We start from the raw sequence: 576716 nt of genomic DNA, 5'->3' as shown, positions 1-576716 counted from the left end.
GGATTCCATGAGAGAACAGGTAGGTGCTACACTCGTGGTGTGACTAAATACGAGGGCGAGGGCGGCTGCAGAGGTGTGAGGAATGGTCTTGGGAAGTTGGGAGAGCCTCCAGGCAGGACGTGATCACTGTGGTGCGATCTTGAATGAACCGCAGGTGGAGAAGGGAGCAGGGCAAGCATCTGGCAGAGGAAACAGCCAGGCCATAGGCAAGAAGATGGAGAGCGTGTTTGGGAGGGAAGAGTAGTTTAATGGCTAGGGGTGCCCCTGGACTGCCGGGTGAGGCTCAGCTCATGGATGGCCTTGAACATCAACCGGAACTTGGTCCTGGGGGCCTCGGGAAGCTGTGTCTGACTCCCCTGTCCTTTCTGAGGCTGCAGGCTCCCTTCTCCACCATGTAGTCAGCTTCCTGGTTTGCTGCTGTGGCCTGTGTGTTCTGCTGGCAAGAGTGGTCACCTCTAGGCTTTATCTGCCAGTCGAATCCCCAGGGAGGGCTAACCTGGCCCCTCTGGCCCCTGGAGACTTTAGGAGTGCCAGCAGATCTTCATAACTTCCTTTCCTCCTCTCCCCCTTTGTCTCTCCCTTTCTCCTTGGTTCTGTGCTGGGCACTGGGGACTGGGGATATGGAGATGTTTTGGCCAACAACCTGTGCCTCTGGCTCCTGGGCTCTACGCGACACAGATACATCAGTAGCCAGCCACTGTCCAGCATGAGGGAAGCCTGGGGTTACGGGAGCCCCAAGGAAGGAGAGTCTGGTAAGAGTCCCACACAACTTGCAATGCCTTTGAGGTGGTGATCTCATTGCGTCCTTCCCACAGCTCTCTGGGGCACGGATTGTCATTCCATTTCACAGAGAAGGAGGCCAAGAGGTCATTTACCCAAGACCACACAGCTTGGGGGCCACGAAGATATTTTCATTTCCATTTAATCCAATGCAGCTGGCATGTTCCAATCCCTCCGCCATGCCGGGCACTGCGGCTCGGGGCACCTGGGTCATTCAGGCTCATCCTGGGTGGGGTCTTGCGGGAGCAGACCCGGTGGAAGTGAAACTGGGACGGGGGGTTTGGGAGGCTGGAGAAGCCCCGAAGAGGCTGCTACCAGGAGATGGTGTTTTGGGGAGGGGGGGACTTTTTGAGTTAGGCGAATGACCTGGAAGTGCTCGAGGCTGCAGGGGGTTAAGGGAGAGGGCAGAGCAAATGTTCAGGCTGTGGTATTTTTCCACCGGCAAGCGGCACCCACGTGGGCAGGGGAGAATCGCTGCGAATCTGGGGAGCTGGAAGCAGCCTCGAAAAGCCTCAGAAGCACTGCAGCAGCTCTCCCAAATGCCCTCCCGGGCTCCCCACCACTCACTGGGGAGGGGCCCGGGCTGGGGCAGCTTTTCAAAACATTTTTATTATGGAAAATTTCCAACATATACAAAGCAAACAGAAGTGTATAATGAACTCCCAAGTACTCATTGGCCGGCTTCCACTGTTACCAACGCTCACTCATTCCTATAACATCTCTACCTCTACCCACTCCCCGCTCCCAGTCTGGTGATGATGATGATGACCTGTGTGTCTTTTAAAAGTCCCTCGGGGGTTCCGATAGGCAGTCCGAGTTGGGGACTGTCCATCTGACCTCTTCGTTTTAGGTATAAGCAATGTAAGCTCAGAGAGGGGAAGAGACTTACCTAAGGGTACCCAGCCCAGAAGCAGCAGAGCTGGGTCCATCTTGCTCAGGGACCCTTATTGAGTACCAGGCCCTGCGCTGGTCACTGGAGATAGCAGTGGATAAGTGAGCGCCTGCCTTCATGGAACTTCAGAGTCTAGTGGGGGATACAAATGTCGAACAGCCTCACAAGGAACTACCTAACGATGTCTGTGATGAGACATATGTGGAACCTGGAGAGCATCGGCACAGGCGAGGGACAGGATGGCTTCCTGGAAGAGGAGGTCACTGAGAGATCAGATAAGTGAGTGGGAATTAACTCAGCGAGTGGAAGGGGAGGCAGGGAAAAGGTGTAAGAGCAAGTGGAAGGGCACTAAAAGGTGACCAGTGGGGCTGGAGCTCTCAGAGCCAGAACCAGAATGGTGGGGGGTGGGGTGGGGCTGGAGTCTTCATTCCCAGAGCACCAGAAAGCTAGGGATGCCGAGTCAGGGCAGGAGGGGACAGGCTGCACGTGAGGAGGCCCTTGAGGTCAGCCGTGATGGGGCATCTGACTGGGCGGAGGCAGGGGCGATGGACTGGCTACTTGGGAAGGGAGAGCAAAGACGGGGCAGAGCCACGCCTGGTGGATGGTGGGGCCCTCCGCTGCCATGGGGAAAAGTCGTCAGGAAGAGGTTGTGGGGTGGGGGTGGGGAGACGATCAGGGATTTGGGGTTTGGACTTGTTAAGTCTTTGATGCTTTGAAGACATCAAAGTTCTGGCCCGTCCTTCCTAGCAGGGGCCTCCGAGTCACATGAGGGAGACATGAAAGGGACCTGAGATGTTTACCCATCGCTTCTCTTCTTTGAGTTTCCCAGCTCTCCTGAGCAAGTTGGTCCTTGAACTGGTGGTATCTGAGACTTGGTCACACGCTGGTCCCTAGCCACCTCTTTGGTGTAGCTCTTAGGAGGACAGTGCTGGGCACAGGGTTCTTAGTAACACATCTTCCGCGAGTGAGTGAACTGGTGGCGAATCTGCAGGCGCATGTTGGGGACTATTTTCCTCGTTACCCGCTACTTTAAGCTTCACACTGGGCGTCTCTCTCTTCATCTTTACACCCAGCACAGTGCCTGGCAGGTGGTGGGTCTCTAATTAAAACTTCCTCAGTCCTGGAGAGAATAAATATCAGCGTGGGCATTCCCTGTGGTCGAGGATCTAGCTCTTGGAGCTTTGGCCCTAGACTCTGTCCTGACACTTACTGTTGCTGGATCCTGGACAAATGACTTAGCCCCTCTGAGCTTCCAGCGTTTTAAATCTGTAAACCGGAAGTGGTGAGGGGCGGAGGGGTGGCGGTAGCACCTACTTCATTGAGTTCTGCGAACACTGAATGCTGTAACTCGTGCAGCCATAGCACTAAGCAAAGTGCCTGGCACCCAGGAGTGCTTCGCTCCTGGGAGCTGTTGTGATTTATTCAAGTCAGTCTCTCACCCAGGCATCTCATTTATAAATCTTTGCTCCAGAAGAGGCGAGTGATGGGGCTCCACTGTGGGAAGGACTCAGAGGCTCTCAGACTGAGACTGGGGTGGGGGTGGGCTTCGGGGCGGTTCCGGGCAGAGGGGGTGGCTGCAAGCCTAGAGATGTCAGAGGAGGCCCCGGGGGACTATGGAGGGGGCGGAAGCCGGAGCCGAGGTCGGATCCGGAGGGGTGAGGAGCTGAGAGACATCCTGCGGGGGCGCCCGCTCGCCCCGCCTGGACCTAGAGAAGCTCCCCGGGGAGCCGGCCGGGCACCGAGGTGACTGAAGGAGGAACGCGAGGTGTGGGACGACTGAGCCCCGGCAGGGGCCAGGCGGAGGGCGCCCCCTGGCGGTGCACCGCGGCATTGTCCCGGGCTTTCCCAGCCCTCTTGTCTCACCCATCTGGGGTCTGCGCTGATGAAATTCTCTGGAGAGAGATCAGAGAGAGGGGACCTATTCCGGGCTCTGGACGCTATTCTCAGCTTCAGTATGGGAGTGATAATTCTGAGTCCCTAATGTGTACCAGGTACTGCGTTAGGCTGAGCTGAGCGGCTGCGACAGCATGGAAACACACAGCGCAGAGACTGGCACACAGTAGGTCTCCCCACATGCCCTCCTTTCCTTTAGGCGCATTCCTGCGGGCCTCTGGGCAGGGCACAAGAGAGCTAAAGCTTGAGGGGCTCCCCAGGTATGGGAAGGGATGAGGAGGTGCAGTTCCAGGCACCTGGCCTGGGCTCCCCGAGGGGCTCACTCGCCCCCCAGCGGCCTCCACGAGAACTGGAGCCTGTCTTTGCGGTGTGCGATGAGGAGCGCGGGCTGTGCGTGTGCATTGAGGTGTGGAGGTTGTAGGTCAGGGGGTGTGATCTGGTGCCGGTGTACCCGTGAGTGTGGTCTCGTTGGTGTGGGTGTTAACGTGGGGGTGTCTGTATCTGCAATCAGGGGTGCAGGTACATCTATGTGCTCATGCAGGGTTAACTGTTCTGTTGTGCACAGGTGTTCAGATGGCGTCTGCTTGCGAGCCATAGGTTGGGGGACTTACTGGGGCTGAAGGGTAATATGGACCTGTCCGAGGAGGGGATAAAAAGCCCTAGGCATGTTTCTACAGAACAGAGAGGTGACCAGGCCCCTGCCCCATCCCCTCAGGAGCACGGTCCTCACAGGACCACTATTTTCCTTTCCTCCTCCTCTAACCCAGACCTGTACCTGGGCCCAGTTCTCTATGCCTCACTTTGGAGATGAAGAAACCAGGCCTTGGGCCGGGAGGGACTGGCCCAATGACATTTGGCCAGAAAGCTCTGGAGCCAGGGTTCTGGCTGGACTCCCAACTCCAGCCTGAATTCTTTCCTCTCCCAGGAGGGCATTGTGCACCCTGGGGCTGGGGTGGGGACAGGTTTCTGGGCTGGGCTGTGTGGGGAGCAGGGCACAAAAGGCCCAGTGTCTGCCCCTGCCTCCTCCTCCTGGCCCTGCCCTGCTCCGGGAGCCGGGTGGGTGTCCGGCACCAGACTGGGCAAAGAGGGCCACCTGTGACATCTGTGCTCACCTGAGGGCCCAGCCCCATTGCTGGACCCACCTGCCCTGCTACCTCACAAGCTGATGAGGAAACAAAGCTTTGCCCACATTTGGGGCTCCCGGCGCCAGCTCTCAGCTGGCACACGCCCAGGCCCAAAGCGCTCCAGCTTGTCCTGCTCTGAGAAGGGATTGATGGGTAATTAAGATCATGAGATAGCAACACAATGTATTAATAAAATCACAAGAACGGCTACTGTTTGCTGAGGCCTGACTGTGTGCCGTCGCTAAGCCCTTTACGCAGGGGAGGTGGCGATGCCAGATGGTTAGACCCTGAGCCCCAGCAACCACCGAGATTATTTCCCAGCAAATACTTCCCAACCACGTGACCTTGGGTGAGTCGCTGAAAAATCTCTCCGCCTCAATTTACCCAGCTGTAAAATGACCGGAGATGAGTTAATATATAAAAGTCAGTTTAAAACCCTGTCTGTCTGACATCGAGTGCGTGCAACAAGTATTAACTCCTATTATTGTGATCTCCTCGGCTCCTCGTGGGGACTTCAGGAGGTAGGTATTGTTATCCCTACTTCACAGAAGAGGGCACAGAAGCTGAGCCATTCGCCATAGGTCACAAAACAAGGGGACGTCCAGACTGGGTCTTGAGACCAGGCCTGACACCAAAGCTTATGTCTGAGGCTGCGTGGATAGGGTAGTTTGCAGCCGATGGGATTAACCCTCCGGTAGTTCAGGAAGCGCTCCCGTGTGTTTTGCTTTCACTGGAGCTTTAAGATGGGTATTTGATATGAGCATCTTCCTCGATGAATGGAGAAATCGAGGCCCAGAGGAAGACAGTGCCTTGCCCAAGTTAATGCAGCAAGTAAGTGGCAGAGTCAGCGTTTGATTCCAGATCTTTTTGCTATTAAACAGCATGACTTTATGCAATTATGATTTGGGGGTGTACCTACTGTACATCAGGCTGCATGCCAGCACTGTGCCCACACGGTCCTTTGTAATTCTCATAGCATTCTCGTAGTGATTCCCAAATCCACTGGGTTTCTTCGTTGATCCTTGCTTTGTACATAAACCTATCTCTGCACTTCCAGGCTGTGACTCCTTAGAGGACAGAGTCAGAATGTGATTTACTTCTGGACACCCGGGGCCAGCACGGAGCTTGGCACACAGTGCACGGTCTGATGGGGAAGACAGTCTGTGGCGGTTACATGGGTGGGGAGGGCTTCCAGGAGGAGTGGACAAAGGGGGACCTGTGAGGGAATGGGGCACCTGACCCAGGGTGGGGGTCAGGAAACGTCACCCTGAGAGGCAGATGTCACGCTGAGATGTAAAGGGAGGCTGGCATGATATATTCACATCCATAGTGACATGTTCCTGGGTGATACTTTGTCCTGGACATTATGATATGTATGATTTAAGGGTTTTCTATTCATTATCACATTTAGCCCTCAAAATGTCTCACTGACTTCTCAAAACATGAGGTTGATACAAGTATTGGCCCCGTTTTAAAGATAAAGCGCCTTGGGCATAAGGTGCTGAGGTCACACACCTGGCAGACCTGAGATTTGAACCCTGGTCTCTACTTCTCTCCAAGGAAAGATAGGCATGGGGTGGGGGTGAGGGTGAGAGTCACCCGTAGTCGTTTTATTTCATGCTTCCAACAGCTTGGTGAAGGTCTGCCTTAGTTCTCCTTTAGTTTTAGAAGCAAGAGAGGAGTCTTCACATGTAGATGAGAGTTCCCCACGATTTCCTAGCACATGCCCACTCTCAGTTCTTTCCTGATTCTCATACCTCCATCGCCCCCACTGCCCCAGAGCAGGGCCAGGCATGCAGCAAGCACTCAATGGACTGGTGCTGATGGATGATGCCTGGATCCCAGCCTTTTGGGCTCCAGGCAGACGGGGATGAGGCCTGAGCTGGTTCCCCTGGAGGCTCAGGCTGGTGCTAGGGCCAGTAGGAGAGAGGTTAAGAACAAGCATTAATTAAATTCCTCTTGCATGCTGGGTTCAGCTGCAGGGTGGCCCTCTGAGAGAGGGTCTTCCAGCACATGGGACCCCCAGAGTTTCAACCGAGGCCCCGAGGGAGCTGTCAGGACGAAGCCTCTCTGGGGTGAGCCAGCGTCTGGGGCCTGCGGCTCTGAGCAGGCCAGGAAACGCCTGCTGGTGCATTTGTTTTTCCATCAACAACAGGCTTACGTAAACTCCTCGCCGTCCGGCTCGAGGGCTGCCAGCGCCGGGGAGGCAGCCTTATCTGATGGGGGCTCGGCCAGAGCCAGGGCTCCCTGCGTGCCCCAGCACAGGCCACAAAGAGAGAGCTCTGGCGGTGGGTGGGGGGTGGAGTTTGGCACCGCAGGCTCTGCTCCTTTCCCTCAATCCTAAGGCGAGAAAATGCAGGGCCCTTTATTTACCCCTGAGATAACCAGGGGGAGCGTCTCTCTCCCCTGGACCCCCATTCCTGTTTCCCTGTCCTGAACAAGCCCACCAGGAAGCGAGCCCTCTTTACCTGTGCCCCACGGAGGGAGGGAAGCACCGTGCGGTGAGATGTTGGGCTGGCCCAGCCACCAGAGTCACCCAAGCTTTGCGGTGGTACAGTGCTTGCTGCTCAGAGTTCAGTGTGCTTGGGAGAAAAGCGGGGTTCACCAGCCTCTCCTCCAGAGATTCTGATTTAATAGGGCTGGGATGGGGTCCAGGAATCAGCAATTAAAAAAAATTTGTTTGGGAAAAAAAAATCAAAATTCCAGCAGACAAGGTGCAGAAATACAATGACCTCCCATACACTCCTCCTAGATTCAGCACTTAACACCGAACTCGGATCTCAGATGCAAATTTTTTTTTTTTTTTTTTTGCTTTCTTCGTGACCTTTTTTTGGTTTAATATATTTGGGTTTGGGGGGAACGATTACCACGTGCTCACGAAGTATCTGAAGGCATTAAGCGTGCAGCTCGCTGGCCCCAGCACCCTCGTTCCTTACTGATCGGCGGCCTCTGTGGTTTGTTTCTTGTGCGTCTCCGCGGACACATTCTATGCCTATGCAAACATGTTAATAAAATGTTTGCGATACAAGTGGCATTGACCATGCTGTTCCTCTCTTTGCTTCCCGTCTGCCCTTAACTGTATCACAGAGTTTTTTTCGCACTGGAAATATAAAACGACTTGATTCTTTTAAAACAGTGCATGGTACTCCACGGAAGGGCTGTTCCCTAACGTATTTCACTACCAACAGGAAATGAAGCTGTTTCTAATCTATTGTTATTATAAGCAAAGCTGCAATAAACATCCACTTCCATACATTAATTTGCACACACACAAATATACTTGTATGGTAAATTCCTAGAAATGGAATGCTGGGTTAAAGGGTATGTAAATTTTTAATTTACTTAGATATTGCCAAATCGCTCTTCAGGGAGGTTGTACCAGTTTGCCCTCCCACTTGCAATGAATGAGAGTACTTGTTTCCCAAACCCTTGCCAACACAGCATGTTATCAAACTTTTTGATCTTTGTCAATCTGTTAGATATAAAATGATATCGCGTAGCTGTAATTTCATTTCTCCTGCTACAAGGGAGGTTGACCGTGTTTTCATGTGACTAAGAAGCATTTACATTTCCTTTCCTGGGAACTGTTTGTTTATATCCTTTGCCTGTCTTTAATTAGTTTTTTTTTTCCTTTTTTCTTTTTCTTAAAATAACTAAGATATCAGCCCTTTGTCAATAACATATGATATGTCTATAATCCATGTGTGTTTTGACTTTGTTTATATTATTTTGTTTACATTATTTTGACTTTGTTTATGTTATTTTCATGAAGTATTAAAAATAATTTTGCGTGGCCAACTTTATCAATCTTTTAATATATAGATTCATTAAAAAATTTTAACTGTAAAAGACTTCCTTGCTCTAAGAATGATTTAGAAATCACTCCCAAAGTAAATTATTCTAGAATTTACTTTGGTCTAAGGTGTGAGGTAGGGGTTCAGGGTTTCTCTGGGTGACTATCTAGTTATCCTAACACTATTTATTGAATAATCCATCTTTTTGCTATCTATGAGCAATGTCACTTTTGTCCTAGGCATTTAGCAACTGTATTAGTTCCTCAGGGCTGCTGTAACAAATGAGCACGAACTAGGAGGCTAGAAGTCTGAAGTCAAGATGTCGGCAGGGCCAGGCTCCCTCAGGTGACTCTGGTGGGACAAACCATTCGATTTGTCTGTCCTAGCTTCTGGTGCTTGCCAGCAACCCTTGACATTCCTTGGGTGGTGGCAGTATAATTTCAATCTCTGCCCCAGGTTTCAGGTGGCCTCTCCTCCCAGTGTTTATGTCTCTGTCCAAATTTCTCTCTTGTGAAGACAGCAGTCATTGGATTAGAGTCTAATCCAATACGATCCTAGTCCAGTATGACCTCATCTTCATTTGATTACATCTGTAAAGACCCTATTTCTAATAAGGCTATTTTCACAGTACTAGAGGTCAGGACTTGAACATATCTTTTTGGGGGACACAATTCTACCCATTACAAATTAGATGTTTTCAAATTTTCTATTCTGTTCTACTAATCCTCCAGTCTAAAATACACCAATAACACACTATTTAAAACAATGTATCTTTCTTTATATTATATTCTAATATCTGTTAAGACTAGTCCCTACTCATTACTCTTCTTTCTCAGAATTTTCAGAATTTCTTTACTTATATTGCCAAATGGACTTTAGAATCAGCTTGCTTATTTGAAAAGTTCCTATTGGTATATACACTTAATGTGCTTAAATTTTACATATATAGATAGGAGAGAATTGGCATATTAATGTTGAGTCATGTTATCCAAAACCATTGTATATATTTACGTCTTCTTTTGTACTCTTTGGCAATTTATTCAAGTACATTTCCAATAAATAAATCTCGTACCTTTTACATTTGTTAAATTAGTTTCTAAAGATTTTATTTTATTTTTGCTGCTATTGTAAACAGGGACCTCTCTTTCATTATCTCTTTCAATTTGTTATTTGTATTTATGAAGACTATTAATTTTAGTGTATATTAACTTGCACCCAGCCACCTTAGTGAGTTCTCTCATTATTTATAATGGTTTTTCAGTTGATTTTATAAGTATGATCAATTTTCCTCCTCTTTCTGATTTTTATCCTGCTCATTTCTTTTTCTTGTCTAATTGTGTGGGCTGGTACTGCCAGAACTATGTTAAATATAGTGTTTTATCATAAGGGAAGTGCCTTTAGTGTTTTCCCTTAACGCATAATGCTGGCTTTTGTGTTGAAATAAATATACTCTGTTGCGTTTAAATATTTCCTATTTTATTAACAAAAAAAGTGTTCTTTCTCAACTGCCTCCTCTTCTGGCCTTCTCCACATACAGCCTAGACTCTGCAGGACGGAATTACTCATGGCTCCCTGAATGGATCTCGATGATTCATGTCTTCTAGTCCTTGCTCACGCTGGTCTCTCTGCAAGGAATGCCTTCTCTCAGGCAAGGCCCAGTTGACCTATGTGTCTTGTGGTCACCTCACAGCCCTTTTCATGCTAGACCACAAATGCCTGTGTCCTCCTCTGTTCCCCACACCAGTTTGTGAGCATTTTGGTGTGTGTGGGGGGTTGCATATCTGCATCATTTTTGTGTTCTCGGTGCCTAACCTAGGGCCTAAACTGAGTAAATGCATAATAAACGTTTTAAGGATGAATGAATAAAGAATAAAGGCTAACAATTACCAAGTACTTACTAGGTGCCAGGCCCTGTACTTTGTATTTTCCATTTATCATTTCATTTGCTAAGTACAAAAACCCTGTGAGGTAGATAATTGTTATGCCCCCTTTGAGAAACACAAACAGAAGCTCAGAGGCTAAGTAACATGTCCAAAGTCACACAGCCGAGATGGGAACCCAGGTGTTTCTGGCTCCAGGGCCCAGGCTTTAAGTCCCTGGGGCACCCTGAACGGGCTATAAAGAAATGTAGGCATGAAGAAATGCTACACCACCAGGCCTGGGGTGGTGGCTGGCCTTGGACATGGTACTTGCAGAGAGGACCCCTAAGACAATGTCTCTTAAATGACCCGGAGAGTGAAGCTAGGAATGGGGGGACAGGTAGGGTGACTAATTGTCCTGGTTTGCTCGAGATTGAGGGGTTACTCAGGATACTAGACTTTCGCTTCTAAAATCAGGAAAACTCTGGCCAAACTGGGACAAGTTGGTCACCTAGCGATGGAGCCATAAGCCACAAATTTCCCATCCATGTGAGCAAGGACTCAGTCAGTCAGGACCAATGAGGGAGGGGAGAGGCATCTCTGGGAGGCAGTGAGCTCCCCATCATGGGAGGTGTAAAAGCAAGATGTGGAGACACCTTTACTTTCCTCTTTCTATCCCCATCTCCTTGGGACTCCTGAATGATCTTAACTTGGAGGGGTAGGTGAAATCCTTGCTTTGTCGCAAGCCCTAAGGTCCCTGGAGAGGACAGAGACAGGCTGAAGTCTCCATTGCTCACTGTTTGGTGGCTATTGCTTCCCTTGGAGGAGTGTGAGCACAGAGCTGACTTATGTGTCATGTGGCTAATGAGTCTCCTGCCAAGGCCTGGAGCTCCCCCTTCTAACAGCTCTCCTGGACAAAGAGTTCTAGGAAGGGGGACAGCAATACAAGAAAACTCGAGAAAATTGGGACTCAGAGGAGTGAATGAGGATGTGGGCCTGGGGTGGGGAGCTGGAGCTTCTGTCTCCTGCCTCCGTGGAGTGAGTGGTAGGTGCCTGGGGGCAGGTGCCACTCAGAGGCAGGAGAGTCTACCTAGTCTATCTCCCTGTCTCTGGAGTGTTCCTCCACACAGACTCCAGGATCCGGAGTGGACTCTAAGGCTCAGCAGAGTCCCTAGTGGAGACTCCTTAGCTCCCTGCAGTCGGTAGGCAGGTCTCACAAGGGGGAGGGTTCTCTTGGCAGAGCCTGAAGTTTCTCCAGGTGGCAGCTGGGGATGGGCACATGGGCATAAAAGGAGAGAGTGTTTTGTGTTGGGGTCAGAGGGGAGAGCTGAAATTTCTTTAAAAACTTGTCAACTCCTAACAGTGACCATGTGCTTTTCTGGTTTTTAGCGTAAATGTCCTTTAAAATTTTTTTTTTGTTTTTGAATGTGCATAGCATACATACAGTAAAGTGTGTGTATAAGTCTGTGGCTTGACCAATTTTTTTACACAGGTATGTATAACCACACCCAGATCAACGTGTAGATTCTTCCCAGGAAGTTTCTTTTTGCCCTTCCCAGTCTCTATCTGCTCCCAGAGGTGACCACTACCCCGTCCTCCATTGTCTTGAATAGTTCAGCTTGTTTTTGAGCTTCGTACACATGGCATAGCACGGTAAGTCCTCTTTTGTATCTGGCTTCCTTGGCTCAGCATAATGAAGGAGTGATAATGAAAATATCATCCCTGTCGTTGTACACACTGCTAGTTCATTCCTTTCTTATTGCTGTGCAGCTCTCATTGTAGAAATACACTGCGACTCACTTATCCAGTCTCCCGTCGTTGGCATTTGCGTCGTTTCCAGTTTGAGGCCATTACAAACAAGACTGCTATGAACATGTACGTCGGGCCTGAGTACATATCCAGGAGTGAATTTGCTAGGTTATAGGGTAGGTATATTTTTAGCAAAGCACTTATTTGTGATAAGAGAAATCTGAAAATATCGACAGCGATTTATTAACACTTTGAAAGGAGTATGTATAGAGTGTGGTATGGTAGGTGAGGACAGAGCTCTCTGTGGCCCAGTTATAGCTTCTGGGGTGTGTGGCTTGGCTTTAAGGTCAAGCACAGGCATTGGGGGGTGGGGCTGGGAGGGTATGAGCAGTGCCAGGGCCCTTTGAGGCCCCCTCCCAGGGAAAGGAGAACAAGGTCTGCCGAGATATCATCTTTAAGGGCATTTCTGTAAAGAAGTTGATTTGGGGCCTTGCTCTCCCCATGCGTGCAATGGGCTGGGGAGTCGGGGACTCAGTGGCTTCTGAGGTCTTTGGGCATCTGCCTGGCATGGCAGCCTCCTCTTTAAGCTCATCTCCTCGGAGAGCCCCCCACACCCCCACAGGATAATGTCTGTGGCAATACTGGCTTTGGCAGATTTTAAGAGATGGGGGAAGGTCCCTGAGCCCTAAAGCTTTTGCCAAGATGACCTCTGTAATCAGGGCCCCAGAGGCCTCCTCCTATCCCCAGCCTGGCTCCAGCTGTGCCTCTGACTCCCTGGGAAGGGGTGGTGAGGGTGTGGAGGAGGGGTGAGATCTGCTAGTCTCAGCTATTTCCATGAATATGATCGAGGAACATACACACACAAAAGAAGAAATGAAGATGCATGTACCACATTCATGGAAAGGAAGACTTAATATCATAATTTTCCCCAAATTACTTCATAAAAGCAATGCAATCTCAATTAAAATTTCAATAGAATTTCTCATTAAACTTAATCTGATTCTAAAATTCACATAGAAAGGTAAACGTTTAAGAATAGCTAAGACAATTCTGAGATAGAACAAGGAAAGGGTCTTACCCTAACAAATATTCTGATGTATTACAAAAACTTCGATAATGAACATATCCTGGTTTTTAGCACAGGGGTGGACAAATAAATCAATGGAATGGAAAAGAGCCCAGAGATTGACTCAGGTTATATAGGATCTTGGTGTATGATCAAAAGGCATCATAAATCTGTAGGAAGAAAAGATGGACTATTCAAAAATGGGCTTTGGAGAAGCTTTCTATATGGAAAAAAATAATAAAATTAGACTTTATCTCACACCATACACAAAAATAAACTTGAGATGAATTAATGACTTAAGTGTGATAAGCAATCTTAAAAGTTTGTAGAAGAAAAGTGGGAGAATTTCTTTATGGTTTGGGACAGAGAAGGAGTTTTTAAGCAAGTTGCAAAATATTAGGAAAATATTAAGTTTAAGCTCAACCTGATAAAATACTTATATACAATCAAAGGCATTTGCAAAGTTAAAATTTGAGCAAGAATCTATGGGAAGACATTTGCATCATACGTAACAGACATAGGATTAATGTCCAAATATATAAAGAATTCCCATAAATCAATGTGGAAAAAGACAAACCACCCAACAGAAAAATGGGGACAGGATAGGAACAAAACCAAAAAAGCAAATGGAGAAACCGAAATGGTGAATAAGCATAAGAAAAGAGGCTTAACTTCATCACTTATCAAAGAAATGCAAATTAAACAACCTCAGAGATTCCATTTCACACCTAGAAGATTGACACAAGTTGGAAGGTTTGAAACTATTAAGTGTTGGTGAGGACGTTGGAAAATATGAACTCTCAGATATCACAATTTGGCAATATCTTCAAAAGCTGGAAATATGCATACTAAATGGCCAATAGTTTTGCTTCTAAGTATGACCCCTAGAGAAACCCTTGTATGATAATAATTCACATAGCTATCGGCAGAGTAATTAAACAGAACAGTGTTATACATATTTGTAAAGTAGAATGCCATATTGTGAACTAAATGACCTTGAGTTACATATAGGATATGTAAATATCGGTACAAAATAGTATAATTTTGATTTTTTAAAAGTGTCATAAGTTGAATTATGTCCCCAAAAATGATATATTGAAGTCTTAACCCCTGGTACTTGTGGATGTGGCCTCATTTGGAAATAAGGTCTTGTCAGATGCAGTCATGTTAAGGAGAGCTCACTAGGCTGGACCCTAATCCGATATGACTGGTGTCCTTCTAAGAGGGAAATTTGGACAGAGGCATACACAGAAAGGAGGATGCCATGTGAAGGCAGAGACACAGAGGGACAATGTCACCTGAGTGATGATAAAAGCAGAGATGGGAATGATGTAATTCTAAGCCAAGAAATGCCAAGGATTGACAGCCACCACTTGTGAACCCCTAGAAGAAACATTCTTTTGATGTGAACCCCAAGAAGGAATTTATCTGCTGAGATGGACTTCCCATGGTCAACTGAGGTCCCAAATTTCATGAATAATCAGTCTAGTGGCCATTTGCTGACAGGGGCTCCTCACCTACTCTGTGCCAGAAAGAACCTCGGACTGGACCCTGGGCTTCCCTCACTATGCCCTGCTGGTTTATGCCATCTGAGTCAACCAGTGCAGGGCAGCTGGAACCGAGACCTGCCCTGTTCAACCAGAACTGCGCAAAGTGTATCCTCATTTGCTTCTATACCAACCAATCAGAACTGCATGATTTGGACCAATCAGAAGTGCACGATTGGGAAAGCTCATTTGCATGAAGTTGAGAGCTGGGGAGGGAGCTTTCTCTACAAAAGACAATCTCTTCTTTTGTTTCGGTGGAGCACAATTTAGGTTGCTACCTGAATCTGTGTCGTCCAGGCTGCAGGTCCTTTTGCTCAAATAAATGCTTTTTTAAAATTCTTTATTACGGTCTAAAATTAATTTTAGTTTACACACTGGAAGTCAGAAGAGGCAAGAAAAGATTCTACTCAGGATCTCAGAGGGAGCCTGGCTCTACCAACACCTTGATTTCAGACTTCTAGCTTCCAAAATTGTGAAGAAATAAATTTCTGTTATTTTAAGCCACTTAGTTTGTGGTACTTTGTTATGGCTGCTCTAGGAAACTAATACATAAAGTTGAAAAATGATAAGCATAACAATTTATGTAAAAATTTTAAACACACTCAATAATACTATGTATTGTTTATGAATTTTTAAAAACAGGCTGGAGGATATATTACTAAATTCTTGATGGTAGTTGCTTCTGCATAAGAAAAAATGGAACTGGGGAAGGATATAAAAAGAACTTTAGTTTAAAAATCTTCAACATCTGTTTCTTTTATAAAAACCGTCTGAAGCAAAAAATGATATATCATCTATATTTGTTAACTTGGGGTGGTAGGTATGTCTGGATATGTGTGATGTCATAGTCACTGAGTTCTCTGTTACTGTTGAGTGTGCATCTGTGACCGTACACACGTCTGTGTGCCTTCGTGAATTTCGAGTATTCGCCCCGTGGGTGCATAGATATGCGTGTATTTCCTGTGCTCCTGCTTGCTCTAACTGCTTTGCCATCTTCTGCTGTGCAGTCTTGCATGGCATCCCCTGGCATGGTGGGAGCAGCCTTGTTGGGCCTGCACACAGTGACCCTGGGTGACAAGTACACCCAGGCATGTCAGACATGCATTCTTCCTGCCTCTCGCTGGGGCAGCTCTTGAATTTTCTAAATAACAAACAGCTCCAGAATGGGAGGCCACAGGGGCACGAAGCTCATTTAAACCTGGCAGAGGAAGTGGCAGGGGCAGGAGCTGCCTCCCACGGGCTCCCCAGTCCACACCGAATGACTCGATTCCTGGAAGCCAGGACCACAGATGGTAGAGGCACCAAATAAACGTCTCCCCAAGAAAGCAGACATGATCCAGTGCCAGGCAGGGGAAGGGCCTGGGCTGGGTGAGATCTGCCTCCTTTGAGACTATGGGCAAGAGGCTCCCATCTCTAGGCCAGACACCAAGAGAGGGGGACGGACGAGAACAGGTTGACCAGTGGCTTGCATTACCACGTCACACTCCTGCACGCATGGAAGACGTTGCATGTTTTCTGTCTGAGGTGAGCCCCAGCTGCATGGGAGACGAAACCACCACCTGGGGTGGATGAGCCCTCGGGGTCTTTCTGACTAGAACGTTCTGGGATCCCAACCTCGGGGTGGCAGTAAAACATCCTGGAAACTTCTTCGGTTACCTCATCTGGAAAGTGGGGATGCAAACCCTCTGAGTTCTGCCTTTAGACTAAGTGAGTAGGAGACAGGGAACGCACTCACAGCAGACAGTACTGAGCACACAGGGAGGACATTCATGCCCTGGAAAGAAGAGTAGAGGCGGGTACAGGAAGTGGGAGGCTCTCAGGCCCACCCTTCTGGGTCTTCTCCCTTCTTCTCCCCAGCTGGGAGGGGCAGCCAAGACATCCTGGGCTCCTATATTCAGGATGCATTCATTTCATACTCACCCAAACTCTGCAAGGACAAAAGTCATTAGGATGATGGTGATGATGATAACGGCAAACAGATATAGCTCTATATATCTTGAGTCCTTATTCTAAATTTTTACATGTATTAATTCATTTCATTTTCACAACTACCTTATCAGATAGGTAGTTGTTTCCTCATTTTAGAGACAAGCAAAACTAAGGCACAGGGTGCTTAAGCCATTCGCTCAAGCTCACGCAGCTACCAAGAGTGAGACATAGGTAGTCCTGAGTGTCAGTCATTCCTGCTCTTCATAAGGTGGGTGCTGACACTCCCATTTGACAGGTAGCGAGAGTAAGCCTGTCAGAGGACACGTGCCCAAGTTGCCCAGGCCTCCGAGTGAGACCGCCTGGCTTTTCTCCTGCATCATCTCAATTTTCCTGGGACCTGCACGCTCTCAAGAATAGCAGAAGATAGGGGCTCCAAATTGGGGTTCTTCGAGTCTGCAGGTATCCCATACAGGATCCAAGCCCATTACCCCCTGGGAAAAGGTGCAGCTGCCTCCTGGAATGCCGGGGGTCCCTGGTGGGCCCGTGTGGGCAGCCTCTTTGGGGCTGAGTAGGGGGCAGGCCTTGACCTTGCCAATGTGCCTTAGGGTGTAGGAGTCGGCAGAGCAGACCACTTTTTGACGTCTTGGGCCAGAAGGGCAGGCGAAGTAGTCATTCCTTGGCTGTGTCCTGATGATTTATGTGCAAGCCTTCTTCTCGGAGCCCAGATCCCAGGGGGGGGGGGGTCCTCCCACGGGGTTATTTAGACCTGTCTCTGTGGAGGGCGGACACCCCCATGAAGTCCATGCTGGTGGGACCAGGACTGGCTTCTGAGCACAGTTATCAGAAGAAACTTCAGGAGGTGGGCCAATCCGGCACTGAGCCCACGTCAGAACACGCGTGTGCACCTACGCACACATGCACATACACACGCACACTCTCGTGCCATCCCTCAGGCACTGTCCAACGCCACACAATCCCCTTCCCCCCTAAACACTCATTCTCATGTCCACACCCTCACACGCAGTCCCCAGCTCACTCTCAGTACGCCCGCCCACCCACCAGAGACCACGGGGCGAAAAGATCTTGGCTCGGGAGCCACTCAGGCCCTGTTTTCAATACTAGGACTTCTCGCCATGTGTCCTTTAAGCAAGGCACTTCACCTCTCCCGGCCTTTCTCTGCTCCTCTGTAAAATGGGCATAATAATGCTGTAGCGACCTCTCAGCTGACCCGACTGGTCCAAGTAGTCGATTAGGTAACCCAATGGCTGGCTGAGAAAGGCAATCGTTAAAAATGGCATCATAAATACCCTACACATTTTGTTTTAATATAAAACAGTCAGTGCAGGCCGAAGCCGCTGCTTTGAGTTCCAGTCCTGCGTTGTTTTGCCGGCACCCGCAGAACATGGCTAATGATTCCCAGTTTTTTTTTTCCCCTGCCTTAAACTGAACACAAGGACACTTGTGAAGCAATTTGAATTTGGAATTCTACATTTTTATTATCCCCTCCCACCCCAGTTCGCTCCCAAAATGAAATCAACAGATTTATTTTTAGCAATTCATGTTTATTACATATTTCCAAAGCATTAGACTTAGTTTTCCTCAAAACGTTCCTTTCCTTCCCTTTTCTTTTTTTTGCAGAGTTCATTATTTTTTGTTTTATTTAACTAAATTATATAATTACAACAATAAATACTTACAAGTTGGCCAAACCTTTTTGAGAGCAAACCTTCCTGATGTTGGTGGCTCACAGCTCAGTCAGTGGGAGCAGATCTTGGGCAAGTGGAGAATGTTCTAGAAGCTTAAGCCATCAGTGCCGGTGGGCAGCATCCATGTTTTTACCAGAGACTGGAGGGCAGCCATTAATTAATCCGATAAATTGATTAAACTCAGGTCAGCTGAAGTAATTTCTCCTGGACTCATGTCACAAGGCTATTGGGAGGATCGGAAACAATTTAGATCTCTCAGCCAGCACATGGGGTCACTCAGAGAACTGCAGCTCTGGCTGCTGCCTCGTACCACCAAGCCCTTCGCACATCCTGTCATAGCACTTGTCACCCCAGCTTGTGAGGGTCAGTGAGTGACTCCCGTACTGTGAGGGCTTCTTGAGGTCAGGGAGTCCTGCTTCCCTGTCTCTTCAGAGTCCAGGGCTGGAGTTCAACGTGGTGTCTGGCTCCAGAGCCCACGTCATTACAGCCGAACCATACGCCGCACACGCAGGTACAGGGGGAAGAGGACAGTGGCACTGTTCAGTGCCAGGGAAGAACCCTGCCTTTAACATCTCATTTCCAGGTCCCTCGTAAGTGCCCTGTGGAGTGTCCTGCAGCTCAGGCTGGGCCCAAGCACCTGTAGGCTGAGCTGACTCCTGTCCAGGGCTGTATTCTTGGCCCTGAGCGAGGAGAAGGAGGCAGGTGGGCAAAACTCTCCATCTGGGTGCCCCCATGGTAAGACCCTGCAACTTTCCAAGATATATGCCTTAGGCTGCCACTGGGTGACTCTGGGAAGGTGCCTAGTGGGAAGACATGGTCTGAAGCAGGTCAGAAAGTCCTATGATATTCAACAGCCCCAGCCTCCAGAATCTTTTTGCTGAGGAATGGATTCTGATACTGTCGGGTCTTCCCTGGCCTCCTCCCCCAGGCAGATGGGGGTGTGTTTGCCCATGTTGGGGTGGGACGAGGGATAGGGGAAGCAGAAAAAAGGTGGGGAGAACTTTCACTCACTAGAGAGACCACAACCACAAAACAAAAACTTTCATGACTTCAAACCATGCTAAGGACAATGAGTTTAAAAGTTCCACAACCAACCAGACTCTAATTTCTGGTTTGGGCTTAGCTGCTACATACTAATAGCAATAGCTATTCTTCTTCAGGAATTTCTGGGATGAAAAACCCTTTCCCAGCCATGATCTTCATTAATGTTCACAAACAGCCTCATGAGGTAGCTATTACCACCTCGTCTTGCATGAAACCTTTGACTTGGTCAATGTTCCAGGGATAAAGAATTCCCCCTTGACAACATCTCATTAGCCTAAGTATTAGGAAGCTATCAAACTCAGTTTTCACTTGAAACCTCAAATTTTGTCATTGGCAACAAACACCAACAGTTGTTTTCCTTGAAGTGACAGACTCACTTCTTTCGTTTTTGAAGAAATGTCTGCCAAATACCCAAATTTGATTAACCAAAAATTGACCCCCTCCACTTGAAAGAACTTTCAAGTAAAAATGGTGTTCTATGAAAAAAGTGGGCAGTTGAGCTGGCAACTCACACGATCCCACGAGACAACCATCATCGAAATATGCAGAAGGGCTTTCCGTGCACTTTGCATTTTCTCACACGGCATATTAAAAAAAAAAATGTGTACTCCAGGGTTGAGATTTAACCATATTCATAAATTTTACTGATTCATCAGGGACATTGTAAAAAACTTCCGTGGTGGTGAAGGACACAATGATTCTTAGCACAGATTGATGGCGCTGCCTTCATTCATTCAAACCACCTTTGCTTGTGCATCATCAGTGCAAATGTCAGACCACACACACACATAAAAAGGCAAATAACTTTCAACTGATCCTATGAAAATATTTGGCTTGCAAAGCCTCTGCAAAAGAGTCTTGGGAGATGTCTGGGGTCTGCAAATTACACCTTGAAAATCGCTGACCCTGTTTAGTGAGGTGTTGTAATGACTTAACTGTGATCATCTATTTAAATACCTGGAGCAGTCCTGGGCGTAATGTAGGTGATGAACTTGAGCTGTTTCCTTTTCTTCAGCTGTGCCCCAATGGCCCCTTCTTTAAGAAGGTTGTTAATCGACCCTTTCTTTCATTCCACTAGATAGAAACAAAAGGACCAGTCCTTCCCACCATCCACTTTCCTGCATTTGGGAGACCTAACATTATGACTATTTGACTCGCAGACTCCACAGAGAATTCATTGTTTACACCGTGAGCCACATTGTTGGAGCTGGCCAATGTTTGATTGCTAATCCGATGCTCAGAAAGATATTTTGACAAATATTTTGTAAGGCCCAATATTGCAATATATTCCTTAATCTTTCCCTAATTCTGCCTTCTTATCGCCATGATTATCCACATCAAAAGAAGCAGGAGAGATTCCTACTGCCGTCTTGTCTAAGGGCATTGATTAAGTTATGCTTTCAATAAGTTAAAAGTAAAATAACTAAGATAATATATTTTCGATAAGTTAAAAGTAAGCATTTTTGAAGATCCCAAAGATTTTCCAAACTTTACATATCAAAGAGGCTGGTTACTATTAGAAAGATGCCGATGACAGCAACATTCTAGAACAGTTAGACAGAATAATAAAAGAAAGAGCAAAGAACCCATAGGGAATCCGTTATGTACATCTCTGGCCATTCACAGCTTTTGTAAACACTTGGCAAGTACTTTTAGTTGGAGTTCACTTCCAGTTCTGTTTAACTGTTAACTATCATTGTTACTAATATTTCTCAACTCCTGTCTTCCTTCCTTCCTTCCTTCTCCATTCTCTAAGAAAGTCTGATCGATTCCTAGTCCTTCACATGTTATTATGACTCAGATTGCTTTCCCAACAACCAGGACGATCTGACTCCAGAGTAAAGAAGTTTTTCTGGAAGTTAAGGGAGAAATAAATTACTTTAGAGCCTTGGGCCACCAAGAGGGAGCAAGCCTGCTGGATGTTTTAGGTATCGGTGAGGTAGCAGGACAGAGTGTGAGAGCGGAATTGTCAGACAGTGGGAGGGTAGCCCAGAAAGTATGCAGGTAAGATCTGAAAGACACTCGTGGCTGAATTTTATGAATTGCTAGAGGTTGGGATCTTAATTTTACTCAGAACTCGATGCCACGCTGGTGCCATTTTTTCCTTTTGCTTCTCCAGGAACAGGCTGGACTTTTGGGCCAGGATTTGCACCATAGTCCATTAGTAAGTCACTCACTGTGCAGGATGTTCATTCAATAAATGTTTCTTCAGAACCTTTTCTGTTTCAGGCTCTGAGCTGAATGCTGGGGAGACAGACATTTTTCAACCTCTGTTCCTCCTTTGATGAGCTCTCGATGTCGTAGGAAAGTCAGATTATTCAATTTAACTCATTGTGGTAAGGTTTATGGCCCAGGGGTGTACAAAAGCTGTGAGCCGAGATCAGCTGCTCTGCCTGTTCCTCAGAGGCGATGATATTAGAGTAAGGTCCTGAAGGATGAGTAGGAATTTGACAGGCCGAGAAAAGTTATTCCAGGCAAAAGCACACGTGAAAGCATATGAAGGTGTGAAAGAACATAACTCACTTAAGGAGAATGAGAAATTGCAGGATCGCTGGTTAATGAAAGGAGATGGGAATGATCATGGGAAGGTGGAAAGAGGCCAGGTGGTGAAAAGCCTGAATGTCACTATGGACAGGGAGGAGACATCTGCCAGATAGTAGGGGTCAAACTCAACCCCGAGTTTGCCAAATACTCAAGGCACCAACTCGATAGAGTGAGAAGTCTCCAGCCCTGACCAGGAGCATTTCATATACTTCCTGCTGGAATAGAAACTAATTCCAGTATGTCAGAAGCCCCAGAACAGCTGGATGGGGCAGGCATTCCGTTTTCCTGGCCGTGAAGGGCAGGGATGAGAAAACAGTAACTCGATGTATTTCCAAGTCATCCAAAGCAATGCAGGTCATTTAGCAAATATTTGCTTAGCTCCTACTATATGCAAGACAGAGACTATCAGTGCGTTGAAGACAAAGGTCAAATACCCACACCTGAGACTTGGGTTCTAGTCCAAGCTCTGTCATCGATTTCCTTCATGGATTTGGGTAACTTGCTTTTCTTTTCTGGGCTAAATTTTCCCCATTGGTACAATGTGGGAGTTAGATTTGAAAATTTAGACCCCGACCTCCAGTTCTCATGCTCTGTAGTTCTGACTTGCTCTCTGTTCTTGGACAAGACCCTTCCCCTTTCTAGGCCTCGGTTTCCTCATCTGTAAAATGGGAGGTAAGGCTAGATTTAGCTCAAGGTCCATGGGCCCTGTGCGATGGATACCCAAACCTCCCCCTCCCCCCAACCCAGGGTCCCAAGCCACCCTTCCAGCACACTTTAGCTTCCTCTACATTTCTCATCAAGATGCAACATACTTTAAATAGCATCTGCATGACTGGCTGGTTTTTTTCTTCCTGGAGAAGCTCTCTACAAAGTGTGCCAAGTGGCAGCTGTCAGGGCCGAGGTGGCATTTCCCTCAGTGATGCTGACAGCAGCTGTCCCGGCGCAGGCTGAATGGAATGGAAATGACATCATGTTTATTCAGGAAAGACGTTCCCAGACCCAGATCAGTGTCAGCAAGATGCTGGGATGCTCAAGGAGGGAAAACACGCTCGAGACCCGTCGCTGGATCTCTTCTCCTAGGATACACACTGCGCCACCCACCACACCTCCCACTTACTCACACGCACAGCGCAAATCATGCTTCGCACACCCACAGCACTTCGCACACACAGGTCTCCACATATGCCACACCCTGTCACATGCATGCACGAACAGATACCAATGCGCATGCCACACACACGACGATATTCCTCCCAAACATATCACACAGACGCATATCGACACATGCCACAATGACAGCGCACACATACACCACAGGCTCAGAGTTACACAAATACCCAGAAACATACACAGACGTGTATAATCACTTCCTATCTCCATACAGATGGCCACATAGCACACGCACACTCAGGTAGGAGGAGAGCAGTTGGTGTGGGGAAGAAGCTACAGGTGTTGAAGTGTACAGTCTGGTCTTTATTCTTCTTCTCTAAAATGGGGGTTGTACTATCTAGTCCTAAGGCTGTTTCTGAACAGCAGAGTCAATATTTTGTGTTAGGAAGATCCCAGCTCTCGAGTTAGGAAGACTTCAAATTGAATCCAGACCACTAATTCTAGCTGTGACCCTGGGCATGTCACTAAACTACTTTGAGCCTCAGTTTCCACATCATTAAAATGGGATGTCTTGGAAAATGAGATGTATAGAAAGCCCTAAAGACTCTACCAAAAAACTGTTAGAACTAATCAACAAATTCAGTAGTGGCAGGATACAAAATCAATATATAAATATCAGCTGCATTTCTATACACAAACGATGAACTCTGAAAAAGAAGTAAGGGAAACAATCTCATTCACAATTGCATCAAAAGGATAAAATGCCTAGAAATAAATTTACTAAGGAGGTGAAAGATATGTACACTGAGGACTATGACATAGATAAAAGAAATTGAAGACGACACTAATATGTAGAAAGATATCTTGTGTTCATGGATTGGAAGAATTAATATTGTTGAAATTTACATATTATCCAAAGCAATCTATAGATTCAATGCAATTCCAATCGAAATTCCAATGGCATTTTTAACAGGAATAGAAGAAACGATCTTAAAATTAGTATGAAATCACAAAAGACCTGCATAGCCAAAGTAGTCTTGAGAAAGAGGAACAAAGCTGGAGGCATCACACTTCCTGATTTGAAGTATACTACAAAGCTATAGTGATCAAAACGGTATGGCACCAGCATGAAAATAGACATATAGACCAATGGAACAGAATCAAGAGCCAAGCAATACGTCCACACATATACGGTCAACTAATATTTGACAATGAAGCCAAAAGACTCAATGCATAAAAAAAATAGTCTCTTCAATAAATGGCGTTGGGAAAACTGGATATCCACATGCAAAAGAATGAACCTAGATCTGTTTTACACCATTCATAAAATCAACTTGAAATGGATTAGAGACTTAAAAGGAAGACCTACAACTGTAAAAATCCTTGAAAAAAACATAAAGAAAAAGCTCCTTGATGTTGGCCTTGGCAATGATTTTTTTGGATATGATGCTAAAAAGCACAAGCAAAAAATAAATAAATAAAATAAACAAGTGGGACCATATCAAACTAAAAAGCTTCTGTACGGTAAAAGGAATGATCAACAAAAGGAAAAGGGAACCTATAAAAGTGGAGAAAAATACTTGCAAATCATATATCTGATAAGGGGTCAATATCCAAAGTATATAAGGAGCTCATATAACTCAATAGCAAAATCATCATCATCGTCTAATTTAAAAATGGGCAAAGGACTCAAATAGACTTTTTTTTTTTTTTGCAAAGAAGACATACAAATGGCAAACAAGAATATGAAAAGCTGTTCAACATCACTAATCATCAGGGAAATGCAAATCAAAACACAATGAGACATAAACTCACTCCTGTTAGAAAGGCTATTCTCAAAAAGACAAGAAATGACAAGTGTTGACGAGAAAGTACAGTAAAGGGACCCTTAGTGCACTGCGGGTGGAAATGTAAATTGGTACAGCCACTATGGAAAACAGTATGACTGTTCCTCAAAAAATTAAAAATAGAACTACCATACAACTCACATTCCCAATTCTGGAAATATATCTGAAGGAAGTGAAATCACTATCTTGAAGAGATATCTACACTCCCATGTTCATTGCAGCATTATTCACAATAGCCACGGTATGGTGACAACCTAAGTGTCCACCAACTGATAAATGAATAAAGAAAATTATATTTATAATGGAATATTTTCATCCATAAAATGGAAGGAAACTCTGCCACTTGCAACAATATGGATGAGACTTTAAGGGTATATTATGCTAAGTGAAGTAAGTCTGAGAGAGAAAGATAAATACTGTATAATCTTACTTATACAGGGAGTCTAAAAAACCTGAACTAATAGAGACATAGAGTAGATTGGTAGTTGCCAGGGGCAAGAGTATAGGGGAAATAGGCGGGGGCGGTCGAAGTGTACAAACTTCCAGTTATAGGATGAATAAGTTCTGGAGATCTAATGTACAGCATGGTGACTATAGCTAATAATACTGTATTGTATACTTGAAAGTTGCTAAGAGAGTAGATCTTAAAAGTTTTGCCACATACTCAAAAAGGTAACTAGGTGAGGTGATGGGTGTGTCCACTAACTTAATTGTGCTGATCATTTTGTAATATATACTTATATCGAAACGGATTGTACAACTTAAACTTACACACTATTAATTATATCTCATTAAAGCTGGAAAAAATAAAACAAGATGTTTCGGATACCTATTGCTGCATAACAACTATCCCCAAAACTCTGTGGCTCAAAACAATGGCTATTTATTATGGCTCATGATACTGTATGTTGACCAGGCAGTAATTCTGCCCCCACATCATATTAGCCAAAGCTCTGGAAGGTGTAGAGATTCCAAAATTTCCTCATTGCCTCCCTCACAGAGCTGGCCGTGGATGCTGACTGGGCTCCTTGCCAGGACTGTTGGTCAGGGAGCTCAATTTTCTTCCACGTGGATGCCTCCATGTAGCTGCTTGGGCTTTCTCACAGCATGGCGGCTGGGTTCCAAAAAGGAATATTTCAAGGGGTGAAAGTAGAAGCTGCAGCCTCTCAAGGCTTAGCCTGGGAAATCACAGGTGTCACTTCTATCAATCAAAGGAAATCACAGGGCCAGTTCAGAGTCAAAGGGAGGGGAAAGGATGCCACGTCTTGATGGGTGGCTGACAAGAAAACATTTCAAAAGAGTGCGGGCGATGGGAGATATGATATTGGCCCTCTTTGGAGACATAACCTTCCACACGAGGATAACCATTTCTCGCACAAGATTGAATGTGTAGAGCGCTTAATGCCATCACCCAACATGAGTCTCCTTCCTCTGAGATCTGTGATAATCCTCACGTCCCTGTGGCAGGAGCTTCCCTTTAGTCACCAAGAGGTGGTGTGGTCAAGGATTTCAGAGCCAGGTATACCCAACATCTGCCTGTGGGAGCCTCTGACTTACTCTTCAAGTGGAAAGGGGTAGGAGCACATCCTGTCCTTTCTCTGAGCCTTGGTTTTCTCATCTATAACGGGGTCAGGCACATAGTAAAGGCTTAGTGAGAGTAGCTATTGTTTATAGTTATTGTAGTCATTATTATTCCAGTGCCAAGGCTAGAATAGTCTGCAACGAGCCACCCTGAGTTCCTAGCATTGAAGAGGGGGCAAGGTCTCTGGAGACCTACAGAGGCTTCACCCCTCAAACAGGGAAACCAAATAGAGCTTGCCTAGATCGGTTTGTCCCCCACCCCAGCTCCCCAGCTTAGATTAGCCTGCAAATTCCGCTGCTCACCATTTCAATATGACTTCCCTGTTGCTAAAAGAATAATTAATGGCTACCATTCATAGAGCACCTACTGTGTGCCAGGCCCTTTTATTATTCATGTCAAGTAAACCTAGAAATGATTCTATGAAGCAGGGAGTCTTGTTCCCATTCGACGTCCAAGGAACCTGAGAGAGACAACGACTTACCCGAGATCATGGAGTCAGCTATAGCAGAGCAACTGCTTCTGATTCTGCTTCTTCCGGTCCGGCACCGACAGTGCTGAGCCTCCTTGGCTCAACCCTCGCTCCAAGATGAGTCAGAGAGGGCAGGAAGCGGTGTTGTGATTGGGGGTGGCTGGCGAGAGAATGGGGACATCCTTCTCTACCTCTCTTTGGGACGTAACTGGGGAGAGTATGAAAACACCGGGCCTGGAATCGGACGGTCCTTGGTTCAAATTCCAGCAGCACTGCGACCTCCTTGAGCAAGTTATCGCACCTCTCTGAGCCTCAGTTTCCTCATCTGGAAAATGGGAATCATCAGAATACCTACCTCGAAAGCTTACCCCGAGAATTCAACAAGATAATAATAACATTAAGGACAGAGTTTAGCTTATGGTGGTGGTGAGGTGGACAAATGAAACAAGATCAGCGAAACATTGTTAGATATTGCAGCTAGCGCATGGGGACATGGGAGTTCATTATACCATCCTATTGTTCTGTACATTTAAAGTTTTCTATAACAAAAAAAAAATATTTTAAGAGTTTATCCCAGTTCCTGCCACTAATAACTGTTATTGTAAGTAGAGCCTGTTCTTGGAAGGCAGGGGTGGGGCGGGGGTGGGCGAAGGGGGTGGAGCTTTTCCAGGAGAGGACCACATCCTGCTCCAGCCTGGGGGTCGTTGGGGATGTCCCGATAATGTGGATTCCTGTCACTTTAAGACAGGTGCAGCCGCCCAGAGGGCTGGGGGTAACTATGGAAGGAATTCGCTGACTTGCCCTCTTGCGTAGTCAGTCCCTTCCTTGTCTGCCCGCCTTCCTACTCCTCACAAGGTCTCGTCCCCCACCCCCACGTCAGCCGGCCCAGGTCCTCCCTGCTTCGTCCCATCACCCCACTGAGAAGGAAACAATGATATTCCTGTTTCATTCTCTCTTTTCCTCGCCGTATGTGTTCCTTTTTTCTTTATTTACCAGCTCTGTTGAGACATAATTCACGCATTAGCCATTGTTGATCTTCATTGAAGAAATATCTTTTCAAATCCTTTGCTCAATTTTTATTTGGTGATTTGTCCTTTTGTTTTTTGAGTCGTAAGCATTCTTTGTATCTTCTGTGTATAAATCCCTTATCAGATATATGATTTGCGCGTAGTTCCGCTCATTTGTGGTTTCAATTGTCTCTTAAGTCGGAGGCTTTCCTTCCAGATTCCACCCCGCTCCCAGCCTTGCTAAATCCTGGGAGACATTACTCCTTGATTGCATGACCTTATACAAGTAGCTCAACCTCTCTGAGGTTCAGTTCCCTCATCTGCCAAGGATGGGCAATGATGCCTGCCTCACTGGGTCATTGTGAGAAACGGATGTGGTGAGGACAGAAAGCCATCTGGTCAATGTAGTTCCCAGTAGCCATTACAATTAGAATCTACCTTAACGCTATTACAAATGTATACAGGCATTACTGTTTAGTGGACTATCGTTTACTTCATGTAAATTGTACAATATTAAATTATATTGTTTTTTTTTAAAAAAATCACCTAATTTAATGTGAAGTCATTACTATTTAGAATCTGTAAAATGTGGTACCCACACCAGTCTCCCCTAGTAGTATCGCCGGCACTCGGCACTTCCAGTTCGAGATGGGCCACAGGGTTCGTGCCTTTGTCTCCTGTCTCCCATCCTGACACACCACCAGCATAAAAGGAGTTAAACGAAGACAATAGTCACAACAGCGAATGCGGGAAGCGGGCTGGTGGTTCACCATCTTTCTCTTGGAACAAGAGATTTCAGCAAATGTGTGAAAGGTAGATAACAGATGGGAGGGGCTGAGAGAGAGAATGGGCCCAGCCTGGAATACATTCCCAGGGGGTCTCCGAGGAGGACAGAGTGGAGACACGTGGAGAGATGGAGCAGCTAGAGTGGAGGGCGCACGGCAGAGGGGGCCGAAGGCTGTGCGTTACCCACCTGGGGTTACAGCTGTTTGTGTCCTTCCCCTGTGTAGAAAGCAGGCTGCAGCATTTACTCCAGGCCCAAAAGCAGAAGGCTCCTCTCTAAAGAGAATGAGCAAGTTGTCTGGGAAAGCTAAGACGCCTGGTAGGCATTTTGGTCACCTCGAATGAAGGTCTCCTCATTCTGACGTTTGAGGAGCCCTTTATACAGATGGCTCCTGATGTAATTGCCTCAGAACAAAGCCTGCCAGCCACACACCCCACCCTGCATCACACAGATCACACAGTCAAAATCGTCAGTTGTTCAGAGGCTTAGTAGAATATGAATCCTTACATAATGACAGAGGAAACCCACATGAGCTAACCCAGTCCTTTCATAAATATGAACAGACACCCAAGGAGCAGCAGGCATCTGAAGAGAACCAGACTCACTGAAGAGAAAGGTCAAGCTAAACAGAAAACTGACCCAGGAGGAAATAGAACTAATTTAGAAAGCAGAACTTTTAAAGATCCTCTTATTCATATACTCAGGTTAGAAAACATTATAGCCATAAAACCAGGACCGATGTCATGTAAAAGTATGCAATCAAAAGATAAGAAAAAGTCTGAAGGATTAAAATTATAATTGTAAAAAATTTCATCCTGAAAGCCTGAAGCATAGAGTTGAAGATGTCTTCCAGAATGTGGAATTTAAAAAATATATATATTTTAAAAAGATGGGCTCTATATGGACCATCTTGAACCCTAGAAAGAGTGAACAGAAAATGGGGGGGGGGGCAGCGGGAATACCCAGAGACAGCAGCAAAGAATTTCCCAGAGGTGAAGAAAGACAGAATCTTTACACTGAAAGGACAGACCAGATACTCAGCACAATGGATGAGAACACACCTGTACCTAGGCACATCTTGATGAAATATTAGGGTAAAGAAGAAATCTTAAAATTTTTCAGAGAGAAAGATTAGTCCACCGACAAAAGAATGGAATCAGACTAGCACTAGCCACCCCATCCACAAAACGGCTTCTAAAAGACAAAGGAGAAATACTTTTGACATCCTAAAGGGAAATGATTTTCAACTTAGATTCTGTACCAATCCTGAGAAGCAAGGAAAAGTCTCCTACCAGTGACCCAGGGGTCCTGACATTGGAATGTAAGAGAAGAAATGGAATCCCGAGATAGTACCCGACACACAGACCTAAGAATGTCACTGCTATTTGTTTGACTTTCAACTTTTAAAGTCAAACTATGGACAAAGCGTAGAGGTATTGGTTGTTGATGAAGATCAGACTGTAAATACTTGTGACCTTGACAATGTGAAAAATTAAAGTGTAGCTGGCAGAGAGGAGGAGCACAGGATAGGGGTGCAAAATCTTCACTTTCAGAGTGGGGAGTCAAGAAGTATTTTTTCAGAAATGATTTATATAGTAGTGAATGAGAAACAATGGCTTTAAGTGAATTATATACGTACTACTTACAGTTTCAAAGGTAACAAATAGAAGATTTAAAAATAATTATTCAGGTTTCACAGATTGGGAGGAAAAGAAACAAAGAAGATGGCCTAAGTGAGCTAAATTTCCATCTTTCAGATCATAAAGTTGATATTGTACAAAGATGATAGGCCAAGAAGAAGAAAGAAAAGAAAGTTAGCTGGTGATGCAGAGTTACCCACCAGAGAGTCAGAAAGACAAATTATTTAATTTAAAAAAATGTCATTTTTCCCAGGTGGGATGGGTGGCTGGGGTCGGGTGGGAAAGGGTGGAATACTTGCTTTTTATCGCAACCTCTTTTGTACCATTTGATTTGTTACTATATGTGCCTATAGCGCTATGATTCAAAAGGGATGGTTCAGTAGGAAAAAGGATTCCAGGTATTCTAAAAGTAAGTGCTCATGTAGGTACCACGTCTTCCTATCTGCCATATGGCTGCCATTTCAAACAATCGCCCCTCCTGTTGAAACTCCAGCTTTGCCTCCTCAGGCTCGTTGATTTGGGGGCATGTCACTGCTCTCAGGCTCCATTTCATCCCCTGTAAAAAAAAAAAAGGGAACGAGATGCTCACCTGGCCAGGTTGTCATTGTAGACTACGTAAACATCTCAGTGCCTCCCTGCCTCCCTCTCTCCATCCTGGAGGTAGGTGGGTGAGTGAGTCGGGGCGGGGAGGGGGCTGTTTGGAACCTGAGGTGTAAGACCGGCTTAAAAAATTCAATGGGAAAAAAAACCTCAGTCCCTAAGAAACCTTCTTTGCAGCACAGCGGTGAACGGATGTTTTGCCTCCCTGCTGCTCCTGCCTTCCCAGGAATGGTCTGGACCAGCTGGTGTGTGTACATGCCTCTGTGTGTGTGTGTGTGTGTGTGTGTGTGTGTGTGTGTGTGTGTGTGTGTGTGCGTGCGCATCACAGCCTACTGGTCCCTATTTAATACTCGGGAAGGGAGTGTCAGCTGGAGGCTGCCGTACTGCACGCTTCTCACTGAGAACGGAGGGCAAGGGGGTGACTGCTTAATGACTAGATGTTAAATGTTCCAAACAATTTATACATTTAGAATCCTAAGTTTTCAAAACTCAGCCCGCCGCGCTGTTCCGCAGATCTTGTTTATAACACATTCGGCTAAAATTATCTCAGTGCATACTGCACCTCCTATGGCACAGATGCTCCGGAACCTGCAGCAATGTTTTGATCCAGATATTCGTGTTGAAGCTATTTGTGTTCGCCGTAAATGAGACACGAAGCCGAGGGACAGTGGCGGTGGCGATTTTTATAAATATGAGCCTAATCTTTGCAGCGGGCACTGGGGTTCAAGTTTTATTTATGTGTGTTTTTGCCTCCTGGGGCCCCGAGGGGGCTTGTTCTCCCAGGCGCCCACAGCGACTGCTGCCCGCGCAAGGAGCAAGAGCCAGAACGGGGCCAAGTTTCATTCCTGAGGACTGTCCTTGTCCTTGTCCCTGTCCTTGTCCTGGGAGGCAGCCTTGGAGCAGGGCAGTGATGGTGGGCTTTGGTCTCTGCCACTAGTTTTTGGCACTTCTTCCCCCAAAACCTGAGCCTTACCTGCCTCATCTGTGAAATGGGGGTAGTATCAGTCCATGCCTCACAGAGTTGTTGTGAAGATTACATGAAATGCTCAATAAATGTTGGTTCTTTCATTCAAGGGGTATTTACTGAGCACTAGCCCAGGGCGTTTTAAGCTCTGCTGTACATTAGGATTACATGGGGAGCTTTAAACAATCTAGATGTGCAGGCCCCACCCAAAATCCAGTACATAAGAATCTCGGGGTTGGGCGCCTACCTCAAGGATGGAGAGAGGGAGGCAGGGAGGCACTGAGATGTTTACATAGTCTACAATGACAACCTGGCCAGGTGAGCATTAGAATTTTAAAATATTTCCAGATGATTCCAACATTTGAGAGCCAGTGACCTAGGTCTGGTCTTCTCAGAGTTTTTTGTGCACACGAGTTACCTGGGATTTGTTAAAATGCATATTATATGCTGGGTTGAGGGCAGGTTGAGGGCTGGGGGCAGTGACGCCAAAAAGCCACATTTCTAGCAAGTGCTTGGGTGCTGCCGATGTCGCCAGTCCACAGGCCGCCTTTTGAATAGCAAGGTGGGTCCTGTGGCTACCAAGTGCGGCTGGGCAGAGGTGGAGCTGCCTGCGTAGAGCTTACCAGGAGTACAGACAATGAGACAGGCGACGGCACTCACGCACGTTGTGACAAGAGATGCACAGGGCCCTGTGGTAGTGTGTTGGGGACTGTGGGACCAGGCTTTGGCCACGGGGGTGGGAGGGAATCAGGAGTGACTTCCTGGAGCAGGTTAAGCATTAGCCAGAAGAAAGAGGAGGGTTGCCACGGAGACTGATGCAGGCGGACGGAATAACCAGCGCAAAGGCCCGGGAGCAAGAGAGGGAAGCGAGGGGCCTGGAGTTTGCGGGTGAGGCTGGAGCCAGGCGCAGGGCTCAGCTCAGAAGGCACATTGGCAGCCCTGAAGGTTAAGGGGCTTGACCTTTATTGGAAAGGGTTAGGGAAAGCTGTGAAAAGCTTACACCGCCAGTGTGGGGCATGGCTGCTGGAGGTGGGGAATGCAATCAGCTTGCCTTATAAAATTATCAGTCATCCTAACTGCTCCTGCTTCTTACCAAGCCCCACCGGCAAAGCATATCTGTAGAATAAAACCGAATTGCCAGCGACTCATGAGAAGGGCACTTAAAGCCCTCGCTATGTGCCGAGCTTAGGTCTAGCCGTTGCTGGGTGACGTGAAGATAACTCTGACTCTGTCCCAGTCCCCTTAAAGCTCTCATCTGTGTCTGTTTGGGGGTCAGAGGTGGTGGCAGACAGACAGACAGAGAACATGGATACGAGGTGGATTCTAACAGGTCCCGGGAGAGCAGTGTGAAGGGCGATAGGAAGAAAAACGGCAGAGGAGGGAGGCCGCCCAGACGGGAGGTTCTGAGGAGAGAGGAGAAGGAATGTCGGAGGCTGTTATGACCTTCACTGGTCAGAGAAGGAAAGATGAGGCATTCCAGACGGAATGAAGACGCGGCCAGCAGGGCTCCGCCGAGGAGTCAGAGGGCCCAGTGCTGCCTTCAGCGCTACTGATCCCCGGCGTCCGGCACAGAGTGGGGCCTCCACGAATGTTTGTTGAATGACCGTGGAAGGCAGGGTAGTGCTGCAGGCAGAATATTTCATAGGCTGAAACCCTGACCCCTGACGTGAAAATATTTGGAGGTGGACCCTTCTTCGGGAGGCAATTCGGGTTAGAGGAGCTCATGAGGGTGGGGCCTCATGATGGGATTAACACCCTCATGAGAAGAAACCCCAGAGAGGGGCTCTCTCTCTTATTCTCTCTGTCCCTACCGCGTGAGGACACAGTGAGGAGGCCAGATATAAGCCAGGAACGGGGCCCTCACCCGGAACCAAATGGACTCACACCTTGACCTCGGACTTCCCAGGCTCCAGAATGTGAGAAAATAAATTTTTGTTGTTTAAGCCACTCAGTCTATTTTTTTTTTTTTTTTTTGTTATAGCCGCCTGAACCAGTTAAGACAGGTGAAGTCTGAGTACGAAGGGTCCGATTCGGTCAGTTCTGCTTATTTTCAGCTGGCGTCTTCTTAAGATTTTATAACCCTTCTGTCTGGCTGGTTAAAGAACTGCCATCCAAGTCCCTCGAGAGCCGACCACTGCCATGCTTGATGCCACCGTTGCTCTCCCCTGACCCTGCTGGCTCTCTCTGTTCTCAAGTGACTAACGGGTTAATATCCTGAATCCCAGGAGGCCTTTGAGACCAATGCCACTGATTGTCAGGGACACACGGCCCAATTATTAAATGTGTAGAATCTCACTCCTGGCCGCTGATAACAGAAGATACCTCTGGGAGACTCGAGTTGGAGACCGGCCTGGCTCGCTGAGGGCAAGGGCTGGGGGCAGGCAGAACCGGGGCCTGGACCCCCCAGAAAATGCTCTCCGTCTCAGGCCCTGCTTCTCTCCTCGCTTCCAGTCCACTCTCCTCCACCTCTGGTACCTGGCTCTTCCTTTGCCCGGGTCCGCGTGGCAGGGCATGGCTAACGAGACCTCGCAAGGTGACATGCCCTTCTCATTTCAGTTCCAGATCCAAAATTCCAGGGAAGGCCTCCGATCCATCCAGCTCGAGTCCTTTGCCCACCCCTGGACCAATCGACTGTGGCTTGGGTCACATCAACTAACGTGGCTGGTCACACCATAATCCTGTGGATGGTGTGTGTGTGTGTGTGTGTGTGTGTGTGTGTGTGTTGGGAGTGGGAGATTAAGTAGAAGTTTCCAGAAAGAGGACAAGAGTCCCAGAAATGGAAGGAGGCTGGACAGCCAAATCATAAGTAAGTGTCCACTACACTAATCTAAGGGATATCAGCTTTACAAATGCACCTTGGAAAGCCATGGAAGGCTTTGGAGCCAAAGCATGATCGGAATTAGCAAAGATCAATCTAACAGTGATGTAGAAGAAGAAGAATGGAGGAGGCAGGGAAACCAGTGGAGGCCACGGCAATGTCCAGGGGAAAGGTGAGGAGGACCTGCATTAAGGATAACCAAGCAGGAAGAAGAGGTGCCGGATGCAGGAAAATGATGGGCAGTGAGTAGCAGGAAGGAGGCAGGATGGACCCAGGTGTGGTCTTGGTGACTTGGGAGCCATTCATTGTTCGGGAGCCATTATGTAGAGGGCGATGGGAATGAACCCTGGAGAAGGCCAACATTTCACATTTGGAACCCACCTGAATCCTTTCCTGGGGTGGCCGAAGAGAAGAAGGGGTCTGAGATTCTCGTTACAAGGAGAGAGCAGTTGGCATGATTTTGTTAATCTCATGAAACGAAGCTGGGCCTAATGTCTTCACAGCTACCTTCGCCAAGAGGCTCAAAGAATCTCTCAAAGGCTGGGCTATCTTCCACGCCCAGGGTGGGCCAACTACGCCTATCTTGTAAAAATAGTCTTATGTGAACACAACCCTGCTCACGCATTAATGGATCATTTTGCCTGTAACGTCTAAAGTATTTGCTATCCGGCTCTCCACAGAGAAGGTTTTAAGACCCCTGTTCCGCATCGGTAGACTTACCTTCCTCTCATTGCCATTGTCACCAGCCCCTGAGACCAGGATCCACCTGTCATTCCTGAGTCATTACTAGGTTATATAGCCCAGGAGGCCCAGTGAGTCCTCATGGAGATAGGATGCCTGGGTGCGACCCCACTGTCCCGGCGTCAGCTCCTCCCTTGGCTTTCGTTTCTCTTAGAGGGTGCATATCGAAGAATTCACGGGAAGGCTGGTTATTAAGATGCAGGACGAGGGAGCAGAGAGGACATCCTGACAATCCAACCACGAGGGGTGGACAATGAAGAGAAGGCACCGGAGACATCAGTGCGGGCACCCCGGGCGCACTACCCAGCACAGCCAGGACCGACGGGGGCGCGGGAGAGGGTAGGGATGCAGGTTCGAGGGTGTGAAGGCTGGGGAAAGTCGAAGCTTGTGAAAAGTGCTTAGAACGAAACCGAAGTGCCTCAGGGCTGTGTTGGGGGAAAGAGACACAAGACAGAGAAGCCCTGCTTGGTTGAGCATGATGCTAACGGAAGACAGAACATTCTAGCTTCCTTCCTGACCTCTTGCGAAGGAGACCATTCTTCAGAAAGGAGAAGCAAGAGCTGGTCGTCTTAATGGGAGTTATTCTGATGTGCCAGGTGCAAATCAGGCACAAAGTAGCCTTCCGTTATGATTGATTTTTTTGGTTGAGGTTAGCACACCCATACAGAAAACTGCACAAGCAATAAGTGTACAGCTCAGTGACTCTCCGCAGACTGCACACGTCCGTGTAATCCGTACTCCTTGCATCCTCTTTCCAGTCACCATTCCCCCCAAGGGCAGCCACTGTCCTGGCTTCTAAAGCTACAGATTGGTTCTGCACGCTGTTGAACTTCCCATAAATGACGCCACAAAGCACGCTCACTTTTGGGTCAGTCTTTCGCTCAGTATTGCGGATTCCCACACGCCGGCGCCTGCAGCTGTGGTTCATCCCTTTTCGTTGCCGTATTGTGTGAACACACCACAGTGTGGACAACCATCTATTTTTTTAATCTACTCAACAGCCCATGTTCAATCAGGGTTAGATTTCTTGAGTAAGAAAAAGGTATGCAAGAGCATGTCTTTGTATTAGTTCAGAAAAAAGTGTGTGTGTGTCCATGTGTATGTGTGTGGAGAGAGAAAGAGAAAAATAAGAAGGAGAGAGAGAGGGAGAAAGAGAGAGAACCCCTTTTTATTCTGATGGACATTTGTGTGGATCTAGTTCGGGGCTGCTATAAATAGCTCTGCCGTGAACATTCTGTGATTGTGCTTTGATGGGCATATGTATGCATTTCAGTGGTATACACTTAGAAGTGGATTTGCTGGCCATTGGGTAGGCATAGGTTTAGCCGTAGTTGATACTGGTTAGGCAAAATACTCATTCATATTTCATGATCAAGGGGACCAAGGCTCAGATTGGATAAGTGATTTGCTCAAGGATATCCAGATTCCTGGGCTCCCAAACCTCCGCCATGTCCTCCTGCAGTGTCAGACTTTGGAGCGGTATATAGCGGTGTGCTACAGGGTTCTGCATTGTTAATCAGACAATTGAAGACACTTGTCGAAGACACACACAAAAACTGACTTGAAGCTGGAAGGAATGGCGCAAGTGCTAGGACTTTAAAAAGTGCCATGGATTTTACCTGAAAAAGAATTGACAATCACACCAAGCAGGGTTTAGGCTATGATAAAACCAAGGCCGGGGGAAGGGGACGTGAGATCCAGTCTAAGAGGCAAGGTTGGAGGCCAGGGACCAAGCCCATGCAGACGCAGGTGGAGAAGAGGTAGAATCAGGAGCTGGGAAACCAGAAAAGGCTACAAGAGGCAGTGACCTGAGGAGTGGGTGCTGGGAAGTGGGTGTGCACCCAGTGTTTGTGTGTGAGTGGGTGTGTGGCAGACAGATCTAAGGTGGCCCCTCATTCGCACTTGTATAATCTCCTCTCTTTGAGTGTGAGTAGGACCTGTGACTGACTCCTGACCAACAGAATCTGGCAAAGGTGATGGGGTGGCACCCCTGTGACTAGGTAAACACACACACACACACACACTCACTCACACACACACTCACACACAGAGATCTCCATCTTGCTAGCATTGGCTAGAGAAATTCTCCGTGCCAGCTCCGTGAGGTAAGTGGCCATGCTCAGGAAGCCCACAGGACAAGGACAGCCTTCATCTAACAGCCAGCAAAAAGCTGGGCCCTCAGTCATAGGCCACAAAGAAATGCATTCTGCCAACAACCTGAATGAGTGTGGAAGGGATTCCCCCCCCGCCCAGTCGAGCCGCCAGATGAGAATGCAGCCCAGCTGTTACCTTGACTGTAGCCTTCTAAGGCTCAGCTCAGCCATGCCTGGAATCCGGGCCCACAGAAACCATGTGATAATAAATATATGTTATTTTAAACCACTGAGCTTGTGGTGATTTATTTTACAGCAAGAAAACACCAATACAGCTGGGGTGCATGTGAGTGTGTGAGGTGTGAGTCACTGGGGGGCTATGTGAGAGGCGGTAGGGCTTGGGATGGCATGTGCTTGCGTGTTTGAGTGCATCTGGGTGTGTGGATCTTTGGGTCCGTGGGTTGGAGTGGCCAAGGGGCGTGCATGCGTGTGTTAGTGCATGTACGTATCTGCGAGAGGGCGAGCGTGTGTGAACACATGTGTGCAGTCCCCTCTCCCCCATCGTTTTTTTTATTGCTTCCTCCCTGGGTTTGATGTTGTGGGTGAATAAAATTTAAAGAGCTCTAAATTTTCTAAAAAGAGCCCTAAAGGGAGTGGAGCTTTCTGTGCATGAGTCATTACCAGGAACACCTGTGAACTGTTGCTTTTAATTGGGCCACAGCTGTCAGGTTGTAGAGTGGGAGGGGATCGGTCCCTTGGCTTGTCTGTCCCCAGCCCCCCACCTCCTGTTGGATTCTTGGGTAGGCAGCGGGGGTAGGAGGGTGGAATGGCCCCTTGAATCGCGGTCAGGCCCAGGCCCTCGGTGCACCCAGGGGCAGGGGAGGAGGCCTTTGGTAGAGGAGCTGGGCCTGAGTCTAGCCTCAGGCTGTGGCTTCGTGCCTCACCACAGGCCTCTGGGCTCCCATCCGTTACCTGAGATCCCCCTGTGCCACCTCTTCACAAAGGTGTGAGCGATCGCACAGATACACCCACACGCGGACACACGAATGCTCGTATATGCAAACTCACACGTTAGAAATAACAACAGCAAATATCGACCGAACACTCACCACGTGCCGGGCCTTCTTCTAAGGTTCTCTGTGCCTGATCTCATCAAGTCCTTGCAGATCTGTGAGGTGAGTGCTAATCACCTCAGTTTACCCACGAGGAAACCGAGGCACAGAGGAGGTTAAGTAGCTTGCCCAAGGTCTCACGGTGAGTAATGCACAGTCACCGGTACACTGACCTGCATGCATACAGACATGCACACGCCTGCCCCCTCCAGGGACACCCCACATGTCACGCACATTTGTCGAGAACTACCAAATGCTCACCTGTCCTCCCCATCATGCTCACGTGCTCTAGTACAGGGGTCCCCAACCTGCAGGCTGCAAACCGGTACTGGTCCACAGTCTGATAGGTGAGCAGCAGGAGAGCGAGCGAAGCTTCATCTGTATCTGCAGCCGCTCCCCAGCGCTAGCATCACCGCCTCAGCTCCACCTCAGATCACTGGGCATTAGATTCTCATAGGAGCACCGGTCCCTGGTGCCAAAAAGGCTGCTCAGGTAGACACTCTCACATGCACACACACGTAATTAACACGCAAATGTGTACCCTCAAGCACGCAGGTGTGTCCACCACCTATGTCTAGTCACCTTCAGACACAAACACGCCACATCCCCTCTTGAACAGCCTCACAATGCATACACCAGGCCACCTGCACTACCCTAAGGCCGAGAAGGCATCATCTCCTCCACAAACTCTCTCGTGGGTTCACGTGCTACGGTTCTTAACGCAGACCAGGCACAGTCCCTGAGGGTCTGCACCCTCCCACGGGTCCGCACCCCCAACACCCCTGAGGGAGGGGCTGTGTTTGCTCCCCTGAGGCCTGGCCCGCAGTGTGCAGGAGAGAGGAGAGGCCAGGAGAGCTTCTGTGGCCACACCTCTCAGGGCCCCAGCCACAGCCAAGCCCTCCGCCGTCCACCATCCACCATCAATCCAGACAGGCTATTACCTGCATTCACACCAGTGAGACGGGGCTTTTTCCCCAGGGAGTGGAAGCGATGTCATCATAAACCATCGGGCATGTGACTCATATCCGATGCTGCCTATGGACCTCCAAGGCCTTCACAGCCCAGGGTCACCTTCAACCTTAATTTCTAAACAAACGACCACCCCCATGCCATGAATAGCAGGACCTAGTCCCCCTCCTGCCTCCGCCCCCACATTAGTCCTGTTCAAGGTCACCCTGTCACTTTCCTTCACTCTCTTTGGGCCAGGGGTTTGTCTCAAGCCCACACTGTGACCTGCTCCTCCGACGGCTCCCTGTCTGTGCGCCCAGCCCCCTCACAGGCCACCCGGTGCTGCCATCCCTCGTTCCCCAAGAACGACCCACTCAGGGCTGTTAGTGCGATGGGAAGCGACTTTGCATGGAAGTGAGAAATGGTCCCTGCTGGTGGGCACTCGACTCTCCCACTATTGCTCCAGGCAGCCTTTGTCATAGTGGGGGGCCCCCTGTGGACCCTTCTCTTCCGGAGCCCCTCCTTCTCAGTGCCCACGGGCCACTCTGAACTTGCTCGATGGGCAGAGCCCTTTGACTCTTTGCTGCCTGACCCCGCTCCCCTGGGCCCTGCCCAGAGGCCTTGCTCGGCCAAACTGGCCCTAGAGGGTATATTCCTTAATAAAGGAGCAGCGCGCCCCTGAGAAGGGCTTTCCTCCCAGGAAAGCTGGCTCACCGCTGCTGCAATCTTTCACGAAAGCACAGCTCTCTGTCCCATTACATCAGTACTCCTGACTTGCCACACACCACACAATGACCACGATGTAAAGAAATGCTAATCTAAGTCACCTGCCTGAGGCCACGCCTCACCTGGTAGAGGCCGCACCATGAGTTGGAGAAGTAACTGGCGCACAACCCACACCCCTACCTGCAGGGAGGGCAAGCAGGTCTGTGCTCAGCGAGAGACCCACCTGATTGCCGAAGGAGCGTTCATGCTGGTGGGCGAGCCACACGAGGCCAGCCTCCATGCAGCGGGGGGGGGGGAGGGGACTGGGCGATGGGGATCCAGAGGAAGGAGTCTTCCCAGAGGAGTTCGGACTGAGCGGGAGGACTTAGGACGCGTTCCTGGCACTTGTCCTAAAGCATCTTCTTCCTCTTTCCCTCAGGAAATAACATGAGAAGGCAAATGAGAGGGACACTCAACATCCTGCGTACAAATGTCTCAGGGTCCCTTGCAAGTTCTGGACGGTGGCATCCAGTGGCAAAGTGGACCTCTCCGCTCGATGGTCGCATAACACCTGGGTCTTCCGCAGCCAACACCGAGTCTATGACCTTCCCCCGAGCCTGCTTGTCCGCCTGGCTGCCCCATTTCAGGGCAAGGTGTTTTGGAGTGATGGGCCGAGCTGCCTTCCAGGAGGCAGAGGCTGTGAGGGGAACCTCCCGCTCTCTCCTTCCCTCCCAATTCTGCCCCAGAGGAGGCAGAGTGACTTTCTGATTGTGAAATTTGGGAAGAATAAAGTGCACTCACGCTTCCCTTTTATCCCCGGGAGAGAGATGCTCTCTACGCCGTCTGAATTTCAGGGTCAGTTCCCCAGCTCCACACGTCCCAGGGGGCACGCGGGCCTTCTTCTGAGGTTCAGCTTACAGGCCTGTTTGCCTCTCACTCAGAGCTATGCCCCCTCGCCTGACCTTCATCAGGAACTAAAATGACATTTGGCCCTCATCGGCCCGGGTCTTACATCTTAAATTGATCAGGACTCAGGTGGGGAAGAGAGTGGTTCTTTAACGCAACGGGGGCCAATCTTTTCGGCATCAGGGCCTCGAGTTTAATCAGTGCCCACCAACACCTTCAGACCCAGCCACGGCACTCTGTGGCCGCACCCCTCCCCAGCCCAGGAGGCCCCCACCCCCACCCGACCACAGCCTCTCTCTGCCCCTTGTCCTTTCTTCTCCTGACCATGTGGCAGGGGCCCAGAGTCGGGCTCCCCCCAGGTCCTCACCCACCTCTTAAGGAAACATCCACATTCTATTTAGGGGTGACTATGCCTCATGTCTTCCCCCCGCTTTTTTTTTTCTCACTTTCCCCTCTGGACAGGGAGGCTATTTTTATTTTATTTCATGGAATTTGTCTTTTGAAATAATTAACCACCTTCTCGCAGCAATTTTTCTTCACCCAGGAATGCAAAACTCACATAACACATTGGAATATTTTTTTAACACCCACTTTGAATTATGCAGTTGCTGTATTGTGATAAATATGTAGATCAGGGGACGTGGTGGGTAATCAGTTTCCAGCTTGAAGCCGGACTCCATTCGTCCCAATCCACTGAGGAGGTCAGCTGGGGCGCGGGGGGTGCTCAGCCACCCTCCCCGAGAGGCCAGAAGCAAAAGCTGCCCTCAACTTTCCCTCGCTCTGCCAGCCCAAGACCCAGAATGCAACCCTCGCAGCCAGCCCACTGCCCCTTCTCTGGCCAGACACTCTATGTGCCCCTCTTCACGTCCTGCTCCCAACGACCTTGGAACCAGGACTCCCATTAACGGACATGTGAACGGGGGCTCAAAGCGGCCTCGTGAATCTCCCAGGGGAACGTGGCTGCCAAGTGGAGTCCAGAGTTTTCCTGGTCCAGAAGACTATTTTACGACTCCAGGATGACTGTCGTGCATCTTCATCTTTCTCAAATCTCTAACTCCCCTTCCCCCTCCTCGTGCCGAGCTCACCACCTCGCCTTCCTGTTTCACTGAGCCCCTGAAGCAATTGGAAGACAACCACCTCTTTGGACTGGATGCGTCGGAGGATGTTTAACAACTGGCTCCCTGCTAATTCCCATGGTGTAAATATTCCCACTATGGCCCATGTCAAACTGCCAATGGTTTAATAACTAACTCACAGAAATTCCTGAAGATGTAACCAGGTGCTCTCTGAGTCGGGCCCAGCACACCGCCAGGCCGACTCTACCTGTCCCCGGGCCTCCAGCCCTCATATGCCAGTGTATTCACATGTGCTCCACCTTGCGGGCCCTCTCGGAGGCGAACTGCCCCTCGGAGAGGCCGGTGCCCGCATCGGAAGCCCCAGAACCCTCCCCTCTCGCCAGCAAGGATTTGACACCTACAGTTACCACCTCTCCTTCTAGAACCATCCATTCTCTCCTCCACTCACCCCAAACATCACACAAACATGTCACAATGTCGCCTGGAAGAAAACCTTCCCATGACCCTACACCCCTCAGCACCAACCTATTTATCTGATCTCCTCTCAAGCAAAACTTCTTGCAAGAGTTGTCCAGAGCGGCCACGTCCACTCTTCCCGCTCTCGTTCACTCCTCAGCCTGCTCGGTCAGGCCCTTGTCCCCACCGCTCTTGAGGACACTGGTCAAGACACCGACGTCCAGGGACTGTGGTTTCTGGCTCGTTGGCCTCTGCCCTCCAGAGGGGATTGGAGAGCAGCTACGACCCCGTCCTTTAGACCCACCAAGACTTTACTCTGCTGTTCCCATCACCCGGGACAGTCCTGCCCCAGATCTTTTCGTGACTCGGTCCCTCGCTTTCTCTAGGTTTCCGCTTCAGTGTCATTTCCCTGACCACCTGACCACTCCCTCCTTTCCCTGCTTTATTTCTCTCCACAGCTCACAGAACCGCCCGACAGAGTATGTGTTTGTGGATGAATTTGCTGACTGTGTATGGAAGGACGTCACCTCCGGGAGAGCAAGGGCTTCGTATTTTGGTCACTGATGTATTTATTCCCAGTGCCCAGAGCACATAGTAGGTGTTCAGTAAGTGTATGTTAGCCGAATGAATCGGCGAATGCAGGAACAAAATGGTAGAGCTAAAATTCAGATCCGTTTGATCATAAAGCCTGTGTACTGTCCTCTGCCACACAGCTGGAGCCAGAGGCCTCAGGGGACCCACCACTCCTAAGATTTGTCTTGTTTTGTCATGATCTTTTTAGTCCATCCCCCCACCTCCCGCTTTGGGTACCCCTAGTTACACATTTGTTTCTCTCTTGCTTAAAATTTTTCATAGTACTGAATGACCTTTAAGAAAAATCTAAAATCTTGAGCCTGGCGTGCATAGTCCCCATCTTCTGATCCTGCATCCTTCTCTGGTCTTACCCCCTCCCTCCAGCAGGGGCGCCCCACAGCCAGCTCTGAGTACTTGCAACCCCCACCGCATGCGCCAGATTTTAGCCTCACGCTCCGGCCGCCTTACCAAAGCACCACAGACCAGGTGACTTAGTCAGCGGAGATTTCGTTTTCTCGGTTCTGGTGGCTCGAAGCCCAAGATCAAGGTGTGGCAGGGCCGGGGGAGGGATCCGTTCCACGCTCTCGTCTCTCTGCTTTGTAGACAGCTGTCTCCTCCCTGTGTCCTCGTATGGTCTTTTCTCTGCACGTTGCTTGTGTCTTCATTTCCTCTTCTTAAAAGTACGCCGGTCACATTGAATTCGGATCCGCCCATATGACCTCGTTTTACCATAACTACCTTTTCGAAGAACCTGTCTCGAAATATGGTTACATTTTGAGGTACTGAGGAGTCAGGACTTCAATATGAACTCCTGGGGGACACGATTCAGCCCATAGCACCTTGCCTGGCTAACTCAGCTCCGTGCTAACGCCCTTCCCTGCCTCCCCGTCCCACAGGGTGCATCGGTCAGCCTTTTCTGTGCTGCCGGAGCCCCTTGCACTGCCCACTCTGCCCCCACAGGTCATGCCAGGCTGGAATCATTGTTTTTTATACTTTCACCTCCCCTCATTAGACTGTGAGGTTCTTGAGCTCGGCTGACAGATCCGCTCGGGAGCCTGTCTTTGGCCCCAGCACAAGGCCCAGGTGTTTAGGATGTCCGAGGACAGGCAGAAGAGATGGAAGGAAGCAGGGAACGAACTTCTTGAGAAATTTCTTCCCATTGCTAAAATCTCTCTACTTCTCGCTATATCACAAACCAACACCCCGGAAGTGACAAAATGACAAACCGTTGAAAACTACATCTTCCACAGCCAATGGTGAAGGTTCCTTCTGGCTTTTTCTGGGGTCGACTCGGTGTGTTTTGAGAAACTGAGGCCACTGAGACCCCTGGACTGAATTCTGATGGCTTTCACTACTTGGCTCTGTGAGCCTGGCTTGCAGCTCACTTCGCCACTGTGAGCATCCATTTCCCTCTGAAAAACAGGCACTGCAACTCCTGACCTGCTCTGCGAATCATAGAAAACAATGGGCGGCTCAGTGCTTTGAAAAAAATCCAGCTCTGCCCAGATGAAGGGATCGTACAATGTTATGTTATTGTATTGAATTCTAAATGATGACATGAAAATTATTTCCCTTGAGTATCGTATGTATTGCTGTTAAATAATAGAACTTTCCTGATTTGGAATAATTGGGGGGATAGCGATAAGTCTGAATTATGGGATATTGCAAAAATTTTATTACTTTCAAATTAATGCAAATTAATGACCAACCCTGTATTGTCAAGGCATGGTCCCTTAGGAGAGTTGCTTTAATAAACAGATAAGAATCACGGGTAATTAAACACTCACTGTAAACAGGGGGTTCACACCAAGTGGTTTAAAAAGTACTGAGAAACTTTTACTTAAAAAAAAGCTAACCACCTTTTCAGTACCACTGGTGTGCTTGGCAAATCTCTTCATAATCCCCGCCTAGGTCAGACTCTGAAAAATTCTGAGCAAGCAGAACCGTGAGTCATTGAAGCGTGGCTATTCCCAAAATGACAGGCTGGGGACCCTGCTCAGAGTAGCAGGTGCCGGCAACCAGCAACCCTGTGAATTGCCCAGGACCCCTCAAGCCTGCAGATGGCTGAAGAGCTGGCATCGACTCCGGTAGCTGCACCCCCACCACACACATATGTGCAAACTTACACACATGATCATCTCTCTTTTGTGCATATTCTTACATACCCAATTACATGTGCAATCCACAAAAGTCACACACACTCAGATGACACACCTATTTCCACACTCACAGGTAGACACACATACACATGATCTTATGCACAGGCACACACACAGACACACATGCACGCACACACACACCCTATAACAATGACAACCATGAAGGCTGAGAATTCATCTTAAGATCTCAACTTGAGATAAGAGATAAAGGATCCCAGAAGATGGAGTGTGCTCCATGTATATCTTCCCCCCAGATAAGAGTACACTAGGAAGGCTCCAAATGCAGGTATTCACTCTGCTTCTGAAGAGGGGACAACAGAGAGGAGGGAGAGCATCCCTGGAAAAGAACGGCAGGAACAGAAATCAAGAAACCAAGAAAAACAATAATAATGGCGAATAGGTCTTGGGAACTTGCCATGTGCATCTGTACTAAGGCCTTTAATGCATTTTCTTCTTTGTTCTTTGCAACAGTGTCAGGAGGAAGGGGGGATTATCATTATCATTTTACAGATTAGGAAACTGAGGCTAGAGAGCCTAAGCGACTTGCCTAAAGTGCCACACCTTGCAATGCTGAGCCAGGATTCAAACCCAGGGTTGCCTGTCTGTCTCAAATAGACACTAACCAGACTTCATATGAGATTCAGAAGAGGTGGACTTGAACCAAACAAAAATTGATGAGGACAGGAAGAGGGGGGTGGATGTCCTATTAAAGAGGAGAAAAAAGAGGAGGAAGCTTTTTCTCTGGTAGGTACAACAGCCCATGGGGGAGGGAAGAAAGTCATGCCCCTGGGGGACCCACACATGAAAGAGTCTGCAGCTGACTCTCCAGTGAGGGACACATGCAGATTGGTGTTTCCTCTTTGAGAGACTCAGAGTCAGATGCCAGAAAGAACAATAGCTACCAATTTATGAAGCATTTACTGAGAGATCAGTAAACACTTTAGGAAAAACATCTCCTTTGGCTTTTCCAGTAACCCCGTGGAGGTGATGCAGTTGCTAACTTTGCAGAGGAGAATGCTGTGGCTCAGGGATATTGCTAAGATCATAGGGCCAGTGAGTATCAGAGCTTGGACTTGAACTCAGGTCTGGCTGACTCCAAATCCCATGCTCTTTTCCTGCTGTGTGTGTACTTAACTCGTCCTGCTGGAAGATGCGTGAAAAATCATCACGGCTTTGACCACATTCTGGCCTGAAATAATAATGAGTAGGAGCTGGAAGAATTGAGAGCCCTGGTGCTTCTTTCTACATATTATCAAGACTGGAAAGGAGTAAAAGGAGGCAGTAATTTTTCAGGTGTCGTTGGAAATATTTGGATTCTGGACAGTCTATGAGATTGGAGTGATTGGAAGGCTTGGTTAACAACAGGTGATCAATAAATATTATCGGGCTTCATTCTTATTTTTGTTATAACTCTACTTATTAAGCCGGGGTTCTTGGATCCAACATAGGAGAAGTTGGTGGAATATATTGGAGGAAAAAGAGACACACAGCTACCCACCATGAGAACAATAACCTTTCTTTTACAGCTGTAGTAAAAGCCTGGCTATGCAGTTCGAGAGAAAGTAATGCAAGCACAGTGCTCTCTCTTTGATCTCCAAGACCTCGGAGAATGTCACAGAGGTCAAGGATGTGGAGAAATGGGGAGAGAGTGAGAGAGACTGTAATCTTTTATCAGCACCGTGGACAGCAGCCAAACAGGCACGGATGGAGAGCTGTCCTGGGTACTAGCGCTAACAGCTGGGAGAAGAGGACATTTATCAAGTCGGCTATGTGCCAGATGCCATTCCAATGCTGTACATATGTCACCTCATTCATACATCCAATGCGTCTGCAATGTAGATGTCATTTCCTCCGTTTCACAGACACAGAGACCGAAGATCAGTGATGAAGAGCATCTTGTCCGTATGCTCACAGCGAGTAATAGAGCTGGGATTTGAATCTAGAATGATCTGGCTCGTGATCTAGTTCCCCTCTCATGCTACCTCCACGTATCCCAAAGACCTCCCAGTCCCTACTCTCGCAACAGTGGTGAGTCCACCCTCGATCTCTCTAGGGCGATGATCCCGCACAGGTGATCTTGGGCTAAGCCCAGTGAGGACCTGTTTTGTGGGTCCCTTAGTCCTGGGAGCAGGGCACCTGGGAAATGAAGTGTCCTACTCACTCCCAGTCACATGTCTGCTTTCAAGAAATGGCCAAGGCTCTGGTCAGGGGGATGTCGTGGCAGCCCTAGCTGATAAAGAGGAGGAGGTGTCGTACAGGCCGCCTAAGATGGAAGCACAGAGATCTCCACTCGCAAGCTCCGACCCCGCCCCCCCCCTCCAGAGCCCGTTCAGACTAGCAGGGGGTTATGACAACATCCACTGTCTCAGATCCCCGGCTCCAGTGGGTGCAGCCCAGTTGACATCTAGCACCACCTGCTCCCTGAGCCCCACTGTGGGGCCCATGGGAAAGACACCACTGAAGAGCTGGGATGAGGTATGATTTAGAAGAGCTTTGAATTCTGAGCTAAAAAAATTACATTCTTTCCCACAAAAATATGGAGCTCCCTAAAAATTATCCTCTATGTTTAGAGCCTTTACTAAGAGCTAGGTATGGCACTTGGCCATCTTCATACATTTCCCATGCAGCCTTCACTACAACCTCATAACGAACCCTCTCGAGGTAGTCACAACCACCTCCATTTTTACGAGTGATGAAAAACTGAGACCCAGAGAGGGAAGGGGGCTTTTCCAGGTCACAGAGCTTGTTCTAGGTCCGAATCAGGATGAAAACTCTAGACTGTGTAATTCCTAAAACCGCACTCACTGTGTCGTGTCTGGGGGTTGTGGGCCCCCTGAGGGACAAAGACCTAGGGCTCCAGAAGAGGCCACGTTGGAAGCTTGGCAGAGAGAGGGCTTCTGGGAGTTCTCTCTTTCTCACTGGGGCAGAGTCATCCCAGTTGCAGCCGTAAATCCACCTCACAGGGAACTGACTTGAGAACTGTACAAACTAATGGCATTTTCTAGAATTCTTAGAAAGATTTGAGAGGGCTGTCTACAAGGACATGGAGTGGGGTGGTTATGGGGGGGGGGAGCTGAAGGTGGGATTGGCATGAAGCAAAGCAAAAGAGTGCCTCGGAGGTCACTCCGAAGACCAGAGACACTCCCGTCTAAGGAAATCTGATCCCAGTTGTTGTGTCTTTTTTTCCGGGCCCCTTAGCCCCACTAATTCTTCCCTGCTCCTCCCAGATCCTCGCACAGTCCTCCCAGAGGGATCTTTCTGCTGTCTGGCTCTGGATCATGCTCTTGCTTTAAGAAGTCGCCTCTGCAAGACTCAGTTTCCTCACTTGTAAAATAGGAATAGTGACATCCCCACAACAGCATCACCAGCCTGGCTCAGAGGCCAGCCCTGGTCTGCCAGGTGGCCCCAGGACAATGAGCCAGCGCTCTGGGTCTGAGACAGCATCGGTGGCTGTGATCTGTGGTCTGGCGGCCATGGAAGCAAGGCCTGAATTAGTGGCCACTGTGGCAGCTGCCCTAGGCTTCTGTGGTTCTGAGCTCACCCCTGTCCCCCCAAGAAGGTCGAGTCTCACAAGGCACAAGGCACTCCCAACCAAGGCTTTGGGTCACACTGCCATTCCTTTTGTTCCCCTCCAGTCCTGATGAATCAATTGCAAGTCCCCAAAGGTGTTATTTTCTCTCACTAGTGAGACTTCGCACATGCCGCCCCCGGGCTAAAACTCTCCTTGGCTCTGACTCACCCCTCATTCCTATTCCACCTTCGGCTTAGACTCACTTCCTTCAGGAAGCCTTCCTTGGCCCCCAGCCCGGGAGGTATTGCTGCTCTCTGCTCCCCAGGGCCCCATGTGCCCTGGGGTGTGAGTTTCTTGGGTGGATGAATGAAAGGTGAAGCAGAAGAGGTGGGGGGGGGGCAATGTTTCTATAGTCGACACCTGTGGCTGGAGAGGAAGCTGTGAGCAGCAGGGGTTGTGGACCGGGGCTGGGGAGCACCGTTGTGGCGGCCACCTGGAGGTTTCCTGAGCTCAGCCTCTCCTGGGAGGGGCCCAGGTGTGGTGCTTTGTGATGCTGGCCCCCAGGGTGGCTCTGCTTACCTGGCGATGGGAGCAGAAGGCAGCAGCCCGTTCCCGGAGGATTTCAGCCATCAGCTGGCAGGACTCAACGCGACATTGCCCAGCCCTCGAGCTCGTACCTGCCAGAGGGGGCAAGGCAGGCAGGGAGGGGCGGGGAGTCTGTGCCAGGGCCCACATCTGAGTCTCAGACTTGGCCGTGCGTGTGCTCCGGCCAGCAGACTCGGTGCGTGCCACCGCACGTGGCCTACGCGAAAATGTGTGGCTGTGAGTCTGCTGGTGTCGACTCTGTGTTTATGGGTGTTTGTGCAGCTCTGTGCACCATTATGCCGTATGTGGGGGTCACATGCACGTGTGTACGCATCAGTGTGTCAGTGCATGTGATCTGTGTGTGAATTCATGAGTTTGTGATGTATACAGTTGTGCGTCAGCAAGTAGCCTAATGGTTATCCACTCTGGCCTTGGACTTTCACCCACTGGGGTTCAAATCCCAGCTCAGCCACTTCCCAGCTCTGTTACCTTGGCCAAATCACTTCATGTCTCAGAGCCTTCCTTATTTTCCTCATCTATAAAATGGGGTGATTTTTTTTTTTTTTTGCCAAGGGATTAAGTAAAGCAGTGTATGTAAAGTATTTAGCACAGTGCCTGGTCCATAGGAAACGCTTAATAAATATTTGCAATTATTACTTGCATCATGTGTATTGACGGGTATTTCTAAGCCTTGGTCTTAGCCATGTGTGTTTATGTGTAAGCACATGTGTCAGTGTGGGTATGTGTCTTGTTTCAGCTTCGTCTTCTTTATTTTTAAATTTTCCACGATCCCTTGGAAGCTCAGGTGCCAGAGTGACCACCAGGAGTGAGATTTAAGCTCCTCACACGCCTTAAAACCTCCTTCCCTTAGTCCCGGTCTTTGAAAAAGATGATCGTTCTTTTAAAAAATCAAAATTTGTGTTTTCAGACATGCACATATTGAACCCCTCTACCTGGGTAATATGTATGTGGTGCACGCATGTGCAGATGTCTGTGCACGTACCCGTTAGCATCCATGATCATTCAACGGTGCATCCCAGCCCGCAGACCAAAAGCCAACAACACAAGGTAGAAAACAGCTAATGCTTCTCGACTGAGTGACTCCATCTCGACCTTGGAAGGGAGTGGAAGTCTCTGTAAGCTGAGGGAATCCTGAGTGTGACAGCTGGCGAGGGGGCAGGTCTTGCTCAAATCCTGCCTCCACCTCAGGGCTATTGTTCCTGTGTGTACCTGACAGCAAAGAACCTGGACCTGGAGTCAGATGGATGTGTGTTCAAGTCCCTGCTCCCCCGTGGACCCCAGGCACAGGAGGATTGCACTTGGCTGTATTTTCTCTGAGCCCCTTACCTGGACCTGACCTAACCCCAGTGTTGTGGACAGAGGAGCCTCAGACCAAGTCCTACCTCAGGGAGCTCCAGATTGCAAACAAGTCAATGCAGTGGGTGTGATACACCCAGGGAATTGTGGGAGACAATTAGGACCTCTGAAAAGTAGAGTCCGCCAGCCCGGGGGCCAGGCTAGCTGTGCTCCCCAAAAGGCAGACAAGCGAGATGGATGACGAAGTTGAGAATAAGTGCTTAGCAAAGGGACAAAGTAATTTTTTTTTTGTCTGACGAACCTAATAATGTTTAAAACGAGGCTCATACCTTTACACTGATGTTCATAGCGGCATGATTCATAATAGCCAAATGGTGTATCCCTATAACAGAATATTATTCAGCCTGTACAATGAAGGAAATTCTGACGCATGTTACAGCATGGATGAACCTTGAGAACGTTATGCTGAGTGAAATATGCCAGACACAGAAAGCCCGATACTGGATGATTCCACCTAGACGAGTCGAATTCATAGAGGCAGAAAGTAGAGGCGTGGTTGCCAGGGGCTGGGAGGAGGGAAAATGGGGAGTTACAGTTTAATGGGTGCGGGTTCAGTTTTGCAAGACGAAAAGATTTTCTGGAGGCGGACGCGACAATGGGAAGGCACTTAGCGCCACTGACCCCCACGCTCGGAAAGGGTTAGAATGATAAACTTTATGTCGTGTGGATTTACTACACTTAAAAAAAAAAATGGAGTTTGTATTTTCATTTTTTAAAAGTCAGATTTAATACACACAGTGGAATCCGCCCCCTTGAGCCGTACACGTTTTGACCGACACATACGACCCTGTAACTCCAACCACGATCGGGACACAGGACAGCTCCGTCACCCCCACAAGTTCCTTCATACTCCTCCGTCATTAGTGCTGCCCTTCTGCCAAAAGCCGGCCCCCGAAAACCACCGATCCGTTTGGGGTCACTCCAGTTTCGTGTTGTTTTTTTTTCCAGAATGCCATTGAAACGGAATCATACGGCGTGCGGCCTTTTGAGTCTGACTCCTCTCACTTCGCATGATGCGCCATCCGAAACATCCCAGTCTGGTGCAGCTCAAGGCTTCTCTCCTTGCTGAGTAGTACCCCAATGTCTGGGTGGGCCGCAGATGGTCTATCCATGCACCATCGAAAGGACACTTGAGTTGTTTCCAGTTTGGGGCGATTATAAATAAAAGCACTGCAAACATTCTCCTGCAGGTTTTGGGTGGCCGTGTGTCTTCCTGTCTCTTGGGTATACGCCTAGGAGCGGGGTCGCCGGGTCCCATGGAAACTGAGTATTTAACTTGACAAGAAACAACTATTTTCCAAGATGGTCGTATCTCACTTTGTTTTGTCATTTTGCTTATTCCAGTAGCTCATTTTTATTATATTTTATAAAAGTATTTTTCCACAATGGGTTGGAAGGGGGAAAAAATACTCACTTGACTCTATCCCACAGTTCGAGAAACTCTAGTTTGGGAAGAGTCAGTAGACAGAGGATTGAGGTAAAGGCTTGTAAGCAGATAGAAGAGCATGTGCAAAGGCCCAGGGGAAGCAGAGAACTCGGCGCACCTGGGAGGGCTGTGGGAGGGGCCCCGCTAGCGAGCTCTGAAGCTGGGAATGGGGTCAGGGAGCAGATGGTGCAAGACAAGGCTGACTTGGGACTTGATCTGAAGATAGGTATGGAGAATCATTGAAGAACCTTAGGCAGGAAGGAAAATGATTTGATTTACATTTCAAACAAGTTCCTCTGGCTGGGAGTAGCAGCTCCCTGGACACGGGCTGCCCCCCGGCCGGTGTCCATGCCAAAGATGAGGAGACTGGGACTAGGGTGGAGGCAGCTGTGAGGATGAGAAGGTAGAATGGATAGGATTTGGGAGTGGGCTAGATGGGGATAAGGGGTAAGGCTTTGTGTGGAATGAGGGGGCCCCAGCTTCACTGGCTTGGACCAGGTGCCCCTGTAGGGGAGTCACTGGGATGGGGAGGGTGGGTGGGTGGGGGGTAGTCAAGCAGGGGCCTGGAGACCTCCTAGCTCTGTGGCTGCAGGGCCTGACTCCAGGAAGGCCTCCCTCTGTCCAATCTGGACTCGATTCAGCTGTCACTCAGGCAGGCCAGGCCTCTGAAAGGCCCCCAAAGAGCCCTTGATTTGTGCAGGCCTGGCCGGCCCATTATCCCGCTGAGATTCGGTCTTTGCCAAGAGTAACAAAGAGCTCAGCATAGAGCTGGCTCTAGGCTTGGGGTGGGGGCTGGGGAAGGAGCAGGGAGGGAGAGGAGAGAAGGGAGGGGCCGCTTAGGGCTCAGGCAGGGCTTTCAGCCTTCGCGTCAGGCATTTGTGGGTCTGTGGGTGTCTGAGCTTGTGCGGACGTAGCTCTGAGCTGTGTGTGGGCAGCTCTGTGTCCACGCGCACACGTGTGCACTGTGCCTCTCTCTGTGTGCATGCCTGCGAGTGCCCCTCTGATACTCTCTGTCTGCCCCTCCAGACCCTCTCTCCCCGCTGCTCTGTGCTCCGCAAGGAGACTGACCCTAGGAGCACATCGACGAGACTCTTGCTTGTCCTCTAGCTGGGTTTGGCCAATGCAAGGTCCAGCCAGAAGATCAGAAGGCGAGATGGACAGGTTGGGCAGTCCTCTGCGAAGCTACGGCTCTCACCAGTTTCCACAATTACTCCTTCACCTGAGCCTTCAGGCCCAGGGTTGGCATCCCGGATCCATGCTATTGCTAGCCAGCCCCTGGATGGATTACTCTTGCCTTTTAGCTTCCCTTCACCCTGCCCTCACCTTTGTAAATGGCCCCTTATTAACTTTTTCTCACCTTGTGTGAGTGCTGATTTCTTCTTGTCGGGATCCTGACTGAGCGACAGGTGCATACGTTTGGGTGTGTGTGCACACGCACATACCACATGTCTTGGCAGGGCTGTACCTGGATGGACCTGCATGTACATCTATGTGTATTTATGCACACATACGCATATGCTTTGCACATGTGGGCATCCTATGTGTGTACATGCGAGCAATTTGGAATAGGGGCACATGGCATGTACGCGCGTGTGGGCATGCACACGTGTGCATCTTTTATCGAGTTTCCTCGTGCCCATGAATGTCTATGTCAGCCGCGTTTGGTGTTTGGGGCCGGCAGTGATTGCGAGTGGCTGTGAGTGTGTGCCGGCAGAGCCGCAGGGAGGAAGAGGGCTGATAGCTGCAGGCTCAGGCTCCTCCTACAGGCTCCCAGGCAGCCACGCATGACAGAGTAGCTCCTCCCAGGCTCCCCCTAGGGGCCTCTTAAGAAGCTTTGCTCTTCCAAAGGGACCTGCTACCAGGAGTTCAGCTTGTTTTGTTCAACAAACATCACTGGGAGGGGGCCTTCCTGCCTCCATCGTTACCCTCTGGGATTCTCCCTACTCCTGTGCCAGGCTGGGGTTGGGGGGAGGCAACCTCCTTTGGCTGCAGGCTCAAGACCTCAAATTATATGCAGCATCAAACAATGTTCAGAAAGCAAGACCCATCCTTACTGAAAGGGTTAATATCTTTATTCCATAAAGGGCTTGTGCAAGAAAGACACAAAACCCAGAAGTTATAAAGGAAATGATAAACAGATCCAACTCTATAAAAATAACATATTTTGTGCAGTGAAAGGCATCAGGGAAGTTTAAAAGGTAAGTATCTATACTTATGGAAATAAATATCTATATTGTAGAAAAGGGTAATATCTATTACATATAAAAAGTTCCTGCAAACAAATAAGAAAATGACAGCATTTCAATAGTAAAAAGAGCTAGATATGTGGTCAAGTGTTTCAGAAAGAAATATAAATTTTATCAGGCTGAGCCTTGATTCAGTGTAGGGAGGATTGTCTGGAACTCTGCAGGATCTGAGATTTTACCGTCCTTGCAAGCTAGGAAATTAGCTTCTTCCACTTCTTGGATGCTGGCAGAAGACCCAAGATTCCTGGGTCAGAAACAGAGAGCAGTTCATTACTCACAGCAACAGCAGTAACTACAGTATCAGTATTGTCTTTTTCACCCAAGCTTCAATTTCCACAGATCAGCATGAAGAGACTTGGAAATTGCCCGCACGCACACAGTGGGTTGTGTTATGGGAGAGAAACTCTGAGCTCAGGGAACCCAAATCTGCAGCCAATGGAATACTGCAGAAGTGATGTCATGTGACTTCAAAGCTGAGTCATAAGAAGGATAATATGGCTTCTGCCTGGTTCTCCTGGTAACCATGCTGGGAGAAAGCCCAAGTTATCCTGTGGAGACACCCATGGAGGGGAACTGACAGCCTTGCCAGCTTCTTAGAAATGTGGGTGAGCCAGTCTGGGGGTGGATCCTCCAGTCCCAGTCGAACCTTCAGATAACTGTGGCCCTCCAACATCAGCCAGAGATGTCCAGCCAAGCCGCTCCAAAATTCCTGCTTCAGAGACACCATGAGAGACAGTGAATAATTATTGTGGGGTAGTTTGTTATGTGGCATAGATAACTAATCCATGGGACACAGGCCTCGTCCCTTAGTGGCAGGGTTACCAAGCAGAGGGAGACTTTGAGTTTTCCTGAGCTCCCATGGGGTGTGGAAGTTGAGGTGAGAGCTGGCAGACTTGCCAGAGAGCCTCTGGGCCTCAGTTTACCCACCTATTAAATGGAGAAGGGTAATAATACCTCCTTACTGGGATTGTGGTAATATGTGTGGTAAATCTATGTGGTAAATATTTATTTCCCATAAAGCACTCCTCACAACACCCGACTCGAAATCAATATTAACTTTTGTGAATAACAAACTCTATCATGCCCATATATTGCTTTGGTTTATTTTGAGAGATGAAAAAGTCGGGAAAATCAGAACAGCAATACTAATCACTCATAATCATGCCACCCAGATTAACAACACATAACTTTTTTTTGTCACATCTGCTTCGATTCTTTTTACAATCATGCAGTAATATAGGCACATGCAGTCTCTCTGAGAGATGAACCCAAAGCTTACAGAGGAAGCCGAGATCCCCTGACCATTCCCCGAGCCCCATTCTCGTCTCCTCCTTCCTGGACGGGTTCAGCAGGAGTGTGGTGTGTCTACTTCTGGGCCAGTGGTGTACAGCCGCATCTAGCGAACCCCCAAGAGTCCAAAACACCACAAACGGCACAGATGCAGAGAGATGCAGAGAGAAAGACAGCAGGAAGCGAGCAGAAGAGAAACCCGAGCCCTGGGGTGAGAGGAGCCCTAAGGAAGAGGCTCCATGAGCTGCCCAGCGAGACAGACCTGAAGTCGTGTCGGGCTTGCGAGGGGAGCTGCTACGGCTTCCCGACATGGGTTAGTCACCATCACCTGCATGCAGTCACAGAGTCACACGCAGCGTCGCCCGCAGAGTCAGCCCCATCACCCCATGTCAAACCAACATACACAGTGTCACCTGCACAGAGTGAGGCTCACTATGAACAGCCAACACGCACTCATGGTGTCTGTCACCTGCACACTGCTATACCGGGTCCCCAGCTCAGTCACACACGATCCCATAGTCACCCGCCTACAACTAGCCACGTACAGCGATTTGTCATCCCATACTCCATTAGTTGTGCGGTATGGTTTAACATCACACACGATGTCACTCAAACTTGCAGGCTCCACCCCCAACAGGCTCCGCCCACAGGCCCCACCGCACCCTGTGCGCTGTGTCGGTCCAGCCTGGGGCCTGGGTTGTCACGGCCCTGCCTCTGCCTGCAGGACCGCCATTCAGGCTCCACCTCAGAGAGTGGAGGAGGCCAGGGCGCTGTGGAAGCAGAGCGAACGCAGAGAAAACGCTTTGTTCTTTGTGGGCAGGTCATTAAAGGGAGCGGGCGCCCCTCTGCCAGCCCCTCCCCTCCAACGGAGGAACAAAACAGCAGCTATTTTTAGCTTCGTGTCAAACTCTCCCTTAGACCCTGGGGTGGGGAGTCCCGTGAGAGAGGCATTTGTGAGGGCTCTAATGAGCGGCAGCAGCCATGCGGCGGACTCTCCAGGCAGCTGGCCCCCATCCCCGCCAGGGCAGGAGCGAGCCCCGGATGCTGCTGAGACAAAGAGAAGGCTGAGACAATGGGAACAATGCCTGGGCTCCAGGGACGCCTGCTTCTTGGGGAGCATCCCCCACTCTTTGGAAGAAGGTCCCATTGGGCACAGGGCATGGGCATCAGGACACACCCAGACTTGTTGAACCCACAGGCACCTCACGGGCCCCCATTCCCCAAAGGAGGCTGCCTGGGCTGGGTGACTTGCCTGGGAGCTCATGGGCTCTTTCTATGGCACAGGTGTCATGTGATGGGCAGCTCTGGAATGATCTGGAGCTAAGAACGAACCCCAGTTCTGCTCCTTACAGCCACGGGGTCTTTGGCCTCAATGTCCTCACCTGTAAAACGGGGGTGATAATTCTCACCTCGCAGGATTGTTGTGAGAAGTCCTAGAGTTAAGAGCAGACATATAGTAGGTCCTCAGTCAGCCCTGGAGCCCAGACCTGGGCTTCTCTTGTTCAACACTGGGCGGGACAGCTCAACACGCTGCCTGGCACACAGTAGGTGCTCAATAAACCTTGTTGAAAAGGTTAATTAAAGATACTTACCAGTCTTCCACCATACAAGCTTGCCCCAACTTGAGTCATCCTCTTCCCAAGCCCTGCATCTTCTGGGAAAGAAATTTGCCCCGCTAAGACCAAGCTACCGGTTAGCAGGTGAGTCAACTTCCCCAGGCTGAGGCTGTGTTGCAATGACAAAGCCTGGCCACCAGGGGGCGCAGTCTCTTAAGATTTCTGCATCAGCTCGAGTCCCCGCCACTCAAGCGTTTGGAGGGCTGGAGACCATACCGCCCACCAGGTGGGGTACCTGTCCCTGTCCACCCCTTAGCTGGAGATGGGAGACTGTGGGGCGATTCTCCTACAACGCTGTGGAGGAGTAGCATCACAACCACGACTGTCATCGCATAGTGCTTAGAAAGCACCACTTCTTCAGGTCTGACTTCCCCCCATTTTTCAGCGCCCTGTCCTCACAGGATGTGGTGACTCATTGCTCCCCAATGCCCGCCCCACCAGACTTCAGGATTCCCTGTTCTGTCCTCCTCCCCACCCTAGCTACAGAAGCCCAGGCCTTCAGAACCAGAAGGCCCCCATGTTGATCTGAGCGTCTCCCATGCCATTTTACAGATGGGAAAGCGGAGGTCCACAGTGGTCTCCAGGGTACACAGTGAGGAGGCAGCTGGTCCAAGACCAAACTCCAGGTCTTCTTTTTCAACCAGTGCCATCTCATGCATGAACCGTCTCACTGTTGTTCCAGGGGAAAGAAAAACGGAGAAGGAGGATCTCTTATGCCTTCTGATGATTGCGTTTCAGATTTTTGGCCTTACTCTATACCTGCGTTATCCCACTGAATCCTCTACCGACCCCTTGCATAAGAAGTCATTAGCTCTATTTATGGGTGAGGAAAATGAGGCCTGGTGAGGTTCCCCGAAGTTTCACAGCTAAGAACTAGCGGCATTGGTATTTTTTCCTGGGATTGAGTCCCAAATCCACATTCTTTCTGTTGCATTAGGTAGAGCCACACAAAATTGCTATCCTCATAGGTCAGAGTTTTTCAAATATCTGGTGTGGTTTAGCTTAACACTCTGCCGAGGAGATGCCCTTTCCTGAATGAAGGAGCCGTTAATTGGAAGAGTTTGGTAGCAGCGGGAGAGGAGAGAAGGATTTCTTTGGGAGCACAACACTCCAAGGAGAGGGCCATTGCTGGAGATTGTCTCCTCCAACTTCGAAGCCCAGATCAGGATCCCGGAATGGCCAGGTGACTCTAGAGGTCCATGCTGAAAGACCTCTGACCACGAGAGGTCGTGCACCTTGGACAAAAAGAGATTTGAAGGAGGGTCTTCAGGGAGGGTATGGCTTCTTGGGCTGTCAGGGAGGCACCTTGTAAGAGGGACAAACCCACATGGTATAAATTTAGAATGTCACAGAATGCCACAGAATATCGTGGCTAGAATGCCATAGGGTGCTATTGAATGTCAAGGAATATTGTAAAATGCTCTGGAAAGTCGAAGAATGCCACAGGATACCGTGAATTCTTGTAAATGTCATAAATTGTTGTAAATGTCAAAAGATGTCATAGAGTGCTGTAGATAGCTGTAAATGTCATCAAGCGTGAAGGACTGCCTTCCGATGTCATCAGAGAATGCAGTAGATGGCTATAAATGTCATGGAATGACTTAGAACGTCATCTGAGACAGTTAGAGAATATCAGCATCACAGAATGTCATGTTAGAAGGACTTTGGGGATCGTTTAGGTTCACCTGCTCATTTTGCAGATGGGAAAACTGAGACTCAGAGAAGAGAAGAAGGGCCTCGTCTAATGAGGCTCACCCAGACAGGCGTTGGCTGATGTGGATTCAACATCTGGGCCTCTGGATTCCCAGCTCATGCAGGCTCCCTTGGCCAAGGCTCACGGGGACTAATTAACCCTGTGATGGAAATAGTGGTGCCCAGTGGGTATTCAACAAAACTCCGATCCTGGCTGGCACTGGCCCTATGTCAGAATGGGGAATTAACTCCACATGTGGGGCTTTCTGTTCTGGAAGGTGAAATAATGAGTTCTTTGCACTGAAATCAACAACATTCCTGCTCGGCAGCAGAGAGAGGGTGGGTGTGTTGGGGGACGCCCTCAGAGGCCTCTCCCAGGCCCTGAGCCAGAAGAGGTCCCTCCAGGCTGCCCCGGGAGCCGCTGCGTGCACGGCCAGGGACTCAGAGGTGCCCAGTCGTGTAGACGATCTTGACAGAGGTCCTGAGGCCTAGGAGACTGGCTGTGGGTCTGAGGGGTGGAATCCTGGGAGGATCTTTCCAGCAGATGTCAGGCAAACAGGAAAGATGTCACTTAGGCTAAACTGATTGCAGTGAGTGGGATGGAGGTTAGCAATAAGAATCCAAAAAGTCCCTCTACTGCCCTGACAGGTGTTTGGGGCCATGGAGGTGAAAGGTCATCTCTCCTGGCCTCTGCATCCAACAAGAGACTCTGCCCATGATAAGACATGCTCTACTTCCCTCCTTTTGTCCCCAAGCCCCAAGTTTCTCCCTCTTTCTCTCCCCTAATCTCTTCTTCTCTTGTGTAAGGATCCCGGCCCAGAGCTAGCTTGTCCCCTTCCAGCCTCCTGGGCAGGCCCTGCAGCTTCTCTGAGCCATATAAATGGGCAGAGGCCTGGAGCTCTGGCCCTGAAAAGGGAAGTGCAGCTCTGCCCACGCCCTCCTGGAGCAGAATCTCCATCCCCTGGCTGCTGGTCTAGGGACCTTTCTGGGGCGCAGAGACCAGAGTCAAACCAGGGTGTCCCCAGTCCTGAGGGAAGAGTTGGTGGTGGCACTGAGCCAGCTTGTCAGGGAAGGGCCCTCTGGCAGGTGCTGGGGCTGGTCCAGACTGACCACAGCCACCATCCCAGCCGAGTGGGGGAAAGTTTGCCCCCCGGGGCTGGGCTGGCCGTGGCTCAGAGTGTTAGGCACTAGCCTCTTAGCAAAGCCTTCCCTTCTCTCCGAGAATTTTCTCCCCGCAGCTGTAAAAATAACAAGGTCCCAGCAGAGCCTGGTGGCAGAACCCAGTTCAGGGGCACAAGGAAAGAATGCGTAGGAGGAAGAGGAGGTGAAGGTGGGCTCCAGCAGGGCAGGCCGTGGTCCTGGGGGGCTGAGGGTGGTCAGGAGCTGTATGGAACCAGAGAGGGAGCGGCGAGGCTGGCCTCGCTCTTGTCCAGGTCCACGAAGCTTTCCTCGTGGCGCACATACGCGTGTGTGGCTGGAGACGGTGCGTCCGTGTGGACACGTGTGCTGTGTGTGTGCGCGCCCTGTGGGGTGCTGTGTGTGCGCGTGCACCCAGGGGCATCTGCAGGTCATTCTGCGTGATGGAGTGCCTATATGTGTGCGGATCTTGTTGTGTTCCTATGTGGCAGGGTGCGATTGCGTGTGCACGTGTGTGCGTCGATATAAATACAGTGATTTCAGCATCGGCTGCAAGAGGGTTTAGTTTGAAAGACAGGAGAGAGTAGTGTTTCAGAGCTCTGCCCTTGACTCAGAAAGGTCTGGGTTCAAGTCCTGCCAGCAGCACTTAGGGAAGGTGGTTTAGCTTCTCTGAGTTTTAGTTTTTCCATCTGTAAAATGGGAGCAGTACTCGCAGCACCCTGGTGGGGGGGATCACGAAGTTCTAGTGAGTCAGCGAACTGGCTTTGTGAATTATAAACAGCTGACAAAGGGTGGGAAAAGACCTGAGAATAAGCAGGCGAATGATACGCAAATCGCGTCTGAGGCTTGTGCTGGGAGTAAGAGCACAGTCGAAGGAAGTGCCAGGCCCTAATGCGCCAGGTCCCCCGTGTACCATGTTAGGGCGCGTTCCTTACCCTCACCCCCCATCCACCATTTGCCACTGGTTCCCCAATGCGGAGTTGTGAAGAATGGGAAGAATGGGAAGAATGGGTATGCGGGACAGGAGCAGAGAAAAGGAAGGAAAGCGGGGAGGCGAGAGGCAGGAGGCTGAGATGGTCTACGGGATCAGGAGCGGGGAGGAGGGAGGACGAGGGATGAAAAACAGCAGGCGGGGGGCTGGGTGTGTGGAAGGCGGTGGAGCAGGTGCCAGGGCGAGAGTCGGCGGGGAAGAGAGGGTTTGGTGAGACGTGTTGCTCCGAGGTCTAACCTGTTCCCTTTCAATGGTCTTCTTGAAATTCAGCTAAAGGCTGGAATTCTTAATATGCCCTCTGATGGCTGTATGTTGTGTCTTTGAATGTGACCCTGTGCTGCAGCTGGACCTTTTGTGGTCCCTGTTTGCCATCTAATCAGCTTTGTTGGGGGAGCTGGTCTGTTTCTAGGCAGGAGAATGGTTTGGAGAGAAGAGAGTCATTGGGAACTAGGTAGATCCCTCCAAAGGCTTCTTCCAATGAAGAGGCACTCCCGGCCCTTGGTACCAGGACTTCTTCCCTGGGCAGGGGCTTCTCTGTCCCCCTAGGGAGGCAGATGGAAATTCTGGAGAGCATCTCGGGGCTCCAGGAGTAGGGCCTCTTGGGACTCCCAACCTCAAGCTGGACATGGCTCCTCTGCATGTGGTCTCTGCCCCAAAGAGCTTATATTCTGGTGGAGGAGACAGGAACCATAACTCCACAAGACGTGATTAGAGTAACAATAAAGTGTTACCAGGTAGGAGCAGAGAGGAAAATGTTGGCCAATCCACCTGAGCAGAGAAGGGGAGCCACAGAGCTGGTGACCTTCAACTTGAATCTTGAGGTCTGAGCCAAAGAGTGCCAAGTGGACATGGGGTAGAAATGTATTCTAGGAGACAGGAACAGCCCGGGCCAGGTGAAAGGGTGTGGGGAGCCTGGTACCTAAGGGACAAGGCAAGGGAATGAGGCATGGGACACAGGAGAAGCCAGGGGAGGGGATGACTGGGGGACAGAACACCAGAGGCCATATCAGGGAGCCTTCGAATTCCAGGGTAAAAAGCGGGGATTGTATCTTGAAGCAATGAGGAGGCTTGGCGAGATGTGGAAGGTTTTAATCAGGGCATAATGAGATCAGGACAGCATTGTAGAAAGATCCCTCGGCGGGCTGGGACACAGAGAGACGAGAGGTGCGAAGGAGAGTCAGCAGTGAACATCCGCTGAGCTGTGTGTGTGTTATTTCGTCGTACCTGCCCCACAACCCAAGGTACTTCAGCATCCCCATTATATAGATGAAGAAACTGGGACTTAAGAGATGGAGGCAATTTCTGAGGTCACACAGCTTGCAGCCCAGACCCATCCGTTGCCTGAGCCTTGGTTCTCAGTCTCCAAGCCTGGGGCGATGGCCCTGAATCCAGGCTGCCTGGGTTCGAACCCCATCGTCACTCCAGCACGTGGCGTCTGACATGAAATGGCAACTGACACAGGAGCTCTGGGCCTCAGCGCGCTCGTCTGTGACGTGGGGTTAATAACAGCATCTGCCTCACGGGGTCGTGAGGATCGAATTAGTCGATGTGTGCAAGTGTTTGGCACGTAGTGAGCACTCACCGTGTCTTCGGGGAGCACATGCTGCCCCATCCCGGAGCCACAGCAGCGAACCATCCACCGAGTAATGAGGCCCGGGCAGAGAAAGCAGCTCCGAGACAGGGTGACGTGGGAGGACTTGACAGTTGCGAGGGGTGTGGCGTGGTGGGGAGGACAGGGAGTAAGGAGTCCAGGAAGTGTCCTGGTTGTCCTGGGGAGATCTGGTGGGAGTGGCTGTGCTGTCCACTCATTCAGGGGTGACTGGAGGATGAGCAAGTTCGGGAGGGGATGAGTCTGCAGCTCCTACGAATACCCCCTACCCCAGACTCTGCGCTCAGTCTCCCAGGAGAGCCCCGTGGCCTTGGCAGAATCTAGGGACAGACTAGGTCTCACCAAGGCCACCCAGAGGCTGTGCCCCTCCTGGATCCCGGGTCCTTGATCCAGCCTCAGAGACACTCCCTGGCCCCTGCTGGACGCCCAGCAGCCATCCTTGCTGAGTGGGTCTTGAACCCCTGCAGGACCGGGCACACTTAGGGGACCAGGTGGGGTCTTTTCCATGTGTGGCTCCAGTGTTCTCCCCTGAGTCAACATGGATTCCATGACCTTCGGAAAAGCAAGATCTTTAAAAACACAGGGTTTTCTCCTAATATGTCATTTGGGGCGTACTTAGGATGCCAAAACCTTTCCACTGCTTTACAAAGAGTGAATACATTAATGAAAAAGACCAGCCATACGTATGCTTCTTTCTTCTGAGCACTGTATTATAAATACAATTTTTAAAAATTAAAAAAAAAAAGTAAGGCAAAAGGTACCAGACAGCAGTCTCTGTGGGTGGGGTTGTGTAACTTCCGGATTTAAGGACACACTTTTGAATTCCAACAGCCCCAACCGTGAATTCCTGCTTGGTCTTCCTGCATCCTGAACCGCAGGCAAGTTGTCTTCATCTGCCGGAGCATCAGTGTATTCATCCTCTAAATGGCCATGGAAATCCTGACAGTGTAGACACAAGTGAAGAAGCCAGTGCCAGAGGGTGAGGCCCCGAGCGAGTGCTCATTGCCCGCGGGCTGCCATGAAATGCTGGGGTAGGACAAGCCTGCCGGAACCACACAGTCAGCTGAGTTACGGGCAGGAAGGCGGGGCTGGTCCGCGACAGGTGGCATGGGGTTCGCCTGGTGACCGTCTGTGCCGTATTCTCTTTTTCCCCCTGAAATGAAATCATCTTTAAGTAAGCAAAAGTAACACTGATCTGAATGATTCATTGGAAACAGAAAGATTCAGTGTTCAAAATTCATACAGCACAAAAAGTGAAAGAAAAGTTAAACATTCAGACATTAACTACTACTAATATTTTGGTGTATTTTCCTCTATAATTATCTCTCTTATATTATCTCTGTCTGTCCATCTATCTATCATCTGTTTATCATCTATCTATATCTATTATCTATCTATCTATCATCATCATCATCATCATCATCATCATCATCATCTATCTGCTATGTATTCGCACAAAATGACATTATAATATATTGGATGGTTTTCAATCTGTCTTTTCACATAATATGTGTGAGTGCTTTCCATGTTATTTAACATTCTTTTGTAACACCTTTTCCTGTTTTATTTTTAGCCTTTTTATTATAAAGTGAAACACAGAGACAGAAGCCACACGACACAGTTGTAGAGCTTAATGAGTTATAATAATAAAACAGCACCCTTGTGACCGCCACCTGTTTCGAGAACGAGAACTTGGCCAGCCTCCCGGATGCCTCCCTGCACCCTGCCCAGTGGCAACTACTTCTTTCCCCACAAAATAACTACGCCCCGATTTTTATGTCAAATACTCCTTTGCATTTCTTCGTAGCTTTATAGCCCAAGAGGACATACTTAGACAGCATAGTTTGGTTAGCCATGAAAAATTTTTCAATACGTCACTTAGGTTCTTATAATCTACACATTCCCCCTCTACCTTGTTCTTTCCTTTAAAATCTCTCCGTTGAGGAATGCTGGCTGTTCGACCCGTAGAGTTTCCCATAGTGTGGATTGGGAAACTCGCCACATCTTCCGTCTTCTGTATTTCCTATAAATTGGCTTCATTTTTAACGGTCATACCATGATTTGTAACCAATGCTTTTTTTGATCGCTCAGCTTATTTTTTTTTTAATGGCTATAATAAACATCACCAAGACGAACATCCTCATACATTTCCCTTTCCGTGCTTCGTGGCCACCTTGTTCTGATGGGATATGTCGCCCTCCCTACCCCCACACCCCTCATTTGGGACACTGTGGTCTCACCTTCAGGTCAGTCTGTTCAGCCCTGAGTGCTGCATCAGCAGCCTTGGCCCGACTGCAGGGCTACGACCCATCAGGCTGCTGCCCAGAGCTCCATGACCTCACATTCTGTGTCCCGCCCCTAACCTCAGTTTGATTCACTCTCTGCCGCCTGGAGATCCTTCCCACGTGCTCCAACTTCTAGTCCTTCCCCACAGCCCATATGTCTGAGGTCCCAGCAGCTTTGGGAATGAGCCTACCTAGAATACAACATGTACATTTTTCATAGTATGTGGCTGAGAAATTTACATATTGAAAAAAATGCAACATAGCTAATGTTATTTGTGGCCCATACCACATCCGCTTGACTCACCTCTAATTTCAGCTTAGGGTTTTTCCAAGACAGCTGGAAGTATAGGGGGGTTGACAGGGCTGTGGTCAACTTTCAACCAATGGGGAGAGGGGGAGCCAGTGGACAAATGTCTCTGTCTACTGTCTTTTAGAGAGACGATTTTCAGGTGTATCTTACAGAGTTCTTTAGAGATTCCCCAGCAGACTGGCCCCCACTCACCCAGCCCAATGTGCACCTTCCCCGGCATTCCCCCTTCTCCCTTGCTCTTGTCTCCTGGGATTAACTCATGATCACATTCTCAGTCCTGAGTCCTTGTCTCGGGTTCTATTTTGGAAGGAACCCAAACTACGACATTAGGGTAGTGGTTTGTGAAGTCACAGCCTGGTGACGGGGCTGACCTAATTCTTCAAAAGTGGGCAGCTTGAGAACCTGCACCAAAAAGGACAACACTCACTGGACCTCTATAGTGATGAAAATCTCCAGTGTTTGGGAAACAGGCTGCACATCAAGTACCCACCTTCTGCCCAGCTGAATAGGAGTTTAAGCCTTCTAGAAGAGAAGACTTGTCATTTCTCTGAGAACATAGCAGTAGGTATAGTTTTCCTGCTCGCAGGCAATGGCACGTAAAATTGCCAGGTGGAGACCCGAACCAGAGCAGAGAGATCAAGGCAACATGCCTGTGAGTCCCCAGGAATAAGTGGCCAGAATAGAGATACCTTACAACTTGAAACCCAGTGAAGTCTGTCTTTTTAGTAGTGACTTTTATATTTACTTTCTTCATTTCATTTTTGAGCTGTTTTCTAAAAGTTCTTTTGACAGGAAAGAGTTATTATCTTTAAACCTAAAAAAAGCTCATTTGATCTATAAAACTCTCTAAAAAGTCAGTGGAAAAATGGACCCAAAGACCTGAAAAATAAATTCCAGTAAAATAGAGACAAATGGCCGATAAAAAATGAAAACATGTTCGTTCTTTCTAGTGAGCAGAAAAATGCAAATTAAAATGACAAAATACCATCTTTTGCCTATCAAGCTGGCAAAGATTTTAAGATGTTTAAAATGCCTAGACAGTGTGGCAGACTGCTATTTATTAGACGCATTTGTTCCTTCTTCCACTGCAGCAGACTTTTTAGGTGGGCACATGGATACCGTTAGAGACTATATTTCCCACACTCCTTTGCAGCTAGGCATGGCCATATGACTAAATTCTCACCAATGGAAGTGCTAGAGGTGATGTGCTTAATTTGTTGTAGCAAAGTCACAGCAGGAAAGAGATGGCACCATCAAATTGGGTAAATCGATGAGAGCTAAATATAGGGACAATTTATAAAGGTGTGGGGAGTGCATTATAGAGAATTTGGTTGGCTTGTGTCGCTGGTTCCTGGGAGGTAACTATCAAATCTTTTGACTTTTCTGAGTAATAAAAGTGTTTTTGTTATTCATGGTGGGTCCCTCAGACTATACCTGATTATTTGTGCTAACAAGGTGATTCAGGGTGCACCCATAGGTAGTTTATGTCATGAGATGATTCAGGATGGAGGTCGACTGTGACCATGTGATTAGAGAGTTGGTGCTTTGAACTACATGATTAAAAAAAGCATCTGTAAAGCATAAGTATCTATGAGCTAACAAGAGTCTGTCTCACTTACCTTTCCCAGAACCTGAATTTTGTTCTACTTTTCTGTCTCTGAGATTTGCCTTCTCTCAACTCTGCCTCAGGTGTGCTTTAGGTTGGTAACATTGGATTCCCACCCTTACTCACCCCGTAACCTTCCCTGATGATTTGCAGGATGCTCTAACGTTCACCACAGCTTCTCTGATTCTGACTCCCACAATTATGTGGGTTCTGGTCTTGTTAGATCCTACCTTCATAAACAAATCCTGACACTTCTCTTTCTGAATTATTTACTTCCAAACTGGTTTTGTTTGTTTGTTTGTTTGTTAATTCCTTAGCATAGTCTGTACCTTGTTTGTTTACAAGGCGCATCTCTGGAAGCTGTGGGAAACTTGGTCCCACAAACAATGGTGGCAGGGTGGAAAGTGGCCGAATCCAGGGACCCCTAATGAAGTGCAGGCTAATTTTCAGCACCAAGGAGAGCTCTGAGAAAACTGTGCTCCAGGGTGATCTCCTGCTGACAAAAGCCTTTTGTTCTGGGAAGCTCATTAATGCTCCTATCAGTCACATCCACAGAGAAGAATCGTATGTCCCTGGGGTGTCAAATGGGTTCATCTTTTATGCTAAGGAGAGTGGACTGGTAGTGGCTGACCAAAGTGCTCTATGAGAGATAACTGTAAAATCTTGTATAGGTTCAACAGGAAATTGTTTCGAGATTGATTAATGATGTCTGCCACAGGTGGAAAGTAAGTAAGCAATAGGATGTTTGTTCCGTATTTGACCATTTTGGTCTAGCCTTTAGTGTACATACACACATTTTATCCATGTTTTGCCACATTCATCTTTTCCTTTTAGGTTTACTATTTGCTTTTTTCTGGTAGAGGTTTTCCTGCCATGAGATTATGGAAATATTCCTTTACTTTTTCTTCTAAAACTTAGTAATTAGTTTTTTAAATCCCATGTGTTTCATCATTCTACTCATATCTTCCCTAATCAATACCATGCTATAATAACAATAACCTTGTGTTTGAATAGCTTACAAAGTCTCCATTGTTCTCTTTTTAAACTTTCTTGGCTATACTTGTATGTGTCCTCCTCTGATAAACTTTAGAATCAGTTTGAAAAATTCCATTAGAATTTTAATTGGGATCGCATTGAATTTATAAATTAATTTGGGAAAAGGGGATTTTTTTGTGTATGATGTAAAGTCCTCCCATTCAGAAACACTGTAAGTCTTTAAGTCTTCCTTTATTTATGTCGATAAAGTTACGTACTCTTTCTTATTGAGGCTGTACACATTTTCTGTTAAGTTCATTCCTGAGCACTTTATACTTTTTGATACTATTGTGATTGTGATTTTCCCTGTGAAGTAGTAAAATTAGTTGATACCAATGGCTAGGAAAGCCATTGATTTTTGCATGTTGTTCTTTTATCCAGTCTCTACTGAAATCTCTTATTGGTTCATAACAGTTTTTCATTATTTTCCTCTTAGATTTTCTACTTTGATTGTCTTTAAAGGATGATAGTTGGTCTTCCTTTTTCAATATTAATATCTAACCATCAACCTATCTTATACTTTAGGTAGGTTTTAGGCATCAGTACATTTCATCTTTAAGCACTCTAGCATACATCTTCTTAATTAGTATTTGATACTTGTTTATAATTGTTTTTTCTTTTGAATATTATACTGCTTTATTTGTAGTGTAAGGATCATACAACAGTATACTTCTAATTCCTCCTGCCCATCCATTGTGCTATTTTGTTATATATTTTACTTTTTTGTATGCCATAAGCACACAATACATTGAATTTTATATTTACTTTAATTTGTGCTGTTTTCAACACTTCATTTCTTAGTGTAGATCCAAGCTTAGTGTAGATTTTGTATCTCATTCCTTCTATCTAAAAAATTCTTTCAACATATCTTTAGTGTGGACCTGCTGGTAATAAGTTTTCTGGTTTTGTCTAAAACAAAATTAATTTCTCCTGAACTTCAGAAGATATTCTCACTAGATAAATAATTCCAAGTTGACAGGTTTTATTTTTTCTTTCAAAAATTTAAAGATGTTCTAAGAGATTTTAGCTTAGGTAGTTTCTGCAAGAAGTCTGCTATAATTCTCATCTTTGTTCTTCTGTTTGTAATGCAACTTTTATCTCTGACTGCCTATATGATTTAAGTGATTTAAGATTTTTATTCTCATATTTAGTTTTCAGCAATTTGAATATAATGTGACTCTCTCTTTTAAAAAGTGGATCCTCCTTGGTGGGCTCTGAGCTTCTTGTATTTGTGGTTTGGTGTCTTTCATTAATTTTCAGAAATCTTCAGTTGTTATCTCTTTAAATATTTCTTTTGACCTGATTTTTTTTCTCTTTTCTAATTCTGGGATTCCAGTCACATGTGTATTAGACTATTTGATATTGTCCCACAACTGCAGGTCTTACATTAGTCATTTTACTGTTTTCTGAAGAATGCAAAAAAAATAATTACAGCAGTTTAACTCTATTATTTACTGATTTTTGTGGTATCGTCATATGCTTTGCTTTTACATATTTTATAAGCTCCACTACACATTTGCATGATTGTTGTTCTAAACATTTTTTATCCCTATATTTATCTATTTTCTCTATTCTTCATTCTTTCCTGCTGGGCTCATTTTTCTAATAAGCTGGAAACAAATTTTTCAATCTTTGTTTATTTGAAATGTCATTATTTCATCTTCTGTTTTGAAGGATATTTTTGTTGTGCATAGCATTCTATATTGCTAGATTTTTTCTTTCTATACTTTTAAGATTCCATTGTCTTCTGGCTCCTGCTGTTTTTAATAAAAATCAGCTATAAGTCTTACTGTAATTCTTTGAAAGCAATGTGGAAATATGCCTTTTGTCTTTTTCCCCTTTTAAGGTGATCTCTATCTTTTGTTTTCAACACTTTGTCTTTAATGCCCTTAGATGTGTTTTTCGTTGTTCTTATCTACTTATAATTTGCTGAACTTCTTGTATTTTGAGGTTATTGTGTTTCCACAGTTTTTGAAGTTTGGCATTATTTCTCAAAATATATTTTCTGTTCCATTTCCTCTCCACTCTCATTCTTGAACTACAATTACAAAATTATAATAGAGCAAAGAGAAGAAATTCCTCTCTTTCATTGTGTCCCAAATATTTTTGTTTCTTTTCTGTATATTGCATTCTTCTGCCTCTCTCCATGCTTCTGACCTGTCTGAATATTTTCTTCTGACTTATTTTCCACTTTACTCATTACCTCTTCAGCTGTATCTAAATTATTGTTAAGCCCATTGAATAAGTTTTTAATTTCAGTTTTTATATTTTTATCTTAGAATGCACATTAGATTATTTTTATAAATTTCAAATATCCTAAAATTATCCACCTTTTTATTTATTTGGTTCATCTTTTTCATCATTTTATTTAACACATTTATCATAGTTATTAAGTCTTTATCTGGCAATTCCAATATTTGGTTCACTGTGGGTTTGTTTCTATTGCTTATTTTCTTTATCGATTGTTGATTACACTTCTCTGCCTCTATACGTGTCTAGCAATTTTTAAAAATTGTGTTACACATTGTGTGTAAAAGTATTGCAGATGCTCCAGATAAAAGTTTCCCCATTCCTCTCTTATGCAGATAAGATAGGGGAACTGATCACTTCAATACAATGAACTGAGCTGGGTTCGGACTGAATTGCACTTTTAGTAAGTCTTAGCCTATCTCTCTCTGATTCATTCCTGTTCTTTGGGTATGGCCCTCTGGGGCTTTTGACTGAGAAACTGGAAGGTCTTTGTCTCCTCAGCCCCAAATGACCATGAGAGGTTCAGTTCTTCCCTTTGGAGATTTAATCCTCTCAATGGGGAGAGGGCTAGTGTTTTGACGGTCTCCTCCCTTGGGTGGGACAGAGTGCTATAAAACCACAGATTTTACTCCACCTTTTAAAATTTTCTGCCCCAGCCACTCAGCCTTTCACACAGCCCTGGAACTCAAAAAAAACGTTTTGTGGAGAACACTGGCCATGCACTGGGAAATCCTATAGTATCCACCGCTATAGAAGCCCTACTACACCACCAAAAGGTTGGCTGTCTTCTCTTTCCTTCCGCAGAGCCTCTCTGCCTCAGTCAAACAAGATCTGCAGACCAAACCTAGAATCAGGAGACACTCCCAAGGAGGGAAAAGGTGCCGATTACCAACTCACCTAGGAAGGGGTCTTCCCTCCCTGGGTTCTAGTTCATCTAGTTCTCATTTCCACAGCTCTGTGATGTCTTCAATAATATAATTTTGCAATTTATCTCTTTATTTCCTAGTCAATGTAGTGAGAGGACTGACCTGACATAGCCTATTTTATCTTACTCAGGAAAAGAAATCTCTTTCCCTTAAATGTTTAACATATTTAAACTTGCATTTTTCAACATATGTCTAGAGTTCCTCAGTATCTACAGCCTCTCCTGGAACAAGTTAAGAAAACTTTCATTCTCAATCCCCACCCCTAATACATCCCACATTGATATCATCTGGGGGTTATTTCCTGGGTTATTGATATTGTGGCTGCAGCTGCTATATTATACATTAAAAATTAGACTTAACCACAGAGCGTTACTGTTTTTAAAAATCACTCTTTCCTGTATCTCATGACTTATTGGTCTTGTATTCATTTTTGTTTTTGTTTTGAATGGCGGTACATTCTTGAGTAGTTCTTTCAGAATCTGTGAATAATAAATTTTTTCCAAGTCTGTCCAAATCATCTTCATTTCCCCTCACTTTTAAAGGCTAATTGGGTTAAGAAGAGAATCTTAAGATCAAAACAGTTTTCTCCAGAAATTTGAAGCTCTTTTCAATTACTTTCCAATTGTTGTGGCGCGTTCAAATCTAAGACCCACGGAGCCAATTGAGATTAATTATGAGCCTTTATTAGCTGGCCAGTGACTGACTCTCCCCACTAGAGAGTCAGCCCCAAGCTTCCAGAGGGGATAGCTTAAAAAGCCCCAAAACCCCCTCCAGCAAGCAAGCAGGTTTACAGAAGCAGACGTTGGTGGTTAGTTTCACTATCTATACTCCGGCGGCAATATTGTTTTATTGTTGTTCTTGGGAGCCTTGGGAGCTATTTTCTCCTAGGCAGCTGGCACCTGGAGATAATCACTCTCTGCCCTGTCCTTGGGGCTGACTTACTGAGGAATTGATACCAATAACCATAACAACATATTTTCCAAAGTAGTCATGGCTGGAATAAAGAGGGGAGAGGTGAACAAGGAAGACGTTATTGAAATGCATTTTTACGCTGTTACACAATGTTGCCAAAGAGAAATTTTTACCAGTCTGTATCCCGAGGATGAATCTTCTTCCTTTCATTTCTTGTTTAGCTCTTGATTGATCTTCTGAACCTGAAGACTCTTACTTTTCTTCAGTTATGGAAAATATTCTCCTGTTGATTGATAACCTTCTTTTCTCCATCTCTGCTTATGGAGCTCCTACTAAGTTCTAGATAAATGTTGAAGCTTCTGAATGTAGTCTCTATGCCATTTAACTATATTTTTTTCATTCTCTTTATCTCTCAGTCATTTTGCATTACAGCCTGAGAGAGTCCCTCAGCTTATTGTTAACTCACTAATTCATTCTTTCAAAAAATTTTTGAACTATTTCACCAGTACAGGAAAGTAAAAGGATAAATAATGTAACAAACACACTTATATACACCACCTGGCTCTGTCAGTTATTAACATCATGCCATATTTGCTAAATATTTTTATTTTTAAAAAATTGGACGTGGTTCTACAGTGTAGCAGTTAGCACATCTGCTTTACACGTAGAAGGCCCTGGGTTCATGCCCCAGTAGAGCAATGCTCCATGGTCTACAGCCATGCCACCTTGAACAAGCCTAATGTCTGATTCTGGAAGCTAAGCAGGGTCAGGGGAGGAGGAGGAGGAGGAGGAGGAGGAGGAGGAGGAGGAGGAGGAGAAAAGAAGAAGAAGAAGAAGAAGAAAGAAGAAGAAGAAGAAGAAGCATAAGAAAAAGAAGAAGGAAGCTTAGGAGTAGTAAGTGGAATGAGAAAGGAGGAGGAAAGAGAAGAAAAAGAAGAAAGAAGGAAGAAATAAAACATCGCCAATTTGGTCTAAGTTCCTTGTGTTCTCTTAATTCCATTCCCCTCCCTCCCTCTTCGAGGGTATCAATTTTATTGGTCTTTATGATTTTTAAACTACTTTTTTTTATTACTAAGGTATCGTTTGTATACTATATAATTCACTTATTTTAAGTGTGCCATTCGATGGATGTTGGTATTTGTATAAAATTATATAACCACCATCACGATCAAGCTACAAAACAATTTTATCCTCCAGAAAAGTCTCCTTTTCATTTGTGTTTGCGCTCTTAAGTCTTTTCTCTGGGGTCCGAGGTCTTCCGTTTGTTAAGTTTGACGTCTCTCTTTCATAGTGTTGGTTTTCCTCAAATGCTTGGGAATCCCTATCTGCCAGACTCTAATGGCTGCTTTTGACCAAGGGCCTCTCTGTGATGATTACCATGTAGGAGTGCCGCCGGTGGGGTGTGATGGAAGCTGGTCTTCTTCCCACTTCCCAGGGTATGTCCCTAACTCTCAGACCCAGATGTGCCCACTCACTGCTCCGGCTTGTGGGTAAACTCCCCCATTCAGCATGAGGAATGGGAAGGAGGCGATTGGACGGGGATGGGCCAGGCCGGCTTCTCTAAATGCAGCTCCTCAGTTGCTCCCTGCCATGATCGCCCTTGGTCCCCCTGCTGCTCTGGGTATGACATGGTCCTGTTGGCTCTGAGCATGGTTCATTCCTGGAACCTGTCCCTGCTTGTGCAGTGATGTTCTCCTCGTGTGTTTTTGGCTATGGGCTCCTCTATCAATCCAAGCCTGTCTACTTTCCATCTCTTAAGAATTCCACAAAGTTTCCAGCCCACTAAGGATTCTCTTTCTTGTGTTCTATCATTGTTACAAATATCACACATTTACATCAATACGTACATTTTTTCCAGTTACAACTGATTCGGAGAGATAGGACCAGACCGGGTCTGCCATTTTTATCTAATCTCCGGTGCTTCTTCTTTAAAGTCTGTCTTATCTCTCTCTCCCTTTGTTCTCTCTGACCTTGTGTCTCTATGTCTCTCTCTGAGTCTCTATCTCTGGCCATGGTTTCGTTCCTATATCTCTCTGTGGCTCCATCTCATTCTGATGATCTCTATTCACGACTTTCTCTCTCCCTGGTTTCTCTCAGCCTCTCTGCCTCATCATGCCCTCATCTCAGTGGCTGCTCCCCATCAGTTGGAGGCTCTGGCCCCCATGGCTGGCTGGCTCTGGAGCAGTTTGTGGGTGGGGAGCCCCAGATTGCTGCAACGTGGAATAAGGATTTCCAACACATGCTCCCTCTGGCAGCCTGCCACCACAGCTCACTGCCTGCCAACATCACACTTCAACTTAAAGAGGGAAAACTGCCAGACCAATGTTTTAGCTACAGCCCCGTGTCAGGGTTTCATGGGGAATCTCACAGCAGCCCCTGCCAGAAGCTAGAGCTGTGAGGGGATTAGGAAGACTCGAGGCTGGTTGGTGTTGGTGTGGAGTCCGGGTTGCCACCCTCTCTGGCCTCACTGGTTCTGAGAACCAAAAAGGTTGCTTGGAAGAGCCACTCTGGGCTCTTCCTAGTCCACTCCTGGGCAGGTAGGTGGCCAGTGGTCCTGCTTCCTCTCTCCATGTCTCTCCCTACCCTGTACCACCCACAATGTGGCTGCCTCCATCGTGATCAGAGTAGCCCTATGCTGTGAGCTGAGACACCCTAAGCTCAGAGCATGGTCCGGGACTGAGGAAAAGTCAATGGAATTGCTCCGGTTTTTACTGATCGAGAATTTGAAATGCTCAGAGACTATTGTGAAAGCACTTATCCTCACTAGAGAAACAGCCATCTCTCCCAGCACAAAAGCTCCATTCCTTCCTAGAACTTAACCCTGTTAGCATAGAAGTGTCCATCCTTGTGAGTACAGACACTGCCATCCATAGAAACACTCATTCTAGCAAATGCAGGGATTCCTATTTATGTGAGTACGCAGGCGCCCATCTCAGCCTGTGTGAAGCACCCTTCCCTGCCCGTGTAGACTCACCAGTTCTTTCTTTTATGATAATCACACCTGTTCTTGTCCCTGGGGACAGTCCCAGCTCAACCACTGCAGATGCGTTTGTTCCATTCGCAGCTGTGAGCTCTATTCCCGTCAATACAGAAGGGCCCTCATGCTAACTCCCACCAGGGCTCAATTCAGTCGTCTCTTCTTCCAGGCAGCCTTCCCACTCTTCCGGTGAAAATGCACTGTCTGCTTGTGTAGAGGCCCCCATTCAGGGCAAAGAAGAAACGTGCTCATCCCTGCAGTACAGAAGTTCCTGGCATGCTCAGTGCACTATTTATTATACTTATTTAATATAGTTATTATATTTGTTATTTATTCCTCCCAGTGGGGATTTACCCAGTATTCCAGCATGAGCCCGCCCCAGACCTGGGGCAATGCCTCTTTTTAGGAGTACAGTGGACATATAAAATATAAAAACACACATGCATGTAAGTATAGAAGTATCCATTCTAACTAGTGTAGAAACAGCCATCCACGAGAAATACAGAGATTCCCAAGCCCACCAGTGTACAAGTGTCAATCAATAGAGAAGCATCTACCGGTGGGAGTGTAGGCTCCCAGCCCTGCCAACATGGACGCACCCATCTGCTACCAGGTCTCTCCCCGGAGACCCCTGGCAGACCCAGGAGGAGCATGTAGCAGTGAGGAAAGGCAGCATGGTGAGGCGGGGTGGGGAGATGGAGCCACTTGATCAAACTGACAGGCTGGCGGAAGTGCCGGCTGCCAATATAAAGAGATAAGCACTAATAATCACTCTTTCTTAAAAGCCCCACTTGCCTGTCCCATTTTCCTGAGGATGCCACCTGCACAGCTGCTCCTAATCAAGGACCATTTAATTCATTCCCAGATCATTGTCTGCACTAATTGTCTTAAACAAACCGAAGTTCAGTTCACCTTATTCCCCAAGGGCCTGGAGGGCTTCTAATTACCTGTAGGTGGTTCTCCACACAGCCCAGCTTCATTAAAGACCACAATATGTTCCTCTAATAGGTTTCCCATTAAAATCCAATGGGTTCCCATCAAAATGACTTATGTCCCAGAGAAAAAAAAATCCACTAAAATATATTTTAATTAAAGTGAATTAACTATTGCAAATGTCTGTTTCTGCCAACAGGTTGCACTTGAGACTCATGCTAGCAAAAATCGGAGGGGACAGGTGGGAGAGAGAGAGGGAGAGGGAGCGGGCAAGGTGGCTCAGTTGTGAGGTAAAGAGCTTTGGAATCATGGCAGTGTGACTTTAGGCAAGTCACGTCACCTCTTTGAGCTTCGGTTTCCTCATCTGTAAAGTGGAGATACTAATCCCTAGCATATAATTTATTTTTGTTAGGACGAGAGATAAAAATTATATATGTGTGTGTGTGTGTGTATATATATGTGTGTGTATATATATATAAAGTGCTTCACATATAAAAATAGTACTCAATAGATGTCACTATGATTATATGTTCAAATAAATATTGTATCGGTCAGCTGTGCTGTTTAACAAACAGCTCCCTTCCCCAGCCTCCCCCCAACCCCTCCAGTCTAGAAGGCTTACAACAACAGATCTTTATTCTCACAAGGACTGCATGCTAGCACTGGCCCATGTGACTTCTGGTTCTGGAACCCGGGTCAAAGGAACAGCTCCTCTCTGGGACACGTCATTCTCATGTCAGAGGGCGGAAGTATGAGAGCAAGCCAAATGGTGTTGCCCTACTCAGTGCTAATGCTCTCGACATTCTCATGTCTTGCTGAGACCTACTCTCCAGCCTACCAGGAGGCAGGGCAGGGGTGGGGGGCTGTATAATCCTCTTGCCGGGAAGGGAATGAATAATTATCAACAATAAAATAACACACCACGATCCCATCATTAGCTATTATAGCACTGTTTCCCAAGCTTTCCTGGTAATAAACATCTCCTGGAGATGAAAATCTAGAGACCTGAGTCCCAATGCAGAGCTACTAAATCAGATTCTTTAAGGGGAGGGTCCTAGGAATTTGCATTTTCAAAGGGGTGTCTCAGATCATCTTTATCACCAGGAACATTTGAGAAACACAGTTTTATGGAATAATGAATAAGAATGTGGGTTTTGACTCACACCCATCTGAGATTGCAAACTGTCCCTCTACGTAATAGCTATGTAATCGGGAAACTTTCTTAACCTCTCTGAACCTCAGTTTCTTCATTTGCGAAACAAGATAATGCATGCAAATTACATAGCACAGGGTCTGGCACAGGGCGAGCCTCGAATAAACATTAGCTCTTCCTGTTTTTAAAATAACCACGGTAATGACGATGATGAACGTCAAGTGCCCAACTCAACACGCTGCAATGAATGGTAACTCTAAGAACAATAATATTAAACAATGATAATGATAATCATCTATAATGTAAATATATAATACTAATTTGCAAGGAAGGGTTAAGCGAGAGAAGCTTTCTTAGCCACAAAGAAGCCCTGGCTTTTTCTCTGGACTCCGCAGTAATAGTCTTTGACCCCAGCTACCCATTAGAATCACCTGTGGAACTTTAAAAAAGTCCCCGTACCTTGGTCCCACCCCTAGAGACTCTGATTTAATTAGTTCGTGTGCTCCACGCTGGTCAGTCTCCCCAGGTGTTGCTACCATGCAGCCAAATTTGAAAACCACAGCCCTAGGGACTTGCTACTCAAAGTGTGTTCCATGGACCAGCAGCAAGGGCATCCCCTGGGAGCTTGTTACAAAAACGGAGTCTCAGGCACCTCCCTGGACCCGAGGAATCAGAATTCACAGCTTGACACGACCCCTAGGTGATTTTGTGCACACTAAAACTTGAGAAATTCTGCCCCCAAGGGCTTCATCCTCCCACCCCTGACCCCACCCCTCCACTTCTCAGCAGTTGCTGGAGGCTATTAAACAGTTCCGTCTTGAAAAACTCTCCTCCCGAGCCTTCCACCGGTCCATACACTTCTGCTTTTCTACATTTCTGGCTTCCTCTCATTTTTTTCCTTGATCCTGCTCCTCCATGGACCAGGGCTCAGTGTTGGGTCCCCTGTGGCTCTCTGTCCCTAGGTGTCCTCACTTGATGCCGTGGTTTTACATACCGTCTATTTAAATACCATCCAGAGGGTTCCTCGGCTGCAAGTGACCCTGGGAAAACGAGTGCCTCTGTTGAGGCCGACCTCAGGACATACACAGCCGCTTGTGTAGCCCAAACCTGGCTTAATGCTCTGCTCTTGCCATCTCGAAATTCGTAATAATCCCTGAACAGGGTCTCTGCATTCGCCTTTTGCAGTGGGCTCTGCAGATTATGTAGCTGGTCTCCCCATTACTCTTACCAGGACATGAAAAGGCCTGAAGTCAAAAGATGGTACAAACATCTCACAACGAGCTTCCCTCACCCCAACGTATTCCTCTCCCACGTTTCCCCCCTCGGTAAACAGCGCCACCATCACCCCGTTATTCAGACCAACAGTCTCGCCGGGATGCTTGATGACCCATTTGCTCGTCCCCCACAAACACCCACCAACCTCTGAAACAGGCTTTGACTCAGTGTCCCCTCTGCGCAGCTTGAGCCCTGCTTGGCTTTTGCTGGGACACTTGTAATTTGTCTCCCTGCCCCTCTTTTGTCTCCACAGCAGCCAGGATCATCTTGGGGGAGGGGGTATTGAGTCCCAGCACCCCTCACCTTGAAAGTCTCTGATTGCCTCTGATTACTCTGTGGCTCCTGTTGACTCTTCTTTCCTCCCTAGCCTCCCACCGGACTGAAATTCCTTGGTTCCCGGCACCTCTGGGGCCTCCCGCGGGCTGGTCCCTTGCCTGGAACACTCTCCCCTCCTCCCGCCCCACACCCCTTCCTCCACTCAGCTAACCGAGCGCGCCCCCATACGCCTCCCTCCCCACCTGGGGTGAGATGTTCCTTCCCCGAGCTCCCCAGGGCCCTGTGCATTCCATCCAGCACTTCCCACAATGCGCTTTCACTGCCTGTTTTCAGGCCCACATCCTCTCCCTGGGGGAAAGGAAGGGCAGTGACTGTCTTGTTCCCTGCTGTGACCCTGGTGCCTGGCACAGAGTCAGAGCTCATTAACTGCTTGTTGAATGAATGAATGAATGAATGAAAACTCCGCCACCCTTTGCGAATCCAGCCCAGCTCTCAGGCCAGAGTTCTGACAAGCGAGCTGTTACTACCTTGTTTCCCAGGCTGGGACCTCACATAATCATGGCCCAGGGACAGCTCAGAGACTCACGGTCTCTTCCAGTCTCCTTAGACGAAGCTGCCCACCCGTGCCGCGTCCCTCCAGCGATATCTCGGGGTGCCGTCTTGTCCCCGCAGGTCGCTCCAGGCTCCCGGCCTGTGTGTCCCTTTTTTACTTGGCCCCATTTCCCTGGGTGGCCGCGCTGGAGCCGCTCTCGTCCCGGCTCTGTGTTCAGTGACATCTTACTTGAAACTTGGCTTGAAACTTGTGGCCTTGGCGCGGATATTTACACCACGGACATCGGCAAACACTGCAAGTTAAGGAAGGCTTTGTCGATGATGTTCTGAGGCCCGGTCTACAGCGCCCGGCCAGATCCCACGCGGCCGGCGGTTTCGGTTTGATCCTTGAGCTTTGATGGCCAGACTCCGATGCCAGTCTCCTCTTTTCCAGGTGCCCCCATCCCCTCCTTTCTTCCTTCCCTCCCTCTCTCTGCACCTCTACGTCCTCTCTCCCTCTCCCATAAGCACATTTTGGCTTCTCTGTAATGGAGTCTTTTCTTTGTCATTTGATAAGCACATGGCCAAATACTGTCAACCTGGCCCAGGTGTATGCCTCATTTCAGGTAAGCTGAAAAAGGCAGCCCAGCACCTGTGAATCTCAGTGCCAAAGTCTCAAAAGAGAGGAAGTTGATTGGCCTGGTTCGGGTCAGAGTCCACTCCTGGTCCAGCCAGCCAGCTGCCCTCAGGGGAGCAGAGAGGTGGGTGCTAATAGGACCTGTCAGACTCTGCCCTGGGGGAGGGGCAGGTCTCAGAAAAAAGAGGTGGAGGGCCGGAGGAGCTCACAGGACGCCCAGCACACCTGCCTGCCCAGGCGGACCCTCTCAGAGCTTGGTTTTCACTCGAATCAGGCTCGGATCCCATTGTCCCTTTGGTCACTGTGGTCTGACGGTTGACTGATGCCCATTCTCTTCATCCCAGCACATGCCACTTCTCTCCCCAGAGCCACCGCGTCCTCATCTGTGACGCGAGGACAGCGACACCTCAAAGCAGACGGACGCGGGGTCCTGCATGAGACCAAATGCGCAGAGCGCCCCAGGCCCTGCCAGGGGCAGTGACTGTAACACCATTTCGGTTCCCCGAACTCACACCCCAGAAGTTCCCTTGGGCCTCGCCCACCGACCCCTGTCCTCCCTTCTTCTTCCCCCGCCGCCCCCACCCTCCCCCATTGCGAGCGTGGTCCCCGATGCCTTGCGGTCACAACCAGCGAGGCACACCACCCTCCAATCTCACCACGCACATCATTAATTTGGGACGCACATCAGGGTGCCAAACCGTAAACTCGGACCATCTTCTCTGTCACGGAGGCTTGTGGTCAGGTCCGGCTGAGCTCCTTGTGGACCGGCCATTGCTCTCCCCACCCCGGGAGGTGGGGGATACCAGACCGCACAGGGAGGAACGCAGAGAAACGCCGGCGTCTGTAGGACGTCGAATGTCCCAGGGGCGCCGAAGGGTCTCCCGGGGCACCCCTCGCATCCTGCGCACAGAAGCGGCTCCGCCGTTGTGTTTCTTGTTGTTATTCGTTCACACACTGAGCGAGCGTTTCCCGTTGTCTGCTCTCTTCTGGCCACAGCCCCATGCTTACGCTGGGGATCTGGAGACGTAGTAGACATGGGTACTGAACTTGAGAACCTCAGCCCATGACCTGAGGCTGTCCAGGTCTCAGCCGCCTACGGGTGCGAAAACGTCACACGAAGATGTCACCCAGTCCTCTAGCCTCAGGCCCTCGTCCCAGAACTCCAGTCCACCTCAAACCCCACACCTGCCACCCCCATTACATAGTTCCGGTTGGCCCCAAGTGGATTTTCCACGGGCCTGTGAATCCGACAGGGTCGTGTTTGCGTCTGTCAGCCTCTGCCCCTCTTATTGGGCTGTGGGCCTCTCGGGCCTGCCAGGCACCTTAGCTGGCCTCTGAGGCATACGGTCTGCAGCTCTAGTCTCTGCTCCATCCAGACCCGGCCTTGGCCTTGGCCCAAACTCAGACCCTTACTGAGGACTCCAGCTCCCGAGGTACAGACAGCTTCTGGGTCTGCGACAAAATGTTTTCTGCTCAGTCAGGAGGTTCCTATAGGCAAAGGTGCTTAAGCCCCAACGTGATGCAGAGGCTAACAAAGCTTCTCTTTTAATTGGAAACCACAGGACTCTCTCTCTTGGGTTCTTGTGCACACCTCAGCAGGTTAGCAGAATGCGGGGGCTTCAGGTTTCAACCACTGCCTCAGATCTGGAATGCGCCTCTGAGCTTACTCCAGAATCCACGTTTTCTGATGGTTAATTCTCTCTAGGAAGCCCTGCAGTCCCCTCGCTGGACCCCAGCTTCCACTGGCCATCCCCAGCTCTACTGGCAGAACTTTCCTGTCTCACAGATGAGGAAACTAAAGGTAGGCAGGGCTGTCCCCAGGTCCATGACTCTATGCCTGGCTGGAGTAGCGCTGGTCAGCAAACAGCCCCTGGCATCTCTACCCGCTACGTGGGTCTCTTTGGTCGTTGGAATGTGAGCAGGCCTGGCATGCGTCAAGGCTTTGAAAGTGCTTGTGCGAGTGGGTTTGTCCTCGAGCTCCTGTGATCTGGCCGAAAAGGAGCTCTCCTCTGGCCACTGTGGCCCCCTTCAGCCCAGGCCCCAGAGTAAACACAGGTGGAACAGACCGGAACCCAACCCACAGCCTGAAGCAAAGTGCTCAGCTCGGCCCAGCCCAGCCCAGCCTAGCCTAAATTAGCTGAACCGCAATCAACCTGCTGACCCATGACCTGCGAGCATGAGAAGAAATGACTACTGTCAGTCACGGAGTTTGGGGGATGGTGGTTTCGAGGCATTATTGTAATAGCTGCTGACTGGTGCAGGTGATCTTGAGGGGCTCGTCTGGTCCTCAGGCCTGGCCCCGCAGGTCTCAGGTGGCTGCTTCAGGGCCAGGAGTCACATCTATACACAAGCACACGGAGGGGCAGGAGGAAGGGCCTTTCTGCATGTGTCTTTTAGTTTTTAATCAAATAGGACATCTTTCCCCAGAAGCCTCTTCCCCTATGGATGTCTTCTCTTGTGTCGTGGGCGGAGTCACGTCCCACACGGGCCCGCCACCCCGTGCCCTATCCAACCACCGGCAGGCGGGATAGAATGCCTCTTGGTCGAACCATCCCTGCGATTGGTTCACATTAGTGAACATTTCCTGCCCCTTGGCGGTGGGGAAGGGGGCCCCGTGAGTCATAGGGATGTTCGGCGATCGACCGACATGAGGGTTCCATGAGCCAGAAAGGAAGTAGGCCACAGCAACTGAGTGGGAACCCGCAGGGGTGGCCACAGACGCCTGCTGCCCCAGGAAACCGACCGTCGAATGTAATATTTCTTAACGCAGATGTCAAATGCATACGTGTTAAAACAGAGCGTGGCTCTCGTTTCTCTGTGATTTCAGTAGGTCCTCTCCGAGTCTGTCACCTTAGGGCGGTGGTGGACTGCCAGATTTTTTCGTAGCAGAAACACTTTTTAAAACAAAATTTTATGCAGATATAAAACAGACGAAGGCGGAAAGAAACACTCTGGTTTATGGGGGATACGTGTGTGTAACCATGAGGGGCAGTGGAGAAGGAGGATGACGGGGACCTCCACACCCCATTTCCTTGGCCTCTTTTTATCCCCTCCCGCTCAGGACCCCTGAGATATTGTCAACAATTCTGCCAAGGATTCTGCCAAGGTCAATTGGTACATCATCGTATAGAGAAAACAGAACTCCGATTTACTGAGTATCTACTATGTTCCAGGCAACATCTATTGTACATACATTTGTGCCTTTAATTCAAAAATATCCTTTATGCCTCTTTTAAAGAGAAATGAAGTAATTGCCTAAGGTCGTATGGTACAATGAGGCCCAGGCTAGAATCCAGATGTCTACCTCCAAAACCAGTGTTTGGTCTGAGACACAGAGCAGCAAGCACCTCATTCCTTATGCCCAGCTGCAGCTGGGAGCTGGCCTCAGGACAGTGACCCAGGCTGGTAGGGCCCCGGGGGCATGCGAGGACAGAACACCACCCTGGAGTCATGTGGAGACTCTGGGAGACCTAAGTCTGAGTTCCAGCTGTGACTTTAACTTGCCGTGCGGCCTTGAGCAAGTCTCTTAATCTCTCCCAGTCTGTTTCTTCATTTGCAACAAGAGATGAGTCCTCACAGCTCTGACACCCCAGGACCTAAATTTAGCCCACTCCAGCTGGCTTGGATTGACATCTGCTGGGTGAGTCCTTCCCATCAATGAAGAACTGAAGGGCCCCGGCGTCCGAGGGAGGAAGTGGAACTGAGCCCTCTGCACCCCGCCCCTCCCACCCCCCACGCACTGCCACTGTCTGACCTGATTAAAACCCATCTGGAGGGCCCGCTGGTGACTCAACCCCTATGCGATTGTCAATTTCGATTCCTAGAAGTTGAAAGTTACTTCTTCTGCAGCCATCACCACCCCCTCCCACCATGAGAGGGATTCTAATTCTGTCCTACCACAGAGCCAGACAAAGGCCGTGACAGGGGGTTTCAGGGGAAAGTCTGGGTTGGAAGTCTGAAGGCCAGGCAATGCCAGCGCGGGTGAAAGAGGCAGAGGAGCAGCCCGCGTTCGGGGGAAATTGGATGTGTGAAGTGGGTCGGGAGGGACAAGGCCTCAGCATTGTCGCACATCAGCTGTGTGAACCTGGGCACATTATGTAATTTTTCTTTGTCTCAGCTATATGTAAAATAAATGGGAAAGCCCTCCTTTCCAGTTTCCCTCCTCAGAGATAACCATGGCTACTGGCTCAGAATGTGTCCTTCCAGACTCTTCTCTTTACAGATGCAAACCCAGAAGAGACAGAGATAAGATGGAAAGAGAGACAGAGAGGGAGAGATTAGAACGAAGCTGATCACTGCAACCAGTGGGATCATACTGTACCGGGAGGTGGTTTGGGACAGGGTTGAAAGTACAGTCTACATAGGAAGAACTGGTGTTTGAAGCATTTTCTATCCCTGTCTCTGACCTCCAATGTAAGGTCAACAGGAGCAGGAACTCGGCCTGTCTTGCCACAATCCCAGCACTGGAATAGTAGTGCCTGACACTTCGCCTCCAGAAGTGGCAGGAGGTGCAGAAGCTGCAGACCCAGCTGCTGCCTCATGACAAGGTGAGTCAGCGGCTGAGTGAGCGCATGCACGGGCTGCCACAGCACCTCACGCCGGGGCACCCGCCTCCGAGGTGTACGAGGAACATGTCTGCGGCTTTGCTTCCACCCTCCAAGTCTCCCGCAAAATGTCTTGTCTCCTGACCCAGACTACCCAAGAGCTATGCAGGGAAGGGGATTCTGGGAAGTGTAGTTTCTGCTTCGCTAAGTTGACAGGATGCAAAGCTACCCCAGTTCAGACCATCAAGATCTCTTCAGATTGTATTGTGACCAAGAAAGAGAGTTATCATCATCTGGAGAAAGTCATCTGCCTTCTTCCCCAAGTAAAAGTAAATTGCTTCTGACCCTCCTTTCTGTTGAGGATAGAAAATAACACATTCTACAGACCAGTAGGCACGTACCGAGTGCCAGAGGCTGCGGTGATCTGGCACAGCGGCTGTGGGTGGTCTACCTCTCAGGTGAGCCTGTGGTAATTCACCATCGGCGGCCACAATCCATCTGGTTTTTGCAGGGGCTCCACGGCTGCACGGAACGGGGATGTGGAGGGAGCATCCTGCATCCTTCGTGTCTCTGAGGATGGCTCTGCTCTGCTCGTCCTCCCGGCACGTGCTATGGCTCTGATTTACCGCCTTGGCCATAGTGGGGGCTGTCTCTGAGTCCACGCCGCCATTCTCCATATCTCTGAATCACTCCCCACCCCGAATCTCAATAACGCTGATCGCTTACCTATTCGAGTGGTGATTCTCTGCTCTTACCTGACACACCCATTCTCGCGTTTCCACCTCTGTGAACACCCGACACCAACGCCTGCCTCCTACCCATCCGGCCCCTTGTTCAAGTGCCACCACTGCTGTAATTCTCGGTCTCGTGGAGACTGCCCTGTTCCCGTCTCACTAACCATTGGCTCCCCCCGCCCCACAATGGTCCCCTTCTGGCTTCATTTCTCACCTTGATCAGCCCAATCATTGAGTCATCATATTCCTCTGGTGACCCTGGATACCCAGGCCGTGTCATGCACGTGAATATGACTGTAGATAATCACACGGCTGAGCTGCCAGGTTTCACTCAAAATTCGTGACCGCAGACCTCAAATGGGCGGTTCGTGGGCCCCATCCCACCCCCCACCCCCTACTCCCGTCTTCTCTAGAGAGTCTCTTCCTCCCCCTCACCTCCCTCATCCTCTCTGAGCCCAACCCAAATGCCTCTGTGTCTCTGAGCCCTAGGCCTCTGAGAAGGTGCTCCAGGGGTTGGGGCAGGAGGCCAAGGGCTCTGTCTGCAGCCTCAGCAGCAACGTGCTCATTTGTCCCAACTAGTCTGATCCAGCTTGCGCCACCCCGACTTCCTGTTTGATCACCCCCAAATGGCATCTCCGCTCCTCTTCCCTTTGGGGCTCTGTTTGGGGCACGCCCATTGACGCTAGGTTCGGGCCTAATTTCAGCCAATTAAATAGACAAATGCACCCAGCCAGTACCAGCTCCACATGGTCTGAATCGGCTGCAGCAGTTTATGCAGCTCAGACAAATTCTGCTGATCCAGCGTGGCTAAGGCAGGCCCGCCCGGGGAGCTGTGGACAGGTACGGTCAGGGAGCCCCAGACGACAGGCTGTATGTAGCCTGAGCCGGTTTAAACCCGTCTGCTGATCCCATCCAGTTGGCTCTGGTCATAATGAGCTTTTTAAGTGTACTGGGGGCCCTGTACGTTTTTTCCTTGGAAAACAAAGTGTTTAGAGAACGCAGGGTGGAATGATTGCTACGACGTCTTCCAGCCACGCTCTCTGCGGTGTCGCGTGCTGAGGACAAGGCCACTGTCCTCGACCTCTGTCCCATGTTTTTTTTTTTTTTTTTTTTACGATACATTTTCGGAGCTTTTGTTTTCATGTCTATTTTTAGGGGCTTTAATTCTCCGAGCAGCTTTAGGTTTAAAAAGGTGCGGTGAGTACACAGAGTTCTTATACAATCCCATTTCCCCTGTTATTTACCTCTTGCAACATCGTGGCGCATTTGTCACAACGGATGAGCCCATATCGACATGTTCCTGTTGTCCGTAGTTTGGATGAGGCTTCATTCTTTGGGTCGTGCATTCGAAGGGTTTCGGCAGAGGTACAGTGACAGGCATCCACCATTATGGCGCCAGGCAGAAGAGTTTCATTGTCCTAAAAATCCCTTGCTCCATCGGATCCATCCTACCCACCCTTCCCCCACTCTCTACCCCTGGCGACCTGATTTTTTTTTTTTTCACTGTCGCTGAAGTTTTTGCATTTTCCCTTATGTCCCATAGTCGGACTCATGCACTATGCGGCCTCTCAGACCGGCTTCTTTCGTTTATCCACATGCATTTACGTTTCCTCCATGACTTCTCGTGGCTTAAAAGCTCATTCCTTGCTTTCTTTTTTCTTTTCTTTTTCTTTTTTTTGTAGTAAAGTACACATAACAGAAAACTTCTCCATTTTAACCACTTTTAAGTTCAGTGGCCTTAAGGACATTCACATTGGTCGTGCAACCATCGCCGCCAACCCTCTCCAGAACTTTTTTAATTTTTAGTTTCCTGAACTGGAACTCCATACACATCACACAATACTTCCCATTCCTATAGCCCATCGCCTTTGATCACTGAATGGTATTCCGTCGTCTGGAGGTACCACAGTTCATTTATCCATCCACCTACCAAAGGCCATCTTGCTGGCTTCCGAGTTTTGGCAACCATGAACAAAGCTGCTGCAAACATTTGCGAGCTGGTTTTTGTGTGGACGTAACGTGTTCAACATTTGGGCAAGTGCCAAGGAGCACGATTGCTGGACCCCCGTCTGCCTTTATTTCTTCAGTAGTGCCGAGAACCTGGAGGGCAGCAAAGCCAGCCCCAATGCTCTCCATGTGTCATCGTATTCAATGGCCATAGTAATCCGGAAATCGGGCACTGTTCTACCCGATTTACAGATGAGCAAACTGAGGCTCGGGAAGTGGGGACAAAAACATGTCCTAGGTCACATATCTATGAACTGGCAGAGCTGGGACACCAACCCAAGCTTTCAGGTTTGGAGAAAACGGCAAGACTCCAGGAGAAGGGACAAAGCGATTATTTCCCGTTTGTTTTTGTTTTTGTTTTTTAGCTTTCCTTCCTTCCTTTTCTCCTTTTGACAAAACAAGCACATTTGTTTTCCGTTCTGATTGTTGTTGGAGTGTCCTTTCCTTCCCAGTTTCTATTTAACTGGAAAAGCTCTATGACTCAGGAACCAATGACCTGCTTTGGCTAATAAAGTCCCCCCACCACCACCTACAGCCCCCCGCCCCACACACACACTTTCCCTTGTGAACCCCCTTCCTCACCCAGCCATAGCTCTGGACTCTCTCGGAAGCAAAAACTCCCAGTCGTGGAAAAACAATCATCTTCAAGTGGATGACTCCTCTTCTCTTAGGGGACCCTACTCCCCCGGGTGTCCCACAATTGTGGAGTCCCTAGGGAGACCAGGAGGGGCTCAGGCATGTAGGGAGACATTGCAGGAAGCAACCCCTGTGGATGCCTTTCACTCTGGTTGGTGGGGGATGGGGGCCATAGAACCGAGGTTCACGGGGCCAAGTTGCTCTGGAGTCCAAGGGAGACTCAGCCAGAAAAAGGGCCGGGCTCACCCACGCCCACAGCTCAGCTTCGGGGCCCAGCCGGTACCTCCCCAATGGCCTCCCTTCCTTCCCCACCCCCTGCCCGTTCCCTCCATCCCCAAGCCCCCTTAAGTACCAATAATGGAAGTGCTTACTAGGCCCCGCAACAATTCACCCTTATCTTTTATTTATAGCTGACAAAGAGCTCCAAGCAGGAAAAATATAATCACACTTTAAATAATGGAAGTTGTAGGTATTAGAGCTACACGGGCAGTTACCGGAGGTGCAGAGATGTCTCCCCGCAGACCTGACAGGGCGCATGCCGACTGCATTTTTAATTTTTAAAACATATTTCTTCCCAAATTATTCCGTGTTTCGGAGGAGCCACATTTATGGGGGTGATAAATTACTGTAATAAAGTGCCTCTTCCTCAGATATATAGGACGCAGCCACGCCGAGCAGAGCCCAGCACGGGCGGCCCCGAGAGAGTGGCAGGGAGCCCCGCCGCCTCGCTCCTCGCTTTAATTATTTGGCCGATGTGTCCTACATTTTTAATACAGTCACAAGTTTTCTTTAAGCAAAGAATTCCAACCGGCCACTAGTGTGTACCCGTGTGTGCCGGTGTGCACGAAGGCACACGCACGTGAGTTCCCGTGTGCGTCCCCTACCGGCGACGAGGCAAGCGCGGGTGCCAACGAACGTGTGGTGTGCACGCGTGTGCGTCTGTCTGTGGGTGTGCGCGCACGCCGGTGCCCGTTCACACGTGCAGACGTGGGTGTGGGCGGCAGCCTGTGGCTGCCCTGACGCATACACACGCGTGTGAACGAGTCCCCGAGGGTGCAGGGCACGTGTGTGGGCACACTTAGGTGGGCATGTGTGCATGGGCTAAACACACATTTCCGCGTAGACACGTGCACACGTGGCGTGTGTGGATTCGTTCGCGTGGGAGCACACTGGCGTGGAACTGTGTGTTCCTCTGCCAATGCGCCTTTTCCCAGACCCTCAGTGCATCCGAATCCGTCCATCTGCACCGAACTGACTCCCCTCCTGCCTCTGCCCCTCCACGAACAGTGAGGTACAGGGGCTGAGCCACAGGCTCTGAGGTCAGACCGCCTGGATTCCAATCTCAACTCTGCCTCTTGGGCCTCTTGGGACCTCAGTTTCCCCATCCGTGAAATGGAGTTCAGATGAAGAGTTTCTGCCGCGCGGGGCTGCTGGAAAGATGAGTGCGTTTAACATGCGTAAAGCAGCTCACGTGCTGCGAGTACAAGTGCTGACTCTGTCCTCCCCTTCTCTTTCCTTCCCGCTGGACGCGGGACAGGCTGCTGCGAGCCTCCTTGGAGAGTCACCTGCAGGAGCGAGCCAAGGGTGGCGGAACCACAACTCACTCGGTCAGGAAGTGGCTTAGCTCAGCGCTTACCCTCCCCTGGCCCCGGCTCACCGGGTGGCGCTGGGGCTCAGCACCCGCCCGTCAGCCCACGTCCACCTATACGAGTCCGTGGGCCCTCGAGGGCAAGGCCGGGCCCGCGCCTCTTACACAGGACCTGGCAGAGTGGGCGGCATGAGCCTTCGCCGTCTGGACACACGCGCGGACAGATGAATGGAGGGGTCTGGGGTGGGTGATGGGCGCAGGTGGATGACCTCGGAAAGAGGTCAGCGGGGGGGTGAAGTGTGACAGGGAAGGGAGAAAGGCCAATGGGGTGTGCAAACGAGCAGCTTGCTCGGTGGGCCCCGGGACTCAGCCCCACCGGGAATCCACTGAGAGCGACCGTGCGCACTGCCCCTGGAGCTGTCCCCACAGCGACGGGCAAGCCACAGTGTTCCTCACCGTCCCCCGTGCCTCGCCGGCTGCGGGCTTCCTCCAGGGACGTTTCCGGTCCTGGCACTTCTGGGTGCCCTGTGAGAAGATGGACAAGTCCCTGTGGTACCATGGAAAGCTCGGGGCAGGGAAGTGGAGAAGTGCGAGCTGGGGTAGGAAGATGCCCTCTGGGGTGGGGACAGGCACTGCACAGCAGGGGACCTCAGAGGTGGGTGGGGAGGACGCGGGCGGGGCACGAGCGGGTTAAGTGCTGCACGTACGAACTCATTGATGGGCACGAGGGTGGACAGACATGTGGATGGACATGCGGAGGTCAGTGAGCTCTCCCTGGCAGGGGAGGACAGAGCTGGTCAGTGGGGTGACTCTGAGGCCCACCTCTTCCCTGCCCGGCTGGTGGAGACCTGAGTCGTCACAGCTGGAAGGCAGCAGAGGAGGCCGCACGGGGCCATTCTGGGGCCTTGCCAAGGGCTTCCCAGCGCGAAGGCCGGTGAGAGGGGCGAAGGCTGAGTCTCTGACGGAGGCCCCTGTGTCCTAACCTCGCCCGGGCACGCAAGCAGGCCCGCCCCTCGCAGACTCCTCCCCAGCAGGATCAAAGCTGCTGTTTGGGGTTTGAAACCCAGGAAGGAAAACAGAAAACAAGGAGCTTGTTCTTCAGCCTCGTGCATACGACTCCTGGCCACACACCCGGGACTCGCTAAGTCCTGGCTCCGTCTCCTTCCCACAAGCATCCTCCTGCCTCCGTGACTCTGTCCTTCCTCCCTCCTCCCCAATGCCCTCCTCACCCCGGAGGGGCTATGGAGACTGTCACAACAGTGTGTAAAGCATAGACATTGCCTTTTGACAAATCGGCGTTCAAACCCTAGCCTGCCACATGTCGGCTATGTGATTATGTTGGGCTGGTAGCATCTGCTCCCTGAGCCTCAGTTTCCCTACTATCTCCTGATGATTTCGGGGACCCCTCTCCAAAGGCAGATTTGTCATGATGATGAAGAAACTTAAGCCTCAGGCTCCTCATCTGCACATGCCCTTCCTAAAAAAAAAAAAATTCACTTTTATAAGTTAATTTGTATTTGTGATTCCTCTTTTCTAAAAGACGGGTCTCCAAAGTATAAGCTTCTAGCTGCCCCCCCACCCCCAAACTCGATCTGCTTGAGAGTCTCTCGGGTCTTTCTAGCCAGACTACCTCTACCCCGTCTCTAGCCAGAGGTTGGTTCCTGCCAGTCCCACAGCACAGACGGGGACCCGAGGCTTGAAAGGAGAAGGGACTCAAGGATCATACAGCGAGTTAGCGACAGAGCTGGGCTCGAACCCGTGTCTCCCAGCTCTGAGAGCCGGGCTCCTCGTCCTGCTGTCGGGAAGCAGGTGGGAACTGTTCTTCACCCTGAGTGCTTTAGGCTGTGGCTCGGAGGATGACTTGGTGCCTCTTCAGGGGCCGGGGCTCAGGAGCAGCTGTGGGTGGGGGTGTCCAGGGATCACTGCTAAAATAAGTAGCAGTTTCCTCCGAAACGCCTCTGTGGTCTGTGCAGAGGAAGGAAGTGGAGGCCCGGAAACAGGAGGGGGCAGAGGGGCAAGAGGCCCGAAACTGCTGCCGGCATCTCCGAGACCCAGCCGGGCAGCCCCCACCCACCCCGACGCGGCAGCGAGCCCCAGCCAGGGGCCCGGGGCGCTCAGGCCCAGCCCTCACGCGGCCGGCTCCCCAGAGGCTCGAGAACCCCTCCAGGTTGCTCCGACTCCCCACTCTGCAACCATGTCTGGCCTTTTCCCTTTGCCTGGAATGCTCTTCCCCACCTTCTCCTTTAGGATCCAACTCCAATGTCACCTCTTCTGGGAAGCCTTCCCCGATTACGCCCCCTAGAGACACACACGTGGGCAGGATCAGGTGCCCGCAGACCCCTTATCATGAATAGCATTATGCATTGTGACAGCTGGCCTGTATCAAGTACTTCATATTTAGAGAGCGCCAGGTGCTCTACATGAATGATCTCATCGAATTCTTATAAAAACACGATATTGTGGTTCTACTAATAGCTGCAGTTTACGGATGAGTAAGCCGCAGCTCAGAGAAGATAACCAACTTCCTCCGGGTCACGCCGTCAGAAAATGGCCGAGCCGGAAGTGTCACCCAGGCCTGGCCTCACAGCTGGATCATTTAACCAGGTGCCGTCCTCTTAGACTGAATGGAATGAATGGCGTCCCTTGAGTCGTACGGCACACCTGCACTGAGAAGCGGCGGCAGCGTAACCTTCGGCCTTGCTCTTGGCCTGTACCCCGTAGTAGCTGGGAGCTACGGAGTGCTCTAAGGAGAGAGAGGAAGTCAGGTCGTAAAGAGGAAGCATTTCTGTGTAAACATTTCTGATCGACTGTGGGAAGAGACCTCAGAAGCATTTCCAAATCTTCCGTTTGGTGTTGGGTGTTCTTTTCTCCTTCTTGGATTTTCTGTTTATGGGTCTGCCCCCCTTGACCCTGCCGACCATCCCTGTCGACTGCGAGACCCTCACGGGCCGAGAGCGAGCCTTGGTTTCTCGTTCCGCTAGGGACTGCTTGGTAGGTAAGGTGTCAGGACAGATTTGTCGAAGGAAGGAAAGGAGGAAGATGCATCCCTCCAATGTCATCAAGAAATATGAGAGGCACGGCTCCATCTTAAAAAATCCCAAGTCGGTCTCCCTGTGTGCCAGCCCGTATAGGTGCCGGGGGTGCCTGATCACGTGGACAGGGCTCGGCTCAGTCCAGTGTCTGGCAAGGAGGCCCAGAACTGCTCCTGGCACCCTGCTCTCCACAGAGGCAGTTCTCCAGCCCCACAGGCCTCAGCCCTGGGCCCCTAGTAGGGCCCACAACCACCCCTCACGGCCTTTCAAGCCCCCCAAGTAGGAGGCCGCCTCTCTGCAGCTGCAGCAGCTCAAAGCCTTCTCCAGAAAAGGAGGAAGCGAAAGTGTCCCGTGGGTGAGCCGTCGAGGGTCCTGGGAGGAGATTGGCGCCAGGGAGCGGCATGGGGGATGGAAGGTGGGAAGAGAGGCCAGGATGAGGAGCCTTCCCGGGACCCAGGGGAGGACCTGAGAGGACACCCGAATGGGGAGGACCTGGAATCGCCTCCTGGTCCCTCCTCAGACACTGGGGTCTTCCAGCTTGGAGAAGTGAACGTGTGGGAGACTCCAGACAGAGCCAGACGGAAGCCAGACAGGGAAGTCCAGGAGGCCACCGCCCCCTCCTGGGGCAGGGCTCTGGTGCTGTGGCTGCCATGAGGGCTAAGGGCGAGCGAGGCAGTGCGGTGCAGCGGTCAGGGGTCAGGGGTGGGCTCCGAATCGGAATCTCCCGCCTTGGAGCCTGGCTCTGCCCATCACTAGCTGAGCCACCTCAGGCAAGCGGCTTCCCCTCGACGGACCCCCTACTTCCTCTTCTATGAAGCGGGGTCGTGGTGCCTGGCCCGCAGGGTTAGTACGACCCAACTAAATGCATTAACCTAGGAGAGGGCCTCGTCTGAGGAAACCCCCAGTCGCTGGTGACGATTGTGCCGGGCGGGGTCTCGAAACACTCCAGGTTTCCACCGGAGGGGACGTGATCGCAGGGGCCGGTCACCCCAGGGCAGACGAGCCGAGAAACCGGAGCGAGGACGGTGCCGCCGCCCAGAGACCGGCGGCAGCGAGGAGGCCGGTGGCGCCAGGTCGGGAGGGCGACCGGAGGAGGCGGCTTCTCGGAGCGGAGCTGCCGAGGAGGAGAGAGAGTCCATGTGACAGTGGGGACGGGTCGTGCGGGCCAGGGAGGGAGGGGAAGGGTGCGGGGCGGGGGCGGGCGGGGAACGAGGGGTGCGGGAGAGGATACCGCGGACTCGGCACAGCCTTCTGGCGTGTTCTACTGCCATCGTCATTGCGGAGGTGCTTCGCCTCGGTTTCCTCACCGGTAGACTGGAAATCGAAATAACGCCTACGCGTAAGTAGCCAATGCGTAACTCTCATTTCTCACACCGGTCTCGCGAGGCGGGTGCTGCTCTCATAACGCCGCCCATTTTACAGATGAGGAAACCGAGGCACGGGGAGGTCGCGTCGCACACCTGGTGAGTGGCAGAGCGAATGTGGACCAGGCTGCTGGGCTGCAAGGTCCCGCTCGTAATCGTGACAGCACACAACGCCTCTGTCCCCGGCCAGCCTCACCCCATTCAACGCCACTCTCAGAATTTCACCCAGGGCCTCCAGCCCAGACTGATTATCGGCACCTGCTCCCAGCTATAGCACCTGACACCAGACTTACCACGTTCCTCCCAGGCTCGGGGGTCCTGGAGTCACACCAACGTGGACGTGAGCCCCGGCTCTGTCGTTGTCCAGCTGTGGGGCCTGAGAGAAGCCACTTCCTTTCCGAAACCTTGGTTTCCTCGCCTCGAGCACAGGAAGCCTTGTCCTGAGTTTGGCTGGCTGCGGTGGAGACGGCATGAAGCCTCTCGGGAAGCGCGGAGCACTGGGAAAGGTGTGTGCATGTGCGTGTGTGTGTGTGTGTGCGCGCGCGTGTGAGTGCGTGTGTGTACAGCCCATCAAACTCTTCCATCAAAAGTGAATCATACCCACAGTCCTGGGGACAGTGCCAAGTATTTCTTTGCTTTTCCCAACAAGTTTTTGGCCCCTGGGGAGTGCGCCATGGGAGAGGGCGCTGGACAGTTCGTTGCCTTAACTCCTGCAAACTTCTTCTCCCAGGCACCTCCGCTCACAGGGCTCCTGCTGGCTTGGGCCAATGGGAAGAGCTGGCGGGGGACTGGAGGGCAGGAGGAGGGGAGAAGCCGGGGTCTCTCTCTCTCTCTCTCTCTCTCTCTCTCTCTCTCTCTCTCTCTCCTTCTCTCTCTCTCTCTCCCCCCTTGCGGCTGGGGGTGTGTGTGTCATTTTTCCAGCACAGGTTGTCTTTTGTGTCTTTAACTCCTGTAGAACCACCCCGTTCCTCCACGGTTCCAGCCCTGAGGTGGCTCCTGCCAGGATTCGGCCACCCCTAGGCGGTATCGCCACCTCCCCCATCTGTCTCCCCATCCCAGGATGGGCAGCAGCTCCTGCCATCGCCCAAACCGGATTGCCTCACCGTTTGCTGTTTGGCCTTCCAGCTCTTCTGTCTCCAATTCCGGGTATTTAACTTCCTCTGTGTGAAATACCTAGAATGCCTTCTGTTTTTCTGACTGGCCCTGACTCTTAGAGTAGCCATGGAGGACTTTCCTCCCCCTAAAATGTCCTCCCTCTTCTCTGCACCCAGACCCTTTATCCCAGAGGGTCAAAGACAGTTCCCAGAGCACGTCACATGGGAACTGGATGGGGCTGTAGCTCCTTTTGCCTGTCTGCGGTGACCTGCTCCAGGTCAAAGCTTCCTCGTGCTAACGCAGTCTCTTGCGGCAGAGATGCTACGATGCTGTCTCTGCCTGGCCTCGTTTGCAACGAAGGCTGAGAGGAGAGAGGAGAGCAAGGAAAGGGGCAAAGAAAACCCCACCCCGCCACTCGCATAGGACCTAGGCAGAGTAGGCATTCAGGGAGGGCATCTCTTTTGCCTTGTTCCGCAGCGCACCTGACACTTGGCCTAAGCTTTGCATTTCGGAGGCAGCCCTAGGGGAATGAAGGCTCGTTCCATGCCAGCACAGCTGCCCCGGGGGTGCCTCGGAAGGAAAAGGAAGCCAGGGACAGACTCCTTTGAGTGAGCAGAGGGGTGTAGTCCTGTCTCCCACCCAGTGCCCCTGGGACGCCTATTGGGGGCTCTTCACAGATGTCCTTCTACCGTGGCCTCTCCACTCCCTTCTTCCCTTCTAGAGCCCTGGACAAAAGTCACTGCAGCCAGCCCCCTGCCTCCAGGCCACAGCAGAGGCTGGCTGGATGGGAGGCCCTGGCAGGTCTCTCCAGCCCTTCCTGGGTGTGCTCCCTCCCGGGCTCCGAGTCTCTGGCTTTGTCTATCACTTCGAAGCCTCCTGTCTCCTCTCCCCAGGCCCAAGGCAAATCCTAGGATTTCTAGGCTCTAATTTCCCCATGCTTGCAGGTGCTTTGGGCACTTACGCAGGCCCGAGAAGCCCCCCTAGTCCAACCTCACCCTCCAGTGCAAGCGGAGAAATCGGGGCTCAGCGTCGACTTGCAGGAAGCGTGTGGAATCGTCGGCAGGTTGGTGGAAATGACAGGGGTGACACATGTGACGAGGTGGACCCAGGACCCGGGGACGTGTATCCTCCCCTGCACACGCCTGAGCAGCCATACTTTATGTGCACTCACGTGTACGTCACACACGTCTGCACACCGTGATCCCCCCGAGGAGACCACGGGCTCAGCAGCGGGGGCTCACACAGGCATCATAAACACGCGCACTCCCGATGGCAGACCCGCCCGCCCACCAATGCACACACACTCACAGCTACATACCTACATGTGCCCCCATGGAGACACGCCCGTGTGCACAGTCTCATGTGTGCGATCTGCTACACGTCCCACGCACCCATGTAAACAGCGGACGCGCACACATGCACGCGCGTCGGCTCGCCAGGGTGGCCTCGCACATGCGGACACGGTTCACGGCCACGCAGACTGGTGTGTGTTTGCCCTCACACAGCCGCGTGGGGCCAGAGCAGCATCCAGACACCCCTCCAGCGTCGCTCCCGTGTGGGCGACCACGGGTCGGCCACAGCTATAGGTACAGCATCCCACACGACTCACACGCGCGGCCTCAGGCGCACACGCCGTCACACAGAGCCTCCCCCGTGGCCGTTCCCCTCCACCTCGCCTGCAGCAGCCATGTGCTCCGACCCCTCCTGGTGAGACCCCCCCTCAGGGGACCTGGAGCCATCTGGCGGCCCTCAGGACAAAGAAAGCACCCTGCCCACCCCCAACCCCGTCCCCTAAGCTGGGTCCCGGGGGAAGGATGAAGGCTGCCCAGAGTTCAGAGTCCTGGGGCCAAAGTCTTGTTTGCAGGCGCTTAGCGGAAGTTGCACAACCTGCCCTAGCTGGCTGGGGTGATTCCGATATATTGTCTCCGGCTTCCCCTTGGCTGCAGGCCCAGGCCGAGCCAGCGGACCTGTTTCTCTGGAAGAGGGAAGGGAAGGCGTCCCCTCTCTACCCTGGCCCAGGCACTGGTGGCCAAAGACAGCCCCACCGGTCCCCTGCTACGTGTGCAGTGTGCCCGAAGCGGAGATGCACAGAACTTAGCGCCCACCCCCTTCTCTCCCGGATGGGGAGCTGAAGCCCAGGGAGGGCGGGGGGCCTGGCCAGGCTCACGGAGCAAGTGGGAGGCGCAGCAGGGCCCGCACCCAGGCTCTACCTTTCTAAACATTTTGTCAAGAGAAAGACCACCCAGAAACCCAGTTGTTCTAATGCGGGTGAGCGGAGCTGCTCTGGATCGTAGAAGAGGGAACCCCAGAGTCTATGAGTTGGGACCACCCTTCACCCCCCACCTCCACCAGGGCTGAGTCAGTTCATCAGAGGATCAGTTTGCCAGATCACCACTTCACGAGCTCATAAAGTCTTTAACGGTGTGTATGAGACGAGTTGGCAAGGCCTTCGAGGGCCACAGGAAGCCAGAACTTGGGACCTTCAGACTCCTTTTCACCTCTGGGACCTGCAGCTCAGACTGACAGTCTCCTCTTGGGGGTCTTTATTCTGGTTCCCTCAAACGGCAGCATCAGGGAGGTGGGGTAGAGGCAGAGTAAACATTCCTGAAAACCCCAGAAATCTAAAGCTAACTCATCCCACGCCTGCCAGCCTATTTTCTCTCTCCGCTCCTCTCCCCCTCTCCTCTTACCTTTCTTTCTTCCTGCCTGCCTTCCTTTCTCAGTTCGCCCAGTTGAGAGTCACTGAGGCAGGACCGAGTGGGGCAGTAGGGTGGCCCTTGTGAGGTTGGAGTTAAAGCCGATAGGACTGAAGCCTGGTGGATCGGAAGCCGGGTCATATACACCGCAAATGGAGCGGATGAGTAATCTACTGTGGACGAACCTCATCAGGTTTCTCACTGATGAGGAAGGTACAAATATGGGAAGGAGGACGCTGAAGAAGCCTGAGGGGTGTGTGTGTGTGTGTGCGCGCGTGTGTGTGTGTGTGTGTTCTCCAGCTCTTTTCACCAAGGTCTGGGAGCAGCGATGCTTTGGTAGCAAGAAGCACACAGAGTGCCAAGATCCGGTTTTCGAAATGCCATTCTCCCCTAGACAGGAAGTCTTTGGAAGAATGGTTGATTCCCAGGCTGGGCCAGAGAAAGTATGAGGTGAGCCTGGAATGCCCTGGGTCGGAAAGTTAAGAAGCGATCAAAGACTGAGGGAGAAACAAGACCCAACTGGAAAGAGCTTCTTATGCCCGAATCTGGTGTAATCTGAACATCAAAATAAATAATGATAGCGATGGATCCTAGCTCACTGAATAAAATAGGAATCCATGAATCTACATTGCTATAAACAAATAAACGAATAAACAGACAGGGAGAATACATTTCCTTACAGTAGAACGCCAAATAATACACAAAGAGGGAAAATCACCTTTTGGCAACTGTTCCGGTAATAATTATTTTAGGTAGGAAACACCGATGAATGCTAAGACTAGGGGTATGAATGGTCTGAGGAGAGGGATATGTACAGAAGGCTATCTCCTCACGAGGTATTTATTACTTATAAAAGTCACAAAGTAACTCGACAATGGAGAAAGCCTATCAAACGGTGAACTGACCGACGTTAACAATACCAGCGTCCGCACATCGAGGTGGCGTGGCCCCCGAGCAGGGGAATGACGAAGCGCCACATCGTGCCTGCGTCATTCCCGCCCAAGGTCCGTCATCGGCGCTTCATCACGAGGACACAGGCAAACACAAATTGAGCAACATTTTTGCTAAACGACAGCCCTGGTATCTTCCAAACGTCAAGAGTGTGGAACTCAAGGCAAGAAAGGGGAACCGTTCTAGGCTGAAGGAGATTGGCGAGATGTAACACGGCGCTAGGTTGGGTCACTTTCTGGTGTAATTCACACCAAATTTACATCAAGTTACACGAGATTGAGGGTCATGGGCACAACTGGTGAAACTTGAGTGAGGTGTCTTGATGAAGGGACTATGGGGTTCTTTGTAATTCTCGAGTATTTTTCTTAATTTGAAATGTTTTAAAATAATATCGTTTAATCTCATGCAGCACAGTAATATAAAAGCGCAAAGAAAGCTCCTGGATAGATTTCTCTAAGAAAAATGAGGAAGCAGAAGGGTAGCCTGATGACCTCATCTCCTGGGGGAGTGTTCGTGTGAATTGGGGTGGACACCTAAGAACCAAAAAAGGAAAAAAAATATACAAGAAAATTAACAGTTCTGGAGAAAACAGCAAGACATCCAAGAAAATGAACGTAATCACAGTACTCTGCATGGCTGGTCTGTCAACAATGTTTACATTGTCACACAATAAACCCTGAACATTTATCAAACAAATAAATTATGATATGATCATATAAGTAAGATGGTTCTAGAAGAGGTGGGGAGGGAGGAAGGAGATGATATGGGAAGGAAATTCTTATCTTCCGAAATAGGAAGACGATAGATTGCATCTAAAGCTGAAAATCAATCAAGAAATAATGGTATAAGCATGTTATTTCGCAAAAGTAAATGAAAAAGAAACTGCTGTGTCTTCTTAAAAGCAGTGGCCTCTGGTGGCTGGGTGTTAGAGACAAAGAGAGATTAGGTAGGAGACTGCTGTTTTCATAATAAATCTTGAAGACCAAGTGCATGTGTCATTTTAATAAAACTTGAAGTCAAAATAGAAAAATGTAATTAAAATAAATACATTTTGAGCAAACGGTATGCTTGGACAAGTTGTGGAGTTTACTATTTAGCAAAATCTATAAAAGTATCTCCCAAATGCTGATAAAACAGAAAATTACAGTTTAAGGAATTTTAAAAATCAGTCTGAAAAGAAAATTCCTCGTGTGATATTATGAAGAAATAGTCATAGGATATTATTTAAGAAGAATAACAAACGCTTTAGAAGAGTGCGTCTCATGACCTTTACTTAGCTCTGGGCCAAACTGAAAAATGTACATGGAATATAATCAAAAAGACTATTTTTTAAATGAGTTTTTGGAAAATCAATCCATTTCGTAACACGGGGCAGTGGTCCTTCGATGAGCCTTTGGAGAACTAACTTTGGCCAAATTGGCCTTTGGAGGTTTAGCAGTCTCGCCAGCACCCACGGACCGTTGGCAGGTCCTCTCCAGGATGCCAACCGCTTCCACCCCGGTCCGGCACCCATCCCGTCGGCAGTCTCCCTGGGGGAGAGGACTCCCGCTCTTCAAGACGGTCCTGTGTGGTATGAACTTATAACCCATTTCACAGATGAGAAAATGAAGGCTTGGGGAAATGAATGGATTTGCTTAACGCCTCACAGTCAAGAAGCCGAATTAGACTTGGTGCACAGGTTGATGAACTCTAAGGTCAGGGTTCTCTCCTTGCTCCCTCAATCCTTGGCTCTCCCACCTGTTGGCTCCAGATCTAATTAAAGCCTCACCGGCCCCTGAGATGGGCTGGGAGGAGATGTGTCATTAGAGCACGAGATGCTGGAAGCTCTCACCATGTGTCATTATGTCTAATTACATGAGTTTGGGTTTCTGCGTGGGCTGGTGGAGCCAGAGTGTCTCCATTCCCAGGTGGCCAGGGAATTCCTGAGGCTGAGTACTGGGACAGCGGCTGCCGAAAGGTGCTAACGACAGCCCTGGGAACAAGGCCCGTGTTCCCTACATCTTCTGGGGAAACTGGAGCTCCAGGGTCCTCCCCGAGGCTGCGGGGAAGGTCTGAGGTGGGGATGCTATCTGTCCCGGCTTCTCCAGATCTTCTTAGCAGACTCCCACCTGGGCAAGATTGGAATAGAAGAAGACAGCTACACTAAAAGCACAGCTCCCAACGCCCCTCGTCCCACCCCCAGACAGATAGATGGACAGACTCAGGCACATGCATTCACACTGCACAGCGACATGGTTTTGGGGCTTATCTCTGAACTTTTACATAAAGGACTGCTTACACTTTCATCAACTTCATTGTGTGCACGCTTTGGGGGAAGGGCAAGTGAGCAGAAATGTGGAACAGGAAGAAGACGGGTCTCTGTCCACTCTGGGCAGAGACGGCCAGTGGAAAAAATCTTTTGCATGTGCTCATTTAATAAACAGGAATTGAGTTGCTTCTGCGTGCTGGGCATTGCCCTAGGCACCCATGTTATATAGTCCCTGATTTTAAGGAGTTTACTTTCTAAGGGGTGGAGGACGACAAACGTGCAAATAAATACCTAACGTACCAGATGGTGACAGTGGTGCAAAGAAGTAGGGTGAGGGTGAGGAGCGCCCGTCCATAGATGGTAATGTGGCTGGAGAAAGAGCCAAGCCACTCCCTCTCGACTTACCCAAATGCAAGGGATAGATGGAGAAACATTTCGGGGGTTGAAATGTATAGGAATTATAAAAAATTATATGATAAACACTTATATGCCAACTCCCCGTGTTTAAAAAGCTAACAAATAAATCTTTAGATTTGTGAAAAAAAAAAAAGAAACACAAAAAACAAATACAACCTTTATCAATCAGGAAAGGCTAGGTTATGCAGCAGTAACAAACAATCCCCAAATCTCGGTAGCTTTAAATAACGAAGGTCCACTTCTCTTTCATTCTCTGTACCCAGTATGAGTAACTGAAGAGAGCGGTGTTCATTGTAATCACTCTGGATGCCAGGCCAATGGATGCTCTACCGTTTTATGATGCCATGATCTCAACAATAGACTTTGGAGTTTACCATGAAGATGGCTCACACATTCACTCTTAGATGTTCCCATTAGGAAATGGTATGTGTTACATTTCATCGGCAAGTCATGTGGTCATGTCCAAGTTCAAAGGGGCAGTAGAATGACATCCTCTCATGAGCCCAAAAGAAGAGCTGAAATATTGGCGAGCATTGTTAATATCTGCCATTCTCCCTTCCCGTTTCCATTTATCCTTCACTCCCAGGGATTAATTTGTCCCATCTGCAAGTCGTTGTGTACCATTTTCTTCATTTGCAGATTTTGTTTTAACTCTTAATATATCTGTGTACATCACCAAGTAATAAGCAGAAGGAAATCACAAAGAAAATTAGAAAATATTTGAATTGAATGACAATGAAATCACGACATAACAATCTGATACACGTATTTGTTACCACAGTAAAGTTAGTTAACACCTCCATCGCCACACCTAGTTATCTTTTTTTTGGTGAAAAGAATGTGTGTGTGTATGCGTATGTGTGTGTGTGTGCGCGCGTGTGTGGTGAAAACTTTAAGATCTACCTTCTTAGCAACTTTTAAGTATACAGCACATGTATTATCTATAGTCATCATAGTGCGTATTAGACCCCCAGAACTTATTCATCTTACAACCAGGAATGTGTACACTTTGTACATCCACTTCGAATGGGTGAATTGTATGCTAGGTAGTCCCTATTTCAATAGCGCTGTTTAAAACAAATTGAACTTAGTGATTCTTCTCTTTCCTCTCCCTCTCCATTTCCTTTCTCTACAGTTTTTCTTCTTTCCCATGAGTAATGGCAATTTCCAAGCAACTCTTATTCCTTATTCCCCATCTCTACCTCTCCACCAAACGTCCTCGTTCTGCATCAGCCCATGACCTGAATTTCCAAAGAAGGGATTCTCTGGGGAAGCCGTGGGTGGAGGAGAAGTTACAGAGCAAACAGAATTCTCTTACCCGAGGGGAAAGCTGTGGACACAAGGACCAGGTTTAGGGCAAGACCAGTGCGTGCCCAGGGCACAAAATGTGAGACGGCACTCACCCTTGGGGCATGCAAGTGCAGGCTGGCCCAGAGAGTGAGTGCGTCCTTGCAGTGTGTGTGTGTGTGTGTGTGTGTGTGTGTGTGTGTGTGTGTGTGTATGTGGTAAAAGACATACAACATAAAATTTACCATTGAAAGCATTTTAAGATGTACAGTTCAGTGGGTTATAGTACATATATCATGTCATGGAACTATCTAGTTCCAAATATTTTCATCACCCCCAGAGGAACCCTGCTCCCCAATTTCCCCTCCCATAGCCCCTGGCAACCTCCAATCTGCTTCTGATCTCAATGGATTTGCCTATTCTCAACAATTTACAAAAATAAAATCATAGAAAATACGGCCATTCGTGTCCGGCTTCTTTCACTTAGCATCATGTTTTTAAGGTTCAGCCATGCTGTATCGTGAATCGGTGCTTCATTCCTTTTTATGGCCATATAATATTCTGTCGAATGGATGTACCCCATATTGCTTATCTCCTCATCTGTCGATGGACATTTTAATTATTTCTACCTGTTGCCTATTGTGAAGAGAGCCGCTGTGAACATTGTGTACAAGTTTTTTTTTTGTTTGTTTGAATACCTGTTTTCAATTATTCTGGGAATACACGTAGGAAAGGAGTTGGTGGGTCACGTGCTGATTCTGCGTTTAACCTGTTGAGGGCCATCTCCTTACATTTAGCACCTTGGGAGTCTAGCTTGCTCGATCCTAGCCAAGTCCTGATGTACGCTCACCTATTTATGACTTTTGTCCCCATGTCACCAGCATCCCCATCTACGTTAGTGGCTTCGAGGCGAAAGGCTGACATGGGCCGCAATTCGAAGTCGTATTCGGGGGCCAGGAGAGATGTCCTGTGAAGCTGGAACGGGAGGAGAATGCCAGCAGTGAGGCTGGAAAAGTTGGTAGATACCAGAACATACCAGGACACCAGCTTGTCATTCTCAGGAGCTGGGACTTCGCACTGTTGGTTGCAGGGAGCCAGAGAAGAGGAACTACCAGGGAACTCTTTCTGAGCTGTGAGAAAGGTCCCAAACCCTGCCTTAAGATTTGAGAGCACACAGGGACCCCAGAAGAGGTCACTCTAGATTCATTCTGTCCTAACTCCATGCAGGGGTTGAAGGTAGCCACTTCCATCATGTGTGCCTCAGTTTCTCTGGCTGGAAAATGGAGCTAAGCTGCTCCTGTCAGTCGTAGGTGAGATTCTGGCCATGAGCTAGCTTTGTAATCTGTGAAGGTCAGGATAGATGCTTTCACCTGAAATCTCTGCTCAGGTGGCTTCCAGAACATGGTAGGACTTCAGGTAGACCCTACTTTATTTGACTCTATGAAAGCGTCTGAAAAGTTGTACATAGCTTGAAATTCTGTAAAGGGAGACCCATTTACAATACACATGGGGAGCCAATTACTTAAATACACCCAGCAGGGAATCCTCAGGCGTGACATTTGTGCTCAATCAATCAGGATTTTCATATATTGGGTTCGCAGCTCAGCCAAGTTCTGAAAAGTTAGCGGAGGCAGGACTCCGGTTTCTACGGTTTTCAGAGAACTGGGACTTTCTCCCAAGCGATCATCTCATCCAGAAGAGGCCCAGGGCCTCCCACATGGGCTCGAAAGGAGAAAGCTCTGGACAGAAGAGGAAGGGGTGACTGTGCTTTCCCCGCCCACGGAGCCTGAAGGTCAAACCAGATTAAGTTAAGGCAAGGGGCGTGATCTTACTGGGGAATTTGTAGATCACCAAGATTTACAAGGAAGAGGACCAGGGACTTTCTCCTGTGGGATAAGGATATTTTAGACTTCGATCCTCATTTGTAGAGGGAACTTCGAACCCATGCCAGGTACTTGGTCCTTATTAACCCATTTCATTTCTTCAATGATCCTTTCATTTATAGACAAAGCCAGCAACTGTCAAAAAGGTAAAGAGGCTCGCCAAGGTCACAGGGCAAGGTCGGCACCGGGGTCAGAACTCGAACCCAGATCTCAGGAGTCAAGGCTTGGGACTGGTTCCACCAAGCCACCCTGAAGTTCCCTTAAGAGCAACAAAGAGCCCGACATGTTGGTGGTATCTGGGACAGAGACGACCTTCTAGGAGGTCAGTGGTAACGTGACCTCGTGAGAGGGTCTTCTCTTTTCGGTTTGTCCTGGAAAGTCCCATATCTTTTGCAGAGCTGTTTCCCAGTAACCTTGTGTGGAATTTATGCCAAGTGCAGCCAAAGGCCAATGCTTGACTTGGAGGCCAGACAAGAGGTGCTCAGGGTAAAGGGTCATTTCATCTTATGTGGCCCTCCTGGCCTGGAGCCCTTGCAGGTGTGTGGAGTTAGCCCGTGTTCATCGGGCCCACTATCCCGAGCAGGGGGCTGGCAGCGCGGGGGAGAGTCTCCCAGGCTGAGACTGCCCTCACCCAACAGGGCTTCCTGGGATGCAGAGACTACATGGAGAGTGAGGACTTTAGGTCGAGACCTGGACTCCATTCCCAATCTCATCACTTCCTTGGCCAAAGTTTCCTCACCTCTCTGTGCCTTAGTTTCTCCATCTGTAAAATGAGACCAATACTCGTGAGATGGAAGGGGCGAGCTGGCAGGAGAGCACGTACAATGGGGTAGCCCGCAGGAGCACCTCCCGTCGAGGAATGTACGAGCCGTATGAGGTTTCCTGGTGCTCCTCTGGCTCCTAGCAACAATCTCCAAGGAGCAGAACCTGTGCCCAAGGTGCTAGCATGCCTGCCTGCGCACAGGTGTGGTCCTGGGGCGGTATGGCAATGGGCCAGTCGTGGTCCTGGCCCGCTGGGCACTCACAGTTTAGAGGGGAGGCAGAACCACACCAGGCAGTGGGATAAAATCAGCAGCAGAGGGCACAAGGGGAGGGAAGGAGGACCCTGCTTAGGGTCAGGGAAGACTTCGCAGGGGGAGAGTCTGGAGGAGGGTCTAAATATTTAACAACCTGCTTGTCACAGTCACTGACCAATCAGAAAGGACATCAGCTATGAATAAGTCATAGGACTCACCAGTGTGATTATTAACGCCCCAGGAAGGGACATTTTATTTGGATCCTGACTAATGAATGTGCGTTTTACAGACAGATGAGAAAAAGGGCCTTCAAAGCAGAGAGAACAGTACGTGTTAGGTCCCGATGACTGGCGAAAGCAGGCTGTGCGCAGAACGACGTGGCTAGAGCATAGGGTGCTCGTGGGAAACGGGGAGGAGAAGAGAGGGCCTCGAACAGCAGGGTAAGTTTGGGTGACACGGCTAAGACACTTCCGACGTGGTATTCCACGCCGGGGACTCTGACCAGCAGACACTGCAGTGGGCATTTCCAAGGCCTGAACACACTTCTATTCCAGGCCCACAACGTGGGGTTGCGTGGGGTCCGGATCCAGGCTCCATTCTCCTGGGAGGGAGTCTGGCATGGGTGGTCCAGGAGGAGAGGCCCGGTCAAGGGCCCACAGACAGTCTGTTGGACGAGGAAACTGAGGCAAATAGCCAGTTGCCTGGGTGGGGCCAACACGAAGGGAGGCGGAGACACCGGCGGCCCAGGCTTCCTTGGCTCTCACTCCAACCTCCAAAAGGGCACCAAGGCTTTCTGTATGCTCAGGGAAACTTAGGGACGCTTTGGGACGAAGGAGCCGGGTTCTAACACGAACTCTCCTGCTTAAATGCTGTGTGACCTCGAGTAAGGCACAAACCCTCTCTGGGCCTCAGGGTCTCCATACATGAGGGAGCCTGTTAATGTCTCCTTTGGAAATTCAGGGTGTCCCAAGCGGGTCCTCTCCCGCCAGTCACCCTACCCGTCCTTGTGGGAACCGTGAGGGATTTGGACTCATGCTGAGCTGAGGGTGAGTCTTCACTTCGGGATGTACTGGGTGTTTGACTCTGAACACGTGTTAAGTGCTGGGCCTTCATCTCCTCATTTATCGAATGCAGACTCGATAGGAGAGATCGATCCTGATAGGAATCAATGAGAAAACTCTGGTGTGTTGAAGACAAGACAATGGACGTGGTAGCGAAAGAGCCTTTCCCCCTCCTTTGCCTTTCCGGGCAAGCCTGCTCAGCTGAGGGCCTCGCTGGCGCTCAGTGGGGCGTGGGGAGGAAGGCCATGGCGTCCTCTGGTCTCCCAGGACATTGTTTGAGCACAGATCCGGGTGATTAGTAATGAATGGCCATAAGCTAGGGCTGTCCTGAGGGATCAAGAGTCTCTGACCCCCTGGTAATGACTGGAGATGCAGAAATCAAGGTGGGACAGAGCCAAAGACGTGAGTAGGCGCCATGCAAAGCAACCTGTCGAGAGGGTGTGATGTCGAGAGCTGGCCCTGTGAAGTTTTTCTGCAGGATGTGCTGATTGGTTGAGTTCCCAGCTTCCCAGAACTTCGGTAGAGAGATGCTTAGCTCTGTGGCAGTCTGGGACCTGGATTTGAGTCAGATGGTTTTCTTTTAAATCTCATGCATTTGCTTGCTAGTTGGTAGCTTCATTTTTTTTTTTTTTCCTGGATGTGACTCCCTGCTGTGACCAGTCTGGGGCTGGGAGGAGGAAGGCCCTATTGTAGCTGGGCTATGCAGGTAAGGGGGCTTTCTGATGCTTAGAAAGCAATAGTCGCCCCTTCCATGTTCCCCAATCTGCGCCCTTGCCCTGCGACCCTGTCCACGGTTGTCTCAGGCTCCCAAACTAACCAACTCTTTCGTACTCTCCAAGTGGTCTGAGCCCCCGACTCAGCACGCCTCCCCACACAAGAATTCTTAACCTAGAGCGAGGAACTCCTCTGAGAGGCTGCTGGATTGGCCTCCTTTACGCTTCCTTTCTCTTTCCCTCCAGTGGGGGCTGGGATGCAGCTGGCGGGTGTAAAGGGGGGCTCTCCCCCAAACAGCTTCTCTGTGTAGCCCCCTCACCGGTCACACCCCACACCCAGGCTGCATTCCTCCATCCTTAATGCCTCCTCTGGGAACACAGGCTTTCAGAAACCTGAGAAGACCAACCAGCCGGTAAGGGGCTGAGGGCAGTGGGCCCAGAGAGGTGGGGGCCCAGGGGTGGGGCTTGGCTTCTGCCTTTGATGGAAACAGAACCCTTAGCCCTTCCCCTCCCTTTCAGCAGCTCTGGCCTCCCAGAGCATTGGCTTTTGCTAAATCCACTTGGGGCGATGGGGGCTGGAGAAGGAAAGGGGGTCGTGATAATTTGGAAAGGCAGAGGGCCTTCTGCCACGTCTACCTGGTGCAAAGGTTCCACACCGGGGACCCTTCACTGCTCCCTTAGGCTTCCAGACAATAGACAGACTGCAAGCAGGACCAGAAACACCCAGAGAGGTGAAGCTACTAGCCCAGGGTCACACAGCCAGGAAGTGGAGGGGCTAGAGTTCAAACCCAGGGTGGTTCCTCAGCACTGCACTGTCTCCAAGTACACGTGTCCCAGGTACAGTTGGAAATACACCCTTCTTGCCCACCTCACCCTAGTTAAGGTGTCAAATTCTTCCCCTCAGGGATTTATTCATTCCGTTGCTGGAAGCTCCCACCCCTACCCCACTATGCTTTCGGAATCTTAAAACTGTGACTCATTGAGACCTGAAAAGATGGTTGGAAATTGATTTGTTCCATTCCTTCTCTTTACAGATGGGGAAACTGAGGCCCAGAAAAGGACCATGACTTGCTGTTTCAGACCCAGACCCCCTGAGATGCAGCCTGCTTCAGCGCCAAGAGTGTAGTCAGGCAGACGGGGTTTGAGTCCTGGATCCCGTATACTGCTGGGTGACCTTGGCTGGCTGGTGGCTGTTACTCTTTTGTGCCTCAGTGTTCTCATCTATTAAATGGGGATCATAATACCTTCACCGAAGGGTTGTAAAGATTAAAGGAGGTCCTAGGTTTGGATGAAGAGGAATAGTTCCCGGCATGCCCTCGGCACTCAGTGTGGGCTGACTGCCTTCCTTCTTCCCTTGCAAAGGAAAATTGAATCTTCACGTGCTGAGACCAGGGCCACCCCTTTACCGGGCCTGGGGAGGAGGACTGGTGAGGCCAGTGAGTGATGTGTTCGAGCTGGTTTGCACTGGCAGGCGAGAGCTGATTGTTAAGAACTGGCTGTTAAATATTTGGGAATCGCGAGGCAGTTGTTGGTAGCTTTAAATCAGCCGTAGTGGGAGTACTTTACACCATGGAAATTAGCAACCGCCACGACGCGGGGATTTTTTTTTTTTTTTTAAATAAAGGCCAGTCGTGTGGGATTTGCCAGAAGTAGGAAGTGACTCATGGTATCATTATGCTTACTTTACAGATGAGGCTCTGGGGCTAGCCGTGCCAGCTCAGTGTATCCGCATATCTACTACAAATTGCAGCTTCACCACTTCCCAGCTGTGCGACCTTGGGCAAGTCTCTTTACTTCTCTGAGCCTTTACGCCAGGCAGGGAAACTGAGGCAAATACCCAGTAGTACGGGTATCGATAAAGGGAGACGACACTGGCACCCACCTCGTAGACATGTTGGGATGATTAAATGAAATGACACATGCCAGATGTAAAGTGCTAGGTTCTGAGGCTGATATACAGTCGATATTAATATCACTTTCAGCAGGCGCTGGCTTGGTATCTCCCGTAAGCCTAGTGAGAAGGCCGTTATTTCCTTCGATTGTCCAGTGAGGAAACCGAGGCTCTGGTTGGTGACGTGACTTGTTCAAGGCTACACTGTTAAAAGGTGGCAAACCGGCTTCGGAGCCTGGTCTGGTTGGCTCCGAGGCTGGCTTCCTGCCAAGCCCCTTGGCCCCAGCCCCGTGCTGGGGGGCCGACTGCTGAGTGTGGGTTGTGGTATTTGGCAACTGGCTTGAGGCAGAATGTGTGGGACAAGATGGCTGCCTTTGCCAGGGGCTGACTGAGCAGCTCGGCTCGGAGCCCAAGGCCTACGATTTTGAACCAAGCAGCACCCACACACGCCTCCTTCTTTAAGGGTTCTGGAACCCCCCACTCACCACCTCTACCCATACACCCCATCTCAGGTGAATCAACCCCAGAAAAGCAGGACCTGCAGAATATCGTTGAATGAGGTAAAATGGATTTTCTTTCCCGATTATGGGTTAGCCCCTTGCTGCTCCCACTCCTGGCATAGGGGCCTCGCTTGAGCCGCTGCGGGGGCAGTAGCAGTGCCCAGACCCTGGCAAACCCCCCCATGCCTCATTTTTCAATTACAGTTGATATTCACTTTTATATTAGTTCTGGCAAGTCCCTTCTCAAAGAAACCTAGTCAAACTTTTTTTCTGATCCCCCCCATCCTGCCTTCTTCCTCGTCATTCCTGTCACTCCCATTCCTGTTTAGTCAGTCTCCATCTGGTTCCTTCTCCCCTCACCCCCAAGACAAGCCTGGCATGTTCTGATGCCTGGAAAAATTACACCCATTCCCAGAAAACCAGGGCTGGAAACCCAGCAGCCGAATGCCCTCCTTCAGAACACTTCTCTCACGTTTGGGATCTGGGGTTAAAGGACGGATGGAGTCATCAGCCCTGAATCTAGAGGCTCCCTTGCCTCTACGTGCTCTGAGAACAGCCGGGCCCTCTGGTGTGCAGCAGAGGCCTCAGGCCCAGGGGAGACTCACCTTAGCCACATGCTCCGGGAGTTTTAGCAAGGGCACTTCAGCTCCCTCACTTGCTCCCCCAAAGCCAAGAGGACACCCGGACACCTAGGAGAGAAATATGGCCAGTGTGGGGCCCTGCCAACTCAGTTCAAAGCAGAGTGAGTTGAAATGGATTCTGGACCCATCAGTTGCCTCTTTAAATTATATTTTAGGCAACCTGGTTAACCTCTCCTTGCTTCCATTTCTCACTGGGGACATCGGTACCATGTCACACGGCCGATGCCTGGACTGCATAAGTGCCTACCTCAGCGCCCATCTGAGGGGATCTATTTGTTCATCTGTTCACATCGGATCCATGCTGCTGTGCTGCTTGTGTTTGCTTCACTTCTTGGAGACTGCTGCCTATCACTCCACAAAGAGCTACTTCCTTTTTAACGGCTGCATAGCATTCCGAAATATTTACATTTAAATCCATGTCTAGCAAGCACCTGCTCTGTGTGCCGTTCTAAGCACTGTGGGAAACGACAGAAGTTTCGGTCATGGTTCCTGCCCTCAAGGACAAGAAAATCAGAAAACATTGGAGAGGCGAAGAAGAGCAGTTTCTCCCATGGCTCCCAAGTTCATCTGTGAAGTTTGACTTTGAGGTATACGTGTGTGTGTGTGTGTGTGTGTGTTTTATTCTCAAGTCCAGGTATCTGTAGGGTCGTTGGAAAAAGCTCAGACATAGTTTCTTTTGAGACTTGAAAACTCACTTGCAGGTTCAAGTGATCGGTTTCTTCATTCTGGGCCTCAGTTTGCTCACCTGTCAAGATAAGCACGGTCTCTCGGGATCATGGTGGTCACATGAGATTGTCATCCCGAAAACACCTGGTGAAGAGTGAAATGCTGTGCACCAAGGCCGGAAGACGTGGGGAGCCAAGATGGGCACTCAGGATCAGTCCGTCGAGTGCAGGTTGTCAGGCCTCTTCCCGCCCAGAAGGCAGCGTTTTGTGAGCCTTTCATGCTTGGCCTGCTGAATAGCTACCTCCTCCCACCTTTGGCAGTGACAGTCGCCAACTCTGGGTCTGCGACAGGCTTGACGGTAGACCCCACCCCCAGGAGGCCCCTGAATATGGAAACAACAGAAGTCAACCAACTGCGATTAAAGACCTTGGGGATTTTCATTCCAACCCTCACTTTAAGATTCAGTCAGCCAGAGTCAGAGATGCAGGTGCTGCCCCACATCCCTGTACCTTCCTGCAGCTCCCTCCAACGCCCTCTGACGCTTCTCGTTTCAACTAACAGATTCAAATCCTGCTGACCTGTAATGAGGACCAAGAGCTGTGCCTTTCGCGTACGCCACCTTGCTGTTCATGCCACGCGAAGCAATAACTGGCCAGGTGAACAAATAAAGGAACAAATGGATCACCTCAGCCTGGCAGTGAGTTGGGCACGTGTGTAGTCCAGGCATCGGCTCTGTTATAGGGGTATCGATGTCCCCAGGGGAAATGTTCACAGATGAGAAAAGTGATTCATGGAGAGGTTAACCAACTTGTCTAAAATGCGGTGTTCCAAACCGTGAAAAATAAGAAAAGAAAAAAATACACACACACATATATACAAGCATAAGTACACACCCATACAGAACAATGTCTGGGGACAGAGTGCGTTTGGGAACACTGGTCCCCTCCAGGGAGAAGAAGGTGGTCGCTGGGGGCCGTGGGTGGAAAGGAAACTGTTCACTGTGTATCCTGTTGCACCTTTTGAATTTCGAACTGTGGGCAAGTATTATCTATTCGAAAAATAAATTAATATTTTAAAAAGTCAAATAGCTAAAAAAAAAAAAGGAGGCTTATTGTTTTCAGAAAGGACCCCTGTGATTGCGTGGAGAGGACTGACGCTTCCTGTATTCCCTGCCCTTACCAAAATGCTCAGTGGATTTCCCAGCATGCACCAAGGCAACGGGAAATCCTCGAAGGTCAAGGTCTACGGGACTTTTGGAGACTCACTTTGATTCGGCAGTCACGAATCCGGTCCAGGGTCACAAGGGGAGTGAATGGCAGAGCTGGAATGAGAGGGAGTCCTGACCCCAGCCAGCTGGGCTTACTCGCTCCTGAAAAGCCCCGTAGCCTCTCGTGAAAGTTCCTGGTCCTATGCACAGACATCAGGATGTGGAGAAGGCCCAGCAGACGAGAGGCCCCCATTTCGTATTTGACTTAACGTAAAATCTGAATCCCCTAATACAGTGACTTTTGCAAACAACCAGGGTGACCCTAAAGTTGATTATCCAAAACAAGACACTTTTGGGGTAAAAAAAAGGTGCTCTTAATGATCACAGTCAGACAATAAGTACAAAAGAGGCGTCCCGGGAAAACCAAGGCTACCCCCGTCCCCCCACAAAAATTCTCATTATCGGAAAGCTGGCAGGATGACATTGTGGACAAAGGGCCTTCAAAGCAATTTGTGTGATTCTAGTACTTCTTGCCCAACCTTCTCCTCCCACCCCCTCCCCTAAAATACTGACAACAATAGGCTTTGGGTAAACCTGGGTTCAAATCCTGGCCGCGTTCAAACCATTTTACTTCTCTGAGCCTCAGGTCCTTCATCTCTAAAACAGAAACCATGACCCCTCTCGAGGGACTGGGAGAAAATGAAATGTCTCACTGAGAGCTGGGCCTGGAGAAGGTGCCCAGCAAGAGTGGTTTCTCTTCCATAACGCAGAGAAATAATGAAACGGCACAGGCTTAAGCCTGAAACTCCTGGGGATGCACAGAGAGAGAGCGAGCCTTTCTCCCAGACCAGATTCACAAATGCCACCGTGGGAGGAAGTGTCAGGTACCGTGTGCAGGGAGATGGTGATTCTAATTCTGGAAGTCATTTTACAAAGCACCTCTTCACGGTGACTCATCTGGGGACTCATTGAAAAATCCTTTGAGTTAAAAACAAAAGTTGAGTGGGGCTCCAGTTATACTGAGCCTTTGCCCTCCACCCCCTGCCCTGGCCAGGCTAGTAGAGGCAATATGGTGGATTTAGGGGTCTCTGGGCAGAATTTAGCCTGATTTTTCCCCAGCATGTCACCAGGGACCAAGACCAGGCCAGAAAGAAGAAGTAGAGAGCGGGGAGAAAGAAGGCCAGAAAAATGGGGTTGGGGTGACTACTCTCCCCTTAAGTCCTGCTGTGGACCCCTCCTGTCTCTAGCAGCCAACAGCAAATGTCCCCCCGCCCACCACCCAATTTATGAATCATAGTCCAAAAGAGAAGGAAGGAGGGGTGGACAGGACTTCATGATTCCTGTAACACTCAGCAGCCGCCATCAGCTGGCCTACAGCCAGACCCGTCTCTGCTGATTGTGGCTGGCTGTGTGACCTGGGGCATGTTGCTTGACCTCTTTGAGCAACTGGAATATGAAGACATTAGGGACTGTGTGCGGGGGCCCCAGTTCTTCTCTTCTCAGTGGTCTGGTGCTGCTCCCAAAGTTTCCTGCAGAGTTGCACGTTCTTGCTCTGTATGCTGTGCATCGCGATGGTTCTTGGAGCCTGGGGCCTGTCCTGCACACCGAAGGCCTCTAGTCACTCCCCCTACTCACTCGTACAAACCTCTGCTCAAATGTCACCTCATCAGGAAGCCCTCCTCCCAGCACCCACTACTCCTTCCCTGTTTTATTTTTACCCCCAAACTTATCCTCGAATGCCAGATATTTTTCTTCCTCGCAACCCCACTCCCAGATTGAAGCTATATTTTGTTCACGAACATATCACAGTGCCTAGAATAGTACCTGACCCATGGTATGGGTCAATGAATGAATGAATGAATGAACCAATGTTTGCTGCACTGATCGATAGTAACACTGCAGTACACTGTCTCGGAACTTCTAGGTCTTTGTTATTTTTTGCAATGTTTGCTTCTTATATTTAATGCTCTAATGTATCTGACATTTATTATGAGTTGTATTGTGTGGGGTGAGGTTGTAAACAGATCCCCAACTTAACGGCTAACCAATATGCAGAATGATCCATTTGGTTCCTGTTGGTTAGTGGGAGGGCTGGGACTGGAATGGCTCCTCCTGTCTGGTTGCCTCTTCTAATACCAGCAGCCAGGGGCTACACTATTCATGAGACGGGACTGCCTAAATTAGGCACAGGCACTAGAATTAGCCGGTCTGCGCTCCAGCTTCTAGCTCAACCACTTACCTACCAGCTGGGTGGTTTTGTGCAAGAGGATTTGCTTTCTAAGCTTCGGTTCTAAGCCTCATTTACCCTATCTGTAAAATGGGCATGAAAGTAGCATAATGCCTCCTTCACAGAATGACTGTGGGACTGAACACAAGAATGGCAGAGTGGGCAGACTCCCGTCTGACACACGGTGAGTGCTCAGCTGGTGTCATTACCATTATAGATTATAGCCACCTGCAGCTAGTTCACTCACTGGGCAAATGCGGCCCAGCGGGCATTGCCCTGTGCCCAAGCTGGGCAGCTGGCAGGTGGTCAGTGTCAGGCCCTGGTTCCTGTCCTCCTGGGGGACGCGGCACAGTTTTGCATGTGGAGAAGCAGCAAGTGTGGAAACAGGAACTGCGGGAGGCAGGAGCTGCCCCTTTGGTGGGGGGAGGAGTCCCCTGAGGAAGTGAAGCAGGGAACTGAGCTGCTGCCTTTGGGGCCCCGTGGAGACTCCGTCTCCTTACAGGGGATGGTAAGCATTCATCAGTGGAGTCTTACTTCTCCCAGAAACTTCTGCACATTGACTCTTTCTGATCTTGGGGTCCACAGGAGGTAGCGAGCTCCAGATGAGGAGAGGTTGGAGCTTGGAAGACAGTGAGCAGGGCCCTCATCACATCTGAGACCCTTGGAGCCCTGCATTCAGCAGGCGCAAAATAAGCACCTGTTGATTAGCCAATGTCAGTATGACCAGGGCTGTGATAGGAGCAATGTTATTAGGTGAGGGATACCCAAGGATGCGTGCGAGGGGTCCATGGGGTTGTCTGACTGCAGACCCTAATCCTAAGTATCTAGGGCCTGAGAAGAGTGGGAGATGCTGGGCCCGACTCACAGAGAGTTTGGGCCTCAGTTTCCCTGTCTTTGAAATGGGGAAGGGCTGGGTGGGTCACTCGCCGTCCGAAGGGCTTGGGGGTGTGGAGAGATCCGGCCTGCTGAGCCAGCAGTGGGGCGCCCCCCAGCCTGCGTGGTGGCAACGCGCACGAGCGCAGGGGGCGGCGCGGCTCCGCGGCGGGGAGGGGCAGGAGCGCGCGCGCGGGCGCGCGCAGGCGGCGGCGGAACCGACCGCGCGAGCATACGGCCGCTGTGCCGCCAACTCGTGTGGGACCCACCGCTTGGACCGGCCGTCCGCCGTCCCGCGCGCGGGTCCTCCCGCCTGCAGCCCAGCCCGCCGCGCGCCGGTGAGTGGTCTGGGGACGGGGCCCGCGCTGGATCGGGCCCTGGGCCCGGGGAAGGGGAGGGGGCCGGGCCGCGGGGCCGTCACCCACACTCGGGCCGAGGGTTGTGCGCGTGCCCGCGCGCGCGCCCGGGGCACCTCGGGGAAGAGCAGGCGGGTGTGCACGCGTGAGATCGGGGCTTGTGTGAATGTGCAAATCTTAGTGTGTCCGCGGCCGCGCGTCCAAGCGCGCGTGGTTGGCGTGTCCATCTGTCCCCCAGGCTGTGTTCGCAGAATGTGTGTGTGCTTGTGGTGGGGTTGGTGCGTGTGCACGTCGGAGTGCCTGCCCGGGGTTGTGTGGTTTGGAGTGAATGAGTTGGGGGGGGGGGAGGTGGGAGGGGGAAGAGATGGCATGGCTCTCACTTATCCGTTTACTGAGTGTTTACTGTGTGCCAAGGAGTGTGCTGAGTGCTTCATCTGAGCTCTCATTTTTGTGACAGAGTATGTGTGGATTCAGGGAGTACACGTGTGTGACAGTTTGTAAGTGATGAGTGTGCATATTCATGAGCCTGTGAGGACGAAAGTGCGCGTATGCGGACGTGAGCATGGAATTAGGGTCCAGGAGTGTGCGGATGTGTTTATTCCGGAGGCTGAGGGTCCTGGTTTGTGCTTACCGGGCCTGTTGTGTGATGCGCCCACCGCTGGCGCCCATGCCAGGAGCCCGTGGAGAGAAGCAGGCCCAGTGGATACCGCACCTTGTTTGGTGAATAAGGAGTCAGAGGACAGACCCCCTCTGGCTGAGCCTGGCAGAGGGGGCGACCTCAGAGCCAAGCCTTAGCAGGACCACTGATATAGGACCCTCTGTGGGGCTCTAGGACGGACTGGGCCAGGGCTGTAGTGGGCCTGACACTAGAAGACTTGCGTTCAGTTCTTCCTAAATACCCTTCTGGGTCCCCTGGCTTTGTTCTTGCCCCTCTGTGGTCCTGGCAAATTTTAACTTTTTCCCTAGGCCTGGGGGTAGGGGACAGGGGACTGACCCTGGGGAGACCAGGCTTTTGGGGACACTTGTCTGTGTGTGCCTGGGCATCTCTCTCTGCCTACCTTGGTAAGTAGATAGCTATTCATCTGATTTATTTATATTGAGCCTAGGTCCCCAAGAGCCCCCAAGACAGTAACGAATCGATCACAGCAGGCTTGGGACACTGTCTTCCAAGGTTTGTCCTTGCAGTTTTGACTGACCTTTTTTTTTTTTTTTTTTTTTTTTTTTGGTGCTTTATATATGTTGAAAATCTCTGCAGTCAAAAGTCTTAATTGCTTTAAGGCCAACTTTAGAAACTCTGGCGCTCCCTAGGTCCCTTGAATTGTCAAAATTCAGCCCGCCTTACTGAGGGGAAAATGTCGTCTCAGGAGCTCGGTGTATGTGCAGGGAGACCTTGGAGGCACGTTTGAAAACCATGGCGTTAATGGAAGAAGAATTTCATTGAAAGGGATGCAGGGCTGGCTGGAAGTGCCTGTTCCCAACGCAGCAACTTACCGAGTGAACTTTGGACGTCTTCTTTTAGCAAACAAAACCTGGAAGGAAACAAAAAAGACCCACATTCTTTTTCTTTTTTGTCCTAAAAAATGGAAAGGAAAAAAAAGAAAAGAAAACACCTTCTGGGTTTGCTGTAAATGCTGCCTCCCCTTCCCCCATCAAGGCCAGGCCCTCCCTCGATCCCCCACCCCCAAATATAATATGCCTGTGGGGAGCTGTGGATGAGTCACTCCCTGGCAGAGAGCCCCACGGGCAAACATTTGGGAAGGTTCTTGCCTAACTTCCCAGAAGAAAGGCCCAGGATTTAAAATGGTCCCTGTGGTTTGTCAGCCCCTGCCGTCCCGTCTGCTTTGGAAATGACTAAAAAGTACTTTCTATCTCCGCAAACTAAAGTCTCAGACTTAAGTGGCGGCCGAGGTTGATCTGGGTTTAGGGCTGTTCAGGCTTTGTGAAATGGAGCTCCTGGCACTTCTGGTGGCTCAGAGAGAGAAAGAAGCAGGGGAAGGGGAAGGGAAGTCATGTTTTTGGAGCACTCACTGTGTGCCCATAGTCCCCCCAATAGTTACGCCGTGGAGAATGGCTTTCGGTTTTATATGCACAAGGAAACTGAGGCTCAGAGAGGTCAATCCCACGTGCTGGGACTGTGAGAGGAGGTGGAGGTGCAATCCTGTCACCTGCCTGACTTTGAGCCAGTCCTCTTCTCATTGTCACAGGGGCATGACATTGGTCTTCCAAAGGTGCACAGACTGGGCGCTGAGTGCTTTAACACACAGCCACGCATTTAACTTTCACTGCGAGCTAGGTGTGTATTATCTCCATTATACAGACGAGGAAACTAAGATTCCGAGAGATTAAGGCAGCGCTCCAACCAATGGCCACCGTTGGTTGAGGGTACACCATGTGCTGGCCAGGGCGTTTTGAGTACCTTGTTTCACTTGATCCATTGACCAGCGCTGTGAGATGGGAACTAGAATGATGCTCAGTCTGCAGATGAGGAACCTGGGGCACAAAGAGATCGAATAACGTGCCGAAGATCATGTGCTAATGTGTGGTCGGCCCTGGATTTGAACTCAGGCTTGACCGGGCAGTGCCCACAGTCTTCCCACTGAACTCGGAAAGTGACAGTCTCTGTGGAATGTGTCTGACGCAGGGCTAAGGTCCAGGATTCTTATCCTGACCTTACAGAGAGGACGATGAAGACTTGGGGAGCTTAAGTAACAGAGTCATAAACGGGCCAATGGCGAAGTCGGTATCCAAACCCACATGTCTGATTCCAGAACTGACATTCTTAACCTTAAACCAGGTCTGTCTGACTTTGTCCCGCTGTTCTTCTCTCGTGCGCTGGGAAACAAGTGCATGAAGACATGCCGGGGGCCCCTCACTGGGCTCCAGCCTTCTGGGGGAGGTCTTTCTGACGGCTGCTCTCCTCCCTGTCCACTGCCGCCATCCTGCTGCAGGTGACCAATGCCCCAGGCCAGAGCTGTCTGATCTAAAGGGCTACAGTTCACATTTTTTCTGTCCTCTTCAAATGCCAAAGATTGGTTTCAGAAGGGAAGTGTCAAAAACAATTGTCAAAATGAGCAGAATATTCCCTTCCTCTTCTTGGGTCAGACCAAGCAAAGGGAGTTAGAGGGTGGAGAGCGAAGGACCCTGGTGACTCATCCGAGATTAAATACAGGTTGGCACCTCCAGGCTTGTGTGGGAAGGAAGCAAGCTGGGACACTGCCCTCCGGAAGAGCCCGGCCTTCTGACCCCTGGTGATGGAGCTCTACCTCCAAGGGGCCTGACTCTCAATTCTGAATGGGACCGTGTCTCCGTAGGCTTCTTGCCACTTGGCATTTCAGCCTGAATCTCTTCCTCGTTCGCTTCCATTCGTATCACGGTTCACACGCCACGGTACTTGAAACGAGGGCTGTATGTGAGGACCTGGGCAGTTTGGGGTCTGCGGTGGCCCTACAAGTGTCCTTTGGTGTTGAAAGAAAAAGGTATTTCTCTCCCTTCCGAGTATGTTCTGCAAATTGATGAGCATTTGCAAATTGCTTTGAGATGCGTTAATTTAAGGTGTGAAATAATAGATCTTGTGCGAAGGCTTAGCCACATTTCTGGCATTGATGGATTTCTCTCCCGTCTGGCCTGTGATTTGGGAAGGTAAAAATAGTCCTTGCTTCTACATTTTTATCTTTTTTTTTTTTTTCTGACGTCATTCTTAGGAAGCAGTCTGCACATGCCATGGACCTTTCCTTGACTGTCACCTTAGATGTCCGCCAGCATGTGGAGCTCTGGGGAACAAGAGGGCTCCTGCAGTGGGGGAGTCAGTCATCTGAGGAGGTCTGGGCACCCTCTGAGTGTCTGTCACATTGCTTTGAAATGAGTGGGGTGGCGGATGGCCAGGCTTGTCCAAAGACCCTTGGTAGCTTGTTGGTATGTGGCCATCTTCTCATTTCTAACTCCTGGGTATTGACAAGATAGCTTTTTGGGGAAAATGTTGATTTAAAAAGAGACAGGCCAGTGGCTTCACCCATGGCTGTTGGAGCTGCACACGGTCCTTTGCTTTGGCTAAAACTGAATTACACCTACAGCCTCCTCAGACTCAACTCCCAGACAGGAGCTGACACTGGGCAGATCGGGAGGTGGTGTAATTTCCCATGACGTTCAAGCTGGGAACTTGAACTAGGAGTGTGATCGAGCATTTGACATCTGTCCCTCTAACAGGACTTGTTTGTGTAGAAACACACCCACACACACACAGCCTCTGCCACTGTCTCCAATTCTGGATTTTTCCACAGACAACTTCTTGGTTGGTCTGGTGGCAAAGGACCAGTCTTCTAGCCAAGCCTTCTTGGCATCCCCCGGCAGGATCGCCGCACCCCTCCAAACCCAACTGGCCACAGTGGCTGGGCTCTGTCCGGGGGGCGGCGAGGGGGCCAGCGGAATTGAAAGGTGTCGTAGCCTGGATCTGAAATGCATTCAGTTCAAATGGCTTGGATCTGCACGGAGCCATTCTTTCTTTCTTTTAGACATCTGCGTGATAGTGACCTCATAGAAAAGAAAAAGGGGCTTTATGTAAGAATTCCATAGAGTGCGAAGGAATTCCAACAAGGGAAGGGGGTGGCAAGCTGCCATTCAGAGCTTGTAGTGCCTGCATTTTCCCAGCGTTGTTTAAGCTTCACACTTCAAAATTGGGCTGGGGGAGGGGGCCGTGCTGCACCCCGGTGCACAGAGGGCCATTTAAAGAGAACTTCCTGAGCCCAGGCCACCGGGTTGAGTCCCTCAGACCAGTTCTCACTGCAGGTGTGCAGCAGAGTTGCAATTTGTCCCCAAAGTCTGCCCCTACTAGTCCTTGTTTCCTCCAAAGTCTTTGAAACTGGAGTTACTTTACAAATGACCTCCAGCGCTCGTCAACTGACTGCAGGCGAGGAATTCAATCTGCTCACAATCCAGAGAAGAAAACGAGAATCTGGGGCCCAGGGAGGGGAAGGCACTCGCCACAGTCACATTTAAGAATTCAACCTTCGCCACCAGCATGAGTGGGGTCAGAGCCCCAGATCCGCCTGCGACTCGTGAGCGGCTCGTTCCGCTTCTTAGAGCCTCAGTTTCCTCACCTGGAAAACGGGGACGATGTGATGACCTCGTAAAGTCTGAGGGAGGCACTACATGAAATGATGCGTGTCAAGTGTGCAGCATGTGGGTAGCACCTGGTAAGTGTCTGATGCTCACTTCTTGAGTTTTTAGGAAAGACGTGGACCTGCCCAGGGTCACTCGGCTGGGTTTCTCTTTGTCAAGAACTTTTCAGTGCCTCAGCATACTGAGGCCCTAAACAAGGCTGAGAAGGGTGTCACGGGGGGAAGGGGGGCCCTCCAGTTGCCACTAAAGCACTTTTCTATGATCAATGACCTCAAGACCGACAGGGAGGAGACAGCAGCGGTTTGGAAGGAGGCAAGATTTAAATGTCAGGTGGCCCTAAGCCTCGCAGTATCGTTTGCTCCTTTCTCTCCACCCCCCACAAGGCGAGGAAAGTGAGCCTTATATGTTTTCGGTGCAGCCTCTTGGACGGGAGGGTCTCAGGAGGCCTCCAGAGCTGTGTCAGCCATGGTGTGTTGTTAAACAAGGCAGATGTTGCGTTAATTATTTACACAGCGTCAGCCCCCTCAGAGGTCTGCGCTGTCGGAAGCGGCTGTCACAGAGCGAAGGGGACCCGGCAGCCAGTTCTTGGTCAGAAGTGAGCTAGGGGCCCTCTCCGCACACAGAGTTCTCACAGAGCGTCCGTCTGCACAGCGAGGCCTGAGGGGGTCCATGCGTGTTGGGCATGGAAACTGAGGCCATTTGGGATTCCCTCAGGTTGGCTTTTTTGGAGAGGGGAGAGAGATCCTTGTCCCCCGGAAGGGGCTGCCTCACCCTTCCTGAGGCGGCTTCTTGTGGGAATGTGCCCAGCTGGCCACACCCGAGACCCCGCCACCGTGGTGTGTGTGGTGAGGAGAGAGCATCGGCAGGCTCTGGAGATCTGGGAATCCAGCGCCTCCCCCCAAGCAGTCACCTCAGGAGAGCGCTTCCCATGGGCCCAGCCTCCTCCATGTCCTCATCTGGAAAACGGGCCAGTAATACTGGGCTCAAGGCCCTTGATTCTCAGGCACTGTTTGGGTGATTTGCCTTAGAGATCCAATTTTAGGATTAGAATTCTGAAAAGAAAAGGCCTGAGATCAGAGCCTTCCCTGAAAAGCCACTGTGGATGAGGGACATGAGTTCCAGGCTGAGGGAATTTGGGGGGGCCTGCTCCTACCCCCGGCCACAGCACCATGTTACGTGAGAAGGTTCTGCACAAGAGTCATTTTAAGAAAAGTTCTTACGTTAAATTGCCAGAATCTATAAATCCGTAGAGAGAGAAAGCAGATTGGTGGGTATCAGGCTGCGGGGAGGGAAGAATGGGGAGCAACTGCTTAATGGGTGGATACAGGCTCTCCTTTTGGGGTGATGAAAATGTTTCGCAACTAGAGAGCAATGAGATATTATGAATGTGCTAAATGCCACTGAATCATTCACTTTACAACAGTTAATTATATGTTACTTGGAAAAATAATTTTATAAGAAAAGATTCTGATGTTTAAAACCAAAGCATGAAAGCATCTCATCTCCACACGGGGAAACTGAGGCCCACGGAGACTGTGCCAGCCAGAGATCTCCGCGCAGTCCGTGGCCTCTCGGCGGCTTAAATCAGACCACTCGGCCAAGTTTCAGGCCAAGCCTCTGGGTTTGGTACCTCGGCCTGGGCTCGGGGTGAAAAGTTCGACGCAGAAACACAGAGCATTCAGTGCTGTGTGGGTTGAGTGGACTCTATTTTGTTCACCAGATATGCCCACGCTGGCTGGTATGTGGCCGTCCATTCACTCATTCATTCAAGAAACACGTCCCAGCATTCTGGGTCAGGCAGTATGCTGGGAGCTGGCACGGGGACCCTTTAACGGCGAGTCCCTGGGCCTCTCGCCACCTGGGGTAGGGGGGCGTGGCCTGTGTCACGAATCCCTTGTAGGTGTCTGTGAACAATTCGCAGAGGGATCTTTGGGGGCTCACTCTCTGGGGAAGTGGGAGAAGCTCCAGGAGGGAGGAGCATCTGCGCCAGAGACCTGAGGTTTGCCAGGCCCGGAGGTCCGAGACGGCCGGGCGAAGGGCAGCAAGACTGCAGGGTGAGGGGGTAGGTGGGGCGGTGGGATCCCGGGCCGTGGGCAGACCCCAAGCAGTGTGAAGCCAGGAACTTCCTGCCAGCTCCTTAGCCTTTGAGCCTTTCAATGGGGCCTTTGTACCAGTACTTGTCACATGTTACATCCTATTCTAACTCTTCACATGGACCGACTCACTTCATCCTCCCAGCGATCCTATGACGTAGGTACCAGTGCGTCCATTTTATGGACAAAGAAACAGGAACAGAGAATCCAGGGTACATGGTGCTGAAATACCATCAGCATGGGTACTGTGAGGACCCCCCCCCCATACATCCCCCGCATGGGGGTCTGGTCTGAAGAGTCAGAGGACAGAGGCTGCCGTCTGAAAGCGCCCATTATGTGGGCTGTGAGTCGGTGGCCAGGCCCAGGGCCTGGGCGAGGGCCGCCTAGGCCGCCGGAGGGAACAGCCTGAGCCAGGGAACCGTGCCAGGAGCACAGAGCATTTGTCTCGTCTGAGAGAAGGCCAGGGGGCTCAGCCCCGGAAGACCGAGGCCTGTGGCGGGAGAGAAGGCGGCTGAGGCCTGCGGGGACCTGGGCGAGGTTTGGTCTTTAATGTGAGCGCAGTAGGGCCCTGGGCGCTTCTGCAGCCTCCCTTCTGAATGGTCCCTCCTCCTCCCCCCCCCCTCACTCCTTACCTTTCCTGAAACACGCCGCGCATACTCGCAGCTCAGGACCTTTGTACTTGCCGTCTGTCCCCTGTTCCTACACTCCTCCCCCAGTCCTCCCATGACCTGCTCCTGGCCTCCATCCAGGACTCCGCCAAAGTCACTTCTCCAAAGAGACCCCACCCTATCAGAATCAGTCCCCACGCCCCTGCCCTCTCCATTCCCCGGCCTGGCTTTATTGACCGGGACCTAGACTCCAAGAGGGTTAAGACTTGGTCTGTGGACCACAGCTTCATGCTCAGTGCCCAGCACCATGCCGAGCTCATAGCAGGTGCTCAATTCATATGTATTGAACGGATGGAAAGCTTTAAGTGGGCAAGTGGCGGGATGTTTGGAGAACGTCTCCGTGGAGCCACAGCACCCGTCAGCAAACGTTGCCCCTCCCGGCGGGCCGAGTTGTGCCTAGCTGACCCTCCTCTGTTCAGAGGTTTCTCAGAGAAAAACTCATCCTTGAATTATTCCAGGTAGGAGGAACATAAGCCCAGAAGGGCTCGTACCTCCCCGAGTTACGGGGTCTCCTTCCTTCACCCCTTTTCTGCAGAGGCTGCCCCTGAATGTCTGTACAGGAGGGGCTTCGGGTTGCAGTGAGCGAATGCCCTGTCTTCAGGCTGCATTTGCTGTCAGGCACCCTCCCGTGTTCTAGAGGGTAGATCTTTTGGAGGTTGCTTAGGGAAAGAGAAGGGGCGAAAGCCTCACAAGTCACCTCCGGGCACAGACATTGCTGTGCAGCAGGCAAATGAGCAGAACCGCAGATGCCCAGGGAACGGGGAATCCCAGGGTGAAAGAAGAAACGGTCCTCTAGCCTGGGCACCACTGGGCACCACACGGCAGGCAGACAGGGCGCTGGGGAGAGGGAGCCCGCCGCTTGCGTTAGGCAGGCCCACCTGCATCCAGACGGTTGTAGTCGCTGGACTCTCAAGGGCGGACTTGGCCGAGCCTGACTCAGTGGGTGTGCATTTCCTTTGTTCACCTCCTCTGGGAATTTTAGTGGCCTTTTGTATTTATTTTAAATGCCAGTCTCCTTAGCTAACCCAAGAGGAAACAGGACTGGATTTTTGTCTGTGTAGAGGCTGGGGACCAGGGTTGGGGCTGCCTGCTCTCGATGGTGACAGCATGGCATTTCGGAAACACGCTAAGAAAATATGTTTACTCCAGGCTCATAACTTTGGTGTGCATATACTTCTAGAACTTCCCAGGTCTTCAGACATCAATCATCCGTAGGTTAGGCACATGATGGCCACAGTTTCCAAACTCTCAAAAGGGCAGTGGTCTGTGAAAACGTTTTAGTGATGTTTGGGGACCAAAGAGGCCATTCGGAAGATGCTGTTTGGTCACTGATGTGTGAGAAGTTCCTGGATGCTCGAACGGCTTAGAGGGGTAGCATCTCAGAAGTTGCACAGTGCTTAAAATTCTGGGACATATGGTCACTGTGATGTGCTAATGTTAGCAATTGAGATATTTAATTACCCAGAAAAACCCCTTTGCCTACCCACTACGGGTTACTGGAGAGCCTTTATTTCTCAAGAGGAGGGTCTTACGGACCAGTAGACAGAGAAGCATTATCCCTCATTAATTTATTAGCTAATTAAGTGATTTATCTGGTCACACGTTTATTCCTACAATTGCCATTCATCCAGGAACATTGGCTGGATCCCGCTCCATGCCCGGCCTGGTGCGGCCACTGGGGGTGGTCTGAAACAGGAGGGCAAATATTACCAAACCCGCCCTGGGTGCCAGCCTCTCGGGTGGCGCTTTGGGCTCCAGGCGAGTTAATTCATTTCCCAGTGGATGGTCACCGAGCACCTGCTATACGCAGACCCGCGGACACGCAGAAATGAACATGACACAGTGCCTCGTGGTCGGAACTCCCGCTCCGTTTCGACGGGGTCTTCTGGCCCCAGCCCTCTGCTGTGCAGTGATAAATTCGGCCGGCCACACGGTGCACAGGCCACATGACGATGTCCCCGGCACGAACCAGAAACAATCCAGATGCCCCAGCAGCCGACGTGAGAACGAGGCGTCCCCTTCACACGTCGCCTCTCAGTTCAGCGTCTTGCCACCACCACCCAGCGTTTTGAGACAGAATGTGAGATCTCGTGGTTGGCTAAATACATAAATATTTTATGTCTCGATATTCTGAGAACGAAGCCCAAACGCGTAGCACTGCAGCACATCAGTGCTATAGATCATATGTTATAATAATCTGATGACATGTTGTTTAAATATTTATGGACGGATGTGACATGACAATGGGGGAGAGAGCGGTATCTGAGCAGAGTCCTGGCAGATGCTGGTAAGGAGAGAGTAGATGCCCGGATCCCGGGAGGCGCCCCGAGAGGCTCGGGTTTCTAATGCGGTGTTTGGGGGTTTCGCGGCAGTAGTGGTGGCTGGCATTCATTGAGCACCTGCTGTGTGCCGTACCCGTCACTGACGTCATTTCATTTAGTCCTCGTCGTAACCTCTTGCGGATGGACCTCTTATTGACTTCTAGTTACAGGGGAGAAACTGAGGCTCGGGGCAGGTCAGATGGGCCGCAGACCCTACAGCGGGGTGGCCCGACTGCAGTCGGAGCTCTTACTCACTGTGTATTCTGCTCTGTGGGTAACGAGTCAAATCAGAAGAGCCCCCGCCACCACCACCAGGTTGACCCCTTGCTTGGTGCAAACTGGACTGTCGCAGAGAGGAAGGCGATGTCTGCAAAATGTCAGGCAGGAGTGGCAACCCCAGAGAACAGTTGCCTCAGGAGAGGCGTTCGTGCGACGGCAGAGCCACTGCGGCCCCAAAAGGAGTTTGCTGCAGACTGGCCCCGAGTTGGTGTCCTGTGCCCCAGCCTTTGCCCGTGGCTCTCTCCGCAGCGCCTGCCCGTGCCGGGGGGGTACGCAGACGTGGCGGCCCCTTCAGTCTCCAACAAGCCTGAGGCACTCGAGGTGACCGCGCTTGGCAAACGAGGGGCTCCTGCTGTCTCCCGGAGCCAGCTCCCGCGGCCCTGTCTTCCAGAGGCAGCCCGAGCGTGCCCGCCGGGGCAGCCGTGCCTTCCGCACCCCCTGCCCCACCCCGATTCTCTGCCGGGCTAGAGCTTTCTCCACCTGACTCTGCTAGTATCGGTCCTGCCTGTTTTGTCGCTGCTCTGAGTCCCGGTTGATTGTCACATCTCCAGCACCGGAAACAGGCCTGACCCATGAAAAGACATAACTGACCAACCACAGGGGTTCAAAGACGAAGACCCATGGGTGGGAGGAAGCGGGGAGGGCTGAGTTCTGCAAACCTTCTCAGGCGGTGACTGTCTCAGACCCAGTGGTGTCTTCTAGTTCTCCGGAGGCCCAAGGGTGTCCCCAAGGGCCTCCAGGCTAGGGGCGGGGGAAGGGGGCGGTGGGTCAGTTGCTTGATTTGCAGGGCCCCTTGTTCAAAAAGCAAAAAAAAAAAAGCTGCTTAGCTGTTTCCTTCCCTTTGTAGTCTCTCCACCCGTCATGATGTTTTTTTATTAGCAATTTAATGCCACCCTCCCCTGGGTACAGGGACGCTTGCAGGGCGAGTGCACATCCTCGCAAGCACCTAGGGCCCCACCCTATGGCTCGGTGTGTGGATGCCCCTGACCACAGCCCTCCCCATGCATGCGCCCAGGTCCCTGCCGACGATGGGGTGGGGAGGAAAGCGGGCAGGTGACAACCCGTCTTGGGGGTGGTGGGCCACTTGTAAGCCACAGGCACCATCGCTCATCTGACTTCAAAGTTCAAGCATAAAGTGAGGACTCTCAAGAAAGTGAACACAGAGCGTGAAACCCCAAGCACGGGGCCCCCTTCTGAGGGCGGGGCCTGATGTGACTGCACTAGTCACTTGCACTTGGAGCTAGCTAGCCCTGACAGAGGGGCTGCGGCCTCCTTCCGCCAGCACCCACATTTCAGAGGGCGGGACCCCTGCATCAGGTGTCTGCATGGGCTTGGGACCAGATCTTATTTGAAGGAAAAGTTCCGCTGCGAGACCTCTGGCCCAGGATGCGACGGCCGTGCAGCCGTCCAGATGGTCTCCCTCCTCACCCAGGGTCTCTCGTGCCAAGGACGCACTGTGGACGTGGGCCTCCTTGGAAATGCCTTCCCTGGTTTACTCCCTCACATCGTCGCCGGGTGTCATTGCATTGACAAACCCTTCCCCTCCAACTTCCTGTCCTTGAGTGACAAGGGTCAGAAATCAGATGACAAGGTTGCTGACCTCCTCGCTTGGGAAGAATGCGAAGCAGGTGGTGCCCTAGAGATCAGAGAGGGTGGGGAGCTCAGATTCCACTAGCCGCCACCCACGCCGTTTCCAGCCCTGAAATTGGGGCGGGGGGGGGGGGGGACTGGCAGCCAAAGGATGTGGACACCTGGCCACTCTTGAAAACGTGAATGAGGGAGGCTCGGCGGAGTTAACTAATGGTTATTAGTCAGAACCTATTGTGTACCAGGGACCCGGCCAAGTGCTTTATCCGTGTTGCACAGTTAATCCTCACAACTTTGGGTTGACCGCATTTTTCAGATGAGGATAGCTGAGTTTAGAGACTAAAGCCACTGGTCCGAAGCCATAAGCCACACAGTTTGGAAACCGATATTTGAACCCAGGCCTGGCTGACCCCCAAAGCCAGTGAGTGCTCTTTGCACAAGCCCAGGCATGGCTGGAAGGCTGGGGTCCCTGCCCGACTGAGCCTTCTGCACCCCCTTTCTGCTACATATGGATAGTGAGGACAGGAGGGGAGCCAGACCTCGGCTGCTGCCTCTGAGCAATCACCCTCTTTGGCAGGGAGCAGGTCCTGGGACTCCAGGTCCAGCTTTTCCCCTCCGGGATCCAGCCAGCCCCGTAGCCACTCTCAGGCCCAGAGAGAGAGGAGGCAGGCCGCGGAGTCAGATGCACCTGGATGCAAGTCGCAACTCTACCTTTTGCTCACCTGTCTCCTTAATGTGTCACTTTCTACTGGGGCCCTCAGTTTTCTCACTTACAAAGTGAGAGGTGATCTCAGCTCCTTTCTCTGGGGCGGCCTTCATGATCCGGTGACGGAGGCACGTACGGCACAGACATTCGGCAATTGGTGGCCGTTGTCGTATTGATACCAAATGCTACCGGGCGGGGTGAGGGCTGCAGCGTGGTGGCCCCCATGACGCTCAGGGCACCTCTCCACACCGGGACACGTTGGAAATGGCAGCCAGCGCCGCGCTCCCCGAGGAATCATGCCCTCCTGCCTTCGTTTGGCTGTTCATGACCCAACAGAGGCAGGCGCTGTTCTCAGATGCATAATGAACCAAAGATGCGAAACGGGGCTGGCGTCCTGGTTGGGGAGAGGAATCGCGAGCAAGGAGGGAGTCGTGTGCTCAGCGTCACTGGTCCGAGTGGGAGAGACAGCTGGACAGGGCCTGTGGCAGGGCGGACGCAGGCGTCCCCGGCCACCTGGTGGAGTGCCACGGTGTCTCTTCTCTTGGATGGTCTTTGGGGATTTGGCATGCTGCATGCTGCTCAAGGTTCCAGCTCTCCCCGGGGGCCCGGGGTGGCCTCATAGAGCTTCCTGTGCCTCGGATGTCTTCGAGAAAGTATGACACTTTCTCTGTTGGCCCCAGTGTGCGTGTGAGAGGTTTTCTCAGGCTCTCCCCGAGACTCTCGACTGCTGAATCTCAAGCTGCTGATCACCGCAGTCAACCCAGGCCGTCACTGGCCACGTATTATCGCGTCAACTCTTCTCGGTGACCCTCTGAGGCAGGTTCTGTTAGTCTTGTTTTACAGATGAGGACAGGGAGGCTAGCGGGGCTCGGTCGTTCGCCCAAGGGCACGCAGTAGATCGGTGGCTGAGCCAGGATTTGAACCCCAGCCTTCAGCTCCCAGAGCACATAACTTTCAACCTCTCTGCTCTGGCGTGAAAGGATATTTTAGTTTTTCCAGGCAGCAAAAAGGGCGCAGGTTCTACCCAAATCAGCATGAGCACGACAAGGACCTACTACGTGTCAGGGTGGTGCTGGGTGTTGCGGGGGGGCGTGGCCGAGAGGAACAGAAAGACCACCGGTGCTCACATTGGCCCGAGAAGTGACCGTTACCCACGTTCGATAGCATTTCATCGACTTCTTGCCCCAGAACCGTGAGGTGGGTGGAGTTAGCGCCACACTGGGACCAGGCGGCCGAGGCCCAGAGAGGTTCCACAGCGTGCCAAGGTCACACGGCCCCGGGCAGCCTGACTCCACGTCCACTCGCTCCGCCCGTGGTCGACCACAGCTATCTCTCCATAACGGCCTCGGCCCCCACCCTCATTTTGCACTGGTTCAAACCGAAGCCTAAAGAACAGTTCAGTGGCTTGATCCTGAATTGGAGACGCGGGTGAACTCTTTCTGTAATGGAGAAAATGAACGCCCATTCCTCAGTGAAACTGCCTTTGGGACGCCACTGATCCCCAGGACAGGAGACGACGGGGGAATGACAGCGTGCAATGAGGACCCGTGGGTGTGCCCCTGGGTGGGGTGTGTCAGGGGTTCCTCTTGGGACTGACACGAGGGCCATAGGGCTTTACGGCACATGGGACAGACAAGCCTTTTAAAAGAAAACGTTCCCAAAGCTGCCCCATCCCACCGTTGGCAAACGGCCCTTAAATGGCAGAGAAACCGCCGTGCTCGCAAAATGGTGAGCTGGCGTTCAGGCCCATTTATTTAAACCTGGAGTCGACGAGGCTAAAGACTTCAGCTCGCCGGCTCGGTGCAGCAGGGGAGCGTAATCTTCAGGGTTTTCTTCCCATTTACGGTTTTTTTGTTGTTGTTGTTGTATATTTGTAAAATGAGGCTTCTGCTGGCAAAAGCAGGTTTTAGCGAGGATGGCAGCTCTTTCAAGACCTAATAAGGCCCCAAAGGAGGGTGTGTTCCAGCAACGCGTCCCCTCCCCCGGGGCGGCCGATTCCACTGCCTCCCGCGTACGCTTTGGGCACCGGGTACCATCCATCTTGCCTCCCATTAACAGAATTACCGCCATCACTTCTGCAGGATGAGATGGGCCCTTTGGAACTGCCTCGGGGACAGAGGCGAGAGCGGCCGCCAAGCAGTTTTGCTTAGAGGGGAAAGGAAAGAAAAAAAAGGGAGAGAGGAAAACCAAACTCTTACAGATGGACGAGTCCTCGGGTCTTGCAGGGTGAGTCCAGTCTCGCCCGCTGCTCACGTCCCTGACAGCCGTGCTGGGTCACCTCTCGGAGAGGGGGCAGGGCGTGCGATGGCCCTGGTCCCGACACATGTGAAGAGGGCTTATCACTCGTGCAGCTCAGAGGAGCACGGACAGGCCCCCTCTTGAGTTCGGAGGCAGGGAAGGAGGGGGACCCCGCCTTTATGGGGCACTCGCATGTGCCCAGCACTGTGCCGGGAGCTTTGAGTATGTCTTGGGGAGTGAGTGTCGTTGGTGCCATGTTCAGAAGACACAGTGGAAGCCCGAAGAGTCCAGAAGCTCGCTTCGGGTTACATAGCCCCCAAGCGGTACCTCTGGGGTTCTCTGTTTCCCTCTGAGAACAGAAGGCCTCTTCTCAAGGCCACGGGAAGTAGCAGAGCGAGGACTTCCAGTGCAGACGCCTGTCACTGGCCTGCCCCGGCCTCAGCCACCTTCGAAGATCAGTAAGGGGTTAGCCAGGTAAAAAGGGAGCATGCACACGGTGGCGGCCTGCACAGGGGCCCAGGGGTGCGAAGCGGCAGTTGCAGGAGACTCCTAAGGGGCCCTGTGGAGCTGATGTGAATGACAGATGTCACCCGGGATTGGGGTCAGACAGGTGAGGAGGCCTTTGGTGCTACGCTCAGGAGTGATGACTTTACCCGGAAGCCTTGATGGTTGAAAAGGGAGGGCGGAGTGGACGGGTAGATGTTTTCGGAAGGTCTTTCTGGTGGCGTGTGTGGAAAACGGCTTGTCCAGGGGACTGGGAGGCCGGCGAGGAGGCCGCAGTGTGGACGCCCGTGTGGACTTGCCCAGAGCCTCTCAGCTGCCTGTGAGGCCACAGTTCCACCCACGAGGAATCTTTGGCTTCCTCCCTCTCCCGCCGGCCGGGCCCTGCCTGCGGGCGTCGGAGCGGGAGGCCCCTCACCTCAGCATCCTCAGCCTCTCTCACAGCTTTCTTGTGAAAAACGAGGCCGACGCCTACCCACTTGCTGGGGACAATGTGAGAATAAATGATAAAATATGTAAAGCTCGCAGCGCTGCTTTCGGAAGGGGGAAGAAAAAAAAAAAAGTGCCGTGGATGTGTTATTTTCCCTAAATCCGGATTTCTGCGTGTCATTTCTTTCTTCCCCGTCAGAGAAGCTGTTTTGATTCCCGGGGATGAGAGAAGCCTGAGTTAATGGGAGTGCATCAGCCGAGGCCTGTTCAAGCCGTCTGCCACGGAATACATTTATTCCCCCCACCCCCCCATTTCCAGGCCAGCTCATTAATCTGCCAGAGCCGCGTTCTAACGTGCTTCCTGGGGAGCGAGTTGTGTTGTCGCCGTGATCAAATTCCGATTCTCCCTTGATTGATTGATTGATTGTTTGGTTGGTTGGTTGGTTTGTGTTGAGGGGTGGGCGGGGGAGGGGGAGGGGTCAGAAGTTCGCCTGGCCCACTGGGCGTCGGCCTGTCTTGAGCTGACCTGTTGCAGGTGGTGAGGGCGACTCCTGGCAGCAGGTTGGGTGGGAGGCAGTGTGGCGGGCAGGCGGAGCCCCACGATGAGCTGGCCCTCCCCAGGATCTGTCCGGGCTTTGTTTTCCACAGAGGCAAGGGTTCCGCAGGACGGGGAGCCCAGGCTAGCCCACGATCCCCTGCTCGCCCCCTCACAGGGCCAGGTGGGGCCAGGGGGGTTCTAAAGAAGACTGGATTCTGCCCCCCCCCCACAAGGCCCAGAACCCTGTGGGATGCAGTTTGAACAGTTTTATGTCGAATGGTTAAATAGGGGCGAGGGGACTCGTGTCAGATAGTGGCTGGGTGACTTCATATCCCTGGGGTCTCATTTCGTCATCACCAGAATTCCTTTTTCAGTTGGGGAAACAGATTCAGAGCGGTGAGGATCGTGGCCAAGACACCCAGCAGAGAAGCCGCCCGGGGCTGACTCCCTGCTCCCCTTAAAGAGCTGGTCCTTCTCCTTGGCCTGTCCCTCCAGGCGCCAGGCTCCCCGAGGGGCTGGACGGGCCTTCCCAGGCCAGTGTCCACACTCCCCCTTCCCTCCCACTTCCTCCCCCTGAGGGTCGTTCTCACTGCCACCCCTCAGCGCTGGGCACAGACGGTGGCTCCAGTGTGCCAGGCACACACCCCAGGCATTTTGCCTTCGAAGCGATCTCATTGAACACGTGAGCCTTTTAGGAAGATCTCCTGTTTTCAGATCACGAAAGTGAGCCTCAGAGAAGTGGGCAAGATTCCCCAACATGTAGGTGAAGGAGTCCTGATTTAAATCCAGGAAGGACAGTCACCTGCTGGGATGGTCCTGCGGGTGGGAGAGCGGGCTAGGCCGGGGCATGATGTTTTAGGAGGCGAGACTTTTTCAGTGGGCCAGGCTGGGGCATGACGTCCAAGTCAGAGCTTTCCCAAGGAAGAGCAGGGGGTCAGCCAGGGCCAGGCAGGGTCAGGGGGGCATCTCTTTGGCCCCCTGGGGGAACATGGCCCACACTGCCCAGCCCTTCCACAGTCTGCCCCAGCCCTTCTCCTCCTGGCTTCGGCTGCCCCTCCCTCCACTGTGTGACGGGCGCGCTGGAGGACCCTGTTTACCTGTTGAACGCTGTTCATGTGCCAAGCAGTTTTGCTGCACAATCTGATTTAATTGTCCCAATGACCCTGGAAATCCAGGTGTCTTTTTTTGCATTGTGTTCCCTTCACAGCGCTCATTGTTGTCCACACAAAAGCCACTTCTATATCCACCTCTCGCGGTGGGCAGGGCCTTCTCTGCCTTGTGCCTGGGACCGCGCTCAGTTCCATGAGCCTCTGAAGAAATACTTGACAAATGATGATGGAATGACTGAACTCCCGTTTTCTTGAAAAGAGGGCTGAGGCCCGAGAGCACAGTCCTGTGTCCTGGGTCACACCGCAAGGGCAGGACTGGGCCCTGCCTGTCGGGGTCGGTCGGGGCCCCTCTCCCTGACCGGCTTTCGGTCTGGAATTCCAGGTGCGCCCGTCTGTGTCCCCGCAGGTCCTCACTGCCCAAAGGAACTTCCAGTTTGCGCTTGTGGCTTTGGATCGGCTCAGAAAAAGCGTGTCCTGTGACTGCTCAAGGAATCTGGGCACTTAGCCCAGAAAAAGAGTGTGTTTCCTGGCTTCCTGAGAGCTGGGGCCCACCCTGGCCCTGGCCCTGGCCTGGGCCTGCAGAATGGAAGGGAGGGAGAGATGGGCTCTGGCCCTGGAAGGCGACAGCGTCTGAGCTGCGCTGTCCTGCACCCCGGGCTGACCTGGCACGGCCATTCGCCCGAGCGCTCCAGGCAGAAGCTCCCCAGCGTCCGGGGCACCCTCTGAGATGGGATTAGCACTCTTGAGTTGCTGGAAAAGGAGCCTTCCTCATGCTCAGACAAACCTTTGCCCCTGAGGTGGCGTTCCCAGCGCACCTCGCTGGCGACCGTGAGGCAGATGTGGGTGCGACATCCCCAATGCGCAGGGCGACCGGCTTCCGGTGGCTTATCAGGCTGCCAGGGCCAGATGTTTCGAAAGCCAGGCATCTGGCCTCTCCCTCCGAGGCTGGCGCGGGTTTACGAGGTGTCTTTGAAGAGAGCTGGAGTCATCCGGCCGTGATGTCTGCACATTGCGTAATTTCACAATTTGGTTTTCTTTTCACAAGAAGGGTCGATGCCTCTCTCTCTCTCTCCTGCTTTTCATTTTTTCTTCTCTTTTCCTCCTGCCCCCGCCCGTCATTGATCGGCCTGGAGTACCTCCTCTTGTGGGCTGGGACATCACCAAGTCTTCAGGGGGATTCGCTGGAGTTACCCACTAGGTAACTTGAACACACGGGTAAAATTTCTGAGACAGAGGACGCCTCTTTTCTGTACTCAAAGGAGAATGGAGGAGGCCAGCCTTGCTTTTCCTCCACCAGGGTTGAAAAAAAATCATCCAGCAGGGTACAGGGGCTTGAGTTTGCTGGTACCTGGCTGTCATATACCCACCAGGCCCAGCCCAGGTCATGTGAGATTCTCGCCCATCCATGGTGAAAGGACAAAACTTTAGGACGGGCCTGGCATCGGCCACTTTCTTAAGCCAGGTGTCCTTCAAACACAGAATCCTGACACTAGATGGAAATTTTATCCGGAAAGAGTCTGGCGACTTTCTGTTCGTCTTCAGAATTTGAGGGAGCCCTGACAGGCCTGGGAACCACTTGTTCATTTTCTCTGTGGCCACAGAAGCAGAAGTCGAGCCCGAGGGAGTCTTTGTTGAAGTCTGCAGGGGAAGCCGCGGTCACGTGACCACCGCTGGGCGCCAGGTGCGGGCTGGGAGACTGGGAGACTCCAGAGCCCGTGCTGTGTCCTAGACTTGCTTACATGCCGAAGACAAGCGCATCGTCTCACGTCACACACCTCTCTTAAAGAAAGGCCATCGGCATTTAGTCCTTTGGAGTCATCGGCCAGCACAACCGAGGGCTGAGAGCTTTCGGTGCTCGACACAAGCCGTCAGCTCTGGCTGAGCTCCTTCGGACTGGGGGAGCAGCCCCTCGCAATAACGACAGGCCCCCGCCATTCCTGGTGGCACCTGCCACTGCATCCTCAACCTGCTTTGTGGATGAAAAGCACCCGTGGGGCAGGAAGGAGAAATCCAGGCTCTTCCGGTCCTCCAAGGACCCTTATTTATTCTGTCAAAGGCTCTATGGTCAGCCGTTTCCAGGTTAAGTAAGTCCCAGCCCAGATACCTCCTAGCCGGTGATCTTGAGCAAACAGGTCCCAGGACCTCTCTAAACCTCACGTCTCTTCTCTTGTGAAAAAGGAGTAATGATTCCAGCACTGCCCTAATGCAGAAGGATTAAGGGGTGGCTGAGTGAGTTAAATGGCTGAAACCACCTTTATAAATCCTTCTAGTGCCTAGCACAGAGCCTGGTACACAGCAGGTGCTCAATGAACACTCACCAAATATGAGAGCGTATCTGTCAAACAAGAGTGCCTGCAGCGCGGCAGTCTGAGGTGTGGCCCCGGCACGGTCTCGTGAGAGGGAGATTCTGTAGGCATTTCCTCCCCCCTGTCCGCGGGTGCACAGTCACCTGAGATGACCAGGGCAGGGGTGGGGAGGTCAAGGGCGTGCTCATAGCGTTGGTGGAGGAAAGATGCTGCTAAACCGTGTCCACATGACCCATTTAGTAAAATTATACCTGGCTCCGTCCCAGGGGAGGCAAAGTGTTGTGCAAAAGAGCGTTGGAGGGGAGTCTGGAGAGCTGAGTTCTGGCCCTTTCTTAGATCCCCTTAGTAGTACCATGCGCACATGCTCACCGTGCCCCATTGGTCCTCCCGATTGTCCCTTCCCTCAGCAGACCTGAAGCCACTGCTAGCATTAGGGCCTCTGCCCCACAGCTAGTGCTGGGCGTGCCTCGCCTCCAGTCCTTTGCACATGCTGTGCCCTCTGCCTGGAGCCCCCCCACCCCCACCCCCGTTCCTTTGCCATGGATTGAGCAGGTGGTTGAATGTCCTTAGACACATCACTTCGCTGCCCCATGCCTCAGTTTCCTGTCTTTCGAATACAGGAGTGGACTGATGGATTCCTCTGGTGAGACATGAGACCTCAAATTGAGTGGATTCGGGGTTTCTCCTGCTCATAGGAATTGATGGGAGCGTGGCGGCGACCGCACACGGGTTTGAAAACGATTATCTGTCATTGACAACGGCAATGTGAGCCAAGCGTGGGGGACTTTCCGGGCACTCGACGCAACATTCCCAGGGAATGGACCAGGGGATGAGCGAGGCAAGGCTGAGGCAGCCTCCGTGGAGCTATTCTAATTGTGGTTGGGCCAACCCTTCCCCGCCTGGCCCTCTGCAGGAATTCCTCCCGCGCCTGTGGAGGGAAGAATGTGTGTGTCCAGGGCCTCACACTTGACGTGCACCTGCCCACAGAACTTTCTCTGTGTTTCCATGTCTGTCCAGAGCTCCCCTTAGTGATGCGGACGGCAGGTGCTGCTGGGGGCTCATCCCCAACTTTCTGCGCTCCTGGCTGACCCCGCATTTCAAGCCCCAACGCTGTGCAGGTTTGCACCCCCGAGCCTCAGTTTCCTCATCCGCAAAGCGGAGATAGTAACGCCCACTTCGTGGGAATGGCAGGTGGCCCCCAAACACATGGTGCGGTGCACGGCGTGGGGCCGGGGCACGTGATGTGGGGGGCCGGGGCGGGGGGCGGCGGGGGCTGTTCTCAGCCTGCGTATCTCTTACTCCAGAGATCAGAGCGAAACAGATCAGTGGTCTGTTTGTCAAAGCCAAAAAATGTCTGTTGTCTGAAGAATTTCGTTTTGGAAGACAAGCCCAGGTTTTGGGTCAGAACCTTATTCCCTCAGGAATGTCACGGCCGAGCATCCAGGCGTCTTTCCTAGGCTCGGTGACCACCCAATCCTTTGTGCCTTCCACGTGGACGTTCCCAGGTCAGGCTTTTCCAGACTCTCTCGCACAGCTGGGCTGCTTGTCGCCTTTCGGTAGGCTGTGTCTGGCATTGAATAGATGTTTTTTCTCTCTCTTTCTTGGACGCCTGAATGGCAGTCTCCCTCCTGCGGTCCCGGAGGCCGACCTGAGTGTAAAACTCTAAAATGGACATCAGAGCGGGGCCGTCCATTCCTGCTCAGACTCGCGGCTGCCAGCGAGGCTCAGAGAGGTGGGTCGATGGCTGCTGTGACCTGGGCGTCTCCCTTGGGTCTCCCGGGCTGTGGTTATAAAGGCTGCTGAGCAAAGTTAAGGAATCAGAGTGCAGGGAAAAGGCAGCGGCTTAGAGCAGCAGCCGAGTTGAGGATGGTTCAGCGTCTCTAGAAATGGGTCTGCTGGCATCCAAGCCACAGGGGCAAAGCCCCCGAGAGCAGGAAGGCCTCTTGGGATCAGCCATTTCCTGCTGCAGGCCGGAGGGCCTTGTGGCCCAGCGGTTGGGAGCGTGGGTCTGGAACCACACTACCTGGCTTCAAATCCCAGTTCTTCCACTTATTCTGGGCAGCATCCTGGACCTTTTTATGCCTCAGTTTCCCCCTTCTGGAAAATGGAGATAATAACATACTATGAGAGGAAGGTAGACTAATATCACTTAAGTGCATTAGAACAAGGCTCGATGCATAATAAATTAAAAAATAATAATAAAATAAAAAAAATAAAAGAGTAAATCGAGATCCAGAGAGGGCGAAGGGCTCGTCTGTGGTCTTCCAGTAAGTCGTTGGGGGCAGCCGGGCTGGAACTCATGATTTTCAGTCTCGTGGACATTTGCCTCCTCCCCCTTCCCCCTCAGTCAGACTTTTTCAACTCTGCCTTTTGCAGAGGAAATCGCGTGACCCTTCAGCCGGCAAGAATTCAGACTGCACAGAATTTCAGAAACCTCTGGGCTGGCCGGGGGCCTGTTGCAATTCTATTCCGCTGCTAGTTCTTTTTTCTCCTGTTTCTTTCTTTTTTTTTTTTCTTTTTTCTTTTAAAGCTCTAGAAGGTCTCCCCTTTCCTGTCTCCCAAAATAGAAAAATTAACCTTTTGGCAAAGGACTTTGAAGACTTAGGTCCCTGTTGTGTGTGTCCCCCTTCACTCCCCCTTCTCTTTCTGGGCCTCAGTTTCCCCATCAGTGGAAGGAGAGGGCTCCCCCCACCCTTGACAGGTGGACGGCCCCCACCTGCCAGCCTGTAATCGCTGTGGGGACAAGTGTGCTGAGAGGTGCCACCCTGAACGCAGGTCCCTGTTGACTGTCAGGTTAGTGCTGACTAAACAAAAGAGGGTGACGCATCCTTCTAGGAAGCGAGGTGAAACCCACCAGAAATGCTGCCCGCTTCCGCCAGCCTCCTCGTTGCAAAGGTTGTCTGAGTCATCGGAGCTGCCTGCACTTTTCTCGCTCTCCTGCTCCAGCATGACACCCCTTAACCGCACTGGGCTGGGGCCGGGGCGGCCAGGAGCGTTGTATCTGCAGGCCTCGGAACCGAGGGGCCTGGCGTTTTCCTGGTCTCTGCCGGACAGCCCAGCCACGAGTCCTGGAGGCTGCCAGGCTGGGTGCGGACCCTGGCGCCCAGGGCTGTTGACGCCAGCCCTCTGAGCTCCAGGCTCCTCATCTGTGACATGGGTGGGTGAGCCCCGCCAGCAGGGCGAGATGGCAAGCCCTCCAGCTCGTTCCCCCTCTTCCTTCCTTCCCTGGCTCACCTGGGACTTAGCTGGGGCACAGTAGATATTGATATGCCTGAGTCCTCCCAGGCTGTGGGGGACAGAAGGACACTTGGCCAAGCGGGAAACCTAGAGACTGACCCTCACCCATTAGGGCCAACAGCATCCTGGGTGCAGCCCTCACAGCCTTTTGATGGGGAGCTGAGGGCCCAGAAGGAGAAGGACCTAGAGTAGGGAGGCCATGGAGCCAAGACTAGACAGGTACCTAGACCGGGAGTCTGCTCTGCCCCTGGTCCTCCTGTCCTCTGCGTGTGGCTTCACTTTCAGGTCGGCCCGGCACCATCGAGGGGCCCAACCTGGCTGGGCCTGGGAATACAGAGATCAGAGCCTGGAGTGCTCTCGGAGCTGAGCCCCACCTCACTACCCCTGGCAGGGGCCTCTGGCAAGTCATGCCCACCCTGAGCCCCATTTCCTCATCTCAAAAACAGGCCTATTTCCTGCCCTTGCCCACCTCTCAAAGTTGTCATGAGGCCTCAGAGGACAGTGGGGCTAAAACTCCTTCTGCAGACAATCAAGAACTGGGATATGAAGAATTTGATATTTGTCATCTCCCGGGGCATTTCTATATCCCTGTCACTCAGATAGTGTCTGGTACAGATTAGGTGCTCAGGAAGAGTTGAATAGTTAGCATTTATTAAGCACCTGCTACATACCAAGCATCACTCAGGGAACTTTCCATTAGGTGCTGTAACCCTCACAACAACCCCAGCAGTGGAAGTATGTTTCCATTTTACAGATAAGATAGCCGAGGCTCGAAAAGTACGGTAACTTCTCTAAGGCCACACAGCGAGTGGTTGAGGAGGTCACGATTCACCCCTGCCTCTGTACCTGGGTCCTTCCAGGTGCTCAGATGGCCCCCTGGGTCACTCCCCCCACCCCCAGGGGTATGTCGGTAATTGTTTCCAAAAAGAGTTCCCAGGTAGAAGGGCAGCAGGTGTGGGGTGAGATATTTGTACAAAGCCCTAATTTATAGCATTTGCCGATTTCCGTGGTGTAAATATTCCTTCTGGGCCTGATTTCAGGCAACCAACATGAGAACTGTCTCATAAACCCTCTGAGAATTTAGCACACGCCGTCACAAGCCAGTAGGAGTGCCCGCAGGGCATCTCCGCACCCCCTCCTTCGCACAGCCCCTCGCAAACCCCAGGAAGACCACGGGGTTAGCAGTGTCCCCCGGCCTGGGACAGCGGACTTGGACAAAGCAAATGGCCTGGGTGGGGATACCTGTGCTTCCGTTCCCCTCCCCCAGCCCTCTTCCACCAGAGCCCCTGGTGCTCCCTGTGCCAGGTGCCACACGAAGCCGTGGGCGCGGTGGATGAGACCCAGAGATGGATATCAGGGGCTGCCGGCCCCACCGTGTGCGCCATTCCTGCCAGGCCCGGAGCAGAGCCCTGTAAACGCTGGGATATAATGGACAATAAAAGTCACTGGAAAATAGTGGGTCTCCTAGGACCAATGTCATCCCTGCCACACGCTGCCTGCCGGAAACGCGAGCCCTGTGATCATGAGGCACAATAGTCATGTAAATATATAGGGTCTCTCGCCAGCCACGGGCCAAGATTTATTTTATTGGGACGGTAGGGGGAGGGGAAGACAACTCGAAATGCTTTGCCATCACTTCCCGGGTTCTGGGAGAATGCAGCGGGAGCCAGCATGGCCTCTCCCACCCTCCCCAAAGGCAGGGATCCTCAAAAGGCAGGGGCACCTCCTGCCACGTCCGCAGGCCCAGGGACCCGACTGGCCACGAGACTGGGGTCCCCTGGAGAATGAGGACTGGCCTTATGGCGACAATCGATTTGCTGAGCAGGTCTCCAGGAATATTTGTCGCAGGGATATTGCTCTTGAATGAGCACTGGTTTTTTATGATGATAATGATGATCTTCATAGTAGCCACGGCCATATTTATTAAGCTCTTGTGTGTACCTAGGTCCTGATGGTTCGGAGCTGGCGTTCTGCCCACATGTCCACATGTCCTCACTCAGTCCTCATATAACAATGCCATGAGGTGGGTCCTACATGGCCCCCCTGTTTACAGAGGAAGGGACTGTGAAGAGGTGACCACAGGCCTGGCTGGAGCCCACGTGGCTGAACAGAGGCTGTGTAGGATTCGAACTTGGGGCCCCCAGACTCTAGAGCCTGCACTGGGCCGCCTCTCTGCCTCCTCACTACCTGGCCTGTTGGTCCCAGATCAAGTGCCACCGCCTCCTGGCAGCCGGCCCCCTTGATTGGCCCAAGGTGGAATCAATGGCCCCTTCTTTGCTTCTGCGGCAGTTACACACTTTGGTCATGTGGTCCCCACCACGACCACGTGGTCCTTCCCTGAGGGCAGGAGCCCAGTCTGTCCACTGCAGAAGGTGTCCAGGCGAGCGAGGATCAGGCCTGCATTTTCGTCTAGACTCTGCCTCTCTCTAGCTGGGGCCCCTCCAGCAAGTCACATGACCTCTCAGAGCCTCGGTTTCCAGATTTGTCAGTGGCTGCACTGTCTGCCTTGCTGGATCATTTTATGAGCACACGAGCTGCCCGCTCACCTAAAGGATCTGTCCTCGCACCCGGCACTTAGAGGCTGCTCTTTGTGTGACCCCCACCTCCCACGTACTATGCTACCTCCAGGGCTGTGTGTCTAGGAGCCCGGAAGGCATCTGAGCTACGCCCCAACGTGGCTGTGTCTGGTCATGAATGGGGAGGGCAGTGTGCAGGGTGATGGAGGGCTCCCACAGTCTCCCTTAGCAATTCCTGACCTGGAAGATCTGGTTTACCTCCCAGCAATGGGCACACGATCAGATACGGGACCCCCAAGCCCAGCCTTAGGGCCCTGCAGAGAGTCGCCTCTTAAAACACATCAGTGCAGTAAGGACCCTCGTACACTGTGGAGCCCAACCCACCATGTTGTAGGTGGGGGAAACTGAGGCCCGGAGACAGGCCATGACTTGCCCAAGGCCGTATCACCCTGTGAGAGTCCCAGGCCCCACAAGTCTCCGGCCACCGTGCCACACGCATCATGGCTCAGGGAAGAGATCACCCTCGAGGAGTTAGAAATGGCCTCATACCTCCCAGCCCTGACTCGGGGTCAGCGAGGATCTGGGTGGCGGGGGCATGATAAAGGAAGGTGTCGCCATGGTGTGGCCCCAGAAGCCGTTATCACGTGCTGGCCTATAATTCCTCATGGGGTGGCAGGATGGGTGGACAAGACACTGTCACCCGCAGACCAAGCCACGCTCGGTTGTACGGAGATTGTGCTGGAGGCTCATGGTGACTTGGGAGGCCGGCCACTAATGGAGGGGACCTCGAGCTATCTGCGCCCCTCAGCACAGCCCTGACGCCTCTTCCGTATCCCAAGTGGACAGGCAGGGAGAGGCTGGCAGTGAATGTGTGTGCATACAAAGACGCAGAGGCTGATCAGAGGCAAGTTAGACTTCTGGAAGGTTCTGGCCACCTCGGGCCCAGGAGGAAGTGTCTGTGGGGCTAGCTCGTATTGCATGAATCTGTGTCTTCCCTGGGCGCTGCCCTGTGTCACTGGCCGGAGGACATTTGCCCCCCAGAGACACATCTCTGCCCTGGAGGGACTTCCTCTTCAGCGGGCAGGAGGCTGGAAGCAGAAGGAAAACAGTTTAGGCAAAAAGTGTCCAACTCAGGGGCCTGACCTGGCCCACCTGGAGTCTCCTCTGAGTCCAGGCTGACGCTGCCCACCCAGCCAGGTCTCTCTTGGAGGGCAGTCCTCGAGGCGTGCCACATGCACCAGGGCCTGTGTGGGAGTCCATCCTGCAGGCCTGTGGACGGCTGGCCTGGGCCCAGCTATGGCCACCCAGGGGGCTGGCACCAGACACGTGCCCAACAGTCGGGCCTGGCCGGAGGGGAAGGTGCACTAGCGGGTGGCCAAGCGAACTCGAGTGCCAGAACCCAGCTCCAGGTCCCCCAGGCTCTCTGCCGCCATATGCCCGCGTCCGTCCCAGCGGTCAAGCTGAAGATGAGGTGCAGGGGAGAGGTTTGCCCAGGAGAGGGGGAGCTCTTGTTCTGGAGGAGGAGGCAGGTGCTTCTCAGAGATGAAGGGGCGGGCTGGCCCGGAGCTCTCCCTGACTCCCTCCGGGATGCCTGAGGGTCCGCCAGCCTCCACGCCGCTGATCCCACCATGTCCTCTGCCAGAATTCCCTCCCCCTCTGGTCCTAATCCTACCCATCCTCCCAGGCCACCTCAGACGCCACCTGCTGTGAGAAGCCGTCCGTGACCTTGCCTGGCCGGAAGTGAGCGTCCATCAGTTTCCGCGCATTTTGCTGGCTCGCGAATGTCTGCCCCTGTGCACCTCGGTTCCCTCTCATGGACCGTATAAGAGCAGGGGGGGTTCTGTCTGTGTCATCGCGGAGTCAGCACTTGTCGGCACAGGCCTGCCCAGAGAGAGGACATGCGGAAGGCAGGGGAGGCAGGAGCGCACGTGCGTCCTCTGCGCCTGGGTCTGTGCCTCGTTTGGGAGAGCACGGGGCCCCGGTAAGGATGCGATGATAATCGAACGGTGACGCCATCGATTGGGCACCTATGAAGTGCCCGTCTGGGGCTGCCTAAGCACTACTTTCTAGTCACGTAGTGTCAGGAACCCTCCAGCAGCCAGGGGTGGCCTGTACTCTTCTTGTCCCTGTTCTACCCAGCAGTGCACGCATGGCTGGGATGTGGCCGAATCAGGACCCGAACGCAGGGCTGCCGCCTCCCAAGGCGCTCACCTCTTAGGCAACACGTGTTTTCGGCTCATCTCACTAAAGAGAGACTAGAAAGCATTAAGCTTTTCCAGGGGCTGCGAGAGCTTTCGTGCGTCTGTAGTGTTTGCTGGGGTGCAGTGGGGGTGGGTGGGGAGGGAGCCTTGGCGGCAAAGGAAGGACCCCTGTTCCTCCCAGGGCCCCGGCTGGTTTAACCTCAGTGCCGCAGTCAGTGTTCCTGTCTCCCTCGCGGGGTCAGGGGCTGATGGAGCCTGGAGGGCAGACCCCCTTGCCTGAGCAGCGTGGGCATGGACAGCACTTAGGAGGCTGGGTCTCAGCCAGCGGTCGCAACTGTGCGAGCTTCTTGCCTCCTGCCTCCGTTTCTGGGTGATCCCAGAGTGGACTCCGTTCGCATTCCAAGCCCGCTGGCTTGGGACACACGTAGGCACTCTCTCCAAGACTGTCCAGTGGCCGCTGCCATCGGATTCCAGCCTCCAGTGAGCATAGGGGCCGCCCGGTGACTGCGACGACAAGTTCCATTCACCACAGAGGTGGCAGCCGGAGCTATTTTTGGAGCAGCCCGTGGTGGGGGAGTTTCCTTTTGGCAGTAGCTGGGGACGGGAGTCTTCAGCAGGGGAAGTCCCATACGGAGACAGGGCCTGCCCCCCTTTCTTCACCAGCCCTGGCACAGAGAGGCCACCCAGGTCCCCAGAAGCCCCGGCACTGAGCGCTCACCCTCAACCCCGAGCCAAGCAGATCTTCCTTCTCAGGAGCCACTTTGCAAGGTACCAGCCTTTGCCCTGCCTCCTGCTGCGGGGAACCTCTCACCCTCCCCTGCCCCCTGGGGCTGCTGCCTTTGCCCTGGAGGGTGTGCCCAGCAAGTGACTAGGAGTCAAGGCCAAGGGACCTCCGACGTCTGGGCTCACAGGGTACCAGACCTTTGCTGCCCCTCTGCCCACTGTCACTTGACCACCCCCCGGTGGAGGCGGCCTACAGGCCAGTGCTATCAGCCTGACGTGACCTTTGCCACGACCCAGGTTGGGGGGAGGCAGTTTCACACTGAGTGATCTCGGGCTTTGTCAGAACTCCTGAGGTTATGAGGAAAGCAGAAAATCAACACTTATCTTTCCGGGGTAGGTTTTGGCTGCCTGGGCCCCTTCCTGCCATCTGAGCAGAGAGTTCTCCACAGAACTTTCTCCCGCCAGGTGTAGTCATCCCTTTAGACCTTAAAATGGGGCAGGAGAGAAAATTAGGGGAGAGCAGGGGTTCTCAGATTTCCCCTGGACAGAGGCCACTGGGTGGGATGATGGCTGCTCTCCTGGGGCCCGGGGCGAGCCTTTTACAAACACCGAAGCCCTCTAGCCCCCTGGGGGCCACTCCCCGGGCGTCTTCCTTTTCCTGCTGGTTGGCAGGATAGTAGCCGTGGCCTGAGACAGGGTGTAGAAGTAGAGAAATTTCTGCTCTGACACTGTCCCTTTCCTAAAACCTCAGTCTCCATCTACCCGGCGGCCCCAGGGACGAGCAGGTCATGGGGCCCCAGGTTCTCCCTTCTGGCCTCGTGTTTCTATACCTGGTCAACAGCCATTTACCTCATGCTCTCTCTCTGTGGCCTGCTGGGCCACTGGGTGAGCGGTTTGGTCTCTGCCATTGAGGAAATCTCCATTCGAGGGAGAGGAAAGCACATGAGGAGGCAGTGACCGCACAGGGACCAGGGCTGTGGAGCCTGGAGTAGCTAGCTGACTGTCCGGGGGAGTCCAGGAAGACTGCCTGGAGGAGGTGCCCCGGGTTGGGCGCTGAGGGAAGAGCCAGGTTTGCCAAGAAGCAGAGCCTGCCTGCCGAGGCCTTGAGGAGAGAGCGAGTTCATTTCCACGGAGGGCAGGGGTCCTCGGGACGGTGGGCCTGCTTAAGGGGTCGGAGGGTCCTAGCACAGAGTAAGATCCCAGCTTCTCCTGGCTCTGGGGGTCTCCAAGGATCACCCCAAAGACATAAGATTGAAACCCAGACTGTGGAGAGAGTTGGATCTGGGTTCAGACACAGGGCATGCCATTTACCAGCTGCATGGGCTTAGCGAGTCGCTTGACTTCTCTGTGCCTCAGTTTCCTCGTCCGTAAAATGGGGCAGGAACTGAGGTGCTGAGGTGCTGCATGTGACTCCCAGGCGCTCGGCAGACCTTCAGGGGGGTGGGACAGGGCCACCTTTGCCAGGTCCTGGAGCTAAGGGCCTCCGGACGGAAACCCCTGCCTCGCTGCTCCCTTCCCTGGGAGATGGGACAGGGCCACCTTCGCCAGGTCCTGGAGCCAAGGGCCTCCGGACGGAAACCCCTGCCTCGCTGCTCCCCTGCCTCGCTGCTCCCCTGCCTCGCTGCTCCCTTCCCTGGGAGATGTTTGCAGCCCCCACATTTCGTTCTTCCAGAATCAGGTCTTATTACCTGAGAAGGAGGAAGCAAAAGGTGGTCAGGAGCCTCCTCGATTTGGGGAAGGCTTTGGGGAGCCCTGCAGTGTGAGGTAGGGTGCATTTTCAGGGCCCAGTGACTTCTGCCTGATGAGAGCCCTCAGGGACCCTGAGGTGAAGGCCAGTGTTTCTTGCCAGGGGCTTCAGGAGGGTGAGAGGAGCCCCCTCCTCTGATTGGGCAGAAGTTACTCCAGCCAGCGCCCACTGGGCGCCCTTGCGTGCCCGGCACTAGGCGAGGCCCTGACAGTTTAGAGATGACTGCGAAGACCAGTCCCTGCCCGGGAAGGCGGCAGGGGAGGAAGGGAGGGTGACAAAGGAAGCAGTGTGTGCTTGAACAGCTGGACTTCTGAGGACAAGCCCATGTGGAAGCTGTCAGATGGGGAGGAGTGAGGGGCCTTGGTGTCGCCTGACTGCCCTGCGTGCCCACCCTGCGTGCCCACCCTGTGGGGTCTGGGTGTTTCTTTACAGAAATCCAGGCTCGGGGAGGGGGCAGGACTTTCCCAAGACCCCACAAGAAGTGCCAGACCTGAGTAGGACCCTCCCAGGACCTGGTCCTGACGCATGAGAGGCTCCTCGCCTGGTGCCAGTCATAGGTTCCAGGGAGAAGTGGGTGTGTGGAAAGGCCTGGAAGGGGCAGGGTGCCGTGTGGTTGGGTGCAGGGCCTGGGGTGGGGTGGGGAGCTGGGGGAAACACAGGCAGGCGGGCCCATGCCAGCCGGGCAGAGCTTGCAATGCCTGGCTCAGGCGTGCGGGCCTTTTCCTGGGGAGCTTGGCGTAGGGAGTGGTAGGTTGGGATTTGTGTGTCATGGTGGAAGGGACCTTCCTGTGGTGGCTTGCAGGTTGGGTCATCAAGCAGGAGGGGACTGCAGAGACCCTGCTGAGAAGGGGCCAGGCCAGTTACAGGGAAGGGGCCCTGGGTGAGTGCAGACTTATTTGGGGAGAGAACTGGCAGGACTGGATGAAGACCAGCTGCGGGCTGTGAGGGAGGGCGAGGCGTAGGGTGGGGGTGAGCCTGGGATCCTTCTGGGTCCCCAGGCAGACAGAGGGGCGACCCCGTTGCTGAGATGGGGACCTGGGGAGGGTGGGCAGAAGCTCCGATTGGCCCAGGTGAGTCTTCAGTGCCTGTGGCTTTTGGTGGATGGGGTCTGGAGCTCTGGAGAGAGGATGGGGGTGGGCGGGGGGCGAGGAGAGGCAAGCTCGGGGTGCCAGGAAAGTGAGCTGAGTGGGAAGAAAGGCCCCATTGGCTGGGTGGGTTCTGCATTGGCCCCCAGCTCCTGGCCTCCACGTGCTGCAGGCCCACCCTGCGGGAGGCCCACCGACCCAAGCGGGGGGCAGGGGCGTCTCTGCCCGGGCCCCGCCTTCCTTTCAGCACTGCTGTGGTCCCACGGCTTAGAGAAGCCAGGCTCCTGCTGGCCGTGGAGCCGAGGGATCGGGATCGGAGCAGCATGTGTGGCTTCGGGGGTGGGAGGTAAGGACACAGGACGCGTCAGGAAACCAGACACCATCTGCGGCTCGTCCCCCACGGCTCCCAGGCCCCCATGACTCTGGCGTGAGATCTGGCTGTTTCCTGTCAAGTGATGGATGGGTAACGTATGCTTATCCCAAGACCAGAAGAGAAGTAGGGTGGGGGCGGGGGCAGAGCGCGGCAGCCGGAGCCACGCCTCCGGGCCAGAATTCATTCACCGGCTCATTCATTCATTCGCTCTTTCAAGGCGGCTGGACGAGAGGAGTCAGACGGGCTTGGTTTCCAGAGTTAGTTCCCCCTGCTGCTTGCTGTGTGACCTCGGGCCCATCACTGAACTTCTGTTTCCTTCACCGCATAATGTGGATCATAGCCCATCGGGTTTCTCATCTGCAAAATGGGGGTGATGGCACCTCTCGGTTTTGGGAGGAGGTGTCAAGTCACTCAGCGCAGAGGAGGCGCTTAGGGAGGGTGTCAGCTGATGCTGAAGCTGGTTCCGCCTTCACCCCACCCGTGGCCAGGTGGCCAGCTGCCTCATCTCCCCGCGCCTCAGCTCTCCACCGTGGAGGGCTGTGTGGGGCAGCGCCGGCCCGGGGCACCTCCCCTCTCCTGGCTGGAGGAAGGCCCCGGGCCGTGAGCATCCATCCTGAGCTTCCGCAGCCAGGAGCCTGGGGGACCAGTGGATCTGGCCCCTGGAACCTGCTGCGCTGGTCTTGGGTCATTCATCTGGGGGAAAAGAAAACCTCACGTGTGTGTAGGAGGCCGTGATGTCACGGGATGGTTTCCTGCTTCGGGAAAACGACCTGCGGAGCTGTTCGCTCAGCCGGAAGGACTGAGAAGGGGAAGGCGGCACGCGGTCAGGTGTCCGGCCGAGGCCGAGCCTCCAGGGACTCGGCCGAGCCTCCAGGGACGTACGTGTGTGGTTCTCCCGAGGGCTTGGCAGAACCCGTCGGCCTGGTAGCCTCATCAGCCTTCTCCACCTCCGCCCCCAAACAACCCCGAACAAGTGATGCCCCTGCCTCGCAGATGGACTGAGAACGTGGCGAGACTCACAGCCTCGTGGTCACCAGAAGAGCGCTGACCACATGGGCATGTGCACACACACGTGCAGAAAAAGGGAGGGGGGTCACAGGCTCTTTCCGCCTTGGGGTTTGGAAGCAAAGTGACAGATACTCGTGCCCACACAGTATAATAATGCACCTCCAGACGACCCCCGACACACACAGACCCTCATACACGTAGGCCCCCAAACCCATGCCAAGCCAGGTCCTCGGCCTGAGCCTCCCTGGTGTCTGGGGTCATCTGGCACACTGGAAGGGTAAAGACCTCCACAAACCGCCTGCCTCCACGAGGTGTGGCATTTGGCAGGACACAAAGGAGGGACACGGTTTTCCCCTAGATGAAGTTTCCAGAAATTGGGAGGCAGGGGCCTGGCGACAGTCTTGGTCAGAAAGGCCACTTGGGAAACCTCAGAGCCCAGCTCAGCAGGAGCCAGTCCCTTCTAGGACGTGTCTGATTCAACCCGAGTCCCCACGTCCCCTCAGGGTCACACGCTACAGAGGCAGGAGCCTTGTCCAGGGCCAGCGCAGGGAGGAGCATGGCCGTGGGCTCTGCCGAGGTAGCCGCAGTTCCCATAAGTGGTGAAGGAGGCGTTCGCCCCAGAGTCAGCCCAAAGGGGCCACGCAGAGCAGTAGACAGAGCGGGATCCGGCAGCCCCCGCCCTGTCTCCTGCCAGCCGTGTGGCCCTGAGCAAGTCCCTGCCCATCTCTGGCCCCAGTTCCCGAGTCTGTCACATGGAGGCTATCACTCCTCTGCTGCCCGGGGAAGATCAGAACTACCGACAGCGGTAGCAGCTGAAGCCTCAGAGGGCCCTTCGCACGTGCCCGTTCCAAGGCGTTTACGTGTCTGTTAACCCACTGCGTCTTCACAGTCACCCTAAGAGACAGATCTTACGATTAGGCCCATTTTGCAGACCCTAAAGGCCTCTGGTCCTAAACAGGCCCTGGGCCTTAACCCCCGGGTGCATTCCGATCTGGTCCCTGGCTACCAGGCAGTCATGTGCACCAGGAGCCAGGCTGGGAAGCCACGCCGTACGTCCACACGGCACCTTGGAAGTTCAGGGCCCTCGCTCCCTGGAAGAGAGAAGAAAGGCCCTCTTTGAGTGGCCTGCGGGGCTGGCATTCCACGGATTCTTGGCCCCTGACTTGGGCTTGGCAGCCTGCTCCTCATTGTTCTGTGACTTGGCGGGAGCCACGGGGACAGGCAGCTCCCCGTGTTACCCGGGGGTGCTGGCGTGCGTCGCGGGCTCTCCCTGTCATCCCTCCAAATCCAAATCCCCTACCTTGGTCTTTCTGCCTCTGAGCCCCCTGAGAGGTGGTTTCTGGCAGGAATTTCTGGAGTAAAAGGGGTGGGTTTCTATTGAAGTAGGGACAGGAAGAATGTAATGCTTTGAAATGCAACACCTCAGGAGAGCCTCAAGAGGCAGTGGCTGTCTGGGACCTAGGAGGCGCTTGGGAGTCTGAAGAGTGGTGTTCACATCTCCCCTCTGTAGCTCAGTTGAGACATGACCTTGAGCCTCCCCTGTCTGAGCTTGATTCCCCATCTGTATGATGGGTCTACCAGCAGCCCCAGGATGAATGAGAAAGACCCGGCCCACTGAGTGCGGCCTTCTTCCCTCCCCTCCTTCCCTCCCTGTCATCCTCCCTCCTCCTTTCCCTCCTCCCTGCCTGCCTCCTGCCCTTTTGTGTGACCCTCTCTGGCACTTGGGAGGACTGTGATTTGCAGGGCCCTCCTTTGCATTCCATTAACTTCTGGACAGAACAGCTCTTAGGGACAGTGATTTACCAAAGCCCCAGAAAAGGCACGTGGAGGTAGTGCCGCATCAGCTTGGTGCCCTCCACAGGGGACTCTTGGGGGCTCCTGTCCATGGGGCCCCGGTGGGAGAAGATGCCCCGCCCAGGCCCACCGGCCCGGGGATCACCCCCGCCCCCTCGGCGCGGGCCCCGTTCTGCAGCGGAGGCGGCTTGTGCCTTGGGGAGCCGCCGGAAGGGACGATGACATGTTTCCAGGATGAGCTGTGGAGCACGACGCGGAGATTTGAGGCGAATCCCGGCTCCTCTACCCGTGGTCCACGTGACCTGAGGAAATCTGGTAGCCGCCTCGTGCCTCAGTTTCCTCATCTGTAGCATGGAACAACAATCAGAGACCCTATCTGGTGGAATTGTTAAAACGATGTGGGCCGATAAGGCTGAAGTGTAGGAGGCGGGCCCGGTATCGTGAGGGCGCACGATTGTTGGCGTGTAATTCCTGTCGACTCCGATGAGGCCGGCGGCCTCCCACGACGTGCCTGGGGCCGTGTGTGTGTGTGTGTGGGGGGGGGGGGGGGCCCTCCTGACACCTGCCCGTGGGCACGGGTGTCGGAGTGCCACGTGGGGATGTGGGAGAATGACCTTTGTAAAAACATCCACTAGGTTTCTTCCCGGTGTGACTTGCCGAGGTCCCGGCTGGGGAGCTGACGGGGTCAAAATATAAACCCCGGCCTGCTGGCCACGGGAGGCCGCATGGAGCGGGATGAGGGAAAGGGAAGTCAGACAGCGGCTGGCTGTGGTTTCCGGTCCAGGTGAGGTCTGTGAGCAAGCAGGCGGGGATGCACCCCGGGCTGCGCCGGTGGCTTTCTGACATCAAGACAGGACCTTCTTGCTGAAGACAGGTGTCTTCCCACCTTTCCCTGGAGGTCTCCCTAAGGGCAGAGGACGGCGAACCTGTCACCCTGAGGGGTGTGTGGGGGGTGCAGCCGGAAGCAGCTGCAGAGCCTGCAGGAGTCCCCGGTTTTATCTCAAAATTCATGCACATTTTACATTCTGTTCCCTCTGTATCCGGTTTATTGTCACACACATTTCCCCCTGAGTAACAACGCTGCCTCGGGAAGCTGCTCTTGTTTATCTGTTTATCCTGGGGCTTTTCATGCCCGGGTCCTCTCCATGTCATCTGGGGGTGTGCGCTCCAGCGTGGGAGCTCAGGCGCAGATGGTGGGCAGATGCCGAGGGAGCTGTGGTCCCGTGTGCATTTCAGGAAGTGGCCTGAGTGGCCCACGCAGAGGAACAGGGTTTGGTAGGGAGGGCACCAGCTTCTGGAGAGCCGGCGGTCCGGGGGGAGGCAGGGACAAGCACACCCCCAGGGTGCCCTCAGCGTGACACTGATTTGAGATAACAGAAGCAAGAGACAGCAACGGGTCTACGTTCATCTGTACGCGTAAGGATGAACCACACGGGATGCTGCGCGTGTGGCGGGGGTCAGAACTGGCTGAGTGTCAGCAGCTTCGCAGACAGCAGACCACCTGGGCCGGGCCGTGCTTGGCAGGACGCTCTCCTCGCCGAGGGCTCCCCTGCTCTCTGCGCCATCTGCTCTACGTGGCCTTGCGTCCTGCCATCTACGTAGCATGCCGGAGAGCAGTGTTACCCAAAAATGCTGATGAAAGGTGTTTGCGGGAGGAGCTGGGCACTGGATGCTAGATGCTGGATGCCAGCACGCAGATTCGAGAGATTCTAGAGAGGCTCAGGAACCTTCAAGGCAGAGCCAGCGAGGCCGGTGGTCCAGCTCAGCGGGTGATTCAGGGCCTGGTGGACATTCTTTGACAGGTCAGAGATGTCCCTGAGCCTGGAAGGGCTGCCCACTCCCCCACCCCTCCCCGACCGCTGCAGCTGGAATGAACTGCCTACAGAGGGAGGGAGAGTGATTTGCAGCCTGACACCCTGTGAGATCTCCGGGGTAACAACCCGGCTGGTGTTGATTCCTTTCCCACTGCCCAGAATGCCCCTGTTCAGGCGGGTGTGTGTCCACTTAGGACGGGCATGCGGCAAGGCTTGCCAACCCACTGACCTCTCAGTGTGGGGTTCGGGCTGGTACGGACAGCTGGGGATGCAGGTACCCAGGTTACAGATCGCAAGAGCAGAGTCTGTCTAGGAAGAAGGGTAGGTGTCAGGTTGGCTTCTGCAGAAGTCATCCTGAGACCAGCTCCTGGGAAAAGCCTGAGGGTGTGGGGGAGGCAGACAAGCTGTGGAGTGACCTCAGACCCATCCACCGGCCCCACCCAGCTCTCCTGAGTATAGGTTACACCGCAGGGTGTCCTGACCTGAGGCAAGGGCGTTTGATTCCTAGAGACTTTGCCTCTTCACAGGTTATAGATGAAACAGTTCCAATGGCCCAGGCTAGTCCTTAGGCTTCTGTGAGGGATGCTGCAGGTCCAGCAGCCTGACGTGGGGGCCTGGGCCACAGGCCCACACTATGCCGGTGTCTTCCAGGCATCAGCCCCTTCTTCTTCCGCAGCCCTGGGGTTGCTCAGGCCTGGCCGTGGACGGAAAGCGGCTACAGAAATGCTTGTGGATGAATCAAGGCCTGTCCTCCTAAGGAGCAGGACTGCTCTCCTTGCATTCGGGGGGACTCCCGTGGCTGGGCGCCCCCCTCCGCTCAGGCCGTACAGCTTCTTCTCTGTGCCCTGGCCCCACGGGCTCTTTTCTGCTAGGAGGCTGGCAAAGGCTGCCCGTGACTCCAGGAGTGCAAGTAATACTGGAAGTGATGCTCTGGTGGCCTTGAGCTCAGTTCTGGGCACATGGTGGTGCTTAATCCCAGACAGCTACCATAGTTACCGTGACAACTGGTGACTAGCATCCTGACTCTCCCGGGGACTTCTAATGTGGCAGGTCACATTAGACCTGCTTCCTTGTGCCCAGGGGTTCATACAGGACTATGAACTTGGCCTTCCTAGTGTTTGGCGCATAGGGCTGGGCAAGCATGGGGATGCGGGGTCCCTTCTGCAGCTGCTGCTTGCCCTCTGACTCAAGGTCTCTCTCTCCTGACCACCCAGGCTGCCAACCTGGTTTTATGTGGGGCCGATGATGGGAGACAGAGCTGCAGAACTGTCCCCCAAGGGGCATGGAGAACAGTCATGTGGAAAGCACACGCAGTCTGGCACAGGTGGGGTTGAATCGGGTGCCTCCCTTGCCGGTGGGGGTCGCCTTGAGACTTTTCACCGGACGGAGCCTCAGTTTCCCCCTCTAATTAATGGGAACAATCCTAGCAACCTAGTCAGGACAGCATAACGGAGGGAATGCAAGGGGTCAAGTCCCAGCCCCGCCACCTCTGAGCTGGGTGACCCTGGGCAAGCTACCTAACCCCTCTGCACCCCGACTCCCACACCTGTGAAATGGGGCGAGCGAAGGCGCTCCCCCCAGCTGAGGGCTGTGGGGAGGACGGGGTTACAGGCGTGCACGTGCGAAAGCCCTCGTTTTCTTTTGCAGCCCGTGCCCTTGTGAGGCTGGCATGCAGAATGGCAGGACAGCCCAGCCACATGCCCCACGGAGGGAGCCCAAACCTGTGCCACACCCCGGGGCCCGCGCACCCTCCTGACCCGCAGGTAAGCCCTTTTGCTCCATCTGCAGCGCGTCGGAGAGTCTCCGGGGAGCACGGACCCCGAGGCCGCTCCGTCTGTGCTGACTGCTGGCGGGAGCCTCCTCTTGCACGCTTCCAGTGAAGGTAGCAGAGCTCACTCCCTGACCTAGTCAGCCCTTCGTCTCACTCAGCCTCTCCATGCTGGACTCTGGGTGGGATGCCAGGGCCGGCCCTGCCCCTAGGTGTGTCCATGGATCAGCGCTGCTTAGAGGAACAGGGGACTGGGCAGGACGTTCTTGGGGTCAGAAAGAGCTTCCCTACTCTGGGCGGAAGTCCGCCTCCCTCTGTGGTCTGAACCGTGTCCTGGCCTCTTCGGCCTCTCTATCCAGACTCTGCTGAGCTCAGGGACACTGGTTCTCCTTCTCTCTGGATTTGCTTCACTAAAGGCGGTTTCTGGGGTTCTGAGCTGCCGGCACACCCCACATCTTTGCACATGCTGTTCCCGGGGCCTGGAGTGCCCGCCTCCTCCAAACCTCAGTCCACATGCCGCAGCTTCTGGGGAACCTTCCTGTTCCACCCCCACCCCCTTCTGCGCTGCCCCCACCCCTGTGCACAGGCTCTGGGTCGTGGCCATGATGGCACGCCCCGGGGGACTGGCTCCTGGGCCTGTCCTCCTAGACAGAATCCTCTGGGGTGGGGCAGAGGGCTCCCTCACGCCTGCTGAGTTAGTGCACTGCAGAGGCCTGCAGTACGCTTGCCCAGGACGTGGCTGTGTGTGAGGCAGGTCCACGCCTGCTCCGAGGTGCACACAGCCTCACGGGAGAGATGGATAGGAAAGAAGCAGAAGAAACTCGGGAATCTGTGGAGCTCCAGCAAGCCACCTGATCCGAACTCGGGGGCCAGAGAGGCTCACTCGAGGAAGCGGCATGCAAAGGCCTGGAGGAGACAGAGAGTTTGGGTGGGCAGATCCGTCAGGGCGAGATGCTCTGGTGTCCTGTGGGCAGCCTGCAATGATGGAAAAAAGTAACTATCCAGGGTCAGCTTCTGTCCCAGGGCTGTGAGACCTAACTCAGAGACAGTGGCTTTCCTGAGCCACGGAAGGATTGTCAGAGCTTCTAAATGCCCAGTTCCCGTTGGAGGCCTTCAGGCGGACTGGCGTTTGACCCATGTGGGCAGGGTCGCCATGTACAGTTGTACAGGTTCTACACTGCCCGACGGTGCGGGGCCAAGGAGGCAGGTGAGTCTGAAGCTTTTCTCCCGCCCCTGAGCTCTCATCAAGCCGTGCTCCCTGGGGAGGGAGCTCCGCCGTAGGTCGTAGATCGACACAGAAGCGACAGGAACTAGGAGAAACTGTGTGTGCGCGCACAGCGCACGAGGCTCCAAAGGCGTCTATGCTATTCATACTCTCCGTTTCTGTTCCTGGCTGAGGGGCCCATTGCTTGGGTGGGATTTGGGGAGGCAGAGAGCTGGGCAGCCCGTGGACACCGCTGGTCCGGAGCCCACCAGGACATGTCACTGGCGGCCGGGGGCAACGGGGCCTCCCCGGGTAATGTAGCAATTTGTCATAGTAAGTCATTCACTAACAATTGAGTCCCCCTTGATTAATCTCCCAGAATTAGCCAGTTGCGTTTTGAGCAATTAGGGTTAATTACAGCCTCATTTGGCAGAAGAGAGAGCGCCGTAATTATTTCGCGGACAAGGAGAGGCGGCGCTGGGCTGCCGCGGCCGTCCGTGGCGCCTCGTGGCACGTGCTGGAGCGGTAACGACATAGTTAAGTGTAATTAGACACGATTGCTCAGCGCTGGCTGGCGGCTGGCGGTGACGATGCCCCTGGTCCCGCCAGCATCTGGCCAGGTCACAGCAGTGTCTGTGCCGGGGCTGCTGTAGGCGAAGGCTGGAATCTGGAATCAGGACGGTCAGGCGCTTTCTCTCGCCTTGACTGCTGAAACACTGGTGTTGAAACACCGTCTGGGGAGATCTCGGGCCCTGAATCTCGCCTATCCCAGGACGTAGAAACACCTCAGGTTGACAGCAGAAGCACTCTCCTTTATGGCAGGAGGCACTGCTCTTTCCCGGAAGCCATCCTCAGAGGGAGGAGCCAGGCTCCGACTGCGAGGATGCTGTGCGCTGGACCAGGCTGGGTTCCGTTCCCAGCTCCTTCCCTCACCGGTCAGGTGATACCGGGTGGAGGACTTCTCCAAGCTCAGTTTTCTCATCTTTAAAATGGGGCCATGAAGAGTGTTTGCGATAGTATACCTTAAACGTCCAACATGGCAGCCAACAGTGTGGGTGTTAAGGAAATGGTGTCTAACATTTTAAAATTCATTTTAGTTTTCACAGCTAAAGAACCCAGAGCTGGAAATACCCCAAATGTAGAAAGGACAATTTAGCAAAACACTTAGAACCTGTTTTGTTTTTTTATTTTAACCTTCTATGCCTAAGGCAAGTGGTTTGTTCATTTCAAGGAGCTTTCTAGCTCTGAGAGCTGTCGGCATACGAAAATTTGTTTGCTGAACCCTGTAGAATCATATGTGAAATTCATATGTACTTGGGAAGGCTGAACATGCTTGCTTTTATTGAGGTTTTGAATTAATGAATGGAGTTGAGAAAAAGAGCCTAAAATGCCCTAAGCTCTCTAATTTTACCAGTTTGCTACAGAGCATTTTCATCAGGAATGAAACGCAAGGCTCAGCTGACCTACTAAGAACCTCATGAATTTCCAAGAAGAAGAAAGGTGTTCTTGTTCGAGAAAGCCCTGGCTAATGGTGTCTTCCACCTGGGAAGTCTTTGTAGACCCATTGGGGATGTGCCAAGGTCCATTCTATTCAGCACTATTCAGAGAGACAGGAATGTGCTAAACTTCATAGGGGTTGGGGACAGTTGTCACGAGGTCAGCACGGCACAGGCCCAAATCTTTATGAAAATTTTCCCAAACCAATGATGGTCGTTAGATAAGATTTAATGACCAAATATTAACAGCCATTAAAATTCAAGAAGCATTTGCTTGTTGTAAATTCAGCAAGTGCTTGTCTCGTTTCAGAGAGCCAGACCTGCAGGTACAGGGACCAGTCAGGCTAGATAAGTGTATATAGACTGTTGCTTAGGTCAGGTAGAATGTCCAGTGTTTATGAAAGGCCTGGAATCCGTGCTGTGTCATTTGGAACTGACTCTGTAGCAAATGAGAAGCCCACTAGGGGTTTGAGGTTGGCGGGAGCTTGGGTTTTAGATCACAGGCATCTGGAGCTCAAGACACGAGTAAGGCAGAAATAGGAGGCAGGAAAGGAGGCTGCTGCCCTCACCCAGGTGAGATGATGCTTTGGCCTTAAATGGGCTTGACATAGGAGGGAAGATTCTGGAGACTTCCGGGAGGAAGAACTAACTATTCTCGGTAACTAAAGCGATGAGGGAGAGGGAAGTCCAGGATGCGTCCAGCCTTCCAGGTGGTGTCTGATGCTCTGCGTGGCTTCGTCCTTCAAGGCTTTGCTTGTCAGTCATTGGGAGCTGGTTCCAGGTTCTCTCATCTGTGTTCTTAAGCTGAGCTCTCACCGAGCGAGCTCAGCTGATAAGGATCAGCCTGGGGGAGCCACTGGTGTTGAGATGATTTTAAAAGGCTTTGTTATCAGGCGTCTTCCATGCTCAGGGCATCTCACTCACTGCTCCCGTCCAGCTGAGTGTAGATAGCCAGGTTGAGACAATCGTGGTGGTCGTTGCACCAATAGCGTGACACACCTGGCACTTACCTCGTTTTGTCCTTTTACCCACTGGGCGAAGTAGCTCTTATTTCGCACTGAATTTTGCAAGGCGGGGGCGGGAGTGGTGGACTGAGATAAGTAACTCTTCCTTGTGCTAGGAAAGGGACAGAGCCAGGGGTCACTCCGGTCTTGTTGGCCCCGTATGCACCTTGTTGCCACAAGTCTGCGAGAGGGAAGATTGGCTGTGGGTTTGGAATTAGCCAGGTCATGAAGAGCTGAGTGGGGCTGGCCCCGGACAGAGCCTGACAATGTGGACTCTCTGTGAACTGTGCCCCTCTTTTGTGCAAAGGCGGATTTAAAACACATCGCCACATACACGTATACTGAATCCATGAGAAGTTCCTCACACAGGATGTCAGATGTCTTTAAAGGTGAAATTCGTTTACAGGAAATGTCATTCTGATGAAATGTGCTTTTTAAAATCATAGAAACGCTTGCCTTAAAATTAATGATGCATTGCAAATATCAGGGAAAAAGGACCCATCCAGTGTAAAGATGATTAAAATTCAGGTCAGAAGTCTGACTTAGTCAGGCTAAATTTTTTAATGAGATTTCAGAAAATTAATTGGGCGAATGCGTTTTTATTCTTTTAACATGTAATTTTATGCTCCTGGTTTTTTTTTTTTCTTTTTTTTAAAGGATTTGTCGATGGCTGAGGCTTATCGTGGTTCAAACATTTTAAACTCAAATTAGCACAGGGTGGGGTGGGGGGCATTTGTGGCCTAATTCGATCTGACTGGGAGGAGAGAGCTGGCTTTCTCCGAGCTTTCTGGAGTGGGGGCGTCCTGGCGTGGTTTAAGACGCCCCCTTCTCCGTATGTCCGGCCTCGGCCAGAGAAGGCTGGCGGCATGTCTCAGGAGGGTGGGATTGGAGATGGAGGTGACTCAGGGACCTGGGCCATCTCCTCGGCTGCTCCCGATCCCTCTAGAGCTACTCTCTGAGATCGCACGTCCTCCTTCAGGCCCCCTGGCAGCATGCCCGCCTCCTCCTTCCAGTCCCCCACCTCATCTCCTCTCCCTGGCAGGGAGAAATACGGGGCTCCCACCCTGAGGAAGGTGGGCGAGGGGTCAGAAACTGCCTCCAGTACCCACAGTGCAGCCATGCGAGGCCACCCTGGTGCCTGGCACTGCCCCTTGGCAAACAGTCCCAGAGGACTCGTGAGGTCGGAAGGGTGCAGGGCCACGCCAGCCTCCCTGCTTTACTGCAGCCCAGAGACCGTGGGTGAAAGACATCTCTGAGCCTCAGTTTCCTCGTCTGCAAAACGGAGCTGCAAAGACTAAGTGAGATGGTGCTCTCTAAACACCGAGCATGGAACCCGTATCGTGGCTATTAGGGAAATAGTGTGACATTGATCTGATCCATATATTTTAAAATTAATTTTAATTTTCATAGCTCAAGAGCCCAGAGCTGGACACATCCTCGGTGGGGATGTTGATAGCAACAGTGAGAACTCCCCGCGCTGGTGCCCTGGGCCCGGCGCTCACCTGGCCAGGTGCTGTGCACACCCTGCCTCGGTTCCCCCCCAGCCCCCCGGAAGGCGGCGCTGCTGCTCTACAGACATTCCGCAATGCCAGTAATAATAACGATAACAAACGGCATTCCCCGTGTGCCAGGTGCTTCCATTCATTAACTCGTCCATGAATTCATTCATTCTATTCGTTCATTACCCAAAGCCCACAGGCAAGACGTGGCGGAACTGAGATTTGAACCCAAGCTTCGAGGCCCGAGTATCAGTGTCTCAACCAATTGTCACCCCTCTGCCAACTCGTGCCCCAGGGGCTGTGTTTGTTTCCCCCAGGAGCCACTGTGGGGTCCCACCCCCAACTGGACAGTAAGCCTCAGATGAGCGGTTTTCGAAAAGGCCATCAGGGTTATTACTATGAGCCACCACGGTACAAGCTAGCTGAGAGTAACCTGCCCACCACAGGAGCTTGGTCCTCTAATTAGGTCGAATGGGTTGTGACAGGAAATGCAAATCTGGGTCATTGCATATGCAGATGTGCAGCTGGAATGTCAGCACTGCCTGCTGGGATGTCAAGCCGCATCCTCTGGGAGCATCCAGGGGGGGCTGTGGAGTTGGGCAGCTTGGCCTCTGGGGCAGGGTGAAGAGAGCTGGGGACTCCAGCCACTTGTCCCAGGGAGAAATAGCCCAGTGTTCCCAGAGCAAGGAACCCTGGACATTATATCCTCCAAACCCTTCACGTCCCAGGGGGGAAGCTGAGACCCAGAGAAGGAAGAGACCCTGCCCATGTCACCCGGGAACACACCTGGCTCTAGACTGTCAGAGAGTCAAGCCCCAGCTCGCTGCTGGCTAGCTGTGTGACTGGGCCTCTGTGTCCTCATTTATAAAAAGGGATTGACGAGCCTTGCTTTATAAGGCTGTTAGGAGATTAGTCATAAAATCTGTCGAAGCAGCCAGTACAGTAACTGAACATAGTAGGTACCAATACACAACAAGTGTCATTATCTTCTTGAGTGTGTGTGATTCCTCCAGGTGCCGAGAGAATTGCCCTTTTCTGAGGGGGTGTGATTTCGGCGGCGCTCATAGAGGTGACAGTGGACTGGTCACAGAGTCCCACTGTGTGCCAAGCTGTTTGGGGCGTTTTTCACATTGTGTCGTTCAACAAACATTCCCCAAGCGCTTAGGCAGGTCAGAGCCTCAGCTCAGGGGACATGGAGCGGACTAAAACTGGGGTGCACTTTCAGAGATGCCCATGGTGGGGGGGCCGCTCTGACAGTGGGGTCGGTGACCAGAGTCCCTCCTTCACCTTCGAGGGGCATTCCTGGGAAGGTGCAGCAGCCTCCACTCCGGCCCGGCTGGACACTGATGCCCCGTCTGTCCCCTGTCTGTCCCCTCCAGAGGCACCCGAACGCCCTCTCTTTTCGCTGCTCCCTGGCAGACTTCCAGATTGAGAAGAAGATCGGCCGCGGGCAGTTCAGCGAGGTGTACAAGGCCACTTGCCTGCTGGACAGGAAGACGGTGGCTCTGAAGAAGGTGCAGGTGAGCCAAGGACGTCATGGGTTCAAAGCCGCCGTGCAGGCGCCTGGCCGGTCCCTTTCTGTCCTCCCCTCCCTGCACTTCCTCTAAAAAAGAGGGAATTAGTCCCCAACGCAGCCGGCTGTGAAGAGAATCAGGTGGGCTCCTGTCCATAAAAGCTCACTGTGAGCCATGACGGGAAAGAAAAACGTGCATGCATTGAGCACCTGCTGCATACTGGGTGATGCTAGGCGCTCAGGGAACCTCAGCAACAGCCCCGTGGGTGGGGCGGGGGATTACCGACCTGCTTTTCAGATGAGGAAGCGACTCGCCAGGCCCTGAGCGAGCCAAGTCCCACTGACCTTGGTGCCTGGGCGCTGGTTGGTTCTGGGCTTGAGTGCCCTTCACGACCTCCGTGTGCCTCCGAAATGAGGGGAGGGGGTCGAGCAGACAGGTTTTAAGTCTAGTCCTCAGGCCTAGAACAGACGGAGGCCAGAGAGCAGGGTGGTGGGCAGGGCTGAGAGTAAAGGGTGTGTCCGTGCGAGGTCCCCTCTTCTCCAAATCTCTGCATCTGTGGCCCCTCCGGTCCCTGATACAGAATGAGTCTGTCTGTCTAGGGTCCGTCTTCCCCACTGGGCTGCAGTGGGCCCCGTTTGACTGCTGCTCTCCTGCAGGAAACGGTTCCGAACCTCCGGCAGAGCTTCCCGAATCCCTGATTTGCTCATTTGTCCTTAAAGAGTGAGATTAGCAGTCTGGGCAGAGGAGGCCCAGGGAGAGGGAGGGTGACTGAGAGGCAGTCACAGGGTGGAGAGCTGGGCCAAGAACTCCGGCCTCAGGACCTCAGCGTGACGGTTTCCGTGGTGGTCTGTGACCCACACACGGCTTGTCGTTGCCGAAGGAGAGACGGGCTCCTCTGTCCAGAAGAGACCTGTTTTCTGCTCTTTGTCTCCAAGGAGGGGCTCACCTGGGCTCTCTTTGTCTTGCTTTATTCGTGCCACGATGGGTTTTGTGGTGGGGCTGCCACCCTGTTGACCTTCTGTCTGTTACTGTAAGTCAGAAGGTGCTGGGAGGGACACGGTGCCCGGGGCTGTGCCACATTGTCTTGCTCTGCCCACGTGCCCACCTGTGAGCTCAGGCCATCGGCCCCATTTATGGAAGTGGAGACTGAGGCTCTGAGCATGTTTCCTGGCCTGCCGCGTACCCGCGTGTGACTTCGCAAGTCATTGGACTTCTCTGGGCCTCAGTCTCGTCCTCCGTACATCGGCGGCTGTAACTCCTGCCTCACGGGAGTCGCCGTGACGATTCAGCATCAAGTGGCCAACGTGGCGCCTGGCACATGGCGGGCGCCCGCTAAGCAGAACTGCGGTCCAGACAGGGGAGGGGGCGGTCCCTTGGCGAGGAAGTGGATGAACTGGGATGCCGGGGGGGCTGGGGCTGAACCGTTCTTTTTCTTCTTCCTCTCCCCCAAGATATTTGAGATGATGGACGCCAAAGCCAGGCAGGACTGTGTCAAGGAGATCGGCCTCCTGAAGGTGAGTGCCCCGAGCAGGATGCACCCCTGCGGACAGGCCCCTCTGTGGACAGACGTCCTCAGTCCACCTGGAACCGGGCTTACTGGAGGGGAAGGGACAGACACGAGGGGCCCGTCCAGGCGAGGCATGCGGGGTGGGGACGGTGAGGGTGCCTGCGGCCCCTTTTCTCCTCCCTGCTGGTTTCCCCAGAGTAAGAAATAATAGGACGCGACTTGGCCCTGGCCTGGGGCTGCCCCGTCCTGTGGATGACCCCCTACTCCCCAAGCCTGGGATCTCGGAGATGAAGGAGGAAGAGAGAAGGTGCGGGCTTTGGAGGCCCAGGAGCCCCTCCCTCACTAGCCGTGTGGCCGTGGGCAAGCTGTTGACTGTTCGGAGCCTCAGTTTCCTCATCTGTACAAGACAAGAGTGCTGGCTTCAGATGTGCTGGGGGATTAGTGAGAAGACGCCTGGAGGAGCTCGGAGAGACGCCCGGCGTGTGCCGAGTGCCGGGTCAGAGGCGGCCCTTGTCGCCACGGCCAGGCGACGCCAGCCCCTTTCCAGAACACCGACCCAGCTGCCCCCGCCTGCCCGTGGGAAGTCAACAGGATGTGCCAGCGCGGGAGGTGTTTCCTACAAAACAAAGGGAAACGCGGCTCTTCATGGGGCCACGGGGCGGCATCGTTCATACCGTTCACGCCAGGACCCGGAGCCCAAAGCCTCCCGGGACAGAGGCTGCCGGGCGTGGGGCGGGGCGGTGGGCTCCGCTGGGACACAGGCACGGTTCATGCACCCGGATGTTCAGCACAGTTTCTGAGTGCCGCTGATGCTGGTGCTCGACGTGGGATGCAGCCCAGTGGGGAAGACGGACCCTAGACAGACAGACTTGTTCTGTATCAGGGACCGGAGGGGCCACACATGCAGAGATTTGGAGAAGAGGGGACCTCGCACGGACACACCCTTTACTCTCAGCCCTGCCCACCACCCTGCTCTCTCTGGCCGCCGTCCATCCTAGGCCTGAGGACTAGGACAGGCATTGGGCACCAGGGTGGACTGAGGTCAGTCTCAGGGAGGGGCAGACATGTGGGGGAAGAGCCAAGGCCAATAGCAGAGGCCTCCTCTGGCCCCTGGGGGTGTATAGGGGGGTCTCCATCCATCGAGGGCCGGCTTGGGAAATGAGTGGCTGGGGGATGGCTTGACCGCGAAGTCTGCCAAAGTCCCCCCTCATTTTAGAAACCAAGGACAGGCACAGGTCGGCATGCAGCACAGGTGCACAGCTCTCTCCCAGCAATGTCCAGGGCTTTTATTTAGAAACCGTGCTCTAGATCGGCCCGTGGTCATCAGCCGACAGGAGCCCCAGTGGCCGGGCCAACCGTACTATGGCAGAATATCAGAGTCCCCTCTGTTTGACCTGATCCTGGAATCATTTTGAGGTCAACAGTCAGTTGCGGTTATAAACAGTTGCTAGGGTCTCCTCTTGCCTGGCCAGGTAGGGGTGACTCCTAGTCAGTGGGGTGCTGTCCTGCCCGGGCTCCCCACACACAACCTCAACAAACACATAGGTATAGTGGTCAGGCCAGAGGTGTCCGAGCAGATCACCCAGGGCAGCTCCCACACCAGGAATGGTTTTTTTCCCCCGCCAAGATTCCGCTAGGGATGGGTCAGAAATTGACACAGAGCAGGAAGGAAGAAGGAAGGAGGCGGACACCTCTGAGTGCCAGCCGCAGGCCCGCTAAGCACAGCGACAGAGGGAAGGTCGTAGGTGGTGGTGAGGAGGAGGAGGAGAAAGGGAAGGATCATTTCCACAAGCACCTGAGGAGTCTCAGCTCCGCGCCGTCTCCCTGTGGTGGACGTTCCAAGGGTATTATTCCATCTGTCTTCACAACTACTCCTCAGAGCATTTTGCCTATTTAACGGATGAGGAAACTGAGACTCAGCGAGGCCAAATGGCTTTCCCAAGGTCACCCAGGTCTCCCCGACTCCAAAGCACAGGGCTTTCCCCTAAAGCACTCACCTCTCCGGCAAATGCCAGGGCCTCGCCTGCTGGGTGCCGGGTGCTGGGGCTCCACCATCTCTCCCTGGCTCCTCCTTCCCCCTCACCCGCCTCTCTCTTTGGGCAGCAACTGAATCATCCAAACATCATCAAGTATTTGGACTCATTTATTGAGGACAACGAGCTGAACATTGTGCTGGAGCTGGCCGATGCAGGCGACCTCTCACAGATGATCAAGGTGAGGGCGCCTGGCGGGTGGGTGGGGTCTGGGGGCTGCCCAGACATGGGGAGCCCCTCCCCAGCTCAAGTTCCTCACTGATTCAGCCTCAGATGGAGGCAGCCCCTCGAGACATTCAGCCCCCTCTTACCAATGCCCCCAGGCCTCAGCCATGGCCTGGTGAGTGCCCGTTCGGGGCCTGTTCCAATTTGCTGGAAGAGAGTCAGCCATAGACAGAAGGACCCCTCTGGCTGCCCGCACTGTCCCAGCCTACTCATGGGCTCATGGGTCATTCTCCCACCCCTCAGAGGGAACAGGCACAGAATCCTGCGTCAGGTCAGACCTCAGCTTGCAGAATCTGGGGAAGTATCTTGTGGGTCCAATTGCCTCATTTTACAAAAGGGAAAACCGAGCCCAGAGAAGTTAAGAGACTTGCCTGAGGATACCCAGCAATGGGGGGATGGACAAAGGACCAGGTCTCTTTTTCTCAGCCTGAATCCCTCCAGCAGACATCGTCCCCAAGTTCATATTCCTGAGGGGCATCTTCATCATGACCAAGGCCAGGGGTATCTGAGAGGTTGATCGACTTGCCAGGCCCCCCGGCAGGCTTTAGAACCAGGCCTGGCTCTTGCTCCGCACCCCACGGCAGCCCCCACACCACCCCGCCCCTTTGCCCCCCCCCTCCTGGGACTCAGGAGCAGGCCCACCATGAGTCCTGACTCAGGGACTGTCACAGCCCCGCTGACAGAGCCCTTACTGTGGGCCAGAGCCTTGCTGAGCACGTGCGTCACTCAGGAGCCCATTCTATCCTCAGAGAGCGAAGCTCTGAGAGGTTTAGTCACCAGCCTGAGGCAGCACAGCCTCCAAGCAGGACCCTCAGGCCTGAGGCCTCAGCCCCGCTCCGCTCCCTGCTTCTCCCTCAAGGCTTGGCCCAAGTCTGAGTCCTCAGGCTGCTGTCGGGGGCCCTCACTGCCTCCCTCCCCCAGGCCCAGTCTGTCAGCTCCTGACCAAGCCTGGGCCAGCTCGGGCCCTCGCCGTGGTCCCAGTCACCCTTGCGAACGGAGCCAGACGCGGACTCTCTGTCTTTCCCACCAGGCACTGGGGACCGAGCAATTGCTCGGTGCTTGCTCTCCTGAAATTCGGCTCCTAGGAATACGGCGTCGCGGGAGGTGGCATTACTTGAGCTGTTATCACCTGCTTTTATGTTTTCGCCGACATGTTAATGCGTTTGCAGGGATGTTGATCTCCACGCGGATCCCTGGCGGGAACGGATGTGCTATATCACGTCGCAGTTCTTCCCTCTCCCGCGCTCACTTCGTCCCCCTCGCGTGTTACTCTCCCCCTGAACACGCGTGCGCCCAGCACCCCCTGTGTGCCAGGCCCCATCCCGAGACCGAGGGACACCGCTGGCCTGGGTGCTGCCCTCAGGGAGCTCGTCTTCTAACAGGAGGGCAGACCCGTAAATGATCGGTCACTGGCCGGCGAGAATAAGCCAAGTTCAGGGCCTGTGGAGCCCGGAAAGGCTTCTCGGAAGAGGGGGCCCCTGAGTAGAGACCTGAGGGGGGGACCCAAAGTCTGGTGGCGAAAGAGCTCGTGCAAAGGCCCAGAGGGATGAAAAGCCCAGACCCTTTGGTCCAGGGGAGCGCTGGGTGAGGTAGGGGGAGGCGGCGGGCAAAGGGGAGGCGGTCGGGCCGCCCAGGGCCTCCTGTCCAGGTCAGGATTCGGGACCTCGCCGTGAGTCAGGACGAGGAGAAGGCTCCTAACGCTCGTGGTGGGAAGTCAACAGGGTCAGCTTTGCGTTCTAGGAGAAAGACTGGGTGCCCCACGGAGGGGTGGGCTTGGGCGAGAGAGGGAGCAGGAGAAGGAGCACAGGTGACTAAGAGGATACCCTGGACTGTGGCCTACACCGGACCCCAGACCCTGGGGCCCGACAGTCAGGGGCTGGGTGACTGGGCATGTCGAGTCTCTCCCTTCCCTGAACCTCGGTCTCCACGCCTGTCCCGAGGGAGGCATGAGGAGGGCACGGAGGGTCCACAGGGCTTGAGAGAGGCTCCTGACCAGCAGGCTCCGAGTCCCAAGGGCCCCCAAACTCAGGGGCCAAGCAGCAGCTCCATGGCCATGATGCTGGCATTATTTATGGCGGACGGTAAAGCCGGGAGCTGCCGCCACTCCGAAACCCACCGGAGACTTGGCGCCTTCCCGATAAATGTCACACGGCGCTTATAGGACGTGACATTTAGAAAATCACCACTCACAGCCGCACGCATCCCGCTTAAATGCTATAATGAGGATTAGTTAACATCGTGGTGTAAATAACACTCCAGCTCTGCCCACCTCACAAGCCCAGGAGGCCATGGGGACCTGCGCTGGGGGCTCTGGGCTGGACGCCTGGGGCAGCTCAACCACGAGGTCCCTCTCCCGGGTGGAGCCCTGGGAGAGCCTCGTGGGGCTTTAGTGCCGGACCAGGGGCTTCTGGCTATGACTGTCCTGCTATTGGAGGTGCTCAGAGCCAACCCTAGCTGGGCAGCACTGGGCAGTTCCCAGACCTTTCTTGACTCTGTCCCTCCTCAGATGGGTTACTGGCATCGTTCGAAGGGAGTTAAAAGTTTGGGCTTTCTAGGCGGAGGGCCTGGGGTTGAGCTGTGACTCTGTCCCCCACTAGCTACGGGGCGTGGCCCTCCGTTTCCTCGTCTGGAAGACGGTGTCGTCATCCCTGCTTAGGGCCCAGCACAGGGGCTGCACGGGGCAGGTGCTCAGGTCCTGTCCTCCACCTCACGCCCCCTTTCCCCGGCCGGGAGTGTGTCCCCAGGCAGCCCTGGTCTTCCCTGTGCCAGAGTGACAGTCCTAATACGGGGGCCCGCGGCGTGGCCTCTGGCTGCTCTGGGGAAAGGTGACTGGCTGCCCGTAGGAACAAAAGCCCCTGAGCGGAAACCTGGCACTCAGGTGCCTGGCGTGAGTCACCGCCCTGCCCCCGTTCACGGGGGACCCCCTGGGGCTGGGATGCTGATCTGAGCCGTGGACTGGGGAGCCTCCTAGTTTACGCCTTCCACGACCTTTATTTCCTTACAGCTCACTTAGTGCAGCCTCGGTGGTTTTGGGTCTTTTGTTTTGATTTCCCAGGCATTGAATATGGTTTTTCAGGCAATAAAGTAGATAAACGCCTATCGAAGGCTGGGGTCCATTTGAGAATGTCAAGCCCATTTCCTCGAGGCTCTTGCCGTGTTTGTGAAGGGTCACACGGGCTGAGACTTGCCGGCTCTGAGGAGGTGGGAGAAGCTGTGATTTAACCGCCAGGCTCGTCTTAGATGTCCCCGTCCTGGGCCAGTCCAGGGCTGGGGACAGGAAAGGGCCACGCCACCCCACTCCCACAGGGAGCTCCCTGTCGGGCAGGCGGAGCAGATGGGCCTGTGTCCAGGAGATTCTGTAAAAAGTGTGATGCAGGAAGCAGTCCAGGCGTCCGCTCTGGGTCAGGCTTGCCCCCTGCCTCACCCTCAGGAGCTCAGCGTTGGGCGGGGCGTGCGCGGAGGACCCCAGAGGGCAGCCTGGGCTGCAGCAGAGACGTGAACACAGTGCCCTGCATTCCACGTGTACTGTTTGTCCAGCAGCCTGATCACCCACCCCGGCCAGGCTCCAGCTGCCCGCTGAGGACAGGACAGGGCAGAGCCCTGCAGCTGCCCTCCCTCCCGGGCCCGTCACCTAACGCCTATCTGTATGTCTGTCTGTCTGTCTGTCTCCCCCACCTCAGTACTTCAAGAAGCAGAAGCGGCTCATCCCCGAGAGGACGGTGTGGAAGTACTTCGTGCAGCTCTGCAGCGCCGTGGAGCACATGCACTCTCGCCGGGTGATGCACCGGGGTGCGTACGCGCCGGCCCCCCGGCCACGGGGCCGGAGCCAGCAGTAAGGCCAGGCACCCCGGGGCCCACGACGCAGGCTCCCCTTCCGCTCCTCCTGGCTCCTTGGGACCACTTCGTAGTCCTCAGACAAGTGGGTGTGGAGCATCTCCCTGGCCTTAGCAGGGCCAGAGGATGGGCACGTGTGAGACCTTGAGCTCGAGGCCCACGCACGCCTCATGTCCGGTGCCTCAGGCCTCCGCATGGTGGAGGCTCCAAAGGCCGGGTAGCCACATGGACCCCAGGGGACACTGGCCACGCTCAGTGTATCGTCTCCAGCCCCACGCACCATGCCGGGGCCAGCACGGAGGGGATCTCAGCGAGGATGGGTGGAGGGGCGGCCACTTCCAGTACTGTCGCCAGCTCTGCCTGGCATGGCAGAGGAAGTACCCCAGGAAAGGGAACTTTGAGTATGGGCTCCGAAGGCTTCGTGGGAGTTGTCCGAGCAAGGGAAATGAGACATCTGCGAAGGAATGTTTGCGACAGGCGACGTCATCCTGAGCGGTGAGGAAGACGCCCGCGGGGTGCCAGGAAGGGTGCTGGGTGCTTTGCACAGGTTGCTTCACTGATGCCTCCGTTCGTCCATCCCACCCGCGTTTACCCGTGTCTGCTGTGGTGAGGCACTGCCGCAGTCACCACGGGACAGCGCCGGGGACCGCACTGAGCGCTCCTGCCCTTGGCACGCAAATTCTCAGAGTGTATGAGTGCTTGCGTGAGTGAGTCAGTGAGAGGGAGGGAGGGAGCAGGACAGGACCCAGGGATGGGCCCCCCAGCACCAGAAGGGCCCACCATCACTGCCCAACCCCAGGCCGCCTCCTCCTGGCTACCCCTCAGACCCGCCTCAACCCCCTTCCTCTTCCCCTGCAGACATCAAGCCGGCCAACGTGTTCATCACGGCCACGGGCGTCGTGAAGCTCGGCGACCTTGGCCTGGGCCGCTTCTTCAGCTCCGAGACCACCGCAGCCCACTCTCTAGGTAAGGGCGTCCAGCAGCCCCCAGTCCTTGGTGACTCTGGGGGAGACGTGACATCCTCCCCACAGTGCCTTTGGTTAGTTTGTGCAGGAAAATATCTTTTCGAACTCCGGGTGTTTTTTGCTTCTTCAGAACGGTGAGCCAGAGGGAGTGACCGGAGCCTCGAGGGGCCCCGGTTGGGGCTTCCTCGCATCCCCGAGGCTCCTCACACCCCTCCCCGGAGAGGCGGGCTGAGCCCCCTCTGCGGAGCGGGCGCCCGTGGCTGTGTCGTGGCACGCGGGAGTCGTATCGCTCTCCGTGCCGTGTCCTGTTCCGCCGCACAGGCACGCCGCACCCGGCCCATCCCCCGCTGGCGCATGTTTGCGCTGCGTCCGGTTTTGAAGCCGTGGGGGATGAACGCCTGCCTAGGAGGACCTGACGTTGTAGCCGGAGCGTGAGGAGTGAATGGGGGGGGGGGCGGGCAGCGAGGTGCGAATTTGGTGGAACGAGCTGGAAAGTGGCGTCTGCAGGACCTCGGGTGGCAAGGAAGGTGGCGGGGCTGCGAATGCCGAGCTCAGTGGGTGGGCGTCATCCCAGGGGTTTGGCGCGCCGGGCCGGCCTGGGAGGAGACTGGGTTGGGTGTGCGTTTCGGGTCACGTGAAGCAGTGGCGAGCTTGGAACCCATGTGCTGGCTACGTAACTGAATGTGCAACTCGAAACAGTGGACACTGGAGAATTTTATGTTTAGCTGGAATAGAGAAGCCAGCAAAGCCCTCCAGTGGAGCGTGGGTGTAGCTACCCTGTGCAGAACAGGCATATCAGGGTTGAACCAGGGCCGGCTGGGCACGTTGCAGAGATAGGGACCCTTTTCCCAGAGCCAGTTTCCGGCTCTGTGGGGTGGTGGTTGCAGGGGCGGGTGCTCCCAGGCTCTCCTTCCTCGAAAGCCACTCTGTTCCCCACTCCATGGCCCCAGCCAGTGTCTCCCATCCTCTGACCCCGAGAGCCTGCTGCAGGCCGTGAGTACACACGGCATCTGGTGACGGCGGAGGTGCTTTCTGGAAGACACGGCTTCCGGGTGGAAACTGTCACTATTCATACAGGTCCCAATGGCTTAGAGGCTCTCAGGGTACAGCACACCGTCAGGAGGAATGTGCTGACTCTCGAGATCAGCAGCTCCGAGCCGCTTATAGGAGTGCGTGTGTGCGTGTGTGCGTGGTGGCTTTGGAACTCTCCACTCCGTCCGACCCTAGAGGGTACCTGGCATGCTGCTGGTCTTCCTCTAGCTCAGGAAGGATGTGCAAAGCGCCAGCATCCCATGACACTTCATGACACTTCTTTGTTCACGCCTCAGAGAGCCGCGAGGGTCTGTAGGATCTTTCCTTCGTGACAACGAGGAATGTGAAGTCCAGGGAGCTTGAGTGCCGTTTCTGAGTCATGGGGTGGCAGAGCCAGGACTAGCATGCAGGCTTCCCATTGCACAACTCAGGCTCCCTGCAGGAGACCAGGGTCGGAGGCCTTGGAAGATAACGCTGGACCTCCTCCTGGAGCCCAGCCACCAGCCCCTGCTCCTGGGGGGCGGACCCCTTGCCTTTCCCAGTCCCCTCAGACACTTCTCTTCATGAAAATCAGTATGTCTGTCAGTTTGGGACTGTTTACCTCTGTGTCTTAAGAGTTTCAAAAAGGCTGGAAACTCAAGGGAAACCGTCAAAGGGAAGAGTTAAAGCCACTGCCTACTGTCCCCCTCGGTCAGGTCCCAGCCCTTCTTTGTCCCACTGGGGAGAAGGCTGTGGTGCTCGTCAGAGCCGGTTAAGATCACATCATTAGGAAGGGGCAGAAATGCGGGCTCGTCCGCCAGTGTGAGTTTATCGACTTGGACTGCTGCACTTATTATATTAATGAGAAGGAATTGGAGCTGGGAAAGGCCGCCCGTGGAAGCCGGGTTCTTCCCGAGGCCTCTGGGTAGTTGGTCCAGCCTCCTGGGGCCGTGTGCCCAAGTCCAGGACACGTTCCCAGGACCGAGGGCCAAGCGCCATGGCAGTGCCAGCACAGAGCCAAAGCCCAGGGCCTGAAGGCTCCACGCAGCGGGGAGGAAGACCCTTTTATCCCCAGCGAGGTTCTGCAAACAGCGAAGTCTCGCACACACGTTTGGTCGGGCGCGAGGCTGAAGTAATTGCCACTGCATCGTGACTCAGGAAGGAAGCATGGGGCAGAGGCGTCTTCGTACCCACGCATGGGTTTGAATTATGCATCTGTGCCATCCGCGCACGCACCTACTACGTGGGGATGCCGTGGCGGCAGCCGCATTGCCCTGGCAACCACCTCGTCTCCGGGGCTGCTGACCCAGGGCCGCGCTTATGCAAATCCCATCTCCCCCTGCTTCTCCCTCCTCCAGCCCCCGCCCGGCCTCTGTATTTGCTAACACGAGGCTGGCATGAAAGGGCATTAGTCATGCCACGGCCAGGCTGACAGGTGCGGTACCCAGCGGTGGCAGCGCGGCTGCCTCGGCGTCAGGGATAGGAGCCGTAATTAGAGCGAGGAACAGAATGAGCGTCAGACGAATTACCAGGCAGCAGATCATATTTGTCAGGAAGGATTGCATACATAAAAATTAAGTGACAGTACACGCCGGCGTAATGAAAGAAAAATGAAAGATTTGCCTACACGCAGCTCACAAGCTACAAGCAAGTGTCTCGCTCCGAGCCACGGCAGCGGCAGCGAGACGAGCTGTGGGGCTGGGAGAGCAGGCCCTGCCTCCTCAGCGGTGCTGACAAGGCCGCCTTGGGCCGGGGTCGGGGGTGGGCGTGCAGGCCAGCTCACGCCCAGGGCCGCGCAGGGCCTCACACCGCCTCTCGGCGCTGGGGGTACAGGTCAGGTACAGAGGTACAGGTGAGGTACAGAGGTCAGGGTGGCACGGTGTGGGGGCGGGGAGAACCCTTTCCTGAGGCCCCACCGTGTGCAGGCACAGTGCTGGGCTCTGTGACGAAACTGTGCCGAGGACCCCAGCGTCCCCGGGGGCCTGGGACCGCCCCGGCGCCCCCCAGGGCTACCCCCTTCACTTCAGTCCTCTGTCGTCTCCAAACTCACCGAAGAGGTGAGTTAACAAAGAAGACGAGGTGTAAAATAGATTTGGAAAACATTTTGCTTTAAAAACTCATCCCACCAAGGCTTATCGTCCCCATCGGACAGATGAGGAAACCAAGGCCCCGAGAAGGGAGACCACATCCCCGCAGTCGCCTGGCGGGTGGCGCGGGAGCCCTTGGGTGTCGGTTCCTCCCCAGGCGCAAGGCCGCAGCGAGCTGGGAGGGGCGTGGCGAGCTCTCTGGGTGCAGCAACACCAGGGCACCGAGCGCCCGGCCGCTCCACGGGAAAAGCCCGTCCGGCCTCACGGCCGTGGGCCACGTGGGACCTGGGCCTTGCCCTGGGCCGCAGGGAAGGAACCTGGAGCCTCCTCTCCTCGTCAAGTGCCAGCACTCCCACGAGTGCGCCCGTGTCTGGCACCAGGGCGGCCCCGTGGAGCATTCGCCAAGTCGGTGATGGTCCCCACAGCCAGGCATCCCTGGGGACCCCGGCAGTGTGGTCACAGAGCCCCGTGTAGTTAGATGCGTGTCTCGGGGCCTCCTCCCGCCCTCCCCGGTAGCCGAGGACACCTGGGAATAATGGGCCCCGAAAACCTGCTTCAGCAGGGAGACCCGAGGTTCTGAGTGCAGACACCTGGGAGGTCGCACCTGGCTGGTGGGCGGCACCTGCCTCATCCACTGCATTCCTGGCATTTTCAGGGGCACAAACTGTGGGAACAAGAAAAGCTAACGCCAGGGAGGAAAGGGGAGGGTCTTAAAGAGACAGCAAATGAGGAATCGATGGATCAGGCCCAGAGATGCAAACTCCAGCTTGCCCATTCATTCACAGAGGAAGGTTCCTTCATTCCTTCACTCAAGGGCTGGTGTTGACCCCAGCCCAGGCACTGCGAGGGCCCCGCCCTCTGGGGCTGACGGCCTGCGGGAGAGCCATGTAGAGTCCTCACCTGGAACCAGGAATCCCGTCCAGGGTCTTCATTGAGCGCTCCAGCCACCTGGCGGTGGGAGTCATCTCAGCAGTTTGGCAGAGGAGGAAGCCCAGGTGCGGCGAGGGGAGCACCTTTGTGAGGCCGGCCTGTGGGCAAGGGTGAGGGCCGGGCGTGGCCATGTGCCTCGCGAGACTTCCTGAGCCATCTTGGATGAGACCCCGGTACCTGGACGCACGGGGTGCTGTGTAGAGTCCCAGAACTGAGCCACCGGACCGTCGCATCTGTTAGGGGTGCTCCGTGTGGGGACTAGAGAAAGGCAGAGATCTGTAGGAGCGTAAACGACCTGAAATTAAGTCAATGTCAGTTAAAGGACAGTGTTTTCCCGACATTGCTGCTTCTCCTGAGGGCTTGTATCGCTGGCATGGCGATGGGCCAGCTTGTAATTAATTTAAGGAAAACTCGATAATAAGCAGTGACACAGGTGAGCCTGGAAAAGTGCGTGTGCGTGTGCGTGTGCGCGTGTGCGTGTGCGTTATGTGTTGCTGCCTGAAGATCCAGCATTGCAGGGAGCAGGGAGACCTCAAATGCCAGGCTGACGACCTGGCCTTTCGCCTTTGGGGGATGAAGAGCCAGCTGGGCATGGGGGCAAGAGACGTGGTCCCTGCCCTGGGGGGCGGGGGATGGGGGATGGGGCAGGACAGGAGGGGCTAAGCCGTTGGTCCTCCAGGTACAGGAGGTGGGGCCGCTTTGGCAGCAGCAGGGGTTTTGAGGGGCGGGGACACCGGCAGGATGTGGCACCTGGTTGCATATTGGTGGGCAGGAGTCTCGCCAGACTGGGGCATGGAGAGATGAAAATGCACCTCACACTGCCCGTCACCAAGGGAGCTCCTTGTGGGGTGCTAGAACCTCCCCGCTTCTTCCCTGCCACCCTTGGCCCGCCTTCCCTCAGCCCACTCGCTCCCTCCTGGGGTCTCTGGGCAGTGCGTCCTTCCCAGGGCCCTTCGACCCACATGTCCAGAGCTCCAAAGGTGGAGAAGGACCCCAGGGACCACCAAGTTCAACCCCTGCATTTCACTAATGGGGAAACTGAGGCTAAGAGGGAGCTCAGTTGTCTTCCAGCGAGTGGTTGAAGCAGGGTCAGACCCACTGGGTGCAGCTCCCAGTCCTTCCGCGCCTCCGCCCGTGCCATCCGGGATCCCCATGGAGCACCCCCTGAACCCCCAGTGGGTGCTGGTGACAACCCCACGTTTCTCCAGCCATCTTCCACACCACCACGTGGGGAGGAAATGCAGCCCACAGACGCCAACTTCTCCTTCATGGGAAATCTTTGTCTTTTTCATAGCTAACAAACATGTTTCAAGCACCGCGAGCATTTCCAACCACGGCAAAGTTTGTTTTTTGACAGGAGTGGGCGCATCTGGGAGAAGCGGGGGCCCCTTTAATCAGCCTCCGCTTTGAGGTCCCCAGCGCGTTCTCCTCTGATTTCTGCCCAGTTGGAAATCTGGGCGTTCTAGGTAAAGACGGGGAAGGTCAGGTTTCTTAGGCTCCTCTTTCATATGTGGAGCTCGTCCCCCCACTGTGAGGAGGGAAAGGGGGGAGGGGTTCCAGCCCGCAGGTGTGACTGACAGGGAGGTTGCTGGGAGGGGATGTGAGGCCCAGGCTGTGTAGCTCCCTCTCTGTCACACTGTGCTGCTGCGAGCCTGCAGAGGACCCCCCGGGGCAGGACGCGAGGGGGCAGCTCCCCTTGCCAGCTTCTCCCACTCTTCCCCAGGATCGCCACTGCCCACCCCGCCCCGCCCCCCGGGGTTTGGGCACACTTCCTGCAGGGCCCGCTGCAAGCTTGGAACTCCTTTGAAGTCTCTCGTCTTATCTTTAAAACTCCATGAAGTTGTGCATTATGCTTCATGTTCGACTATCTGTCGTCGGTATAAAAATCGAGTTTTATAAACTTATTCCTGGGAAAAGCTGGCGAAACAGAGGGAAGTGCTGTGTTCACCCCCTGCAGCTTCCAACACCCCTGAAACACGTTGAGGACCCCACCAATGAGGCAGAGCACCCCAACTTTAAGACTCACAGGCCAACGTGGGTCAGTGGACTGGAGGGTCCGTCCAGAGGTGGGGAGAGGAGGACCCCGTGCCTGGCAGGGACAGCCCGAGCTTCCGTCTGCTGATGCTTCGTAAATTCATTTGTTCCATTGATGTTTCTGAGCATCTGAAGGACGGATGGACGAGTGAGGCTTTGTACAGCTCCTCTCAGACTGCGACCTGCACCAGGACCCCCGGCAGCTTGTGGGAGAAGTGGCCGTCCACGTCCCAGCTCTGCAGGTTCTGACCCCACAGGTCAGGGGCGGCACAGGCAGCCAGATTTTAAACGAGCTCCTCTAGGGGATTCGGCTGCAGCCACTGGTCAGTCCAGCTTTTCCTTGATCAACTGGCTCCTTCTAGATGCTTCATTGGACGGGCAGCTCACTACCTTCTAGGCGCACCCGGCACAACATTGAATATAGATGGCTCGACGGATGGAGAATGAGTAGGTCATGGATGGACAGTCAATTATGGATGGATGGATAATGGATGGATGGAAGACAGATGGATGGATGGACAGACTAATGGATGCCTGTATCAATGGCGTCTGCAGCTCTGGCATCTTAGAAGAAAGTCCAGATTATATTTGGGTTGTTTGCCTTTTTTTCCTTACACCAGTGGAAAGTGGGGTAAAAGCAGAAAGAGCAGTGACGAGGTAGACGGTTGGGTGGAGAGCAGAGGGGAAGGGGTGATGCACCCCCTAACCTTTCTCCCCCGTGTGCCTCAAGGCTCTCACCACAAGCAGGGATCCGGAGCCTTGACAGAGGGGCAAACCAAATGTCCAGGCCACACTGAGCACCCAGCTCTCACTGGCCAAGGGGAGGGGCGGCTTCACTGGACCTTAAAGATGCTCAGGAGGATCAGGGACCAGTATGTGCAAAGGCACAGAGGCGGATGAAGAGCAGACTGGTGTCGGGACTGGGGGGGTGGCGTGCCAGGTGGGGGACCTCAAGCAGGGGCCAGGTAACTCAAAGCCTGGCCACTCTGCAGGTCACCTCTCCTTTGAATCCCTTCCGTAGAGGCCCCGGGAAATCTAAAATGAGCAGAGGATAAAACCGATGGTGGCAAGAAGTGTCAGGGCCGGCCTGCACCCCCAGTCAGGACGAGGGGAGCCAGGGGTCTTAAAGGAGAGGTGCAGCCAGGCAGTGGACACTGCCGTCCCCCAGTGGGGACAGGCCCTCCGAGCTCCAGCTCCCCCACCGCCCTCACTGTCTCCGTGTGTAGCCCGCCAGCCCCACGTGGCTGTTCCTTGTGGGGGGGGGGCGGCGGGTCTTGGCTCGAGGGTACATCCATCCACAGCACCCTGGACCCTGGAATCACTTACGGCTTGGTCTGAGGCGTTTGCCGTTAATCGAGAACCGCGTGGATGTCACCCTGTGGTTTGGATATGACAAGTCGTTCATTTCGTACTTGCCCGTTGTTTTGCTCCCTCATGAGCAAAATATACCAGGGTCTGCCGCCGGAAGTCACTGTTTGCTGATAGAAGTCCCTGCAGATTCATGCGTTAACGGACAGCTCTTTCTGCCGAATAGCAATGAACCCCTGATTTCAGCCATAAAGTATGCATACATTTCTCAAACCACGTGTTCAAGCGATGGCTGCTGTCCCTGTTCAGGGATTATTGCCATCGAAGGGTGCTTGGTGTCCTGATAAAGCCATAATGAGGTAGTCCCTCTCGGGCAGCCATCGGTTAAGTAAACAGGGCCTTCCGCTGCAAGAACAAAGCGTGAATGCTGACGTGTGCTGATAACACGGATGGAGTCATTGACTCTGCGAGTAGCCGCTTACTAGGTGCCCGCTGTGACCTGTGACCTGGTCCTGGGCGGGGCGCTGGGACCTTTGGTGAACAAGGTCATGCTCCCGCGGAGCCTGAGGCGGGGGTTTCCGACACCTCACAGCCGCTACCACTCCGGCATGACAGAATTTCTCCTACATCTCCGGCAAGAAAAACAAGAAGATGAAGTTTTCAAGCAGCTAAACGCTTTCGCTATAAAGGACTATCCTGGATTTTGAGATTGAGTTTTCTATTATCTGGGGGTTAAAATGTCTTTTCTTTTAAAAATAATATGTGACACTAAGTGGTAGTTGGGGTTTTGAGTTTTTTAAACACTTTACCCAGCAAAATTTAGTTGCCCCAAAACATCTTTGGCCCACGAAGTCCTGAAGCTTGGTGCCCTGCGTTGGGGCACCAAAGCCTTCCAAGTCCAGCTTGCCTGTCCTCCCGGGGTCCCGTGCTGCTGGCCATCCTCCTTCCTCGGGTCACGAGCCACATCTCAGGTGCAGCCTCTGCCACGCTGGACTCCAGCTGCCTGCACAGACTCTGGCTGAACGGCGGCCATCACTGTCTCATTGCCATGGTCCCTCCAGACCCCTGGAAACGGCCTGTGTAAAATCTGGTCCCAAAGCCTCCAGAGCCTCATCATCTTCCAAACGGACCGAGATCAGGCTCTCGGGGTAGCCATGCAGATTCCTGGGCCTGTCTTCAGCCCTTCTACATCAGCCCTTCTGCTGCACCTTGCAGAAGGGGAGCATGGTGCCCTGCTTTGGGGCACCAAGGCCTTCCACGTCCAGCTTACCTGTCCCGCGATGGGGAGCTCCCCTCCTCCCGGAAAACCCTCCCATCTCGCCACAGTGCTGGGTCTTTGAAAGCGTGTGCCCCCTCTGCCTTTTCATCGAGATGCGATAGGTGTTACAGGAACCTCCCTCGAGCCCTTTCCGGATCGCTGCCCCCCGAGAGGGGCTTTTCCTGTTCTTGATAAAAAGGGAATCACAGTGCGTGTTCCTCTGTGCCTGGCTGCTTTCCTCCACCGCTATGTCTGCGAGATTTGCCCCTTTTCGTGGCATGCAGCTGAGGTTCGTTCTTGTTCGTGGCTGTTGAGCATCCCGTTGCGTGACTAGACCCCGTTGTCAATCTATGCATTCTACTGCTGATGGACGTTTGTTTCCAGCTCCTGCTCGTTACCAGTAAAGCCCCTTTGCACATTTTTGAGCGTATCTCTTGATGGGCGGAAGCACTTATTTCTGTTGGGCATATATATATATATATATATATATATATATATATATATATATATATATCTCAATCATTTTACCTTTAACCATTCAGGTAGTGGGTGGCAATACCTCGCTGTGCTTTTAATTTGCATGGCTCTGATGAGTAATAAGGCAAATTAACAGTTTCCTGTGCTTGCTTATCAGCCATTTGGATATGTTCTTTGGGAAGTCCCGCTTCGAGCTGTTTGCTAATTTGGGGGAAGGGGTTGTTCGTCTTTTACTTATTGATTTTAGAGCCGTTTTCAAGTATATTCTGTATGCGAGGCCATCGTTGGGTATACATGTTGACACCGTTTCCTCTTGGGCTGTGCCTTTTAACTCTCCAAGTGGTCTTTCGGTGAACTGAAGTTTCTTATTTTAATGAAGGCCACTGAATCAATCTTTCCCCTTATGGTTAGTGTCTTTTCTGTCCTGTTTAAGAAATCTCGGCCAACCCCAAATCCGGACCTGCCGGTCGGTGCCAGCTAAGGGTGGCGGCTAAGAACTCTGTTTCTGGTGCCCGAAGATCTGGGTTTGAACCCCAGTCCTGCTGCTTTCCTGAGCCTCAGTCTCTCCATCTGTAAAATGGGGGTGCCTCCTCATGGGACTGTTAGGGCCAGGAACGAGCTAACAACACGTGCGATACGCTTGGTCAGCGTCGACAGTGGTGGGCCTCCTTCCCCTGTCGAGAGCTTTATCCGGACCCTTCTAAGGAGATTCAAGCAGTCGCCTGAAAGGACCCTTGGCCACTTGCTGCCCAGAGCCCGGCTGCCCAGCCCCCTGTCCCCAGGGGCTGTTTGTGCCCTGCCAGGGTGGGAACTTCCCGTCTGGCTCAGCCCTCTCATTTGAAGGAGGGGGGGAGGGAGAAGGGCTGCCCAGGGTCCCAGCGAGGCCGTGCCCTCCCCTCCCCCACGCCCACGCATCCTGCACAGCGCCTAAGCACCCACCCCCTTGCTGTGTTTCAGTGGGGACGCCGTACTACATGTCACCGGAGAGGATCCACGAGAACGGCTACAACTTCAAGTCTGACATCTGGTCCCTGGGCTGCCTGCTGTACGAGGTGGGCCCGGCCGTGTTTCGCGGGGCCCGGGGCTGCGTGGTGTCCGCCTGTGGCATTGACACCGTCTGGGTCCCATCCTCCGCCCCGTCTGGTCCGGCATCTCCCTGATCAGCGGGAGGAGGATGTTGGCGGGGTGGCCAGCGGCAGGCCGGGTGCTGTCCCACCCCCAAGCTGCTCAGGCCTGGGAAGGGAGACAGACTAGAAGCCGACGGGAAGCTCAGCGTCTGCTTCTGCTTGGAGCACAGGCCGGGGCATCTAGTGGCCCCAGGTACCTACTGCACCAGCCCCGGTTTCCCTGGTAACCGGGCTGGTTGTGTTTCCTGTTTGTCCTTCACCCGTGGGCCAGGCCCTATGTGGGGTGCCCACCTGGGTGGCTACAGTGGATCGGGAGTGCAGAGCAGCTCCTGGCTGCGTTGTGTGTCCTTCCCCGAACCCTGTCTCTCCCCACACCCCCAATGGCCAGGTGGTTTCTGCTGGGAGCTTTGGGCGTAGGGAGGGTGGGGGTGAGCTTGGGAAGGAAAATGGAGGGAGGAAGTTTGGAGGGGGTTCAGTGTCTTTAGCAACAGAAGAGATGAAAGTCAGAACGGTCTTCAGCAAGGACAGGGCGCCCCGTGTACCCGCACACTCACGCCAGCCCCAGCTTTGCCGAAAATGAATTACAACCAGGTGGCAAAGGGGTCGGGGAGTCTCTGGGTCGCATACAGCCTCTGTGACACGGGTGTCTGTCACCCAAGATGAGGCATGACTCCGGGTCTCTCCACCACACCGCTGAGTCCAGGTGCCTCGGGCGAACACTGACCACCGAGGCCACCGAGGCCGCTGACAAAGCCAAGCACAGGTCATGCATTAAGCGGGCTGTCCCTGGGCTCGACACCCCGCATCAACAGCCCTGACCTGGGACGGGGCAGGGGCTTCTGACCCACCTCTAAGTGGGCATCATCCACCGGGCGTCAGTCCCGAGGTGGACGGGCTTTTGCTCTGTGTCTCCCAGGACCAAGCAAATGCCCTCCGCGTAGCTGGAGGCCAGGGGGTGCCATGCTGGATTAGTGTGTGTGCGTGTGTAATCACTTACCTGTGGTAATGTGAGTGAGAGACATGCAAGGTCCTAGTGTGGGTTCAGAAGCACCTGAGTTCAAAGCTCGGCTCCCCACTCAGCTCCTAAAGGCCCCAAGGCAAGTCAGCACCCCCAGGAGCTTCCGGTGACCCAAGTATAAAATGGGGTCACACCCCGCCCCACCGTGAGGAGTGAATGGCGCCTGGCTCAGAGGAGGCCCTGGGGCAATGCGGGTTAGGTCTCAGAAGTGTTATCTGTCCCTCCTAGCTGTCCACAGCCGCTGACGCTGACCGGTGCAGGCCCAGCAGTGGTCGGCGTCTGCTGCCCGCCTCTGAGCGAGGCGCTGCAGCCGGCCACCTTTCCGTTTTTGCTTTGGCCAAGGGGAAGCCAAAGGACAGCGTGTCTTCCTTCCCCATGGACGTCTCAGCTTTGGCCTCCTGCCCGTGTAGATATTGTCCCTGGTCCAGATGCTTCGGTCTTTATTTTTCCATTCGTGTTTGGGATTTTCGTAAGGTGTGTCCTGCTCTGTGAGCCATGAGGGTCTCTAAATGTAAACCACGCCTGGCCGCCCAGGGCAGGACGGGGACGCACGTCCCCAGGGCCGGCGGGAGGACGGCAGCTGGCCTTTAGCAGGAGGGCTGACCCTACTCCCTGCCTGAGCCCTTGTCCCAGATCCTAGAGGCAGAGGCAGCCTGTGCTGGCCCACACGGCCCGCCCCGGTGGCTTCCCGGCCTGGCCCGGAACGGTCCTCGTCGTGTCTCACACGGCAGCATCCCTTAGCGGCTCCCGGCATGGAGGCGCTGGGTCGCCGGGTTGACTTATTTGTTGGCAGTGTGCGGGGCCACGCAGTTGCAGCCCGGGAGGGACACATTGGCAGTGGGAAGTCAATGAAATCAATCAAGTCCTTGGGGCATTGATGTCCTTGGGGACAGTGGGTGCTGATCTCAACCTCATGGCCCCGGCCCTCCCACACAAAAAGGGGACGTGGCCGACGTGGCCGGCCGGCCGTGGCCAGCCCCTCTAAGGGCGATGGGCAGCGGGAGCCCTGCCCGGGGCTGCCACCCCGTCCCCACTCCCCCAGCCCTGCGGGGAAGCGAAAGCAGATGTTTTCCCAGCAGACAGGAAGGGAGACGCATCTGAGCCCGGGGCCTGGTAATTGGAAGGAAACACCCCGCAGGCACGGCTGGCACTCCCGCTACGCGGCCCGCGGTGTGTTCTAGGGCGCCAGCCCGCATCGCTGTGGTGGAGGCGGCCCCCACAACCCCCCTCCCCTCCCCATGGGGGACCGGCCTGCCCTTCCTCGCACTCCCGCAAGACTTCTGTGGTCCCCGTAACAGGTCCCCGTAACAGGTCACCGCGAAGTCGATGGCTTCATGCAGCATAAAATTATGCTCTTACCATCTGGAAGCCAGAAAGTCCAAAATCAATTTCAACGGACCGAAGGCCAGGTGTCGTCAGGGCTGGCTCCTTCTGCCGCCGCGTCCCTGGGCCCGGGACCTCGTAGCGCCAGGTCGACATACCCTTCCCTGTGGGGTCAGAGCTCGCCCTGCTTCCCTCTGACAGGGACACGAGTAGTCTTAGTTAGGGCCTCCTGGATCACCTGGGGTGACCGCCCACCTGGAGACCCTCAATTTAATCACACCTGCGAATCCCTTTCGTCATATCAGGGACCACTTTGACAGGCTCCCAGGACGAGGGTGCAGACCTCCTCAGGGGCTGTTATTCAGCCCGCCACACCCCCTTTCACCGAGAACCTCCTGAGGTCACGTTAAGACACTGATGTTGACCCATGGCTAGCGAGGAGCCGCCACAGAGCACTACACCTGGCCCGTGCCCTCAGGGGTGGGCGCCCAGTGGGCTCTATCTCGAAGAGGCTGGCACAGGAGAAACAGGCCACACGACACAGTGGCTGGAGCAGCACCTCCCCGGCCCCCACAGTGAATCGCAAGAATCGCACCAGCCTGGTCACAGCCTTACTATAAGGGAGGCAGCTGAGGCTCAGAGAGGTGGAGAGCCTCCCCAGGGTCACACAGCAAGGAAGCCGCCAAGACCGGCCCTGATCCCCGGGCTGTCTGTCTGTCTGTCTGCCTGTCAAAGCCCACCTTCCTGCGGACAGCAGCCAGGGCCCCTCTCCCTTCTTCCCAGCCTCGGGGGAAGGAGTGACCACGTTCACAGAGCTGCAGGGCCTCCGCCCAGAGCCCCTGCGAGGGGGCGGCCAGGCCGTGAGGAGCCCCGAGCAGCATCAGCAGCCCCTCCTCTGCGTCCAGTGCTCCCAGCAGATGCCGGAACTTGGCGGCGCTGGAAGGCCCGGTGCTTTATTTTCATTACCCAGCACGCCCTGTGGCGGCACCCAGCAGGCTGCCTGGCTCTGCAGAATTTATTTATCTACATGGGAGCTGAAGAAATTGGCTCATTCAGTGCCAGCCCCAGGATCCTCAGCTGGGGGGTCCTTTACAGCTGCCTCCAGGGGCGCGGGCAGGACTGAGACCCAGCCAGAAAGCAGGCCGGGAAGAGCCCGGGGATCCGCAGCGCCTTGTTCAGAATCCTGCTGCGGGATTCTGGCTTGAGCCGGGGAATGGTCTGGACGCCCCCAGCCTCGTGGGGCAGCAGGGCTGCAGACTGCGTGGCAGTTGGCCTCTGGGCTCAGCCTTCACTCCGGGCTGTGCTGGGGAGATGCCGGGTGAGGAGAGGGCCGTCTGAGGCCCTCCCAGGGCGGGAGTCAAAGGCAATCTCTGTCCTCTCTGCAGTCAGGGCCCCCCGCTCCCTCTGACATCTCGGATCACACACCAGTTTCTCTGAGCCGTCCCAGCGGGGCCAAGTGCCCACACGCTCGCCGGCTATGTGTCATCCCGATGATGCCAGACAGAAAAAGTTCTGCATTTGAGGGGCAGCGCTGAGAGCCCTGGCTTTTGCAGTTCTAACGAGGCGACCAGTATCGCCCCCAAAAAGCAAGTCCTCTTCACTTCGACCAGTCAGAGGTGGGTGGTCAGCGGTACGGGGAGATCTCGTCCTCCGGCGTAATCGTTCTAATCCCAGTGTCTCGAGCAGCAGCCCCCGAGGTTCCTTCACAGCCTGACGCCCCTGATCGGGATGGAAGGCCCGTGGCCGGCAGCAGGAGTGGGGAGGGGGGGCGGGGGGGCGACCCTGCTTCCTCCGCTAGAATCCGCTAGAATCCGCATTCACGGAGGAGAAGCCACTGTCAGCAGGAGCCCACTGCCGACCCTGTTCCGGAAGCTTTTCCGAAACAGTGTGGGGAGGGGGCCAGAAAGGAAGGAGAGATGATCTGAAGGAGACGGTGGATATGGGGCTCGCCACCCCTCACCAATTCCTAGGGCCCTTCGGGAATCTCAAACAGCACGTTTTCTGCAAATCGGATCCGACCGGCTTGCTGAAAGGATCGCGCAGTCCCCTCTCGCAGTCAGACAGACGCACGAAAATCCAGGCCCCGCGTTGGTGGGTGGGTCCTTTCTACTTCGAACAGAAGCACTCGGAGGACAAGTCCACCCTCGTCCCTGCCGCAACCCAGAGGGCGACCCGCTCACCCCGAGTGGCCGCGTGGAGCCTCAGCTGCGTTCGCTCGCTGGGGCAACAGATGTCGTTTTGAAACTGCCCGGTTAACCCTTCGCGCCAAGATTCTCATTTTAATCATCGGGAAATGCATCCGCCAGGCAATGCCACTTGGCACACGCAGTTAAAGCCGGCGCCCCCACCCCCACCGCCTGCCCAGGGCCCGGGCCACTCACTCGCTTCATGCGGCCTTCAGGTTCCCACACTCTCGGAGGGCCCTGAACCCCCGGGCGCAGAAGGGGAGAGGTGAGGCTGGCCCTGAACGCCTACCTGGAAGCACTTGGCATGGCCCAGGTACCTTGGCCCTCAGGTGCTTCCTGGACAGACTTCAGACCTGGATCAGAGGGAGCCCCCAAATCTCCAGGCCACACTGCTGCCTCCCCAAGGCCATCTGTAAACTTAAGGACACTGCCCAGGTTCTGAATCCCCCTGGGCACTTGTGAAGGAGGCAGGCCCTGCTCTTGGGGTCACCAGACCTGTTCACAGTGGGGAGCAGAGGATGGGGCAGACCAGAAAACTAAAGCCCATGGGCACCCACAAAGCCAGCTACTACGAGCTCCTCCCTGCCCTGAGATGGGGCTCGCTGGGCCCCCCTCCGGGGCCTGAGGACCATGAGGATTCCTCAGGTGTCCCGATGCCCATCACAGCCAGAGCCCAGGAGCCCTCGGCCACGGGAGCTGTGCACAGTGGCCTGGGCAGCCTGGCCCCTCCAAGGGAACGAGGGCCAGCGGGACAGGCGAGCACAGTTACCCGACGGCACGTCATTAGCAGGAGACGCTGGGCCGTCTTTTGGTAGCAGGCAACAGTGAGCAGGAGTGACAAGCAGCACTCGAATCCCATTGTGGATTGATCAGCAGATGGGGCCGCCACGCGCTGCCGCGGGCCGCCCCCAGCCCCAGCTCCCACGCACCCCCTTTGGGAAAACACCCCCAGCGGCGCTCTGAACGGTGGGGTGGGGAGCCTGGGTGCCCTCCTGCAGGGAGCAGGGGCGCCTGGTCGTTCCCGGACGGAGTGAGAACCCAGCAGGGCTACGGGTCCTCCTGCCCCCCAGCGGCCCAGGAGTGGGCCCGGCTTCGGCGTGGAGCCAGGCGAGGGTGCCACTCGGCTTGCCGCGCCGCCTCTCGTGCCAGCCAAGCCTCGCCACAGCCCCGCAGGTGGAGCCTTTTCCATTTTATGTTCGAGAAAACTAAAGGCCAGACACAGCCAATGACTGCTAAGCCGGGACTCAGGCCAGCCTGAGGTCTGCCCCCCTTCCGCGAGGCAGAGGGTCCCAGGCCCCTGCCTCCAGGGCAGGCCAGCTGGCCCGCCTTCCTCCCCCTGCCTGCCCCGCCCAGCGCTACCTGAGTGTCCAGCTTCTAAGACAGCCGTGGCCAGGCCTCCCGACAGCAGCTCTGTCGTGGGCTGGTAAAAACACCCAGAATGAAAGCTCAGAATGAATGCCTCACTTCCCCCGGCCACGACGCTAGTCCTTAGGTCATTTCCTAAATTTACTGTTTTAATAGACATCCTCCCATGGGCGCCTTTGGAAATATATAGGACGATACACCAGAGAGGACCCGCTGGGCCCAGGCACCAGTCCCCGTGAGCAGAGCCTCTATTTCCCCCTCTGCTCCGTGCACATGACCAAACTCGGTCCTCGAGGGCCGAGGCGTGAGGTGGGGTGTGCACCTGCATGTGGCGGGCCCTCAGACCCTCAGCGTCAGCTGCTCCCCGCTTTCCTTACTGGCTTTACAGTTTTGCCACCGAAACCCTTGCCCCAGCTGATTTGCTCACGTAACGAGGATCAGGTTGGACAGCCCCGTCTGTGAACCCCAGCTTCTTGGGGTTCCGGGGAGATCCTGCTGGCCACAGGCCCGACCATCGTGGTCGTGGTGAGGACCGGAGTGAGTGGTTCCTCTTCCCCGTGGACCTGAGGCTAAACACTCCCGTCTCCTCTCCCCCTCCCCCTGCAGATGGCCGCTCTCCAGAGCCCCTTCTATGGCGATAAAATGAACCTCTTCTCCCTCTGCCAGAAGATCGAGCAGTGTGACTACCCGCCTCTCCCTGGAGAACATTACTCTGAGAAGGTGAGTGCAGCTGCCAGGGCCGGACCTGGCCCCCCACCCCATGGCCTTGTGAGGGAGGGGCAGTTCCTAAACGCCTCGGCTGTGGGGTCGGCTGTGGGGTCGGGGTCGAGCTTGGGTTCCCCTCACGGGGTGGAGGAGGGAAGACGTCCGGGAGCAAAAGCGGATTGATTTTCCTGAGAAGCTCTCATGGACACCAGTGTGGGCCCCGGCAGCAGGACTGTCACTCACCCGCTGGCACGGGAGCCAGCTGCCGCCGGCCCTGTGGGCACACTGCCGCCCCTGTGGCTCCTGACCTGGGGCCCGGTGTGAGGCTTGCCGCCGCAGGTCCCAGAGACAGGCTCCGCTTGGCGTCAGGCAACTAGAGCCAGACGCAGAGGCGGGCGGTGGCAGGGCCCTGGGCGCCCCACACCGTGGCTGGCTGCCGTGGCACTCCCGTGACAGGAAGCCACGGCGTGCAGACTGGTCTCCCTGCTGTCACAGATCTAAGTCCCTCCTCGGGTCGGGATTGTCAGCACTCAACATGAGGCGCAGGGGCTCTGGGCAGACTCTGACGGGTCCGGCCGTGCCGGGTGCTGTGCGGGAGCGTCATCTTCCTCGGGGTCATCACCACGAAACAGGGCCGGTGTTTGCCTTCGCGGGGAACACGTGAGGAGGAAATGGCAGGCTTACGGCACAGCATGGCTCGGGGTGTAGACAGATGCATGGGTTTGCACATTCCCTCCACTCCTCCCAGGCGAGTCACCGAACGTAGTTCTGAGTCTGTGTCCTTCTCTGCAAAATGAGGATCTACTTCGCAGGGTCGGTGTAAGGATTAAGGTGGCGTGTGGCAGGCTCAGTCTAGCACCAGGCCGGCATAGCATTTACCCCACCATCGTAGCTGCTGGCCGTAGTACAAGGCCTGGCTTAAGAGTAAATGCTCAGTAAGCATCAGTTACCATCCTTAATTCTGTTCAAGGTTAAGGCTTATAGAACTATTATTGTTATTTCTGTCCAAGGTCAACAATAGCGGGTATGATGAGGCGTCCGAGACCCCTTTGGGCCATTGCCTCACAATAATAGCATCTCGCATTGATGACCTACTGTGTTGAATCCTCCCCCACCCCATTTTACCAGTGAGGAAACTGAGGCATAGTTGTCCAAGGCCACATAACTTGCATGTGGTAGAGGCAGGATTTGAACCCAGGACCCTTGCACCTCGCCTTGCACCATCCTGTCTTGATGGCACGCCTCTGCAGTAGCTGATGGTTCAGCTGGGGTGAGGTACCGTGTGCAGCTCACGGCAATCCCTCCTCTAAAGGCTCCAAGACTGGAGCAGGAGCAGCCCTTGTCCTCCAGGGACCTGGGCCTGGGCAGGCCAGCCTGCAGACACCAGGTCTCCCAATGTGCTCTAACCCTGTGTCCGGGCAGGTCGACCCACAGGTCGCCAACCGACCACCCTTCTCCCAGCAGCCTTTGTGCTTAAATGCCTTACTCACGGGCTTCACAGACTCCCACGGGACGGAGGGTGAGGGTCAGGAGCACACATCCCTGTAAAGTTGCTCAGGGCACCCTCTCTCACAGCTTTTGGTTCTCTGGGGTGCAGAGTTCAGTTCTTCCGTGAACTTTTAGAGGAAGGACCTATGCTCTGGAGTGGAAGTGGGCAGGAGAGGGAAAACCAGCAAGAGTTCTTGACCAAGTTAATCGTTGCATTTGGTTTTCCTTTTCTCGCCTTCTCTTGAAAATTGGAATTCTCTAACTCTTCAAAAGCAGCTTGGGGCCATGCAACCTGGAGCAAAGCATGCGCCTCAGTTTCCCACCTGTAAGTGGGAACCGTGATCTCTGCCTCACAGATGTGAAGTGGAAGCGAACACATCCGCATAGAGGCTGCAGCCCGCTCCTCCCCCCCCCCCGCCCCCCCCCCCCCCCCCCCGGCCTCAGCCCCTCCACCGCCGAGGGCTCCCACTCCCCCAGGCCCCTGCTTTCGGCCACGCGCGGTGGTTCCAGCCACGTGTCTGGGGGCCAGAGGGGCTTCTTAGCACTGGAGGCCCTCGGCACACCTCACTTTTGAAGTTCTTTCTCCTCTTAGAAATGGAAATAAGATGCTTATACTATTTTTATTTCTCCTGATTTCTGCAATTTTCAAACCAGCACTTATTGTCGACTGCGTGGTCTGCTCAGGTGACCATTGGGGTCACAGACACTTCACCTTAATCCGGTTTCCTTGGATTAAGGAATTGCCTTGAATACTGTGAGATCTCGAAAAGTATGGTCGCATCCCAGGCAGCCTCCGTCTCCAGGAGTGTCCGTGCCGGCCGCAGGCTCAGCTGCGTCTGTCAGGGGCTCCCCGTGGTTAGTGATAAGGCAGTGGACTCCCAGAAAGGCAGCGTGCAGGTTGGAGGGATACTCAGAATGCCTGACCCAGAGGAACCTTGTTTGCAGCCCATACCCCCTCGGGAGTGGCACGTGGCATGTGTACGGTGGGCCCGGGGCCTCCGCATGACCCTTCCGCCCTCCCGGACCCCCCGAGCATGGCTCAGTCCATGGAGCCCCCTCGTTCAGGACCAGCCCTTCTGGCCGGCCGCTGCTCCCGACCAGACCCTGCAGGGCCAGCCAGGCTCCCCAGCAGCAGGTATTTAAATAAGAAAATTGTAGTGAGCCGGCCCAGTGATGCAAGTTAAGATGTAGGCTTTTTAAGGTCATTATTTTAATTACCATTAAAATAATTGGCACTCTGGCTATCAGAAGAGGGGAGGCGATCAGAGGCTCAAGGCGCCCCTCCCCCAGCCCGAGGCGGGCGCAGCCTTCAGTGTCTGTATAATTAAAAGCTCCGTCTTTCATGAGCACAATAAAGAGGCCAGGGGGTGGGCAGACTGCAGCCCTGCTGCATGTTAATGCATTTATTATGATCAATAAGCCCTCGTCTTGAGTTTTGTCCTCTGGTTCGGCATCTGCATGACTGACAGCGTGCGCGCCCGCGCGCGCGCGCGCACACACACACACACACACACACGCCTAGTGTGGGCAATTGGAAAGTTCACAATTATTTGAAAGTAACTCTTGCTCTCAGGGTTTCCAAGCATGGCCTTTGGGACCAGACAAGCCTAGGATTGGGCTTGGCTCTGCCCAGCGACTGACTGTGTGACCGGGCACCCGTCCCTTGTCCTCCCTACGGTCATTCCTCACCTAGTCGCCTCGAGGACTATGTGAGTTACTGCAGACGGAGTGCTGCCACAGGGCCTCAGCGAGGCTGCTTGCTTAAGACTAACACGAGCCATCCTCTCCCTTGCAGTTACGGGAACTGGTCAGTATGTGCATCTACCCCGACCCCAACCAGAGGCCGGACATCGGATATGTGCACCAAGTTGCCAAACAGATGCACGTGTGGACGTCCAGCACCTGACCGTGGGCGCAGGAGGCCTTACCAGAGCCAGCACCTCTCTGCCTTACCTGAGTCTCTTCTCCAAAGCGGCCACCTGGTAGCCTAGATCAACTAAGAGATTTCAGCAGGTTCCTCCAGGGGGGCCGTGCTTTACATCAGATGCTGAATGCAGAGCAGTTAGGGGGAGGGGCGCTGGTCACATGTTCCTGGTGGTCAAATTCAAAAGTCCTTTCTTTAGACTGTGGCGGACAATCTCAGCTGGATTAACAAAGGGGTGTGGATCAGCGAGCCAGGGACGCACCCCTTGGATCTGGACTGTAATGTGAGCCCGTAGAGTAATTCCTTGAGTGACTGGTCAAGGCTGATACTCACAGGAGAACTGCAGGAGACTGCGATTTGCAGTGAGCCTTTGAAAATGGCTAGTAACAGGTTCAGTTTAGCTCTTAGAATCTTTTCAAACATTCAAGCTGTGTGCCTAATTTACTCTCTTGTAAAGGGATAAAGAGAACATAATTTTTTTAAGTGGAGTGGAGATTTTCCTAATATTTTTATCCATGTTTGTAACTCAATGAATAAGGATGAGGAGGACCCAGCATCTGGCGCAGAGCTTCAGCAGACAGACAGTATTTGAGAGGCGGGAGTGTTTTCCATGCAGTCCGGCTCGGCCATCTTCTCCTGAACACCTGTTCTGTACCAGGCACTTCACCTGCCTGAATGCTGGCAGTTCCTTAATGATCAGTGTTAAAGCATTTTTGTCTGTAGGAAGGAAGCATGGCATATGAAAAACATAAAACATGCCCTCGGGCTGTTCTCTGTACAAATTCTAGTTCTGCAGCTTCCTGCCACAGCCCTGGGCAAGTTTCTTAGTCTCTCTGAGCCTTAGTTTCCTCATCTGTAAAAAATGGGACTAATAATACCTACCTTCAGGGTTGCTGACAGAATTTGAAATAAAATATGCAAGTTGTCTAGCACATTGTAGATGATTCAAAAATGGCAGCCACTCAACCCCTTCACAGAATTCAAGTCCGTGAACCACGTTAAGAATTCATGTACAACTGTACTATGTGTAGGAAACCAGAAAGGTGTGCCTTTATTTCTTGTTCCCAAATAGGATTAACTGTGAAGACTAATTTATAAATGTGAACATAAGGAAAACTCAAGCTCTGAAGGAAACAGTTTGAATTTTGCCTTTATACGCAAGTTAATCCTCAAATGGTCTAAGTTGTCGTCCGCCGACTTGGTGACAGTTCCGCCCTCTGGAGCGCGCGCACGCCCGCCCATCCGCTCCGTCTGCGTCCCGGCAAGGTGCTCTGACCGCGGCCAATTCGCTGGCCAGGCCTCCCTGGGGATAAAGGACTTGGGCTGGGCCACCGCTCCGTTTCCTTGTGTGAAATCTGTTCTACTGTAACACTGTCGAGTTTGAGAGATTTTCTTCAGATGCAACCTTTGCTTTGTATGTGTGCTCCATGTCTGAAATAAAATGGGGTAAGGGAGGTTTCTTTTGTGAATGAGTGCGGTTCATCGATAAGTCTTAAGACAGCTTTGCGGTGCAGCACAGTTTCTTGAGGCACTTTAAGGACACAATTTCTCAGGCCCCAGACATTCTGAGTAATCCCGGAATTTTTTCAAGCTTCCCAATAATTTTGGTAGTCATCGGCCAAGTTGCTGCCGTAAATAACTTCACCGTGCTCCCCACCCGCTCCTGGCGGCGTTAACAGGGAAGGCTGGCCCAAGAGCAGGCTCACTCTGGAAAACCTGGTGCTGGCCTCCGCCTCATGTCCCCCAGCCATGCTCCCTCTGGGAGAGTCGAGGCCCCGTCTCCCACCTAGCACCTACCACTGAACGTGTTTCGGGTGCCAGATTCTTTGTAAATACTCTGCTTACATCTCTCAGAGCCCCCACTGTCTCCCTTGGCAGAACCGGGGTTGGACACTGATGAACTCGCTTTCTGCCTGTCACGAGAACGCTTCTGCCTCCTAGGCCCTCTGGAGGCGTACGGCTGCAGCGCTCACGAGGCCGGCGTGTCTGTGAAATGGCTGTTTCCTAACTACTACACACAGTAATCCCTGGAGCATTCCCCCGGCTTCTGTGAGACTTGCCCGGGTGGAGGCTGCCTAGTTTCACGCCACTGTGGCCAACGATCCACCTCCCTGCTTGTTTGTGGGACTGACCATGTCTGACTCTTTCCTAAAAGGCTGTGCTGTACTCATGCTAGAAAAAAAAGAAATAGAAAAACCCTGGGACCACCGCAAGGGAAGGGAAGTCAGCAGAGGGGTGGGGATGACGGTCACCGGAAGAATGGCATAACCCAATCGGACCTCCTGCGGCAGGTGAGGCCCCACTGTCTTCAGGAGGCTCCCATGGACTGGCCCTGGGGAGGGATTAGCATCCTGAAGGGGGGGCCAAGCCGATGGCCTTACCAGCCAAAAGACCCCACTTAATGACCAAAAACCCACACAGCCTCCAGACCTCAGCCAATCAATTTGGTTTTCTTTTTTATTGGGTTTCGTTCAGCAAACATGGGCCGAATGAAGGTCTCACACGGGAGCCTCCACTGCCCCCCATCTTCAAGAGCAGCAACCAGCCTCCCGCCGACACCACTCAGGACGTGTCCATCGTTTGGACTGTTTCTTCCAGCACCTCAATGTCCAGGGCAGTGACTTTTTCGGTGAGGACCGCAGTGGTCCCTTTCTCACACCGGTACCGGCCAAACCTAGGGAGAAGAAAATAACAACGGAGTTAGGATCCCCGCGAGGCGCCCGGTGAGGGGCTGGAGGGAGGGCCCAGTGTTCAGGGAGCAAACAGGCCTGGGCTGGGGTCTGGCCCTCCTGAGTCCTAGCTCTGTGACCCTGGGGGATCCGACGGCCCCACGGCTCATTTCTGTCAGCTCCCCAGTGTGAGCGACAGGGACCCCTGGTAGAGAGGAGTCGCACTAAGATCACACAGCACCTGGCACTCCGACTTCTTTGCCCACCTCGCCATCACCAGAAGATGCTAGAAAGCATCTGGTCACTGGCCTTCAAGCTTCACACTCCCGAAACCAGCAGGAAGTGAATCCTGAGCTGCCATCACCCTTCTCCTGTGCAGCGGCAGCAAGGCTGACCTGCTACCTTAAGCACTTAAAACACATTTGGCAGCATTAACGGCATAAAAATGACTCACAGACAGACTCTGTCCTTGGCATTTTAGATCACACTCTGAAGACTCAGGAGAGTTAACTGTCCCCAGCAGGGAGACGCTGGATCGTCACTAGGACACATCCAGCCCCTTTCCTGGAGTGAATCCCACAGGCTTCTCTGAGCACGAGGCAGTCTATGAGATGCGTATCTGAACTGCTAATTCCCGTGCTGGGACTGAGAACAACACTGTCAAATAGCAGCACAAAGCCAACCGCTCCTCCGCTCTGTTCCCAGCTGGAAATTCCTTCCGTACACCTGGCGTGGACCAACAGACCACGCTGGCTATGCCACGACCACGTGCTCCTCGATAACCCATCCTGTCCAAAGGGCACTGTGCTCAGAGGGGAGGAAGCAGAGAAGAGGGAGATGTTACCGGGCTCTGTATAAACTCCAGAGCGTGTGCAGTGAACACTGGCCGACCTTTGTTTCTGTTAACCCTTCCCGTCCCCGCCACGATCTCCTTCGCGGCAGCACCTTTTAAAGATGTGCTCCCACCACCCCCTACCCCGCTGGTGTGAAGATGTGGCTCCTTCCCTTACACTGGACCCTTAGCCGCCAGAGCCCCACATGGCTCCTATGTGCCCAACCCATCGGAGCCACAGCGTCCGGAGGCTGGGAACACAGAAGCCTGCTCACCATCCTGGGCTATGGCACCTCGTTTCAGCAGCACGCGGGGAGGGCGTCTGCCTTAAACGGCAGCGGCTGGCAGAGCAGGGCTGCGGGGGGCAGAGGAGCCGGCAGGCAGACGCAAGGCTAGGCCCTCACTGGGACTGGGCACAGGATGCCCGCCTGGGCCTGAGGCTCTGCCGCCATCCTAACTGTGCACTCGGGAAAGGTTCCCCTACGCCAGGCGGTACCCCCGCCAGTCAGCCACTGGCAGGAAAGAGGACAGTGAAACGTGAGGCACACCGCAGCAGCGCCCGGGCACCGGGGGGAGCAGCTCCGCCGGGGGCGGGGCACCGACACCTGCTGCGACTGGCCAGCGCCCTCCACGCCGCCTCACTGCGTCTGTTTCTGCTCTTAGGCGTTTACGTCTCCGTTACGCATGTGTGGCCTATGTCCCAAGGGAGCAGGATGAGCCGCTGCTGCACTTGCTTTGAACGAGGCCTCCTGTGCTGCGCGCCCGTTCCTTGTGCAGCCTCAGACACTACTTTTCAATGGCTCAGATGTGGCTTCCAGAATCCTCACCCAACAACACACTGTTCAGCCTGGATGGAGTGTGAGTGTAGCCACCACCTCCTTCCCAAACGCTTCACCGTCAACTTGCTCAGGTCCTGAGCATCTTGAAGGAGCAGGGGAAGCGGGTCTCACAGGGACACTCAGCTCCCGCTTCAGAGAGCCCGGCAAGGCCTGCTTCCCCCACCACAGCCACAGGCTTGAAAGGCTGCTTCCACTCCTGCCGAAGACCCGGACCTCCGTGGGGTCGACAGAGGTCATCCAGCACTGTCACTTCAAAAACAGGGAGCCCGAGCTGCCCAGAGTCCCCGACGCCAGGCAGTGACATCGCCCCAGCCGCTGGGCCGGAGCTCCTCGCTGCGGGGCTGCTCTGCCCTGCCAGGAACACGGCGTCTCCACAATGCTGAGCACGGCTGCGACGGGCACCTGCTGGTTCTCAATGCTCTCGTCCGTGCACGTCACTCCCGACCTGGATTCTGAGTATGCGCGGCGGGAGTGAAGCCAGCATTCCAGCAGGTGACGTGCTGGCTCCCTCGGGACGGATGCTGCTGGCAGCAGAGATCGGGGGGGAGCCACGGCACAGGCCAGCAGCTGGCCAGCTCTGCGGACGGCAAATGAGCGGCTCATCTGCACACACACCGGCCACCGGGGCTGGACACCTTCCAGGCTCGTTCAACAAAGCAACTGGAGCTTGTCCCACTCTACGCCTGGGCTGTACCAGAGACGCAGTGCTGGCTCGGCACATGCCACGGCTCCCTGGAGGGCAGGAAGCGCCGGTTGGCTCCCAAGGCCAACTTCTAGACGCCTGACCAGTGCTCTGTAACTGCTCGGACTTCTGCACCACTCTGAGAAAAGCTCTGGGCCAGCTGCCCTGGAAAATGCAACTCACAGAACTGCACGCAGAATCCAGGGGATTCTCTACGAGACTAGAGAAGGACAGCAGGTGATTCAAACCTCTGCCCGCAACCCCAGCCCAGGGCTCGCTCTGGGCCCAACTCTACCTTTCCCAGCGACATTTTGCAAATTAAATCACTTTTCTACACCTGACAGCAGCCCAGAATCATAAAGCAAAAAACGGCTCAAAGTTCTGTTGTGTAAGGCTAGTTCGGGGACACTGGATTTACTTCATGTGGGTTAGAGCCAAGAAAACCCTGTCAGATGCCATGGAGAGGTCAAGGGTAGCCAGGGAAGCCGAGGGCACAGGAAAACCTGCATCTCCTTCACTCACCTGGTCCCCTTCTTGTTGGGCACTGAGTACGGGCGGAGAAAATCCAGCTTGCTCTTGCTTATGACACAGAGGTCAATGTTACTTCCAGACCCCAAGTCATTGAAAATGCCGGCTGCAATGGCTTCACTCACCAGCGTCTTGGCGTCCTCCTCCTGAGAAAAAGAATGGCAGCCATGACGTCCGGCAGTACGCGAAGGCACCTGGGGGGCGGGCGCCGCTTTCGATGCCCGTTTTACGGATGAAGAAAGGTCTCAAAGTGCCTCGGCGCTGTGCCGACGGTCCCCGGCCGGCAAGTGCGGGACCCCGGGCTTTCACAGCCTTTACGCATGAGCCCCCGACACACCGCTCACGTCAGACAATCGCTGACCTCGTAACTGAGGACGGTGGGCTGACGGAGAGCGATTTGTCATCCACAACGGGAGTCAGTAAACCTTTCTTGTAAAAGAGGCCAAGAAGTGTGTAAACAGTCTCTGTCATAACTACTTGACTCAGTCATGGGAGCACAAAGCAGCCACAGACAATATGCAAACAAATGTGCTGGCTGAGTGCAAATAAAACTTTATTAATAACAGGAACAGGTGGTGGGCCACATTTAGACCCCGGGCTGTAGCTTGCTAACTCCTGATCGAAAATGTCCAATGCCGGTTGAATCTGCTTACTGGTAACAAAATGAAGAAAGTCAATATCATGGAGGGAAATAACTAACACCAAAACAAAATAATAATTCTGGGAACATGGTGGCAGAGCCAAGGCTGTGACTTCCTGCTGAAGAGAATCTACTGCCTCCCACTAACGAGCCGACGTGGTCACTGAAGTGATTCATTTCTTTGAGTTATTCTTTCTTCTCCTTTAAGAAGCAAGTCTAAGTCCCCAACAGTAACTGGTGAAAAGTGGATTTATTCATTTCTTAGCCAGGAAGGCCCGCCACGTGCCAGGTCCTGTTCCAGGAGCCAGGGCTGCAGAGATGGATGAGGCCCCAAGGTCCATGCCCTGTAGGGCATCAGACTCACGTAACCACAAGACAGCATGGAAAAGGCCAACAAATGACAGAAGGAGCGCGGTGGGAACGCGGCCTGGGTCAGCAAAGCTGAAGGATGGGCCGCACACCAGGCACTCAGAAAACAGGGCAGTGAAGGCAGCAAGGTGCGACCCGGGGAACATCAAATTCAAGCTCTATCAAACAAGGAGGCTCTAACTTGTTTCTCCCGAAGAGGAGGCTCTAACCTGAGTCGTCGCCCCTTCTCAATCCACCAGGACATGAGCCCCTTCTCAATCCACCAGGACATGAGAGTCCATAAACACGCAAGCTGAACCAAAGAGCTCATCCAAGTAGCATCTATTGAGAAACACGACTGGCCCAAATTCTAGCCTGAGATCATCAAAGGGCAGACTGGCTGACTTCGAGTTGTGAGAAGATCTGAGAGACCACTCGGGGCTCCTGCTCCTCCGCCTGTCCTGAACCAGGAGGTGAGATCCCAGGGACGTGAGCGCCCTCTACGGACTCAGGGGAGGCTCTGCCGGAAGTGGGATCCTCAGCAACCCAGCAGCAGGGGCTGGGGGCGGGGGGGGGGGGGGGGAGCGGGGGGGGGGCGGTTATCCTGCCGTTTATTCCGCCAGGTTAATTCACTGCCTGAGTGGCACATAAGTGAGGCCCACGAAGCCAGTTATTCTCCTGCGCATACAGAGCCCTGTAAGAATTCATTCAAACAGAATCCTCTAATCAGGAGGATCTCTCCTGAGACTCCCAACAGTCTAGGAGGCCAAAGCCTTACCCGAAACCAGTGAAGGTGGCAGCAAAGAAGCGTCTTAGAGGAGGAGATGGCAGCCGCCACTGCGGCTACCACACGGACAGCACAATCCGACCACTAGCAACCTCGTTCCGACTCGCTTCTCTTAGTAAACGACCGAGCACATGTGCGTGGGTCGGGGGCATCCTGTTTATGCCCCTGCTCCTGACCTACCCACTCTTCTTCCCTCCTCTGCTTTTATTATTTCCTTTGCTTTATCATCGCTACTTTTCTCGTCACTGCTGATGGTGCCCTGAGTGAGCCAACAGTACCCAGTGGATGTCACAAATCCTGCTGGTAGCACTTAGGACGCAGATTTAAATTTCCCAAATTATTTTATATTTGGAGATGGAGACTGGGAGGAACCTAGAAGAAACTGAAATATATACATATCAGGTATGCATATCTAATGTCAATTGATTAGACTGGGCAGATACTAGAATGCTGACAGGTGAGCCTTCCTCTATCTTGCAAATATTCTGTCAATAGATAAACTTATAAAACCTAAAAATGTACAAATCTGAAATGTGTATAGCCTGATTTACTCACAAAATTGCCATGTGTGCTGCTATTTTTAAGTGTAAAGACTTTTAAAAGCTGGCAACATGCCTTTTAAATTCCTTCCCTCCCCACCAATTCTAGGGAAGATAATTCCTCAAGGAAGGAAATCTCACAAGTCTCTAACTTTCCCCCCAGTCCCACCCTCCTCACATACACAGGACTCAAAGATGTTATGAACCTTATGTTTTATCGGGCACCTACTACAATGTGCCAAGTACTGAGTTAGGCATTTTGATGATCACTTTTATCCCTGCCCCCCACCATCTTCTGAGGTTGGTACTGTCAGAAACTACGGCTGAGAGAGAGCCAAAGCCTTGGCCAAGGTCAAGCAGCTGGTAAATGTAAAACAGGTCCTTTCGGCTCCAGATAGTGGACAGCAGTTCCCTGATTCAGGGTATGTCACTCTCCCACCGAGGAACTTCAGAACTCAGGCAAGTTTCAGGGAGGAGATGGCTGCCAATTTATCTTTGGGCCAGCCAGCAGCTGCCCTGATGGTCATTTCCCTGGGGGCAGGGAGTTTCTCAAACTGCCCAGCAGACTATCACATAAACAAATGTTTCTACAATGTAATATGGCAGAGATTAATATTAAGATCCAAGGTCTTAATTCACATATCACCCACGCCCACCAAAGCCCTCAAAAAACACAAACAGGCTGAAAATTACCAAGGCTCTACTGTCTCACATAGTTGTCTTCAGCAAACACTTACAGACACCTACTGCTTCCCAGGAACTGCTTCATATGCTGAATACTGTCTTTTACCACAGTCTTTCCATCCCCGGAATTCCAGACGCATATGCAAATATGCTCCTGGGCATATTCATACTGTGTTTTCTTTATAGTAGGATTTCACAATTAAACAACTCTTGTCTTTAACACGTGCTACCAAATATTTAGGAAAACTATCAAGGAAACTACAAACTAAAAGCAAGAGGTAGGGGAAACACCACATTTGTATCTGTCTCTGGCCCACAATCCATGCAGGAAGCATTGTTTCCTCACAGCGAAACTGTACCTCCCTTTTTTTGGAAGATGCAGAGTGACCCGAGTTCTAAGCAGCATGTGCCCAGAGACAGCTGCTGCAGAGGGGCTCCGACAAGGGCCCTGCAGAGCCCATGACTCCAGCTGGTCAGGCCCAGGTGCGATGCTCTCCCACTGCAGGGGTCAGCGTCCTCCCCTGGCCAGCTGCTTGGAGATTTACACTGCCAGTCACAGGGGAGCATGGAGTCGGTGTGTAGATGGATCAGTAGGGCTCATCCTGACTACCAAAAAAATTGCCCTCCAGGCCAATGGCAGCTTCCTTTTACTTTGTGACACTCAGCCAAAAGACCACCATGACCCTGGTGATCGAATCAGTTGAGAGACCCAGGTTCAAGGTAATCTGGCAGATGAGGAGACGGGCAGTCTGGCTTTGAAACCCTTGTTTCCTATTTATTGCTGTGCAACCTTGGGCAAGTCACTTTATCTCTCTGAGCTCTCTCCTCCTCTGTAACACAGTGTTGCTAAATAAGGATTTATCACAAAACTGCTGCAAAAAATAGAAATAAAATACAGATAGCACCTACCATATAGTACCTGGCACGCAGCTGCTCAGCTGCTGCTTAATAAATAAATGGTAACTAATTTAATAAAGTGAGGCAGAGGGCTCCTAGAGACACAGTTTATCTCTACACAGTGACTGCCTGTGCTAAAGCCTAGGCCAGGGGAAGGAGGTCCAAACAAACCTGCTGACAAATCTTCACACAGTGCCGTGAAGAAGTTCCTATAATAATTAATCCAGGCAAAAAAGCACACTCCCTAAAAGTTCAGAGAATATAAAAGGGGCACTTCCTGCTTTATGGCCACAAAGACCAAACTAACTGGGAATATCAGTCCCCCGAGCCACCCCTGCTTCTTAAATGAGATTACAATAAGAGTGATGTACTGCACTGCAAGTCGGCTGTGACAAGCAGCACTTTATAGAGCTATCTGTTTGTCTCCATCACTGCATCGCACAATGTGTCCCTGGACTCCAATGTGCAGCTCCATTTACCGCTACATGACAAATGGGCAGCACTTGTAAAAGGCACAAAGAGGTCCACGTCGGCCATGTAATGGTCACCACAGCTGTACCCGAGTGCTTGAGGGGACAAAACAGACCCCCAAGTTCATTAAACTGACCAGTAATGGATCTTTCAAAAAGTGCCTTAGGAATCGTACAGAAAAGGCTAAAATAAATAACTCAGCATGGAAGGCTAATCTGAAATGGTGTTTGATAAATTATTTATAACACAGACGATTGTCTGCATTTAATATTGGAGCTACTAGTAGCATCTTTAAAAGATGATTTATGTGTTGTAATGCTATTAAACTTTATATTGGCCCACTGCTAGCTATAAAGTCTGCTGAGATTTAGAGAATGAGTTTTAAACTGTCACTGCAACATCATAGGAGATGGAGACTGTATTAAATCTTTACTTTAAACCTGTTATCTAGAGAGTTGCATTTTGTAGACACTCACAATCTGACAGATTACCTCGGCATCCGCTATGGTGCGGGTCCAAAACAGTACTGCAAAGAAACTTTTCCATATTATTCTTGTCCACAGCTACAATCGAATTTTTCTTCTCACTTACATGATCTTTAGATTAGAAATGTCACCAGAGTAAAATGTAGGTACCCCAGCCAACGGGCACCTTGGACAGCTCAGCATCAAGTTAATACTCTTTAAATAAATCCTCTACACCCAACTGTTCAGTTATGCATTCTGAATAGTGCTTTTACTTACATCGGGGGCAGGCAAACTATGAAACATGCGTTTGACTCAAAACCTACTGTACTAGATACGGCTTTGGAATATGAACATACATGTACATGGTAAGTCATCTGAAACAACTGATTTGTAACTAAAGTATTTTTTATTTCTTTAAATAAAACTGATTATTTGCTGGAAAATATATTTCATTTGTGTAGCTGAGGCGCTCACATTAAGGGAAATGAAAAAATAAGAAACATTCCGCCTTTTTCATGAAAAACAGGGCTCCTCTGCTTTCAGGGCATTGTGAGGGGCCCCTGCACCCCCCATCGCGCCAGCAGTCGGGACCGTGGCTCTGCTACCGCTGCTCAAGGGGACCAAGGATGTGGGTGGCATCATACCTGAACTTTCATTAATTTTCCTGCCTGTTATTACCTCTATAAGGATCATTCTGTTCATAACAGTTTGTTCCTTTACTAAAGCTAAGGATTTTACTCAGTAAGAATCAAAGCAGTCCATACTCATCTTGGAAGATCTGGATTATCTTTTATCACTCTGATCTGAAACAGCAAAAACATGCTCCTGCTCTGATGATCTGCGGCACAGCAGATAAAAGTCTGGGTGCGGCAAGAGCCCAGCTCCAAGAAGGGGACCAAAGCCACGCCGCCTCCGCCTCTGTCCCGGGCAGCGGGCACAGGGCCTGGCGTGGGCACTGGCAAAAGAAAAGACGCAACATCGACTTCAAATGCATCGGTGCTTTGCCAAACTAAAAGACGAAATTCATGATGAGACGGAATGGGGTAATTCCAAAATTGCGCCCGTCCCAACTGGGGGACCAGCGGCCAAGCGCACTCAGACAGTTGGGCCCTCCAGAGAGGTGTAACCGCACCGCTGTCTCGTGGCCTGCTGCCATGGTGAGGCTCTGACTACGCCACTGATGCGGCCTCAAGGACTCATTCGTGGCTGACGGTTGAATAAAATTTAAAGAGCTCAAAAAAGTGTTTAAAACAGTCCCCCCAAAGCGGTCTGCTTCCTGCACCGTGTAACAGACCTAATGTGTCCCATGTGTAGCCACGTATTTTAGTGGGAAAGGTCAATTTAATTTTTTCAGACTGGGCTGTGTGACAAAAGCAAAGGTGTCTGTCTGCGTTTTGTTTTTGGCTGAAGCTGCCTGGGTAAACATGGTCTGCCTGTGTGAACACCTGGGAGTTGTCAGGTATAATCGAGTCGCGGCTGGTGCTGGGTGTGCCCAGAGTGGGGAGTGAATTAGTAACTGTCTTTAAGGCTGAGATCCTGCTGCCATTTCTTTCCTGGATAGTTTTTTTTCCTTGGCTCCCAGGATCTGGGTGATGCAAATGATGAAGGACAAATCTGCTGTGGGTGCAGGAGTAATTTAAGGGGTTTTCAGCGGGGATGGGAATGGGTGTTCATATTCAAGGAGTTGCCAACCAAGTTAGCTGCCAACATGGCTTGTCCCAGATGACTGAATGACATGAAAGCCTGACCACAACTTAGGGCTAGGAGATGTCCGAGGCTGCAGGACCACAATGGGCCACAAAAAACTGTCACAGAGCCTCAAAGAATAAGAAAAGCCCAGGAGAGCTGGGTCACTAATGAACACAGCACTTAACTCTCTCTGAGCCACAGGCTGCCCCATCAGAAGAATGGGAATAACGCTCTGTCCAAGGGCTGTTGGAAGGAATAATGAGCCAGGAATGTCCCACGACACACCGATTCTGCAAACAGAATCATTAGCAAGTTCTAGGGTAGAAGAGTGTGAGAAAACTAACATGGACGCCCACTACATCCCTGAGTCAGAGCCAAACACTTACATTACTTATTTAATCCTTATAATCGCCACCTGTACAGCAGAAGAAACTGAGGCTCTAGAAAGTTTCTTCTCAAACGCACATGGCTGCATCAAAGTGGAGGCTGGGGATCCATGCCAACTTAGTGCCTGGTGTCACCAAAGCCTATGTCTTCCTATCCCACCACAGGGAAATCGGTGTTGAGCACGAAGGTTCTGCTGAATTCTGAGACAGCGAATAGAAGGAAAACACCTAAGCTTCCAGAGGGAAGAGGACCAAGAAAGATAGAAACATATTGCTTTGCACAAGGAGAAGAAACCAGCGTTCATAGCATATGTGTATACAAATATATATTTGCAAGGCTGCACTGAATCAAATATAATCAGAGATTCAAAAAGCAAGAAAAATTGGGTTTAAAGAAAGAGTGAGAAATATGCTCAACAATTCTCCACATGAAAACCAAGCTGCCCCAGGTAGTAATAAGATCTTAATAATATTACTCCCTCTCTCCATAAAACAATGCGGCCAGTGGGATAACTCTGCCAGTACGTTCCTAAAGACGCTGAGAGGGCTACCGCCTGAAAACGGAAGAGGGAAAATGCAGTAAATTTGTTCCTAGGATCATACAACAAAGATTAAAAAAAAAGAGCCACGTTCACATCGAGCCCATCCACCTCCAAAGGCTGGAGGACGGAAGCCCATACAGACTGTAGGGTGAGTGTGGGAAGGCGACCATGCTGTATCACATGCTCCTGCTTCTACAGCCACATAAGGATTAGGAAGGACCGGAAGGAGACTCAAGGCAGTACGGAGCATCCTTGTTCTAGCAAGTTTAAAGATGGTCACATATAAAGCAAATTTCAAATGATGCAAAAATCCCTGAAAGAAATGTACAAGTCAGCTTAGTCCAGCCAGCGTTTCCGATGCCCTGATACTAACATTCTCCGCAGACAACGTGCTAAACCTGGGGATAAGATCTGAACAGATACAGAACCTGCCCACAAAGAGTATAGAGTCGAGAGAGGAAACATATAGATAAGCTCACTACAATATAGTAAGAGCTATTAAGAGGCACCCTTGACAGTGGAACAATGGGTGTACAGAGGTCCCATGGGAGGCAAGTGATAAAGACCAGGCTGCATCTTGACATAGAAGTAAATGGCAGCCAAGCCACAGGGCAGAAGTGAGGACAGGAGTAGCCATGAAAATGCGAAGGAGAAAGGTGTGGTCAGGTGGACAGCTCAGTGTGGCTGAATACCGAAGAACCACAGGCGCCATACAGAGCGCCAGCTCTTCACGGCAGTCCGTGGGAAGACATGAAAAACTTAAGCTGCTGAATGATGGAGGTAGATTTGTGCTGTCTGAAAGCGCAGCCTGGAAGCGGAGGTGGAGAGGCAGCACGAGGCAGGCGACAGGACGGCGGGTGAGCCATCGCTCCCAGGGAGAGGCGGTGGAGGGCCGGCGGGGGCAGGGGGGCGTGCAGGGGCGGGAAAGCGGAGAGTGTCGCCCGGACTTCCAGCATCAGTCACGGGCATGGACCGAACCCCGAACGAACTCGGCCTTCACAGAGAAGCCTTTTGTTAACTTCTTGGCAGCTAGTTTTTCTGGTAAGTTGATGGGAGACAATGATTAACTTAATTACATATTTTTAGATAAGTTTCTGCAGCGGGCACTTTCTAAAGGGTGTCACCAAAAAGGGACAAGGTAAAAGTAGATCCAGTGGAAGTACACTGAAGATATTCTGGAATCGACTTGTAAATGCCATTTCATTCGTATCAGGGACTCTCGGAATATGCCTGTCTGGCCTCTGAGTGTGGTAGAAAGAGTGTAAGGATCAGTTAGCCGTGGGGGCAAGAACCAAAGAATGAGAGAAAGCAGCTCTAAGCGAGAATCACAGACCTGGGGGTTTGGCCACGTGAAGGCAGTTAGCTACGAGGACGCAGACGTGGGCACGCCCAGGTGACGCCGACTAGCAGCACGCGGGCCGGGGTGGGGAGGCGGGGGCGAGGGAAACCCGATCGTGAGGAGCTGCCACCCAGACACTTCTCCGTGGGGCCCTGGATGATCACCTTTCAGCAGGACCTCAGGCACACGCGGTCTCCGGACACTCAAGGTTCTTGGGGCGAAGGGGAGGGCCTTCCAAAGGGGCATAAGGAAACTTCTGGAGCCGGTCATGGGGATGTGGGGGGTAGGTGGGGTGGGGGGTACAGAGGCAAAGAATTCAGAATTCAAGAGAATGAAGATCCAGGAGATCTGGATATGCATCTAGTCCTGTTACTTACGAGCTACATGAGGATGGTGGTAAAGTCATTCAACATTTTTAAGTCCCAATTTCCTCATCTGCGAAAGGGGCCTAAAACCTTCTGGCACTAGGTGGTCATGAGGGTTAAACTATGTACTCTATGACCAGGAGAAGCTACCAGTTCCTGGAAGGCAGGAAACGCATGATGGCTGCTAACCTGACCCAATTCTGCCCTTTCTTAATGTTCACAGTTAGCAAAAGCCTAACTCAGAACCACCAACACAAGAAGCAACCGATAATGACTCAACACTTTGTTTTCAACCCCCCAATTCAAAGCGAATCAATTATGAAAGTAGTTTTATTTATACAGCAAATGAAATTCAAAATGATGCCATAAAATGCTGCGTCCACGTGTGCACCGGCCACACAGATGCATACTAAATAGCATATTTTCACTTATTGTATTTCACTAGAAATTATATTCTAAAAGAAGGCAAGAAGAAACTTATATTTGCTGTACGTAGACACTGTGCCAAGTACAGTCTTCCAGTTATCCTTCCAAATAACCCTTTAAGGTAGGCACTACCCTTCTGCCCATTTTACAAAGCCAGGGAGCTAAGGCTCGGCAAGGGAAAAGGAGTAACCCGAAGGCACATGGCCGACAACAGGAAGTCTGAGATTCAACATGGTTTTGTATGACTCCAGAGCCCATGCCCTCCCCCGCCCCCCACTGGAGACAACAGAACCTCCAATTAGTCTCCAAAAATAGGAGTGGTGCTTGTCTAGTCCTGAGATGCAAATGACAAGTCACTCCTGGGTTTATTTTTTTCCCCTAAGTATTTTACCTCTGAAATTCTTCAAAGTTGCAAATCCATTGTTTAAATAATACTACACTATCATTTTTCTGGCTTGTTACATTTGATAAAATTAAGACCATCCTGATGAAGTTCTCTAATACAGAAAGTGCGCTCATCAAATCCCAAAGCAAAAGCCTATTGAATTCACTGCATCGGTCCAACATTCAGAGGTTTACAGTTCCCTAAAATACATGTATAAAACCTCTCAGTAACAGAATGAGTCAAATTGTTTTTTTTTAACCACCTGGTATGTGTCAACAAAAAAAGATACTATTTAACTTAATTTTCCCATCTGGCCATTTGTTGGTTTTCTTTTAACATTTTAGGGACAAGAAGTAGCCAGAGTATGAGAGCAAACTTTGAAGCCACACTGCAATTTACAAATGTGACCCTCCAAAGGATCCCTTCCAGTACGGACTTGAGCCCATTTTGTGAATGAGCTTTATACTTTATAATCTGAGGCTGCAGGGGTTACACAAGAGGCCAAAAATCAACCTTCAAACTCAGACTGCTTTAAATCCCATCACGCACTTTCCATCACACACTTTTTAAAATTTTACTCCTCTATCACCCCCACTCAATTTACCTGAGTTAAAAGAAACCAATGTATTTGTCAAGGAATCAAAGTTAATGAGTCCTTAAATCTTTTTAATGTTCTGACGTCACCAAAGTTCCAATTTTAGAAAGACTATATTCCAACATTATGTCGGGGTGACAACGATGACGAGTGTGACCGCATCCTACGGATACAACGTTCATTGAAAATATTTTCAAAAATCTGTACTCCTAGGTGGCATTTTAAAATATCTATTTAGCACAACTTCATACCATTTTTAAAATTTTTGTTTGTGCACAATTTCAGGGTTAGGGGAGAGTAGTATAAATTACCTCACGGAAACCCACAAGTAACATGATCTGCTCAGGTTTAAACTTTAACTACCTTCCCACAGTATGCTGCTGGGGTCTCATTACAGCAGGTAATCTCACATTCCGCCATGCACAACACACTAAGTACCAGCATCTCCCAATTACACTGCAACGTAAATCTCAAAGGACATCTGAAAAGTCTACACAGCTCCTGCACCCACTACCGAAACACAGCCACCTCTAATGGAACGTGGCAGCTTTCTAAACTAAATATTCACACGCAGGGACAGGGATGCTAAGCCCGGCTTTATCCCACGCCGAAGAGCGGATGCTAATTAAAAGGCCACCCAGACAACGTTAGATATTGTCTGGGGTTTCGTTTTCCTACTTCCCCATCTGGTCGGCCGTCTAAACTTCCAGGATTAGACAGCTGAGAAGTCGGAGCAGGAGCCCCATGGCCGTGTGCATGACACCCCTCATCTAGAGGGCCTCCTTTCTTCCTCTTCAGCCTCCCTGCCCCGCCCCTTCCTCAAACCCTGACAAAAAAAGTTCAAGTGAGGAGTCACATGCTCTTCAAGGCCATCTCAGAGTCCCCCAGTTAGATTCCACCGATTCCTCTTCTGCGATCACCTCTACGCCCCCTTCTAAGTATCATTCTCATACGTTTCACACAATCATCTCAATAGTTGTCTGTGGGCTTGTCCACCCCGCAAGATTGTAAATGTCTCTAAGAAAGGGACCATGCCTCATAACCAGGCACGGAGCTTGGCACCCGGCTGAAGATCAATACAACTTGGGTGAATGGAACGCAAGCATCCTTCACATCTCAATGACCACCACCTCTCAACAGTTTACAAAGGCCCTAATGGCAACTCTGGCTGGAGCTAAAAAGATGTTCGACTGGTGGTATAGGTACCAAGAAACTTCTGGTTTCTCTGCCCAATGCCCTTCGGCCTTTGCCAAATTTTGTGTGTCTCAGAAGTTTTTTAGAAAGCACCTTTAAAAAAAGAACAAAAAACCAAACCTTCATAATAGTAGAGGGCAGCCAGGGTGTACTGGTTCCTACCATGATCATCTGGCTATTCCTGGAACTGTTTTTACTTGGGCTAGCAAATCCTAGGCTTGCTATAGGCTAGGATGCAAAATAAATAAATAAATAACTGTCATAATAGCAGTAAAGGCTTTGAAATATTTCGTCTAAGCCAACTGTATTCTCATGCCTCTTAAGAATTGCCCGTCCCTTCAAATATTGGCCTTTCCATTTATTCAGATCTTCCAATACATAAAAATTGCTGCCTTTTCATCTTGAATTGATACAGATATATGAAAACTGTGAAGCTTCTGGGGGGGGCGGAGCTAGAAATGAAACTTCTCTGCCTGTGCAAAATATCAATTCCCATATGTTTTAGATCAGAAGGTAAAAAAAAAAAAAAATAGCCCATGAAAACTTTCCAGCCCAGGAAAGCTGACAATTAACTCACTGAAATACAGGTCAAGCCCTCAAGTTCCCCTCTTCTTGCAGGTAGTGGCCCCACTTAACATTTACAAATTCTATTAGTAAGGGGATCGTTTTTATTTTACGTTCACTTACATGTACAGTATAAATGTACACAGGTACCACATTTAAATATTTAAGCCCCAAATGGTATTTTAAACTTAATTTTTCCACAGAGCTATTTGATTTAAAAAGAAAAAGAAGAAACTTTACTAAAATCCTTAATCGCACTTCAGTACACATTAGTGCCAGGGTGGTGTTTGGCTGCTCCGCACACCCTCATGCCCACCGCCTCCCCCCTTGGATACCGCACACCACACGAGTATAATAAACCATGTTAATATTTCATACCACTGTGAAATATGCTGGAGTATCAATTCAACATCTGCTGTCTTTAGGGTCCGGGAGTCCCGCAGAGACACTTTCAATTTGTAATTGAGTTCTATGCTGAATTAATCAGCAGTTTATCTTTTTTACTAAAATAACGTCTTCACCACCAACCCAGATTTACATTAACAATTTATGCCAAATTACCTGCCAAGGCAAAACTTATAAGATTCTAAGCTACCATCCAGTAACACTCAGTCCTATATTTCATTTCTTACATTTCTCTAGCCTACATACAAGAAAAATAGGAAGCCATTGTTCAAGAGCTTGCGAGCCTCTAACCACGGTGACCTCCTGGATCCACAGCACACAGCCTTGCTGCTGACGTGAAATTCATGGGAGTTTTCCCCCTTCCCCTGAAAGCCTCAGTTCGATAAGTGCGAATTTTTACAAAATACGGTTTCTAGAATGGAATGAGATCAGTGAATAATAAAAGAACTTCTCTTATTTCTTTTCCCCAGGGGCTACGACATTCCAAACCTTGGCTTGAGTACCAGAAAAAGAACACCTCGATGAAGGGAGCATTTCTAGGGCCTTAAATTATGTCCCTGAGACCCAAGTTAGGAAAGGCAATTCAGTGTAGCAAGAAATGGAAAAAGAAGTCCATGTTCTCCTGATATCATGATGCAGAATATTTTATTCGCAATATTTTTCTTTTCATTCCACCTGTACAGTTGAAAGTCACTAAACATTTATTTCTATTCAACATTATCCCTGAATCTAACTCTCGCCTCTCTCTGATTAAGAGTCTCTGGTCACAAAGAAGCCGCACTTTGTCTGCTAGACCCTTGCCGCAGGTGCGGCAAGCAATATACTTTGTGAAATATTTCTTCTATATGGTATATTTCCCCTACATTCCACAGTTATAGGAAATATGTAAAGTAAAAACATTTCAAATGGAACACCTGCTCCAAAGAAATGCATCACAAATAATCACCTATCTACTAGAGTAAAAGAATCCCTTCTTTTCAATCTACTTTGCATATAGTTGTATGAGGCATTTTCGCCACCATGCAGAATGGCCTCTTTCAATACTATCTCTGGGTTATAGCACCCGGTACAACGCCTTGCATTCAGCTGGTCCCCAATAAGCACCTGCTGACTGATTACCTATTGATTATATAAAAATGAAATTCAGTGTTTACACACCAGAGTAGAAAATGGAGAAACATTTTTCCACAGAAATATTTTGGCAGAAAAATCGACAAGGAAGAATTCTCGAAGTCATTAACTATGGCAGTTATACCGTTTGTAGTACTTTTATTACTCCTCGAAGAACAGAAAATAGAGAACTTTGAATTTCATACAAGGTCACTTTCACAAGATTTGTTGATTCTTGAATTCCAGAAGCCAGGCCCCAAGAGGAACCCATTCCCAGCTCACTGAAGATTTTGATAAAACTATACCTTTCCTTCTTGGCCTCCTCCCATCTAACTCCCTTTTATTTCCTAAGACTCAATGGGAAAAATAAGACACACTTTTTAAAATTTCCTCCACCCCTTCCCTGAAAGGCCCACTCTGCACTTCAACTTTTAACAAAGATGGAATACAATGGCAAGGGTGGAAATCCTAACCAGCCACCACCATTAAATAGGGCTCTGGAGAAACAGAGACAAGGAAGACAGCAACTTGGCCAGAGGAACGGGCATTTAAGTGGCCATTTCTAAGTCAAGGAAGACTAAGGAATCCTAGAGAATCAAAGGGAGACAGCAATTACATGTGAAGTTCCAAACTCTCTGTATGGCAGGTAGTGAGCAAAGCCTTGCTCTTGGAACCATCAGCTGAAAAACCTAAGAAAACTTGCATCTGCCCTATGTGTGCAAGAAGATCCAAGGGAGTAACCTTAACTCAAGAAGTTATGCCTCCCCAAAGCTGGCCTACCAGTGGGTTCAAATTTAGGAGAACTCACTTTTTTAAAAGAACAACTCAAAACATTTGATGCTGGTGAGAAGGTAATGAGATGGCATCAATAACGTCATCTCATTCCCATCTCGTCTAAAGGTCTAATGGTAATTCTGCAAATCGCCCACTGAATGAGAGTGCCAACTTCAACATATGTTCATTTCTAAAATTAACTATTTAACTACACTAGAAATCACTACTAAGAATAACTCCAATCAGGACCCCAGAAATTATATCTTTGGGTTCTGACATTACTAAAATTTAATGCTTTACATTAAACACAACCGGAGGAAAAATAATACATTTTTAATCCAAAAATAAAGATATAATTTACTATGTCTAATGCTTCAGGTCTTAAGGAAAGCCAATAAGCAAGCATTAGGACAAAAAGCAAACAAACAACAGAAAGAGCCTCAGGGTCAGCCTCTAAAAGGGACCTTTCAATATTTAAACAGATGTGCCACCAACCCAATTACTGCTCAGATCTAGTCTGTAAAAAAGTGTGTCAAGTGTTTCGATAGTTCCATTTAAAAGTCTCCAAAGTTGCAATAGTTCTTAAATAACAAGGAATTCATCAAAACCACAATGAGATACCAATTCTCAGCTACCAAGATGGCTACAACCAAGAAGACAGATAGTAAGTGTTAGCAAGGGTACCTTCATCCACTGTCAGTGACCCAAACATATGAAAACATTATAAGTTAAAGAAGCCGGTCACCGAAGACCATATATAGTATGCTTCCCACCACATGCGACGTCCAGAGCAGGCGAGTCTACAGAGACAGAAAGAGGTCCGCGGCTGGGCGGGCGGGGGGTAAATGGGAGTGACTGCTAACAGGTACGGGGGTTTCTTCTGAGGCTGATGAAAATGTTCTAAAATTGATTGTGGTGATAGTTGTACAACTCTGAATGCACTAAAAGCCATTGAATTGTACACTTAAAGTAGGTGAACACTATGGGTATATATCTCAGTGAAGCAGTTATTAAAATAGTAAGGCACCCAACATTTGTAGACTTAGAGAACCAAAAAACGGTCAAAGTATGACAATGACATGTCACAAGTCAATCAAAAAACTCATATTCTAATAGCAATTTTTTTAAAAAGCTAGAGATCACAAAATAAACAAAAATGTCAGCATTAATCCTTAAAAGTATTTAGTAAGAATGGATTGTGGCTCTATACATTTTTTCCCAGGCATACGAGATACCTAAACAGATGAAGCAACCAGACAAACATAAAAATCTAAAAATCTGGAAAAGTGAATCAAGTTCAGCTCATTAAACCGATACCCATTAAAGTGCTACAAGGAAAACAGCCTTAAACGGCATCGCTATCAATACGGACAGGAAAATCATTGTTACGATAGCTACCTAAGGTCAGATTTCTTTTTTTTTAATTTTACATTTACTTAAAACTCTGTTTGATGCCAACAGGGTTCAAGTTGCACAGGAAGGTGCTTCGGCTAAACACTGATAGTCTTCCTTGATCTCCATTGTCTGCTGTGTGGGTTCCGTGAGCAACCCTCCCAGCGAGTGGTCACCTTCCTATGGAGTCATTAAACCTCTGAATGTCAGCTGGTGGGATTAGCCAGCAGCTTCCACACCTGAGCCCCCATGGCAGGGACAGAGGCATTTGGATCAGGATCACTAATGAATACAGAATTCATATGCCGCTTGTCAGGGCTCCTGAGCTCAGAGTCGCACAGATGCAACCTAAATAAGACGGAGGACAGAACAATTGTTGACAAAGATTAAAAAGTTTTGGCAGTTGGGAAAAAAAGAGCACCTCATTATTCAAATATGATAGTCTTGCTTATTTTTTTTTTATTTTTGTTCAAGTTATTCATGATTTGCCTCAAATGGACAAATGCCACTCACCAACATTTAAAGACTTCCTGGTCTCATTACTAAATCTGAAGAGGGCTATGCCATCTGAACACTAGTTATATAGAGAAAAACAGCTCTCTTACAAAGAATATCTGAAACTTTAGGGAAAATAACAATCACAGGATATTTGGGGTGGAGGACAGTTAAAAGATGAAAACAAATCTAGAATACAAAGAGAAGAAAAAAGTATCTTCCACAGCCAAATGACCTGTTTATATTTCCCAATATCTCTGTATTTCTAACTTCCCTTCACCTTTCTATTCCTGGGCTTCTTCCAATCACTGAGCTCACCAGGGAGGTTTAACACACACCTCCCTGTCGTCTTCACAGGACCTCATCAGAAAAAAGGAACAGACCAAGCAGCCCACCTGGAATAAGATGTCTTCCCCACTCTGCTGTCAAAGAATCACAGGCCTAGCAGAGAGGCAGAACAGCACAGTGCTCAATTACCTCAGAGGGCTCTAAAGTCAAGCTGACCAGGGTTCAAACCAGGACTCCATCACTGACTAGCTGTGTGACCTCAGGCAAGATACCTGGCCTCCCTATACCCTAACTTCTTTCTCTACAAAGAGGGGAATAAGAACAGAGCTCACACAATAGTTGGAATGTAAATGAGATAATGCAGGAAAGGCTGTTAGAACAGAGCCTGACACCGGAGTAAGCACTCAACAAAGCACCAGCTTTTATGATCACTGTGTTTTCAATACCTCCCCCCTATAGAAAAAAGGTGAATCCTTCCATGGCCTGTATTTTGTGTTAAACAGGCTTCTTCTACTGTCATTATGACCACTATATAGTTCTATCTCCAATTTTAAGCTTTCAGATGGGAAAGTATAATCCTATCTATCTGTATTACGCTGTAAATCACCAAGCATGATGCAAGTACAAATAATCATGCTAGTCGTTGCTATGTGATGTTTGTAACCTACTATTGAATAAAAAACAGAAGCAGCTGCTATATTTTAGAGCCAATTTTGTGTGAGCCGCCATATGAGGTGTTTTACAGGCCACATCTAATCCTGACAGCAACCCGCAGGCAGGTCTCTAGATCTCCATCTTCTAGATGGACAGTCTTGGACTGTGGCTCGCCCAGAGTCAGGCCAGGAGTACCGTGGAAACAGGCTCACAAGTCCAGTCCTCCAGCTGCTGAGCTCCCGCGCCCTTGTCCATCTGACCACACTGAACTCATGCTATCTTCCTCTGGAACAAGTCCATGTGCCAAACTGAACAGATTTTTTTTTACGTCAAAATAATTCTGATCTTACGCTACTGTCCATCTGCAAAGCACAAAGGAATCTGTAACTTCGGTTGTCTTTCTATTCTTGGACTTCAACTACAGTTACTTCTAAGATTCGCTGTCAGGATACCATATTGGTATCAACTCTTTCATTATTGAAAGTGGATCTATAGCTGCCTGCAATGACAGATTAATTGTTTCCTCGCTAGCTCGGTGTTTGGCATTACGTTCGTGAGGTAACCACAAGCCTTTAGGGCGAAGGCTGCTCATATCTTTAGCAATCTATAAGGGCTTCTCCAGAGGCTAGCACTTGCCGAGTGATGAAATATGACTCCATAAATCAGACAGCTGAAGTGCACCCGCATACGTCACCATCTATCTTTGGAGTTTCTCTCCGAAGGGTGCGGGGTAAGAGCTCGTCCCTCAGTACTGCAACCAGGAAAAGGACCAGAGCAGTTGGCACTGACTAAGCATGTGCTACTTAAAACTGAAGACACACTAAGACGAGGGGAAAGAAAAGATCCTGCTGGTGTTAGCATGCCTCAGGCAGTGGTAGAAGCTTCAGCAACTCATCTTCAAAAGGCAGAAAGCCAGAGCTCTAGAAACCTGCAAAAATTGGCTAAGCCTGCAGTCTTCGTTTCTTTAAGTTGAGCATCTTCAAAGTCTAGAATTCTAACTGTAGGGCACAGCAGCTGCCACTGCAGATCTGATCCTCTCAGCTCTTGGCAGCTCTCAACTTGAGATTCTAGCAAAAGAATTTTTCAAGTTGCTATTATTGCCTGTCATGGATTTATAAATATTGTGCACTATCTGCTGTGGCATGGCTCTCATGGGACGCCAGAGCATGCCAAATGCATAACAGAATGAAAAACAGTTTCTATTCTTCAAATAAATGCTAATTTTTTTAACTGGGCTCACATGATGTGTTTGGTGACCAACTTCAATAGTACAGAATATGTATCAGAGAGGGGGAAAAAAGCGAATTGTCTTTTCCAGCAGCATTCAGCTGCTACTTTCATTAAGCTTGTTTAATTAGATTCCAGATGCTAATTTGCAAGTCGATACCAGAGGGTGCAGGACAGTCTGCCTTTGAATCATCTCCCTGTGATGTGAGGGTCCTGCCGCACGCCACTACCCTTCAGCGGCCCTCGCACACGATTCTGACAATTAGTGCAAAGAGGGAACAGTATTGATCTTGACAGACTAAATATTAATCTTCTACCCATTTTAATGAACTATAATCTTTAAGAGTTTAAATTTCTCACTGGGCCAAATGAAAACATTCCTTCTTACAAAGAAACAGGAGGGAAGGAAAGGTGACCGAAGTTATCTGGTTCATTTCCTTCCCTTCCTCGCACCCTAAAATGTTTTTATTTCAGTAACTTCGGCAATTTTCAAGATACGCACCCCCTTGAAGCTAACACCATATTCCGGGCACTATGGTCAAATTCCTTACATCTAACTGGAAGGTGAAGTCACAGGCCACAGTGTGTGTATCACTAGTTTCCTGTCCAGCTGGCCCGTGGGTAATAACCACGATCAGGGGCTTATTTCTTTCACCAGCTTAACAACCAAGAAAAAAAATCTGGGGAAATGGTTCTGTGCAATTTATCATTACCAAAAATACCTCTAACTGGACCCTTGTCACTAGGCCAACTGACACATTTCAAAATCCACTGTTCTGCTGATACACACGTACAATGTCCAAATAAGCACCTTGGCTGATAAAAATAAAGCATGAGATTTATCATCAGTAATACAATTTTTATGCCTCCATTTTTTTTCATTGCTAAGTACTATGAAGGCTAAAGGTGAAATTATTAAATTGAGAACTAAGTAAAGTTGCTTTTAACATGCTTTTATCCACTCAGTCAATACTAGCTGTACACCTACTATGTACCAGTTATCACGCCAGGTGTATAGAAATAGAAATGAATTAGTGCAGTTCCTGCCCTCATAAGACTTCCAGGCTAACAGCAAGAAGGAAAACAAGAAAATGAAAATTGCGAGACCGCTAAAGTCGGTGTTAGGGTCACAACTGGGTGAGGATTTTTAAAGGTTGTTAATGTGTCTTAAATTCACATGGTTAGCTGGCAGTTTCTCTGAAACTTTGAATCAGGGCTTCTACCTGGGGCAAATCATTGACTCAGGAAACTGGGAACAGCAAAGGCCCATCTCAGACGTTTCTGAATCCAAGCTGGGTTTGACTGCTCTGTTTGTTGGCCTGTAATTTCTCAACGAGCATTTGCCCTTTGTCCCATCTTCCTTTGGGCTGTGTACTAAATGGGTCGTTTGCTTCACTGACTCCACCCCAACACTATATATTTGAGAAGTATACTAGTTATCTTTCTGTTAACGCAACAAACAAACAAAAAAACCACAGCACTTTCCAGGTGGAAAGAAGAGAAAGTTCCCTCCATTTCCCAGGTGTTTTTTGATGACTCAGATTTTACTTTAACTCAGGATTATCCTGTCTCAACTAAGCAAACACCTACTGAACACCAGGAGCTAAAAACAGAGATGATTTCCTGGCCCCTGCCCTCAAGGATCTCCTTCTCTCAATGGCAAGTGGGGGGAAATGTCCCTGAAAAAGGCCATAAAACGATGGGACAGGTGTATGCAATGGGGGCCAGGGACACAACCAAACGAGGAGGTGACCCAGGGCACAGCTGGCGGACACCAGCAGCGAGGAGGATGCCCCAGCAGGTCCGCAGTGTGTTTGAGGGACAGCGAGCAGGCGGGAAGGGCTGACGTGGAGCAGGGATGCAGCCCTCTGCTACCCAAGTCTAACAACCAGACCCCCGGGCTTACATGGGATGGTGTATTTATATTAATAATATGCACTCATTTTCATATGTCTTGGGGAAAAAAACTATAACCAGCACATCAAACCCAGGATTTCATACATATAAACATATTTTAAAAAATAAATTTAAATTAAAAAGACAAACTGAGGAGGAGGAAGGGAATTGACTGGAAAGGGGTACTTTGCGGTGAAGGAGATGTTCTGTCTTGATTTGAGTGCTGGTTACTTGGGTAATTACAAATGCCAAAACCTGTCAAACTGTGCATTTTATTATATGTAAATGATACCTCAATTTATAAAACAGTGAGCTCATTTAAAAAATTTTTTCAAAAAAGTACAGGTGGTACCTGAATATGGTAGAAACTGTACATGTGGTGTGCAAATGACAAGCTCAAGAAAGGATGCTAGACTAGCCTTACCCAATAGAAATGTGTGAAATGCATGTATTGTTTTAAATTTCCTAGTAGCCACATTTAAAAAAGTAAAAATAGGCGAAGCTAAATATTTTTATTAAATCCAATATAAAATAGTACCTAGGTAACATGCAATCAATATAAATATTATCGAAGACTTTTTCTTTAATTTTGTGCTAAGTCTCTGAAATCTGGTGTTTTCTCCTCTACAGCACCTCTCAATTCTGACTAGCCACATTCAAGGGCTCATCGGCAGTCACACGTGCTTGGTGGCTACCATAATAAACAGTGCAGCTAACAATAATGAGAAAACGTTAAAGGCTTTTAAGGAGGGAGGGGCTTTCATTCCATAAATACTAGGCCCAGCACTACCCAGGGCACAGGATCATAAGTTAAAAAAATAAATAAATAAAAATAAAAACCACGGGCTTACTCTAATGCATTTGTTCTAACAATAAAGCCAGGAGTTTATTTCATTAGTATGGCCTAAAAACTGCTGTTTGGCAAACAATTTGTAACTACGATAGCCTAGAACTGCCCCTCCCAAAGCGACTCTGTGAAACGGGCCGCAGTGTCAGCCCTGGCAGGCCACTCCAAGATTGGAGAGGCAGCAAAGCTCTGCCGGGTTTCCGTCTGAGGCACGTCCAGAACCCCTTCCCCTACTGTACTGGATGACTTAGTCATCCGGCCCTGCCATCCGGAAACAGACAAGAAAGAAAAGTTATGCGGGGTTGCCTGCCCCAGAAAAACAGCCTCCTGGAAAGACCGAAAATAAAAGTTTGGAAATTTGAAACCAAAACATTTCCAAGATTTCCATGCAAATGAAAACTAAAAGGACACCTGGGCTGAATCCTCTTTCACGACAAAGAAAGTCACCAAAACAGTGTCCTCTCAACTTTGTTGGGACTCTCACTGACACCACTTCATTTCATCTTCACAAAAGAAAGCAAGGTGGCCAGCAGTCTGCTGCTTGGGCTTCGCAGTAATTTTTTTTTTTTTTTTTGTATCTATTCACATAACTTTAGACTTTTAAAGTATTATCTACTGACAGCTGTTACATTATTATTCGCCTATTTACAACCTGCTTCAAGTTTCAATAACTTTGGTGGATAAAAAAATGACATGGAATTATAAATTGAAGCACTCAATCTGAAATGGGAATTTGGTCAACTTGATTCAAGGTCGCACAGCTAACACAAAACATTAAGTGCTCTGGGTTACAGGTAAAATTGATCTAAGGAACAGTCTTTTGACTGATAATATCAGATGTGTTATTGAAGGGATAATCACATTTTCCCTCACTTCGTATCAGTATTAAATTCGTGGCCTCTGAATCATTTCAAATCTGAATTCTAAGTAATGTAAAATTACTGTAGCAGAACGTTAAGTCACACTTAATATATCTAATACTTTCAACTTTCTGCAATTCTCATTTTTCTTTAATATATGGAGGTCCCAATCAATTGCAAACAAAGCTTTCAAGGAAATGTGAAGAGATTAATGTGGTTTAAAGGAGGGCTTGACATTACTGAGGCTATTTTCTAAACAAAAATCACCAGAGTCTTCTCCACACCTTTGTCAGTCCTAACGGGTTCGTGGAGCCAAGGCAACAACTCTCCTTCAGTTACAAGACTGAAGACCTTTTTTTTCTTTTCTTTTTAAGTGACCTAGTATATCTTTTTTATCCCCTTTGTATTTAAACAACTCCAAACAGAAAATAATGCTGATATAGGAATAACGTTTCACACTGAGAAATGAGAACACGATCCTAATCTTATTTATAGTTGATATCTGAACCTGTTTACTATTCTTAATTAAAGAAAGACACTACTGTTTTTAGTATTAAACACTTAGCTAAATCCTATCTTTTGCCAGATGTTTTTGTTCCTACAGATGTCCAAGACAGGGAAGAAATCTAGCCATCAGCGACTAAGTCACTTATGTGTGCTATCCTCAGGTACCAAGGGGGTAGGGGCTGCGGGAAGGAGACCCCTGTCCTGGCTGAACAACACCCAAAACCCTGTGTTCTCTGGCTCTCGCGGCACTTGGCCCAGACCTAAAGGGCAGAAGAGCATCGGAGCTCCAATGACACTTGGTGCTCCAATGACAATGAGCTGGTGGAAGAACAAAAAACTTTAAATATGCAATCCTCTCCAAGGATGAGTACGCATAAAGCATTGTCAAAAAGTAATTCCCAGAGACATGCTTGGGAATCTAAGCAAAACAATACCACGAAGGCAGAAACCTACACATTAAGAACTAGGATAAACCACATAAACAGCCTACCAATTACATAAAACTAGTTGATACTCCCATCAAAAAATTAACATCTATCAAAAAAACCAAGACAGATGATAAAGGACTTGAGTGGCCGCAACGTGGTTTAGCAGCAAAGATAAAGCACAGGGGAGGAAGACTGTGGTACCACGAAGTATCTAAAATATTGAAAGCTCCTATGAAAGTGATAATGGGAGACCGGTGGGCTTGTTCCTGAAGATTTGGGGGGGAGAGGGTTGCTTAATGGGGGGGTACATCTATCATTAAAGCAGACTTAGGTGAATGCCATTCAGAAGATACCACCCTCTCTCACCACCAAAGAAAATATAATAAAAGAATGTTTTTATAAATATATCTAAGACACTAGATCCACCACACTCACAACAGTCCACGATACACATGATCTTGTCCCCTCTGCTGCTGCCAGATGCAGAACGATCAATAGGAATTTTTTAAACTGCCCCCATTTTCAGGCCAGGTCTGTTTGACAAAGACATACGCAGTTTCTCAATTCTTAGTGAGAACCAAAAACACCTGTCATTTTGAGATACCATGACACAGAAAGCTTAGTGCAGAGGAAATCACTCTACATTGCAGCGGCACTTACAGCCAAGAAGATTCCTAGACAGCCCAAAGGCCAGAGCAGAAACCTGAACAGTGCTGGCTCCTCAAGCCCACGGCAGGGCCGCTCCAAAATGAAGCTCTCCCTGGCAGACACAGCATCCGTGCCGGAGAGCATTCCACTAACAACAATGCAGTCCCGGCTGCAGAGGAATCGAGCATCGATTTGTAAATGTCCAACATACAACTGGAAAAAAATTTGAAAGAATAAAACTGCAGGGACTTACATACCTCCATATCTGGCCTAAACTTATCTTCAAACACAGCCATTGCTGCCAAGGAGCCAGAACCTGTAAGAAAAAGATGCATTTTTAGTGTATTTACCAACTCCCACTTCTCAAGTTTACCTCGAGGCAGCAAAAATGGCAAAATATGCCCAATGTCACATTCAAGTACAGTGTAAATATTAATCCTATAGGGCCACATAAACCAGGTAAACACTGCTCTTCAAAAGCCTGGAGTCACACTTACCACTATCCTGGGTACACCTGCAACTGGCCCTACTTCTACTACTCACAGGAGTAATTGTAAATTATTCACAATAAAATGCTGAAGCAGGAAAATAAGGTTATAGAGGATTTGTATTATTTCAAAAAGTGAATGCCACATAATTTCACATCTCCTATGCTGTGAGTCTTATGCTCCACAACTGTGCCTTGGCAGGCGGCTGGGTATAGCGCTAAATATCAAGCCAGTTAGAAAGAACAGACTGTTTTAATGAGCTGGCCCTGGTAGAGTCACCTTGACATGTGGGGAAGAAACTACAGCACCAGCAATGGTAATAGGATTGTGAGCTGCACCACCAGGTTATTCCAGCTACAACTGTAAAACACTTTATTATGTGGCATTTATTTGGAGCTATTATTTTTAGTTTGTACTTTGAAGAGTAACAGCTGAGTAGACAAAATGACAGACAAAGAAACAAAAATTTATTATCACAATAGCGAATGGCTGAAAGGTTATGCTGCATAGATATTAACAGATAGCAAATTTCTACCTACAAAAGTAAGATGTAAAGTAAAGGCATTACAAATAAGTATGGGCTCCCTTTGAAGGGATATAAAAGGCAGCTCAGCACTATTTGAAATTTTAAATTAAACTTGCTTTGTTCAGAAACCAGAGAACCTTTAGAAAACCATCATCTTGTCTTTACAGGGGCCTGGCAATATTTCAGGATACTCTACTTTTGGAGAGAAGATAGAGTTGCCCACAATTTTTTACTCCAATTAGAAGATTTTTTTGGCATTTATTACTTTTTAACTTGTTTTGCATAACACTATCTATTTAGCTGGGTCACAGAGAAAACCATATTTTCTATTTAAAATGATTTGTGTACATCGCTTGACCACCTCAATGGTTTAGCAAAGGAAAAAGGCAGCGATTAAACAGTTTCAAATGAGGTGTCCTGCTGATTTTATCAAGTCTGCTGAATGTATAATGAAAAAGGAGAAGCTGACAGCAATGCTGCACTGAGAAAATACAGACTACCTTATCTGAACCATTTAAGGAGGTCCAATTATAGATCAAATTTAAAGGGTAGAAACAGCAGATTTACAGACACAAATCAATGAACATGGTAATCCCAATGAATATGACAGATACTCCTGTTATGGAATATTGCTGTGGCTGAGGATCATTACCTTCACAGCACCGGATACATCACATCGAAAGCAGTAGGAAGCGTCAAGTGTAGATCGGCATTACAAGCAATGACTATTCATTTAGGCTTTGGGGGCAAAAGGCAACCCCATTTTCCCCTCTCAGAATTTTTTTCTCCGTAAAAAAAATGGGGGGGGGGGAGGATCTAAAGAGATATAAAAAGCCATCTGGAAAGGATGGAAATTAAACAGATATTAGACTAGAGCACCCAAATGAAACTAGGATATACACAAGGGCAAATTCACCAAAACCAAGCCTCTGATTTTCACAGTAAACGTGTCCTTGAAAATCTGGAAACAGAACCCAAGTCCACCAATATTCTGTGAGTCACTTGTCAATCCTGAGATTCAGGAATCAAGAAAGTAACCTAAGTGTCTGATTTTTTAAGGCACAGGTGAGAACCCATATCAGACTTAGTAAAAAAACACCGGTTTTGTATGGAAAACAAAGGACAGCTGTCATGAAGAAACAAGGAAATTGCAAGTAAGGGAATCTCAGAAAAAGAAATACCTCTAAATACAAAATGCTCCTGGCAAAGCACCCAACGGCAGGCTTGCCTCCTCTAACCCAGTCCAAGACCATCTCTGTGAAGAGCCCAAGGGTAAATGCACCAGAGGCCTGAAACAACCATTAAAAAGGACAAGGGAAGGGCGAGTATTTACCCAAGAGCCAACAACTTTGTGGAAAACTGGAATCAATTATTGTAAAAAGGAAACCCAAGTTAACTTAAAAGCATTTTTTCCTTAAAAATTACTAACCCTGTTTTTTTCTCCTTGGCCATTCTTTCTTTGGCAGTCTCACAGTAAAAAAATTAGTTTGACACTCATTTTTCCTGGGCACATATATTTCCTTCTGCTTAGCTCCATCCAACATTTGAAGAAATAAAACAAAACAATGCTGCAGATGCAATTTCTATAAATGGAAATGACATACTAAATCTGAAGTCTTAGAACAAAGAGTGCCTAGCCAGTGTGGAGACGGTTCTTCCATTATCAGAGACAGTGATTTTTTTTTTAAGAGCTGGAGGGTGTGTGACAGGTAAACACAGAAAGGACACAAGGGTCCTTATCACATTGCATTTCTGCTTCCCTTTTTACACCATGCCCTTCAACACACACTGCAACCTACACACACGCGCGCATGCGCGCACACACACACTCACACACACTTTTCTGGAAAGCAGGAGCTTGCTAAACGGCCCGACTGTTTCCCCTGAGATCAAAGATAAGCAAACTCCAAATAAACTTGAAATAAAGAAAAATTCAACGTTAAAAACAATTTCTAAATCACTTGCCAATCAGCTCCTGCTCCCAGTTTTTCAGGAAAGGAGGACTTTGGCGCCCCCTTTTCAGAAACACATGGAAGTGCTAGGACAACCGCCTGTGTCAACAGGTTTCCAGGAAACAGTGTGTGTGTCTGCTCTGAGTGCGTGTCTGCTGCTTAGAAAACTGAAGTCAGAAGTTCGCATATGACTGCGATTGCCCAAAGTGGCAAGAGAACAAGATGCAGTTTCTCACGTCATTTCAAGGCAATGTAACTAGGGGAAAAAACAAGGAGCTGGCCATTAAAAAGAAAAAAGACAGCGAACTCAATGAGACCAGTATTCTTTAATAATTTCATTTCGGTTTCTGAGATTTTGTCTCGACACCACTTAAAACTCCATGTATACGATAAACCGTCAGACAGATGCCATATCAGCACAGCACCCATGTGACCTACAAAACATTTAAATATTCTATCCCATTTTCCACATAAACCATAATAATGTCCTGAGACATTCTATTATTTCAGCATCAACCTACCTAACCTAGCACTTCCATATCCAAAACCAAGGCAAAAGTCCTTTGAAGGAACATTCACCCTGATTTTCTACTCCAAACGCATCACCTTGATCAGTCAGAAGTGCCTGGTTTCCTGTTAAGGAATAAATGAAGAGAAAAGCCAGGGGACAGCGTACGGGGTACCAGGGCCTCTGCTTTACGTGACAGGCACGGCAGATGAAGGAAACGCATACCAAGGGAACATGCTTCCCGGCAGTGCAGGAGGAGGTCTGGCAACACGGGGTGAGGCCTGCCCTCGAAGAACTTACAAAGCGAGGGGCGGGCAGCCGAGGGGGAAGAAACAAGCAGTGCGAGCATCCACCGGCGAGCCACACACCGTGTCATTTGGTCATCCTCAGAGCAACCCATTGCAGTGGCAAAGCTTCCAGTTTAGGATTACAGAACTAACAAGTACAGGGCAAGATTTCTGTCTCAGGTGTGACCCCATGTCATGCTCCCCTACACAAAGGTCTACATGCCACAACAGTTCAGAGCAGACATGCGTGACCTTCCGTGACCAGGTCTCTGTCTCCCTCAGCCCTCTCCCCCTCCCCAATACACACATACCTGACACTCCCCCAGCACTAAACTGACAATTATTTCCTAAATGCTCATACCGTTTCAAGCGTATCCCACCTTGGCATATAGTAGTTTTTGCCCCTTGACAGTCAGTTCACAGAACTCCTGGTCACCCTTCAAATCCCAGCGGAGAGATTCTCTCTTCCCAGAAGCCTTCCCTGACCACCGCACACCCCATGAGAATTTATCACTCTCATCTACGGAACCTGCCCATCCTTTCCCATCTGCATCCCTCATGCCGGCAGTCTGGCGCACTGCAAGCACTAAATGGAATCTGTTCAATTAAGTTGGGCTGATTTGAGCACAACTGTCCAAACGGAGGAGCTGGGGAAAGCCTGAGCTGGCCCTCAAGGAGTGGTGACAGTAGCAAATGCCTTGATAAAGTGTAAGAGAACATTTATTGCCTAATTTGCCATACTGGGATGAATATAAGACAAACTCAAATGTAAAGCAAGTTCAATTTTCAAAAAGAAAAAAGGCTTTAAACCCACAAAACCATGTCCTATTATGCATCCTCGTCTGGTCCAAACCTCTGTGATGATATCATAGGAATGAAATCCTTGGATTTCTGCATTTTATTACCAGTGCTGTCTGTCTCATCAGGAGCTTCCATGTAGCTGCTCCTTAGCAACCTCCACCAAGTCTGCCTTTATCAGCCCACCCACAGTTACTGAGTAGCCACTGCGGCTTCCAGAACAAAGCTCTTTAAAACAGAAAACCGAGGTACAACTCAGTGACCAGCATTTAGAAAGATGACTGCGTAAGACCTAAGACACTGTGATGGCTGCCTAGTTACCCACTGCCTTACCTCCAGCATCCACTGTCCTCCAAGCTCACTCATGTGACCCTCCCTCCCCCCACACACACACCCTGCTCAACCACTCCCAACTCCCAAAGCACCCAGCACCAAACCAGCCAACAGCCCGAGCTGTGGGGAGAGACAGGGCTGGGGGAAGGACACACAACTGCCCTGCACTCCCGACCCACTGCAGCCACCCAGGCAAGCACCGCTTCGCCCTGGGTGCCCTGTTTGGTGTCATTAAAAGAATTCTTCCTGCAACAGATGCCCCTGTGAGTCCCGGAAAGCAGGCTGCTCCCGTCCCTGTCAGGGCCTGCCTCACCCTCACACCTTCAAGATGACACTGTGAGTTGCCCATACTGCTGACCTCCAGGAGATGGGGTCCCAGGCACAAATGCCACAAGGGGCCACATCTCCAGCCAATCTTTTTAAAATATTTGCTCTTATTAATAATAGGACATTGGTTTAAAAAAAAAAAAAAGAGAGACTAACTCCCAAAAACAATGTAAAACATAAGCCTCAAACTCAGAAAAATGTGTGCAACATACAGGATATTAATAACTGAGAACTCACAGAAAAATAACATCAGTACACCAGCAAAGAAAGAAAACAGCAGCTTACAAAACAAAAAAGGCAGAGGCCTATGCAAATTCAGAAACACTGTTCAAGTTCACTAGTAATCAAAGAAATATAAATTGAAATTAACCATTTTTCTGCCTTTTGGATTAGCAAAAATTAAAGAGTAACACCCAGTGCTGACAAAAATGCAGTGAAATGGGTGCTTTAACATACTTGGAGAAGTAAAAATGGATAGAACTTTTAATGGGCAACTCAGAAACATCAATCAGAAAGCATAAAGTTATACATACTCTCCAAACTGAGAATTCTACTGCTAGTTATTCTAAAGAAAATAATGGACAAGTACACAAATTATGTATGCAAAAAGATCACCATTTAGAGTAGCAAAAAAAAAAAAGGGAGGGGGATGTAAATGTAAAGATCCAACAATCGGGAGATATGGAAAATAAATACTATATAGATGTTTACTAGACATAACATTTTTTGGCAGTAGAACAATGTCCGTAATCTAATATTTAGTGAGGAAAAAACATGTTCCAAAGCAATATCAATATATATGCTTCTATAATACATATCATAAAAATTTGGAAGAACATAAATCAAAAATATTATGCTTATTTCTGGGTGGTACTATTTTCTTTTTGCTTACTTGTATTTTCTTATTTTTCTTCAAAGACCATGAATTACTTGTAATTTTTAAAGGTATAAACTTGGAGAAAATAAGAATTTGATATCGTGGAGAAATGAAAAAAGATAAAAAAAGCAAAAAGACCGAGAGCTTACCAGCTGTCACGGTCTTGCTGCGTAACAGTAGCAGCACGCAGCTTATTCCTGAAATCTGTACACAGGGGCCTGAAGGTCAATCCATGCATGAGTCAATAATCCCAAGTAACGACAGCAATCAGTCATCAGAAACAAACAAATATACCAGGTCTCTCTATCAGCATCCTTAGAAGGGCTTCCTTAGGACAGTCCTAGAGGTAAGTTCATCCTAATAATGAAGTCTTTTGAGCATATCGGTGCCACGCCACCTACCCAGAAGTCTACTCTGTGCCCAACAAATTACTAAAAGGACCACAACAAACATGGTGTTTAAGAAATTCCAAAGCAGTTACGTCAGCGTTGCCTGCTCTTCAGACAGGGCAGGTAGCAGTAGTTCCACTTGATGAAAAGGGAGACTGAATCTCGGAGATAAGGAATCTGCCTGGATCACAGAGCCAGTGATTAGCAGACCTGGGAATTTGCACCCAGATCATTCAGAATTTAAAGTGTCTGACATTCTTTCCATTCAACCATGTTACCTCTTAAAGCACAAAGCTTAAAGCTTAAAATCAAGATTAGCAAGTAAGCACAAAAGCAGCTAGATTTTCTTAGCTTCCCCCCCTAAAAAGCACACTAGATTTCTAGCTTACTTTTTCTTCAGATTTCAGAAGCAATTACCACACATCTGGATATAGTTAATTTGTGTTGCTTTGCTTGGCAATTCAAATGAGACTGAGATTTTAGTTAAATGTCTTAAATGATTAAACAGATGCCACTCACTGTTTAGCAATGCCACTCAAGTATCTGTTCTGGGTATTTATGTTAATATAGCTCCATTCAAAAAAAATATGAAATTTGTCTCCATTTTCTAAAACCTCTGAAGGTTTTTATCTACATTAGTATAGCTCAATTTGAACCTAACTTTTTCTGAGAGAATAATTCAATTCAGGACAAAATATGAAATATATCAAAAAGTTTGCTATCTAAGATAATGCTTTTATTTGCTCTATATAAAACATCTGCATTAATATGACTTGAGGATAGTGGATTTTTTTTTAAAAACATGAAACGTTATTTTTATAGAGTTCATTAAAGAACTCAATCAAACAGCAATTCTAGAAATGATGTTATCAGACATGTTGAAGAAACAATAAGACTGAAATAATTTTCTAAAACCTGCTGCTCTAAGTCAAACTCTAGGAAGGATCTGAAAGGCAACAGGTAGAAATTTGTTTTTTCTTATAAGGTCTATGCTCACAACTCTCAGATTGGGGACAGAGAAAACAAAGGAGAAAATCTACTGAGGGCCTTATAGGTCCTGGACCTTGAGCTCAAGTGGTATAGATATTTCCCCATTTTACAGACAAGGAAACTGAGGCTCAGCTAGTTTAAAGGCAATACAGTCAATAAAAGTGGAGCCAAGAGTCAAACCTGGGTCTTGGGGCTCTTAAGCCCATGCGCCTTTCAGAAGAGCAACTTCCCACTCATTCCTTCAAACCAGGCCAGTGCCCACCTGGCAGCAGGCTCTGGAGACACACAGCTCCGGCACTCCCTCGCTCTCCACCCCCCGCCCCCTGCCCCGCACACTGCCGAGGCCCTCTGAGACCTGCGAGGCTGCCCAGCTACTGCCAGAATCATCATCACATCAAGCACAACGTGAACGCTGGCCAGGTAACGGCTCAGTGCAGCGGCCCTGCCACCCCAGCTTCCCCGCCCTGCGCAAAGGGATTAAAGGCAGAATGCATCTCCTCAGGACCCGAGCAAGAGGATGCATTTAAAGACGAAAGCATGGCACATAGTAAAAGCTCAATAAAAGCCAGCTATTGTAATTGCTCAAAGACAAGGTCCTCGTCCTCCAAGAGCCATTTTATACAACCATTCTCAACAAGTCCCAGGGTTGGCAGCTTTAATGGAAACAGAGGTCTTCACAATCTCTTCTCTCAAAGTCATGAAGTTCTGAGAAACAGCAGGAAATGGATTTCTACAGCTTTTCCCCAAATCAGTTTAACCAGATCTTTTCAGGAAAAAGAAAGGGGGGAAAAAAAACTCTGCCTCAGCTAAGGAGGGGTCCACTGTAAGCACCTGAGGACCTGTTCGCCACGGTGGCCTGCAAAGGTGTAAGATCTATGCAGCGATAAAAGAGTAACACACAGAACTTTCTAATCCATCAGTGTCAGCTCTCCCCGACAGAGTGCTTACTCACTCTTGCTCATTGTTAGTCAACTGGCTACTCATCCTGGGTAAAATTTGGTGTTTTCCATAGCTCCGTGGATTAGGATCATTTTTCACTTCATTCCTGTCTACAAGACCTAGTCTCCTGGTACTGGTTTTTGCTCTGGAGGCCAACACTGCCAATGTGTGAAGAGCTGATTTATGAATATAAAACAATGTTGGTGCCAGGGGACCACATTCAGCCACTAGAGAGCAGTGAAGCACCTCTCATGGCTGGGGAAAACTCAAAACACTGACTTGAAGTGGTTTAATTGTATGCATGCATTTCATTATCGGTGTTGGCCAAAAGCTTCCAGGCGAGGCAGGCCAAGCAATCAGACAATCTTGCAGGGGTTGCTGAAATCTGGATTTGTCCTTTGTCAGCATAAACAGTTTAATTTGATGTTTTCACTCCTGAGTAAGCACTGAGTATTACATTTAAACCCCTCGTGAGGGGGAAGAATGCTTCCTTTTCATCAGCAAATGTACCTCGATGTCAGAGTTTAGCTTTTATTTTCAATAAATTTTTAAAAATTATTCCACTTAATATACCTAAAAATATTTTTAAAGCATCCAACACTTTCACTCTTAGAAAATACAGTTCCTTTTCTAAATATAGTCAAAAAGGAGTTAAATAATTTAAAACACCACCCGAACAGAGATTTTTCTTATAATTGTAAGGGCAACATCTCATTGACCTGACAGGTTATAAATACTTATTCTTAAGAAAAGACTAACAATCGGGGCATACAGGCCTAAAAAGTGAAAGGTTTTATTTTATTACTGTATTTTAACGAAATGCCACAAGGTACGAGAACAGAAAATTGTTCTCCTTCAAAATGAGGAGTTACTTAACTCCATGTTTAGGCGATTAGATGGAGGGTGAAAATTATCTTAAATATGCCTCTTCATCAGTCTCCCGCATATTCAGGCCCTGCCCCAAAACGCGCTCTCACTCAGTGCGCCCTCTGAGTACAGGGCGCGCACCTCTCCCTCCCGCTGCGGGGGCTCACGGCAGTCTGAGCTGAGTCTTTCAAAGGCATCCTTTACTCTGGTCCACATTCCAAAATAACTTTCCAAAGTGTGGGTTATCCCACTCTGCAGGTCATGCCAAGTTTTCCTGTCCCTCAGAACACTGAAGGACAACCACAGAGTTTAATAATTTATAAAACGCACCCAGTCTTAATCATAAATAAAGGTTTATCTCGTCCATATGGCCTGTGTGCAACAATAAGAAATTCTACTTACTAAAAAAAAAAAAAAAAAATGTGTAAAGCGCTGTATATTTTCTCAACTTACCTGCAGACTAGATGCCATGATCTCCACTTTACGGATGGGAAAAACTGAAGTTCAGAGAAGTGAAAGAAAACACCCAAAGTCACACAGCTATGGCAAATCCGGCTGACAACAAATCCCTAGTTCTTTGAACTCCACTGTGAAAGGTCCTCTCACGCATAAAATGACTTTCCACTTAGTATGTACAACAAGAAAGTAAAAGACTATTGAGCTAGGTTATCAGACTATAAAGGCACTTTTCTGAAGCAGGGTCAATTCTGAAACAAGAGCAGGTAAAGATGAATCAGTTACCGCTCTCTCTGAAGTGGAGTTTAAAATCAGAGGACTTAAAACTGCGAGCACTGCACTTAACTGTTCTGAAACATACTCCTGGCATGGGCTTTTACTTAACTGTATCCTAAGGACTGAACTCAAGTCAGAAAAGACTTGATGGCAAAATGTCGCAGGAGAAAAAACAGGAAGAGCAGCACCCTACACATTAATTCAAAACCTCACCATGTTACCTACCATAGACCTTTAACATTTTTTATGCAGAATCAAGAACTAAGTCCACTCTAATTAAAACAGATTAAGAACTAGCAAAGGCTGTCTATATTATATGCCCTGCAACAACAGGATGAATTTTAGAATACTTCCTCGTTTCCTAACATACTGGCACCCTCTGTTGGTTTAGTACCACCTTTACAGTAACGACCGGGAATCAAGACGCATAACTCCACTCTCACAGGCTTTTGGTTCCCAGATGTTTAATTCCTGGCATTCCATAGCGGCATAAATTTTAAGATATAAAATACATACACTACACGTTTTAAACCTCATGAAATCTTCCTCATATTCATGCGAGCAGGAAAAACGGCTGGAGAAATCTTAGTACACAGAACTGCACAGAGAATGTAGCAGCACTAGAGTTATCAAAATGTCACGCACCACACATCCATGCTGTGCCACATACCAAGGGCTGTACGTATGGTATCTCACTTAATCCTCACCCATTTCCCATGGGACCGTTCCTCCAACCGCCATTTTACAGAAGACGACATCAGTGCTCACACTCAAGAGCTAATAAATGTTGGACTTAGGTTTGAACCCAGTTCGACTCCAAAGACCAGCTCTTTTCAATGTCCTACACCACCTCAAAAAATGGCACCAAGAGCAACAAATGCACAGAAAAAGCAACAGGTACTTTACAGAGTGTGTTCACACATAACATGACATTGCAGCATCTCAAGAGCCCTGTGACCTCTCCAGGTCAAAAACAACTAGCTTCTTCCCAGAAATGAGGGGTCTGAGGTTCAGAAAGGTTGGGTGACTCCCTGGTCAAGGGACAGAACTGGAGCCAGGGCTTCCACCTCTTTTTCTAGGATTCTAGGTTATATCTCAGATGGTTACAAAAAGCCCACTCTGGGTGGTCGTTTCTGGTGGGCAGAGCTCCCAGCAGAAGGGGGCTCCCTCCACAGCACCGCCCCTGACCCACACAGGGCAGGGGCGGAAGCTCACTCCAGTACTGATGGAGACACAGGTTTGAGGGACCCCTGCACAGTCACACGACCCACACGGGTCAGGAAAAGGACTGTCCAGCAATGCCAGAGCTATGAGGTCCACAGGCCCTCTGAGATGGCGCTCAGGGAGGCCTGGGAACTAAACACAGAACTGCTCAGTTTGCACTTGATTTAAGAGTTGGAAATGAATGTGGAAAAAAAGTTGCATCTTGTAGCACACTAATTTGATCCAGTGCAAGAAAACTTTCAAAGCTGAGTCATGTGGAGATGTCAAAATGTCTGCACAAAGGTTGTACTTCGGTGTAAAAAATAGAGAAAATGGCAGGCCTGAATTCCCTATCAATGTTCCTATGTTCCAACCTAATTCTAAGATTCTTTTTTGCCCGCAAGGTGAGATAGTGCTGTGTTTACTACTCTGTCCTGAATCTTTTCACTGGCTAGGGGGCTTCATCAATTGGGACTTAAGAGGTACATCCCAGTAATTAGGAAACAGCAGAACCAGTTTATCTGGAGATCAAATTTTACTTGGATGGCCCTGGCAGTGACCCCAAGTCCTCCCTAATGATGCATATCAATGTTTACTCCTTAAGTTAGTATTCCTAAATTGTCCAAGGGCCTCATTTCCAGGAATGTCGTGCTTGAAATTTTATTCATGTTAATTCTCTATGTGAATAAGTGGGCAAAAACAAACACTATATATACCTTGCCGATGCTGCTGTGAGGAACACTGCCAAACTAACAGCAGAAGATGGTCCCCAAGCCTCACCTGCCACTACTTCAGTTTGCCTAATAAAGGAAAGCTGGCAAATTGAAAAAAATAAATAAATAAATAAATAAGCTAATTAATCTGAGAATAAAAAATCCCGCATTCTACCTATAAAAAGTAAAACTATAACCCTTAATAGAAAGTCAAAGAATTTTGCTCAGCTTTCAACAATCACACTGATGATTGATCACCTGCAATCTCTTTATAAATTATTCTCTTTAAAAATAATAATAATTAAATGAAACCCAAGGGGCCCTTCTTTTTGAGAATAGACCAAACCATATTTGGTCTGGACCACAGGCCACACACCACTGACTGCAATACCACAGCCAAAGAGGAACACTCACACGGGCCTGGCTTCCTATCCCAGATCAGGCACCTCCTGGATATGGGACCTTCGCACACCTCTCTGAGCCTCGACTTCCTCATCTCTAAGACAGGGATGGTAGCACCCACCTCACAGTCTTGCAAAGATTAAATCAGTAAAGCATCGCACAACACCTGCTGGCACGGCAGCTGGAAACTGCTGGACGAACGGCGCTCTCATTATAGTCAACATCACGTCTGCAGAAAAGGTTTTAGGGCAGAAGCTGTCCAAGAGCCATATCACAAGGAGTTTGTTCATTCTCCCCGAGTAAACCCCGGGGAAGGCGAGCCCTCAGAGAAAAGGCTCCTGGAGCCCACGCTTCGCGAGCTGTGCCAGCCCGTTAAAGATGTGCAGAGCAACACAGGTGTCTTCTAGTCAATGCAAATTAAGAGTAGCCTTCAGGCACCTGGCTAGTCGCCAAGGCAAGCCCATGGTAGATAAAATTTAGACACCCTTGTCCTACGGGTAATTTTAGCTTCCAGCTTTTACTGTCAAATCACTTGATAAAAAAAGATTAATTACAAAAAAGTTTAGTTTTTATTTCTCATAATAAAAAACTTATTTAACTAAAGCTTGAGAAATCACATGAAATATTCATTTTCTCACTTCAGCTACATGTATGGGAAGCCTCGATCCACAGTGAATGGGAAGATTTCATTTAGGCGGGCCCTCAATTTTACCTGCAGTTTGAGATTTGGTAGCTCACCCAAAATAAATAACGTGAATTAAAACAAAGCCCACCAAATATTTGCAATTCTGTGGGTCTTGCTCAAAATCCAGCTCCCCATCTCCTTAGAAAAAAAAAAGAAAAAAATAACAACAAAATCCGTCATTATGAAGAAAGGCAGCACCATAGTTACTACCACAGGGAAAAATGCACGCAAGCCGGACCCAAAAGTGAACAGTAACTAAAAGAAACTAAAAGAATGACGAAGACAAAGCCAGAGCAGTACACCTGTATTTTCTTTCATTGTCTGGGAAAGAGCTCCTCTTCCAATGGACTAGGACTGGGAAAAAATAAATAACAGTTAAGTTGTCCTGGGGTAGGTAGAATTGCGTAAAATTTTTTAAATTTGCCTTTGATACTATAAAGCTGTTTTAGTAAATATTGTTTGATAATATACAGGATGGAAAATCAGCATAGACCAGTCAAAAACAGGCAAGACAAATCAAATGCCCTTTGTGAATTTGTATAGTTTCAGTTTTTAGAAGCAAAGCTTAATAGCTTAATGAAGCAACATCTTTAAGATACAAAATCGAAGCAGCTGTTTTACCGGGGCTTCCTGGAGCTGGAAGATCAGAGTTCGAATGCCAGCTCTGCCACTTCCGGGCAGAGCAGTAAGAGGGAAAAGAAATCTCATTTAAGTTTCAGGTTTCTCATTAAGAAGATAGCAATGACGGCATCCCTTGGATAGAATTTTAACTGAAAATAATGTGACAGCACAGGCAGAATGGCACAGAGACACTCCATAACGTGCTTTAAATTTAAACTAATACCAAGCTGAAAAAAAAATGCAATGCTCTGTGCTAAATGGAACACAATCTAAACCTCTATTCCAGGGGTACTGTGAACTGTCAGTTCACAAAAAGAAACAGTAGCTAAGATTTCTAACTCTAAGTTTCAGACATTCTTTGGCACAAGCAAGCTTGAAGATCACCATCAAATATTCATGGAGTCACACAGGACTCTGTGAGACTCTGAGAGTAAGAAACGGATTCTCAGAGATGACAAATGTTCGCAGGAGCAGGAGAGACGGGAAAGCGGAGTACGGACAAGGCTGGCATCCCAGAACCGTGTTTCACACCAAACACCCTGAGAGGAATGTACCACCTGAGCCAGGGCCGGTCACAATGGCTTCCTGACTCGACCTAGCTGAGGAGGAGGAGGAACACTCCAGGCAGAAAAGGCGTTCCTAAAGAAGGCAGCCCTGCGGCGCGGCGGCGTGAAAGCCTGTTTGTTCGGTGGGGGCCTGCTGTACAAGGGACTGGAAAAAGGGTCCAGAGCCCAACCAGAAAGGAGGAGTTACTCCAACACCATGGTCAAGAGCCACAAAGGGAGGAGCACTAAGGAAAACAGAAGAGGATGGATGACAGAGGCCCAGAATCTAGTCTAATGGCGGGCTGGTTTCTGAGTGACCCCTGTACGATCAGTGGCCGTGCCTACTGCCTGGACTCATTTGCACCCTCACATCTGGCCAGATGCCACCTTCTTCTCTGTCTCTAGACTCCCCCATGCCAATCCTCCCTCCAGCTGTCAGCCTGTTCTTCCCAACAAGCGAATCTTACCCTCTCGTTTCTTGGCTTGAAAACATGAGATGGAAACCTCCAGGACAAGATCAGAACAACTCAGGCTGTATCATCGGGACCCTCTCCGGCTTGCTTCCCAGCCTCGCCTCTGTTCCCCTGTCCCGGATGTCCACGTCTTCGCTTCTGCTGTGCCCTTTACACGGAATGCTCCCCCACCCACTGCACTTGCTTCACCCACCCAGGAAACTCAGGCCTTTCAGTTTCTTGACCACACCAGTTCCTTGTACACCACATGCCCTGAAAAGTCTTTCCCCTGGGGGCAGAGAGTGGGGACGCGAATCCCTCGTTAATCTCTACTTATCCTCCGGGTCTTAGCTTATGTGACTTCTTCCCATCTTGCACCCATCAGCTTGGCAAGAGTACCCAGTACTGGTGAGGCTGTAAGAGAACAGTGTCCCCATCTTCTCTTGGTGGGGGAATAAACTAGTGCACTCTTTCTGGAGGGCAATTTGGCAGTAGCTCTCAAAAGGTAAAACACGCTGCATGGCCATCTGTCACGTTACTGGGCTGCCCAGCAGCCGTTCCTCCTTCCTACGTCTGGGGAACCCCCTGGCTTTATGAGGGGGTGACTGCACATCAGAAGCACCCACTCTCTCCTGTAAGGAGCTCTCTGGCAGTGAGCAAGACAGCGGGAAGATTTGGTTCCTGCAGCAGCCAGGGCAGCAGCGTGCGTAGCGAGCCAGCAGCGCCCCGCACCAGCTGTGCCGGCGGTTGGGAGCATTCCGTACTCGCCCACAACGGCCCATCTTCAGCATGACTTTTGACACTGTTCTTGGCCTCAAACCCAGTTCCTGCCCTCCCAGCGATTCTGTGAGCCTCCTTCCATCACTTAAAATAATTCCTTTTCCTTAAATCCTCCAGTGCTTCCAGTGCTTGCAACAGGGAATTCTCAGCAATATATGCACACACCCTAGCCAGAAAGGCCACGACTAGGAATTTATCTGAAGTATGTACTTATGCAAGTACACAAAGACACATCTGTTGCAAAAATGTGAAAACCAAAATATCCATCAATAGGCAGATGGGTCATGGTACAGACATATAATGTAATTCTATGCAGCCGTTATCAAAGATAAGATAGAGCTACGTGTGCTGATACAAAAACTTCTTCAAAACAAGTTAACAGTAAGGAAATAGTATATATAACATGACCTCATTTGTGTCTTTTTAACAGGGATAGAGAGATAAATGACAAATGATAGAGATATCTGAAGGTGTATCCTAAAACATTTTCTCGGAGGAAAAAAAACATACGAAACTGATTACTTGGGTGGAGGGATATGAAATAAGAGACTTAATTTTCATGCAATATTTTTTCCCACTTGAACATTCTGTCAACTTTATAAATTACTCTCATTAGAAAATGTTTTAATGTCGCTTGACCAGTAAAGACTTCCCGAACACCCATTATCCATATGCTCCTTCCTGTTATTCTCTCCTATTACTGTTCTTTCCCTCCAGGGCACTTAGCACAGTGCATTCTTTTAGATTAATGTATATTTACCTGTTTAATTTCTGTCTCCTACATAAGGCTATGTGCTCTGAGGACAGGTGCTCTGTTGACCACTATATTCCCAGCACCCAGCACAGGGCCTAGCACACAGTAGATGCTAAATAAATATCTGATAAATAAATGAAAGTAATGTACTCTTCTTTTAAGATTCAGCTCAAGTGAAGTGAAGCTTTTCCTGAAATCCTCCAGTTTAGATGTGACCCTTTCTCCTTTGGGCCGTCACTGGCCTTCGAACCTACCGCCCTTGTCAGTTTATGCATCTGTCTCCCCATTATACCGAGTATATTGAGGGCAAGAAGCCATACATTCACCTTTATCTGTGGAACCTGCTCCAGTGCCTTTACCCAGAGGGCCCTCAAGAAATGGGTGAAAATGAACAGATGAGCAAATTAAACCTCAAAGTAATAATTTAAAATCAGATGTTACTGATGTCACTGTCTTCTTAATCTGGTCTCTTAAGATGGCAAAACCAGAATGTGTGGACTAATGATTTCTAAACAGAACTGTGCTATAAACTCGAAGCTCTGGAACCTTCACCCTGGACTCACACAGACTTGGAGAAATGTGAGCCGCCATTCACCAGGACAGAGCACAGAGAGGTCCGCGGGCACAGACACAAATCTGCTTGACTAGTCGCTTTCAACAACTATTCCTAAATTCGGAATTATGCTCATAAATTACTACAGTTCAAAAGCAAAAGAAACCAATTTGATTTTCCGGTCTTAAAAATGAAACTGCTCCATATCAGTATTAAATTTCCAGAAATTGGTGATTTTACTAAGATGATTTAAGACAAGATCCTAAAAGATTTAAAGGTGGAGGGTTCTGGTAGCTGCTATTTACTCTCAAATGGTTCCACACGCAAAAAGTTAATAATAATAATAATAATAATAATAATAATAATAATAAGTGAGAGAATGAAAACATATAATAATGTAAAAATAATGCGAGAAAGAATATGGTAAAATGTTAATAATTGAGAAATATCAGTAAAGGGTATATAGGATTGCTCATTGTACATTGTTACTTTACTGCAAGTATAAAACTTTTTTAAGTAAAAAAGAGGAAAAGTACTTAATAGAAAAGGCTATTCCACCTTCATATATAAACACCTCAGACGGAGAGAAATAGTGCTTTAATCAAGATAACAAATACATTTGAATAAAGCAATTCAGAATGATTCTAAAAGTACTGTAAGTATCTTCATTTAAAAATAATTACAAAGATTCATCCATATGGTATCTGGGGGTAAATCACTCTGCCCACAAACAGGGAACATCTGTCGTATAAAAACCTTCTTAAAGGCTACATGTGACAATGGAATAGCAAAGTCTCAAACTGGCAATTTCCAAACTATTCAAGGCAGCAGTGTTCCTAGCTCTGCAGAGCCAAGGTACCAAGACAAAAAAAATGTAACAGGTAAACAATAGCTGGAAAACCGCCAACTACACATGGCCTGCTCGATTTCTGGACCTATACAATTTGACTCAGAAATTTAACATAAAAGCTAGAACTTAAAAATTCCAGTTCTTCTAAATATAGATTTATCACTCTTTTGGTTCATTAAAAAATACTTTTATCTAGCACTCAGAGCTAAAATACAAAGGTAAAAAGCTTATCTAAAAAGAGTAACTACTATTTATAGGCCAGGCACTGGACCAGATGTTATATACATTATTTCTAATCATTATAACCTGGTATGCACGGGAGTATTTGTGATACCATTTCACAGATGAGAAACTGAGGTTCAGAAAGGAATTAAATGCCCATGACCCCTCAGAGATTAAGTGTTAAAGGGGAACTCCGGTCACTCCAGCTTAAAGAAAAAATCTGCACACGCCAAGCCTGTTCCCTCAGCAAGGCCTCCTCTCCGGCCCTCCCTCTGCCCAGGAAGCTCACCTATTCCAACCTTTTTACGAGACCTACTGTGACCTTGCATTTAACACACGGTTCTGCCTTCCATCCCAACACTCATAAGTCCCCTCACCCTGCACTAATTTTTTTTAACTTCTTGTTTTGAGATAATTATAAATTCACATGCAGATGTAAGAAATAATATATCGAGTTCTCATATACCCTTGAGCCAGTTCCCCTCAAAGATAATATCTTGCATAACCGTGATACAATATTACCTGCATTTTTTGACCTAGTATTTATCACTAGAAAGTGATATTATAGTAGCTGTTGTTATTGTCCACTCCTACTAAAAAATAAACTCCTTGCAAGAATCTTTATCAAACTTTTGTTCACCGTTATATCCCAAATACAAAGAACAGGGCCCAACTAATAGGAAGAGCAATAACTATTCGTAGGATAAATCAAAGCAGTGTACTGAACTGTCTCCTCTAACAAGAAATTGACCAGTTCTTTAAGAGACCACCTTGGTAAATAAGAGGATTCTGAATCAGGGAAACATTACACTTACCCATGGTGACATAAGGCAACTTATCAGTTGATCCATGAGGATAGATGCTGTAGAGGTGAGGTCCAGTAACATCTACGCCCCCCAAAACTAGGGCTGCACCAATGTAACCTTGATACCTGAATACACATGAGAAAAAAAAAAAAATGAGTCTACATTATATCACTGTAACTTAACCGAAAGGTACATGAGAAATCAGAAAATAAAAAGCTTTTCTTACACTGCTAGTGTTTCATTAAGTGGTTACTGTTTTGATGGGAACAAAACGGGGGAATGGAATGAACTTTAGTTCAAATCTATTATCAGCCAAAAAAAACTAAATTGTGTGAGGCACTCCACTACCTTACTTCATCTCAGTCTCACAGTCCCCTTTAAAAGGGCTCTGTCGTTTCCACTTCAGAGAAGATAAAACCAACCCAAAGACATTAAGTGCTTGTCTCAGGGCCAAGCTTTGCTTACTGCAAAGATTATCCGCATCCTTCCCATCCACCTCTCTGTGACTGATAGATAAGCTCCCAAGTTAACAATGAGTTGCTAAACTCAAGCTGTTCAAATTACCAGCCTCGTCAAAGACTAACAGGAAAACGGCTAAGGTCAAAACACCTTCCCTTTAAATAAATCCAGAAAAGTATAATCATTAATATGAGCTCATATTGAGTAAAAGAGAAAATTGGTTCATCATTCAAGGAAGCAAATGATGAAGTAACTCCATGATAGCCTATAAAACCCATTGATACCGCCCACAGGATAAAGCTATACCTCTCAGCAACATGAACAGGAATATATTTTCCACCTCACCTCACTCCCACCTCTGTTTAATTGTGCACATATTTGTTCCTTTGTACTCTTCACCTGGCTGGTTTTCCACTTCTATAGATTGCTTTCCCTGTATTTGGTTCAATTGTTTACCATTAGAATTTCTATGCTTGATAAATATACTGGATTTAAAATTCTCCACTGAAAGCCTTTAGCTCATTGGGAAGAAAAATGAAACCAATGCATGTTGAATTTGCCTAATGATATAATCATCAAAACTGAAATAATTAACACAAGAACCAATCAAAGTCATAACTTTAGATTGTCTGAGATAAAGCTACCCATCAGGAAGCATTCTAGGTAAACGGAATAGTCAAGTCCAATATCTCCTGTGTCCCTTGAGTACCAAATTGTTATTTCAGAAACAATCTTCTATTTATAAATAAAAAAGTTAAAAAGGAAAATATTTCAGAAGAAATATTTCAACGAGAAAGGGCCCTGACAGGGGAAGAAGGTGGTCCTAAGGCACATGAGCTAGCAGCAAGGTCAAGACGACATTCCATGGCTCTGGGATGAGAAGCCAGAATCACCAGACCCACCACTCCCACCCCAGTCCACTGCCTGATCCACTACACCAACTACCTACCAAACAGGGTGTTTAAATAAAGTCAATAATAATCAGCTACTTCCCCTCAAACTAAAATATGTCTGTTTGATGCCTTTAAAAGAGTCTAAGATATTTTAGCAAGTTACTGAAATCCTTAAAAATTCTGCCAGAAATTCTACCTCCAGGAGTCTGATTTTAAGGATACAATAGGACAAATATGCAAAAACAAATGCACAAATATGTTTACTGCAGTACTGTTTATGACGTTAGAAAAGTGGAAACAGTCAGAGGAAGAATTAACTAAACTGAAACAGCTATAAAACAGAACACTACAGACATTAAAAACCTGCTACATTTCTCACCCACTACGGACAGTAGTGCAACTTAGTGTAATCTTTCTCAAGGACAGTTTCAGCAATATGTATCGAAATGTTAGATATGCATATCTTTGACCTCTTAATTACACTTCTAGAAATTTATTTCAGAATATAGCCTAAGGAACTGATCACACAAGTATCCAAAGGTTCTATGTTCCAAAGGGTTACAATACCTTAAAACGAGCAACATTGTCAACGTTCAAAAGCTGGTTAACAGAATGGAATACTGTGATATCACCAAAAATTATGACATTCATCAATGGTTCTTAAACTTTTATAGGTCACAGATTCTTTTGAAAAACCAATTAAAACTGTGGAGCCTAACCCCATAACGAGTGTATATAAAAAAGCTTTTTTACTATTTCAGGCGGGTTACAGGTCTCCAAAACCACCTCCATGGACTCTAGGTAAAAACCCTGGATGCTGAGCTATTCTACTGATGGGAATAATAGTCACAATACACAGGATCGGTTACAAAACACCTACAGCAGGATTCCATTTTGTGCAAATGCATAGAGTAGCATATATGCGTCATACAAAAGGCCTGAAAAAAATCTCAAAGATTTACAATGTATGTGTCTAAATGGCAGAACATCAGGTAACATTTACTTCCTTCTTTTCACTTTTCTATAGTGCCTAAATTTTTTACAATGATCATACATTACTTTTTAAATAATGTTTTAAAAGATTATTTTCATTTTGAAATGCTCCAACATGGAAATCATTCAAGATGCCCTGGTACGTGAAAATATTAGTCTACGTACAACTACAGTCGCATTACAGAACAAAATATGCATTAGTAAACACAGAAAAAACCTTGAGTATAATCTGCTAGCACCAATTGCTTATGGGTGGTAGGAATCCAGATAATTACTTTACCATATCTTCTAGCTTTTTCTACTGTGAATACGTATAAGTAATATGGAAAGAAAGATGGAAAGAACAAACAAATAAAGGAACTTAAAAGACTAGAAGTATATATACCCAACCAAAATGTGATTCTCCCCGAATGGCAAAATTTTTATTTTTTCTTTGGACTTTTCAGTATTTTCCAAATTTTCTACAATGAGTATGTGTTACTTTCATAAGGAAAAAAATGCGCAATGTAATAAAATTTTTAAAAGAGTTTCCAGAATAATAGAACAGTATGTCGCAAAGATTTCTATTAGACTAAACAAAGAGCCTCCATGCTCAGAACTATCACATTATCTACACCCAGCCCTCACACAAGTAAAATAAAGTACTTCTCGTTTAAATAAGGAAATAAAAATTCACTTGTTTATCAAACCCTCTTTTCTCACTGATCTACATAACAGGAAACGAGTTATTCAGGAGGGAAAAAAGATACAGTAACAGCAAGAGTACACCTCGTACTCTTTTTCAGCTTCTTAATTTTATGATCTAACTGAAGCAGGCCCTGTGTAAGGCACTGTTGTAGCCTGCTTCTTTATTCATTTCCTCCTCAAAAGTCCAAAGACACAGAAACTATTATCCCCATTTTAGTGAGGAAGAAACTGAGGCTAAGAAAAGTAGGGTGAACAACCCAAGGTCACACAACTGTAAGTACTGGAGCCAGGACTTGAACCAAAATTCTAGAGTCAAGTCCTGTGCTTTATTTCCTTAAAGCACTGACTGGTTTTATGTAACTCAACAAAAATGTTAGAAGACAAAAAGGACCACAATTATCCTGGTTTAAATTTTTAAATATTCCTCTCCGTGAAATTTAACTTTTACAAAATATACTAAACTAAAAAAAAAAAAAAACACTGAAAAAAGAATCTAGAATTCCCAAAATATCCTAAGGAGATTAACAGAAACATGTTAAATTTAGCTAAATGCTTTAAATGACACTGTAAGCAATCTTTAAATATTCTATTTACTAAAATTTTCCAATTAAAAATTTGTTTTAAATGTAATGCACCACACAAACCAGCAGAGGGAGCATTGTATTTAAAATCAAAATCAAAAATGTCTTCAGAAATCGTGACATGTGCTATATAACAAGTTCTCATACTGTACTGGGAGAGTTTGTTTCATAGGCAATAATTCTCCAGGTTTAGGATGATGATGATGCACATAAATAAATGAATATCACTGACATAAGAGCTCAGTACAGCCAGAGCAGGAATTAGGTGGCTATGACTATGTTTCCTGCCCATACGATTCATAAGTCCTGGTCTCCTCATCTGTAAAATGGTAACTATACTATTGCTGCTGCAGCTACATTAAACTTCATACACACTTACTGAGAAACCAAGGGCCATGCTAGACTCATAGATGAAGACCTGCAAATTTACAGGAAAGCAAGGGATGGGCAGGAAACAGATGGAAGGGGCAGGGACTCACACACCAGACACACACTCCCGTGTCTGAATGTACCAGTTCCAGAATATTACTGCCATGTGTTACCCTACTCGCTTTCTTATTTTTTTCCCCAAAATAAGCCAGAAATTCAGATTTTTAATTCAAATCTCCCAGTTTATAATTTTTTTTTTAAACCACTATGTGACCCAAATAAAATTTCTCTACAAGCTGCATATGACCTCTTGAGATGCCAGTTTACAATATTTGCTTTCTCTTCCTGCTACTCTTTAATTGTCGCAGGCCTAGAGGCAGCTGCTGCTGCTTGGGGAAAAGATAAAGAAAATGTTTCATGTAAGTTGCTTAACAAATGAGGAGGACCAGAACAAAGATCTCTGGTCAACCAAAAATAAAAAATAAAAAAGTACCATGCTGCGCACATTCCACAAAGGAATGAGAGAATTTGTTAAAGGCAAGGCAGGTCCCAAAAGGACAAGCCAGTATTTGAAGCCAAGACTAAATAAATGCCCAGGCTATTTCCTCTATTATGCACTGCCTCTCTTCATGAGAAGCAAATGAAAAAATGGACTCATAAACTGAAATCTGTCACGGCTATAAACATAAAGTGATATGATTATTAAGGAAGAAAGAAACAAAACTACTAAGAGGAACTGTCTGTGAGTCAGAAGGGAGTGAAGGTCAGGCAAGTGACTGCATCTCTTTAAGCTTCAATTTGTTCATATATAAATTGGAGAAGCTCCTATCTCAGCATTAAAATGATGTAATGAGATCATGCAAAAAGCACTTTAGCACAGGGCCTGGCAAAGAGATAAATACTGGTTAATATTGTTATTTTTTACTTCGTTGTTTTTCTCCCTTGAAAGGGGGAGAAAAAAATCATTTTTGTTTGTGTGTGTTTGTAAACAACTCAAAGATTCCTTCCAGTTCTAACTTTCTTCCTATGAACAAAAATATTTTAATCCAGTAACATCCCTATACCTCAGGAAATGATTCAACTGGTCGTACGTGATTTACTCATAAAAAAAAAAAGACCCCATAAATCCAAATCTATTATCAAAAGCCTCATGAAATTAAAATGGCTTTTTAGTAACGATTCATTTCTAAAATAAAACGTGTATTAATGAATGCTTTTTCTCTTAACTGCCGGGCTTCCCTTGGCTGCAAAAGATGTTACAGAAATTCTCATTCTGAAACCTTACCTGAAAAGCATCTGCTTCAGCATCCGATTGGCCGTCACAACTCTGGGAAGGCGACCAGTGGAAAGGGAGTGGAGCTCCAAGTTGGAAGAAATGAGCTGGGTTGTCATATCCGTGTCTGCAGCTGTTCCAGCACCACAACAACTAAAAGATTACAATTACAAGCCAGCTGTAACTCAACCACCAAAGGGCTCAATTAAAAGTAGAGCTTCTTGGATAACTTCCATGAAGTTCAGGTGCATAGAGAGATGTTTTTGAGTATATCTGCACCTTAACTGCTTTCTAACCATAAACATAAAATTGAACATACACATCTAATTATATACCAATGTATTTTCTATGGCTCATTGAAGCATTTGAAATCACTAGTTTCTTTGCATGTAAAAGAGTACATTTTACTAATTCTACAAATATTTCTAAGTTGTACAAAAGGATAAAGCATGTTAAAATTCTTGCAATTTAACGTTTACCAAGTATTTAATACCAGGTGCCAGTCACTGCACCAAACGCTGGGAATAAAGAAAACATAACACAGTCCTAGCTCTTGATTTCAAAGTTGAGCGGAAGAGATACAAGTTAACAAAAATTATACCTTGTATAAAACAACATAGTAGCACAGGTACAAAATGTTATGGGAAATTGGAGGAGAAAGCAATTAATTCTGATCTTTGAGGTTTCATATGAGCTGAATTTGGAAGAATAAAAAGACTACAAGCAGAGAATAGAAATGGACATTTCTAAGCAGAGGGGCTGGCATAAGCAAAGGGGAAACAGCTCGGAGAGGAAGGGAACAGGGTCATGAGGGAAACAGAGACCGTCCAGCTGCAACTGGAGCAGGGATGATGGCAGCTAAGTAGGCTAAAAAGGACTTTTGTGAGTTTACGCAAGGCCTTAAATATGCTCCAGAGTTTCGATTTTATCCTGAAAGCAGTGTAAAAATGCAGTCATTTGAAAAGTTTTTAAAGAGGAAAGGGACATAATCAGATCTGTGGTGTACAAAATCCACTATGACAGAAAAATGAACAATAGAGGTAGAGAAGAGTCCAGAGGCAGACAGGCAATTTACATGACAGCTGCAATAGTCCAGCTGAGAATAAGATCCAAATTAAGGCCTCGGCAGAGGGAAGAATAGGAGGGGATGGATTTAAAAAGCACATAGAAGACATAACCGAGTACCAACTGGATTGAAGACTATAGCAAAGAGAGGATTTAAGGATGACTAGCTTAGGTGACAGGTGAATAAAATACCATTTAAGGGAGACAGAAAATAGACGGAACAAAAGGTTTTAGGGAGAAACATAGTAAATTCAATTTTAGCCCTGACATGAAAATATAAAGTTATTCAAACTAATCAATACTTACTAAATGTTAGGAGATATGAAGTGTATTTTTGAACAGTTCTTGTCAGCAACCACCATCCCTTCAGTTGCCCTTGTATCTGCTCCAAGAACTATGCCATCCTATTTTTAAAAATATATATATAGTTTTAAACAATCTTACATACATAAACCACAGCCCTCTACTTCAGTTTAGGGAAAACAATGTTGGCCATCCCCTGGCCCCCCAAACATCTACCTACCCACACACCAAAACTCCTACCAAAAATATTATGCTATACTTTCAGAATTCAAGAAAAAGTTTATTAACAAATGTAATTGGTTGAATCCTGAGTAGGTGATAAAAATGATCGTTACTATTTTCAAATAAGGCTCAGAGATTCAGTGAATTCCTTATGAATCAGCACTAATATGAGAAAAGTCTGGATTAGGACACAAAAATCCTCCCATTAAAACAGTCATCTCTGTCAATTTCTTTTAAAAAGATGTCACTCTTTACCTTTAACTACAATAATCATTATCGCTTTTGACCCTTACAACGATTTAAGGCCGGAGGTACTATGTCCATTTGATGGATGGGGAAAGTGTGCCTGTGAGAAGGCAAGTGACTTGCCCAAAGCTGGAAGCAGCATATAAGTTAACTGGTTAAATAGATCTGACTCCAAACCTTTTGTTCTCCCATTACATCTTCCTGCTTTCTAATGTAAGAACAAGACAGAAAAGTAAATCGGCCCCCCGTCAAAAAACTCCACAAAGTGAGAATATAAACTGTTGATAAAGCGCACAAAACCTAACAAAGTCTCTCCTAAAGGATCATTTCTTGATGTCTCTGTAACACGGGTCCTTCCCAACAGAGCCCAGAGAAGTAAAGAAGGCCTGGTTTATGTAACCAGTTCAGCCACTAGTTTTGGCCTGTCCCGGCTTACCTTATAGACCACCCCCGCAATGGTTGTGCCAGTTTTCCGGGCTGCTGGAAGCTTGTACCCTTTCTTTGCAAAATCGGATTCCAAGACGGCATTTCTAAGAGCAAATGAGAGAATAAAGCGTTGAAAGGCAAGATCACATTGCGCCAGACTGGCAGGAAGGGTACCTAATAGAGAACTAGGAAAAAGAACATACTATTTTATTCTCACGTCCATCTGTTCACTCAATCCTCCCAACATGTGGACTATTACCCCGTTTTTTCAGCAAAGAGAGCGTCAGAAAGGAGCAGACCCTCGCCTAAAGAAATTGAGATGGAAGGTGTCCGAGTGCGCTGGAAAGTGAGAGAGCAGATCTGGCCTCAAGAAACCTACACTCAGGCCCTGATTCCCCTGAGTCACAGGGGCGGCGAGCCACAGGCTCTGCCGTCCGCCCTTCCCTTGGACTTCTCAGATCAGACCATGGCCCAGCGCCAACCCCGACACCGCACTCCCGCTCCCACCCTGAACCCAGCTGCGGGCATGGTCGCACCTGCGGCAGTTATCAAAAGAAAAACCTCCAACCGGTGGCTTATACACTGACACAGCCGCCATCTTCGTAAGAAAGTATTTCCGGGGCCGGAGGCGGGCGCAAAGAAAAAGAGCCGAGTACTTCCGGCGCCGCTGGCGCTCTGGGCTGAAGGGGGCGAGGCAAGCTCCGCGCTAAGGCGATTGGTCTTAGGAGTTGTGGGCTACTAGAGGAGCCCAGACGTGTTTGGAGTATAGCGCCCCAAGTGGCGCGGAGGAAAAACTGACTCCTGGAGCCGGGAAAGGACTTGTCCAAGGTGGGCACACCAGAGACCAGGCAGTTCCTCCAGATCAGAGCTGTTTCTACTGTTAATTCAGCTCCATGGGGCTTCGGAGACAAATACACGCACGTTCAGACACAGCCCACTGCCTCCTTGCATTGAGCAAGTCCTCTCAACTCTGAATCTGTTTCCTCTGCTGTCAAATGGAAATAACAGCTGCCTCAAAAGGCTGCTGTGAATTGAGCAAGAAGCACATGAAAAGATGTTTAACATCATTAGTCATTATGAAATGCAAATCAACACCACATGCAATACCACTGCACAACCACTAAGATGGCTATAATAAAAAAGACAGATAATAACAAGTGTTGGGGAGGATATGGAGAAATTAGAACCTTCATATACAGCTGGTGGGAATGTAAAATGGTGCAGCTACTCCAGAAAACAATTGGGCAGCTCCTCCAAAAGTTAAACATAGACCCAGGATTCCTCTTTTATGTATATACCCAAGAGAAATGAAAACTTGTATGCAAAAATCATAGAAACATTACTCATAATAGCCAAATAATGGAGACAATGTTCATCGCCCGATGAATGGATAAACAAAATGCGGTACATCCATGCAATAGAATATTATTCATCCATAAAAAGGAATGACGTGCTGATACATGTTACAATGTAGAAGAACCTTAAACACATTGTGCCAGGTGAAAGAAGCCAAGCACAAAAAGCCACATATGGTATGGTTTCATTTCTGTGAAATGCCCTTACTAGACAAATCCATTCATCCAGAAAGTAAATTGGTGGTTGCTAGGAGATAGAGGAGTGAAGAAACTAGGGAGTGACTGTTTAATGGGTGTGGAGTCTCTTTCGAGGGTGATGAAAATGTTCTGGAATCAAATAAGGGTAATGCTTACACAGCATTGTGAATATACCAAAAAAAAAAAAAAACACTAAATTGAACATTTTTAAATGATAAATTTTATGCTATGTTCATTTTATTTCAATTTTTAAAAGGCTGCTATGAGCATTGAACATTGTACATGAAAAGCATCTATCCTGGAGCATAGCAACTTCTAAATAAGTAATTATCATTGTTAATACATTTATTTAATCCTGCCAACAACCCTAAGAAGTAGCTGTGTGATTCAATTCATTTTACTGATAGAAATTAAGCTTTATTGAAGTGAAGTAACTTACTCACATTGCATAGAAAGTAAATGAAAGCCTCAATAACTGTGGAAGGAGTTAGTTTACTCAATAAATATTTATCGACCACCTACTATATATCAGACATGTTTCTAGGTATGAATGAATGAATGAATGAATGAATAGAAACATCCCGATCACCTAGAACCAATGTCTGTCACACCTATGTGCGCAATAAATATTTTTCAAAGGTTAAATTCTCTCGCATTATTCTCTGGGTCTTCTGTGTGGAATTAAAAAAAATGAAGCCTCATACACCTGCCTCCACAGGAATCTACTGGTGAAAAGTTTGAATATTTCCTGTGTTACCAACTTTCTACTCTGGTGAATATAAGAAGTAAAAAGACTTGGACTCTGCTCTAGAGAAGTCTACTTCCTAATAAGACTCAACCTCATAAGACCTAGACAGGACAGGTCAACATACCTGGACACTCATAAGACCTAGACAGGACAGGTCAACATACCTGGGGTCAGTAAATAATTATAGAATGAAAGATGGCCTCTACAACACTTATCAAACTCTCTCACCCCTGTGAGCAGGGTAGGTTCAGCCCTAACGGAATGAACACAGAGATGAATCAGATGTAGTTCCTCCCATCATGTTATGGGTTGAATTGTGTCACCTCAAAATTCATATGTTAAAATCCTAACTCCCAGTACCTCAGAATATGACCTTTCTTGGAGAGAGGGCTTTTACAGAGGTAATCAAATTGAAATGATTAGAGTGGGCTTTACTCCAACACAACTGGAATCTTTACAGAAAGCAGAACTTTGGAGACAGACTCGCACAGGGGGACTACCATATGAACATGAAGGCAAAGATGCGTGATGCTTCTCCAAGCCAAGGAATGTCAGAGGTTGCCAGCAAACCACCAGAAGCTAGGCAAGAGGCCTGAAACACCATCCAGAAGGAACCAACCTTGCTGACAGCTCAATTTCAGACTTCTAGCCAATTATTGAGACAATACATTTCTGTTGTTTGAGCTACCCAGTCTGCGGTACTTTCTTTTGGCAGCCCAAGCAGACTAATAGACCTCACGAGTTCACAGTCCAGGGGAAGAGAGAAGTCCCCACAAAGACTCACAGCCCAGCGTGCTAAGGGCTGGTGGAGGGAGCGCACCATGGGGTCGGGGACTGCAGAAGCCTCTAGAGGTTCAGAAGGACAGAGTGTGAGTTCATGGGGTGAGAAGGCAGGAGGGACAGACGCATGAGCAAAACTTGGGGTATGACAAGCACGACCAAACAAAAAACCCCTGGGCATGCATTGCTTTCAGGCAACAGTGATGAGTTTCCTGTGGCTGCGAAGACAGTAAGTAGGGCAGGCTGCAGCCCCCAGAGGATGGATCGGGGACACCTGCTTCCTGCTGGAGCTGGAGGAGCCAGGGAAGGATGTGGAAATGATTCGTTACCTCGGTTTGTCTCCGGGGCGTTTGTCTTCTTAACTGGGCCTCTTTGGTATGGTTTTCACACCTGACAGAGCTGAGGTGCTGGCGTCGCCTAAGGCATCTGGAGGAGGCTCAGCAGAGGTCACTGGAGCCCAGCAGAGGGCGACAGAGAGCCTCTAGGGAGCCTGGGCCTGGCCCTAAAGAGGCAGAGCCTGAAGCCAAGTCAGCCTAGGGCAGGGCCTGGCACCGCCAGCATGTGGGACAGCTCCAGGTCCTGAGCGCTCAGAGACCCCCTCTTCGGCCTCCCTGTCTAACCTGACTGCTGCCCCCTGGGAGTGCAGCCCAGCCAGGAATGCCCTCCCCAGGAGCTGGCACAGTCCCATTAATCCCTGGCGGTGCCACCAAACCCACCTGACCAGTAAAGTCACCACTTCTGCTCTGGATTTGCCTGTGTGACATCAGGGGAGGCATCAGGGTCTCTGCACCTCAGTTCCTAATAATACAGTATCAGCCAACGTTCCCTAAGTGTATCCAATGGCCTGAGTCCTGTTCTAACCACATGATCGTCGTGGGCACCTAGAATGTGCCGGACACTAGGAAAACAGATGACCAAGAGGCAGACACAGTGCCTGCCCTCAAGGAGCTAGTGGTCATCACACCACTTTATAGATGAGGCAACCGAGGCCCAGAGAGTTAAATTCATTGGCTCAGGGTCACATAGCTGATAAGGGACAGAGTCAAGACTCAAACCACACCCCGCGAGCCCCCCAGCAGGCACAGCACCACTTCCCAGACACCCCTACAGTTATGTCTTGGCTAAGATCAAAGTCCCCCTGTTCCCTGAGGCTTTGGCAGAACAAAAAGCAAGGTTTGCGCCTCTAAGATCCTCCTCCCAGCGGGGTCATCACAGGCTGGCCTTTTCCACTCTCTCCATCGATTTTCTCGTCTGTAACATGGGAGAACGTTACAGTTTCCCTTACCTCGTGGCCACTAAATGAGGGCACACCATGTAAACCGCAGAGCACTTCGCTCATTCACTCATTCACTCATTCACTCGATCACTCAGTATTTGTCGAGCCTCTCCTTGGGGCTGAGCTCTGCGCCAGCTCTGTGCCAGATCGCAGCCTGGAGGGGTGTTGGTCTGAGAACCAGACCTCCAGTTCACCGTGTCAGGTACCCTAAGGGACACGTGCCCGACCACAGCCAGGAAAGGGCTCCCGAGTGGGCCCGAAGCAACGGTGTGGGCGCCCAGAAGACAGGTTAGCGCTGAGACCAGGAGACCAGAGCAGGCATCAGCCTGCACTTCCAAGGGCCCGGCAAGCACCTTCCCCCAACCTGCAGGCTGCTGGGAGCCCCGAATGGGATAGGCCCTGAAAAGCTCACCCCGTCCTCCGCCAGGATGCACACACAGCCAGGGGTGTCCCCCACAGGGAGACTTGGCCATCTTCCCATTGTAGGGAAAGCGGCCCATGATGCTTCTGGTTGCTAAGACAACGGGGCCCTTGTTTTTCCTTCTTCATAAATAAGATATAAATAGACAGGGCAAACCTGGGCGCCTTCTTTGCATGAATTAGAGCAGCTGTTCCGGGCTCCAGGGCCCTTGCACAGCACCCGGGCGCCGAGCCTCGCCGCGCGGGCCACAGCGACACAGCTCCAGTGTGAGGGCACAGAGTGTGGATTCCCTCCTCCCACCCCGGACTCACCTGGGACACTTAGCAGATTCTGGGGCCCTGCCGAGACCCACAGAATCCCAACCGCTGTAAGCAGGGCTGCGATGAGGATTTAACTACATAACTCCGGGAGATGAGAGGAGCCCCGCACTTGCCAATCGCAGGTGACGGTGAGGCTCTTCTTTCAGCACATGTCATTCTCTGAACAACCCATGAGGCGGGGGAGCCCTAAGCGGGGAAGGAGCAGACAGAGAAACTAAGACTCAGAAGGACTTCGGAATAGCCCATGGCCGCAGAGTGAGGAAAAGTCGAAGCAGAGACTTGGGTCCTTAGAAGGCGAGCTGCAGAAGGTGGCATTATGTTTCTATCGACAGACGATCCAGGTAGACAGGACTACCTGACGAGTCAGGGTGGGCTTCCTGGAGGAGGTGAAGCTGAAACAAGATCTCAGAGGATGACAGTGGAGAGAAGGGGGCAACATTTCAGACAGAGGAAAGAGCTCAGATAAAGGCATGGAGTGGGGAGAGGGAACGTCAGGTCTGCGGAATAGAAGGTGGGTCTGTGAGGCTGCCAGGCGGGGCTGGGGGTGGGGGGCGGAGAGGTGAGGCTAGCAAGTGGACGGGCTCCAATTACGAAGGGCCTCGTAGGCTGGTGCAGAAGCCTGGCTTGTCCCAAGAGCACTGGATAGCTCAGGAAGCTTTAAGCACAGAAGAAACATGACCTCTTTGGGGGCCAAGGGCTGCCTCTTTGCCAAAGGGAGTTTGAGCAGAACATGTCCCCCAAAGACAAAGTATCCTATAGGCTGCCGGACAACAGCTGACGGATGCCCCCTCCAGCCAAGCCTTGCAGGGTCCACCTGTGAATGTGAACACCGTGTGCCCCTAGACACATCCTCCAGCTTCATCATCTTCCCCATGGTTCCAGACCTGTCGTGCTCTTCCATGACTAGGAAACTGCTACCTCATTCATTCATTCATTCATTCATTCAGACATTCCTTAACAAACTCCAATTCCGTGTCTGGCATAGGAGCTCAAAGACTCTGCCCTGAAGTGGAATGGATATAGAAATCAATAAGGTTAAAGAACCAGGCGTTTCTGACAGGGACTGCACATGGTACCAAGAGGCTGGCTGGGGTTGCAGGAAGAAGATTTTGGGTGCTCCAGAGGAGAGGACGGTGTGAGCAGACACAGGCAGGTGTGAAACAGCTGGGCGTGGTGGAGAGTGTTAAGCGAGAGGAGTCAGAGGGGAGCGGGAAGCCGGACAGTCATCAGGGACCAGGGCAGCCAGGACCTGGGAGCTGATTCCAGGGTATTAATCGGGGGGGGGGGAGGGGGGGTAATGATGTGATCACACCAGTGAGTTGTGAAAACCAGCCTGGCAACTGGTCAGAGGATGGAATGGACAGGGAGAGACTGGAAATAGGAGAGCCATGGACCAAGGAGGAAAGTAAGGTGGCCTGAACTAGGGTGGAGGCGGTGATGACAGAAAGAAGGGAACAGTCTAAAGAGATATTACTAGAGGTCAGAGAGACAGGACGTGGTCAGAGGGTGGACGTGAGGAGCAGGGATACGGCAGGGTGAATGTTGTCCAGGGGTCTGACTTGGGGGGCTGAATGGATGGTGGCAAGAAGGTCCACGTGGGTCCCTTGGGGGCATGTTATGTTGAGGGTCCTTACAGGGGAGACAGGTACAGTTCTCTGCCTGCTGGTATGGACAGAAAGCCACACAAGCCCCATCTGTGAGTGAGACACCACAGGAGAGCGAGCAGAGGGAGAAAAGGGGGCAAGGACAGAGGTCAGGGATGGTAATATTTATGAGGCAGGCAAAAATGAGGAGTGAGCAAAACATGGAGAGAAGGAGGAGGCCAGGAAGCAGGAGGGGGGTGTTGACCAGGTGAGAATGATGGGCAGGGTGGGGGTGGGGCGGGGACTGGAGATGGAGGGAGAGTGACCCAAGTCCCAACATTCAAGGAAGATGAGCACAGAACATGACCGGGGAACCATTCTCACCAATCACGCTGTTTTCACTATCGAATTTAGCAAAGACTTTTTTTTTATAATAATAATACTCAGTGTTAAGGATGCTGTGATGAGACGAGCACTTTGGTAGTTTGCTACTGTAGTTCGGAGGGCAAAATGGTACAAGCTTTCTGGAAAGCTATTTGCCAAAATAGTTCATGACCCTATATAACAAAGGGCCCGGAGTTAACACGGCATCGTGCACTTCCACATGCGTTAAGAGGGTGGCTCTCACGTTAAGCATTCTTGGCACACACACACACAGACTCATAAGAAAAAAGGGACGTGAAGTGATGGATATGTTTATTACCTGGATTGTGGTGATAGTATTATGGGTGTAGGCAAATGTCCAAACTCATCAAATTGCGTGCATTACACATGTGCAGTTTTTTTTTTTGTATATCGATTATATCTAAATAAACTATTTTTTAAAAGTAGTTCAAGATCCTTCAAAAAGTTCAGAATATTTAACTCGAAAATTCCCCTTCTAGGGCTCTATCCTCAGACGATGGTTGGTATGTAAAGATGTTTGTTGTAACATTATTTATAATGGATTATGTTAGATTTTATAATGGATTATATATTGGATAATGGATTATTATAATGGACTATCCATGATCATATATAGCAATATTATAATAAAATCTGGAAACCTCTTTGATGTCAAACAATGGGAGAATAGCTAAATAATTTATAATGGCATATACGAGGCTACTAAAAATTGTGTTTTCAATGCATGTTTAATGACACAGAAAGTGAGATACTTTATGTGTATGAGTTTGCATTATATATGCAAAAAGAAACCCATTCTATTATTAATAGTGATACTTTCTTGCCGGTGGAATGTCAAGTCATTCTTACTTCCCTGTTTGTACTTCTCTGTAGTTTTTCAAATTCCCTACTGTACCTATTCATTATTTTCCCCCAACTTTTAATTTTTAAGTTTTTCAAAACTTCATAAAGTTGCAAAAGTAGTACAACAAACAACCTTCTCTCTCTCTCTTTCCCTTCCTCCTTTCCTCCCTCCCTCCCTCCCTCCCTCTCCTGAACCAATTGAAAGTTACACAACACTCCACCCCAAAATACTAAAGCATGAACCTCCTAAAAATAAGGACTTCTCCTGCATAACTACAATACAACTATATGGACTCAATATTATTATCACATTCAGTATTCAGTCCACTTTCAAATTTCCCCAATGGTCTCAATAATTGTTACCTTTATGACTTTTGTGGTGTGGGATCCAATCAAGGATCACACGATGAATACAGCTGCCCCCTAAAATACAGCAAGAATCTCCTAGGAACAAGGTCTCCTACAAAACCACAATGCCGTGATCACATTCAGGAAACTTAAGATGGGTTCAATATTATCACCTGACATGCAGTCCACACGCAAAGGTCCCGATAATTGCGTTTAGGATTTTCGTGACCCGGGATCCCAGCTGGCATCCCCCCACTGAATTCAGTCACCACGACTCTTTAGCCTCCTTCTATCTGAACAGTCTTCGAACTTTTTTCCCTCTTTCACGAGGCCAGCCCAGCTGGTTTAAAGAATGTTCTTCAGTGTGGATTTATCTGGTGATCTCAGTGGGTAAGTTTTTTTGGCAGGAGTGTCTCGTAAGTAGTGTTCTGTCCTTCTCAAGGAATGTCAGGAGGCGGGTGATCCTGACTTGTCCCAACATTAGTGGTTTTAAGTTGAATCATCTGGGTGAGGTGGCGTCTGTCATTTTTCTCCATCTGTAAAGGTATCTTTTTTCTCTTTGTAATTAAAAAGAAATTTGCAAATGATTTTTCGAGACTCTGCCTATCTTATTCCCAGTTGTCTCTGTCCCAGGCGACAGCACTCACTGGTGAGTTTTGCCCAAATTAATTATTCTGCTGTTGATCGTACGATGCCATTTTCTGCTCCTCTCACTCCTTAGCTGGCACTCTTCTGTCAGAAAAAGCTTTCCCTGATCCTGCCCTCTCTGGTTATTTTATTTATTTATTTATTTATTTATTTATTTATTTATTTATTTATTTAGAATTCAAGGATTCTTTTTTATTCTATGTGTTATAATCCATTCTTGTTATTAATCATTTCGATCTCCAATTGTGTCAAATTTGGCCACTGGAGCCCTTGCAAACCAGCGCCCACCAATCGGAGTTCTTTGCTTTCTGGCACAATCAGCTGTCCAGGCATGGAACGGAGTGCTCGCTGGGTCGGTCCAGCCTCACAGACCACAGACGCCGCCGCTCGCCTCTGGACCCGCGGGCAGCGCGAAGGAGGGCAGCAGGCCGCGAGTGCAGCGGCAGGGCCCGGGTCCACATTCGAACTTCTCTGTCGCAGAAGCATCACCAGCCTGGCTTTAATTAACGGCCCCACCTCAAGGAGGCAGGACACCACCGGCCTGCGTGGGCCTCTCACGTCACGTCTCATCCATTTACTTCTGCACATGGGAGGATATTAATCATGGTGCAGAGATGGAGAAAAACTGGTCTTTTGCAACTTCACTGAGGAAAGGAAAATATAGAAGAGGAAAGCACTCGCACGTGTGTGTGCGCGCGTGCGCGCGCATGTGCGTGTGTGTGTGTGCGTGTGTGTGTCCCCAGATTCTCCAGGCCTCTGCATCTCTCTCCTTTACCTTCCTTTCTGTCCTGTTGAAATCCAGTGTGCGCACAGTAAAATGCACAGATCTTACGGGTACGGTTGGATGGGTTTTGATAAATGCCTAACCAGCCCCTCATCCAAGATATAGAACCTTTCCATCACCCCCAGAAAGTTCCCTGACACTCCTGCTGGTCAATCCCTTACAAAGGCAACCGCTTTCTAATATCTAAAAATTCTAGAACCTCACACGAAGAGAATCACACAGTGAGCACGTCTCCCTCCTTTCTTTTAACTGCCAAATAAAATGGGGACGGAAGCCCAGAGGTGCCACCACTGTCCCCAAAATATTTCTGAGGCTTTCCTAGGGAGAGAGGAAGAAGCAGAGCGCTGCTGTCCATCCAGGGTTTATTTCTCTAAATCCTGCTTCCGGGCTAGTTAGTGGTCGAGAAGGGGACCTAGACCAGGCTTATTCCTGACCACCCCCCAAAATCATCTTCCTTGGCCAAGAAACCATGGCTTATAAACCCTACTGTCTACCCAGCAGTGAAGCTCGGACACTCTGACGGCCCCTCTGAGCCCCTGACTGTGGGGACCCCCCGGGGACCACAGTCCTGTCCATCTGCCAGCGGGAGCAGCGAGCAGCAGCAGCGGCCGGCGCATCCTGCATCTCTGCTGTCAATCTGCCCACTGCCCTGGGTTGTTTACTGGAAGCCGGCCTCCCCGCGAGGGTTCAAAGCCCTGGCCCTGGGCGCGTCTGCGGCAGGAAGCAGGCCGGGCGGTAATTGGCGGTGCGGCTGCGCTCAGCGGCCGGCACCGACCCAGTATCTTCCTCCAGCAGTCGCCTTTGAGTGGCTCCGAACTGACCTTCCAGGCCTGCGGGGACTTCCTGCTGAATGCCAAACTGGCACCAGCAACAAATTGCTCGTTCCCCCAGAAATCTATTAAAAGGTGACAGCAGTTTTGGGGCCAGGGGACCCTCAACACAGGAAGCCTAATGTCTTCTGTTCCCAAGAGCCAAGAGCAGACTCCTGCTGAACTAAGAGGGAACTGAATTAGAACTCTAAATTTTGGAACTAACAAAAAATAAGTCAAAGCTGAGGAGAGGCTGCCGTCCTTGAGGCCTGTCGATGGTTTCATGAAGGGGGAGGAGGCAGGCTCTGAGGCCCCCTAGATCTCATTTCCAATCTGCTGCTTCCGCTCTGTGTGACCTTGGGTAAGCCACTTGGCCTCTCTGAGTGTCCCATGCCTAAAAAGGCAGTAAGAAGCCCAGTCCTTGGGTTGGCAAAAAGTAAATGCACAGGAAGTGCCAGGCACAGAACAGATGCTCCGTGAGAGTCGCTGGATCAGAAGCAGACTGGATTTATTTCATTCTCCAGCCAAGAGAGACAGGGAGCCCAGAGTGACCTGCGTGTGTGTATCCACATTCCCAGTAAGGCTGTGGCTGAGCCACAAGGTCATGTGGAATGGAGCTGCAGTTGGAGGGTCCGAGTGTGGGGACAGGACACAGCAGCCTGTGGTTTTCCCTGGGCCAGAAGCTCTTGCCATGTCTAGCAAGGCTCCGGCTGCTGCTCACTGAACCATCGGATGAATGAATGAAACTAATGAATGAACATCCACATCCTTAGTAGATGCAGCAGGCTGAATAATGGCCCCCTGAAGATGTCGACCCCTAAGCCCCAGAACGTGTGAAGAGGTCACCTAAAAGGGACTCTGCAGATATGATTAAGTTAAGGCTCTTGCAATGGGTTAAGTATAATCACGAGCGTCCTCACAAGAGAGAGGCAGGAGGCTCAGAGCTGAGGCCTTAGGCGTGAGTTGAGAGAGAGGCCATGTGCAACAGACCTAGGAGACATCAAGGCCTGGGCCTCATACTCATATAACCTCTGTCTTCTGCACCTGGTTGGGCCCGGACTCCAATGGAGGACTTCTGTCATACTACGAAGTGCTGCTGCGGCCACCTGACCTCATAACACGGAGGATCAGAAAATGCCAGCTCATGCCGGACAGCTCGAATCTCATAATGACCCGACATCCCACGGTGAGCTGCTCAGTGGGAAGCCGGACGCTGATTTTCTAAGGGGGAGTACTGCTCTGCTCCAGATGCTACGGACTTGCTTCTAAATCCCAGTTTTAAAAAAAAAAAAAATTTGTTGAATAGGTACATTTAGTTCACCTGGCAAATTGGCTGTTTCTTAAATGACTTAATTATTTGTTAATTGAGTTTTGGTGAACTGGCTTTTAGAGAATTGGTTTTTAGCAAAATTGATCGGAGCTGGCTTCAGAGAAGGCTGGATTCAGATATGCAAAGATCGGCCTCAAGGACACTTTCCTGCTCTTGGTTTTGCGCCCTTCCGGTTTGGCTTTGCTGTCACTTGACTTTTCCCTAAACTGCAGCAGAGATGGCCCCTATTCTTCTTGTTTGGCTGCCCCAGTTTGGCGAGCATGACTTTCCCAGTAGGAGACCCAGTGGGCCACCTGGGTCATACTCCCATCCTGGAATGCACCTCCTGGGCTAAGGGCAGGAAATACTCTGATTGGATGAGCCTGGGATGTATGGCCACCTGTGGCAGGCAGGCTTCTCAAGATGTCTCCCTCCCCCCCAATTTCCATTGTTGGTTATTCATCCAAACACTAAGCTAGATACTGCTATGTTATGGTTAATCTTACACGTCAGCTTGGCCGGGCCATGGTACTCGGACATTGGGTAAAATGTTATTCTAGCTATTTCTGTGAAGGTGTTTTTGGATGAAGTTAACCTTTAAATCAGTGGACTTTGAGGAAAGCAGATTAACCTCCATAATGTGGGTAGGCCTCAACCAATCAGCCTTAATAGAACAAAAGACTGACCTCTCCAGAGTAAGAAGGAATTCTGCCAACAGACTGCTTTTGGACTTGAACTGCAACTCTTTCCTGGGCCTCCAGACTGCAGGTCTGCCCTGCAGAACGCAGACTTACCAAGCCTCTGTAATCGGGTGAGCCAACTCTTTAAAATCAATCTCTCTCTCTCTCCCTTCCTCCCACCCCCTCCCTCTCTGTGTGGTTATCTCTTTGTCTCCCATCTCTTCAGCTCCCTCCTCTCAGCTTGGCTTTATTCCATCCCACTGTATATGGATATGACAGGAATGGTGGCCTGTGGCAGACAGAAGCCCAGTTTTATTAAGGGCAGCAAAGTGCCTAGATGACAAAAGACATTTCTCAAACTCCCTCACAACCAGTGATATGTAAACAGAAGTGTATTATAGTACTGTGTGAGGGTCGCCTAAGGGAAGGTAAGCTGACTCAGCTGGAAAAAGCACCTCATTTGCCCTTCCCCTTCCCCCCTTTCCTCTTTCCCATTGCCTAAAATATAGGTGCAATGGCTGGAGTTCCAGCAGCCATTCTGAGCCATGAGGTGAGTCTGGATGCCCATCCCAGTCATATGAGCACTAAACTGGCTATCACCAGACACCTTTTGTTTATTATGCAATAATAAACAAACCCTCGCATGTTTACCCACTTTCACCTGGAGCTTTTTGCTATATGCAGCCAAACTTAACCCATGACATATGGCTACAAGCAACTCCAGGTTTACAGCTTTTCAACTTAGAAACTTCAGAGTCAGGACCCCTGCTCGCCTCACTCCATAAGGCCTCTAGGGTAGAGCTCTGGAGGCCACAGCTGGTGTCACGCGCACGACTAGAAGAATGGCCAAACTGTGGCCCAGGCCCACTCTTGGTGAGTTTTGTGTTGCTCGTTTGCTCGCTTTTCCGGAGGGGCAGTCGGCGTGGAATCACACGAATGGTGGGCAAGGAGAATTCCCTCAAGGGAGTGGGTGTGCTGTATACACAGGAAGTGATGGGTGCCCACCATAGCCAGCACGTAGTGAACCCCAGTCTGCCGGATTCCCGGGCCGGGCACTCTCCACCCTACTTTATGGTATTTCAGTGTTAACAGAAGGGTCTTCCCTATCCACCCCTGTAGCCGTGGAACCCCAAACGAGCCCACCGGGGTCGCTCCGACCTCTCCAAAGGCTACGGTACAAGAGGGCAAAGCATGGAAGGCTCCGAGGTTGACCCCAGGGATTATGTCTCAAGCCAGTGCTGCCAATTACTAGTGAGAGACAGTGCCTGTGAGTATTCGAGTCAGTCAGACCTGAGGTCAAAGCCCGTCTCAGCCGCTCCAGCTGTGTGGCCTTGGACAGTCACTGAGCCACCACCCTGATCCCTCACTTCCATTCGCAGGCCTGCCCCTCCCTCCCTCCCAGCTCCACACACACCTATAGTTCCCTTGTCTTCCTTGCACCCTTCGAGTGTCCCCCAGAAGGCCCGCCTGGACAGTTCAACCACGCCAAGCCAGGAACTCAGCCAGGGACATGTTGACACACACTCCTTGATGCCAGGATGTTCCAGCATGGCCTAAGAAACACTTAAACTTTACAATTTCCAAATTACCAAACATGCAAAATAGACCACCTCTACCCAGCCCAGAGCCCTGGCCCTGAGCCTGTGATCCCACCCGGGGACAAGAGTGAGGGTTGCAGATGGACTGGAGGCTCAATGAACAACCAGCCCTGTTCCCGCCTAAGAGGGGCCGGATGACAGGAGACACATGTCCCACAGTCCCAGTTCATCACCCCAGCTCCCGGCTGCCCAGGACACTGCTCCCTCCTAATCAGGCAGTCTAAAATTGGGGAGACAGGGCTGATACCCCTTAGAGACTAAGCCAGGCAAAAAAGGAAACCTTCGTCTTCAAATTCTTTTTATTATTATCTGAATTTAATTTATTGTTCACTTGATATTTATTACTTAAATTTTATTATTTGAAAGTTTGTTGTTATTTTTATTATTGAAGTACTACGCCCTCAGAAAAACAAAAGAGAAATGAATAAACTAAAAATGTGAGTCTCCTGTGATTGGCTCCGAGGTGTCTCTCGAGCACGTTACTTGATTAAAAAACAAAGGAGAGAAAAACAAACCCGGACGTGATTGTTGCTTTGTCATTTGCAGACAGCTGTTTCTGGGCATCTCTGTGACTGCACCGTCACCCAGCCTCATGCTGACACTGTCCACAGGGCGCTGTGGGAGGCCAGGGGTCAGCCAGGATTCCCATCTGTCCCAAGCACGCGGCACAGGGCCTGGTGGAGAGGAGGGGTTCAGTGCATCTGTTGGGAGCTGGGGAAGAAGAGAGGGATAGAAGGGTGGAGAAGAAGGGATGGAAACCCCCACTTCCTTGTTAAAACAGAGGGACATGCAAAATCCTACAGGAATTCACCGAGAACAGCTCGCTCCGCCTGGAGGGGCTGGAAAGCAGCCAGTGGCGCCACGCTGAGCCTCGAAGCATGGCTAGGAACTCTCTAGAGTGTGTAGACAATCCACCAGGCAGGGCAACAGAGGAAAGGCCGTTCGGGCAGAAGGCATGGCACGTGCCAAGGCATGGGGTCACGGGAGAACACGGCGCATCTGGGCCTCCGTGAAAAGCCTGGTACAGCCCCAGAGGAGGGTGTTTGGGGGAGCAAGGGGACAGGAGAGGAGGCTGAGGGCATTGCAGAGGACTTCCTGAGCTGCGCCGAGGAATTAATTTATTCTCTTGGTCTCAGGGAGCACCTGCCAGGTGTTCACTGAGCCTTGGTGGAATCATAGCGTGGTCAGTCGTTAAACCAGATTAGGAGAACGGGGTCCCAAGTCCAACCACTGGAAGGGCAGAAGCCCTGGGACCCCATCCCCTGCCTGGGCCCCCAAGCAGCTGCTCCTCCCCTCCCACTTGCTCCAGCCCGAGTGTTTTTCTCTGCGCTTGATGAAGTTAAAATAAGCCCTCTCTGGGGTGAATCGCAGGCGTTCAAATTGGATTGGCACGCGGACGTCGAGCAGTTGGTGGCAGGAGCCTGGGGACCCAGAGAGCAGGTTTTCGCTGGAGGGGACGTGAGCTTTATTTCCCTCTTGGTTGCTGACAAGGAAGCAGCTGTCCTTTCCTGATTATTTTTACCTCCAGTCACAGCCGCTGATGCTAAGCCTCCCAAGTGCCTGCCCGCCTGCCAGGGCCAAGGTGAAGAGCCCAGCACCCCGGCCCAGCTCTGCCACGAGCCTCGAGCTCCACCTACCGCTGCCTCCAAACAGGACCAAGAAGCAGCCCCTGCCACAGATCCAGACTCCTCCACTCCAAGGTGGGTCACTACCTAGAAGAGAGAGAGCCAGAGCAGGCTTGAAGATGACCTGAGACCAAAAAAGAGGGGGAAAAATTCATGATCTATTGCCCTCCTCTAATACAATAGTTCAGTTCTCCTTTTTGTTTTAGTTCAGACTTCTAGTTTAATGAAACTAAACCTATGTATCATTTAACTGTTAGCTAAGCACTTCCGAATCTGTCATGTCATTCTGGCCGTCAAAGCCCAACAGGTGGGTGTCATTAGCTTCATTTTACAGCTGAGAAAACTGAGGCTCAGAGGGGAAGTGGTCTGCCTAAAATCACAAATTAACAGAGTAGAAGAAATGGGATTTGAATATGAGTTTGTCTAACTCTAAATTTTGTACACTATCCACTATATTGGTCCATTTGTAAGTTAGGGACACTCTCAGCTGCAACTAACAGCAGTGCTTTAAGTAAATGGGGGTTTATTTTCCTTGTACACCAAAAAACTGGCAGTAGGCGGTCTCTGGGTTAGGAGGCAGCACAGTCATGCCGCGGACTCGGGGTCTTTCAATCTTTCTGCCCCATCATCCTTGACGGGTTGCCTTTCGACATGCTTGCTGCCTCTTGGTCACTTGGACTGCTGCAGCTCCAAGCATCTCACTCTCTTCAATTTTTTCTTTTACTATCGTACCATTTGCAGTTTCCTTATCACCATGTTGTTTCTATGGTTCTCATTTTTAATGGTTTAATAGTATATCTTCAAGAGGATAAGTCATAAGGTATTTGTTGAACATAGGTAGTTTCCGGTTTTTTCAATATTATACATATTACTCTGGTGAACATCTTGTTCATTTAGTTGGGTGTCCTCAGGCATAAATTCCATAGAGAAGAATTATTTGGGTCAAAGATGTTAACACTTTTGGTGCTCTTAATATATTACTCTATTGATTTCCAAGACGATTACACCATGTAACAGTGCCTGAATGTAATGATTTCACCACAACTGTGCCAGCACAGAGTATTATCGTTTTAAAAGGTTTTTACCACATACTATCATAGAATTATACTTTAAAATTGCTGTTGTTTTTAGTTCTTAAAACCAAGGAAGAACCTTTTTCCCCATGTACTTTTCATTTTGTACTTGCTCTTTGGTGAAGTATTTGTTCATTGTTTTATCCGATCACCTTCTAGAGACCCGTATGCATAGAAATGACCATACTGATACTGGTATCAACCCTGGACACATTACAACTCAACTTTCTCATTGAATCCTACAAGTTCCTGGGAGGTAGGTGGGGTGGGGAATGGGATCTGTGCCACAGAGGAGGGAACTGGGCTTACAAAGTTTGTGCAGCTACTAAGAGGCTGGTCCTCTGACTCCAAGTACAGAACCTTTCCTTGCACAGTATTGCTCTTTTTAAAAAAATAATAGCTTTGTTGATATATAGTTCACATATCATACAATTCACATATTCAAAATATACAATGCAGTTGTTTTTCGTACATTCACAGAGTTGTACAATCATCACCGCAATCGATCTTTGAACATCTTCATCACCCCCGAAAGAAACCCTGTACCCCTGAGCAGTCATTGTCATCACTGGTAGAGGGAAAAATACTTTTAAGCTTGAAGAAAAGAGATGGGTGGGGAGGACCGTGTGAGGAAAGCAGAGAAGGCCTAGGCTGAGCCGTGGACATGCTGTGTGGTCACAGGTCCCATGCCCTCTCTGGTTCTTGGTTTCTTCCCAATACAAATATGTATTTACTGAGCACCTGCCGTGTGCTAGGCTCCAGGCCAGGTATGTCACAGATATTCATGACCATTCTCTCTAAAGTGGAGCAAGGGGCCCCTTGACAGAAGAAGGAAGCCAAGACCAAGAGCAGAAACCTGTAGTCATTCTGGTCCCTCCACTGGTTAATGGCAGAGAGGGGCCTGGAATGAGGAGTCGGGGAGGGGAGGGGTTCTGACTCAGCTCAAGGTCACTACCTCACAGGTCTCCAGCTTCTGGCGCTGCTGTAGTAACAGGTGGGGGACAGGTGGGTATGTGGGTAGGAGGGGCTGCTCTTTTCTGCACTGGCTGAGGAAGGTCCTAAGCAAGCTGGCACTAACTAGCTGTTTTGCCCTCTGGTAGCCACAATCGGGGGGTGTGGGTGTCGGCTTGGGGGCCCAGTAAGTGGAGTCCTCTTCCCACTGCCCCCCAAGTCAATCCCCCCAGCACATACTCACTCACAACCCTGGAGTAACGAGCCATCAGTCTGCAGATCTCTTGGATCGTTCCTTCCGTCTTTCAACACACAGGAAGTGCTCACTCTCTCAAACCCTGACCCAGGCGACGGGGCAGGATGGAAACAAACGGACGGCCCCCTGGCATTTATAAGGGTCTGGGAATTCCTGAAATAGATTAAGGGGGGGGGGGCAGGGAAAGCATCCTAGGAAGTCTAAGCTGAGACCTGAAGGATGCGTAGAAACGAGCCAGGAATGACTTGGAGAAGGGGTGCTCCTGCCTATCCCTGGGCAGAGGGAACAGCACATGCGAAAGCCCGGAGGTGAGAACAGAAAGACGTTCAGTCTGGCTACCGGCTGGGCCATCGAGCATCAAGAGGGAGAGGCACAGCAAGGGAGGAAAGAGAGTAGAGAGGGGTCCTGTAGGCCATGTGTGAAAGGCCGGACTTTGTCCTACAGCACTGGCCACAGAGGGGAGAGACAGAAGTGGAGAGAAATTTTAGAAAGGTGACTATGACTGATGAGTGGAGAAGGGATTGGAGCAGGCTGGGCTGTTTCTTGGGCCCATCTGGGTTTCTCAGGATCCAGGGTGTGTGGGGGTGGGGGAAGGGGAGCCAGTGCCCCCAGAGAAATAAGTTGTGTGGCTCCCCCAACCCCAACACTCACACAGCTCTTCCCACAGCCTCTTTGTCCCTGAAAGAACGGAGCAATTTTCCACATTTCATGGAGACACAGAGTAAAGAGACATGCCCAGGTCACCTAAAAAAGTTAGTTGATGGCCAAGCCCTAATTCTGTGGGGTTTGTGGTAACCCCAAAGTGCAAACATTCCAGCTACTGCCTCCTCCTTCCAAATTCCTAGCCCCGGACAGTTTGGCTGAGGAATCGGGACAGGACAGGCCCCAGGACGAGAGTCCTGGCCACTCTTACCTCCCCGCCCCATCCACGTAGACAATGAGCCCAAAGGCCTCGCTGGCTATCATTCACCCAAGGCCTCCAGGCCTTGTCTGCAGAGACAAGGGCCCTGTCAAAGCCGCCCCGCTTGTAAAGCCGACGAATGGCCCTTGGCTGCCAGTTGGACAATACCCAGGCTCTGGAGAGGAGAGATTAGGCTGGGCCACAACCCAAACTGATCCCAAGTGCTCAGGGTCCGTTGGCTTCCCACCCACCTCAGCACTTGGCCATCTCTAGGAGTGACTCCTGGAAAATGTGACCCCACAGAAAGGAGGGAGTTACCCTGGGGGCCCCCTGGGGCAGGGGCACTGGCACGAATAGGAAAATTATAACATGGCTATAGGAGAGAGATTTGGGATGGGACAGGAAGGGCAAGGCAAGGAGGGCCAGCAGGCGCATAGAAAAGGCTGGGAGCCTCGGGGTCAATGCAAACCCCACCCCACTGACAGAGGGAAAGACCTCGGGCTCAGGAGGCAGACTTGGGTCCCCCTCTTCCCTGCTGTGTGAGTCCTGTCTTCTCTCTGGGCTCAGTGTGCACAGATGTAATATGGGGACCCAGGAGTCCTTGACTTAAAGGAGATGGTGCAAATGCGAAGGGCCCTCTCTGGACTGGGCCCAGCAAGGGCACCTCCCACTTCCTTTCGCCCTCCTCACTGGCCCGGGAACCTGGGGAATGCCCAGAGCTCTGCCTCGGGTGCAGGCCTCATATCTCCCAGGTCCCAGTTTGAAAATTCTCAAACCTGGAGGAGAGCTGACAGGAGAGCACACTGAACCCAGATGTGGCGTCACCTCGATTCCCCTCCTCCTCCTTTTAAAAATAAACCATCGGGAGAGGATAAATGCTAGTATGTGTATTTTACTACAATAAAAAAAAGAGATCGGGAAAACCAACAAACCATTGTCTGTGCTGCCAGCATGTTGTTTTTAACAAGAGTAAACCAAGTTTTGACAAGAATGCTAAAAGGACTATATATGCCAGGCACCAGACACAAGCCACGGGCTTTGTACGTGTTAAGACAAAACTCAAACCGCACTGCAGCGACATGAGTCCTGTACTATTTGCCATAGACACGTTACAAATGGGGAAAATGGGATTCAGAGAAATTACCCGATGTGCCTCAGTCAGAGTCAGCATAAACTTGGAGGTCTGACCTCCCTCCCGAACAGGAATCGCTGCCTCCGGTGCCTGCTGCTCGCCTTCCTCTGCTCTCCTGGCCCCACCATCTGGCCCGGACTCTGCCCTCAAGGTCAAAACCCTTCTATTCCCTCATCCCAAGCAGGGTCTCTCCGTGTCCTGCGTTACCTTTTGAATGACCCGGATGAAGACCAGAGACTCAGGTTCAAGGCTCGGCTCTGCCACTGGCTGGCTGTCTAACTTGGGGCTAGAGCCCTCAGTCCTCATCTGGAAAATGGGCATGACTGATGTTGTCACAGTGGGTTGAAGCTAAGGAGAGGAGGCCGGTAGGAGGCCAGCTCAGGGAACCTGGTAGGCTAGGTACTCAGTTCTCCTCTCTCCCCCTCCATCTTGGCCTGGGATGGGACTGGGAAATCCAAAGATGCTTTGGCGTCCACAAATGTATTTAGGATCCGAGTCTCACAAGGTGGTCTCTCTAAGGGAGTGACCTTAACTCTGTGTTGTGGGGAGATGTATGACAATAGGTCCCGCCCAGAAAATACGTACACCCCACTGCCCTCACCTCCATGCCCATGTCTGGAGCTGGCTGAGCACCTGCTGGGTTCCAAGCTCACGAGCGGGCTGGGGCTCGGGCTCTGATGCGCTGGGGCTGAGGGGCGGGGACTCCTAGCACCGCCCCCAGGCACCACCCCGCACGGGTCAGTCCGGCTGCACTGCGAAGCCAGGAGACTGCAGAGGCGACCGCTGGTCTTCAGTCCCCTAAACACCTCGCCAAGTGCGAACCGACTACAGGCTCCAGTCCAGGCGAAGCGGGTGAGGACCTGGGCTGTGAACAGGGAAACAATCTGCGAGAGAGTGTAGGGGAGGCTTTTGTCCCAGGCCCATCAGCCTGGAGGGATTCCTTACCCGCCCCTAGCCAGAGGGGGTGACGTGCAGTGGCAGCCAAACTTTGCATCTCTCTTTCGGTGGCAAGAAAGGTGGGCGCCAAGGAGTTCGTGGGGACAAATACAGGTCAATGTGGACAGAGGTGTGATTCAGGGGGTTGGAGGGATGGACACGTGCTATTTAAAAGGAGGAAAAGTAATAATAAATTGGTGCTTTTCAAAGTCCAAAAAGGATGAGCTTCCTGTGCTCCTATGCTGGGACGTGTTTGATTTTCAGGCGTATAGACTGTCTGGGAGAGGGGGAAGGGGTGTGAATGATCATTGGTGATGGCTCCAGACTTCCAGGTATCACGAGGCCAGCGGGACACGGGCATTATTTCATCTCCAGTATTTTTCTGAGGTCCATTTGTGCTTGGCCAGGGCTCTTCTCGGCCTGAAGCCCCAGGCCACCAAGAGCAACCCTAGTCACCCACGATTAGGGTTCCCTCAGCTTACTATGGCACCCGGTCTGGCTGTGGCAGGCCTGCCATCAGGGCCGGGTGGGCGAAGTGATCGCAAGCTGCTCTTGTAGGCAGCGCTGCTGATGGAATAGGGGGCCAGTCTAGGCCGGAGGGCCAGCATGCGTGGTCCAAGGTCTGGAGGGTGGATGCTGCCCAGGGAAATGCAGAAGGGAGCCGCTTCAGGGGCAGAGGAACGCTGGCTGTGTGGGGCGATGGCCTGATGGAGCAGAGCCTTGAATGCCAAGCCACGGAACCCAAAGAACAGGAGGAAGCTACGGGGCCCTGAGCTCGCTCATCTTCCGCAGGGACCCTGCGCCTTGCAGCGCCCCCCCCCCCATCCCCAGCTCACCAGGGCGACAGCGTTTCCCAGCTGTGGTCCTGGAAGGGGCTCCTAGAGACCATCCCTTTGTGCAAGTAAATGTCACCCCCAGTGGGTGGGCCACCCCGTCCTGGGCGTCCAGCCCACTGGGTTCTGGGAGCCAAACGAGGGGAAAGATGACCCCGCAGACAGCGAGAGTGGCAAGGCAGGACGCTGAGCTGCTTTTCTTTGCTTTTTTCCTTCCTCGGTCCCTCTTGGCCATGCCTGTGACCCCTGCGGCCCCTCGCCTGCCTGGCTGGATCCAGAATGGCCCCCCGGTGCTACTGCCTCCTCTACTTCCTGGTACCTGAGCTTCTGGGAGAGGGTTGCAGGGGAGGAGGCCAAGGGGACTCACAGCTGCCAGGGTTCCTAGTAGCCACTTCATATCATGAGGACACTGTAAAGGTTACACAAGGCAAGACCCTGTCACAGAAATAGAATAAAAGCATTCACTATGTGCTCCACCTTTTACATCCACTCATTGGCTTCTTTATTCCTCATGTGGGTAAACAGTCTCAGGGCAGAGAAGTGCCCTGCCCAAGATCATACCCCAGGTAGAACTTGAACCCAGGTCTGACTGCAGAACCCAGAGCTTCCACCATACCCCGCTGGAGCACACACTAGGCATTCAATAACTGCACACACAGGGGTGAGGACCCGGCCTAACCCCCACCTGTCTTCTCTCTCAGATAGGGAGTCTGTTTGGGACCCCCTCCCACTCCTCAGGTGAATCCAGGAGCCCTTGGGTCACAGGTTGGTATGAGGGATCCCCCAGAGAGGCTCCCTTCCTCCCTAGCTCAGCCAGCCTGTGGTCCACACAGTGCACTGGCCTCCAGTGCCGAGGACAGGAGGAAATGCCATTTAGTTCGGCCCCATAAGACCCGGCCCTGGACTGAAAGTTTTACTCATGTCCATCTCACTCCTGCCATTATACTGATGACAAAACAGGCTCGCAAGAGGATGAGACCTGCCAGGTCATAGAGAATGGCCAGGGTTTGGCCCCATCGAGCCCAGAATGACTCCCAGCCCAGTGTCCTTGGCCCTGCCTACCCCCAAGGGTTAGATGCCCACACACTGCTGTCCCTCACTGTCTCTCTCCTCTTGCCCTACAGCTCCAGTGGGCCCTGGGGAGGTGGTGGAGACTGCAGGTGGGGTGTGCAAGTTCCCAGGGCAGCGGCTGAGCTGGTGGCAGGCCCAAGAGTCCTGTGAGCAGCGGTTTGGCCACCTAGCACTGGGGACCCCAGATGCAGGCCTGGCTTCGCGGCTGTCCGACCCCATCTGGGTGGCCCAAAGAGAGGCCCATCTACAAAGACCCCCACGGAGGCGTGAGTATGGGCTCTAGGGCCTGGGGAGTGGGTGGGGGGAGTCAGACGCTTTGGTGACTTCCAGAGATGGGAGCCCACAGTGGAAGTCCTGTGGATTGGTCCAAGAGGCAGTTCTGGTAGCAAAGGGCGTTGACTCCTGGGCATGGGCCCTGGAGCCCCCATTTCTTCCTCCGTGAGGGAGGGAGGCACTCAAAGCACAGGGAAGTCATAGCAACTGTGCCAAAGGCAGGGTGGCGTGCGCCGCTGGGGAAACTGAGGTCCCGGCCCGCTCGTGCCTGCAGGCGCGCGCACCACGGCGGTGCTGGTGTTCGGCGAGAGGACCAGCGACAGGGCTGCGCGGCTGCCGACACCCCTGCCCGCGCTGGGGGCGCTGACGGCGTGCGTGCACGTGCAGTGGGCCGCCGCCCCGCGGGACCCGGCCGCGCTCTTCTCTCTCGCGGCGCCCGCCCTGGCCAACGCGCTGCAGCTGCGCGCCTTCGCCGAGCCCGGCGGCGCGGTGCGCGCGGCTCTCGTGGTGCGCGGGCACCACGCGCCCTTCCTCGCCGCCTTCCCGGCGGATGGCGGCTGGCACCACGTGTGTGCCACGTGGGAGCAGCGCGGCGGGCGCTGGGCGCTGTTCGCCGACGGGCGGCGGCGCGCCAGTGCGCGGGGCCTGGGCGCGGGCCACCCGGTGCCACCTGGAGGCATCCTCGTGCTGGGTCAGGATCAGGATTCTCTGGGCGGTGGCTTTTCCGCGCGTGACGCCTTCAGCGGCAACCTCACCGACTTCCACCTGTGGGCCCGGGCATTGAACCCCGCGCAGCTGCATCGGGTACGAGCCTGCGCGCCACCCCGCGGTGGCCTGCTCTTCCGCTGGGACTTGGGCGCCCTGGATGTCACACCCTCGTTGCTGCCACCGGTGCACATGCGCCTTCTCTGTCCCGGTATGGTCCGCCACGCCTCCTGCCGGCCAGACCCCACCCCGCCTTTTGGCTTAACTCCCCTTCCCCTGGCTCCCGTACACTCCCTTCTGACCTCGGGACCCAGCCCACCCCGCGCCACCCTGGCCACACCCAACTCCGACCACGTTCTGTCCAGCAGCGGGTCCCATGGGGATCTTTCCAGTGCCAGCGGCCTGAGTGGGCTCGACCCCTAGCCACCTCGCTCCGCCTCGTGCTGGCTGAGCGCCCTTCTCCCAGGTTCCCACTTCGCCCTCGCCCCTTAACTTCCGGCCATAAGTCCTGGCGCCCGCTCACACGTACAGGCGCCTTCAAGGCCCAAACAGGCAGGCCGGTGGGTCACTGGGACCACTGGGGAGCCAGGGTGCCGCCCTGACATCTCTCCCACCCCCGCCAGTGCCCTCGGAGGAGTGCCCAACGTGGGACCCAGGATCCGGCGCCGAGGGCTCTTTGCCGTGCCTGCAGCTCCGGCCCTTCCTCTGCTGCTACCCGACAGGTAGGTGCACCCTGGCTGGTCCCTGGGCTCTGCTGACGGGGAAGCTGGGTGAAGACCATTGTAGGCTGAGAGGCAGAGAGCAGTTGGCACAGCCTGGGGATTCAGCGTATTCTCGGTCTCAGGGCCTCCAGGGAGTTTAGACTACGGGTTGCTGGGACCGGACAGACCTGGGGGTGAATCCCAGCTCTGTGACCATGGGCAAGTGATTTTGCCATTCTATGCCTCGGTGTCCCCATCTAGAACACTCTGCGTAAGACTCCAGACACACAGCTGTCAAACTGCTCTTCCTCCCCTGAGCAGCGCATGGTGGGTGGGGCACCTCTGGGCAGAGTGTTGCCTGGGACCCAGCCTGGCATCCCTTCCTTGGCAGAGACCTATCGGCGGCTGCAGGATGCCCAGTCATGGCCCCTCCAAGATGTTATCAGCCGAGTCAATGCCTTAGCCAATGCCATTGTGGTGAGCCCCCTTCCAGGGTGCTGAAGAGTCTGGAGCCCTACAGATTGCCTCTCTGCACCCCAGTTTTGTCACCTAATGAAAAAGGGGACGCCCACCTAATGTGTCCGCAGGAATTAAGGTTGTTTATGCTCCCTACTTTGGAGTCCTTGAGAGCTGGGGGCTTGCAACAAGTTAGACTCCCACCCACCAAAAAGACCCTGGTAGAGCCCAAGTGTAGCCCCTGGGGGATCCTCTCCAGACAGTCGGACCAGCAGTAAGCAGCTCCTCTGCCCACAGCTCCTCCCTGACCCCCTGTCTGAACCCCACGGAGACCTGTCCCTGGCCAAGGCCTCCAGCTTCCTGGGTGTCCTGGAGAGAGTCCTGGCAGAGGAAGCCGCTCCACTGGGGCCGGCTGTGCTGCTGGCCGTCGTGCACTTCCTGAAGAGGGTGACAGCCCTTGTGGCTTGGGAGCCAGAGCCCTTGACAGGACCCTGGGAGGAGCTGGCCCAGGGCGTCGTGTCTGTGGCCAGCCTGGTCCTGGAGGAGCAGCTGGCTGGTGTGTGGCTGTCCGTCAGTGAGGTGAGGCTGGCAGGGTCAGGTGGGCCACGGGCCGCGGTTCGCGTTCCAACCTTGCCACCAGCTTGCGGTGTAGCCATGGGCTCCATCTCTCTATCCATCAAGAGAAGTTCCTCTTCTGTCTGTTTTATAAGTTGAACCTTCCTACACAACTGCTCTCGAACTACAGTTAAAAATTACGAAGAGCCACTAATCCATAAGGGCCTCCCCCATAGCTAAGAGTCTGCTGGCCACCTTGAGTGGGACATCCTCTAGGCTCAGTGTTCAGTCATCTCGTCTACCAGAATGGCCCAGACACCAGAGAACATGAGAGATGCTATCCAGATGGGGAGGGTGCTGGAAACCTCAACCTGGCAAAAGTGGCTGGTGGCCTGGGAGGTCCAGCCTTGAGAAGGGGGACAACAAGGGGGCATGGACATTGCCTGCAAACCTCTGGGGCCGAAGGTGCAGAGATGGTCCCCCTCTGGCCTCAGAGGACAGAACTGGGACCTGGGCTTGGGGGCAGGGTGGGGATGACGCAACATGGGAAGCTGGTTCCGCGGAATGGTTCACCTGTTCAGGTGGTGAGCTTCCCATCCTGGGAAGGGTGTAAGCCCACACGTAACTGGGATCTGAGGCGCCACGGTAGACTAGAAACAAACTGGACTCTGAGCCTTGGTTTCCTTCCCTGGAGAATGAGGATGATCGTACCTGCCTCACTCAGGCGATAGACAAAAGTAAATGGGTGAATCAGGTGACTGGCCCAGCACAAGCAAGTAGGTGTCGCATTAGTGAGCATTTTCCCCTCCCTGCCCTGTCCTCACCCCACCCCCACATGGCTTTCCTTCTGGAATCAAAAAGCTGAGCCCCTGTTATAGGTCCGAGTCAGACCAAAGAAGGGGAGGGCATGGTCCCTGCCTTCAGAGAGTGACCTGCGTGGCAAAGGACAGGCCAGCAGGCAGGCCACTTCACAGATCACTGAGTGTGTTAACCCCATGGTCAGGGCGGGCGGCAGTGGGGTGTGAAGTGTGAGAGGGAGCTGAGATGCGCTTCGTCCCAGGTGGTCGGTGGACCCATGGCCCTGGTGGTGAGTGTGCAGCGCCTGGCGCCCCTGCTGAGCACCACGCTGACCTCTGAGCGGCCCCAAATACACATCCAACGCCACCATGCTGGTGAGCCTGCCGTGAGCCGCCTGCACCGGCACCGCTGGGCTCGGGGTGGGGCCTGGGCTCCGACGGAGCTCTCTGCGCGCCCATAGATACTCCGCTGTTTCCTGCCTTTGCCCATGCTGTGTCCTCCATCCAGAATGTCCTTTCTCCCTTGACCAAGCATCTCCTGCATAGCCTTCAAAACCTGCTCGAGCCTCACCTCCTCCAAGAAGCCTTCCCTGATTTTAGCTCTCTCTGGACACTCAGTCTCTCCCTCCTCTGTTACACCAGTATCTTGAAAAAGCTCTTGTTGCATTTGTGGTGATCGCATAATTCCACCTGAAGCTTGCTGAGTGCCAGGGCGGTTTCCGAGTCGTCTCAGGGCCAGACCTGAGTAGGCAGGCACCCAGCGTACGTAGATTGAATGGGAGAGTATTGATGGTGGAACTTCAGGCAGAACTTGTGTCTTTCAAGTGCCCGTTGGTGTCTGATGGCTCATTGATAGTCACATCCTGCGCCCCCCACCCCCTACATAACTCCCTTCTCAGTGACCCCCTCCCTGCAGACTTGGAGAAGTCACAGTTACCTTGGGCAAGTAGCCGAACCTCTCTGAGCAGAATAGGAGCCTCCGAGACCTGTAACAGGGAGGGGGGAAGCAGACCACGCCAGCTCCTCCTTCCCGAGGTGCAGCCACCTGGCCCCATTTGACCCCAGGCCTGGAGGTGCGGAGCCTACACCTGAGCGAGGCCAGCTCAGAGGGCTGCGTGTTCACGATGCCCGGTGGGCGTCCGGACGGGCCAGGCCATGTGCACATCCCCGCAGGTGAAGTGAGGCGGCTCCTCGGGAAAGGTGAGTCAGGGTGAAGGGGTGGCAGGGCCCAGTTGGGCCCTGGACCAAACCCTGCTGTCACAGCTGCCAGCTCTGCTACTTTGAATAAGTCACCTTACCTTTCAGAGCCTGTTCCCCCATCTGTAAGATTGTCATACTAGTGGCGGCCTCGTGGCTTGTTATAAAGTTAAAAGCACCCACCACGTAATAGGTGTTCACTTAGTCTCCTCCACGGAATCCCCCCCTTTTTCCCTTGGAAGTAGGGGGTGGGGGGACCCCCCACCCTTGTACCACTCAGGGTAGAGGATTAGGACCAGGGGGCAGAGAATTAGAACAATGAGCAGTAGCCGCTCAGAATTCTGGCTCTGCCGCTTATTAACTATGTGACCTTCAGGAAGCCATGTAACCTCTACGAGCCTCAGTTTCCCTATCTGTAAGGTAGCAGAGCATATCCCTCGGGGCCAATTTGTGCTGCCTGCTCAGTCAATGGGTGGGGTCACGGGCCCCCTTCCCACCCAGCCAGGCCTCTCTGAAGTCACCGCGATCCACAGCTGGTTCAGCTCAAGTGTCTTCCAGCACACCCTGGGCGGGGCTGGTCTAGAGCCCCAGGCGCCCAGCAGCTTGGAAGAGGCACACAGGATGCAGAGGTGAGTGGGCCCCACTCAGTAGGATGCTGAGGTCCTGGATGCCCTCCCGAGGGAAGGCCAGGCCTCCCTCCCTTCCCCAAAGCCCAGACTCTGCTGGCCAAATCCACCTGCAGCAGCCCAGGCCAACACTCCTCACCCTCAACACACACGTATCCGGGCCTGTCGGAGGTACCCTGGTGGGAACAGGGCTCAGCTCCTGTCTGGGGTCCTGGCTTCAGTGTTGAGATTCAGGGAGGGAACAGGGCCTACTCAAGTCACCAGCAGGACTCCAATGCAAGACCGAACCCAGGTGCCCTCATTTCCAGCACAGGACCTTTCCTGAAGTTTCTTTGGGCACAGAAGCTGTCGTCACCACAAGGGCCTAGATGGGATGACTTCAGCCGTGCATGACCTCCCCTCCTCCACAGCCGCTCGGCGCCCTTAAAAGCTCTCTTTCTCCCCACAGATTCCTAAGCACCCAGGTGGGGTCGGCCATCATCTCCTCTGAGGTATGGGACGAAACTGGGGAGGTGGCCACAGCTGTGACCTTTCACCTGCAGCACCAGGCCCAGGTACTGGTGGTGCTTCTGCGAAACAGCCCCCGGAGGACACTTTTCCTCGTTTGGTCTCCCCCAGGCCCCCCACCCCCAATATTTGTTTGTCAGACAAATAAGGTCTCAAAATGTTCAAGAAAATTCCTAATCCACAAGCCATCCCCATTGTCCTCAAGAGAAGGGGGAGGGAAGTGATGTATTACACCCTTACTTCATGCCAGGGGCCTTTAATAGGTGAACAGGAAGCTTGGGAGAGGGACTGACTGGCCCAGCTCGTAAGTGGCCGAGCTGGGATCTCATCGTAGGTCTGTGTGACTGAAAAAAAACGGTGGTTCCTGTTGAAACATACAGGGAGGTCTGCAGAGGCCTTCGCTGCCTTGTGTTTCGAAGAGTAAAAATAACCTAAATGTGCACCCACAGGAGACCATCTAACGAACCACGCAGAGCTTCACGGCAGGGTGGTCAGCTGACATTATGTAGAAGGAATGAGAAATTTAGCCATAAACTGGCATGGATAGACCTCCAAGATATGTTATTTAGTTTTATTATCTGTAACGCACAAATTTTTCCTCACTTCTGGAACATTGGAACATTTCAGAGAAAGCTAAAGTCTCCTTTGCTCATAACCATAACCACTAATCCTGGGCGCGCGCACACACACGCACTCTCTCTCTCTCTCACACACACACACACACACACACGCACGCACTCTCTCTCACACACACACACACACAGGGGGAGAGAGAGAGGAGTGAAAGAGGGAGGGAGGGAGGGAGGAAGAGAACAACATCAGTCTTTTTATATCATCCCAAGACTTTTAAAAAACCAATTCGACTGAAGCGTATAAAGCTCCATACATGAAAACACCCATTTTAAGCGATAAGACTTGGACACCGACCAGTGTGTGCATGCACGCGCCACGGCCCCATCAAGGCGGAGAGCATTCCCACCTTCCCGAAAGGCTTCTTCGTGCCGCTCCCCAGTCGATCCTCCCCACCCTTGCCCCAGGAAGTCACTGATCCATTCCCGAGGCTGTAGATTGTGCCTGTCTTTTCTGAGGTTTCGTATGAATGGAATCACCTAAGGGGTGCTGTGGTCCGGCCTTTGCTCAGACAGCGTTTTTGAGAATCACCTCTGTCGTCGTCTGTTTCGACACTCCGTCCCTCCTTAGAATTCCATCCTGTGGATGCACCGTCATCTGTTCTTCCGTTTACCTATTCGAGTTGTTTCCAGGTTGGGCCGTTACAAACAAATTGCTAAGAACACTCGCACACGTCTTCTTGTGTGTATATCGGGCAAATGCCTAAACGTGGACTTCCTGGGTCGTGTGATAAGTGTATGTTTAACTTCCTGAAAGACTGTCAAACCTTTTCCCAAAGCGGTCGTACCACCTTACGTTCCCGGCAGCGGTGCGTGACAGTTCCGGTTGTCCCATATTTTTGCCAGCATCTTCGTCTGGCTTTTTAGTGTCATTCATTATAATGGTTGTGCGCTGGTATCTCATTGTGGTTCTGAGTTGCAGCTCCTTGAGGACTAATGATTTTGAGCACCTTTTTATACTCCTACTAGGCATTCACATCTTCCTTTGTTAAACATATGTTCACATCCTTACCCCGATTTTTAAATCTTTTTTTTTTTTTAATTATGGAATTGTAAGAATTCTTTATATTTTTGGGATACAAGTCTTTCGTCAGATATATGTTTTATGAATAATTTCTTCTAGTCTATGGATTGCCTTTTCATTTTCTTAACAGTGTCTTTGAAAGATAATTTTTTTGTTGTGATGAAGTCCACCTTTTCAGCTTTTTCCTTGCATGGTTTATGCTTTTTGTATCCTATCTAGGAACTCCGCCTATCCCAAGGTCACAAAGATAGTCTCAGAGAAGTTTATTATTTTAGCTTTTAGGTCTATGATTTATTTCAAGTTAATGTCTATATCAGGTAAGGGTCGAAGTTCATTTTTTCCATAGAGACATCCGGTTCCAACACCATTTGTTAAAAAGATTATTCTTTCCCTCATTGAATTGTCTGGTCGCCTCTGTTGAAAATCAATTGTCCATATACGTATAAGACTATTTCTGGGCTCTTTATTTTGTTCCATATGTCTAGCCCTATGCTAAGCCCATATTGTCCTGACTAGTGAATCTGTATGGCAAGCCTTGAAATTAAGCAGTATAAGTCCTCTAACTTTGTTCTTCAGTTTCAAAATGGCTTTGGTTATCCTGGTTTCTTCATACTGCCATATAAATGTTAGAATCAGCTGGTCAATGTCTATGGAAAAACCTGGGATTTCAATTGGGATTACATTGAACGGGCATCTTAACAACAAATCTTCTAAGCCATGAGCAAGGTATATCCTTCTGTTAGGTTTTCTTAGATTTCCCTTACCAGTGATATGTCATTTCCAGTATACAGGTCTTGAAGATGTTTTGTTAAATATATCCCCAAGTATTCCATAGTTTTGGATGTTATCATAAATGGTATTGTTTTCTTAATTCAAGTTTCAATTGCTCATTACTAGCATAGAGTAATATAATCGATTTTTATATAATGACATTGTAGCCAGCAACTTTGCTAAACTCACTTAGTACTTCCGGCATCTCTCGTACGAGTCCTAAGAATTTGCTGTGCCTGGATCATGCCATCTGCAAATGAAGACAGTTTTGATTTCTCCTTCCCAATCCATGTCTTTCTCTCTTTCCCTTCCAGGGCGCAGTGGCTAGGGCCTCTGCTTCAGTGCTGAATAGGAGTGGTGAGACCAGACATCCTTGTCCTGTTCCCCACCTGAGGGCAAAAGCATCACTAAGTGTGATGCTAGTTATGGGCTTTTCATAGATGTCCCTTGTCAGATTAAGTTCTCTTCTCTTCCTGCTTCGCTGAGTACCTTTATCATGAATGGCTGTTGAATTTTGCCAAATGCATCTCCCACAATTCTACAATCATATCTTCTTTTTTATTCTGTTAATATAATAAATTGTATTGATTGATTTTCAAATATTAAACCAACCTTGGACACCTGGAATAAACCCCCCTTGGTTGTGGTGTATTATCCTTTGTATATATTGCTGGATTCAATTTGCTAATATTTGTTAAGGATTTTTGTTCATGAATGTGTTCGGTAGCTTTCTTTTCTTTTTTAAAGAGATTTGAGTTTTATTTCCATTTTGTGGAATTTTATTATGGGGTCTGGCTTTGTTGTGTATTGTTCTCTGCTTTCTTACACTTTCTGCTTCTGGTTTTGTTATCAGATTAATACTGACCTCATCAAGAGGGTTGGGGAGTGTTCTCTGTTTCCCAGAAGAGTTTTGCAGGATTGGTCCTATTTCTTCCTTAAATGTGTGATAGGCCAGTGAAAACCAGTGAAGCCTTGGGAGCCTGGTGTCTCCTTTGTGGCAAGATTTTAAAATATGAGTTCTACTTTTTTCATCGATATAGGGTTATTCGGGTGTTTTATTTCTTCTTGAGATGGTTTTGGTCATGTGTGCCTTTCAAGGAATTGGTCCATTTCATCCAGGTTGTCAGATTTCTAGCAGAAAGTTGTTCATAATATTCGCTTATTATCCTTTTAACATCTCTAGGATCCATAGTGATCTTTGCCTTTCCGTTCTTGGCCAGTCTTGCTAGAAATATACCAATTTTGATGATATTTTTGAAGAACTGTTAAGATTATATTTATGTATTATATGATTTTAAGTACGTTAAAATGAAAACTAAAAGTAATGGATTGCTCACTGTGGCAAATTTGGAAAATATAGGAAAGGATAGAAAAGTCATAAACCTATTACCCAGAGATAGTTGCTGTGAACGTTTTGGTGTATTTCCTTTGTCTTTTTCTGGGCAGATAGCACCATAATATATATATATATATATATATATATATATATATATATATATATATGTATGTATATATGTATATATGTATATGTGTGTATATATATACACACACACATATATATACATATATGTGTGTATATATATATATACACATATACATATATATATGTTTTTTTTTTCTTTTGTGGAATCAAAGCCCTTACTCTTTCAGCCGAGCTATGTAAACATCGTGTTTTCCATTTTCCTGGCAGGTGTTTTCTGGCATTGTCTCAGTTGCAGATGTCCCTTTGCCATTCTGTCCTCTCTCCCTTGCTGCTTGACCCTAGCGTTTCTTGGCCTTGACAGCGGCCAAATCCAGAACCACCGCCTTCTCAGGGGATGGTCCGAAGTGGATTGACCACACACGCAGAGTATCTGCCTAACACTGTGGAAATCCCCACTCATAATACACATGGATCCTGGCGACTATTTCCTGGGGACATGTGACCAGGAATGGGGGTACTGGACACAAATAGTGTTGTGACTTTTGAGTCTGCAGCCACACTCATATCTCAGTGTGTACCGCTCGAAGATGCTACCGGCAGCACGACGATCATCCATTTTAAAAGTGTGCAGCAGGGTTTTTTTGTGTTCCCAGCACCTAACATAGTACCAGGAAAAATACGATGAACCAGCGAATACCAGGAGTGGTGGTTCAGTCAACCCGAGAAATACCGTGTTCTCCGGAAGCTCCCTCGCGGAGCCGTGAGAAGAGCGTGGCGTTGACCAAGTCAGGACCCGGTCTCAACTCCATGCCGTGCGATCTCCATTAATTCCCCTCCCTGAGGCTCAGTTTCCTCATCTGAAATGACATGAATTTATACCTGTCACATAGGCTGCCGTGGAGATCAACCACAATAAAGCACGTAAAGTACTGCACAGAACATATAGTTTCCCCTTCTAGTAAGATGACGGTGCCGTCACCCTCCACAGTCAGCACAAAGAGCCCGAGTCCAGAGCTCAGACTCCCTCCCTGCCTGGTCCGGGGCTAGCGCCATTGGCCACCTGCTGGCTCCTCCGTGCTAAGGACATCTTATGAAATCTATATTGCCGTTGTGGTTTGAGCATTGTTGAGCTGGCTGTGTGTTTGATTCCGAACCTTCCGTGTGTGTTTTTGTGCTTGCGTAGACCTTTTCTTTTTTTACACAATGGGCTCATACTGTGCATATTGTTGTGTGGCTTTTCTATCACCGAACAACGTGGCAGAGCTCTTTGCCTGTCAGTAGACAGAGACACATCTGTTCACACCAGGTATGCAGCAACCAGGGAGGGAAGGGTCAGGCGGCCCAACCCTTCCCCGAAGGACCGACGTTTAGCTGGCCCCAGTGTGTGCGTATTATACATAACGCTAGCGTGAAAGTCTGAGCACCTCACCTTCCTTCTCGCCAGAGTTGCTCTAACCCCTTTGCCCACGACCCAGGCTGGGCAGCCCCCTGGTTCCTCCGACACAAGGAGGCCTCAGCGTCCCCCTGCATCCTTCTGGGCTGGCACTCCTTTCCCGCACACACTCACATCTGCCCTGGCCCTGTTTCCTGCCCTCAGGCCTTCCCTCAGAAGCTGGTGGAGCCCGTCTGCGCTTTCTGGAACTTCAGCATCGGGTGAGTTTCCATTGTCAAGTTCTTCAGACAAGGCCGTTTTTTCAAGACATTCATTCTGTTCAAGGATGAGGCAGGACTCAGGCATATTTTTGGCGCTTGCATTCACCAAATGCTTTTTGGGCGTGGCCCCAGGCCTCACTGAGAAGGGGACAAGCTGGGGCAGAAGAGTTTGTTCCCCAAGAGGTAGTAAGCTCCCTGTCATAGGAAGTATGCAAGCCTACTCTACGAAGTACCTAGGAAGAGACTCATCTGCCAAATAGACACTAGAGTTGATGCTATGCCCAGGGCCCTTGGGCATTTGAAGGGGCAGAGGAGGGTACAGGGATTACCAAGCTCCCCCCGCCTGGGTCTTTAACTGAGGGAGTGAACATCAGTCGCTGTTGCTTAGTAACGAATGCAGTTGATGAGCGGCGGTCACTGCTATCAGCCCCGTCGTCCTACCATTCCTGAGAACGTTAGGTACATTTTACAGATGGGAATCTGAGGCCCAGGGAACTGCAGCGACTCACCCAAGGTCACATAGCCGGTTAGAGGCTGGGCACTGAGGGACGCCAGGCTTTGGGCAGAGGCTTTCCCCTGCTCATCACCTACTTCCCCCACCTCCCTGTCCAACCCATCTTAAGAGCCCTTCTGCTCCCTGCCCCCTGCCAGCCCAGACACAGGGGGCTCCTGGGCCACCACTGGCTGCTCAGTGGCTGCCCTGTACCAGGACTCTACCGCCTGCTTCTGCAACCACAGCACCAGCTTTGCCATCCTGTTGCAGGTGTACGACGTCCAGGTAAGTGCTCGAGGGGCGGGGGAGAGATTTCGGAACCAAGACCTAAAGGACGGATAGGAGGTGAGCAGAACGGCACTCCATGCGGAGAGCTGGTCCGAGCAAAGGCAAGGAGGCCAGAAACGCCAGACTTGTTACGGGTCTGGAGCCTCCAGTGCGAGGCCCAGGAGTGGAAGAGGGTCAGGGGACAAGGTGGGGGTGGGTTAGGTCACTCAGAGTCTACAATGTCAGGCTTAGATCCTATCCCATTGACAGAAGGCAGGTATGGAAGGGTCAAGCAGATGTTACATTTGCCACGAGGGAGCCCTCTGGTGCTGAAGGGAGGCTGGGGCCAGAGGAGGAGCATCACGGGGCTGTGGGCCCAGGCTGAGTACTTCGGGGGAGGGGGCTTGGACCAGGGAGACAGTGAGGCAATGAGGAGACAGGGCTGGGAGAGGAGGAGGGGGTGGTCAGGGCTAAGGGCTCAGCAACTGGGGGCTGAGGGACTTGTCTCTGATGGGCGCAGGTGGGTGACAGGTTTGGGCAGGCTGCCAGTCTGAGGGGCCATGAGGTCTGTGGGCATGATGTTCAGGGAGGTCTCAGCTGGAGATGAGGAGCTGAGGCAAAGCCATGACCGAGATGAGGTTGGATGTAAAGGACACATGACCGAGAGAGGCCCCTGAGAGACACCGGCACTCACAGATGCGGGGCAAAGCCGTATTTCAGGAGGAGACCAAGAGAGGTGGGCTCAGCGGGGCCTGAAAGAGACTCTGAGCGGCCCCTTGCTAAGGGGCAGAATTAGACCGGGCCTGAGGCTCAGGAATCCGGGGGTCACTCGGCATGTTGGGGAGCACACTAGAAAAACATGCCGTCAGATGCATTTTTCCTGTGCAAACAGGGCATCGACGTTTTGTATGTCACGTACAATCCATGACAGCGTCATATCCCCACTCAGTGGGTGGTTGTCACATGTGGCCCATCCCTTCCCCATGGGCCAGCCAATCACTTCCAACCCAGTGCTCTCAGAAACTGCTGAATCAGTGAAAGCTGGGCCGATTGGGGCCAGTTTAGGAAGGGCCAGCGGGCGAGGGCAGGCCAATGCTCACTTACGAAGTGCCTGCCGTGTGCGGGCCTGGCCCTGCCCGAGGGTGCTGCTGCCACCCCCGCTCCACTGGGGACACAGCAGTGGCTTTGGGAGCCTTGCTGCTGCGTGGGGCGGGTGAGCCTGGTCCCGTCAGGTCAGGGAGGCGATGGGGTGACTGCGCTCCAGGGCCTCTGTCCCTCCCACAGAGAGGCCTTGAGGAGGAGTCGCTGCTGAGGACACTGTCCTTTGTGGGCTGTGGCGTGTCCTTCTGTGCCCTCGCCACCACCTTCTTGCTCTTCCTGGCGGCCAGGTGAGGCGGGCGCCCCACAGCGGCCTGGCACCTGAGGCCCACCCCGCCCCCATGGCCCCCCACATCACTCCCGAGATCGATGTCCATCCCGGATCCCAGCAGATGGCCGAGCGCCTCTGCTAGGGTTGCTGCGCCCCCGCGAAGCTGCCTTCTCTGCTCCATTGGCCTGTCTGTGGGGAGCCCGGCAGGCAGGGGCCGAGACGGGGTGAGGGGCTGGCAGTGCCATCCTTGTGAACCAACTCTGCTGCCTGTCCAGGGTCCCCAAGTCGAAGAGAGCCACAGTCCACAAGAACCTCACCTTCTCCCTGGCCTCCGCCGAGGGCCTCCTCATGGCCAGCGAATGGGCAAAGGCCAACGAGGTGGGCAGCCAGCAGGTGGGCCTGTGAGCTCAGGGGAGCCTGGGAAAGCACCTTCAGCCTTTTGTGGGCGCCCTCCCACGTCTTTGCTTGGCTCCATTTCCCCAGAGGAGAGAGGCCCAGAGAGGGAAGGGCGAGGGTACCTCTGGGAGACCTTACCAACTGTACCTCGTTGGGCTGGCAGAGCCAGGCAGGGGCAGGGGACCGGGGCGGGGCTGCACCCACGCTGGCCTCAGCGGGGTCCCCCACACGCAGGCGGCGTGCGTGGCCGTCACGGCTGCCATGCACCTCCTGTTCCTGGCCGCCTTCTCCTGGATGTGGGTGGAGGGGCTGCTGCTGTGGAGCTCGGTGGTGGCCGTGAGCGTGCGCCCGGGGCCCAGGACGACGCTCTGCTACGCCGCAGGCTGGGGTGAGGCCCCTCTGCACCCCACACCCGCTCTGTCCTCAACCCCGCCTTGCATGGCACCACTGCCACCCACCACTGGGCCACTCTCGACACCACCAGACACCCATCTCCACCTGGCACCCAGCACCACTCAGCGCCCAGCCCTGCCGGCGTCCGGCCTCCATCTCGGACAGAAGCTCAGTTTTCTCCGTTCTGCCCACTTACAGATTTCCCCAACTCCGATTCTTCTCACTCCTCCTCCACTTCAACTCGTTCAACCCCCCACCTCCAGCCCTGTCTCCCTGACCCGCGGCCAGCTAAACCCCATGCCCGCTGCCAGCCCCAAAACACCAGGCGCACGCGGCCCGCCGCCGGGATCTCCCCGACGCCCGTCAGTGTGCCCGCTCCTATGGGACAGCTGCGGGCCGAAACTCTGCAGGGAGCCGGGTCCTGAGGTCACTTCTTTCCCTAGGATTGCCTGTAGCCATCGTGGCCGTCACCCTGGCCGTGTCCTCCCCCCGGGACTACGTGGCCCCCGGACACTGCTGGCTCAACGTTCACACGGACACTATCTGGGCCTTCGTGGGGCCTGTGCTCTTCGTGCTGACTGTGAGCGGGAGGCCCGGAGGCCCGGAGGCCTGGGGGCAGGGGGGACGCGGCAGGGAAGGGAGGCCCTTCCGCCCACTGACACCAGGTCTCCAGGCCAATACCTGCATCCTGATCCGCGTGGTGACCGTCACCGTGTCCAGCGCCCGCCGCCGGGCCCACATGCTGAGCCCGCAGCCCGGCCTGCAGCAGCAGATCAGGGTCCGGATGTGGTGAGGCCCCAGGCTGAGGGAGTCAGGGGAAAGTGGGGGAGCGAGGCGTGAGGCTCACGGGCTGTGAGCACGTGTGAGTCCGTGATGGGCGAGCGTGTGGCCATGTGTGTGAACATACGTGTGCATGTGTCCCTGCTGCGCACGCACACGTGCTCATACTTGTGGACGTGTGGAAGCATGTGCCCACGCATGTCACCTGTGGGGATGGCAACTGATCCTGTACGTCTAGAGGGGATGTGGCCCCCAGCCACTGTCCTAGGGGCTCACCATCTGCAAAAGGCACTGATGACCTGGTAGAAATGAGGCAGGGGAGACCTCCAAATCAAGCAGTCCGCAGAAGTTCAAGTTCAGGGTGATAATCTAGGTCCCTACTCCTGCAAGAACTGCCTTCGCTGTCCAAGGCCTTGCCCTGCTGGAGAGGGGGACGCCCCTGGCCTTTCTGCAGAAGTTCTGACACGTCTCTGGCTTTCCTCTTCCCCAGCCGTCCTCTGCCAAGGTCACGCCACCCAAGCCAGTGGGCCCCTGAAAGGCCAGGGAGCCCCAGGGGTCCTTGAGGAGTGGGAAGAGGAAGCCCTTCCAGACCCATGTTCCAGACCCACTGCGCAGACTTCGGCCCTCCCTCTGGGCAGCTACCACCCCCTTCCTTTAAGTCACGTTTGGGACTGGAACCCACCTCCCAGCACCACAACCCCTCCTTCATGCCACCTCTGGGTCTTTGAGAAGGGACAGCCGAGTCCAGCTGAAGGGACCAGCTACACCTCAGTCCTGAGTGTGTCCCTAGCCTGCAGCTCCGGGCCCTCTCCAGACACTTCCTGGGGGCTGCCATCCCCTGACCCCTCCCCAGCCCTGCCCGCTGTCCACAGGGCCATGGTGAAGCCAGTGCTGGTCCTGCTGCCCGTCCTGGGCCTGACTTGGCTGGTCGGCCTGCTGGTGCACCTCAGCCCCGCCTGGGCCTACGCCGCCGTGGGCCTCAATTCCTTCCAGGTACCTCCGGGCCCTGGGCCCTCGGGGACTGGGGCTCCAACATGCACTGGAACTCAGAGCGGGTGGCTGGTTTGTCGGCGGGCTGGGGAGGGGGCGACTGCCCCATCATGGGAGGAGGCACCAACGGGGACCAAGGACATCGTCAACAGGAGGGAGGGCAAGGGCGGGGACGGGAGCAAAACCTCGAATCGAAGAGCAGCGCGTCAGCGAGGGCTCTGTGGCCCGTTTGACAGCTGAGGAAACCGGGGCCCAGAAAGGAGGTCGTTAGGATCCCTTGGCCCTGACACTCAGGGGGAGGCAGAAGTTCCAGCCTCCAGGCTGGCACCAGAGTCACTTTGGGCCTCGGCAAGAAGCCAGGGACAGCGGTGCAGGACTCCAGGCACCTCTCCGCTCAGGGTCTGTGGCCTACCACGGGGTCCGCGTGAGCTGCTGCACTGGCGAGGACGGCAGTTTGGAAAAGGGTTTGGTTAGGACAGTGCTCGACCCACGTAAATGAAGCAGAAATGGGGGGACTGCGGGAGCCCTCCTGCGTGCGGTCGGGTCCTGTGCCCCGAGCCACAGAGGAGGTCGGCCTAGGTCCCTGTCCTCAGGGGGCTTTCAGACCTGTGGAGGTCCTGGATATGGACACAGACAGCTTCAGCCCAGGGGGCTGAGTGCTGGGAAGGCAGGTCATCGGGCGGGGGGTCCTCTCCGCCCCCCACCCTACCCCAGCCTCCCTTACATCCACCTCTTCCTGTCATCTAGGCCACTATTCCCACAGCCCAGGGCTGGACAAAGGCAACCAGGAAACCAGGTGCAGATTCAGTCCTGGGTCCACGCGTCCCCGGAGCGGGGCCTCCTGGGGACCTTCCGCCCTTTCCTTGGAGAAGGAGGGCTGAGGCAGTGACAGCCACTTAGGACGCCTAGGTGCTCTCTCGGAGTCCTGGGCCAGGCTCATATTTTTATCTCCAAACCTTAGCAGTGGAGAAACTGAGACCCCACAAAGTCACTTGCCCAAGGTGTCCCAGCGGGAGGGAGCAGCACCAGGGACGAGTCCAGAGTCCATGTTCTCAACCATCCGGATATTCAGTCTTGAGCACAGCGGGGCCTGGTTTGTTCCTGGAAGCGCTGCCGAGGCTGGAGGGGGGCCGGGGTGGGGAGGGGCGCCCGGGCCCAGTCATTCATCCATGTGGGGTTCGTCGAATGCCTACCAGGTGCTAGGCACTGTTCTAGGCACCGGGGATACAACCGCAAAGGAGGCCGCCGAATGCCCTGAGCTGGCCTGAGTGGAGGGTGCACCCCGTGCCCAAGACGAGGGAGGGGGGTGTTGAAGGCGAGCTGAGGCAGGGCAGGAGGGGTGCACAGGGTGCCGGTCACCCAGGTTCTGTCCCGTGTTGTCTCCCCCCCCCGCCCCCGAGCCCTGGGGACTCGGCACCTCTGCCAGGCAGAGGTGGGAACTGAGAGAGGAAAGGGAAGGGCGACTGTTGTGGGGAGGGTGGAGATCCTACCGGGGTTCCGATGCTATTCTCAGAGGAGCACAGCTCCCCGAGACCAGTCTGGACCTGCGCAGTGGGGAACGCAGGGCAGAGCTGTACCCCCTTCCCCGACACAGAGGAGCCCTTCTTCCGAGCCCGGCCCCCCACAGCTCCGTGGGCCCGAACCCCAGCTCTGCCCCCTTCGCCATGAGACCTTGCCTGGGTTTCTCCACCTGTCACAGAGTGGTGAGGGCAGCGGCGTCCTGTTGCCACGGTGATGACGCCAGCTGCATCCCTGCCTGTGACCCTCAGGTGGACAGAGCTTCAGCTCCTGGACCAGCACCGCGATCCCTGCCCTCCCTGCCTCCCTCCCTCCCCCATCTCGTTCTTCCCTCTCTCGCATCTCATTTCTTTGTCTCTGTCCCTGAATTTCTTCTGATTCTCTCTCCAGCTCTCCCTGTCACTGTCCCCTCTCCCTGTCCCCTTCTACTCTGGCATGGATCCCACCTGGCTCTTCCCGGGCCTCTCTGTCCCCTCTTCTACTGACCTCTGAGCCCTTTTTGTCATTTACCCTACCTCTCCTGTGGAGTGCGACCTCTCTTGTCCTCTCCCCATCAGCCTCAGAAGGTCTGAGGCTCTGTCCCCCACCCCAAGCCTCAGGGTCCCTCTCCAAAAACTGGGGAGAGTGAACCTACACCACCCCCACCATGGAGCTGCCGTGAGGGTCAAAGGAGACCCCCGCTGGGGTGTGGGTGGCAAGGCCTCCCGGTCCTGATGTGTGGAGAGGGGCAGCCCGCTACGCCCCAGCCAAGGTGCGGAGTCCGTCACTCACACGGCAAGTCCTGGCCTCATCCATCCCCACTGTCCAGATGAAGAGACCGAGGTTCAGAGAGGTGAAGGCCACTGAGCCCAGGCCCAGTCAGAATGCCCTCACAGGTCTGCAATCCCAGGACCTGACTTAGTCTTGGAGCTTCAGGAAGGTGTACCCCCTCCCACCTCGCCCCCTGCAGTGGGGTGAGGCTGTGAAGATGGGCGGGTCTGGGGGTGAGCCATGGATGGGTGAGGCTGTCTGGTGGCCAGAGGCTGAATAAATGGGGCGGGACAGGGAGAGGCCACAGAAGGCCACAGCCGCCCCTCCCCCGTGCCGGGTGTCTGTCTCTCTGAATGCCTGTGAGTGTCTCTGGGTGTGTCTCTGCTCCAGGCCAAGTGGTCAGGCGGAGTGGGGGTAGGGGGTCCCAGGCAGTGATGCCTACACACCTGTTGGGTCTGTCCCCAGGGACCATACATCTTCCTGGTCTACGCCGCCTGCAACGGGGAGGTGAGTCTGGGGACACCAGTGGCTGGAGGCCGGGGGTAAGAGGGGCTTACCTGGGGTGGGACTCCATCATCCGCTAGGGCTCCGGGAAGGATGCCAGGCCTGACCCCGCCCACCCGTGCCCATTCCCCAGGTCCGGAGCGCCCTGCAGAGGATGGCTGAGAAGAAGGCAGCCAAGGCGTTCGTGGTGCGGACGGGCACCGGGACTGAGGCGCGGGAAGTCCCAGCCTCAGCCAGGTCCCCGCAGCTACAACCTTCCTTTCAGGCCCACACCAGCCCCCAAGTCCAGGCACCCCATCCTAGGCTGTCAGGTCCCCGGGAGGCGGCCCCGAACAACCCGGTAGCCTTGACTCCACCTCGAAGACATTTGGCTCTCAGAGGTATGGTCTCACCACCCTGCAGGAGGAGTGACATCCAGTGCCTCAGTTTCCCCAGCGCTCAGCTAGGGCCATAACACATCCTATTAGTCCAGCTGAAAGACAAGGAGCCTGAGGCCGGGAAAATTCTGCCACCATGGGGCGGGGGGATGGCTTACAAACGGCCGGTCCCCTCCCCCCACCAGCAGTAAGAAGGCAGTGCTCGCCCCGGGCCTCCTTCCCTGGGTGTCTGTGCAGAGGGCCTTCGGGTGCTCTCGAAGGCAGGTGGGTGGATGAGGTTCAGGGCCTGAGACAGCTTGGGTTGAATGACCTCAAGGCCAGGACAGTAGGTCCAGTCCCAGCTTCTAGTTCGCCTGCTGTGCTCCCCTGAGCCAGTTACTTCCCTCTCTGGGCCTTCTCATCACTCACCTGGGGCAGGGGGGCGGGGGGTGTGCCGTAAACCCTTGAATGGATTCTTAGGGTCTTTGATAATGAGGTCCCCGCCCAGGGTAGGGGAGCAGAGCGAGAGCGGCCTGCCTCGGCCTCCCCAGAGTTCACCTACTCGAGGTTCCCCCCGCCCCAGGGACCCACGGCCCCAGAATTGCCACGACCTTCTCCTCCATTGCACGTCCCGAGAGACCGGTAAGGCTGGGATGGGCAACCAGGCCCTGCGGAGGGGTAGCAAGTGTGTCCCGCAGGGCTGGGGAATCCACAGGGACGCGAGTGGGCCCGGGGTGGTGGCCTTCCCCTGGGGACTGACCCAAGGGGTCCCTGTTCCTCACCATGCTGAGGGGCGCTGGGAGCAGCTGGGAGGTACTGACTGAACACAGGTAGAACCTGAATGCCAAGGCTACTGGGGTGGGGGCGTCATTGCCAAGGTAGCGGAGGGCCCCCAGGGCAAGGGGGCCAGAGGAGCTTGGGCCCGCCCCGCTGACAGACATCCTCTGTCCTCAGGCCGTGGAGCTGACAGCGTTCAAGGCTTTGGGTAGACCTCCCACCTCCAGGGACTTCCCTTTTCTCCTTGGCCCCTGGACAGTCCCTCCCCCCTCTGTACCAGAATATTCCGAAGTGATTTGAGAAGCAACCACACCCAGCCTCCCACAGTTTAAGGAGCCCTTCCTCTCACTCTGCTCCTTGCTGGTGCCTGGAAGGGCTCCATTAAGTTCCCACAGTCTTTAACCAAGGCAGCGCTGTGAGAGGCCGGCTTGGCACGGCGGGGCTTGGCACTGCCCGGCCGCACACCTGGTGACTGTTTCTGGCCAGGGCAATGGGCTTGTCTATAGAGCTCGCGCTGGGGCCGCAGGCTCTGTGCTAAACCCCAGACGTTTGCAGATTCCTTTAATCGGGCCACCTGGGGAAATGGAGGTGCTTTCAACCTCCCACTGTGCAGAGGAGGATGCTGAAGCAGAGAGAGGCGCGGGACTAGCCAGGGTCCCTAGAGGGCAGAGCTGGTGGCAGGTCCCCACCCCCTCGGTTGGAGAACCGAGGCACAGCGGTAGTCACATGGGTGTAAGCACATTTGAACCCAGGTCCGTGTGACCCCAAGCCCCTAGCTGGCCTCCACCCCTGGCTGGTGTCTCAGTCCCTTGGAGTCTCAGCTTCCCCTTCTGCGGAATGGGCTGGAGGCGCCCCCTGCGGGCCTGTTGGGGGCGCGCAGACGCCCAGCGCGCCGGGTGCGTTCCGGGGGGGGGGGCCCTGAGCCGCCCCTCGGCTCCAGCCTCCGCGCCGGGCACCCAGCCCTCCCCCCAACCCCCCACTCCCGCCCCCGCAGGCGCAGCGTGTCTGTGGGAACAAGAGAGCGGCAGCAGCGCCTCTGCGCTCAAGTGACAGAGCCTTTGTCTCTGCTGAATGGGTGGGTTGCTAAGACCGCTCGTAGCAACCGAGTCGCTTCCCCTTCTGCCCGCGGCCCGGCCCCACCTCCTGATGCCCTAGCTCGCCAACCCCACCCCCAGACCTACTCAGGTGACCTGAGCCAGAGGTGTCCCTCACCGTGCCCACTGCCCGCTCCTGAAAGCCCACGGAGCCCCCGGGGCACGCAGGTGTTCCTGGGATGGGGAAACTGAGGCTCAGGGGGATGAGGAAGAGTGACTAAGGCACCCAGGCCAGGAGGCCCACCCAAGGTCTCACTCCGTGTCAATTCCCAGCCCCTTCCCCATCTTGGGGGGTACAGGGGTCCCCCACGCTGAATCTCAGCCATCTCAGCTCAAGGGTATGCCTCCCAGGTTTCTAGAGAGAATGCTTGGGGACTCTCCTCCGAGCTCCTCCTGGGGACATCTGAAAGGCCCAACTGGAGGCCCCTGAAGGACTCAGCAGCATGGACCACCGCCTACTCCCAGCAACCCCACCCCTCCCCACCCCCCTCCCCACCCCCATTCCCGCTAACCCTGCCAGGTCCCACAGCTCTGTCCCCCCAGCCTTCTGCCTGTGGCTGCTCCTCCCGTCTGACCCTCCCCTCTGTCCATCCCCTCCTGCCCCGAAGTTCTGACAGCTCTTCAGTGCCTCTCATAATAAACCACTCTGTGGTCAGAACTGCCTCTCTGGGGGAAGCAGGTAGCCACCCCGGACACGGGTGGGTGGAGGTGCATAAGGCTGTGAGCAGAGGCCCTGAGACCCAGCAAGACGCAAGCCACATCCAGCTCCTCCATGACCTCAGAGGTGGTTTTTCATCCTGGGCCCTGCCGGGGATGTGTCTGGGACAAAATCTATGGGGGTGGTGGGCGTCGACCCACCATGAGGACAGGTCTGGGAATTTCATTCCATGAATGGCGAGCTGTTGAGCCTCTCGAAGCCCAGTCCATCATCTGAAGAATGGGGGGCATCACACTGAGCTGAACTGGGTGCGGCACTTGGTGGTCCCTACTGCCTGCATTTGCAGTGCCCTCTGATTCCTTCCCCTCACCTCCAGGGGGCTCCCGCCTCCCCGCCAAACTAATAGGGGCCGGTGGAGAGAAGGGCCCAGGGATGGGGACCAAGGAGTCCCTTCCAGTCTCCCCTCCACCTGCTCCATATCCTTCCTCCCCGAACGCACATCCTTTATTCTCCAACACAAATAACTCCTCTGGGGTCCCCAAACACCACTGGCTGACACCCCTCCCTCCTTTTGCTCATACTGTTCCCTCTACCTGGACCGCCCCCGACAGTCGTAAACTCCTAGAAGTTGTTCGAGGACAACAGTTGGGATGACACCTCTTCTATGAAGACCTCCTGTCCCCGCAGGAGCAAATCGGGCCACTGCTCACCTTGTCTGGCTCAGTCACATTGGATTATGATCTGATGAAGATCGTCTCCTCCTACACACCGGACATTCCCCAGAGACAGAAGCCAGGGCTTCACTGCTAAAGGTGCCGAGAGGGAAAGGGACACTTTTTTCCTTGCATAAAAGCCACTGCTAAGCCATGTGCCGAGGGCGACCTCGCCCTAGAGGGGGCGCCTTTTTCTAATTTGCACAGAGGTGCGGTGCATCAGGATGGCCTTGGTGATTAAAAAGGTCGGTCAAGGTGGGTCAGGAGGTTTGCACGACGGCTCTGCCCCTTCTCGGTGTGTGACCTGGGACGGGCCACTTCACCTCTCTGTACCTCAGTTTCCTCATCATAACCAGGGCTGCAGAGAACAAATGGGACAAGCCGGACCGGACAGGCAAAGTCCTGGGAAGGCACCTGGAGCAGAGGAAGTGTCCTCAGAGGTCGGCTGTGCTCGCTGCTGCCACCAAGTGGTTGGGGAGGGAAAGGCAAGGGAATCAGTGAGGGGGCCAGGCCAGGGGCCTGGGGCTGGCCACCAGATGGACAGGACCGGGCCAGTCAAGTCAGGTGGACCCAGGTTTGAAACTAATCCTGCAGATCAGTGACTGAAGGGCAACTGCCAAGCGCCTCTCTTAGATTGTAACTCCTGCCTCACTGGGCCACTGTAGGGACAGTGAGATGAGGGGTGACGCACAGTAGGTGCTCATTAAATGATTGCTCCCTTCTTCCCAAGATGGCAGCTGAGCTGCACAGCCAGGGCGGAACTGAGGCTGAGGCCTCGGAAGGCCCGTGCAGCTCCCAGGCCTCCTGGGTATGGAAGGGTCCCAGAGATGAGTCGGGGCCCCAAGGCCCCTTGACAGGGCCTAGTGGCAGCACGCCTCATCCTGTCTCTTGAACCAGAGGTCATGTGAGTGTCGCCTCCATCCCAATCAGAGCACTGCTCTACCCTAGGCCACCCAAACCCACGGAAGAGGTTCTACTTGGGCCCCAGAATGCAAACAGCCAAAGGTAGCTGGAAACTAACTGCAAAATTTATTCCAGGGCTGCAGGGGCTGGGAGATTCGTAAGAGCACTTCTCGTTTGGGGCTGTGGGTCTCCGGCCTTGGCGGGGGCACACACTTCGGTGGGCAGGGGCAGGGGCTGAAACAGGGTAGTGGAAGGCAGGGAGGCAGGGATGCCCAGTTATCTCCAACTGGGCAGGCTCAGCATAAGCTGCATGGCAGGGTGAAAGCAGGAAAGGCAGTGGACGCCCAGCCCAGGGGCGGAGGGCAGCCGAGGCCTCTCCCTGGTGCCTGGCCCTGGAGAGTGTCTTTCAGGACTAAAGGCAGAAGGCCAGGGAGTCGAGGCCCAGCTTCAAGGGTTTGCAGCAAGGGACCCAATGGGACAGGGCCAATGAGGGAGGAGTTTGTCTGCAGTGTCCCTGATCTGGAGAACCATAGGCCCTCCCCGAGGTCCCCCATATTCCCACCCGCAGAGACTCTGAGGCCCCCACAGGGCATGATCCTGTTCACTGAGTGGTGTGTGTGTGGGATGGGGGGAGCCAGAGCTCTTCTCTGGACTGGAATAGGGGCTCAGAAGCAGACCCAGCACCACCAATGGGGTACTTGGTATGAGGGTGTTTGGGAAGAAACCATGGGCTGTACTTGGTGCTAATCCCCAAACTCCAACCTCAGTCCTCAAATCTGTCCCCTACGCCCCACATACACACCTTTGAAGGACTATCTAGATTAAAAAACAAAACAAAACAAAACAAAAACCTCTGGACTACAGCCTTGCAGATAAATACCAGCCTGGGCTGGCCAAGTGTGGGTGGGGTTAGAATGTCGATTGTGTCAAACTCCTCTGGTTGGAGAGAGAGAGAAAGATGATTGTAGCAAAATTCTTTTCAGATAATGTGTCAAAGTCCTCGCCTGCAGAAGTCAAACGGGGCAGAGGGCTAAGGAGGAAGTCTCTTTGTCCTAATCATTCTCCCAGTGTCCCCTAGGGCTTAACAGTCCCTGTTCAATTTTGCAAACTCAGTTATCCCTAGTTTACAAAACAGAAGACCTCCCTCCTGGTCCCTCTGAAGGGGGGCTCCAGAACCAGGTGATGCTCACTCAACCTCTTTCTGCTTCTGTATCCAGGAGAGGGGGAAGGGATGACCTCTGACCCAAGGGACATCGAGGTCCACCAGGGATTCCTGTACCTCCCCCCTGGACCTGTGCTCCGGACTCCAGGACAGACAACTGGGAGCTGGGAGCAGGAAGAGGGGAAGGGGGTGGTTAGCAGCCACCTCCTTGGGGCACACTGACTGGCAGGCAAGTGCCAGGGGCTAGTGAGGGCCACCCCACCTCAGCCAGGCTCTGCCCGCCTGCACCCACTTCCCAAACACGGGGCTTCAGAGAGCTCAGGGGAGCAGCCTACATGATGGGGCTCCTGTGTCGGCATAATAAAATAAACCATCTAGAGGGCCGCGGGGTGGCTGCGACCCCTCCCCCAGCCCGGGTCCCAGCCCCACCCAGCCCGGATCAAGTCTGCTTGGCCTGCAGCATCTCGATGAGCAGGTTGTTGCGGGGCATCTCGTTGCCCAGGTGCTTGTGGTACAGGTATTCCTTGGCCTGCATGCTCAGCGCCCTCACCTCCACCAGGCACAGCAGCAGCTGCTGGAACTTGTCCCCGCAGTGCGGGTAGTGGCACAGGGTGTAGTCAAGCAGGGCGGCGTTGGCCTTCTCCTGAGCGTCCTTCACCAGGCCGTGGTTGTTCAGGAACTTCACATCTGCAAAGGGAGAGCTCCGTCACCATCGCCCGCCCATCGCGTCATCAGGAGTCACCCGTGTCACCAACAGCCCTAGGATCATCAAAGACGTGGGCCCTGCGCCCCTCGACGACGCAAGCACAGTCTCCCCGTCACCACCACGGTCGATGAACACTGCCAGCCTCATCGGTCACCGGTACTGACATCCCTGTTTTCCCCAAACATGGCCACTGCTGCCGCCATCAAGCAAACCTCGGCCATTTCTGTCGCCGCCACCACCGCCACCGCCTTCATCGCCAGAGCTGAACACCGCCACCATCAGCAGTCACCAGTGCCAACCTCCCTGTGGTTGTCACAAACACAGCCACCAACGCCATCGACCGCCCGACCACGATCACCTGTCCCCGTCGGTACGGTCGTTGTCATCATCGCGGCGGTCATAATGAACACCTCCATCATCGCCAAGCCCGTCGCCAACCTCACCAGGTGTGACCCTGGCCACGTTTTTTACCCTCTCAGTTTCCTCATCTGTAAAACGAGGGTGACAGTAGTGCCTACTTCACAAGATCGTCGAGAGAGCCTCGTGCTCAGAACGGCGTCCGGCGCCTGTTAAGGCCCGATTCGTTACCATGTATTGCGCCACGGCCATGATCGACACCGTCCCCATCCGCATCATCAAAACCATCCTGTCGCCATCATCGCCATGGCGGTCGCTCTCAGCACCACCACCCGCCACAATCATCACTGTCCCCGTCACCAGAAATGCACACTGTGAGTGGGAGGGCCCCGTCTCGAGGCTGCGAGGCGCACGCACTGCTGTGGCCCCATTCCACAGAGTGACAGGCGCTCCGACCAATCAAGAGGCTGCAGCGCCACAAGGGGATTCTCCCATGAGGCCATGGGAGACCGTAGATGTTCACCACAGCAGTTTTTTGCGGCGATGGGGAGGTGGCCTGGATGGCCATGTGGTAGCCGCATCCCCAGCGAGCAGATATATATAACACACAGGGCAATGGATGGGTCTTTAAAAGCGTGAGGCTGAGTGGAAAAAAAACAAAGAAACAAATAACAAACAACAACAACAAAAAACAGGTAAACCCAGAACGAGGTCTAAAAGGCAAAAATCTCTACATAGTTAAAACGCTAGTCCACGGAGCAGGCATGTTACGTAAGAGCAGGGACAAACGGGATCCGAGCCACACACGGAGGAGCAGTTGCCCATGGGAGGGAGAGAGGGGTGGGTGGCTCCACGTGAACCAGTGATTCTTGGTGCCATGAACAAGAAAAGCGTGACCAACGCACCCTCTACACCCGAGGTCCGGTGAAGAGACAAAAAAAACAAAGTGTCTTTGGGGTGAGACGGATGGGGGTTCAAATCCGAGCCCACCATTTAGGAGGCCTGTGCCCACTCATGTGTGACCAGAAAGGACTTCTTCCTCTCTGAAAGGGGCCGCACCCACCTTGCAGGGGCAAGACCATGGGTGCAGGGGCCGGTGCACGTGCCTGGCCCCCAGGGGTGCCCAGAGAGGGTCGGCTTCTTGTCGCATGAGTCCCCGTCCCAGCTCACAAGCTTGCAGCTAGTGCCCCGCCTGGAGGCTGAGGGCCAGCAGGACTGGTCACCCCGTCCCCAAATCCCAGCCTGGCCTTGCCTAGGATTGCGGTTTGGGGCAGCCCAGAAAATGGCCATCGATTTGGGTGCCCTCCGCCCCCCTCCCTCCTAGCCCTGCTGCCGCGGGGGAGTCGGGAGCCCAGCATGTGCAGCCAGTGGGCCTTCTAATCCCTCTTAACACCCACTGCGCTGGGAGAGCTCTATGCTCCTGGCAACCCTGATCCCCAGCCGCCCCCGGTGCGCCCGCGGAGGCCAGAGATGTCCAAAGGCGGATTTAGGGAAACCGGAGCCGGCCCGGGGCGAGCGGCAGGACCTGGCCCCGACCTCCACCCCCACTCCCACTGCCGTAAGCCTGGGTCATTTTCTTCCTCACCTCCATGGATCACCATTAGCCCATAAAGCACCTGTGCACCCACTAGAAAGAAAACCCCCTTCTCCACAGAAAGACAGCTTGATGAGGGGCAGGCAAGCTGATCTCAGCCCCTTCTGTCCCCTGCCTGGGTCCCCTCCTGCAGTGACCAACCTGCCCAGCTGTTCAGAGCAGCCCTGCTCCTACCCTGGGCTGCCCCAGACACACTCAAAGGTCATGGGAAGTCCCCGCCACCTAGCCCCATCCCTACCCCAGCCTCTTTCCATACTCTCAATACCGTCCCCTCTACCTTCGCACCCCTCCCCACCATCCCTGGAGCTGCCAGTTCTTCCGATTGTCTTCTGACAATTCGCGATAGGTGGCTGAGGGTCCAGAAAAGGGTAGGGGCCGGCTCAAGGCCACACAGCAGTAAAGGGGCCCGGAGGAAAGCACTGGGGGTGAGGGAAGACTGGCTGGGGTGCTGCAGTGGAGGCAGGGAGGGGAGGGGGCTGGGGGCCCGAGCCTCGGCTTTACCCGGATTTACTGTTCTCCGTAGCACCAGACCAGGGACAGCGGGCGGGGTACAGGGGTTGGGTGCAGAGCGGACAGTGCTCAGGGACAGCTCCCCTCCTATGGGTCCCGCAGCTCTCTGCAGACTGGAGACCCCCACTGTCCCCGCGAGGTGGGCTACAGGCCTGGGGAGGGAAGCACGGTCACTACTTAAGCCCCAACAGCCACAGTCCAAGTGGACCCAGCTTCCTGGGCACCGGCCAGACACCTTCCCCCCAGCTCTTGTTAGCACCCAGGGAGGCAGGAAGGGGCGTACCCCGGGGGGGGGGGGCGTTCCTGGAACACACAACAGATGCCAGAGTTCAGGTTCGAGCCCAGGTCTCTCTGGCTCCAAAGCCCTATGGGCAAGCAGGGATGGGGTCAAGATCGGACATCAGTTCCTGGGAGACTGGACATCGTGACATTACATTTCATGCAATCCAGGAGTCCCACCCAAGGGCCCATCTTGGGGCCCTAGGTGTCGCCGGAGGGGCTACACTGGACTCCAAACGCAACTTCATCCTCATCTTGGAGACCTTTGTCAAGTCCCGCCCCTTCCCCCAGCCTCTCCGTGAGCCCATCTAAAGGGACTGTGTGAAGACTGTGGGATAACGGGTGTGTCAGAGCCAACACCCCACAGAACACCGTGCCCTTCTTCCATCAGACACAGGTCACACAAACCTAGAGGCGTCAGGGGTTCAAACCCCAGCTCCACCACCAGCTGGGTGACCTTAGTTAGGCACGTCCCTTCCCCTCTCAGAGCCTCAGTTTCCTGCGATCTGCAAAATCGGGGTAAATCCATTTCTCAGGGCTCCCAAGAACTGGACCCAATCTGTGCCTGGCACTGGGCCTTGAGCTGCCACAGGTTGGAGATGGGCACCTTCCAGAAAAGCCTGCGTGCACCCCCAAGCCCACTCTGCTCCCAGCAATCCCAGAGGTGGGAGACGGGTGGGGGCTGGGAGACGGCACCCCCCCCACCCCCGCCCCGGAGAGCAGCCCCGCTAGCTCTGCGGAGCTGGGGGCCCCCAGGTTCTCAGAAAAGCCCCCTTTTCACGGTTTAATTGAATATTTGAATAATCTTTTCATTCCAGCGAGGCATAAAGAATGTTGTCCCAATAGCGGTGACTCAGGCAGGCGCCCCCGCGCACAATGGCTCCTGGAGTGGGGCTGCTATTCAGGCCGCCTTTTGTTGGCGAGGAGCAGTGGGTAAATTGCAAACGCTTAAGGGAATGCTGCTGCCGCAGCCTCAATGCAAGTCAGGAAATCGAATGTTAGGTCAATCCATTAAGCTTCGATTAAGTCCTCTGCAGAACAATGCCAGCCGGGCCCATCTTCATAAACACCGTGATTGCCAGGAGAGAGGCACTAATTTTAATTAAACCTCCTTACCTGCCTCCCCGCCTGCCTGAGACGGCTCTTTACACACCAAATGGCACCCTTCTGCGGAGGCAGGCGAGAAGGAGGCGCTGAGTGGGCTGGAGGGCAGTCGGGTGGGGGGGGCTTGGGATGGGGGAGAGAGGGGAGACAGTCATCACAGGGGTCCAGGGTGTCCAGCCCAGGGAGGCGCTGTCCCAAGGGTGACATGTCCAGCGTGCCAGCCGGAGGTCAACGGGCAAGCGGCTGTCCCTCTCTGGCCCCGCTTCCCTTGGGGACCCAGGTCATGAGAGGCGCTCCCTCCCACCTTCCAGACCATGAGCAAATCAGCCCTCTCGTCTTGCCCAAACTCGTCCGCTTCAGCCGGGCCCCAGGTCTGGCCCCTTGCAGGGCCGGGGGCTGCCGCCCGCCATCCTCTTCCCACGCCACAGCTGGAAGCGCCTTGTGATGACACCAATCTGCCCATGCAGCTCCCTGCTGGAAACCCTTCCCAAGGGAAGCGGTGAGGCACTCGGCCGGGCACAGCTCAGCAGCCCCCTCTCCACCCGCTCCCTGCCCCACGGCCGCAGCAGACTTTCGGGGTTCCCCATACCTCCACACGAGCCGTCCCTTCGGGCTGGAACGCCCTTGTTGCTGCTTGCTTTGTTTCACCCAGAATACTCCTACTCATACCGTCAGGCCCAACACAGAGGCCCCTCCTCCAAGAAGCCTTCCTTGATATCCTAGGTGTGGTTGATTTCTCCTCTTTGGCTCAGCCCTAATGACCCTGGACGGCCCAGGCTCTTCTCCTAACCTGGAACGTGTCAGCCGATGGTGTCCGTGGCTCACATGACCTCCTCTCTCATTGTTCTCCCACGAGCCCAGGCAGGCCCAGGGCCCAAGGCCGCCTCCTGCCCTCACGGCCCCAACCTCACCAGGACTCCTGGCTGGCTCGGCCAGGCACTCCCCAACCCACCTCAGTCCCCAAAGGCCAGGCACTGTACCTGACACACAGCGTGCAATAGAGATGGAGACCGAGTCATTCATTCATTCATTCATTCATTCATTCACTCTATTCATTAACTTGTTCATTTGCTCGTTAACTTAGTAACGGTGGTTATAATGAGGGCAATACTGACACATATTCTGAGGTCCAGGCCATGCGCTGAGCACTTTGGGGAATTCTCTCATTAAATCCTCGTAGCAAGTTAAGGATTCTCATTATGGTCATTTTACGGATGGTGGCAATAGAGGCCCAGAGAATGGAGTGACTTGCTCAAGGGCACATAGCCAGAGAGAGAGTCCAGATATAGAATCCAGGTGGTCGGTCCCTAGTCCTCATTCCTACGCGCTGCCCCACCCTGCCTGGCACAGGTGCACACCTGCGCGCATACGTGTGCGCACACTCTCACTCCATCCTGCAGCTAAGCACTGAGCTCTCAGGCCCCAGCCGCCTCCCCTGGGAAACGGGACGAAGGTCAGCATGAAGAGGGGCAGGCACTCCTGGGCACGGCCCTCGCCTGGCCCGGGAGAAGAGGGCTGGGCTCAGCCGTGCTGTCCTCTGTACGGCCCGCAGGAGGGCAAGTCCCACACAGACCACCTGGTAGAGGCCAGAGCTGAGCTGGGGTTGGCCTCGCGTCCCCTGCACCTGGGGCTTTGGTGGGAAAAGAGCTGGGGGCCACAGGGCTGGTGCCTCAGGTCTCCGCCCAAGTAGTCTGCGAAGCCAAGACATTGCTCCTGTTCTGCAGGGGGCGCCCAAGGATAGATGGAGCCCTAGCCAAGGGGCCCGGTGGCTGGCAGTCCGCTCCGCACCCATCCCTCCCCAGGACCTCTCTCGTGTTGGCGGTCTGGTCAAGAACTATCACCTCACAAACCACCCAGACTGCGACAGATCCCACACGGCAATTCCATGCGCCCAGGCGCCACGCACCCCTCCGAAGCCCTCACGTCTCCACGTCCCCCCAGTCACTCCCCAATGACACGCAGACTCTTCACTTGCCGTGACACATAAAAACCCGCAAGCCTGTGAAAGTTCACAGTCTGCACGTGCGTGAAAACAAAGACACAAACACAAAGGCACGAACACACGTCTGACGCCTGGACTCCCCACACCCTAACCACAGCCACCCACGGCTTCTGCCGAGCAGGTCCCAAGTCCAGCAGCAAGCGGATGAGACTGGGAGGAAGGAAGGGGCTCGGGAAGCCGGAGACAGCCTGGCCTGGGCCCCTGAGGCTCTTCCGCGGGCCTCAGGCCGCGGCTCCTAACTGGCTGCCTAAGATTGGGCCCCCACCCCCCACCATGGTTGTCCCCTACCTACCCCTGCAGCCGTTCAGATAAACCCTCCAGCTTCCAGCCTGCTGCATCAGAACACCAGCCCAGGCACCCAGGCCCATGGCCACGGCCAGAGCACTGGACTGCCCACGGTCAGCACTTCACCGACCATGCCCTCCCAGCCTCGTCTTCCCTTCTGCTCCTGCCTCCCTCCACTCAAACCCTTGCCAGATGCCATCTGCCACAAAGACGATGTATCAATCCTGCCCCCTCCTCAGGCGACAAGGCATTTGTGACCCTCTGTTCCAACCTTCCACCCCATCTATTCCTCTGCCAAAGGATTTATCCCCCCAGCAAACTTGTACTTATCCTCCAAGGCCCTGCTCAGATGGTCCTCCTCCAGGAAGCCCTCCAGGCAGTGGCCTTGCTCCCCACCCTGGGTTCCCCATCTCTCTGTCCCAGCCCGGATGGTGCTGGCAGGAGGACTCTCCCAGACTGGGAGACAACACCTCTATGTTCATGTGTCACTAGGCACAGGGAGGGAGGGCACTGAAGATGGCTTTCTGGGTGAAGGGCAGGAGGTGGCCAGCCCGGTGAGGGCCCAGAAGAAGGGTGGAGACTGGACCGGCACAGGCTGCGTGGGTCGGGAAGGCGGTGGGAGGGAGACGCCAGAGCCCTGGGGAGCGGGGCGAGCTGTGGGGCTGGGCTCATGCTCTGCCCGCTCCCTGCATTTTTTTTTTTTTTAGCACTTGTTGCAATTTTCCAGGTTAGAACATTTTACTGACCTGTCTTCTAACATATATATTTTACTAATCATTTTATGTTCATTGTCTTTCTCCCCAAGAGAAGCTCAGTTCCCCGAAGATAGAGATTTGAGTCTTTTTTGTTTACTATGTATTCCTGATGCCTTGCACAGGGCAGTTAGTTGCTCAGCAGATGTTTGTTGAATGAATGAATGAATGAATGAATGAATGGAAGAGTGGATTGGCAAAGGGGTCTGGGCCCTAAAGAGCTCAGAGTCAGAATCTGGACCTCCTCCAGAGCAGGGAATTGGGAAAAACAAGGACCCCAGGAGGGCAGCCAGGGAGCAGACGCTCCTGAAATCACTCAGGCACCTTCTGGAGGAGGCATGGGCACTTTTCTTGGGCTTTCAGCCAGGAATTCACCAAATTCTCAGAAGGGGTCCTTGTTCCATGAAGAGAAAGTCTTAGACATTATCTTGGCCCTCTGGACTTTCGAACAAAAAAACCGAGGCCCAGAGAGAAAGCAAGTCCCACTCTGAGCACCAGCTCCCCGCACACCCTTATTCACTAAGGGAAGGGGTGCCTGCCTCACCGAGGCTCCAGTGCATTGCCTCATCTCGGGGGTCTCAACGCAGCCTGGCTGTCCACCTGCCCCCTTAGCGCACCCGCCAGGCCAGGCCCTGCTCAGCCCACTCACCAATAGCCCGTCTCGGGGGCTCAATGCCAGCCTGGCCGTCCACCTGCCCCCTGAGCGCGCCTGGCCAGGCCAGGCCCTGCTCAGCCCACTCACCGAGGCTGAAGAGGATGAGGAACTTGAGGCAGACGAACTCCTGGCGGTCCAGCTGCAGCGCGTGCAGCTGCAGCACCAGCTCCTGTGCCCGCAGCACCAGGCTGTGCAGCAGGGAGCCGGCCTGGGCGGCCACCGTGGTCAGCTCCACCTGGGAGGGCAGACGACTGGGGTCAGGGGTTGGGGGTCAGGGGTGGCGGGGCATGGGGCAGGAGCTCTAACCAGGGACCCAGGAAGGCATGGACGGGAAGCACCAGTCGGAGGCTGGGCATCAGCGTGTCCGGACCTGGAGCTGAGCCAAGTGGGGGCAGCAGCTCCTCAGGCCCCGGGAACCCTCCCAGCCCTGATACCCAGGGCCCAGGCTTCTCAGCCCTCCTCAAACTGCCGGCCCGGAGCTGAGGGCCCCTGTGGCAGCAGAGCCGCCCCCAGGCAGGTGGGTGCAGAGGGAGAGCTGAAGGGTCCTTCACGCATAAAGAGCCACTGCCAGGCCCAGTGGTACGAGATGCTTTCGTGTTTTGCGTGGTGTCTGCAGCGAATACCATGTCGTGCTGGGTGTGGGGGCAGGCGCAGGGAAGGTCTGCCTGGGCACACGTGGGTATGGCCGCCGGCGCCCACTCCTGGGCATCCGGCCTGCGGATGCGGCCACCCCTCAGCTCACGTCCACACACGTGCACACTCACAGCATCGCCTGTCTACTTCATAACGTGGACACACCCACACACCCTTGTACGGTCACATCGCTGGGCGGCACAGACACACGTACACCCAGGTATTTGTTTCCACCGACATGGCGACAAGCAGATCTCGACATCCGCACATTTATGCGTGTAGAGATATTTGCACAACAAAATACAGGCAAACACACTCATACACACATACACACACTCATACACACACACTCATACACACACACTCATACACACACACACACCCACACACACACACGCACACACACACACGCAGAACATTCCCATGGCCTCAGAGACTTTGCCGGGCATGTGGACACAGGTTAACACACACACACACACTCATACCTCAGACTCCTCATTTGCATTCACAGGTGGTCTCAATGTCACACCCTTGAGACCAACTGTCCCCAGGCCCTGGATGGCTTGAGACACCCAGTGTGAGAACGGAGGATAAGGACAGAAGGACAGAGGTCCTGGGATGGAGGCGGGGGGCGGGGAGCAGGGCCTCAGTCTCCCGCCCCCACCCAGAGCACCCACGAAGCCCACTCCTCCGATATACCCCCTGGGAGTGACGTCCCTCCCTGCACGGCTGGACCTGGGCATCCACCTCCCTCCTTCCATCCATCTCCCCTACACCTCCTCTGACCGGCTGAGGTCCTCCTCCTTGAATGGTGCCCCCCCCCCGAGGTCCCCAACATTCCGAGCTGTGGGTGGCTGCCTCGCTTCCTGCTCAGCTCCCACCTCGTCCCCCTTCGTGCGCCTCCCCAAACCTGGCCACGTCCTTCCGCACTGGGAACCCTCTTGTTGCTCCCTGCTCCGTTTCCGGAACGTCTTTGCCCTGGGCTCCCATCCTGGCCTCTAAGTCTCTAATCTGAGCTCTTTGGGGCCCAGACCCCTCTTCCCATTCATTCATTCATTCATTCATGCAGGATTTAGGTCCTGCAAGGTCTTGTCCAACCTAGTATGTAGCAACCCCTCCAGCCTATGGCTTATCTTCTCCCACCCACAGTCTAGCATGCCAGCGGCTCCTGGTGGCTCTGGAGTTCTAAACATCCCTCTCTGAGACTCTGTTCACGCTCCCTCCTCTGCCTGCGGTGGAAGTGGGGGCTGTGCGCCACCTCCTTTCACCACCTGCCCAACCCCTACTATATTCTCAAGACCCAGTGCCACCGTGACCTCCTCCAAGAGCCTCCCTGATCCTCCCCACATCCCTGAGCTGCTTCCCCCAGACCAGGGTTCCTAGGGGCTGCCTCCTCTCAAGGCCATGGCCAGGGCTAATATTCCCATAAACATTCCATGAACTTGGGGAAAGGGCTGATATTCAGGGTGCCCAGGGCCAGCCCTGCAGAGGCCTGGGACCTCTTTTGCGCCCAGAATGCTGGACGTGCACAGTGGGGGTAAGGTGGGGCGTGGTAGGGTCCGGTCACCTCCTGCCCGGTGACCAGCAGGATGCTGCCCTCCTTGCCATGCTGGATCTGGCGGTAGATGTGGTCGAACACCAGCAGCTCACTCCAGCAGTTCTGCAGCAATGTCATCTGGTCAGCCACCTGCAAGAGAGGGGCACAGCGGGGTCCAGCAGCGTCCAGCCAGGGACCTCCCTCCGACCCCTCCTCCCGACGCTCGGTTCCGAGGCTCGGCTGGGTATGTGGCCTGGACAAGCTGCTTAACCCCTCTGTCTGTGCTCGGTTTGCCCACCTCTTTGGTTCACCGAAGCGTGGCAGGGGCGTCTAACAAAATAGTAAGAGGGTCCAGCAGACATGCTTGGGACTCGGGTGGGCCTGGCTTCAGGCCCCAGCTCTGCCTCTTAACCAGGGGCATGACCTCAGGCGGGTTCTATAAGCTTTCCGGGCCTCGGTTTCCTCATCTGTAGAGTGGGCGAAGTATTAAAAGGTGGCCTGGCGCACAAGCGCTCAGTCAATGTCAGCGCACAACGTCCAGGGGAGAGCCTTGTGAAGGGCTCCTTAGAATGATTAACTTTATGTGCCCATTCGGCCTGTGGTCACGCCTCTAACAACCTCAACAGCTCAAGAGACGAGCCGTAAGGAGGAAGCGGACGGCTTCCCTCGGGCCTCGTGCACCCCTCCGCTCCACTCCAACGCCCTGTGAGGTGGGTCGAGTGGTTATCTGGATCTATGGAGAGACGCTACTGAGCCCAGAAATGTCAAGTAACTTGCCCACGGTCACACAGCTTGGGCAAGTTACTTGACACGCAGAGCCGCCAGGCTCAGGACTCCCTGGGCTGGCCTGGGGGTCGGCCCAAGGAGTGGGCCGGTGGGTGGCAGCAGTCTGATGTCTGAAATGGGATCAGAACAGTGACAGACAGTCGGTTCTGCACACCGAGGCGCGGTCGGGGCCCTGGGCGCACGGGCGGGACTGCCCCGGGCAGGTGTCCTTCCTCTCTGGACACCCGTAACGGTAGCGAGTGGGACTCTGAAGCGTGGGATGCCAGGGCCAGAAGCGCCCCGAGGGGTGCATGCCCCGACCTAAACTCCTGTTTTTCAGGTGAAGAATCTGCCACTCGGAGATGGCGAGGGACCTTCCTGGGATCACAGCGGGAGAGCCGGGCCAGGCCCGCGGTAGGCATTCTCAGCCCACAGCTCCCCACAGTGACTAATACTAAGCCCTCCTAGGTGTTCGGTGCCGCCGGGCCCTGCGGGTCCTCCCAGGAAGACACAGTGCGGACTCCGGTCCCTCTCAGCCTCTGCGGCTCATCGGCTAGCCACCCTGTACTCAGCAGGTACCTTCCAGTCACAGTGACCTAGGCACCTTCCTGGCCCCTGCCCTGAGGCAAACCATGATAGCAAACAGTCATTGCACCGCAGCTCCACAGCCCTGTGAGGTGGGTCGAGTGGTTATCTGGATCTATGGAGAGACGATACCGCACCCAGAGATGTCGAGCAACTTGCCCAGGGTCACACAGCTCTGTCTGGCTCCAGATGCGTGTTCTTAGGCACTGGGTGTGAAATAAGACCCACCCTTGCCACCCAGGAGTGCATGATGCACTCTTCACCTACCCGACGAAGCCCCCGCCAACCCTTCCTCCCTCCTTTGCGCCCTCGTCATCCTTTGCACGCGGCACCTACAACGTCTGACAGCATTCATTCTTGCTTCTGCCTTCCCCAGCAGCTGTGAGGTCTGGGAGGGCAGGACTGGGCCCCCATAGGAGGGGTCAGTGAGCAGTTGATAAACGAATATGCTCCTCAAGACATTCACAGAGAGCCCAGAGGAACCACGCCCAACCTGAAGGCCAGAGGGGTCTAGACAGGTCCTGGTCTGAGAGCAACTGGCCCAGGCCTAATAAGTGGCTCCCTTTTCTGGGGGGTAGAAGCAACCCCCACTCCCTCTGTTCCCTTCCTCTCTTGGAGGTGGCCCTAGGGCCTGTCCTCAGGCAGACAGCAGGAGAGAAAAAGTGGACAAAGAGCTAAGTGAGTAGCTGCACACACAATCAGACCTCCGCCAGGCCTCTCCTGCAGCCCCTTCCCCAGCCCACACGACAGAGGACCGGGGTAGGGGGTCAGCCTCTAGCCTGCTCTGAGTCCCCAGCCTCATGTCCTCCCTTTCCTCCCCTGACCTCCATGTCAAGAACCCATACCTCTCCCTGCTCTCCAACAGAAACTTCTTCACCGCCCCATCACAATGAGAGCAGGAACCCAGGCAGGGGGACCCCAGGCTCGGCTGCAGTCAGCCTGGACTGGAGGGGCCAGGAGAGACTGAGAACTGGGCAAGGCAGAATCACAGCCGTCTCCCCTTATCTCAGCTGATCTCTCCTCCGGAAGAACCCGGAGAGCTGGCAGGAGGCCTCTGCACCACAGTCCCCAAGGAGGGAGGCAAGGCTCAGTGAGTGCCTGTGACTGGCCCCAGCTCCAACATGGCCAAGACTCCTCACCCCTGCCCTAGCGACACTCTGCCCATATTCCAGATAAGGGAACAGAGGCTCACCTCAGGTAAGACACAGGGAGCTAGGCTCTGCCCGAATGCCCCTGACTGGGCCAGTCATGGGGCAGGGGATGTGCTGGGCACTGCCCGAGGCCCAGTGTGGCCACAGAGTCACACTGGCCCACCTTGGGCAACCCAGAAGGAGGCAGAGCGGGAGGGAGGATGTGAGGGTCTGGTCTCTACCCCCCACCCATGGGGGCCCTTGGGAGCAGACATCCTTGTGCCCAGATTGAAGGAACAGGGGGCGGGGAGATGGAAGAGCGAAAGATAAGGGGAAGAATTAGGAGATAAGCAGGCTAAGCCTCGGGGAGAAAGCAGAAGGGGTCACAGTGACCCGGCTGGCCAAGCCCTGGGAGCAGACTCTGCACCCGGACCTCAGGCCCCGGGAGTGGGGGTGACCCTGCCCAGCGGGGCTGATCGGGGCAGCAGGGGCAGAGAGACGCAATACGATGGCCGAGCTCTGGCACCCAGGGCCCTTTGTCTGATTTCCAGTTCAGCCGCACAACCCTTCTCTGCCCTAATTTCCCATTCTGAGAAGTGGGAAAGATAAATCCTACCTCTTTCAGTTAGAGAAAACACGTCCACACAGCAATGTCAGTTGCGAAGGGCCCTGTGGACCACGGCTGGCTCTCCTGGGGACGATGCCCCAGCCAGCATTCCCACCCCGCCCCCAGCCAAGGGATCGTTCCAGCTAGACTTCTCACTCGCTCGTCCCCTAAATGGACAGATGGACACATAAAGACACCAAACTCCTCAACACCCCCCACACAGATGAGCACACATGTGTGTGTACACACGCGCGCGCGCACACACTTCTCTTTTTAAAAGAAACCAGAGGGCTGTAGCTGCCAGTCCCTCTCCACAGGGAAGCAGGTGGCTCAGAGGCTCGCTTAACCACAGAGGGTTGGTTTCACCTTCCGTAAGTTTCTCCCTAAGCACAAGGTTCCTCCTCCGTCCCCAGGCCTCCCTGCCACCCTGGGAACAAGGACGTTTGCCGTCCCAGTGCTGGGGTCCCTTGTCGCCTGCCTGGCCTCTCTGCCCGGCCCACCGGCCATCCACCCCTCCTGCCGTCTGCCACAAATCTTCCTGGAGCCTTGACACTTTGCAGCCTGCCTCAGAGACGGGGTATTTATGGGTGCGGGGCTGACCTCCCTCCCGGCAGGCCCCCCCGCCCCGAAGCCCCCTGGGGTCTGATCAGTCTGGAGGCCGAAGGCCGGCGGGCTCTGTAATTCTCCAGGGGCTGACATGCCACGGGCCGGCCACGGTGCTCTCCTGGCCGAGTAGTCAGCGGGCCCGTCGTTAGTCAGCCCAGGACTGACAGAGTTACTGCCGCTTAAATGAAACCATATATCTGAGCAGTTAAGTCTGCTGCTAACCGGGGGCCTCGGAGCGGGACGTTGGGGGTGAACTGATGTCGAGATGGGTCATTAGGCACTCTTGGCCCCTGCCTCCCCCTCCTTGATTCCTGTCTTGCATCCTCCCAGCCTGTCCTTCACGGGGACTATCCAAACAGGCTGTCTGTCTGGGCCTACACACTGCCCCCCCCCCCCCCGCTCCCACTGAGCAGCAGGTACAGGTGGGTTTTCACTACCTGGCACGTACGCAGTTACTTTCTAAGCCCAGGGCGAGCTGGGCCTCTTCTCCCAGAGCTCTGGCGCGCTCAGAGGAGCACGGACACCATGTATCTTTTCTCGCTCTTCCTAGCCAGGCCTGTATCTACCTGCAAGGGTAAATTAAAGCGTATAGCAGCAGAAAAGACAGGAAGGAAGGGAGCTGCTGCTCCCGCCTACCGAATGCTTCCTGTGTGCCAAACGCTGTGCTAAAATCTTTACCTGTCCTGGCTCACTAAATCCTTACACCAGCCCCACGAAGAGGACATTGAAGCCCAGAGGAGTAATGCAACTTGCCCAGAATCACACACCTGGTGAGTGGCAGAGCTGGAAGTTACACACAGGCCTCTCTGATTCTGGCTTTCGCTACTAACGTCTGTCCACTGTCAGATCGAACATGCCATGATGTGTGATATGTAAAAATAGAGGCGGAGAGACAGCCAACGGAGGCGGGAAACAGGATGGAAGAGGAGAACCCCAAAAGGACATCTGGAGCCCCTAACATCCAGGTTCCCAGCATGCCTGACAGTTCGGCCAAGACTCCAGGCCCTCCCCTGGGCATCGAGACATCGTCGACATCATAGATGGCTCCGTGGACCTCTGGGAAGAGGATGAGGCCACAGCCGGCCTGGTAGACTGTCCATAACCCACCGCCAATGGACCCGTCTCCAGTCCGAGCTCTGCTTCTGACCCCGCCAACCTCTCCAGCCCTGCCTCATAGAACTACCTGGAACTCCCGTCACATGATGCCCTTCCACCCTCCTGGGCCTTAGGCTGTGCTGTTCTTACTTCCTGGAATGCCTTAATCTTTTCCGGCTGCTTTCTGGAAAGGCACAAATCAAAGAGGCTGTCCCTGACTTCCTTAGGTAGGGCCATCTGCCCTGCCACCAAGCTCCCTCTGCCCCTTCCCATTGCTCTGAGACCCCTGGATACCTAGCGATGGGATTATCTATGAGCATGTCTGTCCCCTGCCCTCGCCTGGCAGCCTCCTGGGTTCAATTCATTTCAATGTCCCCAGTGCCCAGCCTAAGGGGTGCCCACTCTCAGAGTTAGGGAGCCCCCTTTGCTGTCTGCTAAGATCGATCCTGCCTGGAGGTGGAGGATGAAAGGTCACCCAAAAGGGAGAACAGGGTCACTCAGCACTTCTCCCACTTCCCTGCCTCCCCACCTCTGGCTTTGCAAACAAACACCAGTGGACGGATCAGTGGACCTGCGGGGCAGAGGTTCCATATGGCTGATGAGAGGCCCTCTAGGGGCTGGGCTGGTACTTATTTGCAAGGCTTCTTTACAGAAAGTGGTGACCACGGTTCATATTCCTGGGCTTAATTCGGAGACTCTGGGAAGGGGAAGCAGGAAGGTTTGGACCACAGAGAATCCAGAAGCAGGAAAAAACACTCAGCAAAGCTGGGACAAAGGCCCTTCCCATCCTGCGTGAAAAACCCCGAGAGACTAGGAAGGCGGCCAGAGGAAGTGCCCTGCCCCTGGATCCAGGCTTCTGGAAGGCCGGGAATGCGCTGCTCCTCCTCCCTCTGCACAGGGGGCTCATGGGAAGTTTGGAGGGAAGCTGGCAACCAACCCAAGAGTCCTGGGATCCTCATCCCCCCAACAGCAGCCACGAGTGGCACAATCCATCTGGGATTGTTCAAGGCCCTGACTCTTGTCCCATCCACAAGGTCAGCTCAGAGAGGGGACGGGACTGAGATGACCCACCCCACGACACCTGGCATATCCCCAGGCCTTAGCCAAGACAGGCGCTCTACAGCAGAAGCAAGAGCCATCACCACCAATTGATGACTTCCCAGAGTAACCCAGCCCCCCAGCCCTGTGATGCCTCAAGGGTTCATAATGCCCACCCCCACCTATTCCCCTCATGCCCAGTCCAGCAGGCAGTGCCCCCGGCCCATCCGGCCACCTGCCCCTAGAGGAAGCCCAGGCCTGAATGGCGTCAGCACTGACAATGCTGCTCAAGGCTGCAGTGGCCCCAGCAGAGAGGGCAGCAGGTCCTGCTGTTTACACCCAGCCCCGGAACAGCCAGGGGGGCAGGCGAAAGACGACCGCTGATTGGCCTGGATAAAGAAGGCCTGTGCCTAGGCCGGGGAGGATGGGCCTTGGCCGAGCTTGGGGGCCTCTGAGGTTAGCAGAACACCCCGATCCTAGGGAGTCAGGGACGACAGGGGCAGCTGCCAGGCCTTTGGCCCTTCAAACCACTAGGCGGATGACTGGGAAGTTCTTTCTCGTCGGACCTCAGTTTCTCCCGACGCTTATTTGCCTGATTACTCTGGCTGCAAGTTGCTCAAACCAGGAGGGTGGAAGACTTAGAAGGATAAGAAGTTGGCCTCATCTAGATCAGTAGCTGGGCCTGCAATCCCCCATCTACCCTCCCACCCAGCTGCCCCTGCACACACAGACACGCAGACACACACACTTATACATGGGACCAACCATCATTCACAGGAGAGGCACAGACAGCAAGATCCTTTCAGTAGCTGGGAAGAAGAAGGCCCATAATCACCCCAAACTGAGATACTAAGACACTTATCTATGACATTTGAGGCCGGCGGAGATTGGTGGCTTCTCCAAATGGGAGGACAGGATGGGTTGGACCCTCTTCCTGACATTGGGCTGGGGCAGTCAGAGACAGTCTCCCAAGGACTCAGCTAGTCCTTTGGGAGCCCAGGTTCTCAGAGGAAGAGAGATAAGTGCCTGCAGAGACCCAGACAGACCGAGAGGCCTGGAGAAAGGCAGAGAAGCAGAGAGACAGCACATCAAGGGGAGAGAGAGAGACAACGGAAAGAAGCAGAGGCTGTGAGAGAGACTCAGCAACAGAGAAGGAGGGAGAGGATGGGTGTGAGCGGAGAGGCGGCAGAAAGACAAGGGAGCCTGCGATGGACCGGAACAGTCCTCAGTGTCTCTCCACCACCAGACTGTGCCTGAAGCCACTGGGCAGCATGGCCCCATCCAAGGAGTAACCAAGACTAAGGCTTGGGCAGCCAAGAGGACACCCCAGATCCAGCTGCCAGCCAGGTGGGAGGAGGGACTCACCTCCAGCTCCTTGAAGACCATGCACCTGCGTGCCCAGTCCACGATGGAGATGAAGGTCTGGTCAGCCATCCTGCACAGGAGGCCGAAGGGCGCAGGCTGGTCGGGGCGGCCTTTGGCAGGTTCCTGCAGGCAGCCCACGATGCGTGCCCGCACCTGGTCCTCATCAGGCTCCAGCTGTAGCAACTGCAGGATGAGCTCGGGCACGCCAGGCCCTCCGGAGAAGGGCTCTGGGTAGCCGTAGGGTGGCCCGGGCTGCGGTGGGCTGGCGTAGGGCTCTGGGTACTCAGACTTGATGGCACGGCCAGGGAAGGCAGGATAGAGGTAGCCAGCCAGGGGCCCGTGGGCACCAGGCATGGCCATGGGCAGTGCTGGGGCCCCAAAATCGCCCAGTGGCCCAGCAGGGGGACCAGAGGCCAAACCCTTGGGCTCTGGGGCGTGCAGGCCAGGGGGCAGCATGTAGTCCGGCGGGGGAGGGGGCGGCGGGGGCACCCCCACTGGGGGCCCCGTCTCCAGCTTGAAGCCATTTGCTCGAATCTGTGCCTTCTTCTGCTGCTTCAGGGCCCGGTCCCGCTTGTACATGGGCCCAAACTTGTTCCGGCCGCCCCGCATGCGGTCAGCACGCACAGCTGTGGGCAGAGGCGGCGGTCAGGCTCGCCCCCTTCGAACCAGCCTCCATACCGCCTCGTTCGCAGTCTTTCCCAAACAACCCATGTTGCTGCCCAGCTCAATACCATTTCACGGCTCCCTCTGCCCGCAGGGGAAGTCTGGCTGCTAAGCCTGGCACTCGAGGCCCTGTCCACCTTTCTGGGTTGTCCCTCATGAGACCCTGTGCTCCTTGCACTCCGCCTTACTCATCCGTTTGCTCCTTTCCTTGGCACTTCTTCCATCCTGCCTTTGATATTCCTTCTGCCTCAAACCCTTCCCTTCTCTCCTATCCCTGGCTCACCACCTCCATGAAGTGTTCTTGGATTCACCCAGGCAGAATTTACTGTCCTTGCTCCAGGTGTCCTGCCTCTGGCCCACTCTCATCCCGCTGAATGGCCATATGACCCAGGCCGAGAGCTCCTGGGGGCTCAGCGATAGGTTCAGGGGTACAGCACAGGTCCTGGCGGGGAGATGGTGACAGGAAGTGGGCCCTGGACAGCCTTATTCACAGCTGAGTCCCTGTATCCAGCTCCTTATGCACTGACTGGCCGGCTCTGTTGAAGCCCTATTACAAAATGACTCAAATTTGCCTTCACATTTGAAGCTGAATTTAGGGCTGGCCCAGGCTCCGTGCTGGAGGAAGGGACCTCCCTTGCTGACCAGATGTCCCTCTGCCTGGCCAAGAATATATCACCAGCTAGACTCGAATGCTGCACCTCTGCCCCAGCCCCTACTCAGATGGTACCCCACCCTGGGCTCCAGGAGAAGGGAGCGCAGAAAGGGATGTGTCTTGGGGACCTGTGCAGTCAGTCCCCTTGTCACCAGGGCGGGCAGCCCTCCTCCACCACCTCAGCCCCCCCCACCCCCCGGCTGTTTCCACAGCTCTAAACGACCAGTTCTCCCGGCCCCTTGGACCTGGATCTGGAGACCTGCGTTCTGGGGACAAGACAGGAGACCTCCCCTCCAGGAGTCCTTCCTCTAGGTGGCAGGACTTGTGGTCTCCAGCTCTCCCTTTACATTGTTTAAAAACTTTAGCCAACAGCTGCCTTCTCGGCACACAGCCCAGCTGGGGCCAGCAGGGTGGAAGCCTGTGACTGTCCACCCTCAAAGAGCTTGAGTCATTCCTGCTGAACTGTCTTGCCTTCCCTCTGGACCGAGAGCTGGGGGGTCGGGGGGGGGGCAGGCGAGGATGGGCCTGGGTTCTCTGGGGGCGAGTATTGCCGGCTCCCCAGCCCTCTCAGGGTCCAGCTAAAAACATGGTGGGAAGGAATTTCACCCGTGGAGTGAATGAACTGAGTGAATCCTGTGGATGGAAGAGCAGGTGAACGGCTGAGTGGGCTGGGTGTGTGGGGGCCAGACAGTGATGGTGGACGATCTCAGCACAGAGAACGATGATGGTAAGAATAACTAACCAGTTGAGCATTTACTGTGTGCCGGGCACGGTACTAGGAGCTTTTCATACAGTTCTCTCATTGAGTCAATGAGAAAGGCACTGCTATGGAGCCCCCGTTTCAGACGAGGAAACTGCAGCTCAGAGAGGTTAAGGAACTCACCTAATGTCACCCAGCCTGTACGTGCTGGCACTTGGACTTGAACTCCAGTAAAGGGATTGGCTCTGGCTGGCGTTGGGGGTCAGTGGGGTTGTTGCAGAACGTTTGGTAGAATGGGGAGCTCTGCGGGGCTCTGCCCTGTGCTCCCCACCGCCCTTAGGGGCGGGCCAGAGGCTCATCTCCCTGGAGTTCACTCTCAGACACTCCTCGACCCAACCCAGGCTGGTCCAGCATACATCCCTCCCCCTCCCCCGCAGAGATCGGCTCCACTGTCACGTGAGGGGCCAATCGCCGGGCCCTAGACACTTTAAGAAGGCCAGCGGCTCCCTCCCTCCACGCTGGTCTCACCGCACCCGGGTCCCTGCGGGAGGCCCGGGGTCGGGGGCCGGCCGCGGCGCGCGCACCTTCCAGGCGCATCCCCACCGTCAGGCACTTCTGGAAACGACAGAAGGGACAGCGCTTGCGCTGCGTCTTGTCGATCTTGCAGCTCTGGCTCTCGGTGCACGTGTAGTGCTTGTTGTTCTGCACCGTGCGCTTGAAGAAGCCCTGGGGGAGAGGGGGGGAGTCAGCGCGGGGGGAGCAGCCCCTTTCTGCCCCGCGAGCCCCTGCGCCCGCCAGCGCGCCCGTGCTACCCCCGCCGGCCCGCCGCGCGCTCACCTTGCAGCTCTCGCATGTGAGCAGCCCGTAGTGGTAGCCCGACACCTTGTCCCCGCACACGGGGCACAGCTCGTCCAGGTCCTCGTCGTACGAATACTCCATGCCCGCTGCGTCCGCCTGCGGAGCGAGGAGGGGTCAGCGCCGGCGGGACGGCGAGCGGCAGCAGCGCAGACCCCGGCCCCGTGGGGCGCGCAGCTCGGCGGCCGCACCCCCGCGGCGCCCTCCTCGTGCCGCGCCCGTGGCCCCCGGGACAGCGCCCTGGGCGAGGCCGCCCGACGCGGGCCACCCATTCGCGCGCCCTGCCCGGCCCGCGGCCTCCCCGGCCTGGTGCCCGCGCCCGCCCCGCGCTCCCCGCCCCTCCCGGGGGCTCCTCCCGCGCCGCCCCCGCCGAGCTGCAGCCTGGACCCTCGGATTCGATGCGCTTCGATCTGGATTCGTTTGCTGGAGAACAAAACCCCGATTCTGAGAAAACGAGATGCGGCTCGGCCGCGGTGGAGATGCCAGTGAACCCGGGCGGAGAGGGGTCCGAGGGTCCTGGGGTCCGACAGGGGCGAGGTGCGCAGAGACAGAGTCGGGGAGACACCGGGAGACGCGGGAGCGACGGACACGGACCGGCGCTGCCTAACGCAGTGAGGACCCCGGGGCGACAGACATGAAAAGCTGAGTGACAGAGACCCAGTGATGCCGACTCACAAAAACCCGGGGAGACGAGAAAGACGAGAGAGAGAGAGAGAGAGAGAGAGAGAGAGAGAGAGAGAGAGAGAGAGAGAGAGAGAGAGAGAGAGAGAGAAAGAGAATGAATCAGAGACGCTGAGAGACAGAGGCCGAAGGAGAAAACCTGGGAGGGACGGACGCGGAGCCGGAGACGCGGTGGTGACCGAGACAGATCGAGACACCGAGAGGCGACAGGAACCTGGGGAGACTGCGGCGCCCGGCCGGGGTCGGGACGCGACGCCGCGGGGAGGACGGCCGGCCGGACCGGGGCCCGAGTTCCGAGGCGGGGCCCCGCAGAGGCGGACCGGGTCGGGGGCTCGAGCCCAGCGGGGCGGCGGGCCCGAAGGCGGGGAGAGACAAAGCCCGCGGAGGCGACGGCGACGGCGACGCGAGGCGCAGCCCGTGCCACCGGGCCCGAGACGTCGGGCGGGAGCCGCGGGGAGCGCGCCGCGGAGGAGCGCCGGCGCGGGGCGCGGGGCGCGGGGCGCAGAGTCGCAGGCCCAGCGCGCAGACCTCGGGCGGAGGCCGAGCCCGAGGCGGGGGAGCGACCTCCGGCGGAGAGTCGAAGTCCCGAGGCGGGGAGCGCGCGGAGCCCGGGCCGGGAGGCGGGAAGGGGCGCGACGGGCCCGCGGCCCGCGCGGCGCCCACCCGGCGGCTCCTGCGAGCAGCGGCGCCCGCGTCCCGCCCGCGCGGAGCCCGCACCTTCCCGCAGCGCCGCCGCCGCCGCCGCCGGCGATGAGCCGCACCCGGGCGCAGCGCCGCACGCCCGCGATGACGGCCGCTCGGGCCGGGGGCGGGGAGGCGGGGGCGCGGGGCCTCGGCGCTCCCCCCACCCGCGCCTCCCCGCCCCCGCCGCCTCCAGGGCCGCTCCACGGCGCACCTGGGACCCGGGCCCCTCAGCCGCCAGTGCGCGCCGCGCAAACCCGCCGCGCCGGGCCCGGGGCCGGCCCCTCTATATTGGCGCGTGCGGTATCCGGGGGCGGAGGCCCGGCCCGCGTCCTCCCCACCCCAGGCCCGGCCCTCCCCCGCCACCGAGCCTGGCTCGCGCCTTTACCCTCGCCCTCTGGGCGCCCCATCCCCAGCCCAGCCCCCCGGCGCCCCGGCGCCTCGGAACCCGGGCAGGTGCTGGACCCTCGGGCCGGCGGGAAGAGGAGAGCCCCGGTTTGCCGATCCAGGTTAGAGGTGGCGAGGGCCACGCTGGGGGCCCTGGTCGTTGCGCGCTGTGGACGTGAGTGCGGGAGCAGCTGGGGGGCCAGCGGTCAAGGCACAGGCGCCCGGCGGGAAAGCGGGTTCTCGCCTCGGCCCGGGCGCGTTTCCTCGCGGGAGCCCGGATCGCACCGCCCCCCTCTCCCGCCCTCAGTCTCCTCATCTGCGAAGTGGGACTGGTGACTGGTCTTCCCCGAGGGCGGTCGTGCGTATGACCCGAAGTGGGGCCGGCCAAGCACATGGGTGTCGTGCGAGGCGACCGGTAAGTAGGATCCAGCCCGGAGACCCGGGCGAACCCTTGCTCCGCCGTGGGCCTCAGTCTGCGCAGCTGGAGATGAGAATCGTGGTCATCCCAAGCTACGAGTTTTCCGAGGTCTGGTGAGGACAGGGAGGCACCGAGGGAGAGGGAGCTCAGGGAGCAGCGCCTGGGGCAGGGGAGGCCCCTCGTCGCCCCGGGTCTGCTCTCCAACCGGGCTGCGGGCGGGGGAACGGAGAGCCCGGCGGCTCTGGGGACAAATGGGTCCCCCCGGGCCTGACGGGCTGAGCTACCGCTCTGGCCTGGAGAACGTCTATCCGGTCACTCTCGTTTTTTCAGATAAAAAAAGTTGAGATTCGAAAGAGAAAGGAGCCGTCCGGCAGCCTGTCCCCCGACCCCCCGCCGGGGCACCTAGGGTCCCAGAAAGTGGTGGGAGCAGCGAGGCCAAAAAGCCTCGGTCTTCAAGCCGCGAAATTACGCCATTGCGCAGCTGCAGCGACGCAAAGGCCCAGATCTGAAGGCTGTGACCCTTGGCCGCGCCGGCGTGGTCCGAGCCCCCGACCTCAGGCGTCTGTTGGAGCTGGTGCCTTGGTCCTGCGAGCCCGGCCCGCGCAGACCACCCCTCATGTCGCCCCGCGGAATGCAGGGCGGAATCTGGGGCCGACTTGCTGTGCAAGCTCCGACAGGTCTCTTCACTTCTCTGAGCCTCGGTTTCTCCGTGTATAAAATGAAAAAGATGGGCCCTCCAGAAGGGATTCTTTGGTTCCCATGCGATTCCATGGATGAATCTTGGGGAGGGGGGAGGACAGGGAGCCAGAGCTGGGGTTAGTTGCAGCCCCCCTCCACCCCAGACCCTGAGAAAGAACCAGAGCTGAGGTTGGGGGGGCCACTGCCTCTGAACAGCTCCCCATAAGGGAGGGGCCCTCGGAAAGAGGAAAACAGGAGTGGCACCTCCTCTGCAAGGGAGTGAAGGGGATTTAGGGGGACAGTGGGGTGGGGGTCCCCAGTTAGCCATTCTAGGGTAGAGCCCACCCGGTTGTCCTGGACAGTGTTGAGGAAGCCCTAGCAATGTGAACAGAGCCTGGGCTGGGGGGCCAGGTGGGGTGGGGGCTGGGCCCTGAGCCAGACCTCCCCCCTCCTCCTGCCTGCCCCCCCTCTTCCGGGGAGGGCTCCAGGGGACCCTCCAGGCTCCACTGCGTTTGCCTTTCAGCCCCGGGTTCCAGCTCATGTAGGGAATCGCAGCCCCTCACGTACCTGCCCAGGGAAGCAGACGCTGACCTGGCCCAGCTACTGACAGACTGACACTGCAGACAGACACGCGAACCCACAGAGACTCGGAGACATCCACAGAGACAGCGCAGGCACCCAGGCCAGGGGCCACGGCACACTCTCAGCCTGTGAGGCTCAGGCCAACACAGCCCTGTGAACATCGGCCACCGACAGACGGAGGGACACCCGCGGACCCCATAGATCCTGTCCCCACAGGCCTAGCTCCTCCCATCAGCCGCCCACGGAAAAAGAGGGGGTAGCACGGCGGGAAGGCGGGCCCGGGGAGACCCCAGGCCCCTTCTCTGCCCAGAGCAGCGGGCACCAGCCGCTCAGCAGGGCCAGGCAATGGCCAGCGCAGGCCGCAGGGAGGCACCGAGGAGGGAGGCTGGCCATTAGAGGCCTGGGCCCAGGCCCTCACTTACGGAGCGGAAGGCGAGCTCTCACGCCGGATGAGGGTGGACAGTGGGCACCGGGGGTCCCGGAGGAGGCTCCGGCGGCCCAGGTGGGGCAGTGGCGGCCGTGGGCACACGGGATCTCCTTCACGCCACGGCGGGCGGCAGGCGGACAGTAGGCTGGCCCTGTCCAACCGTCCTCCTCCTCCCCGCCCTGGGGGGGGCCACCAGAGGCCCAATTGGTCTCTGCCCCCACGTGACTCTGCAGGCCTCTCTCCTTCTTTGTTGGTGTTTCTCTTCATTTAGGTCTCTATTTTTTTTCTTCTCCTAAAAGAAGAAAAAAAATACCCCTATCTAACTGGGGGCCGCGGGTGGGGGCGGAGGCCAAGGCACTCTGGAGGCCTTGGCCAGCTGGCTGCTCCAGGCCGCTGTGGGAGCCCAGAGGCAGGGTCCCCTCGTAGGCGGGTAGGCAGCCCCGCTTGTTAGCGACTGGGTGGGAGTGGGGCCTGATTTATGGGCGGCTCCCCCACCCGGCCTGCAGCCCGGCCTCTCTCCCCTTGAATGGCTCCCTCCCTGGATCCTGGCCCGGCAGGGTCCGGTCTGGCCCAGGCATGGGAGTGGAGTCAGGTCGGGCTGGCGCGGAGGCAGGGGCATGGATGACTTGACCAGGTGGCCCTGCGACTTTGGCCTGGTCTTTTTACCCTTCCAGAAGGTGAAGAAAGGGAGAGGGGATGGAGAGGCAAGCAGGTGAGCTGACCGCCCACCTTCCGTGTGCATCCATGCTGGCTTTCTGAATGTTGCTCTCCACCGTGAGCTGCCGATGCTCCCAGTTGCTCTGTGGGAAAGTCGAGGCTGTGTCAGGTGGTTGGGTAAGGTGGCCCTGGGTTGGGCTGAGTGGGTAGCTAGGCCAGGAGAAGGTGGGACAAAGGGAGGGGGTTTTGTCTAGAAGGCCGAGCCTCTCCACGTAGCCGGGGATGTCCCTGTCCAATCTGCAGGCCCAAACAGTGCCTGAACTGTCCTGGGCCCGTCAGGGGGAGATGGCTGCTCTGTCCTGTCCCTCTCTTGAGCATTCCTGTGTTCATCTTACCTCCGCTGAGTGCACACTAGGTGCCAGGCACAGAAGAAAAGGGGCAAAAGGGGGAGAAGGCTCTGTCCTTGGAGGATTTACCCCACCCCCAGCCATCTATCCTGGGCAGGGGCTCAGGGGCGCCTTGGGGCAATCACTGTCGAGAGCCCCCCTTTATCTCAAGAAATAGGCAAATCACACAGAACACCTCATTTGGCTTAGGACGAAAGGGATTTTTCTAGGTGACTGAAGCCAACTGTATTTAAAACCTAGTGTGTCTTCCTCATCCGGCCACTTAAAACATTTTTTTGTCAAAGTACATACAAGACAATAATTTTGCTGACCGTCAGAACTAACTGGTTCTACCAATGACTATGTTCCACTTCTACCTATAACCTAATACACCACTTACGTCCCATCGTGCGTGACTTCCTAATGATCTTTTTCAGACGTTCTGACAAGGTACACTTCTCTTACCTGTGAATGAACCTAACTGGTCTCCCCACTTCAATGCAATGATTTTGTGTCTGGATTAAACACCACGCGAATGTCCCCCGCAAATACCCTATATCGCCAACGCGTCACAGACGTGTAGCCACCGCCACAACAGTCACGGTCCTTTGTACCTCTTTTGGTGGAAGACTGAAATGAGAACCACTCCGCCTGTCTTCTTAACCAGGACAAACGGGGTCTTTCGACACCACGGTGCCGTGAGAAAAAACCAGCCTAGCTTTTGCCAGTCTCCTGGTGAGGCCTTGAACCCGAAGAAGGAGAATTGCTCGGGGACCGGTGGCAGAGACGCTAAATTAAATCCCAGCTCTGCCATTTTCTAGCTCTGCGAACGGGGACCAGGAACTTCCCGTCTCTGGGTCTCACGTCCTCTCCATAAAATGGGGACAAAAAATGAGGCAATACACACGCAGTGGCTGCCTGGCACGTTGTGTGGGCTCAATAAATGTTAGCAAAACACAAACGGCAAGCCGAAGGACTGGCGGTCTGGCCTCAGGGCCCCTTCCTGGGTTGAGTCTGCGATCACGACACCATCCTGACGCTGTTTGTCCTTCTGAGAGAGAGAGTGACTCACCCCATCCCGGGGATCCCTCAAGGAAAGGCTCAGGGAGGGTTTTTATCGCCATGTCTACAGCAGCCAGCAGAGAGCGAGCGTCAGTGAGCGTTTGTTGAATGACTGCTTGGCCTCTGCACCAAAGGCCCCCCACACGCTGCCTGCAGGTGTAGCGTTCTGCCGCCTGCTCCGCCTGTTCCGTCGCCTTCTCTGCGGGCAGTCCACTGTCCTTTGCCACTACTCAGGCCGGGTGCTCCTCACCCCTCGGCACCCTGTCCACTGCATCCCCCTCCTCTGTGCTGCCCCTTCTTAGCCTTCACCCATAGGGGATGAGGCATGCTGGGACTGGCAAGGCCCTAACGCAAAAGTGCCTGCTATAGGCTGGGTCCCCTACCAACCGGTCCACACCTGTGGCCAGTCTCGAACCTTCCCCACCATTTTCGGAGGTAGGTAGTCCTTCTCCCCTCATCTCCCACGAGCATCATTTGAGAGATGAGGACATCTTCCCAAAGTCACAAAGCAAGGGCGCGATGAAACCGGGATTCGAATTCAGACCTGGGAGACCAGAACCCGGACTTCCCAGCTCAGAGTCCTCGCCACTTGTCAGAGGCCCTGGTTGGCCTCTGTGTCTTTTCCTTCAAGCTCCAGCCCAGATGGTCCCAGGCCGTGAGACCCACCCGGAGGGGAAGGAGAGGAGTACCGTCCTGACCCAGGCTGTCCCCTCCCTCCCCAAGCAAACAAAGCCCAGGGTCTCTCTTCTAAGTGGGGACTTTCCCAAAGTGCCAGGCTTGTTTCCTGGAGGTGGAACAAGGAACAAACAAACCGGAGACCCGAAAACTGAAAGGGAGAGGAGAGGGACAGAATCACCCAGAGACTGAAATGAAGAGGAGGAAGATGGACAGAAAAAAGAAGCCATAGAGAAGCGAGGCAGGAAATGAGAAAGGAGAGGAAAGGGAGACCCACTGAGAGCACGACAGATCCAGAGGTGGGGGGAGAGGGGGAGAGAGAGAGAGACAGAGAGAGAGAGAGAGAGAGAGAGAGAGAGAGAGAGAGAGAGGGGAGGGGGCAGAGAGGAAGAGCCAGGCACGAGAGAGAAATTCAGACAGAAGAAATGGGAGAGAGACAGAGACAGAGAGATGGACAGACTGAGGCAGAGAGTGAGAAAAGAGAGAGGGGCAGGGCCAGGAGCTGGAGGCAGAGGGAGTGTGGATGTGGGGACCCCTCAGAGGGCAGTAGAGGGGGTGGGGCTGCTGGCAGCGGCAGAGGCTGTTTCCGCTGCACCCCTTATCAGCCTGCTGCCAGATGTTCAGATCCGATGCCAATGTCAGAGAAGTCCATAGTGCGGGGTCAAGGCCGTGGCCAGCGGGAGCCTCAGCTGCAGTGTGGGGAGGGGGGCGGGGGGATGGCAATAGACCTGCTTGCTCTTCCCCCTCTGCCTCCTGGCTCTTTGGGCTGGACCACCTGGTGGGGGCGGGAGAGACCAGGTGCCTCTGGGGACCTCTCCAGTCTGAGAGCGGGGACTTGTGGAAGCAGAGCGGGGTTCCTGGCAACACATGGACGTGTACATCTTTGCACACTCCCCCATGCAAAGCAGCGCAGGGATAAATGCACACAGACGCAAACTCGTGGACGTGAATGCACAGAGCTCACGGTCCTGCAGGAGCTGCAGAAGAGAGGACCTGCGGCTGGCAGGGTCCCTAGGACGGACGCGCCCTGCTCTCCGACGAATCTGCATGCCCTCCAAGGCTGGGTGGAGGGACCTGGGACCTAGAGCATGAGGTCTGGTGGAGCCCCTCGGGGGAGATGCCGGAGCTGGGTGTCTGGCGCGGGGCTGGGTCTCCAGCCCGGGGCCTCTGCACCATGCTCCTGGAGCGCGCAGCACAGCTGGGGCCCCTGCCTGGGGTAGTTTATCTCACAGTGCACACGCTCGGCCCTCAAGGGGTGACCCAGCCTTGCTCCCCACATTCCTCTTCAGCCATGCAGCCGGTGGCCCCCTTCCCCCCCTCGCCCCCCAGGCTGAGACAGGCCTGTGCTCGGGGGTGGCCAGCAGCAACCACGCGGAGACGCCCTGCGGCCCCCTCGGCCCCAGCCCTTTGCTGCTCTCTCTGCTTTTGTCTCTGAGCATCTTTCCAATGTTGTCTCTGCCACGACGACTCTGTGCCTATCACTGTTTTGGCCTCAGCCTTCCTCCAGGAAGGTCCCAGTTTGTTTCTGTTTCAGTCTCTTAGTCTGTCTCTCTTTAGGGTCCTTGAGTGGGGACCAAGTCTGGGGATAACCTCTGCTCTCCTTTTTGGCTCCTCGTGGCCTGCCTCAATGGGAATATACAGGAGAGCCAGGCTGTGGGCAAGGGGGCAAGGGGGCAAGGGCCTGGGCAAATAGAGGCCTAGAACCCATACTGGGTGAACTGGGGCAGCCCAAGTGGCAGAAGCCTAGCACCCCCCACCCCTCCCCCACCCCACCCCACCTGCTAAGAGCCCAGGTAAGACATCCATCAGGGCCTGGGGCTGGTGGGCTCCCCTGAGCGGCAGAGAAGACTGGGGAGTAGGAGGAAGAAGCCGGGGTTGGAGGGCTCCTGGCCTGAGGGCCTCCTTCCTGTTTGTAGGGAAGTGACTGCCTCAGAAAGCTGCTCAGGGGAGAGGAGGGAGGCCATGGTGACTTCCGGGAAGCTGGCCAAGGGCCCGAGGCCACCCTCCCTGTGCCCACATGGGGCCTGCTGGCCCTGGCTTAAAATAGTGCAGTTCCTCTGTGGCCGCTCCTGCTGCTGCTCCTGCTCCTGCCGTCGCCATCGCCGGGCCCAGCCCAAACCTTACAGGGCTGCTGGATGCTGCCGAGGCCTAGGGCGGAGGGGATTCACCCCGCTCTCCAACCCTCCCCAGACGGAGGCTGGAGGCTCTGCCTGGACCATGTGGGTGGGGGTGGGCAGCTGCAGAGAAAGCGGGGGTTCCTGAGTCTGGAACCCTGGATTCAAGTCTCAGCTCCGACATTGACCCGCCGAGAGATATCGGCTGGTCCATCTTATCTCCGGGAGCCTCAGTTTCCACTTACGTAAGGGCCATTTACCCTAAAGGAGACCACATACGTAGACTCTTCAGAACCTTGCCAGGTATCACGTGGACACACAAAAAAATGGGAGTTCCTTTTGCCTCTCTTGCCGGCCGTTACTCAAACTCCTCACCCTGAGGAAGGCCTCCTTGGAGCTTCCCTCAGTTCCTACGCTGCTCCTAGGACGAGGTGCTGAACGGGGAAGGTCTGTGGAGAGGAGCTTGCACGAGGGCAAGGATGAGGCTGTGGTCTCCATGGTGAGACTTGTTGCCAAGGGAACAAGACTCCAAGAGCCCTGGGTCTGACAGTTGGGTACTTTTGCCACAGGATCTCAGAAAGGCTGATTTTCGGTGGACCTGAAACCCTGGTGGGCAGCCAGGCCAAGGCCAGGCCAAGTGAGAGGTGGCTTCTGGCTCTGCTGGGCTTCTGCTATTGGGGTGTGAGGGGCTGCGGCTCCCCTCACGCAGCTGCTTTTTATGGATTGACTTCATGGAGCCCCTACTTTGAACCAGCCACGGTGAATCCTTAAACCCCCAAGACACAGGGACTGCCACCTCTATTTATCTGTCAGGGAACGTGAGGATCAGAGGAATATCTACCCGGGTCAAAGTCACACACAACCGGGAAGGGGAAGAGCTGGAATTAGAACTCAGGCAGCGAGCCCCCCAGGTGACGGGCCTGCTGTCACAAGAGCTGAGGGACACGATCCTTGGGAGAGGGCTCCATGGAGCCACATCCAACCTGACCCCGGCACCCTCCCCCGGCATCACATCTGGGGGTTTCTGGCTTCAGACTCTGACATAACCCAGCAGCGGGCACTCAGTCAGTACTGGTTTACATTCATTCCTGAGGTTATATGCAAGTTGTACAACCTTAGGCAAATTACTTACTGTTTCTGGCCCACGGCTTCCTTATCTGTAAAATGGGCTCAACACAGCACCAACCTCACAGGGCAGTTCTGAGGAATCAGTAATTGACTGCAGAGCAAATGCTTGGCGTGGTGCTCGGCACTCAAGGAAACCAAAAGCTCACCATCAGGTATAAGTAGCAATTTATAAATTTAGAGTCGTGTCCTCAACTTTATTCCATGGAACACTGCCCCCACAGAATTTTACCAGGAGGAAGAAATGTTCCATGCTCAAATACTTGTGGGTACACCCTGGGCTAAACGAAATCACAGATTCCTTCAGGCAGGACTTCTCAGAGCCTTTGAAATGCCAACGAAGGTTGAGCATCGAGCAGAGGAAGGTAAGTGCAGCATTTCCCAGATTTCTGGCAATAGAACTCCCACTCCTTTTCCCATGGAGCCACCTTGCGGGTCATCCACGTTCTGAGAAACCACACAGATTTGGTTCTGCAGCATTTCACGTGCATTTGGGACAGGACTGCTTTTCGGATGTTCTTTCGTCTCTTACAGAAATTAATCCTTTATTAGTTTCATAGCGTCCTCTGTTTATTTTGTTAATAGCAAAAAAAAAGTTCAACCAAAGGCCGTTACCGAGCTTTGTTACAAACTCGACATTCATATTCAGCACTATTGAATTGCTAAGGCCGGGCAGGGAGGAAGCCTGTTGTAACTTTGGTATCAGATAGACCTGGATTCAAAAGCCAATTCTGCCACTTACCCATGTGTCGTCTTAGGCAAATGGCTGGATTTCCTGGGGCCTCGATTTGCTTAGAGTGAAATGGGGCTGAGACCTGGGGCTTGCAGAATGGCTATGAGCATTACAGGAGACAATGCACGTACAGCACCAATCACAGTGCCAGGCACTCAGTAGGCGGTCAGCAAATGTGTTCCTTCTCCTGCTCGCACCTCTGTCTTATCTGTCCCCTCTTGTGGGGGCACGGTATAGTCTATTAATTAGTTCTGCAGCGTTCCCTTTGTTCTAAAACCATCTCTTTCAAACCTCAAGGGCTCTCTGGTCCCTTGCGCTGGAGGAGGCTGAGGTATGGGAAGGCAGCTGGTCTTCCCCTCGTTTTGCATATGAGGATTTAATAGGCTTTGATCAGACTCTCCTCAGCCTTTATCCTCCCAAACTGAGGAGCCTTCATCTTCCCCATCTGTCTTTATATAACCCTCAGCCCAAACTCTGACACTTCTCTGATCGGATCAAGTGGGACTACAGGATAGTTGGGCGGATCTGGGTTCAAGTCCCAACACTGACACTTCCTGTGTGACTTTGGACACACTCCATGACTTCTCAGAGCCTCCATTTTCTCGGCTCTAGAAAACCTCATCTATTTTCCCAGAAGGCCAGGTATGGGTCGGCTGGCCCATAGTGACATTCTAGGCAGGCCATCCACCAACGCTCTATCGCTAACATGCAGCTCCTTCCTGAGACTCAGCAGACGGCTTTCCTTCCCGACTCCTGAATGTGGCATTCAAGGCTCCCAAGGGCTTCTTCAGCCTCAAGTCTTACTACTCCTTTCCATCTGCCACCATTCCTGTCGGGCGATCCCCAGTTATGCCTGAATAGTACTCATATTTCGGATTCGAACCTGTTGTGGACCCCTCTACCTGGTCTGTCCTCCCGTCCGGTGACCTGCGACACGGCCCACCTCCACTGCTCATCTGTGAAGCCCTTCCCGAGTAAAACGAGCCACTCCCTCTAGGCCATCACGACCCCATACACGTCCCCCATCCCGACTGAGCCCACTGTACTGCAGAGGTATGTCTCTCTCCCACTGGACTCACTTCCTCTAGCTGTGCCGCTTTCTGGCTGGGGGGCCCTGAGCGAGTCCCCTCACCTCGCTTAACCTTAGCTTCTTCATTTGTAAAGTAGAGATAACAATCCTTTAAGTTTAAGGAGGTTCAGGTTTAAGGAAAGCTCCAACACGGCGCCAGGCACAGAGCCGGCGCCTCGGTCAGTGCTGGTTCGTGGGTTCGAGCAGTTACGAGACACTCCTCTGCCAGCCCCTCAGCAGGGCGAAGAGGGTGGCTTTTGGCTACAAGCAGGAGCAACAGATCTGAAGACCTGAGCCGGCTCCCTAGGACACCCCGTTGCCCCTCCCCAGAGCCCAGACAAGCTTCACAGACAGATGCCATGTGCAGGATTCACATTTATTGGTTCAAATACAGTACCTAATATTTTCTAAACATGCATTTCACACTAATTGGTCACATTTCCACAGGTAGTCAATTCACAGAAAAGGGCCCATCCCTTGCCAGCTGGCAGGGTGGGAGGTAGCAGAGGGCCTGGGTAGCCTGCAGAGCCCGCCAACTGTCATTTGGTCATGCAGGGCTGATGGAGCCAGGCTGGCGGGTAGCCCTTGGCCGGCCCTTTGGGGACAAGGGCTCAGAGACATCCATTTACCTGATTCCTACACAGGACTGTGGGTAGAGGTGGACCTCGGGTAGGTCGCCCAGTGCTGGGCTCATGGATGCATGTGCCGCCGGAGCCCCTGACGGGGTAGTGGGAGGCGGTGCTTCCTGTGCCCTGAACCACAGGAAGGAAAAGGAGGCCTCTTCAAGGGGGCGGCTGGCCCCCGGCTGGGCAGGTGTGGCGGACTCCCCAGACATGGCCCAGACATCACAACGCACCCACAAGCCCCTATCGCAGGCCTGGGATGGCAACACAGACAAAAACACCAACAGGCCAGGGCGGGCAGGGCTCCGCTCCCCACAGAAACATGTAAACAGAGCAGGAGCTGCGGCGTTCGTTTCCCACAGGATCTCCCGGAGAGGAATCGACCGGGATGTCAAGAGGTAGTTTTTTTTTTTTTTTTTTTCTTTTTCATGGAAATTTGAATCAACAACATTATCACCTATTATAAGACATTTCAGAGAAAGAAAACAATGGTCACCGAAGAGCAAAAATGATACTCTGGCTGGCAGGGCTGGCTCCAGGATCTGGAAGAACAGCCTCCACCAGGAACACGACTTTTTTCCTGGGCTTGGAGCAAGGTCTGGCCCGACTCACAGCTTTGCTTTGAGCCTGCAACTGATTTCTGGGCAGGCTGTGGCCCATTTAGGGCTACAGGCCCGCAGCAGGCAGGCCAGACAGGGACTGGATTTGGCCAAGGGACCAGTGTCTCATGAGCTGGCAGAGGCAGGGCCACTGTGGCTCATGCTCCAGGGCAGCCAGAAGCCTTCACGTCTCCAGGCAGCCCAGGCCTGGTCAAAGAGGGAGGCCCGGCTCGTGCCCAGATGTGTTATGCTCTCTGGGGCTCCTGCCTCTGAGGAAAACAGTCCAGGTCTGGCTCCCAAGCCCAGAAAAGAAGCGGTTGCTCGTGGCAGACAAGAGAGGGGTTTCTGGGGACCCTGTAATTAAATACACATCCCTGAGCTGTGGCCCTAGAAACCCATGTCTCAAGGCTAACCAGTTTCCAGCACCTGGTGGAATGATTGCCGTTTCTCATCCTGAGACACAGATAAAACGTCATTCACAGACACTGGACATTGATGCTCCAAGCCAAGGAAGAAGGGAGGGGCGATACCTGCCAAGGCAGGGGGCGCGCAGGGGATGCCCGTGGGTCAAGCTGGGGAACGGAAGAGAAGTGGGTGTTTTGCTTAGCTTTTGGGGCTTTTTTTTGGGGGGGTTTTGGTTTTTACTTTAAAAAATCAGTAAAGAAAATAAAAGGGCTAGTCTGAAAGACTGGATTTCTTAAAACAATTGCAAAAGTTTAAAAAGCAACAGGGAAAAAAGACAGAGACCAGGGGCCCAGAGCTAAAGACTTGGAACCACTGCTCAACTCCCTGCCCTGCTGGGAGGCCAGCGGCCCTTTCCTTTGGCCAGCCTTGGACTTGACTTAGATGTCGCCTACGCTAGGGTTATCTGTCTTCATCTGTCTCAAGCCCCAGGAAATCGAGAACAAACTAAGGTGGAAAATGGGTCATAGAGCACGGCAGGCAGCTCAGAGAGCTCGAGATATTAAGGACCTGGTGACATACTGGCCACTGGCCACTGCAGGTACTCACTTCCCTGGGGAGGGGTGGCAGGTTCGTGTAGAGGGGGTGGCCACTGGGTTGCCATGGAGATCCCTAGGTTCCCTCTGTCCCTCCTCTGGTTCTGGAGAACAGGACGGGGCGGGGGCGGGGGGGAGGGGTTCCTGCCTGCTGCCTTCTATTCCTAGAGGTTCACCCACCTCACCCGTGGGCCGGGCGCCTGAGCCAGGTGGAGTGCTTTGAGACAGGTTCTGGGGAGCTTCTCCAGACTGAGGGCGAGACCACCAAACCTTGTGAAAGACGCCACTGGTCTACAAAGGAGCCAGAGAGCAGAAGTTGTAGGGAAAGTTCCAGGATCCCAAACTTTTGTCTTGGGTCGAGAAAACATTCAAAGGGAAAGAAAGGGAAAAGCTTGTATGTTTCAACACAGCGCAAGGAGGTGGGATTCGCCTTGACCACAGAGCGTTCAGGGTCATATTTTTATGGTGGAAAAATTCTCACTCGAAGTGAGTGCTGTTGGTGGCAGTGGATCAGAGAGGACAGAAGAGAGGGGAATTAAGAGACCACACGCACGACTTTTCTTCTTCCACTAGCAAAAAGGCTACCTGTTAACCAGACATTATGGGAAGAAAGGCAAAAAACAAACGCATCAAACCGCCCCCTCCAACTTTTCTCTGTGTCCTTCAAACCAAATTCACAAATACATCTAGTGGTTGACCTAATGTCTCCACACCGCTAGCTACACTCCTACCTTCTCCTCATAATACCTGAGTTTGCAATGCAACACATTCACTTTACCCTGTTTAAAAAAAGCCCACATCATAAAAGGACCGGGTGCAGAAGACGTTACAGGCGGCCGCAGGTCAGGCTCCGGCTCAGAACACACGGCCACTTGGCTCAGAGATTCTGCAGGGCTGTCGGCAATGAATGGGCTCTTTGTTCTGTGGAATCTGCTGCAAACATTTGTAAAAATGGATTTGTACAATGGCAACTTGCAGAACCTTTCCCCCCTCCACAAATTAACAACTTGCTCTGTTTAATGCTGCATTATTGGAGAGACATGTTCTTGCCTCATCAGAGAGCAATTTCCTTTGACACCCAAACACAGCCAGTAAAATGTTTAAGAGAAAAGCCATCTTAAAAAAATAATAATTTGACAGACTGAGATCTAAGCAAAGAGAGATACTGCACACGGGAGCCGTCCTGGAGGAGGGGTCTCTGATACATGTCTCTCCTGCGTTGAGGAAAGCAGCTCGGAGTCTGACCTGTGGCCAAAGAATGTGATCTAGTTGGTTAAAGGAAACAGTCAGGGAAACAAAAATATTGTGAACTGGGAAATAAACAGATACACACACACGAATCTTCCCACTGACATATGGAAACTGTTCTGGTTAGAGGTTTTCCTGAGGAACACACCTTTCTTTCTCAGAGCAGTTGGGGGACTGGCAGTAATGCTCTGAGTTTTAGATCCATTGAGGGACAGTCATCACTCTGCTGGTACCCGTAACTTCCAGTGGAAGGAAAATTTTACGACCTGACGCAGACCATCCAGTCTGCACACGATGTGGTGGCCCACTGGTCAGTTTGCTAGGCTGAGCTGGGAAGAGAGCAAATGACCTTTGACGAAACACACAGGAGGTGCTAAAGGCCCTTCAAACCCACCCGGGGACACACCCCTCTGGTCTGTCGGCTGCAAGGTACCTGGGTGTAGGTGGGGACAAGCGCAGTAGTAAGGCAGGAAAGGGAGAAGCACCTGAGAGTTCCAAGACCGATATGGTGTGGCCACTGGCCAAAGCCAAGAGGGTCAGGAACACCTTCTGGGACAAGGCGGGGCAGGGAGCAATAGAACAAGGGGTCCGGGCCGTACCTGCAGAGGGGGCAGCCAGACCCTTAGAACATGAGGTAGTTTAAAGCCCCCTCCCCTCCAGGTGCTTGGGACTGCAGCCCTCCGGGCCTCGGGCAGCCAGGCTGCTGGTGCTCCAAGGGGCAGCTGGGCCACTCTGGCCCGGGCTTTCAGTTCTGGGGAAACCTAGTCTCGTTTCGGACAGATTAGGAGAACTTGGAGTAGAATGTAAGGGCGAAAATTCTGGTCAGCAGATGGGTGAACAGTCCTCCTCCACTGTTTGAAAAAGAGACTACGGGTTTTAGATTCAGTCCTGGGGTGGGGTGAGGTGGGGTGGGGGAGGGACAGAGAACTCCAAAGGAGGAGTGTCTATTCTTTCAGCAGTCTGAACTTTGTCCCACTCCCCCTTTAAGAAAGCAAGGTGAAAGGAGAATAAATCACTATGGGGCACCAGGATTCAGAGCATGACATTTTGTTCGGCTGTTTTTTTAGAGGGCCAATAGGAAGTCAGATTTGTAAAGGAGAGGCAGGGAGTCTAGGAAGGTAGGCCTTGGTCTATCTACGCAAGGAAACTAGGTAGCTGTGAGCCCCGAGGGAGCTGGCAGGCGAGTCCCAAGGGTTACCTTATCGCCAGGACTCTGCCTGGATGAAGGTTGCCGGTGGCAGAAACCGACGGCGGGGGTTCAGACGGTGGGAGGGAGGCCGCACGGAGAGGTGGGAACAGACACCCTCCCCCCTGAGGACTTGCTGGAGGCGGGACACCGAACTTCGATTTGGTCACTGTGCCGCACTCTGCCAGCCTTCACGCCCTCCAGAGTAAAGGGTCGGCTCCCATCCTCGCCCCCCGCCCGGCTCCACCTCCGGCTGGCCCGCTGCTACGCTCAGTGAGCCTCCTAATGCCGCTTCGCCCGTTATGGTGTGTGCTTTTACCTGGCAATTCTGTGGCTAGAAAAAGGCAGTTTGCTCTCCGACAGACAAATGTCTGAGTCTGCTGAGAACACGCGGAAAAAGCAGGGATGGCCACACCCCTCCCTTTCCACTGAGGTAGTCGTCGTCAACATTATGGAACTAGTCATTTCGGCCCCATCCCACCCTCCCTCAAAATACAAAAGAACTATCTCTAAACAATGACAACACTGTAACATTAAACATCTTCACATTCTGTAAACTGCAAGGAAATGCATCGGCTGCATTCACACAAAAGCATGTGCATCATGTTGAAGGCCATACATTCAACTCTGTCGTGAAATAAATATATAGAAAAATGAGCTTAAAAAAACAGACAAACAAACAAAAACTCTTCTTGCTATGGAGGCAGCTGGAAACACTGCTCCGCCGCCTCCACGCTGGTCTCTCTGGCTCTTTCTGCTGGAGCCTGTCCTGCCCGCCCAAGGCTTTGTGGCTGGCCTGAGGAGGGGCGCTGGGGACAGGTCATTCCTTGCCCGCACTCGTCTTGCAGGAATGCAGCACCACCTTAAAGAGAAGGGGCAGCTGCTCCAAGGGAACGTTCACCATTTTTCCTGGGGACAAGGTGGGAAAAGAAGAGTTAGCAGCAGCTGCTGAAGGAAGAGCCTCTCCGTCTCCTCCTGGGCTGGTGAAAGGAGCGTGTCACCCTGTTGAGTGGCTGGGGCAAGGAAAGCGCCGGAGCATCACACAGGTCAGACGGATGGGCTGAGGTCCTGACGCGCAGGCCCGTTCTGGTGCCCTAGGGACTCTAGTGATGGTGCCAGCTAGAATCACGGCCACCGCCCAGGGAATATTTGCATTACCTCATTTAACTCTCACGATATTTCTGTGCGGCAGATATTACTTTTATCCCTATTTTACAGATGAGGAATCTGAAACTGAGAGGTATTTCCAGATGCTCTGTTAGAGCTAAAATACCATGAGAAACTTAAATCCTGTTCTTTTTTTTCCTGATAGATTCTCTAGCGTTCTATAAAACATTGCTCTTCATAGTAGTTTGATGGGTTAATAAAAGTACTGAGGGGAAAAGAGATGGAGGTGTCACAGGGGCGAATAATTTGAGAAATTCAGGGTTAGAAAAGGTATATAGGTTTCTTCGCTGGAGGACTTCTCAGAGTATTCAATACACTCTGTGAACAGCTCAGGCTGTGGTCCTCTCCTCCCTGTCAGTACCTCAGAATCACCTGGGGAGTCAAAAAAATACCGATGCTCCGGCCACACTCCACACCAATCAAAGCAGACTCTGGAGGTGCGACGCAAACAGGTATGTTTAAAAAGCTTCCCAGGAGTTTCAAAGTGCTTCTTGGGTCAAGAACCCAGCTCTGTGGGGGAGCTGGGCATAGTTACTGACTTCTCTTTATTTCAGAGAGCACCTGATTAATATCTAGTTTGGTACAACATAGTTTTGAAAACACTGAGACATAAATATCAAAATATCCCTAAGATTCCAAAAGTTTAGGTCCAGTTCATATCTGCTAGTTTACTTTGGCCCAAAAAGTAGAAAAAAAAATTGTTTTGTCAAATAGAAAATTTTTTTTTGACAAGAACAATCTCAATCTAGAAGTCACATTTCTGAGCTGCCCCTCAGTATGTGCTGGGTAACTATATAAACATGAACCTTTACCAAATGAAGTTAATGCAATAACAACTAAAGCCAAGATTTTATATTTAAATGGACCTACTAAATGTCAAGAAGCTCAGATGGGAGTCAAGACCACAAAACAAAAATTCCTTTACAAACATAAGATTTTTGAGAATTATTTTAAAGATATTGTTTTAAATGAATGATCCCCTAAAACCTATAGGCAATTCTAGGAAATGAAGTTGATTTTTAAAATTGAGATATAGTTTTTAATTCACATACCATAAACTCCACCCTTTTAGAGTAAACGATTCAGGAAATGAAGTTAATTTGAGAAACTCTGAGCCGGTTTCCCCAACCACAGAATGGCTATAATATCACCAACCTTCCAGAGATTGTCCTGAGATTAAATGATACGTAACTTACGAAGTACTCTGCATGTTATAAATCCTAAGGAAATGTCAGATTCTCTTCCCTATAAACGTGACACAAACTTCTCGTTATGATACAACTTTGCTGAGGGCAAGGGCAGGAGTGCTTTTATGCGGCTGCTGATGGGCCTGGCACAAGCATCCTGAGAACACTGCCTGCCGCCTTCTCTTCACAAGATCTGCTCTTCGCAGATCTAAGAGAAGCAAGAAAAGGCTGGAAGCCCAGCACCGAGAACGTTACCTGCAATATATCGAATCTCGGGTAAGCACATCATGAGGTCCGGAAAGCGGTTGGGCTGATGTGTGTATTTATATTCGGTGAAATCCTGGCAAATGTACCAGTATCGCTTGTTCAGCTGCTCCAGCTGCGAGGCACTGGCCAGACCCCTGATATCTGTGAAGAAAATCACACAGGAAATGGGAGAGGTTTTCTAATGTGGAAGAAACACTAACTCCTTGAATAGGTGCATCTTAAAAGTCATTACATGTCACGAGATCTTTTTTCTTTCTGACATGGGGGAACAAAGGTCTGGATGACAGAAATCAGATAAAGAAGGAAAAAAAATATACAGGACAATCACTAGACCGAGCCCCTTGAGGGCTAGGCTGCATCTTTCTGAACTTCATACTCAGCTCCCAGCACAGGTCTTGGCATAAAACAGGCACCAGTGGATGTTGAACAACTGACTGAATGATCTACTTCTCCTAATTTTATCCTTCACAATCTTTAAATCTGCCCTTTGCCGGAGTCCATCAGAAACCTTGCTGATACCCGCACACTCAGGCTTGTACATGTGCTCACACACGGTCTCCTGTGTTTCTGCTTGCACCCTTCTGTCTGGGATGTCACTCAGTTTCTTCTACAGAGATTTCTTTCTCATTTCTCTACAACCCCCCCGCCACTGCCTTTTTTATATATAGAATATAGATATTCTATATACAAACCTTATTCGACCTTTGAGGCCCAGCTTGGATTTCTCCTCGAAGTAGCTGCTACTGATCTCCCCCCATCTGAAGCCCAAATCATGTGCCACGTGCCATCACAGTATATTTCTTGAGGCCGGGGACCTAGGGTCTAATTTATTTTTCAACGTCTTTAATGCTCACCACAGGGCCTGGCCTAGAGGTGGCACGCAGGACGCCAGATGAATGCATGCATGGTGTGGGAGCAGGAGGAAGAGGTCTGGCCAGTGTGAGCAAGGAGGGGGGACCCAGAGTCTCCGGACTGAGTGCGGAACAGAGCACTTATAATGTCACAGGCAGCGAAACAGCCCAATTCCACTCTGAGAGTAAAGCACTCATGTGCTACTTTCGAAAAACAATCCAACTTCTCCTTCACACTCTGGTTCCCGGCAGCCACCAAGTGCCACTTTGCAGGTAATGCTCCACACAGACCGCATCCAGCACACCGCTAACTAAAAGCCATGCTTGACACATGTGTGAGCTTTTGTGCCCCCCCCCACTTTGCCTTGCAGGGACTGTCAGAGCCACTGCCGGCCTGGTGTAGAGGCCTTATCTCCGCTACTTTCATCAGTCACTCTGCTCTTCTTCAGTCACTGGTAAACTTGGTACGTATTTTAAATGACGCATGTACTGTCCTTGGTGTCTGCGTTTAAATGCATTGAAACTGACTAAACAAAGCGAATCCTCTTCCTTCCACTATGAGTTATAGAGACTGTGGCATTTAGGTTTGAGGAACAACTTGAGAGCATGCCCTGCACTACAGAGGGGCAGGGTGATGATGAGGGGAGCACAGGCCTTCCGAGATTAGAACCCACATGGTGCGTCAGACTGTGTGACAGTCCTGAGGATAAAGGGAGCATGAAACATGAGGGCAAATGCTCGCTGGCCAAACACTGGCCAAACAAACAAACAGAAACCCCTTCTTCCCACCCCACAAGCCACTCACCTTGATTTAAGAAGTTAATTGCTTTCATGCAAGCATACTCCTCATTGCTAACCTTTAGCTGATGGAACTTGTGATACAGATAGATGAGCCGCTCGATCACCTCCATCCCTTCATCACTAAATCTGGGGAACAGACACAGGTGTTAGCAGTGGGCTCTGACACCAGTGGAAGCCAGGGGAGGGAAGACAGAGGTCTCCTACGGCTCCTTAAGACACCTAATGTAGGAAAGAGAATGGGGGAAATGGAATCCAGAACCATTTATGAAGCACAGCTCATGCAAGCCGCTGGTCCCAAGGTCAGGTGGGGTCAATCGAATCTAAGGTCAAATCCAGCTCCATCACATGAAATCTACCAGACCTTGGGAAAGTCATTTGACCCCTCTAAGCTCTGAGGTCCTCCTCCGTACAATAACAATGCTTGCCTGCTTGGGGTAACAAGGGCCAAAGGAGGTTTGGGATGTAAATGTGAGAAAATGACATTCTTAACGTGCTCCTATTGTCGAGACGCAGCCTGCAGTGTCAGTGGTGGCTGCCATGGTGACTCTACACCACAATGCAGAAAAGGCTGTGGGCTGCATTTGCTTAGGCTCCCGTTTCCAGCAGGGCTGAGGTTAGGCACAGTGAACATTTTTATTGACATTCCTGACTTTGTCTAGGAAGGGAGGGAAACAGTGACTGAGCCTCCGTGCCACGCCGGTCTCTGTGCCGTGCACTTTATATGCATTATCTCACTTAATTTTCTCAGCCCTATGGGCTAAGGGAGATTATCAACACCGCTGTACGGATGAGAAAATGAAGTTCAAGGAAGAGAGGGGCCAGTCCACAAGCTTGTAGCTAGTTAGTGGCAGAGCTAGAATTTGGAATCTGGTCTAACTCCCCAAGGCCTTGGCTTTCCCAATAGCTAAGGTGGCACCCCCTGGCAGAGAAGACTCAATGCTCCTTTCTTGGGATTAGCAGGAAGCTCTGTGAGGAAAGATCAAGTTTTAGGCAAAGGAGCCCCAGGCTGGGGGACTAATACTCTGCGTCATAGTGGGGAATGTTGCATGTCAGAGATGAGACACCATCGAATCAAGGACACAAAGGTTTAATGGGGAAGTGGGCAATTATGAAAGCTGAGGTCAGGCCCAGCCTCTGCCCCCAGGAGTGGGCTGGACTGTGGGCCAAGGTGAGCTCCCGACAGGCCTTAGATACATCTCAGATACATGCTCGGCCCAGAACCGCTTCTTGGCGATTATGTTCAGATCTGGGAGCTGCAGCCCAGTGCCAGGTAAGAAGGCCCTAACTGGGTAGGACCCAGAATACCTGCAGATGCACTACTGTTTTCTGTGCTGACTGTGAAGGCCTTGCAAGGGCTCGGCTTCCTGGGCAAGCCGGATATTTCCCTTCACCTGGGAAAGCCTGGCTCTGGCTGAGGCCAGAGGCACCTGCACCTCACAAGCACCAGGGGGAGCTGCAGAGCAGCTCCTGGTAAACGGAGCTCTGACCGTCTGCCTCAAGGCCGGCTCCCAGTTACACAGAGCTTGGGGCTTTCTCTTTCAGCCTGCTATCTGAGCTACGGTGGCTGACTCTGTTTCCCTCTGCTCCTGGCCCACCGGCTTTTACAGCTTTATTGATATTTTCCCAGACTGGCTGACAGACAAATTTATACTGAATAACCACTATAAATAACTTTACCTCCCATTTTACCACTTATTGAATGTTTGCTCCTTGCCAGGCACTTAGTTAAATATTCTATATGCATCATTTCACTGGATACTCCCAGTAAGTGACCCAAATGGATGTTATAACCTTCCCTGCTCACATGTAGAAACAAAGCTCAGAGGTTATTTACTGTGCCCCTACTACATTCTTACAGTTAACTCTCCTGGCGACTTTTGAGATTAGTAATGCCACCTTGTTAGGGGTGAGGAAGCAGAAAAGATGCCTTCCCCAAGGTTTCCAGTCCATTTTCTAATTCTAAGCCTGACACTCTCTCGGCACTACACCATCTCCCCGTGCCTGTAGCTGGTAACTGGGGAAGGCTACCACGCGCCGCCGCGGGGCCCTCAGGAGCTCTCTGTTCCACAGCAACAGCCCAGGGCCCCACCCGGAGCGGGTGCTGGTTTCTCGGCGCACAGAGTTGCCCTGTGGAGCTCCTGTTCAGCGGAGACTCCTAGGCAGCGAGCGCACCCCGCGGAGCAGGTCACGCCCCGTCACAGTACTTGGTTGGGTATTTCTGTTCTCAAGAGGAAAGGGTCTTCGGCGCAAATTCCCTCTAGCGTCTGCTTGGAGGGGTGAGGCAGGGGTCGTCCAGGTAGGGCGCAGCAAAGGGGGGTGCAGTGTCGGCATCTGTCTGCTGGCGGTGTAGCGAGCGAAGATAACACTCTCTCCCTTAATCAGCAACCTCTCACCCCAAGTGCTCGCTCTGGCACTGCACAGCCTGCAGGTGTGTGGCTGTCAGCCAGACCCCTGGCCAGGAGTGCCAAACCTACTCATGGCTGAGTCTTGACCTGAGGGGCACAAAGCAGCTCCCGAGTGCCTGGCCTGAGCATATGCCCCAGATCTGCCCTTTCTCTTGGGAAGAGCACATATCTCTTTCCCAAATTTCTTAGGACGGGCTACCATCGCGGACCCCTGGCAGTGTGGCGGAGCTGGCAGCTAGCCCAGCAGCCCCCACTCAGTCTTCGCAGCCTGACTGCAGAGCTTTCTTCCACAGCCCGCATCCCACCCCTTGATAAACAAACTGTTCTCTGTCCCATGGGCCTGCTTCCGCCCGCAGCCGTGCCTCCTCCACATCAGCCCACTCCACAGTTCCAACGCCCCTGTATTCCCGTCTACAAGTTATCAGCATTCAAAGCCAGAAAGTTGGACAAACACACCCATTCTTCTTCTAGGTTCCCATTACGCAAGCATGCTAGGACAAGGAAAACATTCCTGCCAGGATCCCCCAAACCACTGGACCATTCAGTCAGCAATTGAAGCTGACACTATATAAGTTATGTCCCATTAAGGGGGCTGAGAGGCCCAGTTGTCTCTTTTTCATTCATCTAAATGCACCTACCCCCAGGAGCAGTCACACCAGCCACAACGGTAGAGGAACTGCCATCCCAGTACCCACATCAGACTCCAAGATGAAGAGTAAGACTGGCTCCAGGACACATTCCAGAAAGTCGAACTTTCCAGAAGGCTAGAGAGTTCAGCATAGGGTAATGGCGAAGAGCCTGGCTTTGGAGCACAAAAGATTTAGGTAATAATCTTAACTCCATCTCTTTCTAGCTTTGTAGCCTTGAGTCTTCACCTCTTTGAACCTCATGTGCCTCATCTGCAGAACAGGGATAGTATTAGTACAGCCTTGTAGGGTGGCAGTGAGGCCTAAACAAATAATGTCTGCAAAGCACTTCAGATGGAATTTGGCACAATAAACAGTCTATAATCCTTAGCTATTATCGTTATTAATGGCATCGACGCCATCGCTCCCACTACCACAGAAAAAAGGAAAGACTGTGTGTGTTTCCTGAACCCTACAGCCCGGGTCTGAGCGGGAAGCTGGGAGGAAATTTCCAGAGACCTGGCAGAAACGGAGCTAATGCTCATGAGGCAGAAGTGCCCATTAAGGCCCATCCGGTGCAAGGCATCTTCTCCTGCGAGTGAAGGAGTCTTGATTAGGGCCGGGAGCAGTCTCTGGCTGGTGCTACAATCTGCTTTAAATCAAATGCGCCCGGCTCACTGTCCGATAACGGCCTGGTTAAGGAAGACGGGCACCATAAATTTGATTCGATATTTGAGAAGAGAAAAGGAGGGGGGTCATGTATCATCCGGGAAGAGCCTTTTCATGACAGCAGGAACTCACTTGCACCCAAGAGCTGTGAAAAAGTAAAGGCATCTGGGGGAGCGGGAGTAAGGCGGGGGCAGGCAAGGCAGGGAAGAGCTACGGCCAATTACAGACCCCCCGCCCTGCGTTTCCAGCAGAGCGGAGGCAGCTTTCCAGTGACGAACCTGGTTCCGGAGGTTTTCATAGTTCCATTTCCTCTGACCCCTTGGGCAGTTCCACATGCATCTCAGACTCAACAGACCCCAAATCAAACTCGGAGTGAGTGGCTCATCTCTCAGCCTGTTCTTCCCAGCTCCATTATTTCGGCTAAGACAACTGGTCTGGTGGCCGGTCTCTTCCCACTCACTGAAGTCCCACCGACTTTTCCTCCTTGCCACATCTTACCTCTGTGCTGCCCTCTCTACTCAGCGACACAGTCGCTGCTGCTTTGTCCAGGCCGTGCTTCCTTTTAGCTGAGCTATCGAACGGCCACCGACCCAGATGCCGTCCTCTAGCCTCGTCTGTGTCAATCCATCCCGAGCTGTACAGCCACAGAGACTTTTCTAAAATGCAACCTGACCATGGCATTGGCTCCACTTAAAAATGTCCCATGACAATACTATTTAGAGAAAATCCAGATCCTTTAGATTGGCATTTGAGCACCTTCATGACCTGTCCTTTCTGCACCCTTCTCTCCAGCCACTCCTTCCCTCATCTCTGTCTCTCAGGTACGCTCTCTCTGCACCCTAATCCATGGGACTGCTTTTGGTTCTCCGCGAAAAGCAACCAGCTAGGATCTCTCATTTTCAGGACTTTGTGTAATTCTCCTGCCTTCATCCTGTTCTCTACATTCCACCTAAAAACCCCCATTTCAAGGTACGGCTCAAATGTCCCCCTCTGGCTCACTCACTCCCTGGTCTGTGCTTGCAGTCCCTCAGGTACCCCTCGATCTCCACCTGCCTCGCCCTAGACTGTGGGTTGTATTTCCTCCTATTTGCCTCCCAACCCCCGAACCGAGAACAGGGGCTCTCATCCCAGCCAGACCCCCGCCGGCATCATCTGCACTCCCGGCACCCCTCGCCCACAGCACACGAGCAGGCGCTCGGTACAGGGGCCTGGACTCCGAACTAACACGCTGACGTCCGACCTGCATTCTTCCATTGAAGGCTTCCACAGTGCAGTAAGAGTCCTAACAAAAAATCTGTTTTTTATCCTCAAACCTATTTGAGAGCTCAGGAGCAACTGATGTGTTCGAGTCAGCATTTCGACGAACTTTCTGCACTGTCCAGTAGAGCGGCCGCTAGCCACAGGTGGCTACTGAGCACTTGAAAAGTGGTTAGTGCAAGTGAGGAACTGAATTTTTAATTTCATTTAATTTTAATTAATTAAAATTTTAACAGCCCCCTGAGGCTACTACAATGAACAATGCAGCTCTAGATTCTCCTCGGATAGGAGCCTTCCTAGGAAATAAAAATTCCCTTGCTAATTCAGGTGTTACGGGCCCCTGCCTTGTTCTTGGGGTGCATGGGATTAGATACACCAGGGTGGGGTGCCTTATGAAGCTCAAGACCAGAGAGGCCCCACATGACCGGTGGTCGCAAAAGGCCTGGGAAAATCCATCACTCTACAGGGAGTGGAGCCCACTGGCTGAGGCCGACTCCGGAGGCAGTCCCAGGCTGCACTGGTAGATTCCAGGGAGGCCAGACCCACTGGGCCAGCTCTGCAAACCCTGGTGATATTAGAGCAGGCTAACTGCTATCCAAACACTCAGCCCAGAGTTACAGAGCCGGAGATAGGAATTTGATGGAAACAATGAATTAGAGGCTCAAGACAAGGGGTTAGGTCATTTGTAAAATCAGATAGCTCTGTTTACAGGACAAAGTGTCAGCTGGGTTCAAAACTCTGTCATATCGATCACTCTGAAGCCAGTAAACATCACTAAAAAGGAAAAATTAGAAAACCAGAAGAGAAAGTCAACACCCAGACTCCTCCCTTCCTCAGCTGTGCACAGGGCCCTCCAGGGTTTGGGGCTTTGCTTCTAGACAAAGTCTTGGCCTGTCTTTATGCCTCGTGATTGGGCGCCAGAGGGAGGTGTACCCCAGTCCTGTGTATAGACGTGTGGGAGCTGGTACCTCACCTTCTCCAGCTTTCATCAGTGGGGGCACTTTTTCTTCCCTCTTTTTTGGTGCTCTGGAATCCCATGCTTTCCATTATTTTAAACTGTCCAATAAAGATGAATTACTGAAATGGTCTATTTAAATATGATTTAAGAGTCTACACCCATGCTACCCTGATCCCACCTGATCTCAGAAGCTAAGCAGGGTTGGGCCTGGTTAGTACTTGGATAGGAGACCACCTAGGAGGACCGGGTGCTGTAGGTGTAAAAAATTTTTTTAAAAAATAATGAAAACAAGGAATTGTAAGCTGACAAGGTCCTTATAATCTGTGAGGTCAACCAAGGGTTGCCTCACCTGAAAAAAAAAATACACACACACACACACACACATATGATTTAAGCTATATTTTTCACATGGACAAATTAATAAGCCAAAAAAAGTTGTATCGACATCACTTTGTCTTGATTTGGGGGTGTCACCATGTGCTCCAGGTCTCCAAAGTGAGTGAATAAAAGATCTGTTCTACACAGGGAAGTCCGAAGGATCCTGGCCAGCTAAGATGAGACTTTATGCTAGAAAACATCAAGGAGAACAACAGTCTCTTAGCCCCATGCTCTCAGCATCTCGTGGCATCTCGGATGCACTGAAAGAGCCTAAGCTCTGCAGTTGGGCAGGTCTCTCTCATTTATAAAACAAACATAACCACGCCTATAATGCTGGAGGCTATGAGAAATAAGACAATCACATAAAATACTAAGCCCAGTGCCTGGCACACAGTAGGTACCGCAGCGACTTCTAGGTCTTGTTCTCAGATTGTAAACTACAGCTCTCGGAGGCCCTCATTTTACAAGTGAAGTTTAGATTTTTGTTTTTCCCAGATATATTATCTTGCCTCAGTAATCCAGATGTGATAAAGGTAACAGCTTAGCGCTCTGCTATGCTTTGCTGCACAATATCATTTACTCTCACAACTACCTTGCTGGGGAGGTTATCATCCCATTTGTTGTTTGTATTGGGATTATCCCATTTTATAAATTCAGAACCCGAGGATCACAGACTTGACAAAGGCTACAAAGCTAGTCAATGGCAGTGTGAAGATTCGGATCCAACCCTGTGTGGCTTTAATGCCCAACCTCTGGAGTGCCAGGTAACCCTGCAGCTTTGGGAACTCTTCCCCAGCCAGGAGCCCTCACCTGTGTAGTTCTTCATCAGAGGGTGAGTACTTGGCGGTGACGTCAGCCAGCTCCCCGAAGATCTGCTTGCTGTAAACGGTGAGGGAGGATAGCAGGATTAATTCCTGCCACGTGGAGCTCAGGAGGCACGTGTAATCCTTGATTGAGAGCTCGCAGAAGAAAGGCAGTTTCTTGATCCAGGCAATCTGCCTAAAGAGCAGCTCATCGGCCAGGCGGCAGAGCAGCGCAAACAGCTCTGCCTGGGTCACAGCGTATCTGGGGGCAGGACAGGAGCAAGTCACTTCCAGTGGCAGAGGGTGAGGTGAGGATGGGGGGCACAGGGAGAGGGTATGCCCAAGGGCACAAAGGGCCTGGGAGTGGGCTCCTTGCCCTTGACCATGGATCCCAGCTCTGTTCAATTCAGTCTAATGATAAAAGGGCAGGGCTGGGGCCAGCAGCGAGCTCAGGCCTTAAGAGAAGGTCTGGTGAGAAAAGGCTGCTGAGAAGAAAAGAGGCTTAGAAATCTGTACAATTAGCAGGGAGCATGACTTTGAATGTCGGTGTCCACTAACGGTTCATGTGTCAAGAGAAAATTCCCAGTCACTCCTGCACTAGTTTTGGCAATCGGGGCCCCATTAGGGGAATCTGGTACCCACCAAATACAGGAATTGGTAGAAAAACGAGCCTGGGCCAGACGGCTGAAAGAGCAGCTTTCCTGCTCTCACTGCGCCCCCTGGTGGTGAGAGTTCAGGGACTAGAGTCGCTCCGCCCTGCCAAGCTCCTGCTGGAGGAGGGAAGGAGCAGGGCGTTTCTCATCTCTGGCCTGGATGACAAGGGTCCAGATTTTCTTCCTCACGAGGCTCCTGGGCATGATTCTTCTCCACACCCTCCTATCCAGATTTATAAAGGTTTTGTGTGGCCTTCTTGTAGGTAGACATTTAAAGTTCCTCTCTGAAAGCAGAGACTAGCTTAAGAAATCTCAGGATACCTTTTGGAGGGTGTCTAAGTTTGGCAACACTCAAACAGCCTATGCTCCAAGCCAAAGGAGTAAGGAGTGCAATGGGAGGGGTGGGGGCTGCAGCCTGTGCTATCTAGAGGAGAGAGCCGACAGAGGGCTTTAAGGTCATCCCCTTCCGCCCACTCAGGCCTGCACACAGGGCACAGGGCACCAGGCTACCCATGGGTGTGTTGGCTAGAGATGCAGCCAGGCCACAACCTACTAGTGCCCTGAGTGCCTTGTTAAGGAGCCTGGACTTGATGTGTAAGTAAACCCAGAACTATAGCTTATCTTTGGCTCAGCAGCGCTGACTCATCCCAGACAAAAGCCCTTTACTCCCAATTCCCTAGGGACTGATAAAGAGCCCCAATTCTAAGAAAAAATATACTCAAGAGAAAAATGAAGGACCACTGACTTCAAAGAAAAGCACAGATCTGTCCTCTGATGCTGGGTCCTCACTCATCCCCAACTCATTCTGAAGCCCGAAGGTATAGCTGCCAGGGATGAAGGTGGGTGTGGGGCAGAGAACATTGTGAAGCCGCAAGGACAGGACAGGGCAGGACTCACTCACCCATCTTCGATCAACATGGGTGTGCCCAGTGGCTCCAGGTCCTCAGCTGACACGAGCTGGTGAATCAGACTGTACGACTGGGGATCCAGGCTGCGAGCTTGTGGGGGCAGAAGTGGCGAGTGGGCAGAATAGCTAAAAAGGTGCGGTATGTATTGATAGTGGGGAGGCACAGACATCCCCACGTACTGCTCCCTGAATGCCATGAATCCATTTAGTTCCACAGACCTGCTGGAGAGAAGAGTCTCGCATCAGGCAGAACCATGGCAGGCCTACTGCCTCCTCAGAGGAAATGAGCCAGAGGTGGCTCAGGTGGTCTTCAGCCACGCAGTCTGCCTTCATCAAGCCAGGGACATAATTAATGGTTACACACATCTCTTCCTTTTCAGAGAGAGAAAGAGACTGTGCGAGTGTATGTGTGGCCCACCACTAGACACCCAGGACCTGGCAGAGCAGACACTGAATAAATATTGGCTAAATGCATCCTTCATACAGGTGCCACATTTGGAGAATTCTTAATGGATACTCAGACTAGGTTAACAAAAGTGGGTGTGTTTTTTTTGGGGGGGGGGGTGCGTACAGGGGTTTGCGTTTTACTGTTAGGAAAACTAAGGCAGAGACAGGCTAAGTGACTTGCAAAAAACATATCCAGCACCTAGCAAGGAACTCAGCATGTGGCAACAACTCCCTAAACATTCAAAGGAAGGAACAAACTAAGGAACAACTGAAAGAATAAAGGTTATAATAAAATATGAAGAAAAAAGCAGATTCCTATTTTCCTTCCCTTTTTTGGAGAATTCTAGCCAATGTCAATTAAAAAAAAAAAAAATCCTACAGCTTTACCTAGCTGCATCTCTTATAAAAGGGGTCAGCAAACTATGGTCCAGGACCTGTTTTGGTAAATGAAGTTTTATTGGAACATAGCCACACTCGTTCATGTACCTATTGTGAATGGCTGCTTTCACACTCTGGCGACACAGTTGAGTAGTTGAGACTTAGACCGTAGCCCTGCAAACCTTAAAATACTTACTATTTGGCCTTTACAGACAGTTTGTTGATCTCTTTCCTGTAAGAAATATTTCTGGGCAAAGAAAGCCTTCCCTGGTAGCCAAGGGCTATATTGCAAACCTAACAACTAACTTAAGATACCATTCTTGAACCAAGAGTCTCTAAGTTGGTATTCCATGACAGCAGCAAATCTGACTAGGTTAAAAAGTTTTCGCTGTTTCTTAAAATTTATTTATTTATTTATATTTTTTAGGCTAGGCAACACTTGGCTGACCTCACAGACTGCCAAGGACCTTGTCGGCTTACAATCCCTATTTTTTTTTTTCATTTTTTACGCCTACAGCACCTCATCTTTCCAGGTGGCCTCCCATACAAGTACTAACCAGGCCCGACCCTCCTTAGCTTCTGAGATCAGACAGGATTGAGCTTGTTCAGGGTAGCATGGCCACAGACTCACTGTTTCTTAAAATTTATAAAGTGAAAATCTTCACTCTTGCTGAGGCAGAGAAATTATAACTTAATTTAATATTGTCAATGTGGCTTGTTTTATTTCAGTGATAAAGCAAATGCGAGAAAAGAGCTACATTTAACATGTCGTTCTGTTAGGTGAAGAATGTATGGGCACAGAGAGCAGCTACAGCACTTCATCGGTCTGCAGAAGAGACTGCTGACATTTTCAAGGTCTTTAGCAAAAAAAACCGGATTATCAAATGCTGTTGTGCATCATCCTGGGCCCTACCCCAAAGGACTGAGGGAGCAAGAGTACAATGGCTGAGACAGGCTGGCAGGAATACCCAGCCCAGAGGGCTCCTCATGGGTCCACTCTCTGGGTGACCCCTAGGTGATGCTGGGTTTGCCTTGAAGCTCACCTGGAGGACAGTGTGGAGCCTGGTGAAGGCTGGTTGCTCTCTGAAGCCCTGTTCCCAGGGGAACTGTGGTCGCTGTCACCATGGTTGCTCCAGTGATTGGCCTCTTCCTCAAATTCCTGCCCAGACATGATCCTTTCGATCTCTTCCTCTGATATCTTCGACAAGGAATTGGTACATGTTAGACTGTGTGCGCAGGACACCATCTGTTCCTTCTTTAGAACTGAGACAATATTTAAACCTCATGGGGATTTCCAGAAACCCAGATGCCCTTTCCTCCACGCCCATGACCAAGTCTCTCACTAATCTAGGACAGCTTGCCCCAGCACCATGGCTCACTTTTTGCCCATTTACCACCACCCCTGCAAGCCACAAAACCTCTAGGTTCTTCAACACTCCTCTTTGTCCTTGAGTGTAATCTTTCCTACCCCTGAAACACTACTTTCCAAATGTCACCTTCTTTGTGAATCCTTCTATCACTACCTAGACAAAATTTTAAGTCCTTCTTCTATTCACTCATAATTCTGTATATTCTGAGAGGGGCAGAATAGCATAGTGGTTAAGAATATGAATTCTAGAGTCAGACCACCTTTGCTCTAACCCAGATTCTGACACTTTCTAGTTGTACAATCTTGGGCAAGTCATTTAACTACTTGAACCTCAATCTTTCAGCTCTATAGTGGAGAGAATAGTATCTATCTCTAGGATTGTTGTGAAGATTAAATTAGTTAATATATTATCTATCACATGTATAGAAAAGGGCCTAGTATATAGCAACAATTATGGAAGGTTGACCAATGATATCTTCATCATTATTGTTATTTTTATAGCACTTATGGTAATGAATCATGAAAATATCCTCTACGAGAACTAAGACTATGAAAGGGCCTAAAAAAAGTAAACGCATGTTGGATAAGTGAATAAATGTTCACTTATTAAGTAATGACCGCAAACCTTCACGTGAATTTTCTTAGTAAGAAAGACATTTCTACACCTACTGAATAAATAAGAAGATACTGCAGCTAAGACAAAAGCTCAAGATCACACTGCATGCCCATGTCTGGGCAGGAGTTTGAGAAAGAAGCCAAAGTATCCAAGCATTCAGTCTAGTGCCCTAGCTATACCACACAGGGAGTAAATAAACACTTGTATAAAGCGACCCAGAGCTGAGGCCTAACCAGCTAAACTCAGCACACAGAAGGAGAGTGAGTGCTAAGGAAGAAGGGCCAATTGAATTTTTATTTCTTGTTTCTATGAAAAGCATAGGAGGACATTTTCTCCCAAGTCTGTCTAACTCCAACACCTACATAATTCTTTGCTCCAGGAGTCTGTGAGGAAACCTTGGGCTGCTCTGATCAGAGATACAAAGGCATTTAGAACTGAAAGCCAGCTAGAACACCGGACTTGGAGGGAAAAACAAACGTTTAACTGGTGTACAAGTTGAATGAGTGGTTGTAAATAGTTTGGATTGCATGTTGAATTAGCAGGGTTGTCTTTATTTAGTCACATGGAGTGACAAAACAAAACTCCTCTTAGGGGTCCGCAGAGCACTGAAATCACTGTTTGCATTTTATAAGACACGTGAAGATAAACGGTGCCGTCAAACTCTAAGACATCTACCAAGGTCCTGAAGACTGAAGCGTCTCTGTGATGGCGATGAGAGCAAGACCAGAGCTTGGTGGGTGGGCAGGGAATTGCTTGAGGTGTGGGAAAAGGGCCAGTCCTGGAAACTTCAGCTTACTTCAGTTGGGAGCCAAACTGAAACCATACCTGTGGGTCCCAAAGGACACTGGGCGATCATTGATACATGGAACAGGGGATGGAATGTGTGGGAGTGCTTGCATCTGGGATCAAAACTCATCTGCGATTTCCTAGCCTGGCACTATTGTGCAAGTCATTCGAGGTCATTTATGTAAAGCCCAAGGCTAACATCATACTCAGTGGTGATAAGCTGAAAGGTTTTCCTCTAAGATCAGGACCAGGGCAAGGACGCCCACTCTTAACACTTCTATTCAACATGGTACTGGAAGTCCTAGCCAGAGCAATTAGGGAAGAAAAAGAAATAAAAGGCATCTAAATCAGAAAGGAAAAAGTAAAACTATCTCTGTTCACAGATGACATGATCTTATATGTATAAAACCCTAAAGATTCCACACACACACACACACACACACACACTCACAAACTGTTAGAACTAATAAAAGAATTCAGCAAAGTTGCAGAATACAAAATCGACATACAAAAATCAGTGGCATTTTTATATGCTAATAATGAATTATCTAACAAGGAAATTAAAATTAAGAAAACAATCTCATTTACAATAGTGTCAAACAGAAATACTTAGGAATAAACTTAACCAAGGAAGTGAAAGATGTATATATTGTTGAAAGAAATTTAACGCTGCTGAAAGAAATTAAAGACATAAATAAATGGAAAGACATCCTGTGTTCATAGATCGAAAGACTTAATAGTGTTAAAATGTCCATACTACCCAAAGTTATCTATAAAGTCAGTGCAATCCCTATCAAAATTCCAATGGCACTTCTTGCAGAAATAGAGAAAGCAATCCTAAAATTCATATGGAACCACAAAGAACCCACAATAACCAAAACAATCTTGAGAAAGAACAGCAAAGCTAGAGGTCTTACGTTTCCTGATTTCGAAACGCATTACTAAGCTATAGTTATGAAAACAGTACAGTACTGGCATAAGGAGAGACACAGAGACCAGTACAACAGAATAGAGCCCCCGGATAAACACATGCGAATATGGTCAAAGATCTTCGACAAAGATGCTAAGACTACACAATGGGGAATAGTTTCTTCAAACAAGCGGTTCTAGGAAAACTGGATATCCATATGCAGAAGAATGAAATTAAACTCTTATCTCACACCATACACAAAAATCAACTCAAAACGAATGAAAGACCTAAATGTGAAACCTGAAAATATGAAACTGCTAAAAACAAAGAAACAGAAAAAAAGCTTTTTGACATTGGCCTTGAAAATGATTTCTTGAACATGACACCAAATGCACAGATAACAAAAGCAAAAATGGACAAATGGGATTATACCGAACTAAGAAACTTCCGCGAAGCAAAGGAAATAATCAACCAAGTGAATAGGCACCTTAGAGAATGAGAAAATATTTGCAAACCATATATCAGATAAAGGGTTAACATCTAAGACATACAGATAATTCCTGCAATCCAATAGCAAAAACAAAAAACAAAAAACAAAAACAAAAAACAAAAAACAAAAAAAAACCAACCTGATTAAAAAATGGGCTAAACACTTGAATATACATTTCTCCAAAAAATATATATATAAATAGACAACAGGTATATGAAAAGATGCTCAACATCACTAATCATCAGGAAAATGCAAATCAAAACCACAGCAAGTCATCACCCCACACTTATTAGTATGGCCATTATCAGAAAGAAAAAAAAAAAAGAAAACAGAAAATAAGTACTGGAGAGAATGTGGAAAACTGGAACCTTGTGTATTTCTGGGTGGGAAGTAAAATGGTCTGGCCACTGTGGAAAACGGTATGGAGGTTTCCCCCTCAAAAACCCACCTGACTATGCATTGATAGATGAATGGACAAACAAAATGTGGTATATACATACAGTGGGCTATTACTGGGCCTTAAAAAAAGAAGGAATTCTGTCGTAGGTTACAACTGGATGAACCCTGAAGACGTTATGCTGAGGGAAATAAGGCAGTCACAGAAGGGCAAATACTGCATGGTCCCACTTACATGAGGTACCAAAGCAGTCAAATTCTAATATGGGGGAAGTAGAATGGTTGTTGCCAGGGACTGGGGCGAGGGGAAATGGGGAGTTGCTGTTCAGCGGGTATAAAGTTTCAATCACAAGATACAAAAGTTCTAGAGATCTGCTGTAAAAAAATGTGCATATAGTTAATACTGTATACTTAACAATTTGTTAAGGATGTAGATTTTATGAGTTTTTTTTTTAACCACAAAAAAGAGCAGCTATGAGCATAGACCAAAATAAATTAATTTGCAAGAAATATATATGATTTGAATAACATCAATAAAAATATCTGATTTTAAAAAGAGAGAATGAATAAGCACACACCGACACCCCAACTGAGGGCATGTTAGGTACCAAGCCCATGTGACAGGAACCGCCCCCCCAAAAAAGTAACTCTGAATTCTTGTCTTTCTCTCATTCCCCAAATTCAACTGGATAAATCCTATTAATTCTATCTATTAAATATCTTTTGAATCTATTCCCTCTCCTCAATCTGCACGATCATTGCCCTGCTTAAAACCACTGTCTATGTATCTGTTTGGACTTCTGTTTAACCCTTTATAACCCTTCTTCTTTGCCCCCAGTTTCACTGACCCTCACCTAGGTCTGTCTCACTGACTCTTACTCACGAACTGTCGTCACTGCTGGAATGATCTTTCTAAAATGCAAATCTGACCATGTCCCTCTCTCTCTACGTAAGACCTTTTAGTGGTTGCCTCTTGGTCTACACCAATAATTCTTGAGGCACGGTCCCTGTCCGCTAGTGTGCTCAGGGATTCACTTCGTGGGTTAGAAACAGATTCAACTCTCTACACTCACAAAGTTCTTCTGCTGAGAAGTAAGAACGAGCGGAGTAGGCTGGCCCCACAAAGGCTTTACCTAAGGAGCCATATTCAGAGACAGTTGAAGGCCACTCTGGAGAACTGATCCCAAGCTCAAGGAATCTACCTTATCAGCTGCCCCTGCATGTGCTCAGTGCTCCAGCCTGACTGAACGAACTCCTTGTCCTTTCAAGATTCCTCTCTTGGTCTTTTTACAGTCTGTCCTGTCTAGCAAGAGTAAAAGGTGTTTGGCTCCCCACCCCTTCCTAACATAGTGATAATTCCTACGTTTCCTTCAAGACTCAGTTCAAACTTTACCTTCCCTATGAAGCCTTCCCTGAGCGTCTTCAGTCTCCTCGGCTCCAATCCAAACAGAAGAGAAGCCCCTCCCTCCTGTCCTTCCTGGGCATACTCTGTTATGCTCACTGTATTCTGATGTCTTTACATATCTGTCTCTCCCACTAGACTGGGTTCAAGGTACAGGGGGCCTGGCACAGAGTTAGTACTTAGTAAATGTTTGTTGGACTGAATGGATATTATCATTCCTACTCTGCAAATAAGGTAATTCTTTCGGCTGATATATCTTCAGAAACATTGAACAGAAAAGTAGTCTTGCTCATTTCTGCCAGGCCATGTTTGTCTACAACCTTAAATCACTGACATAAAAAAAATCTTCTGAATGGTTTATAACCAGAATTAGGTTCACCTCCTGTGAAATCCCTAGGAAAAGTTGAGGGATTAACCACAAGAGGAACTTCAATCATTACGTTATGCATTTAAGATTTTCAAAGCACCTTCATAGCCAGGCTCCAAAAGCAGTTTTATAGGAATAAACACCAAGATTAATTGCCCCCAGAAGCAGATGAGAGGATCAAAGTGAGCATCCACAGAAGCATCTGGAACCCAGGATGGATCACAAAGAGTGAGGAACAGAACTCACCTGGACCGGCCCGATGCTTTTGTTCCGGCCTCCGGGCATGCCGTCTTCTCTGATTGCTGGAAGGAAACAGAAGCCGAGACGGTCAGAAGCGTGCTTACAGCAGTCTGGGCACAAAAAGAAAACTTACGTGGCCAAAGCACAAGGCAGTTTTTGGTGAAGCCAAGATTAAAACACAGGTCTTTCTGGACTCAAAGCACATACTCTTTCCATTATTCCAGGCAACCTCATAAGCATCAGATACTTTTGGCCCCTGAGGCACTGGGTACACACGCCACACGCACTGTATACATTCCACATGCTCAGCAAAAGTGACAGCATTATTAATAGTCCCACAGTTACAAATATCCCACCGGAATGGTATATCTGAAAGTTTCAGTAAATTCAAGGAGAGGGATAGAAAGGATATTTTCATTCTTAATTTTTTTTTTTTCCAGACTAAGTTTGAGTTGAATTTGTAGGATAAGAACAGGGTTTTTTTTTGTTTTTGTTTTTGTTTTAATTAATCAGAATTTTGACTTCACTGGTTCCTCCCTACAAAGGCAGTCTACTAAGTTTCCTTGAAGTTGATTTCCCACTCAGGTGACTCAACAAAAAAAAGTTATTCAGCATTTTCTAACTATAAAAAAGCATCCTTTAAAGAATACCAGCCTTGTCAAGAATAACAATTACGAATACTATTACCTTCACTGTTTATGGAGCACTTAGTACAGGGACATAGAGAAGGAACACCTTGACTTGAATGCCAGGCTAAAAGAATGAACTTTAGCAGAGGAGCCAGTGCATAAGAAGGAATGTAGGAGAGGGATGAGGGCAGGATGGTGGTTTTGAAAAATCTGTGATGGCTACTGTGGACGGCGGTTCGGAGGGAGTAAGAGGACAAACAGGGGGCAAGCTAACGTCATCATGTGAGAGCAACCTTTGCTCTGATATACTTACTTCAAAAAAATTAACATGAAGAATGCAGAATATCTTTGGGGCAGGGCTGGTGGCCTCAAGAGGATCGTTCTAGTTCTCACTCTCCAAGCATAACACTCAGTTCCTGTGGTAGCTGCAAGGCTGACGGGAAGTTCACTCTCCTTAAAGGAGATGTCCTATTTACTAGACTAGCCTTAGAAGCTTATACACTTCACAATTAGACAAATTTGGGTCTAAATCTTGTTTCTGCTTGGTTTGTATAATTACAGACAAGTTTCTTCACATCTTTGAATAAACTTTAGAAAAAAAAATTTACTAAAAAATAAAAAAAGGGTCATTGGAACCTGTCTTATGGGGATATTATAAGGAGTATATACAATAATATAGCTAAAGCCCCAAGCATAGGGCCTGGCTTATAAAGTAGCCTCATCCCTCCCCAGCCTCTATGTTCTCCAAACTCAGGAGTTTAAAAAAACAAGGTCCCGTTCTCAACTTTGGCAGATACAGCCTTAGTATCTTCATCTGTGAAATGGAAGCAACAGTCTGCTCTGCGGGGCTGCTGGGAGTTTGGAGTGACGAATGCACACGGCCCCCGTCAGGGCCGGAAGCACACCCGGCTGTCGTCTGGGGGCTCTCTTTCAACCCGATTTCAAGTTCTAAAAACCCTTAGAGTTCCTCCTCTGCTGCTCCGGGGTCGGTGACAGTCTTCGGGTACTTCTGTTTCCAATGCTGGCATCTCGCGTGTCTGCGCTTCAGCTCACAGGTACAGAGCCCAGATCACTGGCAGACACAGCGCCGAACATATCTCACTTGATATCTCACTCTTGCTGTCTTGGAGACGAGGAAGAAACCCGAATTTCCTTCCCTTTTGTTTAAAAGGCCACCAGCTTTGAAGATTTATATCTTGCCAAGTTCTTGTTCTGATATTTAAAAGTTCCTGTTGACCTTTAACCCCGACCAGAGTGAGGGAACTCATATACGATGGACATTTATGATGTTTTAGGTACTACCTTGGGAAACATAAACCCATGAGGAGAGCATCGGTATCACTCCTATTGAGTCTAGAGCTCAGAGAAGCCAAGTATTCTGCTTAAGGTGATAGAAATTAAACAGCAGGATCAGGGTTGGAACCCAGACTATCAGGCTAAGACCAGCCTTCTTTCCACTATAGTATTCCCTATAGTGTGCACATCCCATTGGAAAAACCATTTTTGGTGTTGCATATATAAACTCTTAATTATAAATTTCTTAATATGCACTAAAAAATACTGATTTCCCTTTGAAAGTTAACTATTTTTAAAAAAGTGATTTAAACAAGAATATAAAGTAAACAATAGTCCTAGTTTAGATCAGAGATAATAAAATCTTTCAAGATGGCACGAAACTGCCTGAAGTATAGGAAACAATAAAATGTATTACAGGAGTGGTCCCCAACCTCTTTGGCACCAGGGGCCGGAGCTCTTATGAGAATCTACTGCCTGATGATGTGACGCGGAGCTGAGGAAGTGACGCTGGTGCTGGGGAGCAGCTGCAAATACAGATGAAGCTCCGCTCGCTCACCCTCCACTCACCTCCTGTGTGGCCCGGTTTCTAATAGGCTATTGATCGGTATCGGTCCACAGCCCGAGGGTTGGGGACCCCTGTCAGTTACAGCGCTTCTGTTAAAATAAAAACCTGTATATTTTAGAGCTTATAATGTACTCACTCACTCACATATGTTATCGTATTCGATTCTCAGAACAACCTTGGAATGTACACATTATTATCCTAGGTAGTCAAGAGATGAAGAAACTGAAGCCCAGAGGTGACAAGGGACTTGTCCGAGGTTGCTCAGGGAAGGGCTGACAGAGCTGGGATTTCAGTTCGGGTCTTCCGATTCCAAAACTGTGTTTGTTCCTTGATGCTACACTGGGCTGAGTGCAAGTTTTTCAGCAGGGCTGAGAGTCTTTCTGGTAGTGAACTAATTAAAAAGAAAGACCAAAACCAGCACCAGAGGGCTTCTGGGCACCAGATCACGGGATGGTTCTGCGGCACCTCTTGCCCAGGCCTAAGGGAGCGGCGCCAGCCACGGCTCTAGCTGCTCAGAAGAGGCACAAATACCCTTCTTGCTCTGGAACTCACGCGCTGACCGCTCCTCACTTAGGCCCGGGCAGCCAACCAAACCCGGAACCCAGGAACAGAAGGGCGAAAAGCACACAAAGCGAACTGCATCGAAGCCCTGCTCAAGCCTGCCGCGGCTCCCTCCGGGCTGTGGGCCAAGTCCCCGCTCCCGAGCCTTGCATCCAAGGCCCTCCGTGCTCTAGCTCCTCGGGCTTCCCCATCCTCGTTTCTCACCATACATGTTATACTGTTTGCCAGTTCCTGACCATGCCGTGCTGTTTTACACAGTTTTGCCTCCGCACATGTTGTTCCTCCTACTCAGGAAGAAACTCGAGAGTGGAAAAATCCGGCAGCACCACCTCACCCGAGTAATTCAAGTTAACATGGTAAATAACGGACAGACTCACACCACGTGCTCCCGATATGATGCACAGAAAGGGCACGACATTTTTGTAGCACTGTTGCTAGACATGCACAATTTGAATCTAATCACGATGAAACTGACAAACCCAAGTTGAGAGATAGTCTACAAAATAAATGACCTGTTCATACTTCAAAACCAACTATGTTATTAAAAGACAAAAAAAGGCTGAGAAACTATTTTGGATTAAAACATGATTACAGAGACATAAAAACTAAATGTAATGTTTGACCCTGGATTGACTCCTAGATCAGAAAAAATAAATTGCTATAAAGGACATTGAGATAATTGGTAAAATTTAAATAAGATATGTTAATTAAATAATAGGATTATATTAAATTTCCTATTTGGTAATAGTACTGTGGTTATTTCAGAAGCAAAGGGGAATAAGGTCTGTAACTTACTCCCAAACAGTTACACACACACACACACACACACACACACACACACACACACACACACACAGAAAGAGGGAGAGAAGGGGGAATCATTTTTAAAAAGCTCTTTAAGTTTGTAAGGAGCCTGAACTTCCATCCCTTCAAGATTCTGCTCAAATGTTCTCTCTCTGAGATTTCTCAGTGCTCCATCTTTACCCTGGTAAAGTGCTATGGCGATGCCGCGGGTCACGGTCTCACAGTGCCATTCTACGACCAGGAACCTTTCCTTGCAGCTTCTCCAAGAAGCTTCCTTAACCTTTTTACTTTTGAACTTGTTAACCAGCAAGTCTGAGACAACGAAGTTAAGAAAATTAAAATTTTTTCACATATTTACTTAACTGACATGAAGTCCTCCATGAGGCTCAGTACAAGCTTCCTCTTGCCGCTGATAATTTTAATAATATAGTAGTTCCTTTATCCGCCATTTCACTTTCTGTGGTTTCAGTTACCCGTGGTCGACCATGGTTCGAAAATATTTTTAAAATTCCAGAAATAAACAATTCATAAGTTTTAAATTGTGTGATTTTTGTGAGTGGCATGAAGAAATCTTGCACCGTCCTACCCGGGATATGAACCACGCCTTTGTCCAGCATAGCCATGCTGTATATAACACCTGCCCGTTGGTCACTTAGCAGCTATCTCAGTTATCAGAGGGAGAGAATTATAGACAAACCACATTCACGTAACTTTTATTATAGTATATTATTTGATTGTTCTATTTTATTAGTAGCTATTGTTGTTAATCTCTTACTGTTCCTGATTTATAAATTAAACCTTATCATAGGTGTGTATGGATAAGAAAAAAACACATTATACATAGGGTTTGGTACTATCCACGGTTTCAAGCATCCACTGGGGGTCTTGGGACATATTCCCTGCAGCTAAGTGGGGGTGACTATATTTCCCCCAACCCACTTCCTGCCCTAGCCCCCACCACCATCAACCCATCAAACCAGGAAGCACCCAAGCACCCTACATTAACTGGGTTATCTGCTGAGGGACACACAGCAGATCAGGACTTGATCAATGCTCATTATCTAAAATGGCGGGAGGGACAGAAAAATAAACAGACAAAAATAGCATAAGGCGATCAGGGCTATGGCAGAGGGCAAAAAAAAAAAAAAAAAAAAAAAAGCTGTGGACGCACAGGAGGGTCATCTGGTGAGGGGGTGTGTCAGAGAAGGCTTCTTAGAGGATGTCGCAAATAAAGCTGAGCCTCGAAAGAAAAGTATGTGCCTCGGGCTCATCTTATACTTTCTTTGCCTCAGAGCTAGCACCAATCAGTTCTCCAAGGAGTCTTGATTCCTTTTATTGATATTCAGAAACCAAGATCTGGGTGCTAGGTATGCTGTTACTGAGGTATCACTGCTTCAAGCCCCTCTCACTGGCCAGAGTTAGACAATATATGTATGTATACTTACTCATGTATCTACACACATATCTGTATTTTTTATCTACCTAAACATGAGGCCATATTGATCCCGCCGATTAAAATCTAGAGCCACGTTTCTTTCCAGCCTTTCCCTTTCCTGGTTTATGACTTCTTTCTCTAACACAAGAAATTTGGCTCCTATTATCTACAATATATTTACTTGTTTCTCCGACCCTAGTATACAAATAAAGTAGTGCCAGAATTCCTAATGCATAACTCTCAGAGAATCACATTTACAAACTAGGGTGCTTTGACTGTGTACAGTTCTTTTTGTCTTCGGCCTTACAGTATACAGTCAAAACACTGTTTTTCAAGGTCAGCTCCTTTCTTCAACATTCCCTTCAGTGTGGCTTTGTGATTTACTTACGATATCAGTTAGAGTCATTTGTCACAGTCTGTGTTCTCCACTGCCCCACCTCCATCCCGAAATACTAGCTGCTTAAAAAAAAAATTACATAAAATAAAATTCACTTCTTTTGTGGTGTATAGTTCTACAGGTTTTGACAAATGCATAAAATTACGTGTTGAACGCCACAGTTCCATGTAGAACATTTCTCACCCCTCAAATAGTCCAAAGGCAACTGTAATTTTAATTCTGCTTTCCCAGCATCAGCCAGGAGGTGGCGGCGTTTCTCTCTGAGAGGCAGCCTTTGCAAGGCAGCTGAGCCTGCCTGCTCTGCATGCAAATGGGCCCAGGGAGGCAGCATCCCATCCTTCGTACCCCATGTGTCATCTTCTCCTGGTCATGGTTATAGAGGTTATGAGGTTAAGCTTCCTCTTTCCCTGAACTCGGTGAGTCTGGCTGGAAGCCTCAGAATTTCACACTCCAACTGAGTAAGCAGGATGATTCATCAGAGTAGTCAAGAAGGCAACCCATAAATATGCTTTGATAAAATATTCAGTGAGAACAAAAAAATTTAGTGAGGGCAACAAAGAGAGAAGAAAAACTAGAGACTAACAGCAAATCAGGTAAAGGTGGGTAGATGACTACAGACTCTTTTCAAGACATTACTTGTACGGATGGCTGGGAAATATTTCTCTAAGAGGAAGCTGAAGGGAGAAGGGAGAAGATTTCTAAGTAGAAATAAAAACCTGAGCACAGGCCGGACAGTGCAAGGCATGCTTCAGGCACAGTAGGTATGTTCTGGACAGAAGATGAGGTTAGAAACACAGACAGGGGACAAAGTTGGTCACAGTTTAAATGCCCTATCATTTTATCATCCAGTAAACAATGGGTACTCCAACATGCGAGCAGCTGCGCCATATGGGAGACGTGTGAAGCAGCATGTTGTCCACGTGGTTACGTATAAGATCTGCTTAATTATTAACAAATTACAATGTGGTAATTATTAACCACCAATATAACCACTACTAAACTAAATACTGGTTAAGTCATTTTACCTTCCTAAGCCACATCTATAAACTGAGAGTAATAGTTAATAATAGGGTTGTTGTGTGTATTTAATGAGATAATATATACAAAGTACATAAGAGTTTCCGGTATACACAGTGCTCTATAAATACCAGTATTATAAATAAATTTTAAGTGACCTAAATTTATCTCAATGTCCGTCTATAGTTCTCTTACCTTTCCTTTATTATGGGCAAATTTTCTAAAGATTCTTCTTTTCCCACACCCAATAAAAAAACCAGCCTAAAGTATATCTGGATGCACTCATCCACATTACAAACCCATATGAACAGTTCACAAAATACGACCACCCCTCACTCCTGCACAGTACTATTAACCCTTAGTGCTCTGTTGGGCATTTTATGTACATTGTCATATTTAACCCTCTAGAGAGCTCTGAAAGGTAAGCATTATCATGCCATTTTAAAGGTAAGATCATTGAGCATTGGAGACGTAAAGCAAACCGCCCAAGGTCACAGAGCTGGTCTGTCGTCAACCTCTGCCTCCAGCGCCTCTATTCTTTCTACTGAAGTACACTGCACGACGCTCCACCATCCATGAAAATATCCCCAGACTTCTGACATTGGCCCTCTTCTCTTCTGTATCCGAGTTATCTGTTTCGGTGATTTCCACCCATTGACAAAACTTCACCCCTCCTATGCCAACAGCTGTACAAACTCCTACTTACAGGCAGGACTTTCACCACAGTTCCAACCCTATGTACCCAGCTTCCTTAGCAGATATCTGTGTGTCCTTCTCAGGTACCTCAGACTCAGAATCGCTGAGGCCCACATTTTGCTCCACCTTGCTTTTTTTAGCCTGACTTTTTTTTTTTTTTTTTCCTGGTAAGGCCATTATTACTCTCCATCTAAATCTTCAACTTCTAGTGCTTCCCAACATCCAGAATGTCACCAGCTCCTGCCAGGCGAGCTTCTCCCACATGTCCCCATTTGTGCCATTATGTTCCCCTCTCCTCCTTCAGACCCTTCACACCTTTCTGTGGACGCTTCTAAAAACTTTCTTCTTCCTATACCCCCATCCGTTCTTCAAAGCTGCCTTCTGGGTTAATCCTCTTAGAATATAAGTTTATTCACGTCATCTCAGGCGCATGGCTCTTGGAAAGCTCACCAATAAATCCCGAATTTCTTCACCAACCTGGATGCAGATTTCTGAACATGCTTAGCCTCTGAGTATGCCATGATTCTAGCAAACAAAATGATATCACATCCAGGGGACCAATTGCCTTCCTGCCTTTTCATCTACAATTCCTACTTCCTGTCATCATGCCTCAAGAGACAAACTAATGGAATATATTAATCTTGGTTAGGACTTGATGTGTTAATTGGGGTCTTGCCATGTGGAGCCTGTGGATTCATTCTCACAGAATCCTTAACACCTCACCAGTCTTTCTCCCCTAGCCTGGGAGATCTCTATAGGGAGGAACTGTACCAGATTAGTTTTGGGGTTATGAGTGCACAGTGCAAGGCCTGGCATATAGAGCAGGCTTCAGGTGTGAATAACTCCACGGCTTAATAGCTGACGCTAAAGGTAAAGCGATGGATGAAGGGTGGGTAGTAGAGCCACAAGCACCACTCACCCTTCCGGTTCATCCCCATCTGGAGGCATTTGAGCAGGCGGCAGTACTGGCACCTGTTTCTCTGCTTCCGAGACATGACACAGTTCTTGTCACGGCTGCACCGATACACCCGCTTGTTGCAAATGCTCCGCTTGAAAAACCCTTTGCAGCCCTCACAGGAGATAATTCCATAGTGCAAGCCTGTGGCGCGGTCCCCACAAATGAGACAGGTTCGTTGTTCAGCCCGATCATCTGGAACAGAAACTGAACATGAATTCAAGTTAGAATACAGTGGAAATAATGGCTTCATGACTGCAGTTCTAAAACAAGCAACCCTGCCTTGGGCAGATCAAGAACCTCACCCTCTTCAGGATAACTGGCAAACAGGAGACATCGTTAGAGTCCTTGTCTTAGGCACAGACCCCTGCATCTACCTGCAGGCACCACCAACACAGCCTATCGGAAAAATGAAATTCATGTTTCTCCTCCTGGATTTCATCATCACTTGGACCAGTATCCAAGTCAGAAGCCTGGACGATATCTTTGAATCTTCCTTCTTCCATAGCTTTCTCAGCCATAGCTCATTGCATTTATCCAGTGGAAAGTAGTAAGGATTACTGAAAATGTCTATAAATGCCCACTGCATGGTATATATCCAATTAATGATACTTGTGATTGTTAACATGTGAAGCTTTTACCATGCCCAGCTAAACCAGCCAGCCAGCCAGCCAGCCAGCAGCCAGCCAGCTGTCTTTCCACCCATCCATCCATCCATCCGTCCATACATCCATCCATCCATCCATCCACCCACCCACCCACCCACCCACCCACCCATCCATCCATCCACCCACCCACCCACCCACCCACCCATCCATCCATCCATCCATCTATCCATCCAACAGATATGTATTGAGCAACTATTCTATTCTAGGTATTATTGTAAGGCATGGCTATAACAGTGAATATAAGTCCCTGGTGAAGCTTACTACATTCTAGCAGAACATCTACTCTCTGTCCAGGCTCTGTCCAAGGTACTGTGTGTTCAGAAATGAAGCATCAAGATCCCTATAGTTAAGGAACTCATTGCCTAGCAACGAACAAGTTAGTCAAAGAGGAAATTCAGGCTGGGCTATAGCTCTCCACTTACTCTTCCCTCAAATTCCACTTAATCAGGACCAAGCAAGTGCCAAAGAACAAGCATATGCCAAACAAACAAACAAAAACAAAACAAAACAAAAAACACCCTGGTGAACTGTGACATCAGACCTTGCTAAGAGATGCAAGAAATCTCCAGGACAGATTTTAATCAGAGACCAAGGCAGGAAACCAGAGATGAGCCTCACTCCTGAATAACAGGCAAGATATAATGTTAGGTACGCAGCCCTTAGAATTAGAGAGATGCTTATTTTAACCGCAGTTCTGACATCAGCTGGATGAACTTGGGCAAATTAAGTTACATCACTTCCCACTCTGAGTCTAGTTTCTCTAATCTGTAAAATTGGGCTTATAATGGTACTTATATACCATGGACAAGGTACTCAGCACAGTGCCTGAGCTATAACAGACATTTAATAAATAATAGCTATTATTTTCATTCTCATTATCATCCTAACACGCCCCCACTTAATATGATAATGACATTCATGAAAAGTATTTGAAGACAGTGTTAAAGAGGGGGCAAGGTGCTATATGTAGGAGGATGTAGAGAGGGAAGGAGATTAGCATTTATGGAACCTTTACTATGTATCAACTCTGAGATATGTTCTATGATCACCATTTATAGTAGTAGCCTGAGTAACGGCCATACAAAACCATCATCAGGTCCTCATCTCTGAAACCTATAAATGTTATCTTAGAAGGAAAAAGGATCTTTGTAGATATGATCAAATTAAGAACCTTGAGCTGGAGATTATTTGGGATTACAAAGGTAGGCCCTATTTTCAATGACACGTGTCCTTTTAAGAAAGAGGCAGAGGGAAATTTCAAATACATGGAGAGAACACACACACACAACGCACACACGTGAGAAGGCATTGTGAAGACAGAGGCAGAGGCTGGCCACCAGCCGACAAAGACCAGCAGCCACTAGAAGCTGGAAGAAGCAAGGAATGGATTCACACTTTCATTTCAGCCCAGTGATATTGATTTTGGACTTCTGGCTTTCAGACTGTGAGAGAAAAAAGTTCTGTTTTAAGCCACCCAGTTAGTGGTAAATTTTTAACAGCAGCACAAGAAAAGAATGCACAAATTTTTTTCCTACAGGGAAACAGACATACAAAAGCTCTTGCCCAAAGTCACAGAGCAAACAGCAGGTATGCAGAGAGGAGCAGACCTATGAGATCACACAGATAGGGAAACAGGAAGATAAGGAAAGAGGAATTGCCTGAGTTCTTGAGGACTCCACAGTTCCAAAGTGCAGACCTTTCTAGGCCTTTCTAAAACTTGGATGCACTTCCTCACTATGGACAAATTAAAAAACTGTGACAAATTGACATTCCAATGTTCTTGTAATACAATCCTGCTTATTTTCTTTCTCAAGCTAACTTAAATGAGTTTCTGTCATTTGTAACTAAAAGAAACAGCAAAGATACTTAGCGAAGATACATTTTTATAAAGTTATAAAAATGGTCCTGGTGTAATAAGCATTCTTTTTCTTTTCCTATTAAAAAGGCAAAGGCATCTCAAGGTAAACACTATAGCAAAGTTACAATAGCAAGTTAAAAAACGAAATAAGGAAAGGCCAAACAGACAAAATGAAAGGTATAGCAACACTATGTGTGGGATGTGATTTCCCGGAGTGCTGGGCTTGAGATGCTGCAAGGTTTTGGAAGCAGCATGGAACACTTGGGAAACCATGATCAGAAGAATCTAAATTTTCCAACTTTAAATTAAAACCATTAATGTTCTAGCATATATGTACACACACACACATTAAAATATAAACCAGAACTCTCCTGGAAAAGACTTACAAATAGTTATAATTAATCAACATAAGAACCACATCGCCTTCCTTTCTTCATGGCCATTTCACCAACCAAGCAGGCGCTCTCTTTGTTTGCGTTGTCATGTAACTCTCATGATCCCAAACGTGGGGACAATTCATCACCATTTCGTAAATGAGAAAATGGAGATCTCAAAATGAGGTAAGTAACTTGTCCACCTAGGAAGTGGCTGACCCTAATCTGCCAATACCAGAACTGGGAGTTCATTAACCTCTTCATAAAGCATTCGTAGGGATTCTGTGCAGTATCTGGATCCAGAGCGAAGGGTCCACCTAACAACTATCAAATACATAGACCTGTTAAGAATCTGCCCACATCTTGTAACACCGCGTGTTCTTTTCTTCAGAGTTTAAAAAGGCACCATTGAGATCAAAGACTAGATGGGAATATTTCTCCACTGATGGGCATAAAGAGAAGAGATTCCCTTTAAGTCCTATGACTGCTTCTCTGGCTGGCCATAGCTAGTCTTGTCGTCACATTCCATTTATATAAGCAGCAGTGGTCTCTATGCCACAGACCAGGAACTAATTCAGAAGAAAAGTTCCTCAAAGGTTCAAGAGAAAGGCCCTCTCCAGATCCCTTGCAGTCCTTCAAAGAGGCCTCTGGCACGCGCCTCTCACGGCATGTTGGAAAAGATCATAACAACGGGAGAAGCTACTGTTAACTGGGCATTTGGGTGCCAGGCTCAGTGCCAAGCACTTACCATATGTTACTGTGCTGAATCATCACAACAAACCTAAACGAGGTGCCCTTATTTACAGATGAGAAACTTGAAGCTCATGAGGTGGTATCACTTTCCAACAGTCACCCTGCTAGTGTAAGAAAGGGAGCCAAGGCTGGAACCCCCACAGGCTATGGCACCTAACCATCATATTCTGTGGCTACCCTAAATCTATCCATGTCCTCTACACAGGTAAATCAGGCCCCTCCCCACTGGGGGTGGGGAGGAAGCTAGAAAGCCAAGGTCTCCATCTGTAAATGAACGAACTGAAGCAAAATGTCCCTAATGCTGCTGGGTCAGATAACAGATTTCTGCACCTCCTATTTTGTAAAGGACTTGAAGGATATTTAAAGTATGTTAACGTTCACTACCTCACTGTACCAGGCCAGGGCAAGGATTATTCTTACGGACATGATGAAGAACATCTGGTGAGAACCATGCAACATTCAAGAAGTTTTTATACGTGCCATCTTATTTCTTCATCACCATAACTGTGAGAGGCATCATTATCCCCACATTATAGAACCTGGAATCTTAGAAAAAGTGTCTTAGAAATTGTCTTAACAGAATTTTACCTGAACTCCTTCTATGATATCCAAGATAAGTAGTTGTCCCACACTCTGGAGCTGAGCCTTGAACAACACGGATGTGAACTATGAGGGTCCACTCACACACGGATTTTTTCCAATAAATACTTGCACTGTTTTGGATCTGAAGCTGGGAGTACATGGATGTGGAGAATCGACCGTATGAACTGATCTATGCCATTTGATAAAGGGGTCTTGAGCATCTGTGGATTTTGGTATCGGGGGCAGGGGGCGGGGAGCAGTTAGAACCAATCCCACACGTATACTAACAAGTATCTGGTGAGTTAAAAGTTACATGTGGATTTTCGACTGCATGTGGGAGTCGGTATCCCCATCCATGTTATTCAAAGGTCAATGGTACTTAAACATAGCTAGTGACTCAATTAAGGTACCCTTCATTCCATTCATTTCATTTTAGACAGTTTTAATGGTTCACGAGCTTTTCTTTACACTGAGCCAAAGTCTGTTAACCTGAAGCTTTCCCCATTGCTCTGAGTTATGTATTCATGCGGAGAGGAGAAAAAAAAAAAAAAGATATAAACCAATCACTCAGAGATTTAAAGAAAAATGAGGTTCTTGACTGTGAATTTTTCCTTCTTCCATTTCTTATTCTTAATGAAACATACAGTATCAAAATCTCTCAAAACAAAGTATCCAGAACTAAATAGTTTGTTTTTCTTAATATAATTTAAGACTCAATTAACTTTGCGTAAATGTTTCTGTAGCTATCAACACCAGTAAACACATAGTATTTTGTAATTACCGATGCTATAAAAATGCTACACATTTTATAATAGGAAAATTGAAGCTTAAGAAAGTAAAGAAATTTAATCTTGGCTACACAGCGAGGAAAGAGTGAAAGTGAAATTAGAATTTAAGACCTTCCAATTCTAAGACTGCTATATTTCTAATCCCTACACTTCACATCTGGTTCACAGACATCTAAAACCTAAAGTTATATTTCACATAGATCATCAATCCATACATTTCTTATTCCGGTCTTTATAAAATGAATGTTGAACCTAAGGGTATGATTTATATTTATCTTTGATCAATTTTATCTTTACATAATAAATTCTATATGTCATTCTGGTCTATTAAAATCTTTGGGGATCAGTCCTGCCACTCAGTATGTTAGTTATTTCTCCCACCTTCTTTTATCCATGTATGGCCAGTATTAGGTTATTTTCATTTCGATCCTTAAAACAATATTAAACAGAATGTGGCCTTCAGGCAAACTGTTGGCGCCCCTTCTCTAATCGGACTTATCCATTAGCATTCTGGAAATAGTTGGTCAACTAGTTTTGTCCCTTAATTAGGCTAGAAAATCTAGTCTGGTCTGCATTTCTCTATCTTTTACATCAGGATATCATGAATCACTGTTATATGCCTCACTGAAATTGCAGTTCCATTATACTCCAGAATTCTCTGACTAGAGCCTAACACAAAGGAATGGTTCACAACCATTCCTAATTCAGTGCTGTTCATCTATTAATTCAGTTTTCTTAATCTGCATTATTCTACCTAAAATACAATGGGAAGGAAATCAGGCAACTAAGCACTTGAAAGTGGAGACTTCAGCTCATAATAGCTGTAGTACTTAAGCGTCAGTACGATAAAGGCAGAGAGGAGTGGATGAAAGGCTGAGGGTTTGAAAAATTATAGGTATCTGAAACTCTGAACAGGTACTTTGCTATCTACAAAAATAGTAATGGGTAAAAAATAATGTAGAACAGAGAAGACTCTTACTGATTTATCAGAGAAAGAACTGTCTGGAGCAGGGAGGGGTACTAGAAGAGCTCAGACTGTGAACTTTAAAAATACCATTTCCTACAAAGAGGCGCCAGGATTCCTTAGAAAAATGGTTGATTCCAGATTTGAGGGACAAGATGAGATGAGTCTGGCCATGCTACCCAAGACTAATAATGGGTCATGTCAAAAGGATACAGGAAATGACATAAAAAGCCTCCCACTGGCCTAAAATGGAGCGACCTATGCATCAAAGAGAATAATGCTGGCAATGAATTAAAACACTTCGAATATAAAAATCAATGTGTTCATAATATTAAAAAGAAAACCTCATTAGCTACCACTGGAGGTTGCTAAGACACCAACTCATTCTGGAAATAATGAATTAGGGAAAAAAATCAAACATTAAAGTAAAAATGACTGCAATCTTCCTCTCTTGCTCCCCTCCTCAAGGGTAAGAAAAAAGAAGGGAGTGGAAACAAAAACTGTTTTTAAAAACTTTAAACTTTAAACTTTAATTGAGAAGGCTGGGATCAGGGGGACAGATCTGCCTGGCAGTCAAGGGAACAGGCTTGGGTGGGGAGGGCCCGAGGCAAGTTAAATCTCAATTCAGGAATGGAAAGGAAAGAGATAATAGCTCTACAATCTCTTGAGCAGAGGCAGAACACAGAGATTAAGAACTAGGACTCTAGAGTCAGACTCCTTGAGGTCAAATCTAGGCTCTGTCCCTTGCTAGCTATGTGTGTGACTTTGGAAGTTTCCTAACCCCTTCCGAGGTATCTCATTTTCTCGTCTATAAAATACGAATAAATATTATCTTCTTCAAAGAACTGTTGTGAGAATCAATGAGTTATCATGTTACTTATTATAATTAATATGGAGCTCCGTATTAGAATGAAATAGCTTTGCAAACTCTAAAGTACTAGACAATATTATTGCTTATCTTTTATTTTTAATCTTTTTTTTTTAACCTAAAAAACTTTTTAAAATTACACTAAGAAGAATTCTGTCAGTCTGGTGGCAGAAGGTAAAGGCAGATGTCCAAGGCGGGTGAGAGCGGAAGTATGACCACCAGTTAGAGAAGCGAAGGTAGAGGAGGGAACAGGCAGAAGGAGCAATCAGCATATAAAGTCACATCTTAAATCTGGAGCTGAAAACCTCTCTTCGACTTGGGTTTCCTCTGAGAAGAATCTCATTCCTCCCTATAGTAACCAATATAGTTTACTAAGCGTCAGTAAGACAATCAAGGTGAGTTACACAGAAATATCTACAGATATAATATCAGGTTACGTCCTACCCCTGTATATGTAAGAGTTATGATCTGCAAAATGTTCTAAGATAAATCAGCTTGATGAATAATAAAAAGCTTTATTACTCACAACACATAAATATAACCACACATGAGCTTTATTAGGAAAAAAGGTAACATGCTTGTCTTTGCTATAATCATCCAAAGTTTAGGAACAATCTGTAAAGTTTTTTTAAATCAAGAATTATTCTAGTGCAGGTAACAGGAACTATATTAAATTTCATTTCTTCAAACTTTAACATGCCTGCTGAGATAAATATGGGCAGATGGAGAGCTTAGTTAGTATCTCTATGGACACAGATTAATTTTCAGAGGCAGAAATGTCAAATTCAAAGGAAATAATGAAAGTGGTGAATAAAGCAGCAGATATGTTTGGCCTAGAAGATTAATAACAATTGAACCAGGTACAGAGCCCCAGCAACAACTCTTCAGAGAAATGCTGCTCAAATAAATGGATGTTTCCACCTCTACATCACTCATCAGGAACAGTAAGTAAATGAAGCAAAGATACTTATAAACAAATCTGGTCATCAATCTGACAACACTTAAGTTCTTGTTTTATAAAAGTGGAAGGACTGCTTAGTTATAACTTACCAAGGTTACATTGCAGGTTAAGTCTCAATCAAAGACATTATTAACAGTGACACCTTGTACCATGATTGCTACAGAAAAGATGCTCATTTTGTTGAATGAACAAATGAATGGACAATAAATGAATAAATGGTATGGCTTCCTGCAGTGCTTTCCAAATTACAAGTCATAACCCACAGCATTATGACTAGCATTTGTAGAATAAAATAGAAAATATCAAAGTGCATCACATATAGTAAAGGTAAAATACAATGAAACATTTCTTTCAATTAAAGTATGTGCATTTGGGAGCTGGCGTGTACATATGTGCAGTGGAGCAGTGGATCACAATGCACTATGGATCAAAATGTAAAAAGTCTGATATACATTGACTTGGTGGTTAAAAGGGCTTTGATAGAATTTAACATTATTATTCAACCCTTAGCAAACTAGGAATAGGAAAAAACTTGTTTAATATGATAAAGATTATCTGGGGAAACTTCTAACCAAATGTCATACTTAATGGTAAATGCTTTAAAAAAAGAATGAAAATAGCAAAGATACTTAAGAAAAACAAAGATTTGATCCACTACATATAAGTATTCATTTTAAAGCTATAGTAATAAAGAAACCTTGTATTGGCTCAAGGATAGACAGACCAAGGAACTAAATGGAGAATCCTACAACATAACCATGCGTACATAAATATTTAATTTATGTTAAAGGTGGCACTGCAAAGCAGTGAGAAAAAGACAAGCTTTTCAATGAATGGTGTTAAGACAATTAGATATCTATATGGGAAAAAAAATGAAACTTGATCTTAGCTCACACCATGAAAATATTTAATTCCAAGGAGACTGAAGACTTAAGTATCAAAGGCAAAATAATATTCCTCCAAGAAGATAATAAAGAAGAATATCTTCATGATCTTGGGTTAGGAAGAGATTTTTAAAATAGAACACAAAAAGTAGAAAGGAAAGCACTAAAATTGGATTACATTAAAATAAAGAACTTTAACTGAAAAGGCAAGCCACAGCTTGGGAGAAAGTAGATGCAATATACACGACCTACAAAGAACTCATACCTCAAATATAGAAAACTCCTCTCCATCAATAAGGAAAAAGGAACCCTGCACAAAACTGGGCAAGAGACCTGAATGACTATTTCACAAAGGAGGCTATCCACATAGTCGATATACTTATGAAAAGATGTTCAAATCCATTAGTTATATAGGACATGCAAATAAAAACCACAATGACATTCTATTACACATCCATTGGAATGGCTAAAAATAAAAAATAAAAGATTTCAAGTTATGGGGGCAAGTTGGAAAGATTAATTTTCATATACTTTTAGTAGAAGTTTTTATTGGTACAACTACTATGGAAAACAGTGTGTCATTATTAAAATTGAAGATATACCTACTTTTTGACCCATTCCGAGGTATCCACCCAACAGAAATTCGTGCTCATGTGTATTAGGAGACATATTAAAATTAATCCAAATATTCATCAACATTGCTATTAATAGTAGAATTCATACAATGCAATACAAGACAGTAGTAAAGTTATTTAAATTACTGTAACAACACAGATGACTCATATAGTATTGTGTAAAAGAAGCCAGAAAAAAAAATAACTGTAGGATTCCATTTATATTAAATAAGTTAAAATGAATCAAACCAGGCACAGAGAGGAAAGAGATACACAAGTAAGAGACTGCTGGGGTGGAGATGTACTTTTGGATCCTGGCAATGTTCTACTTCTTGACTTGGGAGGTGCTAGCTTTATAGTAGTCTATTAAGCTATAAATTTGTGTTTTATGTACTTTTCTCTCAGTGTTATATTTCACGATAAAAAAGTTAAAAAAGAAAAAAAAAAAAAAAGCCCGCAGAGCACGTCAGAATAGGGAAATGACATCAGCAATGGCAAAAGGAAGGAAAACAGGAGTAAGGTGTTTTTGAGGGAACTAGACAGGATATTAAGTAGAGAGAGCTTACAGAGGAATGGTCAGAGATAAGTCTAGAAAACTAGTTTGGAATAGATTACAATAGATTTTATCCTACTAATAAAGGCTCCTGAGATTTTTAAATAGAGATGTGTCTGGATCAAAGTAGTATTTTAGAAATATTAATCTCATAAAGATGTGCAGGTTGCAACAAAATGGATTGCATGGAGATCTAGGTAACTCGAATGGTAAGGAATGGCTGACTGGAAGTGAAAAGAAAGTTTAGGGAGCCAAGAGAGGGCTTCCTGACGGACTACATTCCAGGGGGGTAGGGAGGAAGGAACAGGAAAGTGTCAAAAATGAACCTGAGGTTCTAAAGCAAGGTGGCTGTGAGAAATGTGGTATCACTAATAGAAACGAGGAAAAGCAAAATGCTGAGCAAGGGACAGAATCAATGGCTTTAGTTTACGAAAGGATGATGGGTGAGTCAAGCAGAAATATTCCAAAAGCAGTTATTTAGGGGACAATGGTGAAGGCTAGAATGAAGGATCTGGGAGTCATCAACACACGGAAGAGCTGAGCTATGGCAACGTATCAGAACTCCAACGGGGGAGAAGTGTGGGAAAACGGCAGCAGGACGAAACCAAGATATAGAAAAAGGGAAGGTCAGAAGCTGGGGAAGGACAGTGAGATGACACGATCAAAGAAGAAATAGGTGGCCTGTAAATCCATGATTATGGGAAAGATAAGGGACAAAAGGATTTCACAAAGAAGAGAGCACTGTCAAAAGTGTGCAGGTCCAAAGTGTGAGGATTAAGAAATGGCTTAAAAGCCACTGCTCAGAAAAGTTTCAGTGAACTGGTTAGAACAAATAGCATACTGAGTTAAAAACAGGTGCGTGCTAAAGAAATGAAATTTGTAGTTTATTGAGTAGTATCACGCCATTCGAATGACAGAGAAATATTTTATAGGAAAAAGCAACAGAGGTAAGCAGATTTTTTTTTTTTAACTAGGAGAGATTCATATGCATTTAAAAACAAAGGCTTTTTAGAGAATGAACTATAATCCAGACATACTTTCAAAATAAAAACTTGCATGAAAAATAAAAAAAGTTCATCATTTAAAATTTTCTTATGTATTTTGTTATAACTAATAAAAAGGTAAAATTACTTGCCCCGGGTCAGAAAAGTAAAGTGATTCACCCAGGGTCACAGAGTGACAAAGTCAGTGATGGAGCCGAGTTTCAACCTTACTACTTTTCCAAAGACACACTTTCCATTCTACCACACTGCCCGCTATGGCTGGGCCGGGGAGAGGATGGCATGTGTCCGATTTGAGCATCAGTGCTGCTGCCTTTTTTTTTTTTTTTTAAACCAAAGCTACAACAGAAATCTATGAAACAAAGAACCAACTAGAGGTATTCTTACCATCCTGTGAGTGAATACCAAGTACCTTTATATTAGCAACCGAATTCTACTTTAATTTGGTTAAATACAGACCAAAGTCTGTTACCAAAAATGCGTTTCTCTCATACCTGCTCTCAGCTCTGCTGTTAACAGAAATGCCTCCCCTACCCCAAGAAGGGTATTTTACCCATTCCAAGGAATCAGGTTACACAAATTACATTTGGAGACTGATTTTTATCAAAACCTGCTTTTCAGATTGTGATGAAGGCCAGATTTAGGAAAAGGAGAGTATACAGCTGCTCACTTGACCAAAATTATACTGACAACTAAGGCATTCTGGAACTTGCCTGGCTAAAGGGTATTTAAAACAAAGGGGATCTGTTTCTGCTGGATAACTGGTTCCAAGTCTCTGATCAGCTGCACATTCTAAGTACTGATTCCACTCCGTTTCATCGATTGCCACCATCTGAAGTGAAGGCCTCAGGTGGTGTGGCAGAATTTAAATTAGAAATAGGTACCCTCGAAATTTCATTTGCTAACAGAATTTAAACAGAAGTAGATAAAAATCTTAGCCTTTCTCTTCTACTCATATACTATGGCTCCTCTAATGCACATAACACTATAAAAATCCATTTCCAAAGGCTACCCATGGAAGTTCCTTGGGGGATATTTCTAAAAAGTGACATCCGTTGGATGAAAACAAGTGAGCAACTCATGAGATTGGTGTGGACTGAATGTTTGGGAGTTATACTTACAGGTCACTGAAAAAAGATGAAAAACACAAAAGGAAATGTAACCACCATTAACGGCTTACGCCTGGAAACAAAGATGAAATGGTTCACAAATTACCATTAGCTGAAGCCACAAGAAACAAATCCAGGGAAAATGCTACCCCGACACTCAGCAGGTGGAGGCAAAAAAATCAAAATTCAGACCACAGCCCCCAGCTCCTTCCTCCCTCTTTTATATGTAGGAATTTTTGAATTAAGAATCAACTTTCTATTTGTGATTAAAAGTTTTCATATTCATGCAAATTTAGATTTTCCAGTTGGGGAAAAGAATCTGCAAATCTGGGGTTAGTCTGATTTGAATTGTTACTGGGAACATTTAAGGATTCCTTGTTCATTTAGGAAAAATAGGGTTGGTTGAGTCTGAGGAGTCTTCTCTAAAAAATAGATATAAATATACAGATATCTGATTACCAGATATCCTGGACCCACAAACTACAGCTCTAACAGACAAGGGTTTTGAAGTTGGAAGTATAAAGTAGGCACTGATTCACTAATAATACTTCTTACTTCAAATCATCTCCTGACATTTATTAGTTGATAACTATTTGGGGGCTCCTCTGTGTCCTTCACATACCTCACAGTAGTGGAGAAAACAGACATTAATCCCATAATTTCAAGAGCAATCAATACCAAACTAGAAAGAGAAACTATAGGTGGGCATAGAGAAGTGAGTAATTCTAGAGCTAGATAGGAAAGCAGAACAAAATATTTTGTAGAAGAGGCGTCACCTGAACTGGGCCTTAGAGTAACAGTACATCAAAGGGAATTTCGGCCAGTATAGGCAAAGAAACTTGCTGGCTGTAGGTATTTAGATGTGTTGTAGGAGTGCAGTATTTGAGGCGGAGGGAGCTGAGGAAGGCCTCCATGAATGCTAGAACATGCATCCTGCACTTAGAAAGACTTGACAGGCTCCGCTCCATAGGGAGGCTGTAGGCATGCGTGAGACTGCCAGAGACCAGGGTATGCTGGGAGAGCAGTCTGTAATAGATACCTCTGGGGGCTGTCCGCTCACTGTCACCAATCCTCTTTCCTTTGGAAACAGCCACTTCCCTGCCTGTGAAGCACTAGGTTTACACTGCCCAGGCAAGTTGGTGGGAACTAGGACAGAGACTGGCTACTGCTATCTGGACTGAAAGAAGACACTGGCCCAAGTTGGTTCGATGAAATTCACTGTTCCCAAGATTCTATAATGGGGACACAGGGACTGCTAGCTTCTCATGCAACTGGAACTGTGAACGTGACCAGTGAGATGGCCTTTTTCTAGAAAAGCAGAGGATGTGTGTCTATGTGGTAGTGGCTGCGATGGGGGCTGCGGATGAAGTGAAGCAGAGGGTACTACACCACTTCACAGCGATCGCTAGGGCTCCCGAAACCTAAATATAACTCCCTGTAACAACAACACACTGGTCTTGTTTCGACCTGTGGACACCGACCAACCTGAACAAGCCTGCTCCCTCACCTTCTTCCGCCAAGAGTTTCACAGCCTTTACAGTTTAATACCTCTAGTCCCAACAAATGACTTTCACAGTATATCATTTCCAATCCCCTTTATCACAAAGGTCAACTGCCTTCTCCTCTGGACATGTTCCCGCTTGTAAGGATCATATGGAAATATGATGCTCAGAATCAAATGTAACTTGAGGAGTACAGAACAGAGGGGGAATCTCTGCTCCCTGCTCCCTTTCGTATACTGTTTTTAACACATGCAAATTGGGTTTATGGCCTTTAGGGCAACTGTAGTGTATCTGTGAAAGTATATACTCTATGACTACATAAAACACAGTGGATTAATATTACTGATTGGTCCTGCGTGTGTGGTAACTCAAACCTCTGTCTTTTTCATGTTTTGCTGCTAAGCTGCCTCATTCACATCCTGTAATGGTAAGCTGGGCCTTGGCACCAAACATGAGACTTCGTTCATTGCTTTGTTTGAGTCATCCTGATGTTCCTGCCTATTAAGGTGATATAAGCTTTCCCTCCTAGCTTTGAGTCATCGATAGAAGCCCATGACCCACATTCCACATCTGTACCTCCAGCTTTTATGCAAAACTGGTGAGAATTAACCTAGGCTTTAGATCTTAGGCTGATCATTTTTCCTTGCATCAAAAAGCAATATAGTAAGTATAGTAATTTTTATATCGAAATTTGTTTTATTTTTTATATTTTTATATTTATACTTTCCCCCCAGTTGAGACATAACTGACATACAGCATTATATAGTTTAAGATGTATAGCACACTGACTTCACTCAACATATATTGTAAAATGATTACAAGTATAATAATGAAAAGGATGAGCTACAAAGTCAAACTGTCTGAGTTCGAATCTCAGCCTTTACATTTATTGAATGTATAACCATACTATCTCAGTTCCCTCATCTGTAAAATGGGGATAACACTAGAACTTACATATCTCAAGGCTACCGTGAGGACTGACTTAATACATGCAACGTGCTTAGTGCTGAGAACAGCTGATACATACACAGTGCCTGGCACACAGTAAATACTCAATAAGTGTGAACTGTTACTATTATCATATCATCACCATTTTGTCTCAGGATACCTATCAGTAAAATGAGGATAACGAGAGAAGTTCTCATGAGGACTAAATAGAATGTATGAGAAAGTGCCCCATATATTCTGAAGTTCAGGGTGCCTAGGAGGAAGGGTGGTAATTCACAGGAATGAGCTTCTAACTCTTGCATGCCTGGGCCCTGTTCGGCCAGGTACAGAAAATCACCTTCTTATAGTGGCTTCACATATCTAACTCTTTGCTCCCCTTCACATCTACCTAAGGTTTTAGAGAACCAAAATTTAGTGACCTTTTACAGTGGATTACCCTTGCCTTTTTTTTTGTTTGTTTACTTTTACTGTAATTATAAAGTCAAAAACAAAAGCCACCTCAGCTTTGGATCCCAGTTAGTTGAAATTTTAGCTGTGTGACAATCTCTCTGAGCGTGTTTCCTCACCTTTAAAGGACTGTTATGAAAATGAAGAGATTAAAATATGTAAAAGACAAAGAGTACCGGAATGAAGATATGGATCGACAAATTTAGTTGTATTTTATCATGATTATGCTTATTATCTCTCCACCCAGGGCCATAGCTCTTTATAGAAATACACGAATTTGATAGGCTTTTATCAAAGAGGTGAAAATACAGTGTAATTTTACCAAACGGTTAAACCAGAGTTGTTAAAATATCCTTTAGGAAATATGTGTACACAAAATTGTCTTTTGAGTTTATTCCAAAGAGACTCCCAGGAACTCCTATTAGTGTAACTTGCAACTGTCAAAATCTTGTGCTTCCATCATCAGACTATTAGAAGTTGATCTGGCTACTGAAGATTTCAATGATAAGGATATCACTGACTTTTGAGGGTTGATGTGCTTGTTATGTATCTCGGTCATTTGTGACTTCTTTGATTATTTGCTGGTGGATTATGGAGTCATTAAATTTCAGAGCCAGAGGAGGCTTAAGGAATATAGTAGTTTCTTATTCTCCCTTACAGATGGAGAAACAGGTCCAGAGAATTAAAGTAACTTGCACCTTTTTGCATAAGTAATCTCTACATTACAGCTACCTCTACATTTCAATTGGCCTTTGTATGAGCTATGTATCTATAATACTCAATGGCTGCTATTATGGATGACATCAATTTGTATAGCAAATTCTCTATTCTAACAAATTGATGACATGGCAGAAATTGGGACTATTGAGGATTCATCATGAGCTACTTTCTGAAATTTTAATACCTGACTGAACATAGATGGACCCTCAGAATCCCTGAAATCTTTAAAATATACAGTCATGCACCACTTAACGACAGGGATATGTTCTGAAAAATGTGTCATTAGGTGATTTCATGTGTGTGAACATCAGAGAGCGTGCTTACACAAACCTAGATGGTATAGCCTGCTACACACCTGTGCAATATGGTACAGCCTACTGCTCCTGGGCTGCAAGTCTATACAACATGTTACTGCGCAAAACATGAGATTAAATCAGGCGCAAGAGAATATGATGCAATCAAGAAATACAGTAAACGAGATACATGAGGTTGCTGCCACAATAACATGGCAATACGTAAAATGTTTTACAGTACATTTTTTAATTCTAAGTAGAAAGGGTATACTATAAAATAACAATATACAAAGCACAGTATAGGCAGGAAATAAGCCAGTAACAGAGCTCGTTATTTTCAAATATTACATACTCTGCATAATTGTATGAGCTTTACTTTCACACAACTGGCAGCACGGTAGGTGTGTTTACACCAGCATCACCACCAACACGTGAGTAATGCATCGCACCACGACATTAACGGCCAGGACATCACTCACTACATGGTAAGAATTTTCGGCTCTATTACAATCTTTAGGGACTGCCACGCATCATATATGCAGTCTATTTTTGACCAAAATGTCATTATTATGTGCATGACTGTATATGTAAACTCTATGTGGACTAGCACTTTATCTGTCCTGATCACCTCTGGACCTATCCATGAAGCCTTACAAAGTGAAAGTACTCCAGAACATGTGCTGAATGAATGAAATTGGGAAAGCATCTGAATTCTTCCCTTTTTAAAACACTTTCCTCCCTTGGCTTCCAGAATACCACCCTCCCGGGTTTCCTACTTTCTCTCAATCCCCTAGTTTCTCAGTCTTTTTTATTAAGTACTTTTTGGAACTCCTGAATATTGGCATAACCCTAGGGGTTAGTCCTTAAAACTATTTTCTACCAACGGTCTCTCTTTAGATGACTTGGGCCTTCCACCTATATTGGGTAATTCAACAGAGCGTATGTTTAATCAAAAACCTCCCTTGCACTCCAGACTTCTATACCCAAATTGCCTATATAACGTTCCATTTGGCTTTCTAACAGGCATCTCAAAACTACGAAAATCAAATATAATTATAGATTCTACTCCTATTTCCTATTATCAACATGTTTCTTGGCTAATCTTCCCCCATCTTACTAACTAAAACCAATATCCATTAGTTGTTCAGCCTAAAATCTAAGAGTCATACCTAATCCCTTCACTTTTTTTAATATTCTGTCATCAAAACCATAAGCAAACCCTATCAATTCTCCCTTCAAAACAGATCTTAAATCTTCTCTCCACTTCTACTTCTACCAGCCCTAGTTTAAGCTACCATCTTCTCTCACCTGGATGATCACTCAGTCAACTAATGGTTTTTACTTCTCTTGGGCTCCCTACAATCAACTTTCCACTCCGTTCCACAGTGCGGTCAGAGGGATCTTTAATAATTCTTCTGTGCAAGAAGCTCTAATTACTTCTTCTTGCACATGAAATAAAATATATGGTCTACACATACCCCTGTGTGATCAGGCCCTAGCCTAATTCTCTGATCTCATCTAATTCTACCCTTCCTCCGCTTACAATGCCACACACTGGAAAGAATCCTTCTTCAGTGTCAAAGAGTAATACATATCTAGAGAGAGGATTATAGAGTGCTAAGTCACAGTACATCGATTTAGTTGCTTAACCTTCCTAAATTTCACACGGCACTGTAGAATTGTGAGAAAATCTCATGTCATAAAGTACAGGCTGGCTAGGAAAGAAAAGGCTGAGAGTTGTAAAAGGTTTGAGACATAAACTATAATTTTTGAATTACCTGGAAAATAAGCAAACCACTTCAATAACTAGAAATTGTATCCCTTTTCTATCTTCAGCCATTTAACTTTTGTAAAGAAAACTCATTAAAAAGGGACCTGCCTGTATGCAGAATATATAAAGAACTCTTAAACTTCAATACTAATTTTAAAAACACCCCAATTTAAAAAAATTTTAAAAATTTGGACACTTTGCTTAAGAGGCTATGTGGCTGGCAAAGAAGCATTTGCAAAGATGTCAAACATCATTAGCCACTAGAGAAATGAGACACCACTACATACTAGGATGGCTAATATTTTTAAATGATAATACCAAGTTGTGGTGAAGATCTAGAGCATGCCAAGTAAGAATGTAAAATGATCCAACCACTATAGAAAACAGTTTGGCAGGCTCTTATAAAGTTAAACATATGCTTATCATGTGACCCATCAAGTCTAATCCCAGGTATTTATTATAAAAAAAATAAAATTTTAGGTTCACACACAAACTTGTGCATGAGTATTTATAGCAGTTCTAGTACTATTCGCCCCAAATTGAAATAAACTAAATATCTTTCAAGGGGTAAATGGATGAACAAACATCAATAAAAAGAATGAACTATTGATACGTTAACAATCTGAATAAAGCTTAAAGGCACTGTAACGAATGAAAGAAGCCAGCTTCAGAAGGTCACGTACCGTCTGATTCCATTGATATAACGTAGTCAGGAAGACAAAATTACAGTAGCAGAGAACAGATCAGTGGTTGCTAGGGGGTTAGGAGTGAGGGGACAATATTAGCACAAAAGCATAGACAGCATCAGGGAGTCTGGGGTTAATGAAACTGTTCTGTACCTTGATTTTAGTCGTGGTTACACAAATCTATATTTACACAAATCTATATTTACACAAATCTATATTTACAGAACTTCCCACCCCCTCAAATACCCTCAATTTTACTGTATGTTAATTTTTAAATGTGATAAAATACAGAAGCACCTAATACTTCCTATCCGACATTAGTACAGTGCTTTGGCCACTAAGTCATCAACATTTCAAAAAAAAAAAAAAAAAAAAAAAACACAAAAGAAAAGAAAAGAAAGAAAGAAACTTTCGGTCTAAACTAGGGAAAAAGTCTGGGTAAGACATTTAAACTCTATTTCTCCACTCCTTAAAAAAATACAACGGACTGCAACCCTGTTAAGGACAGTCCTCCAGAGCACGGATGGCCTCCAGGCAGAGTGTAAAACTTAAAACCCTTTAGCCAAGGCCTCTCCCTCTGTAGGACCTGACACTTGTAGCAAGGATGAGCAAGGCTACTGCATGCTCGTCCTCAGTCCAGCAGCAGTGTCCAATCCTCCAGCTCTGAGGAAGACCTATGTGCCTTTAGAGCAAAGTGCACTAACCTCCTCAATATATTTGCGAGGGGAGGACAGGAACATGAAGAGGGCCCTCTTCTGCTCAACAAGGGTAGGCGCCTCCATTCACAGACCAAACCCCTCTCTAAGGTCTCTCTTGCATCTGGAACCAACCTGCCCTTCTGTCCTCTTTGAGCCTTATAACTCACCCCCTACCCTGTCGGTTTGTTTCATGTTGTCATGCCTTTGTTTATCCTGCTCCTTCTCCCTGGGAGACCCTTTCCCACTTTACCATCCTGACAAACATCCACCAATCTCTCATGATACCTTCTTGGTTGAAGCCTAACCTGACAGCCCAAACACAAATGAGCACTTCTACCTCTGCACACCTCTGTGCCCTCCAGGATTGCTAACACTGTGCCTCCAACAGTTTGCTGCACTTATTTATTAATCTCCCTCTACCAGATTCTATGCACCCCCCACAGGGCAGGACAAGATTTTTTTTTGTATCTCTAAAATATACCAAGCACAGAGCAATGACCAGTGAATGTCAGTTGAGTCAGTGAGTAGTGTAGCTTCTCTACTTGCAAATCAAAGGGCACAGTTTATAAAAACTCCAGGCAACAAACTAGTAGGCCAGCCCAGAAACCTTGTGCCAATGCTCGAAGCTTAGAATCCAGCTCCTTAGGTCCCTGCCCACTTCTAAGGTCCTAGTGAAAGAGAGACCAAAGCTTTAAGTGAAACCATATGTTCTAAGGGTTGGAAAATGTAGCTGCCACACTGCATTACCAAAAGACCACTTTCTCCAGAACTGTGATCAGATTTAGTACCATGGGCCCAGAACTCAGACATGTACATTAGTGGAGACTCTCATCCTATTGGTCAAAAAGTGCTTTTGTTAACTACTTCCACGTGCAAAATGATGTTCGGAGTAAGTGCCGAAGTCTCTCTGCATTCATTACTAAGGCTACAAATTATGAAACTTAAGCAGCGCACGTGAGCACTCTTACATACATTACACTCCCATGGTTTAATGATGCAGCCATCGGAACCCGAGAGTGCCGCTTCCCCGACATGCCGGATCAGTCCTTTCACAGAACTAGCACTCCTTCCCCTCTCCTCAGATTCCCTGGGCATTCACCACTCTCCTAATTTTGTAAGGCTGATGGTTGGTGGAAATAACAAAGAAACTGAGTCCAAATATTTTTCAGCATATGACCTATGAACTTTTTGTACTAAAGCTATTCTACAGTGGGTAGTTTTTCTCTAGTATCAGATTGGTAACCTCATGGCAAATGTTTTCGTGTGCAAGACTCCAAAAGGCATGTGGGTATTAGAAGAGGGGCTGAAAGAGAATTAATTTCTATGCATTCAAAAGGAACCTAGAATCCTTAACAGTACAATGTGATGGTCGGGTTCTTATAGTACCATTTTATAACAGGATGTGGTTAAAACAATGGATGGCTGGACTATATCCAGTGACAGGAAAAGATACCAATTGTGACACATCATCATCCCTAACACCCCTCCCCTATCCTGCCCCCAACCAAATAAAAAAGGTGAGGGTGGTAGATTTTCTTGTCAGCAGCAATTAACAACTATCTCATGGCAAACTTAAAAAGCAAAAAACAAGACTCCATGAGAGTCTGTGTATGTAAACATACTCTTATAATAATGACAATAGCCAAGATTTCAAGACTAGCACTTACTGGGTGCCAAGTCTTTCATTTACACCTCTCTTCTTTCCACACTGACTCATGTGCATGTTTTGCAATTAAATAGCCACTGTGATGGTGTTTATTTTTTCTTTTTTTAAAAATGTCCCAAACATACATTTGTTGTAGAGCAGTAATTTAATAAACTGCAATTGACATTCAATAAGTTACACATAGCTTAGCTCCTTTGAAAAGCAAAGCCAGGTTGCTGTAGCCATCACGCTGAGAGAACATGCTGAATGAAACTTCAGCAAAGGAAAACTTTTTGCTAACAGCGAACAGGATGCTAACAGAGAACCAGAGAAACTGAGGTACAGAGTTTCCCCACACCTTTGCCAACTTCAGTGCAGGACTCTATTTTTACTATGTTCAGAAAAATATTTGAAAATTTTATTTTGCAGCCAGACATCTGGAAGAATAAAAATGTTTTAAGAAATACCTGGCAAACACAGTAAAATATATATATATATATATATATATATATATATATATATATATATATATATATATATATATAAAACAAACCCCACTGCCAGTTTTGAATAATGCTTTGGCAGCCAAATGTTCCTCCTTTCCCTGTAATTACCTTCAAAAACTCTTATGTTTTAAGTGATGAATAGTTAGTATCTGTTAAGCAACATTAAAATTATTTTTCCCTCTTTGTAGTTCAAAAGGGGAGCTACAGTTCAGGTAAAGAATTATATCTGATTCACCCATGTTCCCAGGGCTTAGAACACGGTAAATGCTCAATGAATGTTGGCAACATAACTTATAATTTTATACAGAACGATCAGAATAATGAGCCACTGATATAAGCTCTGAAATCCCAAAAGACTGAAGACTCAAAAGTTAAGCAGAGTAATGATTAGAATGCTAACAATAGTCCCAACTTTACCACTTCATGGTAAAGCTTCTAACAAGGGGCTATTAAGCCTGGCCATAGCAATTGTCTTGGCATCTATTTATCTACCAAAACACGTGGAAGGAGATAAGAGTAACTTGACTATCCTTCTTGTCCTGATTATGATTTAATCTGTGTGCTCACTTAAAGCTCATCCCCTCTTCTTTTTCATGCAATCAACACAATTGTAAAAGACTCTTAGGGAAAGGCCACATATTTTGCAAGGACCCACTCATTACTAAATATTTTCCTTTGCCCAGGAATAGCATAGCAATTCCTTGTAGCAGAAGGCTCAGCAGCTCGCATCACTAGTTATACAGCATTTTTGAGGCTGAATTTCCAAAGGGCCCATCCCCGATTGCTGCCCACTGAATGGAGGCATTCTCTGGGGACTTTTCTACTTGGAATATAAACAGCACCAGCCACAAGCTCACCCCAAAATCCTCTCCTTTCTTATCTCCCTAAATTGCTACTCTATAAACCCATTTCAATTACAAGGCATATTAAACATGTGCTGGGTACTGTGACAGAGGTGCTCTTAATTCCTATAGCAACCCTGAGAAACTGCTATTACTATCCCCTGTTGTACATATGAGGAAATTGAGGCTCACAGAGGTCAAGTGACTTGGCCAAGTGACAGAGTCAGGCTGCTCAGGTTCTTTCCCCAACACTGGGAATTCTGTCGCAAAGCAATGGATGCAGCCAAGTTTTTATGAGCCATCTGGGCAGCAGGGGACGAGTTCTTACATACAGACCAAGCGATCTGCTCAGAGGCTATGGAAGTGGCAGCAGGTTTTATTTTTGTTTTCGTTTGGTTTGGTTTGGTTTCAATGGCTAAAAACTCCTACAGGAATTCTGATTGGCCCCAAAGACAATCCACCACGGCCCACCAGCCCGTTGACTTCTGACCTTCCATGCTTCTCATTCTAATTAATGCAAGGTCCTTGGATCACACTGTGAGCATCAAGACCCAGTCAGAGTTAGCAATGACCTTTACATCTATCGGTCCTTTCAAAATATGTAAAACAGCTGTGCGTTGAGAACGCCCCCCCTCCCAATTCTCAACCTTGAAATCTGAGTAGATGCATTTTTCCTGATTATGCTGTTTTTAGCAAGTCTTTGGGACATGACTTTTTATGTGTCTAATAAATATTTGAAGAGTGGCTTATTTTTCAATTTCTTAAGCAAACCTCTAAGGCATGCAAAAAGAAGATTCACATAAATGGAATGATTTCTTTGTCTTAAAAAGAAACCTCAGGGTCAGGGAAGACAGAGAAAAGAGAATGACCTGAAAAATTCGGGGGACAGGGAGAATGTTTGGCTTCCATACTTGTGCCTCTGATATGCTTTCGTTCTCCCACCTCATTTAAGGATGCTAAATCACACATGATTGCAGCGATGTTTGTGTGTGAGAATGACAAAAGCAATGGGCTAAAATCCCAACCTCATCTTGAACCCTGAAGACTTTTATGGCTTTTCCTTCACTAGGCCCTCCCCCTAAAGCACATTAAAGACCACATTGTTCAAAAGGGTCATGGTAGGTTTCATACCCTATTTTAATACAATGTAAATGGTAACTGAACTTCCAAGTTTTGTTAGTAATATTTGAATCTCTTTGGAAAATGCCCATTAAAGGAACTGATCCTTTGGTTTAAATATTAATGCAAAGTTATAATGTATCAGAGAGGCAAAACAATGGCATCAAGGAGGCACTGTTCGTGATGATTAAGTTAGATTTTCTTTTTATACATCATTTTCCCCAGAAAAAGGGTATAGATTAGACATGGGTTTAAAATATCCACATGACCTTGTAAAGTGGCTAAGTATTCTGTTGAGCCTCAAAACTGTCCCGAAGAATATGTCAGGTCTCAACTCAAGAAGCATAAAGTAAATTAAATGTAGGGCTCATTTCAAACGCAGGTCTTTCCCCATCCTCTTCATTCAATTTGCATGTTTGTGAGTCACGTTATGTTATGGTCTCCTAGTTTGGTTTTGCATTGATTTCTGGAAGACTTTAAACTTGGAGAAGGAATATGAGAGGTTCTTTATAATTCTATTTGCCACAGCTGTTACCATCAGTTGTCACCAATACTTTGGGGGTTTAGTGGAAGTGAGGCGGCAATGACTCCATTACTCTTTCCAACTGCCATAAAGAATTTGCATTATAAAAGTACCTACTGAATTACTGCCTTAGTCCACTGAAAAAGGATACAGTAAAACGAGAATGTTACAGTTAGGCTTGGGAAAGGGGAATTCAAAAAATGAAAATCTGGGCTGGAATAAAAGAACAACAAACCTGGCAGTACTTTGAAAATCGTAATTTCATTGGTGGAACTGCTAATTTGCCTAGGCTCAAGCATTTCTGTTTAAAACCCATATAACATGCATTAAGATGTGGCATGCTATCACAACTTAAGTGCATTTTAAAATAAGACGTATGATTTCTGTATATTTCTTGGTTTAAACAAGCTCTTGGTATGTTAATACCAAGAGCATCTGTTTAGCTCGGTTGAACTTTCAAGAGCCAATACCAGCTGTTGGGGGTGGGATTTCAAACATGTGTTACTCAAATACTAACCAAATTTTGGTTTTTTCATTCTCTTAATGATGCCTCCAACACCAACTGGGTAAAGCAAACGTTAGAATAAAAAAGAAAGAAGGGAAGGAAAAACGAAAGAAAGAAAAAAGATTACTCAATGCTTTGATGCATGTGACTAAGACCAAAATGATCACTCTCTCCAATTCAATACAGTATTAGCATGAGGACAAAAGGCGTTTAAAAATCAATTTGGAGTTATTTCTAGTGGGGGCTGCCTTATCCTACCTAGCAAGCTGAGAAATGAGACTACTCCCAACATTATAAGGGCAATTGTAAGTATTTTTTTCTCCTTTCAGAGCAATCTGATTTCCGCGAGGAATTCATTTGGTTGGTATTGTTTTGGTTTTAGGTGTCTGTCCTGCCAGGCAGGGGCTGTGCACACGGGCTGCTGCCTCTATCTTGAAGTGTGCACAATGGCCTCTCTTGCGGCTTGCTCTCTGTTATTGATCCTTACAGATGCTCCAAGGCCCTTCCCCCACCTTTCTCCAAATCCCAACCCCCCATTCTGAAAGATAGCTTAAGAAATAAGACTTCCTGCCTAGCGACTGGCAGGGCTGAAAGACCAGATTGTATGACTCCACAGATCAGGCCTGCCACAGTGAAAGCTTGAATAGAGTTAACCCTCTGTGAACTAAAACAAAACATTTGTATACCCAGCTGTGACAAAGGTTAATTTAAATGGACAAGGGCCCAATATCTAAAACCAGGCAACGCTTTTTTACAGTAGCATTTTCGCTGGTCTCTTTTGTAAGTAATTTGATTTTGCTTTTTAAGCTTCCAAAGGCCCCTTTCAGCTGGGATAATTCATTTTGCTTTACCAGAATTTTATATAAAATACTCAGGTGAAAATTTTAAAATTCACTCCTTGTTTTGTAGAAGTTCTCGTTTGAGTACCATAAGTTATTTTCTGCCATTGAACAGCTAAGAAAAAACAAAGTTTTAATACTTTAATTAAATAAGCACCGAGGGAGGACTTTCTGTTCAAACTTTTTTTTCTCTTTCAGAACCTGTGGTCTATATATCACTGAGAGATTCAAGCGGGTTGAAAAAAAGCCAAATGCTGCAGAGCTAACCCTTCCAAACTCCTCTCGCCGCTGCTCCGGTATCTCTGCCCAGCCCCGAACTCCTGTTCCAATGGATCCGGAGCCGATCTTACTTCTTAAACTACAACTTTCTGGAAAAGCTAGTATATCCAGAATAGTTTAACAAAGCATTTCTGGGTATACTAAGGAAACAAGAGGAAGCTCTTCAAGATTTAAAAAAAAAAGAAAAGTAATAACAGGTCTTACATGTAATCGATCATTTCTACGAACTTTGTTGTTCCTACTAATTTACAATAAAAACCAGTGAAGTGATTCTGGCATATGAGGTGCTGGGGAAGAACATATTAGGGAGCATTAACATAAAGCGTTACTAGAAAGAAGAAAGTTACGAAAGGGGTCCCACCCGCTAGTCCGTGCGTCCTCAGAGTGAGAACGAAGCTGCAAAGCTGCCTGTGGCAGATGTTAGCCATGCTGCAAGGGGCTGGGAAACTTTCCCAGGACTAGCTGTTTCATAGGTTAATGCCCTAGAAATCTACCAACTGCCTAAAAGAGTTTGAAACTCTTCCGGCTATAACTCTTAAAGCTGATATACTTTATGAACACAGCAAACAAATAGAGCGGATCTTTAATACTAAGATTCATTGTCTAGCTCTTTCTTTAGCTGTGTCTCTCCTGGCCCAAATAATAAAGTTGCGGGGCACTGGGATTTCTCACACGAGGAAGAGCCTATCTCCAAATATACACTTTGCAATACTAACTAGTTGATGTTAATGAGAACGAGAGAAAGAGAGAGAGGGAGAGAATATTTACCCATTTTAAAAACGGCCCACTTAAAAAGAAATTAGCAATGGCTTAGTCTTATGCCCCAAACTGCAAAATATCTAAGTTTCCCAAAGGGAATGAGGTTGCCTTATCAACGGCCTTGTGACCCCAATACTACCTATAATTAACAGTACTAAATAAGGCTTTGGCAGATAGGGTGAACTGGGTTAAGGAATTTAAAAATATAAACAAATTATATCAAGGGGTAAATTTTTAAAACAATTTTTTAAAATGTAAACTTTACCTAAGGACTGTAACGTGAAATGAAGTTTAAAATTTTTCAAGTCAGTATAAAATTTAAATCAATTTTCTTTTCTTTTTTTTTTCTCATTCTCTTAAAAACATCAACCACAACAATCAATTCATAGGTTTCCTTCTATTTTCCCTATTCTAAAACGTTTATAGTCAGTTGCTATGTACATGAAAACTTGCTGGCTGAATTCTGCCAAGACACAAAAAAGGAATGAGCTGCCTCCCTCCTCCCTCAAGGCTACTATTTGCTTTAAATCTTCAAAGAAAATTTCCAAACCTTAGATCTGGTCCCAGACTTAAATAGTCAGTTTCCTTACCTTCCCATGTCTCCATTTCATGCTTCTTGGAGTTTGTTGAGAAGTTCTATTGCAGCCATGAAGAAACAGAGATTACAGGACAAGTCTAGCTTGATGACCACCCTTCCGATACTTGGCCAATTTCTCTCTTAGCCGAGACTACGACAGTCATCCTTACAGGTCAGTTTACAAGCCAGTCATGTGATTAGAAAGTTCAGGCGCTAAGGTCACAACGTGTATGGAGTTCGTTTATTACCAAAGGTTATCTAAGTGGAACTGATAGACTTATTTTCTTTAGTTAACAATACTGCCTACCATGTCTCTCTGAAAACCATAATGGGAACATTTAATGGGAAATACTCCTCTGGTCTTCCTTAAACTGAGATTTTAAAATTAAAAGGGATCATTTTAGAAGAACCTGGTTTTCATTTAATTTAAACAGTTCTAATATGTGAGGTTTTCCCCCATCTCCCTTTAAGAGTTATTCTATACTATATTCTTCTATACTCTGAATTAGAAATTTTAAAGTTGAAATCTTTTGCATAAGAAAAAGACAAAACAAAACCTCCACATTATGCATGTGTTTGGGGGTGGGGGGCGGAGTGGGATTCCCTGCTTTTTGTCATTATAATAAACAATGACAAGGCAAATTCTTCTGAGAAAATTAAAACATGGAGCTCTGAGTTATTTGCAGGGTTCACTTTAACTCTGGCCCTCAATTTCCATGCTCTGGCTATACACACTACTTTGAAAGAATGTGGAGAAAGGAAACTAAGGGCTGCAAAATCCTTTTAGAAAGCAAAGGTTAGAAATTCCACCCCCTGCCCCCAGCCAAATTCTTAAATCTTTAAGTAACCTTCCTGCTTCATTCCTTTACAACTCCTAGGACCTTAAGCAATCGTTATGCTATGTCTGCCTGATTTGTGAACCGAACCAGTAACACAGCAGAGTGCGGCACACCAGACTGTGCATGCACACCGCTCAAACCCCGACACGGAGCTGCGGAGGCTGGCGAATCTGCGTCATATGCTAACAACACATGATGTCAAACATCCAGCCATCCATTCAGATATCAGAACACAATAAGAGGGCAAGTTCCACTGAGAAGGTGGGATGGCCCAAAGAGAGACTGCTTCGCGGGGATAAACGCTTCTTAACTGCACAGTGTTCCGTGCTATGAACTCTCCCTCTCTCTCTGGCCTTGGGAAGGACTTAAAAGGCCAGGCACATTCTATAGCAGTGTTCCAGAAAAAAGGAGACCCTCCTAGGGGTGGAGGTGAAAGGTGTCACCTGGCAGCCACATAATTGAAAGGCGAATATTGCCACCACTGTAACTAGAGCGTTTTCCCAACCAACAGAGAACATTAGGGTCATCTAGCAGAGTAAGGGCCTAAAGAGAAAGTGACCAATGATTTAGAAGAGGAGAAAAGGGTATAATTTATCTGCCTAAAAATAAATGTTCTGTCACTACCACCACACGCCTCACTCCAAACACAAACAGATCGACCAGCTTCATACCCCCATTCTCATCCAGTCAAGAGATTAATATTTTCTTCTTAATCCCTGTGGAACTTAATGTCTCTCTTATAATTTTAGGAAAGTGACTAGAAATAGAATGAGGGGGAAAGCTGGACATAGGGAAAGTTCATCAGGAGAAAACTATTCAACGGGGAACACTCATTCAAAGGGCAGCTCTCTGCCTCCCCAAGGAGAGAGTCTTCTCTGAACTCAGTGCCTGAACACAACAGAGGTGTAGGAAGTCTCTTTGCTTCATGACACCAATCTTTGGAGGAAAAGATGAAACTGGAAGCTCTTAGTCTGACTCCTAGTATCAAGACTGAAGCAGAGCCCTTGATTTTTAAGGATGGGTCTTAGTAATAATCCCTGAGAACAAATCTTTAACATAGTTTAAGAAGACCGGCAAGTCTCTTCTTTGTATGTAGTCATATTTCTTCAGCATCTTCGGTACCACAGGTTTTTTGAGAGCTCTTTATAGGTTCTACTGAGAGAAAAGGGAAAGAGAACATGAACATGCACTTCACTGACCACGTGAAAGCAAAGGACAAACTCTAAATCTTAACCGGGGCTCCCAGAAAGATGGATAAAAACAACTGCAGAAGAAAAAAATCATTTAAAAAAGATTAAAAGCATCCCTAAAATTTATGAATAGGAAGAGGAGAAAAGAAAATGAGAAATCAGCAACATTTTCTACTTGCTCGTATTAGCTTTGTAATGTAGAATAGAGTAGATGAACGAAATTCTACATCCAACCAACATCTGCAGCATTTGCATACTGCACATCTTAGAATTCAAAATTTGAGTTAAAATTATGAATGGCAGAACCTTAGTTAACCTCGTGAGAGACTGGTTCCATTTTTATTTTAAAGGTGGAGAAAGAAACTGAGTCCCAAAGGAAGGAAGAGGCAGGAGTCATCAGACCAACTGAGAAGAAAACCAAATATCCTAGTCCTTCATTTCTTCCATTATACCACATATCTTAAACAGAAAAAAAAAAGCGCCTCATTTTAGATGTTACTATTCAACATCACTTCCCATCTGTTCATTTATTCAAATGGTAGCTTTCAAAGAAGCCTGCAGATTTTGAAGTTAAGGTGGGTATCAAGATGTAATACGCTTAGTCCTTCAGTATAAAACGAAAGGTAGCAATTCTAATGGCCACGACAACTGGTCTCATTTCAACCTTTTTTTGTTTTTAAGAAGTTTCAATAAAAAGACTGATGCAAAGTGAAAGTTATGTGACCACTATGATAGAGGGATACCGGAGAACCTCTATCCAGTTCAAAAAACTAGAAATATGCAGAAAATGTTTTAAATTCCTTTTTAACCACAAAAAATAAGAGTCCAAGATCTCTAGTTCTTATCTGTCAGGTCCTATGACAGTCCCTATGGCAAGAGAAAGAGAGTTTAATTCGACTAAACAGGAATAATGGAACACATCTAAGGGAAATCCATACAATGTGACCAACAAGCAAACCTCCTAAGTGCAAAAAAAGAACAGAAGCAACAAATAACATGCTTAGATATGATTTCCAGGTTTGCCTTCTATTCCTGGAATTGGATGGGGGGCGGGAGTTCATTACCAATGCAGAGTTTTAAACTAAAAATACTCCACAAACGGCTTTTATCCAATTCTACAAACATTCACTGAGTACCTCCTATGAGCTAGGACTATGCTGGCTGAAGTGACAGAAATGAACATCATGTGACCCTGTCCTAGAGGTACTCACTATCTGTTACCTCCCCAGCCTCATGTTCTACCATTCCATACTAACCCGCTTGCAGTGCAAACATACCAAACGGATAAATGACAATATGCTATATGAGCACTGTAACACAGGTGAGTACTAAGTATTGGGGAAACAGAGGAAGGAACAATTCATTAGACTGGAGTGGGATGCTACAGAGGGCGACGCGTTTGAGCGGATCCATGGAGTTACACGAGTGGACAGACAGGAAAGATGTTTCAGGACTTGAAGGAATGGGCAGCACTGGGAAAGATCAAAAGATTTTTTAATGCCTATGCTATAAAGTCAGGAATTAAACCTGTATGTGAACGAGTACCAAGATTGGCTAGGGAAGAAAAGCCTTACATATAATGACCGAAAGCAATGTATGTACCTTATCTGAACCTGATTTGAGCAGATCAACTGAAAAAAGACATTTTTGAGACAATCAAGGAAATTTAAACATGGGTAGGGCATTTAAGCAAGTCAGTTTCCTACCCACAAATGGAAGAACCTGGAAAGAGTAAGCCCTCCTCCAAAACTCCATAAATTTCCCATTTTAGATTTTGTGCATGAGTTTTTAAAGTCAGTCAGTCCCTTTTGAATGAAAAGAAAAAGAAAAGAACCAGATCTATAGTATACAAACATAAATGCAGCCAACTACTGTATCTCCTGAGAGGTCTGAACAAGTTGGGACCTACTCATTCCATATGGCACCCCTGCCTGTCACCTTCACAATTAAGACCCAGATCAGCCTGGAGATTAATGCAAATAAATGCCGTTGCTCTGAATATAGCAACATCTCAAACTGCTGTTAAACAACATGTGTAAATGAAGTAAAAAAAGATCAAAGTAATAAAAAGCAAGACTTGAGGGCAGAGCAAATGGACAGAGAGCATTTCTCCTTTGGTACCTCTAAAAGGGAAGACCACTTGAAGTCCAGTAATTTCCAGGTAAACCCTGGCCTCAGTTTTGACTTCTCAAGTTGTTTTATTTTTGCCTATCTACCCATCTACCCTACCTGGGGGTGGGGGTGGGGGGGGGAAGAGTCCTATGACAGCCTCAGCAAGAGGCTTCTGCCTACGAGTAACTCAGTTCTGTGTAAGGACACTGGGCAAAGACCTGCAAGATAAACTCCCAATAACTGTGGCATGATCTTCTGGTGCCCAAACAATGGCTCCCAGGCACCTACGGTATAAAGGTCCAGACCCCAAGGACCTTTATATACAGCCGCTGTTGATCCAATTTCATTTACCGCCACTCCTAAAAGCAGCCATCACTCGAGCCATACTGACCTACTTGATAGTGTCAAACATCAAATGCCTAGAATAACTCTTTCTACTATTTCCTTATAGCTTCCGCTACCACTTACTCATCTTTCTGGATTCAATTTGAATATTCTAAGACTACATTCTCCCAGATCTCAAATCAGACAATTTCTTCCACACTTCCTGAATCCCTAAAATATACCATGACAATACATATCTCCTAGTATTTTTATTGTACAGTTTTATCTCTATTAATCTGAATGTACCCCTAAGAGTCAAGCCTTGGTGTTTCCAGGGTCCAGCCTTGGGCTTAAGATATAGTAGGCTTTCATAATATGTTAAAGTAGTTAGAAGGCTCTTGGGCAGGGAGGGTGGGAAGGGTAGGTGCGTGTGTGTGTGGGGAGGTGCAGTTCTTTTATTAAACTTCAAGGTGCATTCATATTCTACTTCATTTTCATATTTCCTAACTCTTTCACGTTACTTCAGGGGAGAATTTTTCCCCTAAACAAACTCCTCTTTAGAGCCCTTTACATATCAGGCTCTTTGTTTTATATATACTTTTTGATTTGTAAGCCTACCTGACACTCAACTTTCCAACACTGAAGGCCCAACCCTGGTAGTAAAAGATTTCTGACCAATATGTCCTATTTGCTGAGTTCTTGTATTAGCGTGGAATCATATGTTGCTGGTGATCTTTTGATTAACATAAAAATCTCCCAATAGATTCCAAGCTATATGAAGGCAGGGACTTTGACCCTTATTCTTGTTCATCATTGTAGCCCCAGGTGCTCAATAAATACTTGTCGACTAGAGAAAGGAAGAAAGGAAGGGAGTTGCTTCAGAAAGCAGGAATACGGGAAAGAAAATCTTTAAGGAGTACAAATATTCAGAAAAAGATTGCTCCGGGCCATTCCTGCAAAGCCAAAACCAGTTCAAGCAGCCTCAATTCCAACTCTAGTAAACCCTACCCATACACTGAGCTCGCCTCTAATTGGGGGACTGGGTGTAATAAATCTAAAAACCAACAGGGCCGGTTGTAAACCAGCCAAGTGGCAATCCTACCTGCAACCAACCCCACCCTTCCTACCCTACTAGTGATTGAACCTGACTCTCTAAAGGTAGGTACAAGAAAAGAGAAGTCAACAGGGGCTTAATAATCTTAGTCTGGGGTAGAACCTGACTGTAGTTGGCAAAGGGATTTATTTTTATCAAACAACACAGACATACACCCAATCTGAGTCAACTACACATGGCGACTGAGCCCTAACCTGGATCATGTATGTCATGAATTCCTCCTCTGAAGCTCACATCTTGATATCCAGCTGCCTCCTGGACATCTCCATCTAGATGGATCTAACCTAAGCTCCCAAGACATATCCAGACATATCTTCCCCTTAAATCTGCTCCTGTTTCTGGGCTCCCTGTTTCAGTGTGTGGCCCCAGCCATCCAAGCCAAAAACCTAGGACTTTTTCCTTGACTCATTTCCCACCCACATTCAACCTGTCATTATTCTTATCTTTTTTATCTCCTCAAAACTTGTTGAATCAGCCACTCTCTAACCAAAGATGGGACAATTTGAGTATCTTTAATAAAATTACAATAACTGAAATACAAATGTTTAAATCCATGAGTTAACAATAACTCTAAAAAAATAATCTGTCACCATTGAAGGATGCTAGGGATCCAACAAAGCATTTTTTAAAATATTAAATAAAGGGAAAAAAACAAGTATTTATCCTGACTTCCCTAGATGAAATACACCACACAATAATAAACAGCAATGGAAAAACTTCTCTTTACAGAAACATTCCAGCTAAGAAATGAACAGGAAATACTGAAATTAGAGTATTACTATGAAACAATGGATCTTAGACATTGATCATCAACAACTAACATTAGTACATATCTTCTGATGGAAGAATTCAACATCCCCATGAAGCAGTCTTGCCAAAAAGTTGAATCTGAAGGTCATCAAGTTTCTAGAGCCAATTAATCAAATGAAAGAACTACAGAGTTCAGAGGAACACATTCATCTACACTACAAGGATGCAATCAGCAAAATCTGGGCTATGGTAAATTCAACAAGACTAATCACCTAATCTCTTAAATGAATTCGGAAGGAAACAAAGACAGAGGAGAAATCTATAGATAAAAACAATCTTTTAGGGGTACATGCCGAATATTAATGGATGAAATTGCATGATACCTGAGAACTGCTTCGAAATAACGTGGAAGGGGAGGAAGTGGGTGGAGGTATAGGTGGGACAGGATTAGCCGCCATGATGGTTACTGAGACTGGGTATATATCAGTTCGTTATACTATTTTATGTGTTTCTAGGTATGTATAAAATATAATAATACGAAGTAAAACAAATCTTGAATCCATATACTTGTTTTCATCTCTACTGTCCTATTTTTGGCCACCATTCTCTCGCATCTAGCTTATTTCAAGAGCTTCCTTATAGGTCTGTCTTGTTAGCTACTATTTTTTCTAGGTCTACTCTCCACCCTGACAGTGTCCCTCACCCCACCCCCATCCTCCCACCCCTGCAACCCATTCCACACTCAGGCTGCTTTCTAAAACTCAAATAAAACCATGACACTTAAATCTGTCATTGCTATCAGAATAAAGCACCTTCCCAAGCTTACAAGGGCCTTCCTCACTGAGGCCCCTTGTCAGCCCCTCCACTCTCCCTTCCCATAATCCAAAGCTCTCAACAAATAGTGCTATTTGCAGTTTCCCAAGTGTGCTTTACATGTACCGTTCCTTCTGCCTTCCTAGTTTCCATGAGCTATTTCTCAGCTAATTCAGACATTACGTTTTCAAAAAACATCTTCTCCAATTCTTCCCTGCCTTACAGGTTCCAATCCAGTCCTATGAACTTCCAGTTTCGTCCCTTCAATATGCCGGCCTGCCCATGGGTTGTGATTATTCCAAAAGGAACAAGACCTAATTCATCTCTGCATTCCTGGGACCTACCACAGAACCTAGAACAAGCTGGGTACTTGATTCGTGTTTGATAATTTTTTAAAAAAATAAATAAAAATTAAAAAATAATTTAAGAAGCCTAGGCTTCCAAGGAATCCATATTCCACAAAAACAGCTAACTAAAATAGAAGCAGCCTGAAATTGCATGCTTTGGAATTAGACAAATATGGAATCAAATACCAGCTATACAACTTGCACTAAATTTTCTAAGTGTGAGCAAGGAACCGTCAATTCTCTGTGCTCCCATATTTGTTAAATGGAAACAGTTTCTCACATGGTTACTAAGTATACAAATCGAAGTAACTAAAATGATCTTTAACACAACACAGTGCTATGCACACGTGTCAGTGACAGAATTTAGCAAACTCCAGGACCACTGGGTCTGCACCTTCGCTCTTCCACTAGCTGACTCTATCTCCAATATCTAACCCTAAAGGCCTTGGGCAGCTTCCTATCAATAAGGTCAACCTACTACCACTTGGCAGGTTAAGGACAGGAGATACTGCGTCCCGGCTACTTTCCTCGTACCTGCTGCCTCTGTGTATATTCACTCATCTGCTCTTACCCCCTGGCGAATCCTGAAATATGATCTAATCCCAGGCTTTAGAACTCAGATTTTTACCAGCTTGACCTCTGACCATGCTGAGTAAAGGGAGCAGAGATAGCAGAGGCTGGGATACGTACTCCAGAATAAGAGACAATAGACCTTCTGTGCACGTGCAGTTCCAGGACATCTTGGAGCTGGAACTGGCTCCCATTCTCACTTGCGCAGGCCTATTTCTTTTTCTTTTATAGAAAAACAGAGTAAAGAGGGGAAGCAAACAAGTTCTAGGGTTGAACCTAGATTCAAATTCTGGATCCTGCTTATCCCAGCTATGTGACTTTAGGTAATTAAAGAACTTTCGTCTTAATTTCCTCGTCTATAAAAACGGGTTAACAGTACCTACCCCATAGAATCTCTGAGAACTGAAAGATTATCTTATGAAAAATGTTCAACACAAGGTCATACCTTAACTTCTCAATAAACTTGTCATTGATGTTATTTAGGACAATGTTTCTTTTCTTATTATAAAGTAATATATGTTCGGTAGAGGGAAAACCCCAGAAAACAAAAAAATATATATATAAAAAAGAAAAACACACTTTCATTTCACTACCTAACTAGAACCATAAATAATATCAGTTACATTTGGGTGTACTTCCTGACATCTTTTTTTCTTTGTGTATATATACTTCTTATTTTTTATTTTATTTAAAAAAATTTGAACATTAATTTCCTCTTTCACTGAGCATATTATATATTCTCCAATGTTATTAAACATTATTTAAATATTTAAGTTACATAATCTTTAATACATAATATGTATCTTACATATATGTATATAATGCATAATATATATTAAATGTTATATATTTAATAATTATTTTTTGTTAAGACAGCAGCAAAATATTTCATTAATAAATACTGACTAGTTGACTGACAGATTGGTCTAATTTGCCATGTCCTCTCTGAATCCTTTTTCATGTGCTGTCCTCTCTGCTTGGAAAACGCCGCCTCTCTATTCTCGACTACCCCCCGCGTCACGCCTTCCCACCCTCCAAAGCCTGGATAACTCCTCCCGCCTATCCTTCCAGTTTTAGTTTAAAAGTCACTTTCTCAAAATAGCTGTCCTTGATCTCCTACTACCCTACTTCTTATAGCACACGTATTCCCCAATTTTGACTCATCGGCACGTATTGAGATTACTTGTAAAATCTTCCTCTCCTCCACCAGACATAATCTCCATGAAGGCCATTCTGTCTTGGGTTTGTTTCATGTATTAGTACAGGGAAAACACTTCAAACAGCCACCAGATTCAAAAGCTCTCCAAGTACTTAGTAAGAAATTCTTCCTGGGGCCTCATCGTATAATTTCCACACATAGGAAAAGGTCAGTCAATTGATGAATGACACCAGCTGTCTTAAGCATGGTGGTGTTTGTTGTACTGAAGGTTATTTCTCTTAGCACAATATTCCCTGGGAGGAGCAGGTAAATATTGAGACAGGAAACATATCCATATTTTTTCTGTGAATTACCGTACAGTAATGTTTCTCCTCAATATTCACTAAGGACAGATGAGTGCATGTGTGGGAGAAAACTACACAAGTCAGGGAAAGAACCACCCTGAAGGAGTAGAGGAAATGATTTTCAGGGTTCACACAGGGCCAGGGATAGTTCTTGTTCCCACCAGCCACAGGGGAAAACTTTCAAGATTAGAGAATTTACTTCCCAAAGATCCTGATTAGTATTCATATGTCCCTGACACCTGGCCCTCAAGTATTCCCCTAAAAGCAATGATTGTTTTCTCAGATTAGCTACTTGTCATATTCAATCCATAAAGGATAGAACCCTAAGACAGGTGCTAATGGTTGGTTTGTGGGATGAGAGATGGATAAAATCAGCAGGAGCTAGAGAGGCAAGTCCAACAGGTTGAGAAAGTAGATCCTAAAGTTAAACTTTGCCTCAGGCTCATCCTGACAAGACGAAATCCACCTCTGTGAGCAGAGGTCCCCTTTGCAAATCAGCTTAGCACAAAAGTGACTGTAAAAATAACATCATAACCCCTCTTCAACGAACTGGTCTCCACATTAGAAATTCTCCCTTTCTTTGTGAATGCTTTTAAAGCCTCTGCCCAGAACAGACCTTAACTGCATTAAGGCAATTCCTGGAAAACGGCTCTTCTTAATCTTAGTTGCCCTTCTGGTCCTAATGATGTAATTATGGATTCAAAATCTGATATTGCCCTTTTAATGGTGTTTTCTCAGTCCTAGTGAAGTTCGCTTCTCACACAAATAAGATATTTGGATTCCACTGAATATCTCTGTTCAGATCAGGTCAGTACACAGAGTTGGCGAGCTTAGATGCTTCATCATGTAACATTGAGAATTCTCAATGAATGCGGCATAAAAAGAAATTGCTAAACTTTCAGGCTAAGACGCTGCATGGAATGCAATGCCATTACTTTAATGACCTTATTTAAAAAGAGAAATTAAGAAGAAAATGGGTAGGGGGCTTTTTACAGTCAGTTTCACTACAAGAGCCGCAAGGATTTGAAAATCAACACTCAGCAAAATAATAATGACATGACAGACCTCGGAGAGGCAGCTGTGACAGGCATATTGATGGGGTTCAAGAGTGGGAGAAAGATACTGGAGTTGAAATCCTGGTCTATTAAAGACCCATTTGGCTCCTTTAAAATTATAAATGTATGTATGATGAATTCTACAGAGGCCAGATACTAGAAACTGTAAAAGGCTATCAAACGAGCAACAACATAATATTTATTTCAACTCCAGGAAAGCCCACTTTCATTAAATTCTAGTTATCTCAATCTTCAAACTCTCTCTGTACCCCCCACAAGGCACCCAACTGACACATGTGAAAGACAATAAGTTTTATTCTTTTTTTTCTTTTTTTCAGGAGGATGCAAAACCTTGTAAGCTTAAAGACATGAACAACAGAATGATTAAAGGTAAATATTCAAATGTTCTTGGAATTTAGATAACTAAAAAGAGTCGTAGCTAGAATAATTTAAGTCAGAAAAATCTCTATCACTTGTTACTTAGATAATCTTCATTTATTCACCTGAAAAATGGAGATGATTATACCTACTGTTCTAACTCAGGAGTGTTCTGAGGAACAAATCAGAATGTGTGTGGAAATGTTTTATAAACAGAGGTGCCATATGGTTATTATTTGTAGTAAAAATAACAGGTACTTTTTTTAAAAGGTAGTTAAGAAAGAGACAAATATAATTGGATCAGAGGGGAGAGAAGGAGGGCACCCTGGTCCCAAGTATATAATCCAAAAGTAATCATCATCAAAAAAGCATACTGTTTCGGTTTTTATTCTTTCTGAATTAAATTTCATTCTTTTTTTCCTTTGGCCATAAAATGTGTTGACAGCTCATGAAACAGAAATTTCATAAGCTATAAAAGAACTAATCACATCCACGAAAAAATTGAACTGGAAAAGTATTGTCATAAAAAATAAAAGAATATATATATTTTTTACCATTCGAGGAGAAAGCCTTTTTATGCATAAGGCATCATTAAGGAAAAGATGGTCATATTTGCATTTACATAAATATCTAACTTTTGAAAGGTGAAGACAACCAAACACACAAAATATTTATGAACATAAACAAATACTAAAAATAAGTATGAAAAAGATAAGCAAACTCCCCACTGAGCAAATACTATGACCAAGGATGCCCTAACATGATTATAGTATGGATAATAATTAAAAGGTCACTAATAAAAACTCGAATTAAAGCAATTATTATGCACCATTTCCCGTTCAACAAATCAGCAAAAAATTTAGAATGCTGAGAATATTTTAGTGTTGGAGAAGTTTTGAGAAAATGGATATGCTTATATAATGTTGGTGGCTGATAAATAGCATGAATACAGCTTATAGTATCTATCAACATTCAAACTGCATACTTTGACCCAAGGATCCCACTTTTACTACCCTATCTGACAGAAATATTCACACGTGTTCATAAAGATAGATGTATAAGGATGATCACTAGAACATGTTACAATTTGATCAGAGCTGGAAGAAACTCAAATATTCATCAATATAGGAAATATCAAGAAATGGGGAAGTGATTAAGGAGATAAGAAAATAGACTTTTTAGTCCTTATCTGGTCACTCTGCAAGACTCATTCTGGATTTTAGTCAGCCTGTCAGTCAATCATTCAGCTAGTCCCTTCTCTCCGTTTCTATTTGTCTAAAGTGATGTCAGGCAGTGTGAGCAAGCAGGCACTCCATTCTCATCACCTGCACGGGCCTTCCCCGCCCCTGCCCCAATAATTTAAACACAATCTCCAACACAACCGTGCAGGCATTTCTCTTAGTGTTAAGATTCTTATGAAACTGGAATGCCGGGGAGCAAAGCACACTCTTGGGGCAGGGAGTCAGAGGTAGGTAAGCAGCACATGCTGGCAGTGATTTTTAGAGAAATTCACAAACAATCTGTTGATTTCACAGGACCACTCAGAATATCTCAAGTACAAAACACACTTTCAGGGATTAACTCATTAGTGGGCTACTTCCCCTTGTGCTATATCCACAGCTGAAAGCCAAGTGGTTGATCAAAACCTGCTCAACCAGACAGCCACTTCCAGAGCCCAGAGGCTCCAGGCTCTAGGTCCAGGCTTAGCTTGAAAAGCAATAATGAACAATCCATCCCACCACACCAGGAATGATGTTTTCCCAGAGCTGAGTACAGGGCCTGACACAGTAGGTACTCAGGGGCTGTCTGAGAAACAGGGATGACACTGTACTTACATGACTCCAACAGTGACTGCTGTTTTAAATTTTGCACTGCAGGTATTTCATTTGCCTCACTAGACCTGGCCCTACTGAAAACACAGTAATTTACTCATTAAATGAAAAGGATCAAGACATACGAGTCAATACTTTTTATTCCCATCCAAACGTTGTGTGACAGGTGCTTAGTTTTAGAAAACAGAAGTTTTGGTTTTTTGAGAGGTTCCTTTCTCTCTTCAAGGCTCTTTACAGAAAGAAAATTCTCAGGAGTAATCAGATAACCTGTAGACTGTCACTATACCACCGGGCATCATTTAAGGTACAGACCCCACACCAGGGAAGCAAGCCAGGCCCTCGTCAAATCACACAAAGTAATGTCTAAATTCTATCTGGCCTCCTCTAATATAAACGATTCCACAGATGAAAAGGCTGGCTAGGAAGTTCTTGTCACAGCTAGGGTGCCTGTTTTAGTCAGTTGCTACCTAAGGGACCAGATTTCTTTTCTAGGAAACCAAGTCTGAAGGAGGACCATGCATCATAGAAATGTTTGTAGCAGGTCACTCAAACGTCAAGTATTTGTTTCAGGAGAAAACATAAAATATAACAAAATATACTACAGAAATGTATGGGTATACTGTTTTACCAACAATATTAATGAAATGTCAAAGGAAATCATCCCAGCTTTGACAACTAGTTTTGAGGATTCCAGATTAGCTATTACCCTCCATAAGAAATATCTCCCATGGCTGCAACTGGCGTAGTCTGCTTGGTTTTTGTTTTGTGATAAAAATTTTTCTTCTTCTATATTGTCTTTTACATAGCCAATTATAGCAACTGTAAGCATAAGTGTTGAACATCTAGGTTTTATTCTTTTGCCACTACAGATGTTACAATGAAACTCTCTGTACTTGTATATTTTCTAACATCTGCTCAATTATTTTCATAGCAAAAAGTCTTGTGAAAACACAATGCAATATACATATGATATACTATAGAACTGTACACTTGAAACCTATGATTTTATTAACCAATGTTACCCTAATCAATTAAAATTTTAAAAAGTTTAGAAAATAAAGAAAGTTGTTAAAAAGGAAAAAAAAAATCTTAGGACCGGTTCACGAAGTTGGAGACTATGGAAAGCTTTGACACTGGCTCCATACAGCCCTGTCACAGTTTCCCTTATGATCGGACCCATCCAAACTGCTGTAGGTGTCCTAAAGGCCACCAGCAGAGGGCAGCATCCTCCAGAATAACAGGGCCTCGGAAAGAGGATGCCAAGCATGGGTAGTGGATGGTCAGGAGACAAAGGCAAAACCAGCAGGGCAGTACTAACCAGGGCTCCCAAGATCTGTGAGGTGTGGTAGGCCCCGACTCCTGCAGTACAACCGGGGATCATCCACAACTAACATCTGGCAACAAGAACACTCATCTGTTCTTGATACCTCTGCCGGCACCATGATGAAAAACTTACCTCCCCTTACACAGGAGTATATAGTGCTATACTGGCTACAGAGACCATGCAAACTTGGATCCTGCCAGCAACAGAGATGACTGAAGCCTCACCCCTGGGGAGACTAAAATAGGACAGCCTTGGGCTGTTGGCCTCACTTTGGCCATTTCTGTTGAAGCAAAGAATGGAAAGGACGAGCACACTTATCCGTCGTAGATGTCCAAGTTCCAGAAACAACTGTGGCTAAAATGTCTCAGCGTTCATTTTAGATCGTCAACCAAGTAAGTCATCCTAAATTAATCTGAATATGAATCTGGAATATTCAAGTATTGCAGTTCTTGAGAGCCTAGATCAATACCAAATCCTTAGTCGAAAGGCTGGAAACTACTGTTAATTTACCGGCTCCTCACCACTACCCCTCTCTGATATGTTAACTTCTCCCTGGAACATTTATATGATTGATATCATAGCTCGCATTACAGAAATAATGCAGCACTGATGATGCAGCGCGCGCGCACACACACACACACTGGGGTGGGAAGATTTAAAAGCACCAAAATCTAAACATACAAACCTCTCACTTAGAAATTCCATTTCTAGGATTTTGTGCTGCAAAGTAATGCCACAGATTTGCAAAGTTTTATACAAATATATTTGCTGCAGCCCTGTTCATGATAGAGAAGAAATAAAAGCAACCTAATATCCACTAACAAATGATGAATTAAATAAATCCTGGCACCTCCATTCATGTAACCATCAAAATAATAAGACTGATGTATAAATCTTACCATGAAACAATCTCTAAGACAAGTTAAGTGAAATAAAACAAGCTACAGAGTAAAATAAGTATATAGTTTCTGTTTTTGAAAGAAAATGTATATTTTGGAAAGTCTAAAAGAACTTACACTAGACTGCCGAAGTTCAAATTTTGACTGCCACTTATTAGAAGTGTGACTTTATGTTTAATCCTCAAACTTGTTTAATCCTCAAACTTGTTTCCTCATCCATAAAATGGGAAAAACAGTATCAACTTCAAAGTATTATTTCATTCATATATATAATTTAACTGAATTGCTGCCATACATATATGTACATATACACATATATACATACACACACATATGTATATAACAGCATAGTGCCTAGCATACAGCCAATGCTCAGAACACTCAGAAGATAACTATTATTACTACTATAGCCACCTGTAGGAAGCATAATCCGGGAGGAGACTGATTTACCAAGTTTTATACTCCCTATATAAATTTTTCAGAATAAGCACATATTACTTTTATAATTTAAATATATATCCTTATACTCAAGAGAAATAAAAGCATATGCCCACACAGACTTGTATGTGTATGTTGACAGCAGCATTACTCCTAAACATCAGCAACTGGAAACAACCTAACTGTCTATCAACTGGTGAAGGGACAGACAAAATGTATGCCTAGAGCAGGGCTACATAGCACAAACTACTCATCTATGCTATGACATGGACTAACCTCGAAATCATGCCAAAGTAAAGAAGACACAAAGAACACTTATTGGATGATTCCATTTATATAAAATGTCCAGAAAAGGCAAGTCCATAGAGAAAGACAAAGGATTAACAGTATAAGGACACAAAGGATCTTACGGCAATGATGAAAATTTTCTAAAACTGATTTATGGTGGTTATACAAGTAGGGTAAATTTACTAAACATAACTGAATCGGACAATCAGAGTGAATTATATGATACATAAAATATGCCTCAATGAAGTTGTAAAAAGGTATCTTTATAAACAGCATGTATTATTTTATGTTCATATAATACTTTACCCCTTGGAAAGTGACTTTCACTTGCCTTACTTATCCTATTTGACCCTCACAAGCATCATGTGAAGCAGACAAAGTAAGGATCATGCCCTTTAAAGAGAAAAGAAAAATGATGTTCAAAGAAACTGTACAACTAGTCCACAGTCACTGCTAAGAAGAAAAGCAACTGGAGCCCAGCTCCCAAAACGAAACTAAACCAATAAATGTGGCAATTAAAAATGTGCCGAGACTATAATCACCAAATGTGCCAAGGATATAATCACCAAACAGAGATCATTTTAGCTGAATACTAAAGGACAGGGGCTTTCTAAATTCTTAAACTTTTTCAATAATTGTGCATCGAAGAAATCTTACATAAAAGGTGCTTCCCCCCTTATACTGTCTGGCTAAAAGTGGGATCATTATGGATACACACCAAATCCCAGAAGCAACAATAAATCTCCTGTTCAGGGGCTCACGAAATGCTCAGCACACAGTGGAGGGTCAGTATATGCTTCTAACTTCTATGAAAAATAACTGTAAATTTAAAAAAAAATGAATCTGAACATTATTCCAAATGCATCCTGCATTTCATTTTATACAGAAAAACTGGAGAGAAATGACAAGAGAGAAAATTCAAACCATAAACCATATGGAACGCTCTCTCTTTTTGCCAGGTCATTAATTTTTGGCAACCGTTTTGCTAAAAAAGTACAAAAGGCTGCCTGCATCTGCAGTCTCCATAGGCCTCCTCGGCACCAGGAAAGCAACCAAGAAAACAACAAAAGCCTAGTAGGACCAACCAATAGCTTCCCACAGCTTTCTCTTCATATGACTAGGTGCAGAGAACTACAGTAGAAAAAAATGGTTCTGTGTAAAAAATATTGTCAGTCACACTATACTGGCTGGATAATGTGGGTGAGCTCTCTGACTCCCATTTTAAAGATGGAAAAATAAGTTCATACAGGCAAAAAAGCAAAAGATTTCTCAGCATTTTCTGTTGATCACTGCTAAAAAGACCAGGGCTCTTGAATAGTTAACTAAAACATTTTGCACTAAATCTTGACAATTGAGATAATTTTACCTAATCGTCCCCTCTGAAAAGATCTTACAAACAGTTGGTAAACTAGAAAAGATATAAAATCAGCAAATTACAACTCATGGACCACTATAACCTATTTGGAATTTATTTTTGTCTTCATACCTGATATTTTATTCAGGATTTAGGCACCTAGAGAAGGTAAAGGCTATTAGGAAAAAGCCACAAGCCACAAACAAATGGTTTTGAAATTCTGGGCAGACCAAGAAAAGTACTGGAAAACCTAACAAAAAAGCAGAAAACAGCTCAACCTTGGCTTCTGGGGCCTTCTCATGGAGATGCAGATTCTGAACAAGCTAGGCACAATGTACAAGTAGGTTCAGTTTTTACATAATTTTATGCATAGAGAAATAGACCTTGGAAAATAGTTTACGAACTATTTTCAGAAGACTCGCATTGTAATAAAAATCATAATAAGGGGGCTATGAACCCTGCACCAGGCAGAGTACTTCTAAAGGCCCAGAAATACCCATAGTGTGCCCATAAGAGGTCTGTCTCTACAGGGGGTGGCAGGGTTCTTTTGGCCTCTCTTACCAGTCAGCCCTCTACAAAGACGGTGGCATGATGAGAAAGGGATAAGAATTGTCAAAATGAAGTGAACTGAATAAAGGTAAAGATATGATGACAAGGTATCACCAAGATGTAATCTTCGGTGAGTTCTGAATTGTCAGAGGGTTTAGGGGTCGGGTAGGGGTGGGCAGCAGTTTAGGCAAGCCAAAAGCTAGGAAAGAAAAGTGATTCATTTCAGATAACAAAGAGTGGCAATCTATATCTTGTGAGTTCAATTTTTTAGAATATTTGTCTTAATTTCCCATTCCTATCCCTCAATATTAGAGAAAGCCTGGTTTAATAATTCTAGCCCTACTTCAACTGTACTATGGGGTCTTGAGGGATAAACCATTCAGCTCTGCTTAGATCAGAGAGTTGAACAGATGTCTGCTCCCCACTGAGGTCTGTTTGGTGGACAGCTTAAACCGTCCCACATACATATACCCCTCATACCCCACACTTTTCTTCTACCCTTATTGGGCCCTTACTTTGTGACTGGTACCAGGGCTCTAACTGTTTTATGTGTATCTTTTTACCAAAATCTCTAAGAAGTCTAGTAGAAAGACTACTATCCTCATTTTAGTGATGATAAACTGAAGCTCAGAGAAGTTAGGCAAGTTGCCCATCGTCAAACAACTCATAAAGGGCAGAGCAAGAATATGAACCTAGGAATGTCTGAGCACTAAAACAGGAGCTCTTAACTACCACGCCACAGTGGTGGTCGCAATTAGTAAGAGACCTCAAAGGCATGGTGACTTACAAGGGAGAGAGTCAATCTCCTTGTAAAGATTTCCTTCTAGGCAAATGATGGACATTGTTTTATTTGAGGGCTGTGACAGTTTCCTTGTACAGGGTGGCAGCAGTGGGATCACAGGTACAGGTCCGCTAGGCTAGCAAATCAAAGCATACCATCCGTCCTCAGACAGATGAGAATATTACCTTCTGCCTTTTTCTAATACTAAGTTGAACATTGATAAGGCTCCTTTTTTATTCCGTTCTCTCTCTAAATAGGGAATATTCCAATTAGTTTTATGTTCCGTGTCTTCTCTTTTGAATCCTCGTTGGCATCATGTCCCTGCCCAGCCTGGGCATGTGCAGGACAAAAAGCTGGGGTGCGAGTTATCCTAGGACACACTGACTACCTACAGAGAGGACCATGAGGCCATTTCCCAAAAGCTAAAATCAAGGAAGTAGGTCCCCTGACACAACAGTTTCTCCAAACAACATGAAACAACCCTGAGATATCAAATAGTGTTCAGTCAAACCTTGCGGTTTGAGCCCTGCCATTGGTTGCGTCTCTGCAGTTCGTGCAGCGCCCTGGGTTTTGCTCCAGATCCGTCACTTTGCATTAGTGCCCTTCCTCCTCACTGCCTACAGAAATAACAGCCCCGAACATGGCAGCACAATCCATTTGTCCTGCTCTAATTACTTTCTGACATTACTCTTTTTGCTGCTAATGTCCTCCCTCCCTCTTCCCCGCTTCCTCCCTTTCTTCCCTCCCTCTTTCTTTTCTTTCTCTTTCCCTTCTTTCTCTCTTTTTCCCTTCCTCCCTTTTCTTTCCTTTCCTTTCCTTTCCTTTCCCTCCCTCCCTCCTTCCCTCCCTTCTTTCCGTCTTTCCTTCCTTCTGCCTCAGAGCATCATTAGAGTCACCTGAAAAGATGTTTAGGTTCTGCCAATACAAATTTTGTTAACTTTCTATCATAAAATTATTCCAAGAAGAGTATGATACTTATTACAAGAAAAGCCCCCGAGGCTCTCAAAATCATTTCCCAAATTCCCCAGCAATCACAGAGAGAATGACTAAGGGGGAAACGCTTGGGCTTGAAGTTATAGAACTTATGTAAGTTGTAGATGTGCCACTCGTGAGCTTTGAGACCATGAGCAAGTCTCCTAATCTGCTCAGTCTTAGCACTCTCTTCAAACAAATAGGGTTATACCTCTACTCATAACCGCATAACTGCTGCTGTGATCAACTGAGCTAATGTATGTGAAAATATTTTGAAAGAGCTACAGTCATGTTACTAGTAAGAGGCACAAAAATGATGACCAACACTGACAAGAATCTCTAAGTCTGTGTTCTTCATTAAACCTAATGTGATAGTTAATTATATGTGCCAATCTGGCTAGGTCATTAGGTGTTTGATATTTGGTCAAACATTACTCTGGGTGCTTCTGTGACAATGTTTTTGGAGGAGATAAACATTTAAACTGGTGGATTCTGAGTAAAGCAGATTACCCTTCATAATGTGTACATGCGTCATCCATCAGTGGAAGGCCTGACTAGAAGACAAGGACCGGCTTCCCCTGAGTAAGTGAAAATTCTTAAGACTGCTTTTGGACCTGACCTGGAATATCAACTCTCCTGGGTCTCTAGCCTGCTAGTTTACCCTGCAGATGTTGGACTTGCTAGCTTCCATAATCATGTGAGCCAATTCCTTTATGATAAATTTCTTATTTATCACACACACACACACACACACACACACACACACACACACTGGTTCTGTTTTTCTGGATAATTCTGACTGATACAACTAAGATTTAGTTTTGTTTAGAATTCACAATGACTATCCTATGTTCTAATAAAGAGATACAAAAATTTCATAGATAAATTAAATATCCAGGTTTGTTCCAGAACTTTGCTTGCATGGCGGACCTTGATTTATAAATTATCTATGTTCCCAGAGTCACATTTAAGTCAGCTTCCTGGAACTTAAAAGGCTTTTATCAATAATAAAATGGAGCTTAAGGACAAAGGATTGAGAAGCTATCCTTACAAGAGCGATTAACACAGTGATTAACACGTTTGTTGGATAAGTGCAGGAATCGATGTTGTTGTATTTAGAAAACACTTTTGGAAGAAAAGAATACAACATTTATTGAGCTTCTTGTGTGCTAAACACTGTACTATGTGTTTCATACATATTGTGTTATTCAACACTTAACATCTCTAAGACAAAGACGACAATGTTTCCTATTTCTGCAAATGACAAAATTGAGCTCTGAGGGATGAGATGTTTTAGCATAGGTCACACAACTGGAATGTGGTAGAGCTGGTATCAGACTGACTCCACTAACCTGTCTCAGACTATAGGATAAACATATTAAATAGTCTCTGCACTTAATTTTTTTTAAAGTGGGAGGAATGAACTACCATGTACTTTGTTCCCTTCCTCCACTCACTCTTAGATGTGCAGTAGCAAAACAGCTAAAGAAGAAAGAAAGAAAGAAAGAAAGAAAGAAAGAAAGAAAGAAAGAAAGAAAGAAAGAAAGAAGAGAGAAGAGAGAGAGAGAGAGAGAGAGAGAGAGAGAAGAGAGAGTAGCTAGAAGAAAGAAAAGCACTAAATCCCTCCCCACTAATCCAAGAAAGACACACGTCAACAATCACGCCCCCGCACCCCAGCACCTCACACATCGACTCTCTCCCTTCTCTCTCTCTCTCTCTCTCTCTCTCCCTCCCCTCCCTCCCTCTCACTCTCCCTCCACTCTCCCTCCCTCTCTCCCCCCTCCCCCCCTCCATCCCTCCCTCTCACTCTCATCCATCACGCCTCCCCTCTCTCCCTCACTCTCTCCCTCCCTCCTCTCTCCCTCCCCCTATCTCCCTCGCTCTCTCCCTCCTCCCTCTCTCTCTCTCTCTCTCTCTCGTCTCTCGACTCTCTCCTCCCTCCCTCCCTCCCTCCCGGCCCTCCGCTCCCAAAGAACAGAAAGACAAGCAAGCCAGACAAGCACTCAATACTCGCACTGGTCTGCAGGATGTCAAAATGAGCTATTTCATTATAGCAAAAGATTGGGTGTAAAGAGTAACATCTTTGCAAACAAGAATAAGATTTTAAAGAAAGCAACAGAAAGTACAGTGGTCCCAATGAACTAAATGGAGATTGGGGGAGATGTGTGTGTGTTTGGGGGGGGGGGGTGGCCTTTGTTTTTCGTCTTAACGAGCCAGCACATCATCTGTGCTGACCATAATGAGTGACAAGTCAAGCCAAAGCCAAGCCAAGAAGGCCTCTGTCTCCTGCAATGCTTCCCTTTCCCCATCTTAGATGGCCTTTCAGGATCCACCACCCTTAATTCACATTCTTGCCACAGATGCATACACTTAAAAGAGGAAACCAATTTTCCATTTTGTACTGTTGTACAGTGCCCACCAATCAAGGAACAGAACCTGCAGAATGATGAGTAATGAAACAAGAATTGTTTGCTATTAGACCAAATAAACTAAATAAATTCAATTTAAGCTACATTAAAATAGGCCAAGTGGAAACCAGCTGCATGAGAAGGTATTTTTCTGCAACAGGGTATGACAGCAGGTTACTTAAATGTAATTACTGTTGCAATTACATCACTAGTAAAAGTGAAATGTCGCAATTCAAGTAATTTCAAACACACTCCTTCACTTTAATCATTTTAAAAATCCACTTATAACTATGACTTCAGAATAACTCTGTAACAAGGTATTGTTAACCCTATTCTAGCTGTGAAGAAATGCCTAAGTGAGCAGAGCTAAGACCTAACTCCAAGACGTTTTGAGTATTTTTCCTTTCTCAAGGCCATTTCCCAAAGCTATCAAGGTCTTTGTTAGGCCTCTCTCTTTCTTGAGGTGTCCTGCTTCCAACTTCCCCATTTCCTGGGAGAATAGAATGGTTTCTTCTTCCTGTTGTCTGAAAATATCGTTCTATGTGCAGTGCTGAATAAACACTACTGTAGTCGTGGTCTTAGACATTCCAATCTATAGAATAAAGTCATATCTGTGAAGTTCTAAATGAGTGGCATGGTTTTTCCAGATAAAGGAGTAACTGGCATAGGTAAGATTAACCTCCAGTGATACTAATTTTCCTCCAAATTTTAGGGTCACTTTATCTCATAAATCATTTATTAAATTGTAAACACTTTGTGAACTAAAAGCAAGAGCCTTTTCCAAATGAACATTTGAGGTGCTGAAATAGTAAACCATGTTTTCTAAATATTTTCATTCATATAATAAAATAACAGAACCTGCAAAATGACAGTTCTAAATCAAAATAAACACACAGCTATATGCTGAATTCTATCTTGCAGTACATTACCTGCATACCTCCCCAATTATATTTTGAATTATTACACCTTTCTGAATCATTCCAGTTCTACTAACCAGCTTCTTCTTAAAAGTTAGTAGAGAATGTCTACTTCAGGGGAAAGAGCATGGATTCTGAGATCGAATAGACCTGGGTTCCAATTCTTGCTCTACCATCTCATACCTCCGACTCTTGGGCAAGTTACTCAATTGCTTAGAGCTTCAGTTTTCTCATGTAAAATGGAGATACCATTCCTTATGTTTTATGGTTATTTTTAACGTGTAAAGTCAATGAAAAAATATATCAGGTAAGTTCAGTTCCTAGGATATAAATGGCAGTAGGTTATGAATTGTTTTTAAAGTCCTAAAGGAATATGTCTATTATTCCTCATATTACCCAAAGAGAGGGAAATGAAAGTTACTGACATGAACCAAAGTAGTAAAAACTTATTTCCACTTCCAGTATTTCTAACATTTTAGCATGTACTTCTCCTGAATTAAAATACAGTCACAACTGGAAGATGAGTTTAAGATGAAATCTTTGGATAAAGGGATCTATGTTAGCTGATTAAAAAATATGTTTTTTTAATCTATGTTTAAATAGTCTCCAAACTGCTGCAGCAAAGCAAAACCATTTCTACACAGCTTGCATTTCTGCGGCATAGCTTTAAAAGAAATGAAGCCACTCTGTAATCCCATAGATTATGTCTAAAAATAGAATGATGGGCCAGCTGTCAGATGCATACATTGAAGGGAAAGTGGGGCCAAGAACTCTCCCCAAATATCATTCCAACTCTTCTGGCACTTGCTTGCATAAAGATGAAAAACAAATCTATTTCATTCCAGCAGCTACTACTACTTTCTTGTTGGACTAGGACAGGGTTTGGAATTCTAAAGATTTGTGAAATCTCCCCAAATTTGCAAAGTGCTGCTTCTAACAAGCTTATAAAGAAGCATCACACGTCATTTGGAATTACTGCTTCAACATAAGCCCATTTTAAAGAAGTTTTGCTTTTTTTGGGAACTCTTCCTTCCAGTTATTCAACCTATTTGTTAAAGAAGAAGAAAACAAAAAAAAGAAAAAGAATTAAAAGATAAAACTTAATCAGGACTAGGTTCTAGTCCAGACTCTAACATTAACTTTCTGGATAACCTTAGGCAAAGTATGCCCCTCTGTGGGCCTCAGTTTTCTTATCTGCACAATGAGCAAGTTGTGAGAGTTATCCACATAAGGATATCTTACAGCTAGGATTTTCTGAGCCTCAAAACTTCCAAACGGGCTGAACTGTTGTAGGTAACTGCTATTTTGAGCTGCTTCAGTCCCAATTCCATAAGCGATCTTTCCACCTAACCAAGGACTCAGCACAGGTCAAGGAAATAAAGCTTGAGTGCTGTGTAGGGTACAAATGCATTCATTTAAATACTTATTGAGCACCTAGTGTTATGCAACTGGCACTTTTCTAGGTGCTAGGGATAGAACGGTCAGCTGGACAGGAGTCTCTGTCAAGAGTCAAGAGTCTCACCAGCATTTCCCCTAAAGCAGGCACAGATCCTGCCCAGACCAATTCCAAACCCTGAACTTCAACAGACAAATGGAAAGAATGTAAAAAGCTTCAGCCTTACATCTGATACACTCAATACATGCTGGCTGAACCTGGAGAAGAACCAGGCTTACTCCGATGCCTTTGCAAAGCTGGCAGTTTCAAAGAAAAACAATCACATATTGAGTTTGAAAGAGGAACTACTGGGTGAGATATTAGGGTTCAAAATACTATGCCAACCATTGTTAGCACTTGTTTGTTGTTGTTTCAGAGAATAGTGGCATCATTAGTTAAAACCTGACACAGTGGAAAACACAAGAGAAAAAAAAGCCTAGTGTCAGAGTTGTTTACTCTGCACTGTAGCTCATAATCAAAGGGATCGCCTTGTAAAGGACACAGGTGTGGCCATTAACTGTCACCACAAGGACGATCGATCTGGTGTGAGATGCATCTCCCATAAGATTATAGGCTTATTCCTTCCTAAGCCTCAGACACACTATACATATACATTGTTGAGACGATCCAAGGACTCTAGGAGTGTGAAGATTCAATCATTCATTCAACGGGCATTTATTGGGTGCCTGCACAACCTTCATGATGGTGATTCAAAGCAGGAAGACTGGCACGGTCTCAACCCTTACAGACTAGCAGAAGGGACAAACAATAAGCTTTAATGTAAAGACACATTGAATTATAATTGTGATAAGTGTGATGCAGGAGGCATGCGTAACAATGAAGGGACCTAATTTGGCCTGGGAGGGGTGGGAAAACATTCAAGCAATGGATTATGAAGAGAATGGGCAACGGTCAAACTACCCACAGAAAAGAGTCAAACACATGATTTCTTTCTAAGAACTGGCCTAGCCTTTTATGCGCTCTAAGCCTCAGACACATCTTTTCCTCAGTGCTCACGGCACCCTGTACACTTCTCAGCATTACTGAGCTGATGTTACTACAATGTGCCAACCAGTTTTTTGAGTCTTGTCTCCCTTATGGGTTGCAAACTCCTCCAGAAAGGGGACCTCATCCAGCCTATTTCTGTGACTCTGGTACCTAGCATTGGGCTGGATACCAAGTAGGCCATCAGAAAATGATGGTTTCTATCATTACGATTACTTCTCTTCGGAACGGTCATCACACAAACTATGCAACTCTGCTCCTAGCAATCGAGATCTTTCTCCTACAGCAGAGAAACACCAGCAGGTCCTAGGAGCAGGTCGCCCGCCTATCGTTGACCCCAGCTTGTGCCACTGCTATCAGTTTCTTGGTCATGATGATTTTTGCTTGTTTACATGGATATTTCAGAACGGTCTTTTCCAGTGTGCTGTAATGACTTCCAATGCAAGACTATTAGCTGAGAGCCCCACCCCCACCCCTCCCTACCCCCGCCCACCCTCGTCTGGTAACAGTCTGTGCCCAGCTAGGAACCGGGGACACAGCAGGAGGTGAGCAGCTAGTGAGGGAAGCTTCATCTGTATCTGCAGCCACTACCCAGCGCCAGCATCACCGCCTCGGCTCCACCTCAGATCATCAGGCACTAGAGTCTCATAGGAGGAGCACCTATACCTGGTACCAAAATAGTTAGGGACCGCTGCCTTAAAAGGTAGTGATTTTAAAGATCACGAGGTACTGAAGGGGTAGGCTGAAGAGAACTAGGACACAGCTAGAGTATTCTGCAGGCTAAAACAGACCCGATGTGTCACAGAAAATTAAATCAGAGGCCGAATGTAATTCCTGGTCTCCTGAATAAACACAAGCAGAGCCCCTGGTATTGTGTCACTGACTACACTGGGGCCATGCTAGGTCCTCAATGACATCACGTCCTATACCCCAGGGTCATCTTAAATTGGGCAGGCAAGGTCACTGCTCCTCCGAGCCAAATTCTACAAAGCTCCAATTGCCCCAGACAGAAAAAAGAGGATGCCAACTGCTAAATCCATTTTGATAGCTAGAGAAGGATTAAAGAAACTGCACACATGGTGATGTCCAAATCTGAGCAATGAGATTAACCTCCATGTGGACTGCCTATACCTCACAGAGGTTGAAAACAAAGGGATCTGCCATCACATTTTTCACATCTAAAGCTCAAACTGAAAGGGAAGCCCTAAGTGAGAGTGATGCACTCCACTGCCTCAGAATTCTAGAGAAATACTAACACAGGGTCGCTGTCCTCTAGAAACTTAGGGGAGACAGACCGGGAAATTACCTACAGTGCCCCCAGAAAAGCACAAACTAGGTCACAAACAAGGTGCTAATGGGAACTCACAGGCAGGAGTGATAAATCGAATCTCTGAGGGGTGGGGGAGGATCTGATGAAAACTTTACAACAAGAAGTAGCATTAGAGCTCAGTTTTGAAGGAGTAGGCTCCCAGAAGGCCGAGAAAGGGGAGGGGATGAAAAGCGCATTCTAGGCAAAAGCAGTAGTACGGCGACATAAAGCGCAAGTTCTTCTGAAACGACAAGTAATTGTGTGCAGCTAGAGTTTAAGGTCCGTGATAGGGAGTGGCAGGAGACGAATGAGGGATGCTGAGGAAGGCCAGACCAGGAAAGGTCTGATATACCAGGCTAACCAGCTGGACTTCTTCCTGTAGCTGGGAATAACATACACTTATTAGTAGTAGTTTCTTTATTTTATTAAATATCTACAGTGTACTAGGCAAGGTGTTTTACATATTTTGCTGCATTTAATGTTCTTTGTGTACACACAAGAAAAAAACCTCAAGAGAGGTAACCTTTATCAAATTAGGTCTCTTTCACTACCCAAAGACTACCCAAAATCTCACCAAAAAAGGATTCCTAGTATAGGAATTCCTAGACTCCTGATTTCAAACAATTTAGGGCTCTTTCCATCACATTACAGCTTATAACATAAGTTTCAGAATGCTCTCACCTGGGCCTACAGTAAATTGAGCAGTACCTTAAAAAGTTCACGCAGCCCTTGAAATCATCAACATTGGACTGAGTAGGTTCATCTACTCTTTCTTAGCAGTCTCTAAAACACAGGAATCCTAAGAAATCTAAGGTCAATTTTTCCAACAGTCCTTGTCCGAAAGTTTTCTCTCCCCTGACATTACTACAGCATTGGACATCAACAGCTTTGTAGCTCACAAGGTAGCCAGATACCCTGAAGCAGAGACAGGAGCGAAATGAGATTGTGGCTCGGATACCACTAAATCTGACACGTAGCCAAGAAAATTTAATAATGAGGAAATAAGGATTTGTGGTAACATGTCCGGGCTCTGAAACTCATTAGCTAGTTGGATTTTTTTCATGTTACTTAACCTTTCTAGCTGCAGATTCCTTATAATTTAAAATGCAGTAATAAACACTACCTTGCAGGATAGCTATGAAAGCCAAACAGAATAAACAATGTGAAAGAAGGACTCAATGTCTAAAGCACAGAAGGTACCCAAACCTACCTTTCCTACTTATGTACACACTTAGCACTATGCCTGCTTATCTCACAGGATTTTTGTTAGGCTCAAGTAAGCTGAAGTATGGGAAAGTATCAAGTAAAATAGAACTATGTCATTAAAACTAAATTCCAAACACTGCTCAGGGCATAAGAAGAACTATTTTATAATCTGTCTTCAAGGGGCTAACCTTCACATAAGGGAACTTGCAAGTATACAAATAAATATAACACGGGTAAGATGTAGTGAGTGCTAGAAGAGTGGTAATAACATAAAATTGAGCACTTACCATGGGCCAGACCTAGTCTAGGTGCTTTACATTTATTATCTCATTTTAATCCTGAAATGAACCTTATGTAGCAAGTATTATTATAGTCACAGATGTAGGAACTGAAGCACATGATAGCTAGGTAATTTGATTACGTTTGCATGACTAGCAGTGGTGGTCCAGGATTTAAATGTAAGAATTCTGACTCCAGAGCTCATACAATTAGAGATACAGAGATGAGAATTAAAGAAGCAGAGAAAAAATATGATAATAATAATGGGGTCTAACAATGGACTAATATTCATTGAGAATGCACATTGCGCCAGGCATGGTGCTAAGCACTTTACATGCAAGCTCTCAGTGAATCCCAAAAATCCTCTGTGAGCTAAAATACCATCCCGATTTTACAAATGAGGCAACAGACTTAATGAGGTTGGGTTATTTGCTCAAGGTCTCCCAGCTACTCAGTGTATAAAACACATGCTCTTTAACCTCTTTGCTCTCTGGCTCAGTGGCGGGCAGTAGTGCTCAGGCTGCGTGCTGAAGGCCAAGCAGAATCTGGATAGTCGATAATGAGTTTGTGTGGGATTCCAGATAAAGGGTTTAGCATGAACAAAGAATTATACAGAGGAAGTCTGGGGACTTAAAAAAAATCTTAACATTTACTGGTGCATAAGTATCCAATCTTTTAAATATACACATATATTGCACGCGCACACACACACACACACACACACACAGTATCTTAAATAAAAATAGGATCGCTTCAGTTTGTGATCCCTAAATTATCTGATGGGCTGGATTACCTTTTTCTGCCAATAAAAAACAAAAAAACAAAAAACAAAACCCTTTTAAATGACAACAGCAGGATATGTGTTATAGAATATTGGAAAATATAAAGAAGCAAAAATAAGAAAATAAAATATATTTTAGAAACTTTGAAAAGAGAGTCGTAGAAAGTTAATTGGGAAGGCAGTTCGGGGACTGACTGCAGCCGCCTTGGCCTTGGGTGCCAGATTAAGGAACCAAACCTATATTCTACATGCACTGGAAGACTGTGAGCAATGAAGCAGTATAATTAGAGCCTTATGCTGTATTTAAGACAGACTTAAATGGAGAGACAAGAAGCAAGAGGATGAGGTAGGTGCCCATTATAGAAGTCCCGGCAAAAGTTAAGGGCTTGAGTTATTAGTAGGCTGCCTGTCATGAGCACTACAAGCCCAGGCTGAGTCAGACAGGCTTGAGTTTGAATTTGGCTCCACTAGTACCTGTGTGACTCTAATTAAGTTATTTAAACCTTGTGAGCCACAGTTTTTATCACTTATAAAGTAGGGGTAATAAAACCAATATAAAGAGTTGTTGTGAGAACTAAATAAGATGTGAAACAATTAACATAATCCAAGTTTCTCAATTTCTAAACTATTGACATTTGGGGCCAAATAATTCTTTTTTATGGGGGAGCTGTTCTGCATTATAGGATATTCGGCAGCATCCCTGACGTATACCTTCTAACCCTCCCCAGCTTATGACAACCAAAATTGTCTCCAGACATTGCCAAGTCAACCCTGGTTGAGAACCACTTGGCAGAGTTTCTGACATATAAAGTAAGCTTTAAAAATGATCGTTGGGGAGGAAGGAAGAAAGTGGTGAAAGCAGAAATATAAAACTAAGACAACGTGTAGGCAGAGAAGACCAAATTGGCAGGCTGACTGGGTATGGAGGCCATGAAAGAAGGAAGTAGCAGAGATGACCACGGCTTTAATTCCACATGAATCATCATCCCACCAAAAGAAATAAGGAAGACAGGAGAGTGTGCAGGTTTGAGGATCCAGAGGAGAATGAGGATAGAGATATTTGAAAGGTATTAAGAATTCTGGCCTGCAGCTAGGAAGAAGGGTCGGTATGGATCTCTGTATCAAATATCAAAATCAGTCTTTATGTCTCCTGAGCTTTTAGTGGTTTCGGTTTTATCTAACAGCTCCAAAATGAGTACTTGACACATGCCTTAACCGTAAAGCTCTCAGGAGAAATAAACTTAAAAGACATGTTTAACAATGAATATGTATAGCCTTTAAGGTAAAGAAAAAAAAAAAAGGCATTCTATTTTCAGAAAGAAATATAATTTAAAAAAATAAAGCAAATAAGATTTAAAAAATCATTATAAATTTGTACAATGACAGACTTAGTCTTCCATCTTTTGACCTGAAAATGAAAAAATAGGTATGTACAGATCCTCCCAAACATCAAACCAATTTCTGAGCCTTTTATATGCCAAGTATTTTAAAGATATTGGTAAAAAAAAAAAAAAAAAAAAAAAAAAAAGTTGGGTCCAAACCAATGTGTGTTCAAATTCTAGCTGCATGATACCTTTAGAAGCCGGATCTATCTGACTCTATAACCTATATGACATAATCTGTATCAAATAATCTATATCTATAATCTGGCTCTATAACCTCCAGATCCCCAACAGCCCACAGCAGCTCCTGCAGCGCCTGCCAAGCCACCTGAGCAAACAAGTCTGCATCCCTGTGCTCCTTACCTGTTCCGTAGTCAATTCCAAGTCCCCTACAAGCACTAGCCAAAGCAGATAAGAACTGAAACTGATCTGAGGCATCTACATACAAACAGTGGCTATACTTTGGATTTTCTAAGAATATTCTGTTCTGTGGTCTCCAGGAACCAATTTCTCTAAATTCCAATACTCAGGAAGTCAAACTAAATTTCCATATAAAAAGCCCATGTGATATCATGATATATTTGCCAAAACCCATATAATGTAAAACATCAAGGGTGAACCCTAATGTAAACTGAATTTTGGGTGATAATGTGTCAGTGTAGGTTCACGGATTGTAACAAATGTACCATATTCTGATGCAAGATGTTGATAGGGTGGGCAGGGGGAGGGCGGGGTACAGTGTGTGTGAAAGTGGGTACATGGCAACTCTGGCAGAGCTGGACTCAGACCCCTGGATACCCTTTCTCATATCTGAGTGCTGACTCCAATTCACACTGCCAACAGTTCACTCTTGAGAAGCCACACTCTCATGCTCAGAAGCTAGGTCTGAGACAGCTACTACTTTAAGAAGCCAAGATTAGCTCAGGGCTAGGCTGAGTAATGAGATACAAAGTGCTCTGGGAATCTGTGGGTTCCCAGCATAACTAATGAGTACTATCAACTGCATTCTGTCCAAGATATGGCCAGACAACTCCAAGTGGCCAACAGCTCTTTTAAAAATTCAGAGGCAACGATGAGAGGAAGAATGTTTCTGCCCCTCCTTATACCACTGCTTTGGGAAATTTACATTTTATATAACCATTATTTAAGGTCATCTGTGGTGGTTTTTTGTTTGCTCGGTTTCATTAAAGGTTAATGTCACTCGGGAAGCTCTATAATGTGGTGGGAAAAATAAGGGCTTTGGTTCAAGTCCCAGCTCTGCTACTTCTTGCTATGGACAACAGACAAGTCATATACCCTCTCGAAGCCTGAGTTTTCTCACCTACAGTGTTTCTCAGAATTCATGATGTCCCCTCGGTGGGCTGTAAAATCCATTTAGTGGCTCATAAGTAACTTTTTTTTTTTTTAAGTAAAAAAATAAAGAGAAAATATCAGATGATGCTACCTGTAATAAGGATAAATATTTTATGAAAGTGAGGTTTCAGGTATACGTAGATATTGATATATAGATACACAGATATAAATACATGCATAACTAACTGTAATATAAACTCTCTTTCTTAGGTTGGATAATGGTCAAAAAATTTGAAAGTCACTGACTTATAAAATGAAACGGTCAGGTATGTGTAATGTTATTTCTGTTTTTCAGAACATGAGAATTTGAAAATATAAAATAACGTGGGCCAAATGTTAGCAATTAACCCAAAGAGAGTCAGAATATCTGAATACTTTATTTGAGAATACTGGAAAAATTCCTCTTTACCTGTCAATTTAAGATTCCTATCAGAATGCCTTTAAGTATATCATGTAAATGAAACAGCCATCATCATCGCCAAGGCGACGTCCTTCTAAATTACTGATAAAGGAAGATTAGGTATAATTAAGAACTGGATTTTATCTTAAATTAACACAGAGACCCAGCCTGCACGAGCCTACCCAGACAACACTCACATGTGAAATCACCCAGAAGCAACTTCTGTCGGACAAGCCCTCTCTGAGGGTAAGAGCAATGAAACCCAAATCGGTCCCAGAACTGTTCTAAAAGAAATATTCTGCTAGGTCACCCAGAACTGCACAGTAACATGGGAAAGCCCTGGCAAAGTCCCCACCTGGGGAAGGACCCCAGTTAAAGGTGGTGTCAGGAGGCCACAGGAACCGACAAAACTGCAAGGAAAGACTTCTTTGGCCTGTGGAACAAATTACTCTTCTGCTGAAAACCTTCCAATTTCTTACCATTTGGAAAAAAACAAAGTTGGGAAAGAAATACAATTGGGAAAAAATCCAAATTTCTCACCAGCGCTTACGAGGCCCCCATGCCACCTTTCCAACATAACTTCCTCCCTGCATCCACTCCGCTTTAGACTTATTACCCTTTCTGCTCCTGAAACACACCAAACTCAGTCCTATCTTACAGCTCTTGCTCTCATTGCCCAGATCACACTTCCTCTAGCTCTTTGTATGCCCGTGTTCTTCTCATCATTTGGCACCCAGCCTGCACCGTACAGTTGCTCAGACAAGTGTTCCCTGACTATTTCCTCATTAAAGGAGTCCCCCAGACTACCCACCCCCACCCCACCCCAAGGCGTTCTCCATCACCACATTATCCTATTTTATTTTCTTCACAGCACGAGTTCCTAGTTTCCTTTTCTTCCTGCCTCCTCACCAGAATGCAAGCTCCATAAGAATCTTTTCTGTTTTGGTCTTGACTCTCTCCTTAGTACCTAGAACAGTGTCAGTTATTCACGCGTACATGTATACATACCTATACAGACATATGTGTATGTCTGTGTATCCAAATGCCAAATGAATGAAGAACATCAATGCATTCATTCCAGTGCATTCCATTTAACTGCACTTTCAAAATAACATAGGAAAGAAAACATACATATACTGGAATAACCGCAAACTGAGTTCAACAAGGAGTTGTTCGGCTTTCCTCTGAATATCCACTCATGAGCCATATCTATCATAGGCTATAGCTCTTGATGCCCAGGTGAAAGAATATTTGATTTGGAATCAATGTTTAGGCTAAATCTCCTGTTTCCGAGCCTAGTGATCGTCACCCCACCATGAAGTGTACCTCTGCCATAATGGCTCAGGAGCCAAGAGAGACAAGGGTTCAAATCTCAATTATATCTTTACTTGCTATGAGGCCTTATACAAATTTCTTCATCTAGTAAATGAAGATAACAGTACTTATAGGGCTGTTTTTAAGATTAAATAAGCAAATGTATACAAAACATCTGGCATAGTGTCCGGTATATAATAAAAATCAATTAAAATTAACTACTATTTTATTGTTATTAATTCGTATTTTTCTCAACTAATACTTATTGAGATCTATTTTGCCATGCAGGTCCTGTGCCTATACAACAGGCAAAGGCACAGTCAAGAGAGGCTGGCTATAGTCCCTGCCCCGGAAAAGCTCACAGTGTAATAGGAAAGAGAACCAATAAGAACAAAAGAATCACTAGGAGTATACCATGTATTAATTAATTCTCACCCAGGAAGGCTCTAGAGTAAAAAGGCACACCAAAACCCTTCCAACTTATAAAACAGAACAGCTTCAGAGATGGATCAGAGTCGCTCTGTAAAAAAGCCCTCACAAGATTGTAAAAAGAATGGTCAACAGTGATTGTCTTAATAGCCAAAAGGTGGAAACAACTCAAGTGTCCACCACAGATGAAAGGAAAAATAAAACCTGGCATATACATATAACAGCATAATAGTGAGCCTTAAAAAAGACGGAAACTGCGACACATGTCATAACATGGGTAAACCTAGTGGATGTTATGGTAAGTGAAGTAAGCCAGGAACAAAAAGACAAATTCTGCATGATTCCACTTACGTAAAGTATTTTGTGTAGTCATATTCACAGAGACAGAATGTGGCTGATGGTTGCCAGGGGCCAGAGGGAGGGAGGGAGGAAGGGAGGAATAGGAAGTTAGAGTGTTAGGTACAGAGATGTGGGAAAAAGATGAAAAAGTTCTGGAGACGTGTGGTGGTGATGCTTGCACAGCAATGTAACATACTTAATGCTATAAAACTGTACACTAAAAAAATGATTAAAATGGTAAATTGTTATTTTATGTATATTATACCACAATTTAAAACAAAAATGATTGTCCTGTGGCTTACAGGAAGAGAACGCATGCATCCCCTCTTCTCTAACCTGGATCATTCTTATATCTGGTAGCAAGCTTATCGACCCAGCTTTCCGGAGGTTGAGACATGAGCAGAATTCCAGGGCAGTCCGCATATAGAGGACACTGTAATGTAATCGACAACTAAGGAATTATAAGCACACAAACACCCAAACCCAGATTTACAGCAAAACAGACAGATGTAATACACTGACCATGGGTTTATTTTCGCAGGGGTAAGAGAGGCAAAAAAATAAACCAAAGTATCTATAAGTCTAAACATTAGACAATAGGATTATACAAGCTAATTCCTAAAGAGATAAGAAAGTCCCCAGAAAAAAAATAATTAGTCCATGTAGATTTCATATATCAGTGCCAAGGTCTCATAATACAACTTTATTGCTTCATTTTTTTAAAGTGTTCATTTGCATCGACCAAAGCAACTTTCATAGACTAAACAAAAATGTCAAAACTGACAGTCCTATATAATGACCTGGTTTCCCAGAGGTCCGGAAAGATGGGAAATAAATTCCAAGGACCCAAGTTCAGACAGACTGGAGAGAGTAGATCGTGGCTGTCTCACATGATTAAAGGCCACGTCACCTCTTGATGAGGTCTATGCTTTGGTAGCTTTCCCCTTAACGACTGAGGGCTAGGATAAGAGTGACAGCTTCGCCCCAGTATGTTCAAAGACTCCAGAATCCAAAATTTAACTTCTCGGCTGTTCGCTCATCCGATTTTCATTAAGACCAATTTACATCGTCTACAAAGCTTCAAAGTCAAATGCCACTTTTATTTTTATCTTATCAAAGAAAACACCTTACCATAAAATCAAGGCCAGGGTGTTGTCTGGACATGAGCCTTGGTTAGGATCACAAAATTCTCAAATTGAATAATTGGTTTAAGTTAGAGCCAAGTTCATTAACAATAAGATGACAGATTTGGGCGAAGTAGGCTGTCTTCTTGCAGTTCAGAAAGACTAGCACGGCTCCTGACACAAGTACATAGGTGTAAGCAACCTCCACCAAACAAAAGCAACACCTTCAAAGTCTCTCTCAGGGACTAGAGGCAGCTAGACACTCAAACTGCCAGTCCTGAATTACGGCCTCTGAATGGTGAGGGCTTCACATTTCACTGATCAGGGCACAGCCCAATCAGAAGACAAACCCCTGCACTGCCAGGGACCAGCAAATCCGCTTTCTTCCAGTGTGCACATGACTGAATGTGCTTCTGTCCATCATCTGGGTCATATATAGTTCAATGCGAGCTGGGCAGACAGGGCTGCAAGGAAATCTGGCGCGGTTCAATACCTCGTCTAGCCTGGGTTCCAGTATCTAATTTTTTTTACTGACAAACTCATTTCTCTACTGGGACAGGATGCTGTGCTGGCTGGAAGTTCCATTTCGACAGCAAGAATCCTATCTGGAAACACAGAAGTTGTCCTCTAGCCACAGCAACTCGAACTTTTTTGATTGTTGTTGCTGCTTTCTCCCATCACCCCCACCCCCTTTTGACAAAGATCCAACTGTAAAAAGTCTTACGTAACAGTTCAGGACTACTTCGGTTCTTTTACTGGGTAAGCACTTTCAATTTTTTTTTTTTTAACTAAAAACCATTATAACATTGAATCTGTTGAGAGGCTTGACTAAAATCTTTTAAGTAATTTGTGTAGTGAAATACTGTCAGTGGATTTTTTAGTCTCATTTCTGCACGTGCTCCTTTGTTCTCAGAACAGAAGCTTTTTATACACACCCCATAACGCAGCTGGAGAGAGTTATGAAGTCAGTTATTATAAGGAACACAAAGGTTGCTTTGCATTCTTTGCCTTTAGATAATTAATTTTGCATTTGTTTTCTTAAAACAGAGTATTTAATGAAGGGAGAAATTCACAAAAGAATAAACTGTGGGAGAATCTAGCAAAGTTTGAAGTTTTTACCACCTTTTCTATCTGTAGTTTTGTGTGGCCAAACACTTGTGCCGCCTGGGGCGTTGGGGGTAGAGGCAAGCATAGACAGAGAGGAACTAAGCCAGACATGGACAAAGGCATGAGCCAAAACCAGACAGTCCTGGCTGTTCGATAGGCCAGCAGTGGGTGAGACAGGTCAGCCAGCTGCAGGGGCGGGAGAAGGGGGGGAAAGGGGGCATGGATGTGTGAGGTGCTCATGCGTGCGATCGTGACTAGATTCTGAAACTGCCAGCCATTTTCCCATCTATGCTTTGTGCAATCTAAAGGAATGCATCTTCTCTGAAATAGTCTTGCTAGAGTCCAGTGATCGACAGGAGTGTGATAAATACCACAACATATGGAATTAGAAAATACTGGGATCTGGGGTGGGCAAGGGGGAATGCAGAGGGTGTGGAAATTTTTTAGTGATCTGGAATGTGTTGAGTGACAGGAAGTGCCCCAAGCTCGCCCCCCCCAACCCAACTCTTCTCAGTCGCGCCTGCTTTTGTCTAACTCTTGTAATCTACATACTACTGCTTACAAAGCTGTCTGAGTTTAAGACAAAAAGAAACATAAAAGGCTCTCCATTCCATAGTACCTGCGATATGGAAGGAATGTAAAAAGCATGATCCTTCAAGCCTGTGGACATTTTTTCAGGTAGACAGGAGAAAGATAAAATAATTTTCCAAGAATGAGAATTATGAACTAGAGCCTAGCTTCCAAATGCGATTTTTAAAATCCTGATTCTGCTATACTTACAAATGCTTAAGTTGGTTCCTAATTTGAAGGAGGCTTGTTTTGTTTGGTAAATACACTGCATTTGAAGTTGTTTATATTTTCTTTGTATAAATTTGGACTTTGGGAGAAAAAACGCAAATAAGCAGAATACACTAAAAAAAAAAAAAAGGAGGATTTTTCCCTTCATTGGTTGGAAAGCATTTTAAAGGATTGGTTTCTTGGAAAAGGCAGCTGGCTCTCATTTTTGCATGTATGCTATAAAGATAACTTATGCCATAATGAATGTTAGGTAGAAAACTTACGATAGAAAATAATAGTGTTCTAAGTGAAAAACAACTTAGCATTTTCCCAAACTTCCATATTATCAACCGAAACACTAAAACTTGGAGAAAAGTGGCCAAGTAACTGAATGGCTAACCCTACTTTGGGGGGATGCAATGGAAAATTAAGTGTGAATAAAATGATATTCGGGAATGCTTCCACCTCCCACCACAAAGGATGTTAGTGGTCAGCCTAGGAGTTAATCTTTCCTAGCGTGCCTCTGAGCCTTCACGCCGAGCAGACGTTATTCACATGACGATTCGAAAAGTCCATTCATATATCTCACTACCTGGATTTGAATAGAAACCAGACAGCAATTCTTTAGTTCCAGCCACCATTCGCCCCACTGGACAATAGCGATTTGTTAGCACAGAGTCACAGGCTGTGGGACACAAAGCTTGGAGCCGCAGAAAGATGGGGGATTCAGAGAACAGGAAATTACAGGCCCGATGCACTCCTGGCAGCTCTGAGAATACAAAAAAAAAAAAAAAAAGGCAACACAGTGATGCCATGTTTGAGAGCTACTTCTAGCTTTTTTGACCACCTCCAATGTCATAAAAGCTCTATTGTTGGAGTGCATAAAGTCACGAGTCCCATGTGCTCTCTTTTCTCATACAGGGAACTTCACTCAATGCTCTGGCACAGTCAGAGAAAAATCAAAAGCATCCCGAGTTGATTAGTTGTGAGTTCTGATAGAAAGGAGAGGCGTGTTTTACAAATAAAATGTCAGAGAAAAAATATGCTTAATAACACAAGTGACACATTATGAAATTAATATCTTTTACAAATTATTTCACAAGACCAGACAATCAAAATGAAACCAAAATATATCAAGATACCAGGGAAACAACTTTTTCTTCAAAATACCATATAAAACCTATTACTTAATTATATCAAAAGTTTCCTTAGAAGATACATATCAATTTAAAATCGAATCTTTCATAGAAAGTACATTTCTGAGTTCTGGGTTATATTTTCCAAAACAAAGAACTAAAATCAAAGCCCTAAGGACTTATTTTGGAATACTGGAAAACTACATTTTCTTTTGTTGATTATTAAGTTATTGTAGCTCTCTGGCTAAATTTAGAAATTGCCTCTACTTCCCTCATTTTAGACTTAAAAAATAAAATTAATGGACATTTTAGTTGAGGAGAGAGAGTTAATTCTCCAGTCTCAATCAATGAGAAGAAAACAGTACATGGGCTTCCTGTCCAGGCCCTCGTGCTGCAAACTAAGCACCAAGAGACCAGGCTGCTGTTCTATTTCAACAGAAGGGGACCCTCCGTACGAAGCTGTAAATGATTTTCTTTTTCTGCTTTCTTCTGTGATCCATTAGAAAACGCAAGTCCTGAATGATATCACACCTAGGATATTCATCAAGAGACATCATGATGATCAAAAAGTTAGAAACCTTAACTGTTCTACTCTATGTGGTCCCATGGCTCTAAGTTGAACACATGCCAAAATTAACGTTGCTGGAAAACAAATCCGCAACTTCTAAACTACCAATCACTGGATTTTCTCAAATTCTATCATCACTTGTCAAACGCAAGCTTCAATGATGACCGCAAACTGCGCAGCTGTTCAGTATAACAGCCACCAGCCACGTGTGGCTATTTTTATGAGTTTAAATTAACCAAAATTAACCAAAATTAAAGATTCAGTTCCTCAGTCACACTAGCCACATTTCAAGCACTCACTAGCCCCACATAACTAGTGGCCATCATACTGGACAGCAGCACACATACAGGACATTTTCATCACTGTATAAAGTTCTATTGGACAGCACTAATCTAGAAGACAACGCTCACATCCACAAAACCTGTCTTCAACTACACACCTAGCTGGACATGAAAGAAATTAATCTCTAAGTGAAAAATTACAATGACAAGTATGACATGGTAACTAGCACCATACTTGAGAAGTGGCTGAAAAAAAAACATTTGAAATCAAAGTTTTCTTTTTTTTCTTGGTCTGCAATAGTTTATGAAGACTACTAAGACAATATAATTAAAATGCTCCAGAATAGAACTAATTTAGTGTCAAAAATTTCTTCCTAAACACATGAAGCAACTAATTCTATAGTCTTCCTCACAGAATTATTGTCATAGACAATACAGAATAGCAAAGAGCCAGGGCCTTTGAAGTCCCTCAGACCTGGGTTTGATTACCAGTATGTACTTTACTACCTAGATGATATCAGGCAAATTAATTCACCCCTTTGAGGTTTAGTTTCCTTATCTGCAAAGTGGGGCAACAGCTACCTTGAAGGACTCCCAATAAAGTATATAAAGCATCTAGTAAGATGCCAGGCACAGAGCAGAGAGTCAAAAAAGGGGTTAGCTATTACTTATTATATTTTTCCCCTTAAAGTTTCATGACGTGATCCTATACAGACGGATAGACACTATTCGACACACAAGGCAAGCCTTCATAAACAAGTATCCTAAGATACTAATGCTGGTCATGTCATTCAACTGGAATAAAACGGAAATATCTGTATGCCCAGCCAATGTGTGATCACGCGGTCCCATGCAGCCTAGCTTTGCCAGAACACTCTCATGCCATACTTGGCTCAAACAGCCGGTGTGGTCCCATTACGTTCAGTCTTATATTTACGGGATCCTGGCTTAGGTTTTAGACAGGACAGTGTTCTATAGGCAAAGAGTAAACTCTACCAAGGGATGCATGCACATTGCCAAGCGAATATGAAGCAATGGTTTCCAAATACTGGGACCCTAATACCTGTTCAAGAGATGGAAAAGGCTACTTCAGAAATGCAAGGATAAGAAGCCTCATTCTCCCTTGTAGAGATGACTGAAGCACACAGGAAAACTGTAGATGGAAATCTTTCAAAGAAATATTGAACTGAAGCTTTTTTCAAGGAAGATTTAAATAACCTAGATTATAATAACAGTAGTAATGAACTGGCAAAACATCCAATGCCTTATGACCTTTAACCACTGTGAACTTGGTTTATGGTCAAGACCAGATGCAATGAGTGGTGCCCCTCAACGCTTTAGTGGTTTTCAAAAAGTGTAAGTGACTTCTATTATGATTACATGTCTTAATCTCCAAATCAACCATCAAACATGGATATGAGGTTCTTACATTTTAATGCCGCTCTCAAGCCATCCTATGCATGCTAGGTCCAAGAAACATGGGTCTTTAGGGTCAAGTGGATATGGGTTGGAATCCTGGCTTTGCCACTTATTTACTATGTGATTCTGAAGAAGTCACTTCCTGTCTTTGTCTCAGATTCTTCATACATACAATACAAATATTAATGTGGTGCGGACAGGTCGTTTTAAGACTCAAGGAATATCTATATATTCTTGAACTGTTCCTGGCACATGGAAAACAGTTCTGGAAATGTCAATTCTGTGAAAACATAGTAAGGGCTTGAGGTCCCAGTTTACTGTCTGAGACTTGTCCCAAACAGAGAATGGAAAGAGAAAGGGTTCCAGGTTGATTTACAGCACAGGCCATTCTCTGTTTAAATTGTAATTAAACGTATAAAGAGAAAAGCTGTCAATATTGAACAAAATATTTCGAGTCTTAGAAACATAAATATTATATGAACTGATTGACTAAATACAGGAAAATTGTATTTGAAAAGTGAGGTGGAACATCAGGTTTTATATTACAAGGTATAATTTAATACTGAAACTAATTTAATACTATTGAGTATAAAAAACAGAATTATTTTCTTAAATTGAGAAGTAAAATTTCCTGGAGACTCTTTTAGGATAAGAGTTCCACTAATTCTTGGTCATTAAAATGAAAACATGAAAGTTCTAAAATATTGCCCATGACTTGAGAAATTAGTCTCCTGCAGGTATGGGAAAGAAAATTCTAAAATCTAAGCCGCAGAAGGAATTCCTCAGTAAAATGTTTTCCTGCTACATCTGTAGACTCATTTTAAAACTGAAAATAGTCCAGCAGGAACTAGAAATATGTGTTTCTTAATGATGCCAAAAAACCAAAAAAAATGTTGGACATGCTACATAACCTTGCAGAGTACATAAAACAGTAGATTTTCCAAAGGAAACAGAAAAAATGATAAGGGAGATAGTGTGGTATTCTGGGAAATCTGAAAAGGTAGGTTTATCTCTCAGAAACTGACTGGATTAGATATGACATCAAATCTTAGCTCTGCCACTATCTAGCTAGGTGACTTTTAACAGTCACTTCTCTGAGTCTCTGTTATCAGAAGTTTGAAAAACACATTCATACTAGTGGCTAAAGGACAAATAGAACTTAGTGGTAAGAAATTTGGATTTGTCAGAGGGTTTTCAAATTTCAGTCTCTGCAAAGATTAGCTACTGTAAGATGTTTTTACAGGACTGCTTAAGCAGATAGATTAGATAGCTAGACAAGATAGACAAATCTGATTGCAAGGATTTTCATGGATGCCATTAGCATTAATAAATAAGTCACAAAAGGTCTCCAGAGGAAAGGTTCTTCAGCAGGTGTTTCCGGGTTCTTACCGAATGCTAATCAAACACAGCCCTCTTTCTCTAGTCATTCATCCAACAAATATTAAGTTCCTAATACGTATCACGCGCAGTGCTAGACCCAGGTTGACTGATGAATGAAACAGATACATTAGCTGCCTCCATAGAGCTGACAAGCTATAAAGTAGAATAACCATGGCTAGAAGCCACATCATTTAAAAAATGATAGGTTTAGAAACTTCGAGAATGGGTCCAATGATTTGGAGAAACTGCCTTGCCACATGTTAAAGCTGAACTAACACAGATCATAGATAATGGAAGAAGGTACACCCTCAGCTCCATTTGATTCAAAGAGATATGGTAAACTACAAGATCTTACAGATTTTAAGCCATTAAGGAAATGAAATACCTTCCAATACATAGGCTGGTTTCACCATTATTCAGATCTGTGGTAAACCATTATCTCATGCAAGAATTCAGTCTCTTTTCGGTAGATGTTTGGAAACAAGGTAATTTCTGTAGGGGAGGAAGTAAAGAAGGACAGGGCATAAAATGACATTCCAGGAGATCGTGATACACTAGAGCATTAAATGTGGCATGTCCTTCACTCCCTTCCCAAAGACTATGTCCTTAGCACTTACCATTTCTTTAATAGTGCATGCTAATATGATCATCAAGATTAAACAGCCAGCTAGTGATACTCAACCCATAATTCAGCTGGCTTCTTAGCAGTCAAGAATATCTGAGACATGGATGATAAATATGAAGAGAAGGAGAATATAATATAAAGTTGCAGCTGGGCTTCTGTGGCAATTTATTTCACCAACCAGAACCACTTAAGTATATGAGTCTCTTCCAATTGAAACATAATCTTTGATCTCAAAGTACTATATATTAAAAAGTTACTGTTACCAATGGAGCAAAGTATATCCGCAATAACACAATGTTATCTCCACAGAATCTGAGGCTCTCAACATCAAGAAATTCCCACTCTGGTTCTCAGACATTTACAGAACTTGAGTTTCCACCTAGGTTTTTTTTCCACTGGTAGACTCAGTATCATATTGTCTTTTGCTTTTTCTTTGCTCACTGAATATCAAAATCAAGTAGAAAAGAAATCTGGCAAATTTACTCAGGACAAATTAGACTGTTACACCAAAAAAGAGGATCCCGAACTGTTACTATGACCTAAATTTTGGTAGAAGTATCATTTGGCTTGCTAATAGTGTTATATTTTATCAGGCTCACTTCTCTGTATAATCCTATATTACTAGAACAGAACAATTCTATTTGGCCACTTAGAAGCTTCTAGGTATACAGTTCATTTATTCATGGGATATCTGTCAAGTCTGTAGTATATGCTACACCCTTTTCTGGGCACAGAATACAAAATAGCAAACAAAAAAAAGGTCCTGTCCTTGGGCACTACAGTCACAAAGACTTGAATCCAGTCACAGCTTGAGCACTCACTGACTGTGTGACCCTAGACAAATTTGACTCTCTGAACCCAGGGGACCTCCTCTAGGGAAATAAAAGGGAAAATAATACTGCTTCACAGAGCTGTTGTGAAAATTGTATACTGTTTGTCAGTGTCTAGCATAGTGCCTGAACACCACAGATGGCTTGAAAATAATAGCTACAGTTTTACAAATAGCAGATATGTATTACTATTATCCATCCTGTTTTCACATGCAGGTATATGAGAATCACTCTAGTCTTTTTAAAATAACATGTTCTAAAGGCTTAAATGTATCTAAAATTTGTTTCAAGTGCTAAGAGCTAAGCAGGCTAAGAGTCATTAGTGATTGAAATGCTACTTCTGGTCATTAAAAAGCATGTGGCTGTATATGCTAAACACAAGACAGCAAGAATATATGAGAAAAATACATGAAGTTGGGATGTTAATGGTGAAATGGATCACTGCACTCACACAGATTTCAGAGGACAGAGCACTGTATCGCTAGTTGTATTACTAAGTTCAGCCAGTTTGATCCGAAATTGTATAGAAGAAATATACCTAAACGTTTGGAATCTTAAGTCTACCATAGCCACCAAGAAAGGCAAAAAAAAAAAACATGTCTTTCCTCTAAATATTGTTACAGTCTCATATACAACCTAATCTGAAAGCAAATTCCTGTACTGATACACCTTAAAAAATATTTTTTTTTCATCTTATAAAAATAGTTAAACTATTAAAAATGTTTACTGCAGATAGACTGGGAAGCACAAAAAATATGAAGACAAAAAGCTATTCATGATCCCACTAATTGAAAGATAACCACTGTCAACATTAAGTAAATTTCCCACTGGTCTTACTTTTTAGTTATTTAATGTATTAGTGATTTTTTTTTTTAATATTGGGAGTTTTTCTGTCATTTTACAAGTAATATCTGATCTAAATAGAAAATTTAAATAATAAAGAAAAAGAAACTTGTCACCTCCAACCCCCATTCACAGAGAAAATCCTTATTACTATCTTGGCGTAGTTTATATACAATGGAATCAATTCTCTATATACAGTTTTATATTCTAATTTAGTCACTTATAAGCTTTTTTAAAGTCATTAAAATGGCTTTTTTAGATATCCAGGTTGCTTCCAATTATTCTCTAATATAAATAATACTGTAGTGAACATTATATCACTATCTACATTTCTGATAAATTTTTTGGTCTAATTTATACTCCCAACAGAAACTGACAGCACCTGTCTCACCAAAGCTCACAAACGCTGAAAATATGCTATACATAATTAGCTGGTACCCAAACATAATAAAGTTCCTGTTTGTTCAATAATGAAAAAAGAGACTTTTAAAGGAAAACTCAAAGTGAAATAAGGATAAGAAAGTAGAAGAATCTCCCTAGTACGATAAATTACACATTCTTAAAAATGCTGGGTGGTTGATAGAAATCTTGAAAACCTAACAGGATACAGGGAAGTTTAACATCAGGTTCCAAAAGTCTCAAAAGTCAAAACAAATCAAATCAAAACCAAACAAAAACATTCTATCACGTGGATGAGTCTCACTACTTGGAAACAATGAATCAAGAATCGCTCCCACCTGTGGGAGACAAATGCCATGAAAACTGTGTTGATAAATTAAGATGAACAATAATCAATATTGTCACATCTGAATTATTTTCAAATTTTAGTAGCGAGCAAAGAGTATTAATATGGTTATATATTTTTTTGGTTTTCCAGATGTAATACAAAATTCTATAAATTCTTATTGAGGTGAGAAGATAACCAACATCATTTATTCAACAAATCTTAATTGAGTGACAACTCTGTTTCAGTTACTTTCATGTACAAGGATCCGAAGTCACTAAGAAGAAATCTTTCCTCAAAAAGCCTGCCTTTAGTATCCTTCACAATCTGGCCTTCTTATATCATGTAACATTTGCCAACCTAACTGCTGAAATATCACATATCTCAGGCCACAGCTAGTAAAAGAAAATCATTTAAGGGCACTCTACTTAACAACCAACTTAAAAATTATTATTTCTTAAAAGAAAAAAAAGCCCAAAGTCAATACAATCCAATTGAACAGATTGTGCTCACATGGCCTCATACTAGCACACAATATTTACCAAGTACCTATAGTCAAGAGGAATTCAAATATTGACAGGAAAAAAATACCTCTTCCACAGAATAATATAACTATCATTTTTCATTTCTTTGTAATTTTCCTGTAATCTTGTTTAATTTGAGTCTTACAAGAGAGGGATTTCTCCTTAACAGAAAATAACGCTCCAGGTTTCCTGCAGATGTTTGAGAATATGTGTACCACACAGAAGATAATTTGTCACAGTAACTAACTGCATGCTCCAGAAATGAAAGCTGATCAGCTTGGTGTGAAAGGTCAGATTTCTGGGGAAGCCCTGCATCTGCTAAAAGACTTTGATATCTGTGTACACCCAATGTGTTTTAGAATCCACTACTATTACTAGTCTTTATTTTATTGGTGATGATATTGAAGCTTAGAAAGAAACAAGTTGTCCATTGTCAAAACTGCTAAGAAACAAGAGATCCAAATTAAAATGCTAATGACTTGTTCTTGGGGACCAACTCATTTCACTATAAATAGTTTGAATGTCAATGGTTTGGTGGGACTTTTTCCTCATTTAAAAATTCTTCCTGTCAGTGACTAGATAAATTTTTTTCTTCTCCTAACTTTGAAAAGAACTAGTTTCCAAGATCACAAGAATATGGGAAAGTACAATGTAGTTTCATGTATAATGAAAATAGATTTCTGGGTGTCGGCAAGTATACCGTCTAAATTATGCATGGAACTTTTTTAAATAGCTAGCTATCATTAATTTTTGTGGCTTCAAGTCTCCAGAAAAAAACAGAAATAAATATACAATCTCTTTTTAAAAATGTACCTAAGTATAAACTATAGTCTAATTCAGAGAAATATATTCAGTGTTTGCTAAAACACACTAGTTTTCATTATACCAATGCTCTGAGCTAATATTTTAGTATTTTTTAAAAGAATATATAATATCTTAAAAGAATGATATCTCTGGATTATCGTATATGAATGTGAAAACCTTTTGTAAATGGTAAAGCAAAATTATCATTAACATTATTATTTTAAGGCACTTGATCTGCTTTAAAATAGTTCCTAGAAATCTGTGGTTACCTTTTGGTAACAGATGACCAGATAAGATCCTTAATTTTTAGACAAAAGCAAAATGTGGAGGAAAAAAGCACACAAGACAACAGCAAAGCTTTGTAACTAAATTTCTAACTGAAATTACCTGAGCTTCAGTTGTTTCAACTGTAAAATGAAAAAATTCTAAGTTCCTCATATAGCTAAATGAGTCTTAAATGACAAAGTGCCTAGTGCCCAACAAAAAGTAATGTCCAATTATTTTTAGTTCTCCTCCCTTTAAAGAGTTTTTTTCTTTACAGGAGTCAGAATTCCAAGATTACTGGTAGATATGCAATATACCAGTAATAGAAATTGCATTGCCCAAAATGTATGGCTGGAAATCAACTGGCTTTTTAGTAGGTTTGGGATTGGTCTTTCTGTTATTCACTCAGTCAGCCACTTTTTTTATTAAATATTCATTAACGGTATAATTTATTCATTCAAAGAGTCACTGAGCACCTACTCTGCACCAAACTAAGCACAAAAAATGCCTTTAAACCTGCCCAAAAGGAGCTCACAGTCTAGTAATAGAGACAAAACTTAAACAGATAACATAGTGCTCTAAGTGCTATGATCAAGGAAAGCCTGGGAATATGGAAGAGCAAAGTAAAAGCACTTACCCTGGTAAGGAGAAGATGAGTAGGAGGAAGAATCCAGATGAGTCTTGAAAGATAAACAGAACTTGTAGAAAAGTAAAGAAAAAGATAAGGAGCTTTTCAGGTATGAGGAATAGTATGAGCAAAAGTATTAACATGAGAGACCAAATCATATGTTCAAGAAACCACATGTGCAATGTGGCTGTAGCTCAGGGGGAATAGAAAGTTGATAAGGTACGTAGGGCTTCTTTTGTCAGGCCCAACCTGTGAAATTCATTCCAGTCTTATATAGTAATGTGCTAAACTTGTGTAAAGAGGGTGACTTCGGTCCCATTTGAGCCTAATGAGCTAGTTATCCCTCAATAACCAGCTTTTAAAAACACATCAACATACTTGGTTTTGTGACAGGTATATGAATTCTAAACACTAGTCACTTTCCATCTAGCAGTCAGAAACACTGCTTGAAAAACCAACGAAGTTATCTGAACTTGGTAGTTATTGAGGCCTGACTTGCTCAAGGTATGTAAACCTCTGGTTGACGGTTACTTTGTTGACTCATAGGACTGAATACATAGCAGGCCCTCGAGAAATACTTACTGAATTAAATTATAGTTGCTGAAAGAAACCTTTAATACATTCTCTGTTCAATGGCCAAGTAAAATGAAGACTTTAAAATGAAAAAACTTCCTTTTCTCCACCCCCAACCCTCCCTTCACATGAATTTGGTTAACATCTTTCTTAAAGAAGATTCTTTTGTTTTCAGATCGAATTATTTTTAGTTGTTAAGAAATGGTCTAAAAAGCTAGGAAATGGGAAGTCTGTATTTTATTGCTAAATTAATTCTGACATTAAGTCTCCAAGTAAGCTCCATGCAGAGGCAGCTGACAAAGATAGTTAGCTTTAGTAAAAGTCATGATTCATTCATGATTCACTGTCAACAAATACTGACTAGGAACATGGAACAGTCAGCATGATCAAGGAAAAAATTCAGAGTGGATGAAGCAAAGGGTGTGTCTGGTTTGGGAGCAATGAGGAAAGGATGTGGCTTAAGAAGTCAGATTAAATCATTCAGATTTTATCTAAAGGTAGTCAGGACAAGTAGAAGTCAAATCTGCATTTAGCCACTGGGTGGAAGATGAATGAGAGGTGGGCAAGACTCGGGCCAGGAGACAACTGGCTTTCATCTGCTGTAGTCATTCAGATGAAAAGGTGATGGCTTCGACCACTGGTGGCAAAGATACAAAGTTTATCACATGCTACAACATGGATGAACCTTGAGGACATTATGCTAAGTGAAATAAGCCAGACACAAAAGACAAATACTGGATGGGTCCACCTAGATGGCGTATCTAAAGTAGTCAATTTCGTAGAAACAGAAAGCAGACTGGGATAACAGAAATTGGGGACTTGTTTAACAGGTACAGTTTCAGTTTTCCAAGATGAAAATGTTCTAGAGATCCACTGGTCAACAACGTAAACATACTTAACATTACTAAACTATATTTTTAAAAAGGTTAAGATGATAAATTTTGCTATGTGCTTTTTACCACATTTTTTAAAAAAGGCTTTTGTTTTAACATTCTGCTCTATTCAACCTCTCAACAATGTCTCTTGCTATTTTACTGAATTGTAAAATGAATATGGCAAAATGGAATCTGATCTGTAGGGTACTGAAGTTCCACATGGCCTCTAGTATCTTACCCTATTACTTATCATGCTACTTAATACTGTTTATATATTTTTAAAAAGCATACTTAAAATGTGACTTTAAATTACTCAGATCTTTACTGGAAAAACATTTTTAAGGATGGGGGGGTCATTCTTTAATTCTTTAAGGACACTCTTAAGTAACTAACCTAAAGCCATTAACTAAAGATGGTGTTTTAACACAAGTCCTTAAGTCCTATGCTTCCCCACCAATTTCTAAACCATGTTACTGCCTTGATTTTTGAAAAAATAAATTTAACTGTAAAAAATTCAGTAAAGCACTTTCATCTCAATGTACAATTCAACGAATCCTAAGTAAACACACTTGTGGAACCAACAGCCAAATCAAGATATAAAACATTGCTAACACCTCAGACACCTCCTTTGTGCCCCCTCTCAGTCGCTATGCCCCTCGGTAAAGGTAAGCACTCTTCTGACTTCCATCACCAGATTAGTTCTGCCTGTTTTATAAAGGTAATCCCGTATCATGCAATCTTTTGCGTCTGGAATCTTTGGCTCTAGGAGATTCATCCATGCTACTGTATGTTGTGATAGCTTATCCTTATCGCTGCCATATAGTATTCCACTTTTATAAATTATGCTGCAACTTATTTATTTATTCTACTGTTGATAGATATTTAAGCTGTTTCTAGTTCGGAGCTATTACATATAATGCTGTTATGAAGATCCTTGTACATGTCTTTTGGTGGTATGCTTTATCCATTTTTGTTGGGTCTATGCCCAGAAATGGAATTGCTTATGTTCAACTTCCATGGATATTACTGAAGAGTTTTCAAATGTTTGTACCAATTTACACTCCACTACTGCTGACAGAAGCTGAGTGTTCCAGTTGTTCTCACCAATTTCTTTGAATTTTAGTCATTCTGGTGGGTATGTAGTAGTATATCAGGTTTTTTTTTTAACTTTCATTTTTCTGATATCTACTGATGTTGAATACTTTGGGCCAGAGTCTGATAGCTATCTGAGAGGAAGACTTAATAATATCTTAGTGCAAACTGGTTGAAAAGGATAAAGAGAAAATCTAGAATGACAGAAAAAGAAATTTAGGGAAAGAAAGGAGGAACAGAAAACATACTCATTTCTAAAACCATTAGGTTTGAGTTTGCTTATGGGAGTGAATGAGATGTGAGATTCAAGAGATGACTGCATCTACTGAGACTCGGTGGGACATATAAAGGTTCTCACATAAAAAAATAATTTAAAATAAACAAAAATCTTCAACACCAGCCATATCTTAGGTGGCAAAGAAAACAAATTTACAATACTAAGGAGGCAAAACAAAGATAAACTAAAGTACGGGCATACCTCAGAGATACTATGGGTTCATTTCCAGACCACCACAATACACAGGCTATCACAATAAAGTGAGTCGTAATCTTTTTGCTGGTGGACAGTCTTGCCTTCCATTTATAAAAAATGTAACATCAGTGAAGCACAATAAAGCAAAGTGCAATAAAATGAAGTATGCCCGCACAGTATTTCAAAAACAGAACCTCATAAAATTGGTAGTTACAAAATAGTCATGGGGATGTAATGTACAGCATAAGAAATATAGTCAATAATATTGTAATAACTATGTATGGTGCCAGATGGGTACTAGATTTATTGAGGTGATCACCTGGTAACATATAAATGTCTAATCACTATGTTGTATACCTGAAACTAATATAATATTGTATGCCAATTGTAAGTGAAAAATAAAAATATTATTTTTAAAAAAAGAACCTCATAGATGTGTGAGATTTCCCCACTATTAACTTCCAGGAATCCCTGTGAAAATAACATAAAGAAATCTTTAAGAAGTAATAAGTCTCAGAAAATGGAATTAAAGAAAAAGTCAAAGTCTTAATAAAAGACAAATTAACTAAATGCCATGATTTCATGAAGACAGTAGTTATACAGGAATCTCTTATTTTCAAACAAGAAGTCCATCTCTGACACTTATGAAGTTTCTCTATTGTGAGAACATGAAGAAGGAAAGCAAGGGTCATAATTAATCAACAAACCATGTGAGAGGTAAGGATAAGGAACAAGATTTAGAGCTAGGCTCTGTCCTCTGAGAGTCACCTCACCACTGGAATATCTAGCTAATTACTACTTCCCACCAAGTACTATGTGATAGTTAAGAGCTTGGGGTCTAGAGTCAGGAAAACCTACATTCAAATCTTAACTCTATCACTCCTTAGCTATTTGACTCTAGGCAAATGACCTTCTCTAGCTTCGGTTTTCTCAATTCCAGAATGAGAATAATAGTAATTATCCACAGAACTATTGTGAACATTAAATGAGATAATACAAGAAAAGCAGTTAGCACAATGCCTGACCCACAGTAAGTGCTCCATAAATGTCAGTTGATGTTATCATCTGTAAAATGTGAGCAATTCACATACCTATGAGACTGAAAAGAAGTAAAATGACTTGTCTAATGCCTAGCTACACAGGAAGAACTCAAATGATAGATATTGCCACCTCCTACTTTTAGGAAACTCTGTAATTCAATGTCAAACTGAAAATGAAATGGTATAGGGCATTGATTAAGAACACAATGGGTCTGGAGTTTCTGAGTTCAAATCCTGGCTCTGCTACTTATTATCTGTGTGATCTTGGGCAAGCTATTTACCTTATTTTGCCTTCCTGTTTTCATCTGTGAAATGGAAAAATAATAAGTACCTATCTTAGTGGGTTGTGAGGATCAGACAACCCTTCTTTTAAGTGCTTTATATATAGAGCCCTAAAAACAAAACCTGGTACATAGATACAATGTAAATATTAGCTGTTCTTATTTTAACAGCAGCAATGAACATGCTTTGTCTGAGACTGCTTTGCATCAAAGAAATGTGGAAATAAGTTTGAACATAAACAATTTAACATTCTTCTTATATTTAAGAGAAGCATAATGGAAGTCGTCATATAGTCATCCTTAAAAATGAGTGGCAGGGCAGGAGGAAAAGCTAAAAGAATAACAAGTTACAATACAGGAACTGTATCGCTATTAAGTCAATGGGACCTCATTTGTCCAGGAATATGAAAAAAAAAAAAAAAAGCGTTTTCTGGCTCTGCTCTAACTGCAAGTCAGGTGAAAGAAGCCTATATTCCCCAGAGAGAAGGAAATCACTTTTCATACTCTTACCTTACAACCACCTGATAGCCAACATGGCTAGGGAGACTGGTGCATTTCCACACCTTTTTTAGATAAAAGAAACATTACCTAGAACAGAATAACCAATTCTGGGAGCCTTCTTAGAATTGTCTTTCTGAATTATACACTAGCCACCCTTTATCTGCAATTTTGCTTTCCATGGTTCTAATTACGAAAGGTCAACTGTGGTCCAAAAATATTAAATGAAAAATTATAGAAATAAACAGCTTACAAGTTTTAGATTGCATGCCATTCTGAATAGCCTGATGAAATTTTACCCCTTCCCACTACATCCCACCCAGGACATGAATCATCCATTTATCCAGTGTATCCAGGCTATATACACTACCCACCCGTTAGTCACTTAGTAGCTGTTATCAGATTCACTGCTGCAGGATCACGCAGGGCTTGTGTTCCAGTAACCCTTATTGTACTTAATAATAGCTCCAAAGCACGAGAGTAGTGATGCTGGCAATTCGAATATGCCAAAGAGAAGCCGTAAAGTGCTCCCTTTAAGTGAAAAAGTACGTAAATATAGTCATACACCACTTAACAATGGGGATAGGTTCTGAGAAATGTGTCATTAGGCTATTCTGTCATTGTGCAGACATCACAGAGTGGCACTTACACAAACCTAAATGGTGTGGCCTACTCCACATCTAGGCTGTATGGCACAAACCTACTACAAGCCTGTACAACTCGTTACTGTGCCAAAAAACACAAGATTAAATCACACACAAGAGAAAATGACACAATCAAAAAATTCAGTCAACAAGATGTATGCGGCCGCTGCGGGCACACAGAGCACAGTATACTCTGTCACAGCAAACATTTTTTTTAATAAGCATAAAGAGTATACTCTAAAATAATGATTAATAGTATAATAAATATGTAAACCAGTAACAGCTGATAATTGTCATTATCAAGTCTCATGTATGCTACATAATTGTATGTGCTATATTTTTACACAACTGGCAGCGCAGTAGGTTTGTTTACACCAGCATCACCACCAACATGTGAATAACATGCTGAGCTACCACATCATGCCAGGCACTGCATCACTATGTAACGGGAATTTTTCAGCTCCATTATAATCTTATGAGACCACAGTTGTGCATGTGGCCCATTGTTGACCACGGCGTCGTTACACAGTGCATGACTGTAGAAAGAAACATAGCACATAGTACATGAGGTTCAGCACTATCTGAGGTTTCAGGCCTCCACTGAGGGTCTTGGTAACACATCCCCAAAGACAAGGGGAAACGACTATAATAATATTGTCTTTCCACACTCCACAAATCTTCATCCCTGAGTAAGTTAGAAAAGGTATCTCAAGAGGCAAAATGCAAGCAAGCAAGAATGCTTTAGTACAAAGGGAAATTCCATGCTTGTCTCAGAAGATCATGAAGTCAATCCTGTGGACTGGCTTCTGCGGCTAACCTATAGAGTGAACAAAATACTAACCTGCATTAGCAACAAATAAAATCAGTGAACTGTAATTAATCTAAGAGTCGGTACCTCCTACCAGACTGGGTTCTTGGAAAAAAGATCATATTCGTTACCAGCATCTAGTACATTGCCTGGTACACACAGAAGGTGTTCAATAAATGGTGACTGAATACAGTCAGTGAGCAGCTCCCCCTTGAGCAAGGTACTATGTTAGGTGCCAGAGAGCCCATAATGGTTCACTTATGTTGATGCCAAACTTTTCAGGCTACTTAAAAATTGAACAAGGCCAGATCTGGTTAAGGAGCTGCAGCTGCAGTTGCACCTGCTCTCATCCCAGACTCATTCCCAGCGGCAAAGCTACCCTCTTCTACATGCCTCCTGAAGCAAATCAAGTATTTCTCCTAAATGATGGAGAGCCACTTCCCATGCAGCTTTGGTGTGCTATTCTTTCTGCTCAGCAAAGGAGGCAAACCCCAGAATCTTTGGTCATAAAAACGTGATGGTTGGCAAGACCAGGTGCTGAGTAAGCCTGGTACACTTCCAAATGAAGTCTTGCCATTCAGAATTCTAAATTGAGGATGCCAGACTCGAGAACATCTGGATTTCCTCCTCTGGCTTCACGCTTTCTCTAAGAGAGGCCAGGAAAGAGTATACTGCTGCCAGTACCTGTATGTATAATTGCAAACTCAAATACTGTACTTTGGATAAGAGTCTATGGCTTGGCAAATAGATGGAATGTAGCACAAGGAACTTACTGAATAGGGAAACATGCAAAGGGAAGAGTTTCCTTGCAAAACATAAACCAGGCAAGGTGTAAATTGCCCCCCACCCCATGTCACATTTTGGAAGAATTCACCCAGGAGAATAACACTCAAAAGTTAAGTGGGGAGAAATACTCAAAAAGCATGTGAGAGGCAAAAATGGCACCATCACCTCAGAAAGCAGTAAATTTATCAAACGATAACTCTTTATTTCCCCTCCTCCAAAGAGATAAATATTATGTGATTATAATCTGGTACACGCAGAAAAAAATAAGAGATGTGGACTCTGGCAGAAAGATGCTGTTGAAATGACAGTGTGAGCTTTGGCAGCTGCACTATGCACTCTTTCGAATCCTTACACATTACTCTGGTAAGGGCCCTGTCACCAAGTTGGCATGAGTTCCAATGTGGTTTGGAGAGAGATTTTCTTTCTTTTCAAAAGAGATGACCTACAAATCGCCTTTTTTTCGTACGACAGGAAAATGAATATTTCTCTTTACTCCAGATTTTGTTTTAAAGGACAAAGCCATATTGCCAAATTATTAAGAAAGTGTTAGAAATAATTCTGAATTTTTAAAGGCCACACAATATAAGCTCTAAAAAGACTTCTAAAATAGTACATGAATATCTCTTAAAATAATGATTTTCCATTTGTGGCAATAAAAAGTCTGTTACAAAGAATGATAATTACCTTCACATACTCGGACACTGGCAGCTGAGGTATCCTTTAGAGGTCAAGAATGGCGCACCCTCCCTACCTCGGACAAGTTACTTAACCTCGGTGTCCTCAAAGGCAAAATGAATAGTAACATCACGCCAGTTCTCACAGTATCAAGTACATGGCAAATCCTCAATAAGGTATGCTTATGAAAGATAGAACCTTTTAAACTAGTGTTTAATTAGAACTATCATGTACTTAATTAATACGGCTAAGTGGTCTGACTTATCTCCACTCAGATTCAAAAATGGCAAAAATTTACATATAAGCTGGTTTCAAGATCAAGATTGAGTTAGTCCTCTTTGAACAAGTGACATCACGAAAATGAGAATTCATTCTCTATATTCTTTAGCAACACCAAAGAAAACCTCAAAATTCCAAACCTAAAAAATGACAGATTAAATAAAAAGGAAAAGAAAAACCTTTCCTCTTATAAAGTAGATACAACTGGATATGTTTAGACTGACAAAATTTTTCTTTCATTTTATCATGAACTATTTCAAATTTTCATAAAACAGTGATAATAGTAAAATGAACTATCGCTCATATTTAACAATGATCAAGATTTTGCCAGTTTGCTTCAGATATTATTACTATTTTACTTTTCGAGGCATAATTTACTTATGGTAAGGTGAACAAACCTTAAGTGATGAATTTTTACAGATGTATACACAGGAAAAATTATGAAACACTTATAGCAGCTCACAAGATTCCCTCATAACCTTTCTCTCCCAAATGTATCTATTATTCTGAACTTAAATAGCATTATTTTTCACTTGTTAAGTTTTCCTTTTACCACTAATAATCATACCTAGATTTTACTTTTCCATTTTCTTAGTTTACCAGTGTCTATTTTAATCATATATATCTTAGTCACAATGACCCTTTTAACAGAAGTTTATATAAAACTCTTAATATCAGTGATAATAATAAAAAGAAGACCTAAAAACTATAGTAAAAAAATCTACATATTTATAATGTACATAAGCCCGCAACATTTTTAAAGTGACAGAAGACTGAGAATGCCAGCATAAAAGAACCAAGGGTAAAATGGAATTCATTTTGTTGTAAATCATCCTAAAGAAAATGCACTAGACAATTTTTAATAAAAAAAAACATGTAATCAGTATAATTTTCTAAACCATTTTTAAGATAACATTTAACTGAAAATTTAAATCTTTAACATGTTAACTTTTATTGTCTGTCAGCGTCTAAATAAATTCTGCCCAATGACATTTTCCTTACAGTTCGCAACCGTTTTAAGGCCATGCTCCCATGCCTAGAAGCTGACAATCTTCCTAAATGAGCCAGATCCCTGCAGTCTTAGCCCCACTTCCCACATACGAATTAAAAGAGCAACCTAATCAATGGCTTTTTCATGGAGTAAAGTCCTGAGTTTGAACGATGTATATATCACCACCCTTCAATAACTGTAGAATTTAGTATTTTAATCAAATGATAGAATCTAGTTGATCTTATATATTTAGCAATAGCCACCGCTGTTAAATTAGTACATTCACAGGACTGGACAACATATAACCAAATTACTTTGGAACATGCAGACCCAGCACTTCTATGGTCAGCTGGGAAACAGTGGAGTGGCACAGGATATCTTGGTGCAGTGACAAAGGCAATGACCACTACCTTATCAGAAGGGTTGTTGGAAGCATTAACTAAGATAAGAAAAAGAAAGGGTGTTACTTCTCTCACCATCTCGGCACTCCTCACCCCCTTGGTATGTGGACTAAGGTATAATGTGACAGAAGTGCCCTCTCCTCACCTCCATATCCTGGAACAGCACAAGTAAAGATTCTATTCTGACAGCCAAAATATTCATGAATTAATTTCTGTAACCAAATATCTCTGAAAGAGTTAAAAAGGAAATTTTGGGATAAAGTCCTTTAATCAGTTTGTTTTTACTTAACTTAGTTGAGACTCCACTGAGGAAATGAAATTTTGAAAAGGTAGTTAAGAAAGCCCCAAAGGGAAGAAGAACTCCAGTTCTAAGAACTTCCTAGAAACAAAAAAAGAGATGCTGAGGTCATCCTAAAAAGCAAAGGTACCCAATGTGCATGTGATTTACAAAGAACTGACAACTACTCTCTCGCCTCTACTCAGATCTCAAGTTTCCACTCAAGATGCCAGCTAAGCATTTATGATTAGTCACTTCTATAGATGTTACTCTTGAAATAATCTTTTTATAGAGACTATACAAAAATAAAGCAATTATCATAAGTGGCAGGGATCATTGGTTATTTTGGAGAAATAATCAATCACCTGCCAGTTACTGGCTTTACTGCAACTGACATCTTATGCTGGATGCTTTGATATCCAAATTAATGATGAAGCTGCAAACTGATTATCTCTTATGTTGAAAAGACTAGTAAGCTGGACTTTGACAACTTTCTTCCATCTGCCTTCCATCGATTCAAGTCAGCAGCCCCATCCCCAATTATTGTATCATAGATCCATCTCCAAGGAGCCAAAGAGTACACTAATTAATCAACATTAGCAGTATGAACAAAAATGATCATATTTTTTTATCACTTTTCAAACTCAGGAGTTGAAAATTAGACATGACATCCCTTTCCTAAAAATGATACACATTGCAACTTCTAAAATAGACACATAGATTATGGGGTTATTATTCACACCTCAAAATGAAATACTAAATGTATTAAAACATTAACTTAATATACTTGAATGATTGCATTTATGTAGTGTTTAGATAAACAGTGAATTAAGCAAGGGACACTTACAGTTTAATACAAACATTTATCAAGTGTCTGATACATATCTGAACAAAATGTCTGTTTTCACTGAGTTTACATCACAGAAAAGATAAGCCTTGCAGACAGTTCTAAACAAGGGACACTATGAGAAATGCTACAGAACCAAGGAAGAGAAAAAGAGATAGCGGGAAGAAATCTGGGAAGGCTTTAGGGAAGATCTGTCACTGGGAAAATAATTAATTCTACCCTATCCAATCCATATTGCCTTTACCCCTCTGAGCAATAGGCATTTATGAAAAATTTGACACCTGAAAGATTAAAGCTCTGTGAATTGGAGCAAATCGTATCCCCTATTAGTTTCATTCCTCATATATGAAGTAAACATAATACCAAATACCTAGCAGGACTGTCATGAACATGAAATGTGAATGATCTTTATATTTATATAAGTAGATTTATATGTACTATCTATGTATAAATGCATAAACATCTATGAATATTTATATATACTTACATATATACAAATACTTACATATGTGACATATGTATACTGATCATGTATGTTTATATATATATTATGTGTGTATATATATAATTTTAACTTAGTTATAAAAGAATAACTTTGAACAGAGGAATCAGCAATACTTAAAAAATATATGGTATTTACAATAACATAAAAAACTGAGTTTCTAAGGTACGAAAGAAAAAAGAAGTTGCAAAGTATATTTAGGCAGTCTATACTGATTGCTCGACCTTTACTGAGCTCCACTATGTGCAAACTAAGCCCCTAAATCCTATCCCGAGCCCCGGGGGGGATGACGAAACAGTAGGCCAGGGGATGTCTTCTCTTCTACAACCTACTGTAGCCCTGGGTCTTAACTCTGAAGGGAATAGGGCAATATCTACCATTTGCCTAACATTTGGACTCTATAGCAGCGGTTCTCAAAGTGTGGTCCACCGATGTGTCCCCAAGACCCTTACAGAGAGTCTGCAAGGTCAAAATTATTTTTGTATTAATGATAAGACATTATTTGCCTTTTTCACTATGTTCTTTTGCACTGACAATGCAAAACCAATGCTGGGTTAAACTGCTGGCCTTAGCACTAATCAAAGCAGTGGCATCAAAATGTACTGACAGTCCCTGTGTTCGTCACTGCCAAATACTTGGGGGGTGGGGGAGAGGGGCATAAGAAGCCATTTTAACTTAAGAATGTCCTTGCTGAAGCAGTAAGATTTACTAATTTTTATTAAATCTTGAGTATACAACTTTTTAATATTTTGTGTGACAAAATGGAAAGTATACATAAAGCATTTCTGCTACACACTGGTTGGCTCAAGGAAATGCACTTTGAACTACTGTTTTGAGTTGTAAGGTGAACTAACCAATTTTTTCCTGGACCACCACTTTACTTAAAAGAACAACTAACAAAAAATTATGGTTATTCTAACTTGGATGTTGGATGGATTGTTTTCTTGAAAATAAACAAAGTGAACATGTCATTTCAAAGAAAACAATTGGCAAAATTTGTCGCCAGTGATAAAATTCAAGCCTTCGAACATAAATTAGAATTTGAAAAATTTGTGTCTGCCACTGTAAGTTTCGTGGCTTTCCAATATTTAAAGGTATTTCCAATGAGATTAGTGGTGATATTAACAAAATTGATTTATTTTATATTATATAATGAAATGTGTCGATAGTCAGAAAAATCTGCATAACTCAATAAACCAGTATTTCCCAAATGGCCAATGCATAATGTTACAAAATCATGCCCGGGTAAAAGATCCACGTGAAGTGCAAGACAGACCAGAGGATTTTAATAGATCGGAGTGTGAAAAGTAAACTGATATGGTTTCAGATTCCACACTGCAACTAACCTTTATGAAACTACCTAGTATTGCCATCTGGTCTAGTATCAAAGAAGAATATGCATGATTACCTGAAGAAATTATTAAAATCCTCTATGTATAGAGACCAGATTTTCTTCATATACTGCAGCCAAAATGACACATTGAAAAAGATAAATGCAGAAGCAGATATACGCAGATAAGAGCAAGTGATCGTCTTTTATAAAGGCAGACATTAAAGAGATCTGCAAAAATATAAAATATCAATCTTCTCACTAAAATTTTAAATACATATTTTCTTAGTTTTTATTTTAAAATGTTATATGTTGATATGTAATAATTTATTATATTTTTAAATAAAATAAAAATATTTTAATTCCAGTTTTAATTTTTATTACAGTAAAAAGTGATGGCTATAACCCACATAAACAAAAGCTTTTGGGAACCACAATTTTTACAAATGCAAAGATTCTTCATGTGGCAAGAGATCTTAAAGATCTTTGTTTTGTTTGTCTTTGGTTAGTATAATTTTTTTGTGGAAATTGAAATAACATATAGCATAGTCGAGACTTGATTCTAGGTCTTCTGACTTCAATTTTATGTTCGATCTAAACCATAATTCCTATAATCACTATGAAAATGGTTTAGAAACCCCTCATTCCATTCTTCACAGTAGGCAGGAAGTTTGACCAAATAATTAAAATAATAACAGTAACTGAAATGTGAATGTTATATGCCTGAGATTCTTATATTCCTGCTTTCATTTAATTCTCACAACCCTGTGATATATTTACAATTACTAACGTCCATTTTGTAGATGAGAAGTGGAAAATAAACCACTTGCCAAAAGTCATATAGCTACTAAACGGTAGAATCGAGATTTGAAAATAACACTTCTAACAGAGAGATAGTAGCAAGAATGCTTTCTCCTAACTGCCAATCAAAACATTTGTGTGGTCAGTCACCAACCAGCAGTGGCATTTATGGAAATAGAGGACCAGTGACTCTGGTCCTCCAGTACACCTTCAGATACAGACAGAACAATACACTAGCCTGGAGTATGGTCACACAAATTTAGTTATACACAGAAAATGGCAAGAAAACAAGCAAATAAGGCGACGTGTTAGATATAGCCAAGCTGCCTTTCTTCCTTATCAATCCAGCATCTATACCATCACCCATTAAAAAGAAGTGACAGGAGTCAAGGGTGAAAGATTTGTCACTGACATACAGCTGGGACAGTGAAAACTCTTGGCAGGTGCTCTCTAAGCTACAACTCCTCTCCTATGCAAACTAACCCCTACGCTGAGTCCTTCTGGCTTTATCACACCGAGCTTTGACAAGAGCCATCATTAGTGTCCAAACTCCTCTTTTCCCAGGCTGATGACATGTGTCAGGCCTTGATTCCTGGTGCCACTCCTGTCTGCCAACTTAGGAAAGGCTTCTGTAATGCCTTTGGCTTTTTTTGAAATACCTCAAGTCTCCAAGGCAGCAGCTGACACCAACTCTCTCCTGAGGATGGACACTTGGCCAGGAGCCCAAGCTTAAGTGGATTTGGAGGTTCTTAATCTTTACTGAAATCATTCCTACCTTCTCACTGGCAATTAAAATAAATTCCTCCCCAGAGAACAGCCAGAGGTTCTGCAAGCCTCTTCCAACCAGTGGTAGTCACCTCTGATTAGAGAAAAGTGTTAAAGTGAGGCAGCAGCTGATAAATGTCAGAGCCTGGAGGGCCTTCAGAGTTTTGATCACTTACAGCTATTTCTCATTTCATACAGTAGACAGTTTTTAACCCAACGGCTTTCAGCATTGCTTACTTAGTCAAATGCTTCAGCATACCAAATTCAAGTCAATGGTCCAGTTGCACTAGTTCTGGGTGTATCCCTAAGGCTAAGGATGTTTGACCTACCAGGCAGATAGACTGACTTGAAGTACTTTGCAGATAGCCAACAGGACATTAGGAAACTTCTGCAAAGGCATGCCTTCTCATGATAAAGAGGTAGCACGGCATAAGTAAACACATGCACATGCTCACGTACACACAGAATCAAGGATTTCAATTCTGACCCATTGTGATTTGGATTTTCATTTTCCCTCTAAATCTGCTTCCTCATCTATTAAAAAAAGATCTTGGCCTAAATTAGAGGTTAAATATGTCCATGAAATGGCTCTATCAGAATCCCCTGGAGGCTTTTGAAAACTATAGAACCCATTCCTAGAGGATCTGATTTACTAAGTCTAGGGCAATGCCTAGAAATATGTATTATTAGCCATCTTCATTTCCCAACACCACTACTTTTAACCCTGATGCAAAGTCAGGTTTGGAAACCATCAGACTAAAATGACCTCTGATTCCTAACAGCTTTGAAAGTTAGAAAACTATAAACTGGATTTATTTTCTATTCTTTCAGTCCAGAATTCTTTCCCCTCTCCATGATCAGCATTCTTACCCAAACATCAATACTGTCCAATATCAATTTAGCAATGAAGATGCAAGTCTAAAAGCGATACATGAAGTATTAATAGCTTGCCCAACCTTGTTCGGTACTATTTCATTTATGAAAGTATGAGGTAGATCTAAGCATAATTTTCTAGAGAATATACGTTCAAAACTAAAGCTTTTAAAACATCGTATTTTACAAAGATTCATTTATGTGCTAAAAATCGCCAAGAAAAGCAACATTTAAAGAGCATTTTCCCTACCTGTTATGAATAACTAAAAAGTTGGTTATGGATATGTCTAATTACCTATAACTTACGATGCCTTAACACAAAGCTATAATCTACCTGATGCAGTAATAAACTTTACAAAAACAGAAATCAAGTTTTTAAAGTGTAAAGTGTCATTGGTAAATTTAATCCAATAAACTAAATTAGATTAGAGGAAGAAATATGGTCTTATATTATTGATATATCATCAAAGTTTTATTACTGTAAAAATGGAAAAGATTTGAGTCCTTTGGTCACTGTTCTTGTTTATTTCACTAACTGGTTGCAGCAAAACACATGCCTGCTGGCTGTAAAGAACTTTAAAAATCTCTGCCAACACTTTTTGCACATTGTAATAAAACTCAAGATTCTCTCCATCGCATTCCTAAATTCCCATGAATATTAGCTACCGCATGATTTTGGTTCCTATTTCCTCTGTGACTTCAAGCTCCTACTTCACTTACGTACTCACTTATTCAGCTCAGCTGAACAACAATCCTTGGTAGTTACTCAGAAGAGTTGTTCACTGATTACAGATATCCTGTGAATTAATTTCGCATAGAAAAATGAAGCAGTGCTTCCTGTAGGTTTGCAAAATAATCTAACATAGTAATATCTCAAACACATGCAGTCACTGTAACTAGGGATGGAGAATGCATGTGACAGAATATTTTGACAGGTTTTGAAACACAGTCCCACTTGAAGAGAAAAAGTTATTGCCCTTGGGCCTAGGCCAATTTATCTCATCCAGTTAGTCTCCATACTCATCTAAAATATCTGAAGTAACTTGACATAAAGTTGCCATGTCAAATAGCAAAACATTCCAAGCTATGGAGTTTAAATTTCTATGCATACTTCTCAACTCTCTGGTAGAACCTTAGGCAAGCTAAATATAAGAATGACCAGAAATTCCATTTACAACCGCAATATTTGGCGCACTTTTTTTTCTTGCTAATATTCAAGTAAACACTCTGAATTCAGCAGGGTCCTTTCTAAGCATTGCCTTGAAACAACACATTCTTTCAGCCTAACTTAAAGCCAGAATTAGTAGTCATAGTTTTGGGATCAGCTCCAAACTAAATGGTGGCTGAGGAAGTGGGAGAAAGTGGGGAACTGCTGAAAAATAACATAGTTAAATTCATTCAAATATTGTGTAACTTCTCATCTAGCAACTTCCTTTAAAAATTTAATTATAAAACCAGAGTTAAAAATTAATGGTTGGTATGTACAATTAGTACAAACTTGATGAACTCTAAATAACTACTTTTCCAGGTCCCATCATTGTCCGGTTATTACAGTCTGGTTACAACACGTAGGTTATGCTACAGGGAAAGGTATGACTAGATGATGGCAACAGTTTGCACTACTGCTGGTAAGAAGCCACTCCTAATAAAGTGGAGATCAAGACTTCCAGTGACAACCACCAGTGACAAGACTAGACTGTGAAATCTTGGTCTCCAGCTCTGGTCGGAATTTCTTGACCTTAATTTCACAGGGAGTCTATAGATGGGTTCTTGGGAGTCCATAACTGAATCTGCTTTCAAAATTTTTTTTATGTACATGTATTTAGGGAGAGAATCCACAGCTTTCCAGAGAGCTTTTAATCATATTATTAACTTAATCCTCATAATCAATATGAGAGGTACTAGTATTATTCTCATTTTTACAGATTGAGGAAATTGAAGCTAATGGGAAATAAAACTTTACCTAAGGTCATAAAATGGTAGAGCATTAATTTAAAAAAATCTTTAAAATGTACATATACAATGTAATAGCTAGTCAGAGGTTGTTTTGACTATAAAAGAAGGTTTTTACATTAGTGTATACGGACTAGAAACTGAATTCTGGGAAAAACATGCAATTTTATTTAGTAACATGTAAATAATAGTTGTAAATGATTTTAACAATTTAAGTCATTTTGAAATAACAAAAAGCTTTTAACATGAGTCAGGTGCTGTTTTACAGGTTTGATATATATATTACCTCATTTAGTCCTTACAACATTCCTATGAAGCAGATACTATCAATATCTCCATTTTATAGATAAGGTAAAACAGAAACAGAGAGGTTAAGTAATTTGCCGAAGGTCACATAGCTAGTAAGTTGCAAAGTCAAGATTCTGGCTCAAAAAAAAAAAAAAAAAAAATTCTGACTCCAAAGCCTGTGCTCTTTGCTATGTTAAAATGTTGCTTCTCCAAATACTTAATATGTAAACATTTAAATTATGATCACTTTAAAGAAAAAGAGCCAAATAAGAATATAGAAATATCTATCATGATAAGGTACTTTATTTATTCTAGTTTAGCACATATAAACCAAGAGCAGTGAGAAAAAAATAGACCTAGCAATTATCCTTGCATGCTACTTTCACATATATAACAACCTCAACAGCTTTTCACAAGTATGTACAGGAAGGGCAAGTGCTATTTGTCCTACATTCTTACTGACGCTCCGAGAAGTTAATCTCAATATTCACCATTACCTGAACTTTTCTGCCTCTAGGAGTTCCTGTGCAGAGTTTTCCCTCTATTGGAATATCTTTCCTTCTCCATCTAGTAAAAATTAAACTAAACCTTCAAGGCCCAGATCAGATGCAACCACTCAGAGAAATCTTTCCTGGCTCTTCTAGGCAGAATTAACGTTCTTTTCTCTGTTCTCCCTTAACACAGTTCATACCGTTCTGCCAACATAGCCATCAACCTTTGTCTTCAGCTGTGTCTATGTCTAAGGTCCCTGGGTAGACAGTGGGCTCCATGGTGGCAAGGGCTATATGTAAGAGAAAGAGTTCCTAGGATTCTGCTAACGAACTAGTAAAGGGATAAAAGAGAACACTAGCAATGTGGGTAAGAGGAACATGGACACATGCTGACATGCTGATGTCATCTTTACAGCTCAAGAATTTGTCCTCAAGGCTAGCAGCATTTTCCCAAACACTGCCAGAGATGCACCCTGCATAGTGCCTGGGCAGACAGCCACCTGAGACAGTGGCTCCTCTTCTATGCTACTAATCCCTAAAATACATTATTCAATTGAGTTTATGCTTTTTGTTTCTTTCAAGTATATATATCAAGAGACTTCAAGAAGACTATGAAAACATTTACACCTCTAAGTTGGAGCAATGTGGCTTTCAATATTTCATAGCACCTCTACAAAAGGAAAGGAGGTAAGTGAAATGATAATGACATGGTGAGTTCTGACAAACTCAAAACCAGCCTAAACCAAGAATTAAATAGTTGAACCAATTATGTAGCTTCTATAACTCTTGTCTAATTTAACCTTTACCTTTCGACCCTTAGATTTTATCCTCGCATTGAGTACATAAACCCCTTAGCCAAACTCACTTAAAAGATACTATATGTGCCTTCATCTTGCTTGATTTTAAAAATTAAAATTAAAGACTTAAAGTAAATTAAAGAAACGAAGATGTTGAAGATTTTAGTGCATGAAAATTTATCGTCTCAAACACAATGGGAAATACCCCTAAGCCTTTCTAGAAACCTACCTTTCTTTCACTTTTCTCTAGTTTTTCAGGTCTATGAAAAGCATTTTTCTTAGAATAACACAGCAGAAGTATTTCATAAACATCTAATAGTTTGATGTAACAGAAATTAGTATTTTTTTTAAGTCTGAATATTTATTTATCCAACTAGTATAAGGCATCTCTTCATATTATCAGGCCATTTAAGGGGAAGACCATTTAAATAAACCCATTAGTTTTTCAATACTACAGAGTAACATTTGCTTTTTTGTTCTTGTTGTCATTTGTATACAATTTACTGTTATATCACTGAGAACTCGATAAAGCTGGCTAACTAGGGAGTGAAATAATTAAACTGATGTAGAATGTAAACAGTTTACATTCAAATATAATTCTCACTGGTTGATTTTTTTTCATGTGTACCATTTGGCTCCTTTAAAAATGAATTTGAGAACAGTCAACCTTTAATATTTAAACCTAAAGCAAAGGGTAATAACTACCCCTGATTAAAGATTAACCTCAATTTGGCCAGCAGTTCTGTAAGTCCTTTTGCTACTGTGTGCTCCTGGATCCTCCAATTATAAACCCTACATTCTGAAGAGTTTCATTTAATTCATTTTCCAGATTTTCATCAAGGACATTCAACAGCCAATACAAAATAACCAGTATGTCTACACGGCACTGATACCCTTTCTGCCAAAAGAAAAGATACCTGACATTTTAGTTACTCTCTATGATCCTACTGACGAGAACGGTAGGCTTTCTATTTGAAGGTGGGATTTTTTTGTTTTTTCTTTGCTTTTTCAATATGGAAAATAACTTGTAGACTACCATTGAATCTGTGATAACTTCGTGATGCAAGATCCAATTATGAAAGTTAATTTTCTTCATCTTCCTTTATGAAACATTTCACCCGCAGATTCACAAACTATGATTACAAGCAAACAAGAAGAAGATACCTACTTGTTTGACTTAGCTTTCACTGTCGGTTTTATCCCCAGATAGTCGATAATAAGTTTTGTGGTGCACAAAGGAGGAGGCGGTATGATCGGTGACCTCTGCAATCATAAAGTCCAATATTTAAGTATTTTAAGTTCTGGCTTGTAACCCTGGCTCCTGACTATGTAACTTTGGGCAAATCACTTTACCTCTCTAAGACTCGGTTTTCTCATGACGTAAAAGTGAGTTGTTGAGAATTTAATGAGGTGAAAATGGACAAATCTCAGCACACAGTAGATACTCAATTGTGTTAAGTTCTTTCTTCCCCTTACTCTTTAACAATTAACATATATTACTATAAAAGGGATATCTGCATTTTCGGAATTACAAAATACCATTTGGAGCCATTTTCTCAAGCATCCATTTGAGTCTGCTTGTATCAATACTGCAGTCTCACATCCTGAAGTCCATTAGCTCTATGCTGTACACAAACCGATTTCATAATCTAAATACTCTCAACTTAAAACCTGGAATAGAATGGGAGAGCCTCCCATCAGCAGTGGTCTCACTGCTCATGGGCTCCAGGAAGGTGGACACAGGCTGAAGAAGGGCGGCCAGGGCCAGGATCCGGAGGACTCCAAGGAACATTCAACGCTGTCGGTGAGTTTGGGATTTGAAAAAACCACCGACCGTTGACTGTACCTTGGGGTCCTTACAGACAACACTATATTCCCTGAAGCAAAGGAGCAGGCTGTGTCTTCACATGTCACGAGAGATCACCAGAACCAGCCCCGCCGCCTGTCCCCCAAAGGTGGTGCAGTGAATTTTTAAAAAATTCTCCTCTATTGCCCATTGTTCCTTTTACGCTGTGCTTTTGACAAACAAGTGTCTTGTTTCAGCGAGATGAGGAGCGCTCCATGGTAATAATACTTAATGTCTCCTAGAAATATGCCACTCTGGTGAGAAATAGGATGTAGCAAGGAAAGGTTGATTAAATACATGTATTTTGGTTTAGAGTAAAACCCAATTAAGTTTTACAACCATTTCTTCCACATACCCTCAAAACTTTTAATTAGGGGCAATGGGAGGATTTAATAAGCAAAAATAGCACAAAATTTTTCAATGTCTACACAGCTCTTATCAGATTCTGCCTCCAATTACAGTTAATGTGGTTAAGTCTTGACAGCCCCATTAGAATAGGAGCTGTTTGAAAGTAGCTACTGCCCTCACTATCTCCATCCATACTTATACTTATTTAAATGTTGTTAAATTCAAGTAAAAAGGCAAATCCAGAGTCAGACAGAGCCAGGGTGTGCCTTGGCTCAACTCCTTAACTAGCTGTGTGACTCGGGGCAGGTGTCCAAGTCTCAGTTTTCTCATATGTAATATGGAGGATAATAAGAATACCCACCTTCATGGAGTTCTGAGAGTCAACGAGGTGATAGAGAAGGTGCTTGGTACTAACTACTCCTAGAACACAGCAAATGATCAATATTATTATTATTTAACCCAAAACATAACTGTGTTAATTTACCTTGAAAGGCAGTGGTAACTTCTTGGTTCAAAACAGAGAGGAAGAACCAGGGTCTGCAATACTTGTTTACATCGACCAGGACGTAAGCACTGCGTGTGCAGCCACGGGGCTACCTGTTGGCCTCTCCAGGAGCCCCTTCTCTTCTCCGAACCATAGTTTTTCCATCTTTAAGAACCTCTCAGCTCTACTGTCCATGTTATCAATAATTATTGTAGGCCTTCAATTGTTAGTTACTAAGAGTGATGCCAGACATAGAGACCTCCAAGAACCAGTGTGGAACAGAAGAGCCAGGAGCTGGGGAAAGCCAAGGCGACTCCACCAAATGGAAACACTGATGGCTGCACTCAACATTCATTGCTGTCGGTGGGTTTGAGTCTGAATCAACTCACTGATCAATGAATGCAAACTGCGGACCAAACAACCCAAGGGAAGCAAAGGCACCTGAGTGCATGAGGCACCTGAGTGCATGAGCTGCTGTCACAGGTGGGAGCTGCTGCTGGCTCCAACGTACTGGCTAGAGCTTCTCTTGCTCTCTTTGGTTCCAATAGGAAATAAGCTTTCTAAATGCCTGGTATTTTTGTTTTTTCTTTTTCTTTTTTAAAGATGTTCTAGAGTTAAAGAAATAATGTCTTATAGGAAGAATAAACTATATACCTTAACATCACACTATACTGAAAAATCCATGCTTTCATAATTTTTTAAATTAAAAAAAATTGCATGCTCATCACTTAATATTCAAATATAGAAATACATTAGTAAAAGTTGAAAATATTTTTCCTCATCATCTGCAATCCATTTCCTCAATAGAAATCACCTATAATTATAATAAACAGTAAGTTTAATAACTTGTTATAAATATTATAAGCTTACTTATTATATTATCTATTTATTATCTAAATAATAAATATAAACTAAATACTTATTTCATATCATTGGAGAACCTTTTTGTGTTTTGGGGGGAGGGTGGCTCAAACAAAAGCAAGCTCATTTTTTATCCACTGCTCTACAATGTGCTTTTTCACTCAGCTATACATTATAGATAGCCTTCCACAGCAAGCTTATTACATCATACTCATTCTTTTAAATGATTATACAGTACACCTTAGTATGAATGTCCTGGTTATTACTGTTCAAGTGTACTTAAATATTCTCTCTTGACTAATTGTGAGGCCTATTAATTCTGGCCTTTGCAAATCATGTCCCTCTAATAAGAAAAAAACCTAAGTGAGATAGCAGATGCACACATTTTTCTTAACAAAATTTAAAATGCATCAATTCTCTGAATCCTATAGCATAAGCTGAGGTGAGCCACTAAATCTTTTATGATAATGACAGGAAAACAAGGACCTTGGTCATGAATAATTTAGTACACACTTCATCTGAGATAGAAACTGATTCTCATAGCAAAAGTCAAAAGAGGCAGTAGGAGGAGAGTCTTGTCCTTAGCCTTCCAGAATTTTTTCTCAGGGTGAGGAAGGAAGGAAAAGCACCGGTGTAGTGAGACAAGAACTAAAAAGAGAAATCGAAGACAAACTTTGCACCATGCTGTAACAGCCAAATTGGTATCAAACTGTGTCTGATGTTAGAGACTGGTGCAGTTGAGTCTATGCGCTCTCAAAAACTAAAGCTTCCCCTAAAGGACCTAAGGAACGAACAGCTGTTCCACCCAAGAAGTATTTACAGAAATCAAAAGGTTTTCTTTCTTTTATACTGGACACAAAGAAGGTAATTCAGATAGAGCTGGTTTTCATGATGCCATGCATTCTAAGCCATTTATTTTCAACCACCAACTATTTCCAAATTTTCTGAAAACGTTAGAAAATAATGTCTGACATACTCTTTTGAAAAACTTAAACCTGAACAAGCATGTCATTTATTTACACAATCAACAGTCTTTAAATACGCCAATGAAAAAATTACATATTTCGGCCACCAAAATCCTATGCAGTTTCATGGCTAAAGCTAAGTGCTATAGGAAGACAGACAATTTATGTGAGTTTAAGGGTGTTTACTGCAGATGAGACTGTAAATATCAGCAACAGAGAATATATGTGGCAAGTAGAGGGGGCAAGAGCAGAACTGTTCAGAGGTCGTGTCAGGGGGTCATTAGGAACAGCACTGGAAAGGTAAAAGGACTAATTACAGAAGGCCTTGTGAGCCAGGCAGACAATGTTTAGAATTAGTACAACGTGGGACCACATTAACTGCTGAGCTCCCAGAGGACATAATGAAAGCAGGACTTTGGGAAGATTCATCAAGCAGATGAAGTGGGAGGATGAAAGAGAGATGTGAAGGAGAGAAACAGAAATATGTTGTACACATGAGCTGAGGCAGCTGGAGTGGAGAGAATGGGAAAGCTATCGCAAAAAGGCATTTAGCTTTATTTTTGGTTGTTTTCTCTTTTTGGAAATAGGGTTAGTATGTCGTCCCTGAAAGATTCATACAAAAGAGAGAAAACTAAAGTCCATTGGTGGACTTTAGTCACCAATGTATATACTATCATCAGTGTATATACTATCTGATATTTCACAGCTATTTAAAACTTATGTATTTATACTTAGAGAAAATATCATGAGTTATACATAATGTTCTTTAACCTTTTTCACATTTAAATATTGTGGCCATCTTTCTTGCTCAAAAGGCCAGATCTACCTCCCAAGGAACTGGCTCGAACAGAATAGACAGCAAGTAGTCAAGAATGGAGCCAAACTCTTTACTAGATTAGGAGCCTGGAATGCACTAAGAAACGGGCTATTTTAAACTGGAAGAAACAGGAGCTCATGTTTTTAAAATAGAGAATGCACATTTGTGATTTATAACATGGAGCTGAGAGTAAATGAATCAAGTTCAGAAAGAAAAAGATAAGTAACAAATAGTTATTGGACTCCTACCATGCACCTCGACTACGCCATATGCCAAGAAATATGGAGAAAACAAAAGTGTAGCCATTTGTAGCACAAATGGCAGATCAAATTCTAATGAAAAAAAATAATTCCAAGTGTGAAAAGTTCTGCAAAAGAGAAAAACAAAGTACTATGGTAGCAAATACTGGAAGGGATCAATCCAGTCTTGGGTGTGAGAAAGGTCTGGGAATTGACTTCAAGAAAATGACATTTAAATAGACTTGCATGGTAAATGTAATTACCTGGATGAGACAAGAGGGGTGAGCATTCCTAGCAGAGGAACTGGGTGGCATGTGTACAGGCCAAAGGGGCACGGCGCTTTCGCAAAATTGAAACTGTGGCGAAAGCACATAGAGGATGGAGAAGAGGTCACGAGACAAAGCCAAAGAAGAAGGCAGGAAATTTTTTTAAATTTCTGATAGTCTTTGAGAAAACAACTTTTGGAATGATAATCATGGATGAAAACACATTTCTGGAAAGGCAGTGGTGAAGCGCTTGGGCCAAATATGTGAATCTGGACAAGTTACTTACTCTTTAGATCTGTCATCTGTTAACAGATATGATAACAGTATTTGGTATTTGTTTCACAGGGCTACTTGAAGAGTAAGAATACACGTAAAATATTTCGCACAGAGCCTGGTACTAAATAGGATGCTAAAATCTGTGGAAGTAAAAAGCAGATTAGAACTTCAAACAGACTGGAAGCAAAAGTGTTAGTAGTTGAAATCTCTAAGTTGTAGAATTAAAGGTGATTTTTATGTTTATTGTTTATAACTCATCTATGTCTTCCAAGTCTTTAGCAATAACCACGAACTATTTCAACAATTAAGAAAAAAAAATTTAATATCTTTTTTTTAAAAGTAGAGATTTCTTTTAGATACAAGATTTACCTATGTTTGGCTGAAAAGCAGATGGAAGAACCCACAGTGGAAAAGGAAGAAATAGCAAACTATATTGGCCAAGAAAGCGGACCTGCAGAAAGCACAACGGCAGGGGTAGTAGAAAGCAGTGGGCTCCAGGTCCGGGCGGAAGTGCTCGTGTTGGAGGGAAGACGCACCAGCCTCAGAGAATGAAAATGATGACGGAAAGTCCAGCCTGCTCCTGTGCGCTCAGGTCAACAGGATCCTACTGGATCTTTAATCCCGGATCTTGGCAAGGGGCATGGCATGGAGTAGACACTTAATAAACGTTTGTCAAGTGAATTTCCTTATGATTTCTGGCACAATTATGTTTATAACTTCAGAAGTGGTCTGCTCCTTGAGCCAAATACACAGGACCTTCAAGCCATCTGTGCCATGAATTATAGTTCCACCTCAGGTATAATTTTAATAGCTACCAAACACTGGGGCAAATCTACCTTGATTAATCTTGCTATAGAACCCCTGAACTTATGGTGTAACCCAACTTTCCCTCCTATTCTTTCTACTAACTAAATCTACTGAAAATACATGTAATCAATCAAAATCACATGCCCTTTTCTCTCCTCTTTCCAGTAAACAGTTGAGGCAAAACAGTAGAGTATAGAAGAAATGACTTGATATATGGAGTCAGAAAACCTGGATCTAAGTCCAGCTCTGCAATGGTTGTGTGCTCTTGGGCAAGTGAGTCACCCTATAAGCCTTACTTCTCTGTGAAGGGGGGACCAAAAATATCTCTCATATCTCACATGATTGTTGTGAGGCCCCCTCAGCAAGGAAACAATGAGAAGTGTGCTGCAAACAGCACACAGCAGTACAACCCAAGGCATCCTGGTCTCTGACGGGACCACTCCCCGGGTTCTCCACTTTCAGTAGACAAGATTCGCTCATTCCCCAAACTCTCACCTACTTATCAACCAGCAGCACATGTTTGCAAGATGTCTAGGTAGAGTTCATCTATAACCTGAGGCCGAAAGACGACATTTTTCTATGTCTAAGTGTCATCAGTTTATATGGTCCACCAGAGAGAGCCACACTCCAAACAGCTGAGTCAGTCCTTCCAAACAAGAGAAAGTTGTTTCTCCTTTGGAGAAAGTTCTTTCCAATAGATTCTTTAGCAGGGCAGGGGTCAGGGTAGGGCTTTGAGAACAAGGAGGGTATAGGCTTCCAAGGCAAAAATTAATGAGAGACACCACAAATCATCAAAATCTTAGGGTTTTACAGGTTCATTTAGGTGTAATTTATATACCATGAAATTAATCCACTGTAAGTGGACAACTCAATGAATTTTATTCATTTAAGTTGTGCAACTATTGCCATAATCCAATTCCACAACATTTTCATGACCCTAAACACTCCCCTTGAGCCTGTTTCCAATCAGTCTCTACTCCCACCCTTACACCCAGATAACCGTTGATCTGCTGTCTCTGTAAATTTGCCTTTTCTGGACATTTCATATAAATGGTATCATATAATATGTGGTCTTTCTGAATGTGGTGTCTTTCACTTAGTATGTTTTTGAAGTTCACTCACATTGTAGCATGTATCAGTTCATTTTTATTGTTCAGTAGCATTCCATTATACAAATATTTCACATTTTGTTTATCCATTCACCAGTTGATGGACATGTGGATTGTTTCCAGGTATGGGTTATTACAATTGCTGCTATGAACATTCACATAAAAGTCTTTGTGTAGACATAGGTTTTTTTATTTCTCTTGGGATAACTAGGAATGGAATTGCTCCATCATATGGTAAATTTATGTCAAATTTTTATTAAATTGCCAAACTTCGAAAGTGATGGTACTGTTTTACATTCTCATACCATTTAACGAGGTTTCCAGTTTCCATACAGCCTCACCAACACTTATTAGAACATTTTTATAGACTTTTTGACGACAGCCATTCCAAAGGGTGTGCAGTAGAAATTCACTGTGATTTTAGTTTGCATTTCCCTAATGACTAACAATGCTGAGCACCTTTTCAAGTGATGAAATGTCTGTTAAAATCTTCATTCTGTTCCTAATTTCACTTTTATTAACAATTTTTAACTGTACGATTCAGTGGCATTAAATCACAATGTTGTACAACCATCAACACTATCCATTTCCAGAACTTTTTCATAATTTTAAACAAAACTCTGTACCCATTAAACAGCAACTATAGATTCCCCAATTCACCTAACAACCTCTAGGCCACTGTCTTTATAAATTTGCCTATTCTAGGTATCTTGGAAGTGAAACTGTACAATACTTTTTGCCCATTTTAAAAACTGAGTTGCCTCTTGAGTTGTACGAGTTCTTCATATATTTTGTATACTCCTTTACCAGATATCAGATATGCAAATATTTTCTCCTGATCTGTAGCTTGTCTCTTCATTTTCTAGTTATATCTTTTGAAGTGCAAAAGTTTTACATTTTAGTGAAGCCAATTCATCAAATTTTTCTTTTATGGCTTGTGCCATTGGTATCATGTCTAGGAAGTTGTCACCTAACCTAAAGCCACAGAGATATTTCTGGGGACATTTCGTGGTTTTAGATTTAGGTGTATGACCAACTTTGAGCTAATTTTTTTTGTCTGGTGTAAATTACAATTCTGAGTCCTTTTTTATCCATGCAGATATCTAATTTTTCCATTGGAAATAAAAACTATCTTTTCCCCACTGAATTGTTTTGACATTTTTTGTCAAAAATCAGTTGACCACATATGTAAGGATATATTTCTGTACTCTCAATCCAGTTCTAGTACCTATCCTTACACCAGTATCATCTCGTCTTGATAACTGTGACTTTATTTTCAAATCATGGGATGTAAGTCAATCGACATTCTTTTTAAAAAATTGTATTGGCTATTTTAGGTCCTCTGCATTCACACATAAATTATGGGATTAAATTTCTCTGAAAAAGTGTGCTGAAATTTTTTTAATAGCGATTGCATTGAATCAATACATTAATTTGGGAAGAACTGTCATCCTTATATTTAGACTTTTAATCCATGAATATGGAATGTTCCTCCATTTATTCAGGTCTTTTTAAACTTCTCAAAAATATTTTATAGTTTTTGGTATACAAATCTTGTATTTCTTTTATTAAATTTATTCCTATTATAGTCTTTTTATGCAATTGTGAATGAAATTGTTTTCTTTCATTTTTGAATTGTTGCTACTATATAAAAATACAATTAACTTTTGCATACTGACCTGGTATCCCGTGATCTTGCTACACTTATTTAGTTGTTTTTGGTTTTTTATTAATTACTTAGGATTATATATAGGATTATGTCATCTATGAATAAAGACAGTTTTAATCCTTTTCAATTCAGATACCTTTCCCCCCTCTTTTGCACCAGCTAGAACCTCCAGTGAATGTTGAAAAGCAGTGGTAAGAGCAGACATTCTTACCTACCTTATTCCCATTCTTAGAGGAAAAGCACTCACATCTCACCATTATTTTAGCTTCAGGCTTTTCACAGATGCCCTTTCCATAAGCTTGAGGGGCTGTCTTCTATTCCTGGTTTGTCCAGAGATTTTATCATTTATAGGTCAATGTTGGACTTTGTCAAATTTTTTTTCTACATCTACTGAGATAATCATGGGGGGGGGGGTTAATCTTATCTTATGGTATATTACAGAGGCCAGCAAACCTGGGGGCCAGCTATTTTGGTAAATAAAGTTTTACTGGAACATCGCTACACCTGTTTATTTACATATTATCTATGGCTGTTTTTGCAGTACAACAGCAGAGTTGAGTAGTTCCAACAAAAACTGTATGGTCTGAAAGCCTAAAATATTTACCATCTAGCCTTTTAAGAGAACATCTGCCAACTCCTAGTATGTTGCATTAATTTTTACATATTAATCCAACCTTGTACTCCTGGAATAAATCCCTACTGGCCATGGTATATAAATGAATTTAGTTTGCTAATATTTTAAGACGTTTGAGTCTGTGTTCATAAAGGATATATAGTCGAAGTTTTCTTATGCTCTCTTTGCCTGGTTTTATCAGGGTAATACTATCCCCACAGAATGTGTGGGAGGTGTTACCTTTTCCTCTGTTTTCTGAAAGAATCTGTGGAGTATGAGTCTTACTGCTTCTTTAAACATTTGATAGAATTCACCAATGATGCCACTGGGCCTGGGCTTGCCTTTAAATGAAGATTCTTAATTACTAATTCCTTTTAATTGTTATAGGTCTCTTTGCTATACTATTTCCTCTTGATAGTTTGTATCTTAGGAAATTGTGTCTAATTTGCTGGAATAAAGTAGTTCACGACATTCCCTTACAATCCTTCTAATTTCTATAGAGTAGTGACATCCTCTCATTCATGATTTTGGTGATTTCTGTCTTCTTTATTTTCTTGGTCTCTTAGGTAAAAGTTTATCAATTTTGTTGACCTCTCCAATTTTTGGTTTCAGTGATTTTCCTCTATGGTTATTCTGTTTTCTATTTCACTATTTCCATTCTAATCTTCATTATTTCCTTCCTTATATCTGCTTTGGGTTTAGTTTTCTCCTTATCTAGTTTCTTAAAGTGGATGCCTAATTTTTATTGAGCTTCACTTTATTGTGCTTCATAGATATTGCATTTTTTACAAATTGAAGGCAAGGCTCCCCACCAGCAAAAAGATTACAACTCACCTTATTGCAGTGGTCTGAAACTGCACCCACAATACTTCAAAATGTGTGTACACACTTAGAAATTTAAAAGCTATAAATTTTCCCCTAAGCTCTGCTTTAGCTGCATTCCATAAATATTGATATACTGTGCTTTCATTTTCATTTAGTCAAAATATTTTTAAATTTACCTTAGTATTTGTTAACTTATGGGTTATTTATAAGTATGCTATTTAATTTCAAATATTGGGAGATAACCCGGATTTCTTTCTGTTATGGATCCCTAATTCTACTGTAGCCATAGAACATACCCTGTACGATTTCAATCTTTAAAAATAATTGAGACTTACTTTATGGCCCAAAATATTAGAAACTTTTCCATGTGCATTTGAAAATAATGTATAGTCTACATGGAATATTTAATAAATATAAACTATGTTAAATTGGTTGACAGTATTAAGCTTTCTAATGCCTTGCTAATTTTCTGACTCACTCTTCTATCAAATATTGATAATAGGTGTTGAAATTTATAACTGTTATTGCTAAATTGTCTATTTCTCATTTAATGTGTCAGTTTTTGCTTAATGTATTTTGGTGCTCTGTTAGGTATATTTTTATAATTGCTGTATTTTCCTCTCATGTTGACTTTTTTTGTCCTTATGAAATATTACTATTTCTTGTAATATTTCTTGTCTTAAAGTATATTTAATCTAATATTAGTATAGTCACTCCAGCTCTCCTATGGTTAGTTTGTATAATTTGTCTTTTAGTATCTCTTCACTTTCAACCTATATGTGTCTTTCAATCTTATTAACAGCAGAGAGTTAGGTCCTGTCTTTTTATCCAGGCTGACAATCCCTACTTTTGAACAGGCAGCCCATTCACATGTAATATAATTATTGATATGGTTGGATTTATGTACATCATTTTGCTATTTGTTTCATGTCTTTTTAAAAACTTCTTCCTTTATTACCTTCTTTCATGTGAAATATTTTCAGTCTGTCATTTTAATCCCTCTGTTGACTCTTTTCACTATGCATAGTTTCTATTTTACAGTTGCTCTAGGCATCACACATGAGTCTTCACATCACAATTTATTTTTAACTTAATACCAGGAGATATAGAAACTTGCTCCAATATATCTCTTAGTCCCCTCCCCTTTTCTGTTGTTATTATTATTACCATATATGTGCTATAGCCTCAGGAATACAGTGTTATAGTTATTGCTTTATACAACCTTATGTTCTTTGTAAAAACTAAGAAAAAAAAAAAGTATAGAGTTGTATTTACCCTCAAATTTACCATTACCAATGTTCTTCATTTCTTTTTCTGGATTCGAGTGACCATCTAGTAAACTAACTTTCAGCCCTAAGGACTTCCTTTAGTATTTTAAGGCAGTTCTACTGCCAACAAATTCTCTTTTTTATGTGGGAATGTCCTTATTTTCCCTTCGTTTGTAAAAAATGGTTTTGCTAAATATAGAATCCTTGGTTAACAGGTTTTTTCTTTCCACATTTCGCATATGTTATCCCACTACCTTCAGGCCTCCACTGCCCCTGGTGAGAAGTCAGACCGAAATCCTATTCCCGTTCCCTTGATGTGATGAATCATTTATTTTTCATGTTACTTTCATGATTCTTCTTTTTGCCTTTGTCTTTCAACAGTTTGTCTCTGACGTGTTCATCATACCTGGGGTTCTGTGAAATAATGCTTATCCACAACTTCAAGAAGTTTTGAGCCTTTATTTTTTCTAACACTTTCTCCTCCTTTCCCTCACTCCTCTCCTTCTATATATGTATATCCTTACATATATACTTGATGTTCATTGTTCCATCTTTTTTCTCTCTGTTCGTCATATAAAATAATTTTTACTGATTTACAAGCTCATCGATTCTTTCTTCTGTCATCTTGAATCTGCTGCTGAGGTCTTCCTAATTTTTCATTTCAATTATTATACTTTTCAATTCTATTTTGTTCTCTAATTTATTGAATTCCCTATTCACTGAGTCATTATCATTATATTTTCCTTTAATTCTTTACACATGGTTCCCTTTATTTCTTTGAAATATCTATAATAGCTGCTTTGAAGTCTTGTGTGCCACATCCAACATCTGGGATCACTCAGTTTCTACTGATTTTTGTCCTGATTATAGGTAACACTTTGTTTCTTTGCAAGTCTTCTAATTTTTTTGTTGTTGCTGTCGAATACTGGACACTTAAAATAATATACTGTTAGCAAGTCTAGATTCCATTACTAAAGTTTGTGATGTTTGGGGGAAATCTTTTTTCTTTTTTCTTTTTTTTTTTTTTTTTTAACTAATTTTCCTGGACTAAATCTGCGAAACTCATCTCCCATGTAATGTGCCACCCTGTGTTGTTTGTATTTTGAAGCCGAGATTCTAGGGGTCACTCCTCTGTCTCCATAGCTTACTGATTGGTCAGAGGTGGTGTTTGACCATTTTGAGCCATTTTGCTCTCTGCTGGTGGAGGGATGGGAATTACACTTACACTTTATGCCTTCAAGTCTGCTATAGCTTTTACTTTCTGCTGGGCTTTCACACACATCCTTTGCTGTGTGCTCAAAGATGGATGTCCTGCACTCATATTGGTTCCCTGTGTGCATAAAGCATGGTCACCCCAGAATATCTGGAGAGCTTATCAGGCTCTCTGCAGCTGTCTCACCTCCCAGACCTCTCTGTTCAAGCCTTGTCCTGTCTACTTCTCCACTGTTTGTCCCAAACAGGACTGTAATCTTAGGCTAGCAGAGTTGCTGGCTCTCCCTATTTCATTTGCCACCAAGATTATCACTTCTACTTGACAACATTCCAAATCAAATAAGCCTTCCACAGGAGTACTGAAACTGCTGGTTTTCATGACCTACCTCACCCTGGATGAACTATACTATCACAGTTGTAAAAACATGGGAGCAATTCTGGCCAAGACCACAAACTTGTGTTCTCATCCAAAACTCAGTGGTTTTTATAAATAAAATGCTTCTCTATTTCTTATAAGTCTATAGTTGTTTCTGACAGTTTTGTCCAACATTACAATTGCTTTTAGGGAGCAGGATTTGTTGACCTCACTCACTCATGACAAAAATGAATATTGTCTTCAGGTATGTTTTCACAGATCTCATAGGTAATAAGATCCTAATTTTGGTGAAGACAAACAGCCAGTGTGAAATCAAATCTATTTTCCTGGAATTAGACTCAATGCCATAATATCTAAACTACTCAAATACAACTCAATTCCAAAATACACTTAGGAGGAAAATTTCCCAGGAAAGGCAAAGGAATAAAGTTACTCTAAAATACTGTAATTATTTTCAATTACAGAAGGAAGTAACACACAAAAAACTAAATATCAAAGAGTTATTTTCAATCCCTACTTCCCAGAAGCCCTAATTATTGAAGTCATCAGTACCTTCTTTGTGTATATATAATCTGAACCAACACCAGAGCCAGTCATGAACAGAACAAGAATAAATGGACAGCCTCAAATCTTGTAACCAGGTAGGTACTCAAATAGGTCCTAGGCAAATAAGCACACATTGTGCACTTACAGATGACCCTGGCCACTGTAATTAAGGCCATCAGCATGCCTGGGTGTCTATCATGTGTACTTTTCTCACCAGCTCAGGCTTAAGTCGTGGCCCACCTGATCAGTACCATCCCAAGATTCAGGAGTTGAGTCTTAATGCTTATACTCCCAGACAATACCCGGGTGGTTTGAAAACATCTCTTCTACTTGCCAAACTTCAAGATCACCTAATGCCTGGATTCTCAGTTCATGTGCCAAATCCTCATCCTCTCACTCCAGAACTAGCAAATAATTCCTAATCAACCATGCCTGGAATTTGCCCTACTGTGTACTGTTTTCAAACACCAGATGTAATGGTGAGTTTCCACAACCTCCATCCTGCTTGTGCCCTGACTGAAGTTATCAAATAATTTGTCTGCTCTATTCATATTCTTCTGAGAATACACCTCCAGCTTGTACTAAACAGTTAATAGGCCATAATCCTGGATTCGACAAATAGACACTTGATCCATGCTGGGCTTATCCTCTTTCCTGAGCATTTAAAATTTGAATACAAATGTTTGAGTTAGTCTGTATTGATCATGGGTGCTGGAAAGACATGACAAGGCAGAGCAGAGGAGGGGCATCCATTTCCTATTATGGACACAGAAGCAAAGAATATCTGTCTGAATAAGAGAAATATGAAGCAGAGGCAACAGAGAAGCAGGGATAGGATTCCATGTGGCCACAGAGGGATGAGAAAGAAATCCTCATCTTGATCCTGCATGAAATCCAATTAAAGGCTCCATCCTTGGGCCCCAAGAGAGACCCTGTACTTTCCACCAATGTCCCCATTTTAAGCTAGCTTAAGGTGGGGGATTCTGTTCCCTGCAATCAAACTATCCTGGTCAACACCTGTTTTCCTCAGGTACCTGCACTCTAGTTAGACCAGTTACATCTCTGCTATACAGCTCCTTCTGTTTGACCCACATTTTTCTGGCTGTAACAAATGTCTTTATAAACCTCTACGACTAGATCATATTCTCTAAGCTCTGAAGTCTTCTTTGGCTATGATGAACAAGGCAGTGAGAAGCAGTGTAGCATTAACCTTTTAGCCTTAGCTTCTCATCTGGGAACCACCACCTACTTCATAAGGTTATGATGGGGATTACATAAAGTGAGAATAAAGTGCCTGGCACAGCTCCCGACACATGGCAAACCTCATTAAGGTAGCTCTTGTCAACATTACCTTGATTAAACTTGTCATTCTGAACATTAGGTAACGATCACATCACTAATATTTAGGATCTGAATGGCATCATGTATATCGAGAAGACTAATCAAAACAAATAAATTAAAAATGTAAAAAAAGAAGACTAATCAACAGTAATTACTGCTGGATAGTATTCTTTTCACACGACAGCACTGTCTTAATAACCTGTGAGCAGCCATAACAACTCTTAATCAACATCTATTTCCTCCTGAACTTGTTTCCAGGCCCATTGTATTTCTGAAGCTTTGAAAATGACCCAGTGATCTTTCATCTGCATTTGTAGGACAATTTCCACTAATTTACCAATGTCACTTTTGAGATTTGTTCGGTGATATTTTTACCCAGTTGTTTCAAAAGAGAAAACGAAGGTAAGAGGTTGAAACTAAATGGTCAGACATCACATTTATCAAACTTAAGTGAGGAAAATGTAACATGGTTTTGGTGAAAGGCAGTTAAGAGCCAAAATTATTAAGACTATTAGGAAAAGGTGACTAAAGCATTTTAAATTTTTGTCTAAAAAAACCTGTCACTGAGAAGAGAGCCAGACAGAGAAAGAGACAGAGACATAAATTAATCTCACAATTAAGATTATTTCAATAAGAATTGTGATTAGGGTTTTGCTTTTACTGCATCTAGACTAAAAAAAAAAAAATCAACAAAAGTCCCAGCACAAAGTTATTACATAAAGGATTTTATTTCCTTCTCAATTACACAGATCTACTCCATTCAACATAAGGAAAAACAATTCCTAGAAGAATCATTTGGTGTTAGACTCACATAACAAATATTAATTCTGTCAACAGAACTGACCAGATACTGAGTGGGAATTCTATCAATAATATTAAAACTATTATTATAAACATCCCTACATACAAACATAATCACGAAATGGTGAGATTTTGCTTTAAGTCTCAGAAGAAACATCCTTTTTCCATTTCACACCTAAGCTCCAAAGGTTCATTGCACTGAGCCTCCTTCTAGCTCGGTTATGGTTACTTTTCTACCTTCGCTTCCTCCTTCCCAATATTTTAGCCCCATGAGTCTCCAGGTATAAGCGTAAAGGATCATCCTGCTGATTTAACCCGACATTCATCCACCTTCTGAGTGACTGGTGTTCAATTCATCGCCACTTATGAATAAAGGCTACTTGTAGGTAACTTGTTAACTGACAATAAAAGTCAGTGCTTGTCAACTAAAATTAACAAGAGACTCTTTAGTATTATACTGAAAGACTGGCTACCACAAAATGGATGGCAATTTTGTAAATATCCTACTGCAAATACGCAGATAAAATCAGTTGGAAATCCTGCAGTTCTCAGAAGTCCACTATCACTGGTGGGGGAATTAGTGGTAGCTTTCAATTGCTGCTCTTCTTGCTTTTTAATCTTCAATTATGGCTCAATCAGCAACATCATTTTGATATATGCTGTGTATAATGATAAGTGTTACATCAATAGCACCCTTATTTCAAAATTCTCCAGTAATTACTCTGACATGTACATGTCATGTTTCAAATACAAACACCTTATTGCTAAAGCACATTTATCATCCTTCCCCCAAATTTATTTGTACATAATAGTCAGCACTGCCAATGAATTATTTTCAACTGGAAACCAGGAACAGGCTGGTTAAGTAGCTAATGGGGTCCTGCCTAAGTCAGCTGAGGTCAAAAAAGTTGGCATCACTGCCCCAAATAAGCAAGCTGCTCTAGGCTGCCAGGCCTCGCTGCTTCCAGCCAAGTCATCCTCACAAACTTTTTCTCTTAACTACTTTAGGGAACATTACAAACTCATCCCACCCATCACCTTTTAATTTTCACAGCCCCATAATTCTACTCATGACCTCTCAGAATCTCACACCCTCTTAACTGACCTTCGCTGCTACCTTAAACAATTCCTTGTTCAGGAAAATCTCTGCTCTCCCAATTTCCATTTTTATAAGGAAAACCCACTTCTTAAACTATAACATTCGTAAAACATCCTTTCTTCGTGCCCAAGGAAAGGAGTCTCAGACCCAAGGGACAGCATGGAATGCTTTCCTCCTGCAGTCTCCCTGGAAGTAGATTTTCGGCTCTTAGGCGTAAGAGCACATCCTTCTTGCCCTCACTCCCCAAACTCAGATTCCTTTGTATGAAGGGTCAGCTCCATCACCTCACCCCTCTATACCCCCAATCATCAAAGAAAAGCAAATGGATAGTCACTGAATAAGCCAAGATTTTGAAGTCTGAGAGGTGAGGAAAGGGTGGCAGGGAGCATAATCGAATCCCATATATTTTTAGAGTTTTCATACATGCTCTTAGAATGAGCCAAAGCTCATTCATTCTCTCATATTTGAGGCCTAGCAGTATTAATCTACAGAAAATCTTGGTTTTCTGTTCTATTTTATTATGAGTTTTACAAGCATTGTGTTTTCTCTTTTTCTGATTCCTTCATCTTGGCTCTTCAGTTAGGGGCTGTTGCCACCTAGTGGACTAAACAAGAATAAACGCCACTGTTTATTCCCACCTCTGTGCTTCCAAAAGATACCACTAGATGGAGACTTCAAATTTGAAGAAGGAAAGAGCCTAACCTTATCTAGAAAGCCAGCTAGTTTTGGTTTATGCCTGCATAAAAAACTAAGGTTCGAAGAAATAAAACAAAAAGGAATGTGTCCAAAATAATAAATTAAATAAAAACAAAAATTTTCTGGAGTAAGTATGGCACGGAGGGTAAGAATATGGGCTTTGACCCTTACAAACATAATCACAAAAATCCACCCAGTTAAATTCAGCAAAATATAAAAATGATAATACATCATATCCAGATAAGGCTTATCCTAGGATTGCAAGGCTGGTTCAATTTTCACAAATCAATCAGTGTAATTCATCAAATTCACAGTCTTATCTAAATAACGCAGAAGCAGTATTTGAAAATTTTAACACCATCCATGATAAAAACAAACAAACAAACAAAACAAAACAAAAACCTTTGCAAACTAGAAATACGAGGAAATTTCCTCAAGTTGATCAAGGGCATTTACAAATAATACGTAGTTCCGTGATTTCAAAACTTGCTACAAAGCTACTGTAATCAAAACAGTATGGTACTGACATAAAAACAGACATACAGACAAATGAAATAGAATAGGGAGCGACCTCACACATATGGTCAGTGATTTTCAATGAGGTTGCCAATATACTGAATGGGGTAAACGACGATCTTTTCAACAAATAGTGATGGCAAAACTGAATATTCACATGCAACAGAATAAATGTGAGAACCTTATCTTATACCATATATACAAAAATTACCTCAAAATCAATCGAAAACCTAAATTAAGACCTAAAACTATAAAACTTTAGAGGAAAACAGAGCAAGAGCTTTGGGACATTGGATCTGGCAATGATTTCTTTGATGTGATACCAAAGGCTCAGGCAACAAAAGAAAAAATAATTGTACTACATCAAAATTAAAAACTTCTGTGTATAAAGGACACAATCAACAGAGTGAAAAGGCAATTCACGAAATGGGAGAAAATATCTGCAAATCATTTATCTGATAAGGGGTTAATATCCAGAACATATAAGAAACTCTTATAACCTTAAAAAAAAAAAAAAGACATTAAAACATAGACAAAAGACTTAAATACTCATTTCTCCAAAGAATATATACAAGTAGCCAGTAAGCACTTGAAAATATGTTTCCCATCATTGTTCACCAGAGAAATGCAAATCAAAACTACAATAAAATATCACCTCACAACTGTTAGGATGGATACTATGAAAAATATGGAAAACAAAAAGCATTAATGAGGATGCAGAAAAATTAGAAGCCATGTGCACTGTTAGTGGGAATGTAAAATGGTGCAGCCACTGTGGAAACAGTATGGTGGTTCCTCAAAAAATTAAAAACAGAATTACCATATGATCCAGCAATTCCAGGACTGGATATATACCCAAAAGAACTGCAGAAAGGACTTGAGGAGATATTTGTACACTCACATTTCACAGAAGCATTAATCACAATAGCCAAAAGGCATAAGCAACTCAAATGTCCATCAAGAGATGAATGGATAGACAAAATGTCATATATACATACAATGAAGTATATCATTCAGCCTTAAGGAAGGAAAGTCTGACATAGGCTACAATATGGGTAAAATTTGAAAACATTATACTAAGTGAGAAAAGCCAGGCAGGTACACAAGGACAAATACTGTTTGATTCCACTGACATGAGATACCTAAAATAGTCAAATTCATAGAGAAAGAAAGGACAATGGTGGTTGCAGGAGGCCGGGGGAATGGGAACATATTGTCAATGGGTACAGATTTTCAGTTTTACAAGATGAAAAGAGGTCTGTGGATGGATGGCAGTGATGGTTGCACACTACGTATGTACTGAATGGGTCTAAACTGAACACTTAAAAATGGTTCAGATGGGGAACATTAGGTTATGTGTGTTTTACTACAATTTTTAAAAATGAAAAATTAAAAAAAGGAAAAAACCTATAGCTAATATCATACTTGATAGTGAAATATTGAAGTGTTTCCCCCTAAGATCAAAAATAAGACAAGAATGTCATTCTCACTATTTTTATCTACTGTTGAACTGGAAATCTTACCCAATGCAATAGGGTAAGAAAAATAAACAAGTCATAAACATCAAAAAGGAAGAAGTAAAATTGTCTTTATTCACAGGTGTACACATAAAAAGTCTCGAGAAATTTATTTTTAAAAGTTACCAGAACTAGTAAACTATTTTGACAATCTTGTACAATACAAACTCAATATATAAATATCAATTGCATTTCTATATACTAGCAACAATTAAAAAATAAAAATTTAAAATAATACCATTCTATACATTAAAAAATATTTAATACTTAGGGATAAGTTTAAAGAAAGACGTAGAAGATCTTAACACCAATCTTTTAAAATTACTGCTGAGAAAAAATTGTTCTAAGTAAGTGGAAAGACACACAGAATTCATAGATCAGAAGACTCATTCTGAAATTACAACTCTCCCCAAACTGATAAGATCAATGCAATCCAAAGAAAATCTCAGCAGGCTTTTTTGCTTGAAAAAATTTTGACAAGTGATTCTAAAATGTTTACGGATAGATAAAACAGCCAAAACAACTTTGAAAATAAAGAATTAGAAGACTAATTCATATATACATACAATGAAGTATTATGTGGAGTTAGAAGACTAACAGTACCTGATTTCTAGATTTATTACAAAGCTAAAATACTCAAGATGTTGAAAAGATTAATGGAAGAAAATATAGAGTCTACAGACTCACATATAAAAAGCAAATTATTTTTCACCAAGTGTATCGAAAATTCAATGAGGAAAATCTTTCAAAAAATGATACTAAAAAATGAATATTCATAAAAAAAGACTAATTCCTATCTCATACTATACAAAAAAATTAATTTAAAATGGGTTATAGATATAAATGTAAAAGCCAGAACCATAGTTTCCAGTAGAAAACACAGAATACCTTTGTAACCTCAGGATAGACCAAGATTTCTTGGGGAAGACACAGGAAGCATTAATTACAAAAGAAATAAATTAATAAATCAGACCTCATAAAAATATAAAACTTCTACTGAACAAAAAACACATAACAAAGTAGAACAGAAGCCACAGATTGTAGAAACATTCACAACACATATATCTCATGAAGAACATAAGAAAATAGCATAACTCAATAATAAGACAAAGAACATGATTTTTTTAATAGTCAAGACTTTGAATAGACTTCTTAAAGATGGTATATGAATGGCTAATAAGGGCATGAAAAGGTGATGGACATAATTAGTCATCAGGGAAATGTAAATTAAAACCACATCGGTTCCATTACAGGCTCACTAGTGTGACTTTTAAAAAGTTAAAAGTTGACGACACCACACATCTACAAAGATGTGGAACAACCAGAACTCATACACTACTGGAACTGTAAATTGTATAAACAGTTCAGCAATTTCATTTTAAAAAGTTTAACATATATCTACTATATGACCTAAAAATTCCTAAACATGTCAAAGAAAAATAAAAACATATATCCACAAAAATCTTGTACAAGAATTTGCATAGCTGCTTAATTCATAACAGCCAAAAACTAGAAACAGTCCTGGTATCGACAGGTGAATAGATAAACCGTGATAGAGTCAATGGAATACTACTCAGAAATAAACTATTTAGCACCTGCAACAACATGGCTGAGTCTCAAAAACATTATACTGAAAAATATTAGACACAAAAGCGTACATGTCGTATGATTCCATTTATATGACATTTTAGAACAGGCAAAACTAATCTGTCATGACAGACACCAGAATTTATTGTCTCTTGGGATAGAACAGTGGAATCAACTGAGAGAAAGCATAAAGGAATTTTCTAAAGGAATGGCAATGTGCTGTATCTTGATGGAACATGGATTACAAGGGTGCATGTATTTGTGAAAACTATTTGAACCTTATAGTTATCTGTACATTTCATAGTATGTAAATCATATCACTATCTTAAAAAGGTAAAAAGTACATTGGCTTTGGAAGCACACAGGCTCCAGCTCTGTCACTTACCAGCTGTGTGACCTTAGCCAAGTGTTAAACTGTCAGTTTCCTCATCTGTGAAATGGGGAAAACGAGAGTTGAGAACAACCTCATAGAGCTGCCAGAAAGAATAAGATAATGCTTCAAAACCATTAGTATATAGTAAATGCTCACTAAGTAGTAACCAAAAAAGTTAGAAATCATTAGGTATTTCAGCAAAGGATAAACATATAGGAATGGCTAGAACAGCTAAGTACTAGGCAATTCACATGTAGAATCTTACTTATTTTTTAAAACAATCCCTATCAAGGGTTAGTATTGTTTTATGGATGAAGAAACTAAGCTTCACAAGTTGCCTATGGTCACTCAGCAAGGAAGTGTCAAAGATGCAAACTCATGGTTTTTTCCACTGCTCCACATTATCTTCCACTATGTTCCCTTTCAGCAACATAACCCTGTGACTGTAGGATAGCACAGTTTATATCCGAAGCTACTAAAGCTCCCCTCATTCTTGACAGTATGGTAATGTCAAGCCTGACACAGAATGGAGGCCAATTCTGATAGCTTGATTAGTGAAGGGAGGCAGAGCTGCAAGGAAAAGCCTGAAAATGCTACTTGGGGCTTTTACCCTGTTCTTGGGCTTCACGATGGCTCCTGCTACTTGAAGATACTGATTCCCCTTCCTTAAAGCAATTTCAAGATAACAGAATTCTGAAATGTATAATCTTGATCTAAGTGAGAAGCTGAAGCCCGGGTGGCTCAATTTGGCAGAACAGCCTTGGAAACTTGGCAGCTGAAATGAGAACCAGAGATTCTTTTTAAAAAAATACATACTATATCTTTTTTCTTAATACAAGAGCCTCGTTTAAAAAAAAAAAAAAAAGAATTAAAACACAGAAATCATGAGTTAGCCTGCGATCCCATTTGCCCAAAGATACCACTGTTAACAAATAGCTTAGTATAACATCTTCCAGACTAAAATCTGCCTTCTCCTTAATGATTCTGTAATAGTCCACTGCATAGATAACTGCAATTCATTTAACTAGCCCCCTATTAAACTTCTGAGCTATTTCCCCCCCCCATTTTTTTTTTTATTTTTTGCTATTATAAATTCTGAAAGGAGTATCTGTGAATATACATTTTGCATATCTGTCATTTCTCATAGAATACCTATGACTATGTATGAATTGCTAAGTCAATTTTAAATTTTAAACTATTAACTCTATAAAAATAAACCTGCACCTTTTCGGCTTTCACAGATATTATTAGATTCTACTCATAAGAGCTCCCATTTTCCCACACCTTCGTCTGCACTGATAATTATCATCTAACGCAGAAGCTGCAAACTCAGATGCCTATAGAAGACTGATAGGAAACATAAGTCAATGAAGGAGGCCATGTGGTTTTGTGGCAAACCGGAAAGTGCATGCTCACTTAAAGAGGGCAGCCGCCACTTTGTTTCAGCCAACAGGTGCCACATAAAAATCCAGGTGCAGTGTTAGATCTTCCAATTTATCATGAAGGCCAGAAACCCAATTTTTTATGAAACTCGTGCAAGGTTTAAATGTTGGCACCTAACACGCTTTTATTTAAACATCCAAGTAATCAAAATACATCTATAGGCCAGACTACATTTAGCACACGCAATTTTGTGCTAAGGTGAAAGAGATATAACACTGCATTTTCACTTCGAATCTTATTATTTGAATAATCTTATTATTCGAATCTTTTCCTATGCTTACCAAAAGAGGATGTATTTGTTCAATCTTGGTTCACAGTGACTGTCAGTACCCTCCGAAGAAAAGCTGCTTATCTTTTTTTTTCAGATTCCTATCTACAACAATTATTGGGGGGAAAAAAATATGTAACTTCAGGTACAGAGGCTAAATAAATGGTCTAAAGTGTGCCCGGAAAAGGCATGTGATGACTCATTTGGGACTGAGTTACCATACTGTCCTCGGCATACATAGAGCACCCCAAGATTTTTAGAGAAAAATACTCATTTGTAAAACTATGCATAACTTTGAAGAGGGTGATTTTAATAATCTAGGGCTTCCCTCCACTACTCTATATTTTTACCTAATACGACAAACTTTCTTTCTGGTGAGACAGCAAAAAGGAAGAGAATTTCCACACTTTCCCCTTGTTATCAAATATTGAATTTCGACAACCACTTTCAGCTTTTTTTAGATAAAAAAACAAAGGTTTATATGAATCTCCGCTCTCAAAATGTTACTGAGTACTGCTCCTATGGAAAGAACAATTTCAGCAGCCTATCCAGCTTCAGAGTTTATTCTCATTCCTTCTTAGTCAACCATTACAAACCTCCAGACCCAGATGTTCACACATTCCCTGCACCCACCAGAGATAATGGCAGAGATCCATGACTCTCCAAGGACCCAACAACAGCCTTTGAATGCAACTATCTTTTCATCAATTGTAAACAAGTCCTAAACTCTTGGCTCCATAGGGAGTCCCTACCAAGTCCGTATAAACTCTGAAATAGGGGCAGAGGTCAAGGGGATGAGGGTTTGGCCTAAGCTCTGGATCTCATGCTACCCCCACCCTGTTCAAAAGAATCCTTATCAGAAGGGAACTCCACAGCAAAAGGTCACATTCGAGAGACTTGATCTAGCAGCGATCCAGCAGATTCTAAGCAAGCTCTTGGAAAAATTATGAACGCAAAATACCTAAATCACTAACAGAATGTTGTGGAGGAAAGATGACATAAAGGGAAAACAAGGGAGATTTGTGAACTTACCTTCATTTGTTTTAGGAAAGAACCTGTCTGATAAATAGCGCATAAATTCTGAACTTGAGCCACAGAAATCTCTTTGGGAACCTACTCCACAGTGAATTATTTGTGTCCAAAATCATTCTAATATATGCAAAAGAGGCCAAATTATACTTAGAAAAGCCTTTATTCTTCTGTACATAAAAAGCTCAATTAGGAAAAAAAAAAGGCCCCATTAAATATGTTAGAAATCATTATACTTCCTTAAATTCTTCCATGAGCTTTTGAGACCTGTCCCAGTCAAGAGACTGGATAGAAGATTAATCAAAACAGTAGCTCTGAAGTCTTAGATACTTCTCCACTATGTACTCTGGGGCAAGTCAATTACCCTCCCCAGGCCTCAGTGTTCTCATCTGTAAGATAGGGATGGTATCTTTTTAAACAGTTTCTTTGAGTGCTTAATGAACAATGCATGTGAAGCATTTAGTGTATAATAAGTACTAGCTATTATTATTATTAGTAAAAGTCACATATTATCAAATTTTGTGTCTGTCTTCCTAACTAAACCAGAGTCTTTTGAGGGCAGGAACTATATCTTAGCTTGGCATACATCAAAGAGGAAAAAGGGAAATGGGGAAGGACAAAAAGAACAATGAACTAGCTATTTCAAAGTCAAGCTTAAAATTAGATAAATTTATATGATATAACCCTTCTTACTCCCACTGAATACATGCAAAGTACCTGGCACATACGAAATACTTGCCAATAAATACTAATTTTCTTTCCTTCCTTGATCTCTAACATACAGCCTCTAAGTCCACTCTCTTCAGACCACATTTTGGCTTACTGAACTATTTCCCGAGATTAAAAGTTGTGACCTATAGTTTGACAACTAAGAATGGACCCATTAGACTATGATACAGAATACTGGAATTCTGGATAGAACCTACAGTTGCTCCAGCTGAGATGTACATTTCTCTTTTGTAGCTTGAAGGATCAACAAAAGTCTCTGAGATCCCAGAATGCTTTACAGAATACAAAGCCAGAGCAAGGTAGTGATGTTAGGCTGTCTTATTCTAAAGCTCATCCGTTGGTCCCAGGTTGGTGGGCATCTATCAGTATGGCAATAAAGGGCAAAGATTAATTTAACTTTTAAGTTTCTTTTAAAAATGCTCATTTACCTACATCCTTGATCAGTAGGAAAAAAAATTTATACGTGTGTGTGTGTGTGTGTGTGTGTGTGTGTGTGTGTGTGTATTTTAATATCTGGGTCAGCAAGAATCCAAGTCATGCTGTGTTTTCAAAATGGTAATGGTCAGGTTTTTAACTGCTCGATTTTCTTCCTCAGTATATTCTCCATAAGGCCTTGCTACTGACCCAAGAGAAAGTACACAATCTGAGTATTTGTTTTAAATGAGCAGAGGGTTAACTTCTTTAGTTTCCTAAGAGGTTAAATAAATGGGTTAGCAGATGGTCATTTGAGAGGTTACCTATGGCTGGTTGGGGGAAGGGGCCCAAAACATTCTAACAGTCAACCAGATGGTAAAGAACAGTCTTGGTCAAGGTGGTCAGCAGTATGTGAGCTCAGTATATATACTGAGGGAACTACTTACTTAAAGCAGTGACTTACACCTGCTAACATCTGGAATGATTTATCTTTGTGTCATTGAGAAACACAAGCTAGTTTAATTGACTAAAGTACAGTCACAACAGCCCATAAGTACAGAGAGACTGAGAATTTCAACATTATGCTGCATGACCTAGAACAGCATACACTTAATAGTGTTTACCATTGACCAAGCATTATCCTCAATGCATCTATTATTTCATTTAATCCTCACAACAGCCCTGTAAAGTAGGAATAACTTTTTATTGTCCCCATTTTATAGATGGAAACATTGAGGCACAAAGAGGTTAAATAGCTTAGCCAAGACTACAGAGCTACTAAAATATTGAAGCCAAGTTAAAATCAAGGAATCTTGAGCCAGAGTCCACGTTCTTAATTCTGAAAAATTTTATTTATATAAAAAGCTAACCGAAATGCAGACAAAAAAAAATGTGTGGCATTATCTATAATGTAGAAAAAACTGGAAATAATCTAACTGTCCCAAAATAGGAGAATGATTAAATAAATCATGGTAAAGTTATTACAATAAAATATTATCCTGCCATTAAAAACATTTATGAAAAATGTTTCATGACTTGGGACGATGCTCCTAATGTACTGCTTAGTGGTGGGGGGGGGGTGGTAACAATATCAAAAAATGTATATATATTACAATTCATATTTATTTATGTAAAAAAATAAGCTGAGACACAACTAGAAGGACATATTCTCAAATAAGAAATAATGGTTATTTCCAGGTGGTGGGATTGGGAGTGTTTATATATTTTATTTTTTTTCAGTGTTTTCCACAATGAACATGCATTGTCCCTAATATCAGTTTAAATAAAGGAATTTTTTTATTTAAATCAGGAGTTGATAAAAAAAAATGGCTAAAAAGCTTTTAGTGTGTCTAATTTCAAGCAATTACTTTCCTTGAGATAACAAATACCTTTTGAACATTAGACGACATAGTCAACACATACCAAAAAGAATGCTCATCTTCAACTTTGGAAACTGAATTAAAATGAGTATTTTAAATTTTGGTCAATATTTATCCTCTAATTATTTGTAAAATTATTTTACAAGAAGAGAAATGCATTTAACTATTTACAGACCAAAAACTCAGGAATGGCTTTGCTGAAATACACAGTAAGGACAAAAGTTTGACTTTGGAGGAAGAACAGCTGTTGCTAATCCGACTATTTACCCTTTGACCCTCTATCTGGCCAATGACTGAACAGTATCAATTGTTTTCCTGTATTATGTGCTGTTTACAATCCCTGAGAGGCATGAAAGGAATTAATAATTTAACCTAAAAAGCTGACAGCCTTTATTGGGGAACCCCTTGTCTGTGGGACAGAAATCAGAGCAAGTAGCTGTCCTAAAGTCACAGGTCCCTTTACTGTTCCTGTTTTATAGCCTAATTGGCCCCCCAAACATAAATCAATTATTTCTCCTGTTTTAAGCAACAATGACTTCTATTCTCTAACTTCCCTTATATCAAGTCAGTCCTTGTTCTCTTGAGTTTTACAACTACACGGTAAACATGATGGCCGAGGAAAAAACTCGGGGAGCAGGACAGACTAAGGTTATTTGGAAACAGAAGCACAGAAAGGTTATGCTGTTTTGAACTTCTCTTGACCTTTGACTGCCCTTGTCCTTAGCTTATGCTAATGGGCAGGGTACAGAGATGCTTCTTGTAGAAATGAACTTAGCCTGAACCTGTGCCGTAACATTGGACTCCAGGAAGCCCAGGAATCATAGGAAGGCAACCAGAGCGTGAACAGTTGCCCATATTCTAAACATGGCTACCCGTCTGCTCTATCACAGAAAAGGTAAAAAGGAAAGAAAAAAGGCCATTTGAATTGAACAAGTCAGTCCTTCTCCATCTAGTTCCAAAAACATCTCACCTGTTGTCCCAAGCTTGCTGTCTACAACCACTGTGGGGCACGATGGAAATCAGCAAAAATGGTATTTCCTGTTCCAAAATAAGCAAGTATGAGCAGGTAGGCTTTCCCTATCAGGAATTTGGGGATTAGGAGAGATACTGGAACCTCTAAATTCCAAAGATGCATCACAGAGAAATTCCTATTGTTTTCAACCTTACACGTAAATGTCATGAAGTATTAACAGGAAACATCATTCCTTCCCAGCCAGAACCCAAGGAATTTGCAGTATCAACAACCACAACCAATTCAACAAAATACACACTACCCACCCTGGTCTTGAGGAGTCTTATCACTCAGTAGGGCTGAGCATGTTCATTTGAACTCTAAGACTGGTTCAGATTGAGATAACAAATTTTTATTTCTGCCCATTTATTATTTTAATATCAGATCTTTATGTATTTCTTCAAAGAGAAAGAATAAATACACTACTAACTTCACAAAGATAATACGGGGAATACAGAGAATGTTATCCACATAAGCTAAGTACAACTTTAAAAATAAAAGTGATTTTTTTTTAGGTGACTCCTTTTCCGTACTGATATATAAAATTACGAGTCAATATTTGTTCATCTTCATGGAATGGAGAGATCCATAAATCATCATATCTAGTTAGAAATTCTATGAAGAAACGTTAAAGAAGTTAGAATCAGGTGGTCCAGAAAGAAGAATCAATCACTCAATAATAATCTTGATGAGAAGATCATCAAAGGCCTTTCCTAGAAAATGAGCTATTTTCAATTGCTACTAAATGCGGGAAAGGAGAATAAGTTTGGGTGCTATGTCATAAATTAGAGGTTTAAAAAATTTTTTTTTCAAATAATTTTGGATAAGAAAATATTTTCTAATAGACAGTTACCATATGAGGGCAGGACCTAGACTTATTTGTGTAGCCCCCGAACAGATACTGGGCCTGGAACAGAGAGAACACTCAATGTTTAACAGAGTTCTCAACTATCTGGCATGTTTTATATACGGTTCTATGTGAAAGATTATAAGGCATCTAAATGTCCTCCCTAGTGTTCAAAAATGCTTCTAAGAAAAAACCAGGGCTCAAGAATTTACCTTTTCCTCCTCCTCCTAAATAAAGGCTATTCATAAGAGAGACACAAAGAAAAAATAGTGTGTTCACTCACAGGTACTGGGATTTCGGGTGGCAGGGCAGGGTAAACTGAGCCTGAACTACCTACAAAACTAATTCTGAACTTTCCGATTTCTGGAAAGATGAATTTATTTCCCTGGTGTTTGATAAGCATTGTATCACAATTGGTAAGTATAAAAATAAATGTTTATACTATTAAGGTGTGGTGGGGGAGGGGCGCAATATATGAAAAGCTCCACAACATCAGAGAGCTGATATTAGCCAAGAGGGTGAGAAGGTGAATTTTACCACTTACCTCAACAGCAGATTTGTGACAAATAGCCACCCATGACCCTAAAAAGTACCAGAACTTGAAAAATAACTCTAGATCATCTCATGGATTCTCAATTTAAATTCTTATTCGAACTTTTGGCATTATAGCAAAATGAGGTCTGCATATACTAGATGTTCCCATTTCCTACTTCTAATAGTTATAAGGATATCCAAGAATGATGTGTGTCACATTTTAAGAGCACTGGAAACAGAAATGATTATCTATGATCAAGACTTACATAGTCCTGAAAAGCATCATTTAATTAAATCTTGAAATGGTCACTTTCATACCTTAACCTTAAGAATGTAGACAAAAGTGCTTTGGAAATTAAACTATAGTACAAAAGTTATCCATTTTAAATCCCTAAATCAAACAAAATCCTTCTTTGAAAGAAATTATGCCAAAACTAGTCAATACTTTAGGAAAGTGGTTGTGGGTATATAGCTAGCTGTATGTATGCATAAATAAAAGCACAATTTTTGTTGTTATTGGCTTCATGGGAGGATGGATCACAGAGCAAAGAGATATATATCAAATAGAAATTTTCAGCATATCAATTTTCTATTAAATGGCTAGATCCTGGCCACTGAATATTAGGATAAGAAAAAGAAAACAACTAGAAGAGATGCCCTCCCCATAATTATAAATTATAGTGAAATAAAATCTGAGTCAATAATGCCTATCGATGACACCTTAAGTTACACATTTAAAAGTATATGCATGTATCCTTTTTGTCATGAACACTTGGTAACATTCGGAACTTACTAGTGCCTGGGTCGAGCTCTGCCAGTTCATCCTGACAAAAACCTAAAGAGAAAACAATAGGAAAAAAAAGAAAAAAAAGATTATTATTAGTGAATTACTCCAAAGTGATTCCATATGAAAATGCAAATATCATTTGTAAAAAAAAAAAAAAAAAAATCCAGTCTCAGAAGTCAAATTTGGATTTAAACCCTTGCTCTATAACATTTACCTACTCTATAGCCCTCTCTGACCCTCCATTACATCATCTTTAAATTTAAAAATAAAAAAAAAGATAGAAACAGCACTTACCACAGAGTAGTAATGAGAATTAAGTGAGATATCAATATAAAGTGCTTATTTAGCACTGTCTTTGGCACATAGTAGGGGCTCAATAAACAACAGCACAAATAATTATGAGTAAGCATGCAGTGTTAATTGGAATAAAAATTTACAGGAAAATTACAATTTATTTAATGTTTATCATGTTAACAATATCAATTATTTTCCAAAAGTAAAATATAAAACATGTGAACTTAACAAATATCAAACCAGGTAATTTTACTTAAAATTTTCACAGATGCTGAAGAATTTTACCTATACACACAAATGGAAGCGATTCTTCTATTAATAAGTATGGTATTCAAGTTGGAATGAATACCTCTCAAAGCATATTTCAGGTCCCAAAAGTCAGAGCTACATTTGGCTGATTGGTGTATAACTATCACACTGAAGAGAAAAATCAAGCACAGCAAATGGCAAACACACAGGTGTTCTAAACACAGTTAATGAAAAGTTCTTTTTTCCTGGGATGACTGCTGACCTTTTCCAGTTTGTTTTCTACTCATTATCAGTTTAAATATTTCTCCGAAAAGCTTTTTCTTGCCTCCCTTACCTCTATCTCATTTGTAAGGTCAAAGCTCCATTATAATTTTCTATAATAAATAGTGTACTCATCAACAAAGAATTATTTGTTCATTGTCTGACTCCACTATTAGAATGTTCCATGGGAAAGAGATATGGCCTGTCTTGTTTATAGCTACATCCCCTCTACCAGGCCTATCACAAAGTAACTGTTCAATAAACATCAACTATAGTATCTCAATAGTAAATTCGAAAATTATGGAGCATAACTAGGACTACAGGAATATGAGTGCATTTTCTGTCATCACAGCTGGCAACCAGAAGCCAGACCAGCGACAGGGAACATCTGGAAAAGGATTCAAGTAGCAGATAAACTGTTTAAACACGAAAACTCTGAAAGGTCTTTGCAATCCTAAATATTTTGGCTACACCATTCACCAAACATGCCACGTCCCTTCTTGCCTTCCTGTGCTTCCTCCTCCTCCTTCACCAGGTGAAGAACTAGTTAGTCATCCTTCAAGTAGAGCTCAAATATTACCACCACTGTGAAACATGGAAAAAAGGAGAGGCCCCTCCTGGATTTACCAAAAGATGAACAATTTAAATATGAACCATGCCATATGCATCTGAAGAGTTGCTTCTATGCCCGGAACAGTTGCCAACACGTTATGAAAGGTGCTCAAAAGCAGGATGAACTAAACAGAAAACACAAGCCTGCTTCTAGATCACAGTTTGGGGGAAGAAAGTCACAGAATCTGAAAATCTAAGTCCAGCCCGAAAAGTTTTTGAAAGGTCTGAATGGGAAAATTTGATATGAAACACCACTGTTTGGAAGCTGCTAAACACTTCACAGATGAGATGCCTATGAAGGCTCACCTCAGAGCAACTTTAAAGCCTTTCCACAAAAAGGCAATGGGAATCAGAAAAGCTGTGGAGAGATGTCAGGCATCAAAGAAAAAACATCATTACGCATGGGTTGAATACTGAATATCCTGCAGTGTGAAACTGAGAATAAACATTCACTTCATATAAACTGACTCAAAAATAGAACAAAAGCAAGAGAAGGCAAGGTAGTATAATGGAAAAGTTAGACCTCTCCTAAGTTCTAGTCCGAGCTATTTTTAGTTACATGACTTTAGGCAAGTCACTCCCTATCCTGAAGGTGAAATGAAAGGGCTTTACTAGAAGTCTCAAGGAAGAACAAAGCCTAATGCATTTTCTGAAAAGAAACAGCATTCTGAACTCAGAGTAACTAGATAAAATACAAAGAGAGAGTGATTAAAAAACAAAATACTAAGAAAAATAGGTTAAGTGACCACCTATTGCTTTTATCTGCCTAGCAACCACACCCCCTTCTTCTATTAATGGCACCCTTTTATACTCTCAGTCCCTATGACCCAAGTAGGATGGATCTTCACCTTGCTATAAATTGGAGTTAACAACGGCATCTATCTTACAGGTCTGTTAAATGAGATAGTATATGTAAAGGCTTTACACAGTACTTGACAAAGTCAGAGCTCAACATAGATGAGCTACTACTAATTAATCCCTAGGATCCATCCAATCCAGTGACGCGTCTATGGTGGCAGAGAGCAGATTACAGGAGAGTTAACTACTGACCTATTCATGACATCATCCTCAAAGACCTGGGATGGAACCCTAACATCATTAATATCACTTTAGTTACATGCTGTGATTCTTGAACCTTTTTTTATATTTTGAGCCTGTAAATTGCTTGATGTGGTGATTCCAGATATATGCTACTCGCTGAGGAAAGCAGGACTCTTTATATTTGCCTTAAAGCAAATTCCTTTCATGGTCATGAAGAGCCCTGATTATGAAATTCAGTAACTGTGTCTACATTCCCTCCACCCAGCCCTGAGACATTGGCTAATAATGTTGTCTCTGGTTTTACAGATCATCTCCAGTGCAGGAGGCCTGAGGAGATATGGAGAACAATGCTAATCCTACCTCCTGATGACATGTGAATGGAATGGCTAGATCTGGCTACCAAACTGAAAGTCTCACCCAGATTCTCCAAACAGATCTAGCTAGCAAAATGATTCCTAGCTAGAAGAATCTAAATCACTACTGAAAGTAACCCAATCATGTGTTCAATTCGATTCAACACAAAGGTAAAGGATATCAGAGTTATTCAGTAAAAAGCAGACTCCTAAACCACATAAACAAACATATTCCAAAACCATCTGCTTCACAGACTACAACACAATAAACAGATTAGGTAATGTTCTGAGAAACCAGGGTCTTTGGCTGGTGATTTAAACTGTTTTAAAAAGGGACAGTCAAGAAACATAGATTGGTTCCTAAGATGACATATCACCAAATCAGTGTATTTACCAGCTCTTAACTGAGAAGAGAGATGCACAGTCCGTCTGAGTTAGGTTTAGATTCGAACCCCAGATTTGTCACTATTTTTGTTTAATTAACTACCCTATGCCTATTTCTTGAAATGGGGATAAAATGAACCACACCTTGTTCAACTTTTGTGAGATTAGGAGAATATATATATATCACTTACTTTATGGCAAGTGATCAAAAAATGGCTCTAAGTCTAGGAAATTTCTTTAATACAAAGAAAGATCCAGTCGACAAGCTTTTCTCCAATAGGCATTTGGCAAAAAGAAAAAGATTAGTGACACCTCCATCTGTGACTGGCTATAGTGAAAGGTTAAAAAGTTACTTATCTTACTTATCTTTTTCTTTATTTACTATTCGGACTATAAAATCATGTATTTACCACAATAGTATCTTAAACTTTCAGTACCCAATTTTTTTCCAAATGTGAACAAAACTTATGGGTAATGCCAGTAAACAAATTCAGGCCTGAAACACTAGCTGATTGTAACCTATGATGTGTCTTTTACAAAGGAAGTTAAATGTTATTCTAGGAATGTTTTAATTTAATTCGACAGTAGGAAGGCAACATGGTACAATAGAGAGCTGGATCCCTGTCAGAACTCCAACAGTCACTCTGTCTACTTTGAAGGCTTAGTAGCCTACAGGCAAAATTAAGGTAAGGCCTTTAAAAAGTAAAACTCCACAATTCTAACCAAACACCACATTTTTCACCAAAACAGAAATTATATATACACCCTTCATGATCTGGTTACCACTCCATCTTTATCTCTTGCTTCTCCCCACTTTCTATCCAACAATGTCTACTCCGTCCATACTGAACTATGGGCATACCTCATTTTATTGAGCTTCACTGAGGTTGTGTTTTTTACAAATGAAAGATGAGACCCTTCATTAGCAAAAAGATTTTGACTGGTCTTATTGTAGGTGCCCCTACTCTGTGCCCACAGGTCCCTGTGTTTCCCAAACCACACCACGACCAGGGCCATGACTGTGAATTCAAGTTCTAGAAAAAGTTGTCTTCCAAACTCTCGAACAAAAGTCAAAAATCTTTACCCAGGATTTGTACTAATTACAACAGTCATCCACTGGTCTTTTCTGGACCAAATAGCTCTAGTCGTTTGTATTAGTTTTCCATCTGCTTTATCTCTCCTGATCATGATTGGATTCCCAATGAAATCTGTATCCTTCTTTCAGTCAGATGTGGTCGTAGCCCTAACAATAGGCCTAGTCCCAGAGCTGAAGCACATCCCAGGATGCCAGGAAGAATGGCTCAGTAAATGCTGAAAAACTACTTCTTTCTCCAAAAAGCAATGGTACTAAACCACAATGCCACCCCAATGAATTTCTTGCTAAAATGTCAAATTCTAAGAGAAAATAACAGTTCATTATTCTCTGCCTTTACAGTCTAGAATAGTGATATCCAACAGAAATTCCTACAATGATGGAAATGTTTTCTATCTACACTGTCTGATACAGTAGCCACCTGGAATATGACTAGTGCAACTGAGGAACTGAATTTTTAACTTTATTTGATTTGAATTAATTATAATAGCCACAGTGGCTATTATAATGAACATGGTAAGACTAGAAAGAAGTCCCATCCTGCTAAATATGTTATGCCACCTTTTGGATTCTGTCGCCGCTTTAAAGAAAATGAACTACAGTAATGCTCACATTAGTTTTATTTACTATCCAATTTTTAAGTGTGTCAATTGTCAACAAAAAAGTATTTCTATTGGCCTGCAAATATAAACAATCACTTATTCCTTCAAATGTTATTAAGTATTACCTGCCCACACTGTAGTTGGCCATAGGCCTGGAAGATATGCATATGAAGAAGACTGATCCGTCTGCTAGAGAATGAACAGTCTAAAGGGGTACGGAAGAGACAAAAATCAACTATAGGGCACAACAATGTGAATGTACTTACTGCCACTGAACTGTACACTTAAAAATGGTTTTAAAAAGGTCAAGTTTGTGTTATATTTTACAACAATAAAAACGAATGAAAGTCTAATAAATAACTTTAAAAAATTAACTGCAGGGAGTGAATGATGGACAGATAGATGGAGAAAGATGGACAACATTGAATTGGGAAGTGGTATAGAATAGTAAGAGCATAAATTCTGATATGAGAACAGGTGTGAGTCCCAGCACCATCACTCACTAAGTGTATTAGGTTAAAAAGTGACTTCACCCCTCTGAGCCAATGTCTTCACCTACAGACTGTAAGGATTCAGTGATATGATACACTGATAAGTATTATGATAAGTATTAGTGAGAGAGCAGAAGCAGCAACCATGGGGCCAAGGGCATGTACAAGGGATCACATTTACCAGACAAACAGCTGTTTGAGAAACGTATGCAGAGGAAGCCACATGTAAAAGACATGAGCAGAGAGGAAAACAGAATATTACCTGGTAATCTGATTTGATTTGAGCACTACCCAGAGCCATATCATAAAGGGTTTTAACTGCCATAGATGGTACATTTTTGTCCTTTATTCTCTAGGCAATAGAGTCACTGAGGAGAGAAAATAAACATACACCTAGGAAGCTTGACAATACCAACCCAACTACGACTCTTCAATATAGAGGCTCTATACTTTCAACCAGGAAACTAAAAACACAAGGAGTTAAAAGGAAAAAAAAAAAAAAAGAACCTGGTAGAGGTAGCCAACATACACATAGTAAATTATCCACAGCTTCTGAAATTGTAGGACCTCTTCCCATTTTTCAGGGCCCTCCCTCCTTTTGGTACAATGAATAGCTTGGGTAGAGGCTGAGGAGGAATGTGGCTTTTTTTGGGGGGATGGGGGGTGGGGGGATACATTAGCTAGCCACATCATGGCCTGCCTTATAGCCAGGTTTGCAGCCTGCAAGCTAACCTCAGACCCAAGCAAATATAGACACTTTTATTTGGATTGGTTGACCATTAAATTCACATCTGCCTCTTTCCTTTCTATCCAGTGAGTGGGGTGCTACTTGGGCCATTGGCTTTTATTTCTCTTAGGCAACCTGACAAACCAACTATACTTGGGGAATAACAGAAAATGTTTTTGAATGCAGGGACATAGCCCCACAAGTCTGTACAGCAAAAGCTGGCTGGCAGAGCTTCAAGTAATATTTCCCTTTCTCTATCTACAAATGCCAAGGTCACATTTTTTTAAAGTACAACAAAAACAATGCCCTTTTCCCAATGTTATTTTCTTGATGTGAAATCTTAGGGGTAAAGGGAGTGGGAGGAAGGGAAGCCAAGGATTCTCAATTATATAACCTATTGTGCCCACATATTTGCTCAGCTTAAATGCTGCTTATAAGAAGTATCTACATTTCTATGGAAACATTAATAACTTCCATCTGATCAACCTACATCACCTTTCATACCGTTTTTCAGGCTTCTAGCTTTATAATTACAGCCTTGAAATCAGACTGAAGGCAGAAAAGCCAGCACAAGACTATGACATTTCAATTTTAAGACACTTTAAAAAAAATAAAAACAGTACACCGCTTCAAGGCTGCGGGTACAGAATCACAAGGTGAAAAGAGTTTAGGAAGGCAATTTGATTTGATGAGTCAGAGGTCATTAGTGTTTCTATGGAAATATAGTACAGACATTTCTCAGAAAACTGCGTGTACTAATGAGCCTCTGACATCTTTCATTTACAATTTCTGGTCCTCTGGAGTAACAAAAGAGATTGTTGATAATTCTTTGTTCAGCCTGGAAGTTAAGGAAATTTCAAAAAGCACACAGACAAGAAAATGAATAAAATAATCTGTCAGTTGCCATTTATTGAATCTTTCCTGTAGCTAGACATTGACACTTCACATCTTACTGAAAGTAGCTGCTATTATCACCATCTCACAGGTTTAAAGAGATTATTGTACTGTGTTACATGGAAAGAGCCACAAAAGTCAAAACTAGAGAACTATTCAGAGCAGTTGGTCAATGAAACCCCACCTTTGCCTGGTACTTGCTTTACGACAGCCAGAAAGATGAGAATTTGACTTTAATTCAAAGAACAAATCCTGACACTCCCACAACAGCAGGGCCTCAGAGTCCAAGAAGAAATACCACACCTTAGATGAGTCCATTTACGAATTTCCTCCTGAATAATCCAAGATGTCCATGTCAGAAGCAACTAGAATAACTTCACCAATCAGATCAAAACAAAGCATAAAACCTTAAATGAATGAACAAATAAAATAATTAGGCAAGAGCTAGCTTCTTTTGAAAAATTATAAGCTGCTCCCAGCAGGAGTAAGGAAAATGAAGATTTTTTTGCTCATTTTCATTTCAAAGATTAATTGAAGCAGAGTCTTACAGACCAGAAGTTAGTCTGAACATAGAGAGCTTTCGAGGTCATTTCAAAAAGTGCCCCATATCATCCTCAACAGATGGTTTGATGGAACAGTAGAAGCCAGCTCTGTTCAGGAAATCCATTTAGTGAGGAGCAGATGCAACCAAAGAGATGCCCCACAAGTAGCAGAATGTACCTTTTGCTTATTCTCCTTAAAAAGCTCCACATAAAAATGGAACAACATGGATGTACAAAGTGCCTTGAAGATGTCTGTCTCTTTGGATCAATCCTGGAAATTTATCCTAAGAAAAGGGTCAGCAATAAACAGTTCAAAATAGGAAGCCACCTAAAAATTCAACCACAGGAGAACAATTAAATTATGATACCCTATTCAAAGAAGTGTTTTGAGAACAGTATAAATGTTTATCAAGAGTTTATAATGGGCAAAAACCATATTAATAACAGGACAAAAAACTGTACTCTCAGAATGAGCTCAGCTATATTACAATACATATATACATTAAAAGGCACATTTTGGTCTATTTTTTCCCAGTGATTATCTCTAAGTATGGGTATTGGGGATGATTTTTTTCACCCTCCATTCTACTTTTATGATTGAAAATATGTTTTTACGAAGAGAAAAAATGCATATTTAAAAAATCCTCAGAACAAAATGATTTGCCTTAACACTCTAAAATCATCCACTACAGCTGAAGGGGAAAAAACTACCAGACATTCTCTAAATGACTTAAATTACTTCTTATTAGAAACACAATTCTGAACACTAAGCTTTCTTATACAGCAAGTCATTAATGCCTAAAGCTCAGTACCATCCCTCATTACCCAACTTCAGAAATCCATTGTGTACCTTTAACCTTCCCCCCAGGATTTTTGAAATCTGAAGCAAAGCCAGTTAATCTTATCTATGAGATAACCCCAAAAGAAATTTGAAAAAACTATTCAAAATTGGAGTCAAGAAAAAAGAGCAACAACCAACATGTTGTTTAACCAAAATGTTTATAGTACTACCCAAATACAAAGGGTACTCCACAAACAAGATCATAGGTGAAAAAAACTCAGGCTGCTTCTTAGATGCTAAAGTTTCCTACATCCTAAAATTAAATTCAACAAATATTTACCTAGTGTTTTCAATGTACAGAGCACCATGCTAGATTACAAAAGTGATACCAAGATGAATAAAGCTGGCTATCCCTAGACTCTTATGCTCTAAAAGGGAAAATAGAAAACTGACTGGATATAGGAAGTACAAAGTAAATGTCCTAACAGAGAAACGCAGCAGTGGTCAAACAGCACTTATTTCTTCCTAGGGGGACTGGAAGACTTGATGGCAAGTGGCACTTAAATAAGGCTAGTCAGGAAGGAGAGGGAGAGTGTAAATGCAGACTATCGATAATGCTCAGTAAACCATATATATCTTTTGGATGTCCTCACCCACAATTGGCAAATATTTCCCCCAGAGGCAGTACTATCCTAACAGATGAAGATTATACAGATCTTGTCTAACATGTTCTTTCCTAAATAAAGTCAAGAGGACTAGAAAAGCCTATCCCAGCACACGCACTACCCTCACGTCCTGGATTGGGAGAGTTTCCTCCACCCACGTTTTCACTTATACTTCCCAACTGATGACTCCCCAAACCTTCAATTCCAGATAAGACTGTTCTCTTAAACCACAGACCCATGTATCCAAATGCCTACTGTCAATACCTACAAGGTGAATCCTGTAGAGGCTGTCAAATTTAACATGTCAAATCGAACCTATTATTTCCCCTTTGGAACATGTTTCTCCCAAGTCAGGTTTCCAGGTACAATCAACTCTCATCCCCTAAACCAGAGATCCCCAGGGACTCTTCCTAGGCTCCCAACTTACCATCCTCCCCACAAATCCCCACCCACATCAACCTAATCAATCACCAGCACATTTTCATTCTCTCTCAAATGTCCAGACCTAGTTCAAGCTTCTCACCATCCTAGAATTTTAGACTGCTATAACTGTTCTGACTGCTACCTTTCTCCTCTCACTTCCTGAAACTTAGATTTCCCAATCCATTCAAAAATCCTGTGGCTCCTCATGTTCAACTCTTTAGCATGACATTCATGGCCTTAAATTAAAGAAAAAAATTAATTCAGTATTTAAAAAGCTAATTTTTACTACTTTATTTCCCTGACAACTCCTGAAGCTTGAAAAGGAAATACATGTATTCCTATTTCCAAACTCTAAGTCTTTATACAGCAATGCTGATGTTAAAGCAATTTCCTAATATTGCGACGACAATAACGTGATACACTAGGGAGGCAAGACACCTGATCATTAACACAAAGATAATGTTAGAGCAGCATTCTTACTTCCTTGTATCTCAAAACTAAGTGAAATACTGACAGCATCTGGCTTCCAGAGTAAGAGACCATTATCTGGGATGCAGCTGTTCTGACTAAACTTTAGCAATCCTCTCTCTAAATGTGCCTCACATTCCTAAATCAGTCAAAGTGATAATATTCAGAAGCAAATATTGGTTAACAATGCCATATGAGAAGAGCACATTTGTGAGGTAAACAAGGCAGACTGAAATACAAGCTGACCTGAAAACTGAAGCTATATACCACACACTGGTTACTTATAGTCCCTACCATGTTAATTCATTGTTTTTAATTCATGTTATTCACTTTTAATCCTATTCCAAATAGTATTTAAGTAGACTAATGCTTTATTTCCTGAAAAATATTAAGTATTAAAATTCTCTCCCACTCCACACAGAGACCAACTTCTGTATCTCAAGCCTGTAGAGACAGCACTGCCTCCCCATTGGCAAGGATCTGTCCTAAACCCCACAACGGCATCCTTCTCCAACATCACAGATTGGCTTTTGGACTTTGTTCTTTTCCCTGGAAACATATCAAGTATCTTAAAAAAAAAAAATCATTACCAGAGGTCTGGTCAAGATGGTGGAGTAGGTAAGCTATACGCTGTGCCTGCTTCCTCTCACAACCACATTAAAATCACGACTAAACTACAGAACCATCATTGGGAGTCACCTGAAATATATCTGAACAGAAGCCCTACAACTGGGGACATAAAAAAGAAACCAACTTGAGACTGGTAGGAGGGGCAGAGACGTAGAACAGGCTGGTCACACACTCGCGTGTGGCAGTTGGGAATCAGGATAGATTGGCTGCGGAAGCCCCCAGGAGGAAAGAGGAATCCCAGCCCCACACAACGCTCCCCAGTCTAGGATTCCAGTACCAGGAAGAAAAGTCCCACAACTTCTGGCTATGAAAATCAGTGAGACTATGGCTGAGTGAAAGGGGTGGCTAGAGTCGCAGATGTTCCCCTTAAGGGGCTGGTATGCAGACTTACCTGCTAATGGATTCACTGTCCTAAACTCTAGCCCTGGGGCAGTAGTCTGAAAAGCACTAAACATATAGGGAGGAGTTGAGTTGTCTGGCTTCAGGGCAAGGGCTGGAGGGACAGCTTTCTCCCAGACAAAAGTACTGGCAAAGGCCACTGTTCCTTTGTTGAGCCCTCCCCATTCTGGGGTGGAGATGCAGGCGGCTGCCATATCTGAGTCTCCATCAACCTAGCTAACACAGGTCACCCCACCCACTTGGCAGGCCCAAGCAAGCCACCTCCAGTGGCTTTTCCATACAAATGGACTGTCTTGGCTCATGTTTCAAACTTTCCTAAAATGTCTCAAAAGTTCACAAAATCCAAACGAACAGCATCTGGCCTCTATGTGCCCCGTACCTCTTGTTAAGCAGGCCCAAGCCCAGCGCTAGTGGCAGCTGGCCTCAGTTCATGGCTTGGCCTCTCAAGGCACCTCTAAGGCCAGCACAAGTGGCGGCCATCTGCGGGTTGCTTGTTGACTCTTGCCAGATAGCCCCAGGCAAAGCACAGGCTGCAGCTGAACTTGGCCTGGTGGGGCCTCTCCCAGGAGGCCCTGGGCTGCACACGCAGTAGCCAGGTTCAAACAGAGCTGGAGCACCACCTGAGACCATATTAGAGGATGACACACCCAAAAGGCAGACTTGGCAAGCACCAGAGCCCTGCTAAAGCAAATCTTATTCCATAGGGTCAGCCCTTCACTGGCCAGTCTTCGCTAACAACCGGCCTGAGGGTCATTCTCTCCCAATGACGTATAAACAGCAACCAAGGCTCAGCTACAACAGGAGGGCACAAACAACCCATACAAAGGATGCAACTGGAGCAGGGAAGATGACCAGGGAACACTGCACCACTGAGCCCCATAGGACACCTACTACATAAGACCACTCTACTAAGACTGGGAGACATAGCAGCCCTACCTAATATCTAGAAACAAACACAAGGAGGCAGTCAAAATGGAGAGACAAAGAAACGTTTCAAATGAAAGAACAGGAACAAAGCTCCAGAAAAAGAACTAAACAAAATAGTGACAAGCAATCTACCAGATGCAGAGTTCAAAACACTGGTTATAAGGAAACTCAATGAACTTAGGGGAAGAGTAGACGAACTGCATGAGAACTTTAACAAAGAAATAGAAAACGTAAAAGTGGAGATTAAAAAAACATTAAAAAGAACCAGTCAGAAATGAAGACTATAATAACTGAAATAAAGAATACATTACAGGGAATCAACAGTAGATCAAATGAAGCAGAGGACTGAATCAGCGATTTAGAATATAAGAGCAGAAAACACCCAATCAGAACAGCAACAAATAATCCAAAAAAATAAGGATAACTTAAGAGGCCTCTGGGACAACATCAAGCATACCAACATTTGCATTATAAGGGTACCAGTAGGAGAGAAAGAGCAAGGAATTAAAAACCTATTTGAAGAAATAATGACAGAAAACTTCCCTAAGCTGGTGAAGGAAATAGACATACAAGCCCAGGAACCACAGAGTCTCAACAAGAGGAACCAAAGAGGCCTACACCAAGACACGCCATAATTAAAATGCCAAAGGTTAAAGACAAAGAGAGTCTTAAAGCAGCAAAAGCAATTAGTTATCTACAAGAGTGCTTACCATAAGACTGTCAGCTGATTTCGTGACAGAAACTTTACAGGCAAGAAGGGATTGGCACAAAATATTCAAAGTGATAAAAAAAAAAAGTTAAGGACCTACAACCAAGATTACTCTACCCAGCTACCATTTAGAATCAAAGGACAGATAAAGAGCTTCCCACACAAGAAAAAAACAGAGGAGTTCAATAACCACCAAACCAGTATTACAAGAAATGTTAGAGGAATTTAAGAAAAAGAGAAAAAAGGTCAAAAATATAAATAATAAAATGGTAACAGCTACATATCTATCAGCAATTACTTTAAATGTAAGTGGATTAAATGCTCCAATCAAAAGACAGGGTGACTGAATGGATAAGAAGACAAGAAAGACCCTTACATATGCTGCCTACAAGAGACTCACTTCAGATCAAAAGACACATACAGACTGGAAAAGATGGAAAAAGATATATCAGAAAAATGGAAACAAACAAACAAAAAAAGCTAACAATACTATGCCCGATGAAACTTTAAAAACAAAGGCTATAATCCCACTACTGGATATTTATCCAAAGAAACTCGAAACACTACTTCAAAGGGACATGAAATCCGTATGTTGATTGCACCATTATTTACAACAGCCAAGATATGGAGGCAACCTGGGTGTCCATTAATGGATGAATGGATAAGAAGAAGTGGTACATGTATACAATGGAATATTTCTCAGATGTAAAAAAAAAAAAAAAAAAATTAAATTTTGCCATCTGCAACATAGATGGGCCTAGCAGGTATTGTGCTGAGTGAAATAATTCAGACAGAGAAAGACAAATGCTGTATGATTTTACTTATATGTGGAATATAAAGAACAAAATAAACAGAACAAAACAAACTCACACAGAAAACATTCTGATGGCTGTCAGATGGGGGCGTGAAAAAAGAGCAGGGATTAAGAGATACAAACTGGTAGTTACAGAAGAGTCACAGGGATGTGAAGTACAGCACAGGGAACACAGTCGATAATACTGCAATAACTATATATGATGTCAGATGGGTACTAGATTTATCGGGGTTATCACTTCGTTAGTTATAGATATGTCTCATCGCCATGTTGTATACCTGAAACTAATATTAGATGCCAACTGTAATTGAAAATTTTTAAAAACTAATGACCAGTCAAGAAAAAAGTTACAATTTTAAACAAGCAATTTTCTAAGAGCACACCTGCCCCCACACCTAAAAATGGAGGAGACATTTCTCTGAAGTTTAGTTTTAATTTTTACATCTGCCATTAAAGCAAGGTCTTCTAAATACTAGACTCCTTAAAGTTAGGATCCTCCTCTACAAGAAACAGGTGCTGAGATTCCAACAATGTGAATCTTCGAATCAGATCTGGATTTGAATCCTGTCTCTCCCATTACTGGACCAAGTAAGTCATATGACTGCAATCAATTCTCTAATCTGCAAAATGACAGTAATAATGTAACTACTTATAAGATTGCTGTATATAATTAGCACACAGTGAGCACACGATCAATTTTACTTTAAGAAAAAAGAAATGGCAAAATTCCCAAAGACAATGGTTACAAACCAAGTACTTAACTGGGCTAATTTTGCACATGAATAGAGTTGCTAAATCATAATTCAGCTAAAAAATCGGTTTGAGACAAAAACTTTTCTTTTTAACAGGAAGAACATAAATAGTTGGATGTGTGCTCTAAGCAAGAAATTAAGTTTTTGTTTGTGACTTACAATTTAAAAGTGGTAAAATTCTAGACAGAGTACGTATGAATTGGTAATAAAATTTCAAACTCTTGGTTTGAAGTCTCAATTACTTCATACCAAGACATGCTGATAAATATTACACTGGGCTAAGCTCTGAGGTTGAAACTCTGGGTTCAAAGTGTGAAAAAGCAATGAATTATATATTTTGGTTTATGCCAAGTATTAGAAAAATTACATTAAAATACCAATTAAACCAAGTTTGGCCCACTATATACTACACCAGTCTGGCCCCCGAAGTTAGAAGACTACTGGGAATACATTTCACAAGATGATTTATCAAGAATCCACAGGAAATATTAAAAGATATGCCTACAACATAGTACAATAAAATAAAATAAATATAGAAAAATCAATTCACAAAGTAAACTCCCTGAGTAAGAACTCTTCTATCTTTAGATCTGTATATTATCACTAACAGATTTCTAAGGAAATTCCTCATAATTTCTTTCCAAGTGCAAAATGTTTCTACAAAGAACTGTAAAGGTGATATTTAAAATAATTCAAAACCAAATCTTTTTCTTGCATAATACCAGCAGAACGAACTTTTTAAACAACAGAATTAAATAATTCCTCCTCGTGTATTTTAAGAAGCAACTGACATGATATGAAATTGAAGAAAAAAAAATGGTAGTAAAAACCGTTTTTCTTATCCAAACAGTTGAAAGATTTAAAAGATCAAATTAAAATGTAAACAGCATTTTTAAAATAATAGAATTTTAAAAACTCAAACTATAATCTAGACTCCAGTTATGATAGAGGTATATCAGATACCTATTATCTTCACTGGAACATAATGCAATAAGTCAATTAAATTTATAATTATTATAAATGTTAATTACTAAACTACAAAAGAATAAAATCAAAGAAACTGCCTTTTATTGCACTTGAGATAACATCTGTTTTAAAAATTGCCGGCAGTATCCTTTTTCAAACTTGCTTTTCCAACATTATCTAATTAAAAATCAAAGAAAGGTTTATAATGTTTTTATAGGTATTTCAATAAGTATTTTATGTAGAGATAAGAATACCTACAAAATTCCAATATGTTTTACACCCAAGCACCAAGAAATGCAATGTTTGGAGAAAGACCTGAGTGCCTTAAGAGGAAATCCTATCTCACAGCAATTGAATGGAGGGGAAAAAAAGACAGAAAAATATATCTAAGAACCTTTTCTACAGTACCTAGAAGTCGGCAGAGGATGAGAAGGTGGGGAAAGGAAAAGTGGGTAGAGAGGGAGGCAAGAGGAATGATAAAAGGGGAGGAACGAAAGAAGAAAAAGGGAGGAGAAGAAGAAAGGTAGGTAGCCTAGACAGTAAGGTCTGTGAAACCAGTGTTTCAACTAACTTCGAACAAATTTCCTCCCCTCCATTTTCTCATGCAGTAAATGAGCACACCACCACCTCTGTCAGTGTTTCCTGAAGTGAGGAGACTACTGGGAGATTTTAAGTGGTACAAAGAGAAAATTCTAAAACATTCCAAAGTCATTACCTCGTCAATTCTCTTAAAATCCTTGTAATCACATCAGAAAAGAAATCTCAGTTTGGTGCTAGTCTGTCTACTACCTAATGTTTGCTAACCACCTTTCCTTTAAAAAAAAAAAAAAAAAAAAAAGGCCTGATCACAGAGACCTGAACAGACATCTTAGCTAGAATTTAATGCGATATAATTTTTATTAAATTTATTTTTAGTGTTACCTTCTACTTATGGCAAATAATTTTTTAAGATGACAAAACTTCCTTTTTAAAAAAAACTGAGTTGAAAAATATTAACTATTCAATATTTAAAATAATAAACAATATATTAAGAAATGACAAAAATCAAGATGGTGATACAGAAGAATACTGGTTTAGTCGAGTCGTGGTATAAGTAGTAGTTAAGTTATTTTCAACTCTAAGCTAAAGTTAACTTTTCTGCAATATGGGATTATCACCACATATCAAAGAAAAGTTGTGGAAAGGATTACATCAGATAGCTTCATACAGTGCCTGGCACACACTGAGCACTCAACAACCATTTGTTCCTTCGCTTTTTAAGGACATAACCAGAAAGCCCTTTTAGTGATCTCCAGAGAGGCTCTGGGTTGGGGGTAGGGAAGCCAGGCTTCCTGTGTGTTAGAGACAGGAGCATTTGCTGGGGTTGTGATACTACTTCCCACCAAGAACCTCCAGGGACCTGGCTTAGCTTTTTACCCTGATAAAGCTGCAGTTTACTCTCCTAAGGCTCATAATTCTAGTTACAAGTGACTGGGGAAAGAGTACTTCAGAAGTACATATCTTAAATCACTGAGAAATCGGACCCGAAGGGTAGTAATAAGAAAGGCAGGGCCATCGTATAACACATGTCCAAGCTAAAAGAAGGTATTACATTTGGGCAAATTCGACAATGCTGTAATGGGAGGGGAAGTCACTAGGTGGTCCATAAACCAACCTTGATCACTTCATTATTTGCTATTGTCCAACTAGAGCGCACAGGTGAGAAAATTCTTAGGGGGAGGGGGAGGGTTTCCACTTCTTTGAGTAGGAGAGCTTTGAAAAAAGGGAGTGCTTTAATTAGTTCAACCATTGTGTAGTAACAAGCACTTTATTATACACATATTGCCTAATTTCTCCAAACATACCTGTAAGGTAGTCCAAGTCAATTCACCAAATGTCCAAATCTCCAAATAACCAATTCTCTAAATTTACCATAACTGTTTTAATGATTTAGAGTTTATAATAATTTCTATTGATGTGGCAGTTTAATTAGCTTTTAAAAATTCTTGCCAAATTAAGATTGACAGGATAGCAGCATTTTCAAGAATGTTCAAATTGTCTCCACCCCAGCTCTCTGCTGCTTGCAAATGGAAGAACTAGGGAAGAAAGAGCTCTGCATGTAGAAAGATACAGCCTGATCTGAGCTGCAGGTGGATAGAGAAGAAAATGGGGGAAAAAAGGTAGGGTAGCAATTAAGGAAATGGAGAGTGACAACAAAATCCAAGTTCAACAAATCAGATTCAGCAAATTGAACTTTGTTGAATTGGATATTGGGTAAGTTAAACACTTGGCAAACTAGTTTCAATGACTTGGATTTCAGGTAAACTGGCTTGCTTACCTATGAACCAGGTGGTATTAACCTTACAGATAAGAAAACTGAGAAATGTTAAATAATTTTCCTAAAAAGTAACAGCTACACTCTCGGGTTCTTCATATGCTACATTCCATTCTCCAGTAACCTCTGTATGGTGATCCCACATCCTTTCACCACCACCTTCTCAAAACAGTCCCTAAAGTTGGAGCAGAAGATTTAAAACCAGGTCTAACTCTAAAGCACACACTCTAACACACCTAGTTGCCACTACATCATAGTAACAATTCCCTGAAATAATTTTAATTGCCTTGCCCGCCTATGCAGTTTTGTCTACTATTATACAGTAACTATTTACCGACGCATTTCTGCAACAATGTTTAGCTGCTATTCAGAGGTTAAATGGCATTGCTGCCAGACTAAATTGGGAAGTTCAGGAAAAAGTAAAAAATTTTAGAGATCTTAATTATTTTAGTTAGCCTGGACAACCTTTTTATACATGACTTTGGATCGAATTTCGCAAAACTAAAATTACTGGAGAATCCTGATTACATCAGGATCCCAAACTAGCAATCTCTGCTGTATGTTACTACAACTTTTTTCCTTTTCATTACCTTGGTTTCATAGGCATAGACACACACACACACACACACACACACACACACACACACACACACACAGAGTATACAATTTTCTGATCAATTATTTTGATCAAAGACTAGGTTAGTCTCATTAAATAAATATAAAAACTAAAATAATCCTAAAATCTACAAGATTTATATAAGACATTAGAGCCCGCTCAAACTATTGGCCTTACTCCTAAACTCTTCAGGGATTTATCACATTTATGTTGCCAGGAGACATGTCTTATCTCAAATGCTGACACATAAATACTGACTTTTCTTACAGTAATAATTAAGTTTCCTCCTATTGATTAGATAGTAGTTCAAAGAACTCTACACAACTGAAAATATATTCTTTCCTTTATGGTAAGCAGGAAAAGTCTTTATTCATAGATTTTATGGATATAATCTAAATATAAAGTTATTTTTTAAATACAAATATTTTTACTTTGAAAGTGCCTGAGTATAATCAGAAACTTTTACTAATAAAGTTTCCGTTCCTATAAAATATTTTAAGAATCACTTAAACTGGTACTTTTAAAGAGTATTAAACATTAGTTCTGATTCCTCATTGGGTTCTTAAAATCTCTTTAATATTAAGATGGGGAAAAGAGACCTTTTCAGCAAATTTTAATACTGCAAACTGACATTAAAAAATGTAACTTTACCTTAAACTCTTTCAAGTACATATTTTAAATGCTCGATAAAGAGAGGACAAATTTGATTTTTTAAGTCCATTTCAGGCATCTCTTCTGCACTTCAATACTGCCTCTTTTTAATTATTTTTGATCTTCAATATATACCCAAGGCTACCCTTAATGTTTTAGCAAACAGAATGCGATTCTACCTAACCTCTTTTGAAATCAACAAAAGCTATAAATTTAACTCAAGACAGCTTTTGTAGTTCCGTTAGATTCAAGGTCATCTCAAGGCTTTTAATTACTAACCAGGATTTGAGGACATTTACAATTGGTATAGTTGAGGGAAAGAGCAGCTGGCTTATTCACTTTCTTATTAAAGAGCATTATAAAAAAATGCGTCTTGGTGAACTGCAACTTCATTGACCACCAATGGTGAGCACAAACAAGCAGAGCAAATCATCTTTAAATATTCACACTTACTCGCAGTCAACATAAACTAAAAAGTACTAGAAGACTCTTTAATTTTAATTTCAACAAATATGACTTATGCTTTAATTCAGGATCTGTAGATAGCCAGACTCCCAAAATGTTTCTATTGCCATTCTGAAACCAGCCCTGTTAAAAACTGTGAATGCCTTTCAAATTAGCATAACATATACTTACTTAGGTCTCTTCACTCAAACCCTGCGCAGGATCAGCACAGAAGTCAGCCCTGAAGAACCCATGCGGATTATGCAGATTTCTAAAGGAGTAAATTTAACTTCACTCTCTGTGCACTTAATTTCTCATCAAATTCAGTTGTAGTTTTAGGATTTACTCAAGACTTTGAGAAAAACACACACACACACACACACACACACACACACTCTCTCTCTCTCTCTCTCTCTCTCTCTCTCTCTCCCCCCATCTCTCTCTCTCCATCTCCTGAAATTTTTAGAGACAAACAGAGAAAGCTCCAGACTTTCTCTGCCACCTACTCCACCATAATCTATAATAGAGAGAAGGCAACCGCAGAAGAGTCCCTAAGCACCGCTCGGACCAGGCTGTGGTTACCGGGGCACGGGTGCGGGTAGAAAGCAACATGTATGTGTGCCGGAAATCTAAAAGATTCAGAGGACAAAAGGCATAGGAATGACTATATCTCTCCAAAAAATGAGAACAGAATAGCCTATTGCAGTGCCTTAATTCTATTTCAAGTACCAGACATTTATTAAAAAAATAAGTACTGCTGACAACCCTAGGTTTTAGTATACAAAATATCTTAAAATTAAACTGGTTGATGGCGAAGATACACTGGGGTAGCTACATATTTCTAAAAATCTATACCCCCAAAATAAGCCAAAATAAAAGCAAGCACAAGAGTAACTGAGTAAATGTCCAACAATGAAAAACAGTGGGGCTGTCAGGGCTGTCATGACGTAGAGCAATTAAAAGTTTTAAATAAAGACATGTTGAATGACTAAAGTTCGTAACATAAGAAAAAAAGCTTTCAACAAGAAGCATAAAACATAAAGGTATACACGGTATGATGACAGCAAGCAAAAAACTAGGATTTGAAGAAAAAACTTAAGAAAATTTTAATAAGAGTTGCTTAGAGGCAAGATGACAGGTAATTTCCCCCTTTGTTTCCTGTATTTTCAAAAGTGACCATGCATTTCTACTTTTAAAAACATTAGATTCCTAAGCAGCTCACACCTAAGGACCTAAGGGCCACAAGCAATTCAAGCACAGAGCTCAGAGATCACACCACTTAAAATTTAAATACAAGATACAGCTAAATCCCTCCTGCTTTTATTTATATGTAAGCACTTCCAACTGTGTTTCCCTGGATGCGTTCTTCAGACAATGCTCTAAAGTTGCTTGACAAACAAGGCCCTGGAAGCACTGGGTATACTCCAGCCGGGAACCCTTTCTACGCTTCTGAAAACTAGCTTTGGAGAATTACCCACAAATGCTCAGTGATCGTTTTTTTATTAATGGGCACGCTACATGAAAAGCAAACTTACTTTGAAATATTTTGAAAAGGCTCACAGCAGATAGGAAATTTTATCTTCAAATGTTAAATGCATTTCTTCATCACAGTGAGTACTTTCAGTAACTGCTTGCCATCAGCTATGAATTCCAGCCAGCCCAACAACTATCCTTCTAGATTTGATCTGTCAGCAAGTAAGGGAAAATTTTGTGTGTGGGGGAAAGCAATTGTAATTTCCCACATTAGGTGATTGATTAAGTTCTCTGCTCTAAAAGGCTGATTGGTTTCCTGGTGCCAGTAAAATGATTGATGAATATTTCAACTGCCGCTCCCTCACTACACCACACCCCCCCTCCCGCCCCTCCCCCATGCACGGCCGCCCCTTTCCTGCTGGGTTCCCTTTTTACAGACCAACGCATTTAAGGAGGTTTTGCAATTTCTCTTCATGAATCCATGTTCTCAAATGTATTAATCTCAAGAGGACAGACATGACTCTTCTCAACGCTGAATGAGTTTTGCAGATAAAAATCCCTTTAAAAGAAACGAGGGAAAACTCTAAAACTAACTATAGTTTTGACTCAGAGAAATCGTACCTACAAATAAGGAAGCAAAGCCATAGAGGGGATTATAAATAGGAAGAAAAGTGATCATGTTAAAAATGGAAAAAAAAAAAACTACATCTAACTTCAAGTTTACATCACAAAATATCAAAATATTAGAACTTTAGTTGCAAACAAAACATGAACCCAGACCATGGAATTTACATGTAAATGATGTGATCCTATAGACTTTAGAGCAATCAGGTGTTCTAAAAATAAAACAGGATATGAGTGTAAATGTTCTTTGAGGGATGATTGAACAGTATCTGAGATCAAAATCATCCCAGAAAACCTGGCTGTGGGCACCATAGCTATGTGCTTCAAGCAAGCCTTTCCTAAACTGCAATTTCCTGTTTTACCCAACTCATTCCAACATAAAGCTGAGAAATCCCTTCAGGGATTATGTAATTTGGCACCATTATTTTACAGGTGGCTCCATAGAGACATGCCATTGTAACAAAGCTAGAATCAGAACCCAGGCAAAACCCAGGCCCATCAACTATTTCACGGGCCTCATATCTCCTCAAATAATGTGGCTGGCCTCTTCTTTCAAATCCTTTCCTACTCAAACTATACTACTACCACAATCTATTAACCCACACTGCCATATCTTCCTCTCTCTGTGCTAGGAAATCACCTTCTCTATTCTACAAGCTTTGGACAACTGGCTATTATATTTTCATTTTCAAAGGGTTACATCAATCTTTTTGGATTGGTGCTCCTCTCTTTCATATAGCCACTTTCTGTGGCAGAAATTTAAAAAAAAAAAAAAAGTAGAAGGGACAAAGGCCACTTTTTCCTAAACTGCATTCCCCAAAGCAGCCAAGCAAACAGCCAGGAGTTTATTGGCCATCTCTTCTTAATCTGGTGTATCTAGTCACTCTAGTTACGAGAGCCACATTTCCAAACAGAAACTTTCTGTTTGAGGGCCCATTCTGGTTCCATTCTGGTTCCAGGAGGGCCCATCAAAGCTTGGATTTAGCTTCAAGACACTCTGACTTACATACTGGCCCCATCTGTCTCAAGTGACTGAAAAGCACATTCCCTTCCTTTATATTTTATAGACTACCAGAGAAGGACTCAGATTTCTGACTTTCCAATTCTTTTCCTTCATGAAACACCAATGCCTTGTGCTTAGTGCCAATTATATGGATACATATGGTACCCGTGCCTTGAGTAGCTCAAAACCCCTTTTTTCCTTAGCATCCCTGAGATTTGCCAAGGATTGTCCCTGATTCTGCAAAACTATTTTCTCAAAAACTGTTTTTTGGTCGGCTTATTAAGGCCAACATGAAAGAGAAAAGTCACTTGCAACTCTGAGAGTGGATCTTTGTGACTAATCTACAGGGAGTTCTGGGTCTCCTCAACAACTATAAATGGCTTGAATTCATAAGTGCTTGCTTTGGGGCAGACACTATGCTTTACAGACTTTGTCACTAATCCTAATAACCCTACAGTCAACTTCAGAAACATAGTGGAGAGTGCAGGAGGAGGGAAAAATCAAATCTAGGAAACAAATTATTAATATTGTTACAGTGAAATCTAGGGCTTAACCTCTGTGGGCTCCAGTTTTCACATCTGTAAAAGGGAGATGATAACAAAACACCTACCTCAAAGGGCTGTGAGGTTAAAGTGAGGTAGAGTAAGGTACTTAGAAATTATATAACAAGCATAATGCAAATGTCAGCTGCTAATTTTCAAATGAGAACACTAAAGCTCAGAGAAGTCAATGACAAAGTCACATAGCTGTGATCTTTGTTCTGCCACACTCCAGAGTCGCAGCTCTTCCTCTCTCACACCATCTAACCAAAACCCTTCCTCCCTGGCTGAGACCACTACTGCCACTTCCAAAAAACAAAGCCCTCCAAATAGATATCAGTGGGGGGTTTCCCCCAGGTGGTTTATTATCCTGCTAAAAGGGCATTTTAGAGGAAGGATTGTAAGGCTAGAAAGGTAGTTTCCTGAAAGGTTAGATTTCAACAGTACAGCAAGAATATGGAAGAAAAAAAAAATCTGCCTCAGTTATTTAGTAACTGAAGCGATTTAACTCACTTGATGAAGAATGCATTTAAAGATTTCATCTGAAATCTAAAATAAAGTGCAAGCATTAAAATGAAAAAGTAAAGGAGTATTTCTTATAACTAATTGCAACCCCCACAGAACACAAAAAATGCTTTAAAAGGTACTTTCCGTGACACTCCAAGAACATCAAGACAATTAGAGAGCTCTCAGGAAGGAAGCCCAAATATTCACTGATCTTTCGTCACCCACCAAGCTTCATCTTAAATTCCAAGCCAGTAACTCCTTATTGTTACTCGTATTGTTATGTGACATTTCTTCTACCAGCAATCTCACTTCAGAATGAGTTCCATCTAGCAACTGTACTACAGAATAAATCCCTGTTTAATAACACAGTAATTGACTTATACTAAAATGTTACACTATAAAAGGGTATTCTTAAGACAGAAAAGGAGATGCTTCTATATAGACTATTAGCACCTCCCTCAGTGAAAACCACACTAAAAGGTAAACCAATCTACAAAATGACTGCCAAAATCACAACTTTAGAAGACTCAGTGAAAGCCAAACATGTCTACTAAAAGTTAACAAGCGAGCCATTTTTGATGGAAGTTTTAAAAAGCAAGACTGAATTTTTACCTCATAAATATTTCATTATTTTTTAGAAATGACTCTTAATAGTAAGAAAGTATTGTGTTGTCAAATGTATTTCCATAATTATAAATCTAGCCTTTGTGATTTAACAGGTTCTATTGGAAAACTTCTGCCACAAGATAATCAACAGTTAAGCAACAGGTTTCATGTAGCAGGTAACAAAAGTCTTATCAGAGAATTCAGTGAGGATGAACTATGACACACCTCATTTAGTCTCATGCAAAGAAAACTTAAATGATATGAACTCATTTTATTTTTTTTTTCCTCTGTAGCCTTTTGATGAAGGAAAAAAGAAAAAGAAAACAAAAGAAAAACCCAAAGTAATTGAGTACTAATAATACTACCTGGTGAAGTTACTATTTCCTTATACCATAGTTAGTTCATTTAGAACAAGGGTTCTCACATGTTTTGGTCTGAGTGGTCTTAACCCATCACATATTAAAATACATAATATAATTTTATTGAGAATATATTTTCGAAAAAACAAAAACAAAAAAGTAGTGAAAAGTGGCATCGTTTATATTTTTCTAATCTCTTTAATATACGGCTTAATTCTAGCAGCTAGATTCTCCTATATGCATTCAGTTGTGATATACTATTTTGGCTGAAGAACAGAGACAGGAAATCTGGCCTCACACAGATTTATACTTGGAAAAGGAAGAAATATTTGCTTATTAAAATAATTGTAGGTGTTTTTCTTTGATAACACACCTTAGTAAGTGCTGGTTTCTTAAAGGTTAGTTCAATGTGAAATCTAAAACCTTATCAATGAACATTGTGTACTCTGTCACATTAAAATATATCGGTCTATAGGACATTTTGAACAGATCTTTTATCCATGTAGGATTCTGTAATATCATATACCTAGTGATTTGGAAAATATTGCTTCACTGAAATAAGGTGATCTTCAAAATGTTGACATTTCATTACACAATATCGAAAAATCATATTTGTTAATATCACCATCGGTCTCATCAGAAAAGGCTTTAAGTATTAGGAAGCTGTCAATCTCTAAGTGACAGGTACAAGATTTCCGAAATGCTAATTGTTGTCTGAAAGTTCAAATTTTATTCACTAGCAACAAATATTGTCGGTCTTCCTTGGAGTAACAGGCTCACTGTTCATTTTCAAAAAAATGGTCTGCCATATACCCAAATCTGAACAGACCATAGTTGGCCGACTGTACTTTTAAGCAAAAATGGTGTCAAAAAGCAGCTAGTTTATAATGAATCACACAAGCACTTTTCCTTAAAACAACTATTCTATTTTGGTACACAGCAAAAATGCTTTGTATTTGTCATAGAATATCAAAAACAAGTGTGCTCAAAGGTCAAGATTTAATAAAATTAATCATTTTTACTACTTCACCTAGGACATTCTTAAGTGAAATGGCTTTTTTTGTTATATAAGCATATGAACGTGAAGAATACAATGACTACTACTATATAGTTTAGTGCCTTGATTTCTAAGACTCCAACAGTTTGTACTCGCCATTGTTTTTGCAACATTAGTGCAAATTACAACATGGTGAAAAAGGCAAACAATGTCAGATTATAAAAGTAATTGTGAACTCAAGAGCCTCCTGAAAGGGTGTCAGGGACAACCCCCCCCCCCCACACACACACACACACAGAGGTTCATGAACCACAATTTGAAAACTATTGATTTAGATAATACAGTAAATAACTAATTTAATGGTTCAAATAAGTGGGAAGAGATGAAGTCTAAAACAATCCAATAAAGAATGATACACAAATGATGAATGGTAGAAAATAAAAGCCGACTGAGTACTATGTCATTATTCATTTATAAATTTAAAAGGCAAGAGATAAGTAGGATAAAAAGTATGTAAGATTTCAGAGAATTGTGTTCTCTTTTTCTTTAGTGAGAGAAAAACTAAATTGCATAGACTGGATTTAATTGTGGTAAAATGAACAGTGCATCCAATCCAGTAGAGTGTAAGGAATTAATAAAAATGATCAAGTCTGAATTTTTAATCATTCCAAGATGACATGGCTTCACAAATGAAATGAGTGCATGAGTTAAAATTAATTTTTTTAATGAAAACTTTATACAGGTTAAGCTAGTTCCCTTCACCGAATTAGTCTCTCCATTTCGGCACAGATTTGTTACTGTAATGTTTCCTGAGTCTTAAACTATGGGATCATACCTCTGTTTCCCTTGCATTTAAAGGAACTATCACAGGAAGTTTAAAAATCTGTTTAATCAATTACATCCTTTTTCAGTGGTTTTAGAGGAAAAAATTAAAAATACAAATTTTGACAATACAATGATGGATTGAAAGAGCAAGCAGAAACCACTTAGAGACTTCTGAACTGCTTTTACAGACAAATCTAAAATTACCTGATACTATGAAGCACAAGAGTTGGAAATAAAAAGCTGAGAAGACTATCTACCTCTTCCACATGAAGAATTTAGTTGTTCATTTCTCTCAAATATGACTCTTGAGTATATTTTAAAGTGAATTATAAATCATTTCCAACACAAACAGTTATTCAAGCAAGTATCTACATTTGATTCATCCTTTCTAATACCATCACTACAGTTCCAATGAGCTAGCGCTTATTATGCAAACAATTCCCTCCATCCCTATTATCAAATTCTTTTTATAATTTCTCACTTTGACAATGAGAGCAAAGTCACTGTTCTGGTTGAAACCACCCACAGAATGCATCTTCAAATCAAACCACCAGGATTTGTTTCCAGAATACATTACATGTTGCTGCCTGGGGAATTGGTTTGGGAAACATTACACTTGCCAGCTGACTTATCAATAGTGCCCACAGAATCGACACCAACTTAAAGGCAAGAATCTTTCCAGAAAATAGAAAAATATCCTACTACTGCCATCTGTGGTTTATGCTTGAATAGCTTCTCTGGTGTAAACAAATTGAAGGGTGTACAGTTCAAAATTAGGACCTGAAGACCTCATCATTTGAAGATACTTTTTTAAAGTTAACTCTTAATAAAACGAATTGTAGAATTGACTTAGTATGACATAAGAATTTGTGATTCTTTTTTTGAACTTATTATAATGCTCCACGAACTACCTTGATGAAAATGGTTACACTTCATAAGAGCTAACTTTTGTTTTTCCCAAACGTGCAATCTCAAAAAATTCAAAATACTTGAATGCCCCCTGTGAATTTATAATTAGGATCACTTCTCTTTTGAAATAGTGATTGTTGATATTAAAATATTCCCAAGATGTTTAAGAAAATGCATTTTTAAAGAAATACAGGAATTTTTTACTTAGGCACAAGAGTTCGGTTAGTTTGCTCCCTTCAAGATAAATTTTGGAGGTTCAATTATTCCTATAATTTTTTTTTAAACAAAAATTCCGAAATGCAAATGAAGCCTCAAAGTAGGCTATTTTCACAACTTATTTTCTCTCAGTTTGCTTTCTCAAATGACAACCACTGTAGCTTAGGGATCAAAAGATTTGGTGCAGCTGGGGGTGGGGTAAAAAGCAATTCGGCTCCCCAACAGCCAGCTGAGGAAATCCTGGTTCTCTCCCCAACTAAATCACTGCTAATTAGAATTACTGGGTTACATAGTAAAGTTTTATTTAAATAATAGTAACCAGAGAAAAAAATCTGTTTCTTTGAGAAGCTGTTCTATGCAGGCTACTGTTTAACAGCAGGTAATAAGGAAAGAACAAAATAAAGTAGGAAATGTTTTAGTCTTTAAAATAAAGTTTTCTATTCTACAGTTAGTTCTAAACCACACTTAAAAGCAGTTAGACATCTCAAAACGGGTTTCTTTTGATTTTCCATTTTCAAGGAAATTAAGATCTAACAAACTTTTCTTTTCTGTAAAGACAAGCCATATTAGAGAACAAGCAATAGCAGACTGGGCTTGATTCTATACTGTACATCAAAGTTATATCCAGAGATTTTTTTTATTTTAAGATTAAGCTCACAAGAAACTGAAACTTCAGCTCTAACAGGGGCTCAACACCAGAAAAAGAATTACCTGCTCAGTACTTCTTGCCGACTTCTAATAATTCTGGTATTTCTAAACCTTAGTTATCAATCAATGGCATCCATAAACCCGTAAGAAATTACCTGAGCCAGGAAAAAGTTGACCTTAATACGAAAGTTTGAAAGAAAATATTTTCTTTCACAATTTGCTGGTTTTAGAAATACTTTCCAAGTATACAAAGAGTTGGGTATATTAGATCACTACTTGTGTGGGCATATTCAATAGCTACCTTCTGTTTAAAATTGTTTCAAGGACACTTTTATTCTCTGTTGAAATGCAAGCTTTATCTGTTGATTTAGAACTTTGATTTCCCTATGACCTTTTTTCACATAAATGACTGGTTCATACAAAATAAGACATTTTTACTCTACTACTTTGAAAGGATAGATCTGACCAACAATATAAAATTTACTCTTAAAAGGTATCTCCCCAAATTTAACTTTCAACCTAATTACATACATGGAAAAAAACACCTACACAGAGAATTGTCACTTAACTTGGCTACAACACAAAAATAAGCATAAAAACAAAACATTAAGACAATGCCAAGATCTAGATGAGCATGTTAAAAATAGTGTCTCATATGCCGAAGGTGCTATCCCGAATTCTGAAGCCAGAATTTGCCATCTGAACACAATTCATTAATGGACCAATTTATTGAACACTAACCAATAAATATCTACCTTGTTATAGAAACGGAGCAATGGTGTCTTAATACAGGATGAAACTCAGATGAAACTCACTTACATAGCCCCAAGCCCCCAAGCAAGCCAAACATCATTAGCAATTTAAAGCCAACTTGCACAACAAACACTACAAGTAGTGTAAAAAACTTCCCTTACTAAGTATCAGTTGGGATTTCTACCTTCCATCCGCCACTAACCTAAAATTAGGTTTTATTAATCTAAAGTTTATTTCTTACCTTTGTCCCATAACCCAAGGAAAAAAGGGAGGAAAAAAAATGAGAAACCAAGAAATTGTAAATAAAATATGGGAAAACATCATTTGGGCATCCTTTAGGAAATGCAAGAGTTTTTTTTTTCATTAGCTCCTTCCCTCCTCCTCAACTCCCTTTAATGTGCTAACACATGCACGCGCGCACACACACATACACACACCTTTTTGCCATAGAATTCAGAATGACTTAGGAAGCATGTCATGATCATATTTTGATTACATGGAACAGAAATACTCAGAAAAAAAATTGGTAGATGGTAAATCTAAGATTGGAAATGTGGTCATCTCACATCTCAACTGTTTAAAACCAGCAATGTTCACTACTGCCTTTCAGTGTTCTTTGGAAACCTACTAAAAAAAATTGTGCGTTGTTTGTTCTAAAAACAACAATACTATATTATGCATCTTTTTAAATTAAAGTAGAAAAGTCTAAGGTACTCAGAATTAACTTAATTTTTAAAGTCACAAAACTGAAATTGTCATGGAAAATATTCATTAATTTTTTTCAGGGATAAATATTTGGATGGCATAATCATAGCAGAAAAAAGGGATGTTAGTGAACTCCCAGCTAATTATAAAAGCTGTGATATTAATTACTGATAATGGCTTATAACCTTCCTCTGCTTGAAATATTTAATTTAAAAGTCTACTCCCCTATTCTCTTAAAATAAAATGAACAAATGCAATATTCAGCACATACTCCCTCAAACCATCTTCCTCTGAAATCCCAAGAGGGAGCAGTCCTCTATTATGACTAAATGGGTTCATTTTTGTTATGAAAACCTACAAGCAATGACTGAAAACATCTAGCGCAGTCAGCACGAGAAATTCCTGGAAAGGTGATGGTGCATCAAAAGGCAAGCAACTGTGTTCCAATGGAATAATAAAAACCACTTAAAGGACTGTAAATTCAGCATCAATGGCGTTTCCGGCAGGAAAACATTTCTAAAATTCCACCTACAGTTATTTCTTCATGACACAAACCAACAGACCTCCTATTTAGATAGCTATCTATTGCAAATATTTCATACAAAATGAAAATCAGTCAAGTAAGGTAAAAAGTCAGAATTCATTTTTTCGTAGAACTTAAGCAGTTTCATTTACTTTTAGAGAAAAATGTCAATGAAGAAGTATAAAAGAAAAAAAAATCCCCACCATTCCAAAGATAAACTTTCCCTTTTTTGGAGGGCAGGGAGTGTGGTAATTCTGAGAGCATATTAAGTTATTAGAGATAAAGAACAAATTGTAAAACAGGACGCTGCTCATTTTTACACTGAAAAATGAAGCATCCCACAACAGTGTAATGTTTAATGTATTTTTTAAGCTCATCAAACTGCCAAAAGTCCCACAGTTTTCAATTAAAAAAAAAAATCTGTAGCACTAAACAGGACTGATGTAAAGTAGTAAAAGCCACCTTAGCCAAAATGGATTGCTCGATAACATTATTTTAAATGGTTCTGACGAATTGAGGAAATGAGACTATGAATGGGAAATTTGATTAAGAATTAAAATTACCATTGAGTTCTTTAAAATGTACTAATGAATAATTAATAACAAACGCAGTTCCTAGGTTTCCCTTCCAACAATATTCTCATGTAGAACTGAAGTCTACAGTAAAATCCAACTATGCACAGGTGGGTACAGGAAGCATACACAAACAGAAAGGCATTATGAAAATACACTAATGTAGACTATAAGATCTGGGGCGTGGGTAGATTATCAGCACGGTAAATTTTAGATCAAGATTTGCATTCACACATTAATACCAAATCAAATCTCCACTTAAAAAGCTTAAAAAGTCAAAAGCATTAAAGAAACCCTTTGTTCCTATGATACTGTCTCCTTCTACCCTAACTGGATTCCAGCCTCCTCCTTTGTGACACCGGATTTTATTGATCTCAAACATGTTCACATTCTGAAATTAGTCTCCAAAGACATCCCACGGGACTGCCAGCCACCTAGATACCACACATCACAGACATCTTAAAAAAGGACAAGAGCTTTAAAAACATATCACTCTTTGGTCAGCAACATCAAGTGAAGTTAACCAGGCTCTCCTCTAAACAGACTTTTCCCTTAACTGGTAAAAATGCAGATCTACTGAATTGGCAATAAACGTATGAAGGGTGCAGATCCACCCCAAGATGCCTCTCTCATAGCTTCTCATTCATTCGACAATCGGGTGCCTAAGTGACCTATATTCAGGTTACTTTCCTCACACCTGCCAGGTCACTATCCTGATTGAGAATCTTGCTGAAGCAATTAATTTTTAGTGCCTCCTAACTGTCCTGGGTGTTTGCATTCAATTTGAAATCTGTTACTTGTTAGACACTGTTCGGTCCTAGATCTTTAAGAGAATTGCGAGTTTATGGCGCAGGGAGGAGAGGAGGCACGATCTGCGAGAGCCTGCCCTTTATTCGGAAATGAGGAGATGTGAAAGGTGGAAGGCAGGGCAAATAAATAAATAAATCGGGTTTGCAGCCGGAGCGTTTGCCGGCCCGTACGAGCACCCTTTGTAATGCAGGCCTCCCGGGGCTATCGCCTGCGCTAATTGCTCCAGGGCGCTTTCCAAGTTCAAAAGTTCACCTTTTACGACCTCACAAAAGCTCCTTACACGTTACCAATAAAAACATTCCCCGGCAAACACCGAGGGGAAAAATATCAAACAGATACAAATAAAACATCCCGCAGGGAGAGGGGTCCAGGGGGCGTAGGACAGGGCAGCCCCAGAGACAGACCCGAGGAACCTGAGGACTTGGCCGGGACCTGGGGGCAAGGGGAGAACGGTAGGAGAAAGGCTGGGCCAAGGGAGGAATTCTCGGTCTGCGGTCCGAGACCGCGAGAGGGACGAGGAGAACTGAGGTGGGACAAGTGCCGACCAGGACCGGTCGGTAGACGGAGAGACAGGTGTCCCCAGCAACACGGTCGGACCCGAGATCTAAGCCAGCAGAAAGTCGTCGCCTAGAGCTGAGCGAGGAAGGAGCAGAGCGAAATCGGGTGCGGAGCAGGCACCGAGGGGTCCAAAAAAGGAGACGCTGGGAGGGTAGCTAACGATCTGGGGGTCGGCGCAGAAGTGGAGGTTCGCAGTAGTGGGGTGCGGGGGCCACAGGAAGCTCCGGACTGCAGAGGCTCCAAAAAGGTGTGGAGCACAGAGAACCGAGAGGACGAGGGTGTGGTGTCGCGTGGACAGGGCGAGGAAGGAGGGACCCGCGTGGGTGAGCACAGAAAGGACTGGAGGGGAAAGGAGGGCTCCGCGCTGAAAGGACCCTCTGAGGGGACGCGAGGGGGAAGGGAAGCCCCCAACGACGCGACTCAAGGTGGGGGGCCGGGGGAGAATCGGTGCTGAGGGGACCCAGGGGAAGCGGAGGGCTAGGCGCAGAGAAGACGGAGAAGAGGGAGAGGGGTCCGCGATGAAGGGACTTGGGGGGAGGGGGGAGGATTCGCGCAGAGGGGACGGGGGAGGGGAGGCCACTGCAGAGGGGCCGGGGGGAGGGGGAAATGAAGGTCGGGGTAGAGGGGACTGGCCAGGGGGAGGATCCGCGCTGAAGGGAACGGGGAGGGAGGGGAAGGTCCGCGCCGTAGGACAGGGGAGGAAAGGGAGGTCCGCGCTTGAGGGGCGCCGAGGTGAAGGTCCACACCGAGGGGACCCGGGGCCGCTGCGGCTTCCCGGAGAAAGAGCAGGAAAGGCTGAGAAGCGATCCCTGGGGTAGGAGACAGGGGACCGGTTCCAGCTGGGCCCGGGTTCTGCACGCCCCTCACCCACCGTTGCGCGGCGGCGGAGGGAGCGCGGCGGGCGGCTCCAGGAACCCCGCGGAGCCCCCGCCACCTCCCCCTCCGCTAGGCGGCCGTTCGTCCCGCTCCATGCGGTGGTGCTCAGGGCCCGCGCTCGGTTCGCTGCTCCGCCATGACCGGCGCCGTCGCCGTCGTCGTCGTCGTCCGCCAGGGGGAGGGGGCTGTCAGGGGCCCGCGGGCTCCGGGCCACCGCGCTCTCTGGGCCCCGAGCCACCCGGCTCCTTGCCCCTGCGCGCCGCGCCCCCTCAGCACTGGCCAGCTCCCTCCCCCGACGTCACGCGCCGCTGCCACGCACGGCCCCGCGGGGGACGCTGGGTATTGGAGTCCGCCCCGCGAGGCCGTCCACGCGGGACTCCACCAACTGAAGGGATGCGAAGAAAGATAAGCGACCCTGTAGAAAGGATATCGAAGGCCCCTAAAGATCACGAACCCTGATAAAAACTCCCTGGAAAAATACAATGAAGATTATTTTAAGGCTTTTCTTTATTGTGATTTATCTATGGTCAACCTTTCCTACGACTCTCCGTGTCCCCCCTCCTCGACAATGAGTCTTTCCTAGGAGGTGGGTCGCGAAGGAGGCGGGTGAGCACGTGCATCGAAGCCCAGCCCAGTGGGCGGGGCTAGGGTGGGGCGGAGTTTGGGGATATTCACGGGGCCCTTCCTCCGCGGCTTCGGGACAAATTGGACCCGAGATTAAAGGACCGGAGTTTAACTCGAGGTGACTGCGTTCGTATGCAAATGGAATCTATAAAACTCTGCTTTCCGGGGTATTCTTTAAAGTCTTTACCTCCGGGTGGGCGGGAAAGACTAAAGTTTCCTCCTCTTTCATTTTCCGCCTGCCGGTAGAATAGAATGGCAAACTGAGCTCGAGGCCATTGATGCCATTAAAGAAACTCTCGAGAGTCTTTAACTCCTGGTTTCTTGAAGTTCTAGGTTTGAGAGGCTCTTCACCCATCCTTCTAATTCTTAATTTCTCACTTTCCCTATCTGTAAAAGGGATTGGAAAATAGAGATGGGGTCCAATTGGAAGATCCTCAAGCCCCTTCCCTGCTCCCGCCTCAGTTTCCTGGATTTTGCAGTCTCTGTGGCTCTCGGTTGAGTCCACCTCTTGCGGCCGCGAGGTGGCGCGCGGCTCCCAGCCTCTGGGCCTGCGAGGGCATCCGCCTTCGGCCACACTCTCATGGAAGGACTCATTGCGGCTGTCGCCCAAGGTCTAAGTCCCACCTGGCCAGTTTGAAGACAAAGAACACTGATGGGCTGCCCGCCTGTGCTCTTCTGGGTTATGCTGTGGCTTTCTTACTGGCTGCCCATTTCCCGCTCTCTCCCTACCCCGCCCCACTAATCCGTTAGCTCTACTGTCATTCCTTAATTTTTTAAAAGTCCTCATCTGGCATTTACATTCCTGTCTAGTCTGACCCCAGCTCACATTTCTCATCACACCCCTTCTGTCGTCTACTACGCAGGATGTTTTGCAACACTTCCACACTTGCCGGTTTCTTACCAACAGTATTAGTTAACCTGTACTGCTTCTTTAGTCTGTGCTGGCCACTGTTCTGAGAGATTTACATTAACGCTATGTTGTCTAAACCTTACACCCACTCTGAGGTAGCTCCAGTATTGTACCTATCATACACTGAGGAAGTCGCCCAGCAGAGATGGGGATTCCAAACCCAGTAGGTCAGACACCAGAACACAACTCCTTAGTTCCTTCCAGCTGACATGCTGCTCGCTTCACCCCACTCCCAAACCTTTATTCATTTTTCAAAGTCCTGTCCAAATATCTCCTCAGGCACATGGTCCTTAATACCTCCCACCAGGGGACATCTAGATCCCTTCTGTATTCCCTTATGGCTCTGTCTCTGTAGCTCTGTTGAGCTCCCTGTGGACTGTGAGAAATGATCTCTCTGCTTCCCCACTACCATTCCCCAGCCCTAGAGGGGGAGGAGAGCCCGTAGCGCATGTGTTGGGTGGGGACAGGGAACAGAGGAGATGGGCCCTCTGAGCCATACCCTCTACTCTGGGTTCTAAAATGCATTAGGACATGCAGCCTTCCCAGGGCCAGAACTTCCCTTTCTATCATAGGCTTCTGCAGGTAGTGAATGCCCCTTCCTTGGAGTTCCACTTAGGGGCTAAATGTCACTGCAGAAACCTCCTGCAGTCCTAGGGTTTCATTGGTGGACAAAGATTCTAGACTAGCTCTCAAAGGTGGGCAAAAGAGTTCAGCCAGACACTCCAGTTCAGCCCTTAGAAACAACTCTTCCTCCTCAGACCAGCTGTTGTCTCTTCCTCTGAAAGCCTTCCTGGAGCTCCCTGACTAGTCAAACCCCTTTCTTCTCGTCATTATAACCCCAACAACCCCAAGCTTCAAAGTCCTGGTTCTTAAAGGTGAGGGATTATAATACTAGCTGCCTCAGAGGATTTTTACAAGAATTAAATAAAATGATACATGCAAAGCAATTAACGGGCCTGTAAATGGGACCTGTTACTATTGTAACCAGCATAAAGAGTGGTCCTAATCCCCAGATACTGCTCTTCTGAAAATACTTCTTGGGAAGAATCAACTATCATAAAATTAAGAAAGGTGAGGGGAATAATGGTGAACTGAGCCCCTAGCCACTGTCCTAAGTGTATAGATCCTGTGAGGTACGCATCTACTATGTGTCTGGCACCTACTACAGAGCCTTTTCCCACCAACATCCCGCAGCAATCCTGAAAAGTCAGTACTTTGCCCCAAATTTACAAATGAGGAAACAGACAAGACAGAGAAATGAAAAAGACTCCCAACTACAGCAGAATTCATGACGGAAGAGCTAGAAAGGAAACTAAGAATAAGGAGGGACCTGTGGGGAGTGGTCCAGAGGCCAACAGCAGAAGACAAGATAAAACAGGGATACAGCTAAGAGCAGGACAGGTTTGAGCCCCCTTGTGGGGTCCTTGCCCTGTGGTGGGGGAGACAGACTCAAATAATCACACTAATCCAGAACTGCACATAAGTGCTACAACAGAACACCCTTAGAAGTTCCTGGTGTTATGGGAGTGTTTGACAGGGCTCATTTTGGTCCAGGGCTCATCAGGGGAGGCTTTTTGGGATAAGGAGCATTGAAATAAGATGGGAAGGATGAGTAGGAGTGAGTCAGACTGGGCGGCGAGAGAGCATTTTGGCTGCAAAGAACAGCATGTAAAAAGGTCCTGAAGCTGATTTGGAACAGAAAATCCATTGTGACTGGAGCCCACTCACTGAGAGAGGGGCAGGAGAGAAGGGTGGAAAGGAGGAAACCGTGCGAAACCATGGGGTCATATGGGGAAACAGCCAGCAGAGGGCAGAATTCTCTGGCGACAGCAGCCTTGCTCTTCCAGGACCTCCTAGCCAGAGTCATAGCCAGGCAGCATGGGGAGAAAGAGCTGGGAAAGGGAACCCCCTGCCATGTTATTTATTTTAAGTACATCTTGTCTATTATCTGAATAGATAGGACCCACGATGAAAAAAAAAAAATGTTCATTGAAAGTAAGCCTTTCTCCTTACTCTGATCCTCAACAGCTGGTTTCCCTTCTTAGCAATAACTTCCGTGCCGATTTATTGCATCCATTCTCAGATAGTCTGTGCACATAAAAACACACCATTATATGTTTTTTACATTAATCTAGCCCTGGTTTTGACACCTCCCCAGGGGACCTCTAGTTAATGAAAGAAGCTAATTTGTACTGAACACCTACTGCACATGATTCTTTAAGTCAGCTGAGTTATAGTGCATCAGACCTTGTACTAGGCCAGTGGTTGGAAAACCTTAAATCCCCTGGAGGACTTGTTAAAATACAGATTCCAGGGCCCCACCCCTGCAGTTTCCCCCATTATTAGGTCTGGGGTGAGATCTGAGAATTTGCATTTCTAACAAGTTCCCAGGTGATGCCAAGGCTGCTGTTTCCCCCGACCACACTCAGGCCACTGAGCTAGCTGCTCACGGACAAAATATGTGCACTTGGTGGCTTTATTTCTCTCCCACAAGAGAAGACACCAATGAAGCAAAGAAACACCAAATAGAAAGATAGTTTCACAGAGTGAGAAATTCTATGAAGGAAATGAAGAGGGAGGAGTGTGTGTGAGGGGGAAGTGTTTGAGAGGAGGAGGGTGGAACTGGAGGTAGCAACATTCGAGGCACAAGTAAATGTTACTTTTTGAGCATTTGAAGTTTACAAGGTCAGGTAAATAAATAGACACAAGTGCATACCCTATCTTGGGCTAGGGGGGATCACCTACAGAGATAGGGCAGAGAGAAAAGAGAAGGGGTCAGGCCCCCCGGGGTGTGCAGAGGTGGAAGGACTCGCTAAAGCAATTGAGAAGGAGCCCGGGTGAGATACAAGGGGAAATCCGAAAGCGAGAGAGGAGAGGGTTTGAGGAGGAGGCGTGATCAAGAGCTGTGGATCCTGGGAGGGTAAGGAGGTGCCGCGCTGGGTTCGGTTACAGGAGGTCCCGGGGACCGCAACAAGGCATTTCCACAGTGAGCCCGAAGACCCCTGGAGCGAGGAGATGGGCAGGGCCCCGGAGCAGTGGCGACTGCAGACTGCCCCTTGGGAAAGCTTTGCTGCCTAGGAATTAGAGATGAGGCGCTATGTCCCAGATGATGAGGAAGCGGAAGGGTATTTAAAGGGTAGGAGATACTGGAGTTCGGTTGGGGGTTGACGGGGGGGATCTTGGAGGGAGGAAGAAATGGAAATGAGGGAGAGAGCGGTCTGAACCATGAGAAGGTGAAAGCTGGTGGTGTCGCGGTGTTTGGAGCGCTCAAATGCTCGCTCGCCCTGGAAACTCCACGCGTCTGACTTCACACCACTCCGAAAGGAAAGCATTATTTTCCCCATTTTACGGACTGGAAACTGAGGCTCAAAGAGGTGAAGAGACACGCCCAAGGTCCCGCATCTCAGAAGTGCGGGGAATCCGCGCGGCTCTTACTGCCCCCGCTGCTCCTGCGGGCTCCGGATAAGACCCTTTTTTGTGTCCCTGCAGGGATGCGCTTTGGATAGCAGCCCAGTGGCAAAGAGGCCCCGCAGCGAGCCCGCCAGGCGGGGCGGGGTGCCCCCTTCCACCCTGGCTCCGCCCCCCAGAGGCGCGGGAGGGGGCATGGGGCGGGGAGCGGCGGGCGGGCCCGCGCGGGGCGCGCCGCGCGGGCAGAGCTGGCGGCGGCTCGGAGCGCGCAGGGCAGCCAGAGCTTCCCAGCGTCCGCGCCCGGCCGCCTGTGCCCACCGTGCCCGTCCCGCCATGGCCGCGGACACCCTCCCGCCCCGGCCCCGGCCGCTGCCCCTGCTGCTGCTGCCGCTGCTGCTGCTGCGCGTGGGCTCGGCGCGCGCCGACAGTAAGGTACGCACGGCCCTCGGACCCGGGCGCAGCTCGATGGGGAGCTGGGCGCGAGGGGGCGCTGTGGCTGGGGGTACCCGCCAAAGAGGGTGCCTTAGGCCGGGAGCCTTGGACCTGGAGGAGGAGAGACCAGACCTTGGTCTTAAAACACCGAAGGCTCTGGGGCCGAGACCCTGGGAGAGGAGCGCGTGGGGGAAGAAATGCTGGAGATGATAGTGGTGTTTAGGACCCGGAGCCTGAAGAAGGGGTGCTGGGACCCAGTCCGGAGTGGGATGTCGGTTAGCTCTAAATCCCACGGTCAGGGAGATGGGGCGCAGACAGGAGATGCTGGGGGTAGGGATTCCCAGGAGCGCTGAGCAGAGGGAGCCCGGATTGCTGGCTCAAAGTTTGCTTGGAAGACTGACCCACACGCGGACAGACCCCTGGGTAACTGCTGCTCAGCGACTCCTAGGTTTGAAGCAGCCCTTGGGCTAAGGCTTTCAGGCCATGCGGGGACCCAGAGTCCCTCCCCAGTGAACCCACCGAACTGGTCACTTGCCTACCAGGGGCTTGATGCACTCTCTGGAGGACGCCGTGTCTCCAGAAGTGACCTGAGCTGTTTTCAGTTGTGGCTTAAACGATCTGCTCCTGTGTCCAACACCCGTGGGTTCAAATCCCACCTCCACCTCTCAGCCAGGTGACCTTTCGTCTTTACCTCTCTGAGCCTACATTTCCTCTCTTGTAAATATGGGAAGAATAATGGTTTCTACACTTCGCATCCATGACCTCTAGGTTAGGGAGAGCGTGACTGGAAAGTGTTTAACACCTCGCCTGGCACCTGGTAGGTACCCAATAAATGATACTCTGATTATGAAGTCACAGGGCCCCCGAAAGGGGTGAGATCCAGAATGTGGAGAGAGCAAACACTAATGGTCAGTCAGAACATGGGCCCCTTAAGAGCATTCTGGAAATGACCCAGTGAGGATGAGGACGGGACTGGGGTTAGTAAGGGGCAGGAGGGAGATAGGACCCTGCTTGTGAAGCATGAAAGCAAAGGAGTGATTTCTCTTGATGTCTCTGCAGCCTCTTTCCTGGGTAGAAGGTGAGGCTGCCCTGTTCACAGGCAGGTAAAGGGCAGAAGCCACTCACCACATGGTAAGGTTATGAGCAGTGGGCACTGGCAGACCCTGAGCCTGAAGATTCAGCTCAGAGTATGAAAACAAGTGGGCTGCAGTCCTGACCATGTTCTCCAAAGACAAGAAGGGAATGAGCAAGATTGCCATTTTACAGATGGGGAAACTAGGAGGTATACAGAGGCAGCTGGCTTGTGAATCAAAACACCTAGGTTCTGGCCCTTTGCTGTTCTTTGGCTGTGTGACCTTGGGCAAGTCACAAGCCTATCACTGGGCTTCAGTTTCCCCATCTGAATAACAATGTCTCCCCAACTTCCTATCCACATAGGGCCTTCTAAGATTCCCTGACCAGGCTCAGGTAAGGGAACAAGTGAACAAAACCCTCCAGATAACCTGATCGTTGTTTTGCCCCATTCATTTCTCTGGCTTGGAGGAATGTTTGGTCTTCGGCACCCTCTGAGCCATGCAGAGGACTTTAGAGCTTGTAGGGGAGGGCTAGCATTCAACACAAAGCAAAGACAAAGAAAACCCAACACCCTGTTTATGTAGTGAGTCAGCCAAACACTTGCTAGGTTGGGTGTGTGTGTGTGTGTGTATGTGTGTGTGTGTGTGTGTGTGTGTTTAGTTGTCCCAGGGCAAGCTGGGACTAGTGGGATGGGGAGGCACATCCTAGAGTCTGGAGAATGAAGCAAGCAGCTGGGGGACTCAGCACAGCCCTCCCCCAGACACCTCCCACACCACGCCGCTTCAGCCAGCTGGGAAAAATAAAAATCGAGTGATGGGTGAATTTACTCCGCATTCCTCAGCACAGTTAGACTCCTCCGGCTCTGCAGAGAGAGCTGTTTTCATTATCACCCTCTCCCTCTGTGTAACAGTCCTTTTTCCTCTCCAAGTCTGTCCTATTTTTCCAGGTTGAGGGGAGCCCTTAAGAGGGCCTGGGACTTGAAGTCTATCTAGGGCCCTCACGGGTTAAGCTGGCCCCTCTTCAGGCTTCCTGCTCCTAGGATGTCCAGCCTCTTTCCCTCCTGTCCAGTACTTTCTGGGGGACAGAGGGTAGCTTACCCCCCAGTGCTCACCACAGAATTCTTTGCTCTCTGCCAGCTCCTCTCAGCGAGTGTCGATTTTGTGTTTATAACAAGGTCTCTCCTAAACAGTATTTGGAGTTTCCATCTAAGGAAGTGCTTTGTCCAGCTTGATAATGGGAGAGGTATTTCCCAGTTCTCCTGGCATTTCTGAGGGGCTCCCCGGTGTGGCGGCTGAGATGGACAGACAAGTAACCACATGAATCCCAGGCATGGCACCAGAGACCTCGGGAAGACTGCTCTTTGTACCGTGTCCTTGGAATGTGGCTGAGAATGCCTGATTGTACCTCAAGTGTTCCCACCTGCAAAAGGGGTGCTGGCACCTCACTTCCACACATTCACATATGGGAAGGGGTTCTTTGGTCACCCCTGCCACTGACCAGGACCCGAGGACAGGGGAAAGCCAAGACTTGAGGGAGGAGGGCCGAGGGAGCAGGAGGGGCTGGAGCAAGCGTGCGGTGTTGTCCCGGGCGGGATCAGACGTTCCAGGCCAGGCCGGTCCCAGGGGCTTAGGTGTTGCTGTGCCTTCGCTCCGGGAGTTTCCGCCTGTGGGTGTAATTGGAAACAGGCTCCGGAGCAGGCAAGGGATGTCACAGTGCTGGAGTCCTGCACACAGAGTGGGCCGGGCGAGGTCCCACAGGTCTCTTACAGGGAAGGTACTCCCGTTGGCTGGGACACCCGGGAACATCCTGTGTGGCAACCCCTGTGCCTAGCCCTTCCATTCAGGATCTTACACAACCCTCCTGCTGACACTCAGTGGTCCCTCCCCATGTGACAGACTTAAACACTGAGGGGCAATAGAGTCAGGGTGGGGCCGTGCAAATATCCTGAACAGGGAGCTTGAGGAGTCTGAAACCTGGGGTCCAAGGGTTCTCAGCCTTCAGTAGGTGGGCATCCAGATGGCCTGAGGAGCCTGAGAGTCTGAGTCCAGGGGTGTAGAGCTCGGCCAGGGCATCTGCATTTTCCATGTGCACCCCAGCTAATTCTGAGTCACATCCCCTAGTTGAGAACTCACGGAGGTGACAGAGTCATGGAGGTTTGTAGAGCAAGAGAGTAACAGATCATCAAAGATTAACCCAGCAGAGAGGAGGCTGCTGTGTTATGCAGGTAGCAGTTAGTGTGGCCTGAACTCAGGCTGAATTCATGGAGTGGAGAGCAAGGGAGAGGGATGGGAAGTACTTCAGATGAAGAATTAAGAACGTGAGTGATGGGTTATCCAGAGTAAGAAGGAGGCTCGGAGCTCCTGGTTGGGCAGGAGGGTAGGTAGACATGGGCTGAGGAGACGATGCTGGGTCCAGTTACAGGTGGATTAAGTTTGGGGTGCCTATGGCCATCCAGGGGGAGGTGTCCCACTGGCAGTGGGCTCTAGGGGCGGTCTTTGCCTGCAGGACATGAAAACTGTCAGTGATTTGGGGCTGGCCATCAGAGAAGAAGGAAGACTCAACCTCAAGGAGACACAATTCGAACCTGTTCCATTTCTAGAACATTTCATAGCTTTAATCTCCCTCTTCTCAATTCTGGCCAGATTTATCCATCTCCCTTCAGAAAAAAAATCTCAAGTATGCCCTCTCGCCATCTTATTTTGAGATTTCCTTGCAAATACCTAGGGACTTTTCTAAACACAATCCACCCACACTTCTGGGGGCTTTGGCAGCAGTGTGTGCTGAGCGAGGCTGCAGAGAGATGGGGGCTGAGGCAAGGACATTCCTGCTTGGCAGCAAGTCCAGTCCTCACGCCAAGGAAGGGATGGGCCAGGCCCAGTGGGAGTCCCAGGTCCTGTGCTCCCCCAGGGCTCCACCCCGGGCTCCCTTCTCTGTCCCAGCTGGTGGAGAAGCCCTTGCCTGGTGACATGGGGTCCATGGGAGGAGCAGCATGTAAACCAAATCTTGGAGTCAGGCTGTGCTGTGTGACCCTGGCCAGGCCCCTAGTCTCCTCTGATGCTCAGATTCCTCCTTTCTCAGCTGGGGTTGTGGTGAGAGCAAAGGTAGACAATACTGTGCAAATGCGAGGGAGGGTTGTTGGCAGCAACTCGAATAGCAAGCGCCACTTAGAGACCATTTACTCTGTGCCAGGCTTGCTGCCAGGCGCTCAGCATGCATCGGCCCGTTTCAGCCTCAGGACAAGTTTATGAGGAAAGGACTGTCGTCCTCCCTGTTTTTCAGAGGGGAAAAGGCCACGCAGGAAGACACGGGAGCTGGGATTTGAGTCCAGGCTTGGCTCCTAACCACGGTGCTCTGCCTCCTCCACACACCAAGAAGACAGGGCCCTGCTTGGGCTCCTGCAACTGGGGCCGGGAGCAGAGGCCCTCTTCCACTCCTGGCCTGGCTGGTCGGGGCCTTGGCCGCCCCCCTCAGGACATAGCACCTCATCTGAGGAGGGAAGGAATGTTGCAGGCTGATGTGGAGGCTGCCGCTTTTGGGGGAGGGTGTCGGGCTGATGGGTGGGTCCCTAGGAGGCCTCTCTGGCCTGGCCACATAGAACACACCCATATCCACCCACTGGGCTCTTAACCTCACCTGGGGGAGTAGGTGGAAGTGGCTAGGGGTCCCAGCAGAGGTGGGAAGGGGGCCCAGGAGTCTCCAAGAGAAGGCAGACTTAAGATACTCGTGGTGATCTAAGAATGAATGTTCAGGCCCCCAAGCCTGGCTGGCAGCGTTCACGGCCAGAGGAGGATTGCCCCGCAGCGTCCACAGTACACTTTGCCTGCAGAGGGCCCAGGGTAAAGCTTCCACCCACAGCTGCCCCCTTCCCCATCTTCTTCATCCCTAAGGGGCCTTTGACTTGGTCATTTGATGGCGCAAGCACTCAGTTTCCTCACCTGTAGGACACTGCTAACATATCTACCAATCCCCCTTTCAGGATCAGCGATGTAATAATAACAGCTATATACACCGCTGTGTGAGCTCCTGGGCTGGGCTCAGCGTATCCCTGAGTCCTCACACAGTCTTTTGTTGGGTAGGCACTAGTAGTACCCTCATTTTACAGATGAGGAAACTGAGGCACAGGGAGATTAATTCATCCCCCCAAGAGCACGCAGCTGTAAGTGGCTCATGGCTGTGTTCCTAACCACTGCCCCACACTTCCCCAGGACTGGGTGAGTTCTCAGTAAATGTGTCCTCACTGGACTCTGCTCCCAGGCTTGCCTCCTCCATCCACCATCTATCAACGAAGCAACCGAGTGAGCTTCCCGCGATGCAGATTTGATCTGGCTTCCCCTGGGTAAAACCCTTCCATGATGGCCCAGTGTTTTCAGGAAGAAGCCAAGATCCTCAGCCAGCATTGAGGGCCCTCACGAGCCGGGCTCCGCCACCCCCAGCCTGACCTCCTGCCACCCTAAGCTCCCTGCAAGTATCCACCAGAGTGAGCCTCTTTCAGGCTCCCAAGATGCCAGGCCTTTACTTGTCTTCACCTATCTGATCTGCTCTCCCTGGAATGTCCTGCTCCACCTTAAAGATGTGCCGCAGGGGTGGCCTCGGAGCAGTCTTTATGGGTGCCTTTCTCTGTGCTCTCAACGCTCTCAATGCCACCTTCTCCCATTTCTGAAAAGGTCAAGAATGTACCTTGGTCTGTTTCTTCAACACCTCCAGCTATCCCCCAGAGCCTGGCAGAGGCCAGGGGCTCACATAGGTGTCTGCAGGCTTGAAGCAGACATGGAGTGTCTACAGCTCTGCCTCAGAGGGCTCCAAGACACTCATGGGTGCTGGAGTTTGGCAGAAAGCCTAGAACTCAGTAGGCTTTTAGTGGCTTCAGCGAGAGCTGAGTAGCCATGAGCTCTGGGGTATTTGTTTGTTGACTGGGCCGTAAAGAACTATGTCCCAAGAGCCTGGAGCTCAGAGTGAGCTGGCTGAGCCAGCTAGGGGAGTGGTTGTTTGGGGCTCCCAGAGCCCAGCTGGTGTGTCAGGGCAAGGCAGGCCGGAGGCGGCGACTGAGCCTGGCACCTGGCACTGGTCTCACTGAACTGACTCCTACAGGCACAAAGTCCTGCTGCCCCCAGTAACCAGTGACCACAGCCGGGTGTGTGGCATCCCAGGGTGGGATTGAAAAAAAAAAAGGTGAGGGGACCACTAAAATCGAGGTCATGTTATTTCATTGGAGCCTCACCACAGGGAGGTGGATATGGAGAGTCATCCATTTTACCACTGAGGGGATGAAGCTCAGAAAGGTTGTGTAACCTGTTTAAGGTGACTCAGGTGTAGAGGAACAGATCTGTAGGAAAAGCAACATAGACCAGTGATTCTGATCTGGAGTCAGATCCACAGCTTGATCTTCCCAGTCAAAGCCTTGTGACCTGGACCTATGATTTCACCTCTCTGAGCCTCTGTCTTTTTAGCTGTATTAATAATGGCTCAAACTTAAGACACACTCACCATGTGCTAGGCTCTATTCTTTACCTATGTTAACCTATTTAATCTTCACAACAACTCTGCGAGGCAGGAGCCTATTTTACAAATGAGGAAACAGGCACAGAAAGGTTGAGTCACCCACAAACTCACAGTTACTATCCCAGCTCCGCACACCATGTTCTCAGCCCTGCGCTCTTACATGTCTGCAAAATGCAGGCTCATTCATCCAACAGACATTTACAGAGCTCCTACTACAGGCCGGGTGGGCACTGTTCTAGGGATATAGGAGGGAACTAGACGAAACCCCAGGAGAAGGGAGACAAAAAATAAGCAAACACGGATGTAATATTTCAGACGGTAATAGGTACACTAAAGAAACACAAAGTCACTAGATACAGGGACAGAGAGTTATGGGAGGTGGGTGGCTGGGGAAGGCTTCTCGGAGGAGGTGATGTGTAAGTAATGTGAGCTGATGAGCCAAGGGAATATCGGGGGTAGGGCTTCAGGATGAGGGCAGCATGTCTGCAAAGGCCCTGAGGCTGCAGGGGAGGGAAGGAAAGGGTGGCAACCGGAAGGGTTGACCGGAGGGTGACAGCTCGCACAGGCCTCGAAGGCCATGGTAGGGACTTTGGAGATGACAAATCGCCCCCTCCATACACAGATATTATTAAAGGGTGTGATGCACGTGAACCCTGGGATGTAGCAAGTGCCCAATAAAAAGTCTCCATTCACATGTTTTACTATTGTGTTAAAATATACATGAAACAATTTTTACCACTTTAACCACTTTAAAGTACAATTCAGTAGCACTTAGTACATTCACAGTGTTGTACAACCATCACCACTGTCTAGTTCCAGAATATTTTTATCACATTTTTATTACTCCAAAAGGAAACCCCATACGAATTAAGCAGCCACTCCCCATTTCTCCCTCCCACTAAATCCTGGCAGCTGCTACTCTGCTTTCCGTCTCTATGGATATGAATGGAATCATACAATACATAGCCTTTCGGGTCTGGCTTCTTTCATTTAGCATCATGCTTTCAAGGCTCATTCACACTGTAGCATGTATCAGTACTTCATTCCTTTTTATGGCTGCATAATATTCCATTCCATAGATGTACCACATCTGGTTTATCCATTCATCGGTTGATGGACATTTGAGGTGTTCCCTTCTTGTGGCTATTGTGAATCATGCTGCTATGAACATTCATGTACAGGTCTTTGTTTGAATATTCCAATTCTTTTGGGTATATACCTAGAAATAGACTTTTTGGGTCATGTTGTAATTTTGTTTATTATATCCCTACTTTATTCATCTATTTTTCAGTTACAGTTGACAGTCAACATTACATTAGTTTCAGGTATACAGCACAGTGGTTAGACATTTATGTAACTTATGAAGTGATTCCCTCCCCATAAGTCTAGTACCCACCCCCCACACACACACACCGTAGGTCTATGTTTAACTTATTAAAGATCAGCCAAATTGTTCTCCACAGAAGCCGCTAATATTTTATTTGTTGTTGTTATTATAATGCCTCTATTTCTTTCCTTGCAAATGGTGCTGGCTTCTCAGCCTACTCTAAGGGTGCCCCCAAAGGCCAGGGAGGCTGCTTTCTGCTACCTGTCTCTTTCTCCTCCTCTCCTCTCCTGCCCTCCTCTCCCGCCCCCCTCTCCCCAACACTGGCCTGTGACTCACCTAAGCTCATCTTGCAGGTCTTCGGCGACGTGGACCAGGTGCGGATGACCTCGGAGGGTTCTGACTGCCGCTGCAAGTGCATCATGCGGCCGCTGAGCAGGGACGCGTGCAGCCGCGTGCGCAGCGGGCGGGCGCGGGTGGAGGACTTCTACACCGTGGAGACCGTGAGCTCCGGGACCGACTGCCGCTGCTCCTGCACAGCGCCGCCCTCCTCGCTCAACCCCTGCGAGAACGAGTGGAAGATGGAGAAACTCAAGAAGCAGGCACCTGAGCTCCTCAAGGTAGACTTTGCGGTGGATAGTGGGGATGGGAACACCCCCATCCTTGGATGAATGAATACCTAGCGTGGGCTGGCACCAGGATGTCCTTCCAGTGAAAAGTCCACACTCTCTAAGGCAGGTGCTGTTAGCATCCCATGTCACAGGTGAGGAAACGGAGGCGTCCTATGGCAAAGCCACTTTTAGCCCAAGACTATTTGGCCAGTAAGCGATGCAGGCAGCATTCTTTGGGTAGTTTACCTGAATATATAGCCCCTTACCATCTAGTCCAGTCTCCTATATTTTACCCAAACCAGTTAATCCGTCGGCCCCTCTCTATAGTATTTTTAATTTTAAATTTTGTGGCATTTTATTGTTTTTAATTAGTAATAATATTTTCCGTACTCGAGTACCGCCTACATGGCAGATGTTATGCTCGGGTGTTTTGATAGATGATTTCTCTAAATTCACAAACCGTCCTGTGAGAAATGGGACCTTTGTCCTCATTTTATAGGCAAGAAAACTGAGGTTTGGAGAAGTTAGGTCACTGGCCCACGCTCTCAAACAATAATGACACGTAACCTCAAGTCTATGCCATACTTGCGTGTGAATTTTGTGCTTACCCTCCCCACACCTCCAGCCTACACCATAGACAAATTAGAAAGAAGCACCAGCCCTGGGGGACACGGCCCTGTGGCAGGACCCATGGCTTGGAAAGGCATGTGCACGTTAGATCACAGTCCCCACAGCCAGCCAGACACACTCGTGCCATGTACACCACTCACGCCGTGCTCAACTTGGTGTTTCGCAGGGATGAGATTTGAACCCAGGTCCTAATGTGTCCGAAGCGTATGTTCTACCCACCTTGCTCTCCTGTCTTCCTTTTCGTAATGGACCAGATAATTTGGTGCTTTCGAATCTTTCTCTTTTATAATTTCTTCCAAACACGTGGGTATAAGTCTTTCCTTTTTGGTGGCAAGAACTGTGAAAGTGACTGAATTGCCATCCTACATGTAAGCTGACAAGTTAGCCTGCCAGTTTCATGGATGCCGGCAGAAGACGCAAGCCTCCTGGGTCAGAAACAAAAGACGTTGTTACTCAGAGCAGCCAGAGTATCTACATTTTCTTGTCCTGGTTCTCACACTCCAGTTCCCACAGAGTGATGCCGTAAGTGCCAGATAACACCTTCGCATACAGTAGGGTGTTTTTCAAGACAGGAGCTCCAACTTAGAGAATCCAAATCTTTTATAAGGGACGCTGAGTGCACCCTCCCTGCTCCAGAAGGACACCCTGTCCAAGGTTGTTCGTTTTACAAGATGACCTGGAACAAAGAGAGTCCGTGCCTCTGCGTGCAAGACATGCAGAAAGGCAAGAGATCCGCGAAGAATTCTCTGCCAACGTTTGGCTTAAAATGTTTTCTTTAAATTTAACTTTAGTTTTATTTTTATAAGAACTGAATGGATACCAAAATTCTCAAAGTCGAGGGGTGGAGTGGGGTTTGAATTTTAGGCCAAATGGCTTCTTGACCACTTGGCAGTCCCTGGACCACACTGTCTCCTTGGGGCCTCACTTGGGCCCTGCAGAATCCAGGCACTGAAGACCAGTCTTCCGTTACAGGGACAAACCCAACTTCTTCTCTAGTCCACTTCTTGATAACTAAATGACTTCTCAAACTATTGGACATGAGGATATAATTTAATCCTTGCCACAAACCTTTGGAGAGGGAACTTATGGTCCCAGCTTTACTTGTGGGGGAATCTGAGGCCCAGAGAGGGATCGGGAATTGCCTAAGATCACACAGCAAGAAATTGGCAGCACTAAGAATTGACCCAGGAATTCTCTGCTGTGTCTCCTTGCCCACAGGAGTCCCTAGGCAGCTGTCTCAGCCAGGAGCCCATCAACACACAGCAGTCTTGGGGGATTTCATTCAGCCCTATAGGACCGGAGTGGGGTGGTAGTGGAATTGACCAAGCAGGTGGGGTTAAAGGAGGAAGAAAAAATATTCTGCCTCGTTGACACTGCAGGAATGGGGCAGGTACCTGAGAGGTACCCAGAGAACCCCAAGAGGAAAAGAGGGTAGAGGCAGCATGAGACAGGGCTAAGGCTTCTCTCATTTGGCTCGGCTCCCTGTCCCTCAGCAGGAGGCTCTCTTTGGGCAGGCTTCCAGGAGAAGAGGTTAGGGGTAGCTTGATGGGGAAGGGGACTGCATGCACCCACCCTATGCTCGCCCCTGGACTCTACCCCAGCCCTTCTCCTTGAGCTAAGAACTCCAGCTGTGTGTGGCCTTAGCTGAATGACTGAGTAGGAGGTGGGGATTCTAGATCCCCTTTCTTGGGGAGGTTTGCCACAGGGGTATACCTCTTCCCTCTTCCCTCCCTTCCTTTCTGGATAGAAACCAAACACAGCCCTACCCTTGAGGAATTCCCCAATCTGTGGAAAAAGAGCTCCTGACTCCAACAGTGGCAGTGTGATTGGCGCTAGGTCGAGGGATGTCCCAGGGACCATGGGAACCCAGAGGAGGAGGTCACGTTAGGGCTGGGCTTTGAGGGGTGTGTAGGAGTCCCTCTGGCAGAGTGGGAACGAAGGCATGCTGGGTGAGCAGTGGAGTGGGCGTGGCATAAGGTGCCTCCCTGCCCTCTCTCCGCTTCAGCCCCTCTGGCTACCTGCCAACGTCTCTAACAGTGCCTCTCATACTATCTGTGGTGAAAGGCCAGTTGTTTAAAACTCCGTCAAGAACTAATACTTTTGTAAAATACTTTAAAAATGAATTCTTAGAAAAATTAAACAAAAACAGACACACACAGTAGAAGTCCAATGTTCGATTATTAGAGTCAACAGATATATAATTGCTCTGTCAGATGGCTCCAAAAGTCTATAAAAACCTACTCTCGCGTTTTATAATTATATTACCACAGACTAGTTAGGAGCAGTTTGACTGTCGCGGGTCCCCAGGCCACCTTTTGAGTGGCAAGACTCACACACACCGCGTTTCTTCTCACCTCCAGCTCTTTGCACAGGCTGTTCCCTTGGCCCGGAATGCCTTTCTCGTGCCGTCTTTGCTCCCTCAGAGCTCAGCTCAAGCACAACCTCTTCCCTGGCAGGTTTCCTAATCCACGCCTGCTCCCGGACCAGGTCACGCCTCATCACGAATGGTCTGGGCACCTGTGTGTTACCACCATCTGCGTTCCCCGACCCGGGCGCCTCTCTGTCACTCTCCGCATTCCCTGACAGCCCGTGAAGGACCATGAAGCCTCGTGTCTGTCTTGTTCATCACGTCCTCAGTGCCTGGCCCAAAGTAAACATCTGCCGAGGCTGAAGAGGGTAGCAGGGGCAGACAGAGGAGGGTGTGAATGCCAGGCTCAGGAGATGAGGAGCCCCACGTGGGCAGTGTGTGTGTGTGGCGGGGGCACAGGAAGTACTCTAGCAGGGGAGAGACCCATGGTTCAAAGCCGTGCTTTGGGAAGCCAGTTTTGGCAGCCGTAAAGTCAGCAGGGTGAAGCTGGAAGGTTCCCAATGCCCCCCCTGGTAAGCCATCATTACTGCTGATGTTCGTGAAGCGCTTGCTATTTGCCTTGTCTGTGCTGAGCCCTGCCCAGACGTCACTGCTCTCCACCACAACCCCATCACCCCATTTCACAGAGAAGGCAGCCGAAGCACAGGAGAGTCTATGCGCATGGTTCTCATTCTGCGCTCCATGGAGCCCTACGGGTACCGTGCGACCTCAGGCCCGAGCAAGGTTGCAGGGGAGCAGAGAAGACTCAAGGCCCTACCCCTACTTCTAGCAGAGCCCCTACTCCCTTCTTCTGTTTTAGAGATCAAAGTCTACTCGGAGAAAAGTTCTCTGGCTTGAAACAGCTTGAACACTCCTGGGAGAGTGGGAGTAAAACTGTTTTGGAAACAGCGGGCCAGGGCCAGACAGGAGCCCTGAGAAATGTGGCAGGGCCGGGGGCAGAGCCCTGCGGGAGGGGGTGCTGGAGGAGCCACCCTGCCCAGGAAGCCAGGGGAAGCTGATTTCCCAAGCGGACCCTTGTGCCAGGGCGTCACTGACACTCTCGCTGGCATCCTCGCCAGCCGGAGGGAAACGTCATACGCTGATGAGGTGTGATGGAGAAGGGAAGGAGAGGCGCAGCTAGGGAGACGAGCCCTGGGCTGGGCAAGGGAGACCCAGCATCTGCCACGGACCTGTTGTGCAAGCCTCTCCCCCTCTCTTGTCCTCGGTTTCCCTATCTGAACACAAGACAGGAGCAGTAAAGCATGGTAGGAAAGAGGTTTGGGTTTTACCAAGCTGGGTTCTTGCTCCCAGCTCCACCACTGAACAACTGGGTGGCCTTGGGCAGGTCACTGCATCTTTCTGAGCTGCAACTTCTCAATCAGTACGATGAAGATAAAAGGCGTCTGAACCTTGTCTCTAGTTGGGTCTCTAGAAGCAGACCCTGAGGGGAATGATTCTTGGTGCAGGTGATTTGGTACAGAAGTGCTCCCGGGAGAAACTGGTACCGAACTGGGAGACGTGGGGGGAAGGAAAGGAAGCCCGGCAGGGCTGTGGTCTCAGGCCAGGTGCCAGCCTCAGCCCCAGGGGACACTGGAGTGTGCATGACAACCTAATTGTCCCACTGGGGCTGGTGTTTGGATGCCCACACCGGTCAGACATTTCCTAACAGCCATGTCAGGAACACGGATACTCCCAGGGACAAGTGGCTCTTTTTTTTTTTAAACTTATAGCACCCAGTATTCCTAGGTGGTCTCCCGTCCAAGTACTAACCAGGCTCGACCCTGCTTAGCTTCTGAGGTCAGACGGGCTCAGGCATGCTCAGGGTGGCATGGCCGTGGACCAAAGGGTCTCTTTGAAGAAAGTTACAGATGCAGATCGTTAGAGGGAGACACATGGAAGCCAGGGATGGCCACCGGAAACAATAGGAGGGACCCCAGGGCATCTGGTGTCCACTACATACCTCAGGGGGTTGTGAGAATTAAGTAAAGTAGCTCGTTAGAGCCCCTAGCACAGTGCCTGTCACATGGCAAGTGCTCAAAAGATGGAATCTGTTGCTTTTCTTGTGATTATGAGCAGGCTGGGCCCAGTGGGTGCTGAGGGCCCAAGCAAGCCATTCTGAGGCTCTGGGCTTCTGGAGTCTTGCACCCTTAGTGCCGGGCCCTGTGCTCTGCCCTTTCCCTAACCCTCACCCTTCCCCGGGCAGCTGCAGTCCATGGTGGATCTCCTGGAGGGCGCCCTGTACAGCATGGACCTGATGAAAGTGCACGCCTACGTCCACAAGGTGGCCTCCCAGATGAACACGCTGGAAGAGGTAAGGGCAGGGCACGCAGGCCAGAGGCCGGGCTGCTATGCTGCTGGTGGCCAAGGGCCGTGTCTGAAGTGGCCCAGGCAATTCTGTCTTGACCCTGGTGGTTGTTGAAAGCTGGACTCGAGCAGGGAGCTGGGAGAGGGTGATACAAGCCCCAGGGTGCAGACTGTGGGGAAGAGGTCCGATGGGGCCTTGAGGGCCTGCAGGAAGCCGGGAAGCTGGGTAGAGAAACTGAGGCACCTGCTGGTTGTGCGAAGAGTGTGGAGGGGGGCTGGACCTGGCAGTCGGCCTCAGTTCGCCAAACTAGACCCTAAACATTGCACAACTCTGGGGCCACCATTCTCACAGTACCATGTGAGTGATGCCCCCTGGGGTGGTGTAGCATGGTGCAGGACTGGCCGAACCCCTTGGGACCAGGCTCAAGGCAGCACAGCTGTCCCAGGACCCACAGAAGCTGGAGGCAGAGGTGCTGAGTGTCTTCCCCTGGACAGGGCAATTGTGCTGGAGGGCTGGGCAGGCAGCTGGGACTGCCCCCTGAGGACAGGGACAGAGTTGGGCGAGCGTGGGGGTCCAGGCTTCCGGTTTGAAGTTCGCGTCCCTGCTGGCACAGCTTGACCGCCTGTTTCCTGCATCCGGCCTCCACTGGGAGCCTGGGACGTGCAGCTGCCAGGGGTGGGTGTGGGGGCTTCCTTTCCCAGCTTCCTTTCCAGAGGGAGGGGGCACCTGGGCATCCTGTGCCCCAGGGTAGGAGATTAACCCCTTATTAACCCCGAAGTTGGGGTCACAGTGGCTTTAGTAATTCAAAGTATTTGGTGAATATCTACTATGTACCAGGCCCGTGCCAGCATGGGAGGAAGGTGACAATGGCTGAGTTTCTACTGTGCACCAGTGTTCCCTGTGTACTTAGTACGTGCCAAGCTGTCCTCTTGCCCGCTCTGCAGTTACCCTTTGACCTTTATTAACTCGCTTCATGCAACTATGAGCCAGACGATCCAGTGGCCACATCTGCTGGGTCAGAAACAAATCAGAAATAATTTCCACAGCCACAAAGCAATGCTTTTTAAATTATCTTCTGTTTTGCATTATCTGCGCTTTGCTTCTGTTCACTAAGTAATAACTCTATGAAGAAAAAAAAAAAGTTTTTGCTAACCTTGGAGAAAGTGGAGGGAACAGCCTCAATCAGAGGCGATTTTGTGCCCCAGGAAACAGTTGGCAATATCTGGAGGCATTTTTGGTTATCACCATTTGGGGAGGTGGGTGGTGGATGCTATCAGCTCCTAGTAGAGGCCAGGGATGCTGCTAAACATCCTACAGCACCCAGCTCAGGCCCCCACAGTGCTCAAGCGTCTGGCAAATGTCAGTAGTACTGAGGTCGAGAAACCTGCCTTATACAGTTTGCCCTCTGTGTCTTCCCTGTGATCTAGTTTAGAACATGCTTTCTTGTTCCTTGGCCTTTCTGGTCCTCACAGTCACCCTGATATTTAGTTGTTATTATGATAAAGATCCTCATTCTACAAGCAAGGAAACTGAGGCTCAGAGAGGGAAAGTTATTAGCTCAAAGTTACCTAGCCAGGAAGTGGAGAGGAAGGATTTGAACCCAGCTCTGTCCAACTCCTACCTGCTGCCTCTTGGTCACCAAATCGCTTCACACCCAGGGCTGACCGAACATACAGCACTTTTAGGTTATTTTCTCCTTTGTAAAAGTTTCCATCAATGAAATGCTGAACTCATAATCCTGATGCTCCAGGACTTCGCAGCAAAGAGGTGCTTCCTGCATCTGACTCTAGTCTCCCCTGCTTTAGCTGAGAAGTAGACTCAGACAAAGGAATTCCATGCATGCTGCAGACCTGCTGTATGGGCTTTGGGGACCTGGGGATGATATCAGGCCACCCAGCTTTTTTGAGTCTTGCCCAATGGACAAGTCCCAGCAATGGGGATCTCTGGGATGCCGGATCCACAGAGAGGACCATGGTGGCTCTAAGCGATCCATCTGTTTCCAGCGGGTTTCAGAACCAAGAGTAGATTGGGGGCCAGTAGGAGGGCGGCTGGAGTCTGCTAAAGCCAGGCAGGGTCCCCAGCAAGAGGGAGACAGGCCTGGGGAGGAGGACAATCCTAGGAGGAAAGGCAGGCCTCAGAGCCATGGGAGGAGCCAAAACCACCCTATAGAGAAGTCGGAGACTTGGGGGCCATGAGGGCTCAGTCTCATCCATGGCAAAACCCCAGAGAGTTTCACTGTTTGAGCATTTGATTAAAATAAGGTACTTATGTATCACTTGTGAAGTTAAAATGTAATTTTAAAGTAGTAAAAGCTTGGTAGCAACTTAAATGATGACTTTGTAGGAACTGGCTAACTACATGATGGCGTGGCCAGTAAAAGGAATAGGGAGCACTGTGTGTACTGATAAGGAAGAGTTCCCGACACAGGCTCGAGTGGAAAGGCAAAGTGTGAAAGGAAGGAAGGCAGGGAGGGAGGAAGGGAGAGAGGAAAGAAGGGAGGAAGGAAAAGAAGAAAGGGAAGGGAGGGAGGGAGGGAGGGAAGAAGGAAGGAAGGAAGGAAGGAAGGAAGGAAGGAAGGAAGGAAGGAAGGAAGGAAGGAAGGAAGGAAGGAAGGAAAGAAGGAAGGAAGGGAAGAAAGACAGAAAGAAACCCATAACAATTGTCGGCACTGTGAAACAAAGGAGGGAGGAGAACATATTTTTTTTATACCCATTCGTTTCTTTTCAATTTAGTACTAACTGTGAACATATAATCTATTTTTTTCATTCATTCTCTTTTTAAATAAAAAATTAATGCCTACAGGATCTCTTAGCAGCATGCTTTATTCCACCCGTGCTCACTGGTGCCACCCCTGTCTGCACCCCTGGGCCCTATTCGGGAAAGCAAAGCCTGATGGGAGAAGCTGGGGTGTCCCCCGTAAGAGAGGGGTTGCGGGTGGGGGAAGCAGTCAGCAGAGGCTGGAAAGACCTCGAGCCCTGCCCCCACAGAGCATCAGGGCCAACCTGAGCCAGGGGAACGAGGCCGTGAGGGAGAGCATGCGCCACTTCAGTGAGCAGCTGAAGCGCTATGAGAACCAGTCGGCCATCATGATGAGCATCAAGAAGGAGCTCTCCAGCCTGGGCCTCCAGCTGCTGCAGAAGGACGCAGCCCCCGCCGCCGCCCCCGCCACCGGCCCTGGTAGCAAGGCTCAGGTGAGGCCATGGTTCTGAGTATGAGGCCAGAAGGCGGGTGGGCCTGCGAGCACAGTGTGGGAGGACCTCGGCCCTGAGGGCCAGCTGGGCAGAGTTTAGGGTGTAGGATAAGGCTGAGGGCTGGCACAGCTGGAGAGTCTGTGGCAAGGCGGGGGGCAGAGGCTGTCTACTGTGCCCTGAGCACAATTAGCAAAGTGAGCTGGGGACAGACATGGGGATCCAGCCGAGGGGTCTGTCCCTGAGCAGGCATCTGGCAGTGCTGACATTCACGCTTCGAAACTAGTGGGAGCAAGGCGGTGGAGATGAGCCTCCCCGCCTGGCGCTGGGAGACCAGGTCCTGCTGCAGCAAACCACTTCTGGCCTCCCCCGCTGTCACCGCACCCCTGCCTGGGCCAGGCCTACCCGTGGGTAGCTAGGCAATGCTTTGGGGACCCCCGCAGACTAATTCCACTTCCTCTAACCCAACCTGGTACGGGGAGCGGCAGCAAATGCCCAGACATTCTGTGTTCAAAGTCAGACCACAAAGTGAGCAGAGGGTTTGTCACCAGGCCAGAGCCACCCTGGACATGTAACAACACACCACGCAAAGTTGACAAAGGTCCTCTCCTGGGCACATTGCAGGGAAGGCTCACCCTCTGGGCAGATAAATTAGATGAATTGTGCAAAGGCTCCTTCCTGTGATAGACACACGCCAGGGTGTGCGGCTTGGCAAATGGAGTCAGACTAGGTTTGAGCCCCACGCATGCCCGTCGGCTAGTCTCCCGCGTGCAGGACACAACCTCGCCACTGTCCTCGCCTTGTCTTTGGGTGAGTGGGGGTGATGAAGGGAGCTGGCGTTGCAGAATCCTGCCCCGAACCCGACTTCCTCACAGTCATCATCTCCGTTCATCCCATAACCACCTGCGAGGAGCAACGATCATCCATCGCCCATTTGGCAGATGAGAAAAGCTGGAGTGAGGTCACGTAGGGAGAGGGAGTCTGTGCTGGGACCGGAACCGGGGCTGTGTGCCTGGCAAGCCCGGGCTCTCCATCTCCGCCCGTCAGCCTCCTGTGCTGACGTTGTGATGATGACACCGTTTGCGTCTGCCGCTGGGACCGCCTAGGTCCCGCTGGCGCACGGAGGAAGCCTGGTGCCTTGGCGCAGAGCTGGCTTCCCGCTCCTTCCTGTGCCAGTTCCACAGGCGCAAACAAACCCTGTGGAGGTCTAGATGCCGTGCTCGCTGTATCTCCTGGAGATTCTGCCTAACAATGGCTGATGTCACCGGCCCTGTGTTCTCGTGCCAAGCCAGCATCAGAGATATTTAAAAGGAAATGAAAGTAACAAAATTCACAATGTGTTAGAGAAACTGCACACCCTAAGGGCAATGCCCTGGTGACCAAACGTCCCAGTCGGCTGGGGACTGGAGCATTTCTCAAGATGTGAGAACTTCAGTGCCGAAACTGGGAAAGTTGGGGCACAGTGAGATGAGTTGGTCACCCTACCCAGGGGCCTGAGAACCTCTCCTCTGCCCAGAAGCAAATCTCAATCGGTGAGAGAGACGGGGATGAGAAGCCGACCTCGTGGTCAGCTGCTTCCCCAGGGAGCTGACCATTATAGTCAACCCTCTATGGAGATTGTCCAGGAGTTCAGAAACAGGACAGGAATCTGACCAATCAGCCTGGCCGTCGAGCCTGCAAGGGAGCTAGAGAGCTGAGTGGGGAAACTGAGGCACACCCCAGTCATGGATGTGCCTATGGAAGGAAAGCTGTGCCTTCAGGAGTCCGGAGCAACAGGACCACGTCCGGCCCCCACTTGCTGAGCCTCCTTGACTCCCCGCCCACAACACACACACACACAACATCCTTTCTAAGCAGCCCCCAGGTCTGAGACTTCCCTTCTCTCCCAGGACACCGCCGGAGGGAAAGGCAAAGACAGCAACAAATATGGCAGCGTGCAGAAGAGCTTTGTAGACAGGGCCCTCCCCAAGCCTCCTAAGGAGAAGCTGCTGAAGGTGGAGAAGCTGAGGAAGGAGGGCGGCCAGGGCCGATTCCTCCAGCCCACAGCCAAGCCCCGCGCCCTGGCCCAGCAGCAGGCGGTGATTCGAGGCATCACCTACTACAAGGCGGGCGGGAAGGAGGTGACTGAGGCTGGTGAGTTGGAGGGGGATTGGAACTTTGGGGAGTGGGGACTTGCTGAGGGATGGCCACACCCCCAGGATCCCCCGCAGGGACCCAGGGTCTTTGCTATATAGTCAGTGGGCCCCAGATTTCAGCTCTACCAGTTGACTGTGGTACCCTTTGCTCACGCACACAGTGGGATAATTACCCCTCACGGGGATTATGAAGAAATGATATAATCAACACAACAGGCTGCTCAGTTCCTTTCCAGTCTTCACAGCCCTCTCCATCCTCACTGGAGTTTTCCTCCTTCATGCGAAGAGGTCCACCACGGACTTGCCGTATCTCGCAGAGATTCTGCCTAACTCGGAGCTCACGGTCTGGTGGGAAAAAACCATACCCATGACGGAGCAGCCGCCACAGGTGGGGCAGGACAATGTAGGGGCCGCTGCCAGGCCAGGGTGCTGGCGAGTGACACGGGGCCTTTGGGGCACCTCATGTTTCCATGCTGGCCTTGGAATAACTGGCCTCTCCAACACCTCCCACTTCCTATCTCCCCAAAGGAGAGCCCGCAGACACCTGTCATCTCTCGCAGCCTCGCAGCCCTCTGCTGGGTCACAGTGAAGGGCAACAAAGTAATTAACCAAGAAACGAGACAACAGTTCCAGTAGTACCCAGATTTCGGGGCCATCCCCACTAGTATGGCTCCTACTTCTTCCTCCGACACCTCCCCAGATGCCCGCTTTCCTCCCACGTCCCTGAGAGATGTCCTAAGCCTGCTCAGCGCCTTTCCTGGGTCCCGCTGACCACCTCCTCCTGTGAGGCCCTCTGCCCAGCCCATGTCCCAGGAGGCTGGGAAGTGGAACTGTGAGGGACTTGTCTCCTTTAAGAGCCCCCTTAACTCTTGGTCCCAGAGCTCAGGGGCCTCTTCTCTCATCCCTGGTGCCAGCTGCTGGCCCTGAGTCCCGCCAGCTCAGCCCGACCACGGCACAGAGCCGCTGACCCCTGGCTGGGACACTGCCCAAGAACAGCTGCAGGCATCGGACTGTGCCAGCAAGGCCTGTGGGAACGAGCCCCCTGCCCTGGCAGGCCGCCCCTGAGACCCACCCCTGTGACCAGAGGGTGCGCCCCCATCCCTGAGAGCCCTCAGAGGCTCCCCCCACAGCGGGAAAACCTTTGTGCAAAGAGGAAACCCAGCAGGGGAAGTACAGGAAGAAATCAGATCACTGTCCCGGAGTCAAGGGGCCTCGGTGCATGCCCAGGGGGCCACCGCGCCATCACGGTAACAACAGCGTTGCCCTGTCCCTGGCATCACAGTGTTCTGAGTACTTTCACACAGTGTCACACCCGATCCGGGTGAAGAAACAAGCTCAGAGAGGTGAAGTGACTGGTTCCAAGATTCACGGAGAGTCGGTGGGACTGGAACCCAGGTGAGCAGGCTGCAAAGCCTGCCTTAGACCCCTTCATGGCTCAGTCACCGGAACTGAGGAGTCTTTGTCCCTTGCCGTATGGCATTAAGTCTTCCTACTTTCCCTACGCAGGTCCGATTCATCCCAGCCCAGGGAAATGTGTGGGTCAGGGATGTCCTAGATGGCACCAAACCAGATATCATGGAAGCTAAAAAAGTCCTGCCAGCAAAGCCCCATGCCAGCAGGTGTGGGAGGAGAGGGGGAGGGGTGCCAAAAAATCTGAGACTTTGGGAGGTGAGGGGACAGAGAGAGATAGAGCTGGGGTCCACAGGTAATGGGGAGCTGGCTGCACCTGCTCCTCCTACCTGAAGTGTCAGATGCTAGGCAGGAGAAGCTAGGGGATGGTTTCTGAGGAAGAAGACCAGCAGACAGTCTGTAAAATGGGAGAAGGATTTCTGCATCCTGGAACTGAATCTAGGAAATGAAAGAATGGGTACAAGGTGCTTGACACTTAGGAGGGAAAGGGGTCTCATATCTCGCACCTCGGATCTGCCAGAATATGAGGTGCGCATGTTTTGTATACGTTCTCCTCCAATCGACACGACAGCCTGATGCGGTGGGCCTCACGACTGGCATTTCACAGAGGGGGAAGCGGAGGCCCACCGAGGCAAGGGATTTGGACGAGGCCACTCAGCTGAGGAGGGGGCTCAGAGCTGGTCTGCTGACCGTGAGGCCCACTTTTCGAGGCCTTTCACTCCCCAGGGCCTCCCCTCTCCACTCCGCCGTGGGCCCAGATCTGGGAGCACGGGGGGCCTGGGAAAAACCTTGGGTGCCGCTGGGATGTGAGCTCAGGGTCTTCTCTCCGCAGACAATGCCCTCAAGGGCACTTCCTGGCTGGAACAGCTGCCGCCCAAGGTAGAGGGCAGATCACCCGAGCCCAACTCAGCCGAACATGAGGAGGCGGAAGCCGGGGTCTCAGATGGAGCGGACTTGGCCCCTGGCACGCCTTCCTCAAATCCAGCAGCCACCCCTACCCCCACGCCCACCACCAGTCCCCTGCCCACGGAGTCCCCTTCACGCCCAGACGTCTCCAGCCAGGGTGAGTAAGCCTCACAGGGGTTAGCAAACTACAGCCCGTGGGCCAAATCCAGCCTTCAGCCTGCTTCTGTACAGCCCCTCAGGCTGTTTTTACATTTCTAAAGGGTTGTAAAATTGATAGATATGGGGCAAAAGTATGTGCTTTGGAAAACCTGAAATGTTTACTATCTGATCCTGTACAGAAAAAGTTTGAGGACATTTATAGTAAAACAGGTAGTATTTTCAACAAATTCTTCTTTAAAAGTCACCTGGAATCTCATCATCAAATCCAACGTGTACCTTCACTTCTTTATTTCTTCTGCCCAATCTCTGACCCCGTTTTTACATCCACATTTGTGGTTTTGGCTTGTGCCTTTCAAAAGACTCCTCCTCATTAAGTCATCGAGCCCACCCTTCTCAAGGGCGTCCTGGCCACCCGTGATAGCAAGCCGCACAGCCATCCCCTCCTTTGGTCCAAGCACACCCCATTTCTAGGAATCTTTCCTAAGGATTCATCAGCAATGTGGACAACAGCTGCAGCTTAACTGGTTTCCTCGCGGCCTATTTCTAATGTCACAAAACGGGAAATAATCTAAAGGTCTAACGCCAAGGGAATTGGCTAAAGAAATTCGAGGGCACAGCTGTCTGGTGGCCTGGTAGAACCTTGAAATCACATCATTAGAAGGCCAGTTAATGATGTGAGAATTGCTCAGTGAAGGGGAAAAAACGAGGTACTTAATACTGTATATTCAGAAGAACCAGGGTTTTTAAAAGTATGTCTTCATGACTGTACATGCAAAGAAAAGGAAGGAAATACAACATACTAAAACCCTTTGGATAATGGAACTTCGAATGATTTTTATTTTCTCCATTCTCCTTTTCTGATGTTCCATGTTTTTTTTCTTTTGGTTTTGGGGGTTTTGTTTGTTTGTTTGTTTACAATGATGAGACATCGTTTTGATCATGAGGGAAAAAAACAAAAAGCTACAAACAAAACCTCAGAAGGGATTTAAGTTAGACCCCGATAGTGTCCCCAGGATTGTCCAAATGCTGCTGCTCTCGCTCCCCATAGGCAGCGAGGCCAGCTGCGAGGGCACCCTCCGGGCCGTGGACCCCCCCGTGAGGCACCACAGCTATGGGCGCCATGAGGGAGCCTGGATGAAGGACCCCGCCGCTCGGGATGACAGGATCTACGTCACCAACTACTACTATGGGAACAGCCTGGTGGAGTTCCGCAACCTGGAAAACTTCAAGCAAGGTCAGGGACCCCAGAGATGGGAACGGGACAGGGTGTGGATGGCCTGTGGAGGGAGGGTCCCCCATGGAGATTTTTCCTCCTTGCCTTGTGGTTTCCTGTGATCCAGACTTCCCCAGCCTGGCCTAGCTCCGAATGGCCACCCCGAGGAGAGGAGTCTGAGGGCACCCCCTATTTGCCCCAGCAAAGGAGATGGATGTGGTCCTGCCCTCATGAGTGTCACTTACTGTCAAGGGAAACAATACTTACAGTTTCCACTAGTGCTTATTATGTGCTAATCACCCTGTGTGAGTCAGCTCCTATTATCTTCATAACTCCGGGAGCTGGGGGTTATCACCCTGTTTCACGGATGAGCAGGGCCCCAGGCCTTAGAGGAGCTGCAGGTCTGGGCAGGGAAGGCCACAAGTTTGCTTATCAGATCTGGGGCATAGATGGGGAAAGGGGTCATTTAGATATGACCCACCCTCCAGATACGCAGGGTATTATTTGGGAGGCGGAGACTTAAAGAAACAATTTCAGTATAATGTTAGAGGGAGAGCCTAGGGGGCTTGAGAACCCAGCCTGGGGATCAGGGAGACATCCCAGGGGAGGTGATGCTGAGCTGAGCCCTGGAGGAAAAGCATGAGTAAGCCATGCAGAAGGGAAAGGTGTTCCAGGCAGAAGGCCCGGTGTGTGCAAAGGCCTGGCAATGAGAGGAAGCACGGAGGCCTAGAAAGGAGGGGCGGGGGGGGGTGTAATGAGAGAGAGGGCTGAGGCAACCCTTCTGAGCCACGCGAAGAAGTCTGGACTCACCCTGAGAGCTGTGGGGTCACAGGGTACGACCTGCAACAGCTTAAGCCTTCCTCTGCCAGATCTAATTGACCTTGTCCTTGCCTCAAGAGGCTCACAGGCTGATACGGAGGAAGCCAGTGCAAAGTGCCAGGACAAAGGGTTTATGGGAGGCCAGAGGACAGGCCCTCACTCAGGCGGGGGTGGTCAGAGAAGGCTTCCTGGAGGAGGTAACATTGGCCAAGGGCTCGGAAAGATAAGGACGTATTCCCCAGGCAGATAGCAGATGGTGAATGGCGGTCCAGACAGAAGGAACAGCACGGGACAAAGCATAGGGGCTGTGCCATTCCATACTGGGTGACCTTGAACCCTCTGAGCCTGCTTCTTCCTTTGGCAGTTGGGATAATCAGGTTCCCCCTTCTTGGGACTGTGAACAAATAGGACGATTGGCCCAGCTTCAGGCCCAGAGCACACTAGTATCCGTGGCTCACTGGGCCACTTGAGAGCCCTGGGTGGCCTCGGTAGCCTCTGGGTGGGCTGGGGGTTGCCAGGGAGGCTCTGGTGTGACCAGGTGCTCTCTACGCAGGCCGCTGGAGTAACATGTACAAGCTGCCCTACAACTGGATAGGCACGGGCCACGTGGTGTACCAGGGCGCCTTCTACTACAACCGCGCCTTCACCAAGAACATCATCAAGTACGACCTGCGCCAGCGCTTCGTGGCCTCCTGGGCGCTGCTGCCCGATGCGGTGTACGAGGACACCACGCCCTGGAAGTGGCGCGGCCACTCGGACATCGACTTCGCCGTGGACGAGAGCGGCCTGTGGGTCATCTACCCCGCAGTGGATGACCGCGACAGCGCCCAGCCCGAGGTGATCGTGTTGAGCCGCCTGGACCCCGGCGACCTGTCCGTGCACCGCGAGACCACGTGGAAGACGCGGCTGCGGCGGAACTCCTACGGGAACTGCTTCCTGGTCTGCGGCATCCTGTACGCGGTGGACACGTACAACCAGCGGGAAGGCCAGGTGGCCTACGCCTTCGACACGCACACCGGCACGGATGCCCGCCCTCAGCTGCCCTTCCTCAACGAACACGCCTACACCACCCAGATTGACTACAACCCCAAGGAGAGGGTGCTGTATGCCTGGGACAACGGCCACCAGCTCACCTACACCCTCCACTTCGTGGTCTGAGCAGGGCCCCCCACTCTCCTGAGAGGAGTGGCAGTGGGCACAGGGGCTCCCCAGAGGGTCTTCTGCAAGGGACTCCATCAGCAAATATTTTGGGTGCTAGGGCCCCGGCCGGGTGCTAGGCAGGTGGCCAGAGCCAGCCTAAAGCTTCCTTAGCACCCAGGGGGATAATCGTGGCTTCCACTCTCAGAGCACTGTGCCAGGAGCTTCGGGTGCGCTAACCTACTTCATTCTCCCAGCGGCACCCTCCGACGCAGAGATAGTTACGCCCATTTAACAGGTGGGCACACCAAGGCTCAGAGAGACACCGTCCCTTGCCTCAGTAGCCTCAGTTTGGATCAAGCAGGCCATGCTGCCACCACAGCCCTGTTTCACAGATCAGGAGACTTGACCATGTGGTCCCCTACCTCCGGTCCCTAGCCCTCTCCCCTAGTTTCTCTGCTCTCTCAACTCACCCTTTCCAGGGCTACTCAAAACCAGGCGCCTTTGGAACCAACACCCTAATGTCGAGTGGAGGCCCAGTTATGTTTGCCGCCGCGGGCCTCCGTTCTGGCTAACCCGTTGGTGGCCCCGGGCTTCGGGCCCCTTGGCTAATGTCCTTGCTTCTTGCCTTTGGCCAGTCCTCCCACCCTACCCCACCCGCTGTCAAACCACATTCCAAACCTCCATGGTCACCCAGCCACTGAGCTGAAGCCACACCCCGAGAAAAAATACCGGCCCCCATTCCACGTTCCCCCTCCCTCTGTTCTCATTTTTATTTTCTCTTCCTCATCAGTGCTGTCATTTGTTTCTGCAGCAACAGCTGAGAAGGCTGTAGGCAGCTGCCTGCCAGCAGGAACTCTACGAGGGCGAGGAGCCGGGCCAAGCCCCAAGGCTCCCTCGAAGCCAGAAGTGCTGGCTTTGGCCTCATACCCAGCCTGCGGGACCACTCCCCAGTCCCTCCCCAGTCATTGGGCCTGGGGTCCACCTTGTCCTTCCTCTCTGGGCCTTTGAACCCACAGCCTATACACACACTCAGGGATACCTCCGGGTCTGCCATGAGCAAGGCCCGAGGTCGAGGTGGAGCCAAAATGAAACAGGTTCCCTCGTCCTCGTCAGTCCTGACTTGGTCATTTGGTGGGATGGCCCAGCAGCCTGGCAGGCTAGAGAAGGCTGAGATCAGAGCAGTCGGGTCTGGGGGAAGCATCAAACCTTCTGATTGCAGGAAACAGCGAGAAGGCTTTTCCTATCTTCAGAGATGGTGGGGCCAGTGCTACCCCAAGCCTAGAACTTGGGACCGAGGCAGCACAGGTGGGCCACCTCACCTGGTGCTACTGATGGCTCCCCTGAGCCTTAGACCCAGGCAGCTCAGAGAACAAGACCTTTAAGATTGTGTCCCTCATCTGCTTTGGACAATTTTTAGAGCTGGGATGAAGTTCTCCAGTCCAACTCCCTGTTTCACCGAAGGAGAAATAGGCCCAGAAAGGTTTAGAGAGTTGCTCGGGACCACAGTGGGAACACGACACAGCCCATCTCCTTCCAGAAGGGTTTTGTCTATATCCTTTACTCTCCCAGCTTAGAGGCAGCTCTGCCTGGGAAGGCAATAGACCACCCAGCACCCAAGCCATCCCAACACCTCTGAAGGGTATTTACTGCTCATCCCTACACAAGCCCCAGACCCTCCTCTCCTCACTCCATCCCCACGCCAGCCCCCAGATATCTGTATATTTGAATGCCCAGCTGCCATGTCGGGATATTTAGCTGCATACCTAAGAGTTTAAGCAAATGCATTTTATGCAGAATCTGTTTCTTTATATCATCAGGTGATTTCTGTATTGTCAAGCATTGTCAGGTGATGTTTTGTTTAAGCTGTAACTCACCCCTGAAATAAAGGGGAATGATTACACCCAGCCAAGCAAGGTCTGACTCATAGTGGTGGACACGTCCAGCCTCCCCCACCCACCCAGCCACCGGCTCCACTCACAGGCTCTTCAGGGGGGCTGCATTTCCCTTGACCCTGGGTGTGGGTTTCACAAGACTCTGTCTTTCATGACATCACAGCCCAACCATGTGAGAAGTATTCAGGGTCCTCTTTCGCCATCAGTCTGAGAAAAGGGAAAAATAGAATGGACTGATTTTGAAAAAAGACAAGCAAAATTGCTGTCTGGGGGAGAAGATGCTGGCTGCAGCCTCCAAACATTCACTAAGCCCCTTCTGTTTTCAGACCGTTGTCTGTGGGTTCTGTGGTACGTACAGGTATTTTCCTCATTTTACAAATAGTCGACCTGCAGCCCAGAGACGGGAAGTCACTTGTCATGAAGGCAGTTAAGTGGAGAGCCGGGTTTGAAAATCAGGTCATAAAACCAGCGTCGTGGACTGAGGATCAGCAGTGTGCGGAGCGTGCCCTGAGCGTATTCTTGCATCTTCATAGCAATGGATGTGCGTACTCTGAATGTGCCCATTTTACAGGTGAGGAAACTGAGATGAAGGGATTTATTCAAGGTCACAGAGCAGCTTAGTCTGTGGCAGGATTGGGATTTCAGGACTGGTCAGTATGTGTCCTTTGCCAACTGCGTGCCACTTTAGGGGCAGCTCCAGAAATGGTGGCTGTCACTTTTATTCGGTGTGGCGAGGCCACACAGGAGACCCCAGAAGGAGGCTGGGGTCAGCTCTTAAAAAGCCTTGAATGCCAAGCCAAGGAATAACTGCCTCCAGTCACATTTGGAACAAAGTTGAGTATAAATTAAGAGAGAAAAGAAAATGCTAAGACAATTGGATTTATACCAAAACCTCAAACTAACTGTTGTTGGGGATCTTGTAACTAACTAGACATGTTTTCTGTTTTGCTTTGGCCTCTGGGAAGCTCAAAGTCAAATTTGAGATGATTTTTAACGATTGTACTAAGTTTCCTTCTGGATTCTGGCTTCGTTCTAGCTTTCTGCTTTTACCTTTACCCTGATCTCTTTATTTTTATTGTATTGTATTTTATCTATTTTTGTAAGTTGCCACAATACCTTTTCTTTTGCAACAAGGTAGCATGTACCTAAATAAATACATGATCAAAAGCTTGACTTAAAAGGCTCGCCAAAATGCAATGGTCTGCATCCTTATCGTGACACAGACACTTAATAACTTTTTAGTTTGTTAGGAGAATTGGCCTTGTCACCATGCTGTTGCTGGAAACTGATCCGAATAATGAACTAGGGCAGGAGAATCCAAGTCAGGCTGAAAAATTGGACCCCTCCCGGTAGAGAGAAGTGAGCGGCAACCAAGGTGTTCCAGACGCTACCCCGAAGCCCCAGCTTCCCATGAGGGCAGCAGAGAGAAAAATGCTGTTTACACTCACTCCTGGCTCAGAGAACGTGGGGCTGAGGGAGCCGTAAGAACAGAAAGAAATGCTTTCCTGGGGAAAAAAGCATCATGGCATTGGGGCAGGGGCCTTGAGCACCGCTGCGTCCCAGTTTTCCAAACTCGTGTCATTCACTTACGGACTCTGATTTTTGCTACTTCCTTTTACCGTCTTTAGTACGCTTTATGCTTTCTCTTTCGGATGATTTCATTCTTTCGACTAAAATAATTTTATTTCAAAGGGAAGCTTTATCAGCTGTTAGTAAAAATCAACAACAACAAAAAAAAATCGTTTAAATTTCCTAAAGGGGTAGCACAATAGTAAAAAGAAAGCCAGTGACCACAAATACAAGGGCCGGATATGGCACTGAAAACAAGCAGCACTGTTGCATTCTGGGGACACCGTGGCTGTGAGCCCCGCCCAATCGCTGCCTGTGTAAAGAAGAAGATTGCAAAAGCTCAAGGGATGTCAAGGCCGAACCAGCAGCAAGTGGACATTGTCCTTGATGCCATCAGAGGGATGGGTTTGGAAGGGAATAGCTTCTCCCACGTGACTTGATAGCCCTTCACAAGGTGGCGTAGGCACTTCCAAGGAGCTCTCAAACCACTGATGGGTGACTTGGGTCAAGACCATTTTCCCTAGACATACACACACGCGCGTGCGCATACACACACACACGCACACACACATTCAACCAGGCCTTCCCTCCCCAGCCTCCCCCAGCTGCAGGCCAGCCTCGACAGAGCCCCTGCCTCACATGGGAACTGGTCACTGTCCCCGTGGCCCCTGGTCATCACGAGGATCCCACTCCCCACAGTGCCACTCTTGCCATGGCAGGGCTGGGAGAGCTGCGTCCCTCGCACCATGCAGACCCCCCTGGGGCGGACCCAAGTCCCAAGCAGGCCCAACATAGTGGGCTTTGGGTCATCCGGACCATGGCCCCCCTGCTCTGGCCTTCACCAGCCCAGTCTCATCTGCTCCCCACTGCCCCCTCTTCCTCGGCCTTTGCATCAGCCGGTCCCTCTGCTGGCACATTGGCACCTGCACCTGGGTATGGCTGCCTCCCTCTGGTCATCTCAGCTGAGATGTCTGTCACCTCCTCAGGGAAGCTATCCCTCAGTGCTGGGTCTAAAGTTGTCCCTAGCCGCATGTTCTCTTGGCTCTTCAATAGCAGGTATTTATTAGTTTACTTACTTAGGGTCTGTCCCCCCTTACTGGAATCTGAGCTCCCAGAAAGCAGAGCTTGTTTCCCACAATGTCATCGGCACCCAGGGAACCCCCGTGCCCGCCCGCAACAAATGTCTGCGAATGAACGAGCAATCCTCAGGCAAGTTCAAGCACAGTCTACTGAGGCACCAACCACCCTTGGCTCTGAGGTTGTGGTCACCGAATAGGACATACTTCTTTTATCTATTCATGCAGCATATTCACTGAGGCCATCCATAAGTCAGGTCCCACATGGAAATCTCTAGAATGCAATCTTGGATCAGATGGGATATCTCCAGTGACTTTCTCTACCCTACAGAAAACCCATCTTCAGGGGGAAATACCTGCCTAAGCACTTCACCCTGGTCTGCAGCCAGGGACTCGCTGGGCAAAGGGAGCTATGGCCTTTCTGTCGTCTGTGACAATAATACTCTCACAGCGCCGGTCGTAGGGGGCGCTCAGCTCAGCACCCCAATTCAGTCTCATGGCCTCTCAGTGGCCGACAGAGGGCAGAGGCCATAGAGTTCAGTGGATTGGGGGACAGGACAGACATCTCTCACCCTTAACAGCTTGGCTGATGGCATCACCTGCCAGAAAGGGCCGTGGCAACGCTGGCGGCATTCGTAAACCCCGCGCGAGATGCCCAGCCCACCCCGGGCGTTCCCGAAGCCTCGCTCCTGTTGCCGCCGTGACCAGTTAATGCTGAGCTCAGAGCGTCTGCCGGCTCTCAGGGCAGGTCCGCGCTGTGCACTGTGGCCTGTCCAACACGACTGACACCAATGTGCCGGCCCGAGGGCACCGAGCAGAGCAGGTCTCGCCCCGCCCATTTGAGAGCTTGCTGCGACGCAGGGAAGCCAGATGCGATCGTCGCCACGTGGTACGCGCCTGCAGCGGCTCCATGTCCTGCTCAGGAGCGTGGGCCTCTGGAGCCACGGAGCGACCCCCACCTCCCAACCTGCCTCCATGTCACAGCAGAGCCTCCTCTCCTCACCTCTGATGCTATGGTCTTCTCTCTGCCCTTTTGACTTTCTCCCGGGGACTTCTAAGCCCTAAAATCTCTCCTTGGTTGGGGAGATGGTAACAGCTACCCAGAGAGGCTACAACGTCCAAGTGTGTGCGGTGCTGGCCGCGTGCTGAGTCCTTACAGCATTATCTCATCGAACCCTCCCAGTCATCCCACGACGTAGCACTGTTGCCGTCCATGTTTCACAAATGGGGAAACTGAGGCACCGGCTGCTACATCACATGGTAAAGGTCACGTGGCTGGAGGCGGCTGAGCTGCAGCGCCATCCTCTCAGCACACCACCGCGGTCATTCTCAACCCCGGCTCCCGCCAGAATCACGGGGGAGTTTTAAAAGGTGCCACTGCCCAGGTGTCACCGTGGACCGACACATCGCAGATCTTGGGGACAAGGAGTGAGAGCTGGTGTGTTTTCAAAGCTCCCCAGGAGACTGTGCCATGCAGCTGGGATCGAGGCCTCCCGTCCCTCGCTCTCCTGCAGCTCAGAAGGAGCACCCCAGGCATGATGGGGTTGGGGTAGATTTGTCACATGCCGGACCACACCCAGGAAAGCACCCTCCACCCGCGGCGTCCCAGAAGAGGGAGCAGACAGAGCAGGCCTTAGCCTGTGTGTGTCGGCTGCCTCTCCCCAGCAGGGCGACTGCGGTGGGGGCGGGCCCCTCGGGCCCAGAGCACAAAGGCTTCCTCTGCCCCGGGCGGTGCCCAGACGCTGCCCCACTCGCCCAGCCCAGTCTGAACTCTGCCCACATCTGGGCCCAAGCCCTCGACCCCCACATTCCAGCAGGGACCCCATGGGGCAAGAACAGACAGGGCTTTCAGGATGCACGCCTGCTGGGGGCATGAATTATTACTGAGAATTATCCACCATGAGCACGGGGTGGCATTTCACGTGCCAAAGGTTGGCTGGCCACTCCCTGGTTCTGGCTGCTTGGCTCCAGGGCCTTCATTCCAACCTCACAAGGACAGAAACTTTATTCTCTTCCACGGCAGGAGGCCTCCGCCCCTCACCATCTGTGTTGCACCCCCTCAGCAAGCCCCCACCCCAACCCCACCCAGGGGCCAGCGCCTCTCTTCTACACGGCTCAGTACAGAGAAGATGAGATAAGGGTGATTCGAAAGTCAAGTTTCCCAGGTCTTTTTAAGCCAGGCATTTTAACGACAGGGAAAGTCATTGTTACCAAGACGTCAGCCCCAACCTGTTGTGGCTTTTCTGCATGGGCCCCTGACAAATGCAAACAGCTGGCACAGCTGGCATGAGCTCCTCATGGAAGGAGCCAGGGCTTCTGGAGCCAGATGGATATTCGGTTGGAGTCCTGGTTCTGCTACCTGCCACCTGTGGAACCTGGGCGCTCGACTCGAAGTCTCTGCTCTCAGTTTCCATATTTATAAAATGGGCCCCACAACCTTGACCTTCCAGGTATGTGTGAGGCTGAAATGAGATAACGAACATGACGAAGCTCTACGTGGGAACGTGGAGGGCACACGGCAGGGTGAGGCGCAGCGCACGGTAACAGACCTCACGGACTAACGTAAAGCATCACCCACCGTCGGTCTGATCCCCACAGCCTCAGGTGGGGGCGGACCCAAAGCGGACTGTCAGCAAACCCGACCATATCCTCCAAACGGGTGACTTTTCTTTGCCTTCGATGACAGAGAGCAGGGAGGCCAAATTACCTTCACCCAGTGCGTCTGCTCAGATTGACTGGTAGTGGCTGTCTGTGGGAGCTGCCCACCAGGCCCAGCACCAGGGAGGACACGGATCGATTAGCAATGTCTGCCACGAGAAAAAGAAGTTCCGGTGGTGGAATGTATGCTATGTTTCCCCATTTCTATTTTATTGCAAAGTCTAAATAGTACTTCTCACTCTAGTTTTTTTGCCTGGATTTGTGTGACACTGATCTTTCTGCTTCTTTCCACCTTCTGATCCTCACCTTCACCTGCTAGAGTGAATTTTCTAAAACGAAAATCTGACCACTTCACTACTTTACTTATCACTGTCCCCTGGCTCCTTCCGTTGCTCTGAGGATCAAACCACACTCCCGAAGGCGACCTTCAAGGCCTCCACTCAGCCCCCCTGTCTCATTCATGGCCACTCACTTGCAAACATCCCAACCTCAAGCCCCATTGACCTGAGGGCCTTTAAGAACTGAGATACGAAGATTTAAGGCAGCTTAGAAAGTTGCACTGAAAACCCCGTGCCCAGACTCAGAAGCTCAGATCAAGATCAGAGGAGCAGCCCAGAGACCTCACTGCATCTGTTTAGTGAGTTTAACCAACTGGAGGGAGCTAATAAACTTCCACTGAACCCTGACGTGCAGTTTAGCAAAGCTGTCATGCTGTTCACCCCTGACAACGCTGATGGGATTAGTCCTGAGTGGCCCCTGCAGAGGGGAATTTTCCCTACTTTTTCTCCTGATTGCCTATTCCAAGACAAGCCCCCTCCTCAGCAAGACACAGGGTGGAGGCTTCCAGGCACCGCTGTGTCCAAAGCTTTCTTGTCCACGGTCCAGGCATGCACGAGGGTTCCTGCCCCAGCAGAGGCCAGTGGGGCTCCTCTCCATTCCCTCTCAGTCCCAACTCTTGCTATTCCCCTGAAGGCGATCAGATACTCCAATCTTTCGGTTTCACCTTCTCCTACCCTGAGCTCCCTGCCCTGGCCAGGTGTGGGGATGAGCACTGGAGATTCAGAGATGGCCCGATGCAAAAGCATCCAATGGATATTGTCAATAAACCTGACAGGAGGGACTGGTGGTCGGGAAGCACGACCCGCATGGTATGGCTGGGGAACAAGGATCTCATAAACAAATCTCGATCTGTTTCTGAAAAATTGGCATCTTTACTGAAATTTCTAAGGAAAAGTCTAGGCTTGCTAAAGAGGCAAACATTTGAATGTATTCCTTGAGGGAAAATAGCTTCTTTAAAGAGAAGAATTCAAACAGGTTTTCTCCTCCTCCTCCTCCTTTTTCTCCTTCTTCTTCTTTTTTGTTTAACTTTATACTTTGACATAATGTTGAAGTTATAAAAAAGTTACAAAACTAACACAAAGGATTCCCTTATACTCTCCCCCCCGCCCCCGATTCTCCAATTATTCACATTTTGTGAACTTTGCTTTAGCATTCTCTCTCCGTACATCTTTTTTCTAAACGATTTGAGGGAAAGTTGCAGGTACGATGCCCCTTTTCCCTAAACACCTCAGCGCCTATTTCCTAAGTACATGGACGTTCACATGACCGCAGCACAATGAGCAGAGTCTGGAAAGTAGACATTGACTCAGTAGTATATCTAATTTACAGATCTAATTCAAATTTGGCAAGACTTCCCACTAGTGCTCTTGAGAGCAATTTCCTTCTAGTTCAGGATCCAGTTCAGAATAACACATCACATTAAATTATCACATCTCTTAGTCTCCCTTAACTCTGGAACAGCTCTTGAGCCTTTGTCTTTCAAGACATTGCCATCTTTTAAGAGTATGGATCATTTGTTTTGTAGAATATTCCTCGATTTTTTTTTTAATTTATTTTTATTATTATTTTTTTATTTTTTAGGCGAGGCAACCCTTGGTTGGCCTCACAGATTGCAAGGACCTCGTCAGCTTACAATCCTTTATTTTTTTATTTTTCACACCTATAGCACCTGGTCTTCCGAGGTGGTCTCCCATCCAAGTACTAACCAGGTTCGACCCTGCTTAGCTTCCGGGATCAGATGGGATTGAGCTTGTTCAGGGTGGCATGGCTGTAGACTGAATATGCCTCAATTTTCATTTCAGTATTTCTCTAAGCCCACAGGTTTCCCAATCTGTGAAATGAGATTAGTGTGAGGATTAAATAAAATTTCCTCATTTTGAGCAGGGATACCACAGAAATGATGTTGTCTTTCTCAGCGCTTGATGTTGGTTTGTCTTATTATTACTTTGGCCACTCGGTTAAGGTGATATCTGCCAGTTTTATCTACTGTACAATGACTATTTTCTCTTTATAATTAATAAATTGTAGGGAAATACTTTGAGACTATACAGATATTCCCATCATACTTTCACCTTCTAGTTTTAGCATCTTGATGATTCTTATCTATATTAATTATTACTTTGATGATTGCAAAATTGTAACTTAAAATTTCGATCACTGTTGGTCAGCATTCTACTCTAAAGCAGAGTATACTAAAAATGTGCCCAGAGATTCTTATCTTATTCAATGGGTCACAACTTATTACCATCAAAATTGTTCCAGACTTGGCCAGTGAGAGCTCATTTTCACCGGCACCTTTGTCTTTTTCAATGTATCGCTATTATTGACTAAGCACTTCCTCACTTTCTGGTACAAAAAAAGATGCTCCAGGCTAGTACTGTTTCCTTGTACTTTTTTCTGTCCTCACACAGCAATCAGTCATTTCTCCAAGGAGCCCTGATTCCTTGGTTGAGGATATTTAGAAGTAAGAAGCCGGGCTCTAGATGGGCTCATTGTTTCCAGAGGATATTGTTTCTGGGTCCTCTCAGTGGACAGAACTAGGAAATACATACACACATAAAGAAAACCCAGGAGTTCTTACTGACACCTTCAATTCCAGTCCAAAACCACAGGTTATTGGCCTTTCTGTTTCTTATTTGTATCTCCTTCCACAATAGTGAGAAACCTGGCTCTCAGCATCCTCACTATATTTCATCTTTTACTCAATCCTCCAATCACAGAGAGCGTTTCACAATTGCTAATCCATGCTGCTTTGAAAAACAAGCCCCTTAGGTAGAGTTCAGTATTTGCGTGCAATTCTTTTCATCTTTAGACGGGGTGGGGGGGGGGAACTTATCAGAGTTCTGGGTTCGAAAACTGCTTGGGTTAGTTTTTTTCCCCTTCACTGTGGCTTGTTATTCATTTCAAATATAATTCAATAATTTATAAATACAGAGCTACTTCATTCGATGTTTTGGGGTTTGTTTTTTTTTTTTTCCATAGCTTGTTTTAGTTCTCTAAATAGCATAACAAAATTTTCTTTTTCCTGATTTTTCAACTTGTCTTCTTGTTCTTGTTTTAATAAAGGAAATTAATCCATTTACATGACTAGTGACAGCTAATATGTCTGGTCTTTTCCCTGACATCATATGCTTAGTTTTTTAAAAATGTGTTTACCTTTTTAATACAAGTGGGAGAGAATTAAGAGCTTCTTTTATCTGTCAGTACCCTGCTCCTGGCCTGCAGCATATTAATGCTCAGCAAACATCTGTGGAGTGTTGATTGACAGCTCAACAAGTGGCTTTCCCTTGTACTTGGACAGATAGACACAGGGTCTTGACCTTACTATGATGATAACAATGACTAACTCAGTAGTTACCATTAAGCTGAATAATTATAAAAAGTCTTAGCAAAGGACCTGGATGTGGTAATCACTAAATAAATTATAACAGTTATTTATTGAACATTGACTAAGAATCAAGCAAGGTGCTATGTTCTTTCATTTAATCCTCATAATAATCCCATTTTACAGATGGGGAAACCTGGGGGCTTAGAGAAGTACTGAGTTGTTTTTATGACAAGGAAGCAGTTGAGTTGGGATCTGAATCCAGATCTGACTTCAACATCTGCCCTTTACCCACCCCAGGTCCCTGCCTCTACATATTAAAAGAAATAATTCCAGGAACAAATCCAGGCAAATCCATAGAGACAGTGGTTTCTGGGGGTGGGGGGGTGGGAGGGGTGGAAGCTCTTACTCATAAGGTCAAGGTTTCTTAGCTGGACCCGACTGCCAGCCAGTTCCCTGGAAACTCACGGTCAAATGGAGGCTCCTGTCAGGAAGTCAGGACCGTGAGAGCATAAGGCAACGCTCCTTTGATAACTTAGAAATCTACTACCATAATATGTCTTCCCCATCGAAGTTAATGTGGATTTAAAGGGTTTGGTATGGTGGGAGCATAAATAATGACGGTCAATATGGATGAGAACATAGTCTGGCCAGGCCCTTTACGCTGGGGTTTCTCAGCCTCAACTCTGTTGACATTTGGGACCGGATCGTTCTTTGTGGGAGGGTGGAGGAGGCCGTCCTGTGCATTATAGGATATTTAGCAGCATCTCTGGCCTCTACCCACTAGACGTTACAAACAAACCCAGTTGTTACAAACAAAAATGTCTCCAGACATTGCTAAGTATCGCCTGGGGCGGAGAAGTCACTTCAAGTTGAGAACCACTGCTTACATGTATTAACTAATTTAATTCTCACAACAATCCTATTTACAGATAAAGAAACTGAGGCACAGGTAGGTTCCGATCCTATGGCTAATGAGCAGTAGAGAAGGGATCAAAACCCAAGCAGTCAGAGTCCAGAGGCCACAAAGCTTCACTCGAATGGCCAGTTCATGTGATCTGACCTGATCAGAGGACAGTTGAGCAGAATATTAAAAAAAAAAAAAAAAAAGCAGACGTGCATACCATTTGGACCACAGCCATGTCTAGGACTTAACTTAAAGGAAATATACACACAAGGATGTTCATCTCACCACTTAAGCTCACGAAAGGGCTGGAAGTGCAGGAAAGGGGACTCGCCTGCCTTCCTCCAGCGCCCGGGCACTTGAGCACTGAGCTTGAGCCAGACTGATGTTTTTAATCACGTAACTTATTCTGGAGATATTAGAAACGGTTATGCAGGTCTGTGTTGACCCACAAAGATGTCCTTAATACTTGATTGCATAAAAAAAATTTTTTTTAAACCACGGCCATGGTATGGTTTTACTTCTGTAAAATTGTGCGTACATACAGCAGGGGGCAAAGTGCTATTTGCAGCAGGAAGTGAGGGCGGTCGCTCTTGCTCTTGTTTAGAAGGTTACCCGGTGGGACCCTCGGTGTGAAAGGAAGGCCAGGGCAAAAAAACTGCACCCTGTGTGATTCCATCTGTATGAAACGGCAGAATAGGCGAATCCACAGAGATAGGAAGATTAGTGGTTTCCAGGGTTTGGAGGAGGGGAGGCTGAAGAATGACAGCTAATGGGTATGGGGTATGTGCTGGAATAAGACAGTGAGGATGGTCTCACAGCCTTGTGAATTGACTACAAACCACTGAATGGTACACTATTAGATTTTGCAGTATGTGAAAAATATCTCAGTAAAGTGAATTGTAACAGAGCTGCAGGGAGAAATTGACAAATCCAAAGCGATGATTAGGAAGCCAGTGACGTGATAGAAAATCTAGGCTTCCAGGAACCTGGGGGGGGACTATCAGAGGGGATTTTCCACAGTGTATGGGAAGAGGAGCTAAAATTAGCTGGCTATCAAAAGGAGCCTGAACAGCTTAGGGACAGCTGGGGCTGACTTGCAGCTTCTATGCACACAGATGCGTACCCGCTTTTCCTGCCGTATCTCCTGGCACTCTCCCCAAAGGACAGTTTAAGGGAGAGTAGGAAGCTCTAGCCTCGCTTAATATTCTCCCTTAGCCCCCGTCCCCACCCCACGAAACCCACAATCCAGCTAAAAGAATGTGTTCATCTCATTATGCAATCATTGCCATACAAGGCCTCATCTCTCACTTCCAACTAGACTGACATCCCCAAACCCCAGCTCAAAATCACTTAAACAACAGGAAGTCCTGGGTAGGACAGTCCAGAGTTGTTTATTCAAAGGCTCCATGACATCATTAAGGACCCAGATTCTGATTTTTCGCTTGGCCACTCTCACATATTGGTCTCATCCTGCAACAATTCTGGACATCACATCATCACCATCAGTGTCCAGAGGCAGAAAAAAGATTGGTTGATTCTTCCCAGACGTTTTCCTGCAGACCGTTCCTTCCCTCCTTACAGGACCGGACCATGTGCCCTCCTCCACCCCCAAACAACAGCAAGGAGAAGAGGACCACCGTGATTGGCTTAGACCCATCAGTATTTATCTGAGTAAATTAGTAAACTAGCAAATGGAGGGTGTGACACACACACACACACACACACGCGCGCGCGCGCGCACACACACACACACACACACAAATCTGCTTGAAGAAAAAAATCTGCTCTCTGCAGCGAGGGAGGACGGAGCACCAGCAGTTAGCCCTGGCGGCCACATCGAAATTCCTTCTCCAGAGGCCTTGCCCTCTGCCTGATGTGCCCTTTCTCAATCTCTTCCGGTTAATGCCTCCTCTTCCCTCATACCAATCCATCACCTCCTCCAGAAAGCCCTCCGTGTTCTCACTGGCTAAGTCAAAGAACCAGTACTCTCTTCATAGCTCTGGCTACAATTGCCACTAAATAATTATGAGTGTCATTATTTGAGTTCATTGGGTGCTAAGAACTTCCTTCCCTTGTTTTATTTTCCCTTGTCCCTCCCCTGACCTTTCTCCTGGAGCTTTAGATAACCTCTTCCTTCCTCTGGAAGAGTAGGTGTGAGTTTCTTATAAAGACCCAAAAGGCTGGGCTCAGGATTAAAAGTGAGGCAAAAAGGTATATTTCCATGAGATGATGATGCAGGTGGTTATATTTTACTTTGCTTTTTCTCCAAAAGCAGGAATTTGGAGGATTTGAAACATCTGGCTCTTTTAATAAAGAATGGGAATCTATTCTCAAAGATACGCCCAAGTTAATGATTTGCATGCTATGAATTGTTCATTTGTTAATTCGCTCATTCATTCACTGGTGTGTGCCTCCATGTCTGGTCCCATCCTGAGTGTGGGGGAATATAAAATGGGTCAGACCTGGTGCCTGTCCTCAGAGAGACAGACACAGTCACAGCAATGACTTCAAGCTATGATTGGTGCTCTGATGAGAGCTGGGTGGGCTTGGAGTAGAGCAGAGGCTGACTATCACCCAAGGGAAGGGACGATTTCAGATGGGTTTTGAAGGATACATAGAAGTTTGCCAGACAGAAAAGGGGTGGAAAGGCATTTCAGGCAGAGAGAAGAGCTGTGCTAAGGCTCAGAGGCTGACACAGCCTAGTGCAGTGGTCCAGAGCATGGAAGCGTAGCCAGACCGCTTGGGCTTGACTCCTGCCTTACCCATCTCTTAGCTGGATGATCCAGAGCAACTTTTTTACTCTCTGCCTCAGTTTCTTTACCTATTAAGATTCTTCATCTATGACAGCACCCAACCCACAGAGCTGACGAGGATTAACCCAGATAAACCACACAAAGAGTTTAGAGCAGCCCCTGCACGGGGTAGACCTTGGTAAATTCCTAGCTCCTGGTTCCGTGCAATGAGTGTGGGGCACGGAGGTGGAGAGACTGAGCTGAGGCTGGGAAAGCTGATGGGGCTACAACAGGAGAATGACATATTGAGGTCAGGGTGACTGCAGGGGGGCGGAGGGTGGGCTTCAGGGTATATAGAGAACATCGACAGAGTGGTCAGAGCCCAGGGGTGAGGCTGTCAGCACAGGGAAGTGGAAGGTTCTAGAGAGTCTGCTAGGGGCTGAATTGTGTGCCTTCCAAATTCATATGTTGAAGTCTTAACTTCTAACACTTGAGACTGTGGAGCTAGAGTCTTTAAAGATGTAATTAAGGTAAAAGGAGGTTGTGAGGGCGGGGGCTAACCCTACGACCGATGTCCTCACATGAAGAGGCGAGGACAAGCAAGCACACAGCCTTTTACAAGTTGAGGAGAGAAACCTCAGAAGGAACCAGCCCTGAGACACCTTGATCTCGGACTTTCAGCCTCCAGAACTGCGAGACAATAGATGTCTGTTGTTCAAGCCCCCGGCCTGTGGTACTTCCTATGGCTGACCAAGCAAACTGACACAGAGTCCAGCGGTGGAGTGAAGAGCCTGGGGGTTGTTGACTGGATGTGGGAGTGAAGGAACAGAGAGAACGACCTCTGGATTCTGGCTGACACAAGAGGAGGAAGGAAGCACCATGGCTGAGATGGGACAGGTGTGGGCGCGAAAAGGGTGATCTCCACTGCTCGCTTGTGGGAGGCATCGCGATATGAAATAACCCGGGGGAGGAACTGCGAGCCCTTGTGCCGGCCTCGGCCCCTCCCATCTCCTGCCTCGTAGGCTCCGAGGACCCCAGCTCCAGGCCCTGCAAGGATTCCGCCACACCAAGTGTGTCGGGCTTGCCAGCTCTATGCACTGGTGACAGATGCTGTCACGCCCGGTCCCAGCGCGGCCTGGGTGGGGCACTGCCAGCTGGGCATTGCCTCAGCGTAAGGAAGTGGAGGAAAGGGGGGCCCAGCTAAGGCACAGCACCCAGAGATAGGTCCAAGGGCGCCCGTCCTTCCAGGAAAACAATCTGGTCACCAGGATACAGCTCATCGTCTTGCAGCTGGCCCAGCCCAAGCGCATGGGCATTATTTGGCGACTCCTTCACTCTTGGTGATAATAAGAGGACCGACTGCCCAGGTATATCTGTCTCTCCAGGCTCAGAGAGATGAGCTGACTTGTCTAGGGACACACAGGTGGTTGGACAGTCCTGTCTCACACTGGAGCCCATGGTCTTAACTGCTCTGATGGTTTTCCAAGTTTTCTTTCAAAGTGAATTTGGGTGATCTACATTTGACTTGGACAAAAACTTCTCCCGAGCACAGAGATTACATAAAGAGAGGTCGTCTCTGAACATATGGCTTTGAATTTTATGTTTAAGAAATTTGTTGCTGTTGTTGTTGTTGTTGTTTTAAAGGAGGTTGTGAGGCTCATCTGCAAAAAATATTTAAGTGTAACAACTTGTAAGCTGTCGGAGGGCAGAAGCAGTAATTACTGCAAAGCACTTGGTCGGCATAAATGACTGCCAATTCCAGGCCCTGCCCCAGAGCAACCCTTGGGGAGCACCCCACCTCCTCAGGGGGCCCGGCCAAACCCACTTCCGCAGACTCAGCTGGGAGTTCTGAGCCCGCCTGGAAGCTGGCCTGCTTCCCAGCTGTGGTTTTTGCCCTGATGTCCTGGGAGCCGTCCCATGGCCTGGGGCCTGGCTTTGGCTGGTTCCTTGCCTCCCAGGGGAGGTTAGGGGAGAATTGGGGCCTGGATGCAGCAGGTTCTGTGTTCAAATCCCACCTCCATGTCCTCGAGCCCCGCAAGCCCTGAGTGTGGGCTGCGGAGCCAGACCTTGGGTTGGAACCAAGACCTGACCATTTCCCAGCTGTGTGGTCTTGGGCAATTCACCGCCCTCTGCACTTCGGTTTCCTCACTCTCGCATGAGGGTTAGAATGGTACTGACCTCACAGGCTCGAGGGGAACGTTAAATGACCCGATACACATAAAGTACTTGGAAGAGGCTCTGACACGAAGTACCTGGTACACCTGGGATAGTACCGCTCCCATGTCTTTGAGCAGCGCCCCTTCACCTCTCTGGGCCTCGGTTTCCCCACCTGTACAATGGGAACGATCTGATCACTGAAGGACTGATGAGATGATGTGAGAAAAACACTTAGCATAGTCCCTGGCAATTGCTGAATGTGCGACGAAATTATTAGTGATTATTCCGAAGCCCTTCTGGAGCTTCACGTTCCAGAAAAACTGCCTGAGAAGGGTAAAAAATTAAATTAGAGAGAAGAGAAGCACAGCCACGCCATTTAACGACTTCTAGAACAAGGGTGTCCAGGATCCCTGAGGCCCAGTAAGCACCTTGGTAAATGGCACATGATGGGCACAGGGACACAGGACCATGGGTGGGCTGGAAAGCAGCCTGTTCTGATGCAGAGGCTGGCGGCTGGCAACAGGGAATTCTGGGAGTGCAAGCAGCTGGGAGGATGTCAGTTGCAGATCTTGGGGACTGGGCTAAGGGGAGGCTACTGCCAAGGCCAAGGGCCGGGTGGAGTGTGGCAGCCTGGAATCTGAGCCTGTGGGTGGGACAGGGGCAGGGTTCCAATCTGGCCATGAGCTCAAGTGAGTCCCTGCCCATCTGAGCCATACTTTCCTCATCTGTTAAGTGGGGGCCATAATGCACTGAATGATTCAAAGAGTACATATGTGTTCCTTGCCAGGTGCAAGGTAGGTGCTCCATAACAGGGCTATTATGACAACCTGGAAGCCCTGTCGGGGAGAAGCTGGTGGCAGATGCACCTGACTGTAGCTGAGACAGCCCAGGCAGGTGGCTGGGATGGAAATTCCCCTGATCCTGGCCATTATGGCATCTTGAGCTTCCCTCCTTGGCTCCCACTGCAGACCAAGGAGACCTGAGCAGTTCCCCTAAAGTCCTACATGGGAAAACAGATTTCCCAGCCTAACAGTGGGCCTGGGCCTGGTCCAGTGGGTGCTGGAGAGGGGCCCTGTAAGCAAGGCTGCCCTCCTAGGTGCCTTCTGGATCCCCCACCCCACGCCCTGCAAACTACTTCTTCCTGAGACACCTTGGGCCCTTCCTCCACCCAGCTGCTCTCAGATCAGCACGGGTTCCTCCCCGAGCCGGTGCCAGGCACTGAACTAAGCTCTTATTTGCATGGAAAATGAACAACAGCCCCGCGAGGTGGGCTCTGTGATCCCATTACTGGGCTCTGAGCTATCCAGCACCTCACTCAGCGTCACCCAGGCAGACCAGTCGCCCCTTGCTCAGGAACCGCACTGTCTTCAACGCTGTGGGAAGAGCACTGGTTTGGGAGTCCGTAGGTCTGGGTTCTGCCTCCCCCTTTGGTGACCTCGGGCCACCTTCCAACAGGAAAGGTGAGCCCCACCTGCATCCCCTAGATGGGATCCGAGACAACGAATATGACCCTCTGTATCAGTCACGGTCCTTCAGAGAAACAGAACCAACGGGATGGGGAAAGGCGACCAAACAGCCCAGGTCCCACTGGGAAAGCGGGAAATCCGGCCCATGTCCCTGTATGTGTCTCATATACCTTTAGGGAGTAGGATCTGAGGTGATTTTTACTTCTTTCTTTCTATCTTCCTACTGTCTAGTATTTTGAAAAATCGCACACGCATAAACTTATAATCACAAAAACATTAAATGATTTCTCATCTTGAAAAAATAAGGCATTTTCTGAGAATACATCATCCTGGGCAGATAAAACGTTGAAAAAAAAAAGTTCGCAAAAACAGTGAAGAGTCTGCAACTAATCATCAGAAAATTCAGAAAAAAGCGTAGATGAAACGAATGAGACAAGAGCTTAGCTATTGGAGAGTCGGGGTGGAAGATAAACGGGTATTCATTGTACTAGATTTGGAAATTTTCTGGGAGCAGGTGTCAATATGGATGGGACGTACATTTATTACCAACCTCGGTGATGGATGCTTGAGGAAAGACGTCAGATTTTAATAAGTTAATAATTACAGGCTATAATCTTTAGAGGAACCATTAAAAGTGCCCTAAATTTTTACTTTCTTTGGAAAAGGGAGAAAAAAAAAAAAGAAACTCACAAAAAGCAAGAAAAATAGAAGGCACAAAAGAAGGTAAGTTTAAATACCCAAGTGAATCAGTAATTACATTTAGTGTAAATGGACTAGATGATCCAGTTAAAAGACATGCCTCTAAAACCAAAGGATACAGCAAGGTCAAAAATAAAGATACACCATTCAAATAACAACAAAAGGAAAACAGCATAGCTGTATCAATAGCAGACAAAATAGACCGATGGCCAGAATCGTTACAGAACTAGACATTTGATAGAGACGAGAGGTTTGATTCATCAGGAAAACTGACAATTTAAACATTGTATGTACCTAATAAAGTAACTTAGAAATATATGACACAAATATTGGAAGAAATACTAGGAAAGAGACAAAGCTCACTGTTACAATGGGAGATTGTAACATTTTTTCCTCAGTAATTGATAGAACAGGTAGGGGGGAAAAATCAGTGAGCATCTAGATTAAGAAAGCTGATCTAATGGATCCATCTAGAACCCTGCAGCCCACACTTGCAAAAGGCACAGCCTTTGCCAGGACAATACAACAAGCGACCACATATGTGCCGTAAAGCAAAGCATTACATTCATTCTGAGCGTGGTGTGACCACGTGCATTCAATCTAGAAATAAATTACGAGGCTAACTAGAAAATCCCCGCGCATCTGGACGTTAAAAAACACACTTCAAGGACAAATTCATGATGAAAAACTCAAAAACAGACACAAATAAAGAGAACCACCTGGGGCCTGGGGGAAGGGCCGCTCCCTGGGCACCCCATCAGTCTTGGTTAGGTGGGACATTGAGCTATGTGGCCATCTCGCCCCATTATTCCTAAGCTGTTTTTCAAAGCCAGCATTTATGGAGCACCTACTGTGTGCCGGGTCTTTAGCTTTCTGGTGACTTCTCACCAGGAACTGTGGTTCCCATTATCATCTCCATTCCATAGAGGAGAAAGCTGAGGCTTGGAGAAGTCAAGTGACTCACCCAAAGTCACCCAGTTATAAAGCAGCCTACGGCTTTCAGACTCCATCTTTTAATTACCTATGAAGCTGGTACAATTACTATTCCCATTTTTCGGATTAGAAAATTGAGGCTTATGGCACAAGGCAAGTGGTAGGATTTGAACTGGGGATTTGAACCCAGCTCTAGAGGGGCGGTAAGCCTTTACAGAGTGGGAAACTGAGGCTGAGAGCTGCTGGGACTTGCATGGGAACACACGGCTGGGAATGGCACCAGACTGAGATTCGGGCCTGGGCTTCTTTCTGCAAAGGGAAACAAGCCTGAGAGGAAACGACCACAAAGGCCTCCCACCCCACTCAGACAGGAAAGAAGGGACAATGGCCCAGATGGACTGAAGGAGAGGGCTCCTCACCCACTGGCCCCCAGACACAGAGGCCCCAGGGCTGAGGGGAGTCCTTTAACATGAGGTCTCAGGGGTGGGGGCTGCTGAGCAAACAGCTGTTCCCTGCCAATGACACAAAATGGCCATTGAGAAAAGTCCAGGCCTAAGGAGAAGGGGGGGCTGTTGTGACCAGCCCCCAAGTGGAGGAGGGAGCTGCTGCCTTCGGGCCATCCCAGCTGCAACCCATTCAACTTGCTGATGAGGAAGCTAAGAGGCTGGCCTGGGATCACACAGTCTGAGGGCTCCGGGCGAGGAGGACGGGGTGGTGCCCGTAGGAGTCAGTGCACTGCTCCAGGCATGAGCAGATGAGCCCAGGAAGCCACGAATTGCCTACAGTTAACCCTGGAGCCCCAGCTCCAGTTGGCTCAGAGCAGCCCTAGCCCAAAGAGGCCCAGGAGTTCGAGGTCACACAGCGGTAGAGGCTGCCACTCTCCCCTTGCCCTGCCAGAGCTGCTCCTGCCCCACCCCTGTCTCCCAACCCCCCGTCTCTACCAGCTGTCTCCTTGGAGGGCAGCGCAAGCCTAATCCGGTTCCCACAGGGCATGTGGGCGCCAGGTGTGGCTGAGACAGTTGGGAGGGCAGGTGGGTAGAGGGAGCGGTAGCTGCAGGAGGCTCTAGGGAATCGAACACCACAGCAGCTGCTGTGCACCTGCTCCGGGCTGCCTGAGGGGGCCGGGCACCCTGTGGTTGACCAGACCCTGTGCAGCCTGGCCCTGCACTGACGCTGGTTGGTAATCCTGGTTTTGAGTCTCTTCCTCTCCCGGGCCCTCCATGTCCCCATCTGCACGCTCCCCATCTGATGTGGTGATGTGCTGAGGTTTGCATAGCATGGTGCCTGCCGCCACCGTGATGGTTTATTATTATTATTATTATTATTACCTCCTGGTGGCCTGAGAAGGAAAGGTCATGAGGCCAAAGAACCTCTGCACAGAGGCCTGGTGGGCCACTTGACCCTTGGAGTTCAGTTCCTTTTGAAGCTCAACCTGGGCCACCTCCTTGTCCTTACCGAATATGCTTCACTGCTCCCCAGGGCCACCCACTGCTTGTGGCAGCTCAGTCCATAAATCTTGTGCAATTAGCCCAGAACCTGCTAGCCCCCCCATCCCGCCCCACCGTGTTCTTCCTCCCAACCTTTCACCCCCTCAAGGAGCGCCAAGGTTCTTTCTTACCCCCCTCAGGGTTCCATGACATCTACTTTGAGAACCACTGCCCAAGGAATGTGATCCTCAGCCCAGGATTAAAGGCCTCCATGCCAGGTACCCTCCTCAGCTTCTCACTCTGGTTTCCCATAGAAGTCACCCTGGGTGCCCCAGCGCCCTCCGCACCCCATTCCTGCCTCCTAGACCTTCTGTTTTGCATCAGCGGAGACCACTTTAACTCCAGAGGCCTGAAAGACCACAGTCTCCTCTCAGAAGGCCTCCCTGACTGCCTGAAGGTCCCATTCCACCTCCCGAAAACACTCGGGCCCTGCAGAGCTCAGCTGACAGGCTCAGAGGGGTCATGGGGCAGAATCAGGCGAGAGCAGGAGAGAGGGATCTAGGTGGGAGGAAGGCAGCGGGGGTGGAGGACAAATCAAAGAAGAAAGGAAGGAAAGGGAAGGAAGAGGAGGGGAGAGGCTGGTGGGGGGTCTCTCACTATGCCCCATCCCCTCTTCTGCTCCCCGACCCCACCCCGAGGCCATGCCCATCGCCCCCAACCCGTCCCTGGCTCCAGGGGGAAGGAGATTCCAGGAGGCCTGTTTCAGGGCCCAAGGTGGGCCACCGGCCCAGGGGATCAGGGGGTAGGGGATAGGAACCACTTCTCATCTGGGCCTCCTGCCCTTCAATCCTCTGGGTAAAGTGTCAGACCAGGGCTGGTTCCACCCGGGGTCACACCGGGGGGACTCAAAAGAGATAGAACAAGGTTTCCAACTCAGTGAGCAGAGAGGTGGCCACGGCTGTCTAGCTGATGCTGTTGGGTTGGCCAGCCTGGAGGCTGTGGGTTCCACCTCTTGGGGCTCATCTCCCAGATAACCTGCCTTCCTGGGTTACTTCCCACAGTAGAGTCAGGTCCCTCAAAAACTCTAAGAGGTGAAGGTAGGGTCCCCAGATGCCAACCTTGGTCTGCTGCCTTCACAGATGCACCAGAACTGGTCTAAGCCTCACCCTCTCCCAACCCAGGATGGACCCAAGGAGACCAGGGGCTGGGCATCAACTTCTTCTGGAGCCTCTCTATGCAGGGATCAGGGGAGGATGAATCCAGCCGGAGTAGAGATGGGCATCTCGGGGGACTTAGGCTAGCATCCCAAGGCCTCACCGCTTATTTGGTTCTGAGCAAAGAAACACTGCATGCCCGTTCTCAGGGCATCCATGCAAGCACCTGGCGGTTCACTGTCTATTGAGCACTTACTCTCTGCCCAGCCCACGCTGGGCTCAGGAGGCCCCCAGAGCTGGCCCTGGAACCGTGGAGAGGGCAGGGCGGGCAGTGGAAACAGCTCACGCGGGCTCTGATGTCAGATAGCTTGGGCGTGAGTTCCAGCTCTGCCTCCTGCTCATGTTAAGGCTAAGTCCTAGACATATCGAACTTCAGTTTCCCCATCTGTAAAATAGAGGTGCAGCTTCCCGCCAGGTGGGGTCATTAAGAAAAAAATCACATGAAGTGAGGGATGTACTGAATAGGAAACCAAAACTGTACTGAGGGGAGCTATAGATAAAACACCTAAGGCAGCCATCGATTCGTTCATTCACATGTTCTTTCATTCAAAAAGCATTTTCAAGCCCTCCTCTGCGCCCAGCCTGAGACAGGCGTGAATCACACTGAGAAGGGGCCTGAGTTCAGGACTCGGGCCTGGCATCTACTCGGCTGGTCTGCCCACCAATCACGTGGTCTTGGGTGAGTTACTTCCCCTTTCCGAACTAACCCTCCTTACTGCGACAACTGGGCTCACACTCCCCTCTGAAGATTGATTGAGATCCATCACCCCAAATAGCCCTTGAGCGCTGGGAGCTTCACCCCTTTCTTCTCCTTGTCCCCTGCCTTTTGTTGATCTGGGACTAATTTCTTCTGGATATAGTGAGAAAGTAGCAGGTGAGACTTGGCCCCGGGCTACCAGCTGGGGAGACAGACATGGTGACTGAGGCCTGAATGGGCACAGCCACACAAAGCGTTATTGGTAATCACCGAGAATCAAGCAGCCACTTCCTGAGCCCTATAACATGCAAGGCCAAGAGCTCTGTTTACTGTCCCGTTTAACTAGCAACACCTCCCTGCCCAGAGCCCCTTCGGCCAAACGCCACTGTTTCCACTTTACAGAGGGAAAACAGGGTTCAAAGTAGAAGTCACTAGAAGGACACCCACCCTCTAAACTGCTCACAGCCGTCCTAAGGAGCGAGCCCATAGGCGCAGAGTGACATGTGCATCTTGTCCTTTTTTTAGCCTTCTATATATACAGACACATTTTTTTGCAGCCAGAATGTAATTTAAAAACACTTTTGAAATTAAAAACATTGGTTTGTGTGCTAGGAATAAAGCTGTGTAGAAACATGACAGGGCCCAGAAGAGGCACGGAGAAGTCAGACAGGCCCGGGTTCGGTTCCCCATGCCCGCTGCAAGACCCAGCCCTCCCTCCTCTGCAACCACCCCAGCGGCATGGCGGCAGCAAGTGCCTCACCTGAAGAATGACAACGGCTACTGCACTGGGAGCTTGGGGAATGGATGATTGTCCCCATGTCCTCAGACTGCTCTTTAACATTGTTATGTCCAAGACACTCTAAGACTTTAGAAAATTAAATGAAATACCATTGAAGTTGTCTTTGACTGGGTTGTGACCCTGTCTCCACAGCCAGATGGGCCTGTCACAGGGGTCTGCCTGGCCATTCACTCCTGTCGTAATCTGGGCTGGTTTCAGGAGGGTGGTGTGTTCGAGACCTCCATGATGCTCCTCCCAGGACCTCGGAGATGTCTCCTTTTCTGTAAGAGTCACTGGAACATGGGAGAGGCCCACGAGTCCTATGGGGAAGAGTCCCTGAACCCAAGAGCGTGGAACACAGGCCATGGGCCCACGCTCAGCGGAGTGGGTGGTGCCGAGGGCCCCTGAGCTCCTTGGGTTTCTTCTGGCATCCGGGTCGCTTCGCTACCCAAACAGAAAAACAGTCTTAGAGAAAAAGTAATGCTAAAAATATAATAAGGTAAATAAATAAGGCTAAGTTTCTAGATCTAGTAAATTGTAACTGAAGAGAATCAGAGTGAAAGATGAGACTCTGAAGCCACAAGAATGGCCCAGAAGCCAGGAGAAAGTACCGTCATACCATTTTTCTAAAAAGTGTGACTCCAGCAGTCGTGGACTAGTTAGCTTAACATTGATTGCCAAGCACGTTCGAGACAGATTATTCAGTCGTGATTTGAGAGTGCTCAGAAAAGGAAGTGGTGACCAGAAATGCCAACGACGGTCACTGGGCATCAAATCTGGTCGCTCTTGCCTCTCTCCTTGAATAACAAGACAACTGTGCCCAATTCAGATACACCTACCTCTGTTTCTGTAAGACATGGGAGTGTGTCTTCACACATGGGATTACTATGGAAAAATGTGGATTCGCCGTATAATAATACTTTAATAAGACAAGCTGAGCAACACAGAGCACTGACTATGCTCCAGATGCTGTTCCAAGCGCTTAGCATGTGTTAACTCCATCCTCATGGCAAACCCGATAACATAGGTCGTAATCACTACCCTCACTGTAGACATGAGGGAAAGGAAGCACAGAGCAGTTAGGTAAACCTGCCTGAGGTCACAGCTGGTGGGTGGTGGAGCCAGAAATTTCAACACAATTGTCTGGCCCCAGAAACCACAGGTGCACAGCTGGCTTTAAACTGACCTAGAGATCCTGGATTGATTAACCAGAGGCGGCTGGAGGTGGGAGGAGAAGCCTGGATCTTACCAGGACTGCCAATCAAGACGCCTCACCCTCCACTCACCGAGGAGTGGGCGTGCGACCCTAACTAGGCCAATTATTTGCTCACCCAGGACCCAGGCTTCGCCCTAGATTCTCAGCCCTTGCTTCCTGCCCTTCCTTGGCTTGCAGTCCTTCCCATCCGTGATTCCCCAGCCCCTTCCTTCCCATATGGTGTCTTTTGCCATTGATGGTTTCTGTTGCTTGCCACCCAAAGCCCTGCTTGAGTTAGGAGTTGATCATTCTCATCCTCACCCAGGTCTGCACCTAAGGGAGTGCACCCTACCCCAACCCACAGTTAGTCCATGATCCTGCTGGGTATGAATGGGTGCAAAAAAGTGAGAATCACTGGCAGTCTCCCCTGGTAGACCACAGGGCTCTGTCCTTAATCTCGTCCCATTGATCATAATTTTCACAATTTTGATCTAGAACACAGAAGGCCTACTCATAAAATTTGCAGCTGCCACAGTGCAGAATTAATGCTTTGTGCAACAGAAGCCTGGACTTAACAACACTTTCAAGACTAGACAGCTGGATGGGAGCCAAGAAGATGACATTTAACCAGCATAATGCAAAGCCTTGCATGTGTTTCCGAAGGATCCATTGTGCAAGCACCAGACCGGGGAGAGGGGAGTTGGCCAGACAGTAGTCCATGGGAAGAAACTCTCACTGCAAATTCAGTGAGTCACCAGAGTAATGTAGCTGTCGAAACACAAATGCCTCTAGTAATGCAATCCGAGTGTCCTTGAACACTAGAGATGACAATACCTTTCAACTTGGCCCTTGTCGGTCCTTACACAGAGCATGTTTCCAGTTCTGATCTTCACACTTGGGGAGAGACAATGACAAGTACAGTCCATTCCAAAACGGGTGGCCCAGGTTTGGGGAAGCCAGTGAGATTTAGGGGTGTTGATCACCCTTGGGGAGTTTAGGATCCCTGTGTGCAAATAACTGCAGGGGAATCCCAGAGAAGAGGCCCTAAAGGCATAAGACTAGGGGACCAGCTGTGGAAATTACAGAGATGTTTTAGTCAAAGTCCCCCAGGTGGCAAGTAACCAAAACCAGACCGGCACTCACTAAGCAAAGAAAAAAAAAAGGGAGGGGGGGACTTGAGGAGACAGGTGCTTTTTAGGACAGCAGCCCTAGGGACTGGAGCCGGGAGCTGGGGAAGCTGGCAGGAACTGGGCAGTCCAACTCTATTTCTCTCTTCCTTACTTGCTCTCTTGCTGCAAAACATCTTTCTCTGCTTCCTGGGACACTGTTGGAAGCTCATCCTAGCCCTGGCACTGCATAATCCACCAAACTGCTCAGGATGGGGTTAGTGGGGACAAGAAATGGGGAGTGGGGAGGAAGACAGAGGGGGTAGGCAAGGTGGGCAGGGACCAAGAGGTAGGGCCAGTTATTACAGAGTAACCCGGCAAACGCCGGGGTGCCCACTGCCCAGCTTCAAGCCAGAACACCAGGAGCAAGTACTCTGCAAAGCCCCGTGTCCCCTCCCTTGGTGGTTCAGGAGTGTCTTGTTCCATGCTTTTCTTTATAGTTTCAATACCTACGAATGGATGCCTGAGAAACGAGGGTCGCCTTTGCCATGTCTTGGTTTTTATGTGACGGGGCATGTCTGTAGCATCTTCTGCCTCGGTGCTGTTTTTGCTGAGCGTGTTTGTGAGACGTTTGCATGTTGATATGCAGAGCTGTCGTTTGTTCATTTCCCTGGCTGTATAGCTTTCATTATTCAACTACACAACCTTTCATTTCTACGGTCTTTGACTATTCAGGTTGTTTCCAGGGTTCCAGGACTACAAACAGTGCTGGATATGTCTTGCACTAATAGAGTGGGGAATTGCACACCTTCCTCTCTATTAGTGCAAGGCAGACTCTCACTCACCCAAGATTGCCCAGCTTTCTTACGATGGTTTAGGCTGTCCTGCGGGGTAGTGAGGTATCCCAACCTTCCCAGGTTATACTGGAAGAATGTCTAGTGCAATGAATGAGTCAGGAGCTTGAGGTTACTGGCCATGGGTTTGAATCTCATCTTTATTACTTTCTAACTGTGTGACCTTGAGCATGTCATTTCTTTCTCGGAATCTCCAGTTTTCTCTTTTATATGGCTATTACCAATGGCAGTTTCAGAGGAAGCCAAAGAGCCTGCAAAGGCAGCTACTTTGAGGAAGTGAAGAGAGGCGAGGCTGGCCCCAGGACCATGGGTGTTTAGGGGAGCAGCAGGAGTGGGAAAGGCCAGCACAGAGCCCTCTCCAGACAGTCTGGGCTGAGGCAGGAGAGAATGTGGCAGGCTCCCTAAGAAGGAAGAGACAGTCCAGGGGTGGAATATATGTCCCCCAGAGACCCTCTTGGAGAGACTAGAATCTAGGTCCCCCAAGCTTGTGGGCAGAAACACTTGCGCTGCCACCATGCCTATGACGCACCAATGCTCCACCCCCGCTGTGGACCATACCCTGCAGGTGCAGCCCCTGCCAGGCATGAAGCCAGACAGCCCTTGATGTCGAGGACCCTCTACATCACTAGGTGTACCTGGGCTGTGGGTCACTGGGGGGCCTGGCAAAGGGCATTTGTTTCTGGGCTCTAAGCCAAAGAAACAAAGCAGGACGTCGCAGCCTCCTGCCTTCTTTGAGCACTTACTGCACACCAGGTGACCTTGACAAGCACCATCCCACTGACACCTCACCAGGCAGTGACTGTGAGTAACCCCATTTTACAGATAAGGAAACAGAGGTACTGAGAGATCAGGCGGCTTGCCCAACTTTTCAGAGCTGGTCGTTGGCAGAACCCAGGTTTAACCCGGACTCGTGGCTCTAATGCCCATCTCCGGGGCAGCAGCTTTGACGTAGTCTGGGGAATGGGCAAGGGATGACCATGGTAGGGGTGAGGGGGAGTGATATTCAAGCTGATCCGGGAAGCACAGGCCAAGAGGCATGGAAGAAAGGACCCTTGTAGTTCAAGGAGCGAGGTGGGAGCAGGGGACAGTGAGTGGCAGGATGAGGCAGGAGAGGTAGACGTGATGGAGATTTGGCCCCCGAGGTCCCTGGAATTCATGGTGGGTGCTTCCAACCACAGACTCCCGAGTTGAGCAGAAAGGTTTTAACCCTAGCTCCACCCCTACTGGCCAAGGGGTCACTGGGCCTGGTGGATGAGTTCTGTCTAGAGGGCTCTGGGAGCGATGGGCAGGGCCCTCCAGGTAGAGTAGGAACAACCGGGTGGCTGGAAAATGACAGATGGAGCATGGGCTGGGGGTGTCTGAGCAGAGGGAGGGGGAGGGCCTGGGGAGCCAGCTAAGGGGGAGCCATGTCTGGGACCCAAATCTGGGATGGAAGGATGGTCTTAGAGGCCCAAGTTAGACAGGTCCCTCTGGAGTCAATTCAGTGTCCTGGGCCCTCTGGGAGTTAGAATGGGGGTGGGGCTGCCTCAAAGCCGCCATTGTGCCCCCTTCTCCCGCCTGACTGTCTGGGGCCTAAAATAGAGCAGGAGCTCAGAGGATCTCAGAGCTCCCGTGAGAGGGCTTCTGGCACAGCGTCTGGGGGGAGGGGTGTGAGTCACCACTGGGAACCCTTGAGTTTGAAGCTCCCAAAGCCCAGATGCCCCACCCCCACCCACAGGGACAGTAGGGCAGAGGTTGTCTCAGTCTCACCCCTGTCCTGCTGCAAGGGACAGTCCAGGCCTTAGCTCTGCCATGGAGGTGCTGGGTGACTGGCCCAAATCTGCCCCCTCAGGACCTGTTTCCCAGATGTACCAAGAGTCAGGGACCTGGACATCCTTTGTGAGGCTCCCGGAATTCATGGCAGGTGGTCCCAATATAGGGTCCCAGAGTCAGACAGGCATGGGATGAAGTCCTGGTTCCTTTCCTCTTGGCTGAGTGACCTTGGGCAAGTCTCCACTCATCTTAGAACCTGTTTCCTCATCTGTAAAATAGACTTTGAAACCAAGTCTTGTTCTTTCCCTATTTCAGCCTGAACTGTCCAACAAGGGTCTTGACAGCTCCTGAGGATGTGGCTGCCACATCCTCAGATGGCATACTTTGTGCCGCTGGGAATGTTAATGACAGTGACATCACTTTTTAGTGTCCTGTGCTTTTACACTGATTACCTCTGGCTCCCCACATCCTGGAGGGCAAAGATGGGTATCATTTCCAGCCCTCTCTGTGGTAGCGCTCGGCTTCCTTACTGGCCACTCCTGGAGAAAAGGGGTCTTGGCTCCAGGACACCTACAAGGTGGCAGGCCCTGCGTTTGGCTCAAGCTTGGAGTCCTGGGGGGCAGGGATGATCCTCCCCATTGTGCAAACGGGGAAACAGGCTCCAAGGGGTGTGTGGGTCCTTTGCAAACAGATCAGCACTGTGGCCGGGTTCAGTGCAGCGGGAGAGGCGGGCGAGCTGTGTGGGGCTGGCGTGCCCTCTCGCGGCAGCCGTGCGCCATCAGAGCCACCCAAGCCTCTTCTTAGAGCCGCCCACGGTCCTGACCGCTGTGGCGCCACCTCCCTGGAGCTGAGAACTCTCTCCCAGTCTGTCTCCTCCTGGCTTCCCAGAGACCCCAGAGCGGATGTGCGCCCCGCCCCGATTGCCATGGAGACCGCTAGTACACAGTTTTCCCCTTCCCCTTGTAAGTACCCGGCCCGCAGCCCCACCAGCGCCCATCTAGGAGGCAGCGGGCCGGGGCTGGCCGGCTGCGGGCCCATGAACAACTGGGCCCCAGGGACGCTGGCTGTGGGGAGAGTGAAATTCTTCAGCCGACACCGCGGGGAGGTGAGGCCCGTTGGCTCTGCTCAGAGTGGTTCCTGGCTTCGCGAAGTGGGAAGTTCAGAGTGCTCGCTGGGCTTCCGATGCAGAATGGGCTCCAGGTTCCAAGCTCTGGTTCCAGAGAGGACTTAAACTCCTTCCTGGCTGACTTGTGTTCTTTGGACTCTGGCCTTAAAGAGAACTCAGGGCTTAGAGTGGATTCTGACCTTCTAGTCCTGGGCTCCAGCCCTAGAATCTGGTTCTAGCGAAGGCTCCAGCCTCTGGCTTCAGCGAGGCTCTAAGCTTTAGGGTCAGGATTTACAGGGCTCCAGAGAGAGCTGCAGGCTCCTGGCTCCAACTGCTGTGGTTCCTGGGTTCTGGGCTCTGGCTGTAGAATGAGACCTGAAGTCCTCATTCCAACCCCTGGCTCTTAGGGGCATGTTTAGGGCTGGCCCAGGTATCTGGGGTCAAGCTCGAGCAGGTAGTTGTTTCTTGTCCCAGGGTGAGACTACTTTTGCCCTCTCATTCCAGGTCAACTCCTCTGCCTTCTCTCCCGACTGCCAGACACTGCTCACAGCCTCAGAGGATGGCTGTGTATATGGCTGGAAGACCCGGAGTGGGCATCTGCTGTGGAGGCTGGGTGGCCACACAGGTGGGGCTCCTCCACCTAAATGGGGAGACCGAGGCCCATGTTCCGGCATTTTACAGAGCCTACCACAATGACCTCCGACGTTTGAACTGAGCATCTGTGCAAGACAGCCTGGGCAGGGCTGGGCCAGCAGACAGGACCTGGTCCCCGGGGCCTGACTCCTGCAGACCTGGACTCAGATCCTACTACTTTTTTTTTAAAAAAAAATTCTTTTAAAATATATTTACCATTTTAACAATTTTTAAGTGTACAGTTGAGTGGTGTTACCTATGTTCACATTGTGCAGCTAATCTCTAGAACTTTTCATCTCGCAAAACTGAAACTCTGCCCATTAAACATCCCATTCCTCCCCTCACCCAACCCCGGCAACCATCATTCTGCTGTCTCTATGAATTGGACTAAATACCTTGTGTAACTGGAATCATACAATATTTCCGTGACTGGCTGACTTCTCTTAGCATGTCCTTGGGGTTCATTCGTGTTTCACCCACTATTTTGACTGTGTTTTTATTGTCACCTGAGTCTCTAATTCCTTCTTAGAATGGGGATAATAGTTGCTACCCTATAGGATAAGATAATGCAAGCAAAGTGCCTACCTAGCAACCAGTCAGTACTCAGTAGATACAACTATTATAATGAGACAAGGAAACATGGTAATTACAGGGCAGGTTGATTAATGCTGTAATAGGGAAAATCCAGGGACTGGGGAGCTCAAAGGAGGCAATGAACCTAGGCTGGGCTGTCAAGTTTTCTTCTGGGAGGTGCCTGCATTTGATTGGGTATTGATTTTCCAAATGGGCAAACTGGAGTCGGGTGTTCCAGACCAAGGGACAGAAGCGCAGAAATTTCCAGGTGGTGAGGGTTAAAAGTGGACAGGGGAGGTAGGCTGCAAGGCTGGAGGTGGAGGGGAAGCGCCCTATTCCCTAACCACAGCCGCCCACCTCAGGCCCCGTGAAGTTCTGCCGCTTCTCCCCTGACGGCCGCCTCTTTGCCAGCACCTCTTGTGACCGCACCATCCGCCTGTGGGATGTAGCAGAAACAAAGTGCCTGCAGGTCCTAAAGGGTGAGTGGGCTGGATGGGCCTGGGAGCCAACCAGCCAGGTCTGGGTTCCCTTTCAGACCTTGCTGTGTCCTGTGTCACCTCACAGGTCACCAGCGGAGTGTGGAGACAGTCAGCTTCAGCCCTGACTCGAAGCAGCTGGCATCAGGCGGCTGGGACAAGCGGGTGATCCTCTGGGAGGTGCAGGTATGAGGCGTGGGATCCTGAAACACGCACCCTCCACACTGGCCCCAGGAAGGTCTTTCCGTCTCCCCCAACACCTGTGTCCAAACTGGCACCCAAGATGCCCTCGCATCTGGCTGCAGCTACCTCCCAGCCTCCCCGCACATACCAGCCCTCGTGCCTATGAGGTTACCCCTGCCTGGATTGCCCTCTCCCGTCAAGACCTGGAAGTCTCCCAGACCCTGCGTTACCTCACACTGCCCAGGCAGCCTCGCAAGGAGGTCCTGGGTCTGACCCATCTGAAGCCCAGGCAGCCTTGCAAGGAGGTCCTGGGTCTGACCCATGCGAAGCTTCAGGGCCGTCCTCCAAAGCTCAGGGCCGTCCTCCGAAGCTCAGGGCTCTCTCCTTCAGTCTGGCCAGATGCTGCGCCACTTAGTTGGGCACCAAGACTCCATCCAGAGCAGTGACTTTGCACCCAGCTCAGACTGTCTGGTGAGCCACATCCCCTCTGCCTGGGCCCCCCCTCAGTAGCCCTACCTGATGAGGGAACCTGGTGTCAACGTCCACTTTTCACCTGGGATAAAGCAGTGGTTATAATTCCAGACCTTGACTGGGTGGGTGACTTTGCTCATCTGAGCCTGCCCCCTTCTCTGTAAGATGGGGTTCTACAGGGTTTGGTGAAATGGCACCTGCTGTCCGAGTCCACTCAGCCTAGGAACCAGGGGTGTGGGCTGGCCAGTCCAGGCTCAGGGCTGCTGTCTGCAGGCCACTGGCTCCTGGGACTCCACCATTCGCATCTGGGACCTTCGGGCAAGGACCCCAGAGATCTTCTACCAGAAGCTGGAGGGTCACAGTGGCAACATCAGCTGTCTCTGCTACTCAGCTTCTGGCCTCCTGGTGAGCTAGGCTGGCCCTTTGCTGGCTTCAAGACCCTTGGATGTCATGGGCCATTCTGGGGCCCAGTGAGCAAGCAGGCCCCAAATCCCCGGGCTGACGAGCTGTCCACTGTTCAGGCATCTGGCTCCTGGGACAAGACCATCCACATCTGGAAGCCGTCGACCAGAAGCCTGCTTGTCCAGCTCAAGGGCCACGCCACGTGGGTGAAGAGCATAGCTTTCTCCCCCAGTGGGTTGCAGCTGGCCAGCGCTGGCTACTCTCACATGGTAACCACGCCCACCAGGCCTCTCCTCCTAGCAAGCTACTCCCACATCCTCCCTCCTAGAGCCCAAGGCACTCTGTCCAGAAAGGTTCACATCCCTACTTGCCCTAAACAGGAGGGTGCCAAGGGCAGGACCCAGATGTCAGCCACTTCTGCAACTAGTGCCTGGCACTAAGGCCTATGTTGGCCCAAATATTAGTGACACTTCTATGACTCAAACAGCTTCAGGGGAAAAGAAATTGTATTACACTGATATTTTACATTAAGTATCACGGTGGGCATTATTAAATATACTTCACAGACAACAAAACCCAGACCAAGAGGTTAAGATGTTGGCTAGGGCTCAGCCCAAGGTGATTTCAAAGATACTTGTGTGGTGAGGCTCTCTACCTTTCCGCTTGTTTCTATTTGCAGGTCAAAGTCTGGGACTGCAACACAGGAAAGTGCATTGAAAC

At 47.9% G+C, this 576716-nt stretch overlaps 7 protein-coding genes, 2 long non-coding RNA genes and 3 pseudogenes across 17 annotated transcripts; 6 read left to right on the top strand and 6 right to left on the bottom strand.

Moving 5' to 3' along the window:
• Nucleotides 1-88418: 88418 nt before the first annotated feature.
• LOC107506652 lies at nucleotides 88419-92273 on the bottom strand. The gene is made up of 4 exons (XR_001595971.2): nucleotides 91339-92273; nucleotides 90435-91089; nucleotides 90069-90137; nucleotides 88419-89589 (listed from the first exon to the last, which is right to left on the bottom strand). It is a non-coding gene; the product is annotated as an uncharacterized LOC107506652 (long non-coding RNA).
• A 1661-nt stretch (nucleotides 92274-93934) lies between these two features.
• On the top strand, nucleotides 93935-102199 carry LOC107506653. Of its 2 annotated transcripts, none has more exons than XR_004950053.1 (4): nucleotides 93935-94514; nucleotides 94964-95154; nucleotides 96048-96166; nucleotides 97827-99437. It is a non-coding gene; the product is annotated as an uncharacterized LOC107506653 (long non-coding RNA). The 2 variants fall into 2 exon arrangements; XR_001595972.2 differs by lacking the exon at nucleotides 97827-99437 and adding an exon at nucleotides 101679-102199 and having other exon boundaries at nucleotides 93936-94514.
• Nucleotides 102200-115598: 13399 nt separating this feature from the next.
• On the top strand, nucleotides 115599-189902 carry NEK6 (NIMA related kinase 6). 3 transcript variants are annotated; one of them, XM_016137424.2, is made up of 10 exons: nucleotides 115599-115718; nucleotides 153772-153887; nucleotides 160475-160615; nucleotides 162061-162123; nucleotides 164220-164330; nucleotides 168055-168163; nucleotides 169067-169174; nucleotides 179236-179330; nucleotides 185904-186017; nucleotides 189286-189902. In XM_016137424.2, exons 2-10 carry the CDS (start codon nucleotides 153801-153803, stop codon nucleotides 189394-189396), a joined length of 939 nt encoding a protein of 312 aa, XP_015992910.1. In that variant the 5' UTR covers nucleotides 115599-115718; nucleotides 153772-153800; the 3' UTR covers nucleotides 189397-189902. The 3 variants fall into 3 exon arrangements, with proteins under 3 accessions (XP_015992910.1, XP_015992911.1, XP_015992909.1); XM_016137425.2 differs by lacking the exon at nucleotides 115599-115718 and adding an exon at nucleotides 143762-144348; XM_016137423.2 differs by lacking the exon at nucleotides 115599-115718 and adding an exon at nucleotides 153033-153448.
• Nucleotides 189903-191848: 1946 nt separating this feature from the next.
• PSMB7 (proteasome 20S subunit beta 7) lies at nucleotides 191849-245579 on the bottom strand. Its single transcript, XM_016137427.2, has 8 exons — nucleotides 245466-245579; nucleotides 244940-245033; nucleotides 244039-244136; nucleotides 242680-242820; nucleotides 237422-237537; nucleotides 219071-219129; nucleotides 194959-195110; nucleotides 191849-192088 (listed from the first exon to the last, which is right to left on the bottom strand). Exons 1-8 carry the CDS (start codon nucleotides 245525-245527, stop codon nucleotides 191977-191979), a joined length of 834 nt encoding a protein of 277 aa, XP_015992913.1. The 5' UTR covers nucleotides 245528-245579; the 3' UTR covers nucleotides 191849-191976.
• Nucleotides 245580-266885: 21306 nt separating this feature from the next.
• ADGRD2 (adhesion G protein-coupled receptor D2) lies at nucleotides 266886-286631 on the top strand. The gene is made up of 20 exons (XM_036238592.1): nucleotides 266886-267056; nucleotides 267443-267506; nucleotides 267866-268078; nucleotides 268360-269001; nucleotides 269414-269512; nucleotides 269883-269968; nucleotides 270245-270526; nucleotides 271563-271674; nucleotides 272365-272499; nucleotides 272921-273125; nucleotides 273571-273676; nucleotides 279074-279129; nucleotides 279781-279907; nucleotides 281174-281277; nucleotides 281534-281636; nucleotides 281889-282042; nucleotides 282491-282627; nucleotides 282721-282836; nucleotides 283700-283820; nucleotides 286551-286631. Exons 1-20 carry the CDS (start codon nucleotides 267021-267023, stop codon nucleotides 286629-286631), a joined length of 2979 nt encoding a protein of 992 aa, XP_036094485.1. The 5' UTR covers nucleotides 266886-267020.
• A 4489-nt stretch (nucleotides 286632-291120) lies between these two features.
• On the bottom strand, nucleotides 291121-317844 carry NR5A1 (nuclear receptor subfamily 5 group A member 1). Of its 3 annotated transcripts, none has more exons than XM_016137419.2 (7): nucleotides 316577-317844; nucleotides 312710-312826; nucleotides 312457-312598; nucleotides 309858-310483; nucleotides 302697-302816; nucleotides 300584-300731; nucleotides 291121-292939 (listed from the first exon to the last, which is right to left on the bottom strand). In XM_016137419.2, the coding sequence occupies exons 2-7, from the start codon at nucleotides 312809-312811 to the stop codon at nucleotides 292692-292694; spliced, it is 1386 nt and encodes a 461-aa protein (XP_015992905.1). In that variant the 5' UTR covers nucleotides 312812-312826; nucleotides 316577-317844; the 3' UTR covers nucleotides 291121-292691. The 3 variants fall into 3 exon arrangements, with proteins under 3 accessions (XP_015992905.1, XP_015992906.1, XP_015992907.1); XM_016137420.2 differs by lacking the exon at nucleotides 316577-317844 and adding an exon at nucleotides 314304-314341; XM_016137421.2 differs by lacking the exon at nucleotides 316577-317844 and adding an exon at nucleotides 313115-313310.
• Nucleotides 317845-329577: 11733 nt separating this feature from the next.
• On the bottom strand, nucleotides 329578-513515 carry NR6A1 (nuclear receptor subfamily 6 group A member 1). Of its 4 annotated transcripts, none has more exons than XM_016137417.2 (10): nucleotides 513239-513515; nucleotides 480645-480686; nucleotides 357706-357948; nucleotides 349393-349448; nucleotides 343854-344008; nucleotides 341980-342207; nucleotides 340433-340687; nucleotides 333334-333455; nucleotides 331666-331818; nucleotides 329578-329965 (listed from the first exon to the last, which is right to left on the bottom strand). In XM_016137417.2, the coding sequence occupies exons 1-10, from the start codon at nucleotides 513336-513338 to the stop codon at nucleotides 329877-329879; spliced, it is 1443 nt and encodes a 480-aa protein (XP_015992903.1). In that variant the 5' UTR covers nucleotides 513339-513515; the 3' UTR covers nucleotides 329578-329876. The 4 variants fall into 4 exon arrangements, with proteins under 4 accessions (XP_015992903.1, XP_015992904.1, XP_036074292.1 ...); XM_016137418.2 differs by having other exon boundaries at nucleotides 341980-342204; XM_036218399.1 differs by lacking the exons at nucleotides 480645-480686; nucleotides 513239-513515 and adding an exon at nucleotides 384391-393196.
• Nucleotides 339395-339503, top strand: LOC118600832 (annotated as a pseudogene).
• Nucleotides 513516-518425: 4910 nt separating the features above from the next.
• Nucleotides 518426-546449, top strand: OLFML2A (olfactomedin like 2A). Its single transcript, XM_016137416.2, has 8 exons — nucleotides 518426-518617; nucleotides 526871-527134; nucleotides 532306-532413; nucleotides 535395-535598; nucleotides 537485-537728; nucleotides 539973-540203; nucleotides 541254-541439; nucleotides 542791-546449. The coding sequence occupies exons 1-8, from the start codon at nucleotides 518519-518521 to the stop codon at nucleotides 543393-543395; spliced, it is 1941 nt and encodes a 646-aa protein (XP_015992902.2). The 5' UTR covers nucleotides 518426-518518; the 3' UTR covers nucleotides 543396-546449.
• On the bottom strand, nucleotides 531824-531942 carry LOC118600788 (annotated as a pseudogene).
• Nucleotides 546450-552568: 6119 nt separating the features above from the next.
• Nucleotides 552569-552687, bottom strand: LOC118600513 (annotated as a pseudogene).
• A 20292-nt stretch (nucleotides 552688-572979) lies between these two features.
• WDR38 (WD repeat domain 38) lies at nucleotides 572980-576468 on the top strand. The gene is made up of 7 exons (XM_016137413.2): nucleotides 572980-573258; nucleotides 573763-573883; nucleotides 574827-574943; nucleotides 575029-575126; nucleotides 575514-575594; nucleotides 575868-575999; nucleotides 576116-576468. Exons 1-7 carry the CDS (start codon nucleotides 573079-573081, stop codon nucleotides 576434-576436), a joined length of 1050 nt encoding a protein of 349 aa, XP_015992899.2. The 5' UTR covers nucleotides 572980-573078; the 3' UTR covers nucleotides 576437-576468.
• Nucleotides 576469-576716: the final 248 nt, after the last annotated feature.

Source organism: Rousettus aegyptiacus, unplaced genomic scaffold (genome assembly GCF_014176215.1).
Source record: "Rousettus aegyptiacus isolate mRouAeg1 unplaced genomic scaffold, mRouAeg1.p scaffold_m13_p_3, whole genome shotgun sequence".
Classification (NCBI taxonomy): Eukaryota; Metazoa; Chordata; class Mammalia; order Chiroptera; family Pteropodidae; genus Rousettus; species Rousettus aegyptiacus.
This window is presented reverse-complemented; position numbering and strand designations above follow the sequence as displayed.

Excerpts from the sequence above, each read along its gene's own strand:
- WDR38 (XM_016137413.2), top strand. The coding sequence starts at position 573,079 with ATGGAGACCGCTAGTACACAGTTTTCCCCTTCCCCTTGTAAGTACCCG. Across the intron at positions 573,884-574,826 it reads GAGGCTGGGTGGCCACACAG|GCCCCGTGAAGTTCTGCCGC; the intron begins GTGGGGCTCCTC and ends CGCCCACCTCAG. Across the intron at positions 575,127-575,513 it reads TGATCCTCTGGGAGGTGCAG|TCTGGCCAGATGCTGCGCCA; the intron begins GTATGAGGCGTG and ends TCTCTCCTTCAG.
- PSMB7 (XM_016137427.2), bottom strand. The coding sequence starts at position 245,527 with ATGGCGGCTGTGTCAGTGTATAAGCCACCGGTTGGAGGTTTTTCTTTT. Across the intron at positions 245,034-245,465 it reads TCTTTTGATAACTGCCGCAG|AAATGCCGTCTTGGAATCCG; the intron begins GTGCGACCATGC and ends ATTTGCTCTTAG. Across the intron at positions 195,111-219,070 it reads AGTTTAGGCCAGATATGGAG|GAGGAGGACGCCAAGACGCT; the intron begins GTATGTAAGTCC and ends TCTTTTTCTCAG.
- NR5A1 (XM_016137419.2), bottom strand. The coding sequence starts at position 312,811 with ATGGAGTATTCGTACGACGAGGACCTGGACGAGCTGTGCCCCGTGTGC. Across the intron at positions 310,484-312,456 it reads GGTGGGGATGCGCCTGGAAG|CTGTGCGTGCTGACCGCATG; the intron begins GTGCGCGCGCCG and ends CTCTGCCCACAG. Across the intron at positions 292,940-300,583 it reads CCTCATCCTCTTCAGCCTCG|ATGTGAAGTTCCTGAACAAC; the intron begins GTGAGTGGGCTG and ends CTCCCTTTGCAG.
- NEK6 (XM_016137423.2), top strand. The coding sequence starts at position 153,367 with ATGATGGGAGACAGAGCTGCAGAACTGTCCCCCAAGGGGCATGGAGAA. Across the intron at positions 153,449-153,771 it reads GCACACGCAGTCTGGCACAG|CCCGTGCCCTTGTGAGGCTG; the intron begins GTGGGGTTGAAT and ends TTTCTTTTGCAG. Across the intron at positions 153,888-160,474 it reads CGCACCCTCCTGACCCGCAG|AGGCACCCGAACGCCCTCTC; the intron begins GTAAGCCCTTTT and ends TGTCCCCTCCAG.
- OLFML2A (XM_016137416.2), top strand. The coding sequence starts at position 518,519 with ATGGCCGCGGACACCCTCCCGCCCCGGCCCCGGCCGCTGCCCCTGCTG. Across the intron at positions 532,414-535,394 it reads AGATGAACACGCTGGAAGAG|AGCATCAGGGCCAACCTGAG; the intron begins GTAAGGGCAGGG and ends CTGCCCCCACAG. Across the intron at positions 537,729-539,972 it reads GAAGGAGGTGACTGAGGCTG|ACAATGCCCTCAAGGGCACT; the intron begins GTGAGTTGGAGG and ends TTCTCTCCGCAG.
- NR6A1 (XM_016137417.2), bottom strand. The coding sequence starts at position 513,338 with ATGGAGCGGGACGAACGGCCGCCTAGCGGAGGGGGAGGTGGCGGGGGC. Across the intron at positions 349,449-357,705 it reads GATGGGGATGAACCGGAAGG|CAATCAGAGAAGACGGCATG; the intron begins GTGAGTGGTGCT and ends GTTTCCTTCCAG. Across the intron at positions 333,456-340,432 it reads TCTGATGAAGAACTACACAG|ATTTAGTGATGAAGGGATGG; the intron begins GTGAGGGCTCCT and ends TCTGTTCCCCAG.
- ADGRD2 (XM_036238592.1), top strand. The coding sequence starts at position 267,021 with ATGGCCCCCCGGTGCTACTGCCTCCTCTACTTCCTG. Across the intron at positions 267,057-267,442 it reads ACTGCCTCCTCTACTTCCTG|ATAGGGAGTCTGTTTGGGAC; the intron begins GTACCTGAGCTT and ends CTTCTCTCTCAG. Across the intron at positions 273,126-273,570 it reads GAGGCACACAGGATGCAGAG|ATTCCTAAGCACCCAGGTGG; the intron begins GTGAGTGGGCCC and ends TTCTCCCCACAG.